This window comes from Paramisgurnus dabryanus, chromosome 1, assembly GCF_030506205.2.
Source record: "Paramisgurnus dabryanus chromosome 1, PD_genome_1.1, whole genome shotgun sequence".
Lineage (NCBI taxonomy): Eukaryota > Metazoa > Chordata > Actinopteri > Cypriniformes > Cobitidae > Paramisgurnus > Paramisgurnus dabryanus.
Window position 1 is genome coordinate 21,404,298 of NC_133337.1, and position 576,716 is coordinate 21,981,013.

A 576,716-nucleotide genomic window follows, 5' to 3' on the forward strand; every position below is an offset into this window, starting at 1 on the left:
TCCCAGCATTTTGGGCTATAAATGTCTGCTTCTTTCAGGCTCAGTTTTGATATTCCTGGTGAAATATTTTTTATGTCAAACCGCTCTAAAATATCAAGTTGCCAAGCTTTTTACCTCTGTCGAGTTGTTTCAAAACTGTTTACGGATGCAGTTATGTGTCCTTGCATAAATATTAGTACAGAGATTCCTGAAAAACCTACAAGTGTATAGACCAGGCCCGGGGTGGGTAATCGGGAGAACCGGGAGAATTCCCGGTGGGCCGCTTCACTTTTGGGCCGGTCGAGTTTTTTTTTTTTTTTACATTTGTCACGTTAGGGAGTCTATCTTCTCTTAAATGACACTTCACACGTTTCGCATTGACACTGCAGCGCGCAGCCTCTGCATGGGTTGTACCATGTGAGGGAGTTTTCCCTTCCCCTCCCATAGAGTTGGTTCGGTCCATAGCACGTCACGTCCAAGAAAACTTTTCTCCGGTAGGCTGGGCCCTACCGTACAATACGCGTCTGAGAGGAGGAGGGCGTAAAAAAACAGGTTGAAGAAAAAATCCATTGGAGGAGGATGCTGCCAAATGTGCCAAACCTACAGATTTATTTTCAAGAGGACAAACAAAAGTGGCAACAGGTAACTTAAAGAGAAGTAAGCCTAGTAATGATTAGCATTAGCAACGTAATTATTCGGCTAATACCGTTGTCAAACTATTTACCAATAGCCAAACTTTTTTTTTTAAAATATTACCCTTTTGTGTATACATGGCGATTCATAGACTTTGCAAATATTATGCAAGCAGCTTCTGAGCAGTCCCTCGCTGAAAATGAGGAGGCCATTAGTAAACAATATGAATTAAAGTTATTTAACCCTCAGGTTGTGTTCAGAACCCTATAACACCTTTTGTGTTCCCAGTCAAAAATGACCAGCCTAAAAAAAGCTTATAAATCACTTGTTATGCTATTTACCCAATATTGTATTCAATATTTTTGTCAAATTGTTTTCTTTTTTAATTAGGACTTTTATATTTCTATTTGCATTAATCATCGGCCTCATAGCATTAGCAATGCTAATAATTTATCAACCTTTCCTTGTGGAATACACTCTAAATAGGGCTGGGTTATTTATATATTTTATATATTGGACAGAACACGCTGCTGGGTTAAAATTGACCCAGTGCTGGGTTGTTTTAACCCAACTGTTGGGTTATTATAATCCATGGTTGCATAACAACAACCCAACATTGGGTTATTTTTAACCTAGAATGGAGTAATTTTTAACCCAGCATGTGTTCTGTCCAATATTTACCCATTATGGGTAAAAAGTAACCCAGCCTTTTTTAGAGTGTAGAGGAATATTTTTGTTAACTTCTTATCTTAAGTGAAATATTATTTAACTTTTACCTTATTTGTTGAACCATGATATCAATAAAAACTATAGTAAGAGCTGAACTGTTGCTTTATTTATCCAATTTGAAAAAAGTGCTAATTTGGAATAACACTATGGAAAAAGTGGGCCGATCTTGGGCCTGAAACTCCAGGGCTGAAAAGTGGCCCCACTCCGGCCCTGGTATAGACAGAGAGTATATGCAGTAGGGTTAGGGCTAAAGGCATTTTTAATGTTAGCCATTAAAAAAACACTGTCAACGTTGTGTTGCACAACCACTAAAGCTGCCACTCAGCTATTAGCAGCTGTCTGTAGCTTTAGCCACCGCTGGATGGTTGCTTGGCAACTGAGACCCCACGCAACCAATCAGCACGCATGTAACAAGAGTTTATGCCGCATAAAGGAGGTCACGGATCACCCTTTAATACCATTCACTTGGCCTTTTCTTGTATTCATTTCAAGGGCGAGTCCTGTGCCTTCAAAGCAGACTGGGTGATGTGTTATTCCTCCTAATTTAACTTCTCTGTACTAAAGTGGAGGGATACCATTAGTAAACCTAAGGGTGAAATGTGTGCAGAAGGATTTCATCTATGATATGCGGCAGCCTAATCTCATGAGAAATCGTACATATTTTACAAGTTGTCTAATTCGTATCAATTCATACGAAGTTAATTATGCAAAAGTGTATGAATCTCATTAAAACAACAACAACGAAACTGATCCCATAACTCGCACCTAACCCTAACGTCACAGGGGTCAAGGCAAATCGTACCAAACTTACGAATGTGGTCGTATGAATTAATACGAATTAGCCAACTCGTAAAATATGTACGAATTCTTGTGAGATAGCGTTGCCTGTTCTTGTACATTCTAGCATACTTTTTTATTTAATTTACTACGTTACACCAATAAAATTGTAATGGTTAGTAGAAATTATTTTTAAGATGCAAATTTCTGTGTTTTAAAGTGCTTATTGTTAGGGTTGCAAAGCTATGCAATATTTGTAAATAAAAAGTTGGAAATTTAAGTAATTAAAGCTCACGTAACACACGCTGTTTCTGCATTTCTGATGTTAATCTGGAGTACCTATGAAGTAGTATTACATCCTTTATATATCCGAAGAGTCTTTAGTTTAATCAGATTTATAAAAGAAAGATTGGCTTTACCGAATCTTTCCGATAATGTACGAAAAAATTAAGAAGGAGGAGTTATTACCGCGGGAGGAGCGAGTACGAGTCATGCAACACTATACAACACTGTTTAACTTATGATTCACTACATGTTCGTGTCATTTATATAATATGCACGCGCCTACTTCCAACAAAAGACAGAAGTCTTACTTGGCGCATGCAACTCGTGACCCGGTTGGGGAAATCAAGTGCATCAAACACACACGCAAAACTCCGCTGCTACCCCGGATAATAAACTATATTGTTTTCATAAGGTTGGCTTTCTTCTCCTTACATCCAAAAACACACTTCATCTTTCGTGTAATTGTTGAGTTTTGAAATTAAACAAAGCTGTGTCTCGTGATATGATGTTTGCAAGTTCTAGCGTCTCCCGCTGATTGACGGGTGGGCGGGGTTTTCTGGGGGAAGTGTCCATATAAAGAAGTGATACAGATAGAAACCCCTGAAACGTCCGAAACTTGTACGAACCCTGGCGAAGTGCATTCGGCACAGAATTTTTTGGCACAACATTTTTTGACACTTTGCCTACGTTTAGCATGAGGAAACAACTCTATAACTGTGTTAATAAGTCAGAATGCTTAAAATACCATTGAACCACCCCTTTAAAGGAAATTATTTATACAAACATTAGCTTTGCTTAACATTTGACTTATCTTGTGTGCCACAATTCTCACAATTATATTCCTGTGTAATTTCCATGGATTCACAGAATTTTCCAACCCTACTTATTGTTTTATAGTCATATTACAGTAAAGAGGTTTGTGTTATTATTGTGTTTCAAGTCCTGTGTAGATGAAGATGTGCAGAGGGCATTTTCTGCATGAATAGTCTTTAATTAATGTATATGAGATTGGAATCGTAACTACCTAGTGTTTATTTAAAAGTGTTAACACTTGGGCAGCAATCACATCTAATGGACAAATAGAAAACAGATTGAAGGTGATATTGATTTCTGGAGAACATGTAAATACATACTGATGAAACATGACGCTAACATGATGCTAGAGGGTTGTGGGTCATTGACAGGGTGTTGCTACAGGTATGTGGTTGCTAACTTGATTGCTGTAGTGATGCTGGCTAGTTGCCGTGCTCTCTAAAAATGGCTGGGTAATTTTTTTACCCATAATGGGTAAATATTGGACAGAACACATGCTGGGTTAAAAATTACCCAATGTTGGGTTGATGTTATGCAACCATGGGGTATAATAACCCAGCAGTTGGGTTAAAACAAGTTTTGTCCAATATTTATCCATTATGGGTCAATTTTTAGAGTGGGTCAATTATTTTTAGAGTGTTGTAATACTGGCCAAAGTCAGTAAAAGCTCTGATAGTGGATTTTACCACTATACCAGTAACTACTGTATATACTGATACTGATACTAAAGATTATGCTGGAGAACAGACTGATGTAAATATGAATGAAAGTGTTACATTAATAATGGTATTGCATACAACAGATGATATGTACAACAATTATAGGCACACCAGCAGGTCATAAATGCCGGTGTCTTACAAAAAAAGATTTGATTGCTGTCAGGTATTATTTTCATTACAATATTTCAGAATATTAAAAATATTGAAAGCGCCTAAAGTTACCAAATTTGCCCCCTGAAGGATATCATGATCTTTCATAGGTAATTATTATGCAGAGTGTGGTTATGATTTGCATGAATATTGTATAATCTAGAAAATTGGATTATGTTAACCACAGTGAAAGTATTCTCTTTCACGGCAGGTATATAATCATATAATAAATAACCTGAATTTATCTAACAACCCACTTGAGCAGCGCATACAGCGTCTATCAAATTTAAACAGGAAAGCAAATAATAAAAGACAAGTTGTAGTTTTATTTCAGTAATTATTATTGTTGCATTTTCAATTGTGTAGTTTTATTGCCCCTCTTTTTACCATATCCATCCCTGTGATGAGAGCCAGTAAACAGCTTTACTACATGGGTTTATGAGGGTTTTACACGGTTGTAGACATCCTGAGAAAGCGCAATAAGGTGACCTCTGCTTGAATGGCGCAGATAAAATGGTTTATCTGGAAGCGGAGTCCTATAATCCCTGAAGACCAGCTCTGAGGCGTTCTTAAACCTTAGCCCGGTTCACCCACTCTCCATTACATCAAACACATTCATGCTCTTCAAACCACAGAGCCTTCTTTACCAGACGGTCATGGAGCGAAATGAAGATCATAAGACCTTATCTATTCTCTCCTCTCTCTCTCACAGCCTTCACATACTGATTTCTGTTTCCGTAACCTTGCTGGTGTGAAATGAGCGAGAAATTTGTCAAGCTGAGCGGGAATCAGTCGATGCAGCGTGATGCTGTCGTCGATGTGAAACTTTAAAAGAGCTTGTAGAGATGGAGTAAATGTCAAGCTTGCTAAAACACATTCTCTTTGATCTTTAAGAGAAGCCGGGCCGCAGACTCCAGGCATCTTGAGCGGGCGAAACTAGATTGTGTTGTGGAGGATTTACCATGTTTATTAATATTCATGTAGAGATTTTCTATTTAAGCATTAGCATTTCAGGATTTTGGAAAAATGATGTTTCAAAGGAAAAGTTCACCCAACGTTTAATTCTGTCATCATTTAAGCTATTTATGTTTGAAAATGTTGACCTTTGCGATATCTCAAATGTCATTTGCACTTAGATCCAAGTTGGATCTGAGTTGGCCAAGATATTAAGTATTGCACCGTATTTGACTTGAGTGCATGTGCCCTTAAATATCATTATGTGCCACATGTGATGAAATGAATAAAAATATGAATAAATATGAATGTAGTAGTATGCATTATTTCATCAAATTTTCGGCATGTTTCTTGCACAAACCTATATTACAAGAAAAATCTTCAGGATGATTCTTGCGAAATTAGACTTATGAGGCGTCATGAAACATTTTGATGAAAAAAGTAAATGCAACGTAAGAGTATCAAAATAAGAAGCATACAGTTACAAACATCTCTTCATGTACTATTTTGCACATGATTTCCAATGACATCATACAAACCAATTTTGTTGTTTTTCCACATTAAAGGGGAACCAATTTCATTACTGCAACGTGTCCATGACTGGATTTGGGTTCTTTGACATGGAAATATTAATAATTAAAAAATCTAAAAAATAAAAAAGCTTCAGTGCAGGTTATACTATAAACATTTACAGTAAAGAAACATGTGGTATTTGGTGATCATTGGTAAATGTAGAGACAATAATAAGGAATATAAATGTGTCCACAACCAATTTTCTCATCCTCTGCAACAATTTTCAATCCTTGTTTAAGCCCTCAAGGAACTAACATTTTCAAAAAAAAAAAAAAAATTGTTGGAAGGGACATAATTGACTGTGACACTCAAGATGGCTACCAGGTAAGCAGTTCTTATTTTCCCCCAGATAAAAGTTGAAATTTTGTTTGTCATAGTACATAGACAACTTTTTAGTTCTCATTACCGAAACATGAGTATGTAAATACATATATTTAATGTAATATCATAATTTTTGATAATGATAATCTAAAACTTTTTAATAATTCTATAGTAAATATGTTTTATTATAAGTTCAGACCTTAATCTCATATGTGAAAAAATTTTTCAAGGGCTTTTTAAAAATTCTTATGCTGGACACCTTCTAAGTCTGTATTTCATGAGAATCACCCACCAGGATCCGAAATGGACCTTGAAAGCCCTAGTTCCTTTTCAATTTAAGCATATTTCCCATTTACTTTATTATAACATTTTATCAATGTTTCATTATAGAGAGTGTATAGGTTTACATTTTAAGATGAACTATTCCTGTCAGGATCCTGTCAGAATCGTGTCTTGAATTATATCTAGTCTTTGTGACAGGGTCCTGGCAGTACCATGTTTTATGTGGGAGATGCGTGGTTTTAGTATTGATTTATTCTGACCACACATTTCCGGGGTCTCGTCACTTTTTCCCCGATCCCTTACTTGTGATTTGTTTCAGGTGTTTGTAATTTATTTTGTCCCTATTTAAAGTCCTTGTGTTTGATGTTCCTTACTCATGCGTTTGTCCTTCTTCTTGTGAGTATTGTTTTCTATTTATGTCTAGTCTAGTCTAGTCTAGTCTAGTCTAGTCTAGTCTAGTCTAGTCTAGTCTAGTCTAGTCTAGTCTAGTCCAGTCCAGTCCTGTTAGTATTTTGTATTTAAGCCTTGTTTCTTGTTGTTTGCCCCATCGTGGGTTTTTGTTTTGCTGTTTTTTGTTCAATAAAAGTGTTCATTTTTCTACTCCTATCTGCACTTGGGTTCATTCCGTAAATCCTGACAATTCCTTTATATGAATGGACCTCTTTACTTGGTTTTTGCCCATCTTAGAAGGTAAACTTACCTCGGGGTAATCATACAGACCATATATAAATACAAATATTATTGCATTTCTGATGTATTTTTTAGTTTTTTTTTCTTCTTTGCAATGTATAAATAAATGTTTTATATAGCCATTGTAATGCACTTAAGAACATAAAATGATTTCTTTTCTCATATTATGAAAGGAATGTGCATAAAATTTGAGATAAAATTCTCCCCTACCAGTGTGAATCACTGTACAGTATGTAAAGATGTTATGTGTGCTATTTATTTCTGCTGACCCAGGAGAAAAGTACAACATAGAATATTGTTGACTCTCTCTCTTTCTCTCTCTCTCTCTCTCTCTCTCTCTCTCTCTCTCTCTCTCTCTCTCTCTCTCTCTCTCTCTCTCTCTCTCTCTCTCACTCTTTCTCTGTGGAGTCAATCCCTTATGGCTAGGGGATGGATCACAGCTTTGATCACTGGTTTCCTACCGGGAGCACTTAAAGGAGAAGTATGTTATTTCTGCACCACTTGATTTTTTGCTTAATGATTTTTTTGCAAATAAACCCTCCATCCATTCCAGCCGTTTCTTTACCCCATCTGCCTTGGTCAAGCCACATGTAGCCCCACCCCAAAGTCACACCATTGTTTTAGCCAGAGGCTGACATATTGGACTGCTGCTCAAACAAGTAATGCAGTATTTTTAAAGTGCCTTAGAGTCACAGTTTTTACACGGGTTGGGAAGTCTTACTACAAATTACTTTCTTATAGTCGTCCCTGTACATTAAACTGAGATGAGGTGAAACAATCTGAAACATCGAAATGCTCTGCTTTATGTTTGGCTGTAGGTATTGAGACAGAGCAGTACATACACTCATTGTTATGACCATGGACAGCAACACTTGGCTTCTTATTGAAGCAGCACCATGGACAGCGACAGGGCTGTCAGTCTAATAATGATTCTCCTATGGGAGTGGCACTCTTAAAAAAGGTTCCTTAAAGAATCATTGTCAGGCTGTATGGTTCCATGAAGAAGCTTTATAATCCACATTGTCTTTCTGTTGGACAAAAGGTATTTGTAGGGGAAAAAATATTACACAGACTATAAAAAGAAAAACTAGCTCTTTTAGGAACCAACTATAAGGTTCTTTGAGGAGCCAAAAAATGGTTCTTCTATGGCAATAGTTGCAAAGAACCCAATTAAGTTCCTTTGTTTGAAAGAATGTACACACTTAATCTCCATAGTCAGTGCTTTAACATATGTTCATAAGAACATCTGTCTATCATGTAAATCTTAACTTACTTTATTTTGGTTGTTAATTATACAGTGCTTTACAATCTGTGGTGTCCCTGGAGTCACATTTTATATACAGTAACAAAAATACATTCACATTGCTTATGGTAACCAGCTCCATGCTTTATCCATTCAATACAAATTTATTTAAAATCAATAGATCTATCTATTGTCTGTTACTATCAGGACCTTAACAAAACTCCTACCTGCTGTAACACGTTCAGTAATTTATCCAAAAACTCAAAATGGAACTGATCTGGCACCAGCCAAACTGTTTTAGCTTGTATGCTACCAGTAAGTACTAGGTTTTCCAGACTAAAATTTTTAGTGAGCCCTTGTGTAGTACAGCCAAAGAAAAGTAATATAAATGTGGGTCAATAGTCTTTTGCTGTTGGGGTCAGTGAGAGGTGTCACAGGGCGCTGGTTCCACTTAATGAGAAAAAGTTATTAATGAGGTAGTGTCAGAATCTTAAAGATTAACACCTTTGTTTTTAAATTCTATTAATATATTTAATTTATAATTCATATATTTATTTATTTTCAGCCATGGTGGTTTTTACGATTATATTAGCCAGCCCAAATAAGACAGCTTTAGCAAAAGTAATGCACATTTTTGCCGTCAAAGCCTCATGGGATAGAAACAAAAGCAGTAGACTATCCAGGTATTTCTCAAATACGTTTTTTCCCTATTGAGATTTCGTATAATACTCAGAATTTTGCATACTATAGATAGCATAAAACTAGATTGGGATTTCGTAGAAGGTATTTTTGTACATGAGCTATACCAGTGGTTTTCAAACTGGGGGCCGCGAGATGGTGCCAGGGGGGCCCCAGTTTTATTACATTTTATGAAATACATTAACCCTAACCCTACTAACCAAGAGCACTACTTTTTTGTATAATTTAATGGGGCTTTTTATTAAAATGTTGAGTTTTAGAACAGTTTTTTGTCACAAATTTTCTTTGGGGGGCCGCGAAGGAATGCACCGTACACAAGGGGGGCCACACGCTGAAAAAGTTTGGGAACCACTGAGCTATACCTACCTTACCTGAAAAAAAAATATTGTAGTATACTGTAGTAGCCTATTTACTAAAATGTAGTAAAAAGTTTTTGAACCTAACATATTATAGCCTATACAGTATTAAAGTATGCTACAGTATATAGATTATCAGTTTATGGTTAATAGTAGCATATAGAATAGATACATTAATAATGCGATTATACAGTACACTACAATTTACAACATGTGTTTTTTATGTTGGCCTTGACCATAGAGAAACCAAGGGTGTGTTCGCAAAATGTTGGATTCAGATGGTCTTTTTTTTGTCATTTTCACGCAACGATATAACACACTCATATACACTGTCAGAAAAAAGGTACAAAGTTGTTCCTTTTTCTGTCGCTGTGGTGGTACCCTAAGAGGTACCTTTTTGTACCTTTATGGGTATACAACACATTGAAATGTTGTACCTTATGGGGTAAATATTATACCCTAAGGACCAATTGTGTACCTTAAGGAACAATTTTGTACCAGTTAAATTTTAGAGGTACAAAACAGTTAACTGTACCTTTAAAGGTACACAATAGATCCTTAAGGAACAGTAATGTACCTCAAAAGGTACAACATTGTATTATGTTTATATACCTGTAAAGGTACAAAATGGTACCTTGGGATACCACCCCAGCGACAAAAAAAGGTACAGTTTTGTACCTTTTTTTCTGACAGTGTATACCACATTATTTACGCTATTTTATTACGTTTTTTCCATTCTGCCGATGTACATGTCATGTTTAGGTAACACAGTTTAGGCAAATTAATTATTGAAGTATCATTGCATTTTTTGTACCTATAAATAAAAAATAATCTAAATTATAAGTGTGCAAGTACGAAAACGAATCGAGATTGAGATCGAATTATATTGAAAAATTGCACATCTGCAACTTTAAGAAAGAAGCGAACACCCCTCTTCTTCCTGAACAATGGTCTTTCCCAACCGCCGCTGCTTCTCGCCGCTGAATTCTTAACGTGCCATTTTATTACTAATGGGCTTATGAAAATCAAAATGTCATTGATGTACAGGACCGTGTCGCGTTTTTAAGGATGCCAGCGGTGGATATTCAAGGGGGTTTTACCGGACAAGTGCTGTTTTTAGCCCGCGACGCTTCCTCGTAGTGAATCGGATGATTGGAGCAGCTGTGAGCTCCGCTTAGACTGCAGCTGTCATTGATATTGCACAGTGAACAGTGAGTATAAGACAGCATGCACGGTAAAATGCAACAGTCGTGCTGCTTTGTGGTTTACATGTGTGTGTATGTATGTATGTATGCGATTGCAGTAGTGTTTGCGCTTCATTGTCAAGGTGATTTGGAAATGCCGCCGCTTTAGTGCAAGGAAACTTCCAACAGATGTGCGAGGTATTGCTGTAGTAATAGATATCAATGCATGAATGAATCAGTGAGTGAGTGAATGAATGAATGCATGAATGAGTGTTTGTTCTGTTGGACTGATTTTAAACTTAGATCTTTCATACAGAAAAAGGTGCATAGATCAATGAGAGAGAGAGAGAGGGAGAGAGAGAGAGAGAGGGAGAGAGAAAGAGAGGGAGAGAGATAGGCATGATGTAATGCGCTTGAGACAATGGTCCAGGATTCTCTCCAATTAGAGTCACAGCAGTGGAAAAGACCTTTTCATAGGGATGAGATCACTGTAAGGTGTCGGCCTGGTGTATGTGGTGGGAATGTCAGGAAAAATGTTCCCGTATCTCACTCGTGGTCCGGCTATAGCCCTTATTCACATGTGCTGTATGGTTGAGTGGACAAGATCATATCAATGAAGAGCTGTTCAAACAAAGAATGTACTAGGGATTACAGCATGCACACTTTAGATATTATTGCAACTGGAAGCACTGAGCATTACTTTTATTGTCATATTACATGCACAGTTAATTTTTCTCTAAGATAAATTAGTCTTTTATTTTTGTATGTGGCAATAATTATTAGATACTGTGCAGGAAACCATTTGAATGAAATAATTACGGTTTGTAACTTTGTCCCTTATCCCCCTCTCTCTCTAAACTGTATCTCTATCTCTCCTTTATCTATATATATCTTCTATCTTGGTTTACTGTGCAGAGATGCAGAGACAATAGTAGATTAATGCGTTGGCTTATGATAGCCATTTGTCAATGAAAAGTGTGAGTGGTCAGCTGTGGCTTTGTGGCAACTTTGCTGTTTGTATGGGCTTCCTGACCACCCTGACATAGCGACATTGTCTCAACCAATGAGGTTGGGGTGGGACTGGGACTGTCTATTTCCCTGTCCAACTGCTTTTAGTTGTAGTGCAGAAATGACACACTTCACCTTAAAGTTCAAGGCCAGACAGTCTCATAAAGCACCAAGCATATGCTTTCCAATGTTAGATATTTCCATATTTCTGCCAGCGCAGCACATTTTATATGATTGTCATGATTTTATCATGTCATTGACGACTCATGACTGCTACACAGGCGTTCTTACTTGCTATTAATGGTTTATAAGTCTATAGAAAGGGAGGAGCGTCATGGACTCTATGACCCTACTGACCCTGCTGGAGGTGCTGGTGTGTATAATGTCTACTGTAACGTTAACATCAGCCATTTTTACTGTGTTTTATCATATGTGCAACTCAAGATGGTTTATTTGACCTTGGTAGGGTGTGTAGTGGAAAGCTTTTTACACACTAATGAATGTGTGCACGTTGTAGTGCTTTGTGTGCATGCACGCTCAAATTATTGTAACAATATATATATTTTTTAGAGAGCAAACGCAATTGGTGCTGGAAGTCTAGAGATAAAATCTAGGATTTGAAATCTAATTTTTAAAGAGAAATGTTTAGGTCACATAATCGAACGTAATCAAATTTGTGTCATTGACCATAGCCATTTGGTAGGTCAGATCTGCTCGATTCTATTAAAAAAATACAAGATTTATACCATGGACCATCAGGTTTTATACAAACTTGAGGAGTCCTGCATTCAAAATGCTGGCATAATAAATACTAGATATTATTCATTTAAATTGTAGCTTAGCTTAGTGATCTCAGACATTTTGACATCACTAAAATAGCTTTATTTTTACCCATCTTGTATCACTATGAATCCAGATTACAATGAACCCTCTCACCTCAGCCCTCCTTTTTCCTCTCTCTCTTCTTTTCACCCCCCAGCCAACCATCCATCCATTCATTCATTCATTCAGACACTGCGTGTAGAATATGATCCCTCTTGTACTCATCACTAGGGCTTTTACTCTAAGCATCGCCTTGTGCTCAATATTCAGATGGAAATGTGTATATAAAAACATTGCACTAAGTGCGTTTTCGAATCCATCTGCCTTAAATTTAAACATGGTAGCGCTCAATATTCTCCATCAAGTGATTATGATATATACTGCTTAATATGAATAATCCCACCATTCCTTTTTTCATTTATTCACCCCAACCCACATAATCAGACCACCATTCTTCACACACTTCCTATTGGTCAGCATTCGGTTCAGGCCATCGTTGGACTGTTTGACTCAGCATGATTCTAAAAAACATTATTTCCAGGGTCATATGAGACGTTTATATTTTGATAAAATGTGTAAATGATAAATTGGAGCTGAGGGTGCAACAGCACTCTGTGTTCTGCACTTTCAACAAAACTTATAGGCCTAATGATATCTACAAAAATGTCTATAAGAATAAAGTTCCAAAAGTTGTCACTGGGTGGTACCATTTTGAAAAGGTCAATATATGTGTCATTTTGGTAATGATATGTACCTTTAAGGTACCCGTATGTACCCTGTAAGGTACCGATGTGTACTTTTGAGGGACCAATATGCACCTTTTACGGACAGATGTGTGCTTTTTGAAAAGGTACCGTGCCATCCCAGGGACAACTTTTGTAGCTTCCTCTACTTTTTTTCTGATGATCCCAGTTCTGATGAACTTAACTCTCACAGTTTTTTTTTTTGGATCACTGGTAATAAGACAAAAAATAATGGCAATAATTTAATTGTTCTTGTGTTTATTGAATACCAATTTGAACTGTATCTTGTAGGGAGATCTCCCATGAGTTGGGCTCTGGATCCTTCCTCAGTTAAAGTTTTGATGTTTTGCCAGCCTTGGCGCTGATCTCAGATGCTAGGGCTGTTTGGTGTTATGAAATATAGATGGGGATCTTCTTCACTTAAGCTTCTGTAATGGCTTTATTCCACCCTTAAAAAGTTGCTGCGTCATTCGTTCATACTTTTTTGCCGTCACCTACGAATCCGAAAGTTACAGTGTAGTTTGTTTCTGAGATTTGTTGATTCATTTCAGCCTCATTCATAATTTGTCCAATTCATTGCATTCCTTTACATGTTGGAATGGCATCACATCTACATTGAGGCTCAACTTAAATAAAAAGCCATGAGTGGTCCTGTGATACAATGATTTTACCATAAGTAATAGGTATAGGATTCAAAACCCCAAAACTGTGGTAAAATAACTGTAGCATGCCTACTCGGGTGAAACAGCTATTTGATATAAGACAAGTATTCAATCATAATTAATAATTCACCGATATATCGGCCAATAATCTGTATCTGTTGATAAAAGCAATTTTTCACACTATCAGATGATAGTTTAAAAACAGACGATAGTCATGGCTGATATATCAAAAGAGAAAAGGAAAATGCGATTAATATGAGCTCTGTCTATAGAAAATTTATAAAAACATCATTAGTTTAAAGGTGCTGGTTTTCCTAATCCTATTTTTCAAACTTTAGTTAGAGTGTAATGTTGCTGTTAGAGCATAAATAATACCTGCAAAATTATGAAGCTCAAAGTTTAATGCCAAGCAATATATTTTCTTTAACAGAAATTTTTTATATGTTATATTCATAAGTTATATGATGACAAAATTCGGAGTTTTTGACTAACCTACAGGAATATACCAAAAAAAGCATGACCTTGTTGCGCCTCCACAGTTGCGTTAGTAGAGTGTTTTGTCGCCATGCCATTGAGACACTGTTATTTTCATCCCAAATCCCCTTTGTTTGGCCTTTGCTTCCACAATCTGGCGTGACCTTTCCGGACAACGTGCGCTAAGCTCCTGTCGATTCACAACACTAGACCAACTATACAATCAGAACTCGTTACGTATTTCTGAAGGTGGGTGGGAAGACATCACCCCGTATTTAGGACAGTGAAAACAATGGTATAGAGAAAAGCAAATTAGGTGAAAAAGACTTTTTTCACATAGGAAACATGAAAATATACTGTGGGCCATAAAAATCAAAATTCATTCCTTTGAAAAAAGCAGGAAAAACGGCAACTCTAATGCATACCCGACCGTCAACCCTCCCGTTTTTCCCAAGTTTCTCCCGTATTTACCATTTTACCATCATCCCGTTTAAATAAAGTCCCGTATTTCATGTATTTTTAGTTTTTCTATAAAAAAAATCCACTGGCTGTTTTTGATGTTTGCTTAATACTTCCGGTAAATCAGGCGGCAGTATATCTATAACACATTACTCAAACGGCACCCACCAATAAAACAAGAAAAAGAAAAGCTTCCCGAGGATGGGTAAAGGATGACGAGCTTAAATCAGAAGATATTAAGGAATGCAACACTGCGACCAATATGTATAAGATGTACAGTAAGAGAGCCATGTACTTTCTTACTTAGTATTTTTGTTAATTTGTGCTAAAAACAAGCAAAAAATATTGCCGTAGGAAAGTACAACAGTGAACGCATCCATTTTCTTGCATAGTAGTGAAAACGGGGGTGGGGGTGTTAGGTTTTCGGTTATTTCCCTTATTTTCAAATCCCAATGTTGATAGGTATGGTGTAATGTTCAATATTAATTGTCATTATGTGAAAGAATAACATTCAAAAATATAAACTTTAGAATTTAGTTAATGCAAGTTAATATAACCACCAAACTATCGGTATAGGCATCGGTTTTAGCAGTTATCGGTCTGAATCAGTCTATAATATCGGTGCATCTCTAACCATAATAACAGTTATTATTTATATATTTATATAAATGGGACCGCACCAGAATATCTTTGTGACCTCATTAGCCCATATACCCAATCACGTTCACTTCGTTCTGTTGATTCTCTCTTACTACAACAGCCTTCATGTAAACTCAAGTCCATAGGGGAAAGAACCTTCTCATATAAAGCCCCCAAGCTATGGAATGCTCTTCCTACTGTACAACTATCAGAAATGCAAAAACTTTGGGACACTTCAAAAAGTTAATTAAGACACATTTTTTAACGGCTGTATTTTCTTAATTGTTTTGTTACCCTTGTTGTTTTTGTTTATTTTACTGCATGCGCTTTGGGTTTAAGAAAAGCACTTTACAAATAAATGCATTATTATACCATCATTTACACTGTACTGTTATGGGTTACCTAACCCAGGGTTTCCCGCAGAAAATTTGTTAGTTAAGGTGGTAGGGTTGGGCAGTGGGTGGTGCCAGGGGGAGTGACAATCAAAGGTGCGGGGCGTACGCGTCATGATGAAAATATTTTTATTAAAAACACTCAAATAAAACTTATTTTTGAATAAACTATGACAGAAAATGAACACATACTAGATTATTAATTAATTAAATGTTTTTAACAAATACCTCAAACGAAAAAAGCTGCGTGATGAAGTGAAACTAAAGGGTTAATAAACACAAACTGAAGCAGATGTTGTAGAACATTTAGGCCATGTGGCGCGCGTGCCCGCTCGCGGTGTGAAGCGTGTCTGCGCTATTCTCCGAGATGCACTTGACGGCCTTTTGTGCTGCGAAATTATTATTTTTTGGACAACCTAGTTAAGGTGGTAGGGTTTCCCAGCTTAGGTGGGCCGCCCGAACTGCAAAGTGCTGCGGGAAACCCTGTAACCATTGGTTTTAATTTACCTTAAAAAAAGTCCATCTCTGACCCAGCCATGGGCTGACACAACCCACCATTCATTGGTATAAAAATAATAAAAACCAAGACTATTATTATCTTGCTAATAATAGCGGTAAGATGTTACATCAATGATTTCTTATACACAGTATGATTGTATGTGGACACAACACAAGAGCCTTATAACAGGCTTATTTTAGCAGATCTGTCCGTTTAATTAAGTGCTACGCTTACGCAGTCGTGCTGCATTTGAGGAGCGGCTGTGTTCACAGATTGTGTCAGGGTGTAATAGTGATGTAAGAGGTGATGTGTAAGCTGTGCGTGTCATCCAGGCCGCTGCGAGAAGCAAGGCTGAGCACTGATGCAGTTGGCTGCCTCCGACGTCACTCCCTCCCTGACCAGAACTGAATGTGTGAATTAAGCTTGGAAAACAAATGTAGGTCTTTATTCCAGCAACTGCGTGTGTGCATATGAAACGTGTGACTGTGATTGAGGGGAAGCCCCAGACACTGTGCTGTATGAATAATTTATTGATTGGCATATGGTATTGAGACAGTGCTACCATTCCTTTGTTTCTTTCCACCGATCACACCTCCCCCCTTTTACATGTCTCCATTTTCACCTTTTAATGCTTGGTTTTGATTGATTTCTTTGTTATAGTTATTTTTGTGCATAGATTTATTATTGTTCGTTTTCAGTTAGGCAGCAATGATTGTTTTATTGATCAACTATCAATATCCCAATAACTACCTTAAAAAAAGTTTTTCAATATTTTACTATGTTTTTACCTCAACTTAGACAAATTAATACATACCCATCTCTTTTCAATGCGTGCACTTAATCTTAGTACAGCGCATTGTAAATGTGTTAGCATTTAGCTTAGCCCCATTCATTCCTTTTTTCCTACAATGGAAGTGAATGGGGCTTATAATCGGTTTGTTTTACAAACATTCCTCAAAATATCTTTCTTCTTGTTCATCAGAACAAAGAAATTTATACAGGTAAGTGTTACGTATATATACAGTTTCTGTGCCACTAGTGGCATCTAAAGTAATTGTAACGAATTAACCAAAATAGTGTTCCAAACATGTTCACTACCATGTGTCAAACAGAAACTGCCGAAAAGTACAGAGAAATACTTTAAAGTGTTTAAATTTTAACTTTTATAAGTTAATCAACCTGTGCCTTTACACTTTAAGCTGGCATAGGAGAAAATACAGATGATATGTTATCTTTAGTATATGCTAAATTGGGTCAAAGCTTGTTGCTTCTATTATTTGTTACCCATGTGTGATGACAGTTTCTGAGGAATTTGCGGTGTGGCATAACTCATGACTGACCTCGGCACATTGGCTTCTTTCCTTTTTGAATTGTGTCTTTATCCAAAGCTTATCCCACTTTTTGAAGGTGCTTATGTTCTCTACATTGTATGCTTTGTAGGTGGCAAGAGAGCTGGCTGCAGACCAGAGTGGTTTGGGTTTAGTGGTTAGTGGCAAGCTGTGAGCTGGTGGGTCTTTGGCTAACTGTCTGTTCATACGGTGTCTGCAGGGCTTAATGCCAGTAAGAGGGATCTTGGAGACAAACGTGCATTTTTTCCAAACACGCCGTGAATGAAATCTGCTTTATGGTGATATTTGTGTCTTCATCTGTCAGTAGGGCCAATGACGTGATGTTAATTATTTTGTGTGCATATGGCTTAATTAAATGTAAAAGGGAGGGTTAAACTCAAAATAAATTTGCAGATTTCTTGCATGCATTCTCTTTTTGAGGACCAAGTCTAAAATTTTTGGTTTTATTTCACTTTGAAAGAATATTTGGGGGATAATTGCAAAAATGTCAATGTGGTGTAACCGGTCTGTGTCAATTGGTGTAACTAGTATGTTTTAAATGAAAATATAAATATATTCATAAAAAAGTGGAATAAAATAAAATCATCTAGTTTAGTGTCATATATGATTTTTTTACATACATTTTTACATTATTTGTCAAAGATTATTTCAGCAAATGTCAGGAAAAATATTACAAAACGCATTAAAATTACAATTAGAAATAACTAATAAAATTATATTTTAAAATTATATATATATATATATATATATATATATATATATATATATATATATATATATATATATATATATATATATATATATATATATATATATATATATATATTTGGATGATTACGCTTACATGCCATCAAGGTGGATAAAATATTTAATATTTCTCATTCTTTGATGCAATTGATTCACCATTTGACATTTTCAGGTCCATTCAGTCTTAACTTTCATAAAAATGGTGCAAATTTTTTTTTTATTGCATAAAATCAACATAAATACACTATGGGGTGGTTTCCCTGACAGGGTTTAGTTTAAGCCAGGACTAGGCATTAGTTTAATTATAAAATATAACTAGTTTTAACAAGCATGCCAAAGGAATGGGCACTGATGTATTTTGAGAAATGTCAATACAAGTTGTTTTCAGTATGGACAGCTCTTACATTTATTTTAGTCTAGGACTAATCCGTTTCTGGGAAACCGCTCCAAAGTTCATTAAAATAAACCTGATGCATGCTTTTAAAACAAGTTTTTAAAAAAGATTTGTGAAATTCTCATCTTGCCAAACTGTTTTAGTTACTGACTTAAATATCAATTTAGTTTTTTCCACTGTTGCCTTCATTATTGTATAAAACGTTTTGTTGTAATTGTAAAATGTGATGATAGATACGATAGTAGTAGCTATTGTAAATAACCAGTATACAATCACCTGGATTCCATATTATTGTACCAAGTCCATGTATAATGTCATTATCAGGCAAATTAACTAGTTAGGTTAATAAACCCAATGTCCAATTTATATATGTGTGTAGATCGGGTCAAATCAGGCATGTGCTGCTAAATGCAATTGTGTTAACATGTGTGTATAAGCAACACAATATCATGGCAATTTATTTCTACGCAGTGGCTGATTCATATGAATTTATAGGATGATCTCATTTGCGTGTGTTAGCCCTTTATGTTTTCATGTTTGGGTTTGGGATAGGGCTTCATTCTTGCTTTTTCTAATAATTAGGTCTGAAACAACAAATCGATTAAATTGATTATGAAAGTACAACAAATGTCATTGATTAGTTGGTCTGTAAATAAGAGTTTTTTTCCTGTGTGTTTTGAAGGACTGAATTGAATAATTCACTTAATTGTTCATTCAGTAATAAAACATGTCTCATTACCCTTTGCATGTATACAAGTAGACTACTTAGAAACACCAGACTAAACTGTTTAAGCATCATTACCATTTGCCCATGAATAACAACAAGATTTTTTTTTGTAATTCTTTCTAAAGAGCCTATTCGATTGTCTAGTATCCCAATGGGGCAAGTAACAAATTTCTCTTACCGGGGACATCAGCGCATCCTTTTTGTTCATAACACACACCCTTGATTCACTCTGATTACTTGTACATGCTATTTCAATAGGCTTTATGCCCAGCTGCACTACTTCCTGAACTTCAGCCAGCTCCTTGTTTCCTGTCTGCCATTATTGGACAAACTGATTAATCCAGGTGTGTCTGATTATTGTTGTTGTGACTACTGAGGTCAGGCACACCTGGATTAATCAGTTTGTTTGTGACTACTCCGGTCAGGCACACCTGGATTAATCAGTTTGTCCAATAATGGCAGACAGGAAGCAAGGAGCTGGCTGAAGTTCAGGAAGTAGTGCAGCTGGGCATAAAGCCTATTCTTTACCTGTGGCGTGGTAAAGTGTAGCATGTGGTGTGAATTGTACATACAAGTTTTACTCGCTCAGACTTTCGTTTACTCTATTTTCCGCTTTGTAAACGCCTACATGGCCACATCTCGCCCTTGCCAGGAGATTCCTTTATCCGCTTGTATCATCATAGTCAAGGCGTGTAGCCCTGTGTAGCTCCAATGCTTGTCTTCCCTACAGCTACCAGCAATCCTGTCAGCTTTGAGTCTAACAGGACTAGACAGCCATCAAATATATGCACATATAGGATATATGCTGTCGACTTGCAGATGTTCTGAGCTGTTAAATGCTTGTACAGATAGACATAAAAGATTTGGCAGGAATTGTTTTTTTTTATATTAATTTTTTTTGTAATTTTATACTTAAGGTGCTTATTTATTTGTCATTTACATAACTGTAAAATATCTGAAAAGTAAGTTTGTGATACCTGTCAAATGGATTTATGTTTTTTGAGGATTTCATGAGCGGTGCTAATGACATCAGGCAGGTGTTAAAGACTGTATATAAATGTGTTTTTATTTGTGTATTAGATGTTTGTATGCATAAACGAAAGCCTGATCTCATGAGAATTCATACGTATTTTACAAGTTGGCTAATTTGTACAGTATGATTTCGTATGAAGTAAATCTCACAAAAACATACAATTATCATAAAAAAAAACAATAATGAAACTCCACTCCTAACCCCAACGCCACTGGGGCAAAAGCAAATTGTACAAAAAATTTACGAATGTGGTCGTACGATATAGGTAAACAAATTGCAATCAGTTAGCGTTGTAAATAAAGCTTATTTGGAGATATTGCCTTACTAAACCCCTAAACATATTCACAACTATTTTACAAGGTGACGATCTCGTATGACTTTGTATGATGTGAATCGTACAAACATGTATGATTATTTGTAGTGATGCAATCAATGATTATTTTGATTATAGATTAATAGGACGATTATCCGCAGCTTGTACTCATCTCACTTTTAACTGGACATGTCGGACTGTATGAGGCAAAGGCCCCTGACTTTATAACAAAATAAACAAAAGTGCCTGGCTTTATAATAATTACTTGTATATATAAATACACACACATTTATGTATGTATTTAAGAAACATTTACGTGTGTGTATGTATATTTATAAATTTATATATTCTATATGATATATAAATTTTAAAAAATTATATATAAATAAAATACATTTTAATTAATGTGTGTATGTATATGTCTGCAATTAAACCACTTTTATTTTGTTTGCGATTAATCGGGATTAAACTTTGCACAGCCCTAATTTTATGTAAAACACTAAAATGACTAGCTGACTTTTTACAGGCAGGGTCTCATATGTTTGATGGCATTGTTATACAGTCTTTGCAAACTTCATATTCTCTACATTTATACAAGGATTTGTCCTCCTCCATCAGGAAAAGATGATGTGCGAGGTGATGCCTACGATCAGCGAAGACACGGCGCTGAGCCAACGTGGGTCCCAGAGCAGCGCCTCTGACCCAGACTCCCACTTTGAGCAGCTGATGGTCAACATGCTGGATGAGAGGGATCGTCTATTGGACACCTTACGAGAGACACAGGAGAGCCTAGCCCTCTCCCAACAACACCTCCAGGATGTCATCTACGACCGGGACTCACTGCAGCGTCAGCTTAGCTCCGCACTGCCACAGGTACAACCCAAACATAATAACAAAACATTGGCATGAAATCAGGGCCACATTGTTGCTTAACGTTACCACAGACTGTCCTTTTGATGTATAAAAGGGGTCAAACATGGGTTAAAGATACTCTAGTGGAATGCAAGTTTTCTTCAGGTTCTGGACAATAGTAAATCATTACCTGTTAACCAACCATTACTTCAGGTGTGAAGTCCCATATGGGATGAATATTAATACCAGGCTTATTAAAGGAATGGTCATTCTGATTCCCAGAAATTTCATTAAAACCATCTAGTCAGATTAAGACTTAAAATTTAGGATACCACATCAGATGGTTGTGAAAGATCCATGAGAGAACTTTCTATGTCAAATTCCAGCAATTACTATTCATTTGCTCTCATAAGATACACTAGTTCATTTCCTCATGGAGCGTTTTAGTACTTTTACTGCAGCTAAGAAACTTATGAGCTAAAATATGAGCATGCCACAGCTGGCCATGTGTGATTGCTGCATCTAAAACTAGTGATACTGAAATCGGCGTCCAAGTCTTTTCTCCTGAACAAAGAGGGCTAAAATATCTCCAACTGCGTTTTTAAGCTGCGCTACCATTGCCCAAAGACAGAGGAAAAGCGATGGCTTACGTAATCACGCCAAAACCCAGATTAGCTCCACGCTTGAAGCAAAAGTGTGTCAGTAATTCTAGTCACAAGCCTTTGGTGCTCTTCTTCCAGAAGTCTCTGTGGTCTTGGCGGAGGAGAAAAGGGGCTTTTTTTTTAAATGGTTCTCCTTTCCCTCACATTGATTTTTTTGTTCCTGACGGAGATACAGTTTTAATGCTACTTACAGTACCGTACAGTATGGTGGTTGAGCATATGTTGAGGAGAAGAACAACAAATGTTGTGGATTTAAGTATCATATGCAAATACTTGAGAAAAGATGTCAGTCCAAATGAACACGGAAGCAAATTTGTAAAGGAATAATTTGCCATACAACATACATTCATTCTGATGCTGTTTGAAATCTGTATGTCTTTATTGCATAAAAACAAGGGGAGATGCTTTAAAGAATGCTTAACCAGCTGTGTGCAAACAGTCGTGGACTGTCAAGCAAAAAAAACTTAAAAAGCACCTTATATAAAACACTGTTAAAGTTGTCAGTTTTGCACTATATTTCAAGTCTGCATCTTCAAAAGTCCTATAAATGGCTTCAGCAGGTTTGTAATTTAGCACATGAGGTGTATGGTGTATGGAATCAGCCTGATCTCACAGGAATTTGTGACCATTTTATGATGCTCAAAAGCAGATTGTACTAAAACACATGGTTGGGATTGTTTAAAAGTATACAAATTAGCTATACTTAGTAGTGATGCACCGATGTATCGGCCGCCGATATTTATCGGCCGATTTTTGATGAATTTGAAACCATCGGCATATCGGCAATAGCACGAGAAAGGCCGATACCGATTGTTTATTAATTAACTGCATAAAGAAATCCATTATATGTAAAAAATGAGTTAATGTTGTTAATAAAATAAATGCTGAATAGCAAAAACCACCTTTAAAGGTTGTCATGCTCTCTTATTATATTTGTTTTAGCTTAGTTTGTGCCTCTCTTATTATGTTGGTCAGTTGAATGTTAATTAGATCCAATCCATGTTCAGTAAAAATAATTTGATGCAGAATAAACTAGCTAATAGCTAATAGCCAACTGTATAGTATTGTATACAAGTGTTTAATATCGGTATCGGCATCGGTATCGGCCAGAAGTTGTCTGTTTAAATCGGTATCGGCATCGGCCCAAAAAAATCCTAACGGTGCATCCCTAATACTTAGTTAAAAATTAGTTACAAAAAAATTGTTACAAATTCCCATGAATTGTAATTGTGTGGTGCTTCATATTCCTTTTAAGAATTTAAAGGGACACTCACTTTTTTTTTTTCGAAAATATGCTTAGTTTCCAGATTCCCGGAGTTAAACATTTGATTCTTACCGTTTTGGAATCCGTTCAGCTGATCTCCGGGTCTGGCGCTAGCACTTTTAGCATAGCTTAGCACAATCCATTGAATCTGATTAGACCATTAGCATTGCGCTAAAAAAATAATCAAAGAGTTTTGATATTTTTCCTATTTACGTCTGTAGTTACATTGTGTACTTAGACCGACGGAAGATTAAAAGTTTCTAGGCAGATATGGCTAGGAACTAAACTCTCATTCTGGCGTAATAATCAAGGACTTTGCTGCCGTAACATGGCTGCAGGAGGCGCAATGATATTACGCAGCAGCCGCAAATAGTCCCCTTAGTATCTTTCAATAGCAGGGTACCAGAAGTCACGTTGAGGGTAACTCATGTTTGACTTTACATATGTATTGTGACATTTCCAAGAGAAATAGAATATCACACAAGGAAAATAGCGGACGTGGCTTCTGTGTTTTCCACTGTGAATTGATTGATTATAGACAAAGTATGCGTTTCATTCAGAAATAGCAGACTGACAGTTGGAGGAGGGCGGAGTTAACGGATGCATTGCCCAAGCCGGCAAGCTGATGTCATCAGTGAAGGATCGCCATAAAAGGGCGGAAGGACCTCCTTTAGATTTTGATTAAAGTCTTTTTGATTAAAGACCCACACAGATAAATAATTTATGATAAAAACTGCAATATTCCATTAAAAAATAATAATTGCCAGCTGAGTTTTCATGAGGACTTTAAAACGAACAATATTGTTAATTGAGTGCTCTGCAGGTGAATGACCATGAAGACAGCAATAATAGTTAATAAAACACTAACAAATTCATACATCTGTTATCTCCATATGAAATATAGACATAAGCATCTGCCCTTCTGACTCACTTCTTACTATTTTACCATCCTGCGTGAGCGTTTTACGAGCATTGAAGCAGTAACGAGTGGGCCACTAATAACATATTGATTTTAGTTTTCATGGAGGTACGTTGACATGCGGTGCGGTGATCACAAGGCACGGTTTTAAATGAGATGTTACGTCCTTCGATCCGGATCCTGCTTACCAACGATATGCGTGTGCAAACGATTCCATTAATTACAGTGGCAACGCTTTATTAGCTCGTGCCACATCAACATCACGTTAATGCTTTATGAGGCTCTTTAGCGGATAATCTGGTGGTACGTACTAGCAGGAAAGCTGTGTTATCATTTGCTTGTTGTTATGGAGAAATCGTAAATAGTGTTTGTTAATGTTTTTTTAACGAAATTGTAATAGGGTTTGTTCAGAATGATTGTTCGCCCATGTTTGTAATTGCCACTTCACATAGTCTACACTAATTGTATGATAGATTTAGGCTATGCTGAGTGATATGCTATAGTAGAGGTCTCCAACCTTTTTGTGAGCAAGGGCTACCACAATGAATAAAACAGTATGGAGGGCTACGTTTATGTTTTACTTGTTGATTCCATTATGTTTTACGTGTTGATATGTTTTATCATTGTTTAAAATGTTAACATGCCTAAAACAAGCCAAGCATATATAAAAATATGCGATAAATTAATATTACAATTGAGACTATTAATAACATGTGCTTTGGCGGGCACCTCACAGACTCTGTGCGGGCAACCTGGTGCATAGTGATACAGTGACTATGTTTATGTTTATGGTTTGTTGTACACTGTGAAAAATGATTTTCTTACTTAGTATTTTGGTCTTGTTTTCAGTACAAATATAAAAAAATCTTAAATCAAGATTTTCTTGATGAGCAAAATTAGTCTAGGTCTTAGACAAAAAAAGATAAAATTTAAGTGAATGTGTACTTAAAACAAAGCGAAACAATGGAGTAAGAAAATTTTTCTAGAATTTAAGATTTTTTTTTAGCCCACTGGTAGATTATTATTATTTTTTGCTTGTTTTAAGCACAAATTCACTTACATTGTATGTTTTTTGTCTAAAAACTAGACCTATTTTCTTAGGTTATTTTGCTTATTAAGAAATGCATCTTAATACATTTTTTTTTTAATATTTGTACTAAAAGCGAGACAAAAATACTAATTAAAAAAAGAAATTTTTGCAGTGTAGCTGGGATGTTTTTTTTTAAACTGTAAAGTGCTTTATCAAAAAAAAAATGTAAAACAGGGAATAATAGAAAGTGCAAAACAAAGAAAATATGTAAGGAATAATTGACGACGGGCCATTGAATTATAAGAAAATAATGCACAACCAAGGTGCAATGCGGCACAACGCGAAGCCGGAGTCCATTCCTCTTATACCACGGCTACCACAAACATTGTTCTGGTGCATATTTTTAAGACATTTGACAAGTTAGGTGTGCGGTTATCAGAAATGAATGCATACCCACGGAACATTTCTCAGCCAATCAGAATACAGCATTCAACAGACCCGTGGTATAATTTTAAATAATTGCACACACGATCAAATAATTTTTAGGTGACACACTCACAGCAATGCCATAAAAGAACCATTTCTTTTACAACCTTTACTAATACAAAAACCTTTTTTTTCACCACAAATCACCTTTTTTGAAACCGAAATGTTCTTCGGATGTTAAATGTTCTTCATGGAACCATTCTGCCAAAAATGGTTCCTCTCTGTCATCGTGAATCATCTTTATAACAGCAGATAGTGGTAAAGGGAGGCAGCTTTGTAAAAAAAAGTATTTTTTAGGATGAGGATATAACTAAAAATCCCAAACATATGAGAATTTGGCCTCCATACAGTACCTATAAAATCCGTCACACACCACTGCTTTGCAGTTTCATTTTATCTGAATTTGCAAGTAAGCAGGTTATGTTATTAAGGTCCACGGTGGGCAGACATGTAAAACATCTTCCAAACGACGCTTTAACCTCCTTTAACATTTGACAATGTATGAGTTTAGACATGGTATAGACGGCATGATAAATCTGGGAGCTGATGAACACGGAGATGAAATAGGCTGAATTATCCCTGCAGGGTGAATTCATCAGTAGATAATGAAGAAGAGGAGGAGAAACAGGAAAAGTGGGAGGAAGGGGATGGATGGTGGTGTGATGTAAAGATGAAGTGGCCTGATTTTAGCCACATGATAGAAGCTATTGGTGATATACACTAAAGCTAATATCCCCAGGGTCAGCGATTTTATCATGCACAGTAATGATCTGGCTCTGAAGGATATCTACAAGACACTAGATATTTAAATTTTCTGTAGAAGACGGTAAAATATGCTGTCTGAGGGGCAACCTTCCGATCTCTCTGATCAAGCCAATACGAAAGTGATTTAAACTGCAATTCATCGACTGGCCGCATGAGACTGGCTCCAAAAGGAAGTTAATTCCCATAGACCCACATGCTAAAATGCCCAAATTTACAGTAGAAAAGTGTTTTTAGTATGTATAGCTAATTTTGCCCTTCATGACAACTGTGTGGGGGTGAATTTTTTGTAACTCATCTGTTTAAATGATATTAAGCCTTAAAGTTTTACATAATTAAGGGCGTGGCCACTTGAGTGACAAGTGAACTGCCACTGCTGTCACTAGAATCGAGTGTGTGTTTTCAGCAGCCAGTCACCTCAACTTCACCCACATCCCGAATCTTCACCCATTTTCGGATATACTCAAAGGATGCGCAGTGAAGCGCGGCCAAGATGGCGAATGCAGGCACCGCCTACTTTAAGCTTCAAAAATGATCTTCAGAAACCTATGGGTGACCTCACGGACACTACGTCCATCTTTTTTACAGTCTATGATGCTGTCATGATGTTGTGGGGTTTTGCCATGGCAGTTTTAAAGGTGTGTAGCTCATTGCTATGCACTTGCTGAGGTGTTCTAGGTCAGGAGTTTTCAAACTTTGTGATGGCAGATTGGATAATTTAGCCCAGGAGATGCATTGCATTTTGTTGCAATGTGCATGATAAACAACTTTAGTCAAATAAACTGCGCTTTGCAAGGCTGCGTCCGATGTTTCCGTACGTGTAAAAACAAACTATATTACGAGCTGTAAAAGTTTGTGTGGGACCCCTGGTTTGAAAACCCCTGTACTAGTTGGTTACTTTTTGACCTAGTCAACACAGAACACTTTTTTGAGCAAGCTGCACAATTTGATGTAACATTTATGTCTGTTGCACAAATTGTATGAGACGAGTCATCCCATAACTTTAATACTCAAGGACCACTAACAAGAATTTTACTTTTTTCGAGGGTTTAGGAGAGAGGTTAAAGCAAATACTTAAGAAAAGAGAAATGACTTTTTACTGCTTAATCCACCCCAAGAGTAATCTTAATCTTTGCACCTTTTATAGCGCCTCTAAACTTCAAGTCATTTAGAGTGAGTATTAAGTATAAAGCTAAAACGCAATCGTTACCATTGATTTGGATTTCTAAGTGAGTGACTCATGTAGTTGCTGCACTTCAGTGCATTACCGATGAAGTGTATTTACACAAAAGAACAGTCAATCTTAAAAGGGTGATTTCATGAGACTACATATAGTATGCGAAACAAACAGTAGATCTCACAACTTAAAAGCTCTAAGACAGACCCATCTTACACATTTTGACTGCTCACTTTCAGTCTCCAGGAACATTGCAAGACTTGATGACATGGAAAATGAGATATCATAGTGATATTATAAAGACAGCAAATTGTTTGCAAACTTAAATAATCGACTAGACTTTTCACAATTTTTACGTTGTCTTTTTTCTCTTGAAAATTTCTGGGGACCCAGATTGAAAACCCATGTCCTGTGTTGTTCTTTCAGTTTGTCTTGTAAACCACAGACTTGTCTGTGCTGTTGAATTCAGCTTACTCATCAGGTCAAGCTGGTGTTGTGTACATGTAAACATGGGTCAGCAAGTTTTGGAGAAACAGAGAGAGAAGATCAGAGCGATAGAGGGGCGTAGGTGTTGAACAAAAAGCACCACGTTATACTTTTCTTTAGCCTTCAGTCTACCATTAAAGAAAAAGTTGAATTAATGTAAATTCTGTCATTTTTTTAATCATCTCGCGTTGTTCAAAACCCATATGGCTACTTTTCTTCATAGGACCTAAGAAGAGTTTTAATAAAATGTGTGCACTGCTCTTTTCCATGAAATTCATTTACATGATGGATTTATTTACAGTTCATTTACAATCAATAGATGGTTTTTAATGATTACAGTAACAAGACTGAACTTACATTACAGTTCATGTCCAATTTGCAGACACTCAATTCTTCACATGCAATTGTACAGTCAATGCACACTGTAATGTGTAACTCAGTTTTAATGAAACTTTTTTTTGCCTTTTATTTCATGCAGTGCCCACTAGAATTGGAACCTGGGATGTTTTAACTAGATCTGAGATTTTACTAGATTACCCCCACCAGTACTCATTATGCGACGCCATGCTTGTTTAACTGCAATTGGGGGTTTGGTTTACCTTTAAGGATTTCAGTCTTTGCAAATGATCACGCTGGCCTGAATGCATTATGCTAATGCTGCTTATTGATATTTGCCCTGTGCAAAATTGTCAATTGAAGTGCTGAATGCTAATTTGTTTGAATAGGAGGGTGCATGTAAATAGATAAATACATAATTGGTTTGCCGAAAAGTCAACACAGAATGGGATTTGTAAATTTTATTTTTGTTATGTGACCGTTATATCTAATGTTTAATAATAAAATAATGAAAAAATGGAAAAACTTAATTTAATAAGGTTAACTAATTAATATCAGCTGATGCATTAGCTTACATGGAACAAAGAGAAATACATTTTAAGAGCATTAAAGTTTACTGTTCAGTGGCTTTTGTTAAAGGTGACAAAGCACACACAGTTTCTGCCAATCTTATGTTAATCTTGAATTCCTATAGAAAAGTACTGCATCCTTAATCTATGAAAATTCCTTTGCAATAATGTGCATTGATAAATGACCTGGAAAGCATTTAAACAAGGTACATTTTCATAATAGTTTTCAGTTTTAATTTGCGATACATGAATGCACATGTTGTTGCTGCTTTGTAATATATTTGTTGTCTTCATTAGTTGTTGTTATAAGAGATATGCAGCATGTCAGTGTAGCCAGCCTCCAACTATAAATCATACATGTCATGCTCATTTATCATCATTCAATGTCCGTTCTCGCAGGCCAATCAGAGAGCTGGATTGCGTGGTCACAGAATGTACCATTATATACGGGAAGGTGGGATGCGTTTGCGCTTGCCGCTATATGTGTAAAGTCATATGATGAAGCTTGAAAAATTGAGGGGAATGAAACGTGTGTCTATATTTTTTTCTTCTTTCACTTTAATCTTTCATCTGGTTCTTTTTCCTTCCTCTGGGCTCACGCAGTCAGCTGGTTTTCTCCATCACAGCACATGATTCACTGTGATCGTCCATTATTGTTTGTGCCCTACTTCACTCGACCCATAGGTCACATGAATGCATGATGCACTGCATGAAGTGAGAGACTGATAGTAATATAGAAAGTTGAGGGAAACATGATTCATGCTTAAGTTGTTTTTGATTGATGGTGAGTTGTAAGCAGTTCCAAATTATCAAATTTAAAAGTTGTCGTAAATAATGTGCAAGTTAATTGTCTGTGGCCCAGTGTGCGACAGGCTTAAAAAATGCCTCCTCTCAACCGTATACGATCCACCACCCCCCAAAAATCCACGTGGCATCACCATTTCTGTTTAAAAAAACGCTGTGTAACGTTTTGTCGGGGCTGAACGCAGCCCTGTTTTCCGGTCTTTACATAAACTTGCAAAATAAGTTTTTTTTAAGCATTACTTAAAAATGTTTCTCATCCCATCATATCCACAGGTACAGATTCATCATATACAATAAATCCGTGAGGTAGCATTAAAAAAAAAAAACATTTAAAAACAGAAGCATTTATTTACTTACAAGGCTACAGGTGAAGCAGCTCTTTGCGCCTTCTAATGTCTCATAATTAGTCCTCATTTATGTCCAAGAGACTCAAAAAAGCATTTTTGTGCTGCTGTGCATTCATGTATGTGATAAGCAAACGCGCGTTGTCGTCCCGTTTACAGGCGCCTATTTCGAATGCGCTCTTTAAATAACAAAAAATATATTGCGCCATTGACTTTAGACGTTAGACCAGGTTTTTGTTGGACAATGGCGTAGTTTTAGTTCCCTCAAAATAGCAATGCACCAACAATGCGCCTGAACACACCTAGTTTTCAGACCAGAACGCCCATGGGCGCAAAAGGGGGCGCAAATGCATTTGCTATTTAAAAAACGTGGCGCTAAACGTGAAAATGACAATTGCGCAGGGTGAAAACTAGCAAAAGACACTTGCGCTGCATGGCCCCGGGTGTATGATAGAGCCCAATGCATTTGATCGTCAAAGCATCCACTAATCTTTTTCTATAGTGTTGTTGGCAGGACAGTCAGAGTGTTTTTCGACGCTATCGCCAACGGTGGTGTGAACGTACAGTTAGGGAGAGCACATATGATGCATTAAAATAATGCCCACATAGGCAGCACTCTAGATTTTGGAAAAGTGCCAAAATTGACATTATTGAATGTGTGTTGTTTATAAATACTCAATGAACATTCTTAATGGTTGTGTTGGGTTCTGTTAATCAATACTTGGCAGGCACTTGGATTTGATTAAGAAGATATATATAATTGAAGGAGCATCCTGATTTGGCACTGTAGGGTTAACAGATGATAAGAATGGAGGCTGAAATCGCAGTAATCAACCAAATGTTTCTCAACTTATGCTGGTTATTAAGTATTCCTAATGTGAATAAAACACAGAGATAAATGTTTACAAGAGCAAAAGCAGTCAGTCATGATGTCCATTTATCTTTGTATATGTATGCAATTAGCCAATTTTAGTCTTTTAAAATGTATGTCTCCTAATAATTTGAACTAATGAAGAGCTTTTACAGGAAAATGTACCAGATTGTCAGATACTGCACGCATACTGACTGCATTTATTAAAATAGAAACTTAGGCAGTGACTAAAACAGACAACAACATTTCCATTCCCTACTTCATACTGATATCATCAGTTGGCCAATCATACGAATGACTGTAAGGGACGATGGAAATGGGATAACCATGTCCCAGAGACATCTTCAGTCTGAAGAAAATGAAAGCTTTCAGATATTATTTCTGTTCTCGTGTTCCCCTGGGAGAGGGTTCTGTATCATGCATTCCTATATGAAATCTACAATGTCAAGATATCTAGCCAAAAGCATAACTAAAAGTTAATTTTCACTTTTAATCAAGTAGTAATACAATTTTGTGGATTTAATGGATTTGTGGGCAGTATAATGACAGATTTTACTATTGTAAGCAGCTGAATGACTTTAAGCCCTCAGTGACATGACAGCAAACACTGTTACAGTACATCTTATACAAGCTGAGATAAGTTTTGTATCGATTTGGGTTGAAAAGGTGTGTTGTAACAACACATGTTAGGTGTTTAAGAAGACACCTTTACCGGCTCAACTAAGCAGGACTTTATATTGCATTATGATTATATTTAGCATCCATTTACAGTAGCTACTTACCTGTAAAAGCATCAGGAAAATCCTAACATCATATCTGCTGACAGCCTCCTCGTCCATTTACACTCTGCCTACCAACAACATCCACCATCAGAATTTAAATGTAAAGTAGAGTTAACTTACAGGTCGTAAGTCCGAAGTGGGAGGAATTATGATAATGTCAGTCTTGTCTACATCACCAATCCAAGGAAGTAAACTGTTGCCTACAATCCGTGTGTTTGTTGAGATTTACGTTGGAGACACAGAATACGCTGGCAAGTAATTTGTGCATTTAAACTGGCTGTTTAAGTATGGTTTACAATGTTTGGCAACTACTGGGCCATTCACATTATAATGATAACTATAATGTTAACATAATTAGGGGGGAACTAACCCTTTAAGCTCAAAGCTGGAACCTTTAAATGTTGTACAGGCTTGTAAAATAAAGTGCCACCTTGTTTTGATAAATGAAGATGAATAAGTTACAAGCCGTAACATTACACATTTGATCAGTCCCATAGAGCTACTAAACTAATCAGCCATGTCCGGTCTATGAATAGCACAGAATGACTGATTCACAGGCGTAGAATGGGAGCTGATGTTTTGTGCATGCAGCTGGCCGTTAATGGATACCTCTTAACTTCTTACTGCCTTACTGTGGTGCCATAAATAGACGATGATGTCAAAATCACTCTTCTTGAAATGTGTAAGTAACAACCGGAGATTCGAACAGGCTCCAAACCACACTTCTCTCTGTCCAAAATGAAATGACCAAATAAGTTAAGATTCCATCGCTGACCATTTGGCACACCATAGCTTAACATCAGGAGTGTAATATACGGGCTCCAAAGCACCACAGTGGAAATAGATTGTGAATGCAGTCAAAAAATGCAAACACGTTGATTAAAAGTTTTTTTTGTTTTTTTAGACATTTGATCCTTTTAGTAAAGAATTCATAGAATATCTCCACAAAAATCTTTAAAACATGCATGCTTCAATGTGAAGCTATGCTTGACCCTATTTGGCATATATTCTGTCCATGAAGTAAAAGGGATAGTTCACCCAAAAATGAAAATTCTGTCATCAATAACTCACTCCTATGTTGTTACAAAGCTGTATATATTTCTTTGTTTTGATGAACACGAAGGAAGATATTTTGAGAAATGTTCGTAACCAAACCGTGCATTTGTCTTTTTTTCAGTAAAAATATCTAATTTTTTTTTATTAAGATGCTTTTTCTTGATGAGCAAAATGACGACTTGATGAGTTTTAGACCAAAAATATCTAATTTAAGTGATTTTGTGCAAAAAACAAGGAAAAATATCTAAAAATTCTTACATTAAGCAGCTTTTTGTTGATGTGCAAAATGACCCAAGGAAATAAGTCTAGTTTTTACACCAAAATATCAAATTTAAGTGATTTTGTGCATAAAACAAGCAAAAAATACTATTAATTTCTTACCCCATGGGCAAAAAAGTTTTTTGAAATAAGTATGCTTTTTCATAAACACTTAATTCAAGGATTTTTCTTATTCCACTCGCAGATTTTTTCCTTGTTTTAAGCATACATTTGAATTTTTTTTTGTCAAAAACAAAACTTATTTTCCTACACTGCAAAAAATTATTTTCAAGAAAAAAATATGTAGTATTTTTGTCTTGTTTTCAGGAAATATATCTAAAAATTCTTACATTAAGATGCTTTTTCTTGATGAGCAAAATGACCCAAGAAAATAAGTCTAGTTTTTAGACCAAAATATCAAATTTAAGTGATTTTGTACATATAAAACAAGCAAAAAAATCTGCCAATGGGGTAAGCAATTTTTTTTTTGAGTGTTTAAGAAAAATGTTTAAGATTTGCTTACCCCATTGGCAGATTTTTTTGCTTGTTTTATGCACAAAATCACTTAAATTTGATATTTTTGGTCTGAAAACTAGACTTATCTTCTTGGGTCGTTTTGCTCATCAAGAAAAAACATCTTAATTTGAGAATTTTTAGATATTTTCACTGAAAACAAGAAAAAAATAATAAGAAAATGTTTTCTTGAAAATCATTTTTTGCAGTGTATTTTTCTCATCCAGAAAATACATCTTAATATAAGAATTTTTTGACATTTTTACTAAAAAAAAACAAGACAAAATACTAAGTAAGAAAGTAATTTTTTGCAGTTAGAGTTTATTTTATGGCGGCACATTGTAGTACATAACTAATATGGGTTCAGGTTCATTTTCGGATGCAGAGCTGCACGCAAAGCCTACACTTGACGTGTCCGCACAAAAAATGCCGTGTGGACCAGCACACAAAATGGGGGGCTTGCGCACTCAGCACGCACAACCGCCCACTCTGCGATGACAATTTTGCTGTGCTTACCAATGATGTATGCGCCAAGTATAAACCAGTAAATCGTGACAGACTGAGTCACATATTAGCCAAGATTTGTTCTATAGCACTGATATCAAAGACAACTGGATGGGTGAAAGCAAGATGGCCGTAGATTAATTAAACTGTTGTTGCCCATCCCGTCTGTTTGAGCAGTTGCGCTAACAAAGAGATCATCTCCAGCCCTCCGACTGGCTCTGGTTGGTGCGCTCTCAATAATTAATTTAGGTCTGTCCCTGATCACAGCAAGCGGCCTGAGTCGATGGTTGTAAGGACTCAGGGCAGATAGTTAGCATTGGTGTCTTTGGCTACTGCGATCACCTCTCTTTGTTACTCTCTTTTTTCCCCTTTTCTCTCTGTGCCCCTGTGTTGTGATAATTACAGCCTGGCTTTCTTCATCGCCAGGACCTCTGGCCACCCGCGGCGGGCACAGCTGTTAGACTCGTTCATCCAACGGCAACCGCCGACAGCCCACCGCAGCTGCTGTCAGGGTAATCAGCCTACAGGTACTTTACCACGCCAGTCAGCGGCTGCCACCCTCCAGCTACAAACCCCCATCTAATCATTACACCTGTAACCTTTAAGATGACCTCTGCGAGGGACGGGTTGTAGTTTTCCTTCTGGCGTTAAAGGAACATACAGGTTAAAAGCTCAAAAGGATTCGGTTACCTAGCAATGCTGCCATTACTTGTTACGCAAGTAAGAATCAATAATGGCAATTTCGAACTTGTCATTTAAACCTTTGGTAGTCAAAGGTACCACCTCGCTTTTTTCTTATCACTACAGAAAAAGGCTTGAAAAACTTAGCTGGTTTCGGTTATGCAGATAAGACTCATAAATTATTAAAAACTGTTTTGTGTGCACTCATAATAACAACAACTTTGTACGTTTTTAAAATAAAGAGAACAGGGTACGCTTTTAGCTCATTTTTTTGCATCCTATTACTCTCTTTTTGGTAGTATTTTGATAACTTTGGATCTCATTTGTTCTTGTGTGTCTAGTGACGAAATATGCACTTGACAACTTGTCACAAGACTCACAAGAAAGTAAGACATGAAGATATCGCTGTGTCGCCATATTTACCAAAGGCACCTTTAAGGAACATTTTGTAAACATTGTGTCACAGGCACACAAAGGCATCAGCTATATGTTTCATATAAATTAGACTTTTTTTTAAATTGTTGCTCCGTCTGCTGTCTCTGTAAAAAAAAAAATTCCATGACAAAGTGTTAATGCAGATTGCTCTTAGGAAGAACGTTGTCTTCTGGGAACCATTTTGGAAAGCTCTTATATCTCCATTGCCAAATTCAGACTGGTTGTATTATCAAGAATAGTGCAGAAAAAAGTCTCGCTTACTGGTACAGTCTTTGTTTGAGGTGTCTCTTGAAGGTGAACTCTCATACTCTCAGAAGTCTACTTTGCATTTCACTTGTAATTGTGCTTTGTGAAGGCAACACAATCCAGTTTTGTTATACTTGTATTCACATGATATGTCATAATGCAAAGCCAATGACATGCTAATACATTAAAACACAGTTTGAGTAACGCCTGTTTCACACCGCATGCGTGAGCAGCGCGTAAGCGGCGCGTGTTTTTTTCGGCGCCCATGTTAACAAGTTAAAGCATGTACACCGCACGCGTGAGCAGCGCGTGCTCGCATGGCAGGAGCGTTGCTGAAGCAGCAGTGCTGCTATCGTTTCGGCGTCGGCTCTATTTTTGCTGCGCTGCTCACGCTCAATTAAAGTGACAGTGCATAGTTTATGGTTTAAATGGTTGTGAATTGACGCGAAAAAGTGTAATTCCACAATAAAATCACGAATGTGACGGCAAGTGTGTTTGAAACAGTCATGACTTTGAGCAATTTAAAAGAAAGCAATGAAATATTAACACACTGTTGCCAGAAGACTGCGTTCATTCACTTTCTGCCCAGCAAATGAGTCCTCATCTATCTTAATAATCTTCAGAGAAATAGATTAATCTATAAATTTAAATCTTATGCTTAAACTCTTGAAGGGAAACACGATCGACTGCTTCATGCTGTCAATCACTGAGTGAATTCTTTATTTTAGCGTAAAACTTCAGAGAAACAGATTTTATAATGTGCCATGAGCTTTTAATGTCTATAATTGTGTTTTGTGTCTATATCTGTCATTACACGGACCAGAACAGCACGAAAACAATGTGGATTAAACAAATCGCAGTTATATAAATTACACTGACCTTCAAAAAGCGTCTTGAAGAGGTTTTGCTCATAAATGCATGTAAAATAATGTAATGTGAACTTGAAATTTTTATACTGTTATTTAAACTGCACAGTATGCGCTGCAAACGCAGCCGGTGTAAAAGCACAATGGCCATGCGCAGCAAACGCTCTCCTCACGCGCTGCTCACGTTACGCATACGCGCTGCTCACGCATGCGGTGTGAAACCGGCGTAACTCTTCAATGCCATTGTCTCAAAGTAAAGGAGCTTTCACTTTGACATAAATTAGCAGTGACAAAAGTAATTCATTTTCTAGATGCTTTTTCGAAGCGACATGAGTGACAGTGGCCGTTGGTGATTGGGAAGCGTGACATAATGCAGATACGAATGCTGTGTCTGAAACCATTCACTTCTTTTACAATTCCCTATATTTACATTTATGCATTCATGCAGTTTGCAGATGCTTTTACTCAAAGTGACTTACAGTGCATTACAAGGTATACATTTTTGCTATACAGGAGCACATAAAGCGAATGCCATTTGGGGGAATGGGGAAGAAGTGAATGAAAATAAGTAAGTCATTTTGGACACTATGCATCAGACAGATCATAAAACACCTGTGTGGCGCTTTATGGATTGTACTACAGTAGCAACCAGCATTGCAGCGACTTGGAAACATCGAGCAATGCACTGGCTGTCAGTGGAAACGCGTATGAAAATGCTCAAATGAAAAATGTCAGCAAATGAGACTAAAATGTCAAAACCAAGCCCCGGGAAAGCTCATACAAAGTTGCTTCCTAAATTCGAGTGAAAGATATAAATAAACATGTTCAATGTATCACTGTCAAGAATGTCTTACTGTTGGTGCATACACTCAAGGCTACAGACAGATCTTATGTCTCATATCATATCCCTTTTCTTTCTCTAATTGAATGTTTTCATCCACACACCAGCATACAGGGATGACTATTGGCCAGTAATGATTCAGTGTATGTCAGAGATCTTCTTGTAAATATACGTACCGCCTACTACATAGTATTCATGAAGAAATGAATGAACAATACCCGGATGACATATTGCATTGTCTGAGATTGTAGGTTTGTTATCACCACAAAGCCTTTTTGTAAATTTGAATACACAAAAATGATGACTACTTACTGTAGTACCAAAAAAGTTTTGCATTTGTACTTGCTAAACAATTTATTTTGAAGTTCTTAGTACAAAAGGGCAATAAATACCTATAAAACATAGTTTTGCGTTACATCAAAATTTTTGGGAATTCAGTTTTAGGAGTGCTTGTGGCTGCAGCTGCGTTCACAGATGCTTTGATCCCTTTTGCAGGCGTTGGAGAGACGTAAAAATGAAACAAGAAAGCTAAATAAAAATTATACAGTACAAACGGGGTGGAGATACATCAGGGAATTATTTTTGATGGAATAAATATGCAGCCGCATCCCACTAAAAATCTCAGTGATGTTCCCCAACTTTCCCACAATACACAAAGGCCAGGGTTTGGTTTTATGTGGACACCGTCTTTCATTGAGTGTTTCCTCATGAAGTCTGTAAACTCGGATGGCAGAGCACTCAAAACACGTCTGTTGTAAATCTGGCACACTCAATGTCACAGCTAAGGGCAAGATGCAATCTGGGAACGAGGCTGATTCTTGAATTGATAGGAAGTTCCTGCCATTGGCTCCTTGAGATAAGGGCTGTCGATGCAGGAAGAATGTGATTTGAGATGGATACATTCTCAATATAGAGAGCACTTACAAAGAATTAATATGCCATGGTATACTTTGAAATATTGTGTGAATATTATTTATATGATGGTAACCCAATAGTATCGTGGTATATTTAATTTACATTAAGGTATGAAAAGGTATACCTTAGAGGTTTGTGTCCTTCATTGTGTCCTCGGGATGCTTGAAAAGCGTCAAGTTCTTTCCTATTCTAAAAAAGTTCCCGTGGTGATCGATGTGAAAACGTATCATTAATGGCGGTAATTTCACCTTAAACACTCAGATTAAAAGAAAAGACAGATTAAGTGAATGCTGTGTGTGGTGTGTGTGTGTGTTGTTTGACAAGGGTGGGATGTGATGACGACAGCAGGGACATCTCAAGGGTCACACCCACAGCAATGAGCTCAGAGCCGTTTCTAATTTTGGAGGTTAATCATTGTTTGTCTCTGTAGGTTCTTATTTGTACGTTCCGTGTGTGCGCGTGTTTGTGTGTTTATGTGTCAGCTTTGAGGGCTGGGTTGGGTTTATCTCCTAGAATAAGTAGGAACCTGTGAATGCTGTTTCTTGTGCTGTTCACGTCATCATGTGTGAACTGAATCTAAATGCAGCTACTTTCAACACTTGCAACAGGTATTTATCTTATCCTGTAGCTTAGCTGGGTAGGGTATTGCATTTGCAATGCAAAGGTCATGGATTCGATCCTCCAGGGAACATGGATAGTGATAAAACATGCGCTTGTAAGTCACTTTGGATACAAGCATCTGCCAAATGCATAAATGTGTGATGTAATGTAAACAGGTCATAGGTTCTGTACTGAGGAAACATAAATACTGAAAAGTAAAATAATTGTAAAATATTTACATTTTCTAGAAATCAGGGTTTAAATAAAAAGATATCAAAATGAATCAAATTTAAGATGAATCAAATTAAAAATATTCAAACAATAGTATTGTTAGGTCTTTAAAGTGTGGGCATGTTCCTTTAAGTGAAAAATACCTAAATTGTTTTTAACAGGGTAAAATGTAACGTCAAGGGAAATTTTGGCACTTGCTTCAAATACACTTGCATTGGAGAAAGCATGTGCCAAATGAATAAATGTAAATCAATAAATGTAATCCAGGGAATTGTAATGCACCTTTAAAGAACCTGCTTTTTAAATAAATATTATGTAGTCATCCAGGAGGAAATCCTGAATATAAAGCTGTCATCCAGAAAACTAGCGTGTGTGTGATGGTAGGAACAGGGCCACAAAGCCTAGAACCGAAATGACACAGCTCTATGACTGACAACAGCTAACTAGGTCGAGAGCGAGAAAGAGAGAAAGCAAGAGGAAGAGAGAGAGACAAGGATCAAGGAAGAGAGAAATGGGGTAAAAAAGAGAGGAGAAAGAGAATTATTAAAGACTAAAAGTGTTTCCTCAACCATGGACATACCTATACTCTTGTTGAGTCTCTTCTGAGGTGTATTTATTTACAGTAGTGTTTGCTGATTATTTAGACAGTGGTTTAAAAGACTGGAGTGGGAGTTTTCTTGCTTTTATCAGTTATGAAATAATCAGCCACGGTGTCTTAGTTTGAACAATGCACTCTGCTGTGGCTAAGCAGATGCTAATTTGCTTTAAACAGACATCATTATTATTGGACAATATTGAGGCCATGCTTGTAAAACAGCATTTTAGAGCACGAACCCATGCAAGCTAAATGCTAAACTCGAATACAACCATGAGTTCATATGCACTCACCTAAAGGATTATTAGGAACACCATACTAATACTGTGTTTGACCTACTACACCTCCAGAACTGCCTTAATTCTACGTGGCATTGATTCAACAAGGTGCTAAAAGCATTCTTGAGAAATGTTGGCCCATATTGATAGGATAGCATCTTGCAGTTGATGGAGATTTGTGGGATGCACATCCAGGGCACGAAGCTCCCCTTCCACCACATCCCAAAGATGCTCTATTGGGTTGAGATCTTGAAACTGTGGGGGCCATTTTAGTACAGTGAACTCATTGCCATGTTCAAGAAACCACTTTGAAATGATTCAAGCTTTGTGACATGGTGCATTATCCTGCTGGAAGTATGCATCAGAGGATGGGAACATAGTGGTCATAAAGGGATGGACATGGTGAGAAACAATGTTTAGGTAGGCTGTGGCATTTAAAGGATGCTCAATTGACACTAAGGGGCCTAAAGTGTGCCAAGAAAACATCCCACACACCATTACACCACCACCACCACCAGCCTGCACAGTGGTAACAAGACATGATGGATCCATGTTCTCATTCTGTTTACGCCAAATTCTGACTCTACCATCTGAATGTCTCAACAGAAATCGAGACTCATCAGACCAGGCAACATTTTTCCAGTCTTCAACGGTCCAATTTTGGTGAGCTCGTGCAAATTGTAGCCTCTTTTTCCTATTTGTAGTGGAGATGAGTGGTACCCGGTGGGGTCTTCTGCTGTTGTAGCCCATCTGCCTTAAGTTTGTGCGTGTTGTGGCTTCACAAATGCTTTGCTGCATACCTTGGTTGTAACGAATGGTTATTTTTAGTCAAAGTTGCTCTTCTATCAGCTTGAATCAGTCGGCCCATTCTCCTCTGACCTTTAGCATCAACAAGGCATTATCGCCCACATGACTGCTGCATACTGGATGTTTTTCCCTTTTCACTCAATTCTTTGTAAACCCTAGAAATGGTTGTGCGTGAAAATCCTAGTAACTAAGCAGATTGTGAAATACTCAGACCGGCCCGTCTGGCACCAACAACCATGCCACGCTCAAAATGGCTTAAATCACCAGGAGTTCAGGAGATTGTCTTGACCAGGACCACACCCCTAAATGCATTGAAGCAACTGCCATGTGATTGGTTGATTAGATAATTGCATTAATGAGAAATTGAACAGGTGTTCTTAATAATCTTTTAGGTGAGTGTATGTATGTGTGTGTGTATATATATAGTATATGTTTATAGTATATAGTATATATACAGAATATTTTAATTATGCGCATCTCTGAACTCTTATCTTAAGGAGACAGCGAATTTTGTAAAAATGGGATACTCTTTGCTCATTTTGACTTGCATACAAAACTCAAAGGGTGTGCCTTCTTATGCAGGGGTTCCCAAACTTTTCATTTTGCGACCCACTTAAATGGGTATGGAATTTTTTCTCTTTTATAATTGCATATTTTATTTTATTAATAAAATGTACGTTTAATTGCAGTATCTTATGGTATGTCATATTAAAATCATTGTCATTGCTTTTCAGTAGTTAGACTAAACTGCTTTTGTGTCATTCACCACTACAGCCAAGCAACCTTATCCCACCATGCGACCGTGCACAAGTGGAAAATCTAATGCACATATGTGACCCTGCCTGGATACCCAGTCTAAAGTCTTAGAATCCAAATATGAGATGAGGAGCATCAAAGTTTGATTTTGCATTGATTTCAATATTCAATGCAAAATCAAACTTTGATGCTCCTAATCTCATATTCAATATAATGTCACAGAATGTTTTTACATATGTAGGATGATTTAATGTAGAAAACAATAAAATGTTTTTTTTTTTGTTAATTGCTTTATTCAATGATAACCATTACTATTATAAACTATGTTATTGTTGTTATTAAAGGGGACAGAGAATGAAAAAACATTTTTTTTACCTTGTCTTTGTTTAATAATGGTAGTCTACCCGCATTCACAAACATACAAAAAGTGCTAGACATGCTAAACATCTCAGTCTCATAGAAATTCCTCTTTTAGAAATGTCAGCCAGAAAACGGCCCAATCTGAAAAACTGATGCTTATGACATCACAGGCATCTCACTGCCCCTCCACTTTAAAATAATTGGCTAAATTTTTTGAGTGGCAGCAAAGTCAGCCAATCAGTAATGAGATTGCAAGTTAAGCCAGTAGGGGGAGCCAAATAGGTGCAAAACCACTTGTTTAAAATCCCCCACCCTAATAGAGCTATCTGAGAGAGGTTTTTAGGAAGCTTCTAAGGCATTACAGACCCTAAAAAAAAATGTCTACATGTCACATCACAAAACAAGGATAAATACTCCATTCAATCATTCTATGTGACCTTTAATAGAGGATGCCTGAAAAACACAGACAATTCATATATTGTTGAAACCGTGTCTTTGTTTCGTCTTTCGTGTTAATGTAGCTTCAATGTAAAATGGTCGTTAAAAGCAATTAGGACTTTAAAGTACGTTATAAGTTTACTTCAGGGGAATGTTATGAAACTTTTAATTGTGGCTTTTTTAATTTTATAATCCCTCTCAACATCCTAGCAGCTTCTGTATGACTCAACCCATCCCATCACCTCAGATAAGAGCGACAGGAAGAGAGAGAGAAAGCGAGAGTAAGAGAGAAGGAAAACATCCATCTGGAGGGCAGAGGAGTGTTGGGGGAAAGGAAAGAGGGATAATAGGAAGTACTCAGCATATCTAATGAAAGAGAGGGAGTGTGTAATGGCCGAATGTAACGGATATCTGTAAAGCCGCATTTGTGCTGGCTGTGTGCCTGGGTTATATTCATATGACTGCTGATTGGATCAGCTCTCCGGGGCCGTGACCACAACACAGGTCAAACTAAAGTGCAGCAAGCACATCACGGACACACACCAACTTGCGTTACCCACAATTTCACTTTTTTTGTTTATTATTGTGTCATTTTTTTGGTTATCCTATGCCAAATTTTTTGGACTGAATTTGCTGGTTTTCTTTAGGTGGTTTATGTTTTGGTATCAAACCAATGTTGTTTCCCTGTCATTGAAACCAGTTCTTCACCACAACCGCTTTGAAGGGAAGAGAGAGAAAGCTAGCCTGCACAGATGGTTTGTGGGTAATTGAGGGCACACATCAGACAGTGACAGAGTGTCCTTGACCTTCAGTGCTGCCATTGGTCCGCTCAAGTAAACCGGCTGGGTAAACACACTCGTGCACGCACAGATATATGGTGCCCTGCAGGTGCTTCTTTAATGGTATTGATATTTTTGACATAGCATGAATAAGTGAAGATCTTGTAAGCTCAACAGATGAGATTGTCGTCAGCAGGTTCTGCTCGTATGTATAATAGTGCTCCTATATAAGACTCTGCCTTACATCTTCACTAATAATTAGGGGTATGACACTTCCAATTCTGAGATGCTGTAATGAATTGTGAGTGTGGTAGATGATGTAGCTGTGGCTTATGAGTCAGAGTCCTTCATCACACATACACACACACACACACACCACACACATTGATGTATAGACACGCACACACACACACACACACACATATACTGTGTACTGTACCGTTCTCCTGTAGCTCAGTTAGTAAAGCAGATGCTTTTATCCAAAGAAGTTGTAAATGAGAAATGCTATTACACAAATCAGTACAGCATGATTCATCTTAATAGATGCACTTCTTCTTTTCTTTCTTTTTTCTTTCTTTCTTTCTTTTTTCGTTCATTCTTTCTTGCTTTCTTTCTAGCTCTTGTTCTTTGTAGCTCTCATTCTTTCTTTCTTGCTTTCTTCTTTTCGTTCTTCCTTGCGTTCTTTCATGCTTTCTTTCTAGCTCTCGTTCTTTCTTGCTTGCTTGCTATAATTTTTTCTTGCTTTCTTTCTTGCTTTTGTTTTTGTTTTCATTTTCTTTCGTTCTTCTATTTGTTCTGCCTTGTTTTTGTTCTTTCTTGCTTTCATTCATTCTTGCTTTTGTTCGTTGTTCTTTTCGTTCTTCCTTTCGTTCCTCCTTGCATGCATGGTTTCTTGCTTTCGTTTGTTCTTCTTTTCATTCTTCATTTCCCTTCTTCCTTGTTTTTATTTTTTTCTTGCTTTTATTCTTTCTTCCTTTCGTTCGCTCTTTCTTTCATTCTTCCTTGCTTTTGTTCTTTCTTTCTTTCTTTCATTCTTTCTTGCTTTCGTTCGTTCCTCTCTTCATTCTTCCTTTCGTTCTTCCTTGCTTTCTTTCTTCCTTGCTTCCGTTCTTTCTTGCTTTTGTTCGTTCTTCTTTTCATTCTTCCTTGCGATCTTTCTTGCTTTCATGGTTTCTTGCTTTCGTTCTTTCTTGCTTTCATTCTTCCTTTTGTTCTTTCTTGCTTTCATTCTTTCTTGCTTTCATTCTTCCTTGCTTTTGATAGTTCTTGCTTTTGTTCGTTCTTTCTTTCGTTCTTTCTTGCTTTTGTGCTTCTATACTTTCATTCTTGCGTTCGTTCTTGCTTTTGTTCGTTCTTCTTTTTATTCTTCCTTGCTATCGTGCTTCCTTGCTTTCGTGCTTCCATGCTTTAGTTCTTGCTTGCTTTCGTTTGTTCTTCTTTTCATTCTTCCTTGCTTTCTTTCTTGCTGTCATTCTTTCTTGCTGTCGTTCTTTATTGATGTCATTCTTTCTTGCTTTCGTTCGTTCTTTCTTTCATTCTTCCTTGCTTTTGTGCTTCTATACTTTCGTTCTTGCGTTCGTTCTTGCTTTTGTTCGTTCTTCTTTTTATTCTTCCTTGCTTTCGTGCTTCCTTGCTTTCGTGCTTCCATGCTTTAGTTCTTGCTTGCTTTCGTTTGTTCTTCTTTTCATTCTTCCTTGCTTTCTTTCTTGCTGTCGTTCTTTATTGATGTCATTCTTTCTTGCTTTCGTTCGTTCTTTCTTTCATTGTTCCTTGCTTTTTATGCTTCTATACTTTCGTTCTTGCGTTCGTTCTTGCGTTCGTTCTTCTTTTTATTCTTTCTTGCTTTCGTGCTTCCTTGCTTTCGTGCTTCCATGCTTTAGTTCTTGCTTGCTTTCGTTTGTTCTTCTTTTCATTCTTCCTTGCTTTCTTTCTTGCTGTCGTTCTTTATTGATGTCATTAGGGGCCAAGCACCTATGGTGCTGTGGCACCTATTGTTTCTGTTAGTATTATTATTCTTCTTAATCTTAATCTTAATTAGGGGTCAAGCACCGAAGGTGCTGAGACACCTATTGGAATTGTACTTTTTTCTTCTTCTTAGCCATTGGTGTCTATGGCAGCCCTATGAACCGTATGTAGGAAAATGATGAAATTTGGCACAGTTGTAGTGGTGGTCATAAATAGTCATGTGGCCAAAAATGGGGTCTCTAGCAGTAACTCTATAGCGCCACCATCATCTCAAAAATTCAATGTTCAAATGGTTATAACTCATGATCCATTTGCTTTATGAAAATTCTACTTAGTACACGTGATTGCTCTCCTCATGCTTATTGTTTTTAATACCTTACAGTAAGACTCCACCCATTACAGTAGCGGCCATTTTGAAATGTACAGTATTTCGTTTTTTCGCTACTCCTCCTTCAAATTTGGTTCAATTCTTATGAGATTTGGCACATGTGATCTTTGGAGTGAGCCGCATAGAAATGACTGAACAGAATTTTGATATTTTTCTTTATTTAAAAGTAATTAATGCGTGAACTTAACGAGATTGACGCAAAATTGGTTCTGAAGCTGTATCTCGGTCATTCTTTGATCAATCGAGATGAAATTTGGTACGCTTCATGTCGACCATGAACTGGGGGTCCATGCCAAATTTGGTGACAGCGCCACCTATGGGTCATGAGATAGTAAAAAAGGCTATTTTTGCGCATAACTTCTGAATCGTTTGTCAGAAAATTATGATATTGGTGTCTACGGATTCCTTACCTCATGCCGCATCTGTCGATGTGTATTATGCCGGGTTTGACCGAACCGCCTGTCCGCCATTTTGAAATTTGTCATAAATTGTTATAACTTTTGAAGTATTGGATATATTGGCGCAAAAATCGGTAGGAAGCTTTGGCATGATGTCCTGATTGTATCTGGGAAGTCAGAATACAGCGCCACCTAGGGGTTATAAACTATAACAGTTCTTATAGAACTGCTCATAACTTCTGAATACTTTGTCGGATATTAATTTTCTTTGTGAAATTGTATTCACTGGTTTATCCCGATTGCAACGATACCTCGTTTGTCATTTTCCATCATTCTGTTCATGTGTTATTGTAAGGAATATGGTAAATGATTTTTTCGCTACTCCTTTTACAAATTTTGTTTATTTTATGCCAGGTTCTGCTCGTATAATGTTTGGAGCAATCCGCACAGAAATGACTGAACAGATTTTTCTTGCACCTAGGAATTTTTTTGAGAAAAACCTCTGTAAAGTTGATCGTCCCTGTGATGTTGTCTATTTGTCATAGTTAATTACTTTATATTACATTTTATAGCGTTACTCTACGGAATGTTCTTCTTGTCTTCAATCTCACTTGAGCTTTTTGATTCTCATATACATTGTATTTCTGTGATTTCTGCTCTGCGGTGTCATTTCTACATCTTTGGTGATTGGCATATGTCAATGCTTGCATTTCTGTAATCTCTTTCCTGCTGCCCCTTGAGCTGTGTCTGCTGAGTGGCGCATCCACTAAGTCGTATGCATAGAGATCCTGAGTTCATGGGTTTGAATCCCACCTGAGGCAGGTGTTACTTTCTTCTATTAAAGTTTTGTTCTTTCCCACCTATTCTTCTTGACCTGTCTGTAGTTCACATATGTTCTATTTTTGCCATGTTTTCTGTTGCTGCTCTGCACTGCGGTGGTTCTGCTCTGACATTGCAACGCTTTGGGTACTTGCTGCGCTTTGTGTTCTTGATGCACCTTGGGTGGTCAGTGAGCATTGGGTGATTGATACCTTCTATGTTGCTTGCTGTGCTTTGGGTGCTCATTGCGCTAAAGGTGCTTGGCCCCGAATCGCTGCTTGCAGCTATATTTCTTCCTTGCTTTCGTTCGTTCCTCTCTTAATTCTTCCTTTCTTTCTTCCTTGCTTCCGTTCTTTCTTGCTTTCGTTCGCTCTTCTTTTCATTCTTCCTTTCGTTCTTTCTTGCTTTCATGGTTTCTTGCTTTCGTTCATTCTTTTTTCATTCTTCCTTTCGTTCTTTCTTGCTTTCATTCTTCCTTGCTTTCGTTAGTTCTTGCTTGTGTTCCTTCTTTCTTTCATTCTTTCTTGCTTTCATTCTTCCTTGTTTTCGTTCTTGCTTTTGTTCGTTCTTCCTTTCATTCTTCCTTGCTTTCATTCTTTCTTGCTTTCGTTCGTTCTTGCTTTCGTTCGTTGCTCTTTTCGTTCTTCCTTGCTTGCGTTCTTCCTTGCTTTCATTCATTTTTCTTTTCATTCTTCCTTTCTTCCTTCTTGGTTTTGTTCTTCCTTGCTTTCGTGCTTCCATACTTTCATTCTTGCGTTCGTTCTTGCTTTTGTTCGTTCTTCTTTTCATTCGTCCTTGCTTTCGTGCTTCCTTGCTTTCGTGCTTCCATGCTTTAGTTCTTGCTTGCTTACGTTTGTTCTTCTTTTCATTCTTCCTTGCTTTCTTTCTTGCTGTCGTTCTTTCTTGCTGTCGTTCTTTATTGATGTCATTCTTTCTTTCTTTCGTTCGTTCCTCTCTTCATTCTTCCTTTCGTTTTTTTTTGCTTTCGTTCTTGCTGTCATTCTTTCCTGCTGTCGTTCTTTATTGATGTCATTCTTTCTTGTTGTCGTTCTTTATTGATGTCATTCTTTCTTGCTGTCGTTCTTTCTTGCTGTCGTTCTTTATTGATGTAATTCTTTCTTGCTGTCGTTCTTTCTTGCTGTCGTTTTTTCGCGCTTTTTTCTACTCCATATTGTCTTTCATTTTTTACTTTAGTCTTTCTTATTTATTTATATATTTTGATTTGGATATGTTGGATTAATACACATGTATTTTTTTATTTTAAAAATTATATCTTGTTAATTTATAATACACAGTACATAGATGTTCGACTTGTTCAACACTGTTAACTGTGTATGGAGACATAGCATTTTTGTTCTCAACAAATGCTTTCTTACACAGTTCAGGTGGATATAAATCATATGGCAGTGTATTCAGCTACTGTGAGTCTGTATGTTGAGTTTTTTTCCAGGCTTGCGTGACTTGTAGTAGTCAGGTCCCCGAAGGTGACTTTGCCCAAGAGAAGAACAAACCAAATTTCTTCATGCTCAATAATTCTGCTGCACTACTGAAGCCTCTTTTTTCACTCTGCATCCCATTTGCCCTTGGTTCAACAGTTTAAATAATGTGACCGTATGAAACAAAGATTCATTGTCTTCAAAGAAATAGTTCACCTAAGAATGAAAATTCTCTCATAGTTTACTCAACCCCATGCCAGGTGTACTGGCTTATTGGGAATTACTGTATATAATTACAGGTACATTTGGTGTCCAAATTTTTTTTCTCTCTCTCACTTTTTATTATTTTAATGATTTGGTACTCCTTGTAATGGATGATAAGATGTTATAATTCTGTAAACTTGTCTTATATAGCTGAAAATGACCAGTTCCTGTTTCCTGAATTAGACACTTTTTATGACAACAGTATCAAATTATTAAAAAACATAAAATGATTTGGACACCAAATTTACCGACATCATCTATAAGATTTCATCAGTTGATTATTATGAAAGACTTTTTAGTGAACTATTGGTTTAAGTGTTTATGTTGATGGTGTAGATTGTAGGTCACAGTGCTGAAATGCATCATATCATGAAGTCATGAGACTACAGTACCAGACTCTAGTGGCATTGTGGGAAGTCACAGATATGCTTGTTTGTGAGTTTGGAGTGGATTAGGATGCTTTTCATATCTGCAGGAAGTTTTTGCAGACCATGTGTAGTTTTAGTTTTCAGACCGCCCACAGTGTGTTTGCCAATAACCTGATCCATGTTGTTCCCAACATTAGAAATATTTTCTTAATCTTGTAAATACTAATCTTGAATGATTATACACATTCTTAATGTATTTTAGTGAGGCCTCAATTCTTTCAGTACTAAATAATGTTTTGTTATACCCTAAATACAAATGTAATTCTTATACTGTATTTAGTTTGTCAACATTATTACATCACATATGGATATCCCAAATGGTATTCAGTCAATGACATTGATGGACATCAAGTACATATCTGAATTTCTCAATGTCTGTCTTTCTGTTTTTTGTTTCTCTTTTGCTTATCCCTGTGAATGACTCATCTTTCTGGGGACTCTTCGCACTGGCTGGGAAAAGGTAAGAAGCCCTTCTTCCTACATAATTGATCTAGGTTAGAAAAATGTGCGTTTTATGCAGATAAAAATCAATATCAAATGAAGCTGTTCAGAGAGACATAAGTGATGCGGGCAAGGACTTACATACAACAAAGACATCAACAGGTGTTTCTGGAATATTTCTCTGATTTAGTTCCAAGTTCAAGGCAGACAGAAATCCCTGTTATCCTGTACAGTATGTATCTGAGATTTTTCATGGTGAGAGAAAAATCTGCTAAATTAAATTAAGCTTGGAGGTCAGTGTGTTGCCTGGTCTGTGTGCGTAAGCATGTAAAGTGCACTGTGCTCAGGTCAGCAAAACTCACACATATGGATGTACAGTAAGTGCTCTGGAATTGCAGAGTAATCAACACAGGCACATTTACAGTCTCAATACAGGTCCGGTTTATTAGCATCTGAACCTTTCTCTGTCATTATAAGGCTCTTATGGTGTAAAGTATTATCAAAGTAATTTTAATGCTTAATGATTTTTATTCAACGTCATTAAATGTGAAAAGGTGTATGCAACGGTAGTTTAAACACTGATACAGAATATCAAAGCATCACCTAAAAAGGCCGCTCTTGTTGTGTGTGCCTTACTGAAGCTATGAATGTATAACAAATCAAATTTGAAATGAAATGATATCATCAACAGAAAATAATATTATGAAAATGCACACTTTTACTTTGAAAATACTGGATTTAGTAAAAATTATTTTATTACCTCATTTAAAGGGTTTCCATTATGACACACCTGTGTTAAGACAAAAGCACTTTCTCCATAATGATGTTACTGTGCCCTCTTGTGCTCAGATAGGAGAATGCAAACAGATTTACAGTATTAGTGGAAACACTGTATTTTGGTCATGCATCTAAAAGGTATATACGTGAGAAAACCACTGTAGTTATATATCTTATGACAGTTTTTAAAATACCGCCCCAAATGTTTAAATTGAAAAAAGAAACCTACACTTTCTTAGAGTTATAGTACAATAATATACTGGGGAACCAGACAGCCAACAGTTTTAGAAGAAGAACCAAATGATTATTATTATTAAAAATCTGTAACAATTATTATTATTATTAAGCCATAAAAAAATAGAGACAGCCTTCCTCTTGACTGCACTATAATACAAATCTAATGGATTTATTTGAGAGGACCCTGTGATTTTGGAAAGCTGCATTCTTACTCTTATTCATTTTTTCCTGTTTTCATTTGATGAAATTAAACCAATATACCATATACACTGTTAGACCTATACACTGTTGTCAAAATATCCTGCTTTATTTTAAAACCTCTAAATTTCCTCAAAAGAAATAAACGCTGCCCTGTCTTCTTTATAACACCATTCACATGTTGTTTAAAGAATAAATGTTTATCAATCAAAGTGCCTAGATATGAAAAGGTCTTAACCCCAAAGTAAATGATGACGCGAGTTATCGTCTCTTTTCTTGGATTAACAAACACATGGATTGTAGGCAAGAGTTTACTTCCTGGGATTGGAGATGTAGACAAGACCGACATTATCATAATTCCTCCCGATTCAGACATGCAAGTTAACATTTCATTGTGCGCAAATCTTTCAAACACGGTAAAGAGCCTCACATTTCCGGCTGACGTCATAAGTACTCAGGCCAATCACAAAGTACAGATTAGCTGGCCAATCAGGGACAGTTTTGTACAAAATTCTTGCGTTTCAGGAAGACAGGGAAATCTGGAGCTAAAAAAATGTACGGTATGTGGAAAATGTGTTTTTTAACCATAAACCACGCAAACATATTGTATTATACCAAATACAAAAAATAAGTTGTTTTAGCAATGAAATAGGTGCTCTTTAAAATAAATAATTTAGGTCAAGAGGTTCGGCTAACAAAAAAGTTTGAAAAACTCGGGTTGAGGAATAGCGGGTTCGGATAATGAAAGAATGGATGAAATTGTAAAATGAATTTTTTTTTAAACTATGGCACTAATATAGCAGGGATATTAAGTAGAAACCTGTGTGTTGTAAGAAACCTTACAGTAGTGGGTCTAAAACTGGGGGCAATGGCGTCCTAAGGGCTCTGAGATGGTGCCAGGGGGCCCCTCGTTTAATGACATAAAAATACATTAATTTATCATAAATTCTGTTTAAGTAAACCTCAAATAAATGAGGCTACTATCCAACGGCACTACATTGTATAATTAAAAAATTTTTTTGTTATTCAAATCTTACGTTTTGGAATGTCATAAATGTTCTTTGGGGGACACGAAGCCGAAGGTATGCACCATACACCATACACGGGCAGGGAGTTTGAGAAATACTGCCTTACAGTAACTAATTGTTATGGCTGTACCAGAAATGTCCAGCAGAGGGCGCACTGGGTTGTGAAATTTTTTTCAGTCATGTGAACTGAAGATCTCAATTGCATGGACTTAACATTTGGTTTATACTTTTCCTTCAAACCACAAATAGTTCCTGTGAACTTTTAAAATGATCAGGTTAGTAAACAACAATAGCACTGTTTAGAGGCAGTTGCATTGCATTAGCAGTGCTAAAGGATCGGTTAAAACACAGGGAACATGCAATGCTAATTAAACTATGTAATGCATTTACAAGTGTAGGTCACTCACACGCCTGCAAAATAAATGTAAAAATGTAAACAGACTTGGAAAGCTGCTATGCTTCTCTGTTCCTACCAGTCTTTGACTCATCAGGCAAATTCATGTTAGCAGGGCAAAATCAGAGCCGTAAATCACCGGTCATTACCTTCAGAACGCTGCCCCAAACTACACAACGCTCAATATGAGGTTAAAAGAGATGCTTAGTTTCAACACTGCCAAAATAAATGAGTTTTCCCCTCAGTTTCATTATCTACATTGAACAGAACCCTTTCTATCACACTCAGTAATTCAAGTCTGCTCCAGAATAATATCAAAGCAGTGGAAAATGTTGATAAAGACGTTGAGTTCTCAATTATTTTCTTTGTAAACAAAATTGCTGTCTGTTCAGAAGTAATAAGACTTCTGAAATGAAATGATTATGAACAAATGATGGATGTGTAAAGCCAGACAGTCATTTTAAAACTGGCGGTGTTAGTCAATACTGGCCATTATTGTGTGAAATGCATCTCAGATGGACTGTTTGAAGTTAATATTAGCTCTGAAAGCACTTTGTTATTGTGCATTGAGTATGCAAATTGGGATGCCGCATAGATTGTTTAGGCTACTAAGCCAGTTGTTAGTGAGTCATGAGTTTTGACCATAATAGCACCTAAAACGGTGTGTAGTTTATCACCTCAGCATTTTGAACTCTATTTGTGCCTTACTGTTCAGACCTCACCTGGTTAAACAGCTTCAAATACACATTTATCCTGCTTCTGGCAACAAGTTATGAGTTTTTAATTCTGTTTTGTAGGAAGCAGACATGAAAACCATGCAGAAAGGCCGTTGTTCTCCCAAAAGCGGGCTGAAATTGGGGACACGCGTGCATTTATCATGGTTTTTAGGGCTTTAATGTGAAAGTTATGAGGTTATAACGGATCCCAGTGAAGAATGATGACTTGCAACTTGCAAATGAAGTAAAAGCAATCAAAAGCTGCTGCTGCTGCAGAGACACTCGCAGTGCGAGTCAGCACGAGTGGAGATGTTTGCACACCGCTAAAGATGGATAACACCAACTTGTTTCTTTTAAATACGGCTTTTCTGTTGTTTTGTAAAGCTAATGGCAACTTTAAAAAAATGAAAAGACATTGAACCTAAACAAGCAATCGGGAAATTTTAAGGCAAGGTAATGATATTCTGCACTTGGTTTGTTTGAAAACTAAGTGAGCTACCTTGTTGTGTATAGAACTGTCTACATGATTACTGTTTCAAGATATATTATAATGAGTATTACACCATGCATGCAAATTGGTCACTAAACTAGTTGACCATCTTGGACTAACAACAAACAAGTACCTAGTCACCCCCCAGTCATATTAGCTACAAGAGACAGAGCGACAGGCTACCATTTGTTTTCAATGGGAGTGACCGTTTGCCAGCGACAAGCGACGAGCTTACCGCTGCGCGAGCAAGGTGGGGCCAAAATAGACAAGAAGGCTATTTTATGCAAATGCTGAGCGATGCGACAAAGCGACTACCAATCGGGTTGAAGGATCAGCGTGATCTGTGGCCAAGTCGAAGAAAATAATTCAAGATGGCGGAAAATGCATATTTTTTATATATATCTGATAAGTTTGGCATTTTATCTCATATATTTTGTTACTTTTACCGAGAAAAAAAAACTTTTGAATCCAAAAACATCATTCTTGGAACTTAACAATACCTCTAACGTGACTTTTGATACAACTTTTAGATACAAGCCAAGGAACGCCCATCAAGCGCGTCGCTCGGTGTCGCTCACGTTTGTAGCTAATGTGACTGTAGTCATACCAACTTAAGGTGGTCAAGCAAGCAGCTACCACACTATAAAATATTGGTTTAAATAGTATATATTGGGGTGGTTTCCCAGACAGAGATTAGCTTAAGCTAGTAGTAGTCCTTAGTTTAATTAAGAAATATAACTAGTTTTAACAAACATTACTTGTTTGCATTTTGAGGCAAAACAAAGGGCAGTGATATGTCAGTGCAAGTTTGGACACCTCTTACATAGTCTAGGACTAGTCTAATCCTTGCCCGGGAATCACCTCCCTCCATTTATGGCGCATCCAGTCTCTCTCCGAGGGCCGTACAGAATGGTTGCGAGAATTTGCGTGGTCAGGATACAAGAGGGTACAAAATATAACAATAACGAAACGTTATCTTTTCAGTTTCAGTCTGCAGCACACTGAAAATGTCTCAATGCTCATATAGTACAGAGCTGATGTGACCCATCAACCCACCATGGACCTATTTATACTGGTCTACATGACATCACTGTCTGTGCCGCCCTCTCCCCCTCCATTAAAAGACTATCAGTCTACCTGATGAAGATCACTAAATCAGAGGGAACATGGAGATCAGGGCTAAACATTAGCAGAAGCATCTCCTCAGGCCATTAGGGTGTCCTTAGAGACACATAAATAATCCAGCAGTGTTAAATGGTTCAATGGCAGGGCAGCAGAGTCAGTTCACATTCTGGAGAAATGGCAATGGAAACGCCCACCAAAGCAGCATTTTTTATGTGTCCATTAATGGGACTTTGCCAGGTGGCTCTCTTTTGTTGTACTCCTGCCATGCAATACATTGCCATTCAAAAAAATTCAGTCACTTGACCGAAATGCTTATAAAACCATTTGAAGGTGATATTTTTTATTGTGCCAACATGATTTGATTTTCCTAAACCAACATGGTTATCCTACTTGTTCTGGTTGTCCTGCAAAATCATGTCATTTTTCTAAATGTACTGGCAGAAACCATAATTTTGTCTTTAAATAACAACTGTCGGGATTTCCTGAAGACACGCAGTGGATTTTAGCGCTGAAAATGTGTGGTCTAGTTATTTTTGCAACTGACCTTATTGCATATGCATTTCTAGGAGTTTTCTTTTCAGACGCAAAATTTATAGGAGAAGATTATTTAAATGATTCACACAACCGTGATTTACTAATGTTTGCATGTGATATTACTGGTATTTGCAGCATTATTTAACATTAAAAAAGCATGTCTAAAATCATATTGCACTTGATCTGGCTGAAATTGTTGCTTATAGAAGAGGCTTTTTCAGTGTGTGCCCCCCCTTGTGTACGGTGCATTCCTTCACGGCCCCCCAAAGAAAATTTGTGACAAAAAACTGTTCTAAAACTCAACATTTTAATAAAAAAAACATTAAATTATACAAAAAAGTAGCCTTATTTTTTAGGTTTAATTTCACAGAATTCATGATATATTAATGTATTTCATAAAATGTCATAAAACTGGGGGCCCCCCTGGTACCATCTTGCGGCCCCCCTGGGGGTTTAAAAACCATGTGTCCATTCATCTTAGGTATTCTTAATAAATGAGTATACTTTTTACTTTTAAGCTGTGGTGAATACAAGCATAACATTGCTTTAATTGAGCGTAGGCGTCAAATGAGTTTGTATAAATAGCATAGGCAGGAAGTTTATTAAAGTCACTGGCTGTGTGCAAAAACGCTCACTCGGGCTCTCTTCTTTCTGCATTTGTTTATGTGCTGATCCTCCCACACAGCATTGTTATTATAAGAAAAATATTTTAAACAGCATGAAGTTTCCAGAGCATCTTCTCTAAATCGTGACTTTAGTTGTGCATTAACCGAAACTTGTTAAGCTATTATTAATATCATCATTAATAACCCGCACCTTTTTTCACGTGAATGAGCTTGTGGGCTTCTCCTTGCTTAAGAAAGCTTGTATTGTGCAAAGCTTTGACATTTCCTTGCTGTCAGAATCCTGCCAGATCCTTGTTGGTATTTAGATCTAGTTTAGCATGGCAGGGTTCTTACAGTACATATGTTCTATGTGGGACATGTGTGGTTTTAATATTGATTTATTCTGACCACGCATTTCCCGGGTCTCGTCACTTTTTCCCCGATCCCTTACTTGTGATTATTTTCCAGGTGTATGTTATTTACTTTGTCCCTATTTATTGTCCTTGTGTTTGCTGTTCTGTGCACGTTCGTCTTGTCACTTATCCTGTTGGTTTGCCTGTAGTAAGTTGTGATATCTTAGTCGTAGTCTGTTTAGTGTTTTTTTTTTGTAAAGTTTAGTGTTTATTCAGTATCGTGTTTCCCTTGTCTTGTTTTGCTCCCTCGTGGGTTTTGTTTTCTGTTTTACCTCGTCTGTTTAATAAATTCCTTTGTCAACGTCCGCATTTGGGTTCGTGTCTTGTGTTCCAAAATTCCTGACACTTGCACTATAGAGGTTGTTATGCGTGCACAGGTTTAAAATCAGTGAGTGAGTGGTTCCCGCTCCCTGGCACGCAATAAATTTCAGAGCGCCTGGGCATCAATGACGCGCTCGGATTAATAGCATCATGTTAAAGAAGGTTGTGGTCGTGACTGTGTTGCCAGCTGCCCTTAGAGTAAAGCATCTTCTGTTTTTTGTCCACTAATAGATGGTTTCATCGGACGCACGTGATACACGTCTGGATCCGAACCTTACTTCCGGTTTCGTTTTTTTAATGGTCTGACTAGTTGCTAAACTGATCTCTTGAACAAATGCCTCGTCGAAAATAACAAATGTTTTGGTTTCCTAGGTAATCTATGTGTTGTTTTGTTTGCTTGTTATATAAATAAACTATGTTTAAAGAATTTGTTGTTATTTATTATTAGCGGAGTTTACCGGAAGTTACGTGCGGACCGCGACAGCGGCTTGTTTATGTTGTTACCGCTGAAACGGTCTATACAGTTGGTTGTCTTATATGTGTCAAAGAAGGCATTGAAATAGTATGTTAAATTGTTTTGTGATATCTACATAGAAGGTATGTGGCTTTATTAAGTGCAAAAATGATCCAGAGACGGGTTTATATGTCCATTTACAACCCTAGGATTTGCCCTTTGAATGAAAGTCTATTATTGCCTTATTTGGAAGGGTCATGAATAATAATGTTGAGCTCTGCTCTGATTGGCTTTGATGTTCTGTTTCTCAGAACAGCTGTTTTGAATAGGTGTGTGCGTGCGTGTGTACCTGGTAATTATCAAGATAGGAATACCAGTATTTTTGTGACCTTGTGGGGACATTTTGATGTCCCCATGAGGAAACAAGCTTATAAATCAAACAAAATGATGTTTCTTGAAAATGTGAAGTATTAGAAATGTTTCTTTGATGGTTGGGGTTGGGGAATGGGGTAGGTAAGGGGAATAGAATATACAGTTTGTAAAATGCATTACGTCTATGGAATGTCCCAACAAAAAATGGAAACCAGAATGTGTGTGTGTGCGTGTGTGCGCGTGTGTGTGTGTGTGTGTGTGTGTGTGTGTGTGTGTGTGTGTGTGTGTGTGTGTGTGTGTGTGTGTGTGTGCAAACAGACCTTATGTTTGAGCCTATATCAGACGAAGATACATAGTTTGAGTAATAATCAATTGTTTAGGGATTGCATTGCACAAGGTTTACATAATCGGGAAGGAAACTATCACGTTTGAGGCTCACAATATGTCATTACCATTGTACAGAGCTCTTATTATTCATCTGTGCCTAATTAACAGTTTTGCATTCTACAGCACCTTTAATTTAAAGGCTTTAAATGTAAAAAATGAACAAATAATTAAGTAAACCCTGCCCCCCCAAATACTATCATCTATCTGCAAACTCACAGGCTGACGATAGGTCGATTTCACTAAAGGGCACCTGGGAAAACCTATACAGTCAGTAACAATGGTCCAGTTGGTTAAAGCAATTGCAAAAATTATTAAAACAGATTTTTTTTAGGAAAGGTCAGTTGTTTACAAATGCCACTTGGTTTACAATTTTGTTTTCCAATGCAACCAAATTCAATTACACATGGGGACCAATTCTCACCGTTGCCTATTAGGTTGCATGTTACTAATATATTGAATGTATATTAGTAAAGCACATATTATGCAATGCCTTATTTTGCATACCCATCCTTAATCCTTCCCCATACCTATACAGGGTTTCCCGCAGAAAATGTGTTAGTTAAGGTGGTAGGGTTTTGCAGGTGGGTGGGCGGGCCGGGGGTGTGGCAATCAAAGGGGTACGTGTCATGATGAAAATATTTTTATTTAAAACACTCAAATAAAACTCAATTTTGAAGAAACTATGACAGAAAATGAACACATACTAGATTATTAATGAATTAAATGTTATATCAACAGGCTAGTTATCATCCAGACAGTGACGGACCATGTCTTTCTCTCATTTCAGCCATGTGAAGTGCGTCCACGCTATTCTCCGAGATGCACTTGACGGCCTTTTGTGCAGCAATTTTTTTTTTGGATGACCTAGTTAAGGTGGTAGGGTATCCCAGCTTAGGTGGGCCGCCCGAACTAAAAAGTGCTGCGGGAAACCCTGTTATACTTAAATGCTACCATGACTTATTAAGTATTAATAAGCAGTAAATTAGGATTTTGAGGCAAAAATAGTTTTTAATAGCGATTGTGATTCTCATGCCAATACCTTATTAACATACAGACACAGAAATACAGAAATTAATAAATGCAGCAATACAAAAATACTACAATTAAAGTTGATGCTTTTGACAAAAGATTTTTATTTATTTCTACATTTTATTTATTAATGTCTACATTTATTTATTTTTACATTTAACCAATGACTTATTTATGTCTTTATTTATGTATTTATTCATTCATTTATGTATTTCTAAATGTATTTATTTATGCATTTAATTAATATATTATATATTTATGTCTTTTTGTATTTATTCAGTAATTTATTTCTATATTCCTACATTTATTTATTTATGCATTTATTATTTTTTATTCATTAATTTATGTATTTCTAAATGTATTTATTTATTCATTTAATTAATATATTATATATTTATGCCTTTTTGTATTTATTCAGTTATTTATTTCTATATTTCTACATGTATGTATTTATTTATTTATTTATGCATTTATTATTTTTATAAATAATTTTTCGTCCTCCATATGTTATATTGTAAAGGTGTGTACAGGCTTATTAAAATTTTCTTCACATTTCTTTGAGTGTTACTCAAGTCTGAAAAATCGATGACATTTGCTTGTGCATTGCTTTGTCCTCTGCCAATCAGAGATGATTTAAATAGCGCTTGACAGTTCCAATCAGAATAGACTACAGCTTACTTCCCCATTCTGATTACCCACAAGCGCCCTCTTGTCACCCCAAAGCATGCACATTCAATCTTTTGTGGGACTCTGACAAACATACATGTCCCTTTTATTTTTGTAATTTCTGCTAATTTTCTATTGTGAAGTGAGAGGTGTACATGGCAATGGTAAGAGTAGTGTTCTTTACTATAGAGGCAATGCTATGACAGACACAAAGCATGTACACTATTCTCTCCCTCTCCAGATTGTGGCAGACTGAGCCTTCTGTCTTGCATTTTAATAGTTATATGTCGTGGTTTATTTTGGAAGGCCTGGAGTGTGACTCATACTTTCTGGGTAGTTGTTCAAACCCTCATGAATCTAGAACTTTTCTCCAAACTGTGAAAAGTCTATGATTTTCCCTCGATACAACAAGCACAACATTTTTTATTGAAGTTGAGTGCAGTCACAGGACAATTTGGTGGGTGTAAATGCTTGTATGTGTGATAACGCTTACAGTCTTCCTTAAAGGTGCAGTGTGTAAATTTTAGCGGCATCTAGTGGTGAGGTTGTGAATTACAACCAACAGCTTAATCCACTGCTCCCCCCACGCTTTTAAAACGCATAGAAAAGCTACTGTAGCCACCACAGCACAAACATGTCATCGTCGGAGACAACTTAGTAAAATAAAATTGTCCGTTAAGGGCTTCTGTAGAATAATGGCGGCACAAAATGGTGACTTCCATGTAAGGGGACTCTCTGTGTATGTAGATAAAAAGGTCTCGTTCAAAGTTCATAAACACATAACGGTTCATTATGAAAGGTCTTTATACACCCCTGATAATATAGTTTTGTATATTATTTTGCATTTCTGTCAAGAGGTCCTTCTAAAAATTACACACTGCACCTTTAAGAAAAAGCAGACAAATCATGCATGAATGTTGAACAGACTAAGTGCTCAAACTTTTGGGGGGGACAGTGCATTGTGAATAGTTTACTGGTCATGGTAATGAGCATTTTGTGTTCAGAAATCAATATGTTTTGTTCTGTGTTTGCATGTACAAATGTTTATGTTATGGCAGTAGTGCTTGCATTGTCATTCATTGCATTTCAAAGAATATTAAATTATTATTTAAACCTGTTTTGGAACGGTATTATTTGTTAGCACCATGTTTTTCACAATAGCATTTGAAATGGTTTAGTGTAAGCGAAATAATTTTCCTTTTGAATGTAATGCTTTTAATGTTCTGCTATGTTGACTCTTGCAGATGGACACATTGCGATGTATAGATGCTGAGACTATATATTGTGTGGCCCTAGTTAAACCATAGTATAAAATCAGCAAAAGGCTTGCTGTGAAATGAGATGCATTGTTTTCATGCATTGTCACACATTTGCATAATTTGAGTGATTTTCTTCACACATAGCATGTCTTATAATAACTCAAACATGTGGTCTTTATTAACACCTTTGTTTTCTCATTGGTGAGCCAAACTAACTTTTTGCAAAAAAAAAAACAAAAAAAACAAAATTCCTTAAACATCAGTCCTTGGGACAAAATAGTGTTTGCAGTTAAAGTGTGCTCGTAAGAGCTCTATGCCAATAGAGCAATCTTGTAATGTAACATCATATAGTAAAAGCTGACTTTTATTAGACTGCGTAGTCTACTTGAATTAGTCTAGACAGCTTTTGACCTTGAGTTTTATTGCGTCTCAACAGTGTTTCACAACCTCTTTGCAGATTTATATGCCTAAAGTATGAAGGAAATCCAAAGAATGAAACACACTAAATATATGAATCAATACTAGTGCTATAAATTGATGTCTGTGATTGGTGCATGTAGATTGTATTGACCAATAAGACGACATGCAGGTGGTTTCAGGTACAAGCCATCACAATCAATAAGCGGTAATATTACATAAAATCCTGGGATGCTGTAGCTCCAGCGTGGCTTCGTAATAAAACAAGTTCTTACAGCTTTTTCACTGGTGGATCTACTAATAAGAGAAGTTTTCCTGACTGTAACAAGCTCCCTTAAAGAAAGGTTACATTTTTCCTTTTAATTAGAGATTCAGCTTTGCTTCATAGCACACCAGCACAAATAAATACACGCACACACACACACACGCACGCACGCACGCACGCATGCACGCACGCACGCACGCACGCACGCACGCACGCACGCACACACACACACACACACACACACACGCTATTGAATAACAGGTCTAATTACGGTGCAGTGTTTTCAGGCACAGATGCTTGTTAGGTGTTATGGAATCAGATGGATGGGTGGCCACCTAGAAAGAGGACATTGATTTGTTTTGCCCTTTTGATTGTTTGTGTGTGGTCATGCTTTGTAAGTCTTGTTAAAGCTCAGATCAGAGTGGGTGGCTCATCAATGAATGAATGAATGCATTTTTGAACTGATATTTTGTAGCAGTATTAGTAATATTATAAATGTTATATATTATTTTAAACGTATGTGTTTCCTTGAGGCTTGTGTGTATTTTGGTGGTTGACACATAGACATTTTGGGCAAAAGCGTGACATGAAACGTAATTTATAATTGCAATTGTAATTGATTACTTGGAAAGTATTAGATTTTTTATTAAAAAAAATAAAAAAATAAAATCCAAAACGTAATCAAAAGTATCCGAATCAGTTTCAAATTTATAAACTCTAAATTCACTAAAAAGTACTTGTTTAAGCATTGACATTTTATTTTATTACACCAATCAGCAACATGTTTCCAATGTTAGTTCCTGTGGCGTTAAGGAATAATAGCATCTGTTCGGGTTTCTGCTCGACTTACCTCACCTTGATGTGACAAGCCATATTTCTGATCATCCAAGAGAGACGTCACTGACGTCACTGCATGTATGCTGATGCCGCATTTACACCGTCATCATTTTATGCTTGCTTCATTGTTATAAAATATTTTCTGATCTGGAGAGAAAGTTGTAGGTTCCAAAAGTTACAGTATGTTTATCACTTAAAGCTTTATCTCTTATTATTTGACCCCTTTAAATGATCGATAACAATCATATGTGACAATGAACCTCAATTTCGAAACAAAATGAGAAGCTACCACAGGCCAAACATGTCGTCGTCTGAGACAACGTAAGGACGAAACCCGCTCTGTAGAACAGTTTGTCCATTTAGGGTTACTGTAGAAACATGATGTTGACTTTCACGTAAGGTGACTGGCGGTATATGTAGATTAAAAACGGCTCATTCTAAGGTAATAAAAACAATACAATTCATTATGTAATTTCTTTATACACCACTGATAATATAGTTATGTATATTATATTGCATTTCTATCAAGAGATCCTTCTAGAAGTTACACAACGCACCTTTAAGTACCAAAGGCATATTTGTAGCAAAAGCCAAATTGGTCAATTTTATTTCTTTATGCCAAAAATCATTAGCATGTTATGTAAAGATTTTGTTCATTTTGTAAATGTCCTACCATAAATATATAAAAACTTGAGTTTTGTGAGTGGATGAAGTTGCTTATTATTCGTTTGGACATCTTTAAAGGTGATTTTCTCAATATTTTGATTTTTTTGCATCCTCAAATTCCAGATTTTTTTATAGTTGTATCTCTGCCAAATATTGTCATATACGAACAAACCGTACATCAAAGCTTATTTATTCAACATTCAAATTATCTATAAATGTAACACTTAACACTGGTTATGTGGTCCCAGGTCACATGTTGTAGATGATTTTGGAACATAATTCTTATGCCATTAGTATAATGACATCTGAAATGATGAAAACCCCTTTGATTTTTTTCAAAGATAAAGGCATGAAAGGTTTCCCATTATATAGCTTTTTGTAGGAAACAGTCTATCCTAGTGTAAAAACAACAACAAATAGCATTACATCTCATTCTATCCAAAGTTCCACTAGGTAGCCATATTTACAATGCCTCCAAGCAGTTGTTTCATTCACGCAAGTCTTAAAGGGATAGTTCACCAAAAATAAAAATTGTGTCTTAATTAACTCGCTGTGACAGTATCTTAATGTCTGTGTAAATATGACAGTATTTAAATTTTTGGGGGTGAACTATCACTTCCCAAGTCCTATCTCAAGTCAAGTGTTGTTCCCTATTCATAGTAATATGAGTGCTCTATCTCAGTGGTTCCCAAACTTTTTCAGCGTGTGGCCCCCCTTGTGTACGGTGCATTCCTTCGCGACCCCCCAAAGAAAATTTGTGACAAAAAACTGTTCTAAAACTCAACATTTTAATAAAAAAAAAAAACAAAACTTAAATTATACAAAAAAGTAGTGCTTTTGGTTAGTAGCCTTATTTTTTTTAGGTTTAATTACACAGAATTCATGATAAATTTATGTATTTCATAAAATTTCATAAAACTGGGGCCCCCCTGGCACCATCTTGCAGCCCCCAGTTTGAAAACCACTGCTCTATCTTATTACAGTATATCTAATATCTTTGTTATATCATTATTACATTAATGATCATATATGTAAATTGATTAGTGATGGGTATGTAATAACTCATACGTATGGTTAATAACATAACATATTGGATGAATTGTTGGCGATAAAGGGCCAGATTTACTAAACGGGGCAAATTAGCGCAAGAGCGCAATACCAAAAAAGCGCCGATAGGAGTGGTAATATCTGCGTGTTATTTGCTAAAGCGCAAATAAAATAACACAGGTGCAAGCCCTGATTTCCACAATGACCAACGCAATATACTAAGAGCAGATTATTTTTATTTACTTCAGGAAACGTACTAAACTTTTACATGTTAAATTTAACACATGCTTTTTTCTGCGTTAAATAATGGCGCAAATACCACACACGCAAACATTAGTAAATCGTGTTGCGTGAATCATTTAAAAATTCTTCTCCTAAAAATGTTGTGTCTAAAAGGGAATCTCCTAAAAATGCATATGCAATAAGGTCAGTTACAAAAATAACTATTTTCTGCGCCAATTATCCACTGCGCGTCTTTAGTAAATCCTGACAGTCGTTATTTAATGACAAAATGATGTTTATGCTGGCTCAAGCTGTTTGTAAAATATGGCCCAAAGTCTTTGCGAAGTACACTTCTCTCTCTCTTAAAATACCTTTTAAATTCTTCTGGGTAACAGGTGCTTGGCAATACTGCTGTCCAGATGCAGCCTTGATTCATATTTTGACTGATTGATTGAAATGATGATTTACAGAAAGAAGGCCGTACTTTAAATTAAATCCCAGGACATAAACACATAAACAGTACTCAAACGTTCTGACCAATGCGGGAATTTTGCTCATATGTGACACTTATTTTGAAATGTTGCCTTGTTGTGATGGCAAACCGAACCAGTTAGAAAGTGCACATTTAGTCCCAAATCTTTAGCTTCGAGAGTTAAGCACATTGACTAGAGGACCTTTAGACTAGTATTTGAAAATAAATTTCTCTTATTGGCTCAGACAGATTTGTTTGTGAGTAGACTGTGTGCTCACAGAGTCTGCTGCTGTTTTTGTAGCAGAAAGAGTGACGGGGCTTGGCATGTTTTGCGGCCACGATCCAAGCCTCCTGGTCTAGCACAGCACCCCAGGGAAGAGATAGGCTGTGCTCTGTATGTGTGTGTGTGGTTCTCTCAGGTTGCTCAGAAGCCCCATCTGGTGCATCTCTCTATGCCTTTGTGCCCTTTCAGGACATTTGGAAGAAGAGACTTGTATTATTACCATCACATCTTCCCCTTGAGGAGGAAATCTTTCAGAGACAAGCCTAAAATCAAGCATTTATAAATGTTTATATCTTTCTTTTGCCTTTGTTCTTTTCTTATGAGACAATATTGCTGCATTCCATTAGTGAATTTCGATTTAAGCACATTTCCATAGACATTTCAGAAGGCTTTTAAAACCACTGTGCTAGAATCATGCCACAAGTCAAAACAATTGCATCATCAATCATTCCTTATTTCAGTCATCTAGTAAGAGCTCATAGACTATTGCTTTTGTGCAATACAAAGTCATGATCTTATTAAAAAAAAAAATATTTTTGTTTACCTATGCAGTTTTGGATGCACATTTCACTGTTTGTGTTATAATACTTTTGTGAATAGTGGTGTTTGGTACGGCAAACATTATGTTGCTTATGCTTACGGTTAAGGGATGCAAACGAACCCACTTACTAACATTTCGACCTACTTATAAGGAACAATTTTATACTTGGCTTTGTTCAGTTGAGTAAGTGTGCTAACCTTTATATTGTATATGTTGAGAGCCACAAAAAGTCAAGGGTCTCTGATTCAATAAAGTCCCGTAAATGGACTTCTGCTAAGCCAGGCTTGTAGATTTGATTATCTTTCTCTACAATGGCAACATGTATTCACAGAAAAGCCAAGCAATGGAGCCAAATTGAATGAGACCTTTACATGTGCCAGGTCAGTAGAAACATTGAATTTAAATTGCTCTTCTATTAACTGAAAGGAAGCTTATCTTGGTCAATACTGAACTTGTTATAAATGGTTGTAGTGAAATTATTTCATGTAGAGGTGAGGGGGTGTAGAAAGATAAAATCAAATTGATCCCCAGCATCAGTCTACACTGCCACTGACTGCCTGCAGTTCGTTTGCTGACCATCTCTTGCATATTGCACACAAATTTGAAAATCACTTTCTCAGTAAGCTTTGATCAGACTAGCTGACTTTATGCAATGTTCAAGTGTTTGTGTTTGTGTCTTTTTATTTGATCAACTGACAGTAAATTGACAGAAAAGCTGTGTCCAAAATGACTCCTTTATGATTTGACTATTTTCTATTTCGTGCTTAGAAGCAAGGGCGCTACATCCACAAGTATGAATGAAATTCAGTCACTTACTTACTCACCCACTCGCCTTGAGACTTAAACCAGCAACTCTTGGGTTACAAGCCTGATTCTTTAACCATTAGGCCATTACTGCCCACTTTTATGGAATATTTGAACCTTGTCAAGTGATGTGATTATCAAGTTTGTAGTTGCTTTGTAGATATTTAAGATAAACCTAAACTAGATATAAACAAGTGGAACTCCCAAATAGTATTTTTATACTTCAAAATAATTCATTTTCGACACACATATATTCATAGTTTAACTAGTTTTGGAGGTCATAAAGACATAATGTAGACAAACTTGCCATGCTGTTATAATATCCTTTGAATACTCACAGTTTATTGTCATTATTGCAATTACAAAAATATTCTTTTGAGCTGTATCAATGAGAATTATTTGTTGTTGTCATTTCCCCGAGGATAAACCTTGGTTTAATTATTGCAGCCTTAAAGTTTATAGTATTTTATATTGCTTAGCTAATATATTGTATATTGTAGCCTAAGGGAAGGAATAATACCCATTAAAACTTTTTTCAGCACCATGGTGCAATCATTGACGTGCATGAAAAATAAAGAGTGTTGTTTAACACCAAGGACATGCTTGTTTATGGTGCACTAAAACACTCTGGGAGTCATGAATATGCGACACTGAATCTCTCTAAGCATCCGTCCCGAACAGGGAGAGTCCCTCGTGTTGTCCCGCCCACTTCTGATTCTGCCATCGGATTGGTTCGACGGCTCTGACGCTTTAATAATGATGTGAAGAGGCAGCAGCTTAAGGAACAGATGGGCTGGTCCAGCACACGAGCGCGCAGCATCCGCGCTACGATCATGGAGCCTGCTGCTCTATACATCAGCTTCATATCTGAACGATAATGTCAGCATTTTATCGACTTATTATCACACAAGACGTCTGTCCGTGCATGCAAAAGGAGCATAATTGTATTTCCTTTCTCTCTTTGTGGATGTGACAAGTCCATCATCAGTTTGAAAGGGACTGATCCCTAATCAGTTGAACTTGACGAGACGGATTTAATTCGTACTTCGTAATCGGAGGCTTGTTTTGCATACTGCTGAAGAATTCGGGGAAATATGATTTTCTCCGACATGAACCCGGGGACTAATTCCCCAAAGGTCCACCCGCCCAACGGGACGAGATTTTACACATATCAGGCGAGTATTTAAAGTGTTTATCGCATTTTAACAACGAAATGGATGCTCAAATATATTTATATAACCAAATAAGTAATGCAAACATAGTTATAAGACTCTTTTTGCGCATATAATGTTGTTATTTGCAGTTTAAGAGATGCATGATGCATTATTTTTATAAATTGTTTATATTTGCTAAAGTGTTCGTGTAGCACAACTGGTTTAGCATTGCGTTAGCAACTCAAAGCTCACGGGTTCAAACCCCTGGGGACACGAATGATAAAAATGCTTAAATTGCTGGTTTTTGTTGCAAAGAGCAATAATTGTGTCTTCAGAGTTTGGTTTTAGTTTGACACGTCATAGGCGGACTTTCCAGTAGAAATAGACGCCAAAACTATGATCTTGTTGCGGTTTAAGTCTGGATTGGTGGATTCAAGGCGTTAACCAGCAGCACAAGTGAGCGCGCGAGCAGCTGTCACAGAGCGCGTGCATTCCTCAGGAGGCGCAAGCGCTTTATAAATAGCGTCAAACTGCAAAGACAGTTCATCAACGCAGTGGCATTTACAGTATTGCTGGGAGATAGATAGTAATGTCACAGCTCCATGCATCTGTATGCTTAAAGGGATAGTTCACCCAACAAAAAAAACTCTGTCATCCTTTACTCACTCTCATGTTGTTACAATCCTGTATACATTTCTTTTTTCTGATGAACACGAGGGAAGATATGTGGAGGAATGTTTGTAACCAAACCAATCATGAGCACCATTTACTTCCATAGTAGGAAAAAATAATACTATGGAAGTGAATAGGGCTCGTGAAGGGATTGTTTTTTATTTTTGGGTAAACTATCCATGATATATTAAGTGCATGTACTACATGCATAATTGGGACTGGGGCTAGTTGTCACAAGGGAATATTTCTCAAAGTCAACCTCTGTACGAATTATTTTTAAGCTTTTACTTTAAATGCATAAATAAATAAACCTATTTAATGTTTACACTTTTATTTCAGATAAATACAATACAATACAATACATTGTTTGCAGTTGTATTTTTAATAGTATGGTGGTTTATAGTAACACCAATTAATAAAAAATAATGACACTTTCGAGAGTAAACTTCACCCTTTCCCCAAATGTATGCAGTTATTGTAGTTTTATCCTCATCTATTTTAAGCTCCTTTGTATGACGTATTGATGATATGACAGTTTTGAACTGTGTATTTGTGTGACAACTTGCCCCAATCACATCTAATTAGTCTGTACAAGCAGTATTAGGAAACCTCATTTGTACACCGGAACCGCATTGGAGGCTGTTTTGATAATTATACACCCACAGTAGATTGTCTTGATGTGTTGAATAGCATGCGCTGCTCAGCTGTGACCCAAATCTCATGCATTGGAATGAGGGCGGTGTCTTTAGATATTGATTTCTGTAATGTGAGTCCATGGTAACCAAGCCAGTAATGATATCGGAAAGAGAAAATGTGGCTTTAGAGAGGGTGATTTCATCTGCGCTGCTGTCAACAGGTGCTGCAAATGCTTGTTTAACCCACAATATTGATACTTGTTTCATGGATTACAATGCAAGTTTATTTTTGGATTGCTTTGCTCTAAAAATATTAGGTTTAGGTACTTCAGGTTAACATTCAGTGTATAAACTACATGACATATTTATGTGTATGTGTGAGCGTTTGCGTGTGCAGCTTCCAGAATCTGTTCAGCTCTTGTCATTAGCGGTAAGGTGCTCCCCATGGAAAACCGCCTGAAAGATTTTTCCCTGATTTAAAGCAACACGATCTATTACATTCGGTCCTAACAGTCTATTTCACAGGTTACAGCCACTGCATGAACGATCTGAACAATCTAAGCATGGCAGGTTTGCACTGTAAAAACAACCCAGTTGTTTACAGTCTCTTTATTACATAAAAAGGTTAGAAATAATATAAAAAAATGTATCTTCCTGAACTGGCTTCCTGAAGTGTTTCCATTCTTTTGTAATGTTGTTGTACACATAATATTTCTCACATTTTTCTTCAGCATTCCTCACCAGCCACTGCAAACATTGCACAGGGTCAATATTAGTGTTGGCGTAGCAAAGCACATCTCTAGTGCTGATGGCAGCTGTGTGTGCATTCTCCAAAGACAGGGTTGGCCAAGCACAAGACTCACTTTGCTAACGTAGTTGATCGACAGCAATAGCCTTTGTGCTAGCTGTACCCCTGTCTCATCTTTGGAAACTAATATGGTTTACTTAAATAGCTCTGATCCTACACAGATTTTATAGCGTAAATAGATTACAGGTCGTGTAATCAGCCTCTGTCATAAAAGCGGCAAATATACAGTAAGCAATGTATAGCCCCCAGCATCTGGTGCTTTGTCATAAAGCGCAGAGAGCATAAGTTGATTACCTCGGCTTCTTCCCTTATAGCCTGTGCTGTTTTGGGCCAGCACTGTTAATAAAGGCCAGTCAAGGGTGTAGTCATAGCCTTCCTGTGCTTTACCCAGTAGGATTAGATTGGGAGATGAAAGATTGTGAAAGTCTTTTGGTGTGTTTAATGGGGGGTGACCATTGCCCGGCCACTAAAGGAGGAAGAGCTCATATGAAATAAACCGTTGGCTGCATCTTATTGGTTGAAAGGGTCATATGTAAATATTATTTTTTTTTTGCTTTTTTTAAGTTATAATTTGAAATCTCCCACAATCTAGAGGTCATCCATTTAGCTGACTTTTCTTTTAAGACTTCTATATGTAAAAGAATTCAGTTTAAAGGGATAGTTCACTCAAAAATGAAAATTCTGTCATTATTTACTTAGCCTCAAGTTGTTACAAACCTGTATAAATGTCTTTGTTCTGTTGAAAATAAAGGAAGATATATGTAATCAAGCAGGAAACGGAAGCACCATTGACTTCCATAGTAGGGAAGAAAATACTATGGAAGTCAGTGGTGCTTAAACCTGTATAGATTTCTTTGTTCTGATGAACACAAAGAAAGATCTTTTTAATCAAGCAGGAAACAGAAGCACCATTGACTTCTATAGTAAGGAAGAAAAATACTATGGAATAGGATTGTGCCGATAGTATCGTGAATCGACGATCTTCAGACATATCGCCAATGGTAGGCTTTCATGGCGATAGTCATGACGATAGTTGGTGAATGGTTATTATTTTTATCATTATAATTTTACATTAACATGCAAATGCTTTCCTCACATGAGGGTTTGTGGGCTTCACTTTACGTGGAGAGCTTGTAGAGACAGCATTCCTTATTGCACCCGCCGGCACTTAATGCGTGCATCTTGGATTCCTTCTAGCACCTAAATCCAGAGCGTCATGAGCAGCTGCGCTTCTCTCTGTCTCACGTGCACGCGCATCTGTCTGAAGTCTTAAAGTAAACTTAAGTAGTAATCCTTATGTATTTGTTCAGTTTAATGCATTTAATGCAAGCTGAGGCAAACTATCCCTTTTGTTTAAAATATAACCCACTGCATTTTGGCGCCTCTCTCACTCTCGCGTACGTGCAGAGAGCTGCGCTTGTCCGAAGTCAGGTCACTAGGTAATAATCCTGTTTATGATATGCATTTCAAGGAGTTATAACAATACATCCCTCGTGTTTAAAATATGATTGTGTTTAAAATATGATCGCGTCCTGCAGGACCGATGTGTTTAAAAGGTGTAGTCGTCTGTTTTAAGACGGTTGCGGTCATGACGGTGTTGCTCTTGTTCTTTTTTGTCCACCAATCAAGTGACTTGTCATAATGAGTCAAAAATGAACAAATAAATAAATTAGTAAACTAATTCCCCGTCCCCCGACATTATCGTGTATCGCCGATCTCACAGGCTGACGGTAGGACGATTTCAAAATGGGCCAGATTGCCCAACACTACTAAAGTCAATGATGCTAAAACCTGTATAGATTTTTTTTGTTCTAATGAACATAGAGGTTTTTGAGCACCATTGACTTTTATAGTATTTTCTTACCTACTATGGAAGTAAATGGTGCTTCTGTTTCCTGCTTGATTACAAATATCTTCTTTTATGTTTAGCAGAACAAAGACATTTATACAGGGTTGTAACAACAACTTGAGGGTAAGTAAATAATGACAGAATTTTCATTTTTGGGTGAACTATCCCTTTAAAGTTGGAGGGGCAAAAACAGCCCGTTTATTTCAAAGACATGATGAAGTGACAAGCGATAAACGCATAATAATTTTGCATTATAAATTATTTAGTTTTTGTCCTAACCAGCTGGAAACATGAGCAAGTGTCATTTTTTTTGTCGTTTCTGCGTAGTACTGGGTAGCCCCACCCACATTGAAATGTTATCGGTCCAATGTCCCATGTACATTGCTGTATGTAAAAAATGAAATATGTTTCAATTTGCTAAGAATGTATTGCATCTCTCAGCATTTTTGTTATTTTTTTGACTAACTTGTTAACCTGTTGCATTGTGCCTGGTTAGGAGAGGCAATGAGAAAGACAGTGGAGAAATGTCATGTATGCTCTAAAAATGGGTCAAAAATGATCCCATTGGGTTGTAATTTAACTTATGCTTAAAATTGCCGGGTTGTTTTAACCCATTGTTGGGTCAAATATAAACATTTTCTAAGTTAATTTGGGTCAAAAAGCTCATGAACTGTCATGTTGGAGAACTTCTCTCACCTCCATCACAATCATGCCCTTGAGAAAATCTCTTTACCCCCTGGATGGTCCACGAGGACTGCCCATTGAATGAGTATATTGTTATTGTCTTGCTAAAGCATACGTAATGAGCGAGTGATGAGAAATGATGTGGGTCAGAGATGTCAGAGCATTATCGGAGAGATGGATGAAGTGAAATCGTGATTGATAGCGATATAGGTTGTGGGTTTAATCAGAGTAATGGCTTGACCCTTCTGCGCCATTCACACCGGTCAGACTAGAATACTAAACTAGTAAACTACAAGCTTTGCACAGGGTCCTTGTATTTAAGTATCCTTAGATGTATAAGGGTACGAGGGTTCTTTGTTTCATAGGAACCTTAATCGTTTACATTAAATATTATTATTATTATTATTATAACCCTAAAGGAATAAATCACCTAAATATTAATTTTTGTGTAATGAATACTCATTCTTGTGGCATTTTCTTCTCACATGCTCTAATTCACATCCACGTATGTGCTTTTTCGGTTTTGGCACTATGTTGGATACACTGATATATAATAAAAACTGGAATGAGCAGGATGTCAAAATATTGAAGCCGTTCCACCATATTGTTATGCATAAATATTCTATTTAAGGAAGTTATCAGATTTTAATGAAAAAACATAAAGTACATAACCAGTCTCAGTATTTATATCTGAAGTATCCTTGCACATTCGTACAGCATAAACATCATACAGTTCCAGTGGTGGACAGTAACGAAGTAAATGTAATTCGTTACTGTACTTAAGTAGTTTTTTCGCGTATCTGTACTTTACTCAAGTACTTTTATTTTGGGAGACTTTTACTTTTACTTTACTACATTTTAAAGTCAAATATCTTACTTTTTACTCCACTACATTTTGAAAATTCGGTCGTTCCTTTTTATTTATCAGTGGATAAAAAAACTTAACTGGATAAAATAAAGCTGCAAAAAAAAAAAAAAAAATTGCACACGTGATGCGTCAAACCACCAATCAGGGTACAGCATGCGCTTCGTTTTGAACTTGTTTTGGTTGCCGTGCTGGTTCACGAAAGCTACGCGAGTGCATCAGCCAGCGTATCGTTTGGAGAATAAAACTGCATTTAAAAACAACGGAGGAAATTACTTGACCCGCCACAACAACAGTGGCCTTATTTACGCGAGTTTTTTAAGTCCTTGAATAGAAGAACGAGTCCTTCGTGTCTTCTCAGCCTGCCTCGAAACTGTGCTATTTCTTTTTACAAGAATACTCATTCAAATCTAAGGAAACGCGTAGAGGTAAGGCATTTTTATTCTGGTTATATTTTTAAGTGAGCAATCTTAACAGTAGCTTGCAGAAAACTGTTTCATTGTGTAGTTAAAATATATACGATGTTATCATGAATGAATTTTAACTAAGTTATGCAGGCTGGAGCTATTTTTAGCCGTATAGTTAGCAGTTTCACTTAAATTCATTGAATTTGAAGCTCAGTGCTGTGTTATTGTGAAATGACAATCAATCGCTATCAACACTGTTGTAAAATATAAATGACATTTTGACTAGCCATGCAGTGTAGTTTGCTTAAACAGGCAGGTGGATCACTACATATTATAACTAATATTTTCAAGTTTTGCTTCCAAATATATTAATAGATTTATTTATGTATTACAATATACATGACATGCTAAAGCACATTAAATGTTTCTTAAATTATATTCTGTAAGGCTCATTGTATTTGCCAAAGGAAGGGAGACTGGTTTCTAGATATTTAATGTCTGAATCTTTTCTTTTGCAGAGAAAGCATGAGTAGTTGTAGTAACCCGGCACTCGTCAAACTTTTATGACCCCCTCCCCCACCCGGTGACAGTTGCTGTCTGACAGGTCGTTTTTATGACCCTTTGACAGGGGGGCGGGACCATCAATCAAAATCTATACAAGTTGTCAACTTTAGACAGAAAGTATTTAATGGTTTTATTGCCGGTCATTTAGAGTGATTGTTTTTCCTGAGTGTGTTTTATGTTAAGCGTATGGTGTCATGTTTAATGACGGCTCGTGTTTCGACATTTACTGTTTATTGACATTTGATGTCAGATCTCAACCATCCTCCCACCTTTGCTCGCCCCGTGCGCTTCTCAATACTGACTTTCACACCGCGGGTGTGTTGTTGAATCTAAAGTTTTGCAACAGCATAAGTTTATTTAAAGGCAATCACTAATCATATATATATATATATATATTAGATGTACCAGGCTACGCTTAAAGCCGATGTTTTCTATCGAGCTATAGTTTCTGATCAGACACAAAGTCTGAACTAAATAAAATTTTAAACGGTTCACGAAGTCCGGGAATCTTTTCATGACCTGGTCTACAGTTTCACGCGTATTAAAGATCCGGCGATGTCTGACAAAGCGTCGGGTGATTGTTCATATCTGTCATTTAAAATAAAGTTAATAAATGTAATTCTGTCCACTATGGCAAAATAGGAATTTATTTTAGATTTAGGGGAATCTTTAACCATGTCTCTGATTAAAACTTTTGATTGTAACATCACAAGTTATTTAATTAAATATTCTGTATACGGGTATAGTTTAAGCAATGACCTGAGCCATTACCTTCGGAGCCGTCAATACTACATTCTTTAGACGATAGTCTAAACTAAATAAATTTTTTAAACGGTTCAGGAATTCCGTGAATCTTTTCATAACCTGCACTATAGTTTCACGCCTATTAAAGATCCGGCGGTGCCTGACAAAGCGCAGGGTGAGCGTTCATATCTGACATTTTAAAATAATGTTAATAAATGTAATTCTGACCACTATGGCAAAATAGGATTTTATTTTAGATTTAGGGGAATCTTTAACCAAGTCTCTGATTAAGACATGTGTATATGTGCACAGATGGTGACAGAGAAACTTATATATGACGTTAATAAACTTTTAAATGTTTTTAAGACGTATTCACCCCATTTTGGGGGTTTTATTTTTAATTAAAGGCTTCTTAAAACATGTGTGAATATGTGTATATTATACAAAGAGTCTTATATTGTCTGCTCTGACAAAAATAAAGTATTATTCTAGACTTAGGGGAATTGACTGCATGTGTCTTATAAATACAACTTGATAATACGTTTGTTTTGTAAAGAGACTTCTTTAAAGTCACGCAAGAATAAAATATTTTAGTTGTAACTGGTTAAACTTAAAGCCGATATTTTCTATCGAACTAGTCTATTTTCTGTACAGACACAAAGTTTTCTGATGCTGATATTATGTCAGTGTGTGTTTGTGTGGGGGTCGTGTGATGTAATCTTTGCAAAGTTTATGACCGAACCTTTATTGGTGAGCGACAAGAGATCCCCCGGAATCAGTTTGGATGGAGCAGAGCTGTTATACTCAAGTCTATTGGTATGTATGTGTTTCGCTGTGTTCGTTCCAGTATTTTGTCTGATTTATTTAAAAACTAAAAATTCGATCTCTGGTATTGCAGCGAAAATGTCTAAACTGGTATTAACTATTCCTGGTAAATCGCGGAGAAGAGTGCCCTGAACAAAAAAGTCAGACCGAGACTAGAACCTCCCGCAGCGTAACACGGAAATCTTGGAACAAAAGAGACGCCGTCTGGCTCGTGTTGTCCGGTGTGTTTTTATTTAATCCTGTTACAATAGATTTAAACAAAATGGTTTGGTTTAATATTTTCTAATAACATGTGTTATCTGTTTTAAAGGTTTGGATATCAGAGGCAAAGCGAACGTTGTGTGTACTATTGCAAAATATATAGCGGATCTCCACGGTACGTTTATCTTGCATAAGAAAATTGTTTTATTTAGATATTTGTCCTAATAACTTGTTTTTATCTGTTTACAGGTTAGGATACAGACCACAACGCTTTGGACGTATCTTTAAAAAAGATTAAAATCAGAGACTTTTTGGATTTGTCTGGGGACATTTTAAACATTTTGTGGCAAATTGGATTTAAAACATTCCGGATACTGGATACCTAGTTTGATTTGTCCACAGAGCTTGTTTAAGACGTTTTCACCACATTTTAGGGTTTATTTTTAATTAAAGGCTTCTTAAAACATGTGTGAAAATGTGTATATTATACAATGAGTCTTATATTGTCTGCTCTGACTAAAATAAATTATTATTTTAGATTTTAGATCAATTGACTGTGTGTGTATTATGTCAAGCGTATGCTGTTATGTTTAATGACGGATCGTGTGACAGCTTGTGTTTAGGCATTTGATGTCAGATATCACACTTCCTCCATCCTTATTCACAATCCATGCATTCTTTCACAGGGGTGCGTGTTGTAAAGCGACTAAAGATTTCTAAAACTCAACGTTGGTAAAATAATTACCCATTACGGTATCAAAAAAGTAAATGTTTATTTTAGATTTAGACAAATCATGAACAATGCTACGATTAAAACTTTTGTTTGTAACATCACAAGTTATTTAATTAAATATTCCGTATACGTGTATAGTTTAAGCAATGACCTGAGCCATATCCTTCGGCGCCATCATTACTACAATATTTAGACGATAGTCTAAACTAAATAAAATTTTAAACGGTTTCAGGAACTCCGTGAATCTTTTCATAACCTGCTCTATAGTTTCACGCGTATTAAAGATCCGGCGGTGCCTGACAAAGCGCAGGGTGTGTGTTCATATATACCTTTTTAAATTAACCTTAATAAAATGTAATTCTGTCCACTATGGCAAAATAGTGGGGTTATTTTAGATTTATGGGATTCTTTAACCAAGGCTCTGATTAAGACATATGTATACGTGCACCGATGGTGACAGAGAACTTATGTATGCCGTTAATAAGCTTTTTAAAATGTTTTTAAGACGTCTTCAACTCATTTAGGGGTTTATTTTTAATTAAACGCTTCTTAAAACATGTGTGAATATGTGTATATTATACAAAGAGTCTTATATGGTCTGCTCTGACAAAAATAAATTATTATTTTAGATTTTAGGACAAATGACTGCGTCTATCTTATAAAAACAACTTGATATATACGTTTGTTTTGTCAATAGACTTCTTTAAAGTCACGCAAGAATAAAATATTTTAGTTGTAACTGGTTAAACTTAAATGTACTATTATCTATTTAACTATAAGTTATATTCTCTGATCAGATATTTTTCTGTTTCTGATGCTGGTCTTATAACAGTGTGTGTGAGATGATGGCTGTTCACAGCAGGTGGCGGGTTGTAAACTAGGGTCTTTTTAAAACTGTAGTGGTAAAAATGTAATAGCACACTGACAAAATAAAGCATTTGGTTGTAACAAATTATTTAATGAAATATTCAGTATGTGTATAGCGATGAACGGTGTCAAAATCACCGGGGTCCCAACAATTCTATAGTCTTTAGACTAAAGGGTATTTATTTTAATATAAATAAAATCTTAATCTTTTCGTGCACAATATTCTGATCACGCCATTAGATTGTGTACCAGCGTTTACAATAGAGAACATACGCGGATGAGTGTTCATATACACCGTTAAGAAACTTTTTTTAAACGATTAAAGACATTTTCAAATCATCTTCTGGGGTTTGTTTTAAATTAATGACATCTTAAAACCAACTGGGAATATGTGTTTATTACACAATAAAATGTAATTCTGTCAGCATTTCTAGTTTAGAACGCCTCTGATTTAAACATGCGGGTTTAAAATGAAACGGCCATGTGACTTTTATGACTATTTGATCTTAATTTTTTGTTTTAACATCCAAAAGTTTTTTATACACATTCCATAATTAAACATCTAGGTGTGTATGAGTAAGTTTATATCTAATGTCACACGAGCAGCACCAAATCGCGCTTGTGTCTCTGTGTGTGCATCCAGGCTGTTTATGTGGGGGCGTGTTTATGAGCCCGTGTCTTTGCAAGGTGTGTGTGCGTGCGTGTGTGTGTGTGTGTGTGTGTGTGTGTGTGTGTGTGTGTGTGTGTGTGTGTGTGTGTGTGTGTGTGTGTGTGTGTGTGTGTGTGTTTGCATGGGGGTCTATGATGTCTCTGTTTGTTACTAAAGTTTTGATATTAAGTCTGTGTCCTCATTGACAATAAGTAAGGGTTTTTAGATGTAGGCTTCATTACACAGATACTGATTAAATCATGTTATCCATTATTTGCGATTTAAAGAAACTTAAAAGGTTTAAGACATTTTATCTCACATTGTGGTGTTGTTTTTAATTAATGTAACCTTAAACCCCTCTGTTATCCATTTAGGGAACAATAAAATGTTAGCAAATATTATTTATCAAAGTTGACGATGTTATAAGCCAGGATGTCACTAACGTGACAACAAACACTTATTTAAAGACAAAACATTTTAACAAAATTGCCATGGCTTACAGAGACACACTAGACTTAATAATAAAAATAAAAATATACTATTCGAACATCCTAACCTGATATTAGGTTAGATTAGGTTTAAGGTCAATCAGCGTCTTTAGGATTTTTACGAAGTGGAGCAGACCCTTGGTATGCCTGTGGGGTTAGGTTCAACTAAGGTCAACATCTATCAGTGCATAATAAGCAAACATGAAATTATATTTTACCTATGGTTTGTTAATGATGTTGCTAGGTTTCGCGTATTTTTTCTGAAACAAACTTTTCTTTTCAAACTTAGTTAGGATACACATGTTTGTCGCCTCAAACACCTGATCAAAGTTTTTTCTTCGCTAGCGACAACTAATGTCTGAGATTTTGTAAATTCATCAGATGGTTTTACGTGTGTATTTCTTAAACAAACATGTTGCTTTTCAATCTTAGGCAGAGTTCATACGTTTTGTTTTTTCATAAGTTGTTCATAGTTTTTCTTCGCTAGTGTCAACTTATGTCTGAGATTTTTTGTAAAATCATCAGATGTTTCTTACTTGTGTATTTTCTTAAACAAACTTTTCTTTTCAATCTTAGACAGTCTTCATACTGTTGTCTTTGGATAAGTTGTTCACAGTTTTTTATGTGGTAGTGTCAACTTATGTCTGAGATTTTGTAAATTCATCAGATGTTTCTTACTTGTGTATTTTCTTAAACAAACTTTTCTTTTCAATCTTAGACAGTCTTCATACGTTTGTCGCCTCAAACACTTGATCAAAGTTTTTTCTTCGTTAGTGTCAACTAATGTCTGAGATTTTGTAAATTCATCAGATGTTTCTTACTTGTGTATTTTCTTAAACAAACTTTTCTTTTCAATCTTAGACAGTCATCATACTTTTGTCTTTCGATAAGTTGTTCATAGTTTTTTATGTGGTAGTGTCAACTTATGTCTGAGATTTTGTAAAATCATCAGATGTTTCTTACGTGTATATTTTCTTAAACAAACATTTTTTTGTTTTTCAAACATAGTTAGGATACACACTTTTGTCGCCTCAAACACTTGATCAAAGTTTTTTCTTCGTTAGTGTCAACTAATGTCTGAGATTTTGTAAATTCATCAGATGTTTCTTACTTGTGTATTTTCTTAAACAAACTTTTCTTTTCAATCTTAGACAGTCTTCATACGTTTGTCTTTCGATAAGTTGTTCATAGTTTTTTCTTCGATAGTGTCAACTAATGACAGAGATTTTGTAAACTCAGCAGATTCAAACAAAACTCATTCATTTCTGTAGTTTATGTAACACCTTGTCAAACTCTTAAAGGTAGTACTAACTGTTTAAAACAACAATGCAAAGTATTTTAGATTTACTTGATAAATATTTTACATCAAAACAAACTAGGATAGCAATATGTCTGAATCTGTAACAGGTGATACCACCAATAGCGTGTTGTACATAACAAAGTCTGCAAAATAATAAAGATTGATTAGGTTTTTATTTAGTAAACCTTTTAACATAAAGTGTAGAGTCTTTTGTATGTAACAACAAAGATGCGATGAAACAACGCAAAACAAGAGAGGATGCGTTTGTTAAAACACATATAAATTAAGATGCATACATCTACAAATGGGGCAATGTTTTTAATCTATTGGTCCCGAATTTAGAGGCTATACGGGCAAACTATTTCAAACATTGCCCCATTTGTAGATGTATGCATCTTAATTTATATGTGTTTTAACAAACGCATCCTCTCTTGTTTTGCGTTGTTTCATCGCATCTTTGTTGTTACATACAAAAGACTCTACACTTTATGTTAAAAGGTTTACTAAATAAAAACCTAATCAATCTTTATTATTTTGCAGACTTTGTTATGTACAACACGCTATTGGTGGTATCACCTGTTACAGATTCAGACATATTGCTATCCTAGTTTGTTTTGATGTAAAATATTTATCAAGTAAATCTAAAATACTTTGCATTGTTGTTTTAAACAGTTAGTACTACCTTTAAGAGTTTGACAAGGTGTTACATAAACTACAGAAATGAATGAGTTTTGTTTGAATCTGCTGAGTTTACAAAATCTCTGTCATTAGTTGACACTATCGAAGAAAAAACTATGAACAACTTATCGAAAGACAAACGTATGAAGACTGTCTAAGATTGAAAAGAAAAGTTTGTTTAAGAAAATACACAAGTAAGAAACATCTGATGAATTTACAAAATCTCAGACATTAGTTGACACTAACGAAGAAAAAACTTTGATCAAGTGTTTGAGGCGACAAAAGTGTGTATCCTAACTATGTTTGAAAAACAAAAAAATGTTTGTTTAAGAAAATATACACGTAAGAAACATCTGATGATTTTACAAAATCTCAGACATAAGTTGACACTACCACATAAAAAACTATGAACAACTTATCGAAAGACAAAAGTATGATGACTGTCTAAGATTGAAAAGAAAAGTTTGTTTAAGAAAATACACAAGTAAGAAACATCTGATGAATTTACAAAATCTCAGACATTAGTTGACACTAACGAAGAAAAAACTTTGATCAAGTGTTTGAGGCGACAAACGTATGAAGACTGTCTAAGATTGAAAAGAAAAGTTTGTTTAAGAAAATACACAAGTAAGAAACATCTGATGAATTTACAAAATCTCAGACATAAGTTGACACTACCACATAAAAAACTGTGAACAACTTATCCAAAGACAACAGTATGAAGACTGTCTAAGATTGAAAAGAAAAGTTTGTTTAAGAAAATACACAAGTAAGAAACATCTGATGATTTTACAAAAAATCTCAGACATAAGTTGACACTAGCGAAGAAAAACTATGAACAACTTATGAAAAAACAAAACGTATGAACTCTGCCTAAGATTGAAAAGCAACATGTTTGTTTAAGAAATACACACGTAAAACCATCTGATGAATTTACAAAATCTCAGACATTAGTTGTCGCTAGCGAAGAAAAAACTTTGATCAGGTGTTTGAGGCGACAAACATGTGTATCCTAACTAAGTTTGAAAAGAAAAGTTTGTTTCAGAAAAAATACGCGAAACCTAGCAACATCATTAACAAACCATAGGTAAAATATAATTTCATGTTTGCTTATTATGCACTGATAGATGTTGACCTTAGTTGAACCTAACCCCACAGGCATACCAAGGGTCTGCTCCACTTCGTAAAAATCCTAAAGACGCTGATTGACCTTAAACCTAATCTAACCTAATATCAGGTTAGGATGTTCGAATAGTATATTTTTATTTTTATTATTAAGTCTAGTGTGTCTCTGTAAGCCATGGCAATTTTGTTAAAATGTTTTGTCTTTAAATAAGTGTTTGTTGTCACGTTAGTGACATCCTGGCTTATAACATCGTCAACTTTGATAAATAATATTTGCTAACATTTTATTGTTCCCTAAATGGATAACAGAGGGGTTTAAGGTTACATTAATTAAAAACAACACCACAATGTGAGATAAAATGTCTTAAACCTTTTAAGTTTCTTTAAATCGCAAATAATGGATAACATGATTTAATCAGTATCTGTGTAATGAAGCCTACATCTAAAAACCCTTACTTATTGTCAATGAGGACACAGACTTAATATCAAAACTTTAGTAACAAACAGAGACATCATAGACCCCCATGCAAACACACACACACACACACACACACACACACACACACACACACACACACACACACACACACACACACACACACACACACACACACGCACGCACACACACCTTGCAAAGACACGGGCTCATAAACACGCCCCCACATAAACAGCCTGGATGCACACACAGAGACACAAGCGCGATTTGGTGCTGCTCGTGTGACATTAGATATAAACTTACTCATACACACCTAGATGTTTAATTATGGAATGTGTATAAAAAACTTTTGGATGTTAAAACAAAAAATTAAGATCAAATAGTCATAAAAGTCACATGGCCGTTTCATTTTAAACCCGCATGTTTAAATCAGAGGCGTTCTAAACTAGAAATGCTGACAGAATTACATTTTATTGTGTAATAAACACATATTCCCAGTTGGTTTTAAGATGTCATTAATTTAAAACAAACCCCAGAAGATGATTTGAAAATGTCTTTAATCGTTTAAAAAAAGTTTCTTAACGGTGTATATGAACACTCATCCGCGTATGTTCTCTATTGTAAACGCTGGTACACAATCTAATGGCGTGATCAGAATATTGTGCACGAAAAGATTAAGATTTTATTTATATTAAAATAAATACCCTTTAGTCTAAAGACTATAGAATTGTTGGGACCCCGGTGATTTTGACACCGTTCATCGCTATACACATACTGAATATTTCATTAAATAATTTGTTACAACCAAATGCTTTATTTTGTCAGTGTGCTATTACATTTTTACCACTACAGTTTTAAAAAGACCCTAGTTTACAACCCGCCACCTGCTGTGAACAGCCATCATCTCACACACACTGTTATAAGACCAGCATCAGAAACAGAAAAATATCTGATCAGAGAATATAACTTATAGTTAAATAGATAATAGTACATTTAAGTTTAACCAGTTACAACTAAAATATTTTATTCTTGCGTGACTTTAAAGAAGTCTATTGACAAAACAAACGTATATATCAAGTTGTTTTTATAAGATAGACGCAGTCATTTGTCCTAAAATCTAAAATAATAATTTATTTTTGTCAGAGCAGACCATATAAGACTCTTTGTATAATATACACATATTCACACATGTTTTAAGAAGCGTTTAATTAAAAATAAACCCCTAAATGAGTTGAAGACGTCTTAAAAACATTTTAAAAAGCTTATTAACGGCATACATAAGTTCTCTGTCACCATCGGTGCACGTATACATATGTCTTAATCAGAGCCTTGGTTAAAGAATCCCATAAATCTAAAATAACCCCACTATTTTGCCATAGTGGACAGAATTACATTTTATTAAGGTTAATTTAAAAAGGTATATATGAACACACACCCTGCGCTTTGTCAGGCACCGCCGGATCTTTAATACGCGTGAAACTATAGAGCAGGTTATGAAAAGATTCACGGAGTTCCTGAAACCGTTTAAAATTTTATTTAGTTTAGACTATCGTCTAAATATTGTAGTAATGATGGCGCCGAAGGATATGGCTCAGGTCATTGCTTAAACTATACACGTATACGGAATATTTAATTAAATAACTTGTGATGTTACAAACAAAAGTTTTAATCGTAGCATTGTTCATGATTTGTCTAAATCTAAAATAAACATTTACTTTTTTGATACCGTAATGGGTAATTATTTTACCAACGTTGAGTTTTAGAAATCTTTAGTCGCTTTACAACACGCACCCCTGTGAAAGAATGCATGGATTGTGAATAAGGATGGAGGAAGTGTGATATCTGACATCAAATGCCTAAACACAAGCTGTCACACGATCCGTCATTAAACATAACAGCATACGCTTGACATAATACACACACAGTCAATTGATCTAAAATCTAAAATAATAATTTATTTTAGTCAGAGCAGACAATATAAGACTCATTGTATAATATACACATTTTCACACATGTTTTAAGAAGCCTTTAATTAAAAATAAACCCTAAAATGTGGTGAAAACGTCTTAAACAAGCTCTGTGGACAAATCAAACTAGGTATCCAGTATCCGGAATGTTTTAAATCCAATTTGCCACAAAATGTTTAAAATGTCCCCAGACAAATCCAAAAAGTCTCTGATTTTAATCTTTTTTAAAGATACGTCCAAAGCGTTGTGGTCTGTATCCTAACCTGTAAACAGATAAAAACAAGTTATTAGGACAAATATCTAAATAAAACAATTTTCTTATGCAAGATAAACGTACCGTGGAGATCCGCTATATATTTTGCAATAGTACACACAACGTTCGCTTTGCCTCTGATATCCAAACCTTTAAAACAGATAACACATGTTATTAGAAAATATTAAACCAAACCATTTTGTTTAAATCTATTGTAACAGGATTAAATAAAAACACACCGGACAACACGAGCCAGACGGCGTCTCTTTTGTTCCAAGATTTCCGTGTTACGCTGCGGGAGGTTCTAGTCTCGGTCTGACTTTTTTGTTCAGGGCACTCTTCTCCGCGATTTACCAGGAATAGTTAATACCAGTTTAGACATTTTCGCTGCAATACCAGAGATCGAATTTTTAGTTTTTAAATAAATCAGACAAAATACTGGAACGAACACAGCGAAACACATACATACCAATAGACTTGAGTATAACAGCTCTGCTCCATCCAAACTGATTCCGGGGGATCTCTTGTCGCTCACCAATAAAGGTTCGGTCATAAACTTTGCAAAGATTACATCACACGACCCCCACACAAACACACACTGACATAATATCAGCATCAGAAAACTTTGTGTCTGTACAGAAAATAGACTAGTTCGATAGAAAATATCGGCTTTAAGTTTAACCAGTTACAACTAAAATATTTTATTCTTGCGTGACTTTAAAGAAGTCTCTTTACAAAACAAACGTATTATCAAGTTGTATTTATAAGACACATGCAGTCAATTCCCCTAAGTCTAGAATAATACTTTATTTTTGTCAGAGCAGACAATATAAGACTCTTTGTATAATATACACATATTCACACATGTTTTAAGAAGCCTTTAATTAAAAATAAAACCCCCAAAATGGGGTGAATACGTCTTAAAAACATTTAAAAGTTTATTAACGTCATATATAAGTTTCTCTGTCACCATCTGTGCACATATACACATGTCTTAATCAGAGACTTGGTTAAAGATTCCCCTAAATCTAAAATAAAATCCTATTTTGCCATAGTGGTCAGAATTACATTTATTAACATTATTTTAAAATGTCAGATATGAACGCTCACCCTGCGCTTTGTCAGGCACCGCCGGATCTTTAATAGGCGTGAAACTATAGTGCAGGTTATGAAAAGATTCACGGAATTCCTGAACCGTTTAAAAAATTTATTTAGTTTAGACTATCGTCTAAAGAATGTAGTATTGACGGCTCCGAAGGTAATGGCTCAGGTCATTGCTTAAACTATACCCGTATACAGAATATTTAATTAAATAACTTGTGATGTTACAATCAAAAGTTTTAATCAGAGACATGGTTAAAGATTCCCCTAAATCTAAAATAAATTCCTATTTTGCCATAGTGGACAGAATTACATTTATTAACTTTATTTTAAATGACAGATATGAACAATCACCCGACGCTTTGTCAGACATCGCCGGATCTTTAATACGCGTGAAACTGTAGACCAGGTCATGAAAAGATTCCCGGACTTCGTGAACCGTTTAAAATTTTATTTAGTTCAGACTTTGTGTCTGATCAGAAACTATAGCTCGATAGAAAACATCGGCTTTAAGCGTAGCCTGGTACATCTAATATATATATATATATATATGATTAGTGATTGCCTTTAAATAAACTTATGCTGTTGCAAAACTTTAGATTCAACAACACACCCGCGGTGTGAAAGTCAGTATTGAGAAGCGCACGGGGCGAGCAAAGGTGGGAGGATGGTTGAGATCTGACATCAAATGTCAATAAACAGTAAATGTCGAAACACGAGCCGTCATTAAACATGACACCATACGCTTAACATAAAACACACTCAGGAAAAACAATCACTCTAAATGACCGGCAATAAAACCATTAAATACTTTCTGTCTAAAGTTGACAACTTGTATAGATTTTGATTGATGGTCCCGCCCCCCTGTCAAAGGGTCATAAAAACGACCTGTCAGACAGCAACTGTCACCGGGTGGGGGAGGGGGTCATAAAAGTTTGACGAGTGCCGGGTTACTACAACTACTAGCATGGTAGCCAACATTAAAAGGTATGTTACTGTAACATCATCAAGGAAAAGAAACCTGGAAAGTGAGGATGCTCCATCAACCTCCAGATAGTAAAAGAAAACTCCTGTGAACCTGTGCTTAATTCAAGTTTTTACTACACTTAAACTGTTAAATTATTTAACAAATAAATCTTGAAATGAGACTTACTGCTCTCAAATCCTGTTATTTCATTTGTTGCTAAAGGAATTGTTTGGCTTTAAGGTTTTAGGCTTATGATCATTTTAATAGACATCAGTGTCTGAATAATTAATGTCCTTCTATTAATAGATAAGTGAGCCAAGAGAATTTTTTCACATAATTTGAGTTTCGCGACAATATGATACAGACATAATAAATCACAGTACTTTTGTACTTAAGTACATTTTGAGGCAGATACTTTTGTACTTTTACTCAAGTAAAAATTTTAAGCAAGTACTTCTACTTTAACTTGAGTAATATTTTACCCTGGGTATCTTTACTTTTACTCAAGTACATGATTTGTGTAATTCGTCCACCACTGTACAGTTCACACTAAAAATGACTGGTTGACTTATTTGGAAATTAGTCCAAATGTTGTTCATTCTCAAATCAAAGTTAAAACACTATGTACAATATGAATGAAATTTGAGACCATGAAGGGCTTTAACTGTAGTCTGTTCTTAATGTAAGACTAACTTATGACTAAAGATTTATAACTTATGATATTTTATTGTAGCCTATGCATTTGGCAAGCATTTCTATCATAAGCATCTTACAAGGCATTGAAGGAATACATTTTGTCAGTATGTTTCATGGGATTCAAAATCTTGTGTTACAAGTCAGTAAGACTTTTTAAACACGTTTTAAACACTTAAAGATACCCAGCACTATTTGTTGCTTGGTAACAACAGGATAGCGATCTGCCTACAGCTATTGGTGCCACTTCTGTCCATGGCAAGTATGGTTTCTATTGTTTTAAAGAGATATTTCATGCATTTGAATTGTCCAGCCACTCTATTTGTTTGAGGCCAACACCATCCACGCACATTCATCACAACATTTTACAGCAGACCGTCTATGATTACCCATGATTCAGTGCTCTGTCCTATTGTCTGTAGAGCTCTTGCTATCAGAGTCTGTGGTTATGTAATCTTATTCAATCAGAGCTGATTAGTATACGGAAAATCCCTTTTTGTCACGTATGTCCTGAGGAAGATGAAGATAACAGTGAAAATGACAGCAATACTGTACAGTATGCATGAAGAGAGTAAACATACTATACATACTACTAACTTACTATACATATTATTTGTATAACAATAATGCAAATAGTATGTATATTGTAGTAAACTGTAAAAAGTAAAAGTTGGGTCAACTTAAAGGAGACATACCATGAAAATTTGACATTCTTATGTTTTTTTATGTTTAAGTGCTATAATTGGGTCCCCAGTGCTTTTATCAACCTAGGAAATGTGAATAAGATCAAAGTAACTTAGCTTTGGTAAGCCATTCTCTTCAAGCATGTGAAAAAATAGGTCATTGAAATTTGGCTCCCCTGGTGATGTCAGAAGGGGATAATACCGCGTCTTAATCTGCACTATACAACCATGCCACTGCTATTTAGTGCAGAGATCAGCTCATTTGCATGTTAAAGGACACACCCAAAACAGCAAATTTTTGCTCACACTACAAAGTGACAATTTTAACTTGTGACATTTTGAGCTAAAACTTCACATATGTACTCTCTGGACACCAAAGATTTATTTGACATCTTAAATAAGTTTTGTGAAATGTCCCCTTTAAAAAAGTACTTCAACTGGTAATGGCTAAAAATGTGAATTTTTTACCTTACATTTTTTCCCATTGAAGTAATTTTTTTAAGTAGAGCAGTTTTTTTGTTTTTACAGTGTACAAGTATAATAATCTCTTACAATAATGACTGTTACTTATTCAAAAGGCTTCACAAAAAAGTTTGTTTAACTTAAAAAAGTGTTTTATTCCGAAATCAAAATCACTTGATAATCACTCAGATGTCCCTAACCTTACCCATTACATTGGAGTTGAGTTTGAGACCAAGCCAGATCTTTGTGTTCTGCACCACAGGTTGCACTTTACAAAAACAAATTACACACCTCCAGAAAGCGACAGTCCAATTTTGTTCACTCACCACCACCCTAATAAAATTATGTTTTCAATCAAAGGTCAAGGCAAAGAGAAAGTCTGTCTGTTGCATTATTGCAGAGATGCTAATATCAAGGATTTATTTTTGGCTTGATTTTGCCAGATGCATTCAAATTAATATGTGTAGGTCCAGAGTCAATGGCGTAGCGTCTGGGCATGCAGGGTGTGCACGTGCAAATGGGCCCGGGCCAATAGGGGGCCTGACCCTGGGCCCACCACAGCTTTTAATAAAAAAAAATTCAATTTAATTTTTATTTGTGGCCGCAATAGATATATTTTGTATGCATATCATGTGTAGTGATTTCTTATTTCTCCATAATATCTAATTTCTCTGTCATTTCTGTTTGCGTTTTAATTTTTTTTGCACTCCGCAGCTGCCGTAAACTACTACGCCATCATTTTTTTACATAACGCATTGCCGCGCCAAGACAAAAAAAAGAAAACACAGTGTGAAAGGTTACTTTAGCGGCAATCTACATGAACATTAAGGATGGACAAATATAAACATAAAAGTGGGGCCTTAAAGAGAAGGCGGAGAAGTTAGTCACGAGTCAAAAACTACCCAAAACATTTTGTTTTTCTTTATTTAAATCTACCCTTTAAAGTAAAAAAGTAAAGTAAAAATATTTGACTACCTTATTAAAAGTATATGTTGTTAACAGACCTGCGCGCCACAGTTAACAGTGGCAATGGGCAAGGTTGGGGGGGCTTTGGCTTAAGGGGGCCCATACATTTTTTTTGCATATGGGCCCGGGACTGACTTGCTATACCACTGTCCAGAGTTGATGTGTTTATGAATGATATACAAATACAAAGTCTCTCTCTCTCTCTCTCTCTCTCTCTCTCTCTCTCTCTCTCTCTCTCTCTCTCTCTCTCTCTCTCTCTCTCTCTCTCTCTCTCTCTCTCTCTCTGTCTCTCCCTTTTCCTAGCTCTCCTTTTCCCTTGTGAGCATATCATCAAAGCAATTAAACACTTTCTCAGCTCTTTCTCTCTATCTTAGAGCAGACACGCTCCGATGCTGTCCCAACTAAATGTCAGGAAAGAAGTGTGACTTGGCCTCTCCTACTCATTAAAAGTGCAACTTTTCGTTTTGTTTCGGCAAGCACTTTTGAACGTGGAGTAATTGGGGGTTGTATTGGGGTGTTACTGAATGTCAGCAGTGTGCTGTGTTTGTACTGTGATATGAAATCACACGCATTCAGTCATCTAATATAAAGAAGCCGATAAGCACATGCATTGAAGTTCAGAGTTAAAATGTGATGATGTCATCAAGGCATTTAACTCTTTCACCGCCAGCGTTTTAAAAAAAAAGTTGCCAGCCAGCGCCAGCGTTTTTCATGATTTTCACCAAAGTTTAATGCCTTCCAGAAAATGTTCTTCTTTAAATATATAAACATACGATATACCAAATGAAAGAACAGACCCTCTGCTTTCAAACAAAAAAAAAACCGTTTCATCCTACCTTTAGTGGTTCTTTTGCAATCAGCTTTTGAATATGGGTAGGTTTTTGCAAAAACACCATATTTTGAGCAAAAAGCAGAGATAATTCCATTTTTATGACGGACTTTTCATATAGATGTCATTCAGAGCGATCTTTAAAACAGACACGGACATGCAGCAGCTTGCCATAGGGCAATACTTCCGGTTTTAAAAAGTTGCGGAAGGGCGCCACCTGGTGGATAATAGCGGTATTGCGGAAAGACGGAAAATCTCGTCATTGGCGGGGAAGCGTTTTCTCTTAATTGACGAGATATCTCGTCAATGGCGGGGAAAGAGTTAAGGGCTGATCGTACAAGTGTGGTAATGCATATGAAAAGCTTTGTAGATTAGTCAGCTTTGTAGTCACATTTTTTGGCGCTCTAGCAAACCAACAGGAATGTGTTGCTGGTTCACAAGGAAATTAATAAATGGAGCCAAGTTCAGATATGTTAAGACATAGTCTGGTGTATCTTTTAAATATGAGCAGTTTTATGTTATGTATCCATTTTGTTGTTAAATTTACTTTGTTATAAAACGGTTACAGCCAAAAGCTTCATAGTTCTAGTACGCAATACACAGGAGCACTGCCAACACCTCCACCTTCAAGATACTCATTCCTTTCTCGCTCGCATACACCCATATAGGACCATAGTGGCAAATTCCCACAGCAGATGTGCACATGGATTAGATCAGGAGGGTGTGACTTCTGACTTTGACACAATGTTGGTGTTCTTCAAACTGTGGATGTCATTATAACTCATACAAAAGGAGTGTGCTTAGTTGTTTTTTATTTGTTTGACAGTTTGAAAATTACTATTTGTTTACCTGTACAATTTTTGTGTCAAAGTCTTGCAATGTGTGTTTCGATTGTGATAGCTGACAATAACAAATACAAGATGTGATGCCATTCCCTCTTTGATAATGGCCATGGGCAGCTGTTTTCTGTGTAAAACAACGTGCAAGGGGTTTAATAGGCCACATGCATGAATTAAGTCTGAAAAAAAACTCAAAATCTGTTTGTCAACAGACTATGTTACACTAATGTATTTTCATATAAACAACAAAATAAATGCTTTAAAGATTGTTATAAGGGTGGTCAAGCTAATATGCATTAGGTTGCACTAGGGATGCATAACGATTGATTGTGATTATACCACGGGGCTGTTTAATGCTTCTTTCTGATTGGTTGAGAAATGTTCCATGGGTGTTGATTATTATTTTTCAATAATCACACATCTAACCTTTAAAATGTCTTAAAAATGGGCACCAGAGTAATATTTTTGGTATCCGCGGTATAAGCGGAATAATTGACTCCGGCCCTTATAAAATAAAAATATATATGAAATATATATATATATATATATATATATATATATATATATATATATAATATTTTATATATATATATATATATATATATATATATATATATATATATATATATATATATATACAGGCATATATACATGCATGTGTGTGCATTTATCTATACAAAGTTATTATACACAGTTCACACATGTAAACAAAAACTTTTATTCTGCTATAGATTAAGTAATGAATAATTGATGACGGGCCGTTGAATTATAAGAAAATAATGCACACCCGCGGTGTAAAGGCCGCAAAACCACCTTGGGTGTGCATTATTTTTTTATAATTCAACGCCCCGTCATCAATTATTCATTACTTAATCTATAGCAGAATAAAAGTTTTTGTTTACATCATATATGTGTGAACTGTGTATAATAACTTTGTATAGATAAATGCACACACATGCATGTATATATGCATGTATATATATATATAAATATTTATTATATGTAAATATAAATTCTTCATATATAAATATATATTTTTTTCTTAAAATTTACATGTGTGCATATTTAGATATACATAATTATTATACACAGTTCACACACACATATAGGATGTAAACAAAAACTTTTCTTCTGCTAGAGATTAATCGCGATGAATTGTTATGCATCCCTAGTTTGCACTGCCCTTACCAAATGTCAGCATTTGTTGGCTTTTGATGAATCACTGTACCATGTTGGTATTTGTTTGGGCAGTGTAAAACACTTTTGTCTCTCAAATTTGCTTAAAAACTGATTTAAACGTGGGACTTGCATTCCTGTATATTCTTACCCATTTATTTTTCTATAATTGGTCCTATTTCTTGGGACCCATGGGTTCCAAAGCAACCAAGTGCATTGCGGGACAAGATTTAATAGTTTGAGTGGGAAGGCAGTAGACACCCATTTGCACTGTGTGGGTTGCAGGATCATATATTGATTTGCTTTGCAAAACAAAAAGATCTAATTATAAAGTTTCCAAAAACTAAATAAACTTATATTCATAACTAACACAACAGCAACAACAAATTTACATAGTTCATTGCACGGTTGAGGTTTACTTTTTCTTGCGAGTAATGTCTGAGCATGATATAGCAGCAGGTGGATCTCCAGGTACAGTATATTATAAAACAGAATAAAGTCATGTGTGTACCGTTTTTAAAAAGCCAATCTTCCCTGACATTTAGGTCAATCGACGTTTCAAGAAGAGCACTAAAAGATTAATCAACAGAAAATCTGTTTTTAGTGACTAGCACTTAGACCTAGAACACTTTCTTTAAAGTACATTTATTGATTGATTTAGCAAATGTTTTACTCACAAAATGAACACAGCAGACATTGACACAGCAGCCAATATAAAAAATTTTTTATTCCTTCTCTGTTCCTCTTAGATTTTAATCAATGGGGAACAAGTGAAAAATATTTCATATTAAAAGATGAGCAGGCAGTAGCAATACATACTGAAAAATCTATGTATACCTTTACCTGCAGGATTTTGTGGGTGGGAGCTGGACTAATCGCAAATGTTGCAGGCAGGAGCAGGACAAAAATATAGATTGTTTTTATTGGAACGGGACAGAATCCTGCAAAAGCGGGACTGAAAAAAACATCCCATGCAGGTATCTTGTCCGTTTCTTCCTCCGTGTCTCTGCAAGGTCACATTATGCATTATACATGCATTGCACAGACATGCACACACACTTGCGTGAAAACATCCGTGCCGATTTCAGTATTTTGCTAATTGTAGCATTAATGGTCAAGAACAAGAGAGAGGCATATTTACTATGATCAAGCAGTAAATTGTAATACTTAACCTTTCATTTACCTCTATATTGGTTAGGGCTGTGACGGTGGCAAATTTTTACCACCGCGGTGGAACCATCAACAACAACCGCCGGTGTTGCGGTGGTGGGGTCCATGGGGGGGTTGGGGGGTTTAAATGGTGAAAGAAAATAAAGTTTCACTAAATGCGCTTCCTGATGCGCGCGACTTTACCCTGGTAAAATTTTTATTTCACAACAAAAGACAAACGTGATGTGTATGTATCACTGTCACTGGAGACCAAAAGAAACTAAAGCAGACGCACAACACAGTGACATGGCTAAACTCCAACGTGCTGAGTTATGCTAAAATCCACCAGTTTAGTGGAAACGCCATACATGTTAATGTAGCGGAGATTTGTGTATTAACATAAAACAATGTTATAAATTTGTATCTTAGGCTTTAAATTACTGTACAACTTTTGTTATTATTATTTCACGTGTAAAAAAACTGCAATTTTTACTTATAATTTTGTTTAATCATTCACCTGATATGTGACGTCACACAACTGCCGGTGGCACTTCACCACTGCGGTGGCATTGCACCACCGCGGTGGTGCGGTGGTCATGACAACCGTCCCACCCCTAATATTGGTCAGCATTGGTGATCGCAAATTGAGAAAATTCAAGGAGATTCATGCATTTCCTGAATCCAGCAGCACACTAAAGCAGTGTGGCCTATTTTCCTCTGCATGTATGTATGTTTTAATCAGTCCTTGTGCATTACAATCTCAGTGGGCCAGATGTGAGGGAGTTTGACCCACTTTGATGGATTCCACAACGATTAAAAGGATGAGTGAGCTTTCCAAAACAGTATATCCCTGTGCGCAGGGGCGCGTGTGTGTGTGCGTGGTTCTCTGCTGTGCATCAGGCCATCCTAAGCACACATTGGTCTTGTGGTGCAGCACACTTTTCCCTAGGGTCATTGTTTTACGTAGAAATGAATATTTTTTTTTATATTTGTGGGGGTAGCAAGTGGTTTTCTTTTCCACACATCTGTATCTTCTTCCTTCATCCTACTTTTCCCCTGCTTATGCTCCTTTTTATATAACTTTAGCTCCATACTCCAGTGAGATGCCTAGCTAGATGGTATCCCATTTTTTGGTATTATAGCATTTCCAATAATCTCCCTTTCATGTTTCATTATATTGATCAAACTCAAAGTTTCAAGGCATCATTGCATGCATCCTTTGTGAATGCATCAGACACAGAATGCATTGTAGATGAGATTAGAGAAAATTGTCATTCCAGGTATACGTGCCAGACGAACCAAACCTGCTGGATTGAAATTGAATCTGTGCGTTATTGTTTTAATTTAAAATGCTGGGTTGCTTTAACACATTGTTGGATCAATTAAACATTTTCAAGGTTAATTTAACCCAATGGCCAAGTTTGGCCCTTTTTGACCCGGTGCTGGGTTAAAAAACAGCATTTTTTTGTGTGTATAGCTTTTTAAAATCATTGTTTAAGTTAAAAACAATCAAGTTTTTGTATGCTTACATCTTCATACATTTGCTACCTCATAAAATATTTGGATACACAAGCACACTAGTTGTTGCTGGTCCACCCATTTGTTTTCTTTAGTTTAAAAACCTTCTCCAATCAAATATGTTAAACATTAAATATGTTTTTTGTGGTTGTGATTTTATTATTTTGCAAAGCAGGTTTAGCTTTACATCCGAGCTGATACATTTAAAGAGCTCAGATGCAAACGCCGCTAAATGTGAGATATTGATATGAACGAATGCTCTTGATATCAATTATACGTTCATCAAACACTTTTGCTTTAAATCTGCTTAATTCTGGCCTCAGGCCATCCAGATATACTGGTTTGTTGGCAAAATCCATAAGAGCCCTATAAAAATGCTCATTTAGAGGAAAACTTAGAGGGTTTTGCATATGAGCTCTTCATTTCTTCAGGCCTGAAACTTGTGGCATTTGAAATGTTACATAATTTAAAATCATAATATCATTGCACTCGGTACATATTAGGCCCGTATGTAGGATATTTGAGAATCAGAACAGCTCTAAAGGGAACCATTTGTTCGAACACATGCAAATTTGTCCTTTACAAAATCAATATACAAGCTGATATATGGCCTTGACTGTTTTAAATGCTGTAATAAAATGATATGTGGCCTTATTTATTGTGAAGGGGTGACATTAGTCCATTTGAGAGAGAGAAAGAGAAAGTAATGTCTTTTATCTTTTCTCCCTTCGATTGCCTTAGGTTTTCAGTCTTTATTACCTCCCAGTCTTTTTACCCATGATGCAGCTGGATGGTGAGAATGGTGTTGGCATATTTTGTTTCTGTGGCTACAGCACTCAGTCACTGAATCCCACGCAAGTTGTTGGTTAGGACTGACACTTTTACTGTGAAACAGCATACATTACATTCTGCATGAACCAAAGTATACATAAACATGAGCATTTCAGATCTACCATTTTCTTAATTTCTTCTTTTTGTCTGTGAATGTGAGTCAGTTTACACACAACAGCGTACATCTTAGAAACTAATTGGTCTTTCATGTGTGAGAGACGCAAAAATGAAAGTCATTATCACATCAACAAAAAGAAATTTCCTCAGACCAAATGCATAAGATTAGCTCATATTTCTTCTTATTGTTGTCAAGATGCAAGAAATATTCTGTAATCCTGTGTTCTACGGTATTGATTTTCTGTTTGAGCCTAATAATTTTTTCCTACCAGCAAATACTGCCTAGTCAGACTTTTTTACTTTACACATGTTTTTAACCTGAAAAAATAGCAAAATGGAAAGTTGTGTGTTCCTAATAAAAAAAACTTAAATCTTATGTTTAACACTGTAAAAAAATAAAGTTTCCTAATATGGTCTTTGTCTAGCTGTATGGTTCAATAAAGAACCGGAAGCGATGGCCTTATTTAAATGCAAAAGTGATTCCCCAAAATGGACGTTCTATTTGTGTACATATAAGACTCAATCCCAAAACTGTAATGATTGACACAGAGGTAACCATAGCAACTTTCTGCTGTTTTCTTGCATGTTTTTCATTCACTTTGTGAACAAAGTGATATTACAGCACTGTTTTGCAATTTTGGTAAACCACCGTCTACAGAGGAGTTGCCTCACAGAGCACTGTTTTGCAGTGTTGCCATGTTCAAGTATTTTTGGGCTTAACTGCTCTGGGACTTAACCATTTGTGATCAAGTTTTTTAATTATTAAAGTGAAAAGGTGCGGGTCACGATATTTTGATCTTATTTTTAATGTAAAACATTTGGATTTATTTCAGTTTACTGTGTGCTTGTATTTTTTGTGAAAGATCTGGCAACACGAGCTAATCTTGTGATTTCCTGCACCGTTGCATACAGAAGAGAGACATGTACACTAACCTAAAGGATTATTAGGAACACCTGTTCAATTTCTCATTAATGCAATTATCTAACCATTCAATCACATGGCAGTTGCTTGGGGTGTGGTCCTGGTCAAGACAATCTCCTGAACTCCAAACTGAATGTCAGAATGGAAAAGAAAGGTGATTTATCTAATTTCTCTGTCTTACCCCTTCCCCTTACCCCTACCCCTTAGTTTTGCACGTTCACGTGAGTGTAAGGCCCAATTGGGATAGCCCTTTCGCTCTCGTGCAAAACTAAGGGGTAGGGGTAAGGGGTAAGACAGAGAAATGGGATTGGGCCTTAAGCAATTGAGCGTGGCATGGTTGTTGGGACCAGACGGGCCGATCTGAGTATTTCACAATCTGCTCAGTTACTGGGATTTTCACGCACAACCATTTCTAGGGTGTACAAAGAATGGTGTAAAAAGGAAAAAAACATCCAGTATGCGTCAGTCCTGTGAAATGCCTTGTTGATGCTAGAGGTCAGAGGAGAATGGGCCGACTGATTCAAGCTGATAGAAGAGCAACTTTGACTGAAATAACCATTCGTTACAACCGAGGTATGCAGCAAAGCATTTGTGAAGCCACAACACGCACAACCTTGAGGCAGATGGGCTACAACAGCAGAAGATCCCACCGGGTACCACTCATCTCCACTACAAATCGGAAAAAGAGGCTAGAATTTGCACAAGCTCACCAAAATTGGACAGTTGAAGACTGGAAAAAGGTTGCCTGGTCTGATGAGTCTCGATTTCTGTTGAGACATTAAGATTGTAGAATCAGAATTTGGCGTAAACAGAATGAGAACATGGATCCATCATGCCTTGTTACCACTGTGCAGGCTGCTGGTGGTGGTGTAATGGTGTGTGGGATGTTTTCTTGGCACACTTTAGGCCCCTTAGTGCCAATTGGGCATCATTTAAATGCCACGGCCTACCAGAGCATTGTTCTGACCATGTCCATCCCTTTATGACCACTATGTACCCATCCTCTGATGGCTACTTCCAGCAGGATAATGCACCATGTCACAAAGCTTGAATTATTTCAAATTGGTTTCTTGAACATGACAATGAGTTCACTGTACTAAAATGGCCCCCACAGTCGCCAGATCTCAACCCAAAGAGCATCTTTAGGATGTGGTGGAAAGGGAGCTTCGTGCCCTGAATGTGCATCCCACAAATCTCCATCAACTGCAAGATGCTATCCTATCAATTTGGGCCAACATTTCTAAAGAATGCTTTCAGCACCTTGTTGAATCAATGGCATGTAGAATTAAGGCAGTTCTGAAGGCGAAAGGGGATCAAACACAGCATTAGAATGGTGTTCCTAATAATCCTTTAGGTGAGTGTAGATAAACCAGTGTTTGGTTGTAATGTGTTACAGGTTTGTTTTAGCTGGAATACATTATAAAGTCATAATCATTGCTTTGTGGAAAAGAGAATTGTACAAATCAAAAACATAAGTTTGGGGTTCATGTTGGATTTCCTGTAATTTATTGTATGTAATTGATCTGTAAGTACATGAAAATGCTGTTTAACAGGGCTCCGGGCACGACTAAGCTTCCACAAATCACAGGCTATGAGACATAAAGTATGTGCGAAAGATTTCTTATACCATGGCCCTTTGAGGCAGTAGATGTGATGCATAAATTTAGATGTAACTAGCAAGCCGCACAAGGCCTTGGTGTAGCTTTCATATCGTGCCATTGATGCCTAAAGCACTTATTCATAGCTGTGCAGTGGCCACTCATTTGTTATCCCTCGCATTTGTAAATAATACAAGTGCACTAAAATCCCGCCAATGTTCAATTAAACTAGCACCGGACATTTTATCATTTATGAGATGTCCGTAGGGTAGCAGGCTCATAAAGCTGCCACTGATGTGAATATTTCACCTTTATTTGTTCATTACAGTGGCGCAATGCAGAAAAGAGGCTGATAAAATATGAAATATATTTGTTGTTTGCGCTGGTCAATAGACGTCTCTGTGATTACAGTGAGTTACTTCGCTTTACGATTTTTTTGGTCTATGAATAAGTTAGGTTTGACCTTACCAGACTTAGCTGACCCCAGACACTTTGGTGTTGAACTTTGAATATTTGGGTAGTAGACATATGCCTGAATTTAATTACGTTAACCTTTTCCTTTCTGTCGAAAAGTTGTCCCTACCTAGATAAATGTGATTGATATGTTAACGCTGAAATACCTTTCCCCTAAATTCGTTTTTCCTCATCCTTCCCACATACTGGCAAAGATTTCATCTTAGCACGCTGGGTGTTGGAGATTAGGATGCAAATTAAAGACTGGCCCTTCGCTGTGGCAGCTCACAGTTAATGGCACTGCCTTGGGATGGACTGACATTCAGCCAAACGATTTCAGAGAAATCAATAAACTTCTGTGCTGAAGACGTTTTAAATGCCTGTGGCGCTCACATCATTTCATCACTCGCAAACTGAGTTCCTGCTGATGTTCTGGCAGTCCAATACGGACAACTATGGCCAGACCGACCCCTACATGTAGGTCAACAAAATACAATTTTAATTAGCTTGTCTAAGCTGAATGATATGTAGTTTACATTTTCTGCCCAGGTCTATGCAGACAGGGGCGTCGCACCCGTGGGGGATGTGGGTGTTTTAACACCCACACTTTTCCCGGTGAGAGGGTTCAACACCCACACTTTTTATGCAGTTTTGCAAGAACGCCTTATTAAAGTCGCTCCTCCGTTTCTCTGGCCGCTCTGTCTGCTGCGCTGCGCTGCATTCTCTCCCCCTCCCCTCTCAAACATGACGCCGGCTTTGAGTGTTACCGGCTGATGATTGGCTGTTCTGCCTTAAGTCCCGCCTCTCTTGGTGGGTTAGATTGATCGGTCAGCTCGCTCTGAGGAGGCGGGAACTTTGTTTATTTACATCTCCCTTTTTCAGGTAGGCTACTTTGAATGAGTGTTTAAAAAACTTTATTAAACACTTTAATCAACTCTATGCTTTTGAGGTTTTTGAATATGCTTGATAAATGTGTTTGGGACTAATGCTAATTGGGTTATTGTTCAGCAGCTGGCTAAATTCGGTCATGTAGACAATGTGGCATGCAATGTATAACCTGTGATGAAGAAGGCAGGGAATTGACGAGGATGAGGGACAAATTGCAATCGATTTGATATTTTGAGCATTGTTTGTTGATTAGCTGAATACTTTGTTAATACTACCTGTTGTGTATGAGTGTACTTGTTGAGAAGAAAAAAATGAGAAATGATGACATAGTTCTTCAACAGGTAACTTATGCAAACAATGAAAGAAAAGTGTAGCCTATATTATTTTAATGTAAAAACGGTAAATTGTTACATCATTTAGACCACCAGAGAAAAAGCTTTTCAGGGCACAAGTAGCAAAATTTAGCAGTCACAGTCCTGTCAGACCCATGTCACTATCGAGCTTACCATTATCTTTTTGTCACGCAGTATCAATAAGATACAGAAAAGAAAGAGGCAGGAGAAGATTGACACCTTTTTCAAGAGAAATCCTGTAAGTGAAGTTGAAAGCTGGACGTTGATAAATGTTGACATTAAACAACAGTAGCCTATTACCATTATATATTTTGGCATTCATTTAATATATTACTTTTCAAGTTTCAATAAGGTTTGCTAGTACCACAGCCTTATTCCTTTATCACATTGTTTAGGAGATGAGGTTGCTGGAGGCATCAGTTTAAAGAGAGAGAGAGACACACAGAAAGTTTCACAGGTGAGCAATGAAAAATGAATACAGTTTGTGAAAGAGGTCTATGAAGGAAGAGAGGGTGTGTTTGTGTCATGGGTGGTGCTTAATTCCATCCCAGGTGCACATACGCGTGTTTCTGGTGCGTTTATATCAAATTTAAAATGATATATATCCATCCCCCACACTTTTAAAAAGCTTGCTACGCCCCTGTATGCAGATTTGGTCTTGTGCTGGGCAACACCATACCGGTGTGGTGTGTTTTGTATGATGGTGTCTATGTAATACATCTCGCAGGACTATGTTGTTTTAAAAGGTGTCTATTTCGTACCAGAAGCAAATGATTATTAGAAAAAAACCAATAGCCCAGCACTAAACCCAACATTCCTGAATGAAATCATATCGTACCAAAACGTACAAATGAAAGCGTATGAATTAGTTACCTGGAAAAAGAGTTAAGAATTGCAATAATATTGTGTTGGAAGTTACTGCATCAACTAATCAGCTTTACCAGAAAAATCATGCGTGCATAGATATTACAGTTTTACCACTAGATTAGCACAGACTACCTCAGTGGCGATATGTTTAACTTGCATTAAAATTATGCAAATCTGAACACACATGGTGGCGTCATCTTGAGGATTCACATGTAGTGTTGAAGGTTAGGCTGGTATCTGTAGATTGTAGCTAATAAGAAGCTCTCTGTGTTAGCAGAGTATGAATAGAAATTTCAAGCATCCATTAAGAAGCTTTACCACAGGCCCTATTGGGAACAACTAGCGTTAGAAACTGCAGAAGAAAGAAAATTAAAAAGGGATATTTTTTCGAGAGCTTCCTTGCCCATTTACAGAGATTTTCTCTGTGCCATTATTTCCCCTCCAAAGTTAAAAATAAGGCTTGCTTATTCTGGGATGCCCATCAACAAGATTCTGGACCTGTCAGATTTCTAGACATATCGTGCCTGGGGACAACCGGGAAGTAAGCTGTGTTTTTTGCACATAGCTGAGCAGCTCTTATTGAATACCCTGAAGGCATCTTGCACATAATGTAGAGGAACCTCTTAGGGCAACCATAAGCCCCGTCATTCACCACCAGTCATTCACCAAACCGCTTGTCATGGACCTACCCTTTCTTTAATCGATTAGTGTCCGTACAGCTTGCACCAATGATAAACAGTGCCACTATGGACCTGACTGGGAGAAAAGATGGATCCCAGAGGGGACGGCACTGAACATTATCTTACTCCAGCAGGTATGGGCAGAACAGAAAGAGATGACCTTACTAGCCCTATACTGTAAAAACAGAGTTTTGCATGAAGCTCAAGTGTTTTGTAGCCTATTAAAAATGTAGCTTGTTGTTGACGATGAGAGACGGTACCCTTGTACATGAGTACTGGGCTTTTGTCACTTTCAGATGACTCACAAATGAGTAGTTGATGACTCAGATGGGTTTGGTGTCATAAACAATGGCATGTGAAAAACAAGAGTTATTTGTATCTGGTTTTAAAGAGAGACGGCACAGCTGTGAGTCCTCCGTGGTTAATGCAATCTCAGTTAATGGTTTCTATTTTGTATATATTAGGTTCCTGTTGTTGATTAAAAGAGACTGAATGTAGAGCAGATCTTCATGTGGTATCATTGCGTTAATGTTAACAGCCGACCTGCTGTCTGAATATTTGGGTTTGTCAGGGAAACATGGGGGGCAAAGTAAGACTTGCTAAGTTTATTCAAAAGGTTGCTGTGACTTAATATTCATTCTGACGTTTAGGCAAACCAAAATGTTTTAATATGTGTATGATGGTTCAAAAGCAAAACCGTTTAAGTGCGTCTGACAATTTGTTAATTTTGAGTTTCCTTAAATGAGTTTCCTTAAATGTCACTTTTAAAGAGGTTATTAGTCAGTAACTAAAAAGCCTTATTTTCAATAAATGTCACTTTTCATTGATATTTAACAAATTTGACTGTCTTTCGTTGCAAAACCCTCTAAGTACATGCACTTTTTTTGCCAAAAACCTCCACTTCTAAAATGAAATCCACATCTGAGGACAAGACATAGTAAACAGTTGCGAAATCACTAAAGATGCAACTAAAAACATTTTAAATTATGAAAGTCAGAATTCAAAATGTAAAAAACTGAACCACACATTAGGGGGTGCTGTGATGCATATGTGGCTACCACATTCGGGATGTTTTCAGGTACAAGTACTTACAAAGGACCCAAGATTGAATGTGACTAATGGTTGTTTCACGTTCTCCTTCTGTTCACTTAGAGGGCTTTGCTGAAAAGTCAACGTGACATTTAACTGATTCTGCCAACAAAGCTGTGTTGTTGAGTGGCCTAAGGCCAGGATTAAGCGGGTTTAAGTATTTGAAAATATGTGCACAGAGCATTCAGTTATGACAATATCCCATTTTAGACTTGGCTGGTAGTTTTGGTTTTCACTAATTCAATTATATCATTTCAAGTCATATCCACAATTATTTTCCCATTATAAATAGAAACATACTTCTGATTCTTCGATCACCAGCTTGTTATGAATGTTTTACACTTCCTATTCATAATTTGTTTGGTTCTGTTCATCTGTAAATATCTCTTTTTATTTGTTGTGTAAGAAGTTTGAATAGAAGCTTAATAATAACTCTAATAATAGGTCATTCTAGTGATGTTGACAATTTCATACCAATTTCCCTGTACTCAGAAATACCATTACACAATCCAAAATAGCAACCTGTCAAATGCTTATCCCACAAATTTTTTGGCAATTCATTGAGAAGCCCAGCTGTTAACTAACTGCTAGTTTCAAACAAGGTTATTTTCATACTTTAATACTTTAAATCCATGAACACGTATTTGTGCTTCCTATAATTTGTCTTTGAGTTATTATAGCAAAAGTCTAAATTTGTCATCATTGAACTCTTTCTTCAAAAGCTACCATATCTTCCTCAGTAGAAACTCAATAAATAAGATATCATTGTGGGGTTTTAGTCACTACATGTGTGCTATGGCTTTGTGATTAAGGGGACTAGCTGATTTTTGTCAATTTTTGTGTGGTGATCCTCTGGTACCCTTGAGCTAGCTGCAAAACACACAGAATATTTATGGGCAAGCTGGATAACCCATGCGTCTCAGTACCTAAAGCAGGACAAGATGATCAAAGCATCCTACAGAATAGTCACCATATCATTTAGCTTTTTGTTGTCAATAATTCAGTGATTCAGACTTTGAATATTTTATAAAATGGTGAACTATTTATGGATCCTCAAGGTGGATGCATTTTGATGTATGATCAATGCTTATAGTTAGCACAGTGCTTTCCAGAATAAAACCTTTTTTTGATGTTATGCCACAGATGACTGACATGATAACCCCTGAACCACTAGATGAAAAAATAAACGCTTTTGGGTGATGATATAATAATATTTTAACTGGGCTTGAACTTTAAATATTATTTAGTTGTTTGCTGAGAAAAGTAACAGACTTTGATACACACATCGGCCAGAGAGGTCAACACAAATAGGTTTGTTCAGTGGATCTATGCCTTCAACAAAGCTTGTGAGTTTGTCAGTGGCGTTCAAAGAGGAACTTCATTCTTTACTTTGATAAACTGTTATATCTAATTCACAAACATCAGCAGTTTTACTGTAAGTTAACATTGTGTATATACTGTATAAAAAGTCTCCACTTTTCTTCTGTTTGTTCTTGTCAAGGATTTATGACTGTCAGCTATTTGCAAATTTTCTTCACTGCACATGCAATCTGTATCACGTTTAAAGCTTGTTGTGGAAGATTTAACTTGTTACATGAGTAAAGTAATGTCTGGCAAGATGACATTGAAGGAAATTGTGCGCAACAGATCCAGTAATATATTTTTCCTCCCTATAGCTCGACAGGCAGGGCAGAGATACATTTTGGTAGCACAACTTGAAGGCACAATAGCCTCGGGAAGTCGGGCTAGCAATTTTGCAAGCCCTGCAATGTTAGCTACATATCCTTAAATTCTTGCCTGGCTGCCAAACCTCCTTTGCACAGCAGTGATCCATGCTCGCGTTTCCCCTCGACTTTTAGAAACCGAAACATTATTTTCAACAAGGTATTTGTTCCAGAGGTCAGTTTAGTCACGATAAACAAGCACAGATCAGAAGTCACACAATAATATACTGTATGTGTACTATACAGTCCCGCTACAATATTACATTCAGTTTGCTTTTGTGAGGATGTGTGTGAAAACATGTGTGAAAATGGCATTGCATTATATGCAAAAAGAGTGTTACATTACTCAAATGACGAGAGATTTCGAGATCTCGTGGACTAGTACAGTAGAATTTCAGAAGTGGCAGATGTTCCCTCATAAATATGCAGTGCAGGTTTCTCGAAAAAGCACTGCATAATAACCTAATGGATGAGGGTAGACAGTTCGACGTGTTTGGACATTAGTTTGTGCATCTGGGGGAAATCAAAATTCTTTTCGCACCTTTGCATTGCACATTCCAGTGGTGTAGCAATAAGCACGCTTCATCTAACCTTATTAATTAAATTGTTCAACAATAAAATCCTCATTATACTTATTACTGCTATATATTGCTTATACTGGTTTGTGCCACACTTTGTGAGTTTGTGTTTCTGTGGAAATTGTTTAGATTTTAGTTTTTTTTTATTCTATATGGCCGCCATCTTAGACTCCTCTGTATTCAGGAGAGAGTATTAGCATAGTGTACACTCTTAAAACGAATGTGTTAAATTAACACATCTTGTGTCTAGTTAAGGACAACACACCTAGTGTGTTGTCCTTAATTTAACACATCTCTGTGTTATTTTTAGAACAACACACTTTGTGTTGTTTTAACACATCTTGTGTTGTCCCTTTTATTTATATGAACTCTAAATCAGCACGAAATGACACATAATGTGTTAAAATTAACACATAATGTGTTAAATAGTTTAACACAAAGCAATGTGTTAAAATTAACACACCATGGATGTGTTAATTTTAACACATTGCTTTGTGTTAAACTATTTAACACATTATGTGTTGTTTTTAACACATTATGTGTTATTTCGTGCTGATTTAGAGTTCATATAAATAAAAGGGACAACACAAGATGTGTTAAAACAACACAAAGTGTGTTGTTCTAAAAATAACACAGAGATGTGTTAAATTAAGGACAACACACTAGGTGTGTTGTCCTTAACTAGACACAAGATGTGTTAATTTAACACATTCGTTTTAAGACTTTTCTTAGTGACGTATGACAAATTCGGAGGGCGGGGGCACATAGCAACAGCAGAGTAGCCTCCATAGGCTGCGTAAGCTCTCATCCTGAATGCGGACGCGACTAAGATGGCGGCGCTACCGGAAGGTAGTTATTTTAGTTTATAAAGTTTTAAATATGGATATTTCTACAACATCACTGCGCGGATTACTCTCAGAAGACCTTTGTTTATCATCCTGGAGCCGTTTGGATTTATTTTGTGAAGGATGGACGCACTTTTTTTGGACTTGAAGGTCGTGGACCCCGTAACATTACATTTAAATAACTGAAAGATCTAAAACATTTTCTAAAATATCCAAAAATGTGTTTGTCTGAAAAACGATGGACATATGCAACTCAGACCGCTTGGGGGTGAGTAAATCATGGGTTTAATATCATTTTTGGCCGAACTATAGGTTTAAAAGGGCCTAAAATGTACTATTTTGGTACATATTTGTACCTTTGATGTACCAGTATGTACCTCTAAGGTCCCAATGTGTACCTTTTAGGTGCATAAGTGTACTTTTTGAACTTTTGTACCTTCTTGTATATTTTCTTTGTGAGTGTAGACACAATATAATGCCTCAATCTGAGAGTGAAAATTCAATGCATTGATTATAGAATTTGAAAATTGATTAGTTCACTTCTTAGACAAATTACAAATATTGATCTATTTGTAAATCAATCAAATCCATAGACACATTCGATCGCCTCTTCACTTATACATGTCTTTGTTGTTTTTTGGGAAATAAGGAAGCATAGCAAAATAAATCAAATTGACACAAACAAAATAGTGAACAAATACCAGATATTATGATACATTGCATGATTTAGTAAAGAATTAAAATATCCAACTGACAAACCCATAAAATGTCTTCTAGATAGATTCTATGTGCACTGGTTTTCGTCTGCAGATCATTACTTCAGTTTCACAGCTCTTGAATGAAATATATATAGACTTAAGTGACAGCATATTTTTTATGTGAACAAGTGCACTTACAGGGCATGACTCCAGAGGTTCTGCAAACGAAACTGTAGGTTTAAGTTGCACAGCGCTTTGAAACTAACAGCGCATCTTCAAGCATCCTCAACTCAGTGTTTTTCTCCTTTAATCTTCTTTCTTTGAAAATAGGGCAATTCCAGCATTATGGATGTGCCATTTGCAGTCAAAACTTGTAATTGAATTGCTCAGAGAATGCATTTAATACCAATATATTCAACCATCTGTTTAGATTTTATTAAACCCCTGAAGATAGCGTCCAGACACCAGAAAAATATCAGTCTATACTGTACTCTTGTTTTCTATTTTAGGTAAGGGAAACATGCATGCATTATGGATGTGACAAGAAAAGGACACACATTTTCCAAACAGACTTTGTAGGAATTCTATTAATTAAAATGTACAAACCAGAGGCAATAATACCCAACCAATGGAGAAGGAAGGCTCTTCAAAGAGCATTTAATATTTATTTGATTTAAAGTTTTGTGTGTGCATTTATAAGGAAAAAACAGCATCATGGTCATGACAATTCTGAAACCTTAAAAATGTTAACCGAAACTTTGCATGGGTATTTAAAACACTAAATATATCCATCCGAGATATCAGTATGGATAAAAACTTTGAGGAAAAACTTTACTTTTCATGATACAGTTGACATTTGCATGGAATTGCTCAGTACTGGGCTTGATCACAAGACTAGGTCTTTTTAACTCTTATCTCTTTCATTCTTTAGTTCTCACCTACTTTTTTATGTGACATCTATACTCATTATGTACTTATAGACTCATGTTTTTGCATGCTCTGTTTCATTTGCTTATGTTATTTTTCTATTATTTTGTTTTCTTCTTGCATGCCTTTCCTCTTCAGAAGGGATAGATTTCTGAGTTCTGCTTCAATGGTCCAAGATGACGACCTCAAGAAAGGTTTTGTTTTGTTTTGTTTTGTTATTTTTAGTGTAAAGTCTTGGTGGGCTCAGGCTGAGGTTAAAAAAACTCACCAGTACCCTTGTGGTTCATTGGCTTGTTGGTTTTGAGATTATTATCGTTTGTTCACTGTAGTGGGTTTATTGAAATTGTTTGTAAAGTTTAAGGTCCATCTAATAGCTAGCATCATCTTAGTTTATTAACCGATTTGCATACGTTTAAAAACCATTACTTGTATTTTAAAGTCCAAACTGTACAGAAACAAATGGCTCATTCTGCTCGTTTTACATTACACACTTTTGGCTAGACATAATGTAAAGACATCCTAAATAGGATTAACCATATGTTGTGGAATTTTGGTTTCTTATCTTAAAATGCTTAGGAAATAAGTTGCCACTTTAAAGAAGGTAAAATTATTAATGTTTATTTTATTTATGAAATGTTATATAGTAATTTTTAAGACCTTACAGTTATTGTTACGTGAAAGATAGGAAGTGTGTACAAATGATATATAACAATGTGTACTTTAAACATATTCTATGGTACATATACAAAAACATGGTTGTATTTGTTTGGACTTTTGTTATTGTAATTCAACTCCTATCATTACTTTTTAGTGGATTCACCTCATTTCTTTTATCTGTAATATAAGTAGCTCGCATTCGAATTACAGTAATGCAATTTTCTAAGTACAGAGCATTTCACTGTGCCTAAAGCGCTAATGATCATAAGTTTCAAATCAGAACCCATGGTGTTTACATGAAATTAACTTTTTGAAAAGGTCTATAATCTAATTTTTCAATTTGTATCTAACTGTCTATGGATATAATTGTTCTAAAATGTGAATAGTGTTTATACCCATGTGTGTGCACCAGTGTTTAAATATACTATAGAAAAATTGTTTACATGAGACCAAATTGGCATATGACCTCATTGTCTGGAAATGCAATGCAATATATATATAATTCTTATAAATATCAAATGGTAATGAATAGGTCCATTGTGCTCTAGTTATTAACCTGAGCCCATCATGGCTTTAAAAGTGCTGTGACTTTGCATTAGCAATATCACATTCATCTTGTTTTTGTATTGCATTCTTTCTTAAGCCAATATGTCAATACTTTTCTCCTTGCCTACAGTAGTTTCCCTTAGTCAGGCTGACATCACTTATAAAATGTGTCCTTTGTGATACTGTAGGTCATACAGTCATAATTAAAGGTTACATGTGCTTTATCAAGTATAACACATGTACAAAACATCTGATGAAATAAAAAACAGAATAAATATTCAGTCCTTTTTTGTATAAATATGCATGTTTTATATTTCACATTAAATCATCAAGTAAACTTTCCCATGGACTTCTATTATACAAAAAGTTATTGTACACACATTTTTTTGTTAGTTTTTCATCATACAGTAGATTCAGGCTATTACAATTATGTTAAATGTTCATTATTTTGGTAATCGAATAATCTAATGTTTTTATTAAAGATGACTTTTTATTACTCAAAAATAATCGCGTAATTGTGACAGCCCTATACCATAGACCACAAATTCAGCTTGTTATCTCTTTTCTATCCATTTCTACATTGAAATGTAAACGTATCTGGCAGCCATAGACTTCTACACAGTGTGCTCATCCTTATATATCTGCTTTGAGCAATGCCAGTGTCACACAGCTCTGTTTTAAATCATTGGTTGTCCTCCAGCAAGAGCGAGATGATCAGTCAAAAATACGTCAGCCTCAAAGCATGTATGAAGACGTGACGGACAGGCTCTGTAAATAAAGTATGAAAGGGCACGGCACAGACGCCCTCTGTTCAGACTAGCTGTCCATCACTAGCACTCTTTTAAATCATTCTTCTTTAGTGTGCCATGTTTCACCCAACATCTATAATTTAAGCATGTGCAATTGACACAGATTAAGTCAGAAGCAAATCAATATTGACCATCAGCCAAATGATTGGCTGTTTATCCAGTGTTTATAGTGAGTTATTCTATAGGTGTTGATCAAGACAAATGACCCACACGGGCTGTATAGACAGTGTAATGTAAAGTTCAGCTAGACATCCATTTGTCATTGTAGCCGTCACTGTTAAGTTGATGAGGTCCCTGACTTCATTTGGCCTACAATCTTCGAAAGAGTTGTAAGGACCTGGCTGTGAAGTAACTGGATTAATTATTTTAAAATCACAGTTTGAGTCATTTATAACATGCATTTGAAAAAGCAACACTCGTCAAACATAATCATTATAAATATTCTTTATTATCATGAAAATACCTGTAAATGTTTTCCATCAGCTGCCTGCTTAATGGTACTTCTGCGGCGCATATTGAGTTTCTGCACAAGATCCTCATCTGGCTTTTGGATTAAGTGGCATTTCAGCATAATTCATTGAGAAGCATAGCATCAAAATCGCACAATGTACTGTATTGTTACACCCCTAAACGCAACACATGCATCGTTGCACGTATTGTATCACCATATTCTTGTGGATACACAGCCCTATGAGATACTGAATGGCCTGTGATGCATCAAATCTCTCACATCAGTTACTAGGGAAGTCGCGTTTTGAAATCACGTAGTCTACTGAAGAGCTTATAGCTGGGTTTACCCAAGGGGGGCAACCCAATAAGCGAACAAGTCTTCCCTCCATTTCACTCTATCGCTTTTAACATATTGAGTTAGGAGGAGAGGTAATTCAAGAAATGAGACTCAATTAAATTGGAATAAATGAATAATATTTCCATAATTCTCCATGTGTTAAAGGTTTACGGGCTGAGCTCTTGATTGAGCACTTGAGTTGGCCCACTGTTCTGTGGTTTTTCATAAACATCTGAATTTGGGAGGATTTCTCTCATTATGCTTTCATTATGGGTGCTTGTAAATCAGATTCTTCAGTCTGTCAATTTTCTGCAGATGGATTATATAAAGAGTTTTGTGGGACATCACACCCATTTGTCACAGAATGTTTAGTGTCAGACTGATAAGGAACGAGTCACGATGGTTGACTAGTTGTCCAACAACCGTTCAGTACTTTAGCTGCTTGACGGTTTTCACAGATAAACCTTCAATCATTTTTAAAGTGATTGTAGCTGAGTTGGTAGAGCATTGTGTTAAGGTCATGGGTTCAATCTTCAAATGTGTAATTTACTGTAGGTTGCTTTGAATAGAAGTGTCTGCCAGATGCATAAATTTAAATGTAAAAGCACTGTTGCTGCATCCATGCACATTCGGAAGTAATATAACTGCATTGCAACTGCATTGCTGTATTAGGATGACTTGTGTTACTTAAAAAATTGACATCTCGCTATCCCTGCATACTGTTTTCCAGCTTTCCAACTACAGAAGTTGTTTTGAATGCAAGGATGCATCTTATGTACAGTAAATGCACCCTTAAGAAATGCATCTGGTTGAGGTTATTCAAAGATATTCAAGGTTTATTTAAGATTGATTTGTCAACTATTCACTCAGACGGCCATTAAATATTTAGTTTTCAAAATATGTAAATATGTAAAAATGAAGGTTTAGGGTATCACTGTGTTTTCAATGTGAAAAGCTGGAATGCTGAATTTTATAGGCTTGTGTATCTCTTCACCACATTCCCTTGAGAAATACTCTACTCCCATCCTCATGCACACAGCTGCCAAACTACCTTGACATGTGTTCCCAGTTCCATCCTCACAACCGCATCCATGTAGTCCCGCTGGCTGCCCGCTGTCAGCTCTTCTAAATTGAAGTCACCCTGAATTTCTTAGCCGTCTCTGAGGATGCACAGTGCGGGGATCGGACCCGCATTATAGTGATGACCTTTGGTATAACAATGGTTTGATCTATTAACAGGGGGAGTCGGGGAAATGTGTCTACTGGGTAATAGTTGTGTTAAAGTATTGGATTACTCATTATAAATTGGAACAAATAAGGTCACTCACTTAATTAAAGGTTACTTTTGCATTATTACTTATTAGTTTTGTCATTGTCATTAGCTTTGTGTACTATGGAGATATACAATTTTTGCCGTGAACAAGTGTTTATCCTTTGAGTACAGCTGGATTCTGCTGATGCACTCAGATTCATTTTTGTTTACTAGCAGTATTTGAAAGTTTTTAATACATAAATCTCAGAGGCGGCTGAATAAAGTACACTGTATACCATTGATTGGTTTAAACACATGCTTTAGTACTACAGTAACTCATCATGATCGTATATACAGCAACATATACAGTTTCTGTTATTGTATTTAACTTATTTTGATCATGTTGATGTACATTTAAGTGTAATTATTTTTAATAAGTTTGGTTTAAGTAAGTTATGTGAAGTTATTAAAAGGGGTGTGACATCTCGACTTATGTGTTTGTGATTGGATCAAGTGTGAAAATGGGCAGGGCCTTGATACCGTAGCTCCACCTCCGAAACACTATAACGATTAATCGTGACTAATCTTTGCAGAATATATATATATATATATATATATATATATATATATATATATATATATATATATATATATATATATATATATATATATACACACACACACACACATGTGAATATGGCTTAAATATATACATGCATGTGTGTGTGTGTGTTTATTTATATACACACACACACACTCACACACACACACATATATATATATATATATAAATTAAATATATATTTATATATAAATATAAATTATATAAATTATGTGTATGTATATATATATATGTATATATATATATATATATATATATATATATATATATATATATATATATATATAAACACACACATGCATGTATATATTTAAGACATATTTACATGTGTATATACATTTTTATATTTATATTTAATTTATTTAATATTTATTTATTATGTATTTTTTTCTTAATATTATACATGCATGTGTGTGTATTTATATATACATAATTATTATACCCACATATATGATGCAAACAAAAACTTTTATTATGTAAATGATTAGTCTGCAGTTGCAGAATGTGGCTCCAAATGTCAGCTGTCATTTTTAAGATATTTTGGCCTCATGTTTTTACCATGGAAGTCTATGGAGACGCATCATCTATTTTTTTACAGTCATTGTTTGAAATTCACTGACAGTTGCTTGGATAAAACTGCCTAGCAAATATTTTTTTATAATTAGCAGGCAAATGCACTAAAAATGTTTGAAAATTGTATTTAATTTAGTTTGGTGTGAATTTGCACATGATAACATCCATTTGTACATTATGAACTAACATGAGCAATAGTATATGTTTATAAGATAAAAATGAACAAGATTCAAATTTAAATTCTGGCCTTGTCATATCTTCCTCTTATTTTGTTTAATTTTAGTTGGCTTACTACTTTCTCCATCAATAAAAAGTGGCAAACGTCCAAAAAGTATATTTTCGCATGTGCATTATTGTAATGGTAAAATATTGACTAAATTCTGCCACAGTCAATATGTCAGATTGACTTCACTTCATAAATGTAATATGATAAAGAGAGACATTCAAGGTTAACTTCAGTAACCTCTGCAGTATAGCTTAGCATCTTCATTGGATTTGCTATCCCCCAGTTGATGAGATTTGGCCATAATTAATAACATGTCAAGCTTGCCTCTCACTGTGGCCTAATGATCCCCTATAATAAGCATCTGTTTTCAATGTGTTGCAGTTGTCATGACAGGGGTGCTGCCCACGGGAAGGTCCCCATGCATTGCCATCGATTTAGCCTTTCTTGTTTTTTTTTTAAATTCTATTCTTCTCATACTGTAAAGATGTTAGAGAGTAAATGTTCGCAACTTTTCTCTGAAGGATGTAAGCATAGTCAAAAAGAGGACTACTGGGGTAGATGTTTTTTTACGGTTTTAGCGTTAATAGTATTTGACGTAAGGCAATGAATTTAGAGATGCAAGAAAAGAGTTTTGGCATGTTGTGCGTCAGCATGCTGTTACAAAACTCTCCTAAATTAATTCCCTTTAAAGCACTGCAGTTACAGTTTTCATAACACCACCTTCAACAAAAACTGTGAAGACAATTGCTGAGCATTAATCACCTGCTGTGAACAGTTATTAAGCATTAAATATGTAAACAGGTAAATGTAAACATGCACTCTCAGAATAAAATGTACAAAGTTGTCACCGAAGACATTTGTACCTAAATTAGTACCTCACATTTATTAGTACCTTAATGATACATATTAGGACCTTTTAAAAGGGTACCATCCCAGTGACAGTTTTTCTACCTTTTCTCTTAGAATGTGTATATGAATGATTTAGCAAGATTATGCAGATTGTATTTTAGTCATTATGAAAACCGGTAGAAATATTGCAGACGTTTGTATTTGTACAAGTTTAATTATCTGTAGGCGTCCCTCTGGGTTCACTCTTTGGCCATATTCCTTTTTAGCAGTTTTGATCTTTAAAAATCACAGAGATTAAATGTCACTTTTGACTTTGGTGCTGTTTATCGTGTAATGCATGTTCTCTGTTTTTAGCAAGAAAGTCAACTGTCTGTATTAGTCCGTTTCGTCCGGCTCACTTTCATCTCTGGTAATTAATGCACCTTCCATTCTCCAGACCTCAACACACCTACTTTGAAGATTTTTGCTTTATGTTTCAACAAAGGATCGGCACAGCATATGGGTGTCTATAAAGAGCAGTTTCCATGGAAACCACTGATTTTGATGCTTGAATTTAAATAATTAAGTGCATATGGGTATATATATATGACTTTAGGGTAGAGGTTGTTGGATGCTGTTGTGTCACTGTGTCGTGTAGTTAGAAGCTATTTTGCAAGTTGTTTATCTTCTTCACTTTCCCACTAAAGTATGAAGGAAAATTAACTGAACACATTTTTTGTTTGCGTCTATCACATTTGGCTGCAAGCCAAGCAGTCACTTGAAAAAGAGCAAGTATGTTTAGTTCAACTGAATGTGAAGATTTTTGCTCTATGAAATGCAATGACATTAAAGAAGTAGTTCGTAAAAAATGAATTGAATTTACTGTCATTACTTTCACTCTAAAAAATGCTGCATTTTCAACCCAGCCTTGGGTCAAATATGGAGCAGCCAATGTCTGGGCTTGTTTCTTTTTGACACAATGCTGGGATGAAAATAAGTCTTTTTTAGAGTGTACTCATGGCAAATGTCGTATGATTTTGTACATTTACGGTACAACAAGTCATGTTTGTTGTATTACTCACACTTTGACTGTATCCATGTCTAATATTACACCAAGACTTGTATTATTATAGCATCAATCAACACTTCTGGTGTGAGTTAACAGTGTTAAATCTCCTGTACCCTTTTACAGGCAATGTGTTGTTCGTGCTTGATTGTGCAGGCATATGGGCACAGCTATTATTAGTATTAATTTAAATTAAATATGAAGCATTTTTGTCAAATCAACATGGATATTTATGTTACTTTAACTTAGCAAATTAAGTTAAAGAATTTCAGGTTATGTCAACTTATCACAAGACAAAATTTAAAATAGTATTTTGAATTGACTTGCAAGTTGTTTTAACATCATGCTGCATATTTGTTTACAGTGTATTTATGTACCGGTATTTCCTCTATTTTAAAAATGTTTTATTATGCTTTAAATGGAATGGATCTAAAGCACTAGGGGTAAAGCCAAAATTTTATTGACTTCAGATAGTCATTGTTGGATTTCATTTTCAACATTGCTGTGAGCAATGTTAATGTTATTCCTGATCTGTTGGTCTTTTTAATGAGGAATGTAATAGGCTTTATGCCCAGCTGCACTACTTCCTGAACTTCAGCCAGCTCCTTGTTTCCTGTCTGCCATTATTGGACAAACTGATTAATCCAGGTGTGTCTGATTATTGTTGTTGTGACTACTGAGGTCAGGCACGCCTGGATTAATCAGTTTGTCCAGTAATGGCAGACAGGAAACAAGGAGCTGGCTGAAGTTCAGGAAGTAGTGCAGCTGGGAATAAAGCCTATTGGTAAAGGTTATATGTTGTGAATAAGATCGTAATTGGTTTTAACTACATGTATGATTGAACACAAAACATAATGTGCACAGCTGTTTCAAAACTACATCCCTGTACATTGAGGGCTAATGAGAATCATTTAATGCCAAGCAATTCTGTGTGATCAGATCTTATCTGTTTGTCACAGATGAGCTACTGTAAATCAGCTATACAGCAAATGTGTGCAGATTTGTTTTGAGCTGAACAAACAATCCCTTGCTTATGTCACGCATAACATAATATGTCACGAATTGAGTGCATGCCAGTTTGTGAAACCAAGGAGATATTTTTAATTAGTCTCTGGGTAGAAATTAAGCTCAATGATTACTGTTGATGAAGGCTCAGATGAAATGTGGTGAATAAAATTAAAACGAGTGTTTCTTTGAAAACTTTTTGCACTAAAAACAAACCAAACAAAGCAACACATTCTCCATTCTCCAATGCTACACTGCACAGATAATAGAATAGATTATTGTTTGCTATCATTAGCTAGCTTTTTGTAGATTTTTTGTTTCACTTTACCTCAGGTTGGTCCCATCTTAAAAGGATATATGAAAAGGATATTTTTTTGGCTCATAAGTTGCATTGTGGTATTTTTTGGCCAGAAAACTCATAAAGCCCATGGGCTACCTGGCATCTTCAGTCCATAAGAATATAAGGCCAAGGCTAACTCATGAATAAGCCATCCTGCTCAACCCAAACAATCTTCAGATGGTATACAATCATGAGCACAATGAGTGTACTATAACTGACACAATCAAATATAATGGAATGGATAGGATAGAACAGGATAAATTTGGTTTGGTTTGGACAGGACAGGAATAGGAGTGATGGACCGGTATATTGCAGTGGCTGATATATTGGCCGATATTTTTACTATTGGCATCGGCCAATAAATCTTTTAGTACACTTTTCTGTTACTTAAATTTGTTGTTTGTAATGAAAACACGCTAAGATGTAAAGGCTAAGTCGGACAGACAGTCAAACAAGCAATTATTATTCACTTTCAACATGACATTATGTGTGGGATCAGGAAGAACGTGACCTTTAAGTACTTTTAAAAGGGTAAATTTAAAAAAAATTTTTAAAGTTTGTTTCTAATTTACTGTAATTACATTTGTGTTATATTTGTCTCATATCGGCCATATTGCTTCGTAATATTGGCATTGTCCATTAAAAACCCCATATCGGTCAACCCCATATAGGCGTTTGTAGAAAAACTTTTAGTTCCACCTGCATTGCTGTGCCATTAAGTTGCAGCTTCCTGTTGGCATCGTGTCACTTTTCACATCTATCTAACCTGACATTTCACCTCCAAGTGAACCTCAGTCTTCATTAAAAAACCATTGTGGGAGTTTTACTCCCTACGCGCTACAGCTAAAAGTTCAGGGCTTTTATGGCCACCACACGTTCAGGGCCCAGGGACCAAGGAGATCCTGAAAAAGAAAATGGAAACTAGAGGGTCAATGTTTCTCATGTAGTTTAGGATGTTTTACAGTCCCTCTGCCATTTAGTTTTGACAGAACCATCAGTCTAAATTCTGTAGTCCATCTATGAGGAATTCATTCTGGAGACCAAAACTGCTGAACAGGGTACTTGGGGTTGAGTAACAGCAGCAACAATGATGATTGACAGCATCTTGTATATGCAGTGGGTTTTGTAATAGTGACAAGTTATAGGCTTTCATAAGAGTCTTTCTTATGTCCAGGGCTATCGCTGGAGGGAAAACAGGGAATGCTGTCTGACTCAGTAAGGTCCTCCATAGTATAGTTTATTCATTTGCCCAAGGAGACATTGGCATAAGATTTGCGTTACACCCCTGCTTGGGAGCACCTGTAATATTGTAATGTCTGTTGTTTGTTATCTACTGGAGGGGTTTGTTGTGTAAAATAAATGAAGACTGCCTAGCATGCAGTTTTTGTGTGAGCATGTTGTCTCTGTATACCTGTCTGTAAGAGCATGTGGTTGTTTTTCTGCAGGAGGTAAATCCTCTCAAACACACAAGTCTGCTCAAACCACAGCACTTCTATGATAGCTTTGGAGTGAAGACAGATGTATGTGTGTACATGAATATAAAGCAGCACTGGGAAAGCTACTTTGATACTTGAATCTATGAGTATTTCAAGCTACTCATAAGTTAAAGTAGATTAACCATTTTGAAAATGTAATAAGGTACACTACAAGCTCTCAGTAAAGGTTGCTGCTAATACAACGATACTGTAAATATTATTTTACTCCAAAATGTTGAGTCCTTTGAAAAGGGCAGCAAGGCGAGAAATAAAGTTGAGAGTGGAGCAAAACTGCAGGAGAAAGATCAGTTTTGGAGAAGCAAATAGGGCCTAACCGGATTCCCAGCAGGAAAACAATACCTCCAAACCTATTTCGGATAGTAGAGGAGAGCTAGATTCTTCCAAAGAGAGAAGATCTAATTTGAAACCTCAGGTTTGCGGTAAAAACAAATACTCTCAGAAAAACTTGCCTTTGAAAGGTATGTAACTTCAGTATACGCTTTCTGTTCAGTAACGGTGGTAAAAATACCCGGTAAATGAGTTGTTTAATGGACTCCCAAATGGAGGCTGGGCTCTGTGATGGTGAATCCTGCACTGCTGCTGTGGGACTTGAAGCGTGTCTCTCTGTGTGTGTGTGTGAGTATAAACGTGCATCTGCATGTGTTTGAGAAATTCAACGTATGTGATCATTAATGTCACTGCTGGAGTCTGTGCTGATCCCTGTGGCTTTCACTAAATGGTAAAAAATACTCAGCGTGGGAGCGTTGTTAAACAATATATACTGTAATGTGCTGATGTAAAACAAGCATACTACAGAGTTTTAATAGCTACTTGACAAGCACAATATCATGACTTGATATTGATTCAAACGTAAAAACCCTCAAAATCGTCATAAAATAACTGACATCTCATCCTTGTTAACATTGCACCCTAATGTCAGCCAATCAGATCCCAACAAGCTCCCTATTGAAGCCAGCTCTTGGCATTTCTGTCTGCAACGTGCATCCGCGGGTCATTGAACGTAAATCTCCTGCAATACATTTTCCAACCAATAATGCTCAGTAATAAATTAATAATGACTTTACAAGATGTTTTTGTGTTTCAGACATACAGAATTATCCTATGAAACATTAATAGTGTCCTGGGCAGAGTACCACACTAAAGACCTTTAAGAAAATGGCAAAGGTGCACAGCATCAAACATCACATTAATGCAAAGTGAACACTTGCCGTGGGCCCTGGTGCTCCTACCTCTTACCTCTCTGTGTGTTTGTCTGCTTGTCTGTCTGGTTTGGTACAAGTTTTTGCTGTGTGTTTGTCTATCAGTTTATGGATCTTATGTTTTGTAGCAATGCACCAGTTTGCATAATACTGTAGCTGGCATAACTCTAGGTGGCAAGAATGAATCCATCCTGACCTTTAAAACTTGGCGCAGTCTGGCATGTGACACGGATGACTAGACTTATTTACGGACCGTCTGGTCTCGCGTGACGGCCGTCTATTATCCGCAGGGAATGTCGCTCTGTGGCGGACAGGTGATGATAAATCAAAGGACCGGTGTCAATTATTCCGCTTATACCACAGTTAGCTGTGACATTGCTCTGGTGGTTATTTTAAGACATTTGATAGGTTAGGTGTGCGTTTATTGAAAAATGTAACAACCCACGGGTCCTGCTTTTATGAAATTATTGGGCCTGCACCACTGTATCTATTTTTATTGCAACCATTAAAAAGACATACATGGGATTTTAATAAAAGTGAAACAGGCTTTATTTTAACTTAAAAGTGCTTGGAAACAGGCATTAGATTACATCGCTATGTAAACTGGCAACCCACTGACGACCCGCGCATCAGTAATACACATGGAACATTTCTCAACCAATCAGAATAAAGCATTTAAAAGCCCCGTGGTATAAAAGACAAATAATGAATATTCGAAGAATATTGACTTTAAACAGTGTTTATACTTTGGGGAAATTAACCTACCAATGGTTTACTTATAGTTGACTCTCTGTATTAAACTAATACTGCACAAATGACTTTTTTAAATAATAAACACATTTCCCTGAGGCAAGTTAAAACTTTAATACGCTGTTTATATAACAGTATACTAATGGTCTCCTAATTGCAGGCTTTATTTTGCAGGAAAGTTGTGTAGTTTTATAGAGAACTCTCAACAAATGTCAGAGAACTATTTTAATTTGTGTTGTGTATCTGGTTGGTCTGTTTTGCTGTTTGTTTACTACTAGTTTGGGGACTGTTTGTACCCAATGAGTTTCATTCCTGGAATCTGTTACTAATGTATTTGCTGTAGTATAGTAGGTGCTGTAATTACAGGCAGTTAACAAATTATACACAGTTCACGGTAGCAGCACTTTAGCTTCTTTCTCTAATGGATTGTTGAATCCTAGACAGTGATTTTACGTACTACGTTTCAATTGTTTCTTCTGAAGGTAACACCGTCTATGGCTTCCCAGTGTGCTGCTGTGTAAAATCAATTGGGTTGCATTGTTCATCTTAGCTCACCTGTGCCTCTAAACTACTTTCTCCATCCTCTGGTTTTTCAATTGAGCCCTTTCTTCTAAAGTAGAATGTAATGAAAAAAGAGATCAGTGTGCCCAGACATAAAGAACTAAATGAAATGGACTGATTTTATAGACAGGACACCTGAGAGAGTGACTGCGAGTCAGAATCAAGCGGGGTCAAAAGTCAAACTGAGCGCAAATGGCTATCGTCTCACTCGCTGCTCCTCTCATTCCAAAGAGAGAATTGCCTCTCCTGAAACAAAGTTTTTTCAACAGCATGGATTTAAAGCGAAACATTTCTGAATAGTTTTGAAAGTGGCATATTATCTGTCATATTACGTTTTTGAAAATTGTTGATAGTTGCATTTCCACCAAAGCGCGCATTTTTGTTTATTTTCATCTGCTAGCATCAGCAACAAAGCGGTTGTAGCAGCAAAAACACAGCGAAAGAGACAGAAGACAAGTATGTGTTTAGCACGTGTATTTTTTGATTAGCACGTGTATTTTCCAATTGAGACAGGAATTGTGATATTTTCAAAGAGTTTAATTAACTATTTCCCCGCGTCAATTAAGAGAAAACGCTTCCCTGCAAATTACAAGTTTTTCTAGCAATCCGTATTAATCCGATATAATTCACCAGGTGACCCTCTTACCAAGTTATGAAACCCAGAAGTAACCGCTAGGACCAAACAGTTCAAACTTTGTGTATGTTTCGAAGATCGCTCTGAATCTGATCTCTATCAAAAGTCATTCACAAAAATTTTGATCAAAATGTGTTAAGAAGAATCCTACTCATATTTGAGAGGTGATAAAAAGAGAACAAATAAAGGTAGGGTGAAACGTGATTTTTTTTTAAAGCAGAGTTCTTTCATTTGATAAATTGTATGTTTATATATTTAAAGAAGAACATTTTCTGGAAGACATTAAACTTTTGTGAAAATCATAAAAAATGCCGCCGCTGCCTGGCAACTTAAAAAAACAAATGCTGGCGGGGAAACTGCTTAACTGCTTATCTAGGCATGTAATATAAAGATATCAATAAATTAATTGAATCGAATTGTAATTGCATGGAAGAAGTGTTTGATGTATCAGCTAATATCGCATTCCTGGTGGAGAAAATCAACATTGTATTGCATCGTAATGAACTGTTTGATTTACACCGGAAAATGAAATTTCTTTCAAAACGTACATTCATGCCATCTCGGTTATATGACTTCCTTTTTTCAGCTGTACACAATCAGTTTTTTTTACTGCTGTTCTGGCTCTTTGTAGCTGTTAGGACTCTGCCTTAATCTTGTTGGTATTTATATCTAGTTTTGTATGGCAGGGTTCTAACAGTACAATGTTTTGTGTGGGGAATATGTGGTCTATATTAACTATACTAGACCACGTATTTCCTGTGTCTTGTCACTTTTTACCCGCTCCCTTACTTGTTATCATTTCCACCTGTTCCCATCATTAGTTTCCCCTATTTAAAGTCCTTGTGCTCTTTGTTCTGTCTGTGATCGTACTGTTTTGTTCCTGACCTGATTGTTGCTCTCATCAAGTTAAGTCTAGTTTATTGTTCTTTGTCATTCTAGTCTAGTTTAGTCCAGTTCTTTGTCTAATGTTTAATGTAGTATAGTCTAGGCCTGTTTGTGCTTGGTGCATCTTGTTTCATGTTGGTTTTGCCCCATCGTGGGTTTTTGTTTTCTGTTTGTTAAAATAAAGTCTTCAGTTTTTCCCACTACGTCTGCTCTTGGGTTCATTCAACACAAACCCTGACAGGACGATCACAGCACACTGAACCCAGCAGACAGTCCGTTATGCAGTGTGATTCTGACTTGGAGTGGTGGAGTACCCTCTCCAATGAGACCCTGGCTGGCAATGGCCCTTTTCCCCCTCAAGGAGGGCTCTCCCTGAGGGACTATGCTAGATCCGTGGAGAGGAGTAGGGGATGTTTCCCTGAGATCTTGGCCAACTCCTACCTCATTGCTGGTCTTAATGACCCCCCGCCTCTGCAAAGGCGGGAGGAATTGGTCCGTCTTTCCTACCGGGAGTTGGTAGGGCACCTTGTCCAGTGTGAGCAGAAGGCAGGGAGAGAAACCACACTAAGCTCCTTACCATCTTCATTGCCTTCAATCCCGGAGGGCCGTGTCATGGGGGTAATGACACAGGAGGACCCGGCGCTCACCACCTTGGGCCCCACAAGCTCTGCCCAGCCTGACAGCCTTCGAGGGATGCGCGAGAGGCGGATCTCGTGGGAGTCGGCGTCCGAGGGGTCCTCCACGGATCTTGCCACTCCCACCACGGCGTTCATTCCACCTGCCCCGTTCTTTGCTCCGCGTCCCAAAAAGAAGAGGAGGAAGAAGGGTTCCTTGGCTCTGCAGCCTGCTGCCACCTCTCAGGCCCCTGATCCGCTGCAGCCTCTGCCGTCTGCGCAGCCTCCGCTGCAGCCCCAGCCGTCTGCGCAGCCTCCGCTGCAGCCCCAGCCGTCTGCGCAGCCTCCGCTGCAGTCCCCTGTCATTGTCCCTGTCTCATCGTTGCTGCCGTCCGCAGCCTCCCCTGTCATGATTCCGGTCTCGTCTCCGCAGCCGTCCGCTGCGCCCCCTGTCACAGTCTCCATGTCGTCTCCGCTGCCGGACGCGGTGCCCCCCGTCATGGTTCCTGTCTTGTCTCCGCAGCCGCCCGCTGAGTCCCCTGTCACTGTATCCATGTCGTCTCCGCTGCCGGACGCAGCGCCCCCTGTCATGTCTCCTGTTTCCCCTCAGCCTTTAAACCCTGACTTTGTTGTTCCCGCCCTGCCCCAAGCCGTTTTTTCTCCCTAAGAAACCCGCTAAGCCAGCCCGCATTTCTCGCAGCCATCCCTCAGCTACTCCCCGGGGTCAGAAGGCTCGTGCTCCACCTAGTCCCATCCTCCCGCCCCCCCTCCCTTGTTTATTGTTCTTGTTGTCTCACCCTAACCCTCTTGTTGTTCTGTCTTCTCTTCCTTTATTGGTGTTTGTCATGTTTTCGTGGATGTTGTCCAGTGTCCAATCTGTCTTGTCCTGTGTCTCTCCTTGAGGGCCGCCAGGGGGCGTCCCTTGAGGGGAGGGTCCTGTTAGGACTCTGCCTTAATCTTGTTGGTATTTATATCTAGTTTTGTATGGCAGGGTTCTAACAGTACAATGTTTTGTGTGGGGAATATGTGGTCTATATTAACTATACTAGACCACGTATTTCCTGTGTCTTGTCACTTTTTACCCGCTCCCTTACTTGTTATCATTTCCACCTGTTCCCATCATTAGTTTCCCCTATTTAAAGTCCTTGTGCTCTTTGTTCTGTCTGTGATCGTACTGTTTTGTTCCTGACCTGATTGTTGCTCTCATCAAGTTAAGTCTAGTTTATTGTTCTTTGTCATTCTAGTCTAGTTTAGTCCAGTTCTTTGTCTAATGTTTAATGTAGTATAGTCTAGGCCTGTTTGTGCTTGGTGCATCTTGTTTCATGTTGGTTTTGCCCCATCGTGGGTTTTTGTTTTCTGTTTGTTAAAATAAAGTCTTCAGTTTTTCCCACTACGTCTGCTCTTGGGTTCATTCAACACAAACCCTGACAGTAGCTTTGCAATGCCATTGAAGTGTGGTCAACGTTTTCAACCTCCTAAAAGCAAAATATCAATCCTTTTCTCTCACAAGTGAATGGTTTTGCTTCAAAAGACATATTATAGTAGACATATGAATACATACTGTAATATATTAGGGATGCACCAAATGTTCGTCAGCCAAAACAGTTTGTCTGAAAATAGCAAAAAAGCCGCTTTCTCTGACACTTAAAAATGCTTTCACACTGCCATCATGTTTGCTGCTTTTATAAAGCGTCTGCGTCTGTATTTGAAAACGTTATTGTTTGGTGAAATTTATTCAGTCTTTTTTACTTATTCGGCCATACAAGCATTTTCGTTGCTATTTTTGGCTGAATGTTTTGGTTGCTGAACATTTGGTAATAGATTTATTTATAGACAAGATTAATTTATAAAAAAAAATGGTTTTGCCATTATAAATGACCAGTGGATTTATATGTGTTTTTTAAAATTTTTATTATGTATAGCAGTTTTTACAAGAAGTTGTATAGACCCACACTCTATAGTCATGCTTTAGCACCACTTATGGTTCTACCGCGGTGCTATATACAGTAGGTGTTCTTTAGTGCTGAAAATGGTTCCCCTTTGATTATGAGCTTTAAGTACTATTTAGCACAATTTTTTGCGTGAAGGAAAAATAATCACTATTTTTCGACAGTACATTTTAAATGTCTTGGTCTGTTTAAAGTTAATTTGGTCAATTGTTAAGGGTACATAAGCACATAAATGACCCCAAAGCTTAAAAGCCACATAGGTATAAAAAAAATCCCAAGTTGCTACACAATGACTTCCCTTTAATAAGTTTATGTCGTTCTCTATGGGAAAATTCATGGAAATAAATTTCCTCTGCCATTTTGTGTGCCTATAAATTTACTCGCCATAGTTCATTTCACTGAGCTGAGAGGGTTTAAGCTGTCTGTGTCTTGTTTATCAGCTCAACTATATTGTGTCTCCTATCAGCCTTTGGTGTCTGATTAATTCCTCTTTGAATGATCTCCTTAAGGATTCCTCACTGGACGTGAACTGAGTTTGAAGGGCCCTTCGCATAAGATTCTTAAACCAACCACGGCTTTTTACGCCTGCTTGTGGAGGTGATTTATGGGTGCCTACACCGCCATTGGCCCTTTCGTTTTATCGGGTGTATACAGAGACGTACGCTGGGCTGTTGTTATCTGATCTGACAGTTATTGTTCTTTGCTTTTGTCCACTCTCAAAAGCAGGCTGACTGTTATTGTAGATATTTATGTGGAGGGGTTACAAGCTCTCTCAGAGAATCTAGAATACTTAAGTTAGCCTCCTTGCTTTCTAATATCTATAGGGAGCTGTGAATTCACAGTGGATTAGCTTTTTGACACAGTAAAAGATTGCACAAGTATGGGTTAAAATAGTCAGTAGGCTCATTTATGTGTACTTTTAAAATATTAGGCTACTTAAAGCAAATAGCGTTGTGCCTTTTGAAAAGTGTAATTTACCTATATCTGAAAACTTCTTAAGAACAACTTTCTCTAACTCAGTTTTGACTTTTATCCAGAGATAAAGCGTGAACTCGACGAGAAATGCCATCTGCAGCATAGTATTGCCAAGCCCTCTGCTTTTTTATGTTTAGATTTGGGTACTGTTTAAACTGTTTTTTTGGGATGTTTTTGGGCTAGTTTTGAATATCCATTTTGATGGTTTTGATTCAGGAATCTGGCAACCCAGGCTGTGCGCTTGAGCAGACATTCGGTTCGGATTCTATAGAATGTACATGTAAACGAACATTTAAATCAGATAACAATGTTTATAGTGCATGTATACTGTATTGTCGTAACCTTCAATCGTATTAAATTTAGTCGGATTGACAAACATAGCCAGTGTGTCCCATCTTAGATTTAGTTTGCTAAGCTACTTGCATTGCATTGTGGGATTGCCTAATGCATAAAGGGTATGTGTAGTGCTACTTTAAAGCTAAAACAAGAAACTTGTTTACTTGGAAATATGCATATGATGTCTTTAACTCATCGCCGCCATTAACTCTTTCCCCGCCATTAAGAGAAAACGCTTCCCCGCCAATGACGAGATTTTCCGCCCTTCCGCAACTTTTTAAAACCGGAAGTATTGCTCTATGGCAAGCTGCTGCATGTCCGTGTCTGTTTTAAAGATCGCTCTGAATGGGATCTCTATGAAAAGTCCGTCACAAATATGGAATTATTTTTGCTTTTTGCTCAAAATATGGTGTTTTTGGAAAAACCTACCCATATTCAAAAGCTGATTGCAAAAGAACCACTAAAGGTAGGGTGAAACGGTTTTTTTTGTTTGAAAGCAAGAGGGTCTGTTCATTTTCATTTGATATATTGTTTGTTTATATATTTAAAAAAGAACATTTTCTGGAAGGCTTTAAACTTTTGTGAAAATCATGAAAAATGCTGCCGCTGGCTGGCAACTTTTTTTTTTTTAAACGCTGGTGGGGAAAGATTTAAATAATGTATTTTTGTATTGATATAACACATTCAAATGTCAAACCAAAACATTTTAATATTTTGGCTCAGAACAGTGTTAGTACTATAAGATTTTACAGGAAAATAATGACAATGTAGTGTCTATAGAGGTTTGATCAGATAGGTTTCCCATTAAAACCCAGCAACTTCTGACTCCATTGGTCTTGTCCATTGCTGGTATGCATGTGCTGACATTTCCAGCATGCATTTGTTTTGCAGTGCTGTTCTGGTCGGGTGCTTGTCTATATTGGTTTTAAATTGAGAATGTGTGACACTCATTACACATAGGTGGGGCCATATCCGCCATCAACTCCAGTGTCCTCCAAAGCCGAGAATAGGTTTCTTGCATAACAAATGCAGCAAATAACTCATGAATAAATCAGATATTTTTTTCCATTAAAACATGGCAGATGTTCCACAGGGAAAAGGTAAAGTTCATTGCAAATATCTAACCTTTGTTTTGCAGAAATAGGACGAAAAGTACAGTGGGCATTCTCTCTTACTTTCTCTTTTGTTTTCCTGCTGATGAAGTGATGTTAACAAGCTTTGTTGTCACTGTGGGTTGCTGATAGAGCATGCTGGGTATTTTTTCAGACATTATCTGGACTCAGATTCTTTATAGTTTTATGTAACTAGATGCATCAAAAGTTGACAACAATATTTATATTAAACATAGGCTATATTAAAATGCTTGGTGTTTTAAGCATGTTGCCGTGTGGTTTGCTAGGGTGTTCTTGTTACATGGTTTCAGTTAAAAGAGCCCATACTTAAGTCTCTGTAATATTTAGCTGGATCTCACATCAATCAGGATTTTTTCAAACATTGTAACATCCGCCAGCCAAATTTCTTTAATAATACGGGACTCTTCCTCAACAATCTGCACCATTTTAGCGTGTGCCAGCTTAATATTTGGGCATAGGAGTTTGTTGAACTTTAAACAGTTTTATTTGTGATTCTATCAGCAAACAAAAGTTGTGGTATTTATTCTGGGTTTTGGCAAATAATGTGAATGTGGTTGACCAAAACAACCAAAATAGCAGCTTGGCTGTCTTCAACACACCCAGCCTCTGCTTTCTAATAACTGTCACACAGAGGACAGAATTAGCCGTCAGGGCCCGTGTGGAGTGCTAAATCCGTGGATCGTAATTGCCCCCTCTGCAGATTTATGGATGGCTTTACATCCACGCAACAACCCCTTTACTTGCTCAGCCAAAGGTCAGGGTAAATCAAACACAGTGGTCCCCTAACACACAAACTCGATTCTTAGGGACGCACGAGCCAAGGGACCTTTCGAGAGTGGATCTGTGACATGGCTGTGTGCCGCTGATGGATTTACAGTATAAGGCTCTCCCGCTGTGAAAGAAATGGCTTTATTATGGGGGGCAAGTCCGTAGGGAGCTTCTGTTACAAATTGACTTTAATAGAGAGAAACGACTTGTGTTGGATGCTAAATTTCAAACGGTATTAAAATGTAAGTTTTGAGTTTTAATTTATAGTTGACCTTTCATGGGGTCTTGCTTGTGGGATTATCTGCATTGCTGAATGTAGATTATCCCATTCGAACGAATACACACACACATACAGACAGACACACACACGCATACATATCAAAAAAATCTATTTATATACATTGATGCATAATACAAGGATGGTTAGATGAAGGATCATGGATGGATAAATGTCCACACATTAATCTGTTATAGGCAGATATATAAGCAATATCCACCATAGACAGAATTGTATTGAATTGTTTGTGTTTAAACAAAATTTTCTAGCAGGTGTTAAATAAACCAACTGTTTGTTACAATTAATTAACCCCACCTATGGGGTAAGTTGTAACATTTGCACTCCTTTCACTTTCGGTGTAATTGTACAATAACGGTAGGTCCCACAAACAAACTTTTAAGTGTTCATTTGTAACAGAGATGTGTGTGTTAATTGTGTAAAAAATAATTAATGTAACTTAAATATGTTTTGAATAGAGCCAAAGTTAAAAAGGGTTAGGTTGTGCCCCACTCTCCCCTATAGTTCCTGCCATCATTTTTAGTAATTAACAATTAATTTGAATATTGTACTTGTTCATTGCTCTCAAAATGTGTTGGGAATGGATTCAAAATAGTAATATTTTATTTTTAATGTCATGAAAAAGACAACAAAAGCAAACCTCGTGAGCGACATTAAGTCACCCAACAGCTGAGTGGATACAAAGACACATTAAAGCTGTGATTAAAAATCAGAGTTATTCCATGAAATGTAAATTTCTGAAATAAAAACCATTTTGTTTGATCGCAAAACACTGTGGGCTCTATTTTAACGATCTGAAACGCAAGTGCGAAGCGCAAGTGACTTTGTGGGCGGATCTTGGGCGCTGTTGCTATTTTCCCGGCGGGAGAAATAACTCTTGCGCCAGGCGCAAATCAATAAGGGGTTGGTCTTAAGTGGGTTCATTATTCATAGGTGTGGTTTGGGCGTAACGTCAAATAAACCAATAAGAACGCTATCCAACATTCCCTTTAAACGCAAGGGCGCAAGTTCCATGGCGGGTTGCTATTATTATGACGGATTTACCAGGCGCACGCCAGGAGCGATTCACAGCCGAGGAGACCGACGTTCTTGTAAGAGCAGTCAAAGGCAGAGAAGTTATTTTGTATGGGGATAGGAGAAACCCGCCCAAATCAGCATAGGTTAAACAGGCGTGAGAGGAAATAGCCGCAATTGTCTCATCAGCTGGCATCCCCAGGACGTTGCGGCGAAAGCGCTACAATGATATCAGGAGACGGGGGAATCCCAAGCTTGCCAGCATAAATTGGGCACGAGGTGGATCTGCCTCTACACAGGACCTGACGCCAGAAGAGGACATCGCTGCGTCCACCCTCACCGCTGAAAGCCAAGAAACGCAAGCAGTCCAACCCCAAAGTACACTTACAAATCAAGTTCACATACATTAAGGTTTCTTATGAAAACATTTGAATTATTATTTACATAAAATAATCTTTATACAGCCACACAAACAAACTTATGAAAATATTTTAATCGTTATTTGCATGATAATTTTTTAACGCAGCCACACAAAATAAATAAAAAATGTCAGCACAATGCTCACCACAATGATTTCCCTTATCTCATGTATTAATATTTTTTATTGTAACAATTTATGATTTGCAAAAATAACTGTTGCATCTGTGTAGATTAGATAAGCAAAGTGTGTGCGCGTTGTGCACGCTATACATTATGGTCAAGCATGCGTCCTTAAAATAGCATAATGAACAACTTTAGACAACTTTTTTCTGGTCAGTGGCGCAATTGTTTTTTTTGAAACTGCAAAATAGCATCAGGGATGGTTTGCACCGGAACACGCCTCCTTTTTTGCACTGAACCGCCCAGGGAGCGCAAGTTCATTCCCTAGTTTGCCGACGTGCGTCTGTGGAGGGAAAAACCCGCTGTGCGCCGGTGCAAAATACGAATGATACATGCGTCACTGCCAAACTCAATTGCGCTGGGTGCAAGATAGGGCCCAATATCTTTTTTGATATTTGGAACATGTTTTCCCCATTTTAATTTTCAGTAATTAAATCCAAATAAAAACATTGGCAGAAATGTTGACAATATTCTTGAGTGTTTATTCTTTGCACAGATTTAATGACATTACTACACAACACAGCTTTATCTCCAATACAATTTTTACTGTAAATCTAAGGATCCATATTCTGAAGACTTGCTTGCGTGCAAACACAGGAAAGAACAGGAACTCTGCCCAACGTATGCTACATCTGTGAGCTTGCAAGAGCCCCATGGGATATTTTCTGAATAAAGCTTTATAGCGCCATTAAAGATTAATCAAACACAAAGCACATCCTCAGTCTAGATTTTAAAGTATATGTGGCTGATATATCATCTATGTAGCTGTTAAAATTTCTACTTAGAGGTTTATTGTGTTAGTTTTCTCCCATCCCATTAGTTACCGTGATGCATTCCGGAGATGTTTCTTTGCAGATATTTGAGTGTTTTTCAAGTGCAGTGGGTGCATTTGGAGGTTATTGTAACATAGGTGGGTGTTTGATCTGAAGTCTATAAACTTACGTTGAGTTTAGGGTTCATGCTCTGCTTAGTCTTTGATCCATTTCCCTCCCAAAACAGCTCCCAGGGGTGCATCTTATTCCGCTTAAAAGGATGTTTTGAATTAAGCCAAATAAAATCATTTCTAAAAATATGAGATGCGCCTGGACTTTCAAGATGACTGGTTGAATTTTTGACTGAAAGAATTTCTTCTTTTGTCTTTGTCAAGGCTGTCAAGCTCATACAAGAGCAAAACAGCACCAACAAAGTAGTCCACATACCCATATTTCATTCATAGAGATGCTGACAGAATTATTTGTCTGCATTGAGCGAAATCAACAGTCGTGCGGTTGCAGTTTCGTTTACTGACAATTTTTAAAGCAGTATAAAAATAGTAGACGTTGACACCATGCTTTGAAAACATTAACAAGTCTATCTAGGTTTTTTCTTCCGTTGTTTAAAGCGGTGCAGAACATGTTGTAATTATGCCTGTCTCTCCCCTAAGACTAACACCTCTGCACCACCACCTCCTAATCAACACTTTTTAATTAGCGCTTTGCTAACTCATCCACACTGACGTCTGTGCCAAACTGAACCCAGCGACTTCTGCTAGACAGCAATGTACTCGACATGCCATAATGGGCATTTGCCAGAAGCAGGCTACTGGGCTCTCTGTGTATGCTATAAATATGCTGAGAAATGGTTGCTTTTCTTGAGAATGTGATTGAGTCCATGTCCTCGGGCTAGGTGAATCCTTCCTGGCCTCTTTTCAGTCTGCAGAGATTAAAAATGACATATAATTGCCCTTATTACCCAGACAAGTCAAGTATTGTGGCAGACCATCAAGTGGCAAATCTCATCTGTTCCTGGTTAACCTGAGGTTTGGTACTAACCAGCATTGACTGTCAACATAATGAGACATTTAAATAAATTATTTTTTAATGCCACCTACAGTTAAAGGACAAGTTTGGTATTTTACACTTAAAGCCTTGTTTGGAAAAAATGTTGGAAAGGATCTTTTGCAGCGATTTTTGTGTGAGCATACAGTATCAGTGAACACCCCTGACCACTCGGTGAGTTTCACGTCTTTGTAAACGAAAGTTTAATGCATTTTAGGAAGGATTGTTCCAGTGCACCTATTCAGCCATTGTAGCCATCTGAAAACAGGGCTTTAAGGCCCAATCCCATTTCTCTGTCTTACCCCTTCCCCTTATGCCTACCCCTTAGTTTTGCACGTTCATGAGAGCGAAAGGGCCATCCCAATTGGTCCTTACTCTCACGTGAACGTGCAAAACTAAGGGGTAGGGGGAAGGGGTAAAACAGAGAAATGGGATTGGGCCTAAGTGTAAAATACTGAACTTGTCCTTTAAATGACATTGGTCTAGAATCTCACTTTGTGTTGGTTCTGATTGGCTGGTGCTTTTTTATTTCCATTGTTTTATTTGGGTAGAATTTTTTGGCCTTTGAAACACATTTGATTGGATTTATGCTGGTTTTAATTTTACTAGGCACAGAGAGTTGTTTTAGTAAATGTTTTGATGTTTTTGTGTTATTTTTTTTTTTTATAAATATTTGTATCATGAAAATTGCAATGGGAGCTGACAATGGTATTAAACACAAAGAAGCAGATTGTTTTGAAAATTTTTTATGAGAAATGTTCTCATTAACTGAACTTTTTTGTTAACAGATCGTTTATTATTAACATTTAAAGGCCTACAAAAAAAAACATTTATTTGAACATTAACCCCCATTTCTGCTGGACAATTGAAGATTTTAACTGGAGGTCAGTTGACAATATAATATACTTAAATGTCATTTCATTGTTATTTAACTAATTCATTTTTTGTATTGCTGCAAAATCCTCTATGTGCATGTGAGCATTTTGGTAAAAAATTCCATAAAGTAGCCACTTTTTTGGTCAAGACATAGTAAACAGATGCAAAATTACTGATGAAAACAATGATAAAATGATACAAATATGTGACCCTGGATCACAAAACCAGTCGTAAGTAACATGTATATTTGTAGAAAAAGGCAAAAATACATTACATGGGTCAAAATTATCTTTTTTTAAAAATCATTAGGATATTATGTAAAGATCACGTTCCATGAAGGTATTTTGGTAACACTTTACAATAAGGTTCATTAGTAAACATTAGTTACATTATGTATTAACTAATATGAACAAACCATGAGCAATACATTTGTTACAGTATTTATTAATCCTTGTTAATGTCAGTAAATAGAAATAAAGATTTAAATTTTTTGTTCATGTAGGTCACAGTGCATTAACTAACGTTAACAAGATTTTAATAAAGTATTAGTAATTGTTGAAATTAACATTAACAAACATTAATAAATGCTGTATAAGTGCAGTTCATAATTAGTTAATGTTAACTAATGTAGTTAGCTAATGTTAACTAATGAACCTTGTTGTAAAGTGTTACCGATATTTTTTTTTTAAATTCTACCGTAAATATATTCAAACTTTATTTGTGTGAGTGGATGCAGCAAAATTGTGATCAGAAACTCACCAATCAACTTGGCGTTCCTACCCGTTTCTATAGGAGATTTCCCATTCAAGCTTGATTTTTATGTAAAAGCTTAGAAATTCCCCCATTCAGTCAACAATGTCATTACATCGGCAAGCCAGTAGAGACTGGTGCTAAAACATACCTTTTCATTACCAATGTGTTAAAAGTACTTAATTTGGACGTTAAATGAGATTTTGTTTAGTATTATGTTTATATTGCACTCTCAGATTCCAGATTTTCAAATCATTGTATCTTGGACCAACATTGTTCTATCCTAACAAACCAGACATCAATGGAAAGCTTATTTATTTGGTCGACCCTTATGACTGGTTTTGTGGTCCAGGGTCACATATATAAAATGAAACACTGAACCACAAATTAGCGGGGCGGACAGACAGATCAGATTCGGCCAACAAACATGTATTTTTTGAATGGCCTGAGGCCAGGATTATGCGGGATCTGGATGTATGGATGGATAGATAGATATGGTTCTCTATATTTAGTCTTGGTGTCAGAATTGAAGACCTAATTTACAGTTCTCTTTTCTAATGCAGCACAAGTAATATGGCATACCGTAATCTGGAGTAATGTTCTCTAAATCAAAGGGTTAAGATGTCAATACTGCAAATGTACTTCCTCTTTTCTTACTGGTGAGACCTTCACACTATAATGAGTTTGTCAGATGTTGATCCAATGCTTGAGACTCCCACATTTGGTACCTAAGGGCAACCGTGTGATTCGGTGCTATGAGTTGGATTTGATTTGACCTTTGACACTAAACACTGTATGGCGGTTTGGTTCGTAGCAGAGCTGTTGCAAGACGGTGGGAGTTTTAATCACAAATTGATTTATCTGATATAGACCCAATATTTTAAGCTGCTTGTTGGCCTGTGTCAGGCACTTTATTGTCTCCAAGGGGTAGTTTGTCTTCAATTTAAAGTGTGTTTACATTGACGTGGTAGCTGCTCTAAATGTTGTTGTTTTAACACAGCAGTGATGAACAAAGTGTATAAATGTGGATAGAAAACATTGTAACACTAATTATAGCAACTGTAGGCTGTAGTCATACCTTTCCTTTTAAAAGCCAGTCACCATTTTGATAGAAATGGGAAGGGAAGTTCCATGAATTTAGGTCAGCAGGAGCTGTACCAAGTGACTCCTACCTGATACTATTCTCCTAATACGCAACATTTCACCAACCACTGCAAGACCTCTGTGAGGTTCTTTGATGTCCAGCTGGACTGAGTCTTGTTCAATTATCGCACTATAATCAGTGAAACCTTGCAGCGAAATACAGGCTTAGATCAATACCAGTGTGAGATATTGTCCTTGAAGGCTCCCTTTACATGATCCCAATTTCCGCTGTCTGGTTATAGAAAGGCAGGCCTGTCATCATCCGCCAACTCATGTTTATCAATTGAGGTGACCGCTATTGCATTTGCAACTCTTGCTGAATTAAATAAATAAATAAGACATTTTCTAACCATCAACCAATGCCATGGATCAAACTTCTTATTGAGAGAATTGAACAGAACAGTTTGTTATATTCTTGCATTTATCCATGCATAACGATACCTGTATTTTTCGTCTACGTTCACATCAGCTTTGCTAATCTTCGTTGTCTATTTTACCCATACCCGTCCTAAGTGATGGTCAAACACATGAATGCAAATAACATTTCCAAGTTTGTATTTTGTGGTACCCAGCTTGACTAAATGTGCCAGGTACGTAAAAATACATCACGATTTATATCATGAATACAGCACATTGAGGCCTGAATCAATGCCTGGCATCATTTCTGCCATTTCTAAAATCCTCTTACTGCAGTGAATGCAGATTACCATTAGTACATTGAATCTGTACCATTTACTTGAGTGGGATTTAGCTTTTCCTTATGTGAAGAGTTTCACATGGCTTTAATCTCGCTCTGGTCGTGGCAGCTTCTGAATCTCAAAGGGCGATCATCTGCTTATTGTTCAGCTACTCATAAATTCAGGCAGTCTGTTCATTTAATGTACAGTACATGTACTGCAGACCTCGGGGAGTAAATGTAAAGTATCTTGTGAGGTTTAGCCAAGAATATTCTGAGCACATACAACAAAGTAAACAATCCCAATGTCATATCGTCCTCAAGCAAAACTAAATGTGATGGCTTTTTGGTGTTTTGCAGGAGTTTGCCGCCCTGACCAAGGAGCTCAACGCCTGCAGAGAGCAGCTGCTGGAGAAGGAGGAGGAGATATCCGAGCTGAAAGCCGAGAGGAATAACACAAGAGTGAGTTCATACTGTACACTTTTTTCCAAACATTTTAAAGGTGACATAGAATGATTGAACGGGGTATTTATCCTTGTTCTGTGATGTGACATGTAGACAAAAACGTTTTTGTTTGGGTCTGTAATGCCTTCGAAGCTTCCTAAAAACCTCTCTCAGATAGCTCTTTTAGGGTGGGGATTTTAAACAAGCGGTTTTGCACCTATTTGTCTCCCCCTACTGGCTTAACTTGCAATATCATTACTGATTGGCTGACTTTGCTGCCACTCAAAAAATGTAGCCAATTATTTTAAAGTGGAGGGGCAGTGAGATGCCTATGATGTCATAAGCATCAGTTTTTCAGATTGGGCCGTTTTCTGGCTGACATTTCTAAAAGAGGAATTTCTATGAGACTGAGATGTTTAGCATGTTTAGCACTTTTTGTATGTTTGTGAATGTGGGTAGACTACCATTATTCAACAAAGACAAGGTAAAAATGGTTTTTCATTCTCTGTCCCCTTTAAACAACACTTTGTTTCTCAACCATCAGCTACAATGAAGCCAGCAATCTCAGTTCTTGCTCACATGAATGGATGCTTTGGTTGCTCCGTAGTGCTTTTGCTAAATCTGGCACCAAGTTTTGTAAAATTTGGGTAGTTTATCTAAATTGTTTTTTTTTTATCTTAATAGTTTTATAATTTTAGCTCAGATGCCAAGTGTACGACAGTTTGAATGGAAGACCCCCTATATTGGGTTGCACCCTAATTCACCTTCTTATTGCAACCATACAAATCCAAGCAAAAGTATTTGGTCCTTGCACAACGTCACATACATATTTTGAGATGCCAACCACAGATCCAAAACATCGTAAATTGAATGCCTTGACAGTTAACTAATTTATTGTTTAGCAATTACTTGTAAGTTTAAGATTATAATTCTCTGGATGTCAAGAAAACAAGCAGGCGAGTGCAGGGAAGGTGCCAAAATGTCTGACAAGAACCAGCACTCTGGCTATCGCTTCCATCTCATGAGAGAATAGTCATTCGCATCTTGCGCTTCATTTTCACCTCCATTTTTTTAGCTGCACCCCTCAGCGCCCGCTTGAGTCACTGCTATGTAACCCGGCCCTCCAGCGTCTATGCTGCAATTCAATGAATTACTTGCGTTACTTAGCTCCAGCCAAACGTTTGAAGAGTCAATTATGAAATTGAGGACATCGAAGGGTATTAAGACAAGATAGTGGGGATAAGGGGAAGTAGTGAAATGAAAAGAACATGAGAGGTCAAGTGAGATTAGTAACAGACTCTGCCAGTGGCATTTCAAGTCTTTTATGGGTGCAGTCATTATTGAAAAGGTCACATGTTAAAAGTAAGTGTTTTATTTGAGTGTACACCTTAATTCACAAATCATGGTTGTCACAATCATCAAAAATGGGAAAGTCTCTCCATGGTAGAGAATTGCGTTAGCAGCGTAATAGTCATGGGAACACATATGGCGCTTTTTCATTGCATAGTACCCCACGGTTTGGGTCGGGTCAGCTTACTTTTGGGGGTTTTCCACTGGGTGCAGTACGTAGTACCTGACAATTTATTTAGTACCACCTCAGTTGAGGTTCCAAGCGAGCTGAGCTGATACCAAAACATGACGCTAAAAACAAAGTAGATCAGTGATTGGTCTGAGAGAATGGTCACTACCAGCGCCATCGCTATAATGTAAAAGATTAACTTTACCTTCGTGCTAGCTTGCGCAGTCTCGAGTAAACCTGTTGTCATCTGTGCTTTGCTGTAAGTTCCCAAACTCCCTTTTAGCGATGAAAAACATCCACAGGTTGAGAATCAGGAACACCATAACATTTTTTTCCAAACTTGCAGTTTGTGGCGGCACATTCGCGGTGTGCACGTCCGCACATATGCTTAAATGCAACTTATATGAGGCTCAGCGGAGCGCGTCGACTGACACCACAGGTGTTTGTACAGAAACTGTCATGTGAGACAGAGGAAGTGATAAACGCGATTTGCAAACATCTATTTGTGGTGGTCAATTTTTATTTTGTGGCGTACTGAGAAATAAATGAATGTATGGGGATGTATAGCAATCCAACCACGCTTACTTGTTTGATGTCACAGCAGTAGACAGCGCAAATATAACGATACGCCTATAATTCCTCCCACTCGGAAATGTTACTAAACTCGATGGAAAAGCTAACCAAGCCAAAGTGAGGTGAGCTGACCCGACCTAAACTGTGGGGTACTATGCAATGGAAAAGTGCTGTTCGTTATAACAAAAAAATAAAGATGAAATGCCCTGCAAATAACTTTGGATGAAAGCACATGGCAAATGGATGTAAATATAGATGTCATAACATGATACTGCAGTCTTTTTTGAGGAACTCTGATGCAAAAGCTGCTATACACCACCTCCGTCAAAAATTGATCATAGTGCCCCCTAAGGTGTGTTTGAGTTTCTTCATATTTAAATTCTGACTTTTATAATTTGCAATGTTTCTAGATGCATCTTTAGTGATTTTGCAACTGTTGTCTACTATGTGATGTCCAAAGAAGTGGACTTTCCTTTATTTGCCAAAAAGCTTGCATGCACTTAGAGGGTTTTGCAGCGAAAGACAATCACATTTTTTTTAAATACTAATGAAATGACTTAAGTGGTATTTGTGAAAATAAGTGAAATTAAACATAAGAACCTGATAAAAAAATTCTCATGCACAAGAAAAGATGTCAGATGCACTTAGAGGATTTTGCATCTGAACTCTTTATTTGCAAATAGTTTGTGCTATCAGTTTTAACATGTATGTAAAGTACCTCATTAATGTTACATATGTTTCAGATTCCACATTGAATTCCCAGACAAGAACAGTTTTAAAGAGGAAGTAAAATGATACTGTTCCTGTAGAAATATTGATGACCATTACTGTTGAGATTCATGTATTGTTTAATGGCCATGTCTGCAGAAGGCACCACTGCGAACCCATTCCACCCACAGAATGCTAGAGAGAAAGTAACCTAACCTGTATTTTCCGGCTGTATGGTTGTTTTTATGCTGAGCTGGCGGTAGGAAACACACAGGCTGACACAGAAACAGGGTTATGAAGGAGAGAGCATACAGCCTAGCAAAAATAGAAAGGTCAGCTCTTCTGTTGGTTTCTGGAGCAGAACAGTATACAGATGCCAGTCCAGACCTCAGGCAGATACATGTACAGTACAGAGGCAGGCCTAATGCAGCGACTCATTAAACTTTCTGCTTGGTGCAATAGATTGTACCCTAGAAATACACAAATGTAAACTTTTAATGTATCAGTGATGCATAGACCATTTGTGGCCCTGTCTGTAAAATTAAGGTTAAACTCTCATAATTTAATTATGAGAATAGTTTTTATTAATTGATTTCAATCTTTTATATGATCTAACTCAGTCAGTATTAAAGATATTGAGGTTATATTTTCACAAAATGTTCTTTACTTTATGTAGCATGCAGAAAACAGTAAATCTTAAAAAAATGACTTCAGATGGGTCTCACATTGCTGGATATAAACAACACTGATCCAAAATCACTTTTTGTTTCAGTTTTTAGTTGTTTTTTTATTTATTAAATGAAGAGTTTCGTTGAAAAACGACATAACTCCGTTTTTTTATTTTTCAGAAATCTCTTTTTTTGGTTGTGAATTCCAATTAATATAAATTCAACAGCAGTTGGTTTGTTTTGTTTTAACCTTCATAACTTAAAAAATACAGCTAGCACCATAAAACAAAATAAAAACACGATAACAATAATAAACATGTTTTGACAAAAATGTTAAAAACGGAGTTATCTCGTTTTGCAACAAAACTCTTCAAATATTTAGTTTATATAATAGAACATAAAGTATTACTGCAGATTTTATTATTCTTCTAAATTGTTTTTAATCTAAATAAATGTTATTTTTACCTGACTTTTAAACATGTAGTCAATTAATATTATTAATTTGTGTCATGTTTAACTGGACATGCCTTTCCATCTCACATGGAAATGGCCCTTAAAAGAAGAAAAAGATTATATAAGAGCAGGAGTTTGACATTACATAAGGAATTTGCAATGTTAAAAGCATAAAGAATCAAAATCAAAACGATGATATCTTTAAGATGGTGGCCAAACCATTAAATACATTAAATTTAAAAGTCTTGATAAGCAGCCATGTATAGTGATGATGTGCAGTCAGCAAATCATTAGTGTAAAATAAACCCCTTTAGAGTGTATTCACAGTAAATAAGTTTTATTTTTGATTATTGTAGACCTAACAAAAAAATAACATTTGCATATCATTGCTCTCAGCAATTTGGTTGCAGTCAGCAGGGATACTTTTAATTTGAACACCTGCAAAAGAAAAGGTACTGTTGTATTGCGATTTTGTTTCATAAAACTTTCACATAGCAAATAATAGAACGACATATGCTCAGAAGTCTGAGATTTAAGTCGAAATGATAGAAATATCACCCATCTGGCTTTGGACGCAGCATAATTAAACCTGTTTTTCACGCATATGCAATTCTATAAGGTTATTCACAACATTTGACCATTAAAAGTTTTCGTACAATGTCCAATAAACATTAAATGTTTCCCATGAGTAAAGATCTGTTATTGATGATAACATTTGATGATCTGTCTCTCTCTCTCTCTCTTGAGTTTACATGCCATGTACCAGACCATAGAATAACGACGTTAACATAATCTCCTTTGTGCCAAGTCCAGGGGGTTTCAATTTGTTTGCTCCGCTTTATTGTTTTAAGTAATGCAATGGTTTTTTTTGTTTCTAATGTTGTTACCCTGCTGAAACTAGTCCTTTGTAAAATGAGAAAAGACAAAATCGTGTTAAGCACATGTCATTACTTTTCAAATGAAAGTTGTCCTTGAGGGTTTTAGTTGCATCAGTCAGTTAGACAAATTGTCTATAAATAGAGACACAAATAGGGTTTAATAGTTTAATTCACAAAGACAAAAACAGTTTATTCATAGGGGTTCACATACTTTTTCTTGCCACTGTATTTTCACACTATTTTCAGGACTATAATTTTAAATGCCACTAATAAACAAACAAACAAACAATCTTTATGACACAGGGAGTGCATTAAAACTTGTGTATAGATTAATCGGTTTGTGCCATATATGCTGGTGTTAATAAATAAATAAACTAAGACACAACTTTGTATCTCCAATGGAGTATTTTTTTCTTCAGTTTAATATTTGTGAAGGTTTGAGTGGATTAAGGTGCAAGTGATGTCAAGTGCCATGAGGGTAACCATTGTGTGTTCAACAGCTGCTGTTGGAGCATTTGGAGTGCTTGGTGTCGAGGCATGAACGTTCCCTACGCATGACGGTGGTCAAACGTCAGGCTCAGTCTCCTTCTGGGGTCTCCAGTGAGGTGGAGGTCCTTAAAGCCCTCAAGTCTCTGTTTGAGCATCACAAAGCACTGGATGAGAAGGTAAACTGTGACAGGAACTGCTGCAATGTTGATTTCACGAGGGAGTCACAATGCAATCTATACCTTCCCACAATGCATTGTACATTTAACATATTTGAAAAAAGTGTCTAAGCAGACAAAATGTAATTTATTCTCCTGCACAATGTTGTGCTGTTTTGGGATTTTGAGATCTTTACACATTTATTGGAAAACGTTGACCCACTATCCCGCATGTCCTTTCCTTCATCCCGTGGCATTTTATTTATGGATTAAGTTCCTGTGCCGGTTCATCCAGTTGTAATCCATTATGCTCCCTTCTACAGACAGTGTCATTTATAAGGCGTTAGGTAACGGGCAGCAGAGAAACACATGATTTATGAGGCAGCAGCTCCAGTGTTCGTTTAACCCACCTCAATAGTGGGGTTTCCATCTAAACGTGAAGTCATTTTTTTTTCAAATTTGGCAAAAAAAGTAAAACAAACAAATGCTAGGTGTGTTTCCATCAAGTTGTTCAAGCGATTGACGATAGTATTGGTAACCTAGTAAATGAAACCCAGTAAATTAAACAAGGCATGCTTAGAAAATGGAGACAGGATTGCGTTTAGTTACGATTGTGCATTTTTTAAATTTACTAGCAGTGCAGCTTGTAATTGCTAAACTAAATGCTGTGCGCAGAAGAAGAAATGCAGAATTTATTCGGCAAATGCGTTTCCATCTCCCAGTAAATTCGCATTTACTCCTTTTACATAAATCAAAAACCACCTCAAGCGATTGTAAAAACGTAAAAAAAATTCCATCAATTGTTTATTATGCGATTACTTCAAAATGCGCATAAAATCGGGGGGATGGAAGCCCAGCTAATTTCAGTGATCAAACAGGTCACCTGACACTTTTTATTTAACCTAATGCTGTTCTCATCTCTATTGAAATAGCCAAAACTTTAAAGTGACTCCTTAGAAGTAAGATCCAGAGAAAAGATGGTTACAGAAGAAATAATGACTAATAAAAGTTGGGTTGTTGTAATCCATTGATGTATAATATATGGACAAACTCAATTGGTTTAAGTTAACGTGCAAAATATATTTTTACAAGTTATTTGGGTATAAATGTGTTAATAACAACCTACAATCAAACAATTCCACAGTATATTTCTTAATTAATCCAAATTTAACCAAAGCAGTCTCATTACACATGCTTTTTTGATTCCCATTGTTAATGTGACATCACACAAACAAAGCCCCGGCCACAGCCACTGACTGTCTGGTTAATATTTACTCAAAAGCTTTTCTTAATGTGTTTGTTAGCACAATGTGGAGCTAATACGGCTTAAGATACTATTGTCTCAGACTGTATTCACTGTCTTTTGGTAAGGGAGTGAGGAGCTGTAGCTCATTTGCATTTAAAGGGATAGTTCGGCCAAAAATGATATTAAACCCATGATTTACTCACCCCCAAGCTGTCCGAGTTGCATATGTCCATCGTTTTTCAGACAAACACATGTTCGGATATTTTAGAAAATGTTTTAGATCTTTCAGTTGATTAAATGTAATGTTATGGGGTCCACGACCTTCAAGTCCAAAAAAAGTGCATCTATCCTTCACAAAATAAATCCAAACGGCTCCAGGATGATAAACAAAGGTCTTCTGAGGGTAATTCGCGCGGTGGTGTTGTAGAAATATCCATATTTAAAACTTTATTAACGAAAAAAAATACCTTCCGGTAGCGCCGCCATGTTAGACGACTCTGTATTCAGGAGAGAGTATTAGCGTAGTGTACGCACTTTTCTTAGTGACGTATGACAAATTCGGAGGGCGGGGGCACAGAGCAGCAGCAGAGTAGCCTCCATAGGCTGCGTAAGCTCTCATCCTGAATGCGGACGCGACTAAGATGGCGGCGCTACCGGAAGGTAGTTATTTACGTTAATGAAGTTTTAAATATGGATATTTCTACAACAACACCGCGCGGATTACCCTCAGAAGACCTTTGTTTATCATCCTGGAGCCGTTTGGATTTAATTTGTGAAGGATGGACGCACTTTTTTTGGACTTGAAGGTCGTGGACCCCGTAACATTACATTTAATCAACTGAAAGATCTAAAACATTTTCTAAAATATCCGAAAATGTGTTTGTCTGAAAAACGATGGACATATGCAACTCGGACAGCTTGGGGGTGAGTAAATCATGGGTTTAATATCATTTTTGGCCGAACTATCCCTTTATAGACATGAAAACATCATCTTTTTGCGCCCACCAAAATAGGGGCATTTGGACATGCTATAATATATGATATGTGAGGTATTTTCTGCTGAAACTTTAAAGACACATTCTAGGCACACCTGAGACTTATATTATATTTTGTATAAATGGGTATAGTATGTGACCTTTAACTTAAAAAAATTCCATATTTGACCCATCCATGGTTTGAAACACCCAGCATTTTTATCATTATTAAAAAATCAATTTTTAATAATGCTCTTTAAAAAACTATTAAAAATAACACCTATTTTTAACACTTTTTTCAGGTACGAGAGAGATTGCGGGTGTCACTGGAGAGAGTTTCTGCACTGGAAGAGGAGTTAGCTGCAGCCAATCAGGAGGTAAGCTCAGATGATGTAACCATAAAGCCTCCTGCAATAAAATTGTGCTGAACATCGGGTTACATATACACAGTTTACACAATAAGTATTTATTCCATGTTGTTTTTGTTGATCTGAATTGTGTGAAATGCAAAAAAGAACAGGAAAAAGAACATTGTGTATTTCATAAGTTCCCAATACTGGCTGTCCAGATGGTGTAGTTCTAGCTGAAAGAGTTTCAAACTTTTCTGCAAACGTTTCTTTAAGAGAAGAAAGATGAGAATCAGTGGGATGATTTCGAGCCTAAGCGTGTGGCAGTGATTCCCTGCCGTGTGTTATAACATCTCTATTTCTGAGTTAACACTCATGTCACAGGGTTGGAGGAGGGCACTGGATCAAAGAGAGAGGCAGACAAAGAGGAGAGAAGAGATATTTAAAAAAGGATTATGACTCAGCCAATTCTGAAAGATATACGGAGATGCGTACTGTAGAGCATTACCAAATGGTGAAAAGTTGCAGCCATTTAACAAAGTGTATAAGAAATAATAACTTTTATGTTTGGTTGAGGCTTCTTTCCATCTCATAGCAGCCTGGATCTACTTGAAATAGTCTTTTTGAAGTCTTTCTAAGCTAAATCTATATGAATTCAGTACACTGAAGTTGTACAGTCACATATTTTAAAGGTTCATTGTGTAACTTTTAAAAGGATCTCTTGAAAGATATGCAATATAATACACAAGTATTTTGTCAGTGGTGTATAACACCTTACAAAATGAACTGTATTGTTTTTATTAGTATAAAATTAGCTGTTTTTATCTACATACACCGCACTTCCCCTTACATTGAAATCGCTGTCATGTTTCTACAGTAGCCCTAAACGGACAAACTATTCTACAGAGCGTGTTTCTTTCCTACGTTTTCTCCATCAACTACATGTTTAATATTATGAAAGAGTGCTTCATTTTGGCACAGATATGACTGAACGTATCAATTTCTTGCTCACGCAACAGTTGGAAATGTTGTTTCACACCCCCAGTCAGGTGCCTCACGATGAATACGGTTTCTGTGAAGTAGTTGTTTTTTGTGTGAAACAAACCAGCGTTTCAGACGCAGACGCTCTCGCACGCGCTCTGCTTTGATGAGACTAAATGAACGACATCAAAGCAGACATGCTCACTTTCAGTAGGCTTTCACTTTTCATTTACCTTCATTTGCATGTTGACTCAATATTTCACCTCTTTGTGGAGAAAGAAGAGGTTTGATCTTAAAGCCTAAAAAAATCCAGACAGTCCTCTTTCTGCACCTTCAAAAGCGCAAAGCCTCTTAGTTGCCGCTTCATTAAAGGAATGCATTGTGAGCAATCAAATAAAAGCACCGGATCTCTCATGTGTGTGTATTTGTGCTGCTTGCTTTAAGTTCACGGTGAACGAGGCATCTCGGCACGGGTGTGGGATAATCTCCCAATGACCTTTAGCCTGGAGAGCACAATGTGTGTGTTGATGTGAGAGAGTGGTCAGCCGTAAGATGCTGTAAGAATACGGTGTTATTTTAGTAGGGAACATATAACAGTGGACATGGTCAGCAACTTCTTTAACACTATACAGTCGTATGCAAAAGTTTGGGCACCCCTGACAATTTTCAAGATTTTCATTTATAAATATCTGGGTGTTTGGATAAGCAATTTTATTTTGATCTATTAAATAACTGAAGGACACAGTAATATTTCAGTAGTGAAATGAGGTTTATTGGATTAACAGAAAATGTGCAATATGCATCAAAACGAAATTAGACAGATGCATAAATTTCACAATTTCACAGTTGTTTAATTGCTTCAATGCAGCGTTACAGTAAAACAAACATTCAAAGCACATAAAAATCCGAGGACAACAAAAGTAGCAAAGTACAGCAGCTAAGATTGAACCATACTAGTGAGTGGAGTATTAATCTGACATATAGAAGATAGTTCTAAGTTGAGCTAATGTCAGCTGACTCCCAAGGGGTCTAAAAAACTCATAGGAGAAAAACCCCTGTTTGAAAAAAGTTGTAGGGAGAAAAAAAAATTGAGAGAGAGCCAGACTAAGCTGATCCTATAGAAATAACATAGGAATACTAGGAGACCCACTCCCGCCCATACCCTCAAAGTTCAGCACCAGATCCGACCTAATGATTAATTCTGCACCCACCCAGACCTGTTAATATTTGGCCCGTTACCCGACCCGTACCCGCATAAATCACACACACAAAAATAATTCCAATTAAAGTGCTTTATTTTTAATCTCGTACCTCTCTCAACATCACACTAGCATCATGAATGGGCTAATGAAACAGGCTAAAGTGCGCTTTGTTTTGTGCCATTCAAGTAGCCTACCATCGACACCTAAATAGACCTATTAATGAAAAAAATGAAAAAATACAACCTACCTACACAACCCCTGCTGTGCTCCTACAAGTCTTGTCTCGAAATGCTTTCTAAGAAAAGACGTTTCCAGCAACACCTTGTTATCAACTGCAAAAGTTTATGCAACTCCTACAACGCTCGCTCCAACTATGAGAAGCATCAACAAAAGTTGCGCACTGTAGCAGTGGTTGTGACGTGATGGGTCAAAGGTCATATTTTGCGCGTGTAATGGTATTTTAGACATACAAATATTGCACATATTTTCATTCGCACTACACTCTCAGAAATAAAGGTACAAAACTGTACCTTTTCAAAAAGTTTTGCACCTAAGGATTTCATTTAAGTACCTCAGTAGTACATTCTGGGACCAAAGAGAGCTTATTAGTACCTGAAAAAATAAATATCAGTATCTCAAATGTACAAATTGGTACTAAATGTTAACATATTTGTAACTAATGGTCTATACAATTACCTTTTTAAAGGGTGCTGCCACACTGACAGCTAGGGTACATATTTTGACTTTTTTCTAACAATATAGGTCCTTAAGGTACGGCAATCTACCCAAAATTTTATTCTGTTTTGTATTCCTTTAAAGGTATTAATCAAAAACAGTTTTGTACCTTTATTTCTGACCGTGTACTACCTGCCCGCGCGGAGTTAATTATCTGCACGCATCCCCACCCTTGAATTTTAGGAATGTCACAATCCACCCGACACTTTTATGCGGGTATCTGCAGGTACCCGACCCGTTGCAGGACTCTGGATCACATTAAAGGAAGGCCAGTATGTCAGTGATGAGCTTTACGGCATCAGGAACTGGATCTGTTAGGCTCAGTGTCCTTGGGTCCGAGGACGAGACAGGGAAAGAAAAAACAAAATCCTATTAGTGTAGGGGCCATTCACATGTAATGCAAGTGTCATAAAGTATAATGGATAAATTTGTGCTCGGTTCCAGACAAGCTAACTATTGCGGCATAAGTATATATTTACTAGACGAATTATGTGAATGCTAAGAGGTATAAATTGATCAACTGGGTCTGATTCTCAAAAATTGATGGGTAAATCATTCCTGAGCTTAGTGGCTAGGTAAGAAAAGCATCCTCCCCCTTTTGACACTTTTGATATTCTAGGGATAATTAAGTGACCAGAATTTTGCGACCCCAGAATATGGATTGTATTCATATAGTAATTTTCGAACATATGGAGGAGCTACACCATTTAGGGCTCTATAGGTCATTTGCAATATTTTAAAGTGTATGCTATACTTAACCAGTAGCCATCATATTTCTTAGATCGAGTAAGCACTCTCCAGTGGTGTTTTAAAGCAACACCAAAGAGTTTTGGCTCTTTGCTCCCCCTACAGGTTAGAAGCATAATTGTCCATTACCCACTGTCATAAATACTGAGGCATAGCTGGCTCTGATTGGATTGTAGGTCTGCCGTAAAGCAAGTTTTTGTAGTATTCACTCGGACTACAGGACCACTACCCGACGTTTGGAAACTTCTTTAGTGCGGTTTTGGCCGATAGAGGGCTGCAAAGCGAATGTGAAAGTGCTGTTCACCCTGTTTAGAGTGGATGAACGACTGAAACTGTTTTGGAAGCGTTATTTTAAGGTAAAAAAAACTCTGGTGTTGCTTTAAACCAGCTGAAGCTTGTTATTACATGCTATTACATGGTGCTCATGCAGGTGACACTGGTTTGAATCTGGCATGCTGTGTTTTCCGATCCCATTTGGCCACCTTCAGGTAACTTCTGGTTAGAGATGCTGGTCTCCTCTGGGCCTTTGGTACTGTATGTCCTCAATTAAAAATTGTGGTTGTTGTAAATGTGTCATATTAAGACACTTCTAAACAGTCCCTGTTTGATTTACGATGCTGTTTTCCTTTAATGCATGCGACTTCGTGAGCTATCAACATTACTTATGAATATTAGGGACATAACCCCTCCCCAGTCTAGTCGTAAAAGCAATGTGGATATCCAAGTCCAAGGAAAAGTCTCTTCAACTACAAAATAAAAAGTTTGGTCAATGTTACCCACAGGAATGAGCTCCAGTGTGTTTGTTGCTCGCAGGTGATGCACATAATGTGAGACATAAAGCTGTAAAGTTACAGGAATGATTCGGACTGCGGCAAACATCTATGTAGCCTCAACTATTGTGTCTTTGAAACTTAAAGGGATAATTCGGCCAAAAATGATATTAAACCCATGATTTAATCACCCCGTTGCCGTCCGAGATGCATATGTCCATAATTTTTCAGACAAAACACGTTTTAGTTATTTTAATTTTTGATTTTTCAGTTTATCAAATGTAAAGTTACGAGGTCCGCGTCCTTCAAGTCCAAAAAATGTGCATCCATCCTTCACAAAATAAATCCAAACGGCTCCACGATGATAAACAAAGGCCTTCTGAGGGTGATCCGTGCCGTTTTGTTGTAGAAATATCCATATTTAAAACTTTATAAATGAAAATAACTAGTTGCGTCCGCATTTAAGATGAGAGCGTAAGCAGCTTACTGAGGTTTCTGTGCTGCTGCTCTGCGCCTCCGCCCTCCGAATTTGTCATACGTCACTAAGAAAAGTGCATACACTATGCTGATATTCTCTCCTGAATACAGAGAAGTCTAAGATGGCGGCGTTATCGGAGCTAGTTATTTTCATTTATAAAGTTTTAAATATGGATATTCCTACAACAACACCACATGGATTACCCTCAGAAGGCCTTTGTTTATCATCCTGGAGCCATTTGGATTTCTTTGGGGAAGAATATATGCAAATTTTTTGGACTTGAAGGAGCTGGACCCTGTAACTTTACTTACAGTTTAGCAGCTGGAAGATATGACATTTTCTAAAATAACTGAAAATGTGTTTGTCTGAAAAATGATGGACATTATGGCTTCGGGGTGAGTAAATCATGAGTTTAATATCATTTTTGGCTGAACTATCCCTTTCATACCCCATGGAAATGTAATGTAAAATCACATCTGAAAACAGCAATGTAAAGGAAATAATACTTTTTTTTTTTTGATTTTTAGTTAAAGAAAAATGTGTGTGAATTTAAAGGGATAGTTCTCCCAAAAACGAAAATTCTGTCATCATTTTCTCACTCTCACGTTGTTACAAACCTGTATGAATTTCTTTGTTCTGTTGAACACAAAGGAAGATATTTTGAGAAATGTTTGTGGACCCCATTCACTTCCATAGTAGGAAAAAGAATACTATGGACGGAATTGGGGTCCACGAACGGTTTTGTTACAAATATTTCTCAAAATATTTTCCTTTTTGTTAATCAGAACAAAGAAATTTATGCGGGTTTGTAACAACATGAAAGTGAGTAAATGATAACATAATTTTTATTTTTGGGTGAACTATCACTTTAAATTTCATCTTGTTGCCATGTCTCTTTATATGGCAGGATAATATTTCCTCTATGTTGTTTGGCCAGAACAATGTAATATTTAAAGTAATTGCTAATTCTCATACTTACAGAAAAATGTGTTATTAACCCCCCAATCAAATTTAAATGATGGAAAAAACTGCCAAGTAAATAAAATAAGTTATCAAAATCTGCTCTCAAGCAGTGGTGTTGTGTTTGCTGTCGGCGCTGAAACAACGCCCACTTGTGGGAAAACAATTTGGCTTTCTCAAATACAGCTACAACCTGATTGGATGCTTGCGATTGTGTTCGGGACGGGGCCATGCACGGTGGCTCAAGTGCGACATTGAACCACCGTTTTAAACCTTCCTAAATGTGAATGGTCCTTTCAGCAAACAACACAATACAGTTTGTTTTGATGTCAGTACAGCTGGCTATTATTTGTCAGTAACTTTTTCTCTGAATTAATCTTTTGCAGATTGTAGCCTTAAGGGAGCAGAATGCACACATTCAGAGGAAGGTGGCATCAGGAGAGAGCACTGAGGACTTGCTGGAGGGCACCGATGCCCAGAAAGTTCATGGCAAAGTGGGTACCTGCACAACCACTTGAGTGTGGTTATTGTTTATCAACAACATGAGATGGTTTGCAGGGGCAAAACGACTGGCCAAACAGCTAAACTGAGCCTTGGCCAGTCTAGGATTCCAGCCTAACATCAAACTTTCTTGAGCTGGTTTATTCCAATGGGGTGAAGCAATGAGATTTAGAGTATTTAGTCTAGAAGCGACAGAAATAAATAACTTCAATGAAACATGTTTTGACAAGTATGGTAATCCATACTCGAAATGTGACCTTTGCATTTAACCCACTCCAGTGAGTAGCATTGGACAGCTATCCGTGCAGCGCCTGGAGGGGCACCACAGTTGCAACCTGCCAGCCAAGAGACTTGAACAAGGCAACCTTTGGGTTTCAAGCCAGACTTTCTAACCACTAGGCTGCAACTCCCCCAGTTGACTGCACAGTCAACACAAACACTTATTCTGTTAAACCATATTACTAAATCATATTTAATGTGCACTTAAATAGGTCCCAGGCAAATGTTCCTCTGAGCGATGCCAGAAAAGTGTGGTTTCATTACAGACAGGCTGGCAAATTGACAGTATATGGCACATTTAGTCAAATTTAATCTTGTTTAATGGACGGTGAATGTAGTGGCATTACTGACAATATTCATACCCTGTCATCTAACACTGATTTATTGGTTTGGCCAACTGCCTAGAGCAGACGCGTCAAGGGAAAATGTTGCACGGGGACCCGGGTTCGAATCTTCAAAGCCCATTCAAGGGTCATGCGTATGTAAAATTGCATCAAGATACAGGAACAAACGGGTGTTCATGCACACTATACAAAATCTTGAAAAATGTACTTCCACATTTGATATTTGATGTGTTGCATGTACATTAAACATACAAATTTGACCATCACATTTTCAAATAGAATACAAAAACAAAAATAGATAAAATAGACAGAAAACAGGATTGTGTCATTATCAGCCCTCGCAGCCTCTCTAACATATTTTTATTGCTATTCTTTGTCTTGTCATTGTCTATTTACGAACACGGATCTCTTCTGTCGAAGACGTGTAGATCGCTCATAGCTTCCCAGCTTTGGCAGATTAAATTCTGTGTGCTCTGCAAATGATTTTATCACCCCGTCTGTGAGTCTGCACCATAAATTAAACGGAAATAAAGTCTAATTTTAGTACAGCATAAGGCGTACCAGGCTTTAGTTTGAAAATGTGACAGAAATCTTTATTTTCGGCTCTGCAGTGGAAAGATTTCACATGCACGTAATAATGCAGCTAGATTTAACAGACTGATATGAGCATACCAAAAGGCCACAAAGGCCATAATGAAAGCGAAGATGAATAAATGAAAATGAAAAATCAACAAACAAACCAGTATAATACTGTATATGTAGGCTTTGAAAAGACACATGCTACTTATGTAAGCTTTGAGGAACTCGCATAGAGGTCATTTCAATAGGCTTTATGCCCAGCTGCACTACTTCCTGAACTACAGCTAGCTCCTTGTTTCCTGTCTGCCATTATTGGACAAACTGATTAATCCAGGTGTGTCTGATTATTGTTGTTGTGACTACTGAGGTCAGGCACACCTGGATTAATCAGTTTGTTTGTGACTACTGAGGTCAGGCACACCTGGATTAATCAGTTTGTCCAATAATGGCAGACAGGAAAAAAAAAGGAGCTAGCTCAATTAATTGTTGAAATGTTTTTTTTTTAAATAAATAGTACATAACATTGGTAAATAATAATACCTGGAAAACTTTATTGATTATTATTAGTTTGTTATCTAATGCATTTACATTTAGGTTAGCAAAAACCACCTTATTGTAAAGTGTTACCATCATATTTTTTATCCATCAGCCATACAACATTCACCAGACCTGCTGTGTATTGTTTGTGTTTGTACCACAGCGGTTGTCTAACGGGTCGATGGAGTCCGGGGACGAGGCCAGTCAAGTGGTGGAGCTGCAGGAACTGCTGGAGAAACAGAACTACGAGTTGGCGCAGATGAAAGAGCGCATGTCCTCGCTCTCCTCCCGCGTGTCCGAGGTGGAGCAGGAGCTAGAGACGGCCCGTAAAGACCTCATCAAGAGCGAAGACATGAACAACAAGTACCAGAGAGATATTAAAGAGGTGCGGTATGGATGGATGTCACGTACAATGAATGTGAAGCATCTGTCTCAAGTTCAACTCAGTCTCTGTCTGTGTCCAATACTTTAAAAATGCTGCCTGATTTGCAGAGGTAGAAAAATATCAGGATGTTTCTTATCCCAATTTAACACAACAAGAAGTCTACCTCCTTTTCGTTGTTTTTATAAAGGCATTGTAATGGCATTGGTTGCCTACAGTATGATACCACAATCCAGAGCATGGCTGCTTTTATTGCTTGGAAAAGTAAATGAGCTTTACAAGCATGTGTATATATATTTATTTATGTATTTGTGTATGTAAATAGTGCATTCAGAAAGTTCCATACCATGCCATTCCTCTTTGCAAATCCTCTCAAGCGCAGTCAAGTACAATGGGGACCGACAGCCATTTTCAGGTCTCTCCAGAGATGTTTGTCTGAGGGCTTTCTGAATGCAGTGTATATTTGTAATATTATATCTTGCATTGGCAGGATAATTAAATTGAATATTAAATGCTAGTCAGCCTCTATAAATTGCATTGTAAATATGACATTGCTACAAACCCACGCTGCATGAAATGCAATATTCTCAAGTCTTTAAAAAATGTATAACAGCATCTAGAAAGTATGAATAATTTACAACAAAAAACTTTATATTAAATATTTTATATTTTTTAATATTTTTAATAAATATAAAGTATATCATAAATAATAATGCTATTATTATTATTACTTCCTACAGTTTTTTAAATGATTTTTACATGTATTTTGTTTATGCTGATGACATTTTGAAATGTTTGTAAGTTATATTGTCATAAATGTTTCAAACATTTAGAACATTTTATTAAAGTGACACTTTTTGTAATTTTGCTTTATTAAAATATTATATTTTATGATAAAACATCACTTGCAATAATTTAGTTAAATGAATGTTTTACTTTTTGTCATGATTGTCAAATCATGACTATTTCAAGTCAATGATATTTTTGTGATTGCTGACAGATCTAAAAAAAAAAGGCTGTCTGTTAAGGCATCAACTGACCTGTAGTTGTATAATTCAGTATAGACTACAGCCACATATTGATGTCAGTCAACTAATTAAAAAATTAGTGAGCGGATAGACTCAAGAAAATGCCTGTTGATCTGGAGACTCATGACATCTCGGAGCAGAAAGTGTTTGTCTGTGTCTCTCTGTGTGTGTTTGCTTCACATTGATATTTGTCCTAAAGCCTGTGTGTAATTATATGGCAGGATTTTTGATTGACAGCAGCTATTACACCTAGAGGCTTTGTGTGTCTGAGCACCTCAAACTTTCTTCGAATATGTGTGTGTGTATACAGGCTATGTGTCAAAAGGAAGACATGGAAGAGCGGATAGTGACGCTTGAGAAACGCTATCTCAGTGCCCAGAGAGAGTCCACGTCACTTCATGACATCACAGACAAGCTGGAAAATGAACTGGCCAACAAGGAGGCGTTCCTCAGACAGGTCAGGTTTGACCCCTGTGAATGCACAAAGGTGCATGCATTCCAATTTCCTTTTGGATTATTTCAAATTACATGAAAGTGTTTGAAATGACTCAGGAATAGTTCACCCAAATGATTTTTATGTGAAGCACTACTATATAACATTTTAAAGAATTGTTATGCAGCTCTTGTCATGCAATAATGGCCATGACTGTCACATTGCAAAAAGTACGATAAAAATAATCTTTTTATTATTATAATAATAAAAAAAGTTTCAATAAGTGTAAGAAAACAAAGTTGTTATTCTTTGACTCCTCCCACAGTCCAAAGACTGCAGGTAATGTGAATTAGAGATGCCAAATTTTCCTTTTGCATAGATTGATAAACTAGTTCTTGCCATGAATATAGCCATAGATGCTGTAATGCATAAATAAATAAATATATAAACAAACCATGTGTGTAGGCTGTTGTCTGTATTCAGACTGAAGAATGGCAAGTCAGCATAATTTACGCCAAAATGTGTAACCAAATACTTTGTGTGTTCCATTGAAAAATAACAGCATATATTTTGGAACAATGCAAAGCTTAGTGACACAAATTGTGTTAACTTGTAAACATAATTTTTATTTTTACAGTAATAAAACATTTACTTCCTGATGTCCAGAACACTTAATCTCTTGCTAAATGATTTACTTAAAATTCTTGGGCGCTATGATAGATTTGATTGAAAATATTTTGAACGTATCCCAGGTACAATTTATAATTAAAGTAAATGACAAATATGTTTGGTTATGACATTTCTTGTATGTTCTTGTATATAGAACATAAATTAATTTTTAAAGAATACACTGTTCTCCATACAAAAGGTAAATTGGAACTGGTGCAGTGCAGTCAAGCCCCAAAAAAGACAAAAAGCACCATATACTGTATTTATATACATTAAACTTTTCTACGTTAGCTTGCGTGTGTGTTAGTCTTGGAAATTGAATCTAGAACCTTTGCACTGTTAACACAAAGCTCTACCAATTGAGATACAGGAATACTGTACTGAACTTAACGTATGATATTTCAAGTTTTCTGAAGCCTAGCTTCATGTAACAGAAGCAGACGGAAATCTTGTCTGAAAGTCCTTATTTATGAATAATCTTAAAATTGTTGCTTTTACGTCAAATACAGTATGGGGCTATTCAGATGAGGTCTGTGACATCAGATGTATTTGGTTCTTATGTATTCCAGAACCAAATGTTAAGACTTTGGCCATACTTTAAAGGTCACGTTCTTCCTGATCCCATTTTTAAACCCTAGTTAGTGCGTAATGTTGCTATAATAGCATAAATAATACTTGTAAACAGCCCTCTACTTCCTGCTTTAATGATGTCACTAGAACAGTTTGTTGACTAAACTCCGCCCACAGGAAAACACACAGTGAAAACAGCGCTATTGAGATAAGTAATTGTGTGAAAAATACGGTGAAACATGAACACATGTTATATTGTGCACTGTAAACACAATCAAAGTTTTAAAAACACAGAAAGAACAGGACCTTTAATGGTGCTTCCTTCTGAACTATTCCTTTAAAACTTATGTGCATTTTCACTTCCATTAATGATAGCGGAAAAAATAGGCTTTTTATTTATTTTGTTTGGGCATACTGAACGTGGGCATGCCGGTCTACCGGTTGCCGTGGAAGCAGGACAATCCCATGATATCTGCTACACAAGGCTAAACTCGCCGTGATCAGAGACTGTTTGTGTCCTCCCACAGATGGAGGAGAAAAACAGGCAGTTACAGGAACGACTGGAGCTGGCAGAGCAGAAGCTTCAGCAGACCATGAGAAAAGCTGAGACGCTGCCTGAAGTAGAGGCCGAACTGGCACAGAGGATAGCAGCTCTCACCAAGGTACTGTGTATAACACACATGCTCCAGTACTCTTTGAGAAGATTTTGCATTTCTGTCAAGAGATACTTCTAAAATTCCCACATTGCTGGTATAGGGAATTTTATAGAACTTACACCTGACTTAAATTCTTAACGGATTTGGAAACTGATTAAAATGAATAATTTAGTATGCATTATTAATAATGTGCTGCATTTCTCTGTATTGTGTGGGTTGGTATAGTCTGATATGGAAGTTAAACTCCAGGACATGAACTCCAGCCTTAGGAAGGTGGGGCTGAAAGCCACTTTATCCGTCTCATTCGCTTAACTCCTTCCCTTAGATGTCTTAGTTGCGGGTCTGTTCACTGCTACTGTATTTCAGGTGCACGTTTATGCTCAGCTGGGATTTTCTTCGCTTTCGTAAATTGCTTACGTACTTTGTTCTTTCCGTTAGCCCATGAGAAAACAAAAGCTTAAGGAAATACACAGTCAATCTCTTTACATGTCTGCTCAACCATATCTGTGGTGTTTGGTGCATCTGCATCTCATAAGACACTTATAAATCCAGCTTAAGAATGAGCCAACATCACAGTCATGGTTCAGGGCTTTTTTCTGCTGGCTTTTCTGCTAATTTATTGTTTTACCTTTTCTCTTCTGACCAAATAAAATGTTGTTCAGGCGGAGGAGAGGCATGGGAGTATTGAGGAGCGTATGCGACATTTGGAGGGACAGCTGGAGGAGAAGAATCAAGAGCTGCTCAGGGTCGGTCTCACTTTATATCATTACAGACTACACTGTTCCAAATGGTATACTACAGTAGCATACTACTCATACTTTAGTAGTATGCAGTAGGTATACAAAAGCACACTACATGGAATACTGTATCCTTTCATTTCCAGTGTGATGAATGAACCACTGAGGTTATTTTTAAAATCAGACTTATAAATCAAAGGAACACGCCAACTTTTGGGGATTTTAGCTTATTCACTGTATCCCCCCCAGAGTTAGATAAGTCGATACATACCTTTTTCATTTCCGTGTGTGCCCTAACTCTGTCTGACGCACAGACCGCTAGCCTAGCCTAGCACAAAGACTGGAAGTAAATGGCTTCAGCTAGCAAACTGCTTCAAATAAGTGACAAAATAACGCCAACATTTTCCTGTTTATATGTTGTGACTGCTTCTTGGGCAGATGATTAGCGCAACTCTCGAACTCTGTGCTCCTCACCAGGAGGCTTCTCGTGTAATGCGAGCAAATCACTCCGCCCAAGTTGCGGTGCTTCACCTTTTGAGAATATCGTTCCCAGTATGTATACGGTTAAAAGATGGCTGTTTCTCATATGACCTTGTTATTTGTACACGCTGTGACTATACAAATCACAACACATGTTGGCATTTTTTTGTCACTTATTGGGAGCATTATGCTAGCTGGAGCCATTTACTTCCAGTCTTTGTGCTAAGCTAGGCTAGCAGTGGGTGCGTCAAGAGTTACGGGACGCACAGAGATGAAAAGGGTATGTATGAACTTATCTAACTCTGGGGGATACGGTGAATAAGGTAAAGTACCAAAAAGTTGATGTGCTCCTTTAAGAAACAGTATTAAAGTCACAATGAAACTCAGATAGCGGTTGTCTTTTTTCCCTGTCATGACATAACTTTTTTGTTGTACTGTATTGTCTCATATTGTCTTCTTTCTCAGTATCAGAATCAGCCACTTAAAAACCAATTTTAGTCGACCACTAGTTTTAATTCATGTACTTGAGTATGAAAACTGTCCTTGTTTGTTTAGGCCCGACAGAGGGAAAAGATGAATGAGGAGCACAACAAGCGCTTGTCAGACACAGTGGACAGACTTCTGACAGAGTCGAATGAGCGATTACAGCTTCATCTGAAAGAGAGAATGGCGGCTCTGGAGGACAAGGTAGATGAAGACCCAGCCGGTAAGGTTTGACATTTCTCTACACGTTGACGCTCACATTTTATTTCTATTTCAGAACGTTTTGATACAAGACTCTGAGAATTATAGGAAACAGTTAGAAGACTCCATACAAGAAAAGGTAATCGCAGTAGTTTGCTTTCTGAACACAATAGCTCAGCAGAATGAATTTTAATGCGACGCTTTGCTGTGCATCCTGAGTAAAATGAAACTTTAATGTGCTTTGTGGTTGTAGACTCATCTCTCAGAGGAAATGGAGAAACTGAGATCTGAATTGGATCAGTACCGGTTAAGGGCTGGATCCCTTACAGAGCCCACACTATCACGGTGAGATGGACAGAATCCCTAAACTTTGTGATAAACTTCCAGAATCTCTTAAGCTGGCTTTATAAGGATTTATAGGCATGTTGTTGATGTGAAGGTTGTTCCAAGTGGTACAAAGCAACATCATGCTACCTTCTACACTTAAAAAATCGTCAAAATATGTACCCCAGCTGTCACTGGGGCAGTACCCTTTAACGAGAACAGCTCTGCACCTAAAGCAAAGGTTTTCAAGCTTTATCAGACCCAGGACTCCTTAATGGATAGAGAGGAGGAGCAAGGACCCCCAGTTCATGCATCAAATTAAGACTGGATTTACATCCTTTGTTCTGATGGTTATGTTACAAAGATATTAAAATAATAATTTTTGTTAAAAAGTCTCACATACTGTTGACATACTATATACGATTTTAAATTTACTGAATAGATTTTAACATGTGATTCCTCATTTTAATCAAGATTTGATTTTTATTATTAGTCTACTAATGCATTTTGTTTGATGCCTAACTTAATTTTATCCCAAAAATAATTTTAAATTCAAACTATATTTGGAGGACCCCTGTTAATACCATCAAGGACCCCCAAGGGGCCCCGGAGCCCCTGTTGAAGAGAGTTCATAGTACTTCAGAGGTACATATTGGTAACGCAGACAGCTTATTAGTTCCTCAAAGATACATATTAGTGTCTCAGGTACATATTGGTACAAAATGTATACCAGTTACTACAGATATGGATACATTTGGTACCAATATGTTCCTTAGAGACAGCAGTGGTGGACGAATTACACAAATCATGTACTTGAGTAAAAGTAAAGATACCCAGGGTAAAATATTACTCAAGTAAAAGTAGAAGTACTTGCTTAAAATTTTTACTTGAGTAAAAGTACAAAAGTATCTGCCTTAAAATGTACCCAAGTACAAAAGTACTGTGATTTATTATGGCCGTATCATTTTTGTCACAAAACTCAAATTAAGTGAAAAAACTCTCTAGGCTAACCAATCAATTAATAGAAGGGCATTAATAAATCAGACACTGATGTCGTTTAAAATTATCATAAGCCAAAACCAAAAAAAGTCTTTAGCACCAAATGATATAACAGGATTTGAGAGCAGCAAGTCTCATTTCAAGATTTATTTGTTAAATAATTTAACAGTTTAACCGTAGTAAAAACTTGAATTAAGCACAGGTTCACAGGAATTTTCTTTGGAGCCTCCTCACTTTCCAGGTTTCTTTTCCTTGATGATGTTACAGCAACATACCTTTTAATGTGGCTACCATGCTTTCTCTGCAAAAGAAAAGATTCAAAATATTAAATACATATCAAGAAATCAGTCTCCCTTTCTTTGACAAATAAAGCAAGCCTTACAGAATATAATTTCAGAAACGTTTCATGTGCTTTAGCATGTCATATGTATATTTTAATATATAAATAAATGTATTAATATATTATGGAAGCAAAACTTTTGAAAATAATAATTTCAGTTAATAGGGAGCACTCCAATCCACCTGCATGTTTAAGCATCATACACTGCATGGCTAGTCAAAATGTCATTTATATTTTACAACAGTGTTGATAGCGATTGATTGTCATTTCACAATAACAGAGCACTGAGCTTCAAATAAAATGAACTTACAGGTAAGTAAGACAGCTAACTATACAGCTAACTATACGGCTAAAAATAGCTCCAGCCTGCATAGCTTAAAATGCATTCATGATAACGTCGTATATATTTTAACAACACAATGAAACAGTTTTCTGCAAGCTACTGTTAAAATTGCTCATTTAAAAATATAACCAGAATAAAAATGGCTTACCTCTACGCGTTTCCTTATTTGAAGGAGTATTCTTGTAAAACGAAATAGCACAGTTTCAAGGCAGGCAGAGAAGACACGAAGGACTCGTTCTTTATTCAAGCCAAGGACTTAAAAACTCGCGTAAATCAGGCCATTGTTGTTGTGGCAGGTCAGTTATCTCCTCCGTTGTTTTTGAATGCAGTTTCATTCTCCAAATGATACACTGGCTGGCTGCGGCACTCGCGTCGCTTAACCAGCGCGGCAACCAAAACAAGTTCAAAACTAAAGCGCATGCTGTACCCTGATTGGTGGTGTGACGCATCACATGTGTATCTTAGGGTTTTTTTTGTGCAGCTTTGCCCAGTTACGTTTTTTATCCACTGATAAATAAAAAGGAACTACCGATTTTTTAAAATGTAGTAGAGTAAAAAGTAAGATATTTGACTTTAAAATGTAGTAAAGTAAAAGTAAAAGTCTCCCAAAATAAAAGTACTTGAGTAAAGTACAGATCCGCGAAAAAACTACTTAAGTACAGTAACGAATTACATTTACTTCGTTACTGTCCACCACTGAGAGACAGTAATGTGTATCTTTGAGGTAATAAAAAGCTTACTGTGGTACCAATATGTATCTCACAGTAGAACCTTTTAAAAGGAAAACACCACCGTTTTTCAATATTTTACTATGTTCTTACCTCAACTTGGATGAATTAATACATACATTTTTTCAATGCGTGCACTTTTAATCTTTGTACAGCGCTTCTTGAATGTGTTAGCATTTAGCCTAGCCCCATTCATTCCTATGGCTCCAAACAAATGTTTTATTTTGTGCCACCATACTTACTGGTGTAATTACTCATGTAACAGTCTTTATATACGGAAAACATGGAAGTGTTTGGTGACTTCTAAATTCTTCCCTGTTTGGAGCCATAGGAATATATGGGGCGAGGCTAAATGCTAACACATTCACAAGGTGCTGTACAAAGATTAAAAGTGCACGCATTGAAAAAGATAGGTATGTAGTAAATAATTTAAGTGGAGGTAAGAACATAGTGAAGTATTCCTTTAAAGGGGAATGAACCAGTGACAATTAGGATAAATATTTTGACTAATCTTGTAAGATAGAACTTGTAAGACACTTTAAGTTAATGTTTTAAATCTAAGTTACTGAAAAAGTAAACATACAAGTGCTGTATGGATTTGTGTGATCAAGAGGATATGCTGAACATATGGCTGTTATATTCTTTCTCTTACATGAACATTTATAATGTTTTTCTAATGCATTAAAAAGTAAATTTAGTATAGACTTGCTAAGCATAATGAGGATTTAGATTTTGTGTGTCTACTTTCCAGTTGTCTTGATGATGTAATGTTATCTTTTTTGCAGGTCTCATCTGGATGCATCCGGAGATCTGCGTTTTTCTCTGGGCTCTCTGGCAGACACACAGTCAGACCACTATCGTTCAACTAAGGTGATTCACAGGCCTCGGAGAGGACGCGTGGGGCTACGTAGAGAGGAACAGAAGGTAAGAGGTCTTTACACTCCTCCTGGCACAATTTTAACCTGAGATTTGTTGTCATGTCATTTCTTACCCAACACTGGTGCCGTTTAAAAAAATCAACTCATATTCATGAAAGTTTTGTTATTGTAAATGGTACTTAAAAGAATAATAAATTGATTTTTTTGCCAAAAGTATTTTTTTTTCTTATTGTAGTTGAGACCAATTATAATTAAGGTGTTGGTGGCAAAAGAAATCTTTTTTTTTGCTGAACATTGTGAAATATAAAAATTTTATATTATCGTGGTTGAAGCTGTTTCGGGTCAGTATGCCTACCTTGAATGGTTTCGGCAAGTGTTCATTGTAAATGCTGATATCAGATATGAGTCGTTTTTAATAGATCATGTAAACAGATCGTCAACAAAAAAATAAGATACAGTCAACAAATCAGAATTGGGCATCAAGATCTGCAGTGTAAATCCAGCCTTACATTGCATGCATTCGTTTTCCTCCAGGCGAAGTCGCTGGGAGAGCATGAATGGCGTGCTCAGCAGCTTAGCGTTTTGGGTGGCCACCCATATGAGAGTGACACGGAGATATCAGACATTGATGATGATGACCGGGAAACCCTCTTCAGCTCAATGGATCTGCTGTCTCCTGGTGGACATTCTGATGCTCAGACTCTGGCAATGATGCTGCAGGAACAGTTAGATGCCATCAATAAAGAGATCCGGTGAGTCTGTTTACTGTGACCACAGCATGTTTTTGTAAACCAGGCACAGCTGTGTTGAATATCTGCTTTGTGTGAATGTCCAGAGGTGTGGCTTTCATATAAGTACATTTCTTAAACCATTTTGCCTGTTGATTTTTACTTTGGTTTTATCAGATTTTAGCGGGAAAAGATTGCTCTAGTCATTATGGCTAGTCTTCGCGGAAAAACTATGAAAATATATCAGGTCTGGGAGACATGTAGTGATGTGTTATCATGTAAACAAAAAAGTAGCATCATGTTTTATCATAATACCACCTATGGGGAATTCGTACAGGAACGACAAAGGGCCTAAAACCCAGCCTTGTGGGTCAGGTCAGCTACTTGGGTAGAGCAGGTTTGCAAAAATCTATCACTTTTGCAAAATTTCTTAAGATTGTCTGAACAAATAATATAATTGAGACCAAAAGCAGCATTTATGTGTAGTTGGGTTGTTTCATCCACAATTTTCAATATTTATTCCCTCAGTGATTCTACTATATTCAAACTTTTACATTTCTGTAGAGACTCAGGATAAAAGCTTTTTAACAAACTTTTACAGTTCTAGAATAAAGTAAAAAGAGGCTACTTGTGCTTCAGAAAGCTATAACTTTCAAGCAGGGTACAGGTATATGCAGATTTTAATATCATCCAGAGTTCAGGGTTCCCCCGTAGGCTCTTCATGCTGTGCACAAGGTAAAAGCTAATTTAACACTCGAGAACTTATGGCAAGAGTTTGGCTGAACAGTTGCTATAAAAAAACAAGCAGCTGGGTTAAAGGTATGGGGTGGCAATTCTATGCAGTATTTTTGTTGAATGCTCCCTGAGATTGACAGTTTTTAGAGCCAGACTTGAAACCAAACCTAGCGCCTAAATTTAGTTTGTCACTGAACCATAAATAAATTTTAATTAAAGGATGAATCTGAAATTTGGATTAATTGGAAATAAATGAAAGTTGTTAAGTACAAACAAATGACTTGTGTCATAACAAATCCCTTATGCACTAAATAGACATAGAATTAATATTTGAAGAGATCTAAACAAACATTCTACACTTGAGTCCTTCTTAAACTGTATTATTTACTTGGACGTTCAAAGTCATTTTTAATTCACAGAGCCACTCACTGCAGACAAATGTAATTTTTTCAGATAGTTCTCTGTGGCCTTGTTCGCATCTTTATCTTTTTTTACTTAAACAAAAAATGATTACAACCACAAACAGTATGTAACATATCTACTGTAAATCCACTGTTATCAGACCTAATTTGATTACATCTATCAAATCCAGTTTAACATACTAATACACGTGTCTGTAATACATACAGTACTGCGTCATATTGTCTGTTTTTTTCTCTTCTTGTAGTCAGTTTAATATTGGTATTTGTGCTTTTGGGCCATAAATGTCTTTTTTATTTACAACTTTTCTATAACTTGCAACTAACTGTAAACAAACTAAATAAATGCTTGACATGTTAATGTTTAACTGTTTGCAGCCCCATTGACGTTTGCTTTACAACATTTTCAATAATCCAAACCCATAAGAAACATCCACTGCTTATACTTTCTGCCTTATGGGGCTGGACACACCAAATCTTTTACGCCCGTGGCTAGTGCATGTTTTCAATTGTTTCCAATAAAGCTCTGCGTTTTTCAAATAAGCCAGCAGCTAGCGGTTTTCTTCCGCGCTGAAAACCGGCGCAAGGCGGTTTTTCCACACTCATCGCTGAGCACCGAGAGTTGAAAATGTTTCAACTTTGGATGAAAAGCTCCGCTCGTCAATGTCAGTTCTCATGCGGCCGTCCAATCACAGTGGAGGAGGGGTGGGACAAGTATCACAGCAACCAACCGTCTCACAGCTGACGTATCAGAGCTACCAAAGCGCTTAGCTGAAGAAAGCTGGCACTCAGCTGAAAAACAGCTGGCATTCGGCATTGTCCAGGCGTTTTCAGCCGCGTTTAAAAGTTTTGGTGTACACAACCCCTAAGTTCTCGAGTGTTATCTTAAACTTTTATTTTTCTCTTGTTATTTTCCCACCTAGATGGTTTCAGCAGTAACAAACTTAAACAAGAGGCTTTCGTGGTCTTCACGTAACTTTCGGTAAACTCCGTTAAGAATAAATAACAACATAGTACTTTAAACATAGATTATTTATATAACAAGCAAAATAAACAACACGTAGACTCCTTAGGAAACCAAAGTATTTTCGACAAGGTATTTTTTCAAGAGTTCAGTTTAGCAACTAGTAAGACCATTAAAAAAAAACTGAAACCAGAAGTAAAGTTTGGACCAGACGCGCATACGATGAAACCGTCTATAGCATCAGTTTTCAGCCAATAAAACAGAAAAATCTCTCTGTGTCTAAATTTTGCAATTGGGCCATTTTTCTGTTTTTTGAATATTAATATTAGCTCAGTTTGATGCAGATATACAGTTATATAGGCGGCGGGACTATCTGACTAATGCCAGGCAGATTATTTTTGCGGCTGTGGCACAAAAGTTTACTTAACTTTTTAAAGTACTGCCTACTTTATGTGTAATTGTGTATTGTACAAATTATATAAACTATCTGTAGCTTTGCTTTTCAGAGATTGTAAATTCTGGCAACAATAGTTTTGTTTAGTAGGTAGTACGGTGGCCCTGAAGTGCAAACCACAACAACAAATTACATAACAACAACAACAAATTAAAAAACACTGCATCAAATTAAAAAACAACAACAAATTAAAAAACCACTACAGCAAATTAAAAACCACTACAGCAAATTAAAAAAACACTACAACAAAATAAAAACAAATACAAAATAAAAAACACAACAGCAAGTTAAAAAACACTACAGCAAATTAAAAAACACATCTACACATCTCTCATTTGTTGTTGTGTTTTTTAATTTGTAGTTGTGTTTTTAATTTGTTGTAGTGTTTTTTATTTTGTAGTTCTTTTTTATTTTGTTGTAGTGTTTTTTAATTTGTTGTATTGTTTTTTAACGTGCTGTTGTGTTTTTTATTTTGTTATGTTTTTTTATTTTGTTGTAGTGTTTTTTGAATTTGCTATAGTGGTTTTTAATTTGCTGTAGTGTTTTTTTTTATTTGTAGTTGTGTTTTTAATTTGTTGTAGTGTTTTTTAATTTGTTGTTGTGTTTTTTAATTTGCTGTAGTGTTTTTTTTTACTTGCTGTTGTGTTTTTTATTTTGTTATGGTTTTTTATTTTGTTGTATTGTTTTTTAATTTGCTGTAGTGGTTTTGAAATTTGCTGTAGTGTTTTTTTTTATTTGTTGTTGTTTTTTAATTTGTTGCAGTGTTTTTTAATTTGTTGTGGTGTTTTTTAATTTGTTGTTGTTGTTTAGTAATTTGTTGTTGTTGTTTGCACTTCAGGGCCACCGTATGTAAAATGGTAATGCATAGATATTGCCATTTACAAAAATATTGTCAAACTTTGCCAGCTTGTGAGAAGTCTTGAAATACTAAATATATAGCAAACAAAAAAGCTATTTTTAAAATGGTATTCATTGCTTTGGCAGCGTCTATTTGCTTTTTAATAAGTTCTCAGGATAGAGAAAAAAAAAGGAATATATTTTACCTTTTGCTTTCCTAATCTCTTTTTAATGTTAAGGTTATCTAAAAAAGGCAATAATCCTACACCACTAAGGCAGTATGTAGATTTACTGAGACACATGAGAGCTTCAGTCTGAACAGATTACATTTCCTGTTGGTGATTTTCCCCCTCATAACTCAATAATCAAGTCATCCGGGCCGTGCCATTCATCTTCTGATACACACAGCTGGTGGAGACTGGCATCAGTACAGCAATTTCAAGTCACACCATACACATGACATTTAACAATCTCAGTTCTCTAACTTGAGCCTTGCACTTAGACTGAAAATAATGACATCCTTACAGACTTTTCTGAGGCTTAGAGGCTAATTCTGTTATCATTTACTCACCCTTATGTTGTTACAAACCTGTATAGATTTCTTGGTTCTGATTAACATAAAAGAAGATATATGTAATCAAGCAGAAAACAGAAGCACCATTGACTTTCATTGTAGGGAAACATATTACTATGGAAGTCAATGGTGCTCAAGTTTGGTTACAAACATTGCTCAAAATATCTTCCTTTTAAGGGTAAGTAAATGATGACAAATATGTCGAAAACTCCAATCGTACCAAAGATGGTGGCCTTCATGTTGAATTCACATGACTAGCCTTACCTTAGTTTTTTCCAGATAAACTTTATAAACCTCATAATTATGTTTGTTAGGCAGTTTTCAGTAATAGCACACACATATATCTACATGATTATGGTTTTATTAATTTAAGTGTTGGAGAAGCAAAATATATCCAAAATGCCAACATTACTCTGAATGCAAACATGTCCCAATGTTGTCACGATTAGGACAAGATGCCATCTAGCTGCCATAGTCCCACAGAATCCTTTGGGAAACACTAATTGTGCATTTCATTTGCTACTATCCATAATTGTAAAATAGCGTTTTTCATTTCACACAACAGGCTAAGCACTCCAATAATGATAAAACCCAAAATGCCAGAGCTTATTGTCAATAAACCTGTAATGATTCGAGTGTGGGTTAAACTGCTTCTAATCTCCAGGCTGATCCAAGAGGAGAAGGAGTCGACTGAATTAAGGGCAGAGGAAATCGAGAACCGAGTGGCCAGCGTCAGCCTGGATGGATTGAACCTGGCACGGGTGCACCATCCCGGAGCCTCCATCACTGCCTCAGCCACTGCCTCCTCCCTCGCCTCCTCATCCCCTCCCAGTGGACACTCCACCCCCAAACTCACTCCCCGCAGCCCCGCTCGGGACATGGAGCGCATGGGGGTCATGACACTGGTACGCAAACATAAACTACTGTATATACGGTGCTTATGTACACCAACCATGCTAAGAATTCGGTTTTGAAATACACTTAGCTTTAACAACCTTATATTTTAATGTCACTGAAGGGGCAATCTTACGGTTTCTCTCGTGAAGCCAACACAGAAATGACTTGATCTGCAATTCATTGACTGGCCACTAGAGACTGGCTCCAAAAGGAGTCAATCCCATTGACTTCCAGGTTAAAATCCCAACTTAACAGCAGAAATAAATATGTTAAGTGTTTTTTTTTGCCCTTCATGACAACTTTGAGTGACTGATATGTTTACATTATATTAAGTTGAAGTTCTGCATAATTAAGGGTGTGGTCACTTGGGTGACAGGTGAAGCTGTCACTACCATTGAGCTAGGTGGGTGTTCTTTCAGCAAACGGGCACCTCAGCTCCACCCTGTCCCGCCTCCTATTTGCGAGTAATGTGAAGCGCGGTGATCCGCTACCAAGATGGAGACGGCAGGCACCGCTAACTTTGGGCTTAAAAAACACTATTCACAAACCAAATCAGTAACATCACGGACACTACGTCCATATTTTTTACAGTCTCATGCCTCAAATCCAGTTGAGTCACCAGACTCAATGACCTCAATGACCCAATGACTGATGTATTGCATTGTAAAGTCATTTCTTTCATAGTTGCTTTCAGGGACTTTATGACTCTCAAGTCCATTACCAGGAACAAACATGCTAACTTTTATTGTTTTACTATCTGCAGCCCAGCGACTTGCGAAAACACAGGAGAAAGGTACCGAACATTTGCCATCTTTACTAAATTGCTCATTGTTTTTGCTATGATTGTTTATATGGACAACATAAAAGGACAAAAGGATGGTGCAATATTCAGAATTAAAGAATTGACTACATTTTTTTCACTATGATCCACCCAAAGTGGAATATCTTTATTTCCAAATGTCAATGATAACACCTTTAATTTTGAGAATGTCAGTCCTTCCAGAAAAGCGCAGTTTTTTTGGTGATTTTTGCTTGCAAAAAATCCTTGATCTTGATCATTTTTTCTTTAAAAAATGCAATGGAATATGTGGGATATTTATACAATTTTATGCAATAAATGGAATAAACTGTTACATTTTATTTGTTAATAAACAAATAAAACTGTTATGCAATAAAATTGCGGGAGCTTGCAAAACTGTTTGCAGCTTTTCAATGATGTTCACGTCACTTTATAACGTTCCCATGGCTACTAGTTGCTAGTGATGGGGGGCTGCGCTTGTGTGAAGTAAATGCAACTTTGTGCTAAGATATAAGTGACTTTTTACTGAGAAAATGCGGGGATTGCAAAATCAAGCAAGCCCAGCATATTTTGCGCCCAGAAATCTGTCGGACTTTGGGTGATTATGCATTGAATCATGCGATCGCATAATCACATTTTTCTGGAGGGACTGCAATGTCCAATATGTAGAATATACTGTAGTTTTCCTAATACTGTCAATATGTGCAATATTGTCAAAATAAATGTTTATTTAATCCTACCACTTTACTCCTTCAAATACAACAATTTCAATTGTATCCCCCGCAGATTGCAGCAGTAGATGAGGATGGTCGAGAGGACAAGGCCACCATCAAATGCGAGACCTCTCCACCCCCCACGCCTCGCCAAGTTCGCCTGACAAAAACGCTCCCTGCTTCCTCTCACAACGATGCACGGTGAGAGCCAAACACAGCAGCAGTCAGAAGCATGCTGTGTACACACACACTCCAAGTGCTTTCTGCTAGCAGTTTTGCTAAGGTTTATTTATTTGTGCTTCTCCCCAGCCTGACAACTGCATTAGAGACTGAGGCTCTGAGCAGTGTAGCCAGCAGTCAGGACTCCCTACATAAGCAGCCAAAGAAGAAAGGCATCAAATCCTCCATCGGACGACTTTTCGGCAAGAAAGAGAAAGCCAGACTGGGACAGCTAGGAAAAGAACTTGTGGGACCAGGACATGGTATATACATTCACAAAGCTCTATAGAAATATAACTAAAGACACAGCTAACTTAATATATTCAAGTATTCCAGAATTAATTCCAGAAAGTATCTAAGCATCTCTCATTTATCTTACAATTTAAAAAATAAGTATACCCAACAAACCTTCACAATACTTACTTTGCTTATTTAACTTTCACTTCACAAGAAATATGATAAAAGAATGTAATGCATAACCAAAATGCCCTTTACTTTAGAAAAGTAGTTATTTAAACAACTTAAAGGCACAATATGTAGGATTGGTCACAATAACAAAGGCTAAGCTTAATGACAGATAGTTACTAGTGATGCGCGGGTCGGGTTTTTTCCAACCCGCAGGTTCCGCTGTTATGAAATAATTTGGACCGCCCCACACTACTGTATGTATTTTTACAACACACCCTTGACCATTATATAGACATATAGGCATTGTACTGTAAATGAAAACAGGCTTATGAAACATAGAAAGCAGCATGGTCATATTAATAACAAGATAGGATAATGATGAACATTTACAAAGCAGCGTTTGTATTCATCTGTATATAAGAACTATCAATATCTCTTCATTTAGCTGTAAATGTAAATTCCCGACCTTCATTTCCCTGCACCTCGTCTTTTAAATCTTCACTTTTATTTCTTTGTTTGTTTTGGTGTTGTGGTTGGCAGCGAGAGCTGCTTGGAGCTTTCGTGAAATGAAGCCAAAGTTTTGGGGACATCACGCAAGTTACGTTGTTATGTAGGCCTACGTATTGTAACTAGGGATGCACCGAATCCAGGGGTTCGGGTGCGGCCGAATCCTAGATTTTTTTTCCACCGAACCGAACCCTAGGCTTGCGCTACACTGGTCGACGTCATGCGGCTGTTGATTACACACATCGGGTGCTGACGTGGAGATAAACTTTTTCTTTGGGTGAGCCATAGGGGCAGTTCACATTTCGCGGACGAACCTGAAAAAACGAGCGTGTCGCACCGCATCGCTTTCATTATGCATAGGCTTATAGTAATTTTCAAAATAGTTTTTCCCACTTGTCATCCTGGCATAATGTTGCCTATCCCCTTAAATAAAATGAAAAATACACTGCTGTGGACGTTGTTTACTTCATTCATGTGTTTTACTGTGTTAATGGAATAAGGATGCGAGTAGGATTCGGTATTCAGATTCGGCCGAATCTTAAACAGTGGATTCGGTATTCGGCCGAACCCAAAAAATCTGGATTCGGTTCATCCCTAATTGTAACCTTATCAAAGCACCTAATAAAATATGAAAATATTTTATAAAGGCTATATAGGGAATTGCACACAACATACATGTTTTTTTATTTTGTTTTTAATGACCCGCCCCAACCCGGCCCCGCCCTCTGGTTATTAGACCACCCGCGCATCACTAATAGTTACTGTTGGGCAGATATTTAGTTAGTACACTAGTAAACGGGCAAAGTCTTGGTTCCAAACCAACAAAATTAATGTTATGGAGTGGCCAGCCCAATCTTCAGACCTTAATCCAATTGAGAACTTGTGGGGTGATATCAAAAATGCTGTTTCTGAAGCAAAACCAAGAAAGAATGAATTGTGGAATGTTGTTAAAGAATCATGGAGTGGAATAACAGCTGAGAGGTGCCACAAGTTGGTTGACTCCATGCCACACAGATGTCAAGCAGTTTTAAAAAACTGTGGTCATACAACTAAATATTAGTTTAGTGATTCACAGGATTGCTAAATCCCAGAAAAAAAAATGTTTGTACAAAATAGTTTTGAGTTTGTACAGTCAAAGGTAGACACTGCTATTTTTTTGAACACACCCCTTTCAACTAATTGCCCAATTGCACAGCCTTAAGAGCGTGCATATCATGAATGCTGGGTCTTGTTTGTTTTCTGAGAATCTACTGAACCTACTGGTACGTAGCAATAAAAAATATACTAAAAACCTTGATTATTCTAGTTAGTCACATTGTACTGCTATTATTTTGAACAATACTGTACATACAAATGTGACAGTGAAATCCAGGCTAAAGTCTCATAGTCTATGAGAGCATCAAAGTTAGGTTATATTTTCAAAGAAAATTATGTTTGGTTGATTTTATGTAGAAAACAGTCAATCACAAAAATGACTTCAGCTGGGTTTTCACGGGTAGGGTCACACATAATTTTGCAGGAAAACATCAGAAAAAAGACTAATGACTGTACTCCAACAGTAGGGAATGTGACTGATCCTGAACTTATGGGTCAGGATGTTGCAGTTGGAAAACTGGGAACACAGGCTGAGAAAGACCGTCGGCTCAAAAAGAAGTGAGTACTTTATCAGTTTTATATCACGTAATAACAACATCACATTAGATGTCCTACAATACCTTATATTAAGGAAATTAATTTCTGGGTCAGTTCCTGGTACCCAAACTGCAGGTTAAACACAACAGCCTTTTTCGTTAGCAAATGATAACACACATATATACATTTTACATATCTTATTGTGATATAACACAATAATATTGAACAAATGCCATCTGGCTGTACTGTAGTGCCTTAGGCCAGAAGCATACTCAACGCAAACATACAAGCACAGATGCTTAACAAACACACAAAGCAGTAGGGGTGACAAAACCTACTTCAGAAATCATACTATTATAGCTCTGAATATGATCATAACCTAACTTTCTTTATGGTAAGTTTATTAAACAATTGCTCTGCCATGACAGTAAAACCAGAAACTTTGTTTTCATATTGCATATTGGCATTGCAACCACACTTGAAATTAAGCTGAAACCTTAAAATAAGAAGCAGCATGCACTTGAACATGCTTGTTTAGAGTATGTGTTGGGCTTTAAGATAAGTTTGAGTCTAGTTAAACTGTGAAGTTTTTTTTTTTGTCAAAATCTTCTTGGCTTAATATGCACAAAACTGCAGATATGCTATAAGTATAAATACTGTGGCTTTGTAATGCCTAACCAGCAAAACTAATATAAGTCTTAACCAATGGCGTGAGTTTAAGGTGGGTCCATCCAGTAGTAGATTGGTAACCTCTTACTGCACACCATGCTGATTTGTATTTCAAATGAAATGAGGTTTATACTGTATCAGTGGCGGCCGGTGACTTCTTTTTTCGAGGGCCCTCGATGTGAATTTCATCACAACATGTAGTGCCAATAAGTGCCTGCTGCAGATGCGTCTAAAGGGTTTATGATAAAAGAGACTCGCGTTTGCCAGATACTCGCATAATCTCGTGAGTTTACTTTTAAGGGAGTGTCTTGCATGTATTTTGTGAACGTGAGCGTCTCTTTTATCATAAACGGTTTTGATCAAACATATATTATATTTTGGAAAAAAACCACGTGGTGCACACAGGATCACTCGACGCGCAGAACACATATTTTGAAAACACAAGCAACACACATGACACTCCGAACACTTATTTTGAATTTGCGCCCCTCGGATGAGCAGTCACGAGCCGCCACTGGTTTATATTATTTTCTATACCACATAGTTTGTTGTTCAAACCATGCAATTTTCTTAACTTGTGTGATTGCCATTTGTATACTGTCTTTTAACATAAGAATTGTGCTGTGCCTTTTATAGCAGGATTGGGCGTTTGTTGCATACTTGGATGTGTTGATGCTGCCTTTGAAGCATGTTGATAAAGTGCTTGCTGAAACCACATTTCTTTGCCTCAGTGCTAATTTGAATGTGAGCGTTGTACGTAATTTGACTTTTGTTGGTTTCATCCATCGTGGTGCCACGCGAGGCGAAACAGCTCCCCGCCGTTTCCATCGCACAGTCACTCTTTCTGCATGCTGTATGATAAAACCTTTAAAAACAACTAGTGGATCTGTTCAATCATTAGCGATAAGTCGAAATCAAGACTTACAAATTCCTCGATAGCAATGCACGCGACTAAGCCAACTAAGGTGTTTTCTGAAGTCTACATACAGTATGCTCAATGACAAACATTTAATTTTGTCTTCCATCGCTTTCTCTTTTTTCTTTTGTCTTTCTCTTTTTCTCCTCATCTGACTGTATCAGCGGGTAAGTTTGGTTTATGTTGCCGAGACTTGCTGCATTTTCCACTGTCAACGCTCTGTCCGTGTCTGTCGTCATGCACCTAAAGTGTGTGTCTATCTATCTATCTTCGGGGGGTTGAGAGGCATTTTCTTTCTGTACATCTACAGACCCCCACGTCTGCCTTCTTTTTTTCATTTCAGTGTAAATGTACTTCTCCCCCTCTGCAGTATACTATAGAGGATGCATCTCTGCCTGGAGAGAGAATGTGTGCCTTTATAACAACCTGTTCTTGATCTGCCATACCGAGGCCTTTCTCCTGTGTATGTGTGTATGTGCGTGCATTGTGTGCCGTTTTTAATAACCAGGTCTCGTCTCTGGTTATGGACTGTCAACTCATTGATTACTTCCCTGCTCTATTTCTTTCATTTCGTTTTTCTGTCATAACTGTTTCTCTCCCTGCTCAGCTACAGTATGTTCAGAGGATGTCCCTCATATGCATTACACTCAACCTGAACATATTCAACTGGACTTGTAAACAAAAGGAGAGATACAACACATCATCACCACCACCACCACCACAAAGGCCTTATTGCCTTTAAACAGACAGAAATGAATTTTCACTTCCATTGGTTTTGACACTGACGTTGTGCCACTGCTGGTGCTGCAAGCGGTCTGCCCCCTAATGCAATTTTTGGCATAGGACATTTTGATTTCATACATTTTTCATTATGAAAGACCGGTACGCAAGTATGATAAAGTGTAAAGTAACAAGTATAATTTCTTACTAGACAACTTTATATATAAATGTGACACACAAAACCAGTCGTAAGGGTCCGTTTTTTAAAATTTAAATGTATACATTTTTTTAAATTTCAAATAAATCTTTGGTGTGCCGTTTTTGGGTGTGTCCTTGAAAATGCAAATAAGCCCATCTCTGCACTAAATGGAAGTGCCGTGGTTGGATAGTGCAGATTAAGGGGTGGTATTATCCCCTTGTGACATCACAAGGGAGCCAAATTTCAATGACCTATTTTTTCACATGCTTGCAGAGAATGGCTTACCAAAACTAAGTCACTGGGTGGATCTTTTTCACATTTTCACATGTTAATTGAAGAACCTAGGACCCAAATATAGCACTTAAACATGGAAAAAGATTTTCATGATATGTCCCCTTTAATAAATGATGCTGAATAAATAACCATTCTATTTAAGTATTTTTTGTTAGGATAGGAATATTTGGTCAAGATACAGAGATTTGAATATTTGAAATCTAAGAGTGAACTTTTTTTGAGAAAATCGCATTTTAAGTATTTAGCAACACACATTACTAATAAATAATAAAAAGGTTTGTTGTAGCGCTCCCAACTGGTTAACCCCTGTAATGACCTTGTAGACTGAATGAGGATACATAAAAAACAAACTTGAATGGGACGTCTCCAAAGAGCAACAGAGCAAGTTTGTAGGCGAGTTTCTGGCCAATTTTGGCTCACAAAAATGAAGTTTTGATATATTTACAGTAGAAAAACGTACAATGGAACGTGATCTTTACATAATATCCTAATGATTTTTGGCATGAAAGAAAAGCGATAATTTTGACCCATGCAATGTATATCTGTCTTTTTCTACAAATAAAACGGCGTGACTTACGGCTGGTTTTGTGGTCCAGGGTCACAAATTAGCGCTGCAAACTATTTGCACGATAATCCGCTCTGAAATCCCCTAAGAATATGGGTGAAAGAATGAATCAGCATACATGGGCACATGCCTTGCTCTCATTGGCTGTAGCTCATCGCGACTTGTGACATCACAGGATGTGGAGTCGGACAATTTGTCTGGCACTGGCTTGATGCGTCGATGACTACTGTAGTTTACACATAAAGATTGGCGAGCGCTGATCACAGCCCAAACTGTTGGCGAGACTTGCAAATCAAGCTTAAAATCCTGTTCTAGTGTGAACTTGGCATTAGCTGTACCGGAAAAATGAAGTGGGCATATAGTCAACCTTTATTTTTTTTTGAAAATGCTCCAGCACCAGTATTGGCAACATTTTGGTGGATTATAAATATCAGTGGTTACATAAGCAGTTTTGTGAGTCTGTGCAAACAGAATCACAATCTCTCACTACAGCATGTGTTAAATGTGTTCAAAACCCAACACATCATTCAAGTGTCCTTACTTTAGACTGCTCACTAGGTGAGGAACGTCCCAACTGTGTCTGCAGTATCCATCTACCATATAATATTCACATTTACTTGTTCATACCTTTTCTGAATGCCTTTAGAATTCCAAAAAAGTTGACAAAATATGAGGTTATATCTATTTTATGACTCAGTTTGATTGGTTAATGTTGGATCCTTGAGGACACATTGTGAAGAATGATAGTTACAAAATAACAAGAGGCGACCTTAAAAGAATCTAGACATATTTCCCAGCGGAGAACATGCATGTGATTGAGTTTGAACAGAGTTTATGACAGCAGCTTTGTCTTAAAGGGATAGTTCACCCAAACTTGTATACATTTCTTTGTTCTGCTGAACACAAATGAAGATATTTAGAAAATGTTTTGTAACCAAGCGGAGTACTGGGGCACCATTGACTTTAATACTATTATTTTGTCCTACTCTGGTGCCCCAGATCTGTTTGGTTATTTTTCAAAATATCTTCATTTGTATTCAGCAAAACAAAGAAATTTATACCAGTTTGGAACAACTTGAGAAGGACAGAATTTTCATTTTTGGATGAGCTATCCCTTTAAAGCACAAATATTTATCAAGAAAAACACATGAAGAGATTAAAAGGAAAATGCGTATCTGCTCTTCCTTGATAAGTCACAGCTTTCGAATTTGAATTGAAGGTGAGGATCAGTTCACAGCAAGGAAATGTCACCATATCTTTATCTGAGAAACGGGAAGTTAGCTTATGTCCCAGCAGGATTTTTCTTAACCCAAAGTTTTTTTCCAACCTTAACAACGTTTTTGATTCTTAACCAAAAACATCCGGTTGACAGAGATGCAAACAGAGCAGTTTATTAATTTTGGCATTGCATATTTACATGAAAAGAGACATGCATTTGTAATGCAACATTCCAACTGAGTTATGAAATAAGAAACCATAGTAGTCATTAAAGCGCAGAAAACCCGGCAGAGACAGATAATGCATCTTACTTTCTTCTATCTTTATATGTTTTTTCTCTCTTTCTATTCAGTTGATTATCTCTCAGGGCTGCCGATTCTGTTTTTCTACTTACTCGTCTGTCTCTGTCTCGCCCTTTCTCTGTCTTTCTTTCTCTCTCTAGGCACGAGTTGTTGGAAGAAGCCAGGAGAAAAGGATTACCCTTTGCACAGTGGGATGGCCCTACAGTTGTTGCGTGGTTGGAGGTGGGCGGCACTTGCTGGCGACAAAACAATTGAGCTTCAAAACATTTAATAGAAATGCATTAGAGTTACAAAGCTTACACATAAGATAAATCTACATAGACAAAAGTATTGTGACAGGTTTGACTACTTTAATCTTAATCCCAATAATTTTGTCTATATAGTGTATTTGCTTTATTTGATGAGGGGGCGATGCTGGTAATCCATAGTAGGATTGATGCTAATGTGTTGCTTGCACAATCGGTAAAAGAAGATACTAGCAGGCACAGGCATTCGCTTGCTCCTTAAATTGTTGTTATATTTGGCTGGCTACAATTTGGCCAAAGACACTCGTATATACAGTACAGTAATAAATCTGGATGGGCACTTTCTGAAGAAAATGAGAATAGGGCCATTTAAGCCCACTAAAAGGTTTTCATTAAACTGCAAAAGTCAAAAAAAATATATCTGCTTTGTTGCTTTCCTGAGATATAGCTAGATTGAGATATCCCAACATATAAAAGATATGATTGGGCTACATTGCTATATGGTTCTTACAGTGGGGTGCTTGGGCTGCCCAACAATGGGTATTTTTTATGAAGCTGGCAAAGGAGAGTTGAGGATAACGCCAGGACAATGATGTGTCACAAAACACGTCATAGGATGCTTATTTCTTGCACGGAGTATTGCACACTCTGGAAATTGGATCCAATTGGGAATTATTTCTTTCATTTTTGCCCCATAATGACACAGTTACGGTTTTGTTTGGTGAAGAAAATGCCATACCTCTTTAACTGCAGCAAATGTCAGTGCTGTGTTGACACAGCACATGATTTCCATTTATTACGTGCATGAGGCCAATCTGTAGTCTAGATGTACTTTAAAATGGGGTCGCACACCGGCCAAGAAGTGCCATGTATCTAAAAATCAAACATATTACTTTCTATGAATGCACACACACCGGCGGCTGTCCGATTTATTTTTATATTTTCAACATTGCTTTAAATAGAGCATTCAACACAGTGTCAGTGGAAGAACCAATGGATTATGTTTGGGAAGGCCAGTGTCCCTGTAGGGACCTTAGGGAGATATTTTTATCATGGTACAGTACAGACATCATTTGACCTAATGCAATGGCACCACCTAGTGGTAAAACATGCAGTATTTAATTGCACTTTGTAGCTGTGAAGCATCTCTTCATGTAACTTTTTGTTTGTTTATTCAATGTGATGTGTATATATAATGTGTTTGGGTTCTTAGCTGTGGCTGGGAATGCCAGCGTGGTACGTGGCAGCATGCCGTGCCAATGTTAAAAGCGGTGCTATTATGTCGGCCCTTTCGGATACTGAGATCCAGAGAGAGATTGGCATCAGTAACCCACTGCACCGTCTCAAACTACGCCTTGCCATTCAGGAGATGGTCTCGCTCACAAGCCCCTCTGCTCCACCTACATCTCGAACCGTGAGTACACACACACACAGAAGCACACACAATACCATTACTCTCTGTTCTTTCCATTAGCATGCATGCTGGAAATGTATACATTCATCACAAATCAGAAACCTAAAAACTCATCAAGCCCGGCCTCGCTACACCATGACCTAACCAGACTTAATGAATAAGTGCTAAAAGTTAGTCCAACCAGCCGCAACAAGTCACAGGACATTTGTTCACACAGGTTTCTGCTATGTTCGTTTAGGTAGCCCCACCCACTGCAATATTCAATTGGTCCGAGTGCAAGTGCACCCCACGAGTGTAAAATCCTTACGATTTTTTTGTTGTCATGGTAATCGTATTTTGCCTTCAACACGACAGCTGAGCTGTGATGATGTCGTGTAATCACACTTTGAAGGGGTGAGATGTGCTCATCCCAGAAGCCACAAAAACGGCAGCTTATAAAAGCTCAAGTCATTTTAGTTGCACTTTAAAATGCACAAACAACACACCGCTACTCACAGAGACGTTACTTTATGTGAACATCCCGACTCGCACAAAAAAGCAACACCGGCTTTACCAATAGCTTATGTTTGAGATGGGTTCTGTTTGAGAAACCTGGTTGAAAACGGCACTATTACTAGAGACCCAGAATGCCAAACTTAAAATTTAATCGCATTGTATTTTCTCAAAAGTCATTGCACTAACTGCAACAAGGCATTGCTCGTTTTGCATGCTGCAATGCATTTTCCCCTGCAGCAGTATCTGATCTATGTGTTTTGTCTTCAGTTTGTGTTTGTGTCTCAGTGGGCGGGTCTTGCTAATTTGCTTACAGTGCTGCCGCTCTTCTTCTTTAACACTGCTTGCCCTTCCTGTTGGATTTGCTGTAATCTCTGGGGACGCCCACATAGCCGTCGGGTAATGTGTGGGTAACCCATGAGGAAATGGAGACCCTTGCTGCCCCCTCGAAAACGGTCAGTCACATCATCCTTTTCCATTCTCTGTTTTTATCTCTTGAGTAAAGCCTCCTCTTTCATCCTCACATTTGCTGTCCTTTGCTTATATTAACTCTTGTACACTGTTAGAAAAATGGTGAACATATGTAACCTAACTGTCACGTGGGCAGTACCCTTTTAAAGGTCCTAATTTGGTACAAATTTTTTCCATCGAGATTCCAATATGTACCTCTGAGGTACTTATACGAACTATTTAGCTGCAAAGCTCTACTTTTTGAAAGGGTACAGCCCCAGTGACTGCTGGGGTACATATTTTTTGATCATTTTTACTAACAGTGTAAAATGTAAAGTCATTATGAAATTGACTTTTCTAATAAACATTACTAATTATATTCTGCATGAATACAGTAATTAGTGTACACTTGATTTTGTGTGTTGATCGAAACTTATAACTTTTATTTTGGGCATAATCTATTTATTAGTTAATGGTAACCAAAAGCCAGATAGCTATTTAGTAATCATTTTAGCCTAAAGTCAGAAGTTAACACTTTTACATTTATGCATTAGTTGCATGCTTTTATCTAGATTATAGAGCAATTTACAGCATACAATCTATACATTTTTTATCAGTATGTGTCTTTCCGTGGTCGAACCCATTGCCTTTTCTGTGCTAGCACAATGCTCTACCAATTGAGCAACAGGAACACTTATAGTAACTTAATGGGATAGTTTATTCTGTTGAATACAAAAGCAGCACACTGTTGACAGTACTCATTGACTTCAGTAGTATTTGTTTTTCCTACTATAGAATTCAATAGGTACCATCAACTGTGTGTTTACTGTACCATCTATGATAAAAATATCTTCTTTTTTGTTCAACAGATTAAAGGGACACTCCAATTTTTTGAAAATATGCACATTTTCCATCTCCCCTAGAGTTAAACATTTGATTTTTACAGTTTTTGAATCCATTCAGCTGATCTCCGGGTCTGGCGGTAACACTTTTTAGCATAGCTTAGCCCAATCACTTGAATCTGATTAGACAGTTAGCATCTGGCTAAAAATAACCAAAGTGTTGATATTTTTCCTATTTAAAACTTGACTCTTGACTGAAAGTAGTCCTCTTGGTAACTTTCAATAGCAGGGGACTATTTTCGGGCACTGCCTAATATCATTGCGCCTCCTGCAGCCATGTTATGGCAGCAAAGTCCTTGATTATTACGCCAGCATGAGGATATAGTTCCTAGCCATATCTGCCTAGAAAAAGGCAACTTTTAATTTTCTGTTGGTCTCAGTATACGATGCTACTACAGAAGAGTCAAGTTTTAAATCTAAACTGTTCGGTTATTTTTTAACGCGATGCTAATTGTCTAATCAAATTTAATGGATTATGCTAAGCTATGCTAAAAGTGCAAGCGCCAGACCCGGAGATCAGGCAAATGGATTCCAAACGTTAAAAATCAAATGTTTAACCCTATAGGATCTGGAAAATTAGCATATTTTTAAAAAAGGAGGGTTCCCTTTAAAGAAACCCAGATATGTATTAAACAACATTAAGGTGTAGAAATTACAACAGAATTTCATTTTAGGATAAACTATCCCTTTAACATAGTAACTTTATGCCAATTAACATTATTGTCATGTAACATAAAATAGAAATAAAAGCCATCTGTTGTTGACTTTGGTCTTTAAACTGGGTGGAGAGGATATTTTTTACTTGTAGAAGGGGAAATTAGAAATGATAAAAGCCCTAATTTGCCATATACTGTAAAACTGATCTGACAAAACTAGAGCTGAATATTGTTCATATGTTCAAATCAAGAGTGAATAACACATTGAGACTCATTTTGATGTCAGAGCAGTTTCACAATAACAGCTTGCTCTCTGTTCACCCCTTACCTCTCATCAGCATAACAATCGCTCATAACTAAACCCAGACAATATCTGATGATGTATTTCACATTTCTGTGAAGTTTTGAAGAAAGTGGAGCAAGGGAGACGAAAATCAGACCGATTATGAATGTAATATGGTCATGATGACTGATTGTGCCCAGTTGGATCAGATCTATTTCAGTTGCGCTCAGTCTGTGTGTACAACCGGCAGATAAAGTTGTGTAGTATGGTCTTAAAGTTATAAAAAGATTTAATAGTGCAGATCAGTAATGACTAAGGCACCAAATTGAAAATGCATGCATGTTGTGTGTATTAGATCAGGGGTTTTCAAACGTTTTGATGGCAGGGACCCCATATGATGAATCTTTTAAGTTCTAAAATGTATATCCATATTTTTTTATAAAGAACCATTTATTCTGTCTTATTAATAGTAATTGTGATTATTATAAAGACAGCAAATTTGTTTACAAACTTAAAGGCAGGGTGCACAATCTCTGAAAGACAAAGTTGACATTTGAAATCACCTAAACAAACACGCCCCTACCCCAATAGAATCTGGGCCTTCTTTTGATAGACCCGCCCCACACATACGTAACCCAGGCAATGATGACATTTAATAGACACGCCCCTTTCTGCTGATTGGCTACAAGTGTGTTTTGGTACTCGACTAAGGCGTTTTTCAAAAATCGTGCACCCCGCCTTTAAATAATTGACTACACAGACTTTTCACACTTTTTTAAAATTTTCTGGCGACTCCAGTTTGAAAACCCCTGTATTAGATTACAGTATATTTGAAGTTATGTGCGATGTTGAAGTGTCCCGTATATATCTGCATGTCTGCTGCTTTCTGTGTAATTATGTTATAGAAATGTTCAAAGCCATCCAAATGCATTAAGTACAGAAGCATGGTGGCATGGGTAGTTATGGGACTGTCAAAAACCAAAGTATGTGTATGTACTCTGTCTGATTGTACAGTAGTTTAATAATTTGCAGACCTAATGCTGATTAATCACTTTCTTTCTTCACCCATCAGAAGTCAGAGTCCGAAGAGGGAAGCTGGTCACAGGTAGGAGTCAGACACATGAAGTTTGGCATTGTTTTAGGGGGGTGTGGTTTACAGGGAGGGCTACATGAGTCCATTTAACTGCATAACGATATTTTGAGGTTTTTAAGAGAGGTTATTGGAGTAAAGAATTTATAATATGTAAAGTGCACTAACAAAATGAGCTCCTTAAGTTAAGACTCTAGGATGTAATGTGTCATCTGCGTTGTTTAGACACTAGCATATGGAGACATGAACCACGAGTGGATTGGGAACGAGTGGCTGCCCAGTCTAGGTCTACCTCAGTACCGCAGCTACTTCATGGAGTGTCTGGTGGACGCACGCATGCTGGACCACCTTACAAAGAAAGACCTCAGAGTGCATTTAAAAATGGTGGACAGCTTCCACAGGTACATGAGCTGGAACCCTGGTCTATATCAATCTCATTGTGATACCACTTGGTACCACTTGGTTAGATTATTTAATTCATTGGTGGAGGTAAAATGGGCTTGTTTTGTACTTTAGAAGAGATCATGATCTATATGATTCGCTTAAAAAGTGGATCGTGGGCATTGCCAAGATCGATCCCGATATAAGATCGTCAGATCGCCCTATCTCTACCTCACTGATCAAGCATCTCTGTGTGCAACCCTCTTTGAATGGTGGAGGTTTAGGAGAAGAGTGTCTTATTCACATATAATATTGCAAAAACCGTTGCTTATAACACATTTAGATTCATTAGAATGAACTTTATTTAACAGCAAAATATTTTTATTTGATTTACGCTTTCATTCTCAGTTAGACAAAAGTTAAAGGTGCAATGTGGGAATTTTAGTGGCATCTAGCAGTGAGACTGTGAATTGCAATCTACAGCTCAGTCCACAGAGATCTTACGAAAAGTCCCACATTGCACCTTTAAATGTTACTTATTTTGTAGGCCATAAGTTCTTAAGCTGTATTAACAGTTTATTAAGGGCTTATACAGTGTAACTGCTTTATTAACTCTTAACAGAACCAGTCTCCAGTATGGCATCATGTGTTTGAAGAAGCTCAACTATGACAGAAAGGAACTGGAGAGACGGAGAGAAAGCAGCCAGCATGAAATAAGAGGTAGGTTTATTTTTCTTTAACTATTGGAGGTGTTTATAATACTGCAAAAAAACAGTCACACACATATACTTGTAGAAATCAATTTAATTTATATTTATTTATATACAGAAGCTCTTTTACCAATTTTGCATTGTTGTAAAGCAGCTTTACAGTTTATGCATATTTCTATAGGGTAAATAAAAAAGAAAAATAACAAACAAGGGTACTTTTTAAAAATTGAGGCATTTTAGGGGTTTGCTTGTATAGGACAATATTTTGCAGATATACAACAATTAAAAAAAATCTGGAATTTGAGACTGCAAAAAATCTAAATATTGAGAAAATCACCTTTACAGTTGTCCAAATGAAGTCCTTAGCAACACATATTACTAATGATAAATAAATTTTTTATATATATATTTACAGAAGGAAATGTACAATTTATCTTAATGAAACATGATCTTTACTTAATATCCAAATGATTTTTGGCATTAAAACCCATACAATGTATTTTTGGCAATTGCTACAAATATACCCATGCTACTAATGACTTGTGACTAGGTCCAGGGTCACATTTGTGTACAACTTTTCTAGATGTGCTAGTGTGGACTAACGAGCGCGTGATACGCTGGATTCAAAGCATCGGCCTCCGTGACTACGCCAACATCCTGTTCGAGAGCGGAGTGCATGGAGCGCTCATTGCACTCGATGACAACTTTGACTACAGCAGCCTGGCCCTGCTGCTGCAAATCCCCAACCAAAACACTCAGGTCACAACACACACTCGTAATACAATTACTGCTGTTTTTTAAACAGGAAGAATATAACAACAATCCTTTTCCAACAGGCTAGACAAATTCTTGAAAGAGAATACAACAACCTGCTGGCACTGGGAACCGAGAGACGATTAGATGAGGTCAGGCAATAATTTCATTATATTTTACTTGCAGTTTAACATTAGAAAATAGCTCTGGTTGCAATACCTACAGTAGTGAGATGCCTTATTGTAAACTGCCCCTGTAAGAAGCATTTTTACTATAAGTAATTCTGGGTAGACTGAGCAATGAATTCTGGGGTTGCAGTCTCCCTTAAAGGGACACTCCACTTTTTTTGAAAATATACTCCGTTAAACATTTGATTTTTACCATCTTCGAATCCATTCAGTTGATCTACAGGTCTGGCGGTACCACTTTTAGCATAGCTTAGCATAATCCATTGAATCTGATTAGACCATTAGCTAGTGTTGTAGGTCTCGAGACCGATCTCGGTCACTTTTTAAAGGTCTTGGTCTCGTCTTGGAATCGACCGCATTTTTACTCGGTCTCGCCTAGGAATCGACCGCATTTTTACTCGGTCTCGTCTCGATCTCAGACAAAGAGGACTCGAATTTTATTTCAAGACCGGTCAAGACCACAACTGATGGCACACTGCAAAAAATGATTTTCAAGAAAAAAATTCTTAGTATTTTTGTCTTGTTTTCAGTAAAAATATCTACAAATTCTTAAATTAAGATGCTTTTTCTTGATGAACAAAACGACCCAGGAAAATAAGTATAGTTTTTAGAGCAAAAATGTCAAATTTAAGTGATTTTGTGAACAAAACAAGCAAAAAAATCTGCCAGTAGGGTAAGCAAAGTTTTCTTGAATTTACTGTTTAAGAAAAAGGTACAAGATTTTTTTGCTTACCCCATTGGCAGATTTTTGGGCATGTTTTATTCACACAAAAAAAATAAAATTTGATATTTTTGGTATTAAAACTAGACTTATTTTCTTGGGTAGTTTTGCTCATCGAGAAAAAGCATCTTAATTTAAGAATTTTTAGATATTTTTACTGAAAACAAGACAAAAATACTAAGAACATTTTTTTCTTAAATCATTTTTTGCAGTGCACATCACAAATGTATTTTTTATCATTAATTTTATGCAGTTTATTCAGGTTTGGCATATGATGTTGGCATTGTTTAGGCATTGTTTAAGTTTCTCCCAATGACAATTTTTCTAATTTTCTTACTAAAAACACCTGCATTGTGTTAAGTGGATGGCAAGCCATGGAAAGACAGTTCAGAATAAATGGTTAAGTTGATTTCAGCTATTTAGTGTTTGTTCACTTTTATTTGCTTATAGACAAAGATAAATTCCCACATATCTGCAATGCCTTTGATTATTTTATCAACTTCTCTGATGGCACACACACACACACACACACACACACACACACACACACACACACACACACACACACACACACACACACACACACACACACACACACACACACACACACACACACACACACACACACACACACACACACACACACACACACACACACACAGAGACAAGAAGTGCCTAATCATATGCATATTCCACATTTTATCATAAGTGTTTTAATGCAGTGACTTGCACTGGTCTTGGTCTTGACTTGGTCTCGGCTGGTCTAAGTCTTGACTTGGTCTCGACCCTTTAAAGTCTCGGTCTTGTCTCGGTCTCGGCCTGTTTGTCTTGGTCATGACTTGGTCTCGGTTTAGGTGGTCCTGACTACAACACTACCATTAGCATCGTGCTCAAAAATAACCAGTTTCAATATTTTTCCTATTTAAAACTTGACTCTTCTGTAGTTACATCGTGTACTAGACCTGGAGATCAGCTGATTGAATTCCAAAACGGTAAAAATCAAATGTTTAACTCTAGGGGAGCTGGAAAATGAGCGTATTTTTTTAAAAGGAGTGTCTCTTTAATCCACCTGTTATGTTCAAATTTTAGCAACACTTTTAATGTTTGGGTCAAATTGGTTTAAAAATACAATTAGTATATTTGTCAGAGATGTCAAAGTACTGTAGCTTTAAGGTCAATTTGACCCCAAACATAATAGGAGGGTTAATAATATTAGCGGGCTGCTTTAGATTTAGTCCAGAAGAAAGCATTTTTCAAAGACAGCATAATCATGCAACCCATTTACGACATCCTTCAGGTCAAGCGTAAACCCATCATAGTTTCGGAAATTTGCTTTGTGCGCATTGTAGTAAGTTTTGGAACAAAGCTACGTTATGACAGATAAGGTGTTACGTCTCATAACTCTTTGGTCTAAATCCCTCCCACAGTGCGATGAGAAAGATTTTAGAGGGCCGTCATGGAGGCGGCAGTTTCCTCCGCGGGATGTCCACGGGATCAGCATGATGCCCGGATCAGCAGAGACCCTGCCCGCTGGCTTTCGTCTCACTGCCACCTCTGCACACTCGCGCAGACTGCCACCAGAGGGTGAGACATGCACACTTAAACACACACATTACCGCACAAACAACCAATCGAAATTTCATTAAGGCAAAACAAGGTTGAATCTCTTTGGAATGGACTACTAGCATACTTTTCACTTTTCTACTTTTTTATTTCATACAATATTCAGTATTTAATGTTTGTTTGTTTTTTTACAGTAGTGTGCTAGATAATTGTTACACAACTTTATTATGTTGCTTGTTTAAAGTAAAGTTTGCTGGTCAATGTGTTGGAGAAAGACACATTTTGTTGGTCAAAAGCTAGGATCAGTTCACTGAAATGTTTCTCATGATCCTAAACTTTTTTTTGTTTTACAGACATGTGCTAAAATGTTTTACATTTGTTTGATAGACAAAAATGGTGCCTACATATGCATATTCATTTTATATTGAATTTTTTTATATTATTTGGTAATTTTCAGTTTGACAAAAACAGCCTTAGTATGGTGAGGTACTATTTCAAACATAGCCACTAACACACACGCACGCACACGGCTGATTGTGTTTCTGTTGTTTTTCTATGGACTGCTGCTGGTAGTCCTGTATGAGGTGATGGATGACAGTCCTGACGACATGTATTTGGACTGGTTTCAAGGTTAGATATAATGGAGCCTCATCGTGTGGCATCCCTGACCCCTTCTCCCCATACTGTACTCGTTCCCCCTTTGCGTGGTTTCACTGTCTCCTGTCCTCTTTTTACTGTCAAATATTCTTGTTTGTAATGTATAATGCATAAAGTGATTTTTTTATTTGGACTTTACATTTACATTAGCCCACAGGGATGTGCTAGGTGTGGTATACAATAAAAACAAAATGAACAGTAAAAAGTAAAAGGCCTTTTCACATCAAGTCCAAACTAAACATGCATGTCATTACAACGTAGCAGTGCATGCTAAATGTGTACTGAAATGTGAACTACAGATCGGCTGCCAAATCTCCCTTCAAATAACATTGCGACAAAATGCAATGCATGACCTGGGCTACATATTACATTCAACTGTACGCGCATGCCGACATACGCGTACTGTGTACACAGGTTTTTTTAAAAAAAAATGACAGTGCCCATACAGTACGCACACACTCTTTGGATGACGAAAATTGCGACCCTCGCATACCCATAAAAAGTGGACCATAATTCGGTCTTTAGGTGGGATGGCAAAGGAAATCATTGCTACCATAACATTTGGTATCACAATTTTTAAAATGGGTCTGTCTTCTTTTTATGTTATATATGTGCTATGATTGGGTCCCCAGTGCCTCCATCAACCTAGAAAATGTGAAACAAAAAAACAATCCAGTAACTTATTTTTGGTAAACAATTCCCTGCAAGAATATGTAAAAAAGGTCATTGCAATTTGGCTCCCCTTGTGATGTCAGAAGGAGATCTCATTATAATAATACCACCCCTTTTATTATACCATTCCTTAATCTGCATTATCCAGCATTTTAAAGGACACACCCAAAACCTACGTACTCTGGAGACACCAAAGTTCTATTTTACATCCCCTTTAAAGTATGGTATTGTAATCCACAAGTATGCATGCATGGGTGCTTACATTAGTGTTGCCAAACCTACCATCCCTGCAGATGCCAAGAAAGGTTTTAAAACTTTCCTGAACACAAACTTTTGCATTGGACTTTATGTGAAAAGGTAGCGAAAATGTGTTGTGTATAGTATCCTAGCTGAATACTAGTGCTTTTTTATCAGGGTAGCTGGTAAGATGAGAAGCTCAGTGTTTCCTAGACTGAGCTGTCTAGCAGGTTGAGATCTGTGCAGAGAGAATGAAAAGTAAATCAGGGTGTCAATGGTGTGATACTGGAAGGTAAACGGCATGTGTCTGAATAATAGGCTGCAGTGATGTTTTGTATATTTAGAGAAAATAAGCGGGCCAAGTACAGAACCTTGATGTACAAAAGTGACAAAGTAATTTTGACTTTGGCACTACTCCTCTGCAAAAAAACTCACAGATACATATTTGAGGGTTGGACTGAAAGTAGTTAACTCAAGTTTTCTTATGTAATTTTTTGTTATGTAATAAGTGGGCGTATGGGAGAATTGGTTGCATTCTGTTTTTGGTAAAAAAGTTCCACGGTGAGTCTAATGGAGTTATTTAATGACACTTTTGTGTGCTTTGGCAGTTTGTGAAGAGTCAGAAGGGGAAATAAAAATGACTTTGTTTTTATTTTTGGCTGAATTAACCCTTTAAAGGTGTTCAAAGCTGCTGACAGGTCCAATGGAATGGGTATTGATAATCTGCAGGACTTGAGTGATATGTGTTGCCTCGATGTATGTGTGCTGTTCTTCCTGGAGTGTCTGTGTGGAGATTAACCATCTAAATATTTGGAAACACTAGGGACATAACTGACTGAGTGACTGTCCAACTAACCATGTAATGGTTTATGAAATTGTGATGTACTTTATGTTGTGGACACAACACAAATGAGACTGAGCCCAGTCCCATCAGGATCTTGCACAAGTTTGGTTCCAAAATAATTTAACGCAATTTGGATATATTCACTATAAGCATATAATATATTTTGATGTAGTTTAAAGTGAAAAAAAAATCACCTAATTATGTATTAATAATTACATGGGTCAATGACATCATAAATATTTTTGTGTCTGGCGGCATTATTTACTGTAAAATAACATTTATTTATGACATGTCACTTTATTTTCTGTATAACTTTTTAAACACAATGGGTCTCATTGACTACGCATCCATTCGCTCAAATTTGTGCGTAAAAATTGCGTACGGACATTTTCATGAATAAATCATGAATCAACAAAAACTTACGAAAAAACTCAAGGACAACTAATACCACACCTACGCAATAATCACGTATGCTATAATCAAATACTACGCTATAATAATAATGTATGTTGATATTTAATATTTACATTATTATATTTTATTTTATAATATTTTTATATGATGTATTTTGATATACATTATCTGTATTATTATTATTTTTATTATATACAGTATATTATACATTATTATATAGGCTGTATTATTTTTTTACACATAAAGAGTTTGGTTCCAAAACGAGATAACTCTAAATCTATTTTTTTGATTTGTGCATTCCAATTAATATCAATCAAACTGCAGTTGGTTTGTTTTGATTGAAGCCTTCATAACTAAAAAATACAGCTAAATAGCACAGTAAAACACAAACATAACAACATAATTATAAACATATTTTGACCAAAATTAAAAAAAAAGAGTTCTCTCGTTTTGGAACCAAACTCTTCAAATATTTACGCTTTGCTTCCTCGCTTTTTTAATCTCTATTAAAGCATCTGCTTAATGCCTAATGTAAAAATAATGTAAAGAGACGTCCAAACGTCAATTACTTGATCTAGGCCTCCATTCTGTTTTATTTTAATATAACTAGATACCTGTCTCTGAAGTCAACATACACAATTATTAATGAATAAGTGACCCATTGTTTCCAACTCAAAAATTTGCATTACATCCATTTTAAAAGATTTATTTAAATATATGTTTAGGAGCTTGTTTTGTCATTGACCCAAATAACAATGTAAAAGTCATTACCACGTCCTAATATCACAAACTTGAAAAAAATCTTTACACAGGACCAACCAAACATACACATACTGTAACACGGCAGGCCATAGTGATGCTTACTTTCAAATGAAAGTCACTGCAATAAAGCAGCACATGCTTGACTGACCTAAACTTGTTTTACTAATATTCCTTGCCTTTTCCTTAAACATAATATTTTATGGAATGCAAATAAGACATTTAAATTAATGGCAAATAGTGCAGTGATCAGTTACACTGGCATTAAATCGTGTCAGTGGAAGATGGCAAAATCCTGTGGGGACTGAGAAATTATCTATTCTAACCAAAATTCAAATTCAATAATAATTTTGTTTCCTTGTAGTCGGGCCATCAGCAATACAGCGCCTGGACAGTTCCACTGTGAGGACCTACTCATGCTGAGAGAAGATAAAGACTATAAGCTGTGGGTCTCCAATATTCACACATAACAATTCTTATTTGGAGCAATCACATCCTTAGGGCATACTCAGGTCTATGCATATCGTACCGAACGAAAGTACGTTTGACCCCCAAAGTCATAAACGTACAATTACGATGAACTCCATCGTGCATATCTTACAGTTTTCTTGAAAACAATCCCATCTTTAAATGACGTAAGCATATTTGGGTACGGATCATAAAGTGTAGCGTGAGTGCAAACCAGCTGGGGGGGGACAAATACACTCAAGTACGGTTTGGTACAGTTAAGTATAATGCACGTGCCCCCTTAGATTTGGAAATTAATGGGATTGTAATCATGCTCAAAGCCTAAATTAATCTCTATGTAGCCTTAAATTCACCTCTGTTTGCTCTGTTGTAAATATCTTACAGCACAGCAAGCACACCACAAACAGTGATGTTTGTCAACTACTGTTCCTATCACACTAAATTATAAATAGTTTTTATAAATATTACGCTAATTCAAACACAACATTCTCCTACCACTATTAAAATCATTGTAATGCACAACAGGCCGTTGCCTAATGTTTAATGTGAAACTAATGCTAAAATAAAACATCTGTGTTTCAGATTTATTCTAAAGTTATAACTTGAAGTTGCAAGAAGGGTCGCTGGGCCAAAATGAAGATTTCCGAAGAGTCACACTGCCAAGAGAACAAAAGAAGCCCCAGTGGGATGGGGCAAGGAGGGGGGAACGGTGTGCCAGCCCGCCCACCCCTTCCTCTGCACTTAAAAAGCCAAGGCCACAACCCAGGCACCCGCCGCAGGTGCTAACACACTCTCTCACCCTTTCTATCTTTTACACCACGCCAAGCTCCTTCAGCTTACATACTGTGCATTTCTTTTACAGGGGATGTGTAGGTATTATTGTAAATGAATATAAATAATGCTGTTTTTATAAATCTATAAATATAAATATATATATATATATGCACAGGTCTGTATAAAAAGATAAAGACAAAGAACATATTCAGAGTTGTGCAGATTATGTCCTAAACGTCATGGTTTAAAAACAATGCTGCTCTTTTCGCCTAGACCTGAGAGACGTTTTGTACATGTTAGTTACGTTTCATTTGTTGGTGTTTGAGGCCTGTTGAGGTGTAATGGTTGAAAGTCCCTCCCCCTCATTTAGATGTCACTTTTTTACGTATGTCCTCTTCAGAGTCTACATCCCACTGTTACGTCACACATAGCACAATAATCAGATCGTACACTGTAAAAAAAATGTTGGTTCAACTTCAAAAACTAAGTAACCTGGTTGCCTTAAATATTTGAGGTAATTTAACTATTAACAATTTTTAATGTTGAATTAACTTAAAATTTTAAGATAATCACACTGTAAATAAAATGCAGCATGACATTAAAACAACTTGGTTTTGCAAGTCAATTCAACTATACTATTTTAAGTTTTGACCCTTGATAAGTTGACATAACTTATAAAAACAAGTTGAATTGTTTAACCTAATTTGTTAAGTTAAATTAACATAAAAATGTGTGTTAATTTAAAAAAACATGCTGCATTTTTTACAGCACAGGTAAGTTTTTTTAAGTTGAACCAATTTTTTTTTTTACTGTGTACCTACTAAGGTACCTCAATTCTTAAAGCGCCATCTCGGCCAATTGGGCACAGTAGTGAACGTGACAACACATCTGTGACCCATTTTACTCTGGTGATGGATGTTTTTCTTAAGAAACAATATTAATGAACCATTTAAGCCACTTGAAACCAAGTGGGGTAAATTTGGATGTTTATGCTAAATTTAACTCTTTCCCTGCCAGCGTTTTAAAAAAAAGTTGCCAGCCAGCGCCTGCATTTTTTATGATTTTCACAAAAGTTTAATGACTTCCGTTTAATGAAATGTTCTTCTTTAAATAAATAAACATACAATTATCGAATGAAAGAACAGACCCTCTGCTTTAAAAAAAAACATTTGTTCTCTTGTTTGCCCCAAGGGAATACTTCCGGGTTTTATCGCCACCTGGTGGATAATAGCGGAAATACGGATTGCCGGAAAAACTTGTCATGGGCAGGGAAGCGTTTTCTCTTAATTGACTGTCGGGGAAAGACTTAAAGTACATCATCCATTTACTTTACATGGATAAAAATGGTAAAAGCACTGCATTTGACTTACCTAACCTCAGAGTAACAACATTTACAAACACTGCGTGTCACCTGCTGTCATTTATTAGATACCTGACCACCCGACCTAAGATCGGCTGTCCTTGTATCACGAATGTCCAACCCCCTCAACTGGGTCTCTTTAGGAGAAATAACTAAAAGACAGGCTTAGCTAATAGTAAACATAGAGGTGTATATCAACTTGTTGAAGTCCAGATTAAAGTTTTAAAAGACAAACCTGTTGCTTGCTGTGACTTACTTTGGTGTAAAACTGTTTGAAACCCTTTCTGTTGAGGTTGCAGGGCAAACCTGTTGTACAGCCCTTGACTTCCTGTCTTTGAGTTATTTCTGACAACTCTTTGACGGTTTGTACATCCCTGTTTTGCACGCACAGAGAATCATTTTATTTTGTGTCCATTTTTTTATTATTATTATTAATTACTGATTGTATTTTGGTCAAAACTATGTGGTGATCAAAGAACTTTTCATTGTTAATAAAAAGTACAGTCAAATAGGTTTTGTTCATAGAAAATCATTTTTTTTATGAAAGCGTGTCTTTACATTAACAGTATACATCATTACATTGAACAGTTCAGTGAAATTTGCTGTATTTGGGTTGTGACATTCACTCGAATATACAAGAAAAATGTCTCGAGTCAGATTTCACCCCAAAATCTAAAGAATTAAAGTTTAGCTGCTTAGCTTAGCAAAAATCACAATGTATAAACTAAAACATTTAGACATGTAGTTAGTCGTAATGCATTTATGCTGATCTATATCAACTGATTTAATCTAATCGGATAAAAAGCTTTTGGACACATTACGATAATGGAAATTTAGGAAAATGTGCTTAAGTGTATTGAAAATACAAAAATCTTAATGATATAAAATCAGGCTTCAGTTTTTTATGCAAAATATAATTCCTTATGTTTTTTTATTTAGGGGGAAATATGACCATGCCATGAAATATCCTTATGCCAGTGGGACTAAAAATTTGCTTTTAAATTGACTAGTATACAGTATTTGGTCCACATTAAGTCATGGTTGTTTCTATAATTTATAGAGACTACTAAAATTATTATGGTATATTAAAGGGATAGTTAATTCTGTTACCATTTACTCACCCTCATGTTCCCATTGACTTCTATAGTTGAAAAAAGAAATACTATGGAAGTCAATGGGTACCGTCAAATGTGTGCTTAACATTATGTATAAAAATTTGTTTGTTTGTGTTAATAAAGAAACTCTTATGTATAAAACTGAATTTGGAAGAGTAAATGATGACAGAATTTTTATTTTGAGGTAAACTATCCCTTTAAGACATTATGTCTTCTTGGTATCATAGTTATTTTCTGTATGTAATATTCAAAATGTTTGATAGAATTTCACATCTGTGGGTGGAAATGGCTCAGTATGAAAGTGCGTGTTGGTCCCCATCTCATGGTGAATTTTTACCAGTCCCTTTAATAGCTTTTCTTACTATCTTCTCAATGTCCTTAAAGACCTCTGGATCTTCTATGGTGGGAGTGATCTGTTCATTTAAAATAAATAATATACATTTAATCTTAAAATATTCTTAAATTGTATAAATACATTTTCTTAAAAGCAAAATATCTACAGCGGTCCTTTATGCAACTTGCAAACATTATAAACAGTAGTTTCATAAAATTCAAACTTTATGATGCCAAGGACCCCTAAATATGATGAACATTTTGTGAAGGGACCCTAATATATAGACCATTTCAAAAGATGTAAACAACATTGGTCCAGAAGCACTTCCTGTTTAAGTTTGTGACTGTGTTTTTTTATTTCACACATATATCATTATCTTAAAGATGTTTGTTTAACTTTTTGACTCAGTTCTATGTGTTCTGTTGGTTGTATTTTATCCCAAAGTTTATCTAGTTTTAAAAAACTGAAACAGGAAGTGCTTCTGGTCTGGACCAGTGTTGTTTACATCTTTTGAAATGGTCTAATATATATATATATATATATATATGAAAAAGTTATGTTTTTATGTTTAACTAGATTTTACACTTTGGAGTAATGCTTTTAAATTTAAATATATTTGTACTGCAGCAACTTTGACAATGAATCTTGGTTTATAGGAGCTTTTTAAAAGAAAAACACCACAGTTTTTCAGTATTTACTATGTTCTTACCTCAACTTAAATGAATTAATACATACCTATCTTATTTTTTTTAACGCGTGCACTTTTAATCTTTGTACAGCGCTTCTTGAATGTGTTAGCATTTAGCCTAGCCCCATTCATTCCTATGGCTCCAAACAAAAGTTTTATTTTGTGCCACCATACTTACTCGTGTAACTACTCATGTAACAGTCTTTAAATAGGGAAAACAGGGAAGTGTTTGGTGGCTTCTAAATTCATACCTGTTTGGAGCCATAGGAATAAATGGGGCTAGGCTAAACGCTAACACATTCACGAGGCACTGTACAAAGATTAGAAGTGCACGCATTGAAAAAAGATGTATTTATTTGTCTAAGCTGAGGTAAGAACATAGTAAAATATTGAAAAACGGTGGTGTTTTCCTTTAAAGAATACTGTCTTACAAACCCCAGTTACTGTAGATAGAGGGGACTGTAATAAGCAAAACACACAATAAAGATACAAACCAAATATAAACAATTATGGAATGTATGTAGCAAGACATGAGATATCAATAAATAAATATAAATTAATTTGGTCTTTTTCTCAAAAAAATTTCCCCGGACCCCCGTTTTAAACCCCCTGGTTTAAATAACTTATCTTTAGGGAAAACAAGTGGGAAAAAATACCTTGTAAGACTTGGAGTTGACCAGTTTAGCAAGAGACGATCGTGGAATTTTTCCAGAGCGAGTTTTGGGAAGAACTTTGACAAAGAGAACCTTCCTGAAAGCTGCCACTGGGCCGATGGTGTCCCTGACAAAACTCACTATTTCTTTCACCAAGATATCTTTACTCTTCTGGCAGTCTACAACACAAAAACAATGTGCCTTACAAATATGGCATATATTAGTGTACCAGTAGTAAAGGTACAAAACTTATGATCCTTGAAAAGAGTTCAATTATATATGTCCCTCATATCAAGGAAAAATAAATCAAACTGTTGTCTTCACATTGCGCAGCTCATAAAACATTATTTTGTCCTCCTGAGGTTGGACCTGCAATATACTTTCAATAACTATTAAGATACAAATTTTGAATAGTTTCAGGCACATTTGAGGAGCTCACCTCCATCAAAAATAAGATAATGACATTAATCGAACGCTCTCTGCATGCATTATACATTCATCAAATACTTTCACGTCAAAACGTGCTTAATCCCAGACTCAGGTTATTCAGAAATACTGATTTGTTGGCAGAACTACCCGTACTGCAGGTTACTAACTGGTGGGCACACTGTAAATGTCAAAATGCAAAGGTTCCTTTTTTGGTCCCATTTTTGGCCTACCGTTTCTAAGCACGCATAAAGCCAGAGGTACGTGTCCCTTCAGAGAATCCTCAAGCCCCACTACAGCACAGTCAGCCACAGAAGTGTGAGAGAGGACAGCCTAAAACACACACGCAACACAAGATACTGTTTGTTGGCACAGCAAGAAGAAAGAAACACGTGACGTGTGATGGACCATCTGTGCGACGCTTTCCCTTCTCACACCTCTTCAAGGGCACCGGTGGATAACCTGTGACCGGCGACGTTGATGACATCATCAGACCTTGACATGATGTACAGGAAGTCTTCTTCATCCACAAAACCTGCGTCCATGGTATCGTAATAGCCCTGAGAATAAGAAAAAACTATTAAATTCAGTTTTAAAGAGTTGATTTATCAACTCTTAGATTGAGAACAGGTTGTGATGGATATAAAATACAAGTTTTACCACTAGGTGGAGCTATGCACTTAAAAAGTATAAAAGTACAATACAAACATACACTAAAACTGCAAGTCGTAACTAAATCATATTACAGCTTGTTACTTAGCATTTCATTTTCAAGTTTTTTTCTTCAGTCCAAAAATGCCTATTTTTAGGATGTCTGTTAAAATCAATGCATAATACAGTATGATCATGTATTATTATTGCCTTGATTGATTTTTTTGGCATGACACAGAGTATTACAATAAAACAAAATGTTTGCATTTTTTTACTAAACAACTGATACAACCATTAAAGAAGAAATATCCGTCTTAAAGCAGACAAACAGTAACTCAAGCAAAACCACGTTGTGGACTGGGCCTGACTTAAAACCTGCCTGCAGATAATAGTATATTGCTGCTTCAAATTTAAATGTAACTTATTTTTTATGGCAATCAATAAGACGACAACAGAAATATGGAAGTACTCTATCTCAGAATAGGCCAATACTTCCCCTGCATCCTACATTACATAATATACAATCCCAAACAGTAAAGTATGTTGAAAGCTGTAAGCAAAAAAATGTATGCTTTTTAGTTAATATTGCCAACAAACCCATGCTTAAAAACTACAATCAGATGTATGGGACACCAGTGGTAAGTCATTTTTCTTATTTTACACTTTATTTTAGTAACTTTTACTGTTCAGATGAAGATACTCTGCATAAAAGCCATACTGAAATATGTGGACTTGTGCCTGATCAGAGACGGTCCATCACATTGTATAATAATGTTTTAAACCGTATTACCCAACACTGGAAATGCAAAATACTGAAAACAAGCTTTCCTACTTCCCCTCTAAACGAATGACATGTTCAGTCTGCATTTAATACTTTCACAATACAGTAAAAGCTGGAAACTTGTACAATTACTAAGTTAAAAAAGCTTTAAACACTCAATTCAAATGTTAAATGCCTATTTTTGCAATTGCAAGTTATTGCATAATATTGCACTGTATACAATACTCTGCAAATTAGTAAAAATAGTGTTACATTGCTCAATACGACTTAACTACATTGGCTGTAATGAAACCAAAAAAAGTTATAGTCCTCCAAAGCATCATTACCTCATGTCTAATGATCTAAAACTAATTCAAGTGCAATTAGAGACAAACCAGCACACACTTAAATACAACGAATGTCTACACAAAAACGGAGTCAGAAGTTCATTTACTTGAAACCGCTTCATTAAAAGCTATTTTCATTCTGTCCACACAGGGGATTAAAGGATATCATACACTTGTCAGCTGATACTAGGGTAGTACAGTTTTAAAAAGCAACTTTGCCACTAATACCTTAGAGGTGCATTGGTACCAAATATGTGCATTTTTTGACCATTTTTCTGACAATGAATGATTCATCCTTTGCATCCTTTGAAAATCTACCATCTTAGTAAACAGGATGTTACACAAACAACTGATTCCTTGTTTCCTTCTTAGGCATAGCTACAGTATATAAAGTTAAATGGGTAACATTTTATTATGTGGTGTCCAGTTAACATCTTGTACAGTACTATATTTTATATATATTATATATACACTGATACTACTGATGTATGGTCAGTATTCCTTCAATATTCCATTAAAAAAATATAGTATGGTGGTATTTCAAACTCTGCTTTTATCACACATATTGTCAGAATATGGTTAAAATATGTACTCCAAGCTGTCACTGGGACAGTACCCTTTCAAAAAGTTCAGCTTTGTACCTAAAGAGTTCATATTAGTGGGGGAGAACCAGGGGCAAAAGTAACATGGGACGAAAGTAACAAAGCGATTTTCTCCAAGCCCTGATAACATTTGCATCCCAAACTATGACAGCATCTTTAACACACAACCCTTGACAGAGCTGACAAATATCGTGTTATTTACTCACAGTTTTCCACGTGTAGATCCAGAAAGGTGTTTTTAACTATGATAAGTAAATTCCTAAAGCGGTCATTTTGTTCTTATAACGCATTGGGCCCTATTTTAACGATCTGAAACGCAAGTGCGAAGCGCAACGCGCAAGTGAGTTTGTGGGCGGATCTTGGGCGCTGTTGCTATTTTCCCGGCGGGAGAAATAACTCATGCGCCGGGCGCAAATCAATAAGGGGTTGGTCTGAAGTAGGTTCATTATTCATAGGTGTGGTTTGGGCGGAACGTCAAATAAACCAATCAGAACGCTATCCAACATTCCCTTTAAACGCAAGGGCGCAAGTTTCATGGCGGGTTGCTATTATTATGACGGATTTACCAGGCGTACGCCAGGAGCGGTTTACAGCCGAGGAGACGGACGTTCTTGTAAGAGCAGTCAAAGACAGAGAAGTTGTTTTGTATGGGGATAGGAGAAACCCGCCCAAATCAGCGTAGGTTAAACAGGCGTGAGAGGAAATAGCCACAGTCTCATCAGCTGGCATCCCCAGGACATTGCGCCGCAAGCGCTACAATGATGTCAGGAGACGGGAAAATCCCAAGCTTGCCAGCATAAATCGGGCACGCAGTGTAACGGGAGGTGGATCTGCCTACACAGACGCAAGCAGAGGACATCGCTGCGTCCACCCTCACCGCTGAAAGGGTTTGGGGGCTTTGAAATCGGACCCAAGAAACGCAAGCAAGGTCCAACCCCAAAGTACTCTTACAAATCAAGTTCATATATATTAAGGTTTCTTATGAAAACATTTTAATTATTATTTACATAAAATAAACGTAATACAGCCACACAACAAACGTATGAAAATATTTTAATCATTATTTGCATGAGAATTTTTTAACGCAGCCACACAATAAATAAAAACTATCACCACAATGCTCACCACAATGATTTCCCTTATCTCGTGTATTAATATTTTTTAGTGTAACAATTTATGATTTGCAAAAATAACTGTTGCATCTGTGTAGATTAGATGCAAAGTGTATGCGTGTTGTGCACGCTATACATTATGGTCAAGCATGCGCCCTTAAAATAGCATAATGAACAACGCGCCACTGACTTTAAACTTTTTTTTTCTGGTCAGTGGCGCAATTGTTTTTTGAAACTGCAAAATAGCATCAGGGATGGTTTGCGTCGGAACACGCCTCTTTTTTTGTGCTGAAACGCCCAGGGAGCGCAAGTTCATTCCCTAGTTTGCCGACGTGCGTCTGTGGAGGGAAAAACCCGCTGTGCGCCGGTGCAAAATACGAATGATACATGAGTCACTGACAAAGTCAATTGCGCTGGGTGCAAGATAGGGCCCATTGTGTTTCTGGTTTCATGTGTTACAGTATTGATCAATCTACAGGTTATTTAGTGCTCTAACACATCCTGAAGTTTGACCTCTATGAGTTTTTCCAAAATAAAAGTAAATCGGGTTTAAATGTGAGGAGATCCTGTCGGGTCAAAAGTAACACTTGTTACCTTTGTCCCGCTGCTAATACTGTTGTATATGTTGAAAATGTATATTATTCTAATTTGATTTAATTTCATTTTCATAATGTTCAAACTGTTGATTTTTTTTTATTCTCAACTATTTACGTTTTAGAAGCATTTGATAAAACTGAAATTTAAAATGAATATGTAATTTCATTATTTTTTACAAAGAAAAATTACAAAATAAGTTTGCAGTTACATATTAACGAGGTCGTAGTCATGTATATTTAATAAAAACAATTGTAACACAAAAAATCTATCTTGTTTTATTGTGTTACTTTCGTCCCTGCATGTGGGGTTTAAAGTAACAATTCACTACTTATGTTTAAAGTGAAATTATACAGAAGTCGATTTTTACAAAATTCCACCTGGTATTGATAAACCACACTTCTGAGTTACTGACCACAGCAAAAAATATATCTCTGTCTAAAACATTATCTTTTAAAATCAAGTTTTTCTGAAAATGGTACTTTCTGCCCCGCTCTCCCCTACCTTAGAGGTACATATTGGTATACATACAGTATCTGTACCTTAATGGTAGATATTAGGACCTAACTGCCCCAGTGACAGCTATTTTTACAGATTTTTTTTCTGACAGTGCAGCACAAAAATGGTGAAAGTAGATACCGTATTAAAAATTCATTTTGCCTGAAGTGATTGAAGGGTGTGTATATGTGGAAAACCTTACAGGGAACTTGGTGAAATACAGGTCCTTATAAAGCTTGTCATTCTGCCAGAGACTAAGAGCAGCCCCGGGAGGTAGAGGAAGTCTGGTGAGAGAGAAAGAGAAGCCTTTAGAAAGAAAAACATCAAAACGTGACCTTGCTCTTCTTTTTACCATCAAACAACGTGATGTTCTTCAACCTTTCGGGGTCAGACAATTCTTAAGAGTACAAACACGACCTCTGACAGATTGCAGATAGCTGTGGACTGCAGGGCAGTAATAGACTTTGTAATGTCTCTGTTCGTCTGCCAAAATAATGAAATAATTAATAACTCAATTTAAAGGGATAGTTCAACAAAAATGAAAATTATGTCATTATTTATTCAAATATTTTGAAGAATGTTTGTAAAAAGCAGATCTGGGGCACCATTGACATTCCAATAGTAGGAAAATAATATTATGGAGTTGAATGGTGACACAGATCTCAAAATATGTTCCTTTGTTTTCAGCCCAACAAACAAATTCATACAGGTTTGAGGGTGAGTAAATTATGACTAATTTATTAATATTTTTTTTTATTACCGAAACTATCCTTTAAATCTCTCCTCATTCAATACTGATACGTGCAATTCATTGCAACTGATTTAACTGATCAACCAGAATGTCATGTAACTTACATAAAATCTGTTAATCAGCTGTCGGCCTTTCAATTTCAACAGCCCTTGTCTATAAATATTCCTCAAACAAATTCATTATGGGTCGTACATAAAACACCCATTTGTTAACCAGCCTGGACATCTTGTTCTGATACACCGCAATTTCATTTTAATCTAAACGTGTATCCGCGGGGCTTTCAAACACGCTCCTGATTAAAATCTACTGGTGCGCAGAAATGACAACAAAACAAACATCCATGAGATTAGTTTCCCCCGCGGCAGGCGAGGAGTGATGCGGTGTCGGCTTTGATAGGCATTGTGCGTTAAGCAAAGCCTGAAAGATGACAAAAAGAAAGTCTTTTCAAACCACACGCTACGAGACGAGAGCCTATTAGGCATTCAGCTCAAATTTAGGCCTAATGTTCTCATAACAAGATGGAGCTTTTTAGCTCGGATCTGTGATGAAAAGATTCTCCTCTGCTTTGGCTTTGTGTCAGTAATTCCCTTATTGTGTAGAGGAGGTGATCTGGGGCAGATTGAAATGGAAGGCAAAGAAATAGGGAATTATTTGTGAAGATCAAACAAAAAGGCTTTGCCTGTTATTTTTAAGTCTATGTTGGGATACTTAAAATGGCTTGTACTGTCTGTGAAATCTAGGGTAAAGTATAGCATATGAAGACCATTAGACCATTAGAATCAGCTCAAAAATAACCAAAGAGTTTCAATATTTTTCCTATTTAAAACATGACTCTTGATATTATGGAGCACCCGAAAATAGTCCCCTTGGTTACTTTCAATAGCAGGGGACTACTTTCAGGCACTGCGTAATATCATTGCGCCTCCTACAGCCATGATATGGCAGCAAAGTCCTTGATTATTATGCCAAAATGAGAGTATAGTTCCTAGCCATATCTGCCTAAAAAGTCGCAACTTTACATTTTTAGTTGGTCTTAGTACACGATGTAACTACTGAGGAAAATATCGAAACTCTTTGGTCATTTTTGAGCGCAATGCTAATGGTCTAATCAGATTCAATGGCTTATGCTAAGCTATGCTAAAAGTGGTACAGCCAGACCCGGAGATCGTCTGAATGGATTCCAAAACGGTGAGAGTCCATTTAAATGCAAATAAGCTGATCTCTGTACTAAATGGCAGGTTCGTGGTTGGATAGTGCAGATTAAGAGGCGGTATTATTATAATTAGATCCCTTTTTGACATCACAAGGGGAGCCAAATTTTAACTACCAATTTCTTGCATGCTTCCAGAGAATGGTTTGTCAAAACTAAATTACTGGGTTGATCTTTTTCACATTTTTTAGGTTGATAGAAGCACTGAAGACCGAATTACAGCATTTGAACATGGAAAAGTCCGATTTTCAAGATATGTCCCCTTTAAAAGAAAAATAGAAAGATGAAATACTCACTTTACAACAATATTTCCCAGAGTCCTCGGTTTCACCTGCCGCATTTCATCATCAATCACTGCCACTGCCAGAAAGATGAAAAATGTCAAATGCTCCATCCATTGACTTTGATTCATTTATGTATTTAGCTCTTATAAGCAGTCAACAGACAATTTCTCACAATAATAGCAATCTCACCATTGTATCCTGGTACAGGTTTGCCTGCTGTTCCAGCAGGGGGAGTAAGTGAGCAACCCAGACCAATACAGGAGGCAGTGATGGCGGAGCCACTCTCTGAAAGAGACAGAAGTGATAGATAGCAATATAAATGAGAAATCCACCCCAACCATCTATTCAAACTAAGCTGCTGAAGTTTCATTCAGAAACCGGTATGGTAGGGACCACCATAAGCAAGTTTTTTGCCTTTTAGTATGACTATGTTAGCCTTACGAATATGAAGAGCTCAGATGCAATACCCTATGGGTGCATCTGGCATTTTTTTCTTGTAAATGCGCATTTTTTATATCTTATGTTTAACTTCAGTAATTTCAATTTAATGGCAATGAAAATGATTTTAGTCAGTAATTGAAATGCTTACTTTAGTCATTTAATTGGTATTTAAAGGAACATTCCATTTTCTTAAAAGAAAAATCCAGATAATTTACTCACCACAATGTCATCCAAAATCTTGATGTCTTTCTTTGTTCAGTCGACAAGAAATTATGTTTTTTGAGGAAAACATTGCAGGATTTTTCTCATTTTAATGGACTTTAATAGAGCCCAACATTTAATACTTAACTCAACCCTTAACAGTTTTTTTCAACGGAGTTTCAAAGGACTATAAACGATCCCAAACGAGGCATAAGGGTCTTATCTAGCGAAACGATTGTCATTTTTGACAAGAAAAATAAAAAATATGCTCTTTTAAACCACAACTTTTCGTCTAGGTCTGATCCAGCGCAACCTAACGTAAATGCATAGTGACGTAGGGAGGTCACGTGTTACATATATAAAACGCAAATTTGCGGACCATTGTAAACAATAAACTGACACAAAGACATTAATTAGTATCAGTTGACATACAACAACATCGGAACGGTCCTCTTTCAACACACTTGTAAACACTGTGGTGGAGTTTCGCGTTCGTCCTCTGTGACCTTTTGACGTCATGACGTATTGCGTGGGGTCACGCTGCCGCATCACGACCAGACTAGACGAGAAGTTGTGGTTTAAAAGTGGATATTTTTATTTTTCTTATCAAAAATGACAATTGTTTCGCTAGATAAGACCCTAATGCCTCGTTTGGGATCGTTTATAGTCCTTTGAAACTCTGTTGAAAAAAACTGTTAAGTGTTGAGTTAAGTATTAAATGTTGGGCTCTATTAAAGTCCATTAAAATGAGAAAAATACTGCAATGTTTTCCTCAAAAAACATAATTTCTTCTCGACTTAAAGAAAGACATCAACGTTTTGGATGACATGGTGGTGAGTAAATTATCTGGATTTTTCTTTTAAGAAAATGGAATATTCCTTCAACAAATTTGCTGTTGCGAAATGCATGCAAAATCCAAAACATCTCTAGTCACTCTTTACTATCCCTTTTGATTAAAGGTAAAAGGCTCAAAAATTTGGTCAATATCTAAATATTCTTTAAACGTGTGAAAACCTTGACATATGCGTGCCTTCGTTCATCCAATTCTTCTTTCGTGCACGTAGAGGACTTTGTGTTTAGTGGATTTTGCCAACAAACTGGTATTTTGTGAATGGCCTGTGGCGGGGATTAAGAGGATTCAAAAGTGACATTATTTGATGAATGTATAAAACGTGCAGAGAGCATTTGATCAATATCATTATCTCATTTTTGACAAAGGTGGCATTTAGCGGATTTTGCATCTTTGCTTTTCATATCTATGAATAAGTGCACTTTAAAACATTGACAAGATTCAAATTTTGAAGATGTAAGCATTTAAATCTTACAGTCTCTCATTTTTCCACCAATACAGAGATTATTATGACATAATTTTGCACTTTAGCTTTACAGTTATTAATATAAACTTAACATGCAAACAGGTGAGCCAATCATAACAAACACCATTTGCATGTGTAATGCAATAATGCATGTTAAGCAAGTTCAATGGGACTGACAGCTCACAATGCATTGGCCAAGTATTTGTATCTGCACACTTTAAATAAACTACATTGTCCACTACTCACAAGAAGTAGAAGAGAGTAGATTTGGTTGACAAATATAAACCAGACTTGTTTCTCAGGCACCTCAGAGCAGATGCTAGATGGGTACAGGGAACGGTGGGAAAGAGAGACAGATAGACCAAGCTTTTGGCATCGCAGCATGCAACACCATGAGTCTGTCTGGCACGGCTTATATGTGAGTAATGCAGACACTTGGCCCAGGTGACGCACAGTGTGTAGACGTACACACACAGAGCAGAAGACAGCACACGTCTGTGTGTTCTTAATGATGTGAAATGTTTTTGAATATTAAGTCTGTGAAATGCTGTATTGTTTTTAAAGGAATAATTCACCCAAATAAGAAAATATAACCTTGGATAATTTACTCAACCTTATACTATGTTTATGACTTGTTGAACACAAACAAAATATTTTATATTAAAATGTCATCATGTTGTCTTTTTCTACGCTGTAAAAATTCTAAAATTAGTTTTGAGAGAAAACCAACTAATTGTTTCTCTGACGTTCATGCCCTGCCATCACCAGTTAACACGTAAACAAAATTACTGCCAGCCAACAGCTATTAAATAAAGTTGATTGGACTTATGAAGTTCATCCGAGTCAAAATCTGTGACAGACTACAGTATGCCAGAGTCAGTGGTCGACGAACACAGAGAGTCTTGCTCAGAGACAGGTGCTAAAGCTCAGGGTCACGTGTTAAGGTCATTCTTTTAAAGCCGGTCGTCACTGCCACATACTTCCAACTGGAAACATACCAGTTGCCCGGCAACAGTGGTGACATCAGCAGCCCTCATCACCGAGCCCCCCACCTCTTCACGGCAGGAGTTGTGCCTTAAAATAGCACACAGATTATTATCAGGTCTCAAAAGCGGCAGCCTTTATTTCAGTTTCTGTGTTTTGGATGCACGTTGTCACGATGCATAATGATTTAATGACGCATTTACATGTGTGTGTGTGTGGATGTGTTTGAGATCGCAACTGTGTACTATACCAAGTAGGCAATAGGGAATGAGATGTTGTGCTATTGTAAATATAGTCAAAACTAATTGTGGATAAATATTTTATAATGCAAATTTTAGAGATATCATTCATAATTCACTTTTATTAAGAAAATATATCCATCCCAGTGTCATCTCTTAGCTATGGTTCCACTTTATATTAGGTGTCTATAACCAGTATGGACTAATAAAGAAAAAAAATATACGGTAACTATTGTGTACAAGTATTGTACTTAAATTTGAAGTATCTGCATGTAATTACACTCTTGACCCCACCGCTAACCTTAAATCAACCCCTAAGCCTACCAAGAAAAACACAAGTACACAATAATTATAATGTAGTAAATGCTTTTTCTTATGCAAGTAGACAGTAGGTACACAGTAAAGACACCTAATATAAGGTGGAAACAAAAATATAGCCCCTAATATACGATTAATAAGTGGCCTCTATGAGAACCCATTCCTGATGTATCAGTCTCCCCTTTTGTATTGGCCAATATTAGGAATTTTTAAATTTTAACAAAAAGACAGAAAAACAAAAAAGAGATATATTTCCTGATCAAACCATTTCCTATATTTTGACAAAAAAAAAAAAAAAAAAAACATGTTACTGAGTAGTTACAAAAAAATGGCACTAAAACAAATTTTTATTTGTATAAATGTCTTGTGCATATTTCTGAACACTAAAAGAATTTATTCCTAATTTTTTTTATCATGCGGTGGTTAAATGTTTTATTTGACGGGTTGAAAAATGTTTTACGGGTAGGGATGCGTGATAATTCGCATGCGATATCATGCGCATCTTGTCAGTAAAACCGGTTCCTTGATTTGAAGTAAATCGCCATGCCCAATGACAATCACATGCGGATTATTGCGCATCCCTACCGGGTATAGATTATTCGAAAATAATGCACATCCAAGGTGGTAATGTGGCAGGACGCAAAGTGAGTGTGTATTATATTCAAATGATTCATAGGCCCACTTTTGATCTGGTGGTTATTTTAAGACATTTGAAAAGGTATGTGTGCGTTTATCGAACAATAATACACACCGGTAAACATTTCTCAACCAATCAGAATAAAGCATTCAACAGCCCCGTGGTATACATGAAAATATGCATTATTTTCAAATAATTGAATGGCCTGTTGTCAATTATTCCTTGCTTATCCACAATTAAATATCACCAAAAAGTCTGATTTACTGTTATTACATTTGTGTTGTACTGGTCTCATATCGGCCATTTTGCTTTCTCAATATATCACTATAAAAAAAAAGATATTCCACTAATATACACGGGTATCTTCGTATTTTAAGACTAAAGCCCGGAGTATAGTCTGTTTTCGAACGCACAACCTTGCACAGTATAGTTGTATATTTGACTTGACGTGTGCACATTGCCACCAAATGCAATGCATCTCCCTGGCTACATACTACATCCTGATATAGGTGTATGCATGACTTAAGTCCACTAGTGGTCCGTGAGGGTACTGCAGGTGGTCCGTGTAAAGGCAAAATTAAATATAAAATAATATATTTTTTTAAGAAAAATATATATAAAAAAAAAAATCTGTTGTACTGATGTGATGACCAGTTATAGTTTTTGTGCTAGTAAGCCTATTTAGAGGTGCAGATAAATTCAGGACTTTGTGTAGACATATTTTATTATGAGTAATATGAGGTGGTCCGCGAAAATTCTTGATTACAAATAGTGGTCCACACACACAAAAAGTTTGAAAACCCCTGTCCTACGCCATCGTGGCTACGCCATAGGATGTATACACAACTATAATGAGCCCATTATGCATGCAATGTACGCAGGGTTTTAAAAATATGGTGGTGTGCCTACAGTACGTCACTCTTCCGATGACGAAAATTGCTTCACATGCACTGTACACGGACACTCGCACACATGTAAAAATTGACTACAGTATACTTTAGCCTTTAGCTGTAACTATATAGTGTATTATATAACAATGCAACTACACTAGGACATTTTACTGTTTGTTTTACTTTTGCTTGTCTTTATCTTCCAGGTTGTTGCTTTAAAAGCACTTTTGTTACTAAAGCATAAATAGACAAAATAACTAGCTACTGAATAATTTACAGAATTGTTCTAAACGAGTATCAAGCTCATGCGTTTATACTCGCAGTGACTCAAACACCAGCTGCGTCCGATATAGCCCCCTATACCCTCATTCACTATTTCCTATATTAGTTCACTATTTCGTTCGCAAAGTTATTTGACGGAAGCCTCAGGGTTGTACACTCATTGAACACTTAGGGCCCTATCTTGCACCCAGCGCAATTGACTTTGTCAGTGATGCATGTATCATTCGTATTTTGCACCGGAGCACAGCGTGTTTTTCCCTCCACAGACGCACGTCGGCAAACTAGGGAATGAACTTGCGCTTCCTGGGTGGTTCAGCGCAAAAAAAGAGGCGTGTTCCGGCGCAAACCATCCCTGATGCTATTTTGCAGTTTCAAAAAACAATTGCGCCACTGACCAGAAAAAAAAGTTTAAAGTCAGTGGCGCTGCGCGTGGTTCATTATGCTATTTTAAGGGCGCATGCTTGACCATAATGTAAAGCGTGCACAACGCGCACACACTTTGCTTATCTAATCTACACAGATGCAACAGTTATTTTTGCAAATCATAAATTGTTACACTAAAAAATATTAACACATGAGATAAGGGGAATCATAGTGGTGAGCATTGTGGTGATAGTTTTTATTTATTGTGTGGCTGCGTTAAAAAATTCTCATGCAAAAACGATTAAAATATTTTCATAAGTTTGTTGTGTGGCTGTATTACGTTTATTTTATGTAAATAATAATTTAAATGTTTTCATAAGAAACCTTAATGTATATGAATTTGATTTGTAAGTGTTCTTTGGGGTTGGACCTTGCTTGCGTTTCTTGGGTCCGATTTCAAAGCCCCCAAACCCTTTCAGTGGTGAGGGTGGACGCAGCGATGTCCTCTGCTGGCGTCAGGTCATGTGTGGAGGCAGATCCACCTCCCGTTACACAGCGTGCCCGATTTATGCTGGCAAGCTTGGGATTCCCCCGTCTCCTGACATCATTGTAGCGCTTGGCGCAACGATGGGGATGCCAGATGATGAGACTGTGGCTATTTCCTCTCACGCCTGTTTAACCTACGCTGATTTGGGCGGGTTTCTCCCATCCCCATACAAAACAACTTTTCTGTCTTTGACTGCTCTTACAAGAACTTCGGTCTCCTCGGCTGTGAATCGCTCCTGGCGTGCACCTGGTAAATCCGTCATAATAATAGCAACCCGCCATGGAACTTGCACCCTTGCGTTTAAAGGGAATGTTGGATAGCATTCTGATTGGTTTATTTGACGTTCCGCCCAAACCACACCTATGAATAATGAACCCACTTAAGACCAACCCCTTACTGATTTGCACCCGGCGCAAGAGTTATTTCTCCCGCCGGGAAAATAGCAACAGCGTCCAAGATCCGCCCACAAACTCACTTGCGCGTTGCGCTTCGCACTTGCGTTTCAGATCGTTAAAATAGGGCCCTTAATGATTACGGACACCACTAAAAATGCATGTTCCCTCAAATAAAGCACTATATACATTAAGGGTATAGGGGGCTATTTCGGACACAGCCATTGGTTAATTCTAGCAAGGCTAGATTATTTTACCATAATTGTTATAATTAATAATCGCCAAGTTGGTGTATCCAAACAAATGTAACAAAAAACCTTTGTGTTTAACTCCATCAGAACAGGCTGGTTGCTGCTACTGCAATAAACACACGAGCCAGGGGAGATTTTGAGATGGTAATGACAAAGATAATGAGGGTTCGACTGACATCCACTTTATTTCAGAAAAGCTATTGCAGCAGCGCAACCAAACTGCTATCGCACTACACCCCATCAGCTCTTTTAATCAAATTCGGCTCTGTGGCGCTGATCAATTTAAATAAAGCGTGACGTTCGTACTCTCGCACGGAGAGACCGGCATCATCGAAGATGCAACTGTTATTATAAGCCATGTAATAATGCAAATCATCTTGGTGGCAATGCATAAACTTGATTTAATCATAAATTGCAGGGGGTGTAGGTATAATAAAATGGACAAAAAACCTGACACTCACTTATTCATCGCAAAGTATTTTATCCTCTCTGACCCTGGGCCCTCACACACATATACACAGCTAGCGTTCACAAACGCAACACAGTTATGATACTGTTTTCACGTTTGAGTTATTGAACAGCACAATATCAGAGTATAAGGAGAACTGGCTCTGTACCTTTACATTTTTTGGAGAAATTTACAGGATGTTTTACACTGTATAGAATAAAAAAGGTGACCTGACTCATTAAACATGTAATTGATTATGCATCATGCAGCCTGTAGGTGTTATAAATATAAAAAGAGGGTTCTTTCTTTAAGACAATAGATTCCTGGCTTGCTAGAGAAACAAGGATGACTTTACGGTCAAGGTTGTGAGCATTTCTGCAAACATAAACTTAAAAAAACACCACAAGCACTGCATTTTTGCCCTACTGACAGAGAATAAGAAAGGCACCAGAAAATGGAAAAGTGGATGGGAAAGAATTGGGAAATTTTTATCAGATTCAGTCTCAAGACCTCAAGCATCCACCAGGACTTAGCACAGACAACTCCCTCATTTAAAGTTTGTGAACGTTTTCAAAGTTTGACAGAATAATCACACTTATGCATTGATGGAAACGTATCAGCCAGTGGAAATGTAGCTATACCATTAATACCACAGCACCTGCATTTATATTATTCACATGGCTAGTATTGGACAGGAAGACTTAAGTTATTCACACATGAGGGTGATGAAAAAAACAGAAAAATGAAAATATACACAGCCAAAAACAGCTGACGGCATTAACTGTTATAATATGAAGCCATTTTTGTACTGCTGGCAGATGGGTTCGTTGTAAATAAAAATACAAAGTCTCTTTGGATCATGTTGATGCATAATGCTAAGTCTTTTTGTTTACATGCTTCTGTTTCACACTAAAATATTTAAATTGGCAAGGTTTGAAAGCATGTGAAATGATAAACTGGCTCAATCGGGTGCCCTAAAAATGTTCCCCATAATAAATTAATCTAATTAATAGCAGCCCTAGTCTAAATATAAAAATGGTTCAAAATCTGTCATAGTATGTCATACTACACAACACCATGCAATCTACTATTGCTTTTTGGTGACTACTAAAACAACATGCAACAGGAAATAAAAAGTAACACTCAACAGACCTTAATGTAGCTTTGAGGCGTTAACGTACCAGTTTGCCACCAGTGATCCAGCACTGGGACTCCGAAATGTTTCTTGGCCCATTCAAGAGTCTCTACATCGCAGCGTTCTCCAGCTACAAACAGGCTCCTTAACCTACAGAAAGAAAAAAAGAGTTTAGAAAATCTCTGGCTTTAAAGGGACACTTCACCCATTTGCATTAAGCTTTGTATAGTTAGAACCCCAGTCATGTTTTTGAATGGTCGTGCATCATTTTCTCAGTTGCCGCTGAGTCAGGAGAAATACAGATTTCAAGTTGTAAATGATGTAAAAATCCTCATTTTGCATCACTGAAAGCAGGAAGTCCAATATCTTTGTTGAGGGGGGTGAGTCTACAAACACCCCTTTTCTCGGTCAAATAGGCACCAAATTCGAAATGTATGTTACATTTTGACTACAAATATGACGCACTTTCAAAGAAGATTAATGTTTTTACGGGTGAAATGCTCCTTTAAGTGTCCCTGAGGAGTTCACATACCAAAAGAAATGTGTGTAAAGCAAGAATGCAGGTACACTGAATATTTACTGAACTTACTTGGATGGTTGGATAAAAACAGAGGTGTAAAAGTAAAAACTATTCAAGTGCCCACAATACACAATGGCCGTATTAAAGCATGCAGTAGGTATTCACAGCAAAAGATATTTTCATCTGTTCGAGTCTACGCTGTCAAAATACTGCATGAATGCTTTAAATTACACCTGAAATTTCAAGGAGATGCTCAGTGAGTAGTAAAGAATGGCCAAAACATATTTTCATCACTGAGGCATGTTTAAAATGCGTATATGAAAACACTTTAAACTAGGATTCAACCCTCGACAGGCATAAGCACACATCAGGCAAATCCGCGTACAATTTAGAGTATTCTTGCGTTTGTAAAAATAAAATAAAATAAATATGTAAATATCTTAAGTAGTATACATGAGCGTAAATTAGTTTTTGTCTTTATTGAGAACATGCCTTTATTTTTATTATTTTTCAAATTATTTAAAGACTTTAATAATTTAGGATACAAAATAATCTTCCTGATCCCATTTTTGTGTGTAATGTTGCTGTTAGAGTATAAATAATACCTGTAAAATGATAAAGCTCAAAGTTCACCGCCAGGTGATTAATTTTCTTTAACAGAATTCCCCTTTCAAAGCCTACAGCGAACGGCCAGATTGGACTACAGCCCTCTACTTCCTGCTGTAATGACGTCAATAAAACTTTTTTTGACTAAACTCCTCCCACAGGAATACATCAGTCACCAGCTTTGGCTCAAATGGCTCAGCTAAGCTAAGCTGCTGTCGAATCACAACACACTAAACAAACTACACAATCAGAACTCATTACGTATTTCTGAAGGAGGGACTTCATAGAACAAGGAAGACATCAGCCGTTTTTAGGACAGTGAAAACAGCAGTATACAGAAGTAAATTGTGTGAAAAATATATTAAAACATTTTGCCCCAAATATAGTTATTTAGTTGACAAATTTTGTACCTTTTTGTACTTTTAAAATGGTCCTAATATGTATCACTTAGGTACAGATATGTAATTTTGAGGTACCAGTATGTACCTCTAAGCCAAGGTACCAACGTGTACCTTTGAGGTACCAATATGTACCTTTTTTAGGTACAAAAGTTTATTTATTTTTTTAAAGATAAATAACTACTTTTATCAAGACAGTGTAGTACTTTTATTAAAAAAGTAAATAAAAAATAAATTTTCCCAGTTTTTTTTTTAAGTATTTCACATAAATTTTTTAGCATGCAGCGTCAAGAAATTCCCTAATAAAAAACTGTCTTACAATAATTTTCTTACACTTGCATCACCTGTTCAAGATTCTGGTGTTTTAATCCCAAATACTTGATTTTCAAAGAAAAAAAAAAAAAAATCATTTTCAAAAATGAAACGCCAGCTGAAGTCAAACATTTGAAACGTCCCAAGGTTAAGAAATGTTTTAGAAGTCCTTTCACGTTACCTACCAAGCTCCTACTAAAAAATATCTGGAAAAGAAAGACTTCTAACTACATGGTTCTGTCCATAACCGATTCTTCTCAGTGTCTATTATGAAGACGCATTAAAGTAATCCCTTAATTGTAATACTTTACTGTCAAACAATGCATAAATAATTAATTTATTCAGAGTCAAGGTCAAATGTGTGTATGATCTGCATTAGAACAAGGAGATCAAGAGTGTGATGGGATAAAGATAATACACATCTTCCCAATCCTCATCTTTCCAATCCATATCTCTCATTCAGTAGCACATTCAGATGTCACATAATCACTCCTTTTCAATACACAGATTCATCGATTAGTTGTTACAGCCCTACTGTCTAGTATATCTACATCAGACAAACCTGCCCCAAAATGACACGTTAAAGTTATCCAGACAGTCGCTTTCTTTCAAAACAGGTTTTGCGCTTTTTGCAATTTCATACCAAATGTCCAACAACTGCGAGACTAGGCACAAAGTACAGACGCATCTTTCATTAAACAACATACGAGAAAGAAAAAAATGGCAATAGTGTATCACAATGCAGCTTTCAATTCACTGATTTATTTAAAGAGAGCCTTATTCACTTTATTATTAACATATAATGTTTTGCATGCATCAGAGTTTATGTTCATTTCTATCTGTATAATATTCAATGCAATATGCACATATCTAGTCTAATGACCTTGTGGTTGTGTGGGTCACTATCAGCCTTACGATCTTGGCGTGGGCAGATCACTATCTTACAGAGTAGCGGTAGACTCTCTGAGCTGCAAAAAAATCCTATTGAGTTGATTCGTGGCCTCTGGCAAGTTTTTATACCAATGCTGAGAGCCGAGTTACAGAGCTGATCCATGAGACGCGCTGTAGTTTCTGAGTGCCTGTGCTTTTGTGTGGCAGTCACGCATTTTATGGCTCCTATGGGTAGAGCTAAATCCTTCTCACTTTGGTTTTGGGATACGCTTATGACGCCTTGATTGTGTCATTAACCAGCTTAAGCTAAAAGAATTGGCTCATATATTAATTAAGGGTAATTTTATATATATACACACACATAGCACAATGTTTGCACGCTAGAGAATAATACGGCACATTTATAAGAAAAAGTAATAAATGGCAATGTGTTCACTTTTCGAATTGAAAACATATCCTCGCTATTATTAAGATTTGCATAACTTAATGCTAAAAATAAGTCTTATTAAGGCAGCATTAATATTTATGAGGAGCCGAAATACAATCTCCATCCGCAGGAGCTGACAATGACTATTATACTATCATTACTGTCTAATTATAGTATTATTTGCCTTAAGGAAGACATCTATGCTGGTTACATTAGGTACTCTTATGTACTAAAAGTCAAGCATTTCTCCTTGAAATCTGCATTTATGTCTTTAACTAATTTGAGATTTATTACTTTCTCGTTTATCATCGGCTGTGATAATTAAAATGACAGTCATTTCACTAATCATATCACATGGAAAGAGTACCAGTTAGATAAATCACATAACCTGTAGTCAATCCTCAGAAGGTGAGCAGAAGCTCACATACTGTGATCAACTCAAGCCTTAATAAGACAAAACTAGAATGCCATTGGTCAGGATTTGGCCCAGAAGCTAATATCCGGCATGCCCGGGTGAATTGCAGAGTTAATGGAGAAAAAGGCTCATCACTGTAAATATTGACTCTTTGCACATATGAAATGTTTTTGCAAGTAAACGCTTTTAAATTAAATGCTTAATGCAAAAATAATCTACAAATACTGAAGCTGTAAACTTTGCACAACAAAATTTATGTCACTGCCAATACTTTTAGCCATGACTGTACATCTGTGCAAAACATGTAAACACAACTTTTGTTGTAGCCAATTTAACAGTAAAAGCAATCACTGCAATTTAAAACTGTATACTTTTGACATTTACACATACCGACCGATCAGCCAGTAGCACGATTGGCATTTGGCAAATGGTAAGTGTTCATTTTGGCCCAGTTTATACCCATCCATCCAGAAATAAAGTCAAACCAGCCAACCATGCTTGAATTCTAAGGGGCAGTTTTCCAGACAGGGCTTATCCTAGCCACAAACTAAAATGCATGTTTAAGCTGCCTTAAAAAAAAAACACCTTAAACTGACATATGTTAATATTTACACTCACCTTAAGGATTATTAGGAACACCTGTTCAATTTCTCATTAATGCAATTATCTAATCAACCAATCACATGGCAGTTGCTTCAATGCATTTAGGGGTGTGGTCCTGGTCAAGACCTGAACTCCAAACTGAATGTCAGAATGGGAAAGAAAGGTAATTTAAGCAATTTTGAGCGTGGCATGGTTGTTGGTGCCAGACGGGCCAGTCTGAGTATTTCACAATCTGTTCAGTTACTGGGATTTTCACACACAACCATTTCTAGGGTTTACAAGGAAATGGTGTAAAAAGGGAAAAACATCCAGTATGCGGCAGTCCTGTGTGCGAAAATGCCTTGTTGATGCTAAAGGTCAGAGGAGAATGGGCCGACTGATTCAAGCTGATAGAAGAGCAACTTTGACTGAAATAACCACTTGTTACAACCAAGGTATGCAGCAAAGCATTTGTGAAGCCACAACACTCACAACCTTGAGGCGGATGGGCTACAACAGCAGAAGACCCCACCGGGTACCACTCATCTCCACTACAAATAGGAAAAAGAGGCTACAATTTGCATGAGCTCACCAAAATTGGACAGTTGAAGACAGTTGAAAAATGTTGCCTGGTCTGATAAGTCTCGATTTCTGTTGAGACATTCAGATGGTAGAGTCAGAATTTGGCGTTAACAGAATGAGAACATGGATTCATCATGCCTTGTTACCACTGTGCAGGCTGCTGGTGGTGGTGTAATGGTGTGGGGGACGTTTTCTTGGCACACTTTAGGCCCCTTAGTGCCAATTGGGCATCGTTTAAATACCACCGCCTACCTGAGCATTGTTTCTGACCATGTCCGTCCCTTTATGACCACCATGTACCCATCTTCTGATGGCTACTTCCAGCAGGATAATGCACCATGTCACAAAGCTCGAATCATTTCAAATTGGTTTCTGAAAATGACAATAAGTTCACTGTACTAAAATGGCCCCCACAGTCACCAGATCTCAACCCAATAGAGCATCTTTGGGATGTGGTGGAACGTACAGTCTACATGCTTGTCGTACCCAAGTTTAAACGATCCATGCTGCACAGTGAGGTTATGATCTTATAGGAGGGCAAAAAGCCTGCAGTGTATTCCTGGCTTAAGGCCTTTGTCCTGGATTATCTAAATCCTGTCCTGGAAACCAACCACAAACGTAATATAAACCAGTGGCTCTGTTTCAGGGGTACATGCTCCCATAACCATCAATGACCATGTGGCTGTAATGTGTTTAAATAGGCACTAAATACTTATAACTTGCACAATATGATTTGAGTGCAGGAACAAAAGGAATTGTTGCTGTTTAATGCAACACTGCTTTAGTTTAATCAAAGCCACAACAGATATATAGGACCTTAATACTGCTTTATTTTATTACATTAATTATATCTTTCTATATCTATCACCATGGAAACAACACCTTTATTTTTCCTAGTGCACTCACTGACCCATTGCGGGTCACACCAAACTGCAACTGGTTTATGTGACGGTCAATCTACACTAATGGCACAAAAAAACATTATGCACTGGAAACCGCATTAAACTCAATAATGAAATCCCATAAAGTATTTACTGCTATCTTTATGCTAGGGAGAGAGAGTGAATGAGAGAGAGAAATGGTCAAGACATGGTATCAGTTGAGGGCTTTTGCATTATTTGTTGCTTAAATGGGTTTGTATATACCCTTAAAAAAATGTATAATAATTTATGTTGCACTTAAATATCTAAGTTTAATACATTTCAATGTACATGTAATTTCAACTTATTTTTGTTTTCATGAGTTGCTGTAACTTATTTTTTTTTAAGTTTAATTAGCTTAACTTTATTTTTTTATAATTTAAATTAAGTTAATTTAAAAAAATTTTGCTGCATGGTACAAATTTAAGGGTTACCTGCTGAGCGGATACTGTTTCCCGTGTTTTGCCTGAGGGTCTTGCTGGCGAATGGCTCTGATAGCTGTGGGAGCAGTAAACATTGAAGCCGTGCCATGCTCAGACATCACACGAAAAAACGACCCAGGGTCCGGAGTCCCCACCGGTTTGCCCTGCGGAGACAGTGACTGCTTACAGCTATCTGAATGAATAACATATTACTTCTGTACTTTAATCAAACACTGAAACAAATACAAAAACTATGGGGCAGTTTCTCGGACAGGGCTTATCCTATCCCAGAATAAAATACATGTCTGAGCTAGCTTATTTTAAAAAAAACATCTTGCACTGTCATATCTTAAAGGAAACACCACCGTTTTTTTATATTTTACTATGTTCTTACCTCAACTTAGATGAATTAATACATACCTATTTTTTTTCAATGCGTGCACTTTTAATCTTTGAACAGCGCTTCTTGAATGTGTTAGCATTTAGCCTAGCCCCATTCATTCCTATGGCTCCAAACAAAAGTTTTAATTTGTGCAACCATACTTATGTAACTACTCATGTAACAGTCTTTAAATAGGGAAAACGTGGAAGTGTTTCTAATTTCCTCCCTGTTTGGATCCTAAGGAATGAATGGGGCTAGGCTAAATGCTAACACATTCACGAGGCACTGTACAAAGATTAAGTGAACGCATTGAAAAAAGATAGGCATGTATTCATTTATCTAAGTTGAGGTAAGAACATAGTAAAATATTGAAAAACTGTGTTGTTTTCCTTTAACATATATCAGTGCAATTGTTTTGTCTCAAGATGCACAACAGTAATGTTTTTTGTAAGACAAATTTGTAAAAACAACTTAAATGCCCTAATACAACTAAATGCTAGTCCTGGAATGATCTTAAAACTGTTCGTGTGTATACACACACATATATATAACACAAATAATATTAATATAATACACTACAGACTGTTTCTGTTATTTCAGAATGCATGACTTGGGATCTCCCCGGATCAGCGAGGGCACTTGCAGTGGTTAGGGAGTAAATATTAAATCAAGGATGTGTTTGAAATGGAGAGCGGTTTGGAAAGGTGCCTGTGTGGCAGATGGTCCGGGTACACAGCTAAAAAACTGAATAATACTGTTACGGAGACTACACATGAGCAGCATAAACTCTTAGCTGTTTATATATTCATGTTTCTGCCACATCGCTCAGAGAGAAACAAAAGACTTTGTATTAGCTGGGAAAACGACACAGGAATCATCTTGTGCTTCAAGAAATGTTTCTAATAATAATAAAAAAACAATCGATATCAAAATCATCATAAAATGCTTTTAAATTTGTTCTTATACTATCTAAGCACCGATGGAAGAAATGCTAGTGATCCTTGGTTACATGCAAAAACAGCTAAACATACACCACTTAATAATTTCAAAACAAACTCATGTCAATTTGTATGTTTTTATGAGGTGGCCATGGCCAATTCATTATAATTTGTACGGACGCATTCATATATTTTTGCTTTCGGCCCTGTGACATTTGGGTTAGGGGTGGGGTTTCAAGATATTATTAATAAAAATTGTACATTCATTTTAAATACAAATTTATTTAAAATACATATGAATTCCTATGAGATCAAGCTGTTATTTTGGCATACTCCATTAACTGTTAAAATGACCAACACCATCACCATATGTCCATGTGATTATAGATACTGAAATTGAACTAATATTCAGATATATGTTAAGCCAACTTTATAGTAGGGCTAAGCAATATTGACCAAAATTCATATTTCTGTGATTTGGGGACGAATGGCGATATCTGATAAATATCTGTGGATTTTCTACAAAGTGGAATGTTTGCAAGTTTGACTGAATGCAAGTCAAAATTTAATGAGATGCCACAATAACCTTTACTAAAACAGTGTATGAAAAAATACATTACATCTGACCTCAGTGTACATTTCTAGCATAACTTCTGTTTCAAACCATAAAGCTGTATTTATTCTGTATTGTCTCATCCTGTATCCAGCTATATCCTGAAATAATACCGATACATAACAAAAACTTGATATATTTCCCAGCTTTACTTCATAGCATTGTAGCAGATTTATAAATTCAGCAAGTGTCTATCTCATGAAGAGGCACACACATCTAATAAGTCCTGCAGACAGCATTAGTGAATTCACCTTGACAGAAAACCCAAAAGTCATATCACCACCCGCCGTGTGCAAGGTTTAGTATTCATGGTCTGATCTCCATGAGGATAACTAGTTTTAAAATACGAGCGCTCTTTACCAATACATAATTTTATGAAAAGCAACGGGAAATCGAACGCACAAGTCTGTAATTCATAATGTTCACCCTTAAAGAGATTTAGAGAGCTTTTCTTCCTAGATTTCAATCTCGGAGAGAAACGACAACTAGGGGCTATAAAACTTTGCACTACTTGGTAGACCTCAAGCCAGCCAAAGCATCAGAATCCAGTAACCCACAACAGCAGGTAATTGAGTGTGAGCTGGACCGACCCGAAGGTCAACTGCAGCACACACACACACACACACACACACACACAGCAAGTCAGTACCTCGTAGATCACTGTAGTGTTACCATGCAGAAGCGGAGCGTAGCAGATATATGAGTGGCCTACCACCCAGCCAAAGTCTGACGCAGCCCACCAGACCTGACAGAAAGGGACATGTAGGTCAAACGATGCAAAGCGATAAGGACAAGAGCTGTAATTTTTCCAAACCGGTTATAATCAAAAATCATGACCTACCTCGCCTGGAGCCAATCCATAAACGTTGGACATAGTCCAGTTTAGCATCACGGCATAACCTCCTGAATCTCTGACTATACCCTGTGAGGAAAGAAATGATTTACATACAGGGAACACTTATCTGTAAGTGCCAAATTTCATTCACATGGTTTAAGTAAAAGCGTCAGCCATATGCCTATATGGAAATGAAAAAACGACCATCGGAGTCCTTTTACAGAAATCTGTGTGGCAAAAATGAGGGCAGTGCATTTGGTTTAGTAATTCACATGAAGGATTGAGAAATTCTCAATTTTGTGCTATAAAGCCTTTGTATAGTATCCTTGTATAGTATCTGCCAGTGCTTATGTCATTGCTAGTGAACAAGTCCTATAAATAATTTATTTAGATACACTTATGCTGCATTTCCTTATTTTTTTGTCCATGTACCCTTAACTATCCCTAGTCACTATGAACTTCCACTGTATGGCAGGAGCTGCATGACGGTTCTTCATAAACGGTTCTCTTTGATAATAATACCACTTTACAGGTTCAGAATGAAACCAGAACATATATAATATTTAATTCACCCGTCATTAACTACTTAGGACCCTGGATATCATCTATACATGAGGACTAATGAAGCATGTGTTGATGCACCAATACTAAGGCTCAGAGCTGATTTTGAAGATTTCACAATCTGTGTTACAGGATGGTAATTAGATTCTGCTTACTCCAAACTATCTAAGGATCCATAAATCTGGGAGGCATGTGCCTGAGTGAGCAAGTAAAGGAGAACCATTAGCAAATGGTTTATGTACAGTTCAGCATTGCCTGGGGCCAGATATTTCACACCGACTGGAGTCTGGGTCAGTGGAAAGCTGTGTTTTGTTCACTTTGCCTTCGGGCCTTGCTGCCGCCTCCCGTGTGCTCTTGAATGATTTCATGTGTAGGTGAGTTGTTATGGATTAATCTCAAGTTTTATAGTGCTGTTTGTTTCAACAACAAGATGAGACATGGTATTACAGACACATAGTACTGTAAATAAGTAGAATGACATTTACAGTATAGCATAAATGGGAGGGTCGTGAAAATGGGCGGAGCTTGGTCAGGCACAATGGGCGATCATAGATTTAAATTTAGGTGACAGATTTTGGTTCTTACTTAGTTAGTTAAAGACCTCCACAGCAGCAGTACAACTATATGCTATAACCTTGAGCCAGATATAAAGATTTATATCTTATAGCCTTCTAACATAATATAAAATAAAAAGGCTCTGACAGCAAAGATCTACTCTACAGTAAAATCTAATTTGTCCCCTCAGTTGCGTGTTTATATATCATCATAAATATGCATTCACCTTCGGAGTGCCTGTGGTGCCGGATGTGTAGAGGACATACAGCGGATGATGTGCAGGGACGGGCACGCAGTCGTGAGGGTGAGCAGTGGCCATTTCCTCCTCCCAATCCAGGCTGAGGTCAGGATGCATGGACACCTTATCCTAAGGGTAAGACGAATTACGGAAGAATGACATTCTGAAAAAGTATAATTTGGGTGCAGATTTATGGATGTCCAAAAAAATATGCCAACGCCAACAATCTTTAGGTTAGGGTTAACTACAAGTCATATGACTGACTTTATGGGGCTGTTTATATCTGTATTATATCTGGTCGATCGGATCACAAGTGTACGAGAGAGAGAGACACATTCCTGTTTACAACTGGTATTTTTATCAACTTTCGGCCGCTTCTGTTCTGATAATAAATTCAGCAAGTCTCTTATCTTAAATATTTCAGAACAATCGATGAAATGAGCATGCGCAACTTTCAAACACTCGCAAAATAAAATAAAAATCAAAGATTCAGTTCTATCAATGAAAACCTAAAGATCGCACTAGAAGTCAGGTCCGGTGTGCTCGGTACATCACATAAGATCAATAGCCAGAGAGTAGGCGGTACTTTGTGGCCGCTTGAACACATTTGACCACATGCGCATCTACACCACAAAAGCAATCCGGTCGAATGCGTTTTCGACTAACTCTGAATGTGGTCGAAAGTGGACGAGCTCAAAATGTTTCACACCCCATTTACTTCTGTATTTAGTGACCAAAACACATCTAACAGCCAGCCTCTATGGTGCCCATTGCCTCTTTAGGAGATAGACCGCTCCTAATCACTATAAGGTTTCAGTTTGTTGTTCTGGAGCTGGCATACTTCATCCTCAAATATGAAAATATTCTGATTTTTGAGACACTGTTATGTTTGCACGATTTACCTTTACTCTGAATCAATGGATAATCAAAAGGCTATTTGCTGACAGTTTCCATGACAACACAGGAAGGAGATTAGCAATTCCCTCTGTTGCAGCATCAATTGCAACACGAGAAAAGTAATTTAAGAGACATCAAACTGATAAAATAAGACTTAGTACTAAAAAGTAATTAGTTTAGCATGATTTTCTCTATAGAAAAAATCATTTTGTAGCTCAAAATGCTAAAAGCATATAACAATTGTTATCCTAACACTTCAGGCCCTATTTTAACGATCTAAGCGCGTCTAAAGCAGAGGTCCCCAACCACCGGGTCGCGACCCAGTACTGGGTCGTGGACAAGTTGCCACCGGGTCGCAAGAACGTCCCAAAAAAATGTGTATAATAGCCACGTAATAGCTAAATCGGGAATTTTGTACTGTAAGAGGTCACCCCCCGGTCCACGAAAATGTTTTAAAGCTGAAACCGGTCTGTGGTGAAAAAAGGTTGGGGACCCCTGGTCTAAAGCGCACAGCGCAACGTCTAAATGGGCGTGTCCGAATCCACTTTTGCTAATTTAACGACGGGAAGAATGGTTTGTGCAATGAGCGCATGGTCGAAATGGGTTGGTCCTTTTTTTTAATGAGTAATGGGAGTATTTTGGGCGTAACGTGCAATAAACCAATGAGAGTCTCAGCTCTCATCCCCTTTAAAAGCCAGTTGTGCTGGCGCAATGTATAATCCCAATTTAGATGGCGGACTTTGTAAACTGAAAAACTAAGCGGAGGAAGAAGATCCCCAGTTTAAGATTAATGCTAAATAATTGTGTTGTTTTTCATTTGTATTGAAATAGTTAAAACAGGAGATAAACAGGAGATAAAGAATTTACAAACAGCTCTCCGCACGTTTCAGCACTTGAACAGCGTCGTGAGTTTTTTTTAAGCATTACTTAAAATGTTTCTCATCTCACTATATCCACAGGTACAGAGTAATCATATACAATAAATCCATGAGGTAGCATTTAAAAAAAAACATTTAAAAACAGATGCATTTGTTTAAAGCAAAGCATTTATTTACTTACCAGGCTACGGGTGAAGCAGCTCTTTACGCCTTCTAACGTCTCATAATTAGTCCTTATTTATGTCCAAGAGACTCAATAATAAACTTTTACATTCAATCCTTTAATCTTTCATATTTAAAAGTGTTTTTGTGCTGCTGCGCATTCATGTATGTGATGAGCAAACCCGCGTTGTCGTCCCGTTTATAGGCGCATATTACTAATGCGCTCTTTTAATAACAAAAAACATATTGCGCCTCAAAGTAGCAACGCGCCAACAATGCGCCTGAACACACGTTTTCAGACCAGAACGCCCATGGGCGCAAAAACATTTGCTATTTAAACAACATGGCGCTAAAGGTGAAAATGATAATTGCGCAGGGTGGGAACTAGCAAAATACACATGCGTCGCGCATTGCGCTGCCTTGCGTCGGGTGTAAGATAGAGCCCTTCATCTAATGCTAATAATGTCACTTGAGTATGTGGTACATTATTAAAGTTACAAGTAGCAGTAAAGACCGGCTTACTTTATCAACATGGCCGTGTTGCTATACTGCCTCAGAGCTTTGGTGAATTTCATGGTTATGCTTATAAAAAATTTATTTTGTAATGCATTTTTATTCTCTGCATTATCTTCTTTATTTAACACTAACAGGCAGTGTAAACTCAGCCAAACAGAGTGCTGCTGTGATGCAGGGTCTTACCATGCTGGGACGGTTGTAGATGAGAACTTTGTGTGGTTTGTGGCTGCTGAGCTCCAGAGCTTTGTCAACCAGGGGAATGTACTCCACTTTTCTGCCCGGCTCGATTCCAAATGACGCTGTCACCAGCAGCTTGGGCTGCAGGGAAAATGATGATTTAAGGTAGGAAGTTGTTTTTGCTAACCTCAGCAGAAATGCATCACAGGGATTTATATAGTAATGAAATAATAAAGGCTCCTCAATATATATGAGCATTAATAAAAATACACTTTATTTGTACGTTTAGACAAATAAGCACTTCTTGCTGTTATTAATCATATGAAAAATTAAAGCTTGCCTTAGCGTGGTCGATACGGACGGAGAGCTCTTTGGAAGCAAATCCTCCAAATATAAGGCTGTGGGTGGCACCGATACGGGCACAGGCAAGCATGGTGAACATGGCCTGAGGAACCATGGGCATATAAATCACCACCAGATCTCCCTTCTTCACACCATGCTTCACCAGTACACCAGCCAACCTGGATACCTACACAGTGATATAAAAACCAATGGCACACCATTAACAGATGCAGACTGGTTGGAGGCAAGGTTAGAAATGATGCAATATAAATTCATCAATAAATCAACTATGGACATTTTGTATAAGTGATTATTACAGCAACAGGTGAAAGATGTGTCCTTGCTTTTAAACAGCCAAAACATATTACCTGCTCCTGCAATTCTTTGTAGGTGATGATCTGTTTAGTGTTGGTGACCGGACTGTCATAAATCACAGCCACTTGATCACCTCTCCCATTCTCCACATGCCGATCAACAGCATTATAACACACATTTAGCTTTCCTCCAACAAACCTATGTTGGACACAGATGTTTTTATTAGAGTAACTCAAAATGATTTGAAAATGAAAATTCTGTCAAAATAACTTCTCATCACTTCACTACTGAAGAATACTACAGTAGTTTTACCAATAATGTGGGCATTTATCCAAATTTAAAGCAGTGAATATATTTATATTAAAACTTAATGCATGGCATACAGTTATGAAAACTATCACGTGGTCTTATCAGAGGGGCGTTCACACAAAACGCGTCGCGCGCGCGTCAGAGTAGCGTCCTCGGAACGCGTTTATGCATCGTGTCACGCTAAAAACAGTTGAAAAACTCGTAAAGTAACTCGATATATATTGCATTTACCATTTGGGAAACACTGTATCTGTTTTATCCAGAATATGGGTCCATTGTTTAAACCAAGTGATCCCAGCTGCCGCCTTGTTCCAAAACCTTTCGGGTTTATCCCGTGCCGTTGCAAAAGCGTCCTCATATTCGTGGTTTGATGAATATCCACGCGTAACATTTTTCCGGTGTGCGCTACAAATGCTATGTGGTTGATAAACAAGCGGTCTGCACCCATGCCAAAAGTTTGTTTTTACCTTCGACAGACGAAACGACACAGAGGTGCATGAAAACTTATCCAGCAAGCGTCCTGAACCAACACCCAGTGTTCTGAGGGATTCCTTAACACTAACCCCTGTTTTTCCAAGGCACGCGTGTTTAAAGCGCGCGGTTTGATAAAGACGCATATTTTGTAGGATCTCGTAGGCAGACACAGGAATGCAACCTGTTAATAGGCTACTCCGACGCTGTTACCAACATATGCACTGCTGATCGGGTTTGTTTTTAAAGTTGCTAAACTTAAAAATGGCCGTGCAACGTCAATACTTCACATGACAGCCAGAGGCCACTCCAAGATATTGCAACCCGCAATAAGTACAAAGTTACGCAATGTTTCCTAGAAAGGCTTTTATGATGACATGTCACTTTAAGGGCAATGCCAAATCTCCCATGCAATTTTTTGGTAGAATATATTGTACAGAATGTTCTGATATGAGATAAATTGCATTAGAAAAGAATGTTGTCTGGCTAAATGATAGGGGACCACCACTGTAAGTGCATGAAATGAAAGCAGAAGAGATGCAGTAGGCTACTACTTAACACATTTACAGTATGTAGTACAGTAAATGCTTTAATGCATTTGAAAAAAAAACAGAATCACATGGCAAATTACCAAAAAAACGCATGGCAATGGCAAAACATTTTATATTTTTTGCTGATTTAATCAATATTAAAAACATTGATAAATGCACAGTAAAACTCAGATAGCGGGCACTTTGCACCCATTGGAGTTCTTGGCCTTTTTCTGAACTTGCGTTTGTAATACTAATGCCAAAAGTGCTTTTTATTTCAAAAGTTTTTATTACAAAAGTAAACAATAACTAGTGGATGTCAAGCTACACAAAATGGTAAAAAATATATATTAATTTGTGCACTATATATTTGTGTGAGAAACACACTGAAATTGACATTAAGATTTTAATGCCATGAGATGTTCAGTAAATAGCATTCACCCATCTATAGCCTACCTTTAGTGTAGATCAGCAAAAAATTGGGTTTGGAACCACATTATAAGTTACATTTACATTTATGCAAGGGCAGATGCATTCATCCAAAGCATCTTACCACAATGTGTGTTCCCTGAGTTCAAATGCATGACCATTTGCACTACTAATGCAATGCTGTACCACTTAACAGAACCAAAAGTAATGTTTTTGCATATAAAGTGAATGGGGGCAGGAGCAGAAAAGTATCATAAAAGTGTTCCTACTGACATATGCACAATCTTCTAAAATCATTACAGTATGTGCGAGAAATACCAATTAACAATTTTTGCAAAGTTGTTCTTGTAAGATGTGTTTGTTACTGTATGGCTTTGGTCTACGAAGGCTGGTTTTAATTGACAGATACATGTGGGTGTTTCGCACAATGTGAGATAGGCCCTCATCACCCTTCTACACACATATCAGTCAAAAACTCGGGTCAGAAATGCCTGCTGTGTCTGCTCACGGCACTCAATCACTGTCAACTACCAGTCTACGGCAAGCAATACTAACCCCTCCTTGACTGCTAACTGCAGACCCGGTGCAACCTGGAGACTGTGATTGAGTCATTCATCAATCTTCTTGTCAGTTAAGGAACGATGTGATTTACAAATTGCCCGTGCGGTGCTTTCGATTACGGTTGCTGAGTCCATTAATACTAAGTGGTCCTAATCTTGTGTTGCAGACTGTCTGTACACGGATCAGGAAGTGAACGATTCAAGAGTTTTATAGAGCTAAATAAGATATATCTTGCATCATGTTGCACATCGCCAAATGATGTAACTGCTAAACAACAGCACAAAAAGTTGCTGAAGAAAGTTATTCCATAGTTTACTCACCCTCATGTTGCTCCATACCTAAATAAATATATGAAGCATGAGGAAAAATATAAAGAATGTATACACTAGTGTTAGTGGTGTGGAAAGATTAACCAGGATTAATCACATACAAAATACAATGTGTGTGTCTTGTGTGTAATTATGATGTATATTTATATATTATGTATACATTGTTTTATTCATATATTATATATATTTTTAGTTTTATTATTTTTGCATTTATTTATTTAATTTCAGTAAATTATTTATATCAATTTTTTTATATATATATGTAAATATTTCTTAAATGTGTGCGTATGTTTATTTGTGTATACATAATAATAACATGGCACACACTATGTGTTTTATGCAAAAAGCTCACTTTTATTTTGTATGCGATTAATCATGATCAGTTTTTGCCCGTCACTAATTATTACTTAATGTATTAAAAAAAAAGAAAATTCATCATTTACTCACCCTCATGTTGTTACAAACATTCAAACATTTCTTTGTTCTGCTGAACACAAAGAAAGATATTTGTAATGAATCATGAAACAGAAGCACTATTGACTTCCATTGTAGGAAAAATACTACTATGGAAGTCAATGGTGCTCAAAACAGTTTGTTTACAAAGATTGATTAAAATATCTTCCTTTGTGTTTAGCAAAAGAAAGACATTTATATGGGTTTGTAACAGCATGAGGGTGAGTAAATGATGACAAAAATTTTATTTTTGGGTGAATTATCCCTTTAAAAAGTCATGATTTTAGGATTTTATTACTCAATGTCTCCTTTTAATGCTGGTAAGTTGTTTTATAACTCAAACTGTCATGTGTTAAACTTTATCATGACATTTTCCACCTTGGTAAAAATAAACGTCCACTTTTCCTAACATTAGGACCCTTTGGAAAGATATTTTAAGCAGGGACCACAAAGACAAAAACAGCACCAGATTAGACAGACTACTTTCTACTTATCTTCTGTTCATGATAATAATCCGATTTTTGATTCCTCACAATCTGAACCCTTCTAAATGAACAATACGATCTTATGTTGAATGATCAAACTTACTCCATGAATTACTACATTCGGCCATGCATCGGCCTTAATGCAGCGATCTCCATTTGCATGTGTTTATTTCAGGCTTTGCATTCTCAATACTCTCACGATGCGTCTTTCCTCTGATCTGCATTCTCCACGCTTGTCACGCAAAGACCACAGCACGTCTTCAAATAGTTTCCGCTTTGTGTTGCCTATTCCAAAACAAAAATAAAACCTTGGAGCCTAATGCTCCAAGCACCAATTTGTCTGACACAAGGACTTTTAAATCAGAGTCTAGCTGTCCGTGTTGCCATAACTCTCTCTCTGCCGGTAATAGCACACCTATTGTATGACTACAGATATATCATTTTTATTTTGTCTGGCCTGTTAGGTTGTCTGCTAGCCTGACGTGGATTCGTGGACATGTGGGTGGATGTCAATGATCTTTCCATAAAGTAAATGCACTCTGCTCACAGTACATTACATAACAGTCTTTCCCGCTCCCTTTCCTCTATTTAATGTCTGATTTGATGAGCGGCAATTTAATTAGTGAAGCTAAAGCTGATGGACTACCACTTAAACAGCATTTTTGGTCTGGATCAGAGCTATTGGTCTGGATCAAAGATGGTGAGAGAACATGATGGGCATGAAATGAATATGAGATGACTGTATGCAGGAACTGATGGCAAACGATTATAGTGCTAACTGTCAAATCACCATAAAGAGTGCAACACGGGACTGTTTAGTTCAGTTTAGTTTGCTCGTATGGATTTGAAAAGAGAGCTGTGAGCATATGAAAATCTTTTATGTTATACATGAATGAGTTACTGTCTCTTCCCATAATGCACTGAAAATAACATATATAATTAAATTATGAAAAAACATTAGGTTTAGAATAAAGCAAAAAGAAAAAACAAACTCAAGTAGGCTGCCCATGATTATCCGTACATCATATTGACCTGCTGTTTGTTTTGTTTTCTCAGAGACATTAAAATAACCAGTGTACTTGCATAGATGTGCATGACACTAAGTTCAGTATCTGTCTTAAATAGAGAAATAACAAAAACAAGGTGATGTTTAAGAAAGCGCAAATGACTGTGGGTGTCTCGCTTCTGCCCGTCTTACAATGTGGAACAATCTGGTTGACATTTTATGGTACTGTATGGCATAATTTGCATGAGAAATCTGTTCTGATTAATGTGTTCATTGTTTTGACACTTTAGAGAAATAAGTCAGTAATAATAAGTCAGGATATATAAATAATATTTTATAATATGAAAATATATACAGTACTGTGCAAAAGTCTTAGGCCACCACCACCACATATCCATCCATTTATTTTTCAATCTATTTTATTAAGATACAAACAGAAAATACAGGAAATATGTACAAAAAAAATAATTTTCATATATATATATATATATATATATATATATATATATATATATGATCACTATAACATTGCAAAAACAACAAATCTACTTCTGGCATGGTGGCCTAATGCTGCGTTCACACCAGCCTCGATAGAGGCGTCAAACGCAAGTGATTTCAATGTTAAGTCAATGTGAAGATGCGTTGATGCACGTCTGGAGGTCTCGTGATGCGAATGAGGCATTTTAGCGCGGCGCGGTAGACGCAATTCCACCTCATTCACGCGTCTGGAATTGAGCGAATTGAGCGTTGCCTCGGCAAACGCGCGAGTTGAACAATTTGTACTTTGGCGGAAAAACGCGCCACATTAACTGGAGCTTGCTCTAGTAGTGACATGATTACAGGAAGAGCGGAGTTGCAGAAGCCCCTCCCATGACGCAAATTTCTGCATGAATGTTTAGATGAGTAGAATTTCACGCGTGGCTTTCACGCGCGAATAAAGTGAGTAAACTCAAACTGTTCAAGCAGCAAACTAGGCACGGCACACGCGAATTTGACACGTCAAACATGGCTGGTGTGAACCCATGGCACAGCAATTGGTAGAGGCGGCAAGCGCGAGTGATTTACATGTTGGGTCAATGCAAAGACGCTAGTAGGCATCCTGCGGCACATTAGGCGTGGTGCGAATGGCGCCGAACGTGCTGCGGGAATGGCCCGGAACACGCGCAAATTGAGCTTTGTGAAACGTTTGAGTTGAAAAATCGGAACTTCTGTGGATTTCTGCGCCGCGTTAACCAATCAGGACCTTGCTGTAGTAGTGACGTGATTACAGGAAGCGAGCAGAGTCTCAGCGGAGTCGCATAAGTCCCTCCCATTACAGCCCAGTCTCACGAAATTTCGTTATATAGTCACGTATTTTTTTGATTCTTTTTTCGTGCTTTTATCACGAAATTTCGTGTTTTTTCGTGATCGTATAGCGAATTCCTGTTTTCGTGTGATTATCACGTATTGGTTACTCAACTGTTTTGTCCTATTTTCTTACCATTGTCGCTTCGGTTTAGGGTGAGATTTACATAAAATTACATCCCTAACCAAACCCAACTCTAACCCCAACGTCAGGCGACATATAAAAAAATAAATCAGAAAAAATAGTATAAACCAATATATAAAGTGACATTCTAATGCAAGCATCTAATGCAAATCTAACCCTAAACCGAAGCGACAATGGTTTAAAAATAGGAAAAAGCAGTTGAGTAACCAATACGTGATAATCACACGAAAACAGGAATTCGTTATATGATCATGAAAAAACACGAAATTTCGTGATAATAGCACGAAAAAAGAATAAAAAAAATACGTGACTATATCACGAAACTTTGTGAGACTGGGTAGCCCATTACGCGATTTTCTGCGTGAATGTCCCGAATGACTAGAATTTCACACGCTAATGAATCGGGTAAACTCAAATGTTCAAGCGTCCAATTACACACGAATAGTGCATTTTTGCCACCTCTACCGCGGCTGATGTGAATGCAACATAAGACTTTTGCACAGTACTGTATTTCTGGTAATAAAAGGCCTTAAAGATTTAATGTGTGTTTTAAGCGGCATCTAGTGGTGGTGGTGGGGGGGGCTTGTGAATTGAAACAACCTTAATTTCGAAACGCAATGAGAAGCTACGGTAGCTGCCACAAGACAAACATGTTGTCATCTTAGACAGCATAGAGGCGAAACGCACTTTGTAAAACAGTTTGTCTGTTAAGGGCTACTGTAGAAGCATTGTGGGGACATCCACATAAGGAGACCCCCGGTGTATGTAGATAAAAACAGCCCATTCTAAGTGTATAAAAACAATACAGTTCATTATGTAAGGTCTTTATACACTACTTATAATATAGTTATGTATTATATTGCATTTTTGTCAAAAGATCCTTCTAAAGGTCCCACATTGCACCTTTAATACAGCCTTTTCTCCTCACCTTCTTGTTTGCTGTCAAAGCTGTGCAGCCATTCAGAAATCAATTTATTCTCATTGGGAAAGCTTCCCATGCACTCTGTAAATCCCACTTTTTTTCCAGCAGAACTGTTTTCCAGAGGCTGCGTCCCATATGGCCATGACAGCGTAATCTCCCTGTGCCCTCTTTCTCCCTAGCATTAAGCTCTATCCACCCATTAGTTACTACCACTGCACATCTGTGCACAGCTGGAGGACTGACGGAGCAATCTATCAATGTTGTCATTTCTAAACAACAAATTTTGGAGCATTGTAAATGTGTTTGTTTATTTATGAATTAATTATTAGTAATACAAAAGCTGTAAAATGTTTACATTTCCTACTTAAAGGCACAATATGTAAGATTTTTGCATTTTTGTAACATTGGGTCAGATCTCTGTTGTAAACATGTACAGCTGTAGTTTATTAAGTCATTTATAAACATATTATTCAGTATACATACATACATACATAAAAAAATTTTTTACATACAAACATACATGTGTGTCTGATTAATTGACTGTAGGACTTATATTCCCAGTTTGACTATAATGTAAATAGTTTATATAGCACACTTTTAATGATTGTTAAAATTTTTAAATAGCCTAAATAATACTACATTTGTTTTAGAAAGAAATTTAAAAATGAACGTTTAAATGCTAAAGCTAATTTTAATTTTGACATTAAATAAACCCTACTGAAAAATTCAAGACCAGCATAGCTGGTTTAAGCTGGTCCTCCAATCCTGGCAAAGCTAGTAGGTCAGCTGCTCTTCCAGCCAGACCAGCTAAGTCCAGCTTGACCAGCTGAAAAAGTGACCAGAGTCACGTCTGATTTACACCAAGTTCGACTAGCCTTTGGATGAAAACTAATAAAGCAGCGTAAAAACTACATTTTAAATGCGAAATAAAGACAATCTACCACTCCAACCGATTTCCCCACGTCCACCGAGCGACCCTATTCAAATTTATCCGCTAAACAAACGGATAGTAAATAACTCCGTACCCCTCCCAACCGCTCCCGTCATCCGCACGGGCTTCCAATCCGCTCTCGCGCGCTCTCTCTCCCGATCCGGTGTGTGCGCTGATGCCGCAGCTCAAGCAGCCCCTCTCTCTCTCCCTGTTATAACACAGCAGTCATGGCGACAATGACAGTCCAAACGCTTACCCTGGAGCGAGGTGAGTACTGGCAAACGCACGCACATTCAGTCCTCGGATAAGAGATGCTGAAGGTAACTTTAGGGTATCGCGTTATTGATTTATCAGATTTTTGCATTACCAGAATAAAACCAGTATATGCTAATTGTGATGTACATGTTTCGATGGATGTTGCTTTTGCGATTTGGCGTTGTGTCCGTCAGGTATGATGATGACGAATTCATCAGCGTGTGAGATATTTGCTGAACGTAAATTTGTTTGTATATGTTAGTAGTCTCTAAATAAACTACTCCAGACACTAACTGGACATGCACTTTACTGCTCTTCAGTCCTAAATATCCATATTATATTCTGACTTGACCAGCATTCAATGGGATTCAGACAATTTATTTATAAAGCTTTTATACTACAATATAAACAGTTTAAAGCTTCTGCAATGACCTGCAGGTTACAATGAAGCTGGAATAATGTACTTTTCCATTGTGTTCCTATAAAGAATAAATGTGTAATCTGAAATCATGAACTGAAGCTTTTTAATCGCGTCGTTGATGTTATCTTGGCAGCAACGTTGTCGTTGCTTAATTTAACGACACGAGTACGTGCCCACGGCTCTCAACTGTCAGAGACTGACTGAGTGCAACAATGTGCTGGCTAACGGGTTGCTAGGTTGTTCTTTTATACCCTTAAATCCACCAATGCTAACTTAAAACTCTATTTATTGTAAAGCTCAAACAGAAGCCGGCTGAAGCTCATGTAGGGTTAAGTAAGCGATGAAGATATTTATAGGGAAATGAGATACCTCTGGCATGTGTGCATATCGCGTTTTGGATACGTGGAAATATATCACTGAGATTTGGAATAAACGACAGTGACAATACTGGGCTATAATTACGCTGCATATTTATAATGTTTTGTTGTACTCATTGGTTTGTTAAATTTGATTTATTTCTTGTTTTGAATGAATATTTCTTATTTTTTGTTTCCCATGTTGTATGGCATGAATTTAAATCATTAAGAAATGTTTACAATGCAAACGCTCCTATAAAGTAGTTCTTTAGACAGCTTTTTATATTGAAATAACACAGAGATGATCACTGCATAGATGTTTACTTTTCTCGATTTTTGTCAGTTACAATACAAAGCTACGTTTACAAATAGTACTAGTAACAGCAAATATGTTTTTAATATTGCTTGAAAAATCGTTGGCAATAAACAATGTTGTTTTAAAATGACTTGTGAAAAAAGGTGAGTCATCTTATTATTAACAGTGACTAATGAAATTATAAAAATACAATCTAATGGGTACTTTTTATGACATTGAAAGGGCTGGACCACCAGGCCATTTGACTTGAAATAATAAACCAGCATGCGCAATGTAGAAAATGTCCACACTACAATGTGGACTTGCTTTAAAAGTGGTAAAAAACTGTAAATGGGTCCTTACTAGTTCTTATTTATGTTGTTTACAAACAAACCTGAAGTAATTGTTTTGCCTAATGGAAGCATATTTAAACTTTATAATATCACAAATCCACAGGCATTTAACATTTTTTCAACAAGACTGTTTTGCTTGAGGCTTCACAGTGATTGTGACAATTTGGGTTTAAGTTAAGTTTATTTGGGTGCAACTATAGTTAACTAGAGGTCATGTCAATGAATTACCATATTAAAATCAATACAACACATTGTCAATTAATGTACAACATTAGGTCAAAGTTCCACAAGACAGGAAATCCATTGGACCTCCAAGGTGATTTTAGTTTAGGATGGAATACTTGTGTTTACATTTATGCATTTGGCAGACACTTTTATTTAACGTATACTTTTTAATAGTTTTATCAGTATGTGTTCCTTGGGAATCAAACGCATGATCTTTTGCACTGCTAACAGATTTGCCATCTAGAAAGAGAGATTTAAAGATTACATAACACAATGTTTCTGCTTTTCTCATGTTAATCTTGAGCACCATATGGTAGTTTTGCATCCTTCATATCTCTCTACCGATAGTTTTTGGAAAAACACAAGATCCTTGAGGCGAACCGCAGGAAGAGCGAGTCATGAGCAACACAGACAAAATATTATCCCACTATCTCTGGATAACTTATGATTCTACATGTTCATGTCGTTTACATTTTATGCAACTATGCACCGATTGCCAACAAAAAATGGACATACCGATTTTTGTTTCAACAGCCTTAGCCGATGACAGATACAGGCTGCCAATTTTCTTGAGCCGATATTTGGAGCCGATACTGCTTTTGCTCACTCAATTCACATCATAAAAATGACACAATAATGATGCCAAATGTTACAAGTCTCAATTTAAACAAGTAACATTTATTGAACTTAAAAAAAACTATATTTAAAAAATAGTAAAAACAGGTGAGGGTGCTATGGAACCATGAACTGCACTTTCCACAAGGACGAGGAACTATCAGCAAAGGATATTGATTTCTAGCACATTACTCCTACAAATATATATATAGGGGTGGTTTTCCGGACAGGAATTATCTTAAACTAGGACTAGAGCTTAGTTTAATTAGGAAATATAACTAGTTTTAATAAACATGTCTTACTAAAAACATTACTTGTGTCCATTTTGAGGCAAAACACAGGGCACTGATGTATTTTAAGATATGTTAAATAGAGATGTTATTAGTTTGGACTTTTCTTACATTTATTTTAGGCTAGGACTAGTCTAATCCCTGTCCGGGAAACCTCCCCATAGAGATGAGAAATAAAACCCCGCTTTGTTCAGCTATGATCAGCTGTTAGGACGAGCTTTCGATGTTGTCATGGAAAGGTTGGTTGTTTTTAAATAATGGCGGAAAAAAAATTGTCGAAAACACTCACAAATATTGGCCCGATATATCGTCCACCCGATATATCGGTCTATTCTCAAGCGCAATACCCAATAGACTGAAAACATAAAGGTAATTATTTAAGATCTTTGCATTCATATTTACCACAATAATATTTCATACTAATGACAATTTATTGTTTATTATTCTATTTAATTTCTATACTTTTGCATGTTGTCCAATTATTCCACGGTATCGTGTAGTCTAACCAGCTGCTATAGAGATAAAAGCTAAAACACCAGACTATCCTGAGATTAAGGTCAGGCAACTATATCTTTCACTGTTTTTATCTGATCAAAACTGTCTGTGTCACCAGTAATTGCATGTTTGGAAACAGAGAGGTTTCAGAAAGACAGGCAGTGGTATCAGTTAGGCATCAAAGGATAAAACCTCCACGAAGTTATTATTTGTACACACTTTTATAGTTCTCCATCTGAGCTATTAGACCGTTGAGGTGCTCTCAGCTCCCTAGGATGCCACAGTCAGACCAATTACTGCTTAACTTGTGTGCGTTGATAAAGTGAGGTCCTCGGATCTAAACAGGACCTCAGAGATAGACGTGTTTTGGATCTGCATAAACTCCCTCTGTTTGTGAAAGGCCTGCTATTCGAGACCATGCATTCTTATGAGCTTGCATGACTCGTAAAGGTGCCCATCTGAATCTAAAGAGTGGCAGATGGCCAACGCTCTCTTAGGCGATTCATTCTGGCATATAAAATGTTGAAGAGAATGCCCTTTTCAATAACATTCTTCTGTTACAAATGTGTAAAACAGTCTTAACAACAATTCTATGCAACCATTATGTGATTATCCCATTATAAGTGGTTAATTCACTGTGTTTTACACACATTATAAGGAACTTTGACTTGTTGATAGAATTTGTTACTTTAAGATTGATACTTGAAAAGTTTATTAATTTTGCAAAGCTTCCAGAATGATGCAATGTTCATGTATGTCACACAGGAGGAAGTGCAGATTTCTGCACGTGTTTCTAGGTTAGAGGTTCAACATCACATGAAGTTGTAATGCACTTTTCCAAATATAAAAATAAATCATTCCAAGCTATAACTATAAGCCGTATTCCTATTTCTTAGTTACAAAAAGAAAGCCTGCATCTTTTTCCATTTATGTATGCCATGTGTATTGTTTAAAATTGATGGTTGTGTTCATCACTGTATAGAATAATTTATTATAGACTTGACATTGAATTGTGGGTTTGCAATATATATGCTATGTTTGCCACAGAGATCGCAGTCCTTGTTATTAAATTCTGTCCAGAAAAGGAAGGCTCAGCAGAGCTGAGAGATATAAATTTTGCTCTGTAGAAAGCTTTTCGCTGCCACAGACAAGCTGACAAACAGCTTTCCAGTGCACTTGATTGTTTTTATCAGTTTCATGTATCAGATAGTGTCTTTCCTATATTTTATCCTTCGCAAAGAGTTTGGGGTGTTCCTTTTAAAAATATTTCAAGCATGTCTCTCTTATCAAAGGTTGATTTCAAGGCAAGCATCATTGTACTATTGTTCCTACGTACGTAGAGTAATAAAACCCTGATCCTAAGTATTGAACTTTGGTCTGTAACACAAACATAAATCATAGTGTAGTTTATTGAGGAGAGTGTGCTTTTATTTTTCTAAACTTATTTTCGATTTTTAGATAAAACATGCAAAGTAATACATTTCTTTGACTTATATTGAAGAATAGACCTGAGTAAGCACCACTATTTGTGACCCAGACTAATGTAATAAACATACTGTTGAAAATATAACCTTGATATCTTGAATATTGACTAAGGTCATGTCAAAGATTTAAATGAAAGTAAAACTCGGATGGCGGTATAAGCAACCTCCTAAACACTTTAACAAAAGACATTCATACACCATAATGAATTTGGTAATAGGGTTTATCAACATTCCAGACTACGAATGGATCATAAATCCCCAGTCCACATCCTGAAAAGAAGAGGAAATGTCCTTCCCTGTCTGTTTGTAGAGGGCAACTTGAGAACTTTGAGATATTACACAAATATTGACAACTTTTTTGGCAGACTTTTGGCATGTTTTGTCAGATAAACTTAAACATAATATCACACTTCAGACCTCAAAGTCTACATTAACCTTGACAGAATAAAGTCTACTGGCATATCTAAGATTGATCCTAGATAAAACTGAATTGGTTATAGCGATTAATAATTATTTTTAGGGGCAAAGTAGTTTCAACCTAAAAGAAGCTTTTGGTCTAAGTTAGTTTCAGTAATATTATATTGGAATTTGGGCTCATGAAAACAAATACTCTATAATAAAAACATTATTTGTTTATTTAAATTACGTCTATTAAGACAACTCTTATTGATTATGTCACAATTTCACAAGCTTATAATTAGAAAATATCTATAGACACTAAAATTATATTCTGTATATATGAAGAGTTTCGTTGCAAAACGAGATAACTTCGTTTTTAACATTTTTGTTTATTATTATGTTATCATGTTATTATTTTGTTTTATGGTGCTACTTAGCTTACTAAATTGATTTTAATTGGAATGCACAACAAAAAAAAACAAGATTTCTGAAAAAAAAAGTTATCTCACAACGAAACTCTTCATATGTGTTTTAAACTTTTTCTTATTTTAAAAACTTTTTTTTTTCAATTCTTCATTAAAAATACAGAGAAACATTGATTTAAACCCATGTGTAGCAAACAAATAAACAAACCCTACATACTGTAATAGCGAGACAGGAAATATCAAAGAACACGCCGGTGTTAAAACTCCAAATAATTAAATTAGTCAAAATCTTCAGTGTTAAACGTACACTGCTGGTGTTTATATGAGTACCACTAGCAGGGTACATTTGAAAGCAGGGTGCACGATTTCGGAAAAACGCTTTGGACAAGGGAATTGTGCAGAGTACCAAAATACACTTGTAGCCAATCAGCAGTAAGGGGCGTGTCTACTAACTGACATCGATGCCTGCACTGTCAAAAATAAAGGTACAAAGCTGTCACTGAGGCAGTACCCTTTAAAAAAGGTCCTAATATGTACCATTTAGGTACAAATATGTATCTTGGAGTATGTACCTTTATGACTTGGAGTATGTATGACTAATATGCACTTTTTGGGTACAGGTGTACCTTTTTGAAAGGGTACTGTCCCAGTGACAACTTTTATATCTTTATTTCTGAGAGTGTGGGTTGCGTATGTGTGGGGCGGGTCTATCAAAAGAAGGTCCAGATTCTATTGGGGTAGAGGCGTGCTTGTTTAAGTGATTTCAAATGTCAACACTGGCTTTCAGAGATCGTGCCTTTAATACTAGTGATTTTGGTGTGTGTTACTTTAATGGCCAAAAAAGTTAGAAATGCATACAAAAAAATCATATATATGCCGTAACCCTGCAATGATGCATAAAAACCTGTTCCATAGCATAATTTTTCCGAATATTTACTCCAGATCGAATATTCGGCTAGTCGTGCACATCCCTTTTCTAAGTGTTGCTGTTGTTAGTAGTCTAAATCCAGAGTATGTTTGTGCAAAAAGAAGGTCATGGTAATCCCATCACTAGCTGTGCTGCTGAAGGCTACAGTGGTTTTAATGGAGAGCCAGGTCACATACACCGAGTGCATTGTGATAGATTACAAGGCTGAATACTCGCTCCCCTTGCTGTTATTGCCCCAGTGTCTTACTCATAGATCCATGTGGGCAGGCAGCCCCTTGTGGGCCGAATATCTGAAGGCGTCAAATTACGCAATTGATCTGGCTTGTTTCTGAGTTGTGGAAAAGACACATATGTGTTCAACTTTTTAACTCTATAGCCAATGCATTTGTAGGTCCTAATGCTACCATAGTAGTCTCTGTGTACCAATCAATAGTGTGTATAGCAGCCAATGAAATGACCCGTTTGTGAACCAGATCCCATGTAGATCAAGCTAGATTTACACAGGGCCTTGAGCTATCACAATGCAAATCTTAAACCACAGGGTTATGCTTTGGAATAGCACTCTGTTCCCCGTTCTTTGCTGAATTATGGCATGTGCAAAATTGTTTTATTTTGGATGAGACCTGTATTAATGAACCGAGTCTACAGTAGGTCATGTTCACAGAAATCCAAAAGAAAACCCAAGGCACCATGGAAAATTTAATCCTATCTGTATAGCGGTACGTGAGGAGGGAGCATGAAATGCTTTTAGAAGCCTTTTTATTGTATAACTTTGTTAATGGATAAGTTTATCTCCAAAATGTTGCCTTGTGCTTTTTCAAAGATGGTCGTTAACTATCTCTGAATGCATTAACCACTCCATTTATTTTTATAAGTAACTTTACCCACCAAATGACATTATGGTAACTGATCTTTGGACAGTTAATAAGACATTAGACATTATTTTTTTCCCTAAGGTTGCAGAATATAAGCTCAATATACTTATGTCTCCCTGCAGTCGATAATTTTATTACTTAAAACTCATCTTTGAGCATCATAATAGCATATGTAAAAGTTTTTCCTGTGACAGTAATTTGGATGTGCTTTAAAACAGCTTGAATTCCCTTATTTAGTTCCCTTTAGTTCCCTTATTTATGAATATGCGAATTAGTCTCAACCTCTACTTAATCACACAGATTGGACCATAGATATGAATATGCGAATTAATACCCGCCTCCAACCTTTTGTACACATAAATATATGCTAATTTCTGTAGTTTCAGATGCATAACCACCAAGTCCTGTTTCACAATACATACACAATGCGAAATGCGCGTTGGCACCACTATTTGTTTTTAGCGCTGATGTTAACAAGTTAGTTAGACTATTACACATTGCACGTCAGTTCAGCATGCGTGAGTTCAAATGTGATGATGTGGTGTGACGTACTGTAGCAAACCAAATCAATTTTTCAAATCACTTGAATGAAATGTCTTTGGAAAACTCAACTATTATGGATAAAATACTCAGCAATGGTGTTGAATGATGTATTTGCACATGGTTGTCTTAAAGCATATTAAAAACACCACATAGACATAAAAACAACAACTTGATTTTCTTCACAGTGGTACTGTAAAAGTGCTGTAAGCAATCGCAGTCGCATTGCCGACTTCTGTTAGACTCAGTCGCTGTATGTTTTAGATTTTATGCATTTGGCCGACACTGTTATCCATAGCGACTTAGAGTGCATTCAAGCTACACATTTGATCAGATTGTGGGATATAACCTAATATCTTGGTGCTGTTAGCGTAATGATCTACCAATTGAGCTACAGGAACACTGTATTACACACCTCCAACCACATGCCCTCTATTTAAAATCCCACATATCATTGTTCATACTGCCAGTGCAGAAATATGTTTTTTTTAAGGTTTGGCTAAATAGTCAATGCAGTTATCATTAATAGTGATGACATGTGAGTGTGAGTAAAAGCAAGAATATTTCCCCTGCAAACACAGCAAACAAAATGCAAACAAATCTGTATAAACAAGTAAATTTATGAGTAAGAATATACATTTTATTGTATTATATTTTAAATATAAAAAAAAATTTAAAATAATGAATTTGGTATTAGTAATAAAAATTATATGAAGGCAAGCAAGGCAAGTTTATTTGTATAGCACATTTCATACACAGAGGTCATTCAAAGTGCTTTACATACAAATGAGAAAACAAAAATCAAAGATACATGAATTTAAAATATCAATTAAAATAAAATAAATGTGATTTTAATAAAAACTGTTTAAATGTGTGAAAAAGAATAAAACAGGAATAAAAGTATAAAACAGTTAAAAATAAGAATAAAAACAAGAGAAATAAAAAATTATTAAAATAGTGCATATATAATATGAACCCAAACCCTTCATATTCCAAGCAAATGCATGACCCCTAACACAGTGTTCTAACTAGACACAATCTTTTCCGTGTTAACCAGAGTTTTTTTCCTATTCGTCATGCTGCAACATTTCTATTTTAGAAACGGTTTCTATTTTCTATGCTCCAAACATGGATAAGAAGAGACTAATTATAGATGTTTAAAAGCAGAAATTAATAACAAATCCATTGAGTTGCAAAAGGAAAGCCATAAAAACAGAGGAATGTGTCTGTGTACATGTGTGTGTGCACTCCTCAGCTACAGTACGAGAGAGCAAAAAAGTCGAAATATGCAAATAGAGCAAAACTGTTCTGGTTGGCTATTTTGTGATTGACTGTGTCGCACTATGCCCCTTTGTCACGTTCGGTATGGACAGACAAATTGACCATTGCTGGAATCATATTGCGTTGCATCTAGCTAGGACACGCTGTGACCCTAAACATCACCACATTCAGGTATTTGTATTTCTCCATTGACCTATAATATTCCAGGACCAATAGACAAGCAGATGTAGGAACAAAGGTATTAGATTAAATATGGCAAGTTTATCTGATCATTTAAATCAAACCCTTAAATCATAGTATATGATATCTGACTTTTTACATGTTTAAGTGCTATAACTGGGTCCCCAGTGCTTCTATCAACCTAGAAAATGTGAAAAAGATCAACCCAGTAACTTAGTTTTGGTAAACCATTCTCTTCAAGCATGTGAAAAAATGTCTCATTTAAATTTGGCCCCTCTTGTGATGTCAGAAGGGGATAATACAGCCCCTTAATCTGCATATTATATTTAATGTTAATATTTAACATGCTATAATAAATAATCTATATTGTATTTTGAGCTAAAACTTCACATACGTACTCTGGGGACACCAAAGTTTATTTGACATCTTAAAAAGTCTTGTGAAATGTCCCCTTTAAAACATGTCTTTCTGAAATGTTCTCCATGTTGAAAATAACTTGGAGTGAAAATAGAATGAGAAATATCATAATAAATAGACAAAATAGGATAATGAGTCAGAAGAAACAATGACTGAAAAACAAAAAGGTAAAAGATCATCTGTGGTCATCTTCTGACATTTAAAAAAAAATAGGAGGGATGGGAGTATGACTAACAGTACATTGGAAATAGTAAATGTCTAAACAGGTTGCCTACGTGATAATTCGCAGTTTTATTTGTCAATTTTTTTTCATTTTTAGGTATATTTTAAGGGCTTTCATGCATTTATTGAGGCATTATATTTGACGTTGAGTAGAGCGTTAAGCTGGCACTATATGTCGGCGCATTAACCATGAGGCTACTGGCACCGACTTATCAGCCAAATTCTATGGCAACATTGCAAATATACGACACAGATGAAGTCATAATGCTTTGAAACAAGCTTAAAAACAAAACTTCAAGATGGTAGTCAAAGTGATATAAATATTAATGTTTTTATCAAAGTGACTTACTGTACAGTCGCTTACCAAGTATACATTTTATTTGTATCCGTGCTTCCTTAAGCTACATTCTGAGTGTAGGATATTGTACCAGAGCTTACAGGAAGCATTTTTTCTATATTTTACATGGTCTGCTGCACAATTCAGATATTTATTTTATATATGAGCCATGTTTCACAAAGAATACACCACCATAAAACCACTTTCCTGCTGTTTCAATCGGTTTCTTGCGTCTTACTCAGCCAAGTCATCAATTTTTGCAATTTGAGAGGTCGGAAATCAGCTTGGGGCCAGTTTTTTTATTACCCGTGTTAAATGTTTCAGCTAGAGCAGCGGTCATCAATTTTAACTGACGTTTGATGGCAACAAGAGTGATCAATGTTATAGAAACATTTCACGGACAGCTCTGCGCTGTAGCCAAGTGGGACGTCCCAGGACACAGCTTTGTTTATATCTAGCTGTCAGACCGTTAATCAAATCATATCTGCTTTTCCAACAGAAGAGTTTGAATCTGGATGCATCATTTCTTTCAGGGGAGTACAGAAATTCAGTGCAATGTGACAAAATAACGAGAAAAAAAACATTTGCATTTGAAGATGCAAGCAAAAGGTTGCAGCCCTCTTCTTGATTTGTCATAGTGACCTGAGATTTTGCTGAGATTCTTTCCTCTGTTGTTTTCCCATGAGCCTTCAGGCTGTAATACAGTAGCTTTGGTGTCTGCTTCCCCTGTCTCATAGGGTTTGGTTTTATTCGTTTCTGTCAAGGTATGGCCCATTTTGCTCTTCTGTCCATGTATGAGCATCAGTGTTCTATTGTTAAATATGAAAAGGTCTACGACACTGTCTGGTTGTTAAACAGGGTTTAGTAGTATCTTACTCATTTTTCACACTGAACATTTGCACATTACGTGTAAGAGGTGTCATTTTTCACAAAGATGTACGAGCACAATTAGCCACATGTTTGCTTTTGCATACAAAAAAAGTGGTAGAGAAATGTGACCAGAACTTCAGCTATTTATAATGGGATCCTCAGTAAGAGGAATGTGTAAAACTACATCTAGACTAGACTATGTACTTTTGTCTAAGTGGTAAAATAATAAAGTATTTACAGACGCTGAATTCTGTGTCAGACTTAAGAGTATCTCTATGTTCATCATCTTCATCGGTTTTATAACTGTGTCATTTTTAACATGTCACAACTGACCCCAATGAAGGTCTCTGAGCTGAATGGAGAGGGACCGGCTGTGGATTGTTTTTTTTGCTCCATGTAAAAAAAGCTTTGATTGGTTTCGCCAGTCTTTCTGCCCTTCAGCGAGTCTATTTCTGTTATCCTGCCAATCGATTCGCTGCAGCTCCAAAACCTTTTCCTGCCCTTTGCTGCTAACGTAACCATTCAATCACTGGATCTCTCATTTATCCCAACACATCTGTGCTTCCTTTGTCTCCCAGATGTTGCCAGGGCGATTGAGTTGCTGGAAAAATTACAGGAGTCAGGTGACGTCCCAGGTCACAAGCTGCAGTCCCTGAAGAAGGTCCTACAGAGCGAGTTTTGCACAGCCATAAGAGAGGTGGGTCACATGATTTATAACCAGCCTTGATGTTTTCTCTGTAAGACAGCCCGGTGTTGGATTTGACTAAGAAATGTTTTTTCAAAAAATTAACACTGTGATTATTTACTATCATGTCAGTTTAAAGCCGTTTGATTTTAATCTTCATTGGAACCCTTAAAAAATGTTGTACTTACAGCTCTACACAATGAAAGCAGAAGGGAAAAAGTGCCATAAAACAGTTATTAATCATATTCTAGTTTTTACTAGAGCTGTACAATAACTAATATGTGAATAACAGAATGAAATTAGTCATTTATGGAAAATCTTGATTGTCTTTATGGCAAATTCAGCAGATTTCAGTGTGAAAAAGCATGTTAGAAATTTAAGAATGTGGACAAAAAGCAAAAAAAAAAAAAAGAATAACATCTATCATATGGTTTTTAATGGAAAAAGGCACACATTGTATGACCTACTGTTATGGTACAGTACTTTCAATGCTTTTTATAGATTACCATATTAAGGTACTGCATATTTTTATTTGATAAAGGGCATAGACATTTTGGTAAGTGCCTTTGTGATCCTTAAAAGTAATAATTCATTCAGATAATAAAAAAAACCTAGAATAAGAAGAAAAAATATTTTTTTTCTGTATGTTTTGACATTTATTTATTCAGATTTGTGTCTTTCTGTTTGGAACGGAAAACTAAAGTACAGGGAGACTTTTTGCTGCTAGAATTAACACATTAGGGTAAGAAAGTTTTCAGATTGAAAATATATATGACCGTGTCTGTAAAAATCCAACTCAAGTCATTACCATCAGCTTTCAACATAATCATCTTACAAACTGTAAACCTTGACATCTATAATACTGACTGAGCAAAGCCATGTCAAAGATTAAAATCAAGGTTTAAGAAGCCAACTTCTAGTATTTTTTGTGCAAAATAAAAAAGCTTATTCAATAAAAACATTCATTTCAGTATTTGAAATCATTCATTTCAGTGTTATAAATTAAAATTAAGTACTTTTTATTAAATACTTTTTTTTATACAATAAACACACTTTTTATTATATTTATGGCTAGCTAAATTGCTAATTAAATTATGAGACTTTATTTTACAGACCGGGTCACATATTAGGATATAGGTCAAAGATCAATTATGGTATGGAATCAAAGCATTATCCGAGCTTGATGTAAGTGATAGGTTTGCGTCACTGGTCTTATCTCAGCATGTACCTGTCGGGCAGAGATAACAGCGAATTGTGGCTGTAGGGATGCACGATTATGACAAAAATCATAAATGACAATTATTCATCTTGATATTGTAATGCCGGTTATATTGTTGATAATAGATTTTTCATTAAAGATTTTATTTTTTTTTATAACTTTTTGTGATGGAGCTGCATGATAAATTCAAAACATCCAAAACTCAATAATATAATGTAAAAGTTTACCTCTTAGTAGCGTGTGGCATGTGTGTGTTTGTGTGTGTAGCAGAGACAGGCGTGCATCAGAGAGAGTCAGAGAGAGTTGGGCTGGGGTCGGGTAGGGCTTGAACACCACGGGCCAGGGCCAGGTTAGGGCTGGAGTTTTTGGCCCGTGCAGGGCTCTAAATCGTATAACCTCTCTTACTGGTGACATATGATCTGTTAACTGCAACATTTACCAGTAAATTACTCATAAAGACTGTATATGTGAATGGGACAACTAAGTGAAGTTGACCTCAGGCACATTGATTTTAAATGCAGATTCAGGGCGACATCCTTGTGGCTTAAGAATGTCCCTATAATCAACTTCAATGCTTGAATTTGTAAACCACTATTAAATAGCTAGAAAGAGTTTATCTCACTGTGCACAATATTGCCTAAGTGAGTTCTAGCATCATCCTAGTGGAAGTGCTTTTTCCAGTGTAGGTGTGTGTGTGTGGGCGCTGTGTAGCACAGGCAGAAAAAATGAGAGAGATTATGTTAATTATGCTGTTTTAATTTATTATTACAAGGATGATTATATGCTACCTTTTTTGTATGACACCACATCTGTGCTCTTCGTCATTAGTGGGATGAATTTGCAGACTGTACGGTTGTATATTTCGAAACAGTGTGCAAGATTAATTTGGTTCTGAATATCTGAGTTATTTTTTGTTGTTTACTGTGTAGCAGTCAAGCATTTACAAAAAAATTGTGTTATGCAATGCCAAAATGTGTTGGCTAGCCAGTCAGATCGCAGCTTGTGATTTTGAGAAAACATCAGCTTTATTTGTGCATACAGTAATGTGCTTCAGACAGCTTGTACTGTCTGAGACTGATACACCCGTAACTCTATCTGATAAAATGTGTCAAAACATCTGTAGAGACAGGCTTTATACGGCATGCAAGAATCATTGTATCGAGCTAGGCGTCAGATGATGCAACAGATGAATTATTAATCACTTTTTGTCTTTGTAGCATCATAGTACGTATTCACCACGAGAACAGCGCATTAATGTAATAAAACTTTCAGCAAGACATTAATTCACAGTCCCAGCATCCATCAGGCCCAAAGTTTTGCCGAAGCGTGCTCCCGCTTGCAATTGCAGCAATCATATGGCGCAATCTGTTTCTGCATACCGTAAAGATGTGTGTGAAGACACCCTCACGTCATGGCATCCATTTAATTTACAGCATTTGCAGTGGCAGGAGCAAATTTAGCAATGAAAGCAGAAGGACATGGATCACTTAAAGACCTCAACTATCAGTGACTATTTAATTGTGTCGTCAACTTTACTTAGCCATGCAATAAAGAATAAAAGACACTGCCAAAAGAGGTTTATAAAAACCTTATGCACTGTCAAAAAAAAAATGGTTGAAATATGTACCCCAACTGTCACCTGTTATTTAATTGAAACAATCCTGCATCAACCCAGCATTTGCATCGAAACAACCCAGCATTTGCATCGAAACATATCAGCATTTTCGTTGAAACAACCCAGCATTTTCATTGAAACAACCCAGCATTTCTGTCAAACAAAACAGCATTTGCATTGAAACAACCCAGTATTTGCGTTGGAACAACCAACATGATCTCACAAAGTTCCGTGGGATAGTCACAGAATTTTTTGCTCATTTTCCGTGGCATTCTCACGGATCTCCGCATATTTCCGTGGCCCTGCTACGGACTTTCTTTTCCGTGGCATTCTCACGGATTGGTTACTCAACTGCTTTTTCCTATTTTCAAACCATTGTCGCTTCGGTTTAGGGTTAGATTTGGTGTTTGCGTTAGTATGTCACTTTAAGTATTGGTTTATAATATTTTTTATGATGTATTCTTTTATATTTTCTAAACTTTAATCAATTGTTGCCTGGTGTTGGGGTTAGAGTTGGGTTTGGGTAGGGATGTCATTTTATGTAAATCTAACCCTAAACCGAAGCGACAATGGTAAGAAAATAGGACAAAACAGTTGAGTAACCAATCCGTGAGAATGCCACGGAAAAGAAAGTCCATGGCAGGGCCACGGAAATATGTGGAGATCCGTGAGAATGCCACGGAAAAATGAGCAAAAAATTCTGTGACTACGCCACGGAAATTCATGAGATCAGGTTGGAACAACCCAGCATTTGCGTTGAAACAACCCAGCATTTGCGTTGAAACAACCCAGCATTTGCGTCGATACATACCAGCATTTGCGTTGAAACAACCCAGCATTTGCGTCGATACATACCAGCATTTGCGTTGAAACAACCCAGCATTTGCGTCAAAACAACCTAGCATTTGTGTCGCAAACATCCCAGCATTTGCGTTGAAAAAACCCAGCATTTGCATTGAAACAACCCAGTGTTTGCGGCAAAACAACCCAGCGTTCTCGGCGAAACAACCTAACGTTCGCGGCGAAACAACCCAGTGTTCGTGTCGAAACAACCCAGCATTCATGTAGAAACAACCCAACGTTCGTGGCAAAACAACCCAGCATTCGTGTCGAAACAACCCAACGTTTGCGTCGAAACTACCCAGCGTTTGCGTCGAAACAACACAGTGTTTGCAACAAAACAACCCAACAACCCAGAAACAACCCAGCATTTGCGTCCAAACAACCCAGGGTTTGAGTCGAAACAACCCAGTGTTTGCGTCGAAACAACCCAGTGTTTGCGTCGAAACAACCCAGAATTTGCGATGAAACAACCCAGGATTTGGGTCAAAACAACCCAGTGTTCACGTCGAAACAACCCAACAACCCAGAAACAACCCAGCATTTGCGTCAAAACAACCCAGGATTTGGGTCGAGACAACCCAGCATTTGCATCGAAACAACCAAGCTGTTTTTGATTATTGCTTTGATTTAAAATTATGTAAGAATGAATTTGCAAATGAGAAATGTTAAAGCTAATCCAACATTGCTGTCGGCACCAGCAAGACACCATGGAAAGACAGAGAAAACTCTCCACAAATATGGTGTACTGTTGTGTCCTGTGGGATCTACAGTATTTTAAAAACTATTAGACATTTCTGGATAGAGAAATTGATCATATTTATGTGTCAGACAAAAAGAGAAAACCTTTCTGGCCCTACATTCTACCTCATTTATGAAGGTGCCAGAAAAGTGGCAGATAACCTACTACTATTATACAGCTAAAGACTTTCTGGTTCTATTTCATTCCTCGTTCATATGTATGCCAAAGTGGCAGATAAAAATGCTTCTATGCCCTGCATTGTAGTGAAAGTGCCACAAAAGTGTCAGATAAACTATTATCTACAAAAGAAAAGATTTTTAGTCACCATTTTGTACTTTGTGAAAGTTCAAGAGAAGAGAAAAGTGTTTCAAATGAGAGCATGAAGTCCTTTTCCCTACTCTTTCTTCATCTCTCTTTATCTCTCATCAGACACAGCTCCATGGTTACAGGAAGCACATCGTTCCGGCCCGTGGGCAGGATTTTTCCAATGCTTAGCAGAGAAAAAATGAGTCAGGTGCAATACACCTGTGTGTGTAGTTTCCAATAAGACAAAACAGATGTGAGTTAATGAAAGCCAACCGAACACTCTGTGTGTGGAGAGAAAAAATGAGCTCCCTTGAGAAACCAGAGGTGAGCTGATGAGACAGGATTGAGAGAGATGGAACAACGTAGTTTTTTCAACCAATTTTCAACCAGTCAGTATTTAACCAATAATTTGAGCCTAACAGGAAGGTTGTTTCGATATTCAAAAGCAAAAGTATAATGAAGCTTTAAAGTTTCAGAGGAAATAATTTGACCTGCAGAATTAAGGCAGCTGTCATAATAACAATCTTATTTTTAATCCACTGTGCATGTGATGCATTGTTTCCCATGATTAGGAATATAGTGCATGTACACTTCTATTTGAAATCCTAGATTCAAATGAAGTGCAATGCATACACTTTGATAACAGGTGCTAGAAAATGTCTTTTTCACAGCGATGCCACAGAAGAACCAGTCAAAGGTTCTAAAAAGAACACTTTAAAAAATGCTGGGTTACTTTCAACCCAGTGTTGATCAAAATGGGATAAACCCAACCAATGCTGGGTGGTTTTAAAGTCGCCATAAAATGAAAATAGCGATTGTCTTATTTTCCCCGTGGTGACCTCTGAGTGAAACAATTTTTGAAATATAAAAAGTTTCGTGTTGCTATTTGCTAATTCACTGCGATCTTTTCCCGGACTCTGCCCACCTGCCAAACCATATGACCAGAAGTAAAGAGAGATTGTTTCGAGGAGAGGAGGAGATTTGCATTTTAATAAAAATATGATAAAACGTAGATAAAAACGGCTCATTCTAAGGTAATAAAAACTATACAGTTCATAATGTAAGGTCTTTATACACCACTAATAATATAGTTGTTGTGTATATAACAGTATATTGCATTTCTGTCAAGAGAAATCTTTAAAAATTTACATAATGCACCTTTAAATATCTCTGCTTTAGGACTTACATTTTTTTATTAGGTGGCATAAAACCACAAAACGATTCAAATTTGCACTTCAACCACTAGCTGTTTTTCTAACCGGTTCATAAAAGTACATACCAAAATAGCTTGACCTTTATTGATATTCATGTTTCTGCGAGGCAACTACAAGACAATTTCTAACCCGCAGGGACAGACACTTGTGCACGCAGAGGTGTAGCCCTTTAAAGGCTACGTTGGACCTTAAATCTATTGATTTGTTTTGTCTGGTTCCATTGATCCTTCACAAAACTGTTTAAGTTGACTCTTTCTTGTCGATAAATGTAAATCGGTTGCTTATTCTTGATTGAAGGCATTGAACGAACTATACTAGGGAGCTTAAAAGGGAAATGCAGCAACTATGACCTGTACTATATTGTTTTGTTTGAATAGTATTATTGGATAATCATACAGCCTCGGTTATTCCAATGACTACAAATCAATAAGGCAATGAGTACATCTATGGTACAGATAAAGATATCGCATGTTGAAATGATGTTGCATGTTCCAATGGCCAAGGCTGTCAAGTTCATAAGTAGTTTTTTTGTCCTTGATTGAGTCAAACAGTCTTTGCGTTTTTGTTTTTCAAGTTATTCAGCTGAAATTTTTTTAGTGTTGTGTGAAGCATTTTAAAATAACATCAGATGACAAAATTTTCATTTTGGGGTGCGCTGTTCCTTTAACAGACCAATGCTTTATTGCAGCTGCTGCAAAGCCTCATGGGGCTTCCCATTATGGTGTATTTATAAAAAGATGATACGTCTGACACATAATAACAACGGCAATAAATAAGAAAGGTGTGCAAGATTCTGTAGTAGATGGTGTACAGCACAGTTTTCAAAGTAAGGCATATTTCACCTTATCATAAGGCAGGATTTCACCTTTCTTTAGCACCGGACTCTATTTATTAACTCGGAGACATCAAGCATGCATTTCATTTTTTGTCAAGCTGTTCCTAAAGGCCACCCGAAAGCTCTTGCTTGTTGAGGTGGTTTATATTGAGTGGTTTAAAGCCGGCATGGCAACTTGCATAGAAAGAGGTATTTTAAAGGTCTTTATTCACACTGGTGTCTCAGCAGGGAAAGAGCTCAGGATTCGGCTCTAGGTGCATGATAGATCACAGGGAAATTTGCAAGAGACAGCGAATGCCGGTTCTTCCTGTAGCACCAGCTGTCTTTCAGAAGCGCTGGTTAATGAGATAAACACAGGTTCTCCAAATCCGCAAAGGATTTCAGGCTAATATCCACGTCTGTGGGTGATGTGAATGTAGATATGGCCTCTGGTCGAGCATCTGTTTGTGTAAATAGAACTGCTGATGAAAGATGATTCATCTTTAGAAGCAAAGCTTTGAAGCCAATGTATAAAGCAGGATGGAGACGTGAAGGCTATTTAAACAAACAATGTAAGGCTTGATAAAGGTTTATAGAAATCTGAAAAGGGACATTTTCAAAGGTTGGCATAATCTTTGAACGGCAGCCACATGCTTTTCCGAGCTTTTCCAACTAAACACTTTTAAACCAAAAACACACTCAATGCAGAAATGCAAATGCTTAGCATGGTTGCCTCTCTCAAACTGGCTTTTAGTACAATATAGTTTTTCACCATTTATTAATCTTTGTTAATGTTAGCCAACGTCAATATACAATTATTCATGTTCATTCATTGTGCATTATCTTTTGCTAAAAAAAAATTGTTGGTAAATGCTAAAATTAACACAAACTACTGTAAAGGTCCAAGTATAGAGCACCAATGATCTGATTCAATATTTTACATTTCCTTTGGTGTGTAGGCGTATACAGTATTAATATATATGTTATCGATATTCAAAAGGTACAAACCCAAAAGTAAATGGTGACGCGAGTTAACATCTCCAACGTGAATCTCTTTTATTGGATTACAACAAACACACAGATTGTAGTAGGGTTGTGACAATTAATCGGGCAAATGCGCGTTTTCTCAATGAATGAATTTGAATGAATTACGGTGAAATGCAGCCACATCCAAAAGCCAGGGGGCGCTCTCGCTTAGAATCACCATTTGTGCCACAGAAGAAGTAGTATACCAAACACTATTCCAGGAAATGTCTAAAGGAATATTTATATCGCTGTTCTTCAGATTGTTTCAGGTATTTTCATGATAATAAAGAATATTTTAAATGATTGTGTTTGACGAGTGTTGCTTTTGTTAAATGCACGTTATAAACGAGTCAAACTTGTAGTGATTTTAGATTGATAAAGACTTCCTACTGATCACGGAGCCGTAGTACATGCACAAGCTGTGCATGAAACACTGAATCGGAGCCTTACGATTCAGAATCGATTTTAGACAGGTCTTTTTAATGGGAGAGCGATGCATCGATGCACATCCCTAGATTGTAGGCAACAGTTTAATTCCTGGGATTGGTGATGTAGAGAAGACCGACATTATCATAATTCCTCCCGCTTTGGCCTGTAAGTTAACTCCTGTTAGTATTGCATTGTGAGCGAATCTTTCAAACATGGTAAGGAGCGTCACATTTCTGGCTGAAATCAGAGGAAGAGAGTGAAATCTGAAGCTACAAAAATGTAAGTTTTGTGGAAAATAATGTGTTTTAACCATAAACCACACAAACACATTGTATTATACCAAAAACACAAACTAACGTTGTTTTTTAGCTATGAAATAGGTGCTCTTTAACCATTAACTTGGTCAGTGTACAGTGCGCAACACAAATTCCATCATCAGAAAAGTACACATGTACTTTATTCACTCTGTCGTATTTTTGTAACCGTGTACTTTGTGTGCACAAATAGGGAGTGGCACGGTCATGATGCGCTTGCGGTGCACAGAGCTCTTTTTTCAAGGTGCGAAATGACAATTAAAAAAGTTGCATGAACAAAACATACCTGAAAAAAATTCATCACCTCATTTGCAAGCTACATCGACAATGGAGTACATATATGACAGATTTTGCAAGGAGGTCAGAAAGTACCCTTATTTATACAACTGTACCATGAAAAAGTACAAAGATGTTTACATGAGTTTAAATCCCGTTATCCTGGGTTTACACCAGCCGCGCTTGAGGCGTCAAATTCGCATCTACCGCGCCTTGTTTGCCGCTTGAACATTTTGAGTTTACTCGCTTCATTCGCACTTGAAAGCCACGCTTGAAATTCTGGTCATCGAGACATTCATGCGAAAATTCGCGTCATGGGAGGTGTTTCTGCGACTCTGCTTGCTTTCTGTAACAACGTCACTACGAGAGCAAGCTCCTGATTGATTAATGTGGAGCGTTTTCCTGCCAAAGTTCAAAATTTTCAACTTGCGCGTTTCCCGCGGCAACGCTCAATTCGCACCTACCGTGCCACGCTTAACGCCTCATTCGCGCTGCGAGACCTTCAGACATGCATTAAACGCATCTTCACATTGACCTAACATTGAAATCACTCACGCTTGACGCCTCTACCGTGGCTGGTCTGAACGTAGCATTAGACCTACTGTTCCTTACAGACCACTTTTGGCCATGAAAGGTATTGCATGCATGTAACGCCTATGTAAGCGTTCAAGTCAAATGAAGTATTCTTTGCTAGCCGTGCGACTGTATGTGTACTTCCAGCTTAAGATTACTAAATGATTAATTGTTAGTTTATGTTAGCTAATGCATTAACAAATACAACTTTACTGTAAAGTGTTACACAGAAATTACATTTTGTTGTCATTGGTTGCATAATTGTGTAAATGTTGCAATCTTATTTAAAGAGTATTTTAGGCTTTTTTTGAAAATTGTTGTTTTTTTTTAAATCAAATTTCTCCATTGAATTACTGTAAGTTTAGCTATAGTCTATGAACATTGAGCCGCTGGCTAAATTGAAATTGTGACACCTACTCTGCATTACTGATGAGGAATATCACTTACTAGTCACTCATTTCCATTAATTCATTAAAGGCGCAGTGTGTAATTTTTAGAAGGATATCTTGACAGAAATGCAAAATAATATACAAAACTATATTATCAGGGGTGTATAAAGACCTTTCATAATGAACCATTATGTGTTTATTACCTTAGAATGAGACGTTTATATCTACATACACCGAGGGTCCCCTTACATGGAAGCCGCCATTTTGTGCCGCAATGTTTCTACAGAAGCCCTTAACGGACAAACTTTTTTTACTAAGTTGTCTCCAACGATGACATGTTTGTCCAGTGGCGGCTACTGTAGCTTTTCTATCTGTTTTAAAAGCAATAGGTGAGCCGTTGGTTGCAGTTCACAACCTCACCACTAGATGCCACTAAATTTTACACACTGCACCTTTAAGCAAATTATTTTATACAGAATGACTTACATTTGAAATTCAACACCTGAAGGGCCATACAGAACACAAAAGTGCCATAATACAAAGCTCCAGAATTTCAAAGAAGAGAACAAAAACAAAACAGAGGAACATATGCATTATACATTATACATATGCAAATGTTTCTAAAACATGGTCCATGAAGATCAGCTGGTCATCAAAACAATACAATCCAGAAATGATGTTGTAGTTGATGAATACAGGGGAATTCATAAAAAGTTAGGGAACATGAGGTGCAAATGACCTATTTAACATAACTGAAATATCTCTTTCTCTCTGCGATTTCTAGGTTTACCAATATATGCATGAAACGATAACAGTGAATGGCTGTCCGGAGTATCAAGCACGTGCCACGGCCAAGGTAGGTCGGACTGTGTACATTATACATCCTGTTTGTTCAAATCTCTGTGTTTGACTAATCAAAGAAATCTTTTGAGCAATAAGCTAAATCCAAAAGAAACATTCCACTCCAAAATATGAATTTTGTCATTATTTATTCAATCTTGTCCTCATTTATGTAATTTCAAACCCATATGCTGAGATCTTCCTTCCTGTCATTTTAATTGTTGATTACTTAAATAAAAAAATATCTTCAGTCAGCTCAGCAAAGATATTGGATATAACACGATATATCACTGCTATTACTATGAATTGGGCGAAATGCAACGCTCAATATTCAAACCAAATCTTTTTCAGCTATTTCAAAATGTAAAAAACTGATTTGACTTGTGAAGAAAGACACTTTACTGTGCAATAGTGCCTCGAAGGGTGTATAGAGGGATGAATGGCAACGTGTGACCTGTCGCATAAAAGATACGCTGCCATCAAAGGCGGCCAACCCATCATCTATCTCTTCATGTGTGTGTAAGCCAGTAGGGCACATGGCCAGGGACAACAGCAGAAACAAAAGACAAAGAGGTGAATTGGTGAAGAAAAAGCACAAAGCACTGTAGATGCTCCAAAGGATGCTGAGTGGTACCCAGTAATACCAACATTGAATAGCTGAAAGGGCGCTGTTGTGGGTGTTCAAGTAATTGTGTTCTTAACCTCAATTAGGCTCGTGATTCGCATAATAGACTATTAACAATGCAAGTTGAGTTAAAACAGAGGACGTTTGTTGTATCGAGGATGTTCTGTTAATCTCCATCTCTTAAATGTTATTATGTCTGAAAAGGCATGTACAATAATAACATCTACTACAGAATCATATAATAAAGTCTATTTATTATGAAGTTTAACTCATTCCTCACCAGCCATTTTTTGAAAGCTTGCCCCCCAGAATTTTTATGTCAAGGTTTCATAAAATGCCTTCCATGAAAATGTTCTTCTAAAAATATATAAACATACAAATATATCAAATAAAAGAAAAGACCCACTGCTTTCAAACAAACAATAAACAAACAAACAAAACAGGAAAAAAGTTTCATCATATCTATATATTTTTTTCTCTGCTTAGAAACTCTTAAATATGGGTGTGTTTCTTTAAAAAGATATTTTTTTAGCAAAAAGCTGATATAATTGAATTTTTGTGATGGAATTTTGATAGGAACCAGATTTAGAACGATTATTAAAACATACACACAGTTTAAAATGAGTAAATAACGTTGTCACGGTATTGCAGATCAACATAAAAATTCATCAACAACATGTTTTTTCATGCGAATAATGCCCAGCTGCACTACTTCCTGAACTTCAGCCAGCTCCTTGTGTCCTGTCTTCCATTATTGGACAAACTGATTAATCCAGGTGTGCCTGACCTCAGTAGTCACAACAACAATAATCAGACACACCTAGATTAATCAGTTTGTCCAATAATGGAAGACAGGAAAGAAGGAGCTGGCTGAAGTTCAGGAAGTAGTGCAGCTGGGCATAAAGCCTATTGTCAAGATAACTCGTCAATGGCAGGGAGAGAGTTAAAATGTAGGCCTAATGCTTGATGTCCAAAGTTTATGGAAGTGTTTTTGAAATTACGACTGCATGCCCATATAATTTGTGTAATATAAAAGTAAGTGGCTCAGGTATTTTTTTCTACTCTGGAAAAAGTAAAAGTTGGATGTACTTAAAAATTACTTCAATTGGTAACAATTAAAGTTTTGAGAAAATTTAAGTTGAAAAAAAATCACATTTTTAGCTGTTACTAACTGAAGTCATTTTTAAGTTAATCCAACTTTACAGTGTAAGTTTCCTGATCATTTAACCAAGAGAAAATAACGTGGAAGCACAAACCAGTTTAAATCTGATAGCACACCTGTGGACCATGAGAAAGTGCATAAAACATTTAAAGAAGGAATTTATTTAGGGGTCTTGTACTGTATATAGCAAGAAGTCTTCACTGAAAGAAAGATTTGTTGGTTTAACTTAAAAAAGTAAGTTATCTGAACTTAAAAAAAGTTGTGTAAAAATGTTTGGGTCAACTGATATTTTAAATTTTTAAGTATTTTACTTTTTTTATGATGGACCAACAAATGTTTAAACAGTGTTGGTTAATCCTAAAACACATTAACACCAAAATGTATAAATAAATGTTGGCAATTTGTGAGTAAAGCATGTCAGTCTTTATAGGCAGACCAAAGTTGAATAAAATATTCTCATAAAATGACCCTGTAAATACGACCCACATTTTTAATTACCATAGCCCTATAGACTTATTTCCTGTTATCAATGTGATTATCATAAACACAGAAGACAGAGCTTTCAGAAGTGACATATAATGTGGTATTACACTTTCATGATGAAGGATGACTTTCCATTGTCTAATCTCTTGACAGGATGGTATTTCATGTGCGCCGTACGTGTTCCGAATTTTAATGAATCATTGCCGTTGTCATTGAAACAATGTTATAATACATTTTTAATGGGACTGTCCTGCTTCTATTTATATTTAGTTTTTATTGTCAACTTTGACAGACTGAAAACAAACCCATAACCTTAACGTCTTTGTCATTTGAGTAGCGTTGTGATAATATTAGATCGATTCTTTGTACCTTTTTTAATTTGTATGCTCCTTGAGCAAGTCTCACCAGATGAGTGAAATTATCAGAATTAAAATTTTAATATAGGACGTAAATTACAAAAGCCCCCAGATTCCCTCAAAGCGCCTTGCTTTGGTTTGAAGTGAATATAGAAAGCATAACACAAGGATCAGGTTAATTAACATGATGCGAACGGCTCACGTCTGGTGCCGTTGGGAGGGTTTTCAATCGATTGCACATAAATTGGACGGAGAACGGATCTTAAAGTGCCAGTCATCCTTTGGGATCCCCTGGAGCAACAGAGCTCAAGTGGGCCACTGCGGGATTTATCATCCACATGTCAAGTGCACTGAAAGAGTATTACTTATCTAAATTTTAAATTCGGATATTTCTCTCGAATAGAGATTGTTTATATGCACATAAACATGTTTAAAGGGCTAATTTGTGAAGAGTATAAGAGCTTGAAGGGTTTATATTTTTACATTTAGCATTTGGCATAAACTTTTATCCAAAGCTGACTTCACTTCATTGCATTAAATGATATACATTTTTTAATCAATATTTGTGTTAGCAAAAGTGATTTGGCTTCAACATGAATGATGCTCTTTCTCATGTATTTGCTGTTGGCACCACTCTTTAATGGGTCATATCATTTTTAATGCAATAAAATTTTCTCTCAATTTATGCACTTGGCAGAAGCTGTTTTTAAATTGACACACAATTTATCAGTTTGTGGGTCCACTGGAAACTTTGACCTTGGTATTTCTAGTGCCATGTTTTATCAGTTGAGCTACAAAAACAGCTATTTTTTGACCCCATTATCTTCCATAGTAGAAAAAAAGAATACTATGTAAGTAAATGGGGTTTGGTTACAAACATTTCTCAAAATATCTTCCTTCGTGTTTATCAGAACAAAGACATTTATGCAAGTTTGTAACAACATGAGAGTGAGTAAGGGGCGATTCACATTTCGCGTCTTTTGCACGCTCATTTCAAATGTTGGCACGCCGTATGCACGCTCATAATGGAAGCAAAAGCTCATTTTTTCCAGGCACATCCGCATCGAGTTAAAAACATCTTAAAGCAACACCAAAGAGTTTTTTTTACCTTAAAATAACGTTTCCAAAAAAGTTTCAGTGGTTCATCCACTCAAAACAGGGTGAATGGCACTTTCACATTCACTTTGCAGCCCTCTATCGGCCAAAACCGCACTAAAGAAGTTTCCAACCGTCGGGTAGTGGTCCTGTAGTTCGAGTGAAAACTACAAAAACTTGCTTTACGGCAGACCTACAATCCAATCAGAGCCAGCTATGCTGCAGTATTTACGACAGTGCTAATGAACAATTATGCGTCTAACCTGTAGGGGGAGCAAAGAGCAATAACTCTTTAGTGTTGCTTTAACTTTTCAGAATGCCACAAGCGCACCGCAGGTCATGTGACAAGAACCAACTGACGGTCACGTTTTCCGCGCAGTTTTAGACACTAAATGTGAACAGCCCCTAAATGATGACAGAATTTTCAGTTTTGGGTAAACTATCCCTTTGACAAAATATGAGGTGTGTAATACAAATTGAACAAAACACTAAACTTTGAAGGCATTTATTGGACAAAACGGCAAACCACAGTGTACCAGGGAATCTGGGTTTTATTGAATATATACAAAAAAATGCATAGACAAACAATTAGCTCACAGTCATAGTATCCACTGACTATAATTGTATCTGTTATTAATAGTTTTTGATCCTGTTTTGTTGTAATATTTTTCTAGTCACTGTCCTGGGCTATGTCTTTATACATATTGCACATGTGCAGTTTTTTGCCAAGCCTCTTTAAATTATTATCAATTCTTGAGAAGTACATCCATACGTTTTAACACATCTTTAATAAAATATTTAAATAAGGGGCAAAGATGTCAACTGTTTAAAGTTGGACATCACTACTGTAGTCATTTTGGAGCATAGTTTCAGTAGATGAGGTCAGGATAGGAAGCTTTGAGTTAAAGTTACAGTACAGCATGTTTTTGTTTCATAGTATATAAGATCAGACTGTCTTGATTAAAAACACGATTTCTTGTGATATCACAACTTTTAAACAGCTACTGTATGGTTTACAGACTGACAAAGGAAACATTTGTTATCTACTGTAGTGAGTTCTGGCTTCAAAAATGGTGGTCCCAAGTCCCCTTGTGTTTTTCTCTTTCTGAAATGTTGTTTTGAACGTCGAGGAACTGGAATGAGCTCATCTTACATGGAGAGCAAAACAAACAGCATTTATTTTAGTGGGACTCAACTTCTAGACAGGAAAAGTGCAGTTCTTTCAGTTTCAGAGATCAGAGATCTTTTGGGAATCGCGTGCCAGCAATGTCTCTGAAAGCCTGCCTTGTTTTTTTCCTGTTTGTGAAAGCCTTAATAAGAAGCGAAACCCAACAGTGTTGCACCTGTAACCACAGTGTAGATCAGCAGGATATTCTTTTGTCTTGCCACACTGCCTCTCTCTGCTGTTGGTTGCTTTGGTTGTGCTTGGCTAACAAGCTTTGTAGTCACAGGAATTTATTTGGCAAAGCCTGCAGCGGTACTGAATATCAGATGCAATTTGTCATTAGGCTGAATTTACAGAAGTAACAGGAACACGGATCCAAAAACTTCTAAAGATTTACGTTTCAGTGTGCTTTGTTTTGTTTCTGTGAAAGCAGTTTTTGAAACCTGAATGAAAAACCTGACTGGCTTTTAGGTTGGTAGGAAAGCAAATCCATCCCAGAAGTGAGCCACTATAATTTGCATAATTGCATACGTCTGGTCACACTACAGTAGAAGAACAGGTGCCCCCCAAGCTCAAAGCAAAACTCCACCGATGGCGCTCCCTACGGTGCCCGGGCTTGCAAAACACAAAGTGTGGGAGCAACTGGACTGGAGCGGGTATCAGAAGACATCATTCAACATCATCTGCCTCCATAAAAACCTTTTGATGCATGCAGCACGGTTACATGACTGTCTGAGCAACATAAGCGATAGATCAACTGAGCAATGTAATGAGAGTGAGAGGTCACTGTGTAACAAATTAACAATTAAAAGCCTCAAAAACTTAAGAGAAAGATTTACTTCCTGTTTTCTTCAAAACAATCACAAACTAATGACAAAAGCGTGCTCGGATCCAAAAGTATGAGTGCAAGCCTGTGGGGGAGTGGGGCAATAACACTCGGGCATGGTTGTCTTGAAATGTCTAAAAAGTAACAAAAAAATTCACTGCGTCATGCTCTCTTTTCTCACGATCATGCATGCTTACACTTCTTTCCTGCCAGGCAACTGTGGCAGCGTTTGCGGCCAGCGAGGGTCATTCTCACCCGCGAGTGGTGGAGCTGCCCAAGACGGACGAGGGTCTGGGCTTTAATGTGATGGGCGGTAAAGAGCAGAACTCTCCAATTTACATCTCTCGCATCATTCCCGGGGGTCTGGCCGAGAGGCACGGGGGCCTAAAAAGAGGAGATCAGCTCCTGTCTGTCAATGGAGTGGTGAGTGCCCAAAGCTATTCCTGTTAATACATTTTATATTTCACAGTGTATTAAGACATAGACAAACTGCTTTACTTGGATGATCTTTTGGGTGAAGTTGGAGAACTTCTTAAATGTAACTTAAATAAAATTTAGGGTTCTTTCTTAATATTATTTTTTTCCTTATCTTTGAGAAATACTTTGTATAAAACTCCTATATCTGACATTTACATGCTTCTTTACATTAAAATAATTAATAATAATAAAAAAATTCAATCGACACCGTCAGTCAGGGTAGAAATCACATAATTATGTCTGGAAGATTTATACATTGATCTGAGTGAAAAACATTTCTGTCAATCTTTACATGGCAGATCGCAATGAAGTGTAATAGTCTGCTTTTCAATTTTTGCAGTTATTATTCTCAAAGACCCATTAGACGCTGAATTTTTCTCATTTTTCTTGCTCCTTAAGCAAAGCTTGACATTTTAAAAGACTAATATTAGATTAAGCTAAGAGCAAGGGTTATTTAAACCTTTAAAGGACAGATGTCAATAGACTTTTTCTGTTAATAATTTAAACCATTAAAGAGCGCCTATGACATTGTATTTGGTGTTCATGTGATTTATTGTTAAAAACACATTATTTTCCACATACTGTACATAATTGTTGCTCCTCTATGTCCCACCTTTCTGAAACACAACGATTTCAAAAAGCTTAATGTTTTGAGAAAGCGCTGTGTGGCGGAAATGTGACACTCATTACTATAATTGGCAGATCAGCTCCCAACAGGATATAATATCATCTTTACCACCTTATCAATACGAGACCGAATCTGATCCAGAAAATGCAGATGACTGAGCTGATCGATCAACTTTGATAGTGCCGCTTGGGTAGAACGTAACAGATTGGTAATGCTGGGTACACACCAAAAGATAATTGGGCTGATTTTTGGTCGCATGCACACTCTTGAGATTATCACGTGATACGAAACAATATCCAATCGGAAAGCGAGAAAGACGGAAGCATGGACATTTCTTCCTGCATATTGTCCGCCATGCTTTTTATGAAGTCTCGCTAAATTTCCTGTGTTCACAGTCGAGACTGTGGTTGAATATCTATTTGTGTATTGTGTGGTGTTCTGTCTTTGACACATTATGGCACACACTATAGGTGCAAAAGGATTAAATCTAAGATTTTTTATCCTCATGTTTGTGGTCACATTTTGATGATCTTATAAGATGTAAAAAAAATATTTTGGTGTGTACATAGCATTAGGTAAGGATACTAAAAACATAAAACCATGTCTGCATTTGTGATCGTAGAAACGACAAACAAGTGCTACTCTACCCTGCTCAAAACGTGTGTTTGGATCATGGTTTGAAAAGTCAGTAGCAAATTCTTTAAATATGAAAACATATACTATGCTGTGAATCATGAATTATGATAATATGCATTGAGTCCACGTCGTGATTATGTGACGTGAATGTCATTGAAACGTTCCCGCAGTTTTTGCAAGTTCCTGCAATTTCATCACATAAAATTGCATAAATATCCTGCATATTCCATTGCATTTTTTAAGATTCTGTTTTTTTGGAATGACTGTAAAATCATGAACAGAAAAATGGGGGCTCTTTAAAATCTGTCACATAATAGAAAAGAATGCACTGATGAATCTTATTCAATTGTATTTGAAAACAAGCCCTACAGATAAAACCTTTTAAAAACTTTGCTATTAAAAATGCAGTTCTCTTCAAAAATTAAAAACTTACACATTTTCATTTTAAGGCATAATTTGATGTTAAAGCAACACTATGTAGTTTCCATGTAAAAATGACTTACAGCTCCCCCATGTGGTTGAAAAGCGCAACAGTGCCTGGTATCAGACACTCTTCTGCAGGCAGGGGGAGGAGCGGAGCTGTGTTTCCTACCCTCCACCGCCACTTTCAGAGTGTGCTTGTAGCAGCTAGGAGGTTGCTCAGGTTGCAGCAACAGTACAATTTATCCAGTTAAAAGTTGTTATATCACTGAAATAATTTTAGAGACATTATTTAAAGGTTTGATCATAAGACTTTTAGAAAAGATTCATTGGACTCAATTAATGTAATAGGACAATTCTCTCACTAAGCATTTTCTCATTACGCAAAACATGTTAAGGTTTCTAAAATAATTAAAAATGAATGGTTCTTTTATGCGAAAATTGAATTGGAGGTTTATCACTGGGAATGCTTTTACAGTACAGTTCTGAGCTACAAAGCTACGAGTTAAGAAATTAATAAAGCTGCAGGGGCATTTAATAAACCATTGGCAGCACAGGAGGAAGCCGATCACACCATGTGACTGATAGAAACATTGGGTTGAATGAGAAAGATTTGATGATTTCAGCAAGGGGAGACTTATGACTGAAACATACTTTATGCAAGGAATTAAACACAGATGTGAATTACAAGTTAAAGGGGACAGAGAATGAAAAACCATTTTTACCTTGTCTTTGTTGAATAATGGTAGTCTACCCGCATTCACGAACATACAAAACGTGCTAGACATGCTAAACATCTCAGTCTCATAGAAATTCCTCTTTTAGAAATGTCAGCCAGAAAACGGCCCAATCTGAAAAACTGATGCTTATGACATCACAGGCATCTCACTGCCCCTCCAATTTAAAATAATTGGCTACATTTTTTGAGTGGCAGCAAAGTCAGCCAATCAGTAATGAGATCGCAAGTTAAGCCAGTAGGGGGAGCCAAATAGGTGCAAAACCACTTGTTTAAAATCCCCCACCCAAATAGAGCTATCTGAGAGAGGTTTTTAGGAAGCTTCTAAGGCATTACAGACCCAAACAAATTTTTGTCTACATCACAGAACAAGGATAAATACCCCGTTCATCCATTCTATGTCACCTTTAAATGGAGTCCACTTGGTAGGGTATCCCATGGATCGCACACACTGATAAAATGTATAGCTTGAATGAACTGTAACTAAGTACACACTCACAAAAAAGGTACAAAAGTCACTGAGACGGTACCTTAAAAAAAATTCCAGATATTTACCATTTTGGTACACAACTGTACTTTTAAGGTACCTTTTTTAGTGTACTTTTTGAAAAGGTACCACCCCAGTGACAACTTTTTTACCTTCTTATACCTTTTTTCTGAGAATGTAGCTTTTCATAAAACTGTCTGCCTAATGCTAAATTTAAGTGTGGTCCTGCAAAACATCTTGTCTTTAGAGGAACAAATTTTAGAACTCAAGGGGGCGACAAAGTTACATTTAAATGTATGTTGCATGAACAGAGAGGTGGTAGCTTTTTGTACTCATTTCAAAAGTTTAAATTAAGCACTATTGTCTTTAAACCCTGCCCTAAAAGAAGACTGTATAAGCCAAATGGTCACTATAGAGTGGCCATTTTTTCCAGCAAAGCAAATTTGAGATTGCATGGATAGGATTTAATGAAATAAACAAGAAAAATTGCTTCATTGTTTTCCCTCAACATTTTATGTAAAAGCGTCTGCGAAAAATTCCCTGAATTTCTTTCCTCAGAGCGTGGAGGGTGAACACCACGAGAAAGCGGTGGAGCTCCTGAAGGCGGCCAGAGACAGCGTCAAACTGGTGGTACGCTACACGCCTAAAGTCCTGGAGGAGATGGAGGCCCGATTCGAAAAGCTCCGCACCGCCCGTAGACGCCAACAGCAGCAGCTCCTAATGCAACAACAGCAACAGCAGAACCTGACCGTCCAACAGAACCACATGTCGTAGGTGAGGCTTTTCATTGCTTTAAGGGTAACAGGAAGCCAAGCGGGCAACACAGCGTCCGTGTGGGCAATGAGAAGACGGGCATGGTCTGGTGCTGCATGCTGCCTGTCACCGATGGAACAGAGCGCTATTGTGTGTCTAATACTTAACTGTCATACCAAATACATTGAAGCGCTTGGCACGTAATCGAGCTAAATAAGAGGGATTCACTTGAAAGAATGCTGCTCAAAACGCTTTCACTACACAAAGAAAAGCTTTAGCCGCACTGTGTGAAACGCCCATTACATGTCTTCCAAAACCATACTATAGCTTGGTGATATGGATTACTTATAATATGGTTTTGTCCAATGCATCCAATCCTTACTTAATCCATTATCGTTGCTCAGAAGTAACACCGCTCTCATTTCCTCTTTGCAAATGCAATAGAATCCAGGAGAATTCAATTAGTCACAGTACTTCCCATACAGACCAAAGCCCATCACTTCGTATTAATGATACTCAGCCCATCTCTCGCCTCATTGCCTCCTCGCACTGCGTTGAACTCTAAGCAGCACGATAGTTGGCAGCGCTATAACCTCTCCATAGAAACCAGTCATGCCTTAAATGAAGCTATAAGCAGTACTCAGTCTAAAGAATAGTTTCATCACATATACCTGTACCTGGGCACTCTTTAGTCCCGTATCACGACAGGCTAAATCTGTGGCCGTGAAATCAAATGTGCTTGTGAGCTATCAGGTTAAGTATGTTTGGGACACCATCTCTGGGCAAGAAAATTCATGTGGAGAGAGTTGAGCCTGGATCATCCCCTATCAATAAAGGCGAAACCACAGTGACCAGCAGGGCTCTGCCAGCACTAAACCACACACATGATAACACACAAGGACAAGCACACATACACATCTAAAACCCGCTTAAGATCGATGTATACCGCAAATCTCGCAGGAGGGATTTTTTCAAGCTTGTACAAAGGAAAACAATGGCATGCTGCAAAAATAGTAACAGATTAGCTTTACTTAGCCTGCCAACAAATTAATTAACATCTTAGCATTCCTGAAAAAGGCTAAACAACACCTAAAAAGAACACTAATTGTACCTGCTGTGTTTATTGTAAAATGATTTACATCATTTGAATCACAAGAATCTCAGCTTTACACAGATATGTGACATGGTTAGCCTTTTGTTTTTTAGTTTTTCTATGTCATGAAGTTTTCTGTCAAATAATGCAGTGTTCCTCCCACTGTACATTGGAACGCTAAAGGGTTAACTTTAAATGTACTGCAGAAAGTCAAATATATTGAACTATTATGATGACTCAAAATCTACAGTAGTGTAGTCAGCATCTTTGCTCTCTACTGCCTAAACTGCCATGAAATGCCGCATTCTCGCTGGAATGAAACTTCACAAGTGATTGCTTTGAAATTCATAGCTTGCAACTTGACACGCCATGCAAATAGCACTTTTTTGACAATAAAATTTGGGTAAAACCAACTTCTGATATGCTGTTAACCCTCCAGGTATTGTTTTTACTTAAATAACGAAGTAAGCACCACTTAATGTTTTGAACATATACTTAAAGGAACAGTATGTAGGATTGTGGCCAAAACTGGTATTGCAATCACAAAACGTGTGGCTAAAACTGGTACTGCAATCACACAACTGGTGGCCAATACACAAAATGACAACATAAACATTAGTTGAGGGCTGCAACTCCACTTTTTAAATGACAATATCCTGGCCGGACCGCTTTTGTGAGTGATGTAAGTATTTGAAATGAAAATGATTTCTTAATGTGTAGTGACATTTCAGGGCCATTTAATGATTAATTGATATAAATTTCTTACATACTGTTCCTTTAAAAAATCTTAGTCATTTAAATTTTAAACGTATAACATTCATTAAAATAAAACATTCAAGTGAAATTAATTTGAATACCCATAATCCTTTGTCCCTGAATATTTTGGTTATTTATGCTTTTTTCACAGAATAAGAACTGATAAGAACTGTAATATTTGTTAATTAAATGTCATCGATTTAAGCTCTTATATTATTGATGTTGTTTTGTTATAAATTTTGTAAAGTCACTGTTCAGGTGATCAGTGTTGACTTTTTATTTCTTTCCACACTACTGACAATGCATTTAAAAAATGCAGTTTTTGTATGCATTTCCATGGAGAATCAAGTTTATTCAATGATTGCCTTATAGTCAGTCATAATTGTTGCGTTATAATAACATTTATAACACCATAAGTAATATAAATCAATAGCAGTGGCGGCTGGTGACTTCTTTTTCTGAGGGCGCACGATGCGAAGTTCGTCACAACATGTATGTAGCCCGTCATGTGTGTGGTACGTAATTTCAAAATATGTGTTCTGCACTTTTAGAGATCGTATGTGCATCACGTGTCCTGCCAAAATAAGTGTCTGCTGGAGACGCGTCAAAGGGTTTATGATAAAAGAGACGCTCGCGTTTGCCAGATACTCGCATAATCTCATGCGTAATCAGAGTTTAATGTTAAGGGAGTGTCTTTTGGAACATGAGCGTCTCTTTTATCATAAACAGTTTTGATGAGTGTGCAGCAGGCACTTATTTTGACAAAACACGTGATGCACACATGATCTCTCAACACGCAGGACACATATTTTGGAAAAGGGAACCACACACATGATACTCCGAACACTTATTTTGAATTCGCGCCTCTCGGATGAGGAGTCACGAGCCGCCACTGATCAATAGGCTTTATGCCCAGCTGCACTACTTCCTGAACTTCAGCCAGCTCCTTGTTTCCTGTCTGCCATTATTGGACAAACTGTTTAATCCAGGTGTGTCTGATTATTGTTGTTGTGACTACTGAGGTCAGGCACACCTGGATTAATCACAGTGGAGACGTTTGACAGAGCAATTGATATTACAAATTATTTCAAGTTAAATCAACTTAAAATTAAGTTTACTGAACTTGCTGAATTAAGTTGGAATTGACCTATGGCTAAACCACGCTCCCAAACCCGATGAGCCAATCACAGTGCGCATTTAACCCAATACACTCAGACATTCTCTGCTTTTACGTCCATTGAAATGCATTGCTGTTAGTCAGTTAGTTATTTTAAGTTTAAAATGGTCAAACTGTATGCATGGTGTACATGCAACTTCCAACTAGGTATGCCGAGGCGTTGTGTATTTTTTTACCCGTATTTTTTACCCTTTCCCAAGCCACATCTCAACTGAGATAAGTGTCTGCTCTGGAAGACCACAACAGCAACTAAACACAGATAAATTAAACAAGATGTCTAAGTCAAAAAAGTTAACGTTAACGTTAGCTCCTAGCTGCGTTGAACATCATGTCACTTAGCTTCATTAACGTATCTGTAAATAACCGAGATAACAAATGTTATTTGTAATCGCAATGTTGTGCTGAATAATTCATGTAAATACTGTAGCACAAGACTCTTTGATGTTAGTTTTAATCTTGTTTCTCAGTCTCTCAGCTTTTCTCGTTTTGTTTTGTTGAAAGGGTGTTTCAAAAGAAGAAAAAGTAGAGGACTTAAGGTGAGACCGGCTCAATCTCACAAGCGTGATGTAGGTCCAAGAAGAGATCTCGGAGGAGGACTCTTACTGTTCTCCAGTGAAGACTATCGTACTACCTACAACTTAAAAGGTTGAAAACTTTATGATCTGTGTCCCATATTGGTGCTTGGAAAAACATACACGGCAGCAGAGAGAAAGACTATAATAAAGTACACAGTTTTACACCTAATGTTCATATTTCAGTTTTCTGGATCCAGTCGTGGAGTTGTGACCCTCTTCAAATGTCCTTCTTTTAGTTTTGTGACAACTTGTCATGTATTTCTGAAGCATTCGTTTTTTTCTATTTCGTTGCCTCTGCTTTGTGCTTTAACCTTTTGAAGGGTGCTTGTGTTTTTGTGACTAGAAAACGCTTTTTACGTCAGATGTCCTTGACTGAATAACACTGAGGTATTTTATACCAAACTGTAGCAAGGAGTATTTTGTAAAGGAAGTAGATTTAGCAATAACACTTGTTTTGTCACATTTTATTGTAAAACGTATGGATATAAAGTTCACTTAAACGAAAGGGGGTTGATTATTAAAATCATAATTAAACTGTATCTTATGCACCGTGTGACATAAGTCAGGCCATAAACATCATTTAAACATCCTTTAACATCACCAGGGATTCATTTGTACATTGGGTATATTGTATAGCAGATACATTACGTATATTGAATTGTTTATTGTTGACAGATGTATGGTTTCGATGCAGTTGGCAAGTTTACTGAAATTAAATCTAAATCAGATTCTATTTATGTTAATATAAAAAAAATAAGTGACAAACTGAATGTTAAACACATACATGATTTCTACAAATCATAGCATAGTAGTATATTATTTAAAGCTCTATTTTCTACTTTATTATCTTTAAAGTTTAAAAGATGTTGATTGTGTCATTCTTTATATAAAAAAATAACCACCTCATGTCCTGTTTCGACAATCAATTCACAAAGAAACCATTTAAACCACTGCACCGTTAAGTTTTAAAATAGCATTTTTTTGCATCAACATAAGTGGCAAAAATATCGATTCATTGCAATGCTGTAGTTGTACTGTTAGTTGAATTCTGATAGAAGCAAAACTGTATATCAGCAAGTAGTTGATGACCACCATCAGTAACCCAAGGTAATATTGTATCTGTGTTGTTATTTCATTTGATGGTTTTCCTGCTTAGGACTTTGCTAGATATTTAACGTAGTTCCTCTGTTGGTTTTTGAGTGATCTTAAACTGTGGGTAACATGTAAACGTATCATCCTATTAGACAAAACCACGCAAAGCTGTGAAGTTGATCTGTTCCTTGACTTTCGATCAATTCATCTAAATGGATCCTCTTCCCTTTTATATGTTTACTTAAAGACTTTCTTATTAATGACTTGCATTTTTGAGGCTGGAAAAGCTGATGTTATTATACAGCGAGAAAATAACTACCAAGTGATATGCAATTGTTATACATATTATATTTGTATAAATAAATATATGTGCGTGTACAATGCTTCCATTCGTCTATGTTCATTATAATAGACTGTATAAAAGTTGATTCAACTTAAAAAAGTTACCTGGTTGCCTTAAAATTTTAGTTAATTCAACTTAAAAATATTAGGCAACCAGGTAACTTATTTTTTTAAGTTAAACCAACAAATCCTTTTTAAAGTGTACACTTGATCTGTTTAAGACCCTGATTAAAAAGCAGTTAATAACATTAATGAGTCTAATGGACAACTTTGTTCTTAAAGGGCCGCTAACCTTGGGTGTTTTCAGCAATATAAAAAAGTCTTTGGTATCCCCAGAATATGTCTGTAAATTTCTGCTCAAAATACACCACAGATTTTTTATTATACAATGTTGAACATGGCCGTTTGTGGCTTCAATGAATAACGTGCTGTTTTCGTGTGTGTTTCTTTAAATGCAAAGAAAGCTTCTGTTCCCCTCCTCGTATGCAAAGTATGGGGTAGAGCGCCCACACGTGTGCTTTAGACTACATCAAAACTTGTGTCTCTGGTAGATGATTGAACAACACGCTCATAAGGCGAAGTCTGTGAGTGGTTATGGGTGGGTGTAATCAATGTGACATCACATTGATAGGGGATCCCCAACAGCCTGTTTTGTGTGACTGTTGTGGTTTAAAGGAGATTACACAAAGAATAGATGAATTTGTATAATAGTTGATGTTTCTGCGCACACACTGGCGACTCATTTTTTGTTAGAAACACATTTAAAAGTGAATTTTCTTAGGGGGACTTTAATCTTTACATTGTTGTTGTAAATAAACTGTTAAAATGTTGGTTCAACTTAAAAACATAGGGTACCTGGTTGCCCTAAAATTTTAAGTTAGTTGAAAATATTAGTTGACACATTTTTTAACTAATAACTAATAACATTATAACTAATATTTTTAAATCGAACAAAAAAAAACATTTTTACAGTATATGAAATTGCTATTGCACAAACATAGCAATTAAAGGTTCAGTGTGTACATTTTAGGAGGATCTCTTGACAGAAATGCAATATAATTCACATAACTATGTTGGTTTATAAAGACCTAACATAATAAACCATTATGCTTTAATTACCTTAAAAAACAGTATGCTGCGGGTCCCCTTATGGAAGTCGCCATTTTGCTCCCCAATGTTTCTACAGAAGCTCTAAGGCCTAGTCCACATGCACACGGGTATTTCTGGAGTTTAACCAGAGTTTTTCCTCCTGCGGTTTAAAAAATCCCCTCCACACATGCTCGGTTTAAAAGAAATCTCTGCCTACAAAAACACGTGATCACGTGCTGTCAAGAACGTGCCACACCAGCAGGCGATGATATAACTCAAATCGTAAAGCCACCTTGTCCAGCGTCGGCCACCATAGCTTCTCTAGCTGAGCCGTTGGTTGCAATTTGCAACATCACAAGTAGATGCCGCTAATTCTTACACATTGCACCTTTAAATTTCCTCAACATTTGATGTTTCTTTCTACAAAGATAAATTGTACCTCAACCTTATTATGATACATTAGGGGTGGGTAATAAATCGCCTGTGATTCTCATGCATATCTCATCAGTAAAGCCGGTTTCGTGATTAGTAGTAAATTGCCATTTCCTGCTTTCAAATGGAGTGGCATTTACTACACAGAACCGTATTTCACTGAGAAACAGATGGCGATTTACTACTAACCACGAAACCGCCTTTACTAATAAGATACGTATGAAAATCGCAGGCGATTCATGGCCCACCCCTACGATAGGTGTACTGATCATTTTTTTTGTAATCAGACTTATGTTGATAAAGTCCTAGATGGCATATGTCCCAAGACATATCCAGACCATATCTGGATATCCACATCCTGGCAACATGCATACAACCTGGCAACCACGCTACCATTCCAAAAGTATATTTTGAAACAATCATGTTATAAAAGAAAAAAAATATTTTATAATCTATTTTAAAAAATACTATGTTTGTTTAAAAGGGTATTTGGGATTACTGGCCGCTGCTTGTGAAATGCAGTGCTTTAACACCCATCAGGCATCTAATGGACTGATAAATAAAACTTAATTTAATAAAACTATTTTATGTCACTTTAAAATAGGTGTACCTGACAGTGAGAATTAATACTAGAATTTTCTGATTCATTATAATAGATTTTGATTTTAAATGTGATTTCTGAAATATAACCAACTACGGTGTGCATGGTGTTTGGAAACAAGATGTTTGTTTCATTATCGTACCCCGATTCCCTTTTCTTATTAAAATTCAAGGATATAACAACTGAATTTCAGACTCAAGGAAAACAAGAAATATGTTTCTTTTTACTGCTATGACAGTCCTAAATTGCCCATAACTATGCCTCGATTCCAATCCCCAATTCTCGATCTCATAAAGTTAAAGGCTTATATTTACAGATTTTATTTTATTAGCACTTGAATTGTTTCTTTATTATATTTTACTGATGAAATTAAACAAAATTGGTTTATGGACAAAGGAGTCCAGGATAATAGTTTTTCTACAGCCGTTAAATGTTTTATTCTCAAAATCCATACTAATGGGATTAACAAACTTTATAACGCACATAAATACTGTTGATGTTAACATTCTCAGGAAAAAAATCAATACGGCTGAGCAAAATCCTGACAACAACGTGAATCAAATTTAGGTCGGGTGAATTTTAAATGAAGGTGAAACGTTGCACCCAGTTGAACAGGCCTTTTTGGATTATATATCAGCACTGCACTGAACTAGACAAAACATACCAACTGCATTTAAGTCTTAGTTTAGACTGCCATTTTACATAACAAAATGATAACAAAAAATGTGGTCATGAACAACCTGGAAAATAAGGGAATTTTACAAATTGTGATTTCACATTGGAATTAATAAATTTGCAATAAAAGTCATGTTATGCAGAGTATTTCAAATGCTAGAATAGAGATCCTTAAAAACTGCCTTACTGGCCACCTAGAATGAAAAAAAGTAGTTGAAATGCTTCTAGTAATGACATGGGACACAAGGTTAACATTACTGAGAAAGGAATGATTAAATAATTTTAGTATAATAATTTAAAATATGAAAACCTACCATCTATCCAGGGTGTATCCTGCCTGTGGCCTAAGATCACAAACAACAGATAGTCATAAAAAAGTTGTAATTACATGTAAAAACATTTATATAAATTATTAAAATGTGAATGTTTGTACCCTTTCTTATTTTATTGCACAAATAACCCTAAGGCAGGTACAAAATCACCTACTAACTAAATTGAAAAAAGTATTCATCTTGATAAGCAAAATAAAAGGCAAATGTTTGGAGATTTTAAACTAGACTAGAGTGTATAGTGTGCTGGATTTGTTCACACTTGGCAACTAGGTGAGGGTTGCCAGATGAAGGGCATTTCCACTGTGAATTAAAAAATTGAAGTTTATTAATCTGATTATGCCTTTAATGTTTCAAAAATATAAATACTTACAACAGTCAAGTCAGAATTTTTCTAGCATTTCTCCTCCGTCCGGTAAATTTATTCTGAAATACTGAGGCGCTCCATAACAAACGTTAATATAATATAAAGTTAGAGTAGTATAAAGTTTAACCTATCGTTTATATGAAAAAGTGAACTCGTGAACTTACTGGAATCTGCTTCATTGTTACATTAAGTTGGTGTATTTATTAATTACAAATAGCTGTGTATTGATTTTGCGGAAATACTACCCTCTACTGGCCAAGGTTTGTAACTGCTACTTGTTAACGAAAGACCGTCAACACACTGCCAAAAATCACTTGAAGCTCAATACTGCTCTCATTTTTAAAAACAAAATTTACAAACTTTTGTAAAAGCTTTTGCTTAAAGCTTTTTTAACAAGTGATAAAACAGATAAACACACTAAAAAAACACGTTCTTAGGACATATTTCATTAAAAATAAATTCATAATTGTTAGGTTGGAGCAAGCTGTCATGTTGTTGTCATTTGTTTTATCATATATGTTCTAGTTTACTTTTAAAATTTCTGTTGGCCAAAACAATAGTTTGATATATTCTTATGTTAGCCTACCTATTAAATTCTGGAAGGCACTAGATTTTAAATAAATAAGGTAATTCAATAATTGTTAAACTTATAATTGTTTAACTGCCTGTGAAATCGATTATGCTGTATATGCTATTTAATGGCAAGTTGGCACTGTAACAGTTTTACCCAATGTAGTGTAATTGTTATGTTTTATGTACACTACACTGTTAGAAAAAAATTGTCAAAATATGTACACCAGCTGTGACTGGGGTACCATTTAAAAACATTATAATATTTATATTAGGTACAGATATGTATACATTTGTACCATTATGTAGCTTTTAGATATAAATATGTACCTTTGAGGTACTAATATGGTACAAAAGTGTACTTTTTGAAAGGGTACAGGCCCAGTGACAGCTAGGGTACCACTTTTTCCTACAGTGTAAGCAGCTTTTTGACTGTTAGGGTCTGTATGCAGAAACTTTCTAAAGCAAAAAGCGTGACAACTACTCCAAGTTATGAATCAATCCATACTAGCGATAAGTCCTTTAAAGGGTTCAAAATAAATCCAATATAGAAATTATGTAATGGATCATAATCCACCCATTGCCATGGATATTCCCTCTATTACATTTGGGGTAATAGCCAGGTGGGAGACAGGATTCCTTACTGAAATTGAATCCATGAGAGATTGCCGTGCTTATAGCATTGTAAAATACTCTTAGTCAAAGCACAGAAATGCATTACTTTAACGCTTTACAAGACCAAAATGGGCTCAAAGTCTGAAAAGACACAGTTTACAAAATGTGACTAAGAGTTGCAAGTATTATTTCAACATTAAGAGTTCCTTTTTTTGATTTACTAACAAGTATCAAGTATTTTTTTGTAAGCATATGGTACTACCAATATTTACATATACAGTGCATAAAAAAATCTACACACTTCTGTTACAATTCCTAGACTGGGGGGGTATCTATTGGCACATCTTATTTCTCGTTTTATAAAACTAAACTAAGGAAAATATTATACGGTAGATTTTGAGATGTTTTTTTTTGTGAAGCACACACACACACACACACACACACACACACTCATGCAAACACAAACAGCACCTTGAAGTGTCAGCATGTGGCCATTTGTTCATGACAATGGTATTAAGAAGGTGTGAATGATGTGTAACATTTGTTACATTACACAAACAGGCTCATTTCCTCTCTCTCTTTCTTAAACATCTACTCATCACACCATCAACTCTCTTTCTCCAACTCCTACCAGCTCTTTCCAGTAATTTTCTAGCAGCTGACAAATGGCATTTGATGGAGTCCTGCAAGCTGCAGGCTGCAAGTTGATCCACTGATCTGCTAAAAAAAACCCTACCCAAGCATTTCATACCTAAAAAGCGACAATACTATCAAAATTAAATACCACCATTTTGAGATTTATTACTGCAAAGACATTTTATGCATTAAATATGATACAAATGACATGACATGAATACAATAACAGTCAATTAAAATTCATTATATACAATCTTATTTACAACAGAGGGTAGGTAATAAACAATACGAAGTATGCTTAAAAAAGAAAAAGTAAACAGCATTTACTAGTACATAGCGATTACTACTGATAAATAAAATCAATGTCAGCCATGATAGCATAGTAAAAAATGATCTACTGTCTGTATGTGTTGATAACATTATGGATAGTTTGGATTCATTAAGCTGGATAGGTTACTGTGTGGTCCTCGAACTAAACCGGCTGGAGTGTCTCATTCACAGGACGTGGTAGACGGGTCTGTTGTCAGGACTGTCTGGAGAACTGGATTGGGAATCGCTACCAGTCGGAGAAAGAGCAACCATGTTTCTCATTCCCACAGCGACTCCTGCGTCAACCGAAGACAGCCGGTCTACTATACTGGACAAACATTGCAAACTAGATGCTGCGGGAGTCCTGTCAACGGCAACAACTGGAATAAAGAAGATATAGGAAAAAAGTTTAGAGATGCAGCAAAAACATGTGATACTTGTACCACAATAGACATGGTAGAGCATTGCATTAGCAGCGCAAAAGGTCATGGGTTTGATTCCCAGGGAGCACACATACTGATAAAATACAGCTTGCATGCAATGCGTAAATGTAAATTATATTATAAATGAATCCCAATATTTATTAATGTTGTATTGATATTGGTTTTCAATTTCTTAGGCTAATAATAAGGTCCCTTACCATGTTGTGCATCAAAGTTGTAATTGTTTCCAAAGTTTGGATTCATCTGTGGCCATACAGGACTGTTGCAGTCAATCTAAAGGAATAACATAGAAGCTTAATTATCCTAACAGTACAGAAACATCTATGCATGTGTTCCTGTGGCTCAGTTGGTAAAGCATAGTACATGGGTCCGATCCAAGGGAACATACATACTGATAACGAAATCTATATATGCAACTCTGAAGCATCTGCCAAATGCGTAAATGAAAATGTAAGCCGTGGATCAAATAACTTGTACATCACTAAAGCCACGAGCAGCAAATGAGCAGCGTCGCATGTTAAGTGTGCTCAACCTCTATTCTCTCTTCCACAGGCCGACTCATTGGTAAGGAACTCCCACGCTATGCTGGGCTCAATGCATGGCGAATCGATTGAGTCAGTGGAAGCCACACCAGTTTGTGCAAGATGACACTTTCTCTGAGTAAATCTGCAGAAAATCCTGGCAGCGGCGCAGCTCATGCAGTCAGTCAGGAATGCGGCACGGCTGCCTCTTTCCTGCCAGCCTCTGTTGGCTGGATTTACTGAGGCTTTATAAAGAGGCCAGTGGGAAAGCCATTACTGTATCCTCCGTTCTTAAGCCCTGTACTGAAATTTTGTCATAAATATCTTGTGAACCAACATCTCAGGATGATAAGATCAAGCAGGTTGTCTTCACTGTAAAAAAATTATTTGTTGGTTCAACTTAAAAAAGTAAATTACCTGGTTGCCTTGAAATGTTGAGTTAATTTAACTTAAAAATATTAGTTAACTGAAAAAAAATGTGTGTAAAATTTGTTGTGTCAACTTATATTTTTAAGTTAAATTAACTTTAAATTCTAAGTTAACTTGCAGTTTTAAGTTGAACCAACAAATCAGTTTTTTTCAGTGTGGAAATAATTTTGATCAATTATAATAATTGTGAGACAATTATGCTTCACAAAGCTAAATAAAAACACCATAAAATGTTAAAAAATGTCTGATTAACGTCATTAAAACTAGTTTTGTTGGTGTAACTCAATGTTGTCGAGTCTTTGAATAAATACTTTTGACAATATTGCTATTTAGCTAACTTAATTTAGCTAACTTGTTTTGTCTGATTTTGAAAGTGCATTCCTTCCTATGTCATTTAAAAAACTTTGCAAAAATATGCATGCAAATCCCTAATGGGATAAGCAAAACCAGCACTAACAAAATTGGTCTTTATTTGTGATTCATGTCTGTGAAATCCAAGTTAAAATCTAAAAATCTGTAAATTTGAGTTTGATCATTAATTTCAATCTTTGACATGACCTTACTCAGTCAATATTAAAGATATCAAGATTATATTTACACATATAGCTCTTTACAATACGTAGGATGATTTTATGTAGAAAACAGTTTATCGCAAAAATGACTTAGCTGGGCTTTCAAAGGCAGGGTCACATTTGGTCATTATTTAAAAATGCTAGAGTAAACCCCTATTAAACAGTGTCAAGCTGAGCATTATGCATGTACGGATTATTAAGTGCACTGCAATAAAGTAGTAAGCTTATATCTCGGTGTATAACAGGAGACAGATGTGGATAGCAATTTATTTTTGCCATGCTGGGTGTGAGACAACCCTGACTCAAACTGAAGGATAGATTCCCCTGGGCGCCATATAGATAAAAACATGAAGATGAAAAGGTAGAGAGGCAAGGGCAAGACATCAGACCTTGTACCAAATACAGAAAAGATGGAAAGTCCTAACATCCACATTGTCTGTGGATTTGAACCATGGCCTTACTTTTCTTAAAGGAGGAAATGTGAGCATCTGAATGTAGGCAGACCATAAACAGACATTAATGGAGTAATATTAACATAAAAGTAATATTTACCATGCTCTCAGAACAGCTGGACGAGGGACTGCAAGGTTCAGAGCTGCTTTCCGTAGGCAGGCTGTAGTAGTTCTCCACCTGTTCCCTAAGCAGGTCCTGGAGGCTTTCAATGTACTGGATGGCGTTCCGCAGGATCTCAACCTTGGGAAGACGTTGGCTAGGGTTGGCCGAGGTGCAGCGGCGTAGAGCCTCAAAAGCGTGGTTCACCTTCTTCAGCCTGCGACGTTCCCGCATGGTGGCAGCTCTTCTGCGGTCCACGGTGCTGGCCTTGCGCTTACACGCTTTGCAAGCCCACTGCAAGCAGTGGCCAGGCTGGTGCGGTGCACCGGGGGCCCGAATGTGCTCGTCTTCTTCGGATCCAGTAAGCTCACCTCCGAGTCCAAACTCCAAAGCTTCTGGGGACGAGGCGCACGCGCTGTCATAGAAGATCTGGGATGTGGAGAATACGTCCATGGTTCGTCGTGTATGAGCTCTTTGGTAAGGGGGCGACCTTTGAGTGATGTGGTTTGTCTGTTGCCATCCAGCCCCTCTTATAGTGCCCTGTGTGGAGGCTGGGGCCCACATTGGTCAGCCCTAATGACCGTGGCCCATTGGCCAAGGCAGGGCTTTGTGACCCCCCTAACTCCCAAATCCAACACCCTACTGAGTTTCCCACATCTGTGTGAAGGGGTGGTTTCTCACTCAGCTCAACAGCTTTGCTGGGTGATGTTCATTACATGAGGGAATTATCATCAATTAACATTTTGGTATGGACACTCTATTTTACTTTTATTTTACTTTACGATTAAGTCTGCAGTTGTAAAACATCACATTTTTCGGATCTGTATCTATAGCCACTCCCGTGTCGTCACCGTCTTTGTCCTCACTGATTTGTACAAAAAGCTTTAAACGTATTAAAACTTTACACCTGTATAGTTACACAAGTTAGATGTTCCCGTAGGGCATTGCATTAGCGGCAAGGTCATGGGTTTGATTCCAAGGTACACATACTGATAAATTGTATAGCTTGAATTCACTATAAGTTGTTTTGAATAAAAGCATCTGCAAAATGCATAAATGCAAATGTCAGTTGTCTTAAAAAACTTCACGAGGCAGAGATGAGTTTCATAAGGTGCAATGAAAGTTAAAACCAAACAAATAAATGTCACTTCTATTACCTTGAAATGAAATGGTCAAGAATGACTCATGTTTAAAAGTTTTGCTGGCTAATTTTACGCTTTAGGAGAAAGCAGCGTTGCAGATGCGGCCCAGCTGTAAGGGCCGGTGTAGCGTTTCAGGGCCGCACACTCACACAGCACCAGAACTCAAGATCCGCACTGTGTAGGTGTCACAGACAGAGTGTCCATGTTACTTAGCTCATTAAATCTCTAAGTAGGTCATTAACAACTGTGTGGCAGATTCGATTTTGTGAAATGTAATCTCATGTGGCTTTGTTAGAAATGTGTCATTGAGCATTAAAGGTCCCCTAAAAAGAAATGTTGCGTAGGAGTTAATAAACGTTTTTAAGCACGATTGTTTTATTATTATTGGAATTACACTGTAAAAAAATCTGTAGAAATTACAGTATTACTGGCAGCTGTTTGCCAGTAACTTACTGTAGATTTAAATGTATGTTATTTACTGGCAACAGTTTATTTAAAGTTTAATTAACATATAAGTGTGTGTCTTTACAAAATAAAATTTAAATTACAATCTCATATAAAGCATTCTGGGAACAAAAATCTAAGGAAAATAGGTAAAAGGTATATGAGGATTTCTATTAGTATTTTTAAACATTTATGTCTATCTAAGTTAACCAAAAAATGCTAAAGACAAACTTATAAAGTGACCACTCAAATTCTAAAATTGTATTGATATGTCTGTATATAGAAAGGCTATATTTTATGTTATTTTTGGTTATAACTTAACTTTTAAGTTACAAATCCTGCTACATTTCTAGGGATTTACTCTACTTTTTCATTTTTTTTATAACGTTTTAAATTATTTTAAGTTGTAATTTTAGTATTTTGTTAGAAAGCATAATGTCAGTCACTCTTATATTATTGAGATCAAATTAAATTGGCGCAAAAATGGGGCGTAATGACAATTGCGGTTGCGTCATGAACTTTACTGTTTTTTTTTTTAGGTTTTTGTATGTTGCCTGATGTATTTAATTGACATCTTCAAAAAAGTAAGTACTTTAAAGATCATTTAGCTTATATTGTCTCATTTCAATCACTTTTATTGATTTGAAATCAAAATAAGGAAGTTACAAATGGTGCGTAAAGATGAAGGCACAGATAGTACATAAACGAACCAAGCGCTTTAAAATCTCCGCGTCTATTGCTCAATATAGAGGTCATTACTGGAGCAATCAGCGTTGACAGCTAATAAAGATACAATGCGGATATTTCTCACAACGTGCTAAAACGTTTGGCCTCTTCAGTGTCTGGGAACCGCGCGCACCTAAGAAAACACGGATAGCCGGTGTAGTTTGTATTGCGCACAGCTGAAGAAGACATTGGTCGGGGATAATTCTGTTTAGCTGTCGTTCAGATCAAAGACAATTGACTGTTAACAACACGGACAACGAGAAAACCTGACAGCAGTCGATAACTGAGTCCAACTCAGATTGCGTAAGCATATGTCGAAAGCGCATCGGTCCTTGAGAAACCCGTGTTGAGAGAGTAAGAAAAGCTGCTCTGAGATTTGGGAAGATTGGCTCTCAATGGAACTTTGGGGGTTTCGCTGAGGATTGTTGTCAGGGGTCAGGGACCGTGTTAAGTGTAGGGCAGAGGGTGAGCTTTAATGCATCTTTTTTTCCGGTGCCTCCCAATTTTTGGTACTTTGAATGGAAAATAAAAAACAGCATCCATTAATTCTGCTGTCACATTTGAATTTCGCTGCAATTGTAAAATAGATTTATTTTTAGTGTTAAGAAACAATTCTTAATGTGGAAACCAGGGCTAGGTATATCATTTGTGTATCCTTCAATACAGTTCAAAGCTCTCTTTTGTGTATTTCTAATGAATGTCATATTCATATCCTGCAAGTATACACAGAACCACACACAAAGACTAATGTCAACTATATTATAGGCTACATTATAACGTGTTTGTATATGTCATTATAGGTCAAAGCTAATTTTTATCTGTTATCATTTCAAATGATGTATTAATAAATCACCCTAAGACAATTAGTTTATATTCTTGCTATACTTGTCCATTTTTAAAGTTTCACGATTGCTTTACTTTTTAAAGTTTTGCTGAAAGTCTTTTAAAGTTATGCTAAAAGTCTGTTTAAAGGCTGGTTCCTGTTGTGACAACTTACCCCATATCTGCAGTGAGTGTTTTAGCATGACTATCAAGTAACTGTGTGTTAAATAAACTTTTGTTTTTTCTCTGTAATATTGATGTAAATGTCTGATAACTTTCAAGCTGAATATCATGCGACCAGAAACCAAACATGAGAAAATATTTTGAAGGAAAAGTCCCCAACATTGTGTCACTGAAAGAAAAATCTTAATGAAAAGAAAAGCATATCATTCCAAATTTTCCCATCCCCTTGTTTTTTTCCGTCTTTCTTTTGCCAAGACCTGGCTGGATGTTTTCCATCAGCAATAACAGTATCATATTTGATCACATGATCAGATTGTGTGATTGGCAACAGCATTTGTTTGGCAGCTAGAGCAAGCTTTCCATCAGCTACAATGATGTTGGATATCAGAAAGTCCTTGTTGCTGGATATTCAAAGGAACATCACTAAATCTTATCTTTTCCCCTTCCTATATTATTTATTATATAAGCCTTGGCTGTGTACCTGAGCACCTGTTGAGATTTTCTCGCAATTTTAGTGCGAATTTCATCACTTTAACCTGAAAATAACTTCCAAAGATTCAGAATTCAGTTGGATTTCCTTGGAAATAGATTGAGTGGAATACAAATATTCGCTTCGGTCCCTTCAGATCTTAAACTCACAAGTGTCTTTCAAAATACATCTCTGCAATGTTTCAAACGGTTCGTAGAGTTGTCAAAGTGCAAATGTGATCCCTTTAAAAATCACTCATTCTTTCAAGTTATGAAAGACCTCTGGGAGAGATCCAAGACGAAATGATGTTATAATCATCTTAGCTGTGTCTGATTTCGAATGTTAATGATAATAAATGGCAGATTTGTACTCATCATGTATTTTAGATAATGTTATGCAAATCAAGTCATGAATCTGTAAAGACCTTTCAAATGTAATTTTTTTATGATGAAAGAGCCAGGCATTGTGACTAAAGAAACCTCATAAAATCACACCCTCTCTACATTCGAGATCCTATTAAAACATCACTGTAGACAGAGCTATCTGGTTACAGTCTGGCTCTAAGACAGGAGAGTACTGCTTTGAAGTGTCCTGCTCTTAATATCAACTTATCAGACAATCGCCCGAAATGTGCAGTTGCCAAAGCAGTGGATATAACTTTGTTTATATTGAGGTATATATTCTGTTATCTGCAAATGTGTCAAACAATTTACATATATAGTCTTCCTTACAATACATTTCAATTATTATTTTTTGTTTGTGTTTTGGTCTGACATCACTTCACATCAAAATATTTGAGGTTTGCTTTTTATTTATTTATTTATTTTTTCTATTAGAAATTATATTACACCAACAATCACTGGGTTGTTTCTACTCATAGTCATGTAAAATCGCTGGTACCAGCGAGTACCTTAGAAGCACCAATATGCACTTTTTAGGTACAAAATTTTACTTTTTAAAAAGATACCGCCCCAGATACAACTTTCGTACCTTCATGTACCTAAAATGTCCACATTTTACCCAACTATGGGTTGAAACAACCCAGTATTTATTTATTTTAATGTGTATGAGCATAAATGTTTGAGTGACAAGCTGACTTGAAAAAAAAAGTATTTCTTTTGCTTTTTGTTTATGTATTTAAGCTAGCATGGCCTGTATGAATTTGTGAAACATGATGATCCATCTTATCCTAGCATGACTACCAAAAATAAATCTTGTGTGCTTCAAGCAATGACATCTGAACTTTTGAACAAAGGTGCCACAAATTGATTGTAACACATTAGGCGCTTTTTTTTTTTTTGCATATACTTGTAATGCACTGTAAATGCACAATGTGCCAAGTGCATAAATGTGAAATGTGCATGTTGGGTTAAAATATGGACAAACTAAACTGCTGTCTATATTTAAAGCAGGATGAAACATCCCAGGATTTTGGATTGTACCAATCCAGCATTATCATAAATCATTCAAAATCAATCTTTACTCCCAGATAAAAAAATAATGTCAAAATTTCCACACTGTTGGACCACACTATACAATAAGTCCATAATGATATTTTTACCTTAAAAATGTTGCCACGATGAAATCTGCATTTAGCCTACTGGAGGGTCAGGGTAAATAGACACCCTTTGGACAGCGTTGTTTCCCAGATGTGCACTGTGTGGGTCACTGGTCATTTCAAGAGTTTGGGTACATACGTTTACTTCCGTATGTGATGAGGTCAAAGGTGCTAGTTTGTTAAATGGAAAGATCAGAGAGCTGGTCCTGACAGATAGCATGCTGTGCAAGATGGAAATGCTACGGTGCAACTGGGGAGCACCAACAAATCGCTACCATTGGATAGTTGCCAGGCAGCCTTGCAATATTTTCCCCTCAACAACCTTCTACTTTCGATCATCAGATAAAATAGATACTGTGTGTGCAGTGGGGTCTACATTCATTGCAGACAATTCTGAGCCTTGCTCTGCCAGCTGGAACTAACAGGCAAGGCCAGGGCTATTTCAGGCCCAGTCATATTTTACACACTGTTAATACTTGTGAATCTGAAAAAGCTGCTAGCTGGTCAAGGCTGGTGATGCCATACGGTGGGCTTCTAATGCAGAGGACATTTGATGGCCGGAACTCTACATGCTTTCCCAGCTTAAGATCTTAAAGTTAATGCTTAAAATTGATTCCATAGAACAAGTATGAAGATGTTACATGGATGCTAATTAAACGGTTAAATATCTTGGTTGAATTTTGTAACATAAAATTATATTTTTGACATTATAACAAAACATTTCACTGAAGCAAGGCGCATCTTAAATCAGAAAATGTCCATCTTAGGTTAATTCAAACCCTAAAAAATCACAGAAATGACTTTTAACAGACGAGTCACATTTTCAACAACGTGATTGTAAAATAAATAAATATAAAAATGAAACAAGCGTAATACAGAGTACTTTTGGAAATGTTTTGTACTGTTTAATGTTTTTTTGTACTGTTTAATAAAAACATATCCGGCAGCGGCCAAGTGCTCTCAATTGTATTTTCTTCTTTTTAATTTATAAAATAATTTAAGTAACAGCAATAAATTACAAAATATTTACATTTTTGGAAGACCATATAAATTCACAGGAATAATTCTGATGACAGTGACCATGGAAAAAAGCCTGGAATTGGTCAAAATTATGGAAGAAAATACACAGAATACAATGTAACTTCACAATAACCTTCATCAATAATATTTTAGAAACATCAGAAGAGCGCGTCGCATCGCGTGCGTATTTAAAATATTTGCGCAAGCAAAAGACGCGAAATGCCCCTTAAACACTATATAGTGTTTTTCTTAACATAGTAAATATTAAAGTATTTACTACAGTTTATCAGTTTATTACAGTTAATAATCTATATAATACATTAACAACATAGATAGGTTATGATATAGGCCTACTATTAGAATTGAATATAGTTTACTATGTAATACTAAAATATACTACAGTATTCTTTCGTGTGGGTAGCCTATTTATTATTTAATCGCAATATTCTTGTTATTTAATTGATGAAGGTTATTGAAGTGTAACCTGTTACAGATAAAACGTTTACACTACTCATGGAAATAAATAAAAAGTCGGAAATGTGAAATAGTGTTTAAGCTTCACTTTTCTGCGATCTGGTCGGTACGTCGATTTTCGTCTCTTCCGTGGAAATACTGTCAACAATCGAGGAGAGTCGACGAAGGCTGCTGGATGCCGAAGACTCCATTGCGCCTCCTGAAACAGACCATTGCGCACAGAGATTTACCATTACGCGCAGAAACATTTATGGATAGAAACAAGCGACCCTTATTAAAGGCTCATTGTAATTTTGTCGATATCGAAAGTCACTCTTGTTAAACTTTTTCTCTGTACCAACCTTCTCTGGCCATATTGGAGTTGGAATGATCTGGGCTCTCCTGCCAACTTTGGCAGGTCTTTTTCCAGTTATACTCACTAGGAGCCACCTGGACAGTCAAACGTGATGAAAAAACAACAATTAATACTGTCGTTTTGTAAGCTTAATTAAAAACCAATAGGTTAATATCAGTTTCAAGCAAAGTTATGGCACCACGTGTGTCTAGCTGTCAGAGCGCATGGATCTTTTGACTATCATTGTTCTTACATGATTTTCTTTGATGGTATATGTATATGGGCGACTGTCAGAGTTTTGATCTTGCTCGTCCAGCGTATGCAACAGGTCCTGCAATTTCTCAATATAGGTTATTGCGCTGCGTAAAATCTCAACCTTGGGTAGCCTCTGGTTCGGATTGGGAACCGTCTTTTTCTTTAACGCGTCAAACGCCTCGTTGATTTTTTTGAGTCGCCTCCTTTCTCTCAGAGTGGCTGCTTTTCTCCTGTCTGTCGGTGCCGACTTTCGTTTGCAGATCTTGCAAGCCCAGATCAGGCACTGACCCTCGCAGTGCGGGTGAAGCCCTGGTGGCGCAAGGACGTGCTCTTCTCCGCTACTCTCACATCCAGTTTCCGACGGGACAGGGTCCTGTCCTGGCGACAAAGGGCTGTCGTTCCCCTCGTAAAGTGGGGACACACCAGGCATATCCAGGGTCTCATGGTCCCCCTCAAGATAACGTAAATCGTTGAAAAAATAAGTGTTGGTCTCAAACAGGTCCATCATGTTTCTACAGGCTGTGTTTTGACAGTAAGACTGTTGGCATTTAAATAGCCCTGTGACACAAGTCAGAAGATTTAAATATAGAATGTGAAATACTATCCATCTCTTAGCTGTTACGGGGTATCAGGATCATTTCAATGGGCCTTCAGTAACACAGGGGCACGCTTTACATGACAGTGCTCTTGTTAGACATTTTACATGTTGCTTAATTAATTAAAAATAAAAAATAAATAAAAAATTATTTTGTAAGTTAAAAGTTTAGACACAGCATCTTGTAGAATATATATCTTTCTGGTCACAATCAGTTTATTTCCATATTCAATCTACTGTATATATTTTTTTAACAGAACAGTTTGTGTTTCCTGGGATCGAACCTATGACCATTGCATTGCCAGTGCAAGCCACAACCAGTTGAATTACAGGAACACCATGTCCTACACAAATGGTAACTTCAAGTATTACAGGTATCATTCACCACACCCTCAAATTCAAAAGTTATCACTGGGGTGGTACCTTTTCAAAAAGTTCACTTTTGAGGTTCATATAGCTCAAAGGAACACACTGGTACCTTAAAGCCCCTAAGCTGACCCAACCGTAGGGTGCTATGCAGTGCCATTAGAGCTGCATATGGTACGTCAAAAGTACATATCTGTACCAAAATGATACAGTTAGGAACCTTTTTAAAAGTACCATCCCAGTGTCAACTTTTGTACCTTTATTTCTGAGAGTGTAAGTTGTGTATTTGTGTTCTTCCTCACTTTCACTTACATTTATGTCTGGTCTAGTGACAACAAAGTGATTTTATTTTGATCTATTAATCTACCAAGTATTTCATGAGAATTATTTTAACTTGAATTAAACACAGACTCAGAAATGCTGGATATCGTAAAGAGTGCCTTGTTTTCATTCCCTGTAAAAATAGCACGGAATGTGCGCCATCAAAATGACTTTGAAAAGCTCACATGTGTAAAGTAAAAATAGCCGTAGGAACCATTTATCTTAAATCCATAAAAATACATGAAAGGCCTTTCTGACATCTAACGTGTCTTCTGACATTTTTGTCCAACATCAGCGTGTGATGTTTCGGTGAAGGGTGTGAGTTGTTGACAGCTCATGTTGCTCTCCAGGCATATAATGTGACATTACACAAGTGTGCTACTGCACTTTGTAAAAGTGCAATTGAGATCCGCAGGGCAGAATTTAAAGTAATCACTCCATTTGTGTAAGGCCTGTTTTAGGTAAGCAAAATGTATCAGATGTTCATATTAACAGGTAACGGCAATCACAAAACCTGATTTGTAGTAAGAAAATAACTGCTTAAAGTTTTTTAATGTTTGAAGATGCTGAATTAGTTAGCTAAGTGTTATGAAATGGCTTTTTCACTCTTGTGGAAAAGGGTTAAAATGTTTAGGGGCCGTCCCTTGTTGTGGACTTGCGTGGACACATCTCCTGTTACCGTGTTGTGAAAGGTTATGGCGTGAAGGCAGAATACTGTGTAATAAATCTCACAGACTGTGACGGAGGTGATGATCTTCTGCAATGTCACAATGTCTAATCTATACTGCATAGCACTTACCTTCCCATTTTTAATATGCGGTTACTTATGCAAATACTAAAGCATTCGTTTTCTTACATTTATTTCCAAATAAATCATTGTACACCGAAAAAAATTATTTTCTTACTTAGTATTTTTGTATTTTTCTTGATGAGCAAAATGAGTCTAATAATATAATATATATATATATATATATATATATACACAATGTAAGTACATTTGTGTTTACAACCAGGAAAAAATCTGCCAATGGGGTAAGAAAAATTTTCATGTTTTTAAAGAAAAGTAAACTTATCTCAAAAGTTTTTTTCTTACCCCATTGACAGATTTTTTTGCTTGTTTTAAGCACAAAGTCTCTTAAATTTGTATAAAAACTATACTTATTTTCTTCGGTCATTTTGCTCATCAAGAAAATGCATTTTGATTAAAGAATTTTTTAAAACAGGATATTACGTAAGAAAGTAATTTTTTGCAGTGTATATATTTACTTTGCATATGTTTTGGCAGGTTTTTTTAATTCCTTGTGACCAAACACCAGGCTAAAGTCTTCTGATCTAATTATAAGATCAGGAGTGCCAAAGTTTGATTTCAATCATTAATTTCCGATTAATTTCAATCTTTCACATGACCTTTCTCACGCAGCGCTCGAACTGATTTTGCCAAGTGCTTGATGTCCTCAGGGCAACATATTGTGTTGACCCAAGAACAACATTTTTCTATATAAAACCTTAACCCACCCCAAACCCATACCATAACCAAACCCTAAAATCAGAGGGACATGATAAGTGAAAAACAATGGTCTAGAAACTGCTAATCCTGGTTTGAAGCTTAAACTTAAAACAAATTCTAAACTTATTTCTGAAATCTATTTGGTTGATTGAAATGTTGTCCCAGGATCAACAAAATGTTACCCTGATGACATCAACCACTTGGCAAAATCAGGAAACCCCTCAGGGAGTATTAAAGATATCAAGGTCATATTGTTCTTTACATTATGTAGGATGATTTTATGAAGAAAACAGTAAATCACAAAAATTGACAGGTGGTCGTATATATTTGTTAAGGAAGTACATTCATTTATTTTGTAACACTATTTTTTTATGTAAAAGCTACCTGCACATTTCCCACAGTTCTTCTTTAAAGCTTCACAGACCATTGTAAATCCCAGATTCAATGACAATGGCTGAAGTCCATCAGCTGGTCATTCACCACCACTCAACACAGTTTTCATTTACAAATCTTTTCATAGAGAGTGCAGCCCACGCATGTTCATTTGATCTCAAGGGTTTAACCATAGGGACCATGTGCCCAAGAATGTGTTTAATTGCTTTCCAGCTTTAAATGGTATTATTTGCTCAAAATATGACCAGCACCTTTAACTATTGCACTGGGTTAATGTTGTGCACTTGAAAAACTTAAAGTGCATTTGCTTTACTTAAAAAAAAAGCTGAACCAGGATGGCAAGATGTCCTAATATGTACCTTTTATTTACAGATATGAATACATTTGGTACCAATATGATTTATGCAGGTGTACTTTTTGAATAGTGTACCAGAAACACTGTTTGTGCCAAACTTTTCATATAACCTAAAGCATTTAGAGTGATTTAGTAATTTACATTTTAATAGGTAATCCAAAGTATGCCTACAGTCATCATAATTCAGTCATGTAAATGTAGTCAAACTCTTTTATCGTAAAGCACAGATGTATTGCAGTAAACATATCTTGCATTTGTCAGTTCCTATATGTAACATGATATAGGCTGAGTCCTATCCTTTATTGCAGATTGGGATAATGCAGTGATATATAAGTGCTTTATTAGTTTCCTGTCACCAGATCAACTTACTTTCCTGCTTTTGGCAGATGCTTTTATCCACATTATTTTATCAGTATGTAGGTTTCCTGGGAATGAAACCCACAACCTTTGTGTTGCTAATGCAATGCTCGACCATCTACAAGAACTCAGTTTGGTAGTTCACTCATAAATAAAAAATTATCTTATTATTAACTCACCTTTATGTTGTTTGAAACCTGTGTTTTTGTCTTATGACATCTTGATGAATGATGGAAGTAGACTGTTGACGGTACCTATTGACTTCGATAGTAGGAAAAACTAATACTATGAAAGTCAATGGGTACCATCAACTGTGTGCTACCACCATATATCAAAATATCTTCTTTTGCTTTCAACAGAATAAAGAAACTTATACAGGTTAAGAACAATTTGAGGTGAGTAAATGATGACAGAATTTTCATGTGTGTGAACTATCCCTTTAAGTCCTGCCCTTGAATTCAGATGCTTTAGGGGGAGTGCACACCAAACCTTTAAAATGCGGGTTTAAAATGCCAGGCAGATGCCCAATGCCAGCTTTATTTCAGCTGAGTGCTTTGGTTGCTATGACACTTCTGCTTTGTTCATCAGTCGTTCAACGATGCGCCGGTTGTTTTTTGTGATATTTGTCCCGGCCGTCCTCCACTGAGATTGGACAGCAGAGTAAGAGTGACATTGACGAGCTGAGCTTTCCACAAATGCTGCATCCAAAACCGCCTACTTCATACTATATAGTACGCGAAAAGCAGTAGGCGAGGCGAGTAGTATGTCCGAATTCATAGTATTCGAAAAACATTTTGCGAAAAGTACCCGGATGACCTACTACTTCCGGTTAGATTTTGCAGTGTGCAGGGGCGCCGCTAGCAATTTTGGGCCCTATGAAAAAATAGGGGGTCGGGCCCCCACCATACCCATTTCGCACCAAACATACAATCCAACCTACTGTAGCTATTCAAAATCTTTGTCTGTAATTTAATAATACAGAACTATTTATTTTGCTATTGTTTTGACCACAGTTATCAGTATTTATAGATACCTAAAATGTCTGCAGCTAAGATAATTTATAGTGCAATGTAAATTTAATTGAAAAATACAGTACATTAAATCAAATATTCAGAGAAAATGCAACATTCTTAAAGATTAAAGATAAATGTGACCATGCCTGTGAAAACCCAGCTGAAGTATTTCTTTGTAATTTACTGTTTTCCACATAAAATCATCCTATATAATGTAAAGAACATTTTGTGAAAATATAAACTTGATATATTTAATATTGACTGAGTAATATCATGTCAGCAATTGAAATCATAGTGAAATTAATGCTTGAAATTAAACTGTGATGCTTTTTATCTCACAATAAGATTTGAGACTTTTCTGATTTTCACAGGCAGTCTCAGTGACATACTGTATACTTGAGCTGTTACACACAAGACAGAGGGGACGAACTAATGCTGCGTTCCAGGCAACCTGTAACCCGTAACTCATGACTTCAAAACCACGACTCACGACTTTGAACTGGGAGTACATCGATCTAGTACGAGTTCACCGGTGGGAAGTCACGGGTTTGACTGCCGTTCCAGAGCACTTTCACCGGTAGAAGGTTGTAAAAACACGAGTTACAGGCTGCCTGGAACGCATAGGGTCGTGAGTCGTGGTTTTGAAGTCGTAACTCACGGGTTTAAAAACCTGCCTGTAACGCACCATAAGTGTGTGATGAGATCGTAACAAGGCGTGGTGAGCTTGAACCTGCTTACATCACGAGGCATTTTTTGGACCCAACATCCAATACAAAAATTCAACTGCAGTAGCCACTGTTTAACCTGAAGAGGGCAGCACTCAGACGTTTTTACACCAGTATTGAAACACTTTATATCCAAATGTCAAAAAACGTACTAAAATCAATGAAAAGCACTAATAAAACCCCATTCTTACAGATCATTAACTAAAAAAAGTTGGTTTAGAGTTTAGTTACTCTTTAAGAAAACAGCTATACTGTTATTAAATGATTCTTCAGACTGTTTTTTAATCAACGGGGCTCTAAAATGAAATGAATGACAACTATAGCAGATTATGACATAGATTTCCATTGATTTCTTAAACCTGTTGCAAGTTGAGAAGCTTTAATATACATAACTGGACTAGTTTAGCCTTAGTTGCATTTCAGTTTTATCACAACAAACTCGATTCACGACTGCATAAAAATACTTCCTTGGCATATTGCGTTACAAAACTAGTGTATAACTGATCGCATTTCTAGTTTATGTTACGGGCTACGTTAATTAAACAGCTTATAAGGGCTGACTTCGCGTTAGAATCATAACACAAAACAGGGAACGTAAATCCCCTTGTGTTTTTATAAACTGAGGTGAACAGAGCGAAGACTTACAGTGGAAAGAAAACTGCATTGTATTGATCCAGCGTCACATTGTGTAAACTGCATTTATAGTAAGGAAGTGCACATATGCAGATATCATAACAAATAGCAGTAAATACACACACCTTGCTCTCTTGTGAAGTTCACTCTGCACTGTGAGACCGTGGATTGAAGACGGCGCTAAAACGCAGAGTAAAGCTAAGAGGGCTCAGCTTAATAAGGGGGTTGCGTGTGCGGCACAGTCCTTGGCTGGGGCCCTCAAAAGTTCTTGGGCCCTTAGAATCGTCCTAACTTTTCCCCCCCTTACGGCGCCCCTGGCAGTGTGCATACGATGGACACTTCACTATCCCATGATGCCCCGGGAGAGGAATTATCCAACGAGGAAGAAGAGACATGCGGCTGTTTTTGCGCTGAAATGACATGACGTGATAACGACGTATGTCACGTGATGTAGCAACATGGCGGATGTAGTATGTCCGAATCTCATTCATACTACCAGGATTCATACTATACAGTACCTACTGTTTTAATGGCAAGTAAGTAAGTACTTCATCCAGTACCTACTTGTAAAAGACTCTTAGTTTCTGCTAGTTTGGAGGTAGAGCATCCCAAATGGGGTGTCAGTTAAAACACCATGAAGCTGAAGCAATTTCCATTTCAACATTTTATTTCACCAAATGCCAGTACAGATTTCATGTGACACAGCTGTGGTTATGGCTTTGCTGTGCTGTGGCTGTGATATGCGGTGCTGTGGTTGTTTAACTTAAAGACAAATAATAATAAAGAATTAGATAAATCCATATTATATAATAAACAGTACAATAGATTCCAAACAAACAGGTAAAGATAACAAAACTTACATTACACACAGCTAAAGCACCACAGAGAAATGCATCAGGAATCAAAGGAGAGTCTGAACTGCTGCACTACCAAACACAATTAAAGAGTCCACTAATTGAGTTCATATAGGCTCCAGCTGTCCTTGGTGGGAGGAGCTTCCAATGACCTAAAAGATCTCATTTAATTTTCTACATAGCCGCCCCAAAATATGATATCATATTTTCAAACTCAAGAAAATTCCAATGACATGACAAATTCAATCTTCAATAAGTGGTAAAGGTATAAGGCGGTGAACAGGTCGTACATATGATTTGCCTTTGATTTCAATTTCAGCAACTCTTACACGGCCATCTTTTCCCAGGAATGTCTTCTGTACTTTACCAATTGGCCATAATGCACGAGGGAGTTGAGGGTCTAAGACCATGACAACAGTTGAACTCTGCAAATTATCTTGATCTTTCTGCCACTTCTGGCGAACTTGTAAATTTGGTAAGTTGTTCTTAATAAAACTGTTCCAGAATTGATCTGCCAGGACTTGGCTGTGTCTCCATCTTCTTTGAGTCAACACGTTAGAATCTGCATAAATAACCTGGGGTAAGGAAGCAGCTCGCCGCCCCATGAGGAGCAAATTAGGAGTGACAGGATCCATGGTATCAGGACTAGAAGAAACATATCCCAGAGGTTTAGAAATCAGAATTTCTTCAACTTCGACCAGTACTGTGTGCAAAACCTCTTCCGTAACCACTTGACTTCCCAAAGTAGCTCGAAGAGCAAATTTGATAGATCGAATTTCCCTCTCCCATGTTCCTCCAAAATGGGGTGAATAAGGGGGATTGTAAATGAATTTGATCTGATGATCCCACAATCATCTGGCAAGTCTCTTGTATGCTTCTGTAATGCATAAGTTGCACAACAAGGACTACAAGTTGTTCCAAAAGGTAAAACTTGCCATTCATATACATCAGCCAGTTCATTCCTTCTCATATTTCTCCACAAGAAACGCAAGAGGGGTTTATCTGAAGGCAGCAGTCTGACTTGGTGGAACATAGACTTGATATCTCCACTAATGGCCACAGAATACTGTCTGAAGCGAAGGAGAACACCAAGCAAAGATGAGCCTAAGGTAGGGCCAGGTAACAGGTGACTATTCAGGGAATCTCCTTTAAAGGTATAGGAACAGTTGAATACTAACCGGTGCTTCCCATTGTGTTCAACTAAATGGTGAGGTACAAACCAGGATTCACAACTTTGGGAAACTTCCTCAGAACTCAGCTTTCTAACATAGCCAGCTTCAATTAATTTCTGGATCTCAGCTTCATATATCATGGTTTTCTCAGGGTTATGAGTCAGTTGACGTTCTGTTCTTCGGAGAGATGGCATAACAGCCTCCTTAGGAGCATCAAACAAGGGTGCATTTAATGGAACTGATGAAGGGTTAGGATATATATAACTAGGTGGCCAGAATCCAGGATATACTGGGCCAATAAATGGAGGAGGTATTGCCCAAGGAGGTATTGGCGGCTGCATTACTGATCTATCAGCATGGGTATGTACTGATGAAGGCTGATGCATATCAGTCCAGGAATTGTGAACAGGTAATATGGAGGGCATAAACTGATTGACAGAATTATGTAAATTTCCATCCATAGCATGTAAATGGGCAAAATGAGAACTCTGACTAGAAGGTAATGGTCTTGACAACGAAGGGTTAACATTCTCATTACAATGATATGGGTTCAATAGCTGAGCATTCATATTTACACTTGATTGAGATTGAGGAGTTGGTATCATAGAGGGAGGAGGTGGAGGTAAAGTAGACTGTCTACTCACACATGGAGGTGAATTTCTCCCAGGAATAGCTTGCTCTTTATGTCTCTCCTGTAGACATTCTCGCAGCTCTTGTACTAATGCTGCAGCTGGCTCAGTCACCGTATTAGCAGGAAGTGGGGGATATGTCTTAGGTGAAGGTAATGACTGTGGGCTACTTGTTTCAGATGACCATGAACTTCTTGGAGAACACATGCGATTAACTTTACTTGATATCTGCTTTACACTTTGGCCCAATTCCATGACAAACTCCTTCAACTGTTTCATCTCCATTAAAACAGGGTCACATGGCTCAGAATAATTCTCTGCTGCATTTCCAGTACTAGTTTGGGCTGGGACTGATGAAACTGGATGGCTTTGTTGCTTGGACTTGGAACTGGGGAAAGTCCGCTCATAATCCTCAAGGTAGGCTGGAGGTTTAGTCTGCCTTGAAGACTGACGACGAGGTGGTACATGGCATTGGCTACTTATCAGATCTTGGTCCATTGGAAAGCTCTATCCGGCTCGAAGGACCATGTAAAAGACTCTTAGTTTCTGCTAGTTTGGAGGTAGAGCATCCCAAATGGGGTGTCAGTTAAAACACCATGAAGCTGAAGCAATTTCCATTTCAACATTTTATTTCACCAAATGCCAGTACAGATTTCATGTGACACAGCTGTGGTTATGGCTTTGCTGTGCTGTGGCTGTGATATGCTGTGCTGTGGTTGTTTAACTTAAAGACAAATAATAATAAAGAATTAGATAAATCCATATTATATAATAAACAGTACAATAGATTCCAAACAAACAGGTAAAGATAACAAAACTTACATTACACACAGCTAAAGCACCACAGAGAAATGCATCAGGAATCAAAGGAGAGTCTGAACTGCTGCACTACCAAACACAATTAAAGAGTCCACTAATTGAGTTCATATAGGCTCCAGCTGTCCTTGGTGGGAGGAGCTTCCAATGACCTAAAAGATCTCATTTAATTTTCTACACTACTATTAGGGGTGGGAATCGCTTGGACCCTCATGAATCGATTCAGAATCGATTCTTAGGGTCCCGATTCGATTCAGAATCGATTCTTGACGTACTAATTTGCATATCTGTGACGTCATTACGTCGCATTTGCTTTCAAAGCCAGGTTAATGTTTGCGCTTTTGCTAGTCTCTGAACTGTCACATACTGTACTTTAATGCAACTAGAGATAAATAATGTCATTCTTATATACATACATGTCCTGTTTCTGTTGTAAGACATTAAAACCAGTAAAAATATTAATTTAACGTGACATATTAATTCTATATGTTAACTGTCATTAACTTCCACGAACGTTAAGCGTCTAATCATCATCATTATACACAGTGATTGGCAGTATTACTGTATTTATATAATGCAGCGCACCCAGCGACTGAATAACAAACTATGTGCATATTTTTACAGAAGTATATTCATGTTATATCTAAACAGTCAGCGGATGGTTTAGGGCAGGGGTTTCCAATACTTCGATCGGAAAGGCAATGCCGGTAGATCGCACAACTGCTGCTCCACGCGCAAAATTGTCATTATGGTCTTTTGGAATAATTGTGAAACATGCAGGTCTTTTTGAGTTGCTGCGCCTTTCTTCTCAAATGTGTTTTGCCAGGACACTGCAGCTCAGTCGTCTTTAACTTCCAAAATTCACATGGGTGCGCATTCTTGCCTCACGCAGTTGCTGATTCACATGCACGGTGTGTGTGAGCGAGCAAACGAGAGGGAGAGAGAGGCAGCGTAGCGCTGATATGTATGCTTCTGATACTGTTTGTTTCACTAAACCGCCTCTCCGCTATTTTAAGGAGTATTCGACATGTACTCAAGGATTTTTTTTAAAACTCCTCAAAAAGAATAGAGTAATGGTGACAGCCCTAAATTCAATGTAGAGATATATGCAGTATAGTCCTACAAGCATTTAAAGTGTTCTTTCTCTTCTGCTCTTGTAAGCTCCGCTATGCGCTCTTGCAGGGCGCGCTCTCTTAAGTTGTCCGTGTGCATCACCGCTCCCCCAGTTGAGTTCCGCCTTTTGGTTCTGATTACGTGACGTTATTTTGTAAACTAACATTTAAAGGCGCTCTAAGCGAATAATGTGCGACGTCACTTCCTGTTGATGTTTGAACTGTTTTCAAACAGACAGAGCGTAGCTAACTCCTCCCCCTCCCCCTCCCTTCCGTGCTTTCATGAACGCGCCCAACCCCCACCCCCAAATCCTTCTTGTCGTTTATTGGCTGGAATACTTTGTTTCGTTTTGTGCTGCTAGGTTTGGCCATTTGTTGATATTGCCGTTTGTGAAGCCTGGGCTGTCTACAGAGATCGCGTTTTTTTACAGTTTGATCAGCGGACAGGCAGCAAGCAGATAGTGAGGAGATTGTTTCCGGTATGTAACAAAAAATGTTTTATGGTCTAAAACGCTTCAATTCGCTTAGAGCACCTTTAAGAATCAATTCTTGACATTAGTGAATCGATTCAGAATCGGCCCACGTCCGAATCGCGATTCATCTAAGAATCGATTTTTTTGCCCACCCCTACCTACTATACAGTATGCGGTTTCGGACGCAGCCTAAAAGTTTAATATTTTCTGTGAGTGCGGAAAAACGCTGAGTGCGACAAAACCCGCCAGCTGCTGGCTTTTTTGAAAAGTGCCACGCTTCCATTGGAAACAATTGAAAACACATGCCAAACATTGTGGTGTAGCCTAATTCATTTAAAAATAGGTACAGAACTTTATTTGTAATTAAAAATAGATGATAAAAAATTATTCACATTTGTAAATAATTTTTAATTTAAACAAGTAATTTATGTCTCACTACCATTGGTGAAATAAGAAGTGAAAGCTCCACAGAGTCACAGCGTTCAAACTGTTCAGCAGCTTGTAAAAGGCTTCAAAATATGTTTACAAATTAAACTGCATTTTAAGTTATAACAAACATGGTGTAAACTAATTACACACTTCACCTTTAAAAAGCACTGAAATCATGGAAAGATGTGAAGTAGCCTTTCAATAAAGCATTTCACATCGACCATAACAAACGTTTCATTAGCACTGAATTGAGAATACTATTTCATCCATTACTCTGATATCGGTCTCTCTTCAGAGGTCTTCAGCATGTCAAGTATTTGCTGATAAATCTCTCCACGTGTAGGGAGATGGTGCTTCAGCTGTCACAGAGAATCATGGGATATCCTGCCAAGGGGTAAAACTCTGGGGAGATGTCATTAGAGAGCTCATCTACATTCATGGCTGAGATAAGAGTACAGTATCTGTACATCTGACCTGCATCCCAAACCACAAGCAAACAACTCAACAATAGGATTACAAATAAAAGGCAGATTTGATGCTGGCAGATACGCGTAGACAAAACTAAAACCAATGAAACTTATCATATCTTGGCCATCCATTATTGCCAGTTCCGCCGGTCACATCCCAAACATGTTTTTGGGTGCGTTCTCCGGAATTCGCGTTGCTCGGCCGCATACGTCATCGAGGTTCTCACATTTCAGTTAAAATACATTAGAAAATTAAGATTTATTTCTTTTAAGACATACAATCATTGTAGTTTCATTCTTACCTTGAAATGTAACTGTTGATTTTCTTACAATTGAACCCGAAATATTAAACCTTGATGACGTATGCGGTCGACCAACGCACATGTTAATTTAGTCTATTAGGCATGCGCAAGTATAACCAAAATAACAATGGTGGCCTACAGGACTGTGTTTGTGCTGCTCAAGATACTGAGTTTATTAACGCTTCTCCAACATAGTTCACAAAATTTGGGGTAATTTGTAGTAATAAACCTCAACGTCCAAATAAAAAAAACAGCTTGGTGCTTTTGCCATCTTTATTGTATTAATAATATGTGTAGACGAATGTGCACAGGCGTATAGTGTTTTTTTATTAAAAGGATAGTTCGGCCAAAAATGATATTAAACCCATGATTTACTCACCCCCAAGCTGTCTGAGTAGCATATGTCCATCGTTTTTCAGACAAACACATTTTCTGATATTTTAGAAAATGTTTTAGATCTTTCAGTTGATTATATGTAATGTTACGGGGTCCACGACCTTCAAGTCCAAAAAAAGTGCGTCCATCCTTCCCAAATTAAATCCAAACGCCTCCAGGATGATAAACAAAGGTCTTGGGTAATCCGCGCGGTGTTGTTGTAGAAATATCCATATACTAAACTTTATTAACGTAAATAAATACCTTCCGGTAGCGCCGCCATCTTGTCGTGTACAATTTAAAAAGTAAAAGTTGGATCAACTTTTAAAATTACTTCAATTGGTAACACCTACGATTTAAGTTTATTCAACTTTAGGTGGAAAAAAGTGGTGTTACTAATTGAAGTAACTTTTAAAATGTAAATAATTTTTCACTTTTACAGTGTAAACATAGCCTTAGATTTTAGCAACAAAGGGTGTTTCTCCAAAGTTGTATAGCCTACATAAAAACTGTCAGTGCGTTAAACTGTAGGTTTCACTTTCCATTCAAACATACAAAACGGTATGTGTACATTTTATCCACAAAGAGCGACATGGCCATGGACATTTTATTGCATTTGACAGATAAACTTTTTAATCAATCAGTGCATTTCCTGGGAATCGAACCCATGGCATTAGTGTTGCTAGCACCATACTGTTTGAGCTACAGGAATGTTTTTGGTTAACAATGAGACATGCTCTCCTCAGTGATGACACACACAGCTATAAACGGGTTTTGAGTACGGGTGAACTTTGAACTCCACATGCAGAGCTCAGAGGTCCAACACAACGGGTCGATTTTAGTTAAAGGTTCTCATATATTAGCTCTCTTCACACCTAGAATTCCAACCGGCCAATTGGAGGTTAATTTGCCACATTACGACACTGATGACAATGCCCCACCTGGGTTGTGACCTCCTTTACTCAAAAGATCAAAGGTCAAGTTCCCCTATGGGTAAAATATTGCTCTCCCCCAATTTGCCATGATGAAGTGGAAACAAGGTCATTCAGCATATGTACAATCAGGATACAGACAAGATATTAACAGCAACCGCAGCTAATCCAAACCCTTCAACACTCGACAGGATATCTACATCACGGGCGTTCAGGTTTGCAGCTGTCTTTACAAAACAGACATTCATAATTTATTACATTTAGAGAGTTCAAAAAAATGCAAACCCTCTAAGTGCATCTGACATGTTTTCTTGTGAATAAGCACTTTTTTTTCCAGGCTCTTATGTTTAGATACAGTAATTTGACTTTAATGGCAATGAAAAGGTTATTGGTCACAAATGTCACTTTATTCATTCTATTGGTATTTAACAAATTTGACTATCTTTTGCTACAAAATAGTAAAAAAAAGCATCCTCCAAGGGTGCACTCACATTATCCAACCAAACCGCACTTGGGCGTTTGACCCCCAAAGCCTGGTTCAATTGACTAGTGTGATCCATTGCGCCATGGCCGGCTTGCAGAGGTGGGCTTGAGCATGGTTCACTTGGGCTCAGGCGCTGAAGGCTAAAGTGTGAGCGCAATCGCGCGTAAACAAAAACACAAAAAACGACTTCGAACAAAAACACAGACTAAACATTACGATGGGTTCCAGTGTTCAGAGAGTGCTTTACTTACTGCTTTGTTCAAAACAATTGCATCCTAATGATGAAAGCGCGCCCAGGCTCGAATCCATGAAAGTACAGTGTGAGGGCATGCATCTGGGGGAGTAGGAAAGAGGGGACGATCACGCTGGGGCATGGTTTGGTTTGGATAGTATAAGTGCGCCTTTAAAGGTCAGTGGTCGTGCAATTGACGTCTCTCCTTTTGAAACGCCCTCTGGCGCGATTAGCGATCACACTGCACCTTCCATGCCTGAGCCCAAGTGAACTGCACTCCAGCCTCTAGCCCACCTCTGCAAGCCAGCCTGGGCGCGATTAACCAAACCGTGCGCGGTATAGAGCGATCACACTAGTCAAACGAACCAGACTTTGGGGGTCAAACATGCCCGAGTGCGGTTTACCATACCTCTTACTTTTTATATGAAGGTAGCATCAACGTCGATGAACCCCCTTAACCCTCAAACGCTCCTCGTTTTCTGTTTACACTTCTGGCCCTTGGGGTCTATATGACCCCAAAATTGAAAGCGTAATTGTAAGAAAAATATACATTTTTTATAATACAAATAATATATCATTTTTTTTGTTTACTTCTCATCTATACAATAAAGCTGTGTTTTGAGAGATTTGAAGTAGTTTTGTACCTGTTTACCACTAAAATCCTCAACTACACAATTGGCTTTCCTGAAAAATATCAAATTTTTACGAAAATTCACATAAATTATTATCTAAATTTGATTTAAATTGTTTTTAGATATTAATATAGGTGTGAGGTGTTGAATTCAGGCATCGGTTTTTAGAAAAAAATATAAGAGAATTACAGTGTAGGAATTAAATCATTTAGACCGGCAGATTCCCATAGAGACCCATTCATTTTCCTGGATATGGACAACTGCTCAAATCATTACTTTTGTGATACATTTTGTTAATTTATGTTTATATAAACATTAGAAAGGATATTAAAAATAAATATCATGTCAAATAGTAATTTTTATAGCTTTCGATGCATTTTGAAATTTCTGTTTTTACAAAATGCCATATAAATTTGACTGAGTGTAAGTGTGTGTGTCTGTGTGTGTCTGTGTGTGTGTGTGTGTGTGTGTGTGTGTGTGTGTGTGTGTGTGTGTGTGTGTGTGTGTGTGTGTGTGTGTGTGTGTGTACCTGGTAATTATCACGTTGTGGGGACCAATTGTCCCCATAAAGATAGGAATACCAGTGTTTTTGTGACCTTGTGGGGACATTTTGATGTCCCCATGAGGAAACATGCTTATAAATCAAACAGAATGATGTTTATTGAGAATGTGAAGTATCAGAAAGTTTTGTGTGATGGTTAGGGTTAGGGATTGGGGTGGGTAAGGGGAATAGAATATACAGTTTGTGTGGTATAAAATACATTACGTCTATGGAATGTCCCCACAAAACATGGAAACCAGAATGTGTGTGTGTGTGTGTGTGTGTGTGTGTGTGTGTGTGTGTGTTTGTGTGTTTGTGTGTTTATGTGTGTGTGAGAGAGAGTGTACATGTGCGTGCATCTTTTTTCTACATTTGTGACTGATTTTATTTGCCAAATTTTATAAAAATGCTCTCTGTGGTAGTCATGCGTGTGTGCGTTTGTCTGCGTGTGTTTGTATGTGTTTGTGTGTGCGTGTGTGGGTTTGTATGTGTGTGTGTGTGTGTGGGTGTGTGTGTGTGTGCGCGTGCGTGTGTGTGTGTGTGTGTGTGTGTGAGAGAGAGAGAGAGAGAGTGTGTGAGAGAGTGTGCATGAGAAGGAGAAAGAACGAGCACGTTTGTGTGTGTGTGTGTCTGTGTGTGTGTGTGTGTGTGTGTGTGTGCGTGCGTGAGCGTGTTTGTGAGTGTACATGTGTGTGCATTATGTCACACCCCTTTATGTGTTATTTTCTGCATTTGTGACTGATTTTATTTGCCAAATTCCACACAAATGCTCTCTGTGGCAGTCATACCTGTGTGTGTTTGTGTGTGTGTGTGTATTTGTGTGTGTTTGTGTGAGCATGTGTTTTTTGCATTGCATTTGTGCACAAGTACCAGGCCTTCATTTCTGTGTCAAAATTTTCAGATTTATGTTGGATTTATTGATATTTATTTTTTGACAGATGGAAAAAAGTAACATTTTTTGCATTTCCCATTCACTTTCAATTGGGGTCATATTGACCCCAAGGGACAGATTGATAAAAAATTTTTTTAAATACCTTTAGAACAACCGAATCAAGCCCAGTTTTTTCATGCATGTAAAGATAGATTATTTAGGAAAAGTCACAAAGTTTTACATCTCTGAGATGAAGGGAACCTTTTTTGTTAACCAATGAAATGTCGTTTGGGGTCATATTGACCCCAAGGACCGATTGAGGGTTAAACCGCCATTTTAAGCACTGAATGAAAGAATGACAGGCTCCTTGGAAAAATCGCGCAAGGCAAAAAAGAGGGTGACATCTAGTGAAGAAGACTAGTAATTTGATTAACGTTAATCTTACGTTCAATGTTTGCAGAAAAAATATGGGGGAAAAAAATTTGATTCTGCTCTTTGAGAATCGATTCTGAATCGACCATGTTTTAAAAAACGATTAATCGAAAAATCGGCCCTAATATCTAATTTGACAGACTCACTGTCCACATTGTGTATCACAACTGTTCAGATCCGATCTGTGCATCCTGTAGCCGTTTTCCGGATTATCTGCACTGTTTCTATGGCAATGACGTTGCGCTGGCATGACAATCTGCCTCGACGTCTGACGTGTTTTATGTGACGTGACAGTATGACGTAACCGAAAAGCTACACAAATGCAATCAGGACGGTAAGACTGAAATGGATTTCAAACCACCTCTGGATGTAGCCTGAAACGGATTAGAAAAACAGATTTCATGTGGTTTTTAGCCGTTTACCGTTCTAAATGTCATTGGATTCCTATCGGATATGCACCAAAATCAGATTTGGACTTACAGTGTGAACAAGGTCTAATACACCTTATCCTGCATCAGCTTCCTGTGAGAGGCTTGATAGAGCTTGAAATTTAAGTTAAGTTCGAGGTTTTACAATTTTGAGTAGCATGTTGCATACTAAAACTCACTGTCATTGTCACGGATCTCCGCATTTTTCTTTGTTGGTACCACAGACTTTCTTTTCCGTGTCAGTTTCACGTATTGGTTACTCAATTGTTTTTCCTATTTTCTTACCATTTTCGCATGGGTTTGGGGTTAGAACGACTTTCTGTAACATAAAATGACATCCAAATTTTTGTTTAAAAGTATGGAATTTTTTTTATAAACCAATAGTTAAAGTGACATCCTAACCCAAAGCCCAAATCTAACCCCAAACCCACGCGAAAATGGTTTAAAAATAGGAAAAACAATTGAGTAATCAATACTCAATTCCTTCTTCCGGTTACTTTTACTTTTTTAATACTCAAGTACAATTTTAATGTGGTACTTTTTTACTTTTACTCAAGTATAATTCTGGCCAGATACTTTTACTTTTAATTGAGTAAAATTTACACTCAGTACATGTACTTTCACTTGAGTAAAATTTTTGAGTACTTTTTACACCTCTGCTCATATTAAAATGCATTTTGGTTAAATGTATAACAAGTGGACAACGCTAAAGTTTAAAAAGTTTTGAGCTTATCCACTTTTGACCACATTCAGAGGTAGTCGAAAACGCATTCGACCGGATGGTGTAGATGCACATGTGGTTGAATATCTTCCAGCAGCCACAAAAGACAGCCTACTCTTCGCCTATTTATCTAATGTGATGTATCGAGCACAACATTTTACATCGTTTCTTACTTTTAGCACAAACACGCAGTGTACAGTGCTATATTTTAGGCTTTCATTGATAACATTTCATTTTGCGAGCATGTGAAAGTTGTGCAAGCTTATTTAATCAATTGCTCTAAATTATCAGAGAAAGCTCATACTTTGCAGCCTGTTTACTTACGCAACGCTGTATCACGAACTTATGTATCTATAGTGAGTGTTGTGACACTGACACGTTTTTCCGCCTTTTTGCATGAACATGTCACATATGTTATGTGGATGTGTAGATGAACCCAAATGCAGACAACAAGGGGTTAACTAAGGATATTTAATAAAGAATTAAACAGAAAACAAAACCCACGAGGGGGCAAAACAACATAAACAAGATACTAAACAGGGGAAGTGAACACTAAACAAGACTAGACTATAACTACACTTAACAGGGTACACTTAACAATAAACTTGACAAAACACTTGATATATAAAAAACTAAACTAGACTTGACTTTCGGACAGAGTACTCACAGGTATTTGGAACACAATGCACAAGCACAGGACAATGAATACAAGAGGATTAAATAGGGGAACAAATCAAGAGGGGAACAGGTGATATAAATCAAACAATAATGGGATAATTAAAGAGGAAACAAGGGGGCGGGATCAAGAGACGAGACTGAGAGCACATGGCTAGGAATAAACAAAGCCAGTGCTCTCACACAAAACATGGGTCTGTCATGGTTCTGCCACAAGACTAGATTAAACAAAGGACAAAATGGCAGAACCATGACAGAATCCCCCCCCTAAGGAGCGGCTTCCAGACGCTCCCCAGGGGAACACTAAACACGAGACATGACAGACAGACACCAAGAAAACATGACAAACAATATCATAGGCAGACAAGAATACAATACAAAGGGGTTGGGGTGACATAATAAAAACAACAAACAAGGGAGGGGGGGCGGAGGCAAAACAGAGTTCAGGTGAGGAAGTCCAGGTAGGGTGGAGCTGGGTGGGCAAGGGATCTTGGGTTCCGGGGTAGTGGAGGGCTTGGGACGAGGAGTCCGGGCAGGCTTGGTGGGGATCTTGGAGGGAACAGGCTTGGTTGGGGATGCAGACTGGGTAAGGGGTACAAAAGGAGGCAAGGTAGGGTTCCAGGGCGTGGTAGGGGTAGATAAGGGAGCAGACGGGGGCGAGCCAGGACTCACTGGGTAGGGAAGAGAGTTCAGGGAGGACATGGAGACAGTGGCAGGGGACCAGGCAGACGAACAGGATGACAGTGCTGGGGAGGAAGCAACAGAAGGAGCTGGAGAGACAGGGGGGGCTGCGTCAGGCAGCGGAGACGAGACAGGAACCGAGACAGGGGGCGTTGCGTCCGGCAGCGGAGACGAGACAGTGACAGGGGGCGCTGCGTCCGGCAGCGGAGACGAGACAGTGACAGGGGGCGCTGCGTCCGGCAGCGGAGACGAGACAGAGTCCGAGACAGGGGGTGCTGCGTCCGGCAGCGGAGACAAGACAGAGTCCGAGACAGGGGGCGCTGCGTCCGGCAGCGGAGACGAGACAGAGTCCGTTACAGGGGGCGCTGCGTCCGGCAGCGCAGACGAGACAGTGACAGGGGGCGCTGCGTCCGGCAGCGCAGACGAGACAGTGACAGGGGGCGCTGCGTCCGGCAGCGCAGACGAGACAGTGACACGGGGCGCTGCGTCCGGCAGCGCAGACGAGACAGTGACAGGGGGCGCTGCGTCCGGCAGCGCAGACGAGACAGTGACAGGGGGCGCTGCGTCCGGCAGCGCAGACGAGACAGTGACAGGGGGCGCTGCGTCCGGCAGCGCAGACGGTAGGGGCTGCAGCGGTGGCTGCGCAGACGGCAGAGGCTGCAGCGGTGGCTGCGCAGACGGCAGGGGCTGCAGCGGTGGCTGCGCAAGCTGAGGGTCCACAACCCCTCTCCTCCTCCTCTTCTTGCGCGGACGTGGCGCAGATGCCGTGGCAGGTGAGGTGAGGACAGTGGTGGGGGCAGCCGGCTCCGAAGAGGACCCCTCGGACGGCGACTCCCATGATACCCTTCGCTGTCGCTTTCCTCCGAGGTCAGGTGGCTGAACAGAGGTGGCAGGAACTGGAGTGGTGATCGCTGGGTCCTCCAGCGCCAGCACGCCAATGGTGAGACCCTCTGGTATAGGAGGCAGTGGGGCAGGTGGAGGTGCGGCCCTAGCTGAGGCCCTGGGCTCTGGCCGATTACTAATATAACGCACCAAGTCCTCGAAGCCCAGGTACCTCAGCATCCTCATCTCGCCGGAGTTGAGAGGCTCATTAAGGCAACGACTGAAAATTACCTTCAACTCGTCCTCAGAAAAATTGGTGTCTCTAGCTGCTCGCACAAAGTCCACCGCAAAGGGAAAGACCTCCGCCTCCTTCTTGCGGAGGCCAAAAAGACGATGGGCTTGGCGAGCTCGCTCCGCCGGGTCCACTCTGTCTGCTGGGTTCGTTTCTGGCTTGTGCATTCTGTTATGTGGATGTGTAGATGAACCCAAATGCAGACAACAAGGGGTTAACTAAGGATATTTAATAAAGAATTAAACAGAAAACAAAACCCACGAGGGGGCAAAACAACATAAACAAGATACTAAACAGGGGAAGTGAACACTAAACAAGACTAGACTATAACTACACTTAACAGGGTACACTTAACAATAAACTTGACAAAACACTTGATATATAAAACACTAAACTAGACTTGACTTTCGGACAGAGTATGTCACAAGGTGACGATCTTTTCGGGGCGGAACCAAAAGTTGGGAAAGTTTGGTTCCGCCCGGATGTTTCCGCCCAGACCGGAAAAAAAGAAACACCGGACATCCGGCGGTCTCGCGAGGGCTGTAATCAGCCGATTAAGCACAGCTGTGCATAGTTAAAGAGATCGCCGGGTAATTGGACAACTGGAGTACATGGAGGAGTACAAAAAGCACAGTTAAATCACAGTTCGGGAGTTCGGAAACGAGAGGGGATCGACGCGGGGAAAGCTCCTCTGCCTAGGGCAGGACAAGTAAACACGCACCTTTTGAAGAGCCCGCAGGCTCTGTTGATCCGGGCTGCGCTTGGAGCGCGCGGAGAGAAGACAGGAGCTGCCTGGGGCGAAAGAAAGGCGATACGTGGAAGGAGAAAAGGAGCACCCCGAAGAGAGAGTGTGCAGTTAAGTTCTCAGTGGATGTTACCGTAGAGGAAACCCTGTGGGTAGAAGAAAACAACGGTGATTGTGACACGCTTGGAGTAACCAAGGAGGAAGGAAACGAAGCAGTTTGTAAACTAATCATCAAGAGGATCGCTGTGAGTATTGGCTCTGGATAACTGAAGCATAACTACTAACCTGTGTATTATCGAACGCCTCCAGGAGGGCGGCCCTACCCCTGACTTAGCGTGGTAGGTGGGCCGCAGGAATAAGTGGATTCAGCAGCCATAGCAACAGAACTAAAAAGCTCCGGCCGTGGTACCATCGCCCCCATTTGACCTTAGCGAAGAGGAGGACGTCGGGCGTCTCGTGTGTACACTTGTAGTGTGGGGCGGTGAGTCCATGTCATTTGAAAACTTTTCACGTTGAAGTGGTGCTGTGTATTTGCTGTGGGTTGCTGTGCAAGTGCTGTGTGTCTTGTCAGACGTACCCCGCATCACCCCTTCCACTAAGGAGAGACGGAGAGGCTGACGGTTGTGAGCAACATCAATTATTGTACGCTGTGTGCGATTCAAGTATAAAGTGACGGTGTGGGTATTTGGAAGTCGCCCGTCTGGTGTGTCGACAGTTGCAGAGTGTGGCGGTGAAGATTGGGAAGCTGGCAGTGCGTGTGTGAGTACAATCACGGACCTGTATATTGCTACTTTACCTGTGTGTTCTATCTTGTGGCAGAGTGAGAGGCGAAGGAGTTCCGCCGCCCCGTGGTCTCTACAAAGGGGCGCCCCTGTCCGGTATTCGATCGGCCTACGGGCATTGAGGATAGGGCAGCGCTCGGCCCGGTGAGACGGTGTGACGTTCGCCCCCTGCTGACCAGCGCATCCGCCGAGAGGGTTTTTGCCCCCGGCGCTCCCTAGGAAAACCATCGTCGTTCGCCTTTCTGTGCAGGCCAGCTGTCGTAAGCCCGCCCCTGTACATTGTCGACCAGAACGCCGTAGAACGAACTGTGGACAGTCACACATGCCCGAGCTGTAAACAGCAGAGAGGTGAGAAGTATCCAAGCGCACTAACTGTGTTGTTGTGTCCAAGCTGCCTGTAAAGGAAGAGAGAACGAGATTGAACGTCAGTAGAACGAACTGTGGACAGTCACATATGCCCGAGCTGTATACAGCAGAGAGGTGAGAAGTATCCAAGCGCACTAACTGTGTTGTTGTGTCCAAGCTGCCTGTAAAGGAAGAGAGAACGAGATTGAACGTCAGTAGAACGAACTGTGGACAGTCACATATGCCCGAGCTGTAAACAGCAGAGAGGTGAGAAGTATCCAAGTCGCACTAACTGTGTTGTTGTGTCCAAGCTGCCTGTAAAGGAAAGGAGAACGAGAGTGAATAATTGGAGAACAGACTGTGTAACGTGATACCTACCCAGAGAGCTGTAAACAGCAGAGCCGGTGAGAAATACTCGAAGTCCAAATAACAGTGTTTTTGTGTCCTAGTGGCCACCTGTAGAGAGAAAGGAAAATGAGTAATGCACGCCAAGAGAATGGACTGTGTGGAGATCCAGTTGGTGGTGGAGGAGAGCCTAGAGTGGCCATTATTTTAAGTTCCCCTTTTTCCCTTCCCTATTTATCCTTTTAATTAAATTAAATAAAGTACATTTTTAATGTATGCTTACCTTGTGTGTCTGGTCATTGGGGTGGCTTTGGGAATCTCCTCGAGGTGGAGAAAGGGGCGTGACCTTATTTACATCTGGGTCCACCCCTACCTGTGACAAGTACTCACAGGTATTTGGAACACAATGCACAAGCACAGGACAATGAATACAAGAGGATTAAATAGGGGAACAAATCAAGAGGGGAACAGGTGATATAAATCAAACAATAATGGGATAATTAAAGAGGAAACAAGGGGGCGGGATCAAGAGACGAGACTGAGAGCACATGGCTAGGAATAAACAAAGCCAGTGCTCTCACACAAAACATGGGTCTGTCATGGTTCTGCCACAAGACTAGATTAAACAAAGGACAAAATGGCAGAACCATGACAACATATTTCTGTTTACGCGTCACTGTCACGTTTTTGTTACTTAACTGTTTTGTCCTATTTTCCATCAATTGATGCTTCGGTTTAGGGTTTGATTTGGTGTTTGCGTTAGGATGTTACTTTAAGTATTGGTTTATACCTTTTTCATGATTTATTTTCATATTTTATGATTTTTAAACTGTCGCCTGACATTAGGGTTAGAGTTGGGTTTGGGTAAGGATCAGTGGCGGCTCGTGACTCCTCATCTGAGGTGCGCTAATTCAAAATAAGTGTTTGGAGTGTCATGTGTGTTGCTTGCATTTTCAAAATATGTGTTTGTTGCGTCATGTGAGCTATATGCATCACCTGTTTTGTTAAAATAAGTGCCTGCTGCACACGCGTCAAATCCGTTTATGATAAAAAGAGACGCTCACGTTCACAAAATACACGCATAGACACTCCCTTAACAGTAAACTCTGATTACGCATGAGATTATGTGAGTAACTGGCAAACACGAAAGTCTCTTTTATCATAAACCCTTTAGATGCATCTGCAGCAGGCACTCATTTTGACAAAACACGTGATGCACATAGGATCTCTCGATGCAGAGAAAACACATATTTTGAAATTACGAACCACACACATGACGGGCTTCATACATGTTGTGACGAACTTCGCATCGAGCCCCCTCGAAAAAAGAAGTCACCGGCCGCCACTATTAAGGATGTCATTTTATGTAAGTCTAACCCTAAACCGAAGTGATAATGGTAAGAAAATAGGACAAAACAGTTGAGTAAGAAATACGTGACAGTGACATGTAAACAGAAATATATGACATGTTCACGCAAAAAGACGGAAAAACGTGTCAGTGTCACGGAAAACACTCACAAAATTACGTGATTATAGGTATGTAATTTCGTGAAAATGGGTTGACTTACAACACAAGCAGCTGACTCTGGCCTTATATTAGTTTAAATCAATTTAAACTCGTCATTTCTCCTGCTCGCGTTTAAAGGAAAGCAGAGGGACTCGCCCACAGTCTTCAGACCATCCCCTCAAAGTAATCAGGACAGAAGCGGTAGAAAGTGATGGATTAAAATACCAGGTGTAAACGTGAATGTGTCTCTCTCGTCCACTTGTGATCCAATCAATGAAAACGCATCTTAATACAAAGTATAAAAAGTGGATAGATGCTGTACAGTCCCAGGAAAGTATGTCCGGCTAAGATTTTAATGCTTTTAACCGACTTACATTCCTTTACCAAACTGCTTGATAAAACAGTGCAGACATATTCACATTAAACATAATTACCTGATCCCATTTTCTCCTCATCACTATATAATCTATAATGTTTGCTGTTGAAACAGTGGCAAATCTTTTAAAGTTTTTTCAGGCCAGATTTTCAATCAGAACCTTCTTGAGGAAATCAAGGCAGAAAGATCTGAATTACAGCACTGCAAAACCCTTTGTTCTTTGTGAGGCATTAGCTGTTGAATCATTCCCTCATATAGTGTTTCTTTATAGGCCATTGATGGTCACAGTGCAAAGCCTGACCCTTTTCTCCACCCTATGGACCTAAGCCTCCACAAACACAGTCCTCCTGGCTTCCCCACACTCCTGCAGGACTTAAAATCCCCGATGACCATTCTGGCTCTTTTCCTTGGTGTGATAGCATCTCCTCTATTACACTTTGGCCTCCACTGGCTGAAACTAGCCCCCAGTCTGGCTCAAGAGCCCGGAGTGAAGCTCCACTAGAAACCCACTATGCTAATACAAAGCAAACAGACGCCATCTCTCACTGTCATCATCACCAAGCTCCGACGTGCAGGTCGGAGATGAGGGGGTTTGGGTTTCAAAGCCAGCCGAGAAAATAATGATGGCATCTGCATTCTCCTGATGGGATAGGGCTTTGAAGGGGGGCTGGTTCAAAGCACAACGGCTGATGTGCATCAGTTAGCACAACGGCAAGGTTAGCGACTCAACGGCTGGCTAACTTACGATGACCTCACCTCAGATTAGAGGCCGCAGAATGTGTGTGGGGCAAACTGCTAATAAGAAGGGTTCAATTTGTCCACATCCTTATTTACATGACAATACATTTATGCACTTTGCTTTTGATAATGCAATGCTCTACCAGCTGAGCTTTAGTTATTTATGGAGGCAGTTCTTCTGCAATATGATTTTATAAAATACTTTTCTGTCAACCTACATTAAGTATGTTGCAATGTTGACCTGACTTAATGTCATCTCCCAGACCAGTGACTCCATCCTAATCTGCATCTTGTCTACCATGCTCCCTTTGACGTCTTGATTTGTCTTTTCTGATATCCCTACTTGGCTTCTATCAAAACAATTTAATTCAAAGGAGTCATTTGGCCTTGCTTCCATGATTGCTCTTTGATGTAAAACCCTGGAAAAGATCATTAATATCTTGCTCGCCCCAGGGAGCGTCTGATTCAACTGCATGATAAGGCACCATAAAACCAATTAGTCGCCAGAGTGTGACCATTCCCATTACAACAATAGAGGGAACGGTCTCCTAATATGAGCAGTGTGGAAATATGGTAACTCGGTACTCCAAATCTGTGTTATAACAAAGATTAGCAGAATTAAAGCATGGAGCAGAAACAACAACATACTTCTGAGGAACATGCTGGTTGCTCCCAAAAGAAACTAAAAGGATATTGACGAATGACGGTTTTCTATAAAGAGAAGATCAAGAGACCAGCCAACCCTGTCTGCTTTGTGCTGGTGCAAAAACATAAAGAAGCTTCGGACTAATGGCTTGTTGAAAGTTATCCCTACAAAACCCCAGTGGGTAAAGTATACAGTTATGTCACATAATGCAGTGTGGACATTAAAGAAAACACAACTCTTGATCTTTTTGATCTTTTGCACCCCTACTTCGTACATAGGGCACACACTCAGCCATGTCAAGAATTCAGTTTCTCTGTAATAATGGAAATCACTGCCAACACTTTCAGAACTGGCAAACTGCCATTAACTTTCAAACCCTAGGACACAAAACCCTGGGACTGACCTTCAAAACTACTGTGCATGTAACGCCTTGAATAAGTTATTTTGTGATCACGTTGTAATCTTCTTGATGGCCTTCTTCATTCATGATGGTGATTACTTCTGAAACAAAATTGCATTTTATGTGAAGTGTTCCTCACCACCATAGATTTTAAATGTCTCCCTCATCGAACACTTCCAATCATTCATCAATAGAGATCGCAAGACCTAAATTCGATTAGTCTAATAAGGGGCACATCAAAATGTGTGTAGTGCATGGGGGCTCCAAAACAGGGTTGAGTAGCTCTGTTTAACACAATGCGAAACCAACTTTTATGCAAGCCCCATAAAGTTACTGAACGTTGCACAGGTTAACAGACATAAGTAAAGTGATGCTTAACTCTTAAACACAATTTGGTGGTTTCCCGGACAGGGATTAGCTTAAAGGTGACATAGAATGATTGAACGGAGTATTTATCATTGTTCTGTGATGTGACATGTAGACAAAAAGTTTTTTGTTTGGGTCTGTAATGCCTTAGAAGCTTCCTAAAAACCTCTCTCAGATAGCTCTATTAGGGTGTGGGATTTTAAACAAGTGGTTTTGCACCTATTTGGTTCCCCCTACTGGCTTAACTTGCAATCTCATTACTGATTGGCTGACTTTGCTGCCACTCAAAAAATGTAGCCAATTATTTTAAAGTGGAGGGGCAGTTAGATGCCTGTGATGTCATAAGCATCAGTTTTTCAGATTGGGCTGTTTTCTGGCTGACATTTCTAAAAGAGGAATTTCTATGAGACTGAGATGTTTAGCATGTTTAGCACTTTTTGTATGTTTGTGAATGCGAGTAGACTACCATTATTCAACAAAGACAAGGTAAAAATGGTTTTTCATTCTCTGTCCCCTTTAAGCCAGGACTAGGCCTTTGTTTAATTAGGAAATATATCTAGTTTGAACAAACATGCCTTATTAAAACATTACTGGTGTGCATTTTGAGGCAAAAAAAGGGCACTGATGTATTTTAAGATATGTCAGTGCAAGTTGCTTTCAGCTCTTACATTTATTGGAGTCTAGGACTAGTCTAATCCCTGTCCGGGAAACTGCCCCAATATTTTTTGTTGTTGTTAAGATGCAAGGTGATGCTGTGTGGTTTATACAGTATGTGGTTGCATACTACCCATAGCTAAAATGAGTCTTTATGTTGTTTAGGTCTCTTGATAGTGCTCACAGCCCTGCATTCCATTTTATTGGATATTTTGCCTGTTTACCATCCACAAGAGCAACATTTGCTTAGAAAGTAATAGCGCATCTCAACACATTCTCAAAAAGCCACATTTGTGTCTGTAGAGCAATGTTTATTACTGTTTGTTTGAAATCCCTAACCATACATATAAGCAGCAATAGCCAAAAAATAATAACAAAAGTGAGCACAGAGCAAAGAACAGTCATTCTTTAGCTTTCTTGCTGTTTTCGTTGCTTTTAGACCACATGAAAGAAAACTCGCAGATGATATCTACTTAATGTCTCAAATTTTTCTCCTAGATATCGGTGAGATTAAATGGAGAGCAAATGGCAAAATCTTAGATATTTCGGTCAGACAGGCACCTCCCAATAAATTATGATTTTATATATATTAATCTTACCAATATTTTAAGTATTATCGTGGTTTTTAATAGATAACGGAAGGATCTAAGTAAACATATAAAATGTGAATTATTTTAAATGTGTTTTTGGACTCTGTAGAATGGCACATATATCAGTTGCAGCATGTTCTACGTTGATGAAGAGTAAACAGCCTTTGTCAGACCTGAAATGTCCATTGGCATGTAACTCGAATGCTGTGGTGTCTGTTTGACAATATATGTGTCTAGTCTCAGCCATAAATGTAATCTGAGTTCCATTAAGTCTTCATAATGATGACAAATAGGATCTTCTTTATGCCCAACCAACTTTTTGAAATCTACGGTTGTCAAAGTGTCCGCAAGACGTCTTCATCTTGACAATTTGTGAAATACTCTCAACAGGTTTACATGGCCAAGAGTCTAATTTTACTGTGTAAATCTAGAGCCTGGATTGGATGGTGCGTGTGTTTGGGAAGAGTGTTAGGTAAGGGGTGTGAGAGGGATAACAATCCGTCGGTGCCAACTACACATTTGACAAATTCCTCTATGACGGCACGCACTACAAGACCTCGTCCAGGTACAGCCAGGGTGGTTTACTTGTAAACAACACTGAATACAAACAACAAACACATTTGGGAGGATCAGCTGTTTACCCTCACGTGAACACACACATACACACACAGACAACAATTACACCATTTCTTGGTGGTCAGGCCCACCTGCTCAGACATAGTAAAGATTGTAGTGATACTGTGTGGTTAAGTGTTATGGGGTATAATGTGACACAAGTTGCCGTGGTCATTACGTCGGTTTAGGGTTAGATTACGCAAAATTAAACAGTGTACGCGAAATTAAACAGTTGTCACCTGGCGTTGGGGTTAGAGTTAGGTACGCGAAATGAAACAGTTGTCACCTGGCATTGGGGTTAGAGTTAGGTTTGGGTAGGGATGTCATTATGTAAATCTAACCCTAAACCGACGCGGAAATGGTAAGAAAATAGGAAAGAGAATGCAACGGACGTAATAGTACTGAAGTCCCCAGTTCGTCAAAAAATGACGCGAAAGGTATACCCTTCGCGTCAACATATGACGAATGGTCAAGTGTCGTCAAATATTGACGACATGGGGTGAGACTGGGTTGGGTGATTTTAGTGGGTTTTGCCACATTACTATTTGCTTTTTACCATGTTGCTAGGAAACATCGGTAGAGCATGGAGGCGGAGCTGCAGTATCAAACTTTCGCCCAAACGTTGCATGCTTAATTCAACCACGCCCCTTGAACGTTTCAGTTGACTGGCTTGCTGAAATGAGGTAAGTTAAAATTAATAGTTAGTTATATCTTCACTCAAAACTCTGACAGTCCGCTCAGAGAAGCTGTCAATCACAAATGTCAATCATAACCAAACGCCTAATTTCTATAGCATCAATTACTAGCTAAAATGAAACTTATCACAAAAATAAACAATTGAACATATATCAGTGTGAACACAACTACCTTAAAGGATCAAAACCATCTTTCAGAAAATTTAATTTGAAGTGCAATTTTTTTTATTTTAGTTTATGACTTTTACTGTACTTTTCAGGATATATGAGGCACACACGGTTTTAACACATTACTGTTTGGTTGTCATTTTGTTCCAGGCAGTTGCTAGGTTGTTTCTTATGGTTTTAAATGTGTTATTTTGTGTTTGGCTGAACATCACTATGGGGTTGGTAAGGTGTTATGAGTGGGTTTTAGCACATTACTGTTTGTTTTTTAGCATGTTGCTAGGCAGTTGCTAGGGTGTTCTAGGTGGTTTTTAGTGTGTTGCTATGTGATTGGCTGAACATCACTATGGTACGGTGTTATAAGTGGGTTTTAGCACATTATTGTTTGGTTTTTAGTGTGTTAACTTATAGGCAGTTGCTAGGGTGTTTTTGGTGTATGTTACTATGCGGTTGGCAGTACATTGCTATGTAGTTGCCAAGGTGCTAAGGTAATTCGAGTGTGTTTTAGCTCATTACTGTTTTTTATTGATGCTAGGCAGTTGCTAGGGTGTTCCTGGTGGTTTTCGATATGTTGCTATTTGGTTGGTAAAACATTGCTATGGTGTTATGAGTGTTTTTTTTAAGTATATTGCCGTTTTCTTTTTTAGGTCTTTCTGCATGGCTGTAAAGGTTTTTGAAATGTTTTAGCATGTTGCTAGGCAGTTGCTAATGCTATAGGGTGTTCTTGGTGTTTTGTAGAATGTGGTTGGGTGAACATCACAATGCCGTTGCTAAGGTGTTATGAGTAGAAAATTGCTTTTTGGTTGCTTGGCCAATGAGTGTGGTTGATAAGGTTTACATAAGGTTTTTATTGTGTTGTTAGGCAGTTGCTAGGGTGTTCTGTGTGGTTTTTAGCATGTTGTTATGTTCTTACTGAAGGTTAGTGGTAGTTGCTAAGTGGTTGCATAGTTTGTCCTTCAGTTATAGTGTACAAGATTTTTTCTTTAGCTTACAAAAAGAAAAAACAAAATCTTTAATTCTGATCACTTAAAAAATGTACAGCATCCTTCTTCTTAACAACACTTATCCGTAGCACATACGCTAATCGTTTGTGGCATTGATGATGTATTACTAAAATAAAACCAAACACGCGGCAACGAACAGTGGTGTTTGCTTTTACGTTTGGTGTGTCCTTAGCTCTTAACCTCCCATCCGTCATTGGATCTCACAGTGGGTCCCCAGTGCAGATTTCAGGTGATGTCTGTCTCTAAAGGCTTTAATGGCTTTATCCGAGTCTAGATCCTGGTGTCAGTGAGTGTTTGTGCTCTGGGAGAGAAGTCCACGTCTGACCTCAGTGTTTGGGTTAACTCCGTGTGCTAAGGTTGGAGTAGGGGCTGTGGGGTTCAGCGTGCTCACACGCTGATGTGCACTGCGGGGTCCAGGGGGACCGCAGCTCCGGCTCCTGTTACCGGGGATTTAGTCACGCTCTGCTGATTTATGTGTGTAACGGTAGCGAGGCCCCGGAATCTGAAACCCTCACCATCACAGCTCCTCCATTCACCCATTCCTATAAACAACTCACTTTCTTTTAAAAACACCATACACCAAAACACAGCATTGCTGTATTGCTACAATGCACTACTAAATTTACATTAATATATACACTTTAAAGAATAAAAACATTCACATTTACCCAAGGGTGCCCAAAAAGACCACTATTGTATACCATACCGTTTCACTTATTTATGCCAACTAATTCATAACAATACATTTTATTCCATTATGCGGTATGATTAAATTTTTGCATAATTGGGTATGAATGAATTTAAAAGAGTCATTTATCCATACATTTCAGAGTAAATTTATATAAATTGTCTTATTTGACAGAAAAAAACTTAAATATTTAACATATATGATGCAGTTTTGGACCTGCCGGCCATGGGTTCCTAAAAAACTTTTTTTTCTTATCTTTATATTGTCTGTTGAACCTTTATCCAGAACGTTAAATGAAACATTAACCCCTTTCAAAAATGATCCATGGTTTTATTATAGTAAAAGTGTAGTAACCATGTCTTACCAATTTAAAGCCATAGTTTTCTTAAAAAATCATGGTTAAATCATTAGCGCTTTTCACTGTACGGTAGTAGCGCCTCCGCTGCTCCTGGCATGTGGATGTTTTTCACTGCTAAAAAGGGATTTTGGGAACTCGTACAACAAAGCACAGACGACGACAAACTTGGTTTGCTCGACGGCGCACAAGAGTAAGCTAATCCTGCAATCTTGTATTGATGATTTTGCCTGACCAATCAGTGACCTGCAGTGTTTACACATCACATTTTAGTATCGATACAGCTCACCTGGAACCTCAATCAATATGTTACTAAAAAAGTACCAGGTACTAGGTACTGTACACAGTGGAAAACCTTCCCCTCAAGTTCACACAGGTGTCCGTGTCCTAGCAGGTGTAGATCATCAAATTAACATCATGACATGCCCCTTAACGGGACAACCAAAGAGAAAACACTCCTGTTTTATTATTATTTTAAGTTTCTATACTTTTAAACTTAATATAATGTACTTAAATTATACATTTAAATGCCACATTTAGACTATGGACTACCACCAAAAATAACAACACATACCATGATCACATTTTTTTTTTTGCCATCACTTTCTCAAACTGGTATGAGGCTTCTCTGCACCCTCTGTAAGCTACTCTGCTCAACAATAAGACCACACAGGAGGGTACAAAGTTTTTCTCTTGAAACATGTGGAGGGTTTGGGTGTCATTTGGAGGGCCACTGGTTAATTTGTTGTTTCACACTGTGTAATGGAGGTGAGGAGAGTCTGGGTGAGGACAGGACAGCCCTCCTCAGATCACCACTGACCCTCTTCAGGGCACGGGGGATAGATGGGGGACCAAACGCCACACACGAAGCAGAACTGCTAGTGTTGTTGAGACTTCCCAGACATAAACGCACACCTCATGGATTTTTATGCAGAAATGCATAAAAAACATCTTTCAAATGCTCAAAGTATTCAATTCTGCAATGAAGTAGAGACTCTATTTCTCTTATCAGGACTGTATTTCTTTTAAGGTGACCCTCATTTCATGGCTTATAAATTTGCCTGTCTAGGTGACAAAAATTTGTGCAACGCATCCTCAGAACACCCCAGTGTGTGTTTGTGAACGGGTCACAAACAGTTTGCAAAAACAAAGCTGAAGGGTCCACAGTGTTTTATCTCAATCCCACCCACAGTGTGACACAGTGGGGCATTGTAACTTTAGCATAAGAGCTGCTGTGCCTACCGGCATTGAGTGTGTGGCCACAAACCACTTTTCCTGTGACCCCTATAATTATCCGAAAATACAACCATTTCAATTTATTTAGAATTGCTTTAAAGTAAACAAACATCAGTACAGACACTACAGGCATATGAAATAAAGCTTATGTTATACACATAACGCATGGTAATATTGAAAATGCATGCACGTTAGCAATGCCAATTGTGACTACAACATTTGCAATCGAACGGTTATATTCACTGAGCTCTCAAACAAGCTAAACATTTTCATTAGATCTCAGATTAAAGTACTGATATCGAAATGTTTCACTGGAGAGCACAAAAAGACAAACAGCGGCAAGCCCCTGTGCATCCTTCAGAGGGAGCATTCCTACGGCTTTGCTCATCTGGTCAAGCTCGTCTTCACACGATTGGAGAGGTGCCATGTTGGTGTTCAGAGTGGGCCCAGAGGGGGCTGAGTAGGCGGTCAACATCATTTGGGCTACAGAGCCCACCATGCTCACTCCATGCCTAAGTTTAGGCTCGGGGAGCTTCACCCCAAGTGTTATGTTTTGGCAGCAGTAAACTATACAAGAGTGTTGTTTTTTTCTAGAGAAAATATTATCTCTTAAACTCTTAAAAATAAGGAATTAAAAAACGTGAAATCTGTGAAATCCATGTGTGTCAAATGTAATGTAGTGTAATAAAGGGTTTGGTAACCTCTTATCAGCACGTCTTATTAGCTGTATCTGTTCCAACATGATCTCATGGAAAAACCTATTTTACATGATAGCCATTTGTACAATGTGAATCAATTAGTATGATATGAATCAGAAAAAGCATGAAAGAAACCCGACCACTAAGCCCATCCATAACCCCAACATCATAGGGGCGAATTCAAATCATACTAAAGCATACAAATGAAATTATATGAATTTACATGAATTGGCCACCTCATAAAAGGGTCATTTTGACAAAAGATTGTGTTTACCCAATCATGTACACTGTCAGAAATAAAGGTACAAAAGTTGTCTCTGGGACGGTACCCTTTCAAAAAAGGTACACCTTTGTACCCAAAGAGTGCATATTAGTACTTGAAAGGTACATATTGGCAGTTCAAAGATAAATATAAGGTCTATTTTTTAAAGGGTACTGCCCCCATTTTTGGCAGTTTACCTTTTGCAATTCATGTGCAATTCTTGGTATTTTGAGTGACCAACAACGCAAATAAATACAAACTTCTCCAACCGCTTTAGCAGATCTCAATGAAAAATGCAATGATCTCAAACAAGGTTGACATGGACTAGCCTGGTTCTACATGACTCTCGTACATTTCATTTGTACAGAGAGTCTGGCCTCTCTCCATTGAGAAACGTTTACTTCCTTGTAGGCGGGATTCTTTGTTAAAGTCACTCAGGATCTGCCATAGGCAATCGCCAACGTGTGGTCGTGACGTATATCATGCGCCGAAACCGGCTGGAAACAACAAGTCCGAATGATCAGACCAACAAAACTTAGCAAACATTGTCCTTGCTCCAGCTTTAAAGGAAAATAAAGGTAATGTTATTACCTTAACTAAGAAGAGTTGATACATCCCTCTATCATCTGTGTGCGTGCACGTAAGCGCTGGACCGCGCTGCAACACTTCGATAGCATTTAACTTAGCCCCATTCATTCAATGGTACCAATCAGAGATAAAGTTAGAAGTGACCAAACACATCAACGTTTTTCCTCTGTAAGACGAGTAGTTATACGAGCAAGTTTGGTGGTACAAAATAAAACGTATAGTGCTTTTCTAAGCGGATTTAAAAGAGGAACTATATTTTATGGCCTAATAGCACTTTTGGGAGTACTTCGACTCGGCGCAGTAACACCCTCCCTCTCCCATTATGAGAGGGAGAAGGGGAGCGGACTTTTCAGGCGAGTCGAAGTACTCCCAAAAGCAGTGTTGTAATGTAACGAAGTAAAAATACTTCGTTACGGTACTTAAGTAGAAATTTCACGTATCTGTACTTCTTTCTGTACAACTTTCACTTTTACTCCACTACATTTTCTAGATAAAATGTGTACTTTTACTCCGATATATTTCCACTAAGCATATTCGTTACTCGTTACTACAAAATAAAATCAGAAGAAATGTGTGCGACCTCAATAAGGGAGGTTTTGGCGAATCAGTGCTTCTAGATTGCATTTCGCACGCTCCGCACACTCTATTTCACGCACACTCTATTTTAGCGTAGTGTTGCCAAAGGATGAGGAAGCACAACTGTAAATGCAATGAAAGCACCTACTGGAGGACCTCCCGTTATCGTAAACGACCACCCCGACGATGAACAGGGCGAGAAAGCTAATGTTATACACCCATGGCCGTATTTGTAAGAAATGTTTGTGTACATTGGAATTAAAGATTCCCGATTACCGAATAAAGCGCATCTTATGCCTACCGAAAATCACTTACATTTTGTCATTTAAAAACTCCCTGTTCAACCTGAAGAATCACATCAAGGTACGTTAAAATAATAGTTATTAAGTAAAGCCACAATGTCAATGTGATTCAACATTAGTTATCATAAGCCGTATCAGACAATTATCTGTCTAATGTGATGGTTTAATAAACGTCAACGTTAACGTTACACCGCTGATTTTATTTAATTCATTTATAGCATAACTGCCGGCCGAATATTCCCTCCGGTAGGCTAATGTTAGATTGAGAAATATTTATTAAAAACTGCTAAATTAATCTGTGGCAGGTTAGAAAGAAAGTGTTAAGGACTGTATAGGGATTGTTAATGTACGTCACCGCAGTGTTGCATTATGGGACGTGGGCGCCATGTTTAGAGGCACCGCCGACCGCTATGCCATTTAATTGTGGGTGTGTTAAGCTAAAACTAGGTAAACTTGAAGAAGAACCGAAGAAATTGAGGAGTTTAAAAGAAAAAGAGAAGAGACCCTATCGAGAGAAACTAAGTGCTACTGCCAAAAAACTTTATTTGGACAAATAAACAACAGATCCATATGATTTAGCAGCCCATGACTGGATTACGGATCCAGACGCACTACCTCCGCTCACATATCTGTTATTATTACCTTGTTTTTGGATTGAGTGCATACACTTTGCGGGAGTTTAAGAGCTATAAATCCCTTCAAGCTCATAGTAAGATGACATTCTTCTTTCGGAGTTTTATGACGGTTGGCAAACCAGCTAAAAGAAATATGCCATTTACTTACAATGTATTAATAGCTAACGTTAAGTATCTTAATGATTCTATAAAAAAATATCCGTTGTATTCTGTGCAATGAATCAACACATGTTCATAAGATGGCACTTCTGTTCTTGCCCAAGTTATTAAAACAAACAAAATGCTAAATATTTAGCTAATGTTATGTCATTTTAAAGAGTCACAAGCAGTGGGTTTGAGCAGTTGCATTTAATAAAAATATTTGTTATAATCGTCAAAATTGTCTAAAGATTTATTTTTATAACTCATGTGGTGAGGTTAATCAGAAATGAATAAATAACGTTACATAATTTACATTTACAAGTTAGTTTGACAGTGTTAGCATAAAAACAAGACAATTTAAGTGGTTCTGCTTTTATTAATCACAAATTACTGAATGACTGAAAATGCAGCAAACACACTCTCGCTGATCCAGGGATTTTTTTTTGAAAAGTAAAAGTTTTTCTCCTGATTGCGGCAAGCAAACCACGCGATCCGGCGTCTTTTCGTCAGCTCCTCCACCGACTTCCCCCAAATAAAAGCTGAAAAAACGTATTCCGTTGTTCAGTTTCCTCCCTGAACGATCGTGTGACCTGCTGTGGCAGTTCTTGATCGAGCAGTACTGACCAAACATATCGAAGTTTATTAAAATCTCGACAGAAAATAAAAAAACAACCTCCAACACACTAACTCAAATACAGCGGGATAGGAGGCGATCCTGCAAATATGGCGGATTACTCATAATGCCACACGGCGTGACGTCAACTCCACATTCCCTATTCACGTATTCAAAAGCATCATACGTTTTGTCAAACTTGAGATTTCCTTTTATGTTAATTAACTCAAAACTCAGTGGTTATAGGATAATGTTGTGCTAATGTTATACATTGTAAATGTACGCTTGCATTGTTGATCAAAGTCACAGTGCTTTCATTGCCACACAACGAGTTGGCATTTTTTCTTAGCAGAACAGCTAACTTAAAGGGATACTCCACTTTTTTCAAAAATATGCTCATGTTATGAAAGTTCATTTTTACCTGAAGTTCATACAAAAGTTAAATTTCTGCTTTTTTATTTGATGTCAGCTCTAAAAATATGCTGTTTGCTCTTTGAATTTAAGAGAATTGTGCCTGAAAAGTCTTCGAAAAAACAGATTTTTATTTGAGATTGAGATTAAGAAGATAATGGGAACCCTGAATATGCTTTACTATAAGAAAGCCACAATAAAGTTCACAATTAAAGTTCTAACCGCTTGCTTTAAAAAAAAAAAACTTTTTACTTTTACTTCAAATACTTAAGTACATTAAATATCAGAAAATTACTTTTGATACTTAAGTACAGTATATATCAGATACTTTAAGACTTTTACTTAAGTAATATTTTAAAAGATAACTTTCACTTCTACCAAAGTCTTTTTCTAGTACAATACTTGTACTTTTACTCAAGTATTGCTTTCTAGTACTTTATACAACACTGCCCAAAAGTGCTATTACGCCATAAAATATAGTTCCTCTTTTAAATCCGCTTAGAAAAGCACTACGTTTTCTTTTGTACCACCAAACTTGCTCGTTTAACTACTCGTCTTAAATAGGAAAAACGTTGATGTGTTTGGTCACTTCTAACTTTATCTCTGATTGGTACCATTGAATGAATGGGGCTATGCTAAATGCTATCGAAGTGTCGCAGCACGCCCCAGCGCTTACGCGTGCACGCACACAGATGATAGAGGGATGTATCAACTCTTCTTAGTTAAGGTAATAACATAGTTTAATATTGAAAATGAGTAGACTATTCCTTTAACTTCTGTATATTCGGCAGTTTTGCAGCAACGGACCGAATAGCTTTTCTCATGTCTTTCTCCGCTGCCATTACTGAACTACAACTCAAACTGACGCACAGTACAGTATCAACGTCATCGTTCTCAGCCACTCCCTCTGTTTGCTGATTGGTACTACAAAAATTAGATTTCTCGAAACGCTAAAATAGACCGAAATCCCAGACGTAGTACTGAAGGAAAATGATATTGAGCGGAAGTGCGTAGGACGGCACAGCCATGCTAGACACGGACTGCATGAAAGCTTGAACATGACAAATCTCTCAGTTTTTATTTGAGCTCTGGAAGAGGAGTTTCAGGCAGATTGCGTCAACTCCCTCAGAACTGCTTGTGAAAAAAACACTTGTAGCCTTCTTTCCATAGACTCGCCATCAGTAATTCGGGTCATTTCACACTTCATACATCATAAGTAAATAAAGATGATGAAAGGGTGAAGTGGTTGTTGTTGGGTAGGTTTCTCTGAACCCTGTATCCACTGTGAAACCCCTCGTAAGGGTTTGGTATCCGACTCCTGAGGATGTCAGGGCACTGAGGCTTGAGAGATGACCCAAAAGGGCAAGGGCAGACAGTGTAGCTCCGTTTCTTATTCCAAAGTCCTTAAAGGGATACTCCAGCCAAATATCAAAATGACCCCATGATTTATGTAGTGCAAAGTCTGAAGTTCCATGTTTTCACCATTATATGCTTGAAAAAGCAAGGACATTTCTAAAATAACTCCAAATGTCCTTGTCTGAAACATTATGAACATGTGCATCTCGAATTGCTTGAGGGTGAGTACATCAAGGGGTAATTTTGATATTTGGCTGAAGTATCGCTTTAAAACAAGGGTAAAGGAGGGATAGACTATACAAAACAAGATCAAGCTTAGCTATCTATATCTGTTCAGTATTCTGTCCACACGTCAATGGTATGCCATTCATTTTTATTGAGGTTCTGTGTGTACCATCTCTGCCGTATTTGGCACACTGTCAAGACCATGGTCAGACGCCACTGTGTCTTTTAGTAGAGGACCGAATAAAGGGGGCTGCTTTCTAAGGCTAGGTTTCAAAGAGGAGCACAGAAACCTGTAAAAACAAACACAGGTCATGGTGAGGTCAGTCTCGGGAACCCTGACCCTCTCCTAAGGGTCAACTCCTCCTCATGTTGCCGCCCCCCTTGCCGGCCCTACCTTGGCTATCAAATGGTCTTAGCAAGCCTCACAAGGTCAAATCCATAGTAACATTTCACTAATGTGATATGACCTGAAGAATATGAACAGGATTCTAGGAATCTCACCTTTATTTTTCTCATTAATTTGAAAACATTTTCTTAAATTAGGTACGTAAGCATCCAACAATGTTGACCCTGTCAGAGAAATAAAGGCTAAAATCTAATTATAGGATTAAGAGCAACAAAGTATTTTCACAGAATGTTCTTTACATTATGTACTACATTATTCAGGGATTTCACAGACTGGGTCACAAATTTTCAGCATATTGTACACATGGTTCCTAGAACTGTCACTGGAGTAGTACCCTTTGCACCTACAGAGATCATATAGCCAATCAGAGGTGCATATTGGTACCAAAGAGTGTATATTAGTACTTTACATGTACCAAATGTATACATAGCCTATTTGTACCTAAATGGTACCTTTGAAATAATACTGGGCCAGTTACAGCTTGAGTCTATTTTTTTTACCATTTTCTGACGGTGTATACAGGAACTCCTTCAGCATTATGAGGCTTGTTAAATGTAAGATTGTGTTTTCATTATAATTGTGGTCACTACATACTTTCCTTTGGTTTATTTCATGGTTTTGATGTCTTTATCAATTTTCTAAATTATAAAAATATTAATGAAGAATGATAAGGTCTATCCATCTTCGTTAGATCAAATCACAGACAGTTCTTTAAACTAAAGATGATTAATTACACATTTGTGCTCATGGACCACAAAAAGTCTTAAGGGTCCATTTATTATTTATACATGATCTGAAAGCTTTAGGTTAAGCTTAATAAATAAGCTTTCTATGGATATGGTATGTCAGGATAGGACAATATTTGTCCGAGATACAATTATTTTAAAATCTGTAATCTGAAAAAAAAAAAATATTGAGTAACTCAAATTTCTTTACATTTCTACCAAATGAAGTCCTTAGCAACACATATTAGATAAAGACATTATATGTATTATCAGTAATATGTGTTGCTGGACTTATATGTATTGCTAGGACTTATATATATATATATATATATATATATATATATATATATATATATATATATATATATATATATATATACATACACATTAGGGAATGTACAAAAATATCATAATGGAGTGTGATATTAATATCCTAATATATTAATATACTTAATATCTTTTTTACAGTCTTTGCTTAATATCCTAATGATTTTTGCCATAAAAAAATTAAAATTTTGACCCATACAATGTATTATTGTCTATTGCTACAAATATAATAATATATAATTGTAATATAATAAGACTCTTTTGTGATCCAGGGTCACATTTATGAAAACACTTAAGCTTGAATGATGCTGTCGACTTTTCTATTATAGCGATTCTACAACACACCATTTTAAAAGAAAGAAAGAAACTAAAACAAAGTCACATGAAACCAGCCACTAATCCTCTAGATAGAGAGGTCACACACCCACAAATTAAAGCTCTGTATTTGTCTTATTTTTAGAGATGTATGGTCAGATCTGACAGTTTATTAGGTATAAATTATAATCTCTATTGTGCAGGTCAGTCTGTCTATGGTCTAAATGAACTCCATAATTATGGCTGAGAGACTTGAATTACATGACAAATGGCACAACGTTCAGATCACTTTACCACTCACAGACAGACGGATGAGCCAGAAGTGAGTGAAAAGAGTCAATGACTATTGAGCCGTGTTATTAAATACTGATCTATTGTCATTGTTGATATGTCCAAACGGTTACAAAAGAAAAAATTTATGTCTGTTGTGTAGTAGATTTACTTTGCTAAAATAAAAACCTAAATTTAGAAAAAAACATATTTTGATCATAATGCACATCACATTGATCGTGTCCGAAAATGCATAATAAAGCAAATATACAAAAAAGTGCTTCTCCAAAAAAGTGCTACTATCTAGAAAGTGTTGTAACAAAGGCTGAAACTCATGAAGTCAATTAGAAATGGTCAAAATGCAGGCCTGCCAATACAACGTGTTGATCTTTCATGTGATTCATACCCTGTAACCAATGGATGAAAACTTAGCCCTTCAACGGGCAAGGGCACATTTTTCTCAGCAGATTAACTCACTTTGATTTATTGGGATTTACCTAAGAAAGGGAAAACAGCTGGAAGAGGGACAAATACCAGCACTGTCAAGGCATAAATTTAGTTTGAGAAAACCCGACTCATTTGTTTAAAACCCAAGAGTTGTGTAACAAACTGGATATTCAACCATTTCATCTCCACCAGCTCCAGTGGCACATTGACTATACATCAACCCACAGACACATATTTTAAAAAAATCGGAATGTTTGTAATGTCGATTTCTTTGTTTAAAACAAACACAAATTCTCTATCCCTGAAAATAAAAAAATAGAGGAATACAGGAAAAAACACACTACTCCCTAGAATACTTGACTCTGATTGGTCAATTGAACTATAAACTTTGGCCACTGTACAATTTCTTTGATGTTATAAAAATATTTCAGTTCAAATATATGTATATATATATATATATATATATCTGTTTATATTATACAGATATGTAAATGTTGTTTTGCAAGCCTAAATTTAGTTGCATTTGTAATCAAAAGCTTGATTTATACTTCTGCATCAGACCTACACTGTACCAGTCTTTTTAAGGAAGTCCGTCAATGTCCTCCATTAATATCAATTCCAGTGTCACATCTTGTTAATATTAAATATCTTTGAAAGTGCCTTACATTGTAAGCCACGCATCCATTTTTTTATTTTTACTCCTGCGTTGTTGTAGCGTTGATATGTAGACCACTAGGCAGTGTCAACGGGCATGTTACTGGTGAAACCCTGCAGTTTCAAGGCAGTAACTTCTTGTGAATGTTGTTGGAGAAGCATCAGGAGTGATGGGGCGAATAAACAGCAACTTTTGTTACAGCCTGAGTTCTTAAATACCACTCCTCAACTTGGTCCTTCATTGTTTTAAACATCGCAAGTGTATAAGCAAGTGCAATGCTATATATTGCAGATTTTTTGATCTAAGGGAGGGTTTCAAGCAGACCAATCACATAGAATTGGTAAATTTTTGCAGGGTATGGTGTAAGATACAGTGTAGGATGCGCAAATTTGCGTAGGCTAAAGGGCTCATTATAGTTGTGCGTACGTCCCACGGCCTAGCCACAGCGTTGTAGGCTACACGACGGTTTTCATATATACTTCAGCGTCTGCGTGCAAACACACGCGCAGACCGCTGGTAGGCAGTATCCTTGTGTTTAACCACAGTAGCAGTGTGACCGTCAATGAAGAAGTGGCTTGCTCAGTTAACCCACAAATGAAGAAGCAGCAGCAACTTGTGTATGTTTGAGAAGACCAGCAGTGATGTAAGTAAATAAACAGCGACTTTTGTTGCAGTTTGAGTTGAATCACTCCTCAACTTGGCCCACATTTGTTCTCACCGTCGCAAAAGGAAATCCCTATGAAGCAGTTTTTTTACCTGACGAGGGGGTTACAGTGGACCAATCACAGCGCTTGCGGTCCGCATAGAACTGACGCCCTGTTAAAATTTAGTCGAGGTGCACATCAGGCTACGCAGAGGCTACGGATAACCTACGGCCTAGACCTTACGCATGACTATAAATTGGACTTAAGCCGTACACACGATGCAGAAGTACAAATTGGGCTTACAAAATCAGATGTTTTTATTTTTCCCATGGCTGCAAATTTAATCTTAAACCAAAAACATTGTGGGGATGCTTTAACCCATGGCTGGGTCAAATATGGACAAACCCAACCATGGCTTGACAATCCAACAGTTTTTCAAGTGAAATAGTACATCGTAATTCATAGTTTGGTTTCTTTCTGTTTTATTTATTTGTAACTAAATGGTCCTTTTTTCATAAATGCTCCACAACTCATATTTCTGCTTTCTGTTTAAGCCAAGAACAGGTGTTTCCCTCCCAAATTTGTGAATATAGGTTTGCTCCATGAAACATCATACAGTAGTCTCTCTATGGACCAAGCAGCATTAAAGCCACCTGGGGTTCTGCTAGGTGAGCCAGTACTGTATGTGTGATGATATTGCATAGCTGATGTCTGACAGATGTGTTCACTTGCTTTATATTCTTGTTCGGCCTCTTCCTCCTTCCTTCGTTTCCTTCCCTAGCTATCATTCCACACCTTGCACGGACCGGAAATCTTCTATGCCGGTAGGGTGGGCTGCACTTGACGCATATGTCAAAATGAGTGGGTCGTGACCCATGGCAGGCAGCATTTCCTGTTGCTGTAAAAGAGGCCTAGTGGGAACCGTGGAGATCAGAGTGGACCGAGGAACACATCCGGAACTGAATGAGATGCAGCCGTCCAAACCAATAGATCAGGCTAACAGTAGCTGCTCACAGAACTTAGGGTGGAAAAACTTGGAGTATGGACAGTTTTTCACTATCCCTATCTGCCATTGGACAGCTCCATCCTTACACCAGTGTTGTGCTGTAGCAAACATAGCAATGATTTTAACACATAGTCACAGTATTTCCATTTTTTTGTGAATTAGCCATAAACATAGACATGCATCATCTCCAAGAATGCTTTACCAAAAATGGGGTCCATGAAAATTTGAGCCGTGATCTCTGACCTGTCTGTGCACATCTGATCCCTGTCAGTCGTTGAATTAGGATTATTTTTAAATCAGCAGTGTTTGGGGTGCAGGGCGTGGTATCAACGCGGCCCCAGAGGTCTTGTAAATTTGGGCAGTTTACTGGGTAAAAGTGCCTCTCTACTCACTCTACAGTTTAGCTAGTAATCCCAGTACTTCCTCTATCCCTCTCTTCTGCTCTCCTCTCTTCTCCGCTCTCCGGCCCAAGTCCTAATTCATTTTCTGTAACTAACAGCCGTTGTTTCCCGATTGTCACGCTCCCATCCCATATTGAAGGAATGTACGTGTGTGTATGTGTGTGAGGTTTCGTTTTTGACCTTGGCCTTGTAAGTGTATGATGACTCGTATTGTTCTGCATGTGTGTGTGGGGGGGTTCTGGTGTAATTACTCCCTGGAGAAAGAGGGATTGGTTCATGTACTTCTCTTGACATGACCAGCACAAAGGCATTAAAATTACAGGGCAGGGTATTGCCAGCAGATCTGGATATGTCATTATTTTTTAACACCTCCTGTAAAGCACACACTTTTCTTCCATCTATACCTCTGCTCATAACATGGCCTCAGTCACGCTTCATAGGAACTTGTACTATTGTGCACATGTTTTGACCTTTAATCTGTCGCTTTAATTATGCGAATGTACAAACACACTGTGTTAAAAACACATCTAATTCTGGAATGGTGGCTTAAAGGGACACTCCACTTTTCTTTTTAAATATTCTCATTTTCCAGCTCCCTTAGAATTAAACATTTGAATCTTACCGTTTTGTAATCTATTTAGCTGATCTCCGGGTCTGGCGCTAGCACTTTTAGCATAGCTTAGCACAATCCATAGAATCTGATTAGACCATTTAGCATCGCGCTCAAAATGACCAAAGAGTTTGGATTTTTTCATATTTAAAATATGATTGTTCTGTAGTTACATCGTGTACTAAGACCGACAGAAAATTAAAAGTTGTAATTTTTTAGGCCGATATGGCTAGGAACTATACTCTCAATCTGGCGTAATAATCAAAAACTTTGCTACTGTAACATGGCTACAGGAGGCGCAATGATATTACGCAGCAGCCGAAAATAGTCCCCTTCGTAACTTTCAATAGCAGGGGACTATTTTCGGCTGCTGCCTAATATCATAATTTACCCTTTAAAAATACACCTTTGCAACTAAAGAGTTCATATTAGTACCTCAGGGGTACATATTGGTAACAATTGTATACATGATTGTCTGTAGAGAAATGGTACATATTATGACCTTTTATAAGGGTACTGCCCCAGTGACAGCTATTTCTGACAGATTTTTTTTCATTGTAGCAAGTAGACATCCAAGCAAATTTTGACCTTGTTGTAATGTCAACTAAATGGTATTGACGGTTTATCAGCCCCATCAAAATTCCTTTGTATTTCACCAGAATAAGTCATGCAAGTCTAGAATGACATTGGGGTGAGTAAATGATGACAAATTTTAGTGTGAACTATCCCTTTAATAGAAGCAACATTACTATTTCTCGGACCAGAGCCCATATCTGACCGTAGGAGCTAAAGGTCACTTACTGACTCTTTGTAGAGTATTTGGAGAGTGTTTTGTTTCTTTTGGTGAGTGTGGCATTGTATGCATGTTTAAACCTTAGAGTAAAATCAAGTTGACCTCAATGGGAGGTGTATTTAGAGCAGTAAGACTCTATTCCCAAGGGATGAGAATCATATGGCCTGTGAACTCAGGCTAAAGATCGAGTGTCGAGCATGAGTTTGGTATTGCAGCCCCCCCTCCCCTTGATACTTAACCGTGCTTCACAATGAAAAAATCATTTAACTTCCAAAAATGTGTGTTTCACAAAACGTTATTTGCGGTGGTTTAAAGAGTATCTAGACCAGTGTTGGGGGTAACGCATTACAAGTAACGTGCATTACGAAATAATATAACTTTTCTGAAGTAACGAGTAATTAGTATACGCATTACTTTATAAATGTACATATTAACATTTGAGTTACTTTTTCAAAAAATTAATGCAAGTTACTTTTCAGTTGAATTAATTTGATTTAAAAAAAAACAATGGATTGCATTAAACTGAACATATTAATGTAGATTTACGCACTCGCTTGACACTTTTGCGATGGAAATTTGCAATTTCTAAATGCAGAACTTCTCAGTCATAAAAACCACCTGCAAGGCCTGAAAGAGATCAAGTAGGGTGACCAAACATGCCATTCTTCCTGGACGCATCCCGTCCAGGATTTTGTGTTCGTCTTCCAGAAGTCGTATTTGTCGACCGCATACGTCATAGAGGATTATTATTATTATTACAGAAAAGCAACCGTTACATTTTCAGGTAAGAATGAAACTACGATTGTATATCTTATGTTTTTAACTGAATGGCGTATGCGGTCAACAAATACGACTTCCGGAAGACGCAACGAAATCCTGGACGGGATGCGTCCGGGAAGAATGGCACGTATGGTCACCCTAGATCAAGCCTCAGCCAAGTAAGAAAAAGTAACTTAAAAGTAACGCAAGCATTACTTTCCACTAATGCAATTAGTTACTTTTTGGGGGGGGGGAACTTAATATTGTAATGCATTACTTTTAAAAGTAACTTTCCCAACACTGATCTAGACTATAAAAAGAGAAAGAAATTAACCTGTAACTGAATGGTTCTTTGGAGAACCAAAAATTTTTCTTTTATAGAATCGCTTTAAGGAACAACTTTATATTAAAGAATGTACCTGCAGCAACCCTCATGCCTGAACTCTTCTCATCTCTTCTTGCATCTCTTTTCAACTAACTCCTGTAGCACAAACATGATAGCAGTATAGGGCCCTGTCCCAAATAGGACACTCCGGACTTGTGGACTTCCTCAGACTCCACGCTTTGATGACATCATGTAGTGTAGACCTTAGGGACCCTTGACGCGAGTCCACGAGTGCATGCGAGTCGTATTTTGGGACAGACTCGAGCGTCATGCCGGAAAGAGAAGTCGCCCATCAGTGTGAACTCCTCACATCCTTCGTTTGATTCGACTGATTGCTCTTTTGCAAGGACTTCTTGGTTGGTAAAGTGCATGAAGCCTGCAGCATTGCAGGCTTTGCCGAAGACCGCATCAAGGGTGCAAAGGGGGCGCTGATGAGCACACTTTGGAGTTTAAAAATGACAGATTGGACACCCTACGGACTCATAGACTAAGCGAACACACGCAATTTAAGGCCACGAGACCGAAAGTCCACATGAAGTGCGCCATTTGGGGCAGGGCCTAGGATGACTTATGTGCCGAAATGTGGAAAAATGTGACACAATGTTTATTAAAGGGACACAAGCAGCATTTCTATGTTAATAAATCATCTTCGTAAGTCGGTATATGGTTAAATGACTCATTACATGATGAATGAAGACTCTCTCGCCCGCCCCTACCATCTGTAGGAAGAATATCCCACTTGCAAGTTCACTGTATCCGACCCGGTGTCCTTCAGTCTCGTAAAGTCTCATATATAGAAAGCATTTACTCCCAGACACTAGGGGGAGCTAGTAGAGAAATAATACTCAGACTTGCCTTGTGTGCCTTTAACGCTACAAACAAATAAAGATATCACTTCCATATAAATCCCAACCTGCATGACCGATATAGGACATTTTGTCATTTTTGCACATGGGTAGCCCCGCCCACAGGTAAAGATCAAACATTATGCTTCACATAGCCTATCTGTTGCACATCAAATATCTTCTGACTGGCTGTGATAGAATGGCATTGCGCAACAGTTTCATATCCATTGTGGACAAACAACGTATTACTGGAAAATCGACACATCACTTTGAGGTAAAACAAGGTCTAAGTATGGGAAACAGTAATAGTGAAGATTGCCTTCGTAACTGCCACAACATGGAAAAGGAGATTTTAATGAAAGTGTGAGAAACTGTGCATGTTGTTCTTGAAGGTTCAGTAAGACTTCAGTGGGACTAATTCGGTTTTAGTTCAAGTTTGGGCCAAATGCACTGGGAATGAGTCAATGCTGGCCACCATGTGCATGACTAACTCAAACTGGTTCAATAACTCCATCTCACTCTCTGAATACATTTAAAGAAAGTGAAATCTCTGAGTTTTGGGAACTGGGACCGATACTTATTCTTATTCTGACTTAACACTTTCAATCAAACAAAGAAACATTCATTTAAATTATACACAACTGTGGAACAAACCAATTGAGATCATTTAATTACATAGATCAATCATATTTACTATTCGCCACTACTCGACTGTGAAAACAATTTGGAAAATTTTATAGCAAAATTAAAGATAAGAACTAAAATAAAGTGTTGCTGGCACAAATCCTAAACATAAATTTGCAGAAGAAATGTATATTTGAGCCAACAATGGAATAAAACAAGCTAGCATTTTGGGTTGAAACAACCAAGCATAGGTTAAATTAAAATCCAACATGTTGGGTTCATCCCTTTTTGACCCAACACCGTAAAAACTGTGCTGAATGCAGCTGTTGCTAGTAACTTACTGTAAATGTATGTTATTCACTGGCAACAGTTTGTTGAAAGTTAAACGAGCATGAAACATTAACAAATCTTTGTCTTTACAGAATAAAACTGTAAAATAACAGCCTCATGCAAAGCATTCTGGGAAGCAGATATCCTTCAGGTTTTGGCTACCAGAATGCTTTACATTTAGAAAGGCCCTGCCTGCACAACTTGGACAAACCCAACATTGGGTTAAATTAACCTCACATATTTTAGATCATTTTTTAACCAAATGGTGGGGTTGTCCATATTTGACCCAGTTATGGGGTGGAACAGCATTTTTAGAAGGTGATCCCTTTAAGAGATCTGTATTGGATGTTGCTAAGTTCATCTATAAAGAAACAGGTCAATTGCTCATTGATTTTAATGGACCTACACACCACCTCCATAAATTATTTCTAATATCTTAGTTATAATTAAATTCCATTTATTAATTAAGTAGCCCAGAAGTGGAACTTATGGTCCATGTTTCATGCTTTTAGTTTTTAATAAGTTATTATTAAATAATAAGTTATTTTCAACCCAAAAAAGGACGAATTCAACCCAATTTAACCTATGCTGGATTGTTTTAACCAAAAATGCTGTGCTGTTTTAACTAGGGCTGGGCCGATACCACTTTTTCATGTTTTATACCGATATCAATATCACAACCTTTAGTATCTGACGATACCGATCCAATACCATCTCTATCGCCCCTTTTAATCAATTAAGCTGCAAATAACACATTTGTTAGCCATACATAAAAGCTTAAACAGAGCTAACTCAAACATTTTACTGTGCAACAAATGACTGTGCAGATTTAAGACTTTATTAAACATTGTGCAATACTGCTGCTTCATTTTTATTTAAATGTTTCAAACAGACAAGTAGCAACATTTTTAGTTAGTCAGCACAAAAATAAAAATGAAACTTAAACTGTGAATTTGAACAAATTAAAGTGCAACTTTGTGCAATTCATGTTGCTCAGCAAGTCAAGCTTTACGTCAAGTTGCCATGACAAGGTCTGTGTTGGTATCGGATTGTACTCCCCAACTTCCACAATATTCGATCTGACCATTTCCGGCAATATCGGACTAATATCGATACGGAATATTGGATCAACCCACCCCTAGTTTTAATCCATTGTTGGGTCAAACAAGAAAATTTTTTGTTTGTTTGTGTCATTTATAAAGCACATTTAAAACAACTGTGGTTGACCAAAGTGATGTAAAAAAATTACTTAGATCCTTCACCAATATTAAAATAAACATTTCTCAGTCACTTTGCAGCATTTCTCGAATTATTTGTAAAATTCTGAGAAAAAAATGCATGCATTTCTCAGAATTTGGACAAACTGCACAACATCATGGATGATTTTGAAAAAAAAAAAGAAATCATATAGAAATAGAAATACAAATTACAAAATTAGAAAGGTTCACTGTACACTGTAAAAAAAAAAAAACATGCTTAGTAACAGATTATGAGAGAAAGGTCAATAATTTAGCATGAATTGGCTTTTACGATGAACTAATTCCTAAATGTTTAAGACTATTCAACAAAAACCAGTATAATGTACAAATTAAATGCATTGAAACAAAGCTTTTGCAATTTGTCCAAAACAAAAAGAATTGCTTTTATGTTGTGCACAACTGACTTGATGATGTGGCGGTTGAACAAAGTGTTTAAAAAAATTAATTTCTGATTTTAGAAATGCTCCAAAGACATCATGAACACAAAAGAAGATATACTGAGGAAAGCCCTATTGATCAGAAGCCCTATTGACTTCCATATTATAAAATAGATGTCAATGGGGCTTCTAATCGGTTGGTTACAAACGTTCTCAATATATCTTCCATTGTGTTTATCAGAACGAAGAAATTTATGCAGGTTTGTAACAACATGAAAGTGAGTGAATGATTACAGAATTTTTGGGTAAACTACCCCTTTAAAAACCCAAGACTACAATTGCTTTTTTAAGAGACTTTTAAACACTGTGGTTATTGTTCTGACAGATAATTGCAATTTTTTCCACGGCCGCCTATCTGACCCAACGCTGGGTTGAAAATAATATTTTTTATAGTGATGATCTAAATTTGTTAATCTGCCGTTTTAGCTCAATGTTTTAGATATTATAAAGTGAATTGGTTTAACAAAAGGGTTTTGAATACAAATGGTGGATACAAGCTTTATGGATCTTCAGGAACTAAACTACTAAAGCAATTGACATCAACAGGAACGATCAAACCAGACTTTACAATGGTACACTTCACTGATCAAAAGAGGTGATAACAAGCCCCATAATGAGCAAACCAGATCTGTTCTGTGACAATATATTAAATATAAACTAGGTAAATGGAATATACATATATGCATTAGACCAAATACTATACTCTCAAACCAAGAAAGATGTTACACATGAGCTTTGAAATGAACTTAGATTCACCATAATCACACTTAACGTGCCAAAGTTGTGGTTGCACATCTGTTCAGTGTGTTATAGCCAAAGAGGAAGTGATGTGGAGGCATTGGATGAGTGTTTGTATTCTGAAAAGTGACAGGCTGGTATAAAAGTGGTTTGGCAGGAGTGCTCATTATCTCATCGCAAAACAAACAGCAACGTGTCACCCAAGTAAGCTCCATTTCCCCCACAATGGACCCAACATCTGCCTGACTCTGCTACTGTTCTGCTACCCCTCACACACACACACACACACACACACACACACACACACACACACACACACACACACACACACACACACACACACACACACACACACACACACACACACACACACACACACAGAGACTTCTCCTCTAATTAACACCCTTTGCTTATTGTTACACAACCAAGCCTTAGCCAGCATAAACAGGGCAAAAGGTACCGTGGGCAAGTAAGCAGAGTGTGAAATGCAAATAGAACAGGCCTCTTCAAAGCGTCATTGCTAACAGAGGGCGTTAAGGTGAAGGGAGAAGGATGGGATGACAAAATGCATCCTGACTCTGCACCTTCGGTGTTTGTGTAATTAGCGGCTGGAGAGTTGAATAAGGTGTGAAATTAGGAAAATACAGTGTGACATGGGAATGTAAGAACAGGGAGAGCAAGGCTATAGAAAAGTTATTCTAGATAGATAGATAGATAGATAGATAGATAGATAGATAGATAGATAGATAGATAGATAGATAGATAGATAGATAGATAGATAGATAGATAGATAGATAGATAGATAGATAGATAGATAGATAGATCCTACCCATAACATTGTTAATACATTAATTAGAGCTCACGTGTAATTTCAAATGAATGACAATTAGCTGAGATGTAGTTGCAAAGGTAGGCCTACTTCAGTTATGTTACAAATATGTTTTTTTTTAAAAAAAATAGTATAATTAGTTTATGATTGTCACACTATTTTAAATGTTTTTTGCAAAGATTATAATCTGAAGGCAGATTAATCAAACATTGATGCGCTTTTGCAATATTTGTAATATTTTATGTCTATATTCAGTATGCACTCTCTATATATCTAGAATATTTAAATTTAAATATATATATATATATATATATATATATATATATATTTTAATAATAATAATATTAATAATTGAATCATTTAATTAAATATTAATAATTAATTATTAATTATTCAGTCTGTTTTTTATAAGATATTGATCAAACATACAACATGACAAGACATCCAAAGAGGTAACATATTTAGGAAATTGGGTTTACATTACACAGAGAAATTTAAATAACTAAATAAAAAAATAAAAAGTCTAAATAAAAAATTAAAATAAATGAATAATAATATTAAAATAAATTAAAGTGAGACAGCATATACCAGTTCAATTTTCAATTAACTTAAATTATTTGGCGTATAAAAGTGTATCTCTACATTTTTTTGTAGAGAGACTCAATATATACATCAAAGTCAATCATGAAAACTTTCAAACAGGGTTTTAAATAATTTCTTTTACTTTTATGAATATGATTTTCCCCCCAAAAAATCTTAAGATTAATCATAAATTTAACAGATGGATATCCAAATTTATTCAAAATATAAGATAACATCTTTGGATGTTAATTCACAATTATAACCAGACTTCTGTTGAAAATGTATAGATAAATCTTTAAATTATTCAGTCTGATGACTTCTTATTCTGATTCTTATAAGGTCCCATATGGTCCCAGAGCGCCATCTAGTAATCACGTTGAAAATCGCCTTTGAAATATCTACTGTCGTAAAAACTCTCGAACGGCAGCAATTGTTTACGACAGTGCCCCTGTTTCTACGCGTGGGAAACCCTTGTGCGGCCTCTACGAACAGCTCTCGAGCTCAGAAAGGTGCGTCTGTAAAATCAGCTCTCGTAAATACAGATATTTAACCTGTATAAATGTATAATTTTTACAACTAGCTGTGTTTTACCTTTCAGAATCATGCCTGCTAAAGGTCCGCTGCAGTCTGTCCAGGTCTTTGGACGTAAAGTGAGTATTTAATGCTTGTGTGTTTCTCATGTGCTCGTTCGTCGGCGATGCGGTAGTGAAGCTAGGTGGCTAAGCTAACATCATTGCTGGATTATTACTTAATTACGTAAAATAGTACTGCATTTCTTTGGTGCCAGTTTAATAGTACTTATTTGTATTATCAAGGCACTCCGTGAAGTATTGTTATTGAAATATGTGATTTTTTTTGGTTGTTAGTTTAACCACATACAGTGTGTTTAGTTGTGAATGTCTCTTTGCTGACACGTGGAACGTTTTATTTTAATTTATGATTGATTAATAGGTAACAGATGTTTATATTTTGGTCTGTTTATGTATTTTTTAAATATTAAATATGAATAATACTGTCTGCTTGGTTAACTTGGTTCTCGTATACTTGTTATACTAAACAACACATTTTTTTGTAACAACAGAAAACAGCCACCGCTGTTGCCCACTGCAAGAGGGGTAATGGGCTCATTAAAGTCAATGGCAGACCCCTCGAGATGATCGAGCCGGCCACTCTGCAGTACAAAGTAAGATGGCTTTCTATATTTCTGATGTCACATGTGATTGTCGTCTTATATTACAAGTCATTATGTATTTATGGGAGGAATAGAAGCAATTCTCCTAGCTGTTGATCAATACAGAGTCCTGTAGTTTTGTTTGAAAATGTAATGGTTCATGATTTTTTTTATTTTAGCTGCTGGAGCCTCTTCTTCTTCTGGGTAAGGAGCGTTTCGCTGGCGTTGACATCAGAGTTCGCGTAAAGGGTGGTGGACACGTCGCCCAGGTTTATGGTGAGTATTGCTGGCCGTTCTTGTTATCACGCTCGTCATTGGTACTCCCTTTATGCTTTAAGATCCAGTTGCTTGATGCTTGGTCAACTACTGTACTAACTGTAAACTTGTCTCTTTCTGACAGCTATCCGTCAGGCCATCTCTAAATCCCTGGTTGCCTACTATCAGAAATGTGAGTGAATCGCACCTGATATGTTTAATATAAAATGATTTTAATGCCAATTTGAGATTCATGAAATGTCCTCTCTTTCCAATCAGATGTCGATGAAGCCTCAAAGAAAGAGATCAAGGATATCTTGATTCAGTACGATAGGACCCTGCTGGTTGCTGATCCTCGCCGCTGCGAGTCCAAGAAGTTCGGTGGACCTGGAGCCCGTGCCCGCTACCAGAAGTCCTACCGTTAAAATCTCTCTGTACATTTTCATTTAATAAAACTGAGGGGGAAAACATGCTAAGGTCTTGTGTCATGGTGTGGTTTTATCCATTTGGTATTCTTGAGGTTAAATTGCACTCATTTTCAACTTTTTCAGAAGTTTCACACAGGTTAACTTTTTGTGTGTTGTATGTGTGTATGCACAAGGAACTTTTAGGGGCGGTTTCCTGGACAGGGTTTATGTAGTCCCAGACTAAAATCTATGTCAATTTAGAAATGTAATGTGTTTTATCTGAACATTTATCAGTGCCATTGTTTTGTCTCAAGATTGTTTTGACACCCATCATGGTTTGTTTGTAAAATGTCTTAATACCCAAGATCTATACATGGATTTATCTAAACCCTTTCTGGGATACCGCTCCTACATGTTTTCACTGTATTCTTATTATTTTACTGATTAAAGACCTGCTTAAAATGATTCATACAGTGCACGCAACTGATTAAAAAGTAAAATAATGAGAGTTTAATCAAATTCAGATTTACAGATTTATTACAAATGCTTAATTAGGATATTTACATACATTTTATAAATAAACATTACTGGTGTGCATCTTGAAACAACACTCTCACTGATATATTTTGAGATATGTCACAGCAAGTTGTTTTCAAGACAACACCGTTTACGGTGGTCTGGGACAAGGCTTAAGCCTTGCCTGGGAAACCGCTCCTATGTGTATGGTTATGCTGGCACACTTTAGACCTAATGGCTGTTGCAGTCTTATTGGCATTTTTATAGTTTATAAATAATGGCAGAGGAGTCCCCATGAAACTTTAGAGGAAAAAAGACTATCAAATTTGTAAATGTCAACAAGCATTATCACCATTTCATTTCTTAGTGTTTATCTTTCCTTTCTTGGTACATGTGAAGAGTTTGGTTCCAAAACCAGATAACACATAAAAAATTCAAAACATGTTTGTTAATGTGTTATGTTTTTATTGTATTACTTCGCTGTATTTTTTTTTTTATTTTTAGTTATGAAGGCTTGTATCAAAACAAACCAACTGCATTTTGATTGATATTAATCAAAAAACGAGATTATTGGGGGAAAACCTGAGTTATCCGGTCTAAAACAAACTATATATGCTTTCAAGAATTGTTAATACATAAAAATATACAAATGGATATATATATATTTTAGGAGGATGTCCTTCACAATTTGAAGTAACATGTATAAATGACCACTAGAGGGAGCCAAACTTTAAGTTATACAAGGTTCTTGTAAAACCCTCCTTTTTATCTACAGCACATCAAAGTAATTTCGAGATAGTTGAAGCCAGTGGATTGTAACTAGTAAGTACTGTTGATTTGCATTTCTATTAAAATCCAGAAAAGCAAGGTAAGCCGTTAGTGAGGCGATAAAACTATCACTAAAATACATCTATTGAAGGCACACAAATACTTGTTCGAAGAGCCTTTAAATGCGCAGCTTTGTTTCGAGTTACTGTCTCCTCCGCCTTTTGAAATATGATGAATTGTTTGTGTGAAATGAAAATGGTTGTTCGTTTAACAATATGAAGAAGTAATGCATGTTTTAATGCAATGACGTGCGTGAAAGCCCTACTAAAATGGCCTGTAAGTGTTTAGCAATATGTATCATTACTATTTGGGTTTCCTTCCTTTATGATGCCTTTTTATATAAACAATTCTTGAAAGTATATATATATATATATGTACCAGAAAAGGAAAGATAAACACTTGAAACTGAAGTGCTCAGGGGACCACTGGAGGACACCTAGGGGTCACTGGACCCCAGAGTGAAAACCCCTGCTTTACAACACAGCTAAATAATCCAATTTAATTACTGTACCGGCTCACTGTGTTAAACACGCACAAGTGGCGCCATCTCCTGGTAAAGGATGTTTCCATAAATATCTCCTAAAAGAACAGATTTGTATATTTTTATAGAAGTTAATCTAAAGAGTCATTTTAATCTAAAGAGTACTTTAAGTTTAAATGATCGATAAGGTAAAATGACTTAAAAGTTGTGTGAATAATCTTTGAAATATCAGCATCGTATTAATGATTGTTTTATTAAAAAGATAGTTAACCTAAAATTAAACCTCTATGAGTTTCTTTATTCTGTTGAACAAAATAGAAGTTATTTAGATAAATGCTGGTAACCACATAATTACCTATTGACTTCCATAGTAGGAAAAACAAATACTATAGAAGTCAATGTGTACCATCAAATATTTTTGCGTGTGTGTTTAACAGAACAAAGAAACTCATACAGGTTTAGAACCACATGAGATTGAGTAAATTATCACAGATTTTCCTTTTTGGGTGGACTATCCATTTAAACCCACTGTTATTTGATATTTTATTTGTTTATTAAGGCTTTATTACATTAAGGCTTCTAACTCTCAGTCTACTACATATTATTCATAATGCAATTTGAAGTAACATGTATGCGACCACTAGAGAGAGACAAACCTAAATTAGGTTATAGAAGCTTCTTATAAAAGCCTCCTTCCTTTATCCACATCCACAGCACATCAAATACAAAAATAGTTGAAGTCAGTTGAACATAACTAGTCAGTACTGTTGATTTTCATTTTTAAAATCCAAAAAAGGTAAACAGTTAAGTGTGGCGATAAAACTGTCAACACTAAAATCAATCCAGATTGAAGACACACTGAAGTGCCTTGAAATGTGCAGCTTTTAAGCCGTTTCAACTAAAACAGGGAGTTGCTGAGTGGCTCCTCCCCCTTTTAAAACAGTCAATAGCATGTAGTTTACCTCACAGACTGGAATTTGATCAGAAGCTGGAGTGCATAATAAAGTAATTTATCCTTGATTGATAATTGTTTTAAATGCTTATATCTTCTAAATGTGAATTTGTGTTTTGAAGCTCGCTAGTTTATCCTTATAACATTATCTCATCCTCTCAGACTGTGATCTCCAAAATGTACTATAGCACACATAGCAACTAATAAAATAAACTTGCTTTACACTGCCCGCTTTGAGCTGATTCACTTATGGTAAATGGATGGTATTGATCCATTACAGGCAGTTAGATCACCAAGTAGACACAGATAGCTAAAGCACTCCTGCTGCATTGCAACCAAGGTTGAAAATGGTGGGTGCCTTCAATAGCAGACAGATTCAGGAAGATGAAATTAGTTGCCATGGAGATATGAATGGGATACTCAGGGCAGAACAAGCAAATGCGTGGTTAAGTCTAATAATGATAATATCTTAAAATAAGTGACAAGTTAACCACTTGTATTCAACACTCTGCAAAGACATGGGAAAGAAATTAGGATGGTGGACATGCCGGTTTTGTATTGTTAGCTGCACACAATAATCATTCCTCATGTTGCTGATGTGTTTCAGACCGAGACAGTCTTGACCTGAGGTCAGATTCAACCGCAGAGAGCAAACGATTCACCGCTACTGCTGAGCTTCCCGAGCAAGGACATGAGAACCATGCTGCTGTTCGCACGGGACAGAGGAAATACATGGTCAAAAACGACCAAATTTGGACAACGATTCCACTGTAGTGTCTTAGAAAACAGTGAGGCCCTGGTTGGTACACAAACTTTGTGAGCAGCATAGACAGCAACCCTGCTAAAAAAACAGCATAGACCAGCATATTTCCCATGCTGGTTTGGTTTATCTGGTGGTCACCAGCATACCAACACCAAAACACAACATATGCTGGTCTTGCTGGTATGACCAGTATGGAATGCTGGTGCTGGTATGCTGATGACCACCAGATAAACCAGGATGGGAAGTTTGCTGGTCTATGCTGGTAGTCACCACCACCAAAACGCAACATATGCTGGTCTTGCTGGTATGCTGTTTTTTTCAGCAGGGAACATAGGCACACTTTTGCGTAGGCCCGTTTAAAAGTATTCAACTTGAAGTGTAAAGTCCAATATTAAATGTGTTTTTGGTTTGTGGCACCATAGAAAATGTGATATTAACCACCCAGCCAAATTTGAATAATTAAAATAACAACAAATAAATAAAATAAGTTATCGCTGGGGGCGTGTCCGCTGTCTGCACTGAAACCACGCCCACTTGCGGGCTCTCTTAACTTTTGTGGATCCTCTTGATTGTCTTAAGGGCATCATCAAGCCACCTTTTTAGCCACGCCCAATTAATTCTGAACACAGAAATGTGGAAAAACTTAAATGGTGTAACTGCAAAATTCAGTACTACATAGTTTACAGTTTTCGTAACGTGTTTCAGCAAGATTAAGTGAGAGAACTTTAAAACTTTCATCCAATGCTGAAAAGTAGGTATGAATGAATTTGGTTAAAAGAAAACTATTTCTTTAATATTTGCCCTTATCAAAAAAATCTATTAAAATAAATTTTGAACCATGTTTTACATTCACCTTATCAGGATGCATTTTAGTTAGAATGCTACCTTAGGGTGAGGTATGCATGTGATGTCACCTTCGCCGAAAGTGACTGAGGTTTATGGCCACTGAGTGGCAAAAAGTCTGAGCGACAGCATTAGCATAGCGTAAAAAACACGTTTAAAATGGAAAAAGTAGTTGTGTGATCGATTGTGCTAACAGATTTAACAAAATTTAAAGCTGTCTTTTTCCAGACTGCAAAAAACACTTAAATGAGATGTCTAGCAGTAGCCATATGTCAGATATGTAAAATTTTAGGATAAAAATACACCAATGAATACTCTTATTCTGTGTAATTGCAAAGTTTTGTCAGTGAGCCTTCATTAAAAAACATGCATTATGATGAGCGTTGTGTTCTACAAAGGTGGGATGGTTTAATAGTGTTAAGCAAGACAAACATATATGTCAGGAAAAGCAATGTCTGGCCATATGCCAATGTTCACAGACTACTGGTTGTTTTTTGTTTGGCAAGTTGTTAGGGTCACTGTTAAGGCCAACTAAATTCAATTTAAGCTGTCAGTTTTACTGGCGTTTCAGCAGAAGCCGCTACAAAAACCAGCCATTTTGTTGAATGTTTTGCCACTCAACAGGGCCAGCTCCAGCGGTCACGTGGAAAAGTGATGTCGTTGCATACCCTTTATTGTAGCTACATAAAAAAGTTTTCTTTTGCGTTTTATTTATTTATTTAAAAAAATTGTCAGAATGATTCCTGTCGGACGGATCCACGAAAACAACTAAAAGCATTGTATTATGCATGCAAGACCAAAAGTTGCTGATGTCATGTTGCAAAGAAATACAGAATACCTACACTTTTAATTCTGCTGGTTTATTTTAAACCCCATGCATGGGTAAATATTGGACAGAACACATATTGGATTGAGAAATAAACCTATACTTTTTGAAAAGGTTAATATTTGCAAAGTATGAAATCTAAAAGTAAATCTCTGCAGTTTAAAATCTTGTTTTTATTTATATTATATATATTTAATTATACTTCTACTGTATTTAGCATATATTTAAAACATATTTTTGCCGTGAGAAATATATTTTTGTCATATTGGGGGGACCTATAAGCACAATAAGCTTTCTGTAACTTACTGTAAATTTAAACGTACACTGTAAAAAATGCTGTATTTATGCAGCTGGTTGCCAGTAACTTACTGTAAAGATAAAGACTGAAAATGTTTTATTTTCATTTAACTTTAAACAAACTGTTGCCAGTAAATAACATAAATGTAAAATTTCCAGTAAGTTATACCCATTAAGGGGCTAATCACACCAAAGCGCTTAAAACACTTGGAAACGCAAGGTGCGATGCACTGCCTTTTTAAAAAAAAGCAGTGCGACTTGGATTTTTATATTGCTAAGCAACCACCGAGTCAGCTGTCTTGTCAATCAAATATTAAAGCGTGAGCGCACTTTTGCTGTTAACTGTCATATTAGCAGAAACTTTAAAAAGAGGGCGCTCGCTCTGACCTTGTTTGAGGGTGAGAGGTGCACAAACACACAGGAGCGAGTGAGCGAGGGGAGTCCGGTTCTTCAAAGCAACTGTAAACTTCCCTCACCACAACGTAAGGCCCGCCTCTCCCCTCATTCGATTGGACAATGGAAAGACGCGAATGACGTTGGGCGCTTCTCCGCTCTCAGCGCTCCCTCAAAAGCACGTGCTGCGGCCGGCGGCAAAAACCGCAAGGCGCTCGTTGGCGCGCATAAACTGTGCGCAAACGCTCCCTGCCCATAGAATATTATTCAAAAAAGGCGCCTGCAACTGCCATAAACGCTTTTGTTGTGATTGGCCCCTAATACTGTAATTTCTACAGAATTTTTTTACAGTGTATGTTTTTTTTACTGGCAACAGTTTGTTAAAAGTAAAATGAACATTAAACATTAACAAGTCTTTATATTTACAGAATAACTAAAATAAGCTTATGCAAAGCATTCTGTGAACCAAAATCTGAAGGAAAGTTGATGAGGATTTCTGGTTCCCAGAATGCTTTGCATGAGGCTGTAATTTTATAGTTAAACTCATTTAACTTTGAACAAACTGTTGCCAGTAAATAACATAAATTTAAATCTACAGGCAAACAGCTATAACTACAGCAAAAGTGGAGAAAAAGATGAGGGTTAGTATTTCTCATGGGTATGGGTAGACAGACAACCTCTTGGAAATCTGTACACAAGCATGAGTCATACACGTACCTTTTTGACATTAACAGAGCGCCTTGAGCTGTTTATAGAGAGCCGAACGAGCACCTGGATTCTTTTACCGTCACAGACATCTCCCTGACAATACAATCCATGTTTAATGTGTCTTGAAGTAAGCTGTGATCCAGGATAAACCACCACTGCCTATTTAATGGGTTTTGCTAAGGAAAAGAGCTTAAGTATTTTAAAAAGCCCTTAACCTTAAGTATGTAACTTCAGCAGGTAACTCGTACTTCACTATTTTTTACACATAATACCATTATTTATGGCATGTTAAATAGAGAGGTGCATTGCTTTTAGCCTAAGGACCAATAAAATGGAGACCAGGGGGTGAACACCTTTGAGTTGGGCCTTCAAAACTGTACAATACCCTACAGCATTGTGTAGTTCTTGCATAGACAAGCACCAAATATATTTTTCATTTAAATATATAAATATAGATCTAGTTAAAATTTGCCATTTTGAGAAGGTCAAAATCAAATCCTTGTGTTTAAATATTTGACTAAGAAGGCATTATTATTAAAGGTCTCAAAATGTACATTAATTAAAAAAAAAAAAACATTTAGTATGATGTCATATATTACAATAAAGGTTTCAGAATTTACACAAATTTAGTTTAAAATTTAAATTTTTCTTCCTTACCAATACCTCTAATCAGCAGTTATTGCTTACTGAAGTTTGTTGAAATAACATTGCCCTCTTACTTGTTTCTTTGCATCTGTTTTAAGTCATTATCTGTTTAGAGAATCTCCAACCCACCATCACAGACTAATATCCTAACCAACCAGCGCTGCTTTCTCACTGTGTTTTTCCAGCTTATAACATTGCTTCTTTAATGCCTTTCAGTTTGTGGACAACTATTGGAACGACTTCGACAAATGCAGCCTCTGTGTTTATTGAGAGATTAAGTAATGCACTACGGGTTGATTTCAAACCGTGTGCTTTCAGAGCAAGCCATTTAAAATCTTGCCAGCGCTTGGCTCATTTGCGTTACTTGCTTACTACAGTACATCCTAAAGAAATGCATTTAGACACGCATTAAGGGATCAAACCAAGTGATAAGTGGATTGGTCTTGCAGAGTAAGACCTTTAACTGCAGTACAAGGTCTTGTGCTGTTTGCAATGTAAACTTGCCCAAAACCACTCACTAGACATGAAGAGCAAGCCTAACCAATACAGAAGATGAATCACACTTTGTCGGTGAGGAAAGACACTTAAGCATTGAAAAGTTTAGGGTCTCTTACTCATTCTTTAGTTGTATTTTTTCCTTCGTATTTTTAACCTTCCGATATCTCTAATGAAGCCAATATGGAAGTGATTTAAACTGCAATTCATCGACTGGCCGCTTGAGGCTCCAGGGAGTCAATTCCCATAGACCTCCATGTTAAAATGGCCAACTTTACAGTAGAAAAGAATGTGTTTACAGCCTGGTACAAAAGGTGTTTTTGGTCTGTATAGCTAATGTTGCCCTTCATGACAACTGTGAGGGGGTGAATTTTTTGGTATAACTCATCCGTTTAAATGATATTAAGCCTTAAAGTTCTGCTTAATTAAGGGCAACCACCTGAGTGACGGGTGAAATGCCACTGCTGTCACTAGAGTCGAGCTAGGTGGGCGTGGTTTCAGCAACCAGTCACCTCAGCTTCACCCACGTCCCGCCTTTTAACCCATGTTTGGATTTTCACGAGTGATGCATGGCCAAGAAGGCAACGGCAGGCACCGCCTACTTTAAGCTTAAAAGCGATCTTCAGAAACCTATGGGTGACGTCACGTCACAATTTTTACAGTCTATGGTCAAAAGGGGAAAAATCCAAACAATGGGTTGAATTAACCCAGAAAATGTTTATATTTGACCCAACAATGGGTTAAAAAACAGCATTTGGGTTTAAACAAAGGTTAAATTACATCCTATTAGGTTGGGTTCATGCCTGTTTGACTCAATGCTGGGTTGAGAATAACCCAGCATTTTTTACTCTGCACAATATTTTTGTCAACACAATCATCTTTACATCAAAAGATAATGAGAAACGTTTTTTTGAAGTGACCTAAAACTTTTAAACGGTACACTGTAAAAAAACAATACTGGGTTATTTTCAACCCAGCATTGGGTCAAAAATTGACAAACCCAGCAATTAAGTTAAATAAACCCAGAAAATGTTTATATCAACATTTAAAGCATTTTGGGCAGAAACAACCCTAAATAGTTTAAACTACAACCCAACGAGCTGGGTTTGTCACTTTTTGCCCAACACTGGGTTAAATAGCCCAGCATTTTTAGGCTGTAGTGTATATAATACCCTGACAATAGTTTTGCATGAACAAATTAATTGTTTAGGACAATCTACTGTCTAAAATGAATACTTATAATAATGTTTATTTGTTTATAAACTATGCAGTATTCATTAAGTTGATGCAAAATTTGTTGGCAGATTTCCTCTCATAGATAACGTGCTGTCGTAAGCGTGTCATCTTGTGTGTTTTTAACTGTCAGGCACTATAAACATTCCCAGACCTCAGGACCGCCTCTCATAAAACCCCTTTACATTACTGCTAAGGTCATGGTATTCCTAAGTCTATACGTCAAGCCTTTGGCTTCTGCACAATCATCATATATCTGCCAGAGTTCATACATAGACAGGAGGAATATTTGCCTAAACGTAAACAGTAGGTGATTGCTTACCGCCTACAAAACTGAGCGAGCGCAGTCCATCGCAGGCCCTGAAGTCGAGCGGTCACCTAAGTGAAAGGCAGGAGAATGTAATAAATAAAGACCTAGCCATATATGGGTTTTTCCTCTGTATGCACAGCGCTATGGAAACACATCACCTGAAGGGGTGACCCAGTGACCCCTCGCTGTCACCCGATTAGATGATGAGTGCCGATTTACGCTTTTTCGTCTTGCCACGTCGTCTTGTTTGACCGTAATAGGTACTGCAGGAGGAGAAAAAGTAATTGAAGTTTCACTCTGTGTTCGAAGGTCTGCCAAGTGTGGAGGTGGGGATACAGTACTGCTGTTGCCATGGCAACAGGGAAGCGCTGTTCAGGCACTGTTTAATAAGCAGAAAAGCAACATCTCAGAGAGATTCAGTGATGGTTTGAGTGATATAACGTATAATGATAAAGCAAAAGGTTGTATATTTCTCAGTCCTTGTATGAACTTTAATCTAGTAATTGTATGTTTTTGTAGATTCACATCGATTCATAGTAAATCTCAATCTCGTAAAAGATCAGATTGGTTTTAACATCTTGTTTACTTTGTAATGATATTGAATACATGCAATGTTGAAAATCTAAAAATTTGGTGAGTCCGACATGTCCAAAATTGAACTCTGCTGTCCCATAGCAGCAGTAAATATTGATGTATGCTTGTGACAAGTCTCAGACAGGGTAATGATTCAGACTGATCCCATTTAATTTGGGTATTTTTGGTTTGCGTTTGACACATTGCTCCCCCTGCAGCTGTCGCTTATGCCAAGTTATCAAGTTCCATCATGTTGGACCAAAATCATCCTAAAGCTGTGGTTGTCTTGGCTAAAATTTACAAACACTTATTGGAATTAGTACTTTTAATTTTAATTATCCTCAAATATTATCCTCAAACGCGTCTTCGTCCAAGTTGAAAATATTGAACTTAAGCGAAAAATTCGCATGACACGAAGTTAAATCCAGCAGGTAATCTAGAGCAAGTAATGCGATTCCCCACGTTTGGTGTGTACGTAGCACAACTGTGGGTTCACGCCAGACGCAAGTTTAACGATTTGCGCGAGTAGATTACATACAAAGTCAATGCAAAGACGCAATCAGACACGTCCTCACGTGGGACGATGTGAAAGATGTGATATGGGCTGGGCGTTTGCCGCGAAAACACGCGCTATTCGCCTCAAACACGTCTTCGCCCAAGTTGAAAATATTCAACTCAAGCGAAAAATGTGCATGACACAAAGTTATGCTACGTACACACCAAATGCGGGGCATCGCGTTACTCGCTCTAGATTACTCGCAGGATTTAACTTCGTAGTAGTACTATTAACCATTAAAACTTAAGAACACAAATGAAAATATGGCAATTCTAAAATAAAATCCAAAACAAATTATAATACAGCATCTTGAAATTTGTCAAAAAAGTACAAGTTGGTATTTTATCAAGCACCTTCCTGGTGTGTCACACTGAGATGCTTTGAAACAGCCATCTATTATGGGGTCTTATTGGCTGCACTTTTTTATTCAGTCCAAGTCATCAGTTTCAATAACTTTTTTTTATTAAAGGCGCTCTAAGCGAATCTGTGCGACATCACTTGTTGTTGATGTTTGAACTGTTTTCAAACAGACGGAGCATAGCTAACTCCTCCCCCTCCCTTCCATGCTTTCATGAACGCGCCCAACCCCCACCCCCAAATCCTTCTTGTCGTTTATTGGCTGGAACACTTTGTTATGTTTCGTGGTGCTAGGTTTGGCCATTGTGTTGTTATTGCTGTTTGTGGAGCCTGGGCTGTCTACAGAGATCGCATTTTTTACAGTTTGATCAGCGGTCAGGTAGCAAGCAGATAGTGAGGAGATGTTTGCTGTATGTAACAAAACATTTTTATGGTCTAAAACGCGTGAATTCGCTTGCATACATTTTCATTGTCAAACTTCTTCATTTAGATGTACATAACAGCAAACCTAATACATGCCCTGCAAATTGCCCAGGAGCATGATGGGAAAAGGGGCCCTGGTGTTACCTCACCTTTTTTCTCATCACCACTCATTGCTGTGCTGTTTATCTGATGGGCATCAGTACAGTGGCCTGTGGAAACATTATCATTTATATTACCCCCCTGCATTCAAACTCACAAAAATTAAATCACTGTTACAGCTTATGAACTCAGTGAGTCATGTGACACCCGGTTTTTGTGTACCGCACTAAATGTGCTTGGACTGCCTGTTCCTCTATTAAGAATTAATGCAAGACAGAAACAGAATGAAATATAATTAAATGTGTGCGTTCTTTTTGCACTAAAAAAATAGAGAGACAGAGCGATATGTGTTTCTGGATCAACACGCACGGGTCTATATAGGTTTTTTATTAATTTTTTTTTAAAGAAAACTGTGTTATTTTATTGGTTAAAAAATATGTGATCAATTCATGACAACAGTCTTAAAGTTTTTAACATTATCTCATAAACAATTTAATTTTTTTTATGTTACAGCAACTAAGTTAGTAAGTAGAAATGACTTTCACATGTCGCGCCTAAAAACCCGTGGAAAATTCTAGGTGTGGGCTTTCTCCTCCTTTCCAAAGTGCTCAGGCAGGTGCGCTCCTGAGGCGTCTGTCATTGGACTGCAATTATGAGCTGCTCCTCTATTTTTCTGCTGAGGTTTCAAAGTAACTTAAAAGGTGAGGAAGCTAGTTGGTTGGTTCTTGTCACATGACCTGCTGTGCGTTTCCGGCGTTCTAAAAAGTTGAGATGTTTTTAACTCGATGAGGTGCGAACGCGCCAGGAAAAAACTAGCGCATTGCACCACGTGTGTGCATTGTGACCGTGTCGCTTCCATAATGAGCGCACATACCGCGCGAGATAATTTGAAATTATGAACTTGAGCGCGCAAAAGATGCGATATGTGAATGACCCCTTATACAGGCAATTTGAAATTTAAAGGGATTGTTCACGCAAAAAAGAAAATTCATTTACTCTCGTGTTGTTACAAATCTGTATTAATTTATTTAATCTGATTTTTGAGCAATGTTTGTAACAAGACTGTTTTAAGCACCATTGATTTCCATAGTAGTGTTTTTTTTTTTACAGTGGATGTCAATGGTGCTTCCTGTTTCATTGCAAATACTGTATCTCCCTTTGTTTTCAGCAGAATTTATACAAGTTTGTAACAACATGAAGGTGAGTAAAATAAAATTTCGTTTTTGGGGGAACTATCCCTTTGAGGCAGCAAGTTTTTTTTAAAAAATTGCCATTTTGTGGGTATGCAATTGCTTATTGACTTAGTTCTCTCAACTACAGTAGCACAACATGATGCAACACTTAGAGATGTCCATCAGACGCTTTTAAAATACGGCGGGTGTGGCTCAAGAACATATCCTGTGTGAACAATCTTTTCAGATGCCAAATCATGCACACACCTCTCATGCATTTGAATGCATTTATGAATTATTTTGTTGATCCAAAAAAATGTGTTTTTATGCAGTGCATCTCTTTTTAAGTAATTATAGTGCGTGTGTGTGAAACTGGGCCAACTCCTCATAGGCTCTGCAGGAGCTTTCCTTAAAAGGACAGGATGGATGATGTCGACTGTCTTTACTTCCCCCTCTTTCTCGCTCTCTTTCTTTCTCTAAGGCCCTGTAAGCTTTGGGAATCTCATCATGCACATCAGAGATACGCATGATATGATGACTTACTAGAGAGGAGGTGCAGGGAACACACATACACACACACACACACACACACACACACACGCACGTTCTGGTTTCCATGTTTTTTGGGGACATTCCATAGACGTAATGCATTTTATTCTGTACAAACTGTATATTCTATTCCCCTTACCTGCCCCATTCCCTAACCCCAACCATCACAGGAAACTGTCTGATACCTTAGATTTTCAAGAAACATCATTCTGTTTGATTTATTAGCTTGTTTCCTCATGGGGACATCAAAATGTCCCCATGAGGTCACAAAAACACTGGTATTCCTATCTTTGTGGGGACAATTGGTCCCCCCAACGTGATAATTACCCGGCCGCACACACACACACACACACACACACACACAAAACTACACACACATACACAGATGGCCCTGGCTGTAAAAGTATCACAGAAATAACAACACATAAAAATATCTTGTAATAAGGCTGATATAAATTGTAATTTCCCTTTATTATGATGTTGTTTAGTATAGCAGCAAAACATAAACTAGTCAAAAGTGTTTTTTCATCTGGGCTTAGTTAACGAATGTAATAAATAAAACAGCAGCTCTAACTCAATCATAAAACGGAGCAGGACTGAAACAGACTCAGCCGGTGCACTTTCATAATAGGGAAGTGAAATGACTTTTCCCTTTTGCAAATGAACACAGTTTGCAGTCACATTTTTATGCATTTTGCAGACGCTTTTATCCAGCAACTTACAGTGCATTTAAACCATGCATTTTTATCATATGTGACCCCTGGGATCAAACCCATGACCTTCGCATAACTTACACAGTGCTCTTTCTGCAAAACAGATACAGAATATCATGGGTCAGCAAGTAAGTTTGGGACAGGGCCAAAAAATATTGCCACTAGATGGTGGGCCAGAACATTGTAATTTAACAATATTACAAAGCAAAATGAATACAAAATTGGCGTATTTGTTTGGTTTGCAGCTTATTGCATATTGTTTTAACATAAATTATCTGCTCCGGCATATGCTTAAAGGGGACATTTCACAAGACTTTTTTAAAATGTAAAATCTTTGGTGTCCCCAGAGTACGTATGTATAGTTTTAGCTCAAAATACCATATAGATAAATCTTAAATTTTCTATGTTTAAGGTGTGAGCAAAAATGTGCCATTTTTGGGTGTGCCCTTTAAAATGCAAATGAGCTGATCTCTGCACTGAAAGGCGTGTCGTGTTGGATAGTGCAGATTAAGGGGCGGTATTATCCCCTTCTGACATCACAAGGGGAGCCAAATTTCAATTACCTATTTTTTCACATGCTTGCAGAGAATGGTTTACCAAAACTAACTTACTGGGTCAATATTTTTCACATTTTCTAGGTTTATAGAAGCACTGAGGACCCAATTATAGCACTTAAACATGGAAAAAGTCAGATTTTAATGGTCTTCCCTGCATAGATTGACCAGACACGGATTGTTAAACACAAAGATTATGTGTGTCACTGATAAAATGAAACAACTAATCAAATGTGCAAAGACACCAGTCACTGTCCTGCCCCAAAGCCTTAAAAGTCATCTTGATTGAACGAGTCGAGCGAGCCCTCACCCCAGGCTTTGTTTTATATAGGCTGATATCTCTAAAATGGTGCCTTCATGCCGCAAAGTCATTGCTTATGAGGCAGCGAGGCAACAAGTCAGCTGTCTTGGGTTTCGGACGCAGCCCTTGGCCCGTGGGCATCCTGTTATAAGATATTTTCATTAAAAATATGCACGCAGTTGACGTTACCTATTGATTTTCATCATTTTAGTTTTTCCTACTATGGATGTCAATGGTTACATTCAGCTGTGTGCTACCATTATTTATTAAAATATCTTCTTTTTATCAAATTCAAACAGGTTTAGAACAACATGATGATGAGTAAATGATGACAGAATTTTCATTTTGGGTGAACTATCATTTTAAAACATTGTTAATTTTCATGACGTCTGCAACAGAGGACTTTGAGAAGCAAGTCTCAATTTTTGTCTTGTCTTTGGCTTGAAAGTATATTCAGTAAGCTTTTGGGTTCAGGGAAAACTTTTCCCACTGGTACATTTGGGGTGAAGGTCAGCACTTCATATACACAATGAAGTCCCTTCACCCTCCCTTTGTGAGACAGCCTGGAGGATGTATTTGTGTTTGTGGAATGAACTGCACCTTGGGCTTTCTGATGCTCTCGTTTGAAGCGTGTGAGGGCTGTTATTGTTTCTCGTGAGTAGAGCAGAATCTGCTAGCCATCTGCTGTTATCTCTGGAATGTCGGACTTCGTTCATGGACATATATGTACCAGCGCTTTGACATTTCTGCTATTTTTAGCCGCTGACCATCGCTGGAGGTTGTCGCGATGATGTCACAGCACATCTTAAAATATACCAGAATGTTTATCTTGGGCTGCTCTTAGGGCTATCTTCTTATGTCACATTTATTTGTGTTTATTAGTTTTTCTTTTTTCCATTATTATGATGTTCCTCACGAGAACAATTTGATCTTTTCTTCCAGCTGTAACATGGAGGCTTACCGTCCAAATGTGGTGGAATTAGTTTGTGGTAGACATACAGCTTTTGTACTGTAAATGTTTTTTCTTAAAATCTGGACTTTGTAAAATTTGGACAAACCCAAATTAACCTCCCAGGTGAAAAAGTAGTTCACTTCCATAATGTACTTAAAGTGCTATATTTTCGCACACTAATTTTGTACTTAATATACCAAAAATTCATCTTAAGTACTTCTTAAGATTATCTAAGTATACTTCTTTGTGCTGTTTTGAGACACCATGAATATGAACTAAAATGCACTTTTAACATACAATCTCTGTATTAAAAAATGTATTTAGTTAACACTTGTATTAAACTTGAACTCAACTTTCATACAAAGATGGGTTCAAGTTTACTACAAGTGGTACCTAAAACATTTTTTAAATAAATTTTTTGCACATTTTAGTTCATATTTATGGTGTCTCAAAATAGCACAATGAAGTACACTTAGATGATCTTAAAGGAATATTCAATTTTCTTAAAAGAAAAATCCAGATAATTTACTCACCACCATGTCATCCAAAATGTTGATGTCTGTCTTTGTTCAGTCGAGAAGAAATTATGTTTTTTGAGGAAAACATTGCAGGATTTTTCTCGTTTTAATGGACTTTAATAGAGCCCAACATTTAATACTTAACTCAACACTTAACAGTTTTTTTCAACGGAGTTTCAAAGGACTCTAAATGATCCCAAACGAGGCATAAGGGTCTTAATTAGCTAAACGATTGTCATTTTTGACAATAAAAATAACAAATATACACTTTTAAAGCACAACTTCTCGTTTAAATCCGGTCGTGATGCGCCAACGTGACCCCGCGCAATACGTCATGACGTCAAGAGGTCACAGAGGACGAACGCGAAACTCCGCCCCAGTGTTTACAAGTGTTGAGAACGAGGACCGTTCCTACGTTGTTGTTGTATGTCAACTGATACTAATTAATGTCTTTGTGTCAGTTTATTGTTTACAATGGTCCGCAAATGTGCGTTTTATATATGTAACACGTGACCTCCCTACGTCACTTTGCATTTACGTTAGGTCGCGCTGGACCGGATTTAGACGAGAAGTTGTGCTTTAAAAGTGTATATTTGTTATTTTTATCGTCAAAAATGACAATCGTTTTGCCCTTATGCCTCGTTTGGGATCGTTTATAGTCCTTTGAAACTCCGTTGAAAAAAACTGTTAAGTGTTGAGTTAAGTGTTAATTGTTGGTGTCTATTAAAGTCCATTAAAATGAGAAAAATCCTGCAATGTTTTCCTCAAAAAACATAATTTCTTCTCGACTGAACAAAGAAAGACATTTTGGATGACATTGTGGTGAGTAAATTATCTGGATTTTTCTTTTAAGACAATGGAATATTCCTTTAAGAACATCTTATGAAGTACTAAAGAAGAATTTTTAGTATATTAAGTACAAAATTAGTGTGCAAAAATAGAGCACTTTAAGTACACTTTGGAAGTGTACTTCTTTTTCAGCTGGGCTAGAAAATGTCCATAATTGACCCAAAAAAATTAACAAGCATATATTAATTTAAACCCAGTGGTTGGGTTTGTCAATATTTTACCCAACAAAGGGTTAAACAACCCATCAGAACTTATATGCTTATATGGTTTGTATGAACTGAACTTATTCACACTGTTAACATTTCGTTAAATTATTATTCTTTTGTATTATTTTATCTGCAAATTTATGAACGTATCCTTTTTATAGTAAAACTCTATTTTAAACTCTGTTAGATTGTGTGGGTGCTTTAGCTATTCAAGGTATTCATGTATTGTTTTCTTCAATGGCTGAGTAGGTGATGTTTAATTATAGGGTTGACTTCCATAGGATTTATATGTTGTGTCATAAGGTATATGTGTGTTTATATGTTTTGACATGTGCATTTGTAAGTGCATCTGATTTACGGCGTGCTGACAGTGGATGTGCCCAGGGGAGGTAGCAGTAACACAATGACTGGTTTTACAGGTGCCATGTCTCTCACACACACACACACACACACACACACACACACACACACACACACACACACACACACACACACACACACACACACACAAACACACAATACTGCTGTCTGGAGCAGATCTGAACTTGTCACAGGCCGCTGATAGATTCCACTGCAATTTGAGAGCTGTCAGTCTGCAACAGGTACTCAAGCTGTGAACACATTGCCCACTGTTTAAGTTCTGGATGAGCCCAACCCTGTGCCCTACACTGTCAGAAAAAAATGTCAAAAATGGACCCAAGACGTCACTGGGGGAGTACCCTTATAGATGGTCCTATATGTATTATTTAGGTACACATATGTATACATTCAGTACGAGTATGTTGCTCTGAGGTACTAAAACTATTTAGGTGCAAAGGTACTTTTTGAAAGGGTACAGTTCCAGTGACAGCTAGGGACCATTTTTAACCATTTTATTTGACAGTGTAGATCCGCAGTTTAATCAGAAGATTTTTTTATGCATGGTTATATATGGAAAGGATTTTGAACCAATAAGATGTTAGGGTGAGTTGGGCTAGCCAGAGCTAAAATAAAAATCAAGTGACCAGCAAAGAGTCCTGTTGCACATTTATTTATTTTTTTGGCACAACAAGCTGTGACCACACACATTTACATTACGTTAATGCATCCGGCATACACTTTTATCCAAAGTAATATACAGTGCATTGAATTACGTTGTTTATAAGTATGTGTGTTTTCTGGGAATCGAACCAATAAGCTGTAGAATGCCAACATGGTGCTCTATCAGCTCATACGTAGATCACACTGGAATGAAGATATTTCGTTTTTATACTTTCATATTGTTTTTCCTGTCCTGTCTATCCTCATACGTTGATAGACGTGCTGCTAAAGGCAGCCAAAAACATTCTTCAAAAAATTCCTTTTGTTTTTTTTTTTTGATAAAAATGACAGCGTGTGGGTTTGAAATGACAAGAGAGTGAGAGTGTTTAAAGTGTTGAAAGATTTTTTATTTCTTCTATTACTTTGAGGTACATTAACAGTGACAGTGATCACGTCAAACATTTGAAAGTTGGGGATTTGAGATTACGTAAGTAACAGGGAACCTTCACAATTTTTACCTTTATGCAAATGAGCAGCGATGTAATGTACCAACTACCAGTCAGAATGGAGACAGAAGGTCATGTGATTTGCCCTTATTATTACTGATACTGTACAGATCTATAGGTTATTTTATTTTTAGTGACCTTTATGTGTTTTGATTCAAGATATGAGTTTACATATCAGTACTGTATGTGTTATTTCCCCTACAGAGAACCCTGACCTAGTTTAGCCAAGTCACTATATTTAAATCATGTCCTAAAATTTCCTTTAGCATGCTATACTTGACATGCCTCTCGGTTGGATCTCTGCTGTTAAAATCATTAGCAGTCTAAGGTAGCTTTAGTCCAACTGTAGCTGGAGTGAATTTGCGTCTTATAGGTAATAGCAGATATGTACAAGTAACAAATTTGTGTTATTGACCCTCTAATGAAAAAGTCTGATGACTTAAAATGTAATAGCAGACCTCTTGTTTCTATGTTTTGATGTTGATTTGATTCAGTGAAGGAATAAGACAATGAAAATTGCCATTAAAGTAAAGTCATTTCTGGATTACATACAGTACATTATGGATTTATAGTCATCATTTGCAACTTATGCCGCTTTTCCACTGGGTGCACTACGTAGTACCGGATACTTTTTTAGTACCATATCGGTTGGGGTTCTAAGCGACCCGAGCTGATACCAAAACATGACTGAAAACACTGTAGATCACTGATTGGTCTGAGAGAATCGTCACTACCAGCGTCATCGCTATAATGTAAAAGATTAGCTTTACCTTCATGCCAGCATGCGTTGTCTTGAGCAAACATGTTGTCATCTGTGCTCTGCTATAAGTTTCCAAACTCCACTTTGGCGATGAAAAACATCCACAGGTTAAGAATCAGGAACACCATAACAGTTTTTTCCAGACTTGCAGTTTGTGGCGGCACATTCGCGATGCACACGTCCGCATATATGCTTAAATGCAACTTAAATGAGGCTCAGCAGAGCATGTCGACTGGGCCACGGGTGTTTGTACAGAAACTGTCATGTGAGACATAGGTAGTGATAAACGCGATGTGCAAACATCTATTTGTGGTGGTCAATTTGAATTTTGTGGCGGACTGAGAAATAAATGAATGTATGGGAATGTACAATGACGCTCTCACAGCAGTAGGCAGCGCAAATATGACGACACGCCTATAATCCCTCCTACTCCAAAGTGGTACTAAACTCGATGGAAAAGCTAACCAAGCCAAAAGTGAGGTGAGCTGACTCGACCTGACCAAACCAAACCGGGGGGTACTATGCAATGGAAAAGGGCCATTAATGTCCCACAGACCTGATTTTTAAGCCCTGAGAGAGATGTCCCCACTAAAATGTTCTGTTGACTCTCTCCTAACATAGCAATGGACAATTTCAGTGTTTATACCAACTGATTACAGCAACATATGTGGTTTAATGTAAAAAGAGTCATTTTGAGGACACACTGTCTCTTGAGACATTTGGCAACTCCAAATGATTGAAGCTGGGTAGAACGTTTCACCCAACATTCACAGAATCAGCGTTGTCTTTCTTTTTTTTTGACATAAATAGAAGTAATCAAAGAAGCTCTTCTGCCAGAGGAAGTCTCTTAACATCATGAAAGGGCCACTTCTAAAACCCAAGCTGATAGTCATTCACATTTATGTGCAAAATGGCTTTCGTTTTCTGCCCAAGGTTCTCTCCTGGCTGTGCTCATTAGATGTCAGAAATGACTTCTGTCCTTCGATGAATCAATCAAGTAAATATACCAGTGATAATGGAAATGCTGATGAATTGCCTGGGTCTCATTTTGCCCACTGTACTCTCGAAGTGGTTGCGCAAGCAACGGTAACCATGGTAATGAGTGGGCATAACTGCATCCTCATCAGAAATATGCAGACGTAGATGAGTGTGAGTGTCTTTGCCAAAGGCACCATCATCCGTGGACAGTATTAACTTTGTTGGAGCTTAGTATTGTTCTTTTTTATACTTTAAAGCAGCTGGATTTGTCCTTCAATACCATTCAACGCATCTTATTTTTAGCTCAAATCTCAGTGAAACAAGGTTATTCTATCCGTGTCTCTATTTGACTGTCACTTCTATTTTGGTCACCCTAAACGCGTGCCTACTGAGTTAGACTCGAAACATCATCTCTGCAAATGCGTGAGCAGAAGCACTTCTAGTGAAAGTCCAGTGTGATCGTGACATTAGGATGGATGACTGCTTTGCATACTAATGCAAAGTGATTATGGAAAGTTGCAAGTGTCTTAAAAACTACTTAATGTACATGGGTATGTATGACTTTGCCTCTTGCTAGGGATAGTTTCTGTTTTAGTTTTCAAAGCAGCTAAGAAATATACCCCTATTTCTGGACTGGGATAAGGTTCAGCTGTTGTCTGAGTGGGGATCAAGGCTTGATAACTCATTCACTCAAAGCTTTGGTTGTCTCTTTGCTCTGAGGTCATTTTGGCATAGGTCGTGAGATAGCGCTTACAGCTGATGGCACTATATGGCTTGGATGAGATGTATTCAGTGTTGTGTCGGCCAGTATGCCGCCTTGCTTCACCACCTTCCCAGCAAAATCAGGGCTTTGCTTACCTTACCATCATTTATCAAAATCTTTTCTCTTGAATACAACAGAAACTTATAAAGGTTTAGAGCAATATTAGTGAGAGTAAATGTTGACAGAATTTTCGTTTTTGAAAACTGTTGCTTTAAGGGGCAGTTTACATTTCACGTCTAAACTTGTGCGGAAAACGCGACCATCTGTTGCGTTTTCAACTTTTCTAGAAAGTTGAAATGTTTTTAACTCGAGTTAAAAATCGATTAATGCGGTGCATTCAAACTTTAGTTGGTGTGTAATGTACAACTAAAGTTTGAAAAATGTGATCACGAAAATGTGCCGTAAAAGCATAAATAATGCCTGCAAAATTATAAAGCTCAAAGTTCAATGCCAAGCGATACCCTGATAGCAATAAGCTCCGTGGCGGATTCGCAACAGATCCAGACCGGAGCTGCTGACTTCGGAGCGGTTCGGTTACGGATCCGCCCCGAAGCTTATTGCTATATTTTCTTTAGCAAAATTTGCTTTTCAATGACTACAGGGAACGGCCGGTTTGGACTGCAGCCCTCTACTTCCCAGAAGAATGACGTCAATATTTTTGACTAACCTCCACCCACAGGAATACGCCAGTCGCCAGCTATGCTAAAAATACTTTTTTTACACATGATACATGAGCATGTTATAGTGTGCACCGTAAACACAATCATAGCTTCGAAAACACAGGAAAAACGGGACCTTTAAAAGCTCCATAATTTTACTGTATTTTAACCGTTGTCTTATTTTTTTCTATTTTTATGTCTTTTACGCAATTTAAAGAGAAACATTCGAGCCTAAGTTAATTCTTAAAAGAAACTAGAAACTCCAACATCTGAGCAAAACAACTGACTCCGGATTGGGCGTCCAGTGGTCTATTGATAACAAGTTTGGGCAGTCTATCTGTGTGAACCCAGACACCCCTTCTATTATGCCCCGTTACCAACGCTCCTGTGACACAATCTCACTTCTAGCTGGCCTAGAGTGTTTTGCTATCGCCCTGATGAAAATAACCAGCCTTTGATCTTATCAGGGATGTAAGAGCAATAGATGCCAATGGCAAACACTGTCGCAAGCCTGCTCACTTTTCTAGTCCAAGATCAACATGGTGGCCATTTATCGAGACAACTGCATGTGCTAACACAATTAACCATTCAATTTACGAACAACAAAACATTAGCAGCTCTCTGAAATGGGAAGCAGCCATATACTGGTGAAAGTTCACTTCGGATGAAACATTAAAGTGTGGTTGCATACAAAGCACTATGCATTATACAGTTCCTCCCATTCAGATGAATTCAGCCGTTAATGCCGTTTCATATATTGTTGGCTTTGTTGTGCAACTGCGGAAAGCATTCAGTCATCCACGGCTGCAAGTAAAGAAAAGGGTGTATGCATGAATCAGCTGATTTAAATATATATGTTTGTGGGCTTTGTTGAAAGTTCTCCTTCTTACTAGCATCTTGATCTGGAAATGGTCACATGCTATGACATCACAACTGTGTGTTCAGCTGTCTGTAGTGCTTGGAGTTATTTATGTTTAGTCTGGGTAGGGTTATTTTTTTCTATCGGCAAGGACAGCAAATCATTTTCTTGTGTGGTGAACTCTCGCTATCAAACTTTCAGAAATGATGCATAGTATTTAAACTTCATTCAGCATACTACTCAAGATTTGGAAAGCCCTCTACATGTGTTTTGTTGGCCTAATAAATGTACAGTAATATTTAGGATTAATGTTGTTAAGCCTAAAGTCATGAAGCATTGAGAAACACAAAGATGAGTTTGTGGGTTTGAATCCCAGGGAACACATACTGGTACAATACATATGCACTATATGTCGCTTTGGATAAAAGTGTCTGCTAAATGCATGTAATGCAATGTAAATGTACAAAATGTACCCTCTCACCCACATGTAGCTATTACAAAGATTTTTTAGAATCAGTTGTATCAAAATATGTTTACAATAATAAAGACTATGTCTGATTTTGTTCAATTAACTTATTTTGTTTATCATGGAACAACATTACTATCTAACAATATATACCCTATAATATGAGCATAGCGACACCTGTCCTAGCAAGTACAACTAATGACAAGCCTCTGAACATTGCCATGTGGCCCCCAGCAATACCAACACACCTCAGTTCAATCAATGCATCTGGTGCCAAAGAATGGATTGATACAATATGTTACATTGTTTTCTGATATCTACATAGAAGGTAAGTGGCTTTATTAAGTGCAAAAATGAGCCAGAAACAGTTTAACATGTCTTTTTACAACCCCAGGATTTCTCCCCAGAATGAATAAAAACATTGAGCTCTGCTCTGACTGGCTGTGGCTCAGAGGCTCATTTCAGTAGCTCTGTGTGTTTGTAAACCGACCTTATGTTTGAGCCTGTATCAGACGAAGATACAGATTTTGAGGATGTATCAATTATGTGGAGTTTGGAAATGGACGTTTCTGAGTGGTAAGTTTGTGTTTTTTTGCAGTTTATACCTGCAATAGGAGAACTTCAGCCTAAACGTTAGCATATAGCATTAACTAGTATAAAGCGCTAATTCAGCAGTCACAACATTGTTTGTAGCATTGTAATAACATTGTAATTAATTTAATAAAGCAATAAGCCCCAAGAAGCAGTGGGTTACCAGTGCATTTTATAACAGCTAAGGGGCGTTGTTAGGCACGAAGCGGAGTGCCTAAACCCCCTTAGCTGTTATAAAATGCAGTGTAACCCCACTGCTTCGCGGGGTTTATTGCTTTTATAAAACGGTTACTTCATATGCATAACGTTAGCAGGATTTTATAAAATAAAACACAAATAAGTTGTAATTATATTAGTACAAATATTACTCCTCCACAAAACAAAGTAGTTCCTCAGAATCAAGTGTGACTGAAACAGAGCGCAGTGATTGTGTATGCACAAGGTTTAAATAAGAAGGAAGAAAAAATTGTGTTTGAGGCTCACGATATGTCATTACCATGTACACAAGTCTTATTATTCATCTATGCCTAGCAGTGTTGTTTTTGGCAGCCCTTTTAGATTTAGTCTTAGTCTTTTGGACGAAAATGCTTTTTAGTTTTGTCACATTTTAGTCACTTATAAACTTGATAATTTTTGTCAAGTTTTAGTCGATCGAAAATACAAAAATGTTTTAGTCGATGAAAACGCAAAAAGGTTTTAGTCAAGTTTAAGTCAATTTTAGTAAAAAAAGTTGTCTTCAACAAATTGATGCAGGTTTAAAACTATTGTAAATGGGCTTAGGTTTGACAAGTAGATACATGTAACCTTAACCTTACCATGAAATGTGTCACAAGTCGATTGTCGAGTAAAATTAAATGTATATGTTAACAGGGTGACTTGTTAGTTACCTTTGAAAAAATATCAGCGTGATGAGCCTTCAGGTGCCGCTTGAAGTTGGTGGTATTCTTTCCACCTAGTTTGTGGCCACATTTACAGTCGTCTCCCAATACTATGCATTCCGTTTTTCTTTCTGATAGATTATACTGAAAGTATGTCCATAAAACATTTTGTCGTTTCCGACTACCAAGCCCGTATATTGGCGTCACCGCCATTGTCCTTCGATCTCGCCACAGCCGCAAGTGTGTTGTTGTTGTGTGAAATCTGGTGCACTGTGTGGTGGGCGTACCCAAAACAAGGATAGGAAGCAGCAGCATTGCTGATACTTGTTCGCTAAAAACAGACAGATTTCACGCAAAATAGGCAGAAATGACATGCATTGTGAACGTCAGACTTATAATCATTTTCGTTCCGTCTCGTCTCGTCTAGAAAACTCGAAAGCGTCTCATCATGTTTTCGTCACCTTAGAGCCATTTTTAGCTAGTATTCATTGCGTTATCATCACAAAAAAGGTGCGTCAACGAAATCATTTCGTTATTGTCATCGTTGACGAAAACAACAGTGATGCCTAGGTAAATACAGTTTTACATTCTCCGGCACCTTTAAAGGAATATTCCATTTTCTTAAAAGAAAAATCCTGATAATTTACTCACCACCATGTCATCCAAAATGTTGATGTCTTTCTTTGTTCAGTCGAGAAGAAATTATGTTTTTTGAGGAAAACATTGCAGGATTTTTCTCATTTTAATGGACTTTAATAGAACCCAACATTTAATACTTAACTCAACACTTAACAGTTTTTTTCAACAGAGTTTTAACGGACTATAAACGATCCCAAACGAGGCATAAGGGTCTTATATAGCGAAACGATTGTCATTTTTGACAAGAAAAATAAAAAATATGCTCTTTTAAACCACAACTTTTCGTCTAGGTCCGGTCGAGCATGACCTAACGTAAATGCGTAGTGATGTAGGGAGGTCACGTGTTACATATATAAAACGCACATTTGCGGACCATTGTAAACAATAAACTGAAACAAAGACATTAATTAGTATCAGTTTACATACAACAACGTAGGAACGGTCCTCTTTCTCCACACTTGTAAACACTGGAGCGAAGTTTCGCGTTCGTCCTCTGTGACCTCTTGATGTCATGACGTATTGCGTGGGGTCATGATAACGTATCACGACCGGATCTAGACGAAAAGTTGTGGTTTAAAAGAGCATATTTTTAATTATTCTTGTCAAAAATGACAATCGTTTTGCTAGAAAAGACCCTTATGCCTCGTTTGGGATCGTTTATAGTCTGTTGAAACTCCGTTGAAAAAAACTGTTAAGTGTTGAGTTAAGTATTAAATGTTGGGCTCTATTAAAGTCCATTAAAATGAGAAAAATCCTGCAATGTTTGCCTCAAAAAACATAATTTCTTCTCGACTGAACAAAGAAAGACATCAACATTTTGGATGACATGGTGGTGAGTAAATTATCTGGATTTTTCTTTTAAGAATATGGAATATTCCTTTAAGGTTTTTCCAATCATCACAACAGCTTTTGAGAAAACTACTATCAAGTACGCCACTGTATACCCCTGACAGACACAGTTACAGAGTCTTAGCTAGTAACAGATAGGTGGGTACAGAACACAGCTGACTGCTAAACAAAGAGCGATGAGACTGTGCCCGAGCTGTGTTATGAGAAAGCTTAACAACATCTGTGCATGGGAATTCAGAGTAAGAACTGAAGCAAAATGTATTTAGCCACTAGTAGTGGGAAGCATGCAATATAAGATTTTGGACCAACAAATAACTGTCTTTTACACTGATGTGCAGCGTTTGCATTGTTCTTACTGTAGATGTCTGTCTTTGTTTGCCTGTGTTGTCAGTTTGATTCATGTTGTGAGTCAAGCCACCAGCATATAATCAAATCCAGTAGTTAAACAGTGCCTACCACAGCTACTGCTGACTAATAGGGCTATTACGCAAATACAGTCCAGATATATGTAAGGTGATACACCCAGTTTATATACAGTGAGGATGCAGTGGACAGGATTGGGTCACGTGACAGTTCGGTGAGGAAATACCATCATTGCTTGACAAATACAGGAGTGGTTGTGGTTTTGGTAACTGTTGAATAATTGGGTACGGTATAAGGAGAGGCCCTGTGTCCGAAATAAGATCAAACACAAAAATAGCCTATTGTAGGCACACATTTGACTAAATGGCACAAGGTCCACATTCCAGCTTATTCTGTCCAATAACTGCTTACTGGACACTAGGAAGAGTCTAACTGATCATAAAGAGACCAACAGTCAATCTTGGGGCAGAGTCATCGGTAATAATACATCTGACAGAATGTTTATTCAAATTTAAACAATGGCATGGTTCTCCAATCTTTCCGACAACAAAGCACCTGGACACAACAAGCTTGTAATCAAGACTTCTGAAGTGGGATATATCAAATTTCGTCATAGTTGCATATATAAGTCAGCCGTGGGCATGGCTGAGACTACACTGCGAGTGACTTGCATTTAATAACAAGAATCAGAATCTCAGAATCAAAAATTTTTACTTTTAAAGATGGAAAACATTAGCAGACTGGGTACCCAAAATGGATTTCTCACAGTCTCCTGCTAAAAAAATAGAAGCCAATTTCCATCTCTTAGGTAATTTGTTTCTAATGGTCAGTTTATCAGAGAGATCATTTGTTGAAATCTCAGAAAAAGGTTCAAGAAGGTACAAAAGTTGTCACTGGGCTGGAACTTTTTTTTTAATAAGTACACTTTTATACCTAAAATTTGCATATTGGTAGAGGTACATACTGGTACCTCAAAGGTACGTATCTGTATCAAAAAGTACATATTAGGACCTTTTTTAAAGGTACACTCCCAGTGACAACTTTTGTATTTTTTTCTAAGAGTGTATAATATAAAACTTTGCCCTGGTTTAGAAAATGCCTAAAACAGATTAAATGACTCACATCACAGACACCTCATAATTTCCTGATATTCAGTTAAATTTGTTGTGATGATAAATATAAGGAACTGATTTATCCAGCACTCATTGAAAGTGTTTATTGGTTCCAGTTTCTGGCTCTGAGATGATTTTATAATCAACTGTAAGGATCTATACCCATACACACTGGGCTTGCCAAGAGCTGATTCATGGACTGGCTGTACTGAAATCCATTAGATTCCTGTTTTGAACAGTCCACAGGGATTGAAAGATGAGCTAGATTTCCAAATGGTACAAACACAGCAACCTCTGGTTTCTGGTTAGGTCTGGTTTTTCTTTTACTCCTTTTTTAAAGGGTTTTGTTTTTCTTGTGGGTAGTGGAATTGTGAGTGTAAATATCAGTCAGGCAAATGTCATTTCACAGAATCTCAAGTCACTGCACTATGGTTGGTTGTATTGAAGGTGGACAAGAGACGGCGTATAGAACACTAGTCAGCAGCTTTGTGGAGTGGTGTGAAGCAAACCATCTACAAATGAATGTAACCAAAACAAAAGAACTTATAACTGATTTCAGAAAGAAAAAGGACCAACCCTCACCTGTCTCTATTCATGGAAGTGAAGATGGGGGATTTGTATCTGGATACATACTGACAACAGTCTTAATTGGACAATCAACACGGAAGCAATCTATAGAAAGAGCCGACTCTACTTCCTGTGGACACTCAGGTCCTTTAATGTGTGTAGCAAGATGCGCCACATGTCCTATCAGTCTGTTGGCAGTGCCTTGTTCAGTGTGCTGGAGCTCAGCAATTAGATTCAGAGATGCCAACAGACTGAACAAACTTATTACGAAGGCTCTGTCATTAAAATGGATTTGGGGAATTATTGCCAAACTGCTCAACATCATGGACAACACCTCACATTCCATCCACGACATGCTTTCCGAAATGAGAAGCACATTCAGCAATTGACTGATCCAGCCTCGGTGCAATAGGGAATGATACAGAAGATAATTTATACCTACTGCCATTAGACTTTATAACTCATCTACCTTGTACATGTCATGATTTACAGAGAACGAGATCCAAGTGCAAGGTAACGGTGAACTCAAACAAGGTTTATTGAACAGAAAACAAAGGCCCAGGTTGGGGAAAACAACATCACAGGAACCAATAACACTACAGACTAGACTAGCTTGACTAAGACTATGACACAGACTTGACTAGAAACTTTGACTAAGCAGATTGTGTTGCCACAAACAACAACAGTACAAAACGATCCAGCACAGAACACACAGGGGTCTTAAATAAGAAAACTAAACAAGACCATGAGGGAAGAACAGGTAAGGGGAGTTAACCAATAATTAATTATTAACGAGGAGACAAGGGGGCGGGATTATAAACGAGACACAGCAGCACACTACCCAAACAAAAGGCCATGTGCTGCCACACAAAACACGGGTACCGCCACGATCCTGCCCCATAACTATGAATAACTATGAAAGACTGGCAGGATCATGACAATACAGAGGTATCATTATCCAGCCACCATGGGAGCTAGGTCCCTTCACCCATTATACAGTTATGCTATTTTGTGTATGCAGTTTTGCCACCAAAACAGCCCTGACCTGTCGAGGCATGGACTCTACTAGACCTTTCTACCAGAACCAGCATTCACTTTTTTCCCAATTTCAGCTACAGGAGCTCTTCATACTTGCCCATTTTTCCCGCTGCTAACACATCAACTTTGAGGACAAGTGTAATTGTATCTTAGAAACAGGAAAAATGGGCAAGCATAATGATTTGAACGACTTTGATGAGGACCAAATTGTGATGATCTATATATGAACCAAGACACAAAATTTACACATACCTGGATCGTTTCCCATTTAAATTAGTTGGGCAATTACAATGACACTTATTGAAGTCATAAATTATGATTATGGTTAGTAGGAGACATGGCAAACTAGTGTATCTAAGCTAGTTCAGCGAGCTCATCTGAACATGTTAAAACCACACACACATGGGACATTGCCAAAGCACCACAGTGCCAAAAGTAAAATAATACTTTTCCAGCGAGGCAAGACCACCTTTGCTTAGAGATTCCTGTTAATTTGGATAAAGACATTTTCAAAAGATACTTTCAGGGATAAAATGCTTTTTCTAAATAGTAATTAGAGTTGAGATTTGAAATTTTTTACATTATACAGTGAACCTTTCTAGCTTTGTATTTTGTATTTGTACTGTAAAATTGTATTTATTCAAAACCATAATGTGTGCAACCTTTTTACAGAAAAAGTAAATGTTAACTCTATCCAATTTCTTGCACTCAATATTTCACATACACGAATGAGTAACTTCATACTGTTGAAATTGAAAAAGTGCAGCCATATTAATTTAAAATCATCATTATCAAAACAATAGCCATAAAGTTCACATCAGAAAATGCTAAAATCTATAACTGTGTACTCTTGTTATATTGACAAAATGGCTAAACATTTTGACTTTCTTGTTCATGAACAATAACACAAGGACTTTTCATTTTGATGGGACTGACATGTTCACTGATGTAAAAAATTTCTTTTGAAAGGTGAACTAAGGATTTTGATCAAGTTACACGTTTTTGCAAGACATCCATGATGTTGTGCAGTTTGTACAAATTGTTCTGAGAAATGCAAATTTTAAGAATGACTCAAAAATGCTCCAAAACGAAATGTAATAATGGTTAAAAAGAATGAGGTTTATTTCAACATTGTCATTTATTTATTAATTTATTTTAGTTTTTTTCACTCATTAATGTATTTCTTTGTTTAGGTAAGATTTTAAGCTTATGCACATTTGGTCATAAATGACCAAAGACAAAACTTTTATTAAACATTTTTGTTTTGTCATTGTGTAATTTGTTTCTGCCATGTTTTAACACATCATCATCATGATGTAAATGTACCAAAGCATCTGCTATCTATGCTTATGTTATTATAACATGCTTCCCTTTATATGTAGACATGATAATTGACATACTCATACTTTCAGTAATTTTTTTTCATTGATAAGTCATTATCACAAAGTATTTTTTCTCTTACTTACATATATTTATCGTATTTACATTTTCTTATGTACAACACATTTTGTATTGTCTGAATATTATTGACCGACAATACACTAAAGACACATATATTCTATATATAGGCATATATTCTCAGTGATTCTAATGCTTTAACTTAATTTCCATTCCATATATGTAATATACCAATATACATTAACTGCCTTCCTTGTTAATGCAGAATAAATATAAACATAAACATGAAAAATTCTCAAATATGATGCTATGATACAATGTTAAAAGACAAAAAGTAAACTATAAAGCTAAAAAACATAGTATTAAATTTTAAAAAAATCTGATCAGTACATAAAACAATGCAAAGGATTTAAAGACAAATTAGGATACATAATAAGGTTCCTTTTACAATTTCACAATTTTGTCACTGTTTTTATTGTTCACTGTTTTTATAGGTCATAGTAAGATAGACCAATGCTGTAGGCCTATATTTTCTCCAATGACCCATAAAGATGACTTTTTAATATATATTAAGCCTTATAGTTTTTATATAACATAACAACAAGATAGTTTTAGCAATGCATTGTACATAAATGCCATCACTATACACATGTAAATGATTTACATAATGATAATCCCCATAAAGATGACGTTATGTTGCAGATCCAGCAAGATGACGTCGCATCCTCTCGCGAGATCTCGGCGTAACTAGCCGAGACGTTTTTTGAGTCTAACCACCCCCCTCCCGTTCCGTCCCCTCCCACGCCCCATCGCGCTGTGGGATATTGCCAGTATAAAGTATATCTTCCATCGGAGAGAGATAAGAAGCGCAAGGCTAGAGGGGATGAAGATGGCGGACGCCAAGCAGAAACGGAACGAGCAGTTGAAGCGCTGGATAGGCTCGGAAACGGACCTGGAGCCGCCCTTGCTAAAGAAGAAAAAGACGAAGGTGAAGTTCGACGATGGCGCCGTGTTTTTGGCCGCCTGCTCGAGCGGCGACACGGAGGAGGTTCTGCGATTGCTCGACCGCGGAGCTGACATCAACTACGCCAATGTAGACGGACTCACCGCCCTGCACCAGGTAAGAGCGACCGATCAAAAGCTGTCGTGCACGGATACGAGTGTGAGGATAACTCGTTGGCTGTGTGTTTACTCAAACCTACATAATCGAGGTTGGGCCGTTTTGCGGAACCATGTAGCCGGCGAAGCTAAGTGGGCTGTGATTGAGACGAGAGTTCCTGGATATTTGCGTTTAATGCAAATAGTGTTGGATCGATGATCGTGTAGTGTGTGTTTGTGAGTGTGTGAAGGCAGGAAGAGAGCTGTCTGCCTGATTTTCGGGTGTGTATGTGTGTTAGCCGCTGCTTTAGCCTGCTAGCCGCTCAGCTCGCAGTCACATCGGTCAGATCATCACAGTTCCAGCGGAGCACCATTGAAATAGCACTACGACCGCGCGTAACGTGTATTGTGTGTTACTAACAATATACGTGGTCATTGACTCTTGTATTGAGTTGTGCTTGCAGATTATTCTCGGTAATTTTGTCAAAAAGACGTGATGTGTGTGTTTTGTGTGGGGGTTTTGCATAATGAAGTCATACGGTTTAAACAAAACGTCGAAATCTCTCAGCGCAACTTACCGCGTGAATATTGCTCTGTTTTTTTATATACCAGTTATTATATAACATTTATTTTGGCCTCAGATGTGGCACACTGGCGTTGAAACTGGGCAGGTCGGCTGTATTACATAATACAATAAGGATTTATGTCATGTCAGTTTCAGGATATTTGACGTCATGTCTGGAGACCGTGACGTCACGCGCCAGCCGAAAGTAACATTTTGTTAAAACCCCCCTCTGCTAATATTTTACTGAGAGGATGTGCTTTTGTACACCATTTAGACTATAGGTTGTAAACATTTGTGAAAGTGTCGCTTTGCTTTAGTTCCTCTTGCACACTAATGCAAGTTACTTACTCACTGCTGATATGTAGGCTACGGTGTGTGTGTGTGTGTGTGCGCAAGCTGAGTTATCAGTCCATTAAGACCTATTTTTTATGTCTTCAATTGTGTATCTTTGACTTACTTAATGTGCCATGTTTGATTTACCTGGTGGTGCCCACCAAGGCTTTATTTTGGCCACCATAGGCATATTTATTTGTGTTGCGGCCAGATGTTGGGGTAAACTCATTGAAATCTTGCCCATGATTAGGGATGGGCACGAGTACTCGATTGCTCGAGTACTCGAACGTGGCATCGATGATCGATCATGAAAACGATGATCATCTGGGTTTATTTACTTATTTATTGTGGATCTGGTGGCATTTGGATGTCTGGTTAGCATTACAAGCGCATGTGGTAGTAAAGACTGGGTCTGGACATGCGTGTTTGACGCGTCTTGAGATACGCTGACCGGCATATGACATCAGTAACATTACCATGCGTGATTCAAAAACAAACAGATAATTCCGCGCCAACCCGCCGATCCGCGCAATGAACGGCATCCCGCCGATCCCGTGAACCCGGCCACACCTCACATCACTGAGGCACTATGGTTTAAAAGGATGACGTGATTTTCGGAAATACAGTCAGTCAGGGGCAAAATCTACATCGCCGTCAAAAGTTCAATGGGTTATCATCTCATATTTAAACATCAAAGAAATACCAGAGAGCCATACGAGCATAACATTACATCTTGACTGAGAACAGGTAAGGGGACGACACGACACAGCTAATCGCTAAAATGATAGCAAAAGACTTAAAGCTGCTTAATGTTATGAAGCCTGAGCTTTGACTGGACGTGTTTAAAAGTGCGCTGTTTATGATGCACATCCACAAAGGGAGTTAAACTTTCTGTACATAACTTAGTTAAAAACGTAACTTAGTTGAAGTCTTGCATTTATGCAGATAGATGCACGTTGTACATTTATGTTGTATAAAGGCTTAATATTATGTAGAGTGCGTCATAGAGAAAGAGCTTCAGTTTGTGTTTATTAACCCTTTAGTTTCACTTCATCACGCAGCTATTCATGTAAGAGGTTTCTGTTTAAAACATTTAATTCATTAATAATCTAGTATGTGTTCATTGTTCTGTCATAGTTTCTTCAAAATTAAGTTTTCTTTGAGTGTTTTTAATAAAAATATTTTCACCATGACGTATACGCCCCGCCCCTTTGATTGCCCCGCCCCCAGTTAATCGAGTACTCGTTCTTCAGACCTATGGATTAATCGAAATGAAAAAATGACATAAATGCACATCCCTACCCATGATGTAATGCATCGAAACTGAACGAGAGTCATTTAGTTTATTAGCCATTACTCTGTGCGTGAGGTTCTCGGCTTCTAATACTTTTCAAAGTGTGTTTTACTCTTTCTAAAGCGCATAGGCTAAAAGTACAATTACACTGGCATTTAACCTTTTAATAGCTTAATATCTATGGCTCTGCGTTGAGCCTGAAAGTTTATGTTGGTGTGTATGCCTGCAGGAGGTTGTCTTTGCCGGCTCATGGGTTTAAAACACTTGCCTTTTTTTGGGCTGATGTTCATGTAGGGGTAGGAAAGAATTTCGATTCAGCTCTGTGACTGCAGAGGCTTCTTTCTCTATTGGGTCTGGTGTGTGTGTTTGTTTATATATGTGGACGTTGGAGAGAGAAGATACTTCGAGCATGGGTTCACCAGGCATTGGGTTCACAGCAAACAGTTTTAAACATTGCAGTCTCTGGATTAATGATAGATTGGTTTAGTTGAGCTAAAGTTATACTGTGTGTACTGTACATTATATACATTTGACTAACACTTTAAACTTTGCCTGATATGTGACCCTGCCTTTTAATTTCAGACTAAAGTCTCATAATTTAAAAGTAGGGTTAGGAGCATCAAAGTTTGATTTTAATCATTGATTTCACTTTAATTTAAATTTTTGACATGACCTTACTACGGTATAGGTTTCAAGGTTATATTTTCTCAGAATGTTCTTTAGAGTATATAGGATGAATTTATGTAAAAAACTAATCACAGTAAATGACTTTATCAGGGGTTTGTCAGTGTCATGTGTGTATATACCTAGGGATGCGCGGTAATTTGAATGTGATTGTCATTGCACATCTCTTCAGTGAAGCCGTTTTCATGATTAGAAGTAAATCGTCATCACCTGCTTTTAAATGGAGCACCATTTTCTACACAAAGCCGTAGTTTACTCACAATCGGGGCAATTATGAATGAATTATCGCGGACGTATCGCCTGCGATATGGCCCAGCTTGTCAGTAAACTATGGCTTTGTGTTGTAAATGCTACACCTATCTGCTATCTGAATAGCAGGTGATGGCCATTTAATAATAATCAAGGAACTGGCTTTACTAAGGGGATGCGCATGATATTGCATGCAAATTATTGTGCATCCCTATATATACCCTTATGTAGCATTTGATTACATAAAAATTAGAGGCGAGTTTAGAGGCAGTAATAGTGTCCTCATCTTAATTTTTCTTATTTAAAGGTGCTCTAAGCAAATTCACGCATTTTAGACCATAAAATTTTTTTGTTACATACAGCAAACATCTCCTCACTATCTGCTTGCTACCTGACTGCTGATCAAACTGTAAAAAAGCGATCTCTGTCGACAGCCCAGGCTCCACAAATGGCAATAACAACACAGTGGCCAAACCTAGCACAACGAAACATAACAACGTTTCCAGCCAATAAACGACAAGAAGGATTTGGGGGTGGGGGTTCGGTGCATTCATGAAAGCACGGAAGTGGGGTGTAAGCTACAGTTCAAATATCAACAAAAAGTGACGTCACACGGATTCGCTTAGAGCGCCTTTAAATGCATAATCAATGTAATTACATAATCGCACACATGCACACCTCCAGAGCACATGACCTTCCATATTGTTCACTTTTACTGGGTATTGCGACCAATTTGGTGATTAGATTCTTGTGTATATTGTTTCGATTCAGTCCGGTATCGATAAATAATCAATATTTCATTCAAAATTTTAGTTTTGCAGACATGGGATTTATTCGGTGTGCTGTCACTAAGATCTATGTGTAATGCACAGAACCAATAAACTGTTACACACGTGATTGTCTTTCTGAATTGTTCATGTTTACTAGGATTATCATGGAATTTTGAAAGTTGTGTAAATATCCGTTCAAGCACAAGGAAACGTAAAACCAGTATTTGTGTGCTGTCTGTTCCCAGCCTTGAGTTGCGGCTTGCCGTGTGCACCCTTCAGACTTCTCAAACAGTGCTCGAGCAGCGCATTAATTTCGAGTCTGCTTTGAATAAATATTTAATTTGGCAATCCCTAAAACATGCTGAAATAATACGATTTTGTGACGATGTAGCACTGGCCTACGCCTGCAAGTGACAGTTCTTTCAACTGTCCCGAGCATCGTTCAAGCTTGCTCCAGGCCATCGCACACTCCTCACAAGCCCTCACAATAATGAAATAATGCACACGTAAAGAATCAATTCAAGGATTTTATGAATCAATTTAGTTTTATTAAATTGAAGATCACTTAAAATAAACATTATTTTTGCCCAGCCCCATTGCTCACATGCAGACCACAGACACTCCTACATTAGTACATACCACAGATATCCTAATCCTATCTATACGGGTACAAAAAATGACATGTGTCTAATAATTCTAACTCATACTTATGAATCACATCACATTAATATCTGTGGAATTTTGGGCCTATGCAGTTAACCATAATGTAAGTTACATTTGTAAACAAACAGTTTTGGTTTGTTTTTGCCGCTTATTGTCCCATGTAAAGTCTAAAACTAGTTGAGAACCACCGATGTAAAGGTCCTGTCCTCGTGTGTATGCATTTGCTCAGTGCTAAAAGATTAACGGTCACCTATCGCACTATGAGGAAGGAAATAGTTTCATGCATGCGTTGGGCCACGACTTGGTCTATACCGATCTGTGAAAACCGCAGTATAACTCCAAGCTATCACTTCATGTTTCTCTGTTAACTTGAGCAACTACTCTTTTATAATTCTCAGTGTAAGTGCACAGTAGCACCTATGAACCCTTAAAAAACCCTTTCAGCTTGATATAGGATATATCAAATTTGAATGTTGTGGTATTGAAGTAAATTTATATCTGTTTATCTACAGCTGTCAAAATGTGTGTAAGTTGTAAATGATTTGGTCAGCGCTTCGGCCGCCCTGGGCTCTCTCGGCATAACTGTAATCTCACACGCTAGCTCTAGAAAGCAGGAAATGGACATCTGTGTCCCCTATGTAGAGTAGTATACTCGCGGCAATGTTTTGACTGTGCCACAATTACGTGTCATTGTTTACTTTTTTTTTTACCGCCTTGCATGCCTATCATATTTTATTGGGAAACAGAAGTGATCTCACCCTAAAGCTCTTTTTACATCCGTCACATTTTAATAGGAGCGTTTAAAGCTGTATTGATGTTCAAGAGCCATCAAACAGATTACACATTGGAATCTTTTTGCATAAGCGTTTACGTTTGGTATGACAGGCAGCAACCTCACCTTTAGTGCTTTGCTGTGTTTATCCAGGGAGGGACACGGTGTGCTGGTTCTAGTGACTTTTGTAGCAGTATAGCTGGGGTTATAAATATCACGTGTAGACTGGCCTGCAGGCGAATGCAAGAACGCTAACTTTAGCACCCAGCCAACCCACATTCTGCATCGCTCGACTTGTAGTTAAGAAACCTGACATGGGCTTGTGGTGAGTCTTGCTTGTTCACATGGTGTAAAGCACGATTTGAAATGATTTAAATCATGTAGATGGAGCGCATACACGTGGCACAAGAACAGTTGTGCTCACGGAGAAGCAGGTTTGAATTTGGCTTGCGTCATGCTTGGATCTTTGTTGGAGAAAATGTGCTTACTAAGATGCCACGATGCAAAATATTTTAGCATTCATAAACAAGACATCATCATGAGATCCAACCATACAGGTTTATTTTCCACATCTTTAACCTACTGATTAGGAAGGAAATAGCAAGTAGTGAATTTCACTCGAAACCTGAAGCGCTGTTGTCTACAAGGTCTTTCATTCACATATTTCTACAAGTGTGCATTTCATTAGAAACTCTGACGGATGTGGATGCTTAGCTGCAGGATTTTCGTCCCAGATAAGCCATTTATAGCTTGGGTGGAATTTGTCTGCAATGTTGTCATCAGGGAGGTCAAGATTTGGATAGTTTTGAGTAAGGTGGGTGCTAGGTAAAGATAAGATATGCGGTTATGTGTCGGGTGTAAAGGGTTGTGGCTGTGTTGTCTTGCGCTTGCATTCCTGCCGTGTCTCTTATTGGAAACCATGGTAGACCCAGAATTCCTCAGCTGTCATTTCGAATACACCCCCCACCAAATGAACCACCACCTTCCCGGTCACGGCCTTTTTCTGCCCATTACTTTTTGTTAAAGAGCCATAATTAAGCCGCTCATTAGGCAAAACAATAGGTTTTGTTTATTTGTTAAGGTGTCATTTTAAGGTAGACCTGCCAGATTATATTTTGTCGGATGAGTGTTGCAATTTGTGAATCTCTGCAGTCGTGTTATGAAAATGTGAGTGATAAATTTGACCGTGGACCTCAAGATGGAACTTGCATGACGTTTGGAAGTGGTGCAATGGTTTTAGGTTTATCTCGCCGGGAAAATGATGTCATCGCATTTTAGGTTAACATCTCTATCATCGCTGTGTCAGTATGCACTGCGTATCCCATGATTCTCAGCCGTGTCTGAGCCGCCCAGTTGACATGTCAGAGCCGATATCTGCTTTAGACGCTTAAAGAAACGCTGCTCTGATTGTTTGTGATGTTGTGAACTTTTGTTCAGGAGAGGTCTTTATTATCTTCATGATATGAGTCAGCACAGAAAGCCCAGTCGTTCTTGTGTTGCCATAATCCCCAGGAAGTGTGTGTGAGAATGAAAACACACCTGCACCCAACCTTTTATGCTGCCTGTCTTGTGTGCTACTAATGGTAACAAAACTAGATTTTAAAGAACACCGGTGATTGATTTGTAAACCGTGTAGTCAGCAGGGTCCAAAATGAACACTCATCAAGTTTCACGCGAGTAAAAATTTTGGTGAGTGAATTTCTTAATAAGTGAATTAACATGATACATTGTGCAATTAATAAAAAAATATACAATTTAAACCAAACACTAAGGGGTGGTTTCCCGGACAGGGATTAGTTTAAGCCAGGACTAGGTCTTGGTTTAATTAGAAAATATAACTAGTTTTAACAAACATGCCTCACTAAAAACATTACTGTGTGCATTTTGAGGCAAAACAAAGGGCACTGATGTATTTTAAGATATGTCAGTGCAAGTTGTTTTCAGTTTGGACAGCGTCTTACATTTTTTTTTAGTCTAGGACTAGTCTAATCCCTGTCCCGAAACCGCCCCTAAAAGTTTTATTTCAATGAAAAATTTTGTATGATTTTTTTCATGTTACTCTACATGGTGAGTCTCATGGAGTATTTCTTATATGCAGCTTCCACAATGAAGCAAAAGCATAATAATCAAATCTTTATTGTTTTTTTGACAGGTGTTGGGTTACTGACAGGCTGGCCCACTATCGGCAGGTGTGGCTGAATGTTAATTTTAGACTGTGGTTGTCAGTACCATACAATGTACACTTTTGAGTTCCTAAAAACCTTGTTGTCCAAAGAAAGATTTAAAGAAAGCATTGTGGCATTACTCCACATAACTGATCTAAACCAGATGCATTGCATCATGGCCCAAAATCTAAAACCAGGACAAGATAATTTGGACTTAAATCGGCCTTAAAATAGCTTGGGAAGAAGGGAGCTGTGCTGCTGTGAAAATCAAAGTATGTACAATAAAAATAGTTCAATAGTATCTTTAGTGTTTTTTTTTTTTTTTTTTTGCTAAAATGCTGTTGTTATACAGGCAAGTTATATTAAAATCCCCATTTAATCGAAGTTTTTGTGTGTGTGTGTGTGTGTGTGTGTTTGTGCTCAAAACACTGACAGTTTGCCTTTAGCAGATAAAAGCATTAAACATTTCTCATCAGGTTTCAGACTGAAGTAAACTGAAGAGTATTATTTGCAAAGGGGATGGGGCCCTGAATATGTCCCACCCTAACTTCCTGTTACAGTTGAAATTGCATCAAAGCTTGCTTCACGGCACTTCAGTTGATCTTTGATCTGAAAACAGAGAAAAAGCTATCAGAAAATAATTGATAATTGTAATTTAATTAATAAAGTTAAATAAGGATGGGAGGAAAATTTCTATTTATTTTTTTAATCTAATTATACCATATTGTATATGATATAGACAAGAATCTTTTACATAATTTTTTTAAAAATTTTTGTATGTAGATTTTAAGCCATACACCAAAAAGTGTATAACGTTTTATATTCCCAGATCCCTGCTGGTTCCTAGATAAAATTTTTACCATGGTAAAGGCATGATGGAAAGCACAATATTTCAGTTTACGACACACAAATTCTTTCTTATTTCAGTATTACTGTTGAACAATCTAGTTGATGGCAAGTAGAAAAAACATGGTTGCGTAAAGGGATGATGAAGTCATGTTTTCTGTCGGTCAGTGTACTAGCTTGCGTATCCAACTCTAGCTTATGAAGACAGACCAAATGGAAATCAATTCTGACATAAATTAGGTGCGTGGGGCTTTTATATCCTCTTGGTTTGTGCAATGGTTCACTTTGCTATGAGCCAAATACTGATGTCAGTGCATGTGTTTTGGCTTTGCCGTTACCATAACTGAGGAGTTACGGTTATTGCTAGAGACTAATAGCCGAAGACAGGTCAGTGGTTGTGGACCTTACATTTCTGTGTTAGAAAGGTACAAAGTAATTTATGGATTCAATTAACTGGTATGGGTGGTTTATTGCCTTGTAATGCCATTTCGGTTAAAGGGGAAGTCCAATCTAGACATTTTAGCCTGTTTATCACGGGTAATTTATGTCCACTTTGCATTATACATGAGGAAAAATAAATAAATTTGCACGATTTCGATTATTAGATTGATAGTGTGTTGAAGCGGAATTTTCGTAACGGTCTTTAATGGACACAATTAACCAGAATGCACTGCGCGAAACTGAGTCATTAGCTCCACCCACTAACCACTGTTCGATGCAGTCGTCAGGTTTGTTTGACTTCATGCGGCGCCGCAGGAACCGACAGCTGGATGACGTCAACGTTCCGCGAAAGGGATTTAAAAGCAAACTCCTTCGTATGATTTCGCGAATCGCTCTCGCGGTACTTTGACGTCATCCCGCTGTCGATTCTTGCAACGCCACATGAAGTTGAACAAGCCTAATAACTTCTTTTACCGCTCAACTAACTTTAGCTCTCAAATCAACTCAAGTCAACTTGAAGTTAGCCGGCAGACGAACCCATCCAAAGAGTAACTCCGCTTTAACCGTCTCTGAGGGGGAAATCACCAAAGCCCTCGATAAAGGATGACTAGAACCTGTGCAGTATGTGGATGTAAGGACAACAAATTCAGGCCACCGGGAGTTTTTATTGTTGACATCAACGCGACCCTCAGCTGACCCACCACTACACTACTTTGAATATGCAGCCAGCACTTTCGTCAGGAAGATTTTGAGTACTGTTTTCAGCCCAGTTTTTCCGCGGACTCAGGTAATGTAAAATTGTTAAAATATCTAAAACATCATTTGGCTTAGTTGTTGCTTGTTTTGTGTAACTACGGTAAACATACTACGTAGAAAGTTATTATCATGTTGTTGTTATTATAAACACGAGCAAAGCAAGCTAACGTTAGCTCCTGTGCAGCTGTCAATCAAAAACGTTATCATCTACTGTCAATCATCTCGCCTCAAGACCCGCCCCCATTTAGAACATTCAGAATTAATGTAGTCGTGCATTTTTCTTCCGGTGATTTGATGATGCGTCAAATCACCGTTACTGTAGCAGTTAAAAGCTTTAATTTTTTATATGGAGTTAGTACATTTGATGGCAGCACAATCAACTACATATATGGCATGAAATATAGTATTGGAGCATAATGTTGTTTTAGGGTGGACTTCCGCTTTAAGCTCTTTGGTCCAGTAAGAGCAAATTTTGACTTAAATAATTTATGTTTATTGTTTTCAAATTGGTCCTCAGGATTTCTCATGCATGCGTAATGGGCATGTGATTTGAATGTCAGTCAATTATTCATTCATTGTATATGAAATGGAATGAGCTTGTCAAGACAACCATCTCCATTTGTGAATGTTATGCAGAACATTTTTGCAAAATCTCTCTATATAACCCAATTTTATACGTTTTATTTTTGTATGTAAAAAGTATTTTTTCACATTGATGACATTTCATCTAGGCCATGTATTTTTCACAATTTAAACCTTATTTCTGAAACGTTTTATCTTTCGGTAACACTTAACAACGCATGGTAAATGTCATGATATAAGGGGTAATGTACATTCAATTGGTTGTTTTTTGCTATGTACATTATCCTGCTTATAGAGTGATGTATTTTTGTAGATTAACTCATAAGTTAGCGGGTAAGTTTCCCTTGCAAAAAAAACTTTAATTCTTCCCACAGACTTTTGTTTTTGAGACAAGATACAATAATCATTGTCTCATGGTTACCACCGACCAATCAGAATCAAGTATTCCACAAAGACATATAATAAGGCATGTAAACATAGCATTAACATTGCTAGCTCCAGACAAAATCGTGCAGTACCACGCTGGACAGGAACTAAATAAAAACATACTTGGACATCTACATCGCTTTATCATCGTCATCATTACAGGTCTGTAAAGTGCATGATTGATGTGCTGATATTAGAAACCGCACACCAGCAGTTCATGTTTTACACTTTGTAATAAGCAGGTTTGGCCCTGTCAGGCAGGCGGTTTGGAGATATTTTCGGTTGAATGTTTTAAAGAAACCCATAATCAAACACAGGAAGTCTGTGCTGTAGATGTAGCGCCCCAGTGTTGTGTCATCTGTTGTCTTGCAACATGACTCATCTTCCTCGCTGTTTCTAAAGTCACTTTTGAAGTGGGATCGGGAGGGAAAACTGCACGGCCAAGCCTTGGTTTTGTAATTTAGCTTTTGTGATGTAACCAAAAGGTTTGATTTTGTGTAGGATACATTGCTGACTTGCTGAACAGAAACCGAGACAGCAGGGTTTTCCTCCCTGTTTGAAAATATATAGTTGCATAACATGCTAGCTGGACAAAAAGCAATGAAACCAGATTGGTTGTCTTGCTGTATTAAAAGCACTAACAAATGTTTTATGTAATGCCATCTGCTCGACAATTAAAGCTAAACTGTTGGATGATGCCACATGACAGCGATACAAAGAATCACAACAGAATGAAAACAGTCAAGGCAAAATATATCTTGTGGAGTGGCATAGTTTGTATCCTAACATCATTCTGATGGAGATGCTTTTGCCTGACCGGAGAAGAGCAAACCAGTTTGTTTGATGTTTGTTAAAGCAGATTGATATTGATAGAAAAACAGGGATCAGGGAACAACTTATGTCTTTAAACCCCAAAAAGTCAATTCCTTCTTCACAGAAGTAATCCACAAGGCTCCATTGGGTTAATAAAGGTCTTCTGCGGGTAGTTGATATGTTTTTGTAAGAAAAATATCCCTATTTAACTCCAAAGATGGCGTCGTTATTGGAAGCTAGTTTGAAATATGGATATTTTTCTTACAAAATTCCATTGATTAGCCACAGTAGACCTTTATTAACCCTTTGGAGCCATTTGGATTACTTTTGTAAAGGATGGACACATGTATCTTGGATGACTGCAGGGCGAGTAAATCATGAGGTAATGTGGATATTTGGATGTAGTATCCCTTAAACTCTGATCTCATGATTCATCATTGTGAGCTGCCACTAAATTGTGGAATTTCCTCTATTAGTTTGGATGAGTATATTGTGAAGCAGGTGAACTATTCATGTGAGCGTCATTGCAGGTTCAAACTGGTTTACCTGGGAATTGCACCTGGGAAGAATTCTCAAGGAATGTTTCAAAGCCTGAAGCCCACCCTGTAGGCCCAAAACATGCCAAATTGCAGTCTTAACAGTCTTTTTCAGTGCATGATTTCATCATTATCCAATCAACAAGAAGTGTCTGCTATTATTTAATTGGCTCTCTGATAGGTCCTCGTAAGAGAAGTCTTTATCTGAACGTTGACAACGCTTGGTTGTGAGCCATTTGCAGGGAGATTTGCTATTGAGCTATTGCTGCTTAATGTAATTGAGTTCAGTATCTGTTTCTAGGAAACAGCAGAAGAAAAAGTATTCGGGCCCTTTCTTTTAAACCCAATGGCCTTCCAGTGAGCATGATTCATTTGGAGTGCTTGCATGCTCAATGCCACTTCTCATTGTTGTCAAAACATTTATGTCCCATTCAGACAGTAAATTCTGTGAATTCACTGTATGTATTCATCTCTTTATGCTGCACCATGGTTGCTGTCATATTTTTAGTAAAATCTTAAGAGAGTCTCATTTCAGACTTCAGAGGTAATGTATGTCTTCTATTATGACTCCAAGTATATTGACATCACCATAAGTTTTCATTTGCATGCCTGTCCTATTTCTCACTGCACTTTGAAGGCAGGGCTGTTCCTGCCTGACTGGCCGAAGGTTTGCAAACTGTGATGAATAGCATGCATGCAATCTTACCTGCTCATGGCTCCATGCACATCTGCGGATAGACGTTATTAGGAGGTGGCTAATTTATGCTCTCCCGGACAAGACCGGCCAAGCAGAGTAAAGATTTGAAGCTTAATGTTTGCTGGGTGAGTTCGGTCTGCGTCCAGCTTTGCATTCTGTGTTTCAGGTTTATATTTGTTAAAGGCCTCTGCTGGGATTAACCAAATGTGTTCAGTGTTTGCTTTGATTAAGGCTGGGCGATATATCCCATCATGGGATTGCCATGCGCATTTTATCAGTAAAGCTGGTTCCGTGATTAAAGAAAAATGTTTATGTCTTTCTATGTTCAGTCAAAAGACAAGAACAAGTGCAAGAAAATAATTTTTGTTTTAACGTGCTTTTTTATTATTTTTCTTGCCGATTTGATTATCACCCTGGCCTGCTTGCAAATGTGGGCTCGGGCGCAGTTCACTTCGGCTCAGGCATGGAATGCGCAGTGTCATTGCAAATTGTGACAGAGTGCGGTTCAAAAGGAGAGGCGTCAATTGCGCTACCACTCACCTTCATCAGCCTTCGTAAAAACCTTCTGATTCACGCAGCAGGGTTACGTGAATGTGTATGCTGCATATGTGACAGATCAACTAAGGCATGTGAGAGGGCAGTGTGTCATTGCACACCAAAAGACGCAGAATAAAGAAAACACACTTAACATTACGATGGGCTCCAGTGTTGAGAGAGTGCTGTACTTTCTTTTTCCTTCAGAGCAACCGCATCCAAATGATAAAAGCGTGCCCGGCTCAGGTCATCATCGTTCAGTATGAGTGCGTGCTTCTGGGGGAGTAGGGAGGGAGGACAGTCATGCTCGGGCAAGGTTCAGTTAGGTTAGCCCTAATATGAGTGCACCCTAAATCACACATCTATAATTTTAAATGGACACAGAACACCCTCACCGAAAATTGGCATAAAATCTGCAACGTGGGTCTTTAATTTCCACCATCAATGTTTGAGTCACAGAAGAGGCACATGAGCAATAGCAAGTGTCTTGGCATTTTTAATAGCTGTCAACATGCGTGGGCCGGAACGTCACACAGGCTGACACGATTGTGAATCGCACTCTTGTCCAGATGGAGCCAATCAAAAGTTGGGAACTTGTAGCTTGCGGTCACCAGATGTCAACATTCTTGTTTGGGATTTTCACAGTTTGGTGGTGAGGAACCACAAGTGGCTCTAATGGGGCAAATTCAGTATATACAATACACATACAGTATATACATTTGAGAGACAGATATCCAGCAGAGCCTACTTTAGCTGCTTCTGACCTTATCTTCAACTTGTGCTTATTTGTGGATGTTCATCAGATGGTTTAAGGTGCATTCTTCTGTCATTGCTATAATGTGGGCTAATCTGACTATAATGGGCAGGGGGATCAGGAAACAAAGTCCTTTCCAAAAGGATTGTGAAGGTTTTTTTTCATTTCTTAAGTCAAGTGGTCGTCATCCACTCTTAGTGCTGGTTGGTAACTAACACGTACTGTACACGCATACTCTTGGCCCAAAACCACATGTATGTCATTTGAGATGTGTGAAAAAAACATTCATCCACTGCATCAGAACACTTTCCTAAAACACTTCCCACACTTCCTACGTAATAAAGATATTTTCAGGAACCAATGTGTTGATATCTAGACAAAGTATGTGTTTTGGGTGGGTGGTATGACGGAAATCTTCATGTCTTTCATTGCTTTTTCTCAGCATGAAGGTGATTTATACTGACAATGAATTGCAGCCACAAATTGACCCAAAGTCATGTTCAACAAGATTTGGGTTACATGAACATATATTGTTGACAACAATGTGGAGCAGAGTTTAACTTGCAAATGTTGTTAGTGTCTGCCAATGGGGGTGAAAAGTCACTTTCACAAACCACTCATACGGGCACATTTTTTTAAATTGGAGATTTTTACATCTGAAAATCTGAGCGCAATGGCGATATTTGGCAGATAACCGATTAATAGACAGATAGTTTTTAAAATGAAAATGTGCTAAATGAAATAAATGTATTAATAAAAATGTATTAATTATATTAATAATACTTAAATAATCCCACTGGTAAAATTTTAATTACTTTTCTATTATATGTGTAGCCTTGGACTTGATTTGCTTCTGTTTTAGCACCTAATGATTGTTCCATCAAAGTAAAAAAATACATATTGCAGTGATGATAAAAAATAATTGAAATCAGATTTTGATATGTTGGATATGGGTCGCCGTGATTTCACCAAGTAAGATGTGATCCTGGATCAACATTTTTTGTTGATCCTGGATCAACGTTTTAATCAAAAATACCCCAACTTACCCTTAACTCAAACCCTAACCATTTTTAAACCCTCAAATTAGTGTGAAATAATAGTTTGAGGAGTATTTCTTAAAAGCCCCTAACCCAATCCAAAACCTAAATCTAACATACACACAAATCCTAATCCTGCAATCTGATTGGTTAATAAAACTGTTGATATGTTATCGTAGCTGACGGCTGCATATAGTTTGCTTTCTCTTGGTATTAACTTAAAATATAGATAAATTATGGATAAAAGTAACCAGCTGGATATAAACTAATGCAAATTTATGGTAATAATCATGAAATTAAACTAGGGATGCACAATATAACTGCTTATTTTTAATATTATCGGTTACCTGTCTGAAAGCAAAATTAGGCCGATAAATGAAAGCCGATAAATTATGGATTATTTTGTTTTTGTTGAACCACTTCACTTGCTCATTGCTGGCCATGTGGAGTTTTGATTGGTGCTCTATCTATCTATCTATCAGTTATCGCCCCCCAAATATAAAGAGTTATCGGTATTGGCCAAAATTTCCATATCGGTGCATCCCTACATTAAACATCTGGTTTGGATTTATTGATTTATCGGATTTATTGTTGGAAAAAAATATTGTTTTTTTGCCGATAGACGTTTATTCCACCAATTAACTATCTGTGCCGATTAATCTGCAAAACCGATTACTCCGTCTACCTCTAGTCCTAAGCAACACGTATTACTAATGATAAATACATTCAATATATTTTTGGTAGGATATGTAAAAAAACTTCATGGAACATGATTTTTAACTAATACCCTAATGATTTTCGGCACAAAGTATAGTTATGATTTTGTGTTCCAGAGTCACAAATTCTAAAATAATTGTAAAAAACCGAGTGAAATCAAAGCTGTGTGTGTGTGTGTGTTGGGGTCAATTTAAAAATTTTACAATTTTAACACATTGACTCGCATTGATAAATCAAAATGCAGGTTGTCTTTTTAACAGAAACCTAGCGCTATAAATCCAGCAGTTTATTTGAACAGTGCTCTTCCAAACACATCCCCTCATAAAATGCTCCATCAGAGCTTCCTGTAGTGTGAACGACCCTTGACACTTCTACAGAAATGTGGCACTGTTGCAGATGGTCTGCATTTTTTCAGCCATAGTCTGAATGCCAGCACAGGGGCAGCGAGAGGCTACGACATTATACAAGTGTACTATTCACCCTGGTGGTTAAGGTCTAATACCAGCCACCCCCTCTATAGCCACAGCTTAAAGAAACAAACTTGCTTCTTGCCAGCTGCCATTGTTTTCACTGCCGGGCATAAGTCGAAGTGCAACATACACTTACAATCTCTTCCTTATTTTCTCTCTGCCTCTACTTTTTCCATGGGAATCCCAAGGCCATATATGGTATTCAGCGGGTGGTGAGGCAGAGCTCCCTTTTGCTCTCTCGCTCTTTTTCTCTCTCGCTCTCAATGCAGCTTTACCCCTCTCTCTGGCCCCTGCTGTAGACCAGTGGCTTTTTTCCTGCCTTTCCCTGTCTGGTGTCGGCTATCTGTGAAACCTGTCAACCTGTCATGTTTAAGTTGCGGTTCATTTTTATGACAAAGCAACTTTTTTCAAATTTTTTTTCATGGAGTATTGATAAAAGCTAGGTTGTATAATGCAGCAAATTTGTACTGTAAATAGAGCTGCATGATTATGAAAAAAGTCATAATTGTCTATTATACACCTTGGTATTGTAATTGCGAATATCATTGCCGATTAATAGACTTTACACCTGAAGTTTTGAAATTGTTTATAATTTTCTGTGAACTAGCTGCATGGTAATTCTAAACATTCATAACTAAATAATGTAATGTTAATAACAAATAATTATGGGAGTTATGTTGTTAGTAAAAAATCTAAACGAATGGCTAAAGTCTACTTATCAAGTTTAAAATCTCTGATTCTCCACTGTATTTTGGGCCAACACATACTGCCGAAATGCATGAAATGAGCACAAATGTACAGCTGTAATTGAGGCTTTTGGCAATTGTGCAATTGTTTCACCCGTAATTGTAATCCCAATTAGTTTTTCGATTCATTGTGCAGCCCTAACTGTAAATATAGATTATTTACAGGGCTCAAAATTAACTTTTATTATTTGGTAGCACTGGTGCTCCCAACTTTAAAGAGTTAGGAGCACCAGCAAAAATTAAGGCGCATCCATCCAAAAATTAAAATGCACCACAACTACAATGTAAATGTTAATAGATTTATTTTATTAAAAAATAAAACACCACCACCGGGCTTTACACATCCTGTGGCCAGCATTTAAAATTTGGTCTTCTATTTTATTATTATTATAATTATTATTATTTTGCTGCATAGATTCCTAAATTAATACCCAAATGCTGTTGTTGAACTAGTATAGCAGCAATAATAATTTAACAATTAACGTTACAGGTAACATAATTAAGATTACAATAGAAAATCTAGCAAACATGTAAAACACTGATTAATTGTGACATTTCAAAAGTGACCTTAATATAGAAGGCTAATATATATTGGTATTGATAACTGCATTACCAGGATGTTATTACTACTAAATAGGCAATGTTTTTAAAAATACAACAAAAACATACCATCAGCATTGTCGTGTTCCACATCAACATGGACCACAAGGATGTTTGTCAGATGTCCATTCACCAGCGCATGCGCACATACACTATCAAACACACTTTGACAGACAGGTCGGTGTCTCCATCAATAATGAACACATTTGTCACGACACGTCTTGTGTTTTGGCACTTTCGCCATGTTTAAGCAACGTCTGATTCCGCCACCAATGCCGTTTTACATGATTTACAGTAAACACAGTTACATCGAGCCATTTTCATAGCGGAGACACTCGAAATCTTTAAGCCACTCTATCTGAAAGGTTTAACGTCAAGTCTTATTTTCCGGTGGTGGAGTCGCATTTGAATCCGGATAGTCGTCATTAATTATAATGATAACATTGGCTGGTTCTCGTCATGCTTGCAGTTGATCTTTTCACATTTTCGCGCTTTACATACCAACGTAGCACGACAACAAGGAATGACTGACGCTCATATTAGCCAATCTGCGTTCTTTATTAAACGCAAGAACTTAATGGTGAAATTTGATTGGTTATGTAACGTTGGAGAGAACACTGAACCTGGGACAGCAGCACGCAGCATCTAAATCAAGTCGCACCACAACAAAATGGGCAGTCGCACAAATGCTCCCAAATATATATTAAGGTCGCACAGATTACATTTCCGTCACAATTTCGAGCCCTGATTTACATTTACATTTAGGCATTTAGCAAACTCTTGTATCAAAAGCAGCATTATGCAGTGGAAAAATCAGTTGAGTGATTTGGGAGGCAATAATATGAGAAGTTTTGGGGAAGAGAGGGTGAGAGAAGTTTTATTTTGAAACATCAATTTAATAGAGTAATTGTTTCTGTAAAATAATTGCATCAAACTATTGGAAATTTTATAATCACAAAGTTTAATGGATATTGCAAAAACAGATAGCGGTCAAAGATTTGGTCACTATGGTATTGAGAATTTCGTGGAAAAGGGTTTAAGCACCATGCAAAGAGAGCTTTATTTATTTATTTATTTATGTGATACCATTTGTAACTTGTATATTTATGTTAAATATGCCCACAGTTGTGAATTCACATTATCCCAGTTTCACATACTAATTCTTTCTAAACACCATGCGAGAAGGAATTCCTTTTGTGGAAGTGGCTGTGTTCTGGTGATGTAGTAAGCGGAGGCGGAGCTCTGGCTGGCCTGGAGCCGTGGAGTGTTACTTATCTGGGAATTTCTCCAGTGGTATGATAGAGTCAGGCCTGACCGCAGCCTTGCTAGGTGGCCTGCGCCGCAAGTGAAAGAGAGCTGAGCGGGGAGGGATAGGATCGTCGCTGACGTCCAGGCGGTGTAGCATCATTGTGTTGCTTTATAAGGGAGTGAATTAGATTTCCCTGTAAAGAAAACATGTGCAGCGTTATCTGACTTTAAACTGTATTCCCTATCTTCTGTTATTGCATTAGCTTGTGTTGGCTCATAAAAGAAAAGAACATGTGATATTTCTCGTTTTGAATCAGGCCAATGATGGTCTGTGTTTGGATTTCGGTGACAGATAGCAGGAGATCATCCCGTTGTCCACTTAAAAATAAACATTGGTTTATTTTGTTCTTGATATACCTGGAATGTATTGCTTTGAGGCACAAGAACTGACGACAAGACTGTTTGCATATGCTTTGCAAAAGTGTCAGCTTTAAAGTCTAAAGTAAACTTTGCCATCTTTTTTTTTAAGGCCGCAATCTGTAACTTGTTTTGGTTGAAATATACAAGATTTAGTTATTAAGCAAATACATAAAAAGTAGTTTAAAAACTGTCTTATTCCTATTTACAAGATAAGCTTATAATAATATAGAAATGTCACAGGTTTGACACAAGTGATAGAAAATACTACAACTGGGAAATATTGACCAAAATGTATCGTATCAGGGGGTCATTTCAAACCATACCGATGTAGGCGGTATTGTTTTATCCCCTATCCTGCTGGAAAAAAATTTAATATATTACCAAAGCCCAATATGCCGCCCATTTTTTAAAAGATACACTTCCGTTCAAAGCTTTGGGGTTACTTCATTTAAATGTGACCCTGGATGACAAAACCTGTCATAAGGGTCATTTTTTCTTTTATTGAGATTTATACATAATCTGAAAGCTGAATAAACAAGCTTTCCATTGATGTGTGGTTTGCTAGGATTTGGCTGAGATACAACTATTTGAAAATCTGGAATCTGAGGGTGCAAAAAAATCTAAATATCGAGGAAAATGCCTTTTAAAGTTGTCCAAATGTCCTTAGCACTAACTGTCCTTAGCATACTAATGATAAATACATTTTTTATATATTTACTAGGGAATTTACAAATTATCTTCATTTATTATCCTAATGATTTTTGGCATAAAATTCGACAATTTTGCCCCATAATGTATTGTTTGCAATTGCTACAAATATACCTGTGCTATTTATTAACTGGTTTTGTGGTCCATGGTCACAAATGTTTTTATTTTTACCTTAAACTCTCTCTCTGTTTAAATGTGTGAAATTGTGCAAACAAGTTTCCTTTATTATAAAACTAAAAGAAAACTGAAGAAATTGGCTATGTATGCAAAGAAAACATTTCTGCAAATTTTAGGGAAAAGGGTGGGGATGCTGAAGATGCTTAAATATAACTTGATTCATTTAGGATTATTTGTCACAAAACTCCCATAGGTTTAAACATTTGAATGGTAGTATGTATGCAAAGTATTCAGCAATTTTGTTTCAACCAGAGATGGTAAAACAGAGGCAAAATGTATGGGCATCACCTTTAAGAAAGTCATCATAATTGAGGACCATGATAATTAGTTTCTATATGAATTATTGTTGTATCTCTCTTTTATTTGTTGTCGTCATATTGTCATGTTTGGCCAAACTGCTAATGCTTCACAATGTTGACTTTTAATATTAGACTATAAATTCTCTTTTGTATATTGGCTGCTGGTCATCTCACCACACCCTATTATTTTGTCTGATTTGTGTGAATTCACTGTATATGCAAAAAATCCATTAAAGGGATAGTTCACCTAAAAATGAAAATGACTTACTCTCATGTTGTTACAAACCCGCATAAATTTCTTTGTTCTGATAAACCTGAAGGAAGATATTTCCAGAAATGTTTGTGGACCACATTTACTTCCACAGTATTGTTTTTTCCTACTATGGAAGTGAACAGGGTCCATGAACGATTTGGTTACAAACATTTCTCAAAATATCTTCCATTTTTGGGTGAACTATCCCTTTAAAGGCCTGTTTTGAGAATCTGGAAAATTTCAAGACCCCTTTGAGGGGTTGCCCTCTTCAGTGCCTGTTCTTAATCAAGATTCAAAGGACTAAAGTGTGTTTGTGCACACTCCATTTGATTTTGAAGGATGCATGGCCGCTTCATCAGGGGGATGCCAAAGACCATTGGCATTGTTTTTACACACAGCCCCAGTTCTGGGTTTGATCACTCTGCCAGCTGCAAACTTTGGCTGCCAGTAAGTGACACATACCTGTTAAGTTGTATACAGTTATACTGTCTCCATTTGTTTTATTTGTTATGTCTGCTATATTTGCATTAATGGCAAGAAGACATTTGTTTTGTGCAATATGTTTTGTTGAGGATTTCAGAACTCTAAATTAATTTTAAAGTGACCATGCATGTTCTTCATTTGATTCTACCTTGTGTGACCTAATGATTCTACCTTAGTTATTACCTTTACTGGTGTACACCTGTACTAGTGTAGTTCAAATGGTTTGTGGTGTAGAAAACAAAAATTTAATCTCATGATGTTTCCCCTTTAAATTGGTTATACCTTTGCTTGTTGTTTGCCTAAAGAGGAACATTAAAGGAGAACTGCAGGATAGGGTAAAGGGTTCAACTTTTCAGCTGACTGTCTACAGGAGCTGCTAGAGGAAGTGAGAGCGGAGGAGGTCTCAAGTGTCTTCTCTCCTTGAAGTGAAGTGCTTCTATAGTTAGATCTAAACGCTTTGCATGATGATTTAGGAGATAATCGTTCATAGTTTCTTTTTGCAATCGTGCTGCAGTGAATTGAAATCGTGGTTCCTTAAAGTATGGAAAAACCAGTCACTGGTTTGTTTTGTCTTAAAGTAGTGATGAGATTTACTTTCTGTCTGCTTATAGAGAGATGCACCGATACATCTACACTACTTACCTTCTTATACGATAACCAATTATTAGGAGTGATGAATATCGATTTACTAATACAGATTTGACATTTTTTTATACTTTTATTTTTACTTACTAACTCAATTTTGAAAGAAATGCAAATGTAAACTTTATTTTATCTACTTTAACAACTTATTTCAAGTAACATTCTTAACTTACATGAAATAAGCTTAAATATTGAAAACGAAAATAGTAGTAAAACTCAAGAAAACCATCAACATTAAGCTGGTGGTGTTTCTTAACACTTGATGCGTTTCCTGTCCCCTTAAATTGACAGGAATAATTGGCAGATTATTTTAGAAACATCTAAACTAATGGGCAATTATTGGCCAATAGGAGCATTTCGAATTTGGATGTTTAATGTACTTTATTATTCTTGTTGATTTTAATTTATTTATTTTGATCAGCATAGTACATAAAATATGACCTTGATTTATATCTGTGAGGTATTTAGATAAAACTTTATTTGCATAATGGTAACATTCTAATGATCATTTATCGACTATCCTGTGAGAAAAAAATACATTTTTGAAATTAAGTTATTGTTATTTAGTGCTGGGCGATAATTCGATAACGATAATTTTTTCCGATATAAACTCTTTCGATAAAACGATAAGGACAGTTCGATAAGTGATCGATAATGTTTACGCACTGTGCATAATGTTGCGCGAGCACTTCCGGATGCGGCACGCGCTCTTGGTTTACAATCACAGTGACAGTTAGACTTGAAGGAGTGGAAGATGAGGCAAGTTATTCATTTATTAGAGACCTATGATTTTCGCGATGCGGATAACACGGACGGAATCTCGGAATCCAAATGCGCGGAAACATTTTCTTGTGTGTAATGTTGGACGCGCAAACAGGGTTCGTCAAACACAGCAGACACAATAGGTGCAGTATACTGTACTTTCATTCAGCGTCCGCCTTGCGCACGCACACGTCCGCACAGCTTTAAAAGTATATTTACTGGACATTCACAAATTCAGGAAACTGAGGAAAAGCAGCAGATCCACCACTGCAGTGAATATAGTGTTTGCGTATGTGCCCTCCCACAGCAACGTTACGTGACACTCTTGACATCCATTTATCAGCGTGTATAGCTCGTATATGTATAACACACGCGTGATCACTGAACTAAGTTTTCTTTCTTGTTTAAGTGAACATAAACAGCTGTTATTCAGTATATTGAAACTTAAAGCAGTCTGTCTTGGTTCTTAAAGTGACAGTAGTCTGCTGCTTTTGTGTCAGAAATGTGTTGATTTCATAACAAATAGATTTACATTTAATACAGATGCATTAAAACAAGATTTTTGTATTTGTATTTGTCATGTTCTGAATAAAAAGTAGTTTAAAACCATTATTAACTGTCTGGTTTTTTAAATGTTCATTCAGGAGCAAAAATCTGCCTTTAAATTTGACAGGAGTAAAGATTTGTTATTTATCATGATAATTATCGATATCGACTGATATGGAAAACATTTTCTCGATAATTTTTTGGGTCATATCGCCCAGCCCTATTGTTATTTATTTGTATTGATTTGGTAATGAAATGTGTCCTGGACTGGTTTCGAGATTTCCAAGAATTTTTTTTTTTGACAGTTGTTGCTCGGCAACAGTCTTACTCCCTACTTCAATCTAATATGACGTATAGTCAGCTGGTTCAGTTAGATATTTAACTACTATGTACAGGGGACTGAAATCATGTGTTCAGCGTTTGACCATAAAGGGTCTTGAGAATCACGCTGGTTAAGCCAAACAGAAGTGCTCTGAAACACAAGCACCACAATCCCAAAAGAAGACCGACCCCCTATGGTTCTCAGCTGTAAGATTTTCTTTTCATCTCCCTTTAGTCAAAGTCCATCTCCAGGGGCTGCTGGAATAACCCTTGTGTGTTTTAAAATTAATTCCCTTCTATTTATTTATGTTACTTACAAAGAGCCAATTTGACCGAACTCTTGTCTTTTTTCTTTTTGAGCCCACTCCACTCCATGGAAACGAGCAAGACTTCATATCCGCATGCACATAAGTGGCATGTTTCATTTGAGTTCTGAGAACGGATTTGTCCGTCTCGACCTGTGTACCCGGAGCTCTCGCTCTGTTATTTTAGGATTAGGTCGGCGTATTTGATGGGCACTGTATTATTTTAGCTCTAATCTAATTTATATTAAACTTTATTTTGCTTTTATTAAGTCTCATAATTAGCATTTCTAAATCAAATGTCATAATTTAGATCATGAACCCACCCAGACAGCCGACGACTCTCATCGGATCCATGCCAAAATCAGCTGCTTCAGTGCTGAACTGCCAATCTGGACCGGAGTCGTCTGCTGTCTGTGCAGCTTCTGCATTTCAGTGCCCTTAGTTGTCCACTATTCAGGACTTGGCTGCATTGATGTAATCCGCTGTAGCTGGCATCCTGTTAGGTTTGAATGTTGGTGGAGCCAGACACATTTGCCCTGTGCACACTAGGTTTAGGATCAGACTTTGGTGATATAAGTAGGTTTGATGTCTGGGCTCTACCATCTAGCTGTGTGCGCGCGGCGTGTGTACACGGACAAGAGCAGCTGTGGGGAAAATTTAAACGCTCAAAACTTTAAAAAGCATGCAAATAATACACTTTTGGCATGAGGGTGCAATTGTCTTTGATAGATATGTGTTGTATACGCTGTTTGATGGGAATTAGAAGACGCGTTGCGCTGTTGACCGTAGCGCGTCCTTATAGAAAATACATATATCTCTGTAAAAGCAAAGAGAGAAATCCAAATCACCACGTCACACATGAGTAACGGGTTATAAAAATGCTCGCACTGTGTAAAAATGATCTCTAATTGCAGCCGCATTCAGGAGCCCTATGATGTCAAAAATTAACAGTAAGATCGGTTGATGAGATCGGCAAATTTAGCGAGTACCGATCGAGTCACTTAATGCCGTTTTCGGACGATACTGATCTGCAGCCGATCTGAGCATCCCTAGTCTTTATCTTCAGGCTGGTAGGATGTTTCCTTATGTTAAAGCAACACTATGTAGTTTCCATGTAAAATGACTTACAGCTCCCCCGTGTGGTTAAAAAGCGCAACAGTGCCTGGTATCAGACACTCTTCTGCCGGCAGGGGGAGGGGCGGAGCTGTGTTTCCTACCCTCCACCGCCACTTTCAGAGTGTGCTTGTAGCAGCTAGGAGGCTGCTCAGGTTGCAGCAACAGTACAATTTGTCCAGTTAAAAGTTGTTCTATCACTGAAATAATTTTAGAGACATTATTTAAAGGTAAAAAACTACATAGTGTTGCTTTAAATTGGCTAATAACACTTAATATGGCTTTGGAATCCACTGCGACTGCAGCATCCTAACTTAAAGTTATACATGTAAATGCTTTACTATATGATCCAAACATATTATAGCGCTCCTCATCCTCTCATTTATTTTTTATCAATGCATACCATGTTAAGATATCAAAATAATGGTGATTGCTATTATGGCTGCAACTAGCGATTATTTTAATAATCGATTAATCTGTCGATTATTTGTTCGATTAATCGATGAATCGGATAAAAAACAAAAAACAAGAAAAGCATTAATTTCCAACCTCTTATTCAAAACAGAACTAAAATCTTTAGAAAATGCACAAACATGTTGCTCCTTGAACACACCTGCGCTGTTACAATAATAATAAAATAAAATAAAAATGGACTAACACAAAAAAATACACATGTATGCTTTACATCTGCCTAATATATAGACTTTTTTATGATGCATTTCCCATCAAGAAGCCTCTCTTGATAAGATCAAAAAGATAGCATATGAGTACACTCTCAGAAATAAAAGTACAAAAGTTGTCACTGGACAGTACCCTTTCAAAAACCTTTGTACCCAAAAAGTGCTTATTAGTACTTCAAAAGTACATATTGGCAGTTCAAATACATATTTGAACCTAAATGGCACATATTAGGACCTTTTATAAAGGGTACTGCCCCAGTGGCAGCTTTGTACCTGATATTTGACTTTGTGTTTTCTCTGATCGGATAGCTATCTCATTTGTTAAAACCATTTACATTTGGCCACATACATGCGTCTTGGGAAAACGGAAGATGCGTCTTCTATTCCTGCGCAAAATGCAAATACACCATGCATTACTTCGCCTTAAAAAAGGTAAGATGATGTTTATGCAACATAAGGCGGGACTTACTGTATGTTGTACTGTTGTAATATGTTGGACCGGGCACGTGCGTCTCCTTGCTCGGCATGAGCTGGAGTGCCCAGTACAGAACAGCAGGAGAGTGACGGCGCAATGATTTAACATACAGGTCCATGACAGGGAAAAGCGTTCATACAACTCTCTCTCAACGTTTTATTTCTTGGGTTAATATCATTGGACTTTGTCATTGGAGTTTTTTATTCGTTCTGGAAACTTTTTTACTCGCTTTCGTCGCTCCATAAAGCATAAGCGTGTCATCTTTGTTTGTTTACTTCTTTGCCGGCTATAACTTCCAGGTGACGCGCTTACGTTTTGGAGGAGTAAAACACTGACATGTGGTTTCTCTCTACCTTTGCTGTTTTTTTTATCTTTTCTCCGCTCCCCTGTCATTTCTCCGTCTATGAGGCGCCGAACTCTGCAAGTAACAGTGCGCGAGAGAGACCGACGCCCCCTCCCAATACGCATACTTTCATACTATTTTGTAGGCGAAAAGCACTACTTCTCGTTCTCTTTGTCTACTATATAGTATGGAATTAGGCGGTTTGGGACGCAGTGCGAGTGTTTTGACTCCGCTCCGCGCTTAACTGAAGTTTTTCCTTTATTTTGAATTAAACGTCTCTGCGTCACGCGACACAACGAATCGATTATGAAATTCGTTGCCAACACTTTTAGTAATCGATTTTTATCGATTTAATCGATTCGTTGTTGCAGCCCTAATTGCTATTCATTAATAGGACAAAAAGCCAAAAAATACATTGTATAGGTCAAAATTATAGTTTTTTGAGCGCTCTCACACTATCCAAACCAAACCGCGGCCCCGGGTGTGTTTGACGCCCTTTAATGCCAAAAATCATTAGAAAAGATATTAAGTAAAGATCATATTCCATGAAGATATTTTGTACATTTTATACTGTAAATATATCAAAAATGTATTTTTGTAAGTGAGTGCAGTTGCTGGTGACTTCAATTGGACGACTTTAAGGGGCTGGACACACCAAAACTTTTAAACGCGGCTGAAAACGCCTGGACAACGCCGCATGCCAGCTTTCTTCAGCTAAGCGCTTTGGTAGCTCTGATACGTCAGCTGTAAGACGGTTGGTTGCTGTGATACTTGTCCCGCCCCACCTCCACTGTGATTGGACGTCCGCGTGAGAACTGACATTGACGAGCGGAGCTTTTCATTCAAAGTTAAACATTTTTCAACTCTCGGTGCTCAGCCCCGAGCGCGGAAAAACCGCCGGGCGCCGGTTTTCAGCGTGGAAAAAACCCACTAGCTGCTGGCTTATTTGAAAAACGCAGAGCTTCCATTGGAAACAATTGAAAACATGCGCCGGCCGCAGGCGTAAAAGTTTTGGTGTACACAAACCCTAAAGGTGATTTTCTCAATATTTAGATTTTTTTGCACCCTCAGATTCCAGATTTGTATTTATCCTAAAAAATCAAAACAAAAATCTTATTTAGATTTCAGGTTCTGTATAAATCTCAAATAATTTTTTTTTACCTTTTGTGACAGGTTTTGTGGTCATCCAGGGTCACACCTCTGTTTAAACTCTTATTTATGTGACCCTGTCTGTGAAATCCATCTCTTTAAGATGGCCTTACTTCATCAAAATAAAAAATTAAGGATATATTTTCACAGAATCTTCTTTACATTATGTAGGATGGTTTTATGTAGAAAACGGTGAGCTTAAATGACAAAAATGGCACATATACTATGATTTTAACATACATTTTGCCATTAATAAGCCATTTTCTGATTAAATAAAAATTTTCTGCTTATTTCTGCAACCGTGCTACTTTGGTGTTTTGAGTTCACACGAATACAGTTCTGCATCTATAGTGAAACTGTGTGGGTGAACAAAACGGTTTTCATGGTCTTCGTACAGTACAGTTTGGTGGTTCTCCTTACTGTTTTGTTGGAGGGTTGTGTGTCTTATCAGACTTTGTGATCTATCGTTGACCATTGCAGAAAAAGTTCTCCGTCAGCTGAACCTGTAAACAGAGCCGCTCATTATTCAGATGCTTAACAGTATACAAATTCAGTTTGCTGCTAGGATGGTCTCATTGCATGTTGAGTTCATGTGTTACTTATTCGTCTCTCGTGCCTTTTCATCTCTGCAAGAAATGGGAAGCAGCACTTTTGCCCGCAAGTCAAAGCAAAACTAATTGTATCTGTGGCATTGGTTATGAGTAAAACTAAGACTGGGTCTGTGTCATGTTAATGCATGTCTGAAACTCTCTATTTATAGCAGTGCGACACAGATCTGATCTCGCACTGCATGACGGTGACATTTTTTAGCTACGAGGGAGTTCAGCATTTGTTTAGCAAACGTTACTTGCATTAAAGTTGTTTCTTCTTTCGATATTTCTTATGTAATGTTTACTTTATAGCATAATTGAACTCCCACTCAATGAGTTGTGGGTAATATTTGGAGTTAGGGTGAGCATGGACCTTCACTTCAAATTTAAAACGTACTATTTAGGATGGATAGTATACGAATTGGGACACATTTTGAAGTCAACTTTTTCCGCTGATGTTCCATGTTGTGCTTGACTGCACTTGCGCAGGTTTGGTTTTACCTGACCTTGATGCCTCTTGCCTGCTGATCAATGCTTCTCTTCTGCTCTGGTCAAACAGGTTTGAATGGAGACGTGACAACTTGTTAGCTATTAAGTGAGTATGTGTCTGTGGTCTCTGTGCATGCATGTTGGCGAGCATTTGCGAGTTAGATTTAAAACATAAATAGTTAGGTTAGGTCACAAATGGTCTCGTCTCATGTGTATTTCAACCATCAAAAATGTTTGTTTGGATCCTTTCAATGCCTCTATTACAAATCTCTCTTCATTGGATGATGTTTGTATTTTGTGCTTGCTCATATTGGTAAAATAATTTACATTTTTGGTCTACACTACTGCAGTCCTTAAAACCTTTACAAAATTAGTTTTAAGTCTCTTGTAGCTCAAAGTCCAGCTTTGCATTCCCTGGTGTGCTCACGGTTCTCAGACCTGTCAGGTTTGAACAATTACAGCCATTAAGGGGATTGCCATTGTTGAGCTGTGGAAAGTTTATTTACTGACTATCAGGCCATCCGATATGTTGGTGACATTTTTTCATCAGTAGAACAACAGAGAAGATATTTTGCAGAAACTCCAGTGCTCTGTCATGTAATAAGAGTCAACGGATTGAGAGCTCAAAATACAAGTAATACAAGTAATCCCCATGACTCCTGATGAGATATTGACGTGTTGTGAAGCAAGTCGATCTGTTTTTGCAAGAAATTTAATCCTATTGACAAATTATTAGCGTCAACGCAGAGCCTTTGCCAACACCCTCTAGCCAAACATGAGGACAAACTTCTTGTGGTGTTTGGTGGCTGTTGTAAACCACAGCTCTCAGCACCACACTGCCACCTATAGAGTGGGAGTGTAAAGTAGGGGTGCACGATTCAGAAAATTTCACGATTCGATTTTGATTTTTTTTTTTTTTTTTTGGCTCAAGATTCGATTCAAAATCGATTTTTGATTAAAAGACGATTCTCGATTTTAAAAACCGATTCACAGTATGTAGATGTAGTTAACTGTTTTCCCATGTGACTGATTGTAGTAGATATACAATTTTAAAGAAAAGAAACACTACAAATTAAATGTAGTTTGATATTACTTTGTCTTTATTAAAAAATAAAAACTGTTATGAAGCAATTAGATGACCCCTTTTTTCAAACTCTATTAAATACAATAATATAGTATATTAATGATAGACAGTGCAGGTCTATAGATTATAAATGTGACTGGTGTTATAATGGTTATTTTTTCTATTAGATAGACCAGAAGCAGGAAAAGTGCCTCTCTTTCTATTTCTCTTTTGCAGATAAAAAAAAAAAGCTAAATCCACTCATTATGTCAGATTCAAAAGTCTACTTGCTGTCCCAGTGACAAGGGACTTTACATTACAGCTTTGCGTTTTGTAAATCTTGAGTCAGCTTGAGCTTTGCTCGTTCAGTGCAATAGATTTAAGAAAAGATATGGTTTATTCATAATAATAGAAAAAAATGGGAGAACCAAAATCCAGCGCGTGGTCGTGACTTTCAAAACAAGAGCCAGTTGTTATCGCCATAGAAACCCTCGGCATGCTGAAACTGCACGCGAGCTTTAGCGCGGTAGCGCTCAAGGCCATTTTCCGATCGACTCTGGTTTTACACACAATATTAATCAGACTTGGGACCCGAAGTAATTTAACTATGACTGACCCGGACCCGACTGACCATTTCAAATACAAACTCTGAACCATACGGTCCGCGGGTGCTCCGTGAAGTCCTCTAATGGTAAAACTCTGCTCAAGTTCAGAAACATTAAGGATACAATGTGACATGAGCTTGTTTGAGTCGCATCCCAATTCATTGAGAAACAGGGAGCACGTGAACGCATACCGAACTCATCATGTCATACATAAAATGTCATTATTAAAGAGTGTCATCATCACGGAAAAACATAAAAGACCACATTTGATGCTAGATACACTTGGGCACTTGTAAATATACATGGGGAGCGCACCCAAGTAAAGTCAATGTGTGGGAAACACTGTGACAAGAGTGTGCAGGCATCAGAGTGAATACGACGCAGGCCATCTATGGGAATACTGAGATAAACTCATTTCAGGACAATAGTAACACGGCATTACAAAAAAATGTATGAATCGATTTTTTGGGATTCTATGAATCGGCAAAGCTTAAATCGCGATTCAAATGTGAATCGATTTTTTTGCACACCCCTAGTGTAAAGTGCACTTCCTGCTTGACAGTCTCCGTATTAACACTTAAAATTAAAAAAAAAAAGAATATTTGAATCTTAAAATTGAAAACCGAATGCCGACCAACCGAACGAATATTCGAATAATCGAATATTCTAGTCCAGCCCTAGTCTGTATATGGGTGCCCTAAAAATGTTTCATATGATCCATATTTTTTTAAACCTACCCAGTTAGCAGACGATTCCAGGCTGGATCTATCCCGGATACTTACCGAAGCTGCCGGCATGGATCTGGCCTGGAGTCGTCTGCTGTCTGAGTAACCAAGTCAGTTATTCATGAATGCAATTATTGGTGAAGTATCCAACATGTCTATTACTCTATCTAACTTTTTTGCATGCTGTGGTATATATGGAAAAAAAATCTGTTACGGTTGACACATTCTGTAAAAACCCAGCTAAAGTCATACTGTGTTCTGCGATTCACTGTTTTTTTACATAAAATGATCCTACATAATGTAAAGAACATTTTGTGAAAATATAACTTTGTTATCTTTAATGTTGACTAAGTAAGGTCAATGTGAAATTAATAATTGAGGTCAAGCTTTGATGCTCCTAATCTCATATTTAGATTGAAACGTGTATACTTTAATAACCAGAAGTGCACATAACTGCGATAAAAAAAAAATGTGCACCACACACACACTGCTCTAAAAGGAGTTTGTACGTACAATCGCTGCTGTAATTTTATGCACATCATCGTCTACCATGCTTAAACCAAAGAAATATGGACGAAGAGTCAGGAGATTCGTGATGATGACAGCATGTATGTCTGTACTATGAGTAGTGTGAGTACCAAGCAACATCTCCAGGTGCCCCTTTGAGAACCAGGCCAAAAAAGTTATGTGCACCCCTGGTAATTATGCCCAGCCATACATCGTACCCAATCATTAAAAAAGTTAGTCGACAAGCCACTGTGCAAGAGTATAGTGCATTGTTTCACCTCAAGCCACATCTGACTAATAAAAGTTGCTCAACTGTAAGTTAGTTGTTTGGACAGTCCTGATTTCCTTTACCTTTAGTTTGACAAGGCTCTGATAATGGGCCCACACATTTCTACCGTGGCACTGTAAACAAACCAAATTTGGGCAAGGATTTCAACCAGATAGTCGTGTGCCCTGAACGTGAGGCTGGTTTGTGTGTTTTCCTCCTTTGTCTATGGTATTGTCATAGCAACCAGTAGTAAGACCAGGAGATTTTATGGGCAGGCTTTCAAGAGTGAAGCACATGGAGAACTGACGATAGTTGGATTGCGTTCAAGGTTGTGAGTTTACATTTGAGGTGTCTGAGCCTTGCGATGATGGACACACATGGCCTTCCAAAATATGTGAAGTATACAGTTAATTAGATCAGGATAACCAAAGCTGTTTAACCAGCTGTATCCTCGAAGTATTATAAAAATACGCTTGAGCACATGGGTTAAAATGATTTTGTAGATGTTTTTTTAGTTATTATCATTACATTTTTTTTTTTGTCATTTTACTAATATATAAAATGAGCTTTATTGATGATCCTTTGTGCTGTTTTCAATGACTAGGGGGCTGTTTACATTTGGCATTAAGATGTGTTTTCATCGATCGGATCACAAGTGGACGAGAGAGACACATTACGTTTACACCTGGTATTTAAATCAGTCTCTTTTGTCCACTTTGGACCGCTTCTGTCCTGAATACTGTGAGGGGGTGGTCTGTGAGACGGTGGGCGAGTCTCTCTGCTGTCATTCAAACCCGAGCGGGAGTAATTATGAGTTTATATGGACGCAAACTAATATTATGTCGGAGTCCACTGCTTGTTTAGCAAGTATACATGCTGCACAGTGTTTTGTATGTGTGTATGTAAGAGCTTTCTCTCAATTTTCTGCGCAATTGATGAAATAGGATCGCGCAACTTTCACGCTTTCAAAACGAAACTACGAAAAACACCCGCAGTAGTTTTATCGATGAAAGGCTAAAAATAGCGCTGTTCACCGTATGTTCACACCAGAAGTCAAAAAAAGACGTAAAACTTGTGTTTAATACCTCAGATTAGATAAATGGGCGGAGAGAAGGCGGTCGCGTGTGGCTGTTCGAACACATTCAACCACATTTGCGTTCCGCAACTCCAAAGCTATCCGATCGAAAGTGGTTTCAACTACCTCTGGATGTGATTGAAAGTGGTCGAAAGTGGACGCTTTCAAAACGTTTTGAACACCGTTTACACCTGGCATTAACGTCGTCCACTTGTGATCCGATCGACGAAAACGCATGTTAATGCCAAGTGTAAACAGCCTCTAGATGTTACTTGTCTTGAAAGTGTAATTCTTAATTTATGTTTAGCTAGAGATGAACTGAATGCAATTTTCATTGGTTTCAGACGTAGATGTGACGTGCCGATTTTTTTGCTGATTCCCCTTTTTTTTAAGAACTATGATTGACAGCATATAGACTATAAACAAAAATTCACTTTTCTTAAATAAAAACGGCTGGGCAAAGATTAATCACGATTTTGATTTTGTTTGATTGTGTGTGTACTGTGTGTAATTATGATGTATATTTAACCACACACACATACATATATTCATTTCAGAAGTGCAGGGCAGGAATTAATATAGGCATGGGCAGTTTGAGTCGTGGTCTTTATGTAAAACGGGTCGGTAGTGTGCGTGTGGCTGTGACATTATTGCTTGCACAACTGGCAACAAAAAGGTCGGCTCGAAATCGCAATGCTGTAGGACTGACCGACCGGTTATTGGTCTGGTCGATCATGTGTAAAATCGGTACATCTCTACGTTTATCACATAACACTTAAAATGGTGTTTTTTTTTGTTAGTTATGTTGTTTTTTTTGGTCATTTTTACTAAGAGACGAGTCCATATAAAATGGGCTTTATGGATGATCCTATGTTTTGTTTTCAATGACCAGAAGTGACTTGACAGTGAAAGTGCTACTTTCTATTACGTTTACATTTATGCATTTTGCAGATGCTTTTATCTAATGTGACTTACAGTATTCAAGCTACAAATTTTATTTAATATGCATGTTCAATGTGGCGCGAACCCATGACCTTACGTTGCTAACACAATGCTTTACCAGTTCAGCTGCAAGTCTTATTGAGCGGTGACGCGCTATAATTATAGCCCTTCGAATAACCATCAAGAGATTTTTGGTTACCTGATAATAAATGTTTCTTTGTTTGGACGAATTGGTTTTCAACTAAAGATTAATATTTGGGCCTGTGGCTCACTTATGAAAGTTTGTGAAACTGAACATTAAATCTAAATGTTGCCTGGTTTGCTAAATGATTCGGGAGTTTTTAAATGGACCATTTTGTAAGCTTTCCATACCATTCGAAAATGAAATCCATTGTTGTTTGGGAACTTTTGCCTATTTGTACTATAGGAAAGTGAAAAGGCTGGGTGGATTGTGATACAAATAGGTCAGAATTCATACAAGGGTAAAACTTCACTTCACTGAAAGAATAATGTATTCGATCCAGTGAGAACAGCATTGGTCACGACCATGGACCATTTATCTTACGATCCGATATTTTTGAAAATCTAGAAATAAGGTACTACTTGATTCAAGATGCTAATTCCAATTTTCTTGTTTCCAGGCCTGCATAGATGATAATGTGGACATGGTGACCTTCCTGGTGGAAAACGGGGCCTGCATCAACCAGCCCGACAATGAGGGCTGGATCCCCCTTCACGCCGCAGCCTCCTGTGGATATATGGACATTGCTGAGTAAGTGCAGTTTCCGCTCAACAGAAAATATGAATAGCATGATGTTCAGCCAAAGTATGCAATGAAGTATTTAAGTGGTTGGTCATGTGTTTTGTGTCTTATTTGTGTCTTATAAGTGACTTATTTTGATGATTCATATAGCTGATAATGATAGCCTTCATGGTGATAGATTGTTTTGAAATTATTATTATGCTATTATTATCATAGTTTCACATTAACATTCCGGCATAACCTGCGCTTGAGACACCAACATGCATTGTGTGCTTTTCCTTGCACAAGAGAGCTTGTATTGCGCCCGGCTTGGGCTTGGTGTTGCTGTTTGAACATAAACAACATCTGCAAATACAACGAGAGATATTTTCTTGAACAGAAATCACTTCTCATAAACTACAAACAAATGTCTAGATGGACTACAGTGAGCTTGTTCCTGGGTTAGTGATATCACGAAATCCCAAAATATACATAAACCCTGCCCCCAGGAGCATGCAACAAAGGGGGTATGGCCATGTCGGGCTGCTTTTATGTTTCCTTTTATGTTTTTTTTATGTGGCAAGGATGTAAACAAAAGACAAGGCTGTTGTATTTGACCACTGCACTTGCATCTTGTGTCTTTTGCAGCACCTGCAAAAGTTGGCACAACGGTTTGTTATCAGAAGCGCATGTCGAGACCCCCGCGTTCTGTGCTGCACTTTTTTATTAACCATTCTTGAGCACTGCATCTCGTTTTTAGACGAAAGTCTTGTTCTGTGTAAGAGAGACTGCTGAACGTGCGCGTCTTGTTTTAAAAGTCTGATTTACTGGCGAAAGGTTTTCTCTATCCATTCAATGTTCTCAACTTATTAACCCCTTACATGTTGCCAATAAAACAACGTTATGGTATCTGTCACTAATGTCAACTAGATTAGGAGAGATTTTTGCCACATTTGTGCCCGATACGTTGATCTTGTCTCTAAAATATTGTCAGCATATCTCTCCCCTTAGTGCAGTAAGTGACCTTCAGTCATCTTTATAATAACAACCTGCTATTTGCTTTGAATTTTATGCAATATTATGTGAATGTTTGCAGTTCTATCCAAAGTGTTTTGGTTTTTGAATCTAACACGTAAGCATTAAGGTTAGAGAGGGCATTGTGTTTTGATCCTGCCAAGGTCATTGTCAAAATGTCCTTCAGACATGAGTCCGCCACCCCTTCATGGTGACATGGTTTCAAACTGTTAACCAATAACAGAAGTTGAGGACCACTTCACAGAACTTATTTTCATTATAAGAAACACATCTCTGCTCAAGAACTCTTGATTTTTGGTAAAGGAGATTCATCTTTCTACCTTTCAAAAGTGGTGTAAGCAATTTAAGTCCATTTTACCCAATTCTCAGTGATTGTTTTAATGGCACCTGTTGACCTCTTGTCATGTATTTGCAGGTATCTTATCAGTCAAGGTGCAAATGTCGGGGTAGTAAACAGCGAGGGAGAAACGCCATTGGATATCGCCGAGGAGGAAGCTATGGAGGAGCTTCTGAAAAACGAGATCAACCGACAAGGTAAATGACTTTAAACGTCATCTTTCATGACAAACACCTGATTTGGCAAGGGTGTGCAAGACTTGGTGTCATGTCCACGTCATGCTATAGCTGAGCTCATGCTTTTTGACATACCATTCAATACGCTGAGTCAGAGTTTAAAATGAGTTGACTCACTAGGATGGTCAGGGCTGATGTGCGCTACATGCTTCCCAGCTGCCCTCGAGTCATATTCGGAAGTCCTGGCAGGACTCCAAGCGGGTGCACTGACTCAAAACTATTATTAGAGACACGCTCAACCAGTAACACGGCAAATGTCCTTTCTTTACTGTCCACCCTAAACCATGCCCATTGAACCGGCTAAGTTCTTTATGTCCGAGGTATGTCGTGTGTACAAAGATTTTGGGAGTCAACTGAGCAACACAGCATGAACTGCTATAGTGAGGAACCTTATGTAATACAGTAACATGATCCTTTTAACCTGGTGCCCATTGTTATGATCCCAAACTGGATTGAAGTGTTCTTCTATTTTTGGTCTGTTATTCTTGAATGAATCCCTGCTGGTAGTGATATTCCATGTTCAGACATGTGCATCGCCTGAGGCGGCATACAGCTTCTTGGTTCACCTAGATGTACAAGTAACAGATAATAGAGACTTCGTAATGGATCAAAGAAAGGAGTCTGCCTGGTGATGGAAATCATCTTAAATCTATAAACTGGATTTTCCGTTCCAAGTTGAACATGCTCCAAGACATTGATTCTTGATGGTTGTTGAAATGCTTGCACATTTGCAGTGTCAATAGCCCTTAAATAATATTTTATTATTTGACAGTCACACTTAAAAAGCTATGATTAATTGGCCAATATTTTTTTTTTTTACCTATAACATTGCTGTTCATCCATTGTAAGTGAAAGGTCCCAGAAAGCCAGCAGCTTTGGATAATGGATAAGCAATGATAATCCAATAGCTCAAGTGGTAGAGCATTGCATTCGAAGTTTAAAAGGTCATGAATTTGATCCCCAGGGAACGCACAAACTGATAAAATGTATAGCTTTTAATGCACTGAAAGTTGGCTTGGATAAAAGCCTCTGCCAAATGCATAAATGTATGAGGAGTTCAGATGCAAAACCTTCTAATTGTTTCTGACATGTTTTCTTGTAAATGAGCATTTTTTTATCAGGCTCTTATGTTTAGGTTTGGCAATTTCACTTTAACTGCAATCAAAAGGTTAATAGTCAGTCGAATTATGTCAAAGATTATGGAGGTCCCCTAGCTAAGCCCCCAGTTATTATAGGGTCGTCTTGATTTCCGGTTTTCCGTTGCATAGTACCAAACGGTTTGTTTTGGGTCAGGTCGGGTCAGCTCACCTCACTTTGGCTTGGTTAGCTTTTCCATCGAGTTTAGTAACACATCGGAGCGGGAGGGATTATAGGTGTGGTGTTATATTTGCGCTGCCTACTGCTGTGACATCATACTTGTGAGAGCGTTGTTGTACATTCCCATACATTCATTTATTTCTCAGTCCGCCGCAAAATTAAAATTGACCACCACAAACAGATGTTTGCACATTGCGTTTATCACTACCTCTGTCTCACATGACCGTTTTTCATTTTTGTACAAACACCCATTGTGTAAATCGACATGCTCCGCTGAGCCTCACTTAAGTTGCATTAAAGCATATATGCGGACGTTTGCATTGCAAAAAAAACTGTTATGGAGTTCCAGATTCTCAGACCAATCAGTGATCTACAGTGTTTTCGCGTCACGTTTTGGTATCAGCTCGGGTCGCTTGGAACCCAGATCGAGGTGGTACTAAAAAGGTATTGGGTACTACGTACTGCACCCAGTGGAAAAGCCCCTAAAAGTAAGCTGACCCGACTTAAACCAAACTGTTGGGTACTATGCAATGGAAAAGCACCTGGATCCTGGATTAACCTTAGTTGTTGGTCTTGGATCAACGTTTTAATTAAAGAAACCCCAAATTACCTTTAACTCAAACCATAACGATTTTTACCCCTTCAAATTAATTTTTTAAAAGCCCCTAACCCAATGCTAAATCTAACAATCTGTCAGTTCCTCCAGAAAACAGCGTGAGGCACACTCGTTTACATTTATTTTCGACAAAAGACTTTTAGAGTAGTTTACTTTGCAAAATTGGGACAAATAATGGACAGTATCGCTTTGTGGCAGTGCACCATGAGTATTTTAAATCCAGGTAGTATTTTTAATTTGAATAAAATCCATGGAAGCCCGTAATTTATATTAACATAGGGGTTCCCTCAATGTTCGTAGGAGGTCTGGGACCACCTCAGCCCCCCACAATCCAAACACCGTTAATCTGCAATTAAAGTGCCGTATTTTCACAAATGTCAGTTTATCTCTATTTAACAAGTTTGACTCTATTGGTGCAAAACCCTCTAAGTGCATTTTTTTTTTTTTGACAAAAAACTGCATTTCTAAAAATGATAATGAACAGTTGCAGAATTACTAAAGATGCAAATAGAAACCTTGCAAATGATGAAAGTCAGAGTGTAAAATAGAGAAATTGAACCACTCATTATAGGGCGCTGTGATCCATGTCGCTACCACATTCGGGTCATATTCAGATCCAAGCACTCAACAGGGACGCAAGTTTGAAACTGATCCACTGCCGTTATGCGTTCCATTGTTCATCCAATTCATCTTCCTTGCACTTAGAGGACATTGCAAATAAATCGACTTGACGTTTAGTGGATTCTGCCAACAAAGCTGTATTTCTCAATGGCTTGAGGCTGGGATTAAGCACATTACAAGGGAATGTATTTGATGAATGTATTATACGTGCAAAGAGCATTTGGTTAATATCATCATCTCATTTTTGACAGAGCTGGGGTTTAACGACTTTTGCATCTGAGCTCCTCATATGTAATCCATCTTTTATTGAAAACTAGGAATCATTGGAAAAACCTATACTTGTCAAGCAGATATTGTTTAAACCACCTTGTCTCAATCGTAAGCCTTTATTAGGTGTGTCTTTGTGGTTTTGGCCAGCTGTAGACTCACAGTAGCTGCAGAAACATGAGCCGTGTCTTGGTATGTGGAAAGAAGTTGTCAAGAGCTTGGAGAGCAAAGTCTGACATAGCATTGCGGTCAGAGCCCATCCTTTATCACTCCTTCGCTCGTAACGGTTTTAATATACAGCACCAATTTGTTGATAGTTGCTATGACCTGCTATTTGTTAGCATGTCATATTTGTTTAAAGCAATTCTGCTCACCCATGGGAGTCCAACTGATGGCAGCTGTTAGCTTTCATCTGAGCTTTGTTGGACACGCTTTGCAGAAAAGGTGTCAGCAGGCGTAATAGATAGATAGACCTCCCCGCAGTCCTCCGACATTCATTGCATGCTGCCTGCACGGATTTGAGATGTAAGAAGTCACAAGGCTAGTAAACGCTAATGTTTGAACAGCTGAAGTGGATCAGGCACTTCAGTATCTGATCAAGAAGGCTTCTTCTTTGGTGGTCAAATTTGATCTTTCAAAGCTGCATTATAGCAGGAACAAAGCTCACGTATTGCAATGTAAGACACGACTCTGTTCTTAACTTGACCTTACATAACGATGAATGTTGTGTAATTCCCTTTGCTTCGTTTGATGCGACTATTTTTCTCTTCCGAGCAAGACCCCAGTCACGAGGTTAAACTTCTTAAGCAGAGATCATCCATACCTCCTCAGCAGGGTCGCTCCTCAAACCAATTATATAGAGAATATGCATTGACGTCACTTTTCCACGTGACCATGCCGGAGCACGCCCTGTTGAGTGGCAAACCTTCAACAAAATTGCTGGTTTTCATAGCGGCTGCTGTGAGAATGCCAGTTAATGGACTATTATCAGCTTAAATTGAATTTAGTTGGACATGATAGCAGAGCTGGACAATACTTTGTTACATTAGTTACATTTTGCAAGCATCTGTGCTGTATTAGAGTGTTTGTCTTGGGGGAAAAAATTACTTCACTACATTCTACAGCACAAAATCATACTGTGTATTCTTTTATATTGCATATATATGTGCAATATATACGTTAATGTACTTAAATATTAAATGTAAAAATAAAACTTGTATTTATGAAATATAATAGAGTAAAAATTGTGATGATATGCTTTGGAATGTATGTTTTCCAAAGAAAAACACTGATGAAATACTTTTAAGTAGAAAGTAAAATACTTAAGTAGTGTCCACCTGCTTGATAGTGACTTGTCAACTCACCTGTGGTCAGTAGACGTTGGCATGACCAATCTTTTTACTTCTCCTTTCTGTGTTTTTTTGCAGTCTGTAAAATGATAGCTCCGAATTCTTGTTAAATCTGTTAGTACAGTCTATCGCACATCAGCTTTTTCGGGTTAAGACAAGTTTTTCCCGTGTTTTCACTGATTTCACACTGTACCCTAATTCTGCTGCTCTTTCTTTTGCCACTCGGTGGGCGTAACCGCAGTCACTTTCACCAAAGGTGACGTCACGTGCATACCCTCTATTATACAAAATCATTTGGTCAAGGCACCCAACCAGAAACAGTCCTTATTTTCTGGAAAATCAGGTGCCGGAATCGCAAATTCCCATCATATAATTTATCTGAAACTGGAGCTTTTGATGGGGGTGGTGCTTAAAGGATTACTCAATTTTCTTAAAACAAATCCTGATAATTTACCCACCTCCATGTCACCCAAAATGTTGATGTCTTTCATTGTTCAGTCAAGAAGAAATTAAGTTTTTTTGAGGAAAACATTCCACGATTTTTCTCAATTTATTAGACTTTATTGGACCCCAACAGTTTACAGTTTTTATGCAGTTTAAAATTGCAGTTTCAACGGAGTTTCAAATTACTTTAAATGATCCCAAACAAAGATTAATTTTTGGCAAGAAAAATAAATTAAACTACAACTTCTCGTCTTGCACCAGCCATGTGAGGCGCCAGCGCGACCTCACGTAATGCATAATGATGTCGAACGTTCATGTGTTACATATGTGAAACCCAAATTTGCGGACCATTTACACAATATAATGACATGAAGTCATTAATTTGTGTAATTTCACATACAACATCGTCTGAACGGTCCTCTTTCTCCACACTTGTAAACACTGGGGCGGTAGTTGCGCATACGTCATGCGTGACCTTTCGACCTGATGACACATTACACAAAGAAATTATCTGTCTCTTATTTTTCGAAAATTGAGTTATCCTTTAAACTGCTTAAATTAAAGAACCGCTTCTCTTGGATTGATCAGAAACCAAGTGTTTTAGGTGTAAACTCGAGCTGTGTTGCTGCCAGACAAAGCACTCGGCTGTTGTTTAGGGCTCTTGTGGAGGTCAATTCTCTGGCTTTTTATAGAGGCAGCATATTCTGCAGCCACTCAGAGAACGCTTTTGTCCTATCTTCTTGTCTTGTAACACTGCCTTTCAGATCGAGGGGAAAAAGAGCCATTATGTTCGTCAGCTGTCTGTTACGAAATGCACTCTAACGTATTAAGACGACAAAGCAAAGCTGGTGAATAAGCAGAACTGATGGTGACATCTCTACTCGCTCACTATTTTGAGTTATCTTCATCCTTAGAGCCACTAGATTGGCTAGGCGTTCAACCTTTTCTCCTGTTTTAAGCTGAATGGTGGTGTTCTGTTGACCACAGCTAAATAAAGAATCAATTGATGCTTGAATTGATGCAGTAAGTCCATAGACATTGGCAGCTGAGACTCTCTCTCTCTAAAGCTACATTCACGCTGACAGAATCCTGCTTGATAGGGCGGTGGATCCTGTGAGCTTCATCGTCTGCATTCCCATTGGCAGTCACTTTTCCATAGAAATCGACAACTTTCAATGGAAATTAGTAATATTTGGTTGCTGCAAATTGCTGGTGTTGTCAAGGTGAATGTCACAGTTTCAAACAAAATGCAGAAGTTATGAAGATTGAAATTTGATTAGGGCTGCATAAAGATTAATCGCGACTAATCGTTTGCAAAATAAGTTTGTTTACATTGTGTGTGTGTGTGTGTGTGTGTGTGCGGTGTTTAATAATTATAAATATATAAATACACACGTATAAGTGTATTAAATATATATATTTATATATCAAGTATTTAATATACATTATATATAAATATAAAAATGTGTATACACATGTAAATATTTCTTAAATGTGTACATGTGTGTGTCTTTGTGTGTATATGTATATATGTGTACGGTTCTTTCTTGAAATTTGCACAGGAATCTCAGTCCCTTAGCTGTGTCTAATGTACTGCTGGCTTGCTTCCAGATGTCTTATCAAATTCAGGTCTCCCTTTTAGAAAAACTGATCAGGAATCTGTGACTTTGTTCCGGTTACAGTCCACTTCCCCCAGCAGCGGCACCTGCCTGCTATATCTAAATAAGAGACTTTATTAAAAAAATTAACTTTTATTTAAATTCACTTTTTTATTCTGACTAAATTAAAAGTGGCATCTGTTTTTGTTTATGATCGAAGAGAAGTCTTTCTATTAATATTTAATGATCTAATACTTGTTATTTATATTTTGTTAACTTCATATAAACCTTTGTTATATTGTTTATTTATTTTGATAATTAAAAAAAGATTTACAGTTAATACCACCAGTTATTTAGTTTTAACATTGTTTTCTTTTTTGAGTTTTTTAAGCATTGATGTTGTCTTTGTTTGATAGTCATTTGCAAACACTAGTGTGTTTCTATTCAGCAGAGATGATTACTAAGCATTGTGAAACATGTTCACTTACTTCAAAGTTATAGACTAAGCCATTCATTGTTGTTTCCTGTCCCAGCCTAATGCTGTCAGGTCTGTACATGCCCGAGCACAAGGGTATATAAACTAGAGGCACAGTGACCCATTTGGCAGCCCTCCAGTATAGAGTGATTTACTTAAGAACAATAAAATAAATCGAAGTATGCACACATTTTTTTTTTAAGTGATAAAGGTTACATTCGTATCATCATTCATCTGCTGTCAAGTTAACCAATTGTTTTTTATATTAAAGTGCACCTATCAGAGCTCCAGACTGCCACCGCATGTGCGACCAGTAAATTTGACCTTTTTTTCTGATGTGACAGTGAATTTGAAACAGCACATTGTACTTTCTGTATCTATCATCAAAGTATATATTAGTAATACAGTAGAAATGTGTAGAACTGTGATTATTTGGTTAGCATGTTGATTTACAGTGTGTGCCCCTACATTTTTTGGTTGTACCCCCTAAAATTTTCAGTTGGGGGCCACTGTGCTCCTAGTAAAAACGTTAGTCTGGACCCCTGCCTATATTATTGCTTAAAAACAACGTTATTTTGTATATTTGGTATAATACAATGTGTTTGGGTTGTTTATGGTTAATAAAACACATTGTTTTCCACATACCGTACATTTTTCTAGCTCCAGATATCCTGCCTTCCTCAAACGCGTTGATTTTGTACAAAACTCATTGATTTGAAAAGCGCCGTGTCCCTGATTGGTCATCTAATCTGTACGTTGTGATTGGCCTGAATACCTCTGTTGTCAGCCGGAAATATGACGCTCCTTATCATGTTTGAAAGATTTGCTCCCAATGCAATGCTAACAGGAGTTAACTTACAGGCCGTGAGTCAAAGCGGGATGAATTATGATAATGTCGGTCTTTTCATGTCAACAGGCCCTGGACATAAACTGTTCCCTAAAATCCGAGTGTTTGTCGTAATGCAAGAATATAGATTTACATTGGAAACGATAACTTGTTTCATCGTTTACCTGAGGGTTTGTACCTTTTGCATATCATTAACACGTAGTAATACACACTTGCAAACCAAAGGAAATGTAAAATCGTGAATCGGACCATAGTTGCTCTTTAATACTACTGGATGTAAGTGTTGTTTGCATTTTTTTTGTGGAAATGTTTAACTTCGGTCTACTTATCTGCATTTTAAGGTGACGCATATGTCGGTTTTCCATTGGATAGTGCAGCTCATTACAGCTTACTTTTGGTGGGGTTCCTACAGTACCTACCTACTACCTGATACTTTTTTGTAGTACCACCTTAGTTGAGGTTCCAAGCGAGCTGTACCGATACAAAAACGTGATATGTAAACACAGCAGATTAATGATTGGTCAAAGTGAATCGTCACTTCCATCATCATTGCTAAATGACAGATTAGCTTCCCTTCGTTCTCTGTCGAGCAAACCAAGTGACATCGTCATCTGTGCTTTATTATGCAAGTTTCCCTTTTAGGAATGAAAGACATCCATGTGATGAAAATCAGGAATATCACTCCATCAATATGCTACGTTGCTCCCCAATTAAGCTTTTACGATGTAGTCATTGCAGTAGAGGAGGTGCAAATGTAGCAAAAAGTCTATAACCCCACCCACTCTTAAGCGGCACTAAACTGAAATGGGAAAGCAAGCCTAGCTAAAGTAAAGCATGCTGAGCCGTGTGGTGAACCGACTAGTTATCAACACTTCAAAATCTCTCGAAACACTTTATCAGTGGCCTTAAACCACATACAGCACCCAAAAATAATCATTGCGAGTTTTGCATGGTAAAACGCTTCCTAGAAAATAGCTGCCATGATGATTTCTGATTTTTTTTACCTTTGACACTGTTATTTGCTGTTTTTTTACTCAGACAAATAATCAATATATAAGAAGTTCAATTGTTCATTGTTGGCTTTATAAATGTATCACTTTGGACAAGTTAAGAATGCCCACTAATCCTGCCCCTCCCTTCTTCTTTCTCTAGGTTTGGATATCGAGGCGGCCAGGAAAGAGGAGGAGCGGATCATGCTAGGGGATGCGCGACAGTGGCTTAACAGCGGCCAGATCAATGACGTCCGGCACGCCAAGTCTGGGGGAACCGCACTACACGTCGCCGCAGCCAAGGGATACTCGGAGGTTTTAAAGTAAGTTCCTTTTCTGTTTTAATAACGGTAGACTTCTGTATTAGAGTCCACAAGGGATTACTTTGCTCTTCAATGAATGTCTGTGTATTTGATGTTGTTGTTGTTGTGCCAGTAAGAGAGATTTGTACCAGGTGACATCACATCAAATTGAACTATGTAATGATGTTTTTGGGAGCTACATTTGTAGAGTATTGCTTTGCTTCATCTCATATGTTCACTTATACTATTGTTGAATTGTATCTTGAGGTGATCCAGGGTGAGACTGTATAACTCGTTTTAATCTCTCTTTATTGAAGTAGATTATCATGAGCTGTTGAGCAAACACAACTGAGGATGGGGTGGTAGGACTTAGACAGTCTAGTTGTTTGTGTTGCTTTCGTCAGGCTTTCAAAGTTGAATGATTGTGACAATTGCCACCACACCAAGACAACAGATTTCTTATGTGGATTGACTCTTTTCAGTAGATGTATACACATTACATGTTACATTTACTTTTAGGTCGTTCAGAATATTTGCAGGCATTTGGCAAATGAGGCCAAGCTTAGATTGCGGCACCAAAATCCAAGAAACCCAGATTTGCCTAATCTCATCATGCTATTTCTGTCTGTCTGACTGGTTGCAGGCTTTTAATTCAAGCAAAGTATGATGTAAATATTAAAGACTTTGATGGCTGGACACCACTCCATGCTGCTGCACACTGGGGCAAAGAAGAGGCCTGTCGGATACTGGTAGAGAACCTGTGCGATATGGATTGCCTCAATAAAGTGGTATGGGTTTATTGTTACTGCTTTGTTATTTTACAACCTAAACATTTGAGTCGAATGCTGACAACATTGTTTTTTTAACTCTCAGGGTCAGACAGCATTTGATGTTGCTGATGAAGATATCTTAGGCTATTTGGAAGAGCTCCAAAAGAAGCAAAATCAGGTAATCTCTTACTTTCAAAGACTTTTTAGCACTAGTTAAACTTTGTTGTGCAGCCTAAAGGTGTCTGTCAGGTGTGAATTGATAAATGTTCTGCTTTTTCAGCTTCTGAGTGAGAAGAAGGATGTTAAAAAGTCTCCTTTAATAGAAACTACCACAACCGGGGACAATAATCAATCTGTGAAACCACTAAAGAGGTAAATGGCCACTGGTTTCTGGAGCAAAACTATTTCAATGCAATCGATTTATGATGTTGACACACCTCTACTAAAATCTTAAAAGGATAGTTCACTCTATAGTTTTTTTTTTTGCTGAACACAAAGGAAGCTATTTATAATCGAGGCACCATTAGAAAAGAAAAATACTATGGAAGTCAATGATGCTCAAAAAGTGTTTAGTTACAAATATTAGTCAAATTTCTTACTTTGTGTTCAGCAAACAAAAAAAATGTATACAGGTTTGTTACAACATGAAGGTGAGTAACTGATGACAGTGAATTATCTTTTTTGGGGGCGGACTATCCCTTTAAGGACTTTTCTTACCATTGAATGTGATGCAATTTAAATGACCCAGAAACAAAATAGTAGAATAGTGTTAAACAGTTAATTGTGCATTTTTGTTTTTCTGTAAAAAGTTTGGATTTTATTTCTTAAAATTTTCTAAAAATATCAGTCTTGCCTTTGAACGTAAAGAAGGGAAATGTAATCAGAAGCGTTTTTTGGGCCATTGGGTCTGGTACTTTTCTGAATATTAATATAAAACACGTAATTGCCAAACAAATATTTAACCTTTAAAAGGCGTTTTTTGTATTTTTACCGACCCAAAAATTAATCTTTTTCAAACAAGCCTCTACCTACAACCTTAAAATGCCATGTCCACAAGGAGTTTCAGGCAATCTGTGCCTAACCGTTGTGTGCCTTTGTGCTTCAGTAAAGAAACGCTTCTCCTGGAGCAAGAGAAAACCGTTCCACGAATCGAGACTCTCGAGGTGGAGAAGGTGGATGAAGAAGAAGGAGAGGGGAAAAAGGATGAGTCCAGCTGCTCCAGCGAGGAAGAGGAGGAGGAAGACTCGGAATCAGAAAACGAAGCAGGTGTGTAGCTGTTCGGAAGCAAAGCATTCACAAACACACATACATATAGATTCTACAAAAGGAGAAATTAGTATAATAAAGTGATAATGTACCTATTGCAATACTGATATCATTAGCCATTAGCATTGCAAAATCAAGGCTGGAAACTTTCCATGGGAACGTATGGGAATATATGTGAATTAAAGGCGGGGTACATGATCTTTGAAAGCCAGTGTTGATATTTGAAATCACCTAAACAAACACGCTCCCTACCCCAATAGAATCTGGACCTTAATTTGATAGACCCGCCCCACACATACTCTGTAGAGACGTCCCTTATTGCTGATTGGCTACAAGTATGTTTTGGTACTCGGCCCGACTCCCTTTTCCCAATTTTTTTTTAAAAATCACGTACCCCGCCTTTAACGGAAATATATGGTAATTAATGGGAATTCAAAATGATTGCAGAGTTGCCTATAACAGGGAACTTAAGTGTAGTTAAAAAAAATCTTGCAACATAATTTTGTATAAAACGACAAGATGTAATGCAACTTCATTTCAATTGAATTTCTACACTGCGCATTTCTCAGTCACATGCAAACTGCTTACCAAAGGGCCATTGAAATACCGTGCAAGCAATTATGTACAATTAATTTGAAAAAAGTCAGTATAAAGCTGCCCTGATATAGTAATACAGTATAATAATGCCATAATAGCTATGCACTTATCAATATTATTAAATCACACCCCGATATCCCTGTATATCACCACGTACTTGATGTTTCCAACCCATAATAGATGTACATGGTATTATTGTAAGGCTATAGTATTACAACAACATTAAAAGTCACACACTTTTTCTCTAACTGTAAGCTGTTTATAGTTATTACAGTAAAATAAGTTTGACATTTCTTCTTTACAGACAAGACTAAGTCTACTGTTCCCACGAGCAATACCAACAGTACACCTACTTCTGCACCTGCTACCATCACAGTCACATCTCCAACTACCCCAGCCAACCAGGTGACAACCCCAACCTCACCAACCAAAAAGGTGCATACTCTTCCCTCCAGTTTATACTCATTATCCCTTACACCTGACGTGTGTCGCTGGGTGTTTCAAGGCCTCTTCTTTAAAGTTTAATTTGTCCCAAAATGTATTTACTGATATAATCTGTTTTTAAGAAGCACTGCATGCATTTACTTCATGAGTATGAGGAAAATCTGGCATTCACAGCTTTTAAAGAATTATTGTGCTTCGAACAAACCATTACCCAGCTTCGTAAGACACTACAGTGCATCATGCAAAACTTGCTGATTTATGTGGCGTTCAGCAAGCATCAGTGTGCACTTGATTTTATTACTGTTCACATTACTTGCAGAAAATGTCCTCCATACTTTTATAACCAAGAGTCCACTGCCCTCTGCTGGATAGTGGGAGAATTTCACCATGTTGTGCACAACTGGACCACATTTGATTTTAGACTTTCATAGACACTTTGATAATACAATTAATCACATTTACATTAAATACTTTTAATAATTTCATTGTGACTTCATCCGATGCCAAATGCATATGCAGGCCCGGCTTATAATGAATGTTTAATACTTAATCACACACAATGTATTTGTTTTACATTTAAATGCACATCGAAAAAGTAGTAATTTTTGAGGAGAAGTCCTTATTCCTGTAGTTTATGTCTTCCTGTCACTCAGCTAGTTAAGTAAAGCATGAGGCTGGCAACGCCCAGGTCACAGGTTCGATTCCCAGGGAACGCATTTACTAATAAAATGTATAGCTTTAATGCACACTGAACTGCTTTCCGATAATGTGTCTCCAATATGCATATTTTAAAATTTAATGAATTAATAATGGAGGCCATTATGGTTTGTTTGCCTTGTAAAAAAAGACAAATAAGTCTGCATTTTAATTGCATCTGGGCTTCACTTTTCACTTCTATCTCTTGTGCATCATAAAATGTCTTTTTTCTTTGCTGCCGCTGCCTTGTTTTTTCACGCAGGGGTCCTTTTTTTTCTTTTCTGATTTCTTCGCCATCATTTCTTTTTCTCTGTGCTCTTCATTGCTGTTGTCTTGGATGGCTTTAGTCTGATAACATTACCGCCCTTATGACTGGGGGGGAGCCAGGCTGTCCTGCGTTGTGGCGTCAAGGCTTGCGCAAAACTGGCATTTCACTTGTGCCCAAAAAAGCGATGGTGAGACCTCGGTGTGTTCAGCCCTGTGTTTCCACCCCCGCACCCCTTTCTGAGCCCATATGTGTTCCTTACATGACCGTGTATCTAACCAATCAGATAACACCTGCCTAATCCAAGACACATCTATTTCCTCTTCCTGTCACTGGCTCACTGCATGGTGTTGTCGCGGTTGCTATGATGTTTGCTGAATGTGGTGAACTAAATATTACAGGGTGTTATCTTATAAATTGTGTGTGCCAATATGATTTTGATATATTAATGAGGACTTTCTTAACCCTAACAGAACATAAGGGCTTTATGTACTGTATGTATATGCAGAACTGTATTCACATCTGATGGACACAGCACTAGTAACAAAACAATGTCAATATATTCACAGTATATGCTGCCTATGGCCTAGTAAATGTCGCCACTGTGCAGTGTGGGCTTTAACAATTCCTGCGATGAACCATAATGACCTCAGTTTACAATAAGAATTGATGGCGATACACAATTCCCAAATCAGACTTTAGGTACTCCAAAACTCTCGTCTTACACCATTCTTTCTTTTCCCCTCCTCAGGTGACCACACCTCCAGGTAAAGTGTCTCCTAAAGATGACGACAGGAAGGATGAGTCTCCTGCGTCGTGGCGACTTGGCCTGCGGAAAACCGGAAGCTACGGAGCGCTGGCGGAAATCAGCACAACTAAAGAGGCGCAGAAAGAGAAGGACACCACTGGGGTTATGCGGTCTGCTTCTTCTCCACGACTGTCATCTTCACTGGACAACAAGGACAAGGAAAAGGTGAGTCTGAATTTTGTGCATTACAGATTATGGACAATGTCCCGGATTTACGTCGGCTCAATCGTCAGCCTTTTTGTGATAATGCCAATATGTTTGGTGCTAGCGTAATAAGTCATTCGTAATAAGTAAGAAAATTATTTGTACACACAAATTGCAATATGAATAAAAGTTAATGCTTAAACTTGATACTAGGAATTGCACAATGTCTCTCTTGACATCACAGTCATATATTGACATCAGTTGACTTTTTCATTTATCGCAGGAGAAGGAAAAGACGCGATTGGCGTATGTTGCACCCACCATCCCAAAGAGACACGTTAGCACGTCAGATATCGATGAGAAGGAGAACAGGTAAAGAAAGGACTCGTTCTTCCTTAAGTACACCTGCAGCTGTTTCATGTTGTGTGTTGCTCAAGTGTAGCATGTATTTGTGGCATTCGCAGCTGCTGCACACTTAAAATGCATTTTTGATGAATTAGTTAAATGTTTGTGTACATAAAATGAAAAATTTAGAGCTAAATGTTGGGAGTTACCTCAAAAAAAAAGAAAGAAAAGAAATTAGTTTGATGGATATTTTGATAGGCGAGTCAGTTTGGTAGCATTATAGATTCATCAACAATCATGATTTGGAAATGGAGGTACAATAAGTAGCCTGTGGTCTTCAGGGATTTGGCTGCTAGTCTGAAACGTAGCGGCTCCTACACCAGGAGACGCTGGGATGAAGACCTGAGGAACAACGACGGAACCTCCTCACTAAACCGAACCTCCAGCTATCAGCGCAGGTTAGCTTTTATTTCAACAACAACATTGATTTTATTGCCCAGACACACTGACAGGCAAGATTTTTAACTTTTAACTTCACTCATGAAGAGATGGTTCTTCATCGCTACCTTCTGAGATGCCTTTAATTCTTATTAAATCATGAGTTTGAAGCTTAAATAACTTTGTATAACCATCATAACTGGCACCGTGTAGATGCATTACCTACCTAACTATTTAACTAACAGCTAACTGAAATATAAATCTTGGCTTAGTATCATCACTTGTTTAGATAGCTGTTTGCAGATAATGCAAGCACGCGCTTTTCTAATAATTGAAAGCTTCTGCAAAAACATGCAAATGATTTGAAAGCTTATCTGTCATTCTGTAACAAGAAATTTGCATGACTGAACTTGTGCCACTTGGTTTTAAATAGTTGTTTATACAAGCATGTTGTAGTGTTGCATGCTTGGATTGCTTTATAAATCATCCTTAAATGATTAGTCCATTTTCTAAATAAAAATCCAGATAATTTACCACCATGTCATCCAAAATGTTGATGTCTTTCTTTGTTCAGTCGAGAAGAAATTATGTTTTTTGAGGAAAACATTCCAGGATTTTTCTCATTTTAATGGAGTTTAATGGACCCCAACACGTAAATGCAGTTTCAAAGGACTCTAAACGGTACCAAATGAGGCATAAGGGTCTTATCTAGCGAAACGATTGTCATTTTTGACAAATAAAAAATATGCACTTTCAAACACACCAGCACGACCTCACGTCATCACGTCAAGAGGTCACGGATGACGTATGCGAAACTACGCCCCAGTGTTTACAAGTGTGGAGAAAGAGGATCGTTCTGACGTTGTTGTATGTCGAATGATACTAATTAATGTCTTTGTGTCAGTTTATTGCTTAAAATGGTCCGCAAATGTGTGTTTCATATATGTAACACGTGACCTTTCCCACGGCATTAAGCAATTACGTGAGGTTGCGCTGACGCTTTTCAAGACCGCAAATAGATGAGAAGTTGTGGTTTAAAAGTGCATATTTTTTCTTTTTCTTGTCAAAAATGAAAATCGTTTCGCTAGATAAGACCCTTATGCCTCATTTGGGAGTCCTTTGAAACTCCGTTGAAACTGCAATTTTAAACTGCATTAAAACTGTTAAGTGTTGGTGTCCATTAAAGTCTATTAAAATGTAAAAAATCCTGGAATGTTTTCCTCAAAAAACATCATTTCTTCTCGACTGAACAAACATGGTGGTGAGTAAATTATTTGGATTTTTTTAAGAAAATGGACTAATGCTTTAAAGTTGTTTTTTTTTATGATTACGAATTGCATAAATCATCTCTAAGGTCAAATTGTTGATGTTATTTGAGAGTTTCTATGTCATATAAAACCAAGCACCGCCCTGCAAGTGAGTCAGTGCTTAAAACTTTAAATGTTTTGTCTACATGTATTAATGTGTGTGTCTGTGTCCGCTCCCTGTTAATTCACTTCTCTCGCCACGCCCCACACTGCAGCACATCTCACACGCTAGCGTTAGGCCGCACGTCTAGCTCTCGCGACCTGCCCGCCAAATCCTCCTCTGCCTCCAGCCTGGAACCTAACAACTCTAAAGCCTGGCAACCGCCTTCCTCCTACCAATCCTACAGCATTCATCGCAGGTACCTGCTGATCACCGCATGGCCAAACATTATGCACACATATATATATCCCATGTGTCTTTGTGCTTCATATGTACTGTAGCCGCCTGTCATTCTCACTGTCTGCTGATGTGTTTTCTCATTGGGCTTCTGGGGTGAACATTGTTTGTAGTTGTACATGCGATTGCATTAAATGTGGGACTGAGTGATATATTGAGTATTTAATAGTATCAACACAAATTATTTGTCACCCTGGACCACAAAACCAGTCATAAGTCGCATGGGTATATTTGTAGCAATAGCCAACAATACATTGCATGGGTCAAAATGATCAGTTTTTATGCCAAAATTGTATTAGGTTGAAAGATGCTCTCTTTTTGCAAACGTTTTGAGGTACAGGGTGAGTCATTTGTATGTTAAATACATTTTTTAATCAAGTGTATATATTTGGTAAAAATTAATATGTCTATGTTTATGAGTGCTATAGCATATTGGTGTCATTAAAGCGGAAAGGTCTAAAGGGACTGAGGTACTCTCCTCTCTTTTCTATGTTTGTCTCCTTTCCTGACTGTTATCTGTGTTGTTGTAGCGGCTCATTTGGAAGGAGGAATGATGATGCTTTAAGTTCCTCCTCTTCCTCCACCTCTGTCACCGCAACAACGACCTCCACCTCCTCTGTTACCTCACCTACAGGACACCGCAGCCTGCTGTCCAGGTATACACACACTTACACATGCAAAACTTTCATACAGTACATAACTTTTAGCTTAACAGCCAAACACTCAGAACACATCTTAATGTAAGGTGTATTTGTAACAGGTATTGGGCGGAGGAAAGTGCGGACAAGGAGAAAGAAAAGGAAAAGGAGTCGGCCACCGTCATTCCCACGATCAACACTGCAGCCACCACCACTACCACATCCACTACTGGAACTATACTGGGCTCTGATGGACGCGAGAGACGCAGGTACGCACACGCACCCATGTCCACACATAAACATGATTGTAAATAGTGACATAAGCTATAAAGTTGATATTCAGTTGTATTATACATTTTTATTGCCACAAATGTTATAGGTCTAATTTTTTATTTAACATTTTTATTTTAATGGGAATACATTACAATAAGGTTGTATTAGTAAGCATTAGTAAATACAGTAACTTATGATGAACAATATAGTTTTTCAGCATTTATTAATTTATGCTAGTTTATGTCAATATAGTTATTTGTGTTAGTTCATGGTACATTAACGCTTAGGTTACTCACGTAACCCCGGTTCCCTGAAATAACGGGAACGAAGCATTGCGTCAGTTTGCTGACGCTATGGGGGAAACTCCTGTTTACTCCGTGATTGAAGCCTATTGGTTAACGTCTGTAGAAAATACAGACCAATGACGTTTGAGCCCGCGCGGGGGCGTGGCACACGTCCCTATATAAGCCGGTGAAATACGTCAAGAGCTCATTATTATTCGACTGAAGCGCGCAGCCGAATAACACTCGCTGCGTAGACGTTTGTAGCACGGCCAGCGACGCAATGCTTCGTTCCCGTTATTTCAGGGAACCGGGGTTACGTGAGTAACCTAAGCGTTCCCTTTCAATACGGTTCACTTCGCATTGCGTCAGTTTGCTGACGCTATGGGGGAACGTAATCCCATCCCGCCGTGCATACACAACGGACTGAGGTGCCCTTACCGGAGAGACACTGCATGTGGCCCTAACCCAGCATATACATAGCTCTAGCGAGCGCAAGTGTAAGCACCATATATGAGACAGTAATACGCATACAGTGAAGTTTCTAAACGCACCATGATGCATATACAATAGAGCACGAGACGGCGGGTTCCCTGAGCGCGCCGCGAGCTGTGCATGATTTATTAATAGGTAGCCATGACGGTGAGCTAGCAACGCACCGTGAAGGCATACAGAAACGCAATCGCGTGAATCATTAAGCCGATAAGACCTGTGCTTGTAAGGCAGGGACATCCAGGCTATAAAATCTGACAAACGTAGACGGCGAGGACCAGCCGGCCGCGTTACAAATGTCAACGATAGAAATCCCCGTAGACCAAGCCCAAGATGAAGCCATACCCCTCGTGGAGTGAGCTTTTAAACCAACTGGACAATGTTCATTCAGGGAGGCGTAAGCCAAAGCAATGGCTTCGACGATCCATTTAGATAGCCTCTGTTTAGTGAGCGGCATACCTAAGGAATGTTGTGCGAAGCTTACGAACAGCTGATCTGACTTGCGGTATGAGGCAGAACGGTCCGTGTATATTCTTAACGCTCTGACGGGGCAGAGCGTGTTCGGGGTTTGTTCGCCGTCCGCCGTTGGAAGGGCGAGAAGTGAAACCACCTGAACTCTAAATGGCGTGGTCAAAACTTTAGGAATGTATCCCGCTCTCGGTCTAAGGATCACTTTGCTATCGTTAGGACCGAATTCCAGACACGACGGGTCAATTGAAAACGCGTGTAAATCGCCCACTCGTTTAACCGATGCCAACGCCAGGAGGAGAGCGGTTTTAAACGAGAGAGCGCGCAGGTCAGCCTGCTCGAGGGGCTCGAAAGGGGGACCGCGCAGCGCTTTCAGGACCGTGGACAGATCCCAAGACGGGACCGTGTTAGGTCGCGGTGGGTGTAGTCTGCGAGCGCCTCTGAGGAATTTAATGATTAGATCATGTTTTCCCACGGTGCGACCGGCGATAAGGGCGTGATTCGCCGTTATCGCCGCCACATACACTTTAAGCGTCGAGGGCGCGCGACCGCTGTCCAGCATTTCCTGCAGAAAGGAGAGAATATGCTCCACTTCACAGGTGTTTGGGTTTAAGTCTTTCGTCGTGCACCAATCAGAAAAAATAGACCACTTTTGAGCGTAAAGGCGCCTGGTAGATGGGGCCCTAGCTTCAGTTAGAGTATTTAACACTCGTCCTGAAAGGCGTGAAGGTTGCCGTTCAGAGACCAAACGTGTAGATTCCATAGCTCCGGCTGTGGATGCCATATCGTCCCTCTCGCCTGAGATAGGAGGTCTTTCCTCAGCGGTACTGGCCATGGTGCTGATGTTTTCAGCTGCCATAGGTCGGGGAGCCACGGTTGATTGTGCCAAAACGGAGCGACCAGAATTATCGCGCATTTCGTCTCTCTTATCCTCTGAAGGACCTGTGGTAACAGGGCCACCGGAGGAAAAGCATACAGAAGACATGCCGGCCATGCTTGCGACAGGGCATCGTGATGTCTCGAGAAGAAGATCGGGCAATGCGCGTTCTCGTCTGATGCAAACAGATCGATCTCCGCCCGGCCGAAGACGGTCCATATTCTCTCGACCGTCTGAGGATGCAGTCTCCATTCTCCCGGCGGCGGACCGTTGCGCGAGAGAATGTCTGCACCCGTATTGGCTACACCCGGTACGTGAGTCGCTTTTAACGAACGTACGTTCGCGTGAGCCCATAATAAAAGCCGTTTCGCCAGCCTGGATAGGGAGCGAGATCTCAGCCCTCCTTGGTGGTTTATGAACGAAACCACCGTCATACTGTCCGACCGCACTAGAACGTGTTGATGTTGGAGTTTCGGTCGAAAGTGTCGTAGCGCTAAGATAACCGCCCACATCTCGAGGTGGTTGATATGTAGCTGAGACAACTGGTTGTTCCACGCACCGAAGGCGAGCTCGCCGTCGCAGTGAGCGCCCCAACCCGTCGCAGATGCATCCGTAGTCACCACTTTCCTCCTGCTCACGGAGCCGAGCTCCGTGCCCGAGAGGAAAAGGTGAGGGGATGTCCATATCGAAAGCGCTTTCACGCAGCTGTACGTGATTTTGATTAATAAGCGGCCCGACAACCAAGCACGGGGCGGAACTTTCGCTTTCAACCAAAACTGAAGCGGCCTCATGAACAGCATTCCCAACGGTATTAGTGGGGATGCTGCTGCCATCAGACCCAGCATTTTCTGGAATCGTTTGAGAGGGAGATGTGAACCCGCTTTGAACGATGCCGCCTCGCGTCTGACCGTGAGCGCGCGTTCCTGTGTAAGCCATGCCCGCATCTTTAATGAGTCGAGCGTCGTGCCTAAGAACGTGATTCGCTGCGTGGGGGTGAGCAAACTCTTCTGGAGGTTGATTTTGAACCCCAAATTCTCCAAATGCTGGAGTACAACGGTCTTGTGCGCAGTAATTTCCCTCTCTGACTGTGCCAGAATAAGCCAATCGTCGAGGTAATTCAATATGCGGATGCCGCTCTGTCTGAGAGGGGCGAGAGCCGCATCCGCACATTTGGTAAATGTGCGTGGTGCCAGAGATAATCCGAAGGGCAGAACTTTGTACTGGTATGCTGTCCCGTCGAACGCGAATCTTAGGAACGGCCTGTGACGTGGCGCTATCGGAATGTGAAAGTAAGCGTCTTTCAGATCCACTGATATGAACCAATCGCCCGGTCGAATTAACGCCATGATTCGTCTGGCTGTAAGCATTTTGAACGGCCGTTTGGCAAGAGCGCGATTCAAAACGCGTAGATCCAATATCGGTCTGAGGCCGCCGTCTTTCTTTGGAACGAGAAAATAACGACTGTAAAAGCCTGATTCGCTTTGATCCGCCGGGACCGTCTCTATCGCGTCTTTTAGTAATAAAGAACGCACCTCTTCCCTGAGGATCTGTATACGATCGTCTGGGACAGTGGTGTAGAGAACGCCGCGAAACCGGGGTGGTCTCCGGGCGAATTGAAGTGAATAACCGTGTTGGATTACGTTTAGAATCCAGCCCGGCATACCGGGGGTGGATTGCCAAACGTGAAATTTGACGGCGAGCGTCGATATGCTTATGGACGTTAAGCCGTGTGTGTGTGTTTGTGTGTACAGAGGAGGAAATTTGCTCTTTTTGTGAAAAGGTAAAAATTTGTGTTTCGCTGTTACAGCGAGGGTGTGTCCAGCGCCCGAGGGGACTGAAACACGCAGAACTTTCGAGGGCGGGCCGGCCGAAGCGGGACCAGAGCCTCTTTTCCTCCTCAGACTCTCTTCAGGGAGGCGGTGCCGGCGTCGGGTCCAGCGTAATCCTAGGACGGGGACCGCGGCGTCGAGGCGGGCCAGCCGGTCGTGCAGGACGCTGGCGCTTGACCTCCGGTTCAGCTCTCGGCTGGGGCTGAGCTGGTGCTGGCTTAGGGCGTTGAGTTGGCGGCGGTTTTGGGCGGCCGGTCTCAGACGCTGAGGCAGATCATTTCGGTAGAAAATGCCGCATAGCCTGCGACGATTTCTGTGCCTCAGTGAAGCGCTGGGTGAACCCCTCCACAGCGGAGCCGAAGAGCCCCGACGGTGACACGGGCGAGTCAAGAAGGGCAACCCGGTCCGTGTCCTTGATTTCCGTCAAGTTCAGCCACAGATGTCTCTCCAGAACAACCAGGCTGGCCATGGCTCTTCCTACAGCCTGAGTGGCGACTTTAGTGGCGCGAAGGGCCAGATCAGTCGCGCTGCGCAGGTTTTGAAAGGTCGACGGGTCCGGACCTGACTCGTCCATGTCACGGAGGAGTTTTGCCTGGTATACCTGCAGTACCGCCATCGTATGGAGAGCGGATGCAGCGTGTCCGTCGGCGGCGTAGGATTTCGACGCCAGGGTCGATGTCAGGCGACAGGGCTTCGACGGATGGTTCAACTTAGCCCTCCATCCGCCGGCTGAAGACGGGCAGAGATGGGCGGCGACAGTTTCCTCGAGCGGCGGCATCTTAGAGTAGCCGTGTTCGTCGGCGCCGTCCACTACGGAGAGGACGTGGGAGACGGCGCTCTGAGCTCGGGTGGAGTGGGGAGCACGCCAGGATTTGGTGAGCTCCTGGTGAACCTCAGGGAAAAACGGCGCCTGCCATTGGCGGGATGATTGACGGCGCCCGGGCTGCAGAAACCACTCGTCCAACCGGCTGAGTTGAGGCTCTGACGGCGGCGACCACTTGATATTGAGCTCCGCCGTAGCTTGCGTCAAGATGCGGATGAGCTCAGAGTCGTGAGGACGCGACTCGGTAGGTTCATCGGCGGCGGCTGCGTGGGCGTCGTCATCCGAAGCCGCCCAATCCTCCAACTCCTCAGAGGATGACATCATCTCCAAGTTGTCACCGGACCCAAAGGAAACCATGCCGCTAGCACTCGGCAGGGGGCGTAAGTCCTCACGGGCGAAGGTGACAGGATGACGGCGGGGAGACAGAGCACGCGGGGGATGAGCCGGCGTGGACTCGGTCTCAGGGTGTCTTCCAGCTTCACGGCTCCGCTGCTGTTTAGGCGGGAGAGCACGGGAAGCCTTCCGTTTAAAGATCTCGAGGCGGGAGCGCAGCACCGCGATAGGAAGGAGCTCGCAGTGGGCGCAGCCCGCCTCAGTGAGTACGGCCTCGGCGTGGGCAGGACCCAGACAGATGACGCACTCTTTGTGGAAATCCTCCACGGGCAAAGGGGCTCGGCAGGAGCCGCAATGCCGAAGCGACATTATCTCAACGCGCTTCTGCTCTTTTAGATACTCTTGTAGGCTCACCGGAAAGCGGCAGGGGAACACGCTGGTGTGTTGTAGTCCGCTGCAGTGCTTGGATCGACGGCGAGTAAGGGCTTCTTCTTCGGAGCAGCGAGAAGGTTCGCGCTGAAGGAGAAAAGTAATGAGCTCTTGACGTATTTCACCGGCTTATATAGGGACGTGTGCCACGCCCCCGCGCGGGCTCAAACGTCATTGGTCTGTATTTTCTACAGACGTTAACCAATAGGCTTCAATCACGGAGTAAACAGGAGTTTCCCCCATAGCGTCAGCAAACTGACGCAATGCGAAGTGAACCGTATTGAAAGGGAACTAATGTTAACACTTTAAACGTTTGATTTTAATAATATATTGGTAAATGCTCAAATTACTATTAATAAATGCTGTAGAAGTATTGTTCATTGGTAGTTCGTGTTGGCTAAGGCATTAACCAGTTACAAATACAACCTTATTATTATTAAAATAGTAACACTTATTTTTTCAGCAATATTTCATCTCCCCAATTACGTCCACACACTCTCACATGTTATTTCATTGCATTAAGACTATTTTAAAACATTTTGTGTACCTGCAGATCATACCTCACCCCTGTGCGTGATGAAGAGTCAGAGTCTCAGAGGAGGGCCAGATCCAGACAGGCTCGACAATCCAGGAGGTCTACACAGGCAAGTCTAGACTTTCATCTAAACACCTCAGCAGAAAGTCGGTCTGATAACAGAATGAACTGTGCAGGGGTATTTTTTATGGCAGATTATTAGTTGGAAGCCTCCACTTGTACTTGGTTTGAGTTTCTTTTAAACGCACACCAGTATTTCTGAAGTTTAGGATCCGCTTGCTGAAATTTATTACAGTCTGAGCCCTGCAGCGTGGCAGGGATTTATGGGAGAAATAACCAATGTGGAGGAAATTGAGTGCTTCCTCTCCAAAGCGAAGCTGTGTTTCCTTATTGGTCGTGAGTCAGGTCTTTGTGGTTAAACATAAAATCTAGAATTATGGGTTTTATTTGATGCTGCTTAGGTTTTTATAAACACTACAGTAAGAATATTTGCTTGAATGTGCCCACCAATAGTAGCTTATAACTCATAGCTCAGGCTCTTTAACATTTTGATTGACAGTGAAATCAATAACACTTCATCTGTTTTGACCCCTTGACTTTTGTCTTTTTTAGGGTGTGACCTTGACTGATCTCCAGGAAGCGGAGAAGACCATCGGACGCACTCGCCCCACACGACCTCGAGAAGAGGAGAAAGACGAGAAGGAGAAACAGGACAAAGAGAAACAAGAAGAGAAGAAAGAGTCCGAGAGCAAGGAAGATGATTACAGGTCACGCTACCGGAGCTTTGAGGATGTGAGGAACACACCTTTCTTTTACACAAAACACTTTTCCTGCAGCTCATGTTGATGTCAAGCTGGTCAGCCTGCTTAAAATAGGTTTGAGACCTGGTTAACCAGCTCATCCAGATTCCTACCAGCTAACTTAGAGCAAAAAACTGGATGACTCCATTGGTTGGGAGGTCAGCTAACACCTGGTCATAACTAAATAAGTCACAAAGCAACAAAAAAAAAATGTTTGACAAGCTAGAACCTCGCTTTCCTTTTTCTAAGATAGTTTAATTTGATCTCTTAACTGCTTGCTTGTCCACAGGTTATGTAATCTTAAGTCAAATTCTGACAAAAACATTTCCTCTCTTTCCAGAAGTACCGGAGCTACCCTTCTTTAGGAACCACCACAACTGCCTCCTCCACCCTGCCTGCGTCCTCCTCTACCAGCTCCTCTTCCCTCTATAGCACCTCCTCTCTGAATCGCCCCAACAGCTTGGTGGGCCTCACCTCCTCCTACAGAAGCTCCACACACGAGGCTGAGCGAGGTATAGCACATATATATATAACGATGGAAATGTATTCAACGTTCCTGACTACGTTTTCCAGTATTATAACTCGAGTCATGTTGCGTGGTGTCCTGGGTCAAATAATGTGTTACAGGAAGGGAAATGAGTTATCTGGGTTTATGGCAGTGCAGCAACTTCCTTTTGTTTTTTTTGGATTTCATGACACAATAATTTGAAACTAGGAATAAAAACAAAACTATTGGTATCGGTAGATGTCATTTTATATAACGGTGTATCCCTACTGATAATATGTGTAGCACTGTAAGCCGTTTTGAATAAAATTGTCTGCCAAATGCATATTTGTCTCTAAGAAAACAGAGCTGTCTTTGATCCTTATGTTTTATTTGAAATGCCTCCAGCTCCTATATTAGTATCTCTAACTTTATAAAATAAAACTACACATTTTTTATTGCACAAAGCTGGAGTCGGATTAGTTTTCCTACATTCGTTTTGTAAGCTCAGCCAATATTTTACGCCGAGACCTGAGGCCATAACTGTGTCTTAAATAAAGCAGAGATTTGTCACAGCGTTAGAATTGTAAACATTGTAGCCAACTGTAATAATCGTAAAATGTGTCTGTTTTCTGTCCAGAGTCTGATGGAAGAGAAAAGGACGAGGACAGGGATGGTGAAGACAAGCCACGCTCCATACGCGACCGCAGGCGACCTCGAGAGAAAAGACGCTCGACTGGGGTGTCCTTCTGGACTCAGGATGTAAGAAGAATGCATAAAACAATCACAAATGCCCACCAATTTTCTGTCTGGACCATGAATCAATAAAATCCATGCACAAAAGCAGCACAGTATTAGTTTTTCTGATTAATATTGATTGTGAACACAACATTGGCTTAGTAGTGTTTGAAGGTGAGCATCTGCTTGGTAAAGAATACCATTCCCGGGACCAAGCCTTCACTCGCTTCAATCTCAACAGCCGTTTATGAGCGCTATTTATTCATATTACACATTTAAGCTATATTTTTATCAACTTGCAGTGTACAGTACATTATCCAAGCTCACAATGTACTAGACAATACTTAGAATAACAATTCATAAAAGATTTATTACTTTCTGGCCATCAGGGATTTTAGTTTGGAGATGAAGGTTAGGATTGTGATTATTTTTTTGTTGTTGTTGTTTTTTCGGTAGTTTTTCACTGCACTGTGAGTGTTTATTAATATACTTAGTTGTTTGCTTAAAGGCAGGGTGCATGATTTTCTGAAAAACGCTTTGGAAAAGGGAGTCGGGCCGAGTACCAAAACACACTTGTAGCCAATCAGCAGTAAGGTGCTTGTCTACAAACCGACATCGTTGCCTGAGTTGCGTATGTGTGGGGCGGGTCTATCAAAAGAAGGTCCAGATTTTATTGGGGTGGGGGCGTGTTTGTTTAGGTGATTTCAAATGTCAACTTTGGCTTTCGGAGATCGTGCACCCTGCCTTTAAGGCATCTGATGGCCCTAAGTTGTGGCGTGTGATGCCAGACTTAAAGGAACAGTATGTAGGATTGTGGCCAAAACTGGTACTGCAATCACAAAACTTGTGGCTAAAACTGGTACTGCAATCACACAACTGGTGGCCAATACACAAAATAACAACATAAACATCAGTTGAGGGCTGCAACTCCACTTTTTAAATGATAATATCCTGGCCAGACCACTGTTGTGAGTGATATAAGTATTTGAAATAAAAATGATTTCTTAGTGACATATCAGGGCCATTTTATGATTAATTAATAATAATAATAACAAGTAGATAGGATTTTGTTACAGACACGTAATGCAACCATGGTCGTAAATCTTATTTGCAGTGGTGGACAATAAATATAAAATCTCTCAAGATCATATTTTGAGGTGGACACAAGTAATACAACATTTTTTTTCCATGGAGCAAACATAGAACGACGAGTAAGTGGGTGGGAGGGAGGAGCAGGGAATGGTTAACCTGGAGCGGAGCTGGAGCGTAGTGATTATGAAATGATTTAAGCACGAAGCGTAAATTCTTTATGCTCCTCTTGTATTGCGCTGCTGCTGTACACACCAAATGCGAATTCATGATTTGCGGGGGTAGATTACATACAAAGTCAATGCAAAGATGCACACTCGCACGATGCGATGCAAATGATCAGAATCGGGCGGTGCGGTTGCCGTGAAACCGTGTGCTATTCGCCTCAAACATGTCTTTGTGCAAGTTGAACATATTTAACTCAAACAAAAAATGTACATGACACAAAGTTAAATCCCACGAGAAATCTAAAGCTAGGAACTTGAGCTGTGTCTGAAACCGCTCCCTATCCACTATATAGTGCACTATATCGGGTGTCGGCCATTTTGTAGTGGTGTCCAAAACCTGAGTGAACAACTTCATTCCCTACATACATTCACTACTTTTTACCCACAATGCACTCTGATTTTGAGGGCACGTTTGAGCTGTCTTAATATAAAAACATCTTGCTTTGAGATATCTTAACATTTGTTAGTGCCATTGTTTTGTCTCAAGATTGTTTTTTGTAATGTTTGTTTGTAAAAACGACCTAAATGTCCTCTCAGAATTTAAGGCCTAGTCCTGGACTAATCTAAACACTGTCTGTGAAACCGCCCCTATGTCTGGGAAACCGCCCTTAAAGTATATAGTATAAAGTATTTTTTCATTAGTTCAAAGCCAAACTTCAATGTGGTTTAACTTATTTTTTTTATTTTTTTTACAGAGTGATGAAAATGATCCAGATCCGCCTTCAGATTCAGAAGGCAGCAGCACTAAAGGAGAAATACAGGTAAATGTCACTCCACCCACAATTCATCTGCATACACAATGAAACTGCATCAACAAATCCTTTCTTTATCCTTTACAAAGATACATTTTGTCCAAAACAAGATGGGAATCAATAAGCTATCATTACATTCTTTGAATGCAGGTTTATTAATAGCTTTGTCCAAAGTTTACCCTATCAAATGTTTTTTTACATCAACTGCTTTGTCGGTTTTTTGAAAAATACTTCCTTTGCTCAGCTTTCTGGCTTTCAACTTTTATAGTTCAAAGTTGGCTGGGCGAACAATTCATTTCCATCACTATCCGCCTGGTGACCGTCATTTCTAGCTTCCTAGAATTGTCCTATAGTAGCTTCAGTCAACTTTCAAGATCAAAGTCAGCTTAAGTCACAAACTGCTTACTGTCACCTATATATGTTTATTTATATATATTTACATCACACGTTTGTAATAAGATGTTGAATGCAGTCACATTATTCGCCATAAAGACTGACTACGGCTATAGATCTGTTACAAAACGTGTATGCTTAAACACCCAGTTGTGTTTGCTCTGAGTCACATTGAGGATAAGATAAATATCCTGAATATCCTGTGTCAGAAGTTGGAACCAGATAAAACACATTGGGCGGAAAACTGAAAACGGGTGATATAAAAGTTACAGAATGAAAATTGGCAGAAAGATCTGAAGAACAAAAGGGTGACACAGCTTTGATGAGGGTTGGGTCAGTGGAAGATGAACAGGAAGCAGCCATTTAACCTTGCGTGTATAGAGAGGAAGAAAAACCAGCTGACAGCTCACACTCGTTTTGAATGACAACGATTTCGACACATTACAGTTTTAAACATAGCTCAAGTATGACCGTAGCTCAATACAGCTGAGCATCAGTTCCTGGTTATTTATTTAGTAGGCAGCAATATGAAAGGCGGTCTGATGGAGTGTTTTTTTTTATTATGCAGCTGTGTTTTTGTTTGCCCAGTTGCACATGATTCCTCTAAGTGAACTGCTGTGCATTCAAAAGGAAGTTGTGACACAAAGCTAAGTGCCTATGTATGCTTCCAGAGGAATTGGCTACAGGAAGTGGGCTGCACTTTTAAACGGGTCATTGCTTGAGAACTTCTCTCAGGTCCTGAGCCTTTTCGCTCCCAGGCCAAATTTTTAGCTAACACATATGGCTTATTTGCATTTTTAATGTAATAAAATCCCATTATTTTAATTATTTTGCTTGAAATTTTGTAGAAATGTAAAAGTTTAGTATTGGAGATACATTGGTTAAAAGTTGAGGGAACTCATAAGATAAATTATGTTTAAATATCACTATTGAAATTTTTTCAGTTCATAATAAAATCAAGCACATTGCATTGTGGGATACCGTGTCTTACACAGTGTGCTCTGATTGTTTATCCGACATTTTAGTGTATATGGGAATTCCATGCATAGGAAAAATGTGCACAGTACGCATATTATTTTCCTTCACAAGCAGTAATTATGCCATTCCAAACATACCCTGCATGTGCCTTGACATTATGGCTCTGCACAGGGAGTTCATCCCAATGGCCATTTGAAAGGCTGGCGAGTAAGAACGGACACAAAAATCTTGGCTGCCGTTCAGGAATTCCTTGAGAAAAGCACAAGCAGGAGCAGAGAATACGAATAAATGACCAACCCTATGTCCTTTTACGACTGATAAATCTGACACTTGCTTTGAAGTTGTATGTGAGCAAATAAATTGCACTGACAATACTGGCCCAGATGTCTTTAAGCACATCCTTTACTGTAGAGCTGTAAATGATAGATTGCTGACCCACGCAGACTCTCATTAAATGGCACAATTCATCCTAGACTAATTGATAATCTGCATTCTAGACGTTCTGGCAGTCTAGACGGCTGGGATACTAGCATGTGATTGATTAACAATAAGTTAAGACATTGTATTAACTTTCTCTCTCTTTTTATATCCACAGAACGAAAGAATATCTAGGTATGTACTTTTATCTTTAATAAGAAGAATGTTTGTCTTTGTAATTTCTTATCAAATGTTTTCTCTCTTTTTTGATTAATGTGACCTTGCCCATGTGGATTAATCATAAGACGAGACTAAATTATCATAGGTTTTAAGCACCTGTCATTCATAAGATTTCAATCGTCCCACTCCCTTTATGATTAAACATTTTGTATTATGTGATTATAATTCCAGTTTACTAAAACCATAATAATACAATTGGCTCCAATTAACACATTTTATTATGTTTAAATCCCAGCCTACTCTTCGTTGAACATCCTGTTTTACTCAAAAGTGTCCCTTTATGGAATTTGAATGGATCGTGAATGTTATTTCGTGTTGATTTCAACTTAAAGGAATAGTTTAACTTAAAATGAAAATTCATCACTTCCTAATGCTCTTGAATTTGTAATGAAGCAGGAAACAAAAGTGCGATTGACTTCCATAGTAGGAAAAATACTACTTTGGAAGTCAGTGGTGCTCAAAAACGGTTTGGTTACAAACATTGCTCAAAATATCTTCCTTTGTGTTCAGCTGAACAAAAAAATGTATACATTTATGTAACAACATGAGGATAAGGAAATGATGACAGATTTTTCATTTTTGCGTAACATTCCCCACCAGCCATTTTTTTGAAAAGTTGCTTTTCACAAAAATTTCACAAAATGCCTTCCAGAAAAAATTTCTTATAAACATACAAATATATCAAATGAAAGAAAAGACCCTCTGCTTTTAAACAAACAATAAACAAACAAACAAAACAGGAAAAAAACACGTTTCATCCTATCTCAATTTTTTTTCTCCGCTTATAAACTCTTAAATATGGGTATTTTTCTTTAAAAATATATTTTTTAGCAAAAAGCTGAAATTATTGCATTTTTGTGAAGCAAAATCTGTTAGAGATCAGATTCAGAACGATTATCGAAACATACACAGAGTAAATAACGTTTTGGCTTCAGTTTTTACATAAATTGGGTAAGTGCGCCATCTAGTGGATCGCGGTATTGCAGGAACACGTTTTTTATTCAAACGTTTTCTCTAAATTGACGAGATAACTCGTCAATGGCGGGGAAAGAGTTAAGAAGCATAGTTGGAGCATAGCTAAAGACTCTAACTTGTTAGTCTAGAGCATGAATGTGAGCAACCACCTTTATGATCTGTTTCAGGAATGACCCTCTTTCTACTAGCACTTCCTACTCGGACCGCTACGAACCTTTGAGTAGCCGTGGTATCAGGGAGATCCGTCGACCGTACCATTCGCGGTTCGATAGAGACGACGCCACTGACTATAAGAAGGTACAAATGTCACACTGTATGATAACATCCAGAGCTGTCCTATATTATTAGCATTAAACACGTTTCTCCACTTACAGCTTTATGAGCAGATCTTAGGTGAAAATGAGAAGTTGAAAACTCAGTTACGTGATACTGAACTTGAGCTGGCAGATCTGAAGCTTCAGTTGGAAAAGGCTACACAGGTCAGTCTGCTTTTGGCATTCAGAAGACTTTAAGTTTAGTTCCTCTAATCTCTGCTATAGAGATCTTGTTAGACAGAGACATGTCTCATTTGATATTTTAACGGAAATAAAATATACATTTTTATATATTCCTTGACTTCGAGCTTCAGAGGGACTTCCCGAGCACCTAAAAAACGGGATCTGAAATAAATTAAAATGAATCGGATCATTAAATGAATCAAATCTTCTTTAGTTGTTCACTGTGGTCATCCAAAACTTCACAGGCAAAAAAATTTCTATTAAAGTGTCCTTACATTTTTTTTTCACATTTATCCAGTAGTCACAAAAATGACTCCAAATAAAAATGTATCGATCAATCGGGAATATTAAAATACTTTTTGAACCTAGCGTGAACAGTTCTTAACACTGCTTTGGTTTGGTGAACCTTCTGTATTTTTATTACAGAGGCAGGAACGCTTCGCTGACCGGTCACAGCTGGAGTTGGAGAAAAGGGTAAAATGACTTATTTACACTTAATTGTCTATTCAAATATTTTTTATCATCATCTTTAATTTAAAGCTCCATGGCAGTGGATGAACTAGCATATGTCATTTTATAACCCTTAAAAAATCCTAAAGGGTTTCCGTATGGGCTTTGGAGATGTTTAGGGCTAACAATCATGGATCACTAGGATCCTGATGCAGACGTGATCTGACAGATTCAGATAAATGCTGATTCCTGGCCTCTTTCTGCAAATCATTGGTAACTGATCAGAACTGGTTTATGTCTGAAGGTTGCAGGCAGGTCTCAGGTCCACCTTGGTGCTTTGGGTAACGTCTAACCTGAGTTTAAAGTGTTTACAGCTCTGCTATTGGCTGAATCACGTGCCTAGCAAACCCTGTCAGCCAATCACAAAAGCCCTTTTCACTTTGTGTGATTGAGTCACTATTGCAACACACAATCACCTTTCAATACTTATAAAAGTGAACTTTTATCTATTTGTGTGAAACTTGTCTATGGTTATTTCTGCATGTGTATGAGCCATTTTTGTATGACTTTATCTGTCGTTTAGAGATTATTTTCTACTCATTACATTTATTTATATGTGATATACTGTATGACTCTTTTACTGTCTTATTAAGAGTATTCCTCTTTTCGTAATATCTAAATGATCCATATTGCTTTGATCACTCCACTATAGTTTTCACACAATAGACCCTTTCACTTGACTTGAGTCAACATTTCCCAATTAACCCTCTGAGATTTTTACTAGACAGGTTATGACGTATTTTTGCTCGGGCTGTGCTGGCACAAATGAAAACGGGTTTTAGAAAGTGGTGGTGCACACATGGGTTCAATTCCTGGGAACGCAATTGTACGATGTCTAAGTAATGTCATGACATTTTAGAGGAAAAACAAAACATGACAAAGACATGAATTGCATTTGTTCGCTTTAAACACTTTTTGCTTCGTGTATGCTTCCGCCTTACTAACTAGAAACCTTAAAGGGCACATGTAATGGCATATAAATCTCAGGTGTGCCTAGAATATGTCCGTGAAGATTCAGCTCAAAATACCCCAAAGATCATTTGTTACAGCATGCCCAAAATGTCCCATTTGGGTTGGAGAAAGAAACGCTGCGTGCACAGTTAAATGCAAATGAGCTACTGCCCTCATTCTGTTATGGTTAAAAATAGATCTGAATCCTGTGAATACAATCTGAGACGATAGTATATTTAGCCGCTTTAGCTGCTAACAAGCACATTAAGAAAAGCGTTTGGGTAAAATTAACCAGTCAGTCTGTGGCCATGGCTATGGATGGGGCTTTATCAGTGTGACATCACATTAACAAGACAATCAAAACAGCATGTCTTATAAAACTGCTTTGGTTTAATAGGGATTAAAAAAGAAGGAGAGGGTGGATTTTTGTCATTATAGGGATTTTGCATATTGTTGCTTCTGTTAAAGTAATCTTTAACCTTGATTCAAGTCACGTGAAATGGCCTTTAATATAAAATAAGCTTCTACCTTTTCGTTATCCATGCCCATCCTAATTTACATAATTTATTCAACAAACACTACTGCGTAATCTCCATGACCTACACATTATGTAATATTATCCTAATTTGTTTAGACTTTGAGAAGAAATAATCCAGATTAGGTTTCTCTCTATGATTTTGCTTCACTAAGCAGTTTGTGTTTCCCTCACGTACTTCACTCAGTTTTGACTTTCATTCACTTGATGCTTTCTTATGATTCTGTGTGTACCTTTCTCGAAAGTGATAGTGGGTCGATCATGTGCCATGTGTGCCAATTTGTGTCTTCGTGTGTGTGTCTGCAGGAAAGAAGAGCTTTAGAAAGGAAGATCTCTGAAATGGAAGAGGAATTAAAGGTAATTTTGTTTGTCTGCTCTTTAAGGACGCGCTTTCGTGCGTAATGTGTTTCTTTTCCTGTGTTTGCATATTTTTTTATTGAAACAGGAGGGTGGGGTCTTGACTTTTCCAAATAACTAATAGCCTTCAGTTTACATTTCCACGCAGCAAAACACAGCCCGGATTACTGTCGATATTGTCTGCATTTGTTTTCCTAGAAAATAGGTTTAAGGTAACAGATTTAAGTGTGAATGCTATTTGAAATCCATATTCTTACCTGAATGTCATTGGCAAAGTATTGGCGGCTTTATCACTTAATAAATGAAGGTACAGTTGTGGTGGCCGAAAGAAAGAAGATTCTACTAAAAGTTAAAGGAACAGTATGTAGGATTGTGGCCAAAACTGGTATTGCAACCACAAAACTTGTGGCTAAAACTGGTACTGCAATCACACAACTGATGGCCAATACACAACATGACAACATAAACATCAGTTGAGGGCTGCAACTCCACTTTTTAAATGACAATATCCTGGCCGGGCCACTGTTATCAGTGATATAAGTATTTAAAATGAAAATGATTTCTTAATTTCTAGTGACATATTAGGGCCATTTTATGATAAATTGATATACATTTCTTACATACTGTTCCTTTAAAAATATAGGATGAATTTTCCAAAATTTTATTTCCTTCCATTTCAGTATTGCAGTATTTTATATTACCTCATTATCACAGTGTTTGTTAATTTATTTATTTGCTCTTTTTTATCTTATCTTCGATTAGCTTTATTTATTGGATTAGTTTCTCACTCTTCCTGTCTGTGTTCTATCATTAATACTTGTCTGTTATTCGTTCTTCCATTCATTCTTCCATTCGCTTTTGTCCGATGTATCTCATTTCTTCTCCTCTGTCGTTCTTTTTCTCTGTCTTTTTGTCTGTGTGTTATTTCTCTCTTATAGAATCTTCCTCAGGTAAAGCAGGTGCAGTCGCTGCGTCAGTATAATGAGCGTTTGCAGGCGGAGAACAGGGCGCTGTCCCGCGTGCTCTCCAAACTCGCGCAGGGCTGCAGCCACCTGCCCGCCGCAGACCTGTAGACCCGCCCCCATCTCCCCTTACACCCCTCCTCATGCTTCATTCAGCTCCGCCCACACCCATATAAAGGCAGGTGCCAGCATCTGTCTGAGCTGATGCGCTCTACCTTCCTCAGTCCTCTCTGCTTTAAAGAAGAGATTCTTTTCATACAGTACAATTATTGCTTAGAAATTGATGTTAAACGGATGCTACATTTGAATATTAAACGAGTACAATTATTAAAATATATACCATATTGCGTATTTTATTTAAACAGATTTAACAAAATTGTTAGCAACATACGAACATATAAATAATATAAAAATATTTTCTTTAAGTTCAGCTACTCTTTATTATACAGTGTTATATTATTAATGTTATTAACAAACTCGATTTCTTAGTAATAAATTGTACTGTTATCTTGATAGAAATTTTGAGCCATTAGCCTCGAATGTATTGCTGTGAAGTGCAAAGTTCAAATCCGTTTGGGTGATCTAGAGATCATGCATGAAGTGCTTGACCTTTTTTTTTTTTTTTGAAAACAAACAATTTTTGGTTTTGGATTTCTTTGGAGGTGCTTTTTCCCCAATGCCAAGTTCACATCTTTGGATCAGGAGCTGAACTGCCATGTTTGCTATGCCTGAGGCTAATCTGGACTGCATGGCTTCTGAAAATTCATGCATTTTAATCTACAGATTGTCGCTGCAGACTGGAACTTACATTCGTTACTTGCGTTATGTGAGCTGGTATATACAGAATAGAAATAATTTGCCAATAGTTTTTTTTCTCAGTATGTTTTGTTCATCTTTTGTTTTGTGACTTCCTTGGGTTTTATTGATTTTTTCCCAGTGTAGTGATTATACAGATTTTGTAAACTACTCATCAATGACAAGTTTAGCTATTATTTTACGTTTTTTTTTATGTTCCTGGAACAGATTGAAATGGAATGCATAATATTAAGCCTTTTATTCTTAAAGGGATAGTTCGGCCAAAAATGATATTAAACCCATGATTTACTCACCCCAAAGCCGTCCGAGATGCATATGTCCATCGTTTTTCAGACAAACACATTTTCAGTTATTTTAGAAAATGTTTTAGATCTTTCATTTAATCAAAAGTGAAGTTATGGGGTCCACGTCCTTCAAGGCCAAAAAATGTGCATCTATCCTTCACAAAATAAATCCAAACGGCTGTACGATGATAAACAAAAGCCTTCTGAGGGTAATCCGCGCAGTTTTGTTGTAGAAATATCCATATTTAAAACTTTATTAACGAAAATAACTCGCTTCCGGTAATGCTGCCATCTTAGTCACGTCCGCATTCAAGATGAGAGCTTTATGCAGCTTACGGAGGTTTCTCTGCTGCTGCTCTGTGCCTCCGCTCTCCGAATTTGTCATACGTCACTAAGAAAAGTGCGTACACTACGCTAATACTCTCTCCTGAATACAGAGGAGTCTAAGATGGCGGCGCTACCGGAAGGTAGGTATTTTCGTTTATAAAGTTTTAAATATGGATATTTCTACAACAACACCGCGCGGATTACCCTCAGAAGACCTTTGTTTATCATCCTGGAGCCCTTTGGATTTATTTTGTGAAGGATAGATGCACATTTTTTGGACTTGAAGGACGTGGACCCCGTAACTTCACATTTAATTAACTGAAAGATCTAAAACATTTTCTAAAATATCCGAAAATGTGTTTGTCTGGAAAAAAACGATGGACATATGCATCTCGGACAGCTTGGGGGTGAGTAAATCATGGGTTTAATATCATTTTTGGCCGAACTATCCCTTTAAAGGATTAGTTTGTAGAAATGAAACTGTTACTATTTACTCAGCCTCATGTTGCTCCAACCCCATATGACTAAGTGACTTCTATTGAACACAATTATGATGTGTCGTATACAATTCAATAAGCAATAAAAAATAGTGCAGGTGCTCCAGGTCAAGCTTCAGAAATGTTGAAAAGTACTGTGAAGACAGAATTTTTTTTTCTTTAACCTCCTAAGACCCGAGCTTTGGTTTGCTTGCATTTTAGATTTCTTCTAGCTATTTGGGGTTAGGAAGAACCAAAAAATGTATAATAACCAAATATTTAACAAAACTTGTGATGTCCACGTATGTGGACACACCAGGTCTTAAGAGGTTAATGCTAAACTCGTTGCATACATCTGTTTTACTTGCACTCTAAAACCGACCCAATGCAGTGTCCAATATTTACCCAACATGGCTTGAAAAGAACCCAGCCATTTATAGATTGTAGGGTAGGAACACACCAATCCGACACCAAGAAGTACCTCAAACTGTGAGGTCGGCTCACAATTGGCCACATGCTGTCTGTGTTTGGGTCCTGAAACAGTTGCCCTGACACACCAACGAATGGTGGCCAAGTAGCATCCTTGTTCTGCGCCTACGTGAGATGAGATAACTTTCTGTACCAGCTGGCGGCAGTAGTTGGTACGCTCTCCAAAAAAAGGGGGTGGTACTTTTTCAAAAAATGTGGTACATATTAGGACCTTTTTAAAAAGGTCCCAGTGACAACTTTTGTACATTTGTTTTCTGAGAGTGTATTCATTACTCAAAACAGAAAACCGGAAGATACAAAACACCACAGGGCGTTTCATGAGATATCTGTAGCGTCTTATGAGCCATATCTTGTTCAAATAAAATGTGTTTAAATAAAAGATGAAAAAAATGAGATGAGCATTTTGCGCATTCTGGTGGACTGTTTGGCTAAGCCGAATAAACTAATGATTTGTTTCCTAGACAAGTCCACCACTGATTCGACTTGCTGAATCAGCCAAATAAAGGCTACGATGACTTACAATAACTTTACTAGACAATGCTCAAATCCCACCTGACATCGACTGTCGTCTTGGTGTGTACCAAACCATTTTGTCTTAATCCTGCAAATGCATTAACAAACCTTGGTGCCACGGGTTTTAAAATTTCCCCTCAGGGATCGTTTTAGTGCACGTATCCTGTTTGTGGGACAGTCGGTTAATGAGGACAGTGGGTCAAATTCCTTCACCAAATCTAAGCAGCAGTGCTCCAGTCTTTAGGTTACAGTCTTCAAGTGAAGCGGGTTAGGTAACAAGTACCACTCTGGGCCGCTCTTGTGTTCCTTTATTTATTCCGGCCTGTCAAGGACACACAAAGAGACTCTGTGTGTGTGTGGAGGGGAGTGCATGGCTACGGTTTTCAATTGATCTGCAGTGTGCCTGCTAGTTGTTTCATGCTGTGTGGCTCTGTGGTCCCTTTTCCACCAAAATGGTGCTGGTTCTTGAGTGGGAGCAGGTGCTCGATTAGTAGATCTGCAAAATTGAGGCTTATAATGTATACATTACTACAAAACTTGCCTATTATAATGTAAGAATATAAGTGACCCTGGCTGTGAAATCCAGGCTAAAGCCTCAAAATCTAATTTGATTTCAATTATCGATTTCACATTAATGGAATCTTCCACTTTTATAAGAAAATGCTGATAATTTACTCACCCATGTCATCCAAGATGTTTATTTGTTCAATCGAGAAGATTTTTTTTTTTTTTTAGGAAAACATCCCAGGATTTGTATTAATTTAATAGACTTTATTTGACCTCAAGAGTTCACAGTTTCAATGCAGCTTAAAATAGCGTGTGACGAGCTAGCGTGATCTTACCATAGACTGTAAAAAAGATGGACTACGCCTGTTCGCTCTCTTCCATTGGTGAAAAGTGATGCTGCCAGTGTCCCGATACGGCGCTGACATCTTGGGTCTTGAGTCTGCGCAGTAGCGATTTCGGGACCAGTCCTGCGCAGTAGTGAGCAGGAAGTAAAGACGCGAAATCAAGACCCCGCCCTCACTCTCGCAGAATGCGCATATCACACGATATCACAGCTGTCAATCATGACGTGACACCACCGTTTTTATATCATTAAATAACTAACTAAACACAAACTTATTTTAAAAACAAACATTTGAATTTACAATAACTTGATAAAAACTACAGTAAATGACAGAAACCAGCTTCGGAAAAAAGATAATTGAAGTGTAATTAAATTTTTTAGTTGGTCTCAAGTCCCATTGAATAACATGGGGAGGCGGGCTTTATGACCTATAGACTGTTTAAGCAGTAACAACATAAACAAGCGGCTGTCGCGGTCCGCACGTAACTTCCGGTAAACTCCGCTAAGAATAAATAACAACAAAGTTCTTTAAATGTAGTTTATTTATATAACAAGCAAAAAACAACACACAGATTACCTAGGAAACCAAAACATTTGTTATTTTCGACGAGGCATTTGTTCAAGAGATCAGTTTAGCAACTAGTCAGACCATTAAAAAAACGAAACCGGAAGTAAGGTTCAGATCCAGACGTGTATCACGTGCGTCCGATGAAACCGTCTATACTGGGACCAGTCACTGGGGGGCGATCGAGACGTTTTGGCTTCACTTTTCAGGGCTTGTGCAGCACACTTGGATCTTACGTATAAAATACACACTGATCTCACGGAAAGTCGTGTTATAGTCACAAAAAAATGTATACATTTATTTTTGTCCATGGCACGAAATTCAACTTTTTTCTTTGTCTTTGTCGAGTCACTCATACGAATTTCTAGAAAAAAAATTTGTGTCCGTTACACGACCTTCTTTTTTGTTTCATTTTATGTATTGTTTTCTCATTTTTTTTCCTATTTTCTTACCATTGTTGCTTGGGGTTGGGGTTAGAATCACTTTCTGTTACATTTTTAGACATCCTAAACCCAACTCCAGGCAAGAATAGTTTTAAAAGCGGAAGAATAAACAATGTAGAAACCAATACATAAAAGTACATCCTAACCCAAGCGACAATGATTTAAAAATAGAAAAAAAAGAGAAAGCAATACATAAAATGACACGAAAAAGAAAGTCGTGCCACGGACACAAAAAACTATTTATAGAAATTTGTGACACGACAAAGACATTCGTGCTCAAGGCACGATTAAGTTGCATTTTGTGCCATTGACACAAATAAATTAATAAAGTTTTTCGTGACTATAACACAACTTTCCGTTAGATCACGTTGATTACGTAAACACTTCGTAAGGTCACGCATGATGTATGCAAAACTACCGACCCGGTGTTTACAAATTTCGAGAAGTGGACTGTTTTGACGTTTTTATATGTGGAATGATACTTATTAATGTCTTTGTGTCAGTTTATTGATTAAAATGGTCGCAAGTGTTCGTTTCAAAGTACATATTTTTATTTATTTCGCTAGATAAGACCCTTGTGCCTCGTTTTGGATCGTTTAGAGCCCTTTGAAGCTGCATTGAACTGTTGACGTTCAATAAATCATTTCTTCTCAACTGAACAAAGAAAGACATAAGCATCTTGGATATGACATGGGGTTGAGTAAATTATCTGGAAATTTTTATAAAAGTGCTATATTCCTTTAATATCAACCTTAGTCAAGGTTTTCACAGGCAGGGTCCCATTTTTTAACAACCAATGCAATGTGATTAGCATCTTAAGGCTTCACAGGCTGATTGTGATGCTGCGGTCATGAATAAAACTTGAAAAGCAATTAATTTGTCCATTCTGATGTCAAATATAACCTGACGGGTGGAACTAATGTTGTTTAATTGTAAATAATAGTTTCAGACAGATGAATGAAAAACATTTGGAGCCATAGTTCAATGTGACACACACTGTAAAAAAAAGTTTTGTTGGTTCAACATTAAAAAGTAGCTGTAATTTTTTTATTTAATTTAACTTAAAAATATTAGTTAACTAAAGTTGAATTAACTCAAATTATAGATTCAACTAACTTTTAAAGTTGAACCAACTTTTTCTTTTTTTTTACAGTGCATGGATTTGAATGTAATATCATCCAATATCATTGTATGGCACATCAATCGTTTTCAGTATAAACCGCTTAGTCTGACATCAATTCCTGGTTGACGACCAACAAGTTTTAGCTCAATTTCCCACCCTTTTCTGATTAGGAATCAGCATCATTCTGTGGGTGGAAAAGGGTCTTGTGTTAGACAGGAATTGGTGACCAATGGAAGGAGCTGGCAAATATGAAACATCAATGTCATGGTTGTTGTCACAACACTTAATCTAAAACATACGTTTCTCCTCTTCTTTCTTTCAGATGCTACCGGACTTGAAAGCAGACAACCAGAGACTAAAGGATGAAAACGGAGCTCTGATTCGAGTCATTAGCAAGCTTTCGAAATAGAACAAGAACCTTTCCCATTCAACGGCAGTGTCTAACGGTATTGCACATCCTAGATATAAATACCAGACAACAGCGACCAGAAGGCTCCGTCTCCCTTATCGTTTCTCAGCCTCTCGCTTTGCCCCGCTTCCTGCTTCACCGAACGCCCATTCAGTCCGCTCACCTCACGATTCCCAAGTCTGCGGCCCACACGGAACCACTGAGTTTACAGAACTAAGGATATAAAGCTATAGACGACCGGCATCGAAAACTACGGGCGGGGAAGGCTGCGAAAAACTATTTAACCAATAAGCCTTAGTTGTACATACGTCACTCGGCTTCTCTTGGCTGTCACAGAACACCTGATTTTATTTGTGCCACACTTTTTTTGTGAACTTTTTTTTTTGTTGTCATTGCTCTGCTCTTTATTCTTTCTTCCTGTATAGACGTGTTACGCGACGCGCAGCGCTCTGCAGCTATTTCCTCTTCCTGTCCTCTCAAATGCACCGTTGCGCTCGAAGTCCCGCCTCCAAATCGAAGGCACTGTCTCTCAGCAGAAGACTTCCCAGCATTCCACGATGTTGGCGCACGACCCCGTTTACCCTCCTGCCGTGCACGCACACACACACACACTGCACACTTTTTTTGCTCTCGGGATCTCGTTGCGTTTCGAGAGATTGTTGAAGACCCCCTGGCTTTACCGTACAGGTGGACCTTGTGGAATCGAAGCTTTCACTTACGTGCAATATGCATTTATTTCGTATAAAAAAAAATGCTTTAATAATGAGTCCATCACTAGTAAATGTTCACTTCCTTGACACTTCCATCGCTCACCCCTCCGCCTTTCCTTTATTCTCTCATTTCTTTAAGTTTGTAGTGTAGTCGATGGTTTATATCTTGTACTCCGCACGTTGTTTTAGCAGGTACTTGAGTGAAGTTGTATATACCTGTATGTATTGTTTGAGACCAGCACACAAGGCATGCGTTTATGGTTCCCTATCTGTTACTATTGAAATATACCAACTCCAGAGGACAAAAAAGTGTGTTTTAACTAATTTCTTCTTCTTCTTCTTCTTTTATAGTCATTGAATAACAATAGCGCCGCCCTCTTCAAAGGGAAGGCTGCACGTGTTCAGTGCGTTCTTTATTTCATTGCATTTTAAAAAGTGTTCACGGTAATTGTGAGATGATAATATAATTGCTTCACTACATTTCACACATTTAATTCATTATCTTTTTGGAAGAGTGCTGTTCATTTCTCTCTTTTTATTTTTTTCTTCTTTTTCTGTTTTTTTTTTTTTCTTTTTTAAAGCTGTAGTATTAGCCAAGGTGTTGTCGCTAAAAGAAACTTCTAGATATCGCTAACCCAGTCCTTTTACAAAGTCTACATGCACTGTCAATACCATGTCAGGAGTCTTGCTGTCTGGTTTTTGCTACCACGTCAGATGAAGTCCATGCATCGGAAACATGTTTTATGCATTTCAGTGGCCTTTTACTTAAAATACTGTAGTCGGAAAAAAATGTCGCTGTAGTCGGACTGTCAGCTGTCTCCTCTTTGGTTTAGGATTTTAATTTTTTTCTTTTTAAATTTCCCATCATCTTGTTGAATAGATGTGTGGCTTCATCCGTGCAAGCTGTGCTGTGACTACCAACCACTGAGAGTTAATTAAAATAAACTTGTACATTGTAAAAAAATGTGTGATTTGATTTTTCTTTTTCATTTTGATCAACTTAACTTATGACCCTGGATCACAAAAACAGTCATAAGGATCAGTTTGTTAATAAATAAGTTTCCATCGATGTTCTGTGTGGATAGGACAATATTTGGATGAAATACTTCTTTTTGAAAATCTGGATTATGAGAAAAAACATCTAAATATTGAGACATTGGCCTTCAAAGTTGTCCAAATTATGTCCTTAGCAACACATTACTAATCGGTGTTCCCACTGGTCATGGAATTTCTGGAATATTATGGAATTTTGAAAGGTCTTTTCCAGACATTCTCAAAAAAGATATAAAATTACCTGACTTTCATGGAATTTCTGGAATACCATGGAATTTTAAAGGGTCCTTTCCAGACAAAAAATATATAAAAGTCCCTGACTTTCATACAATTTCTGGAATTTTAAAGTATCTTTTTTTCAGACATTGTCGAAAAAAAGCTTAAATTTCCTGACTTTTATGGAATATCGTGGAATTTTAAAGAGTATTTTCCAGACATTGTCCAAAAAATATATAAAATTCCCTGACTTTCATGGAATTTCTGGATTATCATGGAATTTTAAAAGGTCTTTTTCCAGACATTGTCAATTTTTTTTTATAAAATTCCATGACTTTCATGGAATTTCTGGAATATCTTGGAATAAAAAAAATCCAGACATTGTCAAAAATATATAAAATTCCCTGACTTTCGTGGGATTTCTGGAATATCATGGAATTTTAAAGGGTCTTTTCCAGACATTGTCCAAAAATACCGGTTTATAAATTTCCCTGACTTTCATGGAAATTCTGGAATTTTAAAGGATCTTTTCCAGACATTGTAAAAAACATACAATTCCAAAAATTTCATGGAATTTATGGAATATCATGCAATTTTAAAAGGTATTTTCCAGACATTGCAAAAAATATTTAATATTCCCTGAGTTTCATGGAATTTCTGGAATATCATGGAATTTTAAAGGGTCTTTCCCAGACATTGTCCAAAAAAGATAAAAAAAATCCCTGACTTTCATGTAATTTCTGGAGTATCGTGGAATTTTAAAAGATATTTTCCAGACATTGTCAAAAATTATATATAATTCTCTGACTTTCAAAGTAAAAAAAGTTTCTTTAAATTTTAGTTTCCATTTATCAAAATGTAATCCGCTTGTTAACTTGTGAAGTAAGGAATACCTTTTGGGTCTAAGCCTCCACTTATTACAACTTAAACAGCTGTTTATTGACACGGTTTATTCATTTCACACATTTAAGCTAAATTTTTATACATTTTAGGTGTACACTACATTATCCAGGCTCATGGCATCCCAGACATAGGTCAAAAATCAGATTTTTAGACAGGGAAAAGTGACTTGGAGTGGGAACCCTGACTAATGATAAATACATATTTTATTTATTTACAGTAGGGAATTTATAAAATGTTTTCATGGAACATGATCTTCATATCATAATGATTTTTGGCATTAAAAATTGATAATTTTTAATGTATTTTACAATGTATTGCTACAAATATACCTGAAACTTATGACTGATTTTGTGTTTCAGTGTCACATATAGATATGAAGTAAATTAGTTGTCCTTTATAGTGTTAATGTAGGCAATTTTCATTGATGTAAATTTTCTCCGTTATTGTTTTTCTCATGTTTTTATTCCAAAGTCTGTTACATTTTTGAAAATCTTAAAGGTTGATATATGGCATTAATCTAATTACTGTAATTACATTATTATTTAATGATTTTGAAATCTCAGTTTGACTTTAAATGAAGCCCTGGTTAACTAAATTTGATTCCCTATTTCACTTCGTTCATACTTCTCCCCACTAGATGGCGCAACACAGAGCCATTCAGTATTAAACCTGCTCTCCAATCTGTTCTCAGTCTGGGATGGTTTTGTTAACAGGAAATACAGGAAAATAGTTTCTTGATGAGTGTTGTGAGACTGTAATGTGTTTATTTTTCTGCTCTTGCGTAAGACATGCATTTCTGTATATAAAGTACGCTGGCCTTTCCTTTGGGGAGTTTATCAACGTTCTCATAGTGGAACAGCATTGATCCTAAAACATCTCAAATAAATGCTTTCGTTATTTCTGTGTTACACAACAATGGCACAACAAGGCTGTTCAAAAGACCACAATGATAAACGTGTTTGGCAAAAACAAACCCTGTGTGTTGCGTTGTGGCGTCTAAGCCCAAATAATGCTCATAGGATAAGTGCTGCGATGGGCAGTAATTGCACACAGTCATGCAATGGGACTCCATTTTCTGTATTTTTTTATCTTGTAGATAGCTCACACATTCCTCTGGTTCAAGCTCAAAGCTCGCTAATCTAATAAGATTCTTGACCAACACTAATGTGAACGAGATAAGTTGTACTGTTTTCCAGTTTAAAAGCAGGGAAAATAAGATTTCAAGATAATATTGGAAACAAATGGATTTTGGATTTGTTGATATGCAGCAAAGCGGCAACATGGTCACATTGTAGTATATTTTTCCCAATAATTCATATGCAAGTACATATTATGCAAGTACTTGTACACTATAAGTATCGATTACTTGATTGAATTAACAAAGGAAAGACTGATGATTAAATATATTGAGGTTATGTAAAAACAACATACTATTTTTTTTTAATTGTTCAGCCATGCATAATGCACTCTAATTTAAATGTTATGCATTTGGCAGACGCTTTTATCCCAAGTGACTCACAGTGCATGCAAGCTGTGCTTTTATCAGTTTATGTGTTCCCTGGGAATTGATCCCATGACATTTTTACTCTGCTTATGCAATGCACTACCTTTTGGGCTACAGGATTTTATTTATTTTACATGCTATTTAAAAAAAAGAGTCTAGTATTAATATTAAAGGGGATATTTCACGTTTTAAGATGTAAAATAAATCGTCGGTGTCCCTTGTGTGCAAAACTTTTGCTCAAAATACCATACAGATAATTCATTTTATCATGTATAAATTGCCACTTTATAGGTGTGGCAAAAATGTGCCATTTTGGGTGTGTCATTTAACATGCAAATGTGCTGATCTGTGCACTAAATGGCAGTGTCGTGGTTGGATAGTGCAGATTGGGGGTGGTTTTATCCCCTTCAGACATCACAGGGGGACAATATTTTTTCACATGCTTGCAGAGAATGATTTACCAAAACTAAGTTACTGGGTTGATCTTTTTCACATTTTCTTGGTTGATAGAAGCACTGGGGACCCAATTATAGCACTTAAAAATTGACAAATTGAGGGTTTTTTTTTAAGATATGTCACCTTTAATACTCAATTTCCCAACATTTAGGGTTGGTTTCCCTGACAGGGATTAGCATAAACCAGGACTAGGCTTTAGTTTAATTAGGAAATCTAATTAGTCTTAACAAACACGCCTTACTAAAAACATTTTTGGCATGCATTTTAAGGCAAAACAAATGGCACTGATTTATTTTAAGATATTTTCAGTTTGTACAGCTCTTACATTTATTTTAGTCTAGGATTAGTCTAATCCCTGTCCAGGAAACCGATCCATAGCATCTCACGCAAAAGATGTAGCTGGTCTGACTATTATACATTATTTATAGGCAAGGTTTAAAAAGTAAAAGTTTGGTAACACCTAAACAAGTAGGATTTTTCCACAAAATGTTTTATTTGAAGTGTAACAATTGAAGTCATTTTTAAAGTTAATCCAACTTTCACTTTTTACAGTGTTGTACAAGGTTGCTGTGATTTACTCCAGGTTTTTTGGGTGACATCACTATCATGGAATGCAGATTTTCAGGCAACACATTATTGTTCAAACACTCAAAACAACATTCCTCAGTTGAGTTGTACACTTGTATTTACCTGTACTGAGGTCAAAAATCGAAAGATAGAGGAAAATAAAGGATTATTTGCCCAGTTGACCTCGCTCATAGGCTTCTTTAACTTCTGCTTGTGTGGATGGAGTGAAGTCTCAGTTATCTGTGATAGCCTGAAAGAAATCAGAAGCCTCCAGAGAACCTCGGTTCAGGGTATAGCGGGCTGAGGCTGAATGCTTGGCACAGACCCAGCTTATGATTTCTGCCTCATCTCTTGTTCCCCTGTCACATTTGTCTGGATCTCTGTGGGCATCTTGTAGCTATTTGGGTCCTTTAAGAATTTTTCTGTTGCACAAAGTGGGTAAAAGTCTATAAAAAATGTAATCTTTGGCTGATGGTTCTTTGGGGAACCAAAATGGTTTGTCTATGGCATCACTGTGTTTATTTATTTAAACATAAATCATGTGTTTGTAAATGTGAACAATAACAATGTATACAAGCTCACAGGGTATTGCATATTTCATATTACTTTAGCTGCATTCAGACTAGCAGTATCAGAGCGACCCGATCTCATTGATTTCAATGGAAACTTGGCGACACGAGCGACAGTGACCATTGGCGACTGGATGGGGCGTGTCCAGTCACGCAACAAAGTTGAGAAATATTTAATTTTTTGCAAATTATAAGCGACTTTCGGGAGCGACTACCAATGAGAACAAAGCAGTGGAGTTTACGCAACGGTGTGTGTCTTAGCATGAGACGGGTGTGATAGAAACTTTGTCTGGCCAAAGTTATTTCTTGTTTTTTGAAGTTCTGTTTATTGTCTTGAGCTCATGTCTCGTTATTGTTTTCATTTTTTTGTTTCTGTTGTAGTTTTGATACTTTTATTGTTTGATTAATGTTTATTCAATGGTTGTTAATTGTTTTTATTATTTTATTGTGTATTTAAGCTCCTATGTTTGTAATTGTCAAAAGTTATCTTTTATGTTTGCCAAGTTTAGTTCTTGATCATGCCAAGTTGAATTTGGTTTTGATTTTGTTTGCTATTCCTTTTTATTGGAGAATCAAAGCTGCATGGATATTCTCTGGTTCATTTACTAGTTTTTGTTTCAACCCAAAAAGTTAATATTGAGCCAAAAACTTAACACAAACCACACTTTAAATCACCCAGATTTTCCTGTCTATCTTTTTAATACAGTGAGTCAATGATCATGCAAAGATTTTTCTTTGTTGAATTATTAATGGTGCACATTTGACATTCGGGGGAATAAATGAGTACAGCTGGTTCTTTTTAATGTGTTGTAAATTAGAAATTCCCAATCCGACAAGTTTAACATGCTAATAAGAAAACATCTGACATTTTTAGGGACAAAATTATTCCTAGTGCCACCAACTCGAATAAATTCAGATCAGACCAGTTAAAATATGGACAAACTGTATGACCTATTCTCTGCAGATTGCACCCCGCAGATGGCATAGTTATTGGTTATTATTAGAGGAGCGAAATAGAGAATCGAAATGTTGTGAATACCCTTTGTACTGATTACAAGGGTGATGGGATTCACAATGACCAGAATTTATAACTACACTGTACAAATTCCTTTTTCCACTTAAATGTTTAAGTTTAAACAACTTGAATTAACAAGTCATTTAATTTTTGGACTACACTGTAAAAATTGAAAAGTTGGTTACACTTAAAAAATTACTTCTATTGTTAACACCTAAAAAAAATTAAAGTTTATTCAACTTAAATTTTTCACCTAAACTGAAACTAAAGTTATATAAACTTAAATTTTTAGGTTTTACCAATTGAAGTAATTTTTAAGTTGATCTAACTTTTTACTTTTTACAATGTACTTAAAACTTAATAGATAAATTATAAAAAATAAAGTTGTAATAACTTAAGTCCATTCATTTTTTATTTATTTATAACAACTCCTCAATAATCAAGAAAGTTGAAATGACTACTTAATTCAAGTTGTTTAAACTTAAACATTTAAATGCAACAAGGAATTTTTACAGTGTATACAGTGTAAAAAATTATTTGTTGGTTCAACTTAATAAGGTCAGAGGCCTTTAAATTTTGAGTTTATTTGACTTACTGAATATTAGTTGACTCAAAGAAAGTTGTGTAAAATATACTGTGTAATATTTTTGAGTTGAATTAACTAAACATTTTAAGTTGAACCAACTTTTTTTTGCAGTTGACAAACAAACTGATTATTCAAATCATCCCAACCCTTCATTTTCCCAGAAACTTACATTCAATGAAAGCCATGCAATTAAAATGCTGCATTTTTGTCAAATCAACATATATTTTATGCTACTTTAACTCACAATATTAAGTTAAACAATTTCAACTTGTTAATTGTAATAAGTTATGTCAACTATTCACAGGTCAAAAGTATTGAATTGACTTGCAAAACTTAGTTTTTTTAACTTGATGCTGATTTTTATTTTTTTAAGTGTGAGGCAGTGGTCTTATGAGAGCAAAGCAGAACTTTAAAGTCATAATTAAATAAAAAAGTCCTCAACCAATGAACACCTAGCTGTGATTCTTTATGCTACAGTATTATTATTATATTACCTGTGTCTGAAATTGCATACAGTAACAATGCATACTGAAATAGATGACATACCTACTTATTGACTGTTCTGTATGGGTGTAGTATGCATACTGCACATACTGGACAAACATCCACAATGTTCTGACTGTCATGTGACATCACGTGTACAATTTAACCACAACACTAACACTTTTCTTGCTATAAATGTACAGTATATCTCTGGCAAAGACTCGCAGTATTCTGGTACTTCTGAATTCTTTTATGAATTTGGTGGCTTCTCAGCTCTCGTGGCCTCATCTGATGCATACTGAGAAATCTCAGTATGAAACAAGGTATTTATCTTTTTGTATACTGATTTTTGCACACTGTGTAGTATGGATGAGGGTGATTTGAGACTCTGGGCTTCTCTTCAGCTGGGTTTAGTCAAGATAAAAGGTAAGCTGGGTAGTGCTGACTACAGGAACAGCATCAGAAGATGATTTATGTTTTGGAACACCCCGGGCAGAGCACAGACATAAATCCAGTAAAAAAAATTATATTGTGGAATGTTTTGAAGAGAGTTGTGGCATGCGATCCTCACAATCACTCTGCAGCTTTTACTGTATGTGAAATAAAATGGACAGATTGCTGATGCTCTTACTTTAAAAACTGGTTATTACGAAAAAGCTGCTTTAACTATAAGTATTTTACGTAGTTGAGGTGTGTGCACACTTAAGTGGAATGTTTTGACACAAAATGTTGGCGGCTTCTCAAAACCTGAAATTTTAACAAGACTGTCGAGTTTTTGTAGGTACTGTATCTGGGGCACCATGTACTTCCATAGTATTATTTTTTCCTACTGTGAAAGTCAACTGTGCCCTAGATTGGTTTGTTTACAAACTATATATTTTTTTTCAAAATATCTTCATTTGTGTTCAGCAGAACAAAAAATGTATACAGGTTTGAAATGACTTGAGGGTGAATAAATGACCCCCCCCCCAAAAAAAATGGGGGGGGTGAATCATCCCTTTACAGCAGTGCTTCTCAAACTTTTTCAGCCCAAGGACCACTTTATCTTCCAATTTTTTTCTGAGGACCACCTAACAGAATCCCACTCTAACACTTCCCGGAAAAACAACAAAATAGGAAGGATAAGCTAAGTTTAAGTTTAATATGCAACTGTTTCAAGTCAAAAACTAATTTTTTAAAAACAAATGCAATGCTATGTTCAAAAATTATTATATGAATTTTATTTCATTTGAAAAAGTAAATGTGAAATGAGTTGCAGCTTAATATGAACAACAAACAGCACATGTGGAAAAAAATGCAATTAAACATAGTATAACAGCCTAGGTCCCACTTAATGTCATTCCAAAGAGCCATTAGTTTCAAACTGAGGTGGTGGGTATATGAAGTCTATGGTTGTAACTACTGTATGGTAACAATAAAATACTGAAAAAAATCCCCTTAATGTCCAAAATCACTGAAATTAAAGGGATTTTACACATGAAACAAAAACTAGTACATTACAAAACTAATAGATCTGTGGATTTTAGTTTTTTTCAGTTGACGCTTGATCTTTTATTTTGGCCCTCTTTGGTTTAGCCAACCGATCCATTTTTACGTTATTAAAACAGAAAGGCAAGAACTGATATCACAGTTTCGCAAGTGCATTAAAAATCTACTTAAATAAGTGACGATTGTATAAACACTTGCCTAGTTTAGGTCATCTTTTGGCGGACCACTGCACTGCATGAAAAGAGGTGTATCCGTACTAGGAAACTCCTGTAAACACCACTGATTTTCGGATGTATCTACTAGTTCCACTGAGGGTAAACTTCTAATTCCACCAAGTTAGGAAACTCCCGTAATGATACCAATTCGGATATATCTTGCTGATGGGATATTCCTGTGGTACATGCAGCCATTTGTTGCCATGGCAAATAATCCCATTGAAGATTTTGTCAGGGGAAATTTTCACACCTGCAGAGGTACTGGGATTTCACACCTTTGCACAATTCTAGTGTCTCCATTGGTGTTTAATCTCAACACTGATTGGTTGCTTTTAAAACCCCCTCCCAAAACTCTGACAACTATTGGGACACAACTTTGAAACTTTCCAGTTGAGATCATTTGATTGGTTACACTTTGTATTAAGCCCAACCCAAGCCCTCATAGCTTAGTGACTTGATTGGTTATTTGCCTGCTATGCAGATAGACTAAAAACCCCCCCACTATATATATATATATATATATTCATATATATATTCATATACACCCCAAAACCCTTATGTAAAATAAAAAACTTGAATTGAGTTTGAAATGTTTATTTAATAAAAAACTGAAGAATTCACAATTGTCACAATAACAAAATAATATTATACACAAATATTAAAAGTTGCATACATAAACAATACTATTTAAACTCATAAATATACAGACAGAGAAAGCAATATTAGAGTAAAATAAAACAAAATAAAAGCAACAATAAAAATTACATTCAAAGCAGTACAATGTAATGTAGCAGTGGCGGCTCGTGACTGCTCATCCGAGGGTTGCAAATTCAAAATAAGTGTTCGGAGTGTCATGTGTGTTGCTTGTGTTTTTAAAATGTGTTTGTTGCTTCATGTAAACCATGTGCATCACGGGTTTAGTCAAAACACGTGATGCACATACACGCAGAACACATATTTTGAACCACACAAATGACTGGCTATATACATGTTGTGACAAACTTTGCATCGAGTGCTCACAAAAAAAGAAGTCACCACCTGCCACTGTAATGTAGTAAATATTTAAATAAAATAAAGCAAGATCAATATAGTTGTTGTTCAAGAAATCAGTCCTACACTGCAAAATAATGACTTTCTTACATAGTATTTTTGTCTCGTTTTCAGTAGAAATATTATTTAAATAAAATGCTTTTTCTTGATGAACAAAATGACCTAAGAAAATAAGTCTAGTTTTAGACAAAATAAATAAATGCACACAATTTAAGTGAATTTGTGCTTAAAACAAGCAAAAATATCTGCCAATGGTGTGAGAAAAAATCTTAAGTTTTCTTTTTTCTTAAAAACTTAATTCAAGCACAATTTTCTCACCCCATTGTTAGATATTTTTGCTTGTTTAGGCACAAATTTACTTAAATTGTATATTTTTGTCTAAAAACTAGACATTTTCTTAGGTAATTTTGCTCATCAAGAAAATACATCTTGATTTAAGAATTTTTAGTTTTTCTACTAAAAACAAGATAAAAATCCTAAGTTAGAAACTGATTTTTTTGCAGTGTAGATACAATTGCAGAGCTCTGTCTTGGAATTATTCAAGAATTTCTCACTGTAAAACCTAAAAGTTAACTAAACTCAAACCATTTAAGAAAACCGGTTGCATTAAACCATTTAAGTTTTAAAACACATAGATTTGAGTACTGTGAACTTAAACAAATTGAGTCACATGCAGTTATGCACTTATATTTAAGTTCACACTAACTAAATATAAGTGCATTATTGCACAAGACTTAAGTTCACAGTACTCAAATGTATGTTTTTTTTTTAAACTTAATGGGTTAAGGCAACCGATTTCCTTAAATGGTTTGAGTTAAGTTAACTGTTAGGTTTTACATTGTAAAGCATATACTTGTCAGCAAAGGTAACGTTGATGCACCCTCATCTGGACAGACATCTCTTTGGAGCCCTTTGGAAATATAAAAGTACATATAAGTATTTGGCATAATACTAATACACATACACATACACACGACAAATCAAATGACATAGAATTAAAGTTGTACATTTTAGAAAGTTAACATTAAACCAGTGGTTCTTAACGTAATTCCTGGAGACCCACTGCCCTGCATGTTTTGTATATCTCTTTTATCTGACAGACGTAGTTCAGTTCATGGAGATCCCTTCTAATGAGCTGATGATTTGAATCAGGTGTGTTAAATAAGGGAGACATACAAAATGTGCAGAGCAGTGGGTCTCCAGGAATAAGGTTAAGAACCACTGCATTAAACTGTACAAAGATACAACAATATATGATCAAAGAACTTCATAATACTTCATAAATCTTCTTACTTAATTTTCTGTGTTGATGTCCTCAGAGTCTCTGTGTTGTTCTGCAGCTTCATTACAGTAGGCTACTTCAATATAGTTGTCTATCAAACACAGAATAAAAAAAATAGAATCACATACATCATAACACATCTATTTACGATTTAACCTTTTTAATTTAATAATTTCATTATTAAACTTACATCATTTTGGCCAGATTGCAGTGACATCAATTTCTTCAGTGTCTGGATCAGTCTGATGTTTTAGCTTTCACTGTTACTTCATTATATTTCTCTGGCAAACACAGAATTAAAAATCAAAATCACATATCACAATACATCCGTTTACTATTTAACATGTTTGATTTTAATTTAATGTAATCATTGAATGATTAAACATACATCAGCTTTACCCAGAAACCTCTTCATCGTCCACAAAGTTGACCACAGTGTACATGATGACCTCTGTAAACACAAACATGTATAGACTTCATATTTAAAAAGATGAAGAACATCAAACATATAACGTTTAAATATATTATGACTCCAAGCTTCTTTACAATTAGCATCTAGGTTCTCTTAAAGTGAAGCTGGCTTTGTTACAAATCAATATAAAGCTATTAAAACAGTCTTGAAAAATAAGCAGCATCTACCAGAACTGAATGAGCTTTTAAAACAACAAAAGATCGTCTGTATAATTTAAAATAGCAGAGAGACACTTGCTAGCTGCTAACATTTCAAACACACGAGTTACTGTTGTTTTGTTTGTTTTAAGCAAATAACGTCTCATCTTGGCTTCTTTAAAGTTTTGTTTTTAAAAATTTAAACATCGAATTGATTCTTTTAACACCCCGGTTTGAATGTTAACGTTACTTCGCGTATTTTTAACCTCATGTTTACCGCTGTGTACCACGTATAACCTTAATGTTTTACTGTTTGTGGTTTAAATTCAAACAGTTCTAGTATAAAGACAAAGGAATCATAGTTAATAACATAATATGAACAAATAGGCAACCGATCAGCGCGATGCAGACAAATGAATTAAATCAAACTTACCTTACTGTTAATGAGCAAACAAACAAACAAGAGACGGAGTAGTCCAGGCAGTAACGGTTCGCGATTTTCTTCTTCTTCTTCTTCTTTATAGTTTATTGGCGGTTGGCAAACCAGCTTATTGGTGCATTTCCGCCACCTACTGGGATGGAGTGTGAATACCTAGGATGATGGAATGGATAAACTACTATATGTATATATATATATAAAAAAAAAAAAAATAAATAAATAAATAAAATAAAATAATAATACTGATAACACTTATATAAATGAAACAAATAATATTAAATAATACTAAACACTTCTTTTTGTAACACATTAAATCCTGTGCATTAACCGTGTATCTCTCAAATATTTAAATAATATAGGGTACACTTTTGACTGTACCTGTGCACTCTGAAATAAATCTTTTATTGTTAACTTTACTTTCAGTTTCTTTAGTCCATCTACAAGTTGAACTCGTTCATTATTATACCCTTGACAGTGAACAAGCACATGCTCCACTGTTTCTGCCACTCCACAGTGGATGCACCCATCTGTCTCACTTTTCCCTAACATGTGTAAATAATAATTTGGTTCGCGATTTTGAATTTTCCCGTCAAGCCCATAGGTTGAGCAGTCGCACCTGAAGGGTGGGGGCAGATGAGTAGGTGCAGGTGCATTCTGGGAAATGTAGTCCTTTTCTTTAATATACTTTTTATAATCCGCGTTTTCACACTATGCATTGTTCTTTATACTTGATTATTAATAAAAAATAAAAAATATTTTTATAAAGTTTATTACGTTTACAAAACATGTTTAGTTGACAAACATGTTAACAGTTATTTGGAATGATGCTCAGATTTTCTTAAATATAAAATCTTTGTGAATCAGCAGCACCTTCTTGATGAAATACAAAACTCTTTAAACATGCCTCAGGAATTATCTCTGGGTTTAGTGGATTAACTGCTCATCATTGGAAACATTGAACGTATACCTAAATGAATTCTTACTTAAATATTAGTAAATATAAACTAATGCTGAGTTAAGACATGTAACTTACTGAACTTACTTAACTACAACATGAACTCAAATTAATTTATTGTAAATGACTGCATTAACTAACAATGAAAAACATGTCGTAGTTAATGATGACTCTTCAATAGTTTATTATTAGGATATGCTGTAACTCAGCATTAGTTCATGTTAAAGTAAAAATACATGTATGTCTTTTTTCACTGTGATATATGGACCCTTATTATATTATAAAGCCCCCATCTCTTTTGTTTAAATTGATTGATTGAAGACAAACATTATAATATGTGGTCTGACTTTGTGCAAGCATGCATTATCATATGCTAAAAGTTACCTCCTCAGATAGACTAGAACATTCATTGGTGCCCGAACATTTTCCTTACAAGGGCCAAACCTGACTGAGGGCCGTGGGCCAAAAGTAAATGTTGTTGTGTTATATTAAAATTAAAGTTGCCCTGATAACCCCTAATTTATAATTTTCTAATATTTTAAAAAATAAATAAGCAAACATTACTCTGTTTATGCATAACTAATGCAGTTTTATTTTCCAAGGCTGTTTGTAGGAAAAAGAAATCGTTTTGCCAATCAATTTTAAATATCCTTTTCTCTGTGTGCCACTGCCGCAACCTCTTCATTTTTAGCCTATAGTACCCGAGTTCATTAGGTTTTGTGATGCATTTTATACACCTTCAAGTATGCATGAAACATAAAAAAATTTAAGGTCTTTTGTGGGCCAACTTTGGGCACCTCTGGACTAGAAGTACAGTAGCTGACAGGTATCTGCAGATATGTTTACCCGAGTTTGTCAGTCTGTTTCACCCAACATGTTTTGCATCCACATGTGAAAGACTGTCTTTTAGATTATGGACCTGTCTATTGATATTTTTGTTTCTATTTTAAAAGATTTAATGAAATGTTAGGGTAGAATTATAATAACAATAGAAACAGTGAACTTCAAATCATGAGACATCAGCAAAAATAAGCAGCTTTACATTTCACTGACTAATTTATCAACATCCTAGCTAGCAAAAATGAGTTACATGATGTCATTTGAACGGCTTCTTTTAAACGATGTATGCAGCATTGAGAGATACGTTCACAATATTCTGACCTAGGGCAGTTGGAGACATGTTTTCAAAGTGTTGGAAATATATATTCTGAAATAATATTTGTTGCATTTCTCTTGAGTCAGAGACATAATTTTCACACATTAAAATGGTAATTGTGTCCATTGAATTTTAGTTATTTTGAATGATGCTTAGTTTCTTAAATAGACTAATTAAATTATATTAATAATAAACATATTTAGAAAACACAGTTTTTATGTACCACAATACTGTATGTGCTGTCTTAAAGAGACATGGTTAACCCCCCACCCCACCCCACTCAGCTCTGAAAACAAAGAAGACACCTCTACCTGTGGGTCATTAACATATAAAAAGCCCTTCACACCTCACACCCACCCCTCCTTACAACCAGCTGTAAGGATTCCTGGAAACTTCCACCATTTCCTACATACATCCACAAACGTAAGGTTTCTGGATGTTTCACGGGTTTACTTTGGTGTATTACCTTTCCAAGCACTCTGCCTCAAAAATCTGGCAAACCTAAAGTTTAGCAGGGATTTCCCATTCCGTATTTGTCCGTATACAGCTCTTTTCATGCAGTGCTGGGGGGGTTTGGCGGACCACTAGTGGTCCGCGGACCACACTTTGAGAATTACTGCTTTACAGTACTACATTTTAATGTTGTTTCTATTCTGAAAATAAGTGAATAGTGGGTTGAAATGTTACTCATATATGGCAAAGGTGACAATGAGTCAGTTTAATTTGTTGTACTGCTCTAGTTGTTTTTTTTGTGGCATTGCTTTTTTAAAAGTATTTTGCATGCAAATTCTTATTTCTCTTCGCTTCAGGATCCATGGGAAAATTGAATCAGTTAAGTGAGTGTATCATCATGGAAAGTAAACCGATAGCTGTTTATAGTCATTTTACGACTTGCATCTCCTAAGAGATGTATTAGCTCACGTTGAGAACGAATGTATCACTCCAATGAACCAAACATATCAAACAGCTTTTTAGAAAAGACTTGTGAATGATAAGAAAGCAAACTAAATTTAATTCCCAAAGTGGGAGTAACTCTTCACTTATCTGCTCCTTTGGAAATGCATTATAGGAATGCTAAGTTGAATTTACTTAAAAGGGAAGCAAAGTTTGTGCAGGAGCCAGAGCCAAAGCAATGAGTGTTTGCTTTCGGAGTGAGTTTCCCCAAAGCATACTGAAACATTCTTAAAATGCATTGAATCACCCTGTTTTGTACATGAGAGGCTATATATAGACCAGACAGATTTTTCTGAATTAACTCTGAATGGCAAAAACCATAGATTAATTTTTAAATGTTAAGTTGTAAGACTATTTGAGTCAGAAATCTACACCGCTAGTAGATTCATATATTAATGTACCCTCTTTAAAGGTATTTTTGTTAAATTGCATTCTGCATACGAGCCATTCCACTAAATCTGTGCCATTTCTGTCCCCAGAGTCAGACCATTATATCTAAAAATTCAAGGATATATCTAGCACCAAATTTAAATTATATTATTTAAAACCTTAATAAAAACTACAGTAAACAACACCCGTCTCTATCTCTATACCTTTCCATCAAAAGTGCACCCATTTTATTGCTAAAAAACATTGTTATTTTGTGGATTTGGTATAAAACAATTTGTTCATGTGGTTTATGGTTCAAAAAGCACTTTATTTTCCACATACTGTACATTTGTGTAGCATATCCTGCCTTTCTCAAACGCTTAGATTTTGTACAACACTCATTGATCTGAAAAGCGCTGTGTCCCTGATTGGCCAGCTAATCTGTACATTGTGATTGGTCTGAATACCTCTGACGGCAGCTGAAAATGTGACTGCTCCTTACCATGTTTTAAAGATTCTCTCACAATGCAATGCTGATAGGAGTTAACATACATGCTGTGAGTCAAAGCGGGAGGAATTAATAACTAATAATTCGGACGATAGTTGCTCTTTAAATATATAAAGCATACAATTCTTCCGATTTTTTTTTCTATCTCTCATTTTTGCTTTAAATATTTTTACTATTAAAAAAAGGAATAATATTTGACATAAAATGCAAATTTTTGTCATGTCCCCAGGATTTAATTCAGTCCTGTTACCCAAAATGTTCCCCCCTCTGAAAATAGGAATATTCCACAAGTCACATTTTCAAGAAGAAGTAAAATCATCTGGATCGTCTGAAGGCCATGTGAAGATCAAAAGTAAATTTTCTTTTCTGTATATTTTATAATATTGATGGTATGACTGTGAATGTCAATATAAATTTTTAGTCCTGTTAACAATATTATTTCTTTGATGTTAAAAAAAAAAGGTAAATCAGTAGAGGTTAGTGTCTTTATGATAAGCACATATTTAATGGAATATTTCAGGAATTTGCTAAAAACTTCGTCCTGTTACTTTCAGTCCTGTTACAAAAATGCATCCATCGTCCATTAAGAAACCATGTTTAAAAATGAACTAGTTACTTGAGAATGACCAATACTCATTTTGAAAAGTAAAATATGTGTTATTAAATTTAGTATTAAAAAAATAAATATAAAAATGAACTTAAATTTTGATGATTTACAACAGTCAAATGACACCAATTCGGTGGAATGGCCCATATTGTTAATGGCCTACAAGTTAACCATTGTAGGTTTAATTTCGCCACTTAAAAACAATCTGGTAATGTTGGCTTAGCCAAATTTTGGGTGCAGGTCTATCACATTTTCCAACGAAAAGGAAAAGAATATGGGAAAGATCTATTGACTTGATAGATGGATGGATGGCCATGTCTGAAGCCTTGTGTTGTGTTTTGGAAACACATCTCAGTTGTAGGCTACAGTTAAAAAACTTTGCAATGTAAAATAACAAAAGTTAAGCAAACAAAGTTATTAATAATGAACGAATTTAAATAGAAATGCAAGAATAAAAGATATATGAATTAAATAAGTGTTACAAACGTCAAAGTAAATGAAGAAAAACAGTATCATGTGTCGATCACTTGCTGTCCATTCACCCTAGTCATTTCTTCCCTTCGGATTTTTCCGTTCACCTTCGTACATGTTCGGAAATTCTCTTCGGCAGAGGGCAGGACTCGTTGCTCCAGTACGCCTGTCCGTTTGATTCCAGCTTTCAGTTCACCTGAACTTCTGAGGATCGTTGAAGAGCACACAGGTGAGCTTTATCGGAAACTTTCGTTTGAGATAACATTTACCTGACAGTTCCTGGTTGTCTGACGCGAGTTTATAACAGTTGGGTGAACTTTTTTAACAGTCAGTGAACTAAAGAGGTAATTTCAACACACGAACACGGGAACGAAACTTGTGTAGTATAACATTAACTGACTTCGCGAAACGTGCACGCGACAAGCAATTTGTGACTAATGTTTTTGTTGTGACAGCTTGTTTAATATATTTTATAAAAAAGTGTTATCAACAAAATCGTTTTACTTTGTTTCAGAGTCTGTTTATTCTAAAAAAATCTCCAAATACTTCAAAGGAATGTGGCGGATGTAAACAAGTATATAATTGGTGATTTCAAAACGAGTAGGGTCGTTGTATAAGTAACGTTATTAAAGGAAATCATGGCAACGGGTGGATTTAAATCTAGCGCAACGGACTTTTTGGAGGAGTGGAAAGCCAAGCGTGAAAAGATGAGGGCGAAGTTGCTCGGGGACATCGCCGCTGCTACCGGGCGAACCACCGAGTTGAATAACAACGGCAGCCCGGTTAACTGCGTTTCGTCTTCGTATCCTGTTGCCCGGTCCTCTTCTTCATCCGCCGTGAGGCGGCCGGAGGACGAGACGAAGACACCCGAGCCGCCCGTGGGAAACGTGAAGAAGACGCCGGAGAAGTTGAGTGGAGTTTCTCAGACCGATTGTTTGACTCCGGTCGGTGTAGATGACAGTGATAAAGACAGTCCAACACCCGTCAAGAGCAAAGAAAAGAAAAGCTCAGGACCCAGCGCCCGAAAAGGCAAAGGACAGATTGAGAAAAGGAAGCTGAGAGAGAAGAGAAGGTCGACAGGTGTTGTCAGCATACCGTCCAATGAGGTGAGTCTAAAGTTAACTTACCTTAACTTAGTTATTATTTCATTTTCGTATTGGCGGTATTGATGGTAACAATCTGATAGTAAATATTTTCTGTATTCATATACTCTATATTTAGCCTTCTAACATATACTATCGTAATACCATGGTGTTTCTTGTGGTAAATGTAAAAGAAAACGCGTGTACGTTTTTATACCACGTGGCTGTTGAATGCGTTATTCTGATTGGTTGGAAAAAGTTCAATGGCTATGCATTATTTTTCGATAAACGCACACCTGACCTGTCAAATGTCTTCAAATAACCACTAGAGCAATATCTTAGCAATGTCTGTGGTAATCGTGGTATCGATGGTTTCAACAGTAACAACATAAACAAACGGCTTTTGTGGAACAAACGTAACTTTCGGTACACTTCCACAAATAATCAATAGCAACGGTTACTTTAGAGTAGTTTATTTGTGATAACAAGCAAAGTAAATGGGTAGATTACCTGATTTTAAATCAAACCTAAAGCGTATCAAAATCTAAACTGACATTAACATTTTATAAATTCATTTTGCACAATAATCGGCTGCCAAACCTCCCTTCACATTTGGAAACCAAAACATGTTTTTTTTTCCAATAATTGAATAATTGACTCCGGTCTTTTTGAATTATTGAAAATAATGCACACCCAACGGCTCATTTAACATGTTCTTTAAATAATACCATTAACACACTGAGAAAAGGTACAAAGGTTGACATTGACAAAAAGTATAGCTTTGTACTTAAAGGTTGCATGGTAATACCTCGAAGATACATATTGTTACGAAATGTATACCTAAATAGTACATATTATGACCTTATTAAAGGTCATGTCTCAGCTTTTGTACCATTATACTGAGAGTGCATAATGAAAGCCATTATGATACCATCATGTTATTTTTGTTTAAGTGTTCTGCAGGTCCACTGGCGTATTAAGTTGACATTTTTACAGGCATGTTTGCTTATGTAGACACAACTGTAGTCAAGGTTTGGGCTAAAATAGAATAGAATAATATAACTATTCCAAAACGCATGGCTTTTTGTAGGTGATTTTTAGGTTGGCTTATGTAGACTGTAACTCTAGTCAAGTTACGTCACTTGTGTAGAATAAGCAAAGTGGATTTATTGTGTGCTCTGTAATCTAGCTGTCATCATTAAATCCAACATAAAACTACACTTCATAGATCACACATACCTTATGTAATGTATGTGAACAATTTGTTCCACACAGTTCCACGATCTTCTCCAAGTGTCACTTGCAAAAACCAAGGGTGGATTTCAATAAGTTTATGGTTAACAGTTTATAATAATTTATTTATTGAGACACTGGTTTGTAAAGTAACAAGAACACATTTTATAAAACACAAGCATGTGATCAGCCATGTTTGTATGTATGGAAAAAGTACAGTACATTTTCCAAAACATGCCAACTGATCCACCAGCTGAAGCACACTATCATGTGCCGATCAACACATCACATCCCCTCACATGACCTTATAATCCCTGTTAGCATAGTATGCCTTTGGCTTCTTTCTTATTTACTTTGTAGTGTGCTTACTGTAGCTGTGAGTGAGTGTGTACCACCCAGCTCCACGGCCCTCCGGATATTAACCGTTGGAGGCCCACTATTGTGTCTGCTTTGGCTAAAGACATCCTGTCTAAATTATCAGTGCTGAGTCAGGGTAAAGTAGTTTGGGAAGTGAGTCCAGGCCAAGTCTTAATGTTAATGTTTATTGGAAAATATGAGGGTAATTACACACTAATAATACGCTGTGATCTTGCTGGACCTGCAGCTGGACATGGAGTAAACATCAGCAAGGGTGCATGACATGTAGTTTGAGAGATCTGTCCAGATCAAAGTGTCTAAATAAGGTGTGTGTTTGTGTATGCACCTGTATTATGCTTGTGTTTTAAGCTGATAAAGGTTGTTTATACATAGACATGCCTAATGTTTCTACGCTCTTAAAAAGGTGGTACAAAAGCCGTCACTGGGAAATAACCAGTTTAAAAGGTCCAAATAAGTACATATATGCCTATATATGTGGTACCAGTATGTACCTTTTGATGTACTAATATGCACTCTTTAATGGTGCACAGGTATACTTTTTGGAAATGTGCTGTCCCAGTGACAGCTTTGTACCATTCTTTCTGAGAGTGTAGTTGTGTTGTGAATGTTTGGTGGTTCTTTCTACTTCCTTCTGTGGTTGTTGGTTTATGGGGTATATTGTTGGACCGTGTGCATTTAGCAGCTCTCTGTGATTTATGGGACCCTTGTGGAACCCGGCTATCCGCCCAAAACCAAAACTTTGTTTCACACTGTTATTTTGATGGGGCCGATAACCTCCGTAAAGCATGTCTGGAACTCCCTCTACGAGTAATTCGTCCTCAGTTTTGAGAAGAAATGTATATCTCTGTTTTCAACTTTGAAGAGGAACAATCCTTTTTAGCTACCTTGAAGATATTCAGCTGTCTGTGTATGTATATTAATCCACACTGCTTTTGTTGTAGGTATGAATCCCAAAGTCCACATCACCAGTCATAACAACCAAAAACATTTCTTGGCTATCTAGTGCGAGTCACTGTGAAGTTTGTTTTAATTCTGAAGTGTTTAGATTTGGCTGAATCTCGAACTGTTCATGAACTGTTTCGATCTCATCTGACAAATTCGGCTTAGCCAGCTGCATTTTCATCTTTTATGTGCTTTGTGGCATTTTATGAATCTAGGCAGAACCTGGATATGGTTGCCTCAGCATGGGAACATTTTACACTGTGTCCCTTCTTTATTTAGTCCATCTGGTTGAAATTCGCAACTTTGATTAGATAAGGCTAAAGAGTTGCAAGCTGTAGTGAGCCAGTTTGTTTTTCTTCCTATGCGAGTAAGATTTGCACATCTGAAGCTAGTATACATGCTGTGATGGGGCAAGTACGCAAACTTTACTGTTTATATTGACCTTTGTCAATTTGTTGTGGAGCTGTCATGTGAATTCCCTAAAATCATAATTTTCATCACTTTGGTGCAGATTTTTGTAGATGAAAAGGAAACTGGCAAATGTTCTGCAGTGGGAAGTAACAGTCATATATAGACGGGAAACAGTCCTCCCTTAGCAATCTCTTATCTTCTGCTTCTAGTGACCTGCAGAGGTCTGGTTAACCAAACATGGCCCTCGAACAAGCAAATCAGGACTAAAGGCAGTCTGAATACTTTTGTTAACACTCCAATAAACCATCACTTTTCTTTTACAGCTCTTCTCTTCTGTTTAAAACCTGTGGTTAAACATCAGCTTATTTTTAGTGGTTATTATTAGGTTAAAAAAAGCATTTTTGTAAGCCAGTGTTGCACAATGTAAACAAATCTAAAGTTTTACTGCATTTCTATGACAATTTATTGACATTTTGGAATTAAGCTTTCCTGCCTAAATAAGCATGATTTACAACTTTTTCCAAACACGGTCACATCAACACTAGAAATACCTTTGGGATTCAGTCATGGTTAAGCAAGGTAAGCAACCAGTTATTAGCTGGTCCCTCTGCTTTTTCTTCTTTTGTTTTCAGAACATTCCAGGCTGTACACCAACCATAGTGAAGTATTTTTGGTAATCCTTTCAACAGGGACATTCCTGAATTTATTTGTTACCATGTGTGGCCGTTGATATTTGTATCAGATACACAGCATTCCTGCATTCTCCGTGCAAGGTGTAATGCCATTAATTAGGCGTTACAGGAAGCTGGAAGGGGAGCTTTGAAAAATGAGGTCGTGACTCAATAAAATAGGCTGCTGGACTCTTACCGTAATTCCTTTCCTGCTCCGGGAAGGTCCCTCGGATGTCCATCTTTGTTAATGTGCTGCTCAACAGTTGAAGCGTGAGGTACTACCATCCATTTAACTGTCAGACCAAATCAGCAATAATCCAAAGCTGGAATGCAATGAAAGGGTCTCGCTCCGGCCCTTTGAGAAGCTAAACTTCTCAGATTACACTTCATTTTATGTAGTTGTTCAGTCTTTTCAAATGTGATGGAGACAGGGATCCCACGGGTCCTTAAAATCCTTGAAAGTTTGTGAATCTGGGGAAGAAAATTCAAGGCCCTGGAAAGGTTTTTGAAAATATACATGCATAGATACTGGTAATTGAAATTGCTTGAATCTATTTTATGCAAAACTTACTTATTCATTTAGTTGACGCTTTTATCCAAAGCGACTTACAATTGCTATATATGTCAGAGGTCGCATGCTTCTGGAGCAACTAGGGGTTAAGTGTCTTGCTCAGGGACACAATGGTGTGTCACAGTGGATTCGAACCCAGGTCTCTCACACCAAAGGCGTGTGTCTTATCTACTGTGCCGTACCCACCCACAGTTTCTTTCACCCACAGTTTTTTTTCCAGAAAACAAGATCCATAATAAAATCCTTATTATTCCCTGTGTAGTGTAGTATAATAATAATAAAAGTTCTAGACTTTTTAAGCACACATGCTTAACTGTTCACCTTATGCTTCTATCTTCTGTATGCAAATGTTGATTCATACCAAAATGCTTTTTTGCATAGTTGTGTTTGACACGCAAAATGTCTCGGGTTACGTATGTAACTGTTGATCTCTCAGAAGGGAACGAGATGCTGCTTCTCCCCTGCCGTTCTTCCTGCATCCCTGTTTTTGGCAATATTTCAGATAGCGAAATACTTCCTGGCTCCCGCGTCACCCTGTCTTTGTCGTTAAGCTTCACCATTGGTTGAATTTGATACACATTCAGACACTCTTACCCCTGGAGGCATCACCAAAGTGTCACCGCAGTGATGCAGCGCAAGTTCCCTCGAAAGGGAACTTTAACAATGTATCTTAAAAGGTAACTCAATGTAACCTTGCTCTCACTTGAAATGTGTCTCCACAGAAAGTCCTTAAGATGTCTTTGAATTTGAAGTTAACTAAGGTGTGGGAACCCTGTGGAGAAAGACTCACTTTAAATCTTATTTTATGTTGTTCCTTGTTTGTTACGCTAATGGTCAAAAGTTTAGGGCCACATGTCCACATGTATAATCTAGGACAGATGTATATACAAAAATAAATATTATAGAGCCTTTAATGTTGTCACCTTCTTCCTCTTAGCATTTTATTAACCAACTTGTTGCGGTTTCACTCTGGGATGCTTTTTAAAAAATATTGGAGTTATAATCTGAGCTCTTATTCGCTCATTTATCTTTATTTTGTGTCATCAATTTCAGTAACATTTTAAAGAAAAAATAGAAATAAATATGTTGAAAAAAGTTCTTTTTTTTCTAAAAATAATTTTTAACATATACAGGTACAGTACCATAAGTCTTTAAACAAATAAGGCCATGAAAACATTGTATGTCATTATGCCATGTCGATTACTTTAATGAATATATTGTATTCTTGCAATGGTCACTGTACGTGAGTGTGAAACAAGCAAACTTGTGGAAGCCGGGTAGTCGTGTGTTATTTATCAGTTTTCCTCAGTGGTGTCAGACGTGTTATAGATGTAAACTCTATTAATAGCTCTTTCCAGCATTGCGTGTTAGGATTTGCACTTTTTGTTTGCTCGAGAAATATCTCCGCGCTTCATCACTGGCCCAGTGACGCGTACTCCAGACTGAAACGTCAGTCACTGATTAATGTTAAACAGCCTCCACATAGACGCTGAACTGTGTGACCTGTTGCTCCAGTTGTATGGTCCTGCTCTTATCTACTGTATTTGTGTGTTGAAGAGCAGATGCTTCGTTCATTATCAAAACCTGTGGTGTCAGTGGGGGGAGTTGTACTTGGGACTCTCCAATTTAAAAAGATAAACATTTAATAATCACTGCAAGGATAGATCACAAACAAAGATACGAAGCAGGGAGAGAATAATGCTACAATCTTAAAAATGAAGACGTTTAAGGGGACATGTAATGAAAATTCAGACTTTTTCCATGTTTAAGTGCTATAATTGGGTCCCCAGTGCTTGTTTCAACCTACAGTAGAAAATGTGAAAAGGATCAACCCAGTTTTTGTAAACCATTCTCTGCAAGCATGTGAAAAAATAGGTTATTGAATTTTGACTCCCCTTGTGATGTCAGAAGGGGATAGGGCTGTGCAAAAATATCGCCTACGATTCTCAAGCGTGTTTCATCAGTAGGCAAAATGGCATTCATAATCGAGGAAAATCGACACGATAATCTATGCGATTTTGCCTAGCTTCTTTGTGAACTACGGCTCTGTGTAGAACAAGTAAAAAACTTTAAGTGTTGATACTTTGGCATTAACACTTTACTTGGTTTTCCAACCTGTTTTTAGCAGGTGGCAGTTATAAATACCCTAAGGTTGCAAAAATAATGTGCATGCTCTTGAGCTTGATTGTGTGATTTATATGAAAATCACAATGGAAAATCTTATTCAATCTGTTTTTAAGAGGCAACCACAAAAATAATTGTAGAACAATGTAAAAGTGATGCCAATTCACCAAAAAAAGTAAGATGTTAGAACCACATTTTGTCACACAGTGATTATATCCTCTCATGCCTGGCTTTTAGCTTTGATTGTGTGCGAGCAAAAACATTGATTATAAAATGCAGTGGATTTGGCTGATAGTTGTTTGTGAGCATTCCTTTCGGCAGGCCACTAAGTATGAGTCAATGGTAAAACCAGGCCACTCTGCGTGATTAGGCATTAGCCTGTTTGCTTACGTTCACCATTACACAACAGGAAAAAAGCTCTTTTCCCTTATGCCTTCCATCTTTTTTGTTTGATGCTATCATGCTCTGATCTCTTTCCCTCTGTCTGTCATTATCTCTGTGTCTGTTTTCTCTTTCAGCTTCTCAGTAGATCTTGCAGACTGAAACATGCTGACAAGTTGGTATTTAAGAGTCTCAAAACAGTGTCACCTTATAAATAAAAAAATAACAGACTTGCAGTAAGGGAGGGACCTGAGCCAGAATATAAGAGGCCTGTTGTCAGATCTTACTAACATCCATAGAATCACCCATAAACCATTCACAACCCCCTGAGGTAGACTTTTGTGTAGACAAGCGTCACTCTGTATTTCAGGAAATATAAAATCAGTTTGTTTCTTGTCAGTATATCCAAGAGTTTGTCATTGTGGTTTTGAATTCCCATGTTTTGTTTCCTGTTGTCATATCTTCATAGTTATTGTACAACTCAAGATATTGATCTTAACACATGTTTGCTTGTTGCTGCACTTTGTTACCAAATGCGCCAACAATTGGGGCATTTAAGTAAACCTGTTTTTCTTTTGTGAATAATGTTACTCTTTAACAGCTTTAAAGAATGTTTTAAGTGTGTCGCTATCAAAAAACTAACCACTGTATATATTTATATACTTAAAGATTTGTCAACTTTAAATGCGGGGTGCACGGTTTTTGAAAAACGCTTTGGAAACAGGAGTCGGGCCGAGTAGCAAAACACACTTGTAGCCAATCAGCAGTAAGGGGTGTGTCTACTAACCAACATCGTTGCCTAGGTTGTGTATGTGTGGGACAGGTCTATCAAAAAAATGTCCATATTCTATCGGGGTAGGGGCGTTTGTTTAGGTGACTTCAAATGTCAACATTGGCTTTCAGAGATTGTGCACCCCGTCTTTAAGCTTTACATCATTAATGATGATGGTGTCTCAGCTATGAAGCATGTGAATCATGATGTTGATGTTTGTTTATATGCAGGGCTCGACATTAAGGCTTGTCCGCTTGTCCGGGACAAGTGGATTTTTTTAAAGGACAAGTGTAAGAGAAAATTAGTTGTCTGACTGGACAAGTTAAATTTCAAACAATGTTACTTAACGTTATGTGCCGTTAACGACAGAGTGAAGCCGGCCACACCTCACATCATTGAGGCACTATGGTTTAAAAGGATGCTGTGATTTTCGGAAATCCAGTCGGTCAGGTGCAAAATGTACAGCACCGTCAAAAGTTCAATGGATTATCATCTTATATTTAAACATCAAATGTCAAGAGATACCAGAGAGCCATACGAGCATTAACATTACATCTTGACTGAGAACAGGTAAGGGGACGACACGACACAGCTAATCGCTAAAATGATATCAAAAGACTTAAAGCTGGTTAATGTTATGAAGCTTGTGCTTTGACTGGAGGTGTTTAAAGCGCGCTGTTACTGTGCACTTCCACAACGGGAGTTAAAGGGAAATTCCGCCTTGAAATGATCCTAGGGTTAATAACAAACGTGTACCGAGTTCGACCGTTCACTGGAGTTTGTTTTCATGTTAGTCTAACGTGACCAGTGTTATTGCTAAACGCAAATTAGCATGTTATGGTAGCCTTCGGGGCATCAGTGCATTAAAAACGAAATCGCTATGTCTATACTACTAATAATGCTCAAAATAACCCCACACTTACACTGTAGCACAATGAGGGTCTCTATATGTAAACCGAAGCATTGAGAACTTTGCAAGTGTACAGGCAGTTTATTAAAAACAAACACTTACCGTTCACGTCTGGATCACATATCCATGCGGGCGCCATCTTGGGAAAACTGAACTCTCGCGTGAAAGCACAACACCTGTTCCACAACAACGGGCAACAACGTTTCACGCGAGAGTTTAGTTTTCCCAAGATGGCGCCCGCATGGATATGTGATCCAGACGTGAACGGTAAGTGTTTATTTTTAATAAACTGCCTGTACACTTGCAAAGTTCTCAATGCTTCGGTTTACATATAGAGACCCTCATTGTGCTACAGTGTAAGTGTGGGGTTATTTTGAGCATTATTAGTAGTATAGACATAGCGATTTCGTTTTTAATGCACTGATGCCCCGAAGGCTACCATAACATGCTAATTTGCGTTTAGCAATAACACTGGTCACGTTAGACTAACATGAAAACAAACTCCAGTGAACGGTCGAACTCGGTACACGTTTGTTATTAACCCTAGGATCATTTCAAGGCGGAATTTCCCTTTAAACTTTCTGTACTTAACTTAGTTAAAACTTTTTGTGCAAATATATGTTGTATAATCCATTTATGTTGTATAAAAGCTTAATATTATGTAGAGTGACTCATATAGAAAGCGCTTCAGTTTGTGTTTATTAACCCTTTGGTTTCACTTCATCACGCATCTTTTCCTGTTAGAGGTTTCTGTTAAAACATTTAATTAATTAAGAATCTAGTATGTGTTCATTGTTCTGTCATAGTTTCTTCAAAATTAAGATTTATTGGAGTGTTTTTAATAAAAATATTTTCATTTTCACCATGACGTATACGCCCCGCCCCTTTGATTGCCCCGTCCCCAGTTAATCAAGTACTCCTTTTTCAGACCTATGGATTAATTGAAATAAAAAAATTAGATAAATGCCCATCCCTAATTTGTTCCAACCTGAGTTGTTAAATATAGCTTCTTAACTTGGAAATCGACGCTAATATGCGTAGCATTGACGCATTGTAACATTATGGGAGAGGTGCGCGTCAGGCTACGCCATAGGCTACTCGAACAATCGACGCAAAAGTATAAAGCCAACTTTAGAGATATCCATTGATCCATATGGGGGAAAACATCAAAGGAAAACCCTTAAACAGAAAGTAGTGACAGCTTTGGAATGTAGTTGGCAAATACAACATCTGGAACAACATCAAGTGAACAAACCATATGCATTAGTTGTACGAACAAGTATATCAAAGAACAAAAGCCATGGGGTTGTATTTTAAAAACAAGAATCTAAACAAAAGTTGCACACTTATTTCATTGAAGACTACAATGTTGTGAAAATCATCCTAACCTTTTAACAGTTTCAGTGGTCCTCAGTTTGGTTGACCTTATTGCATCACTGAATGCTTTCTCTTTGGTGTCTTATCAGAGTCATCCGATTGGCTGGAGTTCTGCCGGATTTTGGCTTTTGTTTGTGAATTATTACCCTTGCTATCGGTTTCTATACTGGTGGCATTCACCTTTATTTACCCAGGCCTTACCACATGATTAGCCAACTGCTTGAATATGCCTTTCATCTCAGTGTAAGAGTTTGTTTCATGGCCCCTGTTCAGGCAATTCCTGTTAACCTCTAGATTCTGAAAGATGAGAGGGGTTAGGGGGTCAACTTCCCTCTCAACACCTTCAAATCCTCAGGCCTTCTAGAAGGTGTAAGTCAGAGGACTCCAAAGACACCAAACATAAGAAAACACTTTGTTCCCAATGATTGATTTTCAGTTCTTTGTTGGAGAGTGCACACATTTAGTCTGAGACGCATGGACGTCAGTTTAACGTGGCAACTATACGTCACAGCTTGGAATATCAGTAGTATTACATTTATGCTGCAGATTAACCAAGTTGCTTTAGAAACAGTATGTCAACCAAACAAAACAACTGTGCCATCTGGTCAAAGAATGTTGATAATGTTTACACGCCCAGGGCTGAATGCTGTTTATGGTCATACGTGACAGGTAAGCCCTTCCCTACAGGGTTGTGTTGACAGTACAATTAAATACTGATTCTAACATTGCTTCATGAAAACTAATTATATCGAAGCAACTTGGTGGTTTGCATTTTCATGAACTGTCTCCCACCTGTTTTGGTAACTTTGACTCTCGCTGCCACTTTCTCTAGTAGTATTTATCTTGCAGTATGGACCCAATCATGCTCTCTGTTGACCTTGACACACCAAACATGCCCAGATTCCAGCATGGTTCAGAATTTTGATTCATTCATTCATAAAGGTTGAAAGGAGACTTTTTAATCAGAAAATACTTGAACTGATTGAATTTTGGTGCTGTTAACAATTCTTAAACGTGTATACTGTAGAATAGCAGACTAAATAAGTAGTGTGTCCCTATGGTGATTCAGTAGTGTCTTTGCGTGTCTATTAAATCCATGTAGAGCATGAATATCTAGTCCGATTGTTGATTGTTTCGAATTAATCTTTTGAATCGATTCTTTTAAATGAATCCCAATCACTTATGTATTACTTAACGAATTGCTTACTGAACCAAATGCTGCGTACTAAGTTACTCATTTTATCTTGTCTAACTATGGTATGTTGTACTTGACAGTCACTGCCCTGTTGTCCTTACACATAAAGCTAAACATTGTATAATTTAATGTATAATTCGGAGTAATGCTGCATAAATAGATTTTTATTATGTTTTTAATGAATAATTTGGACCAATTATTAATTGCATGAAGCTCATTCCTGATGTGTGTTTGTTTTTTTAAAATTCGCTATAAAAATATCATATTAAAACATATTTTGTTTCTTTAACTTAGAAAATGAAGTTAAAATTTAAACATCCAAAGGCTATGAATACAAATTTCTTATCCAAATCTTTTTCTAAATTGTAAAATAATTGAATTGTTATATTTGTCACGATTCCTTCCAATCGTATTAGCTGTTGTATTCAGATTTGGTCTCTTCGGAAAATGTATTTTAGTGTTTGTCATCTTTTTCTAGGACTTGTTAACTTATTAAATGATTAAGGTTAAATGTTATAGATTAATTATATATTTATTTTATATAGATATGTTGCTACCTTAACTAACCTTTTTGCAAATGCTAGCTAGATTGGGATCACAGAGCCAGGCATGCAACAAGCATTGCACCCGGGATTGGCATGTTTCTTTAGTGATTGACGTGGTTGACTATCCAGATTGGGCGTTGTTTCTGCTTTGTTGTCATTTGTGTTGACATTCCTACCTGTATGTAGTTAACTGCATATGAAAAAAGGCATAGTTCACACAAGAAGAATTTCTATCTGCTATTCAAAGTCGCCTAATGATTTTCTAATTTATTGTAAACTCAACAGTCTTGAACTGGTTATTTAAAGTTTTTATTCACAACTGTTTAGCTTGCCTGGCAGGTTTTGTTTTTAAAGTTAATGATTCCATGAACTGACTCTAGCCGTTTTTTCTGGAATGACAGGCAAGCATTTTAAGTGATACACAACTGTTGCAATGCCCTGTTTTTACAGCACAGATTTTCATCTTGAATTTTCATCATGTTCGTATTGATCCTAAAGGCTTCCTTCTGCTTTTCTCTTCCAAGATTTTCATTTCCACCTCCTCCCACCCCAGGTTCTCTGTTTACTTTGAAGGTTATACAAGGATCCAATAGCAGACAAACTATTTATTCTTGTCTGCCCATCTTGTAGCTATCCAGTCTAAATGTTTAATTGTTGTTCCCAATTAGAAACAAGACTAAGAACTTTGTCATAAACTCTTAGCTATGTCTAGTTAAAATGGCTGGATTTCACTGTCACAAGCCCTTTTTACACAGAGATTATGAAAAATACACACATGCGTCCAGGATTTTTCCAGGACTGTTTGATTTTGGTTCATTCACACTGCCAATTATTTTCCGGAATCTTTACATGCCTTTACACACATGCCGTAATGATCCGTAAAGACCCGTATTTAAACTCCTGCACTTGTTAGGTTTTTTTCACAGCGTCTAAAGTTTGCTTATTATCCATGATCTCTCTTGCCAAAACACATGCGTGCATTTTTCTGTTATGTAGTGAATGTTCTCGGCTTTAGCACAGACAGTAAGAAGCTCCTCCGTTTTAACCCAGTTTGCAGACATTTGTTGTTGTGAATGTTAATCCTTTGTCAAAGAGCTGAACGAAAACTTCTTGTTGCTATAGCAAGCGCGTCTTTACTACAGCGTGCCCCTTACGGCATTGTTTCTGCCATTAGTTCACACAGAATGTTTCTGTAATTGTAACGGCAATGTTACTAGGTAACATTTACGGGAACGATCCAAGAACATTTACAGAACGTGTTTGTGTTCACACCAAAGGAAATTTTCTGGGACCAAAGTGCTGTGTAAATGAGGTTAAAGTTTACTGTTGTGTCTGATGTTAGTCAGGTGACCTTATGTACTTCATCTAGATGTTAGGACATTAACTTTATTCATGGAAAAATACTTATTTTATTACTGGAGCGATATCTGGCCCTATTTACATTACAAATCTCTGTTTGTTATAATAGAAATGACATGTCATAACAGTGACTTTTAAAAAAATGTCACTTTTAGAATAAGTAAATGTTGTTATTATTATTAGTCAGATGATTACGAATCACTTTATTTGTGTTCACTTTAAAAATGCCTAAAAAGGACCCACACTGTACCTGTTGTGTTGATTATATCTTAAAAGGTTTTACATCATTCAAATCACAAGAATTTTTACTTTCCAAAGATATGTGACATGTTTAGCTTTTTGTTTTTGAGTTGTTGTATTTGATAAAGTTTTCTGTCAAATAATGCATTGTCCCTCCCACAGTACATTGGAATTTTAAGGGGTTTAGTTTTTTTCTTGATCATTTAAGCATTTGGTACAGTAGTCTAACATGTTGTTAGTTTAGTTGAGGATTCACTAGGAAGTGTTTGTGGATTATTTTGTGTCTAAAGTTATTGTAACCATTAAATGGGCTTTAGACACACATCTATCTAACATACTGTATTGTTAGCGCAACCTATCCGAATATCCTGTGCGTCCCTGTAGGAACCATTTCCACAGCACACCACAGGAAAACCAGCTACATATACACTTTAAGTGCTTTGTTTAAATTACAGAAATTCGCAGTTCAGCTTCACCTCAGCTATGCCCCTTTGAGCGTTACCATGCCGACGAGGAGTTGTGTTGCGCACATTGCTGCGGAGGTGCTCGGTCTTCACCTCTCCCAGCGTTCTGATTGGATAGGGTAGGTAATACCCAGACATGATTTGAAGGTGACTCATGCCTCTCTGTCTGCTAATGTTGGAACACAATGGGCACTATACACAAAAGCCCCCAGTTTGAAGGGCAAAGCATGCTCTAACGGTCTTAGCCCAAACCACCGATTAACACTGCCCCAAATCTGAAAAGGCACACGGAATGCTCTTCGTCTCGCCCGGTGCGCAGGTGCATTGTCAACATTCACTTTCTGCACTTTGTGCAATTTTATTGTTGTTTCCTGGCAGCAGTGGAAAACCTTTGTGCCGCATTTCACCTGCTTGGATAATATTTTGCAAACCTCAGGATGATTTTGTATACAGTGTGAGCCTTGATCACAGCTAAATCTATTTGTTAATTTTAATCTAAGTAAAGTAAGTATGGATGTTGTCTTATATATGTGGCTAATATATTAAAAGCTTTACTTTTATTTTTGTGGAAATAGGCCTATATCTCTAAGGCCTGGAGGGCAAAGGCACCTTCAATTCTTTTATTCAGCATGAAAGTTATGTCGTACAAAAAAATCTAATAAAGGGATGGTTGATATCTCGCAATGTTTTTTTTTCAATATTGTATATTTGACATGTGATACTGACATCATTTGCTGACAAAACACTTAAAATTTATTGTACTGTTGTGCGTCATTGTGTTAGTTGACAAAACACTGATATACTGTTGTGTGTGTATATTATGAGATATGAGTAGCGATTGTTGAGTTAACAAAGCATTCAAACGCCATGTTTCCAAAATAATTTGGCTTTTGAAGATATAGATTGTAAAAAAATCTGATATGACAGCAAAATAATGCATTTTTTGCTTTTACAGATTTAAGATTACATCTACTCTAACTACTGCAGTCACATAAACAAAAGCACCCTCTTGCTCTTGTTTATTGTTTCTTAAAAAAAATCTGAGCCCAGCCCTGTGGTTCTAATGCAGAGTTGGGAAAACTAGTATAAAATCTTCCTGATAATAAATGAAACCTACTGCTTTAGTATTTAATCTTAAAGAACCCAAAAGGAAACCCACAACAGTTTCTACTGCTTCATCATGCCTGGAGCATAGTTTAGTTCCCATCACACCCTACTCTCATTCTCTGTCAGTGTCTTCCACTCTCTTTCTCTCCCCTTTCCCCATTTTGTTACGCCCACTTTTCTCTTCCGCCTACTTAATTTCTCTCGCATAATTACTATTTAGGCATTGACCTGCATGTTGGAAGTTGCCCTTCATTTTCTTTGCATGGCGTGTTGGTGCATGTGCTCCGCATGAGATCTTCCAACCTGGAAATGGGAAACTCAAATGTCTCAAAGTGAGAAAACATTACACTTGAACCATCTTTTCATGTTTTTATTCCTGGTCAAAGCACAACCACTCCCTGTGGAGATCTTCATAAAAATAGTTTCTGATGGGTTTTTCCAGTGTGTTTGTTTTTTTAGATAGTGGTGCTTGCTTAGGCAATGAATTACTGTTGTTAATGCTCACATTTAGAGTTGCGCTTTTGTTCAAATCCATGACCCTGCATAATAAGGTTGGCAAATAACTCATTCTACATTAAACAAATAAAAAATCCTTCATCTAGATACAAAAATGTCAGGGACTTTAATCTATTTTATCAGCCAGCAAGTAGCAACCTAGAAACCACTTAGCATTTCTCTAGCAACCGTGCAAAATGTTCTTGGATGGTAGAATGGAAAATGTAATGGTGAACTTCGGATTTGTTTCGATTGCAGTCTTTCTAATCATGTTTTATATGAGAATTGCAATAAATAAGGTAATATCTATAAATATTAATGTTTCTTCATTTCAAAAGGGTGAAGATACGGTATGATTAACTGTGTTCATTACCAGTTTGTTTGGAAACCCCAAGCACTGCGTGATTTTATCCGTTAATTAAATCGGTTCTTTGCTTACCGAGCCTTAGTCACAATAATCTGACAAACGTGTTTACACCCGAATGCATTGATAACTGACAGGACTAAAATATTAACTCATATTACTCCTTTGTTTCTTTGCTCCATTATGTGTAGCTTTGATAAAAATACCCAGATTGCCTTTCTTTTAAATTTGAATGTTTTTATTGTCCTGCTGTGATTTGTAGAGTGGCGGCGTAACTCGATAAGATGTATTTTGTTGGACTTCAGTTTTTATGTGCTGACGTACTTAACCACATGCTTTGGAACTGGAAATTCCAGCATTTTGATTTGCAGACAAGCCAAATAGTTCCATGTTATGAAACGCATGATGATTTTCTGGCCATTAGTGATTTTAAGGTGATTTTTAAACTGATTTCCATTTAAGATTGGGATAGTGGGATAGTTTTTGGTTACACTGTTCTTTGGCCAGTTTTTTTTTTCATCTATTGCTCTCCAATCAAATATTATTAGTAGCTAACCCAAAGGCAAGTCTGCCAAACCCACTAGCTCCCACACTTTTTAGATTTCATCCATGACTTAAAGAGCCCCTATTACAGTGCTAAAAAGAAGGTTATTTTGTATATTTGGTATAATGCAATGTGTTTTTATGCTTAAAGAAGCGTGGCAAGTTATCCAGTGCCTTGTGATTGGCTGGATACATCAAGCAAGTGCTGGAAATGTGGCGCTCCTTACCATATTTAGAAGATTAGAGTTAATATATTCTTTACTACCTTATCAATACGAGGCCGAATCTAATCCAGAAAATGCTGATGACAGAGCCGAACGATCAACTTTGCCAGTGCGGGTTGAGCAGAACGTAACAGATTGGTAAGGTAAGGATACTAAAACTTTAATAACATTATTCATAGCACATTTGGGGTCGTGAGATAAATGTTCATACAGTTCAGATTAAACACAAGTGAATTAGATTTTCGTATACAGGGACACTAACTTTTTTCACTAGAAGCACAGTGGCCCCAACTGAAAATTTTAGGGGCGCAACCAGAAAATTTAGGGGCACACACCCTGAATCAACATGCTAACCAAATATTCACATTTCTACTTATTTACACTGTTTTACTTATAAATAATTTGATAGATGCAGAAAGTACAATGTGCTGTTTTAAATTCAGTGTCACATCACAAAAAAAGGTCAAATTTACGGGTCGCACATGTGTGACTGGATGTAAAATTCAGTGGCACACTCTCAAATTTTGGTGGCAAAATGCCCCCATTTGGTGGCAGTCTGGAGCCCTGGTATAGACACAGGGCAAACCAGCAAGTTATCTGTCTGTGTATGTTGTGAGAAATGGGGTGCACTTTAGGACCCAGGATTTAGCTGCACGACGTGCATGTCCTGCGCACACAGCAATTGTGGATAAAAAGGATATTTAATCTCAACTGAAAACATAATTTAGTGAAAAATGAAAAGTATAGATGAATCTGTCTAAAGAAATATTAAGTAAACATGCATCAGTACTACATTTTCCTAAAAGTGAAATTTTTTTTGGATTTAATTTTAGTGGCCCATGGCCACAAAAATAATGCTGTTATACATAACCGGTGGACATTTTTATTATGTTACCCATTAAGCCAGTAATTGTTACATCTCTACTTACAGGCTGCAAGTCAATAGCTGGCGAAATTATGACAATGTGCATCGAGTCATATCAACTGGCTTGGAAAGTTAACTGTTGCTATACAATCCTTGCGTTCATAGTCCAAGAAAAGAAATGTCAGTTGACGATAACTTGCTTTGGGATTTGTAACTTTGCATATCATTAACATGTACTAACACACATTTACACACCAAAGGAAATGTAAAATCATGAAGATTTGTCTGAATATTTTCTTAACCTCTAAAATTAAGATGTATTCTTTAACATCTAACTTCTCTGTGTGATATGGTGGATGAGCTGTATCTGGGTGGCAGACTGGTAGACATGGGAATACCGACAGCAATTCTGCAGTAGCTCCACAAGGGTTATTGTTTTGGGAAACAGGGTTCTTGTGTCCCTCAGAGGGAATTGGTCAGACACAATGTGGTTTTCTCATGAAAAACAAACATATTACTTGGCCCAAACTGGCATCCTGAGATTTTTTCTTTCTTTTTTTATTTATTTTTTCTGGCATTTTTATTGCACATTAATGCAGCGTTTCCTTGAAGAGACTTGAGAGAGGCAAGTTTAGTAACGGTTTCAGAGACTTTGAAAGGAGAGCGTGCCATTCCCTCAGGGATGCTGTGCCTGTGATGTCATAATCCAGATTAAATCAGGGGCGTTTACACCAACAAATGGCTGGAGGTCACAGACTGTGTTATTTTGGTTGGTAGTTGGCAGTTCTACCACTTGACAGCAGTATTCAGCTGTATCAAGAAATGAATCACACGAGTTTCACTGTTTGCACTCCCATATGCAGTTACCAGCACAGTCCGTTTGTTTATTGTTTTGTAAATATTCGTATTGAACTTGGCATGAATTGTTGCATTTTCATCAGTTGCTGTCGCTCTTGTCTGTTCAGATTGCCACCATTTTTGAAAAATACATGAAAGCTTCTGGTAGCTTTTTGTAGAAAATTGCTTTTTAGTATGAACACACCTTTATTGATACTCCTTTCCTTTGATTTTTCCTAATCTGCTCTGTGAACCCTTTTGTGATATTGAATAAAATGTACATTAGATTTAAAAGTGACTTTACTGTTAGCTTTTCCTTTTCTTCCAATATGTGTTTCTCTTATTTAGACACATAATAATAAACATTATTGTCATGTGCTTTGAAAATTAGAGAGATTTAATATAGATTGGACTGTATGGTCTCAGTAATGCAATTGTGGTGGATTTGTGTCTAGAGATCTTGATGGGTGTAGATAGAGATTAGCATTCCAATCCTATATTTATTAGCAAACTAAAAGTTACGTCAAGAGTTAAGTATGACCAAAGATAGATATAACGTCACTGAGCATTACTATTACTATGAATTGGGCAGAATGTAATGCCTGATGACTGATATGTGCTGTGATAGCAATGCCAATACCGATAGTTTATGTTAACTTTTTTATTAACTAAATTCTGAAAATTAAATTTTCTTAATGTTATACACAATGATACATAATGACCATTAATGTTGAACATTAAATTAGTGATGTTTTTTTACATTTTCTATACACAGAGCTCAACTTCATTTCATTTTCCTGTTCTCTTTTGATTGACAGGATATATTGGCCATGACTACTGGCTGTTTTTAAACTATTTTTTATTTTATCACCCAATGCCGATTATTGGCTGATATATTGGTGCATCTATTGTCTTTTTGACCCATACACAAAACAAGAAATTATGTGATTCTGTTTAATCTTCCTTGATCTTTCACTCTGTCATTTCAACAAAACAATACTTGTCATTCATATCGAATTACACCCTAATCAAGATGGGTGTTTCCTCTATAATGAACACTTATACAGCATATTTATGATGCACTGTTTAAAGAGTCTTGTTTGTTTTAAAGGTACTAAAGATACTGGCACTATAAAAGCATCTATGGACCTCTGAATTATAATTCAGACTACATAAGAGGAAAAATTAATTTGTCATTTATCTTTCAAAAACACGTATTGGTCTTAACTACTACAGAGCCATCCTAAAGTATTGTTTTGTGTTCTGCCCATTAATTTAACAAAATGAACACACTTTAATGTCTCTGTTTTGTCTTATAAAGTGTTCTTCGTCTGTTGTTGGGGTTGTTTCATGAACAGTGATAGTTAATGCAGCCTGTATTATTCCAAGATTGGCGCTTGGAATTGCCGGCTGTGAATGTTGTCAGTGAATTCCTTTTGCGTCTGCTGGTGGTGATAGGCGTTTGCTAGCAAAGCAATTTCAATTATTTGTGTTCCTGTATAAGTAGACATGGATTTGCTCTTTGAGCTCTCCGAGTTGTTTTGTGACTGGTTTGACGTGCGCTTGTTCGAGTTGGCGGAATAATGGATTTTTTTTGGTTACTTATTGCATTACTGAACGCCCAGACTAATGGATGTTCAGAGATAAGCTATGAATTGAGAGTTTCTGTTAAAAGCAGCAAAATATTATAAAAAATGCTGGGGGGTTTTCAACACACTGTCAGAAAAAAGTACAAAACTGTACCTTTTCTGTCGCTGGGGAACCCTACGGTTCCGTTTAGTACCTTTACAGGTTTACTAAACGTAATACAGTGTTGTACCTTTTACTTTACCTTAAGGATCTGTTGTGCACATTTAAATGTTCAGTTAACAGTTTTGTACCCCTAAAATTTTCTGGTACAAAATTGTTCCTTAAGGTATAAAAATAGATCCTTATAGATAATGTAGTACCCCAAAAGGTACAGCGTTTCAATGTGTTGTATACCCATAAAGTTACAAAAATAAACCAGAAAAGGTTGAGCTTTGTACCTTTTTTCTGACCTGTTAGGTTGTAATTTAACTGGTTGTTTCAACCAAAAATGCTGGGTTGTTTTAACCCATTGTGGGTCAAATTAAAACATAATCTGTGTCAACTCTTTCACCGCCAGCGTTTTTTAAAAAAGTTGCCAGCCAGCGCCAGCGTTTTTCATGATTTTCACCAAAGTTTAATGCCTTCCAGAAAATGTTCTTCTTTAAATATATAAACATACAATATACCAAATGAAAGAACAGACCCTCTGCTTTCAAACAAAAAAAAACGTTTCATCCCACCTTTAGTGGTTCTTTTGCAATCAGCTTTTGAATATGGGTAGGTTTCTGCAAAAACACCAAATTTTGAGCAAAAAGCAGAGATAATTCCATTTTTGTGACGGACTTTTCATAGAGATCCCATTCAGAGCGATCTTTAAAACAGACACGGACATGCAGCCGCTTGCCATAGGGCAATACTTCCGGGTTTAAAAAGTTGCGGAAGGGCGCCACCTGGTGGATAATAGCGGTATTGCGGAAAGACGGAAAATATCGTCATTGGCGGGGAAGCGTTTTCTCTTAGTTAACGAGATATCTCGTCAATGGCGGGGAAAGAGTTAATTTTACCCAACGACTGGGTTTTTGACTTAATCTCTTATTCTGAACAGGTCACAGCAGAACAGAAAAAAACATGTAAATTTATTTTTAGGATGGATAACACGCAGTTTGCAGCCTCCAGCGCACACCAGATTTGCAGTCAGATAAAATGATCTTAAGAATCAAGTTGCAATGTGCTTTTCACGGGTGTGGGAGAAAAACATGTTTTTTGTTCCTTTGTTTGGGTAATCTCTCATTCTAATGTAGATTTTTATAGACAAAATGAGAGTATCAGCCATATCAATAGAGGATTTGTGGAGAAATGGATCAGTTGTAATGAGAAACTTGTTTGTTGTTGCCTCCGTGTTTATTCTGCACTGTGGGTGCCAGCCTGAAGGATTTTAAGAATCTCCATTGGCATAATTAAAAGATATTCACCATTGTGCACATCAAAGGTTTTTATGCCTCACTGACGCACCTCGTGTCTGGATATTGTCTTTTTGATTTGCATCCAAACATATGCTAAGAGTCACACAGCTCTCCCAGCTAAAAATAAGCTGCCAAAACAGCGAGAATAAAGTTACGCAATATGCATAAACGTTTGTGGCTGCCTCACCGTGAGGTCACGGTCTCCTCACTTCACTCCACACTTTTAAAACCATCATCCTTCAATTTGTCTGCTGCCCCCCTTGATAGGTGGTGTCTCACAGACTTTGTTTTTCAGAACTTATCACTATAGACAGAATGCACATGTATCACAAGACAAAAAACCATGCTATGCATGGTTTGAAAAGCTTTACATGTCATGCCAGACTCACTGTATTTACTGGGAACTAACACAATTTAGTCTTTATTGATGATAGTACCTATGAAATTTGATTTGGTCATTATCCAATCCCTCATTAGCCAATCATGATTTTAATAAAGACTGGCATCCGGTTTGCAAGTTCGCATTTACTTTGGTTTTCAAAATAATTTTGTTATTAATTAATTAATTAGTCATCGCACATGCATATTTATATGCCTTGTGACTATTTATATGTGCATGCATGTATGCAAGAACCTAGCAGGGTGAATGAAAGGGACGTTTAAAGCTTTGATCTGGGAGCAATTCATTTGATGTACTTTACAAGCGTCACGCAAAGAGGATTCTACCATTCTCACGGTAGGCAAATAGGTTTAAAACCATCAAATAGCTTTTAATATCAGCACAGTAATATGAATTTAATTAGCCACTATATTTCTCTAACAAGCTGAAGAGATTAAAACTGTTTCCAGCACGCTATTCCTTTTTAAACACTAATCATTTTCTCTGCCACCTGCACATCTCTCTCCAAAACCGAATCCTATCTTACACATTTGTTTGGGTAATGAAGAGAGTCCGCATGTAGTAAATCAAAGCACTCTTCGCCTCCTGATTTGTCACTTATTTCATCCGTTTGAGGTTGTTAGAATCTTCGCCTGTGGGTTGAAGGATGGCACTGATAAATCTAGGCTTTCTTTAGACTCGTATCTCCCAGCGGTGGGCACCGTACTCAGTTTGCTGAGGACCCAGCTGGTCTTAAAACCAGCCTTCTTTTTTTCTTTCTAAACTGACACACAAAGTCCACTGTTAATATGCTGTCAGGTCCAGTAATGTTCAACAGACAGAACAGGTTCACTGCCTGTTTAAAGATTAGTGTTTATATAATATAGTTATGTATGTTACATTGCATTTCTGTCAAGAGATCCTTCTAAAAGTTACACATTGCACCTTTTAAAGAATTTTCTATTTTGTTGAACTATTCCTAAAGGATTGAAACTGTTCACACAATTGCAGCTGTTTCTGGCTTTCCCATTACTACATCTCAGGTTTTAGCTACATGAGAGGTCAGTTATGTTTCATTGCTGTGTAGTCGGTTTGAAGCGGCTTGGCAGTGGTTTGGAATTATAGGCCCCAAAACACCAAAGCGCAAATGCTTTGCCTTTCCACAGCACTACCACCACAGTCTGATGCCCAAGACATTGCAGTTTGGCTGCTTTGTCCAGGCAAGCGGATAACTCTTTACCACAGAGATGGAATCTCTCCAGCAGGCTATCATTTTTGTTGGCTGGTTGGAGGTAGGCCGATATATTTTCGCAGTGTCTGCTGCTTCTCTTTCCCAACCAGGCCTTGAGAAACACAAGCTTGTCGCGAAAGAGCCAAAGCAAACCTTCAGAATGGGAATCTCTCAATGCTGGTGATGTTAGATGGGTTCCTCTGGTTTCTGGAGGAGCTTTCTGTCACCATCTTGCCCTTGAGCCTGTAATCCATCAAGTCCCAGAGCGAGACTGTGTTTTGCTATGTTTTTAGCTGTCCTTAAGGAATTCAAGGCTTTGGTCGCGTCCCGAAAAAATAAACATTGGATGTAATCTCAAGTTTTGGTTTGAACGTTCTTTGTTTTCTTTCTGCTGCATGTTCCTGGGTTTTCAACTTCTCTTTGGCTGCTTTTCTTTATTTTCAGGAAGCAGAAAGGAAATGAGAGGAGAAATGGAGAGCTGGATGTGGAGGAGAGCTTTGTTTTCATATGGGGGATTGTCAATCAAAGCGACTAGGTCTCTAGACAATAGCCATGCTGCCTTTGTGCACATAAATGCTTGTAAGGCTTTTTAATAGACGCGAGCTGAGTAATCTTAAGTAAATATGCTTGTTTTAGATGAAGAATTCACTTTGCATGTAGATATAGTAGGTGGCTGCAATATGGGGTGAAAGTTAAATATTTTGTTTTGCCATTTAATTTCCATCCATTTTAAGTTAGATTAAGAAGACATATTTTCTAAAATATGATTAAAGATTATATGTTTTATACAATGATGTCACTGATTGACCGATACTGATTTTTTTTAAAATAATTGTAACAAATATATGGATCATTATGTGCCCGATAACTAATATGCTGAACCGATTTTTTATTTACTGTTATACAACACTACTGAACTAAACCCTTATAAAAATTACTCCCTCGTTGCATACAAAATAATACAAGATTTGAAAGAGTGAAAAATAATTTGCTTGATAATATGAATTTATTGAATAATATTACTGGAATAATACATTGTCAGGAAGTAACAAACAAAACAGCTTTATATCAATGCATTTCTTAACTGGTATTTTATTTTAGAAAAAATGTGATTTTGTTGTTATAGCTTATGAAATGGCTGTTGTGAAAGCGCTGTTGATCTGAACATTTACTCGCGCATTAACTCTATCAAATTGTGACAGCTTGAGGAGATAATAAATAAATAATATCCACAGACATTAATTTAGATGTTTTTGGCGAAATAATCTTTACTAGTAAATGTTTATACAACTATAAGGGTATGTTTTGTTAAAGTAAACTACATGTGGTGGCTGTGCTTCAGCCATTTAACCTGGTTAGTGAACAGCAATATAAACATGCAGGATTTGATGGATAAGTCTATGTAACTTTGTGAGTTTGTCTCTATTTTTAGCCAAACTGCATAAATTGCATATCAAGCATTTACAACACATCTCATCTGTGCATTAATGACTGTTAAGTTAAATAAATTGATTAATTAAATCAAAGTAAGTGAACTCTTTGAAGTCCTTTGAGGTTGTGTCATGAAATGGCAGTCCAACGCACAAATCTCAAAACGGCCACAAGTTGGTGCCGTTTATCGGGCAATGCAATTTTACAAAACCGATACCCAAGATAAATATTGGAGGAAATATTGGGAAGCGGATATATCGGTCGATCTCTACCGTAATGGTATGTACTATTGCTGCACGATAAATCGCATGCAATTGTCATACATGTCTCATCATCACAGATGTATCGCTTGCGATAATGAATGCCATATTGCTCAGCTTGTCAGTGAACTATGGCTATAGACCGTTTCAGCAGTAACAACATAAACAAGCCGCTGTCGCGGTCCGCACGTAACTTCCGGTAAACTCCGCTAATAATAAATAACAACAAAGTTCTTTAAACATAGTTTATTTATATAACAAGCAAACAAAACAACACATAGATTATCTAGGAAACCAAAACATTTGTTATTTTCGACGAGTTTAGCAACTAGTCAGACCATTAAAAAAACGAAACCGGAAGTAAGGTTCGGATCCAGACGTGTATCACGTGCGTCCGATGAAACCGTCTATATGTAGTAAATGCTGCTCCATCTGACAGTAGGTGATGCAGATTTAAAACTAACTGACATGTGCATCCTGTTACTCACGATGACTTGTTTCCCGGGTCACTTGCGTGAATGAAAACATTGTTTACCTTATTTTCTCATACATATCGGATGTGTCAAACCGGATGCGTCTGTAAGCTCTTCATTGATTGGCAACACATTCGAATTTCATGATAAACATTTGCTGAGTATCGTGCAGTAACGTCCATATTGCCGCCTAATTCGTGCTATTTGCGTTGTTCGTCACAAATTCTTTGTCGATTGGCAACACCTGTGTAATCTACTTGTGCAAATAAATGCATTCGATTTTGGTGTGTACATAGCAAAAGACAATAGGGAGTGTTCACATATTGGTAACAAATATAAGCTTGTAATGGGGTGGCAGTTTGACGTGTATACTCTCTTACGTTAATTCATCGCAAATGTGGCTTGTTTAAAAGCTTATTAGGCATTTAGGACATCAATATTCCATTCTTACATTTGTTAACAGCTTATAACATGTTGATACAAACCAGTCTGAAGCTGAAAGTAACATTAAGTAAGAAAATAACTTTTTGGTGATCAGAACCATTTGCGAGCTTGAGGGTGGCTTATGTTTGAAATAGAATAGCTTTTCATTTTGTGTTTTAGGGCATGGAAAAATAAGAAAAGTCTGGAGACATTGGAGGTTTTACTGGTGTTTCATATTCCATAACAAAATTTTATTGCAGTTCTCTGTTGTTCGCCGTAATAAATTGCTCTGTACCGGAATGGATTAATGTCATACTTTAGATCAGGAGGTCTCGGTCTATTGACTACGCTATGTGTTTGTTGCCTTAACACTTTGTCTCTGCGGTCAGAATGTGGTTTAGTCTCCGAAACACTTTTTGATTGTACAGTTCTCTCTGGAATGTGTCAAGAAAAGTTGATAGACTTGACAGTGTGTGACTCAAGAGGGCAAGACTTTTCCAAGACTAATAAATCTGGAATATGGCTCTGGTTTAAGACAATTTTTTCAATTTTATTTATGAATCGGCCAAATGTCTACATTTAAAGGATAAAGAAATGTTTGTCAGTTGTCCTGTAAATTCGTTTGTAATTGTGAGTGTTGTATTTTTGCTGCATTTTGATGTTATATATGATTTTAAAGTTGGCAGAACAGCTACCGAAAGTCGAACGTTCGGTACTTGACCTTACAACTGCTGGCAGCATGACGTAACCATTAATTCTCACACAGTAACCGGCTGCAGCATCACAGGGTTTCTGTGACTCCTTTGATAGCTCTATGAAACCGGAATAGTCCCAAAGCTGAGCTTTTCTGAATACAGCTGCGTTCCATGGCCAAAAACCCGGCACCAGCAGCCAAGAAACCTGTGAGCTCTTCACAAAGGAGATGGGCATGAATGCGGTTGGCTCTGGCAATGGATGGCTCTTTCAGTTAGATAAACCCAATCAAAGAGAGCATGAACAGATTGCTTTCTCGTCTTTAAGCGTCGTAAAGGGTCTTATTGGCTTGAGTATCCCTGCCAAGACATCTTACCCTCATTGTTGGCTTTTGTCATCGGAAGCTACTACTGACACAATGACCTACTGTTCAGCTTGATGGCTTGAGATTTTCACTTTCTAGGAGTTTTGTTAGGCCAAGGAGCCTGGCAGGGTAAATGCAACGTTATCATGGACACCATTAGACTGCTAACAGCACATCTATACTGATGCAATATCACAAACTGAAACGCTCTTATTATATTCATCAAAGCTTTTGCTGCATTTGTGTGCAATGTAAACTAATAATGGTCAGGAGTATTTTAGATTTTCGGAAGTGTCAGCAGTGATCAGCAGGGATCGATCATGAATATTCAATTGCTTGACTTTCCAACTTAACATTCACAGTAACAGTAAGGTTCCATTAGTTAATATTAGGATTAATTACATGACATGCATATTTTTGTGTCAGTGGGCATTATTTACTATACAAATAACTTGATACATGTCACTTTATTCTATAAAACCTATTTAGTTTTTAATACATTATCATTATTTTTTATAATAAATACTAATAATGGTTAAAAATGTTGTTTAAATGATTAAAGAATCGAAATATGATACTTTGGCATTATTTTATGTTGGAAACCTTTCATGTAAACAAAAGTGTTAAGGCAGTGCAACCGCAATCATGGGCCTTTTATTAATATAACCTGTTAAAGGACCCAAGAAATCAAAATTAAATCTTTTTCCTTTTGTAAAAATATGTTATAAGGAAAAATAAATAAACTGGTTTGGCCCAAACAATGACGAAATTTGCATTCAGAATATATAGGCATTCAAAATTCGCAGGTTGTCACGTGCATTAAAAGGTCTAGATGTTTTTATGCGTCCGCATCGCGTCCGCATTCAGGAGAGAGTATTAGCGTAGTGTACGCACTTTTCTTAGTGACGTATGACAAATTCGGAGGGCGGGGGCACAGAGCAGCAGCAGAGTAGCCTCCGTAGGCTGCTTAAGCTCTCAACCTGAATGCGGACGCGACTAAGAAGGCGGCGCTACCGGAAGGTATTTTTTTGTTAATAAAGTTTTAAATATGGATATTTCTACAACAACACCGCGCGTATTACCCTCAGAAGACCTTTTGTTTATCATCCTGGAGCCGTTTGGATTTAATTTGTTGAATGCCAGCTGAAAAACAGCTGGCATTCGGCGTAAAAAAGCTTTGGTGTGCCTGCACCTTACTTTAAAGTGCAAGCCCTTTTTTACTATACATTTTTTGGAACTACTTTTCTTGCTCCCTAAAATTAACATGGATGGAAAAGGGTTTGAATACAAACCACAGCAGTAGGTAATATGCATTATAGTCATTGCTGCAAAAACTTTTCTCAACTTTGTTAAGCCGCAGGTTACCCCCACATCGTGTCACCAGTGGTATGTCACAAGTATTCACAAACCCTTGATTAAAAACGAATGATTCCTCTTTGTCGAAAAATTGTGTGAACACCCCTTGAGGAGAGACGAGCAATTACCCTCATTCAGTCTTCCAGCATTCATCCTTCCCATCAAGCATGCGCTCCCACTTATCAGGTCACGTCTTGACCATGAGTCAGCAATTCTCTAATCCTGCTGAGTGTCAGACTCATTAGATTCAAGAAGACAATGGACAAAGAAAGTAAAGTAAGAGAAGACTTCCAAAAAAGGGAGACGATGTTAGAGAGCGAAAGAATGTAAAAGGACAGGAGGGGGGTTGATGACTCACCGCTAGCATGCAGTTCGTCCTTCCACCGCAGCACGACTACATCCATCATGCGTCGCAGCCTCTGACCATGATTGAAGCATGTGGTTATGAAGGAAGAACAGAACTGCTGTGCTCTGTGTGAACCACAACAACTTCCAGCTACTGAAACTAGAAGAGCAAAAACTGCAGAACTTTTAAACTGAGCAGTCTGAAACCAGGATTATGGCGAAGAGAGACAAAATATCACAAGTATGATGTAGTATTTATCATCTAAGGTGGCCAAAGTAGTCAACTACACAACAGTTCTTTATCCTGCAGCTATAAACCCTGCACAGCTAGATAAAAGTTAATGTGCAGAAAGTATTTCTTTATTTTTATACAAGGGTTTTAACAGCCCTATACCACCAGACTACCTTGGCTTTAGTTGAGGATATTGATCTTTTTTACGACTTTGTGGTATAGCAGATTTTAAATATATTTTGCTCAAACATGTGTTTTCAATTTTCAAGACACTTGAATTAAAAATTAAGTTGTCCATGTCTGTTAGCTTTATAGGGGATTTTGTAGCAGCTATGTTAATTTAAAGATGTAATATTGTAGCGGATACTGTATGTCCAGATGACTGTTACTGTTGCGCACTCATTTTGTCAAATCAAATGCTTGTCCTTCCCTCAATACCATACAGTCCTTCTTACTTGCGATACCAAGTATGAATTACAATTGTAGTATGAACCAAAGCCTATTTGCAATTTAAAAAAAAAAGCGACAAGCCCTGTCCCACCACTTCTCCCAACCCAATCTCACGGAAATTCATGTTATGGTCACAACATTTTTTATTATTGTATTCGTGCTATTGACACAATTTTCTGCTGCTTTTTGTGCCCCTGGAGCATGAATGTCTTTTTCATGTCACACAGCACAAATTTCTATAAACAGTTTTTTGTGACTTGCTGTATCGTGTCATTTTTATATTATGTTTTGTCCTAGTTTTTTTTACCATTCTCGCTTGGGGTTTGGGTTAGAATCAGTTTTTGCGACATACTAACCCTAACCCCAACTCCAGGTGAGAATAGTTTTAAAAGCGGACGAAAAACATGTAGAAACCAATACATAAAATTAATTCATAACGCAAACCCCGAATCTAACCCTAACCTCAAGCGGCAATGGTAAAAAAAAAATAGGACAAAACAATGAGAAAACAAAATATATAAATGACACGATACAGAAAGTCTATAATTAGAAATTTATTCTGTGTGCCACGAAAAACGCATTCATGCTCTAGGGGCATGAAAAATTCAAGAAAATCGTGTCAATAGCATGAATAAATTAATAAAAAATTTTGTGACTATAACACGCTGTGAGATAGGGTAGCGACTCCCTGTTTCAAAAAATACATAATACATTAACTTAAAACATTAAAGGTGCAAAAGAGGATGTTTGTTTTATACATTTTTGCAATATTACTTGAAACTGTCTTTACTAAATGATAAAAGACTATTTATTAGCTGCACTGAAAGTAATAATATTAATATACGTCATCTGTGCACAAGATAGGGCCTTAAAAACATCAGCCAATTGCTCATGCGGTCATCGCATAAGCGATTGGCCCTCTGGCTTGTCAATCACTGCCATTACGATCCTTGTGAGAGACGTGCGCGCTCCAGTAACTTTACACAGGCGACGCATGCGCATAGCGCATGAAACTCCGTCTTAAGTTTCGTTTTGTTTTCATTGTCGATCCTGCTTTCCTCCTCGAATTTGCACCACGGTAGAGAAGAAACTCGAAGGAGGACGCAAAAGAAAGACTTTTTTAAGCCGCTGGGAATAGGAGAAAATTGTCAGAAGAACGTAATGTAAACAGAGTCGTTATTGGAGAAACATTTCAACGCTGGATAGCAATGAAGGAACAGAGATGTGTCAAGACAGACGCGCAGTTCGCAAAATTCTTCCCGACAGGAAACAGTGATTATTCTTTCTTTGGGGAATAATTATTGTTGTACTGTTATTCATGTATATTGACGTTGTTTGTGTACTGTAGTTGTAAGGCAGTGACCAGTCTGCTACATGCTAGTTGAAATGGGAGTAGCGTAGACTGATCTAACGTTTTAACGTCTTATTTGTTTATTATCATCATTTCACATAATGAATCCACTGACTCGACACAGCATATGCCGGTGGTAAACAAACACTCGTGTTCAAATATTCATGCACGAGTTTTGGAAGGCATTCCCTAGAAATGAGCTGTGAAGGAGGGAGGCTGTTCTTACGCATGCGCTCATTTAAAAAACTCAGTAACCGTTTTTTGGATTCTCAGTCGGCGAAAAACATCCTCTTTTGCGCCTTTAAGCCAGTTTGTGGAATCAAACAGTAGGACTGCAAGATATATTGAATCATAGTTTATCAAAAAATGTGCATATCACTGCGACTTTATTATCTTAAAATATATGTACAGTCATTAGTTTTGGCCATAAACAATACATATAGAGACTATAGAGAGTGATGATAGAATGTATGTGGTTAATAATGTAATAATGTTTTTATGTGATAAATATTTTACACACTATAATTATTAAAATGATTATACATAAAATAATAATTATTAATTTATTATAAGAATTTGGGAATATCCGCTTGTTAAGTTATGATGGAAAGAATACTGTTTCCTACACTCATTTCAGTAGAAGATATTATTTAAACAACCGAGCTTTTTATATTACACATTTTAACAGACATTTTATAAACTCACAGTGTAAACTGCAGTCTTCAGGCTCGAGGAATCATCGACAGCAATATATTAATAATTCGTATAAAATCCATCTCCACGAGTCCATGTCTGGTCATCTCAGATTTTGTTATGGAGATAAAATTTAGGATACTGAAATTTTTGGTCGTTTCGCATTATGATACGCGTGTATATTAGCATAATTGTTTTTTTGTTAATTCTCTATGGCATTTGAAATCAGTTTGACCCAGAAGCACTGCATGACGTCAAACTTAACAAGCGGATAGTAAGTCCCACCCCAAATTCACACCTTTTGGTTAAGCCAAAACTTCATATTTTGGCTTGCTCATACAAAGAGAGCAATGTATTGAATGTAACACACATCCATATGCTTATATGCTTCAAGAATTGTATAAGTAATGGATTACAGTTGTTTATCTACATAGCACAGTTAAAGCTATTGTCATGACATTCTGTAAAACCGTAATTTAAATGTTGATTCGTTTTCCTGTTTACAAAATATACCCATTAAATGCAAGCACATGTCCCTGCTTTTGAAAAGTATTGCAGTGCAATACATTGTCTTTGCCACGTATTTAAGAGACCTGATGCTGTTGTTGCCATTTATCTATGTTCAGTGACTGAACCCTCTCCTCCCTAGTCAAACATGGGCGAAAATAAACAGGGAAGTCACTAACAGAAACCCCGTCACACTGTTTACTCCTACATCAGAAGAGCTCTGCAGTCTGTCTGTACAAACGCAACAAGATAACCAGCCAAATCTGGTCAGTAGTCGCTTCAAGGGTTATTTAACTCCAAATGCACTCTTTCAGTCCCCGAGGAAGGATGAGAAACAGGTTATTGATTCAGAACAAATTCTGTTTTACAACATCAATGTGTTTAAATCGAAGAAAACAGGCTATAGGGAATATGCAATGATATTTATGGCTTCCTGTGGTCGCGTGTAATTCTTCATAATAACAACCTTTAAGGATGTGGCTCTTTAAGCAGTTGTTTATTCCTGGTCGTAAACAAGTGTGATATGTAGCTGTATACAGTTTCTGTCAGAGCTGTTTCATGCCCATCACCGCCACTTGCAATGGTTATTAGATCATTGGGAAGTACTTTGTTTCATGCACAAGTCTCAAGTCTTTACTTTAGAGCTCCGGTTGTTTCCTCATCCATATAATGCACATCTTCTACATGACAAATATAGCAAAACATCAAGCAGGCATTACGCGTGAGGAATTGTAAGCATGTAATTAGCTAATTCTACATATGACTGGAAAATTACAGTGCATTCATAATATTTTGTACTATTTTTATTTGTTGCTGCAGAGCAGTATTCTGCCTGTCAATCATCTTTGGAATTTAGAGAAGGTCAAAAAATAAATTTAATTAATTGCTGTTATAAATCTGAGGAAAATGTGACCCTGCCTGTGAAAATCGAATGAAAACGTATAACTTTGATATCTGCAATATTTAATAAAATATTGAAATTAAAGTGAAATCTATGATTGACATTAAAGGAATATTCCATTTTCTTAAAAGAATAATCCAGATAATTTACTCACCACCATGTCATCCAAAATGACGATGTCTTTCTTTGTTCAGTCAAGAAGAAATTATGTTTTTTGAGGAAAACATTGCAGGATTTTTCTCATTGTAATTGACTTTAATAGAGCCCAACATTTAATACTTAACTCAACACTTAACAGTTTTTTTCAACGGAGTTTCAAAGGACTCTAAATGATCCCAAACGAGGCATAAGGGTCTTATCTAGCAAAACGATTGTAATTTTTGACAATAAAAATAACAAATATACACTTTTAAAGCACAACTTTTCGTTTAAATCCGGTCGTGATGCGCCAACGTGACTCCACACAATACGTCAAGAGGTCACAGAGGACGAACGCGAAACTCTGCCCCAGTGTTTACAAGTGTTGAGAACGAGGACCGTTCCTACGTTGTTGTATGTCAACTGATACTAATTAATGTCTTTGTGTCAGTTTATTGTTTACAATGGTCCAAAAATGTGCGTTTTATAGATGTAACACGTGACCTCCCTACGTCACTACGCATTTACGTTAGTTCGCGCTGGACCGGATTTAGACGAGAAGTTGTGCTTTAAAAGTGTATATTTGTTATTTTTATTGTCAAAAATGACAATCGTTTTGCTAGATAAGACCCTTATGCCTCGTTTGGGATCGTTTAGAGTCCTTTGAAACTCCGTTGAAAAAAACTGTTAAGTGTTGAGTTAAGTATTAAATGTTGGGCTCTTTTAAAGTCCATTAAAATGAGAAAAATCCTGCAATGTTTTTCTCAAAAAACATAATTTCTTCTCGACTGAACAAAGAAAGACATCAACATTTTGGATGACATGGTGGTGAGTAAATTATCTGGATTTTTCTTTTAAGAAATGGAATATTCCTTTAAGGTACGGAAATCTACCCAAAATTGTATTCTGTTTTGCATTCCTGTAAAGGTACCAAAAAGAAACTTAGAGTACAGCCCCAGTGACAGAAAAGGTACAGTTTTGTACCTTTATTTCTGAGAGTGCACTAGCAGCTTAACTAACCAGAATAATAGCAACCAATAAGGGGCAACACAAGCAAAACTCTTGATGCAGGCATCTGATAATAAGAGTTTTAGCTATTAAAAATGATTGTTTAGTGTTTCGGATTGATTATATTGAATGTAATCTCTGCAAAAAACGGCATATTCACACAACAGTTTACAGTTTCCTCAGTCACGATTTATGGAGCAAAGACCTCAGTGTTTCCTGGAAGTATGTTGTTTCAGAAACAAGGCTACCATTTTAGGAGAGATGGTGCAAAGCTGTGAATTCTTTCCCTGCTTTCACAAACATTCCTCCAAAACCTCATAATACACCCTGTGGACTGTAGTGGTTACATTTGAAAGCACATTTTCTGGAACAGTCCTCCTCGGATCTGGTATGGTCCAAGTTGCGGATTAAGTCTCACTTTTGTTCTAATCCTGGTGTTTTTATTAGTTTTATGTTTGACTGATGGAGTCAGTCCTAGTGCGTCTTTTATAAAATGTGGTCTTGGATTTATGCATGCTTAAATCTCTTTTGGGGAGGTGTGGATTGACAGTGCTTACTCTTTGAGAACATGTTCGTGTGGTTTATCTTCTCACAGGTCATAAGGCAAATGTTGGATTTTTTGGTGATGGGTTAAAACACAATGTCTTTGGTCTGAACCTTTAAAAATCAGTTTCGGCTATGTCTTTGGCAGCTATGATGATGGCCTTAGTAAACTAACTCTAATAAATTCAATATGCGAGTCTTAAAGTAACAATTCACCAAAAAGAAAACTCTCTTATGTAGTTCCAAATCCTCTATGAATAACATGGAACGTTCTTTTGAACAAATCAGGTTTTTTTTTTTTTTTTTTTTTTAATTTGCAGGTTGTCAGATCTAAAGTTGTAGGACTTTGGACTTATTAAATTACAATTTGATCAGATAGTTCACAAACAAACAATGATGCATTTGCATGCCAACCTTAAATCAACTTGAGAATATAGTATGGACAGGATGGCCGATTTAATGCTAGGAAGAGCTAAATAGCCTAGATCTTGACACAGTCATGAAAGAACTTGATGTTGTTTGGTGAAATAAAATGATGTTATCGACTGAAGGCAATCTTAAAATAACCAAATATAAATATTGTCCAAGAAATATTGAGTAGTAATGTGTCTTTTTACAGATGCAAACAATGAAACTGCAGTAAACTTATAAATAGTGTAGAAGGATTAATGCTCTGCAAATGATACTTAAACCAAATCCTAAATGTCTGTAAACATGCACTCTAAGAAAGGATGTGTTAATTTTTATGCTACACTGTAAAAAAAATTCCGTAGAAATTGCAGCTGGGTTGCCGGTAACTTTCCGTAGATTTAAATTTATGTTTTTACTGGCAACATTTTGTTCAAAGTTAAATGAACATTAAACATTTACAAGTCTTTGTCTTTACAGAGTAAAACTAAAAAAACAGCATCAAGCAAAACATTCTGGGAAACAAACTCTGAAGCAAAAAACAGAAAAAGGTTGATGATGATTTCTGGTTCCCAGAATGCTTTGCATGAGGTTGTTATTGTATAGTTTTATTCTGTAAATATAAAGACTTGAACAAACCCTTGCCAGGAAATAACATAAATTTAAATCTACTGTAAATTACCGGCAACCCAGCTGCAATAACATTGTAATTTCTACGGAATTTTTTTACAGTGTATTTAACACACAAAATGTTGATTTTGTGTTCAAATAAATAAAAGGGACAACACAAGATGTGTTGTTTCAATAATAAAACAGGGATGTGTCCAGTTAAGGACAACACATTAAATGTGTTGTCCTTAAAAAGACACAAGATGTGTTGTTTTAACACATTCATTTTAAGGGTATAAGATCAGCTGTAACTTTAAAATAAATGAAATGGCTTTCAGCTGTGCCCAAAATAATCTTTGGATTCTGTGTCAAATCATTTAGCAACCCACAAGTCATTTGTCTCTCTCTCCCTCACTCTCTCCCTCGCTCTCTCTAACGTAGACACAGCAGACACACACGCACACACTTTTCACCTTCCATTGGTGTAATACATCATCTTAATGAACCTATGTAGCCAGGGCATGCAATACTTGATTAATCCACAGTTATTAAATGCAGTCGGCTGTGGACATCAGGAGGGAAGAGCATCCAAAGCCCTTTGGCTTGACTCTCTATTAATCTAGTGCAAAACTGGCCTGAATCAACACATGCAAAAAACACACTTTTGCAAGTTTGTTTCCTCACTTTTCACTTGTGAAAAAAATAAAAAATTGTGAATCGAATCATTGTGGCCTTGAGTGCAAAATGTGATTTTGCTTTGATTTGTGTTAGCAATGCGGAAGTCATGGCCTTGAAGCCCAGAGCACACTTACTGATATAAAATGTATGCGTATAAATAAATGAATAAATATAAAATATTTAAATACATATGCATATAAACATTTTATAGACATAAACAAACGGCTTTTGTGGACTAAACGCAATTCCAATAGATTGTCACATAACAACCGATTGCTTTGAGTTTATTTCTGATAACAAATTACCTTCGTTCATATATCATATCTAACGCATATCAACTATTACACTGAGCTTACATTACTGTGTAAAATTAATGTATACAATATTAACTACAAGTCCACAAATTCTTGCCTGGCTGCCAAACCTTTTTGCACAGTTGTGATCCTTGCTCGATGTCTCTCCTCATCTTTAGCAAACCCAAACATTTTATTATCAACAAGGTATTTGTTTCAGAGATCCGTCAGATGATAAATACAGACTGGAAGTTTACTTCGGTTTAGGCCTGTAACCGCGACAACGGCCGTGCGTCAGATGAAAGTGTCCATATAACAAAGTTCAAAGAGATATATAATAATGCATATAATATGCATTTGGCAGACGCTTTTATCCAAATGACTTTAAGTGCATTACAATCTATACTTTTTTTATCAGTATGTGTGCTCCCTGGGTTTAAACCCATGACCTTTTCTGCTGCAAATGCAATCCTCTACCACTGAGCTATACAGGAAATAGTGTGTGCACAAAATTTTGGTTGTATTCGCCTTTAACTTTCCATCATATTTGTTTGTTAGATAATTTGTATACAGGTATTTTGCTTTTTTTTACAAGAATCGAAATGCAAGATTGTGGGGCACCATAGTCGAGATGTTGAGACTGGAGGGAAAGGGGAAATCTAAGCATTCCTGTTTCTAGGAAAACAGTATTAACATGATTGATCACAGATCATTTCTTTCCACTGAAAAAATGTCCACACATGCATTTCTAATAAAGCTGAAGATGAACCCAGATGGAGAGTTTTGTATAAATATTATATTTTTGTAGTAAAGGTGCGATCAAACTTGTTTCATTTTCTGTATGCGCGTTTGTGTATGGCTTAATAAGATTCACATTTGTTCTTATTTTACCCTCCATATCCCCATTTAACCTCTCATTTTATCTTTATATCTTTTCGTGAAAGTAGAGGAAATTCCAAACAAGACATTTTGCCAGTTTGGTTTCCTTAAATGGCTTTTTGGACTGAAGAGAAAGTTTTTAGTCCTGAAGGTTATAGTACATTTTGTTTCAAAATATCAAGAATATGATTTGTCATAACCCCTTTAAACTGGCTTCTTTTCCACACACAGTTAGTGATCTTAGGAAACTCTGGCATGAGTTGAAACCAGACTGAAATATATCTAAACTAAAAAATGTCTTATTGAATTTCCAGTGTTTAATGTTTGGCTATTTGCCTTTTAAAGTTTCAGGTCACATTTTATTATAAATACATATATACGTATTAATGCTATAATAGCTTTTTCTGGGCATATCTTTAAAGTGAATAACTAGTGACAGTTATTTGCCCCTGGTTTAGTCTTAATTGACATAAATGACTATCAATGACTTTCTTTCAATATTATCTGACAGGCAGCTAGGAGCATAAGTGACCTTTTTTTTTATTGTGCAGCGGAGGCTAATAAAGTGTGTTTACTGGTCCTGGGGGACAGGGAAAGGAATAGTGTGGACGTGTGTTTGTATATTCACTTGTGTGAGTGCTTATGAGAGGTTTCATATGTAGAGTTTGGCCCATCCCCAGGAAGCGTTGATAAAACGGGCTGTCCGGAAAAGCCTGTGCAAATTATTACATTCCAGTTTAGCCTTATAAGGTTGTTTTTACCCTCCCAACCCTGTGTTGGGCTCCTCCTACACTCTCTCTGTTGTCGTCTCATGATTCAGGAAAGACTAGGTTTATAAGCAACCTGTAAACCGGTTTACTCACTGTCACTTTGATCACATTTGGCATGCAATTCTAAGTGCATGATGTACTTGTATTTCTCCCACATAAGCAAACATCTATGAAAATAGGGGTGTTTGTTCAGCACAGTTATAGTGTGGGGTTTTGAATGCATCACATCCTTTATCTGAAATTAATCTACAAATCTCTCCTGAACAAACAAACTGAGTGTCTGATATATATCCGCAGAGCTTGGATGAGCTTGACGATGATGATGGTGAAGAGAAGGAGACGAAGGTGGATGAAAGTCTTACACAGCACAACACGGTACAGAACGAGGCGATGACCCCTGACCCTGAAGCGGATCACTCGATACAGGTAAGACTGTGTTTGTCTGTTGGTTTCAGTAATAAACCGACCACTTGTGAGCGACTATTCTGCCATACAGAGGCAGTGTTGACCAAAAAACAAAGAGAAAACAAAACAGCTGATAGTCACGTTGTCTCAAACCACATTACAAAGCAAGATCATAACTCTTGACACTGGGCATGTTGGTGTTTAACTTGTGTTATGACCCCATTTAGGTTTGGGATGCAACATCAACAGGATTTCAGCAACAATAATCTTTTTATCGTTTTAAGGGGTGACCGAAGGCCAAAGTAAAAATATTGAACTAACTGAAAAAGAAACAAAACATCTAAGTTTAGAGAAAGGAAAGTTTAGAGAAAGCCTATACAGTAGATAAGTTTCAATGACAGGCATTCATCATCCAGTCATATACTGGTATCATAAGTGTAGTGCTGTAAAGTAATTCTTACCGTAGTAAATTACAATTATAACTCACTCCAAAATTGAATGTCAAACATGTTGAGTATTAGCAGACAGTCTGTCAATTTATTATATGACACAGCGATAATACCCAAAAGCAGTGTTTTCAGAGTACTGAGACATCCTCTTCTTTGACTTCCATTCAATCTCTGTTGGTTCTCCTTGCTTTTTTTACCTAACCTTGGAAGCTCCCCCTAGGGGAGGAGCTTTCACATAACACTTTCATTAGAAATGAATCTCTTTGAAGCACATAATCAAGCGCATATTTGTAGATAATTTCAGGTTGAATAAAACATTTTATTTAATGTTTATTTCAAAATCGTATGAAATAAATATATCAAATATAAAATAATTAAAATGTGTACATGTTATACAGTACTGTGTAAGAGTCTTAGGCCACCATGCCACCATTAGATTTGTTGTTTTTGCAATGTTATAGTGATCATATATAATTATTTCTCAGTCTCTTTATTAGAATACAACCAGAAAATACAGGAAACGTGTGTGTAGTATTAAAAACAGTATAAAAGTATAAGCTGAAGTGTCAAGTATTTAGGGTAAACTCCCCTTCCACTTGAGCAATAGCAGGCAGCTGCAGGATCTCTTAAACCTAAATGAAATAAAATCCTAATTTCTAATTCTAATCGAATGACTTCAGGACTCCTCACAAAAGCTCAAAATGTGTTTAGTGCCAAGAGAGGTCACACCAATTACTGACCGATGCCTGAAGAAGACATTTAGTTTCAAAAATTATTTATTTTAATTTTGTTTACATATTTCCTGTATTTTCTGTTTGTATCTTAATAAAAAGAGTGAAAAATACATATGGATGGACATTTTAAAACAAGAAGTCTGATGGTGGTGGACTAAGACTTTTACACAGTACTGTATATAATTATATATTGAATAAATTCTAAAGCATTATGATAGTTTTGCATAAGAAACACACCAATATTGCTTGCATTTGTAATTTTAGGGACTTGAGGGCAGGAATGGTACCATGGGTAATTGCCCATCACTAGAGCCCTGGGAAAATGACTTTATTTTGGTTTATCTAATTTTCTGCTGTTTTGTCTTGTTGTCTCACATGTAGTTTCATCTTACTAAATGCATAAAAGAAACTATTAGGACATGATTACAAACTCTACAGTCCGACTGACACAGTGTGTTTGGGATCTCCGAACAGCATGTCAAAGCCATAAAACAACTTTAGCACATTTATAATTGTTAAAATAAAGAAACGTCCAGAGCCAAGAGTATGTGAGCAGTTACATGTGTTTCTTGTAATCCTGGACTTGTTCAGCACTGTGTGTAAACCAGCAGTTGTCCAGATGTTGGCCTCTGTTGTATAACTGCCTACGTGGATGGAATTCCCATGTTTTACGAATGATTTCAGAAGGACATGTTGCCTTGCATTAAGAGATATGCTTAAATTAATGTTATGTCACATGATTGGGTATATCTGTGATAAAATGTGGTAGATTTACACAAGTGTAACTTTTTTATTGCTGCTACATTTATAAGTTGCTTGGAATGGCTTGTGTGGAATTTTACTGCCGTTAAACACGCCCATAATCTACAGAGCTTTTCACAATGTATATGTGATGCTTGAAGGCTCTTTGACACAAGTCTCTTAGGTTAACAGATTACAGGGTTGGATGCACATGATGTGTTGCCAGATATTCGCTTGTACAGCTGCTGTTAGCAGCAGAGTGCACACCGAGTGATCTTTAGCCACGATTTTGCAATCGAAATAAAAATGGGAAATTGTATATGAATTTTATTAAAAGAAAAATCATCAAGTGAGCATGCTTATTGATGGCTGACACCATACATTTTATATGGAAATAGTCTGACTTGGGTGTATAGGGTTTTAAAACATTACAAACATCAATAGCGTGAATTAAGTCCATGTTTATCGTACAGCTTTAGAAGGCACCAGAAATGTTGTATAATCTGCCTTGGCTTTTATGCATTATGTCACATGAAACATATACTCCAATGTAACAAACAATATTTGCAAAAGACAAAAATGCACTACGTGTGCCCCAGCTTAATATAGGGACAGAGTTACAGCCCATTTAGTTTGCAGTACAGATGTGGCCTTTAAAAACGCGCGTTTTCTCCCGCGGCATTCGCCAAATCGTCTCGCGGAGTCACGCAGAATTCTGCAAGTGTTTTCGGGGGGGCTACTTTCCCTTTTCCCTTAATGTGTTTCGCTTCACAGAAAATCCACCAGGTGGCGCATAAAAAACTACATTTTTATATGCGTTGTCATTGCGGTTGTTTCCAGAAGTTAATAAGGGCATTGCTGAATATTTAATATTTCTATTAAAACAGCAAAGTGACGTCAACCCCTTCTTGCCAGCATAACAGCGCATACATTTATTAAGATGACTGTACGTGCAATGGGCATTTATACTAAGTGCAACAAAGAATTTAGTGTGAGCCTAATACCCTTAACTCTATTTACAATGAATATCTTAATTATTTGTGTTGTCGAATTTTGACACCGTTTCATTGTTTGTTTATAATATTAATAATTATGTCCGTTTTTCTAAAAGTATTACTATTTTAAAGAGATTCATGTGGTATAAAAATACATGTTTTAAAGTTAAAAATGTTGTAAAAATATATTAGTATTATTGTTCTTAATATATTAAGAACAATAATATGACACATGTATATTGCGCTAAAATGCTATACATATGGAAAGAGGAATTCTTCTCAACCACCACCAATAAAGTTAAAAAAATATTCTTTAGAAAAATAGCGTTTAAACCCACGCAGAGCGAACAAGAAAACATGGGCCTATGCTTACATACTGTACAGTGGGCATATGATATCTTTATTTAGTTTTACATATTTAAAACTTTAATAATACCTTTCTTGCGCATATAGGCAGTCAGTGTTATGATTTTTTTTTATCCTTTCAGCCGTTATTCATAACAATAAACAGATTTCCTTATTGAAAGAAAAACGTAGAAAATGTTATTATGGGTATAGTTGATGCAAATAAAGTGTGCAGTATACAAAAAATGCAAACAAATTATTTCTAAAAGTGGCAAGATTTTAAAAAGATAAAGGTGGTATAAAGAAAGACATGAGAAAAGTAGAGGTATGCAAAAGAGCACAGTTTAGTTATTGTTAATTAAAGCGGTTTTATACACCTTTGTTTGAATTGACAAGCATTTTATTCGCCACTTTCAACACATTTTGTGATTCATTTACTGATTTATTACAGAAAATTGTTGTCAGAAGCAAAGCTATTGTACAAAGCATCTTTATATGTATGTTTTAAAGTTAAAAATGTTGTAAAAAATATATTAGTATTCTTTAATTTAAGAATAACAATATGATACATTTATATTGCGCTAAAATGCAATATACATTATTCTGCAAGCAATATAAATTATTCTCAACCACCACCAATAAAGTGTAAACATTATTCTTTAGAAAAAAAACGGCGTTTAAACCCGTGTTGCGTGGAGCGAACAAGAAAACATATGCTTACATGCTTATTCGGCATATGATATCTTTTTTATTTAGTTTTACAGTTTTAAAAGTGGCAAAAAAGTTCTTAAAATCTAATGAATACTGGTTTTGTAAAATGTATATAACTGCAGATGCGTGCGTGGGATCCGGGCAGGTATCATTTTCCTCCAGACCTTGACGCATGGTCGCGGGAAGGCGAGAAATATATTTTTTTTAGGTTAAAATATTTTGCACAATTGATATATTACTTATGAATATTTTAGGAAATTATTTTTGACACACGTAGGTTATTACGTGTATTTTGGATTTTAATTTCATTACTGTGCCTATCCGTGGCCTCATCCGAGCGCACTTTCTCCGCCTTGCATCTTTTGAAGACATTGGTATGCAGCACCATGACCCAGAAAAGACTCACACACCTTTCCCTGATGCATGCCCACACAGAAATACTGAACTCCCTGGATATTTGTCCTCTAGCTCATGAGAGACTTTGGAATCTCTATACAACCGGCGCAATTCGCGAGGCGAGTTTTTTCTGTTCGAGTAAAGAGCGCGTTGATAATATGCGTATTAACGGAATGACAACGCGGGTTTGTTTATTACATGGATGCGCAGCAGCACAAAAACGCTTTTTAATATGAAAAATTAAAGGATTAAAATGTAACAGATTATTATTGAGTCTCTTGGACATAAATGATGACCAATTATGAGACGTTAGAAGGCGCAAAGAGCTGCTTCATCTGTAGCTAAGTAAATAAATGCTTTGCTTTAAACAAATGCATCTACTTTTAAATGTTTTTTTTTAAATGCTACCCAACGGATTTATTGTATATAATGACTCTGCACCTGTAGATATGGTGAGATGAGAAAACATTTTAAGTAATGCTTTTAAAAAAAACATTTCGCTGTCCAAGTGCTGAAATGGCTCTCCACACGTTTGTAAATTCTTTATCTTTTGTTTGTAACAAATAAAGTATTTTTACAGTACAAACCTTATATAAAGCCTATTCTAAAAATGTAATTATACACCATGTTTTTCTTATTAAAAGTATACAATATCAGAACTAAACCCATTATTATTTTTGTTCAAATTATGAATTATTTATATGTTTAAAAAAGACAGTAATAGTACTATTTAGTAAAAAAAGATCTATATAAAAATATACTAGGTATGTTAATGTAAGAATATTTTACATCTGTTAATCGACGTGTGATCTTAACTTAAAAACGAAAGTAAAATATGTTCGTCCGCATGGACATTGAAAACTGTGAAGTTTAATTAATATTATATGTTGTTATAATATTATATGTTGTATGTAAATTGTAACGAAAGTAATTCCCCCTGGGATAAGTATTTTTGCTTCTGATTAATAGCGCATATTCATCTGAGAACTGATGATGTCTGTGTTTCAGACCCTGGCTGTGTGCCCTGAAGTGTATATGACAATAAAGTAGTAAATCTCAATGTATTTATTTTTAAAATGTATTTTAAATAGGCCTATAGGCTCATAGGTTTTTTGGTTAAAAAAATTCACAGCACCCCCTGTTCAAAATGACTTCCAGCGGCCCTGCCTTGACGCTTTGTGTGTTCGACTTTAAATGGTGCGGCGCTGACTGGTCGGCGTATGACATCAGAGTACCGCGAGAGCAAAGGTAAAGTCGGACCATTTGTAACATTTCGACTTGCTCTCGCGGTACTTTGATGTCTTAGTTGCCGAACTGTCTGCGCAGCGCCACATAGAAACGCCCTTTGACTCTTTAAGGCAAAGTACCACAGGGAGCTACACTGCGACCAAAATGGTCGCATATGCGACCTTTTGAACTGCCGTTGCGACCCTAATTTTTAATGGGTCGCAAATGTGCTACCTAATGTTTTAGACAATATGCTATGATTTACTATGAGCATTTATTAAAACAGAAATGTGGATCTTAAGAATACGTTTTATAACGTGCTCTGAGCCATCAACACGTTGGCTTCATTTTGCGTGAAAGCACGTCGTGTCTCTCCCTATCAGTGTGCGTTTGTGTGCTCAGCTGTTTCTCAATGAATTGGGTGGGACGCGACGCAAGCGCAGTGTCTTCCTTGTTTCTGAACTTGAGCAGAGGTCTTTCTTCACTGAGGACGCGGGACTCGTATGGTTCCGGGTTTATATTTTAAATGGTCTGTCGGGTCCGGTTAGGTCCTAGTTTAATTACTTTGGGTCCCAAGTCTGATTAATGTTGTGTTTATAACCCGAGTCGATCGGAAAACGGCCATGAGCGCTACCGCGCTAAAGCTCGAGTGCAGTTTCAGCGTGCCTCCGGTTTCTATGGCGATTGTTCTTGTTACGACCACGCGCTGCTTTTTCTTTCTCACATTTTTTAATAATCTTATTATTAATTAACCATATATTTTCTAAAACCATATCCATATTAAGTTTGGACAGAGATTGTAGCAAAAAGCAATGCTAATGTCAAGCCAATTGCACTGAACGAGCAAAGCAATGTAAAGTCTGTCACCGGGACAGCAAGTAGACTTTTAAATCTGAAATAATGAGTGGATTAAGCTTTTTAAATCGGCAAGAGAGAAATAGAAAGATAGAGCAGTAGCAGTAAAAGTGCCTTTCTAATAGAAATTATAACCATTATAACATCAGTCACATTTATAATCTATAGACCTGCACTGTCTATTAATATACTATACATAGTATTGTATTATATTGAGTTTGATAAAAGGGGTCTAATTGCTTCATATATCAGTGCAAAAACAGTAAGTCTTTTCGTGGTGCTTTGACAAACAGTGTCAGCTTTGTTAATGGCAAAGAAAGTTTGGGGTGGTTAGATTAATGAAATATAATGTGAAATTAATATTAATTTTCAATGAATCAAAGTATTGTGTTGTGTCACACATTATTAGTTCTACATCACATGTATGGTAGACCATTATTTGTCAGTGGGTAAAAATTGCCCTTTTCACCGGCTACCACCACCAAGTAAATTTCAGATCTGTGGGAAACACTGCAACGTTTAAGAAAACAAGGCGGCATGTTGATGGCAAGTAAAAATAAAAAGCATATCTGTATGCAATACAGTTTCATTATTGTTCATTATTATCCAGAGCGCCTTAATATAACTTGAAAAAAATATGTGCGACCAAATCATATTTTGCGCCAGTAACTGAAAAAGTTGGTAGCGCAAGTGCCACCAGTGGAAAAGGTTAGTGTAGTTCCCTGTACCAGCAACATGAGAAGTGGTGGCACGCAAAAGAAAGTGAAGGTACGCAGTACGCTAAAATATAAAGTGTCTGTACTGCGAGCACTGGTTTAGTTATTTACATCGTGTGTTGCTCTTTCACCATTGTGCACCCGCGCACTCGCTCTGTAGTTTGTAGCTCGCGCTCCGGCTTCGATAAACAATGCCCGTTTCTCAATACCAAGTAGGGGAGAGTGGGGCAAAGTGAGCCAGTGGGTAAGTTGACCCACCCCCTTTATCTAGGCAACCATACAGATTTGTAGCCGTGTGACCACAAATACAGGTAGCAACCATAATTTATATTTGGCTATGTTAAAGAGAAGGACAAATTAAAGAGTTATGATTAAAGTATGATTTAAAAAAAAAAAAAAACAGTTTTTATCCTATCAAAGTAAAATGTATACATACCAGGTATAATGGCTGTTATGTCAAAGTAGATTTATCCAGGTCTAAATATTTATACCATACATATTGGTGATAGGCTAATGTATAAAACCATGTGAATGATTTAGCTAAAGATTAGCCTGAATTACTAAGCTAGGCAGTTTTCCAAAACGGTGGCTGTGGGGCAAAGTGAACCAGATGGGGTAAACTGAACCAGGGGTTCAACCCCACCATGAGGCACTGTAACCATTGAACATGTTTCATAACAAAAAGAGCCTAGGTTATATCAACATATGTCAAATTAAGTTACCTGATATCCACTTAATTTTATAAGTTATAAACATTCATTTAAAATAACATACAGCGTATGTATTAGGCCTATTTGCTTAAATAGCATTTTAACAAAGAAACTGCAAGGGTTGAAATTAAAACCCAACGCGCTGGTGAAAACTGGATAAACCGGTTTTCTTTTGATTCCCTGATGATGAGGTGATCGATTAGCATTGGGGGTTGGCAAAGAATTGGCAGACCTAGGGGTGGGTGGTTTTTAATTTCTTGACTCTGTGTCACTGGTAGCTGCTAAAACAAGCAGCTAAACCATGTACAATTAATTACATTTTGGAATTAACTTCCTTCATGTCTTTTTATTTATACACTGTAAAAAATATTTTCTGAATTTTTAAGTAGTTAGCATTAAATATGTTTACAAACAATTGGTTTACAAACTCTGGGATGTTTGTGATTATCATCATTCAGAAAAGTGGTGCTTGTGTTTAGACTTGTGTTTTACGTGATTAAATCATGAAGATTACATTAGTTTCTTTTCAGTGTAGAACAGTTTGTAATCAAAATGCAAAAATATAGTATATTTATAAACATCGCTGAAACAAAGAGTGAATTAAAATTAAAAAAGTAATAAAGTTAAAGCTGCTGATAATTTTGTTTATATTTACTAGCCTTTTCTGAGTGAAAAATGTTTAGATTTTGTTAAGTAGCCTAAATCCTACTCCAATTTATTTCAGTGTGGGTTTCTCATTTTATCAGCTTTCTTTTGCTTTTCAAAGGGCCGTCTACCTTTGCTACCGCCAGTGCTTTAATGTGGGCCGGTAGGCGCCAGTACTCAGTACCGCCACTTCCAAATATAGCTCTTGCGTACCACCACCTCTCCCTGCGCCCAGAACGTACTTCTAGCGTACCAGAACGCTCATTTGCACATCTGTTTAAATCAGAGGCTTAATTTAATCCTTTGGCTGCGCTGCCGCTTTTCAAAGCGCCCTTCACAATGCAAGCTACCTAATTCGTCCCACCGAGAGCAGAGACTACATTACCCATACACCTTTGAGTTTTACAAGTTAAAAGCGCATGCGTAGCTTTTGCTGCTGTCAATAGGCTTGTTCGACTTCATGCGGCGCCCCGAGAATCGACAGCCGGAAGACGTCACAGTATCGCGAGAGCGAGGCGAAATATGATTTCTTGAATCATTTTCGCGGTACTCTGACGTCATCCGGCTGTCGGTTCTTGTGGCGCCGCATGAAGTCGAACAAGCATAGTGTTAACAACGTGGTTTGGAGAGGTGTGTGAAACGCGCAACCATAGCTGCTCTGTTAAAATGAAAATACAATGAATACTTAATATGCCCTCCTGGTTTTAGACTCTGAGGAGTAAAAGAACAAGGCCAGAATCAGAGGACTCTCGCTGGCTGACATCCCACCAAGCCAGAATGATATCGCTGCAGGTACCCTTTTGTAGGTACTACGTGACAATCTCTGCTGTCGCGGCTGTCAGCTTGGTTCCCCTCGACGCAACTTCGGATTTCCTCAGACGATGTGCAGTGTAAAAACATTATTGAAATTGTATTATACATACTTGCTAAACTACAAGTGAACAAAATTTCAATGAATTTGAACGACGTGCACAGGAGTTTTATCACCCGCAAAATGGAAAACAATGGGACAAAATAAAGTGATGACTTTCGAGTTTCAAATGGCCAATATTTTGTTATTCTTGAACCCATAGACATGGTCTTGGTGTCCAGAGAGTATCTTTGCCCGACAGCGACAATATGTTATTAAAAAATAAATTACATCATTATGGATAAATGAGTGCTTGCAGAATATACATATTTGAGAATGCTTATCAGTACTTTTTTGTTTCTTTAACTTTAAAGATGAATATTCTTCTTTAGAGATGGGCAATTTTCAGCAATAGCACATTCTATTCAACATTTTGAGCTCATAAAAAAGATTTTTCGCTTATTTAAATGATTTTTTTTATGTTTTTATGCACGTTTAGTTTTGGTGCAATTTCATCAAAAGCTTATAATTAGGAAATACACACAACACGCTTAACGTATATTTTATATATCTTAAAAATGTTGTAAAAATTGCGTATTCTTATATAATAAGAATAACAATATGATACATTTATATTGCGCTCAAAATGATTTAGAAATGGAAAATGGAATTGTTCTCAACTGAGTGCTTGCAGAATATATAGGCTATATTTGAGAATGCTTGTCAGTACTTTTTTGTTTCTTCAACTTTAAAGATGAATATTCTCCTTTAGAGATGGGCAATTTTCAGCAATAGCACATTATATTCAACATTTTGAGCTCATAAAAAAGATTTTTCGCTTATTTAAATTGCTTTTTTATGTTTTTATGCACGTTTAGTTTTGGTGCAATTTCATCAAAAGCTTGTAATTAGGAAATTCACACAACATAACGTATATTTTCCATATGTTAAAAATGTTGTAAAAATTGCGTATTCTTATATAATAAGAATAAAAATATGATATATTTATATTGCGCTCAAAATGATTTAGAAATGGAAAAAGGAATTCTTCTCAACTACCACCAATAAAGTTTTAAAATTCTTCTTTAGAAAAACGGCATTTAAACCCACGTGCACCGAACAAGAAAACGTATGCTTACATACAGTCCGTGTATGATATATTTTTTATTTAGTTTTACATATTTTTATTTATATGCATTTAATAATAGTCTACCGTAAGGTCATAATGTACACACTGTTAAAAATGATTCAGTGGCTTTGTAAATATCTCTAAAATAAATGATTAAAGTAACTTAATAAAATCTCTTAATGCAGTTATGCGATTTTTTTAGTTGGAAAATAAATTACTTAAAATAGAACAGATATTTTGTGTAAAATGTACATATATTATTTGATGTATACGCCTTAATAATATAAGTATTACATTTACAGATTATTTTAGTCAATATATTTAAAAAGGTCAGAGTAATATATTTAAGTTTTTTAAACTGTAATAATTGCATATTTCAAATTATTATTATTTCTATTTGACATCAAAAATGTGTAAGTTTTACGCCTAACTTGAAGTATGAATTACTTATATTTTCACATTGATATTATTTGAGTAAATGTAGGCAAAAAATAAATTAATAATAAGTAGAAAAAATGTCAATTTTAAACAATCACATAGCCAACGGTTTTTAATCAGCAACAAAGAAACTGCACATTTTGCCGATGACAAACACCTCAGAAACTCCTCCAATTTATGAATATTTACACTCACACTATGATTTTATTTCCTTAGTACAAAAGTATAACATATTATACAAATTCTCAGTGAAATGTATTAAACACCAATGCATACTTTTTATCGTGTTTCATACCATGTAAAGGGAAACATGATAATATAAAAAGTAGCCTACTGTTCTGTAATGCAGAAAAGCGCACCACATGTTAAAGCTATTAAAACGTTCAGATGCAAAAATGAACTAAATGTAAAATTAGATAAACTAGTTAATGATATTGCGTAAATGCGCTCGGTCTCTTCAAAGGTCTTCGCGAATTATTTTGTTATTAGACTCGATTATCATACATCACGTCTCTTCTACTGTAAGTACACGGAAAAAATAAGACAAATGATGCGCGTTTGAGTCCGATTTTTATGAAGAATATGTGACTGTTTATGTAACTGGCAAAAGAAAACTTCGCCAACAAAATGTTTGCCAAAAAGCATGCATTTGTATGACATCAAAGTCTATCGCCTAAACATTGATAATCCGTGTCATGTTACTTCAATATCATACAGTATACGCTAAGCATGAAGTCGAGCACACACATTGTCGTCAGTATGGCCTACATGAAACACGCCTGCCCTCTACAGGTTTTTATATTTCCTGCGTCCCCCACCGAACTCCCCTTCTGCGGGATCTCGCAGAATTTCGGAAGTCTCCGCGGCATTCTGCTCTCAGAAACGCGCATTTTTAAAGGCCACATCTGTAAATTAAAAGATTGAAGCTTTATGAGTAAGTCGCTATAATTCCTAGATAATTGTTATGCAGAGGCTAGTATTTCCTCTTCAGATGGTGCATATGCATGTGTGTGTGCGTGCATGCTGTTTGTGTGCTGTGTTTTGCTGCTTCTCTCTATAATAAAGTCCTGATCAGCTCAGGGCCTCCATCTGCTTTTGTTTAAGCTGGGCTTTACCTACCTCCTCTTCTGCCATACAAGGAATGCCTGCTTTGATACCAGAGAACCGCTAGAACTTGCGGAACCATACAGAACATTCCACAAGATCATCTCTCTTTAGTTTTGGTCCAAGGCAGCAGTACATTGCTGGAAAATTTGGGTCCATCTATGCTCTTTGCAGTAGTGTTTTTCTTTTGATAGTTTGGCTGTGGTTTAAAAGCCTTATGAGCTGCCTATACTGTAGGTGTCATTGGAGGTATGATATTCTGATTGTGACAGTGCTGCCATCTAACATGTTTGGATCAAATGTTTAAACACGGATGATGCCAAAGTTGTGGTCTGGCTGTTGTAGGCAGGTCGATTTTAAAAGAATGTTCAGATATGCCTGTGAACCCCCAAATATCCCCTAAAATACCCCCCCAAATATCATTGGCAACTTTAAACATTCAAATATCAAATCCTGTCTATGATGCCAAAAGATGCGTTGGTGTGAAAGTATAGAGTTAATCCATAGCCCCAAACTGTTCATACTCATTTGCATTTTTAATTAGCTCTTCTTGCGTGAAGATACTGAATGTGCTGGGAGGGATTTCCCATGCGTCACCAAGCTGACCCTGGCAATAAGAACCACCAGATAGTGTCTGTATAGAATTGCTACAGATATGATGAAAATTTGCATAGTGCAATCAAAGGCAACCTAAATTACCACTTTTCCTTATTTATTTGCATTGTCGGTTTAAGACTTTTAGCATCCATGTTTGTCACACGAGGCCTATGTAAGTCTAAAGTATAGTTCTCTTGTCTGCTGCTCTGGCATGTCATTTTCATTAAGAGACCCCCTGAGGCACACATTGCTTGCATGCTCCCAGATATAAATTCAGTGCAGATGCGTTCAAGGTGGCAACACTTTTACATGTATGACTGCACTTACACTAATTGAGTTTGCACGAAATGTGGACAAACGAAGCATATCTTTAGGATTTTACCATTTATTGCATAAAACAGAAAAGATTTAAGCCATATGAGCATAGCTCCAGAATGCCAGTGCTGAACTTTATTTGAGTGGCCTTCTGAGAATTTCCTCTTAAATTGGCTGTCAAAATCACAAAGCCTGTCAAATCGCAAACAGTTATGAATTTCTTTTTAAGCAATGTGCATTTTATCAGAAGAGAATCTGGCCTGAATGCAATGAATATATTTGCTTTTTCCATCCCTGATATCTCCCTCTCTCTCTCTCTCCTTCTCTTTCACTCTCTCTTTCCCTCTCTCTCTCTCTCTCTCTCTCTCTCTCTCTCTCTCTCTCTCTCTCTCTCTCCACACACACACCTCCAAACAATTTTTTCTTCAATTCCTTTGCTTTCATGTTTTCATCTCTAATGTAAAAGAGGATTTAAGGGTCTCATTTTAATGATAAGGTTTAAGGATTTCTGTTAACTTAGATTAAAGGTCGATTTACTCGGGCGTGTAGAAACCTGCTGTATCATCATTGAGCTTTTGAGCTAAGCACTCAGGTTTCTGTGTTTAGTTACAAACTTTCCCCAGTGTCACCTTTCACTTCACTATGTTCCTGTTTACCATTTCAGCTATACAAACGTCAATGTGACACTAGATCTCTTTATTACCTCTATATTTTTAAAGCTCATAATAATTCCTATAATTATCTGAAACTGTGTTTGCAACCCATGTAGCCTCCATAATGTGAAACCCTTTCATTTGGACCAAGGTTTTAAACTGGTGAAAATTAAAAGTGGATCAAAATACTGTAGTACTTAAAGGTGGGGTGCATGAAAAACCCTTTGGAAAAGCGAGTCGGGCCGAGTACCAAAACACACTTGTAGCCAATCAGCAGTAAGGGGCGTGTCTGCTAACCAACACGGTTGCCTGGGTTGCATATGTATGGGGTGGGATAATTAAAAGAACATCCAGATTCTATAGTGGTAGGGGCGTGCTTGCTTAGGTGATTTTAAATATCAACAAAAGGTAAGCAGCAAAATCGCCGCGCGGCTTCAGCTTTTCTCTTGTATTGGAAGCGTTTTGTGCAGCATTTAGTGCAAATATGTTTATCTTCAACGGCGCCTGTCATGAAGTACCATATCCGGAGAAGGAATAGGATTTTGGGTGCACAAGCAAGGCGTGTGGACCAACTCCGCTTCACCTCTGTAACCGCCCCTGTTTTGCCGCCTTCCGCACGTCTCCTATTGAAAAAGAACTAAACACTCGCGGTTGCCGCGTATCGTGTGAAATGGCCTTTATGGCTCACAATGTTTCTAGTTTAATGCTTTTTGGGAAAAACTAATCACTGAATTTGTTTGCTATATAAAAAGTTTTATTACAGCCATTGTTTTCAAAAACTTTAAGGAGTGAAATCATTTTACTTTGTTTTATTGTTTTTCATTTTTCTGTCTGTTATTGTGGTATCATCTATTTGACGATAAAGTCCCCCCTGTTGGGGAAAATCATGTTTTATTGTTGTTTATATGTCTTGGTGGTGTTTTAATGTGCTTTAAGACAAGCCATGTGCAAATTCATCATTTAACAACATTTCTGAGTATTTTCCCCACTAAATTGGAGACTTGTTTCCGCTGTTCCTGTGTTGGTTTCCAACATCACAAACATGTAACCAATCACATCAACACAGTTGAATGCGTAGAGCAGTAGTTCGAGGTTTAGATGTTATGTATGGATGCCACGTTGATGCAGCGCTGAAACAATTGCAGCACGGCTGCTTCAGATTTACTTTGTGCTTTTCACACCTGTTAACATCAGTGTTTTAAATTTGTCCTGAAATCATGCAGTTCACGTAGGCATTGCGTAACTTAGCAGTTATGTGTCTTAAACTTCCGAATGTAGCATCTATTTACATTTATATCTACGGTATGAGAGTGGTGCAACATGGTAATTTACATATTTATGGTCCTTTTTAAACCTGGGTTGTGTCTCAATAAGCTCCCTTGTTCAGTAGTCAGGGCACCGATCAGGGAGTCCGTAATTTTAGGGGCTGTCTCAATGGCAGAATCCTTCCATTGCACTGGAACGTTCATTCCCTTAAAATTCCCATTATACAATGCATAACCCAGTAAGAATTGATGCTCACTATGTTCTCTTACCGGGAATCCCCTGGACTTTTATGAAGCTCTACAACAGAAAATCACGCGAGCATACTCAAACTTCATGAAATGCGGCCTTTTATAAAGACAAACGTTTTTTTTTAGCTTTATATATAAACACACATCGCTAGACATGAAGGGACCACAATCTACTCAACATTTAAAATGATAATTTTTTATTTAAAATTGTAAAACAAATATATTTCATATTTAATTCTATTTCTCAAATTTTATGCACGGTAAGAGAATAATAACAGCTTTTTTCACAATGTACTGTTTAAAAATAAAATCAGAGAGTTGTTGGTTTTGCTGGTTGCAGCTATGAATGTTCACAATGTGCTTAAGCAGCCACGTCACAGGAAAATAAGTGAAAGTGTCCCAAAGTCAAGTGAGCTAGGGTCCTTACCACTGCCAAAACCTGAAAATATGATATACTGATTCACAACGAATTAAGACACAGGACTGTTCACTTCATGCGTTTTTTCTGATCTGATAGCTAGCATGTCATTCGCAAGTTAGCCAGGAAAGAGGCAAACAAAAAAAGACAACACACTCGTTGCTTTATGGGGTGACGACAGTTGGTAAAAAAGCTTTCTAGAACTAATAAAATAGTCCAATAACAAACTTGATTATATTAAACAAAGAAATATAACTTTGAGAGAGTGTTTTGAAGGACTTTTTTCCCTGTCATAGACCTGTAAATCAACTCACCATCTCATTCTCCAGCTGCTCTGCACTGCACTCTCATGTCGAGCACAGAGACGCATGTCCCCTTGCCCAACACACAGTAAGTGCTGCCCTTTATTGCACACGCATCGTCTTAAAGGCGCTCTAAGCGAATCTGTGTGACGTCACTTCTTGTTGACGTTCGAAGTGTTGTCAAACAAAATGGAGTGTAGATAACTCCTCCCCTCCCACTCCCTTCCGTGCTTTCTGAAACAAACAACAGAAGAGGTCTTCATGTGTCCACTTAGATCGGAAAACCCGAGGTCCGACCAAGACCCGTTCGGGTCTACAAGTTTCACAAGTTTCCTCGGACCCTGGTCGGGTACAATAATAGCGCCATCGGGTCTCGGGTAATGTAAAATTAATGTGTTTTTGCAGAGCGGACCATGTCAGATAGCTTACCGATCAGAGAAAACACATGAAGTGACCTGGTATAAAAAGGCCATATGTCTATGGTCCGAACTGTGCGATTGAGTAGAGGCGGGGACTAATTTGCATATTCATAGATTGACATTCAAGCTGTTGTAAAGCGTGAAGAAAATACTGTGACATGTAAAAAAATTATACATGCTATATGATCCTCAAAGATGTGTTTTAACTTAACTACAGTCAATTAAAACATCACTTATAAAGTTATGCAAAATGAACTCTAGTACCTATTATGGTTAACATTCTTATGGTTAAAGTTGGATAAACTGCAAAGTAAGTCAGACTTTATGCTCGTAATCAAAAGTCTGGCTCTGCAAGACTACATCATCTAAGCTCTAACCTCCTCTGATGGGTAAAATGCCAAGATAAATCTCTGTTGCTTAAAACTACAATCTATAACTTTTTATGGTTGAGAATAAATACTGTAAGTTTAGCTGTGAGAGACAAATATCAGCTTTTAGTGAGCGTTTGAGAATGGTAATTATAACCTGTAGGCTGCCGAAGTGATGGAGCTTGTTTTGATGTGTCTCTTTGGATCTGTAAGGCTCTGTGATGAGTTATAGTACCTAGATATATAGTTTTGGTTTTGTTTTATAATTCAGAAAAGGACCATAAAATAGCGCATGGTTTTTAGAAGGCAATGGAAAGAAAGTGTTCTGCGTGGGCTTGTGTTTGTGTCTGTTTCACTCTGTTTGCCTGTCTGTCTGTATATTAATGCCCGGGATGTCTGCTCATTCTTGTTCTTCTGTTTTCTTTCAGGAAACACCGAGGTCCAGATGTCATAAAAGGTGAGTCTGACTCAATCTTATATCTGCAGGTGAGATTTAATGTTTTGGCTTTGCACCAAAGTTGTATTCATGCTCATCTGGTGGCCTCTCTCCAATATAAAGGATATATGTGGCTTGAAATTTTGGTTTAGCAAAAATTTTGATAAAAGAAGAAGAAAAGGATTTAAAGCCTGTAAAACGACAGCATGGCTTAACTGGACTCATTTTCCGAACCATTGTACAACTGCCAGAATAGCTTTCGTTCTCTCAGTTGGCAGTAAAGACAGGACTGAATTTGTTCCCACTTGAATGATAGAAGTAGATTGTTTGTATCAAGCTGAGCAGACAAATGTGTGAGAAAATTTAAAAGTTGGAACTCTGAGACTTTTGTGGACTTTCTTTTTCCCTTTTCCTTAGCCCAAAACAAACACATGTGGTGTGTTTGACAAGAGAAATATCCACTGAATTCTAATATTTACTTTTACTTAATATGGTAACTCTTTCACCTCTCTCGCGGATGCCTTAACTTTTTGTCTTAACAGTCATAGGAACTCGGGACTATAGGGAATGATTACAAATTAACTAACTTTTCAAGTGACTTTGTATGGTACAATTTGTATCCGTATTCTTGAGAAGTGATGTATTATTAAGATAAAACTGAAAAAAGTCCACAACTTTGCAAAAAAAAGCTTGATCCATAACCAGGTACCATAGAGATTGACTTGTGGTCTTTTCCCATAATTTTTTTTTAATAGACATCTAATAGCCATCCAAACATCCCTGAAGTCTAGGCTAAAACAAAGCTGTCAGTGAAAATGTAATAGGTGTCTAACCATAGCCAAAAAATAAATAAAATGAATGAAACCAAACACATTGTAATCACTGTTCACTTTGCATACATGATGGAATATCATGCATCTCTCGAATTATTTAGGCAAAAATAACATGTAACCATATTTAAGTTTATTTTGGATAGAAGTAGGTTACTCAGGTGGACTATATAGGGTCTATAGCAGTAAATTCGTAAACTGTGGTCCGCGGACCACTAATGGTCCGCCAAACCCCCCCAGTGGTCTGCCAAAAGATGACCTAAACTAGGCAAGTGTTTATACAAAATCGTCACTTATTTAAGTAGATTTTTAATGCACTTGCGAAACTGTGATATCAGTTCTTGCCATTCTGTTTTAATAACGCAAAATGGATCGGTGGCTAAACCAAAGAGGAGTCAAAAGAAAAGATCAAGCGTCAACTGAAAGCAGCTAAAATCCACAGATCTATTCGTTTTGTAATGTACTAGTTTTTGTTTCATGTGTAAAATATGTTACCATAGTTACAATCATAGACTTCCTATACCCAACACCTCAGTTTTAAACTAATGGCTCTTTGGAAAGGCATTAAGTGGGACCTAAGCTGTTATAGTATGTTTAATTGCAGTTTTTTTCACATGTGCAGTTTGTTGTTCATATTAAGCCGCAACTCATTTCACATTTACTTTTTCAAATGAAATAAAATTCATATAATAATTTCTGAACATAGCAGCATTGCATTTGTTTAAAAAAAATTTTTTTGACTTGGAACGGTTGCATATTAAACTTAAATTTAGCTTATCCTTCCCTTTTTTGTTGTTTTTTGGGGGCATGTTAAGAGTGGGATTCTAGTAAGATGGTCCTCAGAAAAAAAATGGAAGATAAAGTGGTCCTTGGGCTGAAAAAGTTTGAGAAACACTGGTCTATAGTTAACCTAGACCAGGGATGGGCAACTTCAGTCCTGGAACCGGTGTCCTGCAGAGTTTAGCTCCAACTTGTCTCAGCACACCTGCCTAAAAGTTTCTAGTATGCCTAGTAAGACCTCAATTGGCTCCTTCAGGTGTGTTTAACTATGGTTGGAGTTAAACTCTACAGTATACCGGCCCTCCAGGACCGAAGTTGCCCTTCCCTGACCTTGACGGTGAATTAAAGGCTATATTGCTTGCTGGGCTGTGACTTGCTAGCATAACATGCTAAAACGATGCAGAACTCTATACCAACCACAAAAAACACCCAATAAAGCACCCTATTGTCATGGTGGCAAATTTTACATAGGCATGCTGCACCCACTTGTATCGGAAGTGTGCATGTTTATTTTTTAAACACACATTCATTACAGCATTGTAAGAAAATACACTTTTGTTACCAAAGAGTGCACAACGTCTCAAGCCCAAATTATAGATTTTGTACCTTTATTTCTAAGAGTGAGTATACAGCATACAGCAATGATATCTTTTCATGAACAGATTTTTCTTTTGAACCAGTTCTGTTTAATAATTTAGTCAAAATGATCCACAAAGCATTTTTAATTTGGGAATGAGTGTCTGATGAATCACAATGCTGTATTTAACTAAATATAAAAATATTTATTATACAAGAAAAAGATAATGATAATTCTTCACTGGGGTTTTTGGGAGTCCTTTTAACAACTCTACAAATTAGTTTCTTTGTTGAAACAATTTATTTGAATGAACTGTTTCAAAGTGGTTTGCTAACTTGAATCAGACCTCTCTATTTAGAGTTGCGTGGCCTCGTACATTCACACAAAAAACAAGTAGCAAGGCTTTTGTGGGTCCAGGCTTATGCAGACAAAAGCCCATCTGAATCCCAGTCTGTCCGATTGATTAGTCGCCTATTTTTCTGCCCTGATACTCGCTGTCAGGGCTTTTCTGCAGCCGGCTCGACAGGTGGGCGACTGAAACCGCATCTGCCATCAGTGAGATTGCTATGAACTGCACTCGCAATTTTGCTTGGGTTTGCAACACTAAAACAAAAGAAGTTTACCGTTCAATTAAATTCCAATCCTTTTGACATTTTAACAAATTCAGTTTGTTTAATATTTGCAACCCCGCCCGTTAAAACCTGGCTAGTCATTTTTGTGATATACTGTTTCCTACATAAAATCATCTTACATAATGTAAAGAACATTCTGTGAGAATATATCAGTGATACCTTTAATATTAATTGAGTAAGGTCATGACAAAGATTAAAATGATAGTGAAATTATATTTAATCACACTTTGATGCTCCTAATATCATAATTAGATTGAGACTATAGCTTGGTTTTCACAGACAGGGTCATATTTGTTTTTACTAAGTTAACAGAATGTTTATCATGAGGACTAAATCCTGGTATATATACATTCAAATCCTGTGTGTTTTCTGAATGAACAAGATCTGCAACCAAACTGTATGGGTAACATATTTATAGTGATGGCTTTCAACATTGGCTCTCTCACCATCAACCCCTGCTGAGTTTCCAGGAGCAGATCATTACCCCTGCTTCCTCCCGTCTCCTCTCCACATGGGAGTGATGCTGTAGAGTGACTGTTTCATTCCCAGGACATGGACATTTAGATTGGACATCTGCTCCATTCTGAGAGCCAATTAGATTTAAACTATACTACACTGATAGAGCCTTGGCAGAATATATCACACATATATTTCAAACAACACTGGCTTTTCCTTAAGGATTTACAATAGTTCATTTCTCTCGCATTCGGTGTTGAATAAAACAGATGTGTCTTTGAAATTTTACAGACCAGTTTCACTTTTGAAATTAGATTTTAAAATCTTTTTTGAATGAAATGTGTTTTGTTTGCCTATGACATTGCAGCTACAATGCTAGGATGGTGTTGGTGGTTCCTATGGAAGAATGGGCAGGTACTAGGTGGTTACGGTACATTCACACAGGGCGTAAGCGTTTACCCTTCCCATTCACTTTTAATGGGTTACGTCATGTGTTGCCAAACTTAATTGTGGATCCGTCGGCGCCATGTCACTTCGCGGCAGAAGTTGAAAATTTCTCACATTTTCAAGTGGTAATGCATGCGTCAGACATTCAGATCGCCTTATGCAAATAACCTAGGCAGAGCCAGTCAATTACATTTATAGGAGACCGGAGCATGTGTTGCGGCCACTGTGATTGGCTGTTGGCCATGCTTCAGACAAGCTTTCCGTCAAGCGTTAATCGTTACTGGCCCGAGCATGCACCGACCCAAGTCTATGGGATTTTTTTTTGCACAAAATTATAGTGTGACCTATGCACCTAAGTTCACTTTAATAATATATTACTTTGGGTAAATGTTAACTTCAAATCCATTATTCTACACTGAATTTAAGTTTTTTTTAACTTAAAGTGAGAAATATTAAGTAAAAAAACAATGAAGTACCAGTTGTTACAAATTGAAGTAATATTTTTTTTTTTACAGTGTAGGTTTGAACAGTAATAATAATGATGCTAACTTCAGAAATACATTTTTGGGTCCATAAGCTTTTTGGCCGGTTGGTTGCACATCAGCTCTACACGTGACCTAAATCTCATCATTAGATTAAGCATTTCACCATAGCTCCTCATTAGCAGAAGGATTAAAACGCCTGTCAGTCAAAACAGAGATGCTCTGGGAATAACTGTACCAAATATTTAATCTGGAAAATGGCTTTTAATGCCTGAGTGATGATTGTTTAACCACTGAGTTCTCCAGGCCTCGGTGAATGTTAATGTTACGAGGGCCAAAGTCCCTTCAGCATCTCTGTGAGTTGAGGGTGAGACGAGGCTACAGTATAAGAAAGAAAAGAGAAAGATTAAAGCTGGTTCCTCAGTGAATGAGGTATTTCTGGCTAGTCTTGCATTTGTCATTTTTACAGCCGATTTCACAGTAAATGTAGAATTTATTTTACCTTTTTTATTGAAATGGTACATGTCAGGTTGTCCTACTTAAAGTTGAGAGTGGCCACAACTGTGTGCTGAAAATAACTGAACTCTTAAAAATTTTGTTTTTGTGATGTTTTTCACGATTGCCAGCAAGGAAATTTTGAATTTTAGACTGCAGATGTGACTCATATGAGTTTGATGCATTACAAGTATTTATTGAGAAACATAATGCAAGCAAACTTCTCTTTGTTATAGTTAGAAGTAATGCTAGGTTATGGATTTACATTGATTCATGTGACATATGCTTATGACTTAGTGCAAGGTTTTTGTTTTATTTTAGCAGTGTGTTTCCTGGGCTTTGAGTGCTGCTGACACGCTCTACCAATTGAAGTACAGGAACACTTCTAAGCTACTAGTACTGTATACACAAGTATAGTCACTTTATTGAGCAAAATACCAGTACAGAAGAAATACAATCAAGAAACAAAATCACATACAAAAAGGATAGAATGATTTTTATATCAGAGCTGTCTGGTTTGAGTGGACAGGCTGATATTAAGTATATATACTGTATGTCTTGTAAGATTTTGTTTTTTACATGGACGTGAATGTATGCACATGTTCAAAGGCACAGCATTGCAACACATAGTTTGTTTGACTCGGACGTGTACACAGACATTCGCCACATGCGAATCCTAAAACTTGGCAGTGTGCATACAGTGCACACATACTATTCTGATGACAAGGGTACGTGGACCCTCGCGTATGCGTGAAAACAAGACAATACAATTAGCTTTAGTATACCCAATCACATCCACTCTCATTGGTGTCACTAAATAAAAAAAACTTGCTGTACATCCTTGCACATGTAGCTTGCTATTTTGCATTTTATTTTTAATGTAGGTGCAGTACAGGGTATGGCTGGGCAATATTAACAAATTCATCTCTCTCTCACTTTTACATGCAAGTCAAAGGATCATGTGAAATATCGCATGCACCTTTATTAAAACAGCGAATGAAAAAATAAAATTAAAAGACAGGGTTTCCAAAATATACAGCATGACAACATGCAAGCGGGTTGAAAAGCTTACTTCTGACCCCAGTGTACATTTCTGGCAGAGCTTCTGTTGCAAAGGAGGGTCATATCAGACCATACCGAAACTGTATCCCGCTGGTCATAAAACAAACCAAAATTCCAAAATATACCGCCAAGTCCTAGTACAGGGTTGTGCAACATGATCTCACAAAGTTCCGTGGTATAGTCACAGAATATTTTGCTCATTTATCCGTGTCATTGTCACGGATCTCCGCATTTTCCGTGTGCGTACCACGGACTTTCTTTTTCGTGTCAGTTTCACGTATTGGTTACTCAATAGTTTTTCCTGTTTTTAAACCATTGTTGCATGGGTTTGGAGTTAGATTTGGGTTTTGGGTTAGGATGTCACTTTAACTATTGGTTTATAAATTTTTTTTCCAGATTTTTAATCAATTGTCGCCTGACGTTACTGTGGGTTCACACCAGACGCGCGTTCAACGATTTGCGCGAGTAGATTAGCTACAAAGTCAATGCAAAAACACGATCAGATGCGTCCTCGTGTAGGGCGATTTGAATGACGCGATATGGGCGGCGCGTTTGCTGCGAAAACACACGCTATTCGCCTCAAACGCATCTTCGCCCAAATTGAAAATATTCAATTCGAGCGAAGAAATGACACGAAGTTAAATGTCGCGAGTAATCTAGAGGGAGTAACGCGATGTCCCACGTTTGGGGTGTACGTAGCATTAGAGAGGGTTTGGAATAGGATGTCATTTTATGTAACAGAAAGTTGTTCTAGCTCCAAACCCACGCGACAATGGTAAGAAAATAGGAAAAACTACTGAGTAACCAATACGTGAAACTGACACGGAAAAGAAAGGCTGTGGTACGGACAAGGAAAAATGTGGAGATCCGTGACAATGACACGGATAATAACCAAAGTCTTCCGTGACTATAACATGGAAATTCTTGAGATCAGGTTGGGTTGTGTTATCTAAAATATTTCACCATCAAGCATCACATGCCCACAACTAACCTAAATTCATTAAACTAAAATCTAAAGTTTCCATTATATGTATTTAGATGTTATAAAATTCTCTGGCAGGTGGCTGGAAAGAAACAGACCACACACACACACACATATGAGCCTGTCTTTTAATTCATTCCTCCTCTTGTTGTGGAATGTGCACGAAGGCATCGCTCAAAACCACACACTAAAGCGAAACAGCAGCCCAATAATTCGATTCCCGGGAAAGGGTTATCGTCTGAAAGAGTGAAGTACCGTGAATGAATCCTCTCCAAGTCTCGCACATCTGTAATTACTGAAATAAAGCTGGTTGAAAATAAGTTCCACATGAATATTCCCAGAGAGTTTGAGCCTAGAAGGTGAAGAGGAAAAAAGAGAGAAGGGGAGAGTAAAATAAATTGGAAATGTCTTATTTTGTCTTCATCTAGCTGCACTGCCATGTCCCTAGGCAGTCCTGTAGAGAACGGGTTCTTCTTGCTAATGAAAGCATATTGCTCTAATATCCTTCAATGTGCTATAAAAAAAGGCTTTTCGTATTCTTTTCCTATTTCCAATCTGAAATAAATGACATTCTAAGTCAGTGGTTTTCAAACTGGGGGCCGGGGGCCCCCAGGGGGGCCGCGAGATGGTGCCAGGGGGGCCCCAGTTTTATGACATTTTATGAAATACATTAATTTATCATGAATTATGTGTAATTAAACCCAAAAAAATAAGGCTACTAACCAAAAGCACTACTTTTTTGTATAATTTAAAATTTTTTTTATTAAAATGTTGAGTTTTAGAACAGTTTTTTATCACAAATTTTCTTTGGGGGGCCGCGAAGAAATGCACCGTGCACAAGGGGGGCCACACGCTGAAAAAGTTTGGGAACCACTGTTCTAAGTTGTATCTAAGGAAGAAATGTGTGAAAAGGTGCTTCCTTTGTAAGCAGAATGTTAAGTAAAAGTGCATCAGTTTTAATAATGCTTTTAAGAAGCAGCTCCATTAGAGATCTCTTGTACTTTTGGCAGTGCGCCATGAATACCGCACGCTATTTTATAATGCTATTTGAATTGTATTAGGCATGACCCCTTTTCAAGTTTGTTGTGTGCTTCACAGGGAAAATGGTTTTTGTTTAGATGTTTGTTGTTGTTGGTAATACGAACAGGTGCTTTTAGCACTAGAGGCTAGTTTATGCATAAAAAATGTGTTTTTTCTCTCTTCAGTGATGAAGACGGTGGAGGAAACAGAAATCGTCAACGGCACGGAAGGGACGGCGGCGCCCTGGAGAGAAGACTAGAGGAACTGGAGAGGGTATGTTACAGTGTCCATCACGTACCATTTCATGTTGAAGAATAAACATCCATCTAGTTTTTATCTCATGGAAACATCTGAGAAATGCATAGAGGGTACATTATAAAGGCGTGGGAAGAGGCCGGTTAGTTTGAAATTATTAAAGGATATTAGAGAATTTTCATTGCTTAAGGAATGCCTACAGTAGGTCAGTGTGCGTCACAGTTTGGTCACAAGAAGAATATTACATTTATTTATACAAAACCTACGTTTAAATCTCTCTGCAGTGTAAACTGATATTTAATCTGATCCTATCAAAAACGAGACCCTAAAAGGACAGAAATACATCTTAAGATCTGGAACATGTGTAACTGTCTCCATTTTTTTTTCTTTGAGTGTTTTGGGCCTTAATGAAACACAGACAAACCCAATTTCTTGACAAAGCATTTTATGTACAAACAAGTTTCTGTTCAGTGTCATCTGTTTGATAGCTCGCTGTATCATTATCTTCTTGAACCTTACTATACTTCCTTTCACAGAAATATAATGAGCGTATTTCTGTTGCTTAATAATGGCCTCCTGCTTCTTTGGCTGATCCTAAATCATAGGCGCCGTTTCTGACTGCTCTAACTTCTCTGTGTAGCTCTGACCTTTTTCTGGAAGGCATCTCTGTCCACGCTTCTTTCATGAAACACCGGGGAACCAAACCCCATGCTGCTCGCTTTTAAATGTCACCATACTTTGAAAGGAAAAACCCACATCAAATCATCATATACTGATATTAAATGTTCGTTTCAGCATGGGGTCAACATCTAGGTTTTATAAACCTCAAGAGTTCTTTTTGCTTCTTATCTTGCATTGGGTTTGTATGGGTTCATATGTGTCTCTCAGCATGACTGTTGACAGAACTGTAATAACATTCATATCTGAAGCCAACTTAATTGGCTGCAGATCTGTCATGTTTCAACTACATATATAAATGTAAAACGAAGACTTTTGCTAGTATAGAATGACGCATTTTGTGAGGTCAGTGTGTAATTTCTACACCAATAGTGTTGCCAACAGAAATACAAAAATAATGATAATCTATTTGCCATTGGTGGGACAAACTCGTGCTGTTGGATGTGCCAATCTAATATCTGAATGGTGGGGATTTTTAATTATTTTTAATTATAAGGCCACATATTTTTTATAGATTTCAACCTGTGAAGGGCTTGAATGATTTTCATGAAATTTTTGTTTCAATATGTGAAACTTTTTTTAATACTTGCATCAACAAAAATGTTTAAAGGCACTAATTTTAAACCTTTTACTGATCATTGAATACAGTTTTAAACTTTTATATAAAAAACTGTCAATAAAAAAGCCACCATGCCTAAGCAAATTTTAATTTGTCACACATAATTAGACAAATAGAAAATTGTAATTGTTTTTACATTTGGAAAACTACCTGTATTGGTAATGAGAATCAGAAAAGTCATGTACACAGTGTGACAAGAAAATATTAAGTTTTTTTGTTAACCTGGTGGCCATTTAAGGTACTGCCAAATGTGTTTCTTAACAAGAGCAAACTTTGTGTGTGTGTGTGTGTGTGTGTGTGTGTGTGTGTGTGTGTGTGTGTGTGTGTGTGTGTGTGTGTGTGTGTGTGTGTGTGTGTGTGTAAACATTCCTTTAGAAATGTTATGGAGGATAAGAACATCAGTCATGGACACTTCATTTTTATATACAAGTACATCAGGGTTCCTCAATTGTTACCCTGGAGGGCCGGAGCACTACAGAATTTAGCTCCAACCCTAATCAAACATACTTTAAAAAATTTTTTATTTATTAATTGTAATCTTTAACATCTTTCTGCCATGATGTTTCAGTGGTTTTGTTGGAATTATCCGTTAATAGTCATTTTCTGCTTATTAAGCTGGTAGATGGAGGTTGACAAATCATTACAGAGGTTACTTAAAATGTTTTGTGTTGTACTATTTAAAGGAAAACACCACAGTTTTTTAATATTTTAATATGTTCTTACCTTAACTTAGACAAATTAATACATACCTGTCTTTATTTAATGTGTACACTTCATCTTTGTACAGCGCATCGTGAATGTGTTAGCATTTAGCCTAGCCCCATTCATTCCTAAGGATCCAAACTCGGCACTAAGAACATTGTGAAAATTGTGGAGTTTTCCTTTAACACATTATATGTAATTTTAACACAGCATGTGAAATTTAATGTTGATTTTGTGTTAAAGGAACAGTATGCAAGAAATTTATATCAATTAATCATAAAATGGCCCTGATATGTCACTAGACATTATAAATAATTTTTATTTCAAATACTTATATCACTCACAACAGTGGTCCGGCCAGGATATTGTCATTTAAAAAGTGGAGTTGCAGCCCTCAACTGATGTTTATGTTGTCATGTTGTGTATTGGCCACCAGTTGTGTGGTTGCAGTACCAGTTTTGGCCACAAGTTTTGTGATTGAAGTACCAGTTTTGGCTACAATCCTACATACTGTTCCTTTAAAATAAATAAAAGTGACAAAAAAATGAAAGTTCCAATAATAACACAGGTATGTGTCTAGTTTGAAACGATTGAAGAAGATTTTGACTTTTATTTCATTGTTTTACCTTACACCGTCTTGTCCACAGCAGTCTTTATTAGCTTTCTACTTTGAAAACAAAATGCTGAAATGTGTACAGTGCGTTTGATGTGACACCATTGTGTATTCCCAGGAGCTGACCATCGAGAGACAGGAGAACTCTCGCCTGTTGAAAGCCCACCAGGACAAAGACGAACTTATCATTAAACTCAAGGAGGAGATTGACCTGCTAAACAGGGTAACAAACTGACAGCAGTCTTGCCACACCTAAACATGTGATTTGAATTGTAATTGAAGTGTTTGTCATTTCGTGCTTTTACATGCATTCTATTAAGCAAGGTCCTAATTAAATAGGGTTATATTTACCCTTGTTTATACTGTGTTAATGGACATTACTCATCAGCTAAGCACTCGCGCTATTTCCTAAGTACCTCACAGACATCTGTGGATCTCCATTCTGTCCATTTAGCAGGTGTTTCGTATTCTGCAGAGACTTTTTTCTCTTCTCCTCCCATCATGCCTGTCCTCAAACAGCTGCGTCTCATGCAGCCCAGCGTCTAAACAGAAACGATTACCAAATTACCACATCGGTATCTCGCGGCAATCAGCTCCATATTGTAAAGCTGCTCTGCGGCTTAGTGGAAGATTACAATTATCCTCCGCTTTAGTGTAACACAAAGTGCATTTCCTGTTATAACTCTACATGAACCCATTTCCTCTGAATTGGGCCTGATTGGTTATTTGATCAATCTTACAAACTTGCTGTTTCTTGTAGAGACAGATCACATTTGTACATCTGTATTATAGGGCTCTTCTCAGTGGGAGTAAATGGGCTTTCTCAAGGTGGCATTTGTTGCCCTGTAGTGTGGATTAGAAATCCGCTGCCACATTTAAACACCTTTGGCTTCAGTGATGCGCGCAGTGATGTCTGGTTTTACTTCGATAAAGTAGATGAGAAATACAGTGTAGGATGGGCGGCGCAGAACTGTCTTACAAGTCTACCACAAGTTCAATGTGTTATCTCACATTCAAGTGCAAAATGTCAAGTGATACCAAAGAGGAAAGCCAGAAGTGTGTACATTTGTTTACTGTTAGACAGAAATGTGATGCAAGCAGAGAAGATAAAACGACACAGCAAATCAATGAAATTATTGCAAAAGACTTGCTACCTGTTAATGTTATGAATTCTTTGTACGATATTTGGCCATGTTTTAAAGTGCATATAGGATGTGTCATATAGAAAGCACCTAAGTTTACAAGGTTTAATTCACTCTTTAGTTTCACCTTGCGTAGCTGTTCCTTATAGAAGTTTATTTATCAGAAACATTGATGATGCTTTATTAATAATCTAGCAGTGTTTTTTTACCATAGTTTTGTTAACATTAATTTTCACAACAGTATTTTAACTCTTCCCCACCATTGACGAGTTATCTGGTCAATTAAGAGAAAACGCTTCCCTGCCAATTATGAGTTTTTACGGCAATCCATATTTCCTCTATAAGCCGCTCTTACACAACTTATAGACGGTTTCAGCAGTAACAACATAAACAAGCGGCTGTCATTGTCAACAGTTAATTCCGCTAAGAATAAATAACAACAAAGTACTTTAAACTTAGTTTATACCACGGGTCTGTTGAATGCTGTATTCTGATTGGCTGAGAAATGTTCCGTGGGTATGCATTCATTTCTGATAACACCACACCTAACTTGTCAAAAATGTCTTAAAAATAGGCACCAGAGCAATGTTTGTGGTAACCGTGGTATAAGAGGAATAATTGACTCCGCTCCTTTGAATTATTTGAAAATAATGCACACCCGCGGTGTAACGGCACGATACGAAATTCAATGGCCCGTCATCAATTATTCCTTACTTATTTATATAACCAGCAAAATAAACAACACATAGATTACCTAGAAACCAAAACATTTGTTATTTTTAACAATGCTTTTTTTCAAGAGTTCAATTGAGCAACTAGTCAGACCATTAAAAAAAAGTAAAGTTCGGACCAGAAGTGTATGGCGTCACGGCACGTGTGTCCGATGAAACCGTCTATAACACACTAAAGCAACTGGCATTTTCTAGATCAGATTCGGACTTGTATTCATACGTTAGTAAAGACGATATTAACTACTGTTGGGAGCTGATCTTCCAAACTTTGTAAGAAGCAGCACATTTCCTTCACTTGCTTGAGGTATTCGGCCAATCCCAATGCACTGGATAGGTGGCCAATCGGAGCACACCACACTTTTCAGAACGATGAGCTTTGTATAAATCGATGCATTTCAGAAAGGCGGGGCATAAAGGAGCAACAATAATTTATGATATGTGGAAAATAATGTGTTTTTTTTAACCATAAACCACACAAGCACATTGTATTACACAAATAACATTCTTTTTAGCAATGTAATAGTGGCTCTTTAATTAAAATATAAATAAAATATTTCATTATTGCCATGACACTCATGCCCCGCCCTCGACTACGCATTTTTCAATTCTATTGAGTACTCGAAATTAAAAACTGACATAATGCCCATCCAGTTGCAAGTTAGGTTTGATGATATAATTTCACAGATGGGTTATCCTTATTGGCAATTTTTCAATACAAAATATTACAGATGAATGTCTTTGTTTAGGAAAGGTCATGATTGTGCTTTGAGAGACAGTTTGAATTGCTCAAAAACTGACCCATTTTTTTTTTATATATATAGAGAGGTCCCCATTTTTTTTACTCTATACATAAAGTTGTCTTACATTCCCCTTGCAGAAGCTGCATCATACTGAACAATAGGAATTTTGAAAATTAAGCTTTGTTTTTATTTTAGTCCTTCCCTGAACAAGTTATTTCACACGAGAAATGTTTACAGAAAGTTTGCTACAAAGAATAAAAACATAATAATTCAGTTAAAAAGTTTACATACACCTGATTCTTAACACTGCACAATGTTGCCTTGACCGATAATTATGATTTTAAGTTTTGGGATAGTTGTTTATGGGTTTCTTGTTTGTTCTGAGCCATTAAATCGTTCAATGGTCTTCAGAAAAATCCTTTAAATCCTGCAGAATTTTTGCTTTTCAGCATCTTCGGCATATTTAAACACCAGTGACTACTATGTTAAGATAAATCTTTTCACATTAAGAACATTCAAGAGACTTATACGCAACTATTACAATAGATACAAACATTCAGTGATGCTCATGAAGTCAGCAGAATTCATGAAAAGTGGAAGAAATAGTCGCTAAAGGTGATGCACAGAATCGTTGGGTGCAATGAACCAAGAACTGGAACTAAAAACTGAAAACAACAAATATTTCCTCTTCGAGACCAAATTGCAAGGTTTTAGATTTAGAATACTTCAGATTTGGGACACAGACTCTAAAGCAAACATATTATGGTTATGATGATAGCTGTACTTCTTGCATGTGATTAAATTGCAGAATGTAATGCACACCAGTGCCAGAATAGCAGTTATCATGGCAGACCAGAGAAGAAATACTTTAGCCAGTCTGTACTAGATTATTTGCTATTTGCCTGGTTGGGAATAATTATTTTCTTAAAAAAAAAAAAAAAAAAAACTAGATCTGGAAGTTATTATACCAATCAAAACGTTATTTATTGAAAAAATAAGTGGTCGTTTCCATAGCTGTACATGAAAGTCAAGTTGCTGAATGATTGCACGTTTTTCCCCAAGTTAAAGTACACCTGAATCTTTGCTGTCCTCAAAAAGTGTTATCCAACAGACTGTCCATCATCATTAGTGTTTGGGGAGACAGAAAATGAAAGTTGTCACTTTAGTGCGAGAGCTTCTGATGAGACAGCAGGGCAGCTCATTTACAGCTAATTGAAGCTGCTAATCTTTAATTTGTTGTTATTAATTTTGCTTCATGGAAGAGGAAACCCAGGAATAGAGTTGCAGTCTGTTTGTACTTCACTAAACGCACACAACTCTAGCAAATGTGTGATTGCAACACTATTACTACAAAGATAACATTATACAATACAAACAAGGGTCATTCCTTCATAAGACTTTTTCGAATAAAAAAGTAATAAAGCTCACACATTTTTCTTTTTAGATCTACCTGACCTTGTCAGTACATTTAAACCTAAAAGCACTGAAACTAGTGAGCCAACAACATGAACATTTTTACAAACATTAAAGTTATGTGGTTTTAGAATAGCACAGGTGTGTGTGTAAAACAGAATTTAGATTACGTGAATCCCTTTAATAATTCTGTATAGCATTGTTTGACAACCAGGAACTTGTTGTGGATCAAATAACTTTTCAATATAAAGTTTAAATACCTAGGAAACATTATTTTGTGAAAATTTTGCACCAAAGCAGAACCATATTATGCTAAGTAGAACCAATAAGTTGTGCGTCCTCACGCACTTAGTGGAACACCCACTGGCGGGCAAGAGAGTGCTATCTGCCTTTGTCCGCAGGTTAAGAATGTATTGTTTTGCTAGTTTAGCCTTAATACGGAATAGTTGTTGTGCAATAAAATGCACTTACCAACAAGGAGACAATCCTGAGCTATGCTTGTACAGAATGCCATCAGAGACGAAAACATTTAGGAATTTTGTGCCATAAAAGTATGTGGATGAGCCAATGTAAACTGCCGCTTTCTTGTCTGCCAACCTTCCTGGTAGGTCACATGACTGAAAACGATAAATAGTTATGCTATAGCTCCACTTATGGTTCTATATAGGTGCTATATGGCGCTTTAAGTGGTTCCCCTATGTTTACAAGCCAGTTAACCACTTTTTTTAAGCACTAATTTCTTTAAAGGGATAGTTCGGCCAAAAATGATATTAAACCCATGATTTACTCACCCCCAAGCTGTCCGAGTAGCATATGTCCATCGTTTTTCAGACAAACACATTTTCGGATATTTTAGAAAATGTTTTAGATCTTTCAGTTGATTAAATGTAATGTGACTGGGTCCACGACCTTCAAGTCCAAAAAAAGTGCGTCCATCCTTCACAAAGGTATTCTGAGGGTAATCTTCGCAGTGTTGTTGTAGAAATATCCATATTTAAAACTTTATTAACTAAAATAACTACCTTCCGGAAGCGCCGCCATCTTAGTCGCGTCCGCATTCAGGATGAGAGCTTACGCAGCCTACGGAGGCTACTCTGCTGCTGCTCTGTTCCCCCGCCCTCCGAATTTGTCATACGTCACTAAGAAAAGTGCGTTCACTACGCTAATACTCTCTCCTGAATACAGACGCAACTAAGATGGCGACGCTACCGGAAGGTAGTTATTTTCGTTAATAAAGTTTTAAATCTGGATATTTCTACAACAACTCCGCGCGGATTACCCTCAGAAGACCTTTGTTTATCATCCTGGAGCCGTTTGGATTTAATTTAACATTACATTTAATCAACTGAAAGATCTAAAATATTTTATAAAATATCCGAAAATGTGTTTGTCTGAAAAACGATGGACATATGCAACTCGGACAGCTTGGGGGTGAGAAAATCATGGGTTTAATATCATTTTTGGCCGAACTATCCCTTTAAGTAAAGTTTGATCTCCTGTTTCCCATTTTAAGATCAAAGAAATTAAAAAATTTGACTTCAAAATCCTCAATCCTCTTCATATTATTAAAAAAGGAGGTTTGGACTTACAAGGTCATTCTGTTGTCCAACTGTGTGATCATCAGACCGCTAATATAATTAGAAGTGACACCCGTACCTTTTTTATTACAGGATCTGGATGATATCGAAGACGAAAACGAGCAGCTGAAACAGGAAAATAAGACCTTGCTCAAAGTTGTTGGTCAACTTACAAGGTAGAACCGAGCGACCTAAAGATTACTAATGGAGTTCCACTGTGGGTTTTCCTGAAGAAAACAACAGCCCCTGTTCTCCATTCTTTGTTATCAGCATTTCGTCACTTTCTGGAAGAGGATCTTTGTGTGGTTTCTGGATGCTTCGAGAACCTGGAGAGTCAGGTTATCTCCAGATGTAGAAACAAAGTCACTTAATATAGTGTTAATAAAGGCCTCCTGCTTACACAAGGGTTGTTATAAAGAAGTGATGTGTTATTTAATGTAAATGTGTATGTATATAGTCTATGGCAACGATTGTTTTAAGGCTTGCAATGCAAAAAAAAAAAAAAAAACCACACAAACACACACACACACACACACACACACACACACACACACACACACACACACACACACACAAAGAGGAAATACAGCTGAATGTATGTGGTGTGGCACCAAATTTATAAGAACTGTTTTGTTTAATTTTCCTTCGAGCTCTATGGGTTTTCACATTACAGTCATTGTGCTGACATTTTTTCACGTTCCAAAGAACTGCTCTCATTATAATCAAAGTTTAAGGGCCTATAAAAATCATAAAAAAGAACTGTAGCAATAAGAAAGTGTCTGTTAGCCCCAGTCTGTGTTTATGGGCCAATTTTAACCCTGATAACTAATGATACTATGGCAGTGGTGGTACTTTTAAAATCATCCAATCTTTCTTAGTCATTTCAGCCTTAGCTTTCAACAAGAACGCAATGAACAAGTTTGGAGCTTGTAAACTATGTTGTAGTAAATATCATTTATCATCTGTTATTTTTTATTGTACACAATTAAAAAGTTTACAAATTGTTTTATTTGTGGTTTCAATTAGATGTAGTTACTCATTATGTACAGTTAGCAAGATTTATAACCTAAGCTAATGCTGCACATTTTTAATTAACCAAATTAAATGGAGACGTCATTAAATGCATTCATGTGGTCTCTCGTCAATATGACATTTATTACTTGCTGTTTGGTCACCATTTTGGGGTTCATATCTATGTTGATGCTAATCTACAATGCTAATGACATGTATTCTGTAAAGTAATTTGAGGGCTGTCTGTTTTTAGACCATACTGGGATGGGGATTTCTGTAACCCATCACTTTACATAATGCATGTACAGGATAGGAAATTGAATAAAGGTTTGAATAAGTATCTCTTTGAACACATACATTGGTGGTTATTTTCCTCCAGGTATATTGCAGTCAAGCTGTAGTAAAGCTACACTTATAACACAAGCATTCATTAAGATTTACCGGTCACAAAATTTGTCATAAATGCATTGTAATGGTGCAAAGGATGCTACGTACTATCTTCATTATTTCCTGCCAACTTTCAGGTAGTATAAATTGGACACAGGAATGTTGGTTTGGTCTCTCTCTCTCTGTTATTATGGAATTGAGACATTAAGATCCCAGCTACAACTAATTACATTAAAAACGATTAAGGATTATTTCCATGACACAACAATTATTTAATAGTTTTGAGTTTTAAGTCGGTGCAATATGTTCCCTGTTGAATGTAGAAAATGTTTTTTTTAATCAATAAAATAATCTTAAAAATGGCAATAGGACTGCCCACCTACAATGTATTTTAATGGGACCAAATAGTTTATCTGGGACACCTACTGTAAGTTCCTGTGTTCATCATGACCTCCTCTTTTAATTAATAAAAAATTAATAAAAATTACTCTTAAAAACCCTAAAGGGTTGAAATAATTAGTGTCCTGACAATCATTCCACATTTTAATGTAATAAATTGCAGGTGGGACTTCCATATCTCAGCTTTACAATGACATAAAATATAAAACCAATGTTCCGGTGCATCTCCTGACTTCCCATTGTCATGGTACATGTTTCAAAAGGATTGAAGAAATTTAAATGTTTTGGGGGCTTTAATATTATGCCATTGAATATTGTGCCAGTCAAGACCTGCACTGAGACATTGGCTTCATCTCTCTCTGTCATTGTAAAGCATATGAAGAAAAATTGCTGTCCCAGAAGACCTATTTGGTCCTATTGAAATGCATAGGAAAGTCATATATCTGCACTTTAATATAAAGGCGTTTTCTTGCCCCCATGAAGTAATGTAAAATACCTCACTGGATTAGCAAGAAGAAAAACAACCATGATGTGCTCCAACAAGATTATGGAAACCGGATCAATCTCGCTATTAGAATCGTTTTAGCTTCAATATAGTCTACAGTAATAGAAAGTCTCTGCAGCTCCTGTCAACTGTTTTGATTATTAGATGAAAAAAATATTTGTTGGATTAAAGAAAGCCACATTTTACTCTAAAAAACCCTAAAGGGTTAATTTTTGACTCTACAATCTCATTAAAACTTATACTGTACCACTGAAAAGGGAGTTCATAATGTGCACAGAAATGTTATATTCATCTCTCCATGCAATCACAGAGATGAGATACAACTTGCAAATAATTACATTTAAAAAGTAATTAAAAAACAAAACTGTTATTTCCCATTTGAGTTAAATTAGTGCTAAAGATTTCCTGTTGAATAAAGAAAACATTTTTAAATAAAAAAAAAATCCAGAACTACAATAACTTTTTTGATCCACTTCAAATGTTGACTAATCAAAGTAACCCTAAGACAAGAATGGGTATTGTTCGAAACACAAAGAAAACTTTTATAAAAAGGTTTTGATCCACTTCAAATGTTGACTAGTATATTTGATCCCAATGAACTACAATGGTTGTGGACAGTCCCACTTGCGATTTATTATATAGGGTCAAAATAGCTGATTGAGGTTAAGTATTAACCTGGAAAAAATGATTATAATTCATATTTTTAATGGGAAACTTAAATTCTCAGCTCCAGAATGATTAAGTGAAATGAAAGCTCCTGTGCAAATCTTTTCCACCAAGGAGGAAGTCGAGATCAAAGCATGCAAATAAGTGTTAGTTTGGTCACTGTAGGTTTCAATATTACTTATAATTTTTTTTAGATTTCACCCAGTTGTGCAGCATATTGCCAATGTGTGATTTGACTTCTTGAATAGAACAGGCACAGCAGGAAATCATAAGGAAACGAATCAGAAGATACAGTACTGTGCGGGGGACTTTACTATCTGGAGGATGCAGGAACTCCAGTAAGGTGGGGCTGCATATTAATAAAGCAATGCCCCGTGATCATTAGAGCTCTCACCCTGAGAGTGAAATGCTTGCTATCACGCTAATACTTTAGTAATTGCTTCATCCTCTTTTCCAAGGTTCCAGTACAGGCATGTGTTTGAATTTGCATTTTTATGAAGAAAGAGGTGTGCAGATTTTTCTGGAGCGAGTTAACACATCCATTAGTGAACTTTAACATTACTCAGCCTTTTAAGTTATTTGTTACTGAAATAATAATTGTGGGTACTGGGGCCTCATTTATAAAGCGTTTTTACGCACAGATTTGATCTTAGACCGTGCATACGCTCAAATCCAGTCCAACGCTCAGTACTTACCTCCATGTTAGAGAACTTTTACAGCGTCAACATCAGGGGCGTCGCTAGACCCCTTTTACTGGGGCACGTGCCCCAGTGTAAATCTTTTGTGCCCCTGTGTAAATCTCAAGTTTAAATTTTAGCAGTTAACTAGTTTATTCCTTTACAAAGACAATCGCGGCAAAACGCAATGCAATGTATGCAATGTAGTTACCCAATTCACGTTTGAAAAAGCGACGCAACAGTCGCACTGACGCGTGCACGCCTCAATTCATGTCCGTGCGGGTGCGCGGACGCGGACATGAATTGAGGCGTGCACGCGACTGTTTTGCCGTGCGCAGCCGCATACAAAGTACACGCGATTGAGTTGGTTTATGAAAACATGGCGAGACTAAAGTAAGTTTCTAAATAATAATGAAAATCTCATTGACGCATGTGATAGACATCAGAAATGTTTTGTGCAAAGCAGGAAAAGGGAAGGAAAAATGAGAGATGATGAATTTAAGGGAGTAAAGACACATAACATCCTACCCTGTCAGGGCTTAAACATTAGAGGGAAAATTTCAGGAAAACCTCTGTCAATAGTCTATAAAATTGCATTGTTCACATCAGAGGCGATTCTAGGGTTAGAGCTTTAGGGGTGCTGAGCACCCAATGAGCTCCGCTGCCACGACCCACTCTTTTTTCCTACAGAAACCAATAATATGTTTATTGTAAAATAACTATCATTTTAACATTGGTTCAACTAACTCCAAAATCCAGATTTTTTTGGAGACCTTTCAGGCATGAAAACGGGTCAGGGGTGAAAAAGATTAGAAGAATATTACCCCTCTAGGGTCTGGGAGCATGCTCCCCCTTAGAACTTTTTTAAAATTACATATTTTAAAGCATCAACCTGATGAGTTTTGAGATGGATTTTTTGCCAACCTTTTTATTTCTAATTAGTGGCGAGCTAGCACTTTTTTGCCATTAATGCCATATTAAAGTATCAGGACAAAAGGTGGGCTACAGCAGCAGTGTGGGTATGGTTTTATGTGGATATACAGTGTGTCGTTTTAAGCCTTTGTCAAAATGATAAATCTCCTAATTTATAACTTTTATGCCTACAACATATGGTAGGATGGTAGGTTTATTAATAGTTTGTTAATTTGCAGCTTTTCTTTTAACAGTCCTTTAATTGAACCATTACCTTTACTATATGTCTAAAACAAAACACTTATGACTCTTGCACTAAGGGTTAAAAACGTTATCCCCTTCATATTAATCTACATGTGACAAACTAAAAAAATATTTATTGTCTAGTTTGATAGTCAGACAGTTAGTGATTTCACACATAACTTACCGGTACTGGTGGTATAGTGATATGTAGTTTGTTTTCACTCTGTTCCAAAAGCCATGTTTTCATGACGAATGACCAGAAAAGACGCACGTGACGTCATGTTTACATGACTCCCGATTGTTAAAATAAGTCTCAAATTAACGATAAATTATACAATAAACTTTAAAGGGGAAGTCCAATCTAGACATTTTAGCCTGTTTATCACGGGTAATTTATGTCCACTTTGCATTATACATGAGGAAAAATAAATAAATTTGCACGATTTCGATTATTAGATTGATAGTGTGTTGAAGCGGAATTTTCGTAACGGTCTTTAATGGACACAATTAACCAGAATGCACTGCGCGAAACTGATTCATTAGCTCCACCCACTAACCACTGTTCGATGCAGTCGTCAGGTTTGTTTGACTTCATGCGGCGCCGCAGGAACCGACAGCTGGATGACGTCAAGGTTCCGCGAAAGGGATTTAAAAGCAAACTCCTCCGTATGATTTCGCGAATCGCTCTCGCGGTACTTTGACGTCATCTCGCTGTCGATTCTTGCAACGCCACATGAAGTTGAACAAGCCTAATAACTTCTTTTACCGCTCAACTAGCTCTCAAATCAACTCAAGTCAACTTGAAGTTAGCCGGCAGACGAACCCATCCAAAGAGTAACTCCGCTTTAACCGTCTCTGAGGGGGAAATCACCAAAGCCCTCGATAAAAGATGACTAGAACCTGTGCAGTATGTGGATGTAAGGACAACAAATTCAGGCCACCGGGAGTTTTTATTGTTGACATCAACGCGACCCTCAGCTGACCCACCACTACCCTACTTTGAATATGCAGCCAGCACTTTCGTCAGGAAGATTTTGAGTACTGTTTTCAGCCCAGTTTTTCCGCGGACTCAGGTAATGTAAAATTGTTAAAATATCTAAAACATCATTTGGCTTAGTTGTTGCTTGTTTTGTGTAACTACGGTAAACATACTACGTAGAAAGTTATTATCATGTTGTTGTTATTATAAACACGAGCAAAGCAAGCTAACGTTAGCTCCTGTGCAGCTGTCAATCAAAAACGTTATCATCTACTGTCAATCATCTCGCCTCAAGACCCGCCCCCATTTAGAACATTCAGAATTAATGTAGTCGTGCATTTTTCTTCCGGTGATTTGATGACGCGTCAAATCACCGTTACTGTAGCAGTTAAAAGCTTTAATTTTTTATATGGAGTTAGTACATTTGATGGCAGCACAATCAACTACATATATGGCATGAAATATAGTGTTGGAGCATAATGTTGTTTTAGGGTGGACTTCCGCTTTAACAACGGAGACACACGTATGCAACTACCCACTTAGACGCACAAAACTGCATGCGTCTTGCGGAAGAACATCGTAACCGGCGCTACTTCTCTCCGTTTAAGTCTATGGACGAGTCACCCAGGTACTGTACTACTCCGCAGCGCGCGGGTACCCGCCAGACTAAAATAATCCGAAAATAAACACTTATTATACGTGTACCATGGTGATTCAGTATAAGACAAAAACACGGCTTGAAAGATTGATTCGTGATGTACTCGCTCATTATAAACATAACGTAAACATTTTGTAAGATTCATGCAAGCAAGTTGCATCACAACACTTTTAACTGATTCTCACTCTGCGTGTGTTTCGCGCTGGTAAGCGATGCAGGTACAGAGAAGAGGATGACACCATTTGCTAAGCGGGGAGGTTTTCATTTTCTACCTTAACATATACATTTTAAACCACAAACTACGGAGTTTGTTTTGGACATTATTTAACCTTGTCAAAGACGAACAAACATTTTAGAATAAATAAATTTCTTGCTCCAAGTTTTAGGGGTGCTGAGCTCCTTTTTAGGGGTGCTGAAGCACCCCTAAAAAGGGGCTAGCCTCGCCCATGGTTCACATACAAAAACTGTGTTATACTGTTCTGTATTTTCAGATATGAAATTAATATTTAGTTCACTAGCTCTAGGTCATTACATAATCAGTTAGCAGTAACTAAGATAGATTTTTAAGTAGTCATAAAATGAAAATATTCTTAAAAATAAAAAAAGAAGTTATTAATCATTGTTATGTAAAATGCAAATGTGCATAACATTTTTTTCTCTCCAGCCATTATTTCCAAACATTTTATGCCTTTAAACATGTTAATTATGTTGTATATATGTATATATGAAGATGATACTTAAATATTTTTAAATAAATGTTTAAAAAGTACTTGTTGCAATGTTGGAATAGTGGGTTAAGCAAAGGAAATTGTATCTTGCACACCGCAGGCTTTCAAGAAAAAGTAAAAAAAAAAATGGGGGGCCTGTGCCCCAGTAGAGCTTTATGTCTAGCAACGCCCCTGGTCAACATCATCTGTATTAGAGCTTAGATCGGCCCAAAAAACCAAGCCCGACCCTATACGAAGCCCCTGCATGTTGTGTCCGAACCCGGCCCGCCCGACACATTAACTGTAATTATGAGCCCGAGCCCAATTTGAACCCGACAATGTTTTAATAGTGTGCTATGACGTTCTCAAATACAATTCAGAGTTGTTTAAACCACAGAAATCTGTTCAGAATTATCTTAATGAACTAATGCAACAAGGACGAAGCATGTAAACTGCGTTGTTTATTCAGAACGGAAACGTAAAAAACATGCAACAATGATGCACACAGAAAATGAACAAGAATGAACTTTGGATGGCCTAGGAGAAGGCCTACTACTCTTAAATAATTTTACCTCTTAAAGGTTTTAAAATATATTTTAAACAAAATATGTTGGCCTATTTTGATATTTTAAATTGTAGGCCTATTCCGATGCAAAAAGATGGCGCCCAAGCTATAGGTTAAGGAACCGATTTTCTAGTTCGTCATCTTTTCAATAAATATTGAAAAATATAGCAAAATTGTTTTGCGGTGCTTAACACACATGTAAATGTTACAGAACATGTGCGTTATTGAATGAAAGCAAAAACGATAATTTCAATGATTAAAATGACGTGAAAGGAACTAAATTGTAAAGCCTCGATGTACAATAAGGGACATGCAACATTTAAGAGTGGTGGGTATTTAAAAAAATTATAAAAATGATTCCCATGCATCAATTTTAATGTTAAACATCTGTATATCCAAATGAATCCATATGGAATATATTCCGACAGTTTAGGATACGATCTTTGAATTTTAAAGTCAAAAATATCATGGCAAACTGAAACAAAACTTTACAGACACAAATATTACGTTTAAGTGTAAAAACTATATTTAAATGAAACCCATGAATTAAAAGGTCCACTAATAATCGCCTTAACTGTGATGTCAATGAAGTTTCCATGTTAGAATTTAGTAATATTAAAAACTTAAGCATAGGACAAAAAATATGTTTTCTTACCACTCGCCATTGTAGCAGTCACAGAATTTGGCCTTTGATAATTTAATATTTATATGCTAATGAATTAAATTAGGGGCGTCTACAAGGCGGAGTTCTATGAGCATTCAGCTGCGCACAATTTCAAGATCATTTGTGATTTATAAACCGCACATCTGGAAAAGAGGCATACGCATGTTTTTTTGTGCGTACGCTCCTTTTCTCTGAATCACATTTCAGAAATGGTCTTAGATTAAATGTAGGATAGTTCCTACGTCGCACGTTTATAAATGAGGCCCCTGGCATATCAGGACCTTGAAGTAAGTTTCAGCCAACCAGTCAATAATTATTCTGATTTGCTTCATATACCGTTAACAGGGAACCCACTAAACCAACCAAAATGTGAAATAATTTGTGTCCTGACAAAATCATTACAGATTTTAATGTAATAAATTGCAGGTGGGACTTCCATATATCAGCTTTACAATGACATAAAAAGATGAAAAGGTACATGTTTTAAAAAAGTTAAATTTTGGGAAGGGGGGGCTTTAATATTTATATGAAAGAGGAGGTCAAGATGTGCACTGAGATATTGGTTTCATCTTTCTATGTCATTATAAAGCAGAGATATGAAGAAAAATAGCTGTCCCAGAAGACCTATTTGATCCTATTGAAATCGGTCATATATCTCCAATTTACTTCATATGGGGCCAAGAAAACACCTTTATATTAAAGTGAAATACAAAAGACCTCACTAGATTAGAAAGAAGATAAACAACCATGATGTTCTCCAAAAGATTATGGAAACAGGATCAATCTCACTACTCCTTGCTATTAGAAATTTTCTAGTTTCAATTCAGTCTACAGTAATAAAAATTTTCTGTCAACTGTTTTGATTATTAGATGAAAAAAATATTTGTCAAAGTATAATAGTTCATAAAATAGTTCCTTTCATTTCCTGAGACATTGCTGTATAAATATGAACTTACTGTGACAGTTTTATTAGTCTACTATAGCAATACAATTCCTAGCTTTTAAGGGGGTTCAGAATTGCCCATTGTTTGTTTAACAACTTAAAAGTAATAATGTGTGGTTTTAATGTTTATCTTCACAACTCTACCCTTTTTACATGTTAGGGCCCAGTTAAACATTTACAGAAAACAACAAAATACTGTCAAAATGTAAAAACATACCTTTTTTAATGCTTTGTGTGTTTTAAATCAGATCATCTTAATGCACATCAATGTTTCATCCGTCAGATGATGCATTAAGTTGTTACCCTTGCTTTTACTTTCACGAAATGACGTATTTTTATTTCGCCATTAAAGAGCACCTATTTTGTTGCTAAAAACTATGTTATTTGGTATAATACAATGTGTTTGCGTAGTTTATGGTTCAAAAACACATTCTTTTCCACATACCATACATTTTTGTTGATCCAGATAGTTGATCCCTGCCTTCCTCAAACGTTCTGATTTTGTACAAAGCTCATTGATGTAAAAAGTGCTGTGTCCCTGATTGGCCAGCTTACCAGTACGTTGTGATCGCCCTGAATACCTTTATTATGCAATGCTGAAAGGAGTTAATATCGTCTTTACTACCTTATCAATACGAGCCGAATCTGTTCTAGAAAATGCACTTGACCAAGCTGATCGATTAACAAGCTTGTAGAAAATGGTGCACTGAAACATAAAAATGTCAGATTTTCATGATCCTGTATGTCCCCTTTAACACACACCAAAGGAAATGTAAAACCGTGAATCAGATAATTGGTGCTCTTTAAGTAAAACACTGTGATGGATAAAAGACTTAAAGGGATAGTTCACCCCAAAATCATTTACAAGTTCTGATGAACACGAAGGAAGATATTTTAATAAATGTTTGTAACCAATCAGATCAGAGGCTCCACTGACTTCCATAGTAAGGTAAAAGAATACTATGGAAGTAAATGGGGCTGGTTTGGTTACAAACATTCCTCTAAATATCTTCCTTTGTGTTCAGCAGAACAAAGACATTTGACAGGTTTGTAACAACTAATGACAGGATTTTCATTTTTGGGTGAACCCTTTAAAATGAAAATACATTCAATCAAACCAAAGGGGTTTTTTTTCCCAAAGGGAGTTGTTGCAAGCTAATCTTCAGATGATGTGGCTCCTGCTGGTCTGGTTTAAAAAAAAAAAAACTTAGTGAAGTGGCATAAGGTGCCTTAAACTCTACACCTGCCAAAATATGATCTATTACTATAGAAAAGCATAAACAGATTACTTGACAATTCATGGTAGTTTAATCCTACTATGGAGATTATATCTCCACCTTGCAATAGATGGAAAAGCACCATGAGGATTTTATATCTGAAGGATTTGTATCCTTTCTCAGATGCTTGAGTTTGATCGCACACACAGTCAAGGGTCTCATCTCATATTCATTGCTCTTAAGCAGACCTTGAAGATCTGCTCCGAGATGAAGCAGGCGGCTGCTGTGTAATACGTACGTAATGGTGCGAGGTGGTCAAAGTCATGTATACCAAAATGCATTTGATCCCGAGGAGCAGATAGCCCAGAGACCCCCATGTACACACTCACACACCTCTCTTATCTTGTTCTCGAAGGAGCCCATATTTCATTATCAGCACTTCCATGCGCTGAGAGCCGAACCACTGTGAGGATAAATCTAAGCCTGCAAAGGAGGATTTTGAACTGAATACATGGAAATCGTTTCACTTCCGATATGAATAAATGCGTCTGTAAAAGTACTGTAAAGACATCATTCAATCAGATGCAGTTTCTTCAGACCTGGGTAGTAACGGATTACATGTAATCTGGATTACGTAATCAGATTCCAAAAATAATTGGATTAAACTACATTTTAAAATACTTGTAATCAGACTACTGTTACTTTTTTATGGATTACATGATTACATATTATTCACACTATGGCAGTATGATGTTCACAATTTTGTAAATCTCTTATTTTTTTGAACATGTTTCATAATAAATTTACCTACCGCTTACGTTAGACAAGATGCAAAATGGAGCAGCACTCAGCGTTTGATCACTGGATGCAAAGGCGTTGATTTGGGTAGGGACGCTAGGACATGTCCCTAGCAATATCAAGGGAACTCTGAATTGTCCTAGCAATAATTTCAACCGAACAATGAATCTATATGTACATATAACCACTGATGTCCGTCTGTTTTTAACATATTACTTAAAGGCTCTCTAAGCGAATATGTTCGACGTCACTTGTTGTTGATATTTGAACTGTTTTCAAACAAACGGAGCGTAGCTAACTCCTCCCCCTCCCTTCCGTGCTTTCGTGAACGCGACCAACCCCCATCCCCAAATCCTTCTTGGCGTTTATTGGCTGTAAAACTTTGTTTTGTTTCGTGGTGCAGGTTTGGCCACTGTGTGTATATTGAAGTTTGTAGCGCGTTTTTTTACAGTTTGATCAGCGGTCAGGTAGCAAGCAGATAGTGAGGAGATGTTTGCTGTATGTAACAAAAAATGTTTTATTGTCTAAAACGCATGAATTCGCTTAGAGCACCTTTAATTTATTTAAAATCAAGCAGATCTGGAGGAAATATTTTGGTTCAGTTTTTAACTTGCCATGCCAGAATTTTTACTGGCATCACAAAAAGTTCAAATTAACCCAAAATAATAAATAAAATAGAATATAGAGTATATAGAGTATATTTGGTGTTTTTGGCCTGTAACCTGTAAATAAGATTATGATTACAAAAATACTATTTTAAGTATTGTTTAGGGATGCACCGAATCCAGGATTCGGATTCGGGTGAATACTGGGCTTTTTGACGGGGTTCGGGTTCGGCCGAATCCTAGAATTTTTTTCCACCGAACCGAATCCTAGGCTTGCGCTACGCTGCTCGACGTCACGCGGCCGTTGATTACACACATCGGGTGCTGACGTGGAGATGAGCTTTTTCTTTCGGTGAGCTTTAGGGGCTGAACACACCAAAACTTTTAAACACGGCTGAAAACGCCTTGAGGACACCAAATTCCAGCAATTTTTCAGCCGAGCGCTTGGTAGCTGTGATGCATCAGCTGTGAGCCGGTTGGTTGCTGTGGTAATGTCCCGCCCCTCCTCCATTGTAATTGGAAGGCCGTGTGAAAACTGACATTGACGAGCGGAGCTTCTCACTCAAAGTTAAATATTGCTTTCAGCGCGGAGCTGCTTGCTTATTGGAAAAACGAGCGTGTCACAACGCATCGCTTTCATTATGCATAGGCTTATGGTAATTGTCAAAATAGTTTTCCAACTTGTCATCCTGGCATAATGTACAGTTAAAATTAAATAAAATGAAAAATACATGCTGTGGACGTTGTATAATTCATTAATGTGTTTTACTGTGTTAATGGAATAAGGATGCGAGTAGGATTCGGTATTCGGTTTCGGATTCGGCCGAATCTTAAACGGTGGATTCGGGATTCGGCCGAACCTAAAAAATCTGGATTCGGTGCATCCCTAGTATTGTTGAAGTAAACAGCGATAAACCTTTGTAACAATGCGGCTCTGAAGACAATTTTATTTATTTCCCCACCAATGTCAAAATCAAACTTACTGGATGTATAGACACCATTTCATTTTTAAAGAAACTCGCAGTTTAAAGAAACACTTGTGAGGTGAAATTTTAGACCTAGCAGTGTTGTTGCAGTGAATTTTGTGAAAAATGTTTGTTGGTTTTAAAATCCGATATTCCGATATATCGGCCGATTTTTTAATTTATTTCAGAAACACGCAACAAAACATTAACAGATTTTCCTAACATTAATTATTTGTATATGAGTTTTAACTAAAATAATATGATAATGCATTTTAAAAAGAAACTTGGTTTCTTTTATTGTCACAACAGAACAGAGGAACATCAAAATAAATTAAAGTTCTGATAAATAAAATGTATAAAAATACAAACTTAAGATAGGAAACGTAAAGGCCTTTGAACAAAAACACAAAAACAACAACAACCAAATCAAAGTTACCAGTTTTAAAAGACTTGTTTCATAAATATAACTTTGAATAGGACTAGACAACAACAACAGCAAAATATAAATTGCTGATCACTTGACTCAGGCAGTGGCTAGACGCCTAAATCTGGACCCCACCAGCAGCTACTGGTTCAGAGCGCTCTGTCAAAACACCAACAGTGAGGAAATCTAATGAAGGCTGTTTCGTCCGTTTTTTTTATATTCATTTATCGGCCATTGTGAATGCAAATACCGATAGTTTGGATATATCTGCCGATATATCAGTCGGGCTCTATTAACTGTCCATACATTGCACTTTAAAAATGGGTTTTTAAGGCTCTTGTTGGTGAAATAGTACCAAATATATTTTTCTCTTCTTTATATTTTTGTAATCAAATAAGATGTCAAAAGTAATCTAAATGTAATCCAAAAGTAGTCCGATTACGTTACCAACAATGTGTAGTCTAAGAGATTATATTACTGACTACAAATTTTCTCATGTAATTCGTAATCAGTAACGGATTACAATTCATAAGTTATCTCTAACCCAGCTCTGCGTTTCTTTATAGAGAGAAAAAAGCTCTTGAGAAACTTCTGTATCAACAGGAAATAAAACATTTTTATTGAACATTTGTGTATATGAAGTTATATAACAACAGTCAGAAACTCCACAGAGTGAATCACTACACAAAGTGAAACAAAATTGTAAAACACCTCATCAAAAATGAAGGTATACACAGCAATATAACTGTCAGCTCGCCGCTCGAGCCAGCTGTATGGCAGGAAAAAACACCCCGAACAGTTCTACAAGATTACAGAGAAAATTTCCACACACAGAAAAATACTCAAGCAGGCAGTTGATATACACAAAGGCAACTAGGATTTCCCTACAGCATCCGATTCTAATTCTTTACACAGGTTAAGTGTGGCTTTTTGTCGTCGTAGAGTATGGTTCGTTACAGTATTGGGTGCATTTGTCAGAACTGTTTGTTTGCGTGCTTTGGTAAGCTTCGGAAAAAGACAGCATTGCTTCGCGGGGCTAAAATGGCTTTTCGTACTACTTTACAAACCTCTAAAGTGCAAGCAATGCCGTCTTTAACTTTACATCCAGTACTCATAGTTTTTTTTTTTATTATGGGTAGACATCTAAAATTATATTAATTATACCCTTTTTGCTATATGATATTACCGTATATGATTGTTACATTTATAAACTCCATTTTATCCTTGTATAATAATATAGATACTGATATAAATGAGAGTACGTAAGTTAACATAGGAGTCGTTTTAGTCGAGTAATAATTCGTACCGTAGTTGCGATTATACGTCAAAGATGTTTTGGAGTCAGGGTAAGAAATCATGTTCAGCAACACATGAATCAATATTTATTGCGACATTGAAATGAAAGTGCCAACTATACTTGGTCCCACGATAAAAAGTTTAAACGAAACACACAGTCCGTACTGTACATTCTGATTTCCATAATAAATATAAAATGATAGTGGTCGATAGGGCACTAAAGGAACAATAACCAGATAATAGTCATGGTAACAAAATGGTACAGCCAATCATATTCATAGTACAACATAGAAGTTTCAATAACAAGATACGATTCTCAATAATGAGGAAATGAAGACAAATATAAAAATATATACACCTATTTTGGATGGGTACTGATTTTTATATTTATATATTTATATGCTGTATATATATATAAATCATCTGGGTTACGACCTATATGTTAACCCGAATATTTGAATGGTTGGATCTGTGTGCGGGAAAATTCAATGGGGAAAAGAAACGGAGGAATCCTTAATCTTGAGCTCCAAACTACACATCATGTGCTTGTGACCTACAGTAGTAACTAGACTAAAATGGAACACGATTTACCGAAAATAGGGTTTGCGTATTTTTCTTTTTTTATCCCCCACTGTTGTTTCAACACTAAAGAATGAACATACAAATATTGCACAGTGCTCGACAAAACGCTGTGTGAATCGACCCGCACGCCCCAGGAATCTTCTTGCTGCTTGACTGACGTGCTTTCGTTAAATCATTCGCACTCTTGCTTTTGTAATAGTAATGGTAGGAATGGTAGCACAACGTCACTATAGTACAAGGTGGCCGCTACCTACTGAGAACTACAACGCTAAGCACACACCGCAGTCACAGTGAGACACGAAGCAGTCTTTAGAGACTCCTATGGAATGACGAATAGCTTTTTTCTTCTTTTTCTTTTTACGTAACAGCGCTATCACCTACATAGTAACATTGAAAACACTTACAGTAGTAACTCCTCAAGCTAGCATCTAGTGTACACAAGAGGTTCCTCCAAGATAACTCATGGTTTTAATGGACTAAACTTCTCTTTAGCCTCTTGTTAGACCCGTAGTAAAGGACATTAGAATGTAACGTAATCACCTGTGCAGACCATTAACTTTTACGGTTATTGTTAAAGATTTGGCCAAGACGTCGAAACTGGTCGGCAGCCTTCGTTGCTTCCGATTGAATAAACTGTGCAAGCTGAGCTCAGTTTCCGACCCGGTGTCCTAGACAAAGTCAACACATTGTCGTTTTAGAGATGGTACAGTGCAAAACAGTAGCCACGGGGGGAAAAGGATTGGCAGTTAAGCATGGCTAACTCTATTGTCACTGTTTGAAGGCAACAAAAAGCAAAGACTGCTGTTTAGGGCACCATTGTGGCCAAAATACATAGTTCCTCGATGAACCAAAGCTACAACCACTATTAACTAAGTGGAGTGTGCATGGAGGGAGGGCTCATGTACATTTGGTACCTCCCTGAAAAAAATGGCAGTGTTTAAAAGCTCCTCCATCAACGTCGGACCGACCACTTCCCTCAACGTTTGATTGAACCTTTTGATTGAAGGCAAGGACGTCTTCTGAAACAGACGCCCCGGTGTAAATAAAACTCCTACCCGTTACCCAGCCTTTAGCAAAGATTGTTAAAAAAATCATGCAGTTACCAAAAATATTCAGACGTCGACTTAATCTAAAAAATAGTAGTCTTAAAGCTAGACTGGTTTTCATTTTTGGAGGCTGAACCATAAATCCTCAAACAGAAGTGAAGTGAAAGTAAGCACGAAACATTGTTAAACAAGCTTCAAGGACACAACGGCTACAGCTTTTGACTGGTCCATAAATGGTCAGTTTTCAGGAGACAAATCGGTTTAGGAAGTTAAATCAAACTGAAGAAGCAAACTGGGGACCCGTTTCACTTAAACTTAACAGCATCAGCATATGTAGGTCTGCTGGCGTGAAAAGAAAAATACAAATTAAAAGGCTGATTGGTTTTCGTCAAGTAACAAATTGTTGGAATAAAGTAGCAAAGCGCACAGGTCCTCGATTTTAGTACAAAAAGTTTTTACGAAATCATGTGCTTGTTTAATTTCCAGCAGCATATTATATTTAGAAACCATATTAGTTAATGGCCTTGTGTGTTTTGCGTGTATTTTATGTTGTATATACGTTATATCGGTAATGCTTTTTTCCCCTAAGTAAACACGAAGCGTAAAACCGTCCTTCACGAAGTGAGTTTACCTCCACTAGCATCTTGCAGGTTGAAATTCTTTAACTCGTAAATATTTATGTATATAGATATATATATATATATCGCATATTTAAGTGGAATGCAATAAGGTAAAATTCTTAAATCCTGTTAGATATATATAATATTGGCTCTTCTATGTCTCCATTTACATAATTTAAAATAGAACATCTTATTAAAAACATCGAGATATACACAGATTAGGAAACGGGTAACAACGTACAAACACACAAACTAGAAATCAGTTTCGTCTGCATACTGATATATACACATGTGGTACAATAAGTTCCTCCAGTCATGCGCTATCTATACAGATCATATTGCTTAAAAGAAGGGGGCATTTGGTTGGGCATTTTAAGGTCGTGGATGGAAGTGAAACAATAACGGAGAGGGAAAAGTTTATTGATGGACCGACAAAACAGCACGACATCTTGAGGGGATGGGGCTCGTCCAAATACCGAAAAGGCGGATTTGTAATTAAAAGTGAGGGTGCATGAATCCTTTTATCACTGAGGTATTTACACGCACTGGGTAAAGAGCACTACACGGATAGGTTTGGAGGGGGGGTCTATTTTTTCTGAGCAGACAGCTGGGCATCCACTTCCTCTTCTGGCTTCAGCACGTGCCATTGAGCGATGGGTCTCCTTGGATTGGCCAGCATATCTGACCAATGACGGAGCTCGGTGCCTGAGCTGTTTAAGCCCACAAACACTTTGCCGATGGCATCGTTCTTGCCAATCTTGTCATAGTCCAGAACAGTTATAACAACTTGAACTTTCTGTAATAGAAATCAAAGAGACACGATTATGATACGGCACAGATTGATTAAAACTGATATTGGTCACCGATAAGGCTAACTGCTTCATTTTTTATGGAGAATATGTTGAACGTCTTACCCTGTGTTACTGGCTTGCTCAAAAACAAAAATACACACTGACGCAACAGTTCACGTCATGGACCATTTTCGCAAATACCACCACAGTGTGAGGGTCTGTTCGAGGTCTTTGTAACAGTCTGACCCTTTGAAGAGCATTGTTGTCAGATACCATAAAAAGCCATCGAGTGCCATCATAGAGGTCAGGATAACTTCAGTTTTTGCAATCTTATTGGGGAAAGTTAAGGGTCAATGGCTTCCTGTGAGCTTGCTTACTTCCCATCCGAGCATTAAAAGCAAGCAAACGACACGAATTAGCATCTCCAGAGCCCTGATTATCCTTCGATTCACCTCCCTGCTTGGATTACACTGACCAGCGAGAAGAAGCCTGGGGCCATTGTTCTCATAAGCCAATGCTAATTTGCCATATAATGAAATATTGAGGGATATACACTAAGCTGGAAACTGTTAGTTGGGGAAAGTGTCTGATGCTTTGTCTGAATGGAGAGGTAGGGTTAACCAACAGACCTCCAGACGCACTTCGCATTTAAAGTAGCTTAGCCAAAGCATAAAATGTATTCTGTGAACTGTGAAATGCTAAATCAATTTGAAGCAATTTTACTTTTATTGCACTACCAAGCATCGCATCCACTTGATTCTCCGAATAATTAGCAAGCAAACTTTTTAAAAGCCTCATGCAGTGCTTTATCGTGCTTCCTAAGTTACTTTTTGGCCTTTTATAGCCATCTCTATAAATTTGATGTGAGGGGTTTCTTTAAATAGTAATTGCCGACAACAGAGATGAAAAAAGAGAATATGCATTGGATCTGCAGAGGTTACGGTGCATTGAGACTCGACTAATAAAGACGGAAATTACCTGGATTTGTTCGAATGGCACTTCGAAACTGAAAGACTCGTTGTAGTAAGGGTTGAGGGTGTTCTTTTTGATTGTCGTTTTCTTCTTCTTCAGCCGCTTGCCGTTCTGCATCAGGTGGATCTTCACGTAGGGATCTAATAACATGTAAGAAAAGGACATGGCAAGTTAAAATGGTATTTAGAGTAAAGCACCATTTTTAATCATTATAGTTATACACTGCCCAAACAAAATGGTCACTGGAGCTGTATTTAAAAAGTTTGTAATATGTACTATTTAGGTTCACTTGTGGGTGTTTCTCGCAAAATTAAGCCAAAAGTATACTAGGGACGTCCGCGTATGCGCGCCGTCCACATGACGTCATTTTCATCATCAGGAGGGTGCAGGCCAAAATCTGAGACCGCGCGGACAGTCCGCGTACAACAGCGCATGCGCGTGAAAATATTTAGACAGGACACTACACTATAAACAATTATACAAAGGAAATAGACAGCATTTGTACACACATTATCGTTTTTCTTCTTTAACTTTTACTTCTTCCAAAAACAGAAAGCTGTGAAGAATGATAATGTTTGATGCCTGTTCCTTGTTGTCTTGTTGTTTGTTCTAAACTGTGTTTGCAATGGTGGATCGGCTACTTTACTTCACCTATCCTAATGTTTTAATGTACTGTTAATGTCGCCAAATCAGTGCTGCACTGACGGCCTGGTAGAGTAATAATTTGAATAAGAAATTATTTGTATTGCCTGTAGTGTCAAACGCGCCCATCCGCGTGTAGCCGCGGGGAGTATACTCGAAAAGCTGCGCGGACGCGGAAAAAAGGTATACCCCGGCCTTTAGACTCATGAGGTGTCATGATACATTTTGATAAAAAAAGTAAATGCAAAGTAAGAGTATCAAAATAAGAAGCATACAGTTACAAACATCTCTTCATGTACTATTTTGCACATGATTTTAAAAGACATCATACAAACCAATTTTGTTGTTTTTTTCACATTTTAGGGGAAAATTTTCATTACCGCAATGTGTCCATGACTGGATTTGGGTTCTTTGACATGGAAATATTTATAATTAAAAACTCTAAAAAATTAAAAGCTTCAGTGCATGTTATACTATAAACATTTACAGTAAAGAAACATGTGGTATTTGGTGATCATTGGTAAATAATTGAGACATAATAAGGAATATAAATGTGTACAAGACCAATTTTCTCATCCTCCACAACAAGTTTCAATCATTGTTTAAGCCCTCAAGGAACTAACATTAAAAAAAAAAAATTTGTTGGAAGGGACATAATTGACTGTGACACTCAAGATGGCTAACAGGTAAGCAGTTCCTATTTTTTCTCTCCAGATAAAAGTTGAAATTTTGTTTGTCATAATACCTAAAAAACTTTTTAGTTCTCATTACCGAAACATGAGTCTGTAAATGCATATATTTAATGTAATATCATGTTGCGGTAATGATAATTTTTGATCATGATAATCAAAAAAATTTAGATAATTCTATAGGATTTTTTTAAAATCCTCTAAAAATAATGGTTACAGAAAGTTACGACCATATGTGCAAAAAAATTGCCTTCAAGGGCTTTTTAAAAATTCTGATGCTGGATTTCGTGAAAATCACCCACATGTATATGTACTAATATACAGTCTTTGGTACCAATATGTATCTATAAAATACTAATTATAAATTTTTTCTGTGCAAAGGTGTACTTTTTATAAGGGTATCACCCCACTGACAGCTAGGGACCAAGTTTTTCGGCTACCAAATTATAAAGCTTTCACTATGCATCTGGATCATAAGTTAGTCCAGTGTCAAAGATGTTCGCTGTACAAATCTTCTTTAAAGGGTGCAATGTGAGACTTTAAGAAGGATCTCTTGACAGAAATGCAATATAATATAACTATATTATCAGTGGTGTTAAGACCTTACATAATAAACTGTATTTTTTATTACCTTAAAATGAGCCGTTTTTATCTACATACACGGCGGGTCCTCTTACATGGAAGTCGCTGCCATGTTTCTACAGTAGCCCTAAATGGACAAACTGCTCGGCAGAGCGCGTTTCATCCCTATGTCTCAGTCCTGTGGCAGCTACCGTAGCTTCTCTTTGTATTTTGAAATTGAGGTTAGTTGCTATTTGCAATCTCACAACTGGATGCCACTAAAAAACCCACACTGCACCTTTAAACTATAAGATCTCTTATACATACAGTAAAAGTTAATAAAATGGTTAAACTTGAGTTAGATGCTAAAAAAGACCATGACCTCTTTTGTGGTTCTCGGCAGTCCATGAACCTATCATTTATCTACTGTATCTATCATCTATCTATCTACACATTTCTATGCAGACACTGACTAAAGTTTTTTTTTTTTTATCAAACCCCTGCTACTGCGACGCTTTGCCAGTTAAGCTACAGAAACTAAGCCTGACTTGTGCCCACTGTTACCTAAAGAAAATGTTCCCCGTTATATTACAGCCATTCAGACACATCAATCTTTCACTCAACCCTATCCATTCTCACCTCTTATTGTCTGTTCCCATCATGCATCTCTTATCATCCGTTTACCTCACCCACTCCCGGCACATACTCATCTTTCTCACAATAGCTTTTTGATTGAAACTTCACAATACAAATAAAGAATGAAATATAGCAACATATCTGATTTCTCGTCTATACGCCCTCCTATTTCTAAATGGAAGAGAATGTGTATTCATTGTGTTACACTGTGACCGTAAAAAGGTGGCAATAAAATAAGGCTTCCTGAGCCTTACAATAAAAATGGATATAGTAACAGTATTGGAGTAAAGAACGACTGAATCTAATAGATTTTAAAACTTTTCTGTCACTTTTTCTCTACCTGATGCACTTTTCTTATCCTTATAAATATTTTGTCCAAGTGGGATTTTGTAAATATTAAATCACCCCCTCTTTGGAAACTGAGCCTTAATATGCAAAAAGAGCCAGAGTCGCACATACCAGACAGAGAGAATGGGCGAGCGAGCAGAAACAAGAGAGAGAGAGAGTCTTTCAAAGTATACTGAACTTTACACCCATACCATATTAGGAACAAGGCAGCAAAGATTTAATGACTTGCTATTACTAAATGTATAACTCAGTGTATGCATGAAATACACTTTTAAATGCACAACTATTTTCACTTTACCAAAATACTTTAATGACACTGAGGTCACATTTGGGATGCATACTAGTCCATGCAATTCACCATATGGGATGCAAAAGAAAAATTCTCTTTAAGGGCAGAACAGCACCTCCTATTGAACTAACATGAATACTGCAGGACTGAAAAAAGCTTTGGCTAATCACTTCATCCCATTGAAAAAGGTGAAAATATGGACCATGGCTTTTTATGATATTGAACTATGCCATGCCAAATTTTCATGGTGATCTTTTAACCGGTTGCTTGGCAACAGAGGTTTTGAGGTTTTTTGGGTAATCTGTGGTAATCTTCAAGTCCGAACTTTGCGGTTCAATGAGTTGGCAGTGCTTGTAATGGCTTGTGTTTATGGGCCATATAGTCACTGGAGAACCTCATATAAAAGGATACTGAAAATCCAAGAGAAAATAAATTTGATCTCTGATGTGGTGGTATGTTTTCATTGGCTCCTGCATGTAGGCAAGTGGTCAAGTATGCTCTACAGACTCGTAGGTGTCTCCTAGTGGTGGACTGCATGTATTGCGCAAAAGCTGTTTTGTGGGATATCAACATATAACCTCCCAGTACACACATGGTCCTCTGTGTCTACTGCAAGTTGCAGCAAGCTGATGTTTTTAAATTCAACCCCAAAACAGAAAAAGTTGGGACACAGTAGAAATTGTGAGTAAAAAAGGAATGGAATAATTTACAAATCTCATAAACTTATATTTTATTCACAGTAGTATATAGATAACATATCAAATGTTGAAAGTGAGATATTTTGAAATGTCATGCCAAATATTGGCTCATTTATGATTTGATGAGAGCTACACATTCCAAAAAAAGCTGGGACAGGTAGCAATAAGAAGCCATGTATGTGGAAAATAAAGTGTTTTTAACCGTAAACCACACGAACATGAATTGTATTATACCAAATACACAAAGTAACGTGTTTTTTTTTAGCAAAGAAATACAGTAGGTGCCCGTTAAGCCAGTATCTGGCATACGTGAGAGTTTCTTTTAATATAAACCCATTAGAAGCGTCTGCAGCAGACATGTATTTTGACATGACGCATGATGTTCACATGACATGACGATTCACACACGATGGGCTAAATACATGCTTTGACAAGCTTCGCCTCGAAAAATAAGTCACCGGCCACTATAATAATAATAATTAATAATAATTTATGATTTTCTGCAGCACTTAAAGCGCTTTACATATGAAAGGGGGATTCTCCTTAACTACCACCACTACTATTATAGGAAGTATGTGACCCTGGACTACAAAATCAGTCATAAGTAGCACATGTATATTTGTAGCAATAGCTTACAATACATTGTAAAATTATTGATTTTTTATCATTAGGATATTAAAGCAACACTATGTAGTTTTTTACCTTTAAATAATGTATCTAAAATTATTTCAGTGATAGAACAACTTTTAACTGGACAAATTGTACTGTTGCTGCAACCTGAGCAGCCTCCTAGCTGCTACAAGCACACTCTGAAAATGGCGGTGGAGGGTAGCAAACACAGCTCCGCCCCTCCCCCAGCCTGCAGAAGAGTGTCTGATACCAGGCACTGTTGCGCTTTTCAACCACATGGGGGAGCTGTAAGTCATTTTTACATGGAAACTACATAGTGTTGCTTTAAGTAAAGATCATGTTTAATGAAAATATTTTGTACATTTCGTGAATATATAAAAAATCTATTCATCATTAGCAATATGTGTTGCTAAGGACTACATATGGACAACTTTAAAGGTTATTTTCTAAATATTTTGATATTTTTTTGCACCCTCAGATTCCAGATTTTCAAATAGTTCAAATATTGTCCTTACAAACCGTACATCAATGAAAAAATTATTTATTCAGCCTTTAGATGATGTATAAATCTTATAATATATACACACATATATATATATATATATATATATATATATATATATATATATATATATATATATATATATATATATATATATATATATATATATATATATATATATATATATATATACTGTAATTAGGTGTAATTCAAAGAGAAATTTACTGACATTTGTGCAAGTACTATTTGTCTCAATTTAAGAAAAAATTAAACCCAACACTTTTACACTTTTTCATGTTCCTCAAAATAAATGCTAATTAATTTCATATTTTTTGCAATGACAGATAATAAAAATTCACCCAAGTATGAAAATTCTGATATACTACTTACCATCATTGCATACCATATGTATAGCCATCATTCTTATATGGCAGCTACCATGGCAAAGCTCTAACAATCACATTCATCCATCATAAAAATCAGATTTTAACTTCGCTCACTGATAGCATGTTTCCATAGATACGATTTTTGGAGCTTTGCCATGTTAGCTCGCATATAAAAAGCATTTTAATATAAAATAATCTTTTTGTGTTTACAAAGTGAAGTCACATACATCTGGGATGACATAAGGTTGAGTAAATTATGAGAGTATTTCTTTAAATACCCTTTCATGCTGCTGTAAAATAATCTTTTTTATAATGAAAGCCTTAACTGCAAATGTAGACCCTTAAAGGATAATGAGCCAAAATACAGATAATGGTAACCAGTGTTCTTTGGAGTTAATTCAAATTACATTTCTTTCAGCTAAAACAACCATGTTTGAGCAGAGAAAAGGATAAATTATAGTGTTGTGATGATTCGCCCTCCCTGTAGCTGAATCACAATGGAAACAGTCACTAATTATTGGCATGATCCATGTGGGTCTATTGTTTCTGATCATGTGACAGCTCTGTGGACATGCTCAGCAGCCATCCCTTTGAGAATAACTCCCCCGTAACAACAATTAAATCTGAACCACTTCCACAGAAAAACGAACCGAACGAATGCACAGACAGAAATGTTTTTCTGGACAAATCAGTAGGGAACTTATTTAACAACATAAACCTTCAAAATCTGCCAAAATCTTTGTAATTGACAATGAAAGCACTCCTTACCGCAAAGGCTTTGATCGATCTGGCAAAACGAAAACAATACAGGCGCAAAGATGATACACAGTAGGAGCAATAACTAGCAAAAACTATAGTCGTCCAAAGTTACCCAAAGCTCCAAATAGAGCCACAACATGTTAATTTTAGCACTGCGTTGGTGTACCTTATGAAGCGTGACTGACAGTTTACAGCCAGCTATAACTGGAATGCTAATGGACTAAAGAAAAAAGTTTGTTCGAGGCTGAAATCGCTTGCCCCCGATTTCTGAGTGATGAGAAGGGGCTCTTGGCTCCCAGCAGGTGCACTCTTAAAATGAATGTGTTAAATTAACACATCTTGTGTCTAGTTAAGGACAACACATCTAGTGTGTTGTCCTTAATTTAACACATCTCTGTGTTATTTTCGGAACAACACACTTTGTGTTGTTTTAACACATCTTGTGTTGTCCCTTTTATTTATATGAACTCAAAATCAACACGAAATGACACATAATGTGTTAAAAATAACACATAATGTGTTAAATAGTTTAACACAAAACAGTGTGTTAAAATTAACACATCCAGGATGTGTTGATTTTAACACATTATTTTGTGTTAAAATATTTAACACATTATGTGTTGTTTTTAACACATTATGTGTCATTTAAGTTCATAAAAAATAAAAGGGACAACACAAGATGTGTTAAAACAACACAACGTGTGTTGTTCCAAAAATAACACAGAGATGTGTTAAATTAAGGACAACACACTAGATGTGTTGTCCTTAACTAGACACAAGATGTGTTAATTTAACACATTCATTTTAAGAGTGTGGGTTCGGTGCTGATGGTCCATCTACACTGACAGCAGGGTGAAATGGACCAGGTGCGAATGAATCAGCGAGGATGGATGAGCGAAGCCGGAGCCATTTTTCATAAGTAGTTATGACACAGATGAGGACTGATTTCTGAATGCCGAGCTGTAAATTTACACAGTGAAAATGTATTCATGAATTCACCAGAGCCGCGTATTACTTCAGCTGATAAAGCGCTTCTCCCATCACGACCGCAGGTTTAGGATCATTCGAAGCTGCATTTCAGCGCTTTTAGGATTTGTAGCTGTAAATGACTGTGCGCGCATTACTGTTCATGACTTTAGAAGTGAAGGATATACGGGAGGAGAGTTCGTATTAACATACAGACAACCTAGTAAGCGATGAGAAAATTACAGGGTTGTGCTTTTATTTATTTATAATGTGTATTTCAGAGCGTATTCAGTACTTTATTCATAAGACGCATATGACGCAATATTATTGGTTAACATTTTTCACTGCCTATTTGTCCTTGGTTACATCTGCAGAAAATAATGTCATGTCTATATGTTCTCGTCCTTGCAAAAGAACAAAAACATAGCATATTTTTTTTTTTAAAGAAAATATGTAACTTTTACTCAATTTATAAACACAAGTAGGATCTTATATAATCACACCAGGTTTTAAAATGAAATGCATGGATGTGCTACCCAGAATATGATTATGAAATGCATGAGGTGACCTTGAATGGCCTTATAAAGGGATTTGGATGTTTGCATTCATTTGAATGGACATTGTGTAGCTTCCATTATGACTATTGCCCCCTTCCCTAGTGTCCACTAGTGTTTGTTGGATCCCGTATATATTTTGATTAATGAATATTAAAACCATTTTATGGATTTATAATATTTGGCAGCTACAGAAACATGCACAATAAGACCAATGATGTTCATTAAGAAAGTAATAGGGGCGAATGTTAAAGGGATACTCCACTTAAAAAAAAAAAAAATGCTCATTTTCCAGCTCCCCTAGAGTTAAACATTTGAATTTTACCGTTATGGAATCCATTCAGCTGATCTCCGGGTCTGGCGCTAGCACTTTTAGCATAGCTTAGCATAATTCATTGAATCTGATTAGACCATTAGCATCACGCTCAAAAAATAACCAAAGAGTTTGGATATTTTCCCTATTGAAAACTCGACTCTTCTGTAGTTACATTGTGTACTAAGACCAACATAAAATTAAAAGTTGCGATTTCTAGGTCGATATGGCAAGGAACTATACTCTCAATCTGGCGTAATAATCAAGAACTGTGCTGTTGTAACATGGCTGAGGAGGCACAATTATTTTACGCAGCGCCCGAAAATAGTCCCCTTGGTAACTTTTAATAGCAGATGACTACTTTCGGGCACTGCGTAATATCATATAAAAATATTAAAAATCTTTGGTTATTTTTGAGCGCAATGCTAATGGTCTAATCAGATTCTATGGATTGTGTTAAGCTATGCTAAAAGTGGTACCGTCAGACCCAGAGATCAGCTGAATGGATTCCAAAACTGTAAAAATCAAATGTTTAACTGGAAAATGAGCCTGTTTTCAAAAAAGTGGAGTGTCTCTTGAATGTATGCTGAAGTCAAATGAATTCAAAAGAGATCTTTTGAACATAAAGACACAGTTCAACACATTTGTGTCAGACACCAGCTGACAGTCTCACATAAAAACTGGACTCACCTGACAGGCCACCAACATCCATCTTCTTAAGGTTTTTGGCCTCCAGAACGACCACGGTCAGTTTGCCAGCAGTCGGCACGTACCGTAGAGAAAAACAGATGTCGCCTAGCTTCTCTTGCTGCGAGTAGAAAATGGTAAAGTTCAGTCAGGGACATCTTAGTAAACGCACTAAACCTAAAATCCTCTCTGAATTTAATTCACTGAATCAATTCTCTAACAAAAATCAATGGTCCTTAAGAAGAAAAGCCGAAAAAGAAATCGAATATAGCAGGCACAAAGATGACTGAAAGTTTTCCTTCTTCCAAAAAGCACTTTTGACATTTCAACAGGATAGATAAGCTGAGCTGGGAACCAGAACCATAAATCTTTATGGCTATTGCTCTTGAAGGCGTTAAGATTGACTGGCATCAAAACAGTTTTGTTTGTAACACACTAAAAATACATTTACTCATGACATGTAGAGCTTATATTCCATGAGCCGCTTTTATGAACATGTACAACATGAAGGGGGAAAGGTTACACTACTTTATATTCAAACGGCTTATGCATTTTTCTGCACAATCGATTTTCTGTTTATTAAAAGGTCATCCGCATACAAAATACCATTTCTAGCTTAATTAAATGAGTCTTACTAGGTAAATAAGTTCAACGCCAAATCTAAAATTATAACAGCAATACAGCATCATTCAATTATTCACACAGAATAATCTCTTATTTTCAAATAGGAAAGAATGAATAATTTCCTTTTAGAAAGAAACTATAAAATTCACATTAATTGAATCAAGAGTAGCTGCAATATTTTGTAGTAGTTTTTTTTACAAGCACTTAAAGTGTCACCCTCAGGACACCACTTTAGAGATCCTTTGGTAAAAGTCAATATTGCTCAAGCTTTCTCAAGCGTTGCTTGAAGTGCTGCACTAGTTGACTGGACATGGAGTGTTACACCGGCGCAACCTTCAACGTATGCAGATATCCTTCAACTCCATGCTCTCAGCAGGCATCTGACAGCGTCATAATTAACCTTTACACTGAGGAACCGTGGCACAAAAACACGGTTTCCATAGAAACCACAGCTTAAATGCTATATTCCATGACATTTACCATGAAAATTGAATCTCCCCAACCAGTGCTTGGAAAGTCACACTTTTTATTAAGAAAAACGTGCCATGGCCCGGCTGATTAACTGACATTTTCACTGAAGATGGATAACCCTCAAGGTTTTCACCTTTACAGTGCAATTATCATCCCTCTTATGCTAATTTGTGATTATTCTTACTGTGAACAACTATATTGTAACCCTCTGAAAATATTTTTCTAAATTGTGAGAAAGGGGGTACAAGTGACTGTTGACCGTGCAGAACCTCTAAGTTAATAAAACAATGAAGGAGGTCTCCACTTCTAGTGCTATTCTCATTTAGGAAGTCCGCTATCCAGTGCAATTTTGATTGTAATTCAATTGCAGTGGATTCACTAAGGGGTTTTAAGACTGGAATCCGGGGGTCCTCCAGAAGGTTTTAAGGGGTCCCCAGAAAATTTCAGGAAAGAAGGACAAAGGAAAATGATATAAGTCTACCAAATATATTACTGTTTCATTTCTACACTGTAAAAATGTCTGGTTATTTTCAACACTGCAAAAATCGTTTTCAGTACAAATAGCTAAAAATTCTTAAATTAGGATTGCATTTTCTTTATGGGCAAAATGACCTAAGAAAATAAGTATAGTTTTTAGACAAAAAAAAAGACAAAGTCATTGGTGCTTAAAACAAGCAAATTGATTTTGAATCTTGAACTTTTTTCTTAAACACTTAATGCAGAAAAAATTCATGAAAATTTGCCCTTTGGCAGAATGTTTTGCTTATTTTAAGCACAAATTCACTTTAATTGTATATTTTTTGTCTAAAACAGATTTATATTTTTAGGTCATTTTGCTCATCAACAAAAAACATATTGATTTAAGAATTTTTAGATAGTTGTACTGAAAACAAGAAAAAAATACTGAGTAAGAAAGTTATTTTGTTGCAGTGAACCCAGCGTTGGGAAAATATTGTACATAACACATTGAAGGGTTAAAAATTACCCAATGCTGGGTTGTTTTAACCCAACGCTGGATTATTTGATCCCAATTAATAGGTTCTTATACACTCACCTAAAGGATTATTAGGAACACCATACTAATACTGTGTTGGACCCCCTTTCGCATTCAGAACTGCCTTAATTCTACGTGGCATTGATTCAACAAGGTGCTAAAAGCATTCTTTAAAATGTTGGCCCATATTGATAGGATACAGTAGCATCTTGCAGTTGATGGAGATTTGTGGGATCCACATCCAGGGTACGAAGCTCCCGTTCCACCACACCCCAAAGATGCTCTATTAGGTTGAGATCTGGTGACTGTGGGGGCCATTTTAATACAGTGAACTCAATGTCAAGTTTAAGAAACCAATTTGAAATGATTTGAGCTTTGTGACATGGTGCATTATCCTGCTGGAAGTAGCCATCAGAGGATGGGTACAAGGGGGTCATAAATCGATGGACATAGCCAGAAACCAGGCAACATTTTTCCAGTCTTCAACTGTTCAGTTTTGGAGAGCTCATGCAAATTGTAGCCTCTTTTTCCGATTTGTAGTGGAGATGAGTGGTACCCGGTGGGGTCTTCTGCAGTTGTAGTCCATCCGCCTCAAGGTTGTGCGTGTTGTGGCTTCACAAATGCTTTGCTGCATACCTTGGTTGTAACGAGTGGTTATTTCAATCAAAGTTGCTCTTCTATCAGATTGAATCAGTCGGCCCATTCTCCTCTGACCTCTAGCATCAACAAAGCATTTTCGCCCACAGAACTGCTGCATACTGGATGCTTTTCACACCATTCTTTGTAAAGCCTAGAAATGGTTGTGCGTGAAAATCCCAGTAACTGAGCAGATTGTGGCACCAACAACCATGCCACGCTCAAAAAAGCTTAAATCACCTATTTTTCCCATTCTGACATTCAGTTTGGAGTTCAGGAGATTGTCTTGACCAGGACCACACCCCTAAATGCATTGAAGCAACTGCCATGTGATTGGTTGATTAGATAATTGCATAAATGAGAAATTGAACAGGTGTTCCTAAAAATCCTTTAGGTGAGTGTATATAATTCATTGCTGTGTAACAACAACCCAACATTGGATAAGTTTTAACGCATCTGTCCAATATTCACCCAACGCTGGGTTAAAAATAACCCAGCATTTTTTGTATTATCGCACTTACATTTTTAAGTTAAATCAACTTGAATTTACAATTAATTTAACTTTCTTGATCTAGTGAGGAGTTGCTATAAGTGAGGGGGTGCAGTATCACATACCTCTTCTTTCTCAGCGCTTTGGAGGTCCCTCCATTCCTCAGTCACATGACTGAAATCCACTTTATTCATGGTCACCTTCACGTCTCCAATAGCATCGTGTTTAGAGAAGCGATCGAAATCATATACTGTCATCACCAGAGTTTTTCCTCCCAGCTCAGTGTATGGAACCTGTAATATATTAATAATGAGGTGAATTAATTAAATGCACACCTACTGAGACGGGATGGGGCTATAAAACTATATGTATGCGAAAGAAAGAGAGACAGAGAGGGAGGGAGAGATTTGATACTTGATTGCCTCCAATTGAGCTGTTTTTCAGACAAAACTCATTATCCCGAAGGACTTGTTCCAACATGGCGACAAACTGGTTGATTGGCCGGGAAAGAGATAAGACCCAAGGGTTGCTATTTTGTCCTTGACGCTATCACACACACCAGCTCTCCGGTCTCTTCATTTCAATAATGGAGGCAGTTGTGATTAGGTGTCAAAGACGTAACTATCTCACAAAGTCTCGAATCATGTCTTGTTCTCAAGGTACAGTGTCATAGTCAAAATTGTGCTTAGCTTAACAACAAACAAACACATTCCCTACCCCCTTTGGTCTGCACAGTTAGGCATCCGCATCTGTTTGAAGAATTTGACACTTCACTTAGCAATTTAATAGAAATCTAGAGATCTGACTGGGGTAATTACAGACTAGAGTCATTCTGGCAACATGACGTCTGATCAAAACAAATCTGAAAGCTCTAATGAACAATCAAAAAAGAAATTACGCTAGTTTCTGTTTGACGGACGCCTGCTGGAGTTCATCTGCGTGTTTGCATTTTAATACCTTTGCAACCTACCTTAAAGGTGAACTGCTCGTTGAAAACGGGGTTCAGTGTCTTCCGGTGGACCTTGGTCTCAAATTTCTTCTTCTTGTCTGGAAGAAGGTAGACCTTTACGTATGGGTCAGATGTGCCACCCATATCCATGGCGGGCAGCTCTGCTGCTTGAATGATCCCCACTATGAGCTGTAGGTCAAAGTTTAAAGAACATCAGAAAGATCTCGAAACGGAAAATAGTGCTTATCTGAACCATCACACCTCAACTATTCTCCAAATGGGTGATACTGTAGCAAATCAGCCTTGATCTCCCTATAGATTATCTGCTTGCTTATACGCAGGCCCTCAAAGACCCTCATGCAGTCATGGACTAAACACTCCCAGCATTATAGAGGTGATGGGGTCAGGCCATGTCAAGCGTGGCGCTCCTGCTCCTATCTGCCATCAGCTCTGATAATTGATTGGCCGACTGACTGGGCTGAGGTCCTGATTGACCTGCCACTCACCACATCCCCTGCACAGCTTTTGGGGCCAAGAGTCAGTCAATCAAGCCTCCATCAGCCTCCCATAAACTGCCCTGTTTTTGTGTCTACGCCAACACTGGGCATCTCTATCCCTCATTTTACCTTCTCTCTCACGCTAACCAGCTGTCACACTCTGATTTTGTTGCCCTAGGAAGGTCTGGAGAAAGCATTTGCCAGGGTCCTCGTTTAGACAGTGGGGTGATTACCATGGTGGCCATCAGCAGTGTGATTGGTGTTCTAGCAAATGTAAAAGACATTTTAATATCTTGTCATGTTTGATTTTGATCAACAAATTGTGATGGGTTTAGGTCTTTAGGTCTCTTAAGAGAGCTTTAGGGTGAAGTCCCTTTAAAGTCAGATATTAAATGTGTTCTGAGTTTGTCACACCACAGAAAAATGTCTAGCACTTTATTTTACAGTACATGTACTTACCTTGTACATATAGTAAATATGTTGTACTTACAGACAAATGTATGATACTTAGTTTTGAGTATCTACTGTACATGATAATTAAATAGTATCATTACTGTACTTGCCAGTGGTACATACTTGGTAATTATTATGTAAATCAAGATAAGTACTGGGTAATACCAAATACAGTACATACTTATAGTGTAGGTACTGTAACATATGTATACTTAAGCAATATCGCTCGAGTAGGAGTGTGATATAGCTCTATATCATCACGGCTGTGATTAGGCCAGAGGTACGAGGCCCTAGGCATTCACAGCCGTGATGATATAGAGCTATATCACACGACTCCGAGAGCGATATTGCTTTTATACAACAGTTCGACGGCACACGTTTGAAAAAAGAAAACTAGAAAACAACAATTTTAAAAGCCTCTTTGTTTGGGAACTACTTTCTTCCGCCACGGATTTAAGGGCGGCCAGAATGATAGTCAAAACTTTCGGCTGCTTTGAATCTCATAATAACTCAATGGACGGAATAGGCGTTTTTTTATATTAACGTTTCTTGGTCACAAAGTGTAGTTTTAAGATTAGTTAAGTCGAGAATATATATTTATTATATACTATTATATACTATTATATACTATTACTTGGTTTCTTACTCATATTTAGTGTCCTTTGGGTTGTTATTGTTTTGGCGCGAGGTAAAAGTTAATAAAACTATACTTATATAATGTTACTATTGCTTTCCCATTTATTCTTAACGCGATACGAGCATTCGATTATTATTAGACTTTGTTCTTGTCAGTACTATATAAAACTGTTTTTTTATAAGTGTCAGCGAGATGTTTTTGCATGCTGCTTATAAATATATCAGTGGCGATATCTCATAACATGTTTTAATAGTCAAGTCACAATAAAATAAATGATCAATGTCCACATTTAAAAGCTGCGGTGCTTACCTGCAGTTCCACGGTGTTTTTGCGTTCTGAGAAGAGAGCTCGCTCCAGAAAAAGTATTGTTTACATCCCTCTTTCCAAGTGTTAATCGTCCACACGATGTGACAAGACATTACTCCCATTAAGTTTAACGTAACATCCAAGAGCGCTGATCTTTGATGGAATAATAACTTCCGATTGGGATTCACAGACTGGTTTACGAGTTAGTGAACTAATGAGACACACGGAGAGTGTTTAAAAACAGCGCGTCTCTGTGTGTCCGTGCAGTTTTTCCATTCAGAGATGAGCCTGTTTAAAGGACCTCCATTCACTAGGTGGCGGAATGATACGAAAGGTGAAGCGGTTACTATGCCGTTATCAGTAGAATATTGCATAGCTCTTAGTCAATCAGATTCGAGAACCAGAAAGAACTGTTGTATAATATGCTATATCTTAGGTGGTAGGTCCTGTGTAATAACTGTGTAAACTGCAGCACTTTATTTTACAGTCTTGTTTGCCTGCAGTTACTGTGGACGTACTAGTGAATGTACCCAGTAGTTAATGCGTACGGTATTCAATGCTTGGGTTTAAAGCCTACAATAAAGGACAAAGATATTGAGTACAATATTATCATATAAGTACCTGTCATTAACTTACACTGACATGTAAGTACTACACACATACAATGTATATAGAATTTGTAAGTACAGTAGTGTTTCTTGTTAGTTCAGGATACATACACTACATTCATTAACTCTATACACTGGTCATTAACTTAGTCGGACTTGAATGTACTACACACTTACCATGAACATACAATTTCTACATGTACAGTAGTGTTTGTTATTAGTTATCATATATGTACACTGTCATAAGTACCTGTCATTAACAACACTTACCTGTAAGTAAAAAGTACTTATATTGAACATTCATTTGTAAGTACAGTAATGTTTCTTGTTAGTTACAGTACACACTACTTATATATCTGTTATTACCCAGTACTTATAAGAGTTACATATTAACTACCAAGTATGTACCACTGGTCACTAATGGTACTGTACAAATGGTAATGATACCATTTAATTACCATGTAAATACTCAAAAGTAAGTACCACACATTTGTCTGTAAGTACGACAAATTTACCAAATATGTACAAGGTAAGTACACGTACTGTAAAATAAAGTGCTACCAAAAAGGGTGTTATTAACCACCCAGTTAGGACTACAGAGTCTTTGTGCCATGTTTCAGTAATACATTTCTAACATTTACGATGTGTTTAAAAAAAATTCTCAAGATTGACTTTACAGAGACTTTAATAATTGGACACACCTCTCTCTTCAGTCATGCTGAATTGGGACAATCTTAGATGACAGCACGTCTATGAGATTTCATCATTCATTATTTCATCATTGACATTGTGAGGACTAGACAATTAGATTTTGCTGCCAGTCACATTTTACCAAGTGACAGGTGAATATTTTGTGGAAATCAGACACTTTTCTCGACTCTACAAGTGTGCAGTCTCTACATCAAGATATAACTTAATAACTTTCCAATTATTTTAAATTAAATATAAATTGATACACATTAGAGAGAGAATGAAAAGTAGCTACTTGAAGGTTTAAATAAAGTTAAGTGTAACTTCTGTCTCTTTTGTAGCATAACTTATTTATGAATGTAACTGGATTTATAACAAGAACATGTTAGACAGATTTTATTTCATTTATTGGGAAATTCATTTATTGTGTGAACTACTGGCAAACTGTTGGAAAGGCTGCATTGCCTACAACAGTATCAAAATCAGTGCATACCCAGCAAGCAATAGCTTCATTTCACCCTTTAGGTTAACTTTAGACCTGATGTAGTCCAACTATGAGTAAACCACTTCTAGCCACATTAAACTTGAATTTGGTTACATACTGTAGCCCAAATAACAAAATAAGCAAATGTAAGCCAAGTCGACAGTGCTTACAAGGTGTTTGATTTCATTTATTTATTTTTGGGCCACATTTAAATTTTCAGTGACAGCCCAAATTTTGCCTTCTTTTAGCTTAGACATCACCCCAAAAGTGCATAAAACGCGATAAAGGAAGTAGATTTTAAATGTGCTCTGAATTACACACTGTATCTCTGATACAAGACTGAACACGGCTTTCCCAGACAAGAGACGACTCCAGACCGGATCCGTGCCAAAGTCCCGGGGCAGATCTGGCCTGGAGTCGTCTACTGTCTGGGCTAAATCTAAACAAATTGTGCTGTAAAAGTGAATAAAATCTAGCTGTGAGTTAGATGAAATAGTTGCGGACAACTGTAGTAGTATGACTCAGGGTGGATTTGTCTCTAGGAGTTTTGGACATAGACGGAGAGGGGGTGAAGGGCTATTTGTTCTCGATGAGACTTAATAACCTTGTCTTGCTCTGCAGGCTATGAAAACCTCATACAGCTTTAAAAGCCCGTAGGCTGATGAGGGACATGTTGGAGAAGATTCTGCATTATGACTTAACCCCGGTGGGTGAAGTACACACAATCTCACGCTCTAAGGACAGGGAGCCATCATCTTAAATTACTGTATCCACAGATAAACTGTTTACTTTTGGTTTGTTACTTGGCAAAACAGTGAACGGTTTCTGTCCTTAAAAAACCTGGGATGCTTGATGCATTTGAAACACTGTTCAATCGACACCCTTGTCTAAATTCATTAATAACATCCACCTTATCTGCACCTTGTCTCCCAGACGAGTCGCCCTGAATTCTGAGTTATGTTGTGTGGCTTTGTGATTTTCGTTCGTGTTTTGTACTTTTTCTATTTTTACCCTCTGGCTTACTCAGTGGGGTTGAAAAGGTCCAGGCTGCCTTTAAACAAACCCAAAGTCGAGTTGAGCCCCCTGGAACCTTTAGCCTTTTGAAAGGGCAAGAATTGCAATAGAATGTACCAGACCTCTCTGAGGCAATGCTTTATTTTATTTAAAGCTATCAGAAGCACACAGGTTTCTTCCTGGCATGGTGTGTGTGTAAATGTGTGCATGTAATGTACGAGTGTGTGTTTCTGGACTGTATCTGGGTCAGGATAATGTGCCGTGCATGTTTTTATACTGTACTGTATCTTTGCTTTTGTGCAGTCCTTCAAATGTAAAGATTCATGAAAAAACACTGTGCTAATGCTGTTGTTTATTTGCACAGGCTGTCTGTGTTGTTTGAAACATGCATATTAAAAGAATATTTCACTTTTATAAAAAAATCTGATCATTTACTCACCCCCATATCATCCAAGATGTTGATGTCTTTGTTCAGTTGAAAAGAAAGTAAGTTTTTTGAGGAAAACACTCCAGGATTTTTTTCCATATAGTGGACCTTAACATTTTAAAGTTTCAATGCAGTTTAAACCCGTTAACTGGCATTGTCCATGCGCTGGCCACCCGAGTTTACTTCAATATTTTTATGTATTTGTTAAAGGTGCAATGTGTTAAACTTACCGGCATCTAGTGGTGAGGTCGCAAATTTTAGCCAATGGCTCAGTCCACCGCTCACCCTTTTCTTTCGAAGCACATAAAGAAGTTACGGTGGCTGACACAGGACAAACATGCTACTCTCTGCCATCTCAGATGATGACAAGTCAAGCAATGAGGTTAATATGGTGCCGACATGCAATTTGTCCATTTAGGACTACTGTAGAAACGTGGTGCGCAAAATGGTGACTTCCATATAAGAGTACGCGTGGTGAACTGTAAATAGATAGAAATAGCTAATACTAAGGTAATAAAGAAATAGCTAATACTAAGGTAATACAAATATAACAGTTCATTATGTAAGGTCTTTATACACCACTGAAATCATAGTTATGTATAATATATTGCATTTCTGTCAAGACATTAAATTTACACACTGCACCTTTAATCTATCACAAAAACTATATTTTGTTGGAAAGGTCTAAGAATGTAGTTTTCATTTTTCAAAACCTTTTAGCAGTAATAATAATGCAGTGACAGTAATTTATTAATTTGTGACAAGAGTATGCAGCATTTTTTGATAATTTTATGTCATACTTCTAGTTTTTTCTTATTTATTATACCACAGGTCTGTTGAATGCTAAATTCTGATTGGCTAATTAGCATTAAGTAAGGGATAATGTAGAGGCAGGTTCCCCGATAACTACCGGCTGCCTCTACATTATCCCGCTTATTACACGGCTACTTGCCACATAAGAAAAAAACTGGACATGAATATGAATTTGAAACATTTTATTGGCATATTTGCTTTAAATTAACATTTTTATCCTTCCGTGAAACTTTGCACAGATGCATAAAATGATCGTAATACCTTATTAAGATCCTCTGCTTCATACTTCTCTATCTCAATTTTTTTCTCTTTTAGCCAGTCTTTGAGAAGTTTTAATGCCCATTCTGTATTTTTTTGTGTGTTGGCTTCGTAGCTGTCATGCTCTATTTTGTCAAGTTCAGTCTCAGTAAGCTCTCTGTGTCTTGTCGTTGTTCGTTCTTCTATCCACTTTTTAAATGTTTTGTTTTTTCCCTACATGTTAAAATTAATGTCAAAATGTTCCATTCTTAGTTGTGGTTGTCCAGTGTTTGTCACAAGATGGCGACAAACAGTAATCTTTATTGGCGCGGAGCGATTTTAATCATACAAGTAGTACCGGCTATGCGTTATTACTTTGGAGCGGTTATTATTTGAAAAGAACGAACCTGCAAATGTCTCAACTGACCAATCAGAATCAAGCATTCCAGAGAGATGTGTAATAATTTCTGATAACCGCACACCTAACTTGTCAAATGTTTTAAAAATAGGCACCAGAGCAATGTTTGTGGTAACAGTGGTATAAGAGGAATAATTGACTCGGGTCCTTCGAATTATTTGAAAATAATGCACAAGCGCAGTGTAACGGCACTCCGCTTCACATCATGCTGCATTGCACCTTGAGTGTGCATTATTTTCTTATAATTCAATGGCCCGTCTTCAATTACTCCTTACATATTTTCTCCAGACACTTCTTTGAAATAACTTTTAAGTGTCTTCTTTAAAACAAGACCAAAATTAGGCTTCTAGACCAAAAAATGCCAGAGTTATATTAATTCGAAGGGTCACCCTTTCACCCCCACTCAAAAAAGGCTGTGTCAGGTAAAGGGTTAAAATTGCAGTTTCAATGCAGCTTCAAAGGGCTCTAAACGATCACAACTGAGGCGTAAGGGTCTTATCTAGCAAAACGTTCATCATTTAAAAAAAAAAGATTTACTGTTTAACTACTTTTGCACTACCTTGCGATGCACCAGCGTGACCTTACAACATATTACGTAATAACGTCAAAAGGTCATGCATGACGTATCCGAAACTACCTCTCCAGTGTTTACAAGTGTGGAGAAAGAGGATTGTTCCAACATTGTTGTATGTTGAATGATACTAATTAATGTCTTTGTGTCAGTTTATTGTTTAAAATGGTGTGCAAGTGTGCGTAATGCGTGACCTTTCTTCATGATTACGTAATATGTAAGGACGTGCAGGGGCATCACACGGCTAGTGCAATACGAGAAGTTGTGGTTTAAAAGTGCTTTTTTGCAAAAATGATGATTGTTTAGCTAAATTAGACTCCGGTTGCATTGAAACTGCAATTTTAAACTGCTTTGAAACTGTAAACTATTGAGGTACACCAAAATCCACTATATTGAGAAAAAAATATTTTCAACTGAACAAAGAAAGACATAAACATCTTGTATGACATGGGGGAGAGTAAATTAGCTGGATTTTTATGAAAGTGGAGTAATCCTTTAAGGAATGACACAAATGGAATATAATTTCCAATTTCCTATCCCAGTAATATGATTTTGGTAGTGAAGGATGATTCAGAAAAAGACAATATGGCATACTTTACTGAGACAGCATCACCCACCATTTCTTACAACACAACAACAACTTTTCGGCGGTTCACAGAAAACCTCTGCAACCTGTATTTTGGTACTGATGTCTGAATGATATCTTACTGGTAAAAAAGTAACATTGTTGAACTGTTCTGTCATTTCAAAAATCATTTGTCATTCCAGAGCTACAATACGCATACATTGAAGACATACAATAAACACCCTCTGTGAAAATAGTGCATCAAAGAAATGTAATTTGTGCATGATTGTAGATAATCTGTGCTTTCGGGTTTATTGCCTTTTTCGACATAACGCCAGTGTGGAACTATGCACATCTTCCCTAAAATATCTGTCACCCAGGATCTGTCGAAGGAAAGTACTATACAGTCTTTCAAACTCACATGATTGTACGAGGCAGCCAGTTGAAGACAAGAGAGCACCTTCAGTCAGTCACGAAAGAATGCCGTCTCGAACTAAAACCTAACTTAAGTAATGTGCCCTTGACATTCACGGCATCTGGTGAGCATACAGGATGATGGGCATTACTTCTTAAGTGCTAAGTCTGAATACTTCTGCCTTCCAGAGATAGCACTTAATAATGGAGTACGGCAATAAAACTGGCAGGGTGAAAGCGAGTCATTGTGGTTCTTTCTATCTTCCCAGTTTCAGACAGTATGTATTTTTAAGCATACGGTGCTTTTAGTAAGCATTCAATTATAGCAGAGTGACACTGCTAGAATAGCCTTACACGAATGCGCTTTATCTGAGTGGCGGTAGTTTCAATTTGACGGACAAACACACTGTACAATCACTATACTTAAGAAGAAGACCTCACTAAACACCACACACGGTGACAGTGAGATCTGGAGGTGGCTCCTTACCGTATTCTCTGTGAAATTGTAATCCAGGGAGTACTGTAATTTGCCAAGTTTCTCGTCCTCCTTTGGCTCCACCTCTTTTTCTGTATCCGTCAGCCCTGTTTCAGCATCATCCTCATCCTTAAAGGCCTGAAGGAAACACCCACGAACAGTCAGTCCCGTTGGCCCAACGCTGGCGTCGCCCGATTGCCCTCGCCAGAGCGCCGGGCCCGCCCTGGACCAGCCTGCTCTTCAACCGCACCTCTACTGGGGAGGGGGGCAAGCACTAAAACACCACAGCGATTAAAAACATGACATGCTCGGTGATGCACTAGACTTGGGCGATGAACCCCCCCATTCTGCCCTGTGATTTGCTATCTTGGCTAAAATGAGTGCAAGCATTACAGGTTGGTGGGAGGAACTAGATGAGATGTTCTTGAGAAATACATCGTACGATTCCTTTCATGTTATTTCAGGCAGAACAGTCTCTGGCATCAACAAATCAGTGGGGAAATGCTGTGGATGGTGTGCCCTAGATAGCCTAAGATTCAGTGGCGATTGTGCGTAAATGTTGAGGGAGGTTTTTCATTGCTTGGAAGGCATGCGATTGTCGAGGCAAACTCAGTTCTCAGTTCATTCACTATGCAAAAAGTCGCCTTTCGAAAGGGCAGTCTCGCTCATTATTGAAACATGCAGGGCATTCACGTTCTCAAGAAGAGTGCTTGCGTAAAGACCCTCATTCTCTGTGACGTGATCTTCCACAGTGTCATGACCCTTAGTTATTGGTGATATAACCACCACGCTCATGGAAGCTGTAAGCATCATGCCAGCTAAAGGTGTTGGT

At 37.4% G+C, this 576,716-nt stretch overlaps 9 protein-coding genes and 3 long non-coding RNA genes across 30 annotated transcripts in view; 6 read left to right on the forward strand and 6 right to left on the reverse strand.

The window, feature by feature from the left end:
* The first annotated feature begins 10,179 nt into the window (after positions 1 to 10,179).
* On the forward strand, positions 10,180 to 191,017 carry ppfia2 (PTPRF interacting protein alpha 2). 9 transcript variants are annotated; one of them, XM_065268622.1, is made up of 33 exons: positions 10,180 to 10,414; positions 21,267 to 21,521; positions 134,249 to 134,350; positions 139,632 to 139,796; positions 142,298 to 142,372; positions 148,602 to 148,709; positions 150,619 to 150,840; positions 152,176 to 152,322; positions 154,065 to 154,199; positions 154,856 to 154,939; positions 155,966 to 156,097; positions 156,171 to 156,233; positions 156,348 to 156,439; positions 159,614 to 159,752; positions 160,241 to 160,458; positions 165,082 to 165,322; positions 166,078 to 166,107; positions 166,900 to 167,027; positions 167,136 to 167,308; positions 169,520 to 169,613; positions 171,342 to 171,344; positions 174,616 to 174,697; positions 175,934 to 176,134; positions 177,019 to 177,081; positions 179,990 to 180,022; positions 180,233 to 180,408; positions 181,011 to 181,108; positions 181,682 to 181,857; positions 181,935 to 182,003; positions 184,188 to 184,344; positions 184,897 to 184,953; positions 188,271 to 188,351; positions 188,957 to 191,017. In XM_065268622.1, exons 2-32 carry the CDS (start codon positions 21,273 to 21,275, stop codon positions 188,327 to 188,329), a joined length of 3,771 nt encoding a protein of 1,256 aa, XP_065124694.1. In that variant the 5' UTR covers positions 10,180 to 10,414; positions 21,267 to 21,272; the 3' UTR covers positions 188,330 to 188,351; positions 188,957 to 191,017. The 9 variants fall into 9 exon arrangements, with proteins under 9 accessions (XP_065124694.1, XP_065124693.1, XP_065124695.1 ...); XM_065268621.1 differs by lacking the exon at positions 171,342 to 171,344 and having other exon boundaries at positions 181,649 to 181,857; XM_065268623.1 differs by lacking the exon at positions 171,342 to 171,344.
* Positions 73,488 to 75,704, forward strand: LOC135749889 (uncharacterized). Its single transcript, XR_010532500.2, has 4 exons — positions 73,488 to 75,047; positions 75,130 to 75,277; positions 75,367 to 75,432; positions 75,507 to 75,704. It is a non-coding gene; the product is annotated as an uncharacterized lncRNA (long non-coding RNA).
* Positions 83,564 to 85,215, reverse strand: LOC135749887 (uncharacterized). Its single transcript, XR_010532499.2, has 4 exons — positions 84,223 to 85,215; positions 83,993 to 84,140; positions 83,838 to 83,903; positions 83,564 to 83,763 (listed from the first exon to the last, which is right to left on the reverse strand). It is a non-coding gene; the product is annotated as an uncharacterized lncRNA (long non-coding RNA).
* Positions 189,664 to 223,503, reverse strand: acss3 (acyl-CoA synthetase short chain family member 3). The gene is made up of 16 exons (XM_065269466.2): positions 223,002 to 223,503; positions 222,515 to 222,659; positions 222,145 to 222,333; positions 221,811 to 221,945; positions 219,163 to 219,303; positions 217,827 to 217,907; positions 217,635 to 217,730; positions 215,065 to 215,216; positions 209,024 to 209,127; positions 200,723 to 200,818; positions 200,546 to 200,609; positions 198,491 to 198,572; positions 194,162 to 194,284; positions 193,958 to 194,057; positions 193,302 to 193,477; positions 189,664 to 192,036 (listed from the first exon to the last, which is right to left on the reverse strand). The coding sequence occupies exons 1-16, from the start codon at positions 223,385 to 223,387 to the stop codon at positions 191,944 to 191,946; spliced, it is 2,163 nt and encodes a 720-aa protein (XP_065125538.2). The 5' UTR covers positions 223,388 to 223,503; the 3' UTR covers positions 189,664 to 191,943.
* A 7,002-nt stretch (positions 223,504 to 230,505) lies between these two features.
* Positions 230,506 to 267,862, forward strand: lin7a (lin-7 homolog A (C. elegans)). 2 transcript variants are annotated; one of them, XM_065268553.2, is made up of 6 exons: positions 230,506 to 230,643; positions 242,218 to 242,336; positions 252,866 to 252,937; positions 258,847 to 259,056; positions 262,576 to 262,787; positions 266,298 to 267,862. In XM_065268553.2, exons 1-6 carry the CDS (start codon positions 230,604 to 230,606, stop codon positions 266,320 to 266,322), a joined length of 678 nt encoding a protein of 225 aa, XP_065124625.1. In that variant the 5' UTR covers positions 230,506 to 230,603; the 3' UTR covers positions 266,323 to 267,862. The 2 variants fall into 2 exon arrangements, with proteins under 2 accessions (XP_065124625.1, XP_065124626.1); XM_065268554.2 differs by having other exon boundaries at positions 262,576 to 262,791; positions 266,298 to 267,861.
* Positions 267,863 to 273,272: 5,410 nt separating this feature from the next.
* myf5 (myogenic factor 5) lies at positions 273,273 to 276,443 on the reverse strand. Its single transcript, XM_065268488.1, has 3 exons — positions 275,946 to 276,443; positions 274,069 to 274,144; positions 273,273 to 273,808 (listed from the first exon to the last, which is right to left on the reverse strand). Exons 1-3 carry the CDS (start codon positions 276,396 to 276,398, stop codon positions 273,615 to 273,617), a joined length of 723 nt encoding a protein of 240 aa, XP_065124560.1. The 5' UTR covers positions 276,399 to 276,443; the 3' UTR covers positions 273,273 to 273,614.
* A 6,317-nt stretch (positions 276,444 to 282,760) lies between these two features.
* Positions 282,761 to 283,910, reverse strand: myf6 (myogenic factor 6). Its single transcript, XM_065268427.1, has 3 exons — positions 283,371 to 283,910; positions 283,125 to 283,212; positions 282,761 to 282,982 (listed from the first exon to the last, which is right to left on the reverse strand). The coding sequence occupies exons 1-3, from the start codon at positions 283,878 to 283,880 to the stop codon at positions 282,861 to 282,863; spliced, it is 720 nt and encodes a 239-aa protein (XP_065124499.1). The 5' UTR covers positions 283,881 to 283,910; the 3' UTR covers positions 282,761 to 282,860.
* A 51,959-nt stretch (positions 283,911 to 335,869) lies between these two features.
* On the forward strand, positions 335,870 to 337,357 carry rps16 (ribosomal protein S16). The gene is made up of 6 exons (XM_065269391.2): positions 335,870 to 335,964; positions 336,054 to 336,105; positions 336,537 to 336,638; positions 336,806 to 336,902; positions 337,027 to 337,074; positions 337,161 to 337,357. Exons 2-6 carry the CDS (start codon positions 336,058 to 336,060, stop codon positions 337,304 to 337,306), a joined length of 441 nt encoding a protein of 146 aa, XP_065125463.1. The 5' UTR covers positions 335,870 to 335,964; positions 336,054 to 336,057; the 3' UTR covers positions 337,307 to 337,357.
* A 31,268-nt stretch (positions 337,358 to 368,625) lies between these two features.
* On the forward strand, positions 368,626 to 447,086 carry ppp1r12a (protein phosphatase 1, regulatory subunit 12A). 6 transcript variants are annotated; one of them, XM_065268698.2, is made up of 27 exons: positions 368,626 to 368,966; positions 403,224 to 403,354; positions 404,775 to 404,893; positions 413,619 to 413,778; positions 414,401 to 414,545; positions 414,631 to 414,705; positions 414,808 to 414,899; positions 415,633 to 415,793; positions 416,695 to 416,825; positions 418,547 to 418,768; positions 419,031 to 419,119; positions 419,434 to 419,550; positions 421,053 to 421,196; positions 421,765 to 421,890; positions 421,995 to 422,141; positions 428,231 to 428,321; positions 428,825 to 429,004; positions 429,353 to 429,524; positions 430,137 to 430,258; positions 432,246 to 432,311; positions 434,269 to 434,285; positions 435,473 to 435,602; positions 435,680 to 435,784; positions 436,229 to 436,276; positions 438,105 to 438,155; positions 439,094 to 439,295; positions 445,326 to 447,086. In XM_065268698.2, the coding sequence occupies exons 1-26, from the start codon at positions 368,730 to 368,732 to the stop codon at positions 439,226 to 439,228; spliced, it is 3,213 nt and encodes a 1,070-aa protein (XP_065124770.1). In that variant the 5' UTR covers positions 368,626 to 368,729; the 3' UTR covers positions 439,229 to 439,295; positions 445,326 to 447,086. The 6 variants fall into 6 exon arrangements, with proteins under 6 accessions (XP_065124770.1, XP_065124773.1, XP_065124776.1 ...); XM_065268701.2 differs by having other exon boundaries at positions 416,695 to 416,795; XM_065268704.2 differs by lacking the exon at positions 421,053 to 421,196.
* Positions 447,087 to 455,807: 8,721 nt separating this feature from the next.
* On the reverse strand, positions 455,808 to 458,620 carry LOC135749845 (uncharacterized). Its single transcript, XR_010532493.1, has 5 exons — positions 458,552 to 458,620; positions 457,898 to 457,960; positions 457,700 to 457,790; positions 457,521 to 457,600; positions 455,808 to 457,137 (listed from the first exon to the last, which is right to left on the reverse strand). It is a non-coding gene; the product is annotated as an uncharacterized lncRNA (long non-coding RNA).
* A 5,098-nt stretch (positions 458,621 to 463,718) lies between these two features.
* Positions 463,719 to 537,170, forward strand: pawr (PRKC, apoptosis, WT1, regulator). 2 transcript variants are annotated; one of them, XM_065268436.2, is made up of 7 exons: positions 463,719 to 463,806; positions 464,092 to 464,683; positions 502,412 to 502,540; positions 519,579 to 519,607; positions 527,535 to 527,622; positions 530,335 to 530,439; positions 535,913 to 537,170. In XM_065268436.2, exons 2-7 carry the CDS (start codon positions 464,216 to 464,218, stop codon positions 535,997 to 535,999), a joined length of 906 nt encoding a protein of 301 aa, XP_065124508.1. In that variant the 5' UTR covers positions 463,719 to 463,806; positions 464,092 to 464,215; the 3' UTR covers positions 536,000 to 537,170. The 2 variants fall into 2 exon arrangements, with proteins under 2 accessions (XP_065124508.1, XP_073670105.1); XM_073814004.1 differs by having other exon boundaries at positions 463,775 to 464,683.
* A 12,572-nt stretch (positions 537,171 to 549,742) lies between these two features.
* The window catches only part of syt1a (synaptotagmin Ia), a 237,261-nt gene continuing 210,287 nt past the window's right edge, over positions 549,743 to 576,716 (reverse strand). For 3 of the 4 annotated variants that reach the window (XM_065268419.2, XM_065268418.2, XM_065268420.2), the window contains 6 exons: positions 575,897 to 576,022; positions 567,297 to 567,464; positions 566,452 to 566,619; positions 563,115 to 563,232; positions 554,458 to 554,591; positions 549,743 to 553,484 (listed from right to left, as the gene is read on the reverse strand). In XM_065268419.2, the coding sequence (XP_065124491.1) occupies positions 553,275 to 553,484; positions 554,458 to 554,591; positions 563,115 to 563,232; positions 566,452 to 566,619; positions 567,297 to 567,464; positions 575,897 to 576,022 (924 nt within the window). In that variant the 3' untranslated portion in view covers positions 549,743 to 553,274. The remainder of the gene's footprint in view (positions 553,485 to 554,457; positions 554,592 to 563,114; positions 563,233 to 566,451; positions 566,620 to 567,296; positions 567,465 to 575,896; positions 576,023 to 576,716) is intronic. The other variant, XM_065268421.2, reaches the window with a different exon arrangement.

Coding starts and splice junctions, on each gene's coding strand:
- ppfia2 (XM_065268621.1), top strand. CDS start 21,273: ATGATGTGCGAGGTGATGCCTACGATCAGCGAAGACACGGCGCTGAGC. Junction 156,098..156,170: donor TGGCGGCTCTGGAGGACAAG/GTAGATGAAGAC, acceptor TTTCTATTTCAG/AACGTTTTGATACAAGACTC. Junction 166,108..166,899: donor TGCGAAAACACAGGAGAAAG/GTACCGAACATT, acceptor TATCCCCCGCAG/ATTGCAGCAGTAGATGAGGA.
- acss3 (XM_065269466.2), bottom strand. CDS start 223,387: ATGCGTCTTTATCAAACCGCGCGCTTTAAACACGCGTGCCTTGGAAAA. Junction 200,819..209,023: donor GGATCACTGGTGGCAAACTG/GTACGTTAACGC, acceptor TGTCTCTTTCAG/AGAGTGGCTCCGCCATCACT. Junction 198,573..200,545: donor CTGGGAAATATTGTTGTAAA/GTGAGTATTTCA, acceptor CTCTCTCACCAG/ACTTCCTCTACCTCCCGGGG.
- lin7a (XM_065268553.2), top strand. CDS start 230,604: ATGGCGACAATGACAGTCCAAACGCTTACCCTGGAGCGAG. Junction 242,337..252,865: donor TTTGCACAGCCATAAGAGAG/GTGGGTCACATG, acceptor TGCGATTTCTAG/GTTTACCAATATATGCATGA. Junction 259,057..262,575: donor TCCTGTCTGTCAATGGAGTG/GTGAGTGCCCAA, acceptor TTCTTTCCTCAG/AGCGTGGAGGGTGAACACCA.
- myf5 (XM_065268488.1), bottom strand. CDS start 276,398: ATGGACGTATTCTCCACATCCCAGATCTTCTATGACAGCGCGTGCGCC. Junction 274,145..275,945: donor CCAGCTGTTCTGAGAGCATG/GTAAATATTACT, acceptor TTATTCCTTTAG/ATTGACTGCAACAGTCCTGT. Junction 273,809..274,068: donor CAACTTTGATGCACAACATG/GTAAGGGACCTT, acceptor TCTTTATTCCAG/TTGTTGCCGTTGACAGGACT.
- myf6 (XM_065268427.1), bottom strand. CDS start 283,880: ATGATGGACCTGTTTGAGACCAACACTTATTTTTTCAACGATTTACGT. Junction 283,213..283,370: donor ATACCATCAAAGAAAATCAT/GTAAGAACAATG, acceptor TTGACTGTCCAG/GTGGCTCCTAGTGAGTATAA. Junction 282,983..283,124: donor CTCCAATATGGCCAGAGAAG/GTTGGTACAGAG, acceptor GGTCTGTTTCAG/GAGGCGCAATGGAGTCTTCG.
- rps16 (XM_065269391.2), top strand. CDS start 336,058: ATGCCTGCTAAAGGTCCGCTGCAGTCTGTCCAGGTCTTTGGACGTAAA. Junction 336,106..336,536: donor TCCAGGTCTTTGGACGTAAA/GTGAGTATTTAA, acceptor TTGTAACAACAG/AAAACAGCCACCGCTGTTGC. Junction 337,075..337,160: donor GGTTGCCTACTATCAGAAAT/GTGAGTGAATCG, acceptor CTTTCCAATCAG/ATGTCGATGAAGCCTCAAAG.
- ppp1r12a (XM_065268698.2), top strand. CDS start 368,730: ATGAAGATGGCGGACGCCAAGCAGAAACGGAACGAGCAGTTGAAGCGC. Junction 414,900..415,632: donor TCTGTGAAACCACTAAAGAG/GTAAATGGCCAC, acceptor TTTGTGCTTCAG/TAAAGAAACGCTTCTCCTGG. Junction 430,259..432,245: donor TGTCCTTCTGGACTCAGGAT/GTAAGAAGAATG, acceptor TTTTTTTTACAG/AGTGATGAAAATGATCCAGA.
- pawr (XM_065268436.2), top strand. CDS start 464,216: ATGGCAACGGGTGGATTTAAATCTAGCGCAACGGACTTTTTGGAGGAG. Junction 519,608..527,534: donor AGGTCCAGATGTCATAAAAG/GTGAGTCTGACT, acceptor TTCTCTCTTCAG/TGATGAAGACGGTGGAGGAA. Junction 527,623..530,334: donor GACTAGAGGAACTGGAGAGG/GTATGTTACAGT, acceptor GTGTATTCCCAG/GAGCTGACCATCGAGAGACA.